Source organism: Patiria miniata, unplaced genomic scaffold (assembly GCF_015706575.1).
Source record: "Patiria miniata isolate m_02_andy unplaced genomic scaffold, ASM1570657v1 HiC_scaffold_9, whole genome shotgun sequence".
NCBI lineage: Eukaryota > Metazoa > Echinodermata > Asteroidea > Valvatida > Asterinidae > Patiria > Patiria miniata.
This window is the reverse complement of record NW_024037076.1, coordinates 1,986,851-2,530,420: the sequence shown is the minus strand read 5'-3', so window position 1 is coordinate 2,530,420 and position 543,570 is coordinate 1,986,851. Positions and strand designations below refer to the sequence as shown.

The window sequence follows — 543,570 nt, the reverse complement described above, 5'->3', positions numbered from 1 at the left end:
TCAGCCTCAAAACTAAATTTAAAAATCTCATTGATGAATGAAGGTTTTTTATAGTCAACCGTTAGATCATTCCCAGTGGTTTAGTTAAGTCATCACAAGTCTATCACAATTGAGAACACAATTCATCTAGTCAAGTCACAAGCTATTCAAATGAACGGTGACAAAGACATTGCTTTGTTATTGTTCATTCCCTGATGTGAAGATACTTGTGACCTGTCGCAAGTTCCTCGACTACGACACAGCCTAAATCTCCTTTATCTAACCCTGTTGTACTTTCTTTTTCAGACCGACGTAGTTTTGCTCTTAGTCTTACTGTCGTGATCACATTGTTGACTGAGACATACCGGCCAGTGTACATCAATCCGTGGTCTTCTGCATTCAGAGCCAAAGCAGCCCTTTATAAACGACTGGTAAGTTGCTTTCTTCAATAAGAAAGACAGTAAAAGTATACGACAATGAACCATACTATAAAACAGAATTGCAACGGAGTCAGTCACAGAGAATTGTATTGAATCAACGACTAGTCATCCTGTCTCAAGTGACGTCACAGACTATTCAATTCAGCTATAGGAAAGACATTCCTTTGTCATTGTTCATCCCTACACGTGACTTTGACTTGTGACTGACTCAGTTATAATGCTGGACAAAGTTCACATGATGAATTTGTTGATTTATTGTCATTCATGCCATTTCTATCAGGCTGAGTTGTGGTTGGGAGATGACCGAGCAACCGATGATGTGACATCAGCAGACTATGTTTGCCTCAGACCTCATGGCTACCATGGTGTTGTGGTACCCAGTTTCACCACCAAGAACTGACGTAGGCTTACAGAGAGAGTCTTAGACCGTTGAAAGATGTTGACGTAATGATACCCACCGACCGCCAAACACTAGAAATCAATGGTAAGGTTTCAGTTCTGTTGGTTTACTTCAGGGTGTCACCAAAAAAACCACCTAAAATTGCCTTTCATTTTCAGCTGTTTAAAACTAACATTGCAAATATTGATACAAATTTGACAAGAATAGATCAGTTACCTATTCAACTATAAACAAATCTGTCTAGTTGGAAAGAGTTACGGCCAATTGAAAACATGTGCCGCTTTTTCACTGTGTCCACAATGAGTGATATTTAAAAGTAGTGGGCAGACCTCTCAGAACAGTAAACATCCAATAAACAAAACAATTCTTTTCAAACTGACATTTCTTCTACAAAGAAAAAAAAATGAACCATGAACCTTGTTCCAAAAAAAAAAAGGAACCAAATAATTGAAGAAAATAAAACAATTACCGAAAGCAAAATACCCTCACCCCAAATCCATTTCATTTCCTCTGACAATTGATACCTTGGACAAAATGTAAAAGCGGCACTGTCTTTTTCTTGAATTGGCTTTAACTCAATAAATATTTAATACCGGATGGGAAAAATGTCGCTGTTTTGTTGTCAAATACATGTATGCATCAAGATTTGCAATCTATTTTTTTAAACTGTGAAAAGGAGGGTGTTTTGAGGGTTACAGTTTTTTGGGGGGACACCCTGTCAGAGAGATTTGAGCACGAATAAATTGAACAATATTTGAGGATAATTCCATTACAATCAGCCAATTCACTACTTATTCATGCTTTTCATTACTAGTCGGTCAAACGCTAAAGGGGATGAAAAATATCAAAGAAATTCCTTTGCCCAATTTATCAAAACAACTCCATCACAAGTCCATCACAAGTCCATCACAAGTCCATCACAGTCAACAGCAAGTCCATCACAAGTCCATCACAAGTCCATCACAAGTCCATCACAAGTCCATCACAAGGCCATCACAAGGCCATCACAAGTCCCTTACAGTCAATAGCAAGTCCATCACAAGTCCATCACAAGTCCATCACAAGGCCATCACAAGGCCATCACAAGTCCCTTACAGTCAATAGCAAGTCCATCACAAGTCCATTACAAGTCCATCACAACTCCATCACAAGTCCCTCACAGTCAGTAAGAAGGCCATCACAACTCCATCCCAAATAGTTGTTGACTTGACTGGAGACTCATGGCTTGTGATTGACTTGTGAGGACCTGTTATGGATTGGACTACAACACAGAGTATTGAGACAGTTTTTCAAGCAATATTCCAAACCCATCGTGGTTTTAAATTCAACTTGTACGTTGTGTATGTGCCATCCAGGGTGTATCTGGTATTTTTTGTTCACGAAAGTGGAGGGGAAAATTTTCCTTGATTATCTGTAATGAGGTCACGCTATGATGTGTGATTTCTTTTGTTCATAAGTCAATCACAATTCCTCCCGTCCCAAGTTAAGTCACAAATTTGTCAAATTTTTTGTGTGACATAAGCATTTCTTTGTAATTTGTCTTCCCCTTTGACTCTTGACTGATGACTTGTCATAGATACAACTCATTAGTGCAACCACTCATTTACTCTGATCTTGGGGAAAATAATGCATGAATTTTATTCTTTTTGTTGTTGTCAGGGTTGGCAAGCAAGCATGATTTCATCAGACTGTACACATCTTGCCCGGAACAGATGGATTTTACCAAAATTAAGTAAGGCTTTGAAAATGTAAGTTTAGGGAGCCCTCTCTTGACTGATTTGACATTTTTTAAATGAAAGTTAAGAGCGCCCCCTGTTGACTCTTCAGGTTTTTCAAATGTAAAGTTTAGGGTGCCCTCTGTTGACTTAAATTTTTGTTTTTCATTTCATATAAGATCGCCCTCTTTTGACTTGTAAGATTTTTCAAATGTAAATTTAGATTAGGGCGCCCTCTGTTGATTTGAACTTTTGTTTTGAATTTGAAGAGCACCCTCTGTTGACTCATCCTTTTAAAAAAAATTAATTTATTTTTTAATTTTTTTTTGGGGGGGGGGGGGTTCTTTTTTTATAGTTCCTCAGTCAACTGTCGCTTTGTTTTCATCATACATACAAAGACCTAAAGATGCCCCATTCTTTGTTTCTCCAGAAAGGAAATGCATTGAATTTTCAATTCTTTGGGGTTATGTTGATGTTTATTAACAAAATGGCAATCAACCAAAGGGACATTATATCCAACACATGATATAACAAATATGTATATTTATAAGAGATGGTCTAATCTATATTTAATATGTATTGTATATACAATCACATACTTTATCTATTAGAATAATGAACAGATGCTCTTTATGGGCCCATGCAATGAATTTTTTTTGATGCAGTCCTTGGAAAATGCACATTTGTGTCTCATTTATCACTATTTTTTTATTTTTGTTTTTTGTTGTTTTGCCATTTTCAAGATATCTTTAATAGTGCCTTTTTAGTTTTTTTGTTAATACACATTTCCATATTCATGAGTAAATGTGTGATGTCATTGCGGATCGTCATTGCGCAGATCCGGAAGGGGGGGGGGGACCCTCCAGCTCTGTCTCAAGTTTGTTGTTTTCATAAATATACATTAAAAATTATGTGAACCCCCCCCCCCCCCCTGCCCCTGATTTGTAAGGGGGGGGGGGGCCTCCATCAGCAAAAAATGCTGCAAATGTAGACAAGTTTTGTTCTCCGGACACATGGCCTCTTTAAAATCAAAAGGGTGGGGGGGGGGGGGGGGGGGGGGGGGGCTCATACCACACTTTCAAGAGGGCGCTGTTCAAATCTGACGATTATCAACACTGCAGTGTTATATCAGAATAGTACAGAAATAACCCCATTACCCAGCTGGCTCTGACCGAATTTTGTGCACATTACTAGTACAAATACAGTTGTCATAATTTTGTTCGGGTGTCAGAGCAAGGTTGGGGGGGGGGGGTTTCACATTGAACAATTGAAAAATGAAACAGAACGGGGGGGGGGGGGGGGGGACCCAAACATTATCTCCATCCTATTGAACAATTAAGATACAGTACAATTCCTTTTGTGAAACACGTACCATGCAAAACCTTAAAGGGCCCTGAAGTAAATTGTTTTCAAGGAACATATTGTGTGCAAATTTCCACTCTTAAAATGAATGAAAACTATTTCACATCCCTTTTCGGTTAATTTAATTGAAAAGTGCACTTCTTTACACGTCATTAACAATTTGCATGCCTTTCCGGACAACTGAGGGCGCTGTTGATGTGATGTCATATCATTTCAGGAAGATAATGTTCAGTTAAACATTAGTCGTGAATTGTGAACCCAAAAATTGTTCCATTTAAAACAAAGAGATAATGTCTGGGAAATCACCCTTTTGGTAAAATTCCGATAACATTCCAATTGAGGCATTTTAAAATCTTGAATTGTTCAACCTTTGAAGTTTTATTTTCCAGCTTTTTTCTGCAGTATTTTCTCGAAATTGGTTTTCCTTAAAAAAAGAAGAAGATGATTTGCCCCTAAATCGTCAATAGATTGGGTGTTTAAATATTGATTTACGCTCCTCTTTACCTCAAAAGAAATTTCTGCATTGTTTGGAGAAATTGAGGAATATATAAAGAGATAAACAGTTTGAGGCGTTTTGTTAAATTGCTCAAATTATTAATTAGACCAAACTTTGCCAAAATGAGAAAGTAACAAGGACGAACAAGATTGACATGTGGGATTGAACGGGAAAAAAATCGAACGTCCATCGATTCTTAAGGAATTTTCCTTTAAATATTAAACGGCAGGAGCGTAAATGGGGGGTGGGGGGGGGGGGAATACCCCCCCCCCTTTTCGTGTTGAGATACCAAAAATGGCGTAATTTTCGAACTTCTTAAGCAAAATTTATTTAATAGAGTACTGAAATTGAAAGGGAAAATAAGTACACAAGCTTTAAATGCGCCGTTTTGATGTAAGGTTAATTGGCGTAGTTATACATGTACATAAGATGTACATCTGTGTCATGAACAGCGCCCCTAGTGTCATGTGGTGTCCAGCAAGCCCCCCCCCCCCCCTCCCGGGAAATTTGTGATTTTAGTCATCCTCCACCCCCTCCCCCCACCCCCAGTCACCGGCACAGATCTACGCCACTGTTAAACAGAAATAGTATTTGTCTTTAAACCTGCATAGAATAATAAATTAAAAAGTTGTTATAGGCAATAGGTATAGTGAAATAAACTTGTTCACGGAAAATGAAAGCAATACTATTATACTACCCTACCCGCGATCCACTTTTAACAGAGTTGTTCCGTGCGAGTAAAGAAATTGTTTTGATAAAGCAATCAAATTAGCAAATAATTTTTTTCATGTAAAAGGTGACAACTTTTCTCAGCATTAATTGTAATTATTACATTACCAAAAATTAGCCGAACAACAATCATTACACAATTACGAGATCGTCAAACTATGAATTATGTCAGATTGCAATAATTTAAATGGCATTATAAAGCCAATTATCGAATTATAATTAGAGAATTATCGCTTTCCATTCTTGACTAATTCGACATTCCATAACACGTCAATAACAATGTAATTTTAAAAATAGTTCAAGCCATAATTCCCCTATTTATCTCCGTTTTTTAACCGTAGTACCACCACAATACTACATTAACGCCCATTTTCGACCGTCCAGGTACCCTCCTACACTTTTTCACCGCCTTGCCTCGGAAATCGAGATAATCTACTTATAACTGTTGTTAAATCTCTTAGTCAGATGGCCTAGCGGTATAAGACACGTAGCGGGATTCGAACCCGTGCCCGGGCGCTCCAAAGGCGTAGCCTTTGGAGCGCCCGGGCACGGGTTCGAATCCCGCACATGTTTTGACTTAACCAAATTTAAGTCAAAAATATCTTTAAATATTTTGTTTTGGTGCTCAAAATTCCTCCTTAAGCAACGAAAAAGAGTAAATATCATAACTAAAACTTAAATGTTATAAATTAGACGGTGATTACAATTTATTTTATTGGTTTGCAATTAAAAAAGACATTTAACGAGGAATAATAATTGGATATAGTTATTTTTTTATAGATAGTTTGTGTCATTGCTTTAAGTTATTAAGGCCTCAGTATTGTTGTGGAATACGACCAAACAAATTATGGGGATTATTAGATATTTTGTAATGTATTATTTAATAGGAGATCGAGAAAGACTACAGAACATGCATATGCAATCGGTTAAAAACCTCATACCCATGTATTCATTTAATATTGTATTTATTTAAACGAAAATTGTTCTCTTGTTTTTATCTATCATTTAAGTAAAAGTCGCATGGAATAATAGATAAGGAAGTATTGTATTGAGACATGTGAACCCGTATGTATTTTGGTGTTCAATAATTTTGGAGGAATAATTGGATATAGTTATTTTAAATAGATATTTTGTAACATTGCTCTAAGTTATCAAGACCTCAGTATTGTTGTCAAGTAAGAACAAACAAAATGTGAGGATTAGATGTTCTTTTATTGTATTATTTAATTGAAGATCGACAAAGACTACAGAACGTCCATATGCCATTGGTTCAACCTTCATAGTTATCAAAAAGTATTCATTTAAACAGATACACCAAAACAAAAGATTGTTAAAGATTGTTCTCTTGTTTTTATCCCTCATTAAGTGAAAGCTGCATGAAACAATAAATAGGGAATTAAAGCTGAATGAAATAATAAATGTGCTTAGAGTACGTAGAGATGACTGTTCTTAAATTTAATTTTTGTCAATGTACCAGGGGAATAATGAATACATGCACATGTATATTATCATTGCATTCATCGTTTGTTTTTCTGTGTGAATGTGAATAAAATCTGCCTCAGTAATATAAACTTGTGTGTTGTGTTAGTTATTTCACTTGGAAAATAAGGGTTAATATGGTTTGCACCCCCCTTCCACACACACACAAATTAGTGTAAACATAATAGGAAAGACTATAAATATGTTACTACAACCATTAACTGTTGTGTTGCACGTGGTTTAAGCGCCTGCTTTATGAGTATGGAGCGCCTCTATCACAGACGGTCACTTCACACTAAAATTTCTAAACAATGGTAGTTTTGGGCGAATTCTGCTCTAGAACAATGAGAACGAGCCTGGAGGATAAACTTGCCGTTTTCAATAGGAATATCTAGCGCCCTCTATCGACGTCCTTTAGGGGCAATCAATTACATGTCGCCCGTAGCGGAATTTATACCTCTAGGGGCGACATACGGTCGCCCGCAGCGGTATGTACCTCTAGGGGCGACAATAACGGGCGCCCTCAGCGGTATGTACCTCTAGGGGCGACAATAACGGTCGCCCGCAGCGGTATTTATACCTCTAGGGGCGACAATAACGGGCGCCCTCAGCGGTATGTACCTCTAGGGGCGACAATAACGGGCGCCCTCAGCGGTATGTACCTCTAGGGGCGACATACGGTCACCCGCAGCGGTATTTATACCTCTAGGGGCGACAATAACGGTCGCCCGCAGCGGTATTTATACCTCTAGGGGCGACAATAAAGGTCGCCCGCAGCGGTATGTACCTCTGGGGGCGACATACGGTCGCCCGCAGCGGTATGTACCTCTAGGGGCGACAATAACGGGCGCCCTCAGCGGTATGTACCTCTAGGGGCGACAATAACGGTCGCCCGCAGCGGTTTTTATACCTCTAGGGGCGACAATAAAGGTCGCCCGCAGCGGTATGTACCTCTGGGGGCGACATACGGTCGCCCGCAGCGGTATTTATACCTCTAGGGGCGACATACGGTCGCCCGCAGCGGTATTTACCTCTAGGGGCGACAATAATGGTCGCCTGCAGCGGTTTTAATATCTCTAGGGGCGACATACGGTCGCCCGCAGCGGTATGTACCTCTAGGGGCGACAATAACGGGCGCCCTCAGCGGTATGTACCTCTAGGGGCAACAATAACGGTCGCCCGCAGCGGAATTTATACACGCAGTTTTAAAAAGGAATATTTGGCGCCCTCTATTGACGGCTCAGTTTTGCCATAATTAAAGTCCAAAACAGGACCGTAAAGAGTGTCTAGCGCCCTCTGTTGACACCTACCAAATATTTGCAGTTTTAAAAAGGAATATTTGGCGCCCTCTATTGACGGCTCAGTTTTGCCATAATTAAAGTCCAAAACAGGACCGTAAAGAGTGTCTAGCGCCCTCTGTTGACACCTACCAAATATTTAACATATTGGGTGTTTGAATACCGATTGATTTTCTTCTTACCCCCAAAAGGAATATCTGCCTTGTTTGGTGAAATGTCAATTTTTTGCCTCAAAAAAAGGGAAGGTTTTTGCACCCCAAACCCCCCAAAATGTTTGCCAAATACAAATCAAATTGCTTGCAACTAGGTACCTAGCAGATCCTAGAATTCGGATGATGATTGTCACTTAAGTTTAGGAATCTGTAGATAGATTGACTGTCCTGATGTCTCCAAAGAAAATTCTCCTCTGTTTAGTAAACAGTTAATTTTAATTTTGGGCAAATTTATTTCAAATATACTTATTTTCGTACACCCTGTAATCACATGTTAGCACTACCAAAATACATTTGTTTTTAATCAAATATAAATATATAAAAATATCAAAATACAATGTTTTACATTTTATGTGAAAGACAGGTTACATTAATTAAGTGCATCATGATTCTTATTAACAGCAAACAATTATTCTATTTCATTTGCAAATGACAAATAAAAATATTTCGGAATGAAATTTGCTAGTTGAAATATGATTAACATTTGCAAATTTACTGCGCTTAAAATTTTTTAACGATGATAGCTGCCTTAGTTTTGGAAAGTCTTTAAAGTATTTAACAACACTTGCAATCTTAAAATTTAAGATAAATATTTATGCATGGACATTTTGTTTAAAAATTAGAAAAAGTAGTTTGCCATTTTGAACTGTTACCTGATCTTTTTTTCCTAGCACCAAATGGAAACAGGAAATGCCAAGAAAAGAAAATGGTGCATTTCCTATTGAATTGCAAATTGAAAAAGGTGACATTATTTTATTGCTGTAACTTTTTATTGCCCCCCAAAAAATTGAAGGATGATGGCCATTTTTTTTGTTAAACTTAATTTGTTTTTTTTGAGGGGGCATGTATTTGTAACAGATGAGATAACATTTGAATCAACTGTTCATTCTGTGTTGTAAGGGCTGCACGACATGGCAAGACTGCCCTGCTGACCAACTAACAAAAACAAAAAAAACTGTTAAAATAATGCATAACAATGTCCGCAAAAACTAGGGTGGGGGCACAGAAATATAAATTCTTATTTTTTTTTTCAATTACAAAATATAGATTCTGCATAATTTTCTGGGTTGGGTGAGGTTATAGGAAACACAAGTATTTCTTTCTTGGCCTGATATAAATAAGGCCATATAATATAGATTATTAGTTTACTGTCGTCAATTTGGACAATCCTATCAATTGTTATACAACAGTTCTCTTTTTCTCCTGCCATTATTCCTCAAATCTCTGTGCATCTTTTTTAAAACCTTTAACCTACAAAATCCACCACTGTGCAATCAAGCTCATGCAAAGAACTTGGAACTACAGGCTAAACCTTCAAACTCCCACAAACTCCTGCAAAATCCCACAAAATCCCACAAAATCCTACACAATCACACAAAATCCTACAAAATCCTCCCCAAATAACAAAGTGCATTATGGACGATATGGGAGGGAAATGGAACTGTCCTGGGACAGATTATCTTAACGATAACTGAGAATGAGTCACCCTCAATATCCTCCACAATCCACTTTCCAATTTGTTTTTCTTCTAAAGAGCCCATGTAATGGAATTCTATTTAAATACGTTCCTTGACAATGTAACTTTGTGTGCCATTTGACTTTATTTTTGGGTACAGCCCATTTTGGGTACAGTTTTGGTTTTTAAGCTTTTGCAAATTATATTCATTAGCAAAACTGTGAAGTCATTCAAGGCAAAAATGTCAGTGTTGCATCTGGTACAAATGCCTCCAGATGTTGATTTTTTTGGTGTGATTACTTTTCTGTTTGAGGTGATTCATTGCTGTGTCGGTAGATGACAGTAAGAAGTTTGTGCCCAGAGTGACATAACTGCAACAGCGCCCTCAGTCGTCCGAAAAAGCATGAAACAAATGATTTCAACAAGTGCACTTTGCAAATATTCTAACCAAAAAGGTGGTCGCATAGTTGTTACTGTGTGAAACTGTATACATTTCAGAGGAACAGCCATTTAAAGCAAAGATGCTCCAGTGTAAAATTCATTTCATGGACCCTTTCAAGAGTTTATTGGTTACAGGACTGCACAGCTAAACATTTACCACTCACAGAAAACCCCTGGCAAACTCCACAAAATCCTGCTCTGCTTTTTTCCCGACGTCGAAGAAATCAAAGACGATGTTCAGCATTCCGTGGAAACCGCCCTCGTAGTTGACCCAGCGTACAGGGACTCGCGCCTCTTCGAGCCTGCGGGCATAAAACACGCCGTCGTCGCGTAGAGAGTCGTAGTTTCCCGTGACCACGTACGCCATCGGTAGTCCCTCCATGTTCTCTGCCATGACGGGGCTCACGCGGGGATCCTCAAACAAGTGGCCGTATTTGTCCCACATCGCGGGATCGCCAGGTCTCTCCGTGGTGTCCTCGTAACCATTACGCAAGTTCTCGGGGACAAGATCGTCCGCAACGTGGCTCAGGTACCGGGGATTTTTCCGGCGGTACTCCGTTGTGACGACGTTGTTGGAAACAACCCATTCGATAAAAGCCGGGCGTTCGGGACTCTTGCCGAAGAGATATGTGGATAAGTAAGCAACGGCCTCGCGGGTTGTCAGCATGCCACCGCGCGTGTTAAAAACTTTGTTGTACATGACATGGGATGGTGAACCTGTGTTTATAAAGAAAAAAAAAATTTAAAAGTTAACAACCAATTCTTTACTTTGGTTTTGAATTAAACTTGACCTTTTACATTTGGGGAATAAAAAGAGATGTAAAAATGATGCTCGTGACTTAAGATGACATTTTTTTAATTCAAAAGATTCTTCAAAAAAAAGGGTACTATGACCAGTTGAGTTGGTATTCTGGTGTCCACTAAAATTATTCAACAGAAAATGAAAACCAACTACTGCATTGAAGGACCCATGCAATGTAACTTTTTTTTAAATTCAATCCTTGAAAATAATGCACCTTCGTGTCCCGTTTATTTTTATTTTCAATTTTCATTTTGTCAATTTTAAGGGTCTTATGGTGCCTTTTTTGTTTCAATGCTAATGTGAATTTCCATATTCATGAGCAAATCTGTGATGTCATTCTGGGCTGAAACCTCAATGTTACAGCTATTGCAGCACAGAAAGTTGCTAGAATTTTGGATATTTTGCTGTCGTACATTTTTTAGTCGTGGTGATTCGTTATGTCAGTAAATTGCAGTTAGCCAATGAGCAAGCTTTCATCACAAATGTTTCAACGAGCAAATTTTGGTTCACAATTTGGACAGAAAACCCCTAAGCTGAACAGTGTTTTCCTGAAATGACATCATAGCAACAGCGTGCTTATAGTCATCTGGAAAAGCATGGACATTTTTAAATGTGTAAAGAAGTGCACTTTTTAATAACACTAACCAAACAAGGTTATAAAATAGCTTTCATACATTTAAGAGGAGAACAAAGTTGCACAAAATGTGTTCTAAGAAAAATTCATCGCATGGCCCCTTTAAAAGGTAGAGGATAAAGTCTGGGTCACTCGCATACTTAAAAGGTCACTGATGCACTGGAGCATTGACCAATGAAAAACTTCTACTTGGCTTTTGAATATGTATGAAGGGTATAAACACAATTTCACTTACTTAGATTGAAAAACTGCATGGCAGGGTAGAAATGGGCGTGTAGTTTAGGGTCTGGAACAGATGGATCGTCGTGAATCTTCTTGACTACTCCAGCGGTAAGCTGACTGCCAGCGCTGTCGCCAGCGACCGCAATGCGATGCGGGTCGACGTTGATCGTCGGACCGTTCAGTAGGAGCCACTTGGTGGCCGTGACACAATCGTCGTAGGCGGCGGGGAATAAATGGACCGGAGCAAGTCTGTAACTGAAGAGTAAAATAAAATGTATCAAAAATTATAAAATATTGTGCAGAAAACTACTGCTGTTGGCCACTGGAATCTATCGCAAGTTACGGTATTTTTTTGGAAAAGTCCACCGCAAATATAATCGCAAGGCAAATCAAAAGACCATCACAATTGACCTATCGCGGTAGAAACGCGCTAGAATCACGTCACACAGCTTGTGAAATATTGACCAATTACATGATATACAAATGGACGCAGAACGCGCAAAATCTGAGACAACAAAACTTAGTGTACAAAAGCGCCGTAGGATTGTCTAAGGGGCGTGGCTAACTCGCAAATGGGGATAGGTCAATTGTGGTCCTCAGTTGTCAATCATGAGTCCTCACAAATCCACCACTAGTCCTCACTAGTCAACCGCTAGTCGATTCAAAAGTATTTTACCTGACAATTATAAGCCTATCATGAAAAACATAAGTAACAGGTTTGAACAATGACAAAGGAATGCTCATTGTCATAGTTCATTGGATATACTTTTCGACTAGTCCAGAGATAGACTGAAGAACTTGTGCTTTTCTTGCAAGAACTTGTGACATATGTGATAACTTGACTGCATCGCTGTGTTCGTTTACTAAAAATCTGAACGTGATTATCATCAGTTTCTAGATGTTGTCTAGTGAATTTAAGACAAATATGCAACCACTACCTCCGCAATATTTTGGTTACCACAGCTTAAAATTGGACACCATGTTTTCAAGTACACGCATTCGTAGACAGTGGATGTTTTGAAAAACATAGTTGGTGTATAATTCTGTTGGATTAAAGGTCAAAAGTGAAATGGCTTACTTCTCCAAAAGCAAGGACTGACACACGTTAACACAGATTAGACTAAAATGACAAGCCAAAATAAATGGACTAAAACTTACTCAACAGACACGACGACAAATTGGAGGGACTCGCACAAACGTCTTGTAAATGGATGGAATGATGCTATTAAAAGTAAAAACAAAACAAAAATTTCCATTAATTAATTACCTCCCGAAGTCTACAAAGCCATTCCAACCGTCAAAATAATTAGACCAACTGGTTTTGGACAGTTAAGAGCTGCCTGCTTAAAGCCAGATTAACTGGCTGTGACTGTTTATGTACCTTGATACATCTATGGGCAATTCACGCATTAGGAAAGAAAGCGTAATGTCCTTGACAGAGTCAATAGACCTAAGACATAATGACGTCACGTTTTGTTTACATGTGCGCTTTCCTATGGGGGCCAGGTGGGGACGCAAGCCAATCAAATTAACGATTCAGAGAAATGATCCCAAACTCCAAGTCCGTAATCTCCTTGACCATTACTAGGAGATGGATGTATAAGATTTGAGAAGAACATTGTGAGGTTTATTCATTGAACAAGTTAAAAGCTCTATCACGGACAGTGGCAGGGGGTGCGGAAGGCCTGAAGTATCTGCAATGGTAGGAATCGAACCACCAACCTGAGCTTCCGTAGACGAAACCTCCGCCATGGAAGTAGATCAGCGCAGGCAAGAGCCCTGGCTCGCGGGGAAACTTGGGCCGGTGGACGCGGACGGGAACGCCGTCGAATTCCATCAACGTCGTCGCGACGTGTTTGTCATCCATGACGCACTGAGGCAGCCACCAGTCGGTGAAGCCAGCCATGTTCTCCTCAAGCGTCTTGCCGAAGACCCGGAAGAACGTCAAGAACCAGGACTGTTGAAAAGAAAAACGTATACATTTTATTTTTTTTTTTTTTTTGATAACCATCGAGTGTGCTGGGGTAGGCTGGCAAATTGTGGAGCGCCGTGGTCAAATTCCATCTTACGAATAGTTTGGTTGGGGAACATGGTGCTTGTGTTCTTGGGCAAGACACTTTACGCCATTTAAAATTGATTTTTAGGTTATCATCACTTAGATTGAAAAAAAAAAATCAGTAGGGAGGGGTATTTATATTTTTTATAAATCTCAATCTGTTAACGGGTCTTATTTTGAAGACATGCAGTACTCACCTAAAAAAGAAGGGACAATTTTAAGTCCTTTATATCACTACTTGAAAAGGGGAAATGCCGGGATAATGCCGCATGCATTTTATGCGTCATGCAAAGAAAAATCTGCTTAATCATGTTGGGAAAAACGGAGTTGCTTGACAATTTGTAAGAAATTTGTCTGAAAAAATACATGTTATTGGAGAAAATATACACTATTGGAGAAAACATACACTTTACAGAAAAAAAAAATGTATAAAAAACATTGGGGCGGACGTGAAAATCAGGGCAGGAGATAACGAAAACCTAAACATCAATTTTAAATGGCCTTTCTACATTTGCCTCTCTCCACCAAGAGTATAAACAGGTGCTTGTGACAGTAGAGACCAGATTGCGCTGACCTCAATTGCTGCAGGGAAAAAATTGTTCCATGGCCTGATGAACAGGGGTAATAATTGTGAATACCTTGGAGACCAGAAAGTCCCACTAAACACATCATTATTACTAATTTATAATTCAACACGTCACTACTTGCCAGCCTTCCTCCATAAAATAAGAAAGAGAAGTTGCGACACCTGCACCAGCAAGCCGGCGGTCGCAAGTTCGAATCCTGTTGAAGCTTTGTACTCACAAGAGTGCGGTTGACTTTGAAAATGATGAACACCAGACGAAAGGTCCATTTCTGGCTGATAGCCGGCGGTACCGGGGTGTAGAGGTGGTACCACAAGAATCCCAATAGACAGGCGAAGGCAGCCAGGCAGACCACTAGCACTATGGTGTCCATCGCTGATCTAAAAGAATAAAGTACCAGTATTTCACTGAATGAATTTGAAATTTGGCAACAAAGAAGTTTGAAATTTGGCAACAAAGAAGTTTGGCAACACGGATGTGGAAAGTCGGGGTAAATGTCGAAGTGCGCCACGTTAGGGAACACCACTATAATTATGAGTGTGCTGTATGGGGGTGATGGTTTAACTCCACCTGGCTTGAGGTTGAATGAAAAGTAATTCCGTGTCTCGTTTTGTTCTTGTCAAAATAATTCTGGCATGAACTGGTTAAAAATGGCAAAATAAAAATTAAAAATTTTTTTGGACGCAAAGGTGCATTTATGAACGGAACTTGCAATTAGGTGTCCTAAACTACACAATTACCAATAAAATGGCAAAATATATTGAAAATACACAACTTAAAAAAAAACTTAAGGAGTTAAGAAGTAAAAAAAGGAGGAAAAAAGAAGGCGCCGGCAGGCGGGAAAAAAGGAAGAGGGTGGACATGAGAAACTGGTTAATGGAAAAAATGTTGATTCAATAATTCATCAAAAGTTGAAAAGAAAGCACAAACCCTAGTACTAAAGTATAACTTAGCATTGGCAACTTTCCGCTTCCGCCACCACCGCATGACCACGCCCACCCAAATTGTGACAGTGTGACAGCTCGACAGTGACGCTAGACATAAGACAACCGCGGCATACTGCACAGTCTTAGAACGCAACAAAAACACTGAAAAAAGTGGTAAAGGCCTTACCTCTAATCCTGACAATCTGGACATCTAAAATACGCCCCTTTCTGGCCGCTTACATTTCCCTATTCCAAGAAATTACCCCCTTTTTCCCACGGCCAAAGTTCTGGTTTCCGTAACTTGTAACTTCTCCACCAGACTGCTACCCGGATTTCCTTCGTATTTGTGTTTGATTCATGTGAATGAAAAAGGGTACCATACACAGTGCGCCACAATTGGAAGAAGTCTGGGTTTCACGCCGTAATTCGCGCTTCAGGTCAATTCTTTTCGAGACTGGTACCCTTACAATGGTCATTGTGTAAACCGGAAAAACAAGTTGATCAGCCGATCAGCAGATGTGACATCGCATTTGTTCAAATTGTTGCACAACACGTAGGTAAAAACTATTTATATATTCCATGGCACCAGTAATTTGAGTTCATTTCGAAGGGGATCATGTTATAGCAAGGACTGATTTTCCATTCGTAAAGAAAGTAGGGCCTATTCCGAATTCAGTTCATCATCATTCATTGACATTGTGATTTGTGTTGTGAATGACAATAGGACCTAGGTAGGCCCCCCCTTAATTTATGCTTGTTTTTTTTTTTTTTTTTTTTTCGTGATCGATAGAAAAGTTAAAAATACTGACAGAAACTGTCAGACTGTAAAAAAAGGACCAAATATTTTTTGGACCTAATTATTACCACTGCATAGCCATAGGCCTATATAAATACATAAAGTCATAATGACGTCACGCTTTGTTTACACATGCACTTTCCTATGGGAGCCAGGTAAGGACGATTGGCTGGCGTCCATACATGTCATAGGAAAACGCTAGTCCGAAAATTTGGGACTCTCATCAATACTGTGTATGAGAGTCCCAAAACACACATGTAAACAAAGCATGACGTCAATTTATGTCTTTAGAATAGAGTAATTTCTTAAACTAGATTTTATTTTAAAGGGAATATACAACATTTGCAAACATCGAAAAATAAAACTACCAAGTTTTTGCGAAATACCTTAATAGGATGTTGGTAAATGACAGTCTAAAGCATCCTGTAAAATTATGGCACCTGGTATACTGTCATTTTCAAGAAAAGTGGTATTTTTGTATCAATTTCCAACGCTGATCGGCCGATCAGCGTTGGAAACAACTGGCTTTTTTTTCAAATACTGGCCCCAATTGACCATTGCACTTGTTTGCAATCGATTACAAACCTATGAACGGGTACGAGCCAGCTAGACTGGTTCCGTGACCTTACAATTCCCCAATGTATGTAAACAGCTCTGTTTCTTCTTATATGGAGTCAGGGAACCAGACTACAGGAAAATGATCGTTTTTCTTGGTTTTTATAGCATTTTCGAACCCAAAACCTCCAAAAAGTCAGTGTAACTATATTTGCTTTATATTTCCAACCCCCCAATTCCATCCATTTCTGAAAATTACAGCAAAAGCAAATGATGTATATTCCCTTTAATAAACCATATGGTGGACTACAGTAGCTAAACTGCACAACCATGACAACATATCACATGAAAATGAATATTCATATAAATTTCTAATTCACATTAATTTTGAGGTGAATGAAATATACTGAATTTTATTCCAGATTCATCATGAATCGTGTCAGCTGTCCGCACCACCCAGAAGCCAATCTCATCGAAGATTACCACGCGGGGGACATGATCTGCCCACAGTGTGGTCTCGTGGTTGTGGATAGGTAAAGAAATACAGTATTGTAGACGGGATACCAGTGTTGGATCACAAGTCATCAAAAATTACTGACCAACAAAAGCAACATACGTCTGTACATTGTTTATGAAATTATGTCTGTGAAGGGCAAAACCTAATATTGCATTGTAATTGGATGGCATGGGTGACGCAGTGCGTAACACGTTCGCCTCTCACTGCTGTGGCATGGGTTCGATTCCCGGCTCGGGTCACATGTGAGTAGAGTTGGTGTTGATTCTCTCCCGTGCCACGAAGGATGATTAACCCCCAAATTTGATGTTGTTTATCCCATGTTTGTCAGATGCATAGATGTCGGTTCCGAGTGGCGGACATTCAGTAACGACAAAGCCACCAGCGACCCGTCGCGTGTGGGCGCGGCCGAGAACCCCTTGCTTAGCGGCGGGGACCTGTCCACCATCATCGGCAAGCCCTCGGGATCATCCGGCTACGGGGAAAACGGCCAGGCCAAATATCAAAACAGGAAACAGGTAAACAAAACTGTAGTACACCAGACAATTACATCTCAGCCAAGTAAAAACAAAACATTTTCTTGAACATGCCACATTTGATTTGTTATAATTTCTCACCCATTTCACCTTTCCGTACTTCTCCAGGTTAGCAGTTCCGACCGAGCGTTACTGAGCGCGTTCAGAGAAATTTCGCACATGTCTGATCGCATCAACCTACCCAGAACAATAGTGGTAAGTGGCACTACTACTAAAATATACTTGCATTTATAAAGCGCTTGCGTTCACCAGTATGTCAAGGTGCTGCGTCATTATTAGCCTGCTCAATGGGCCATTGAAACATTCCAAAGACCATCTCAGCTCCCTGGGGAGTATACAGCTCGATACTGCCATTTTGACACAAAGCAGCTACAATCAATCACAATTAACCATCTCTGCCCTCACAGGTACCCATTTTACTCCTGGGTGGAGAGAAGCAATGAGTGACAAAGTGCCTTGCCCAAGGGCACACGCACCACAGTCCCAGGCTGAACTCGAACCCACAACCTGCAGAAATACCCGCAGACCACAAATTCAATGCTCCAGACCACGAGGCCACTGAGACAGTAAACTTTAACCTCAGTGGTTTCTGTGAAATTTTTCACAGGATCGCACAAACGGACTTTTCAAGCAGGTCCACGAGCAGCGTAGTCTAAGAGGACGAAGCAACGACGCCATAGCCGCCGCCTGTCTGTACATAGCTTGCCGACAAGAAGGCGTACCCAGGACTTTCAAGGGTAAGGCTTCATCCGAATCTCGCGTCTTGTTATTTTCAATTTTGCTTTACCAATTGCGTAGAAGCGTCCCAGGCTACCAGAACCGCCAACGCAATTTCAAAATCACTGGAGCGTATTTTCCGACTTTTATAGACAATTCCATCAATTGTTTTCTCTTTCTAGAAATCTGCGCCGTGTCCCGTGTTAGTAAGAAAGAAATCGGTCGATGCTTCAAGCTCATTATCCGAGCGATCGAAGCCAACGTCAGCCTTATCAACAGTGGTGATTTTATGGTAAGTGACAAAAACAAAACCATCGAAGAACAAAAAGCAAATTATTCAAATTCAAATTTCCCAGAAAAAAATCTATGATACAAGTCATGAATTGGAGTACCCACTGCTATATCAGATTCGCACCAGCCAACCGAATCCCGCAAGCTGAGTGGTTAGACGTCTCCACTTGTAAGCAGGAGGTCGCAGATTCGAGTCCCACCCAAGCAAACTTGTCAACTTGTTCTTACAATCTCTCGGACAACATCGAGTAAAAAGAAGTTCGTTTAAGGATGAGTCCTGGTCTCAGCATTTACTTCTAGAAATTTACTTGTAGAAAAAACATGTTGGATTTTTGCATCGTCATGATTTGATTGATTTTGGATTTATTTTTTGCAGTCGCGTTTCTGTTCCAACTTGAGTCTACCAACCTCCGTCCAAAAAGCGGCAACCTACGTGGCTAACAAAGCAGTGGAACTGGACCTTGTCCCTGGGTAAGAGGTTGATAGATTTTGGTCGCCATTTTTGAAAATTAGGCTTCATCTACAGCTCTTTAAGGTTACCTTTAATTTACAAAGAAGGGACTCAAGTCTGGATCCCTGACTTCAGCATGCTTATTTGTTGTATCTGTGCAGGCGGAGTCCCATCTCGGTGGCAGCTGCCGCCATCTACATGGCATCTCAGGCATCGAAAGAAAAACGCTCACAGAAAGGTAAAAGTCAACGTTTGTTTTAAACTATTCGTAACCTCTGCACCTTAAACATTTGCTGGAAAATGTTTTTGAAATGGAAATGAATTGTACACAGGAGAATATGTTGGAAATATACATTCCTCTGAAATGTATAGAAACTATGAGACGTCCCTTTTTGGTAAACAATTTTTACGAGGGTCTTTACAATTCCAGTACATGGCTCTTAATACATTTGCCGGAAAAATTGTTTTGAATGATACCGTTTTTTGGTTTTTCTACTTTTTTCCCAAGAAATTGGCGATATTGCAGGCGTGGCAGAAATTACAATAAAGCAGTCGTACCGTCTGATGTTCCCCAAGGCAATGGATCTATTTCCAGAAGACTTCAAGTTCGTCACCAGGGTTGAGGACCTACCTGCGCCATAATGGAACATTCCTTATCCCCCTCCTGTCCCCAGGCCTTCCCCCGCCCACAAATTGGACTTTTTGTGTAACTAGCAAAAAAACAAACGTAGAGCCTTTCCAAAGTACAAGTGCTGAAATGTGTAACGTGTTGTATTTAGTTAATGTGTAGATTTTACAAATGCTGAGTGCAATGGTAAGAATAATTTCAGATGGAATGTTCCATTCCACAAGATGAAAATGGAACATTCCATCCATCACTGTATGAAATTATTCTCTCCACTGCATCTGATTGGTCAGTGCCACCCAAAAGTGTGACCGTCGAATGGAACTTCCATTTTTGTTGTGCGGCCGAGCCGTGCATTAGGATGGTTATTTATTTTAAAAAACTCAAAACTCCCAGACAGATTTCTTCGTGAAGACATAATCCGGGTAGTTTATTTGTTTTGTGATGTAAAAACACAAACAAAAAACCCAAAACCCACAAAGTCTAGTTCTATCGAATACAATTCAACTTTATTAAAGTACAACTGCTTACATCTGAGTAAAATAAAGAGAAATTACTACCTTACGTTTATAACAAAATATTAACCCTCTGATAATACTATTATTTTCTCTCTGTTAAATGTAATTTCTGAACAGTTTGAAAACTGAATGTCACATTTCTTTGTCACGATTGTTTCAATTAAAGTTATATAAATGTTGTACACATCAGGTATGGTCTTTTAAGAATTATATTTTCCCCAGCTTGTCCACTTTCTCTTCCCATAAATATTCCATAATTAATTTTTTTGTTTTAGTATATTGGTCCACGTGAAAATAAGGATTTTTGGCTTAAATTCAGATATTGTTTAATCAATCTAATAATTTAGATTAAAACCAATTTTATGATTAATATATGAACAATCAACTACCACATGATTTTCATCAAATTCAATTCCATTTTTCCTCTAGTGCCTTATAAACAAGGCAACAAAAATATCTTTAAAACAGGTATTTTACACTTTAAGACCACCATATTTACTTTCTGGGTAACACAACTTTTTTATAACAGTACTACAACACACTATATAGTTTATTTTTACAACAAAAATCAAAACAAAAACAGCACATTGAAGAGCTGAAAACCAACCAAAAATTTACAAAGAGCACTACTGCCATTTAAAACTAGGCCCTTTCCAAAAAAAAGTAGAAGTTCACAGTTTATCAAGCACTATTTTGTCTTCAAAAGAAAATCACCAACTGCAACGGACGATACAATTTTAAAATTTTAGTCATTTCATGACGGGAATGCTTATTCTAGGAAAATAACTCCAAAAAGTACTGTAAAATATATGGCTTTAAAAGCCTGTTTTGTGTCCTTATTTGGGGACATGAGCTGCTCATTTTTGTTGTTAATCATGCAAGAATACTGTTTAAATATTTCGACAAAATTTCAGGAACAACTTCTAGAGTCTTTACATATTACAGCAAAATTTCTCTAACTCGATATAGAATTGGCAGAACTGCATTCCATGCGCTAGTTTTGAGTTTCATCCCGCCGAAAAATAGATTCGTTTTCTAAAATACTTTTTTCCAGCTTTGGAGGAGGCATCTACCAAAATTAACTAATTTTAAGATCAAGATAAAGCGAACTCAAAACCAATATTGAAAGCTACAAATTGACAGTAACACAAATATTGGTTTATATGTTAGATAGGCATGCCTTCAATGAGTAGATCACTTTAAATCAATCACGTGATGCGCATAACTATGCATCATTTGCATAATTTGTATAATTAAAATGTAACCTGGTTTACATGTTAGATAGGCATGCCTTCAATGAGTAGATCACTTTAAATCAATCACGTGATGCGCATAACTATGCATCATTTGCATAATTTGTATAATTAAAATGTAACCTGGTTTACATGTTAGATAGGCATGCCTTCAATGAGTAGATCACTTTAAATCAATCACGTGATGCGCATAATTATGCATCATTTGCATAATTTGTATAATTAAAATGTAAAATATCAAAGTACATATACCAGTACACCCCACTAACACATTTGTATTGATCTTGGCAAATATTAAAAAAAAAAAAAAATCAAAATTAAAAAAAATCTGACTTTTTTTGGCAACTTTACTCACTTTTTAGAGGAGCAGGTCACATGACGTTTAACGCCCCAAAAATATATATTTCAGATCAATACTTTTGGCAATTCATAAGTTGTTTTGGTTAATGTCTGTAATCACAAATTCATCAGAAAAAAATAATCAATTTCGGCCAATCACAAGCTTCCAATTTCAGGTCAAGGGTCACACAACTGCCAATCAGGACATCACAAATTAATTTCCTCTAAATATTTACACAGATGCTAACAAAGTCCGTATTCAATCGAAGAAATAATACCAAATACTTTTTAATGAGTCTCTCGACCTTTCCGAACTTTTCATAAATTTATTGTGTTTAAAACAACCCCCAAATTTATTAAAGTACATCTGAATGATCTGCTTACATCTGAGTTGAACAGAAATTATTACTTTATAAGTCACTTGTACCAAATACAGGATTTCTCTGTTTTGGAAATAGTCGGAAAATAGTTTTATTGACTTCTAATTAAACTAAGTCTTCTTGGAAACAAATACTATTAATTTTTGTCTGATACTTCTCACATTGTACCACATGTCTGCAATTTAATGACCGCTTTCGCACCCTACCTGTCTTACGCAACCAAATGTATTTCATTTTGCACACATAACATGTGATGCGATCAGGCTACATGAGTCGTTTGTCAGGAATTTTCATTTGGAGATTCAGGCCAAAATAGGGCCACTTCATCACATCACTTCATCACATTTCTTGGATTTCCGACTTCCATAATTTTTGAACTAAAGATGGTACCTGCATGCAGTTTTCACAGCAGTAATGCTAAGATTGTGCTCTTTTCAAATCTGTAAAAAAAAATTGACAAACGACTCATTTAGCTTGATCACATCACATATCGTGTCCAAAATGGAACATTTCCTTTCTGTAATGCGAGCAGAATTAACCAATATGTGGTCTGTGGTTCGAGTGAATAGGAAATAATGGTTTCCTTTGGGACGGGAAATCAATCAACAACTTCCTTGTTCTTTTATTTCCTCCTCAAAATAAAACAAGATACTTTCAAAATAACTTGGGGAAATACGTCAAAATTTGAAGGTTGCAACACACCTTAGTAGGAATGTTCCAATTTTGTCAGATTTTGTCAGGGAAAAAGTCACTTTCACAAGCACTGCATTTTGCGGATTTGTTTTTGGAAAGGAACTAAGCAATGTATAGACTATTTTGGTGCCATCGGATAGATGACATTGAGCAATTTGGGTGAACCTAGGGCCATTAGTCAATTAGCAGTTGGTTCGTGACGCAACTTACATCTGCGCGCTATCAACATGCGAACGCCTCCAGTCAAACGATCGTCAAAATGTCATTATGAACCTTTTGGGGCTGGTTCCCCACTGTGCTTTACGATGCGCAGCTATGGGTAACCAGGGAGGCAATCATGCCCTGCAGTTCGATTCCAAATAGTTGACTAGCGTAGTCCAACCATCCTTCGCTTGTGCGAAGTTAGTCGGACTATGGTTAGTTAAAGTGCACGCCCGAACCATGGAGCTATGCTTTTGCGCAGGTGACACGCGCACACTGTATGTTCTTTCAACCAATAGACCATTATCATGTTGCGGCCGTCTTGATTTTTCCCATTCAAATCAATGTAACCAATGAAAGCTGGAAGGAAAAATAGTCTGGTTCCTTTTTGCACACCAAACATTATCATTCAGTACTGTTATTGGATACAGGGAACATGACTGAAATGGTGGCAGCATGATAAAGGTCTATAGGGTAGCAGACCAGTAAATAAACTTCCATAGACCCCAATGGTAAATGCTCCCACTTCAAAAATTCAGGAAAAATACTCACAACTCTCCAAGGTGTTCGAGACACACATCAAATTAAAGCTTATTTCATCATCTTTCATTTTCTTTTCAATTTTCGGGGGGTCAACTGATGACTTTTAGGAGAAATTTCCATCTGAAGAATGATCACCCCTGAAAATAGTCCTGAAGCCCATCACCATTTTGAAAAACGATGCCTACACTCTATTGCAAAATAGAGCGCTTTTAGGGTCCAAATTACATCCAAATTACACAGAACTGCAAGCTTCCAGTCCTGTGCACGGTTTCCACCCATATTTTTTACATACCCTCAAGTTCATGGCCCACAGCATGCTCAAATACCGAAGATTTTGAGGGCATGCAAATCGTGATTTGGCCGGCGCAGGCAATTTCAGACCGATTTACTGGTCTGCACCCATAGGGTTACTGGAACTTAATAAGCACACACCTCGACATTCAAAAATACATATGAGTCGTGCAAGAGAACTTCTGATTATTAAAAATCCCTTCAATGTGTAAAACGGCCCATAGTCGATAAAGTTACGTACGGGTAGGGCTGACGACTGACGAGAAGTTTAGAGCCAGATGTGTCTGGTCAGTGTGGATATTTGGCAAGGCATCTGTTTAGAGCGATCCTCTGTGGATTCCATCCTGGCCACCTGATTGTTGACTCTTACGAGGAGATCCATCAGATGCTCTTCCTTGTATCGCTGCTTGGAGATCTCGCAAAGTTGATGGATGAACCATGAACCATCCTCTTCGTTACGCCAAGCCTTAGTTCCTGTATTTATTTGGGGGGGGGGGGAGGGGGGGGGGGAGGAAAATGAAAAAAAATTGCAGAGTGCTGTGATGTCATGTTCTGGAGCAGGGAACTTAAAGCCATATTTAGGATCAATTGCTTTTCATGCATTTTGTTCGTTTCCAATAGTAACATAAGCAAAATCCACAGAAGATTATTCAAAACCTAACCTGTTGAAGTTTCAGCTCAGTGGATGATACACTTTTTTACGAGAAAACGGTGAAAAACCATGCACAACCTTTTTGATCATAAAGACGATTTCATCGATAGCGTGCTTTACTAAATAAATCAGTCGACTGACTGATCGTTGGAAATCTCCTACATTTCTTGATTGTTTTTTTTAATGACAGCAAGCCAGACGGAATAAATTCACGGGGTGTTTAGTACCAGTACAATTCTTAATAGCCGAATAGATTTGAATACCTTTGGTGGTGGCGTAGGATATCAGAACGTCGGCATTGACGGGGCGCGTGAGGGAGGGCAGGCCAGGCTCACCGTCCTGGTAAGAGCGCCGCTGTCGATCTCCCGTCAAATCGTCGGACGAGTCGCCCCTCGGTGAACGACATGCCTGAATGATGAACACTTTCGGTTTGCCTGCAATGAAGATTTTGAGGGAAAAAAAATGGGTCTTACTCTTCACTGATGTGGGTTAATAGTAGATGGGGCTTTGTCACAATCGCAAGAGCTTTAGTGAGAAAAACGCATCGCATGCGCGCACTGGTTCGCGCATGTATGGCGCAAAGCACGTATTGCTAAATCCATGCATATGTGCACAGACCTGTGGTGTCTTCGTGCCAGGATCAGGCACTATCGCGATGCCTTGGAAAATCCCTCCAATTGGTCTCCCAAACCCTGTATTTGAGTCCATCACAAGTCCGGCCAAAAGTTCATTGCAATTCATGTGACTAGTAATACATGTATGTGATGAACAGTAACAAAGATTGTGACGTTTCATCAGTTGCATAGCCTGCGAATTGACTTGAGACTGGAGGACTTGTGATGGACTTGTGAAGGACTTGAGATGGACTTGTGATGGACTTGTGATTGACTTGAGATGGACGTGTGATGGACTTGTGATGAACTTGTGATGGACTTGTGATGGACTTGTGATTGACTTGTGATGGACTTGTGATTGACTTGTGATGGACTTGTGATGGACTTGTGATGGACGTGTGATGGACTTGTGATGGACTTGTGATGGACTTGTGATGGACTCGAGATGGACTTGACCTTTGTTTGACCTTTCAACTGACCTTCAAACTCTTTCAGCTGATCTCCCATAAACGGCGCTGTCAGATCCTCTTCTGTAATGCTCGTGTCATCTACCATCATAATGCGTTCCTGTGGGAAACCAAAACGGCAAAAACTTAACTCTGGTCATTACCGTCAAGGCAAATAGGATCATTTGCATTTATCCCAAAAGTAACCTACCATTGGATATGTTGGGCTGGTAATACTGAAAAGAAAGTGAAAAAGTCATTGACGACACTGTAAAACGAGCTAGTAGGATAATCGGTGAGTGTGTACCATCAATGGACACGGTCTACAATCAACGGCTGCGTGACAAGCTACAACTGGTGTGGGGAGATGCTGGTCATTCTCTCCACAGCCAATTTATGGGTAACGTTATTCCACGCAGCGGTAGACTGAGACCAGTGGTTGTGCACGCAAACTGATATCCTATATCTATCACAGGCAGGGCCATTAAAAATATAGTCCATCATTTGTAATTTGTGCATTTTGTTCGTTTGAAGTGTTCAAAATCTAATGAAGGATACTGAACAACTAACCTGATGAAGTTTCAGCTCAGCTTCAGCTGTATATTCCGAGAAAAACAGCATTCTAGGATCTCAATTTCAAATCAAAAGTTGCTGAATCATTGTTTGAATTGCAGCTATACGCGATGTCGTGCACTGATCCGACGAATTATAACAACTGCGCGCGCCTGTGAGTCGTGCCAATACTTGCGCGCGCTGCGCTGAATAACAAAACGAACTACTAATTTAAATTTTCCTACGGTGCGTCTTGAGACACTAAGTAAGTTGTATTTGAATTTGGGCAAAACAAAGGAAGTGAGCTGATAGGAATGATTTTCGAAGTGTAGTAGCATGTCGGAAGTACCGATACATACCTCAGTCAGTTTCTTGTTATCTTTCTTCACAATGATCTGCTCACCGTGACTGCAAATGATGAGGATAAACTTGTTAAACTTGCCCCTCCGCAGTTTGTCCTTCGTTTCCTCTAACACCTTCGCAAGTTTGGGCTTTGTCAGATCTTCGCACTTGACGAATTTGTAATTGAGCTCATCGTCAAATAGGTCCTCAATGTTTTTGGAGTCCTTTTCGCAACCTGAAAAATCAAGGGAAAAAACAAAGGAAAAAGTGTTAATAACAGGTAGCTACTCTTAATTTATCTATAGGCCATAAAGACGTATACCCCACACTCTTCCAAAAACTTGAGTTTTTTCTTGTAGTGAATTTTAAATGTGTATGTTTTGTAAAAAAAATAAATAATAATACTTAATTCCGATTTTGGGCTTCTGCAACCCTCTGAAAAAGGGTTTCCGATTTGTGCACAAATGAACCCGCCCTGCGAAAGCTGAATTATTGTCTGCCAGCCAATAATTCAAATTTCACGAAGAAATCATTCCACAACTAAAAGTTCGTGGATTTTTTTATTCAATGTCACATTCAAAAGTGAATTACATTGATATTGCAAGGAAATTAGTGATTGAAAAAAAAAAAAGCATCTACTTTTCAAGGTGAAACTAAAAAATAAAACGGGAAAGACAAATTTAATCTACTGCGTAACATGTACTTTACCAATGCGACGTAGTCGTGGCGTGTCCACGAAATTGTTGATGAACAGAACAAAGCCTCTGCCATCTGGGTAGCGCGGGCGATCGTCTGTTTCTCGACTGACATCAACGATGTCCATAGGGGCACCACAAGGCATAGCATCATCTTAAAAAATAACAGAAACATTAAAACAATCTTAAGAAAACAAGACTAGGATTGCCTACTTCAGCTGGACCCGAAAGTCTCGGTTTAAGATTTATTTTTTATGACCAGTGATGTACTTGAGTCCATCACAAGTCCATCACAAGTCCATCACAAGTCCATCACAAGTCCATCACAAGTCCATCACAAGTCCTCCAAAGTCCTCACAAGAATTAGATTGCAAATTTATTACACATGCAACAAGGTTGTTGCACAAATCCCATGCATGATGTTAGGCATTGTTTCGTGAAAATTGGTGGCCGTTTTGATCTGTTTTTGTGCACGTTGAAGTACTTTCTCCAAAAATACCAAATTCAGTTTGAATAAACCAATTCAATAAATTCTGTTCCATTTTCCGCTAAAGGGGAAACTCAGCCCCCCCTCCCCCCAACATCGGAACATTTCTGTTCCAAACTAAGCACTCGAAAAAAAGAAGAAAACAAAATTGAAAGGTTTCAGATGGTTTCTTGCCCTTACCCAAACTGCTTTGCGACGTCATCCTCATATTATTGTTGTTCTTGGAGGGTGGTGGTCTTTCCGTCTCCATGGCGACCGCACTCGTAAAAGCCGACTCCTCATAATCTCGCTTTTTAGAAAGACCTACAGGGCAAATTTTGAAAGACAGAAATTGTTGCCAATTGTGTTTCTCAACAATGAGAGCATACACATGTCAGAGCCATACTTACAAGAAATCTATTGTATGGACAACATACATACAATAAATCTGAATACTTTAATATACAGCGTTTTTGACTAAGATTGGGGCCCTTTATACATTATTATATTACCCCTGATCACCGGGCCAATGAAACATTCCAAAGACAATCTCAGCTCCCTGGGGAGTATACAGCTCGATGCCGCCAGTTTGATGCGAAGCAGCTAAAAATCCATCACATAACCATCTCTGCCCTCACAGGTACCCCTTTTAATACTCCTGGGTGGAGATCGCAATGAGTGACAGGCTGGACTCGAACCCACAACCTGCAGAATTACCCACAGACCATGAGTTCAATGCTCTTGCCTCTTGGCCACCAAGCCACAGCTTAGGTACAACTCTGTTACGACTGAAAATACAAAAACAAAGGTTGATTTTTTTGCGATCTTAACTTACCCTTTTCTCTCAAAGCAGATTCCGTTTTCTGGATGTACTCGATTAAATGATCCTGGTCAATTTTACTCAAAATCTTTTTCAGCTTTTCGTAGTTACCAACTTCGATGATGCGTTTGTGCTCCAACCGCTGGAACAATTCTGCCAGGTTCTTGATTTTCTCCAGTTCGCCTGGCTTCAAGTTGCCGAATTCCTTCGCCTTTGTCACCTCTTTCAATTCCTGGAAATTGTCGCTGGTCATTTCACGACTCAACGCGAGGAATAAATCAGTGTGCGCGGTCGGCTTTCCTGCAAATGCCATTTTTCAACACGTAGGTTGCTTAGCAATACCTGCAAGTGAAATTTAGCAGGATAAAAAAATTGCATGTATTTATACCCAAAAACCAAAGAGTAGTAGACAATTACTCGCAACTTAATATACTTGTGACATCATGATCCTCGTCAGATCTAAATTTTGAAGAAAATAACATGTTTAGAATGCCCATATATATTCCACGGAACCATTAATCCAGCATTGCAGGATGTTGGTTTTTCCCCAAATAGTGTGTGCCCGTCTAAACATGTTGCAGTTTGCTTCCTCATTGTGTATGGGACGTACTTCCTGCCCAAGTGTGTCAGTTTTTGATCCCACCGGTTCCGCACTTCCAGAAAAAGTTTCTCTCGTTACGAAACTGTGGCTATATATTATAGTTACGTAACGGTAAGCCATAATGCATTTTCTGAAGGGTGATAGTTACAGAATTGCAACATAACATCCATAAATAGTACGTTTCAAATTTGTTAACCGACTGAAACGGATCGGTAAATCTGAGCGGTGCATGCTTGTTTTGAGCGCTGTAGGGTCTGTGTTACATTCCTCATGAGAGTTTTTTCAAATTTAGTTTCCCCAAAATATCAATTTGAAATCAGCCAATGGCTGACTGTATACATATTCAGGTACACTCAACCAAAAAAGAAAGTCCCCTTTTAATACTTCTTTGTCTTACTCAAAAACTACTGGGCACATCTTGCTCAAACTACGTCTAATCAGTACAGAAATTCCTTAGCAATCCAGCCATACTCTTAGTTTGGCCCAAAACAGTGATAATGTGTACACAATTATGCAATTTATGACAAGTGGTCCTGAAAAAAAGTTGCACTTTTGTGTTCGTGCGAGGTGAGTGGAACCACAACTTGCACGTACACAAAAGTGCAAAGTTTTCTGTATCATTTGTCATAAATTATTATCACTGTTTTGGGCCAATAAAGAGTATGGCTGGATTGCTAAGGAATTTCTGTACTGATTAGTCGTTATTTGAGCGAGAGGTGCTCAGTAGTTTTTGAGTTAGACAAAAAAGTATTGGGGGGGACCTTTCTTTTTTGGTTGAGTGTAGTTTTACGACCCCTCTTTCATGTTCTTTCCAAAATGATTTTTCCTGCAACCTCTGCAGTTTTTTACAATTCTATTTAAGGTTTTCCCGCACATTTTAAAACTTTTTTTCAGTCGAATTCATAAACGGTTAACTTCAATTTCCTTTTGAGAAGACTGGAACGCGCAAATGCTACAATGAATTTAGACACTGGTCATTCCAAATGATCAATTGTCAATTAATTTCAACATTTGTCATGTTTGTCGATTCAATGTCGTCAGATTTCAATGGAATTCGTCTCACTTAATGATTATCTAAATAATGTAAGGATTAGTCATTGTTCAATCAATTTCAAGTAATTTTCGATCGAATTCATCTGACAAATGTGCACCCTGGTATACCATGCACAGACGTATTTGGCATGGTTTATTGCAAGAGAAGAAATTGAAGGTCCAAAGGACAAGAAGAACTGAAGTGACTGTTTCTGAAAAATTTTAAAATATGAATGCATTTTACTGAAGTAATAATTATTGGCCTTCTTATTTCTTGCACGAAATGGAAAGTGTGCATTTTCATTTGTATGTGACGCATAAAATTGTCAAAGAACTAAAACAAAATAAGTAGGGCCTATAGATTACAATGAAATTTATACAAAATTGATTGCAAAATGACAAAATTGATTCATCTATTGTACGGACATGACGGATATGGGCACTTGCAGATGACGAAATTGAATTGTCTTTCACAAAGAAGTACGGCTTATGAAATTGTTTCAACAAAGTGCAAAAAAAAAATGAGCGAACAAAGACGAAATGTAACCGAACATTTACTTCAATTCTATATAAGATTGAGATTAAATACATGAAATATGATGAAAAAGTGGCTTCCTGTAAACAACATTATTTATGTAGTGTGTCACCCCACTCCCCCCCCCCCCCCCCCAGTTGGTGTTCCCAACCCCGCCCCAGTTTGCGCGCTGCTCCCCCCCCCCCCCCGACCCCGACCACCAAGTCCAACGTTTAATTCCCATCTACCATATGCTATCATGGCTATGATCTAGTAAATCGACCGGGCCGACGCGTCAAGCCAGGGCCTAAATTTGGTTAGCTCATTAACTTACCTTCACATAAATCCTTCAATCTAACAGTAACAAGGAACTTCTGACTGACTTTGAATGTTGCAATGTTGACTACAACACTAAAAAGAGCACATGTTAAATGAAATAGTGATGTAGTTAGCCAGGAATAAATGTGGGGAATTTCCTGTTTTGCCAAAAAAACACCACAGTTGTTTTGAAGGGCGCCACCACTCGACTGGGATCAGCCAATTAATTACACCGAAAAGAAAAAAAAAATGGAGGGAGAAGAAGGCGATTTGGTTGCTGCTGCCATAATGGCAATGCAACAAACAGACACGGAAAACGACCCAGAATCCACCATTTTGCAAGTCGTGGCCCAAGCAGCGTGTCCAGGGGACATTAAGATGGAAAACCAGATCGTGGTGCAGTCAGCGGGCGAGATAATCGTGCAGCAACACCCGGCAACTGCGCTGCCGAATCTCCAGAGTCAACAACAGCTACAGCACGCTACCGCGGAGTCGGTTGAGCGAGTACAGGGCGAAGTGGTCGTGGGGGCCTCTGCGCCGCAAGACCCGGTGGCCATGGCTGTCGACATGCACGAAGTCAACGTCGAGGGAATGGAAAGTGTACAGATGACATGTGCTAGTGAGCAGGTAGTTGAGGGGGCGATACAGCAAGGAATGGCTGAAATATTATTGCAACATGATGTAAACGATGTACGCACTTTTTAAATAAGTTAGGCCCCCCCCAATCCTTTTTTTGGAAAGAATGTTGCATCCTGACGCTGCTTTTTTCTTCATATATCATGTATATCATCTCAATAAAGGTCAGCTATTGTAAAAAAAAAACCCAGATATTCATGAATCTGGGACTGAGAAACATTTCAATTTTGTAAGAAAATTTTCTTGACTCTCCATACGCTTTGTACACAACTGCTGAAGAGTGAAGTAACGTCAGGTTGCAACATTATTTCCCTTTTTCCGCAAATTCAGATTCAAGTATTTATTTTCAGGAGATAAAGAAAGCAGATTAATGCACGCATGATGTGGTACTGCATACTGGTAACTGTAATTCCATCATCCTAATCTACATGTAATTAATAATTATACAAAAGAAGATGGTAACTTTTGTTGGCACAAAAAACCCATGGTGCTATAAAGAATTTTGCATCTAGGCTACTTCAAAACAAAACAAAAACTTTTGTTGATACCTCATTACATGATTATGATTTTGCATACATGTGGCGAACTGTTCATCTTTGTATTGCGAATAGGATTATTGAGAATGTTTTTGAAGGCAGTCAACACAGCACCCGCGTGAAGTCAAACTAGATTATGATGCCTAGCGCCGTAGCGGCGATGTCCGGTCAACTTTTCTGAGAGTCTGAGATATTCTGCAACTGTGTCGTTTTTAATAACTTTCAAATATGGCTGGGTAAAAATGGTTCGTTAACTAATGGGTCCTTTTTTGTTTTGTTTGTTCTTTTTCTTTTGCAGTTGGTCGTCCCAGTAACCCCGCTAGAAGTTGCCGAAGAAGAACCCAAAGTCGACGTTGAAGGCATTGACGAGAACGTCCGGAAGATATGCGAGAAGCACCTCAATGATGTGAAGGAGGTAAGAATCAGCCCTGTCATGCCTGTCTGGTTCCCCGAGAGGAAGCACTGCCAATAATCAGGGAAACACTAAAACAAAACAATAAATTGTTATGCTAGTTATAAATACAGCACTTTCCATCATTTCAACAATCTCAAGCACCCAAGGTGTCGAGCAGTACGCGCCCACCACTACCTGCTCTCTCACCCTGGGCCAAGTTTGGGCAAGGACCATTAGTCGACTAGTGGTTGATTTGTGACGTACCTTACGCCTGCGCACTGATAGCAACGTGCGAACGTCTCTAGTCAAACGCTGGTCAAAATGTCATCGCAAAACGTCTGGATCCTGGCTCTCTGCTAGCGTTATGAATGCGCGAGGCTATTGGTTACCAGTGAAGCAACCAACCCCAGTAGGCTGGTTCCAAATAGTCGACTAGCGTAGTCAACCACCGTCGACTAGACAGAGTTCGGGCAAGCGTTAGTCGAACTATGGTTAACTATAGTCCTTGCGCGAACTTGGCCCTGGCTTTGGATCATTTGCATGTGCAAGATTTTTGAACACGTATGTGAATGAAGAATAGTCTGGTGCCTGTCTGTGCGTTACATTAGTGTTTGTTTTTGTATGCGGTGTCTGGGGTAAAAACAGAATCAAATCGCGCGCCATGAGTTACGAAAACACGATTGTTTTCGGGGTAAAAATGTTACAATCATGTCCCGCCAATATGCAGGATCACATTTCATATGAGCAATTGGGAAAACAAGGAGTTTTTTTGAGAATGCGTGGACGTAATAATAACAATAATGATTGTGAAAGCACGTACTGTATATTGTAAATAACAACACCAAGTACACGATATGAATCCATTACTAACCAATTACGGTATCGAATCCGGGTACAGGAAGAAGTTTCCTATCCCGGGCTTACTATTGGAAACGAGGTTGGAAATAAAGTAAGCACTGGGGACGAGGTTGATAATTCCCTCATTCGTCAGGATGCAGACCAGTAAATAAACTGCCATAGACCCCAATGATAAATGCTCCCACTTCAGAAACTCAGGAAAAATTATCAAAACTCTCCAAGGTGTTCGAGAATCGAGACACACATCAAATTAAAGCTTATTACATCATCTTTAGTGTTTTTCAATTTTTTTTTTTATCGGAAGATGATCACCCCTTTAAATAGTCCTGAAGCCCATCGCCATTTTGAAAAACAGTGCCAATATCGGAAAATGCACAGCTCTATTTTCAATACAAATTTGGCAACATTTTCCTTTGAATTGATGTCAGGTTGACAAAGACTACATACGCGGCTTTCACAAGGGCCCCGGTATCAGCTTTGAGGAGTTCCTCAGCAAGTACTTCAGCGCGACAGGGACGTCCTTTGTGGCCGTTAGCAACAGGAGCCGGACGATGCCTTTCACGGGGCAGCAACGGCAGTCCCGTTACTATGGCAAATGCGAAGGTGAGTTTAGAAATATGTTCAGTTTTGGTAATTGTCTATCGACTTTTCCTTAAGAACGAACCAGACATCTAGCAAGTGAATATAGTTACAATCAGAGACCATGGAGCAAATTGGGAGGCGTGTTCCAGTTGTTTTCTTGAACTTGTATCATTAAAACAATGGAAGGCTTAATTTTTTTTTTAGGTTGGTTTTGAACATATGGTTTCTAAAATCCAAATTAAATTCAAATAAAATTTTCAAAATTTGTTTTTTAATCCCACCACTAGGTTGAGTGTATATTTCTAAATTGTAAATGTGTTTATTTTTTAGGTCGAATACGTTGGGAAGCTAAAGGCGGCACCCTCCCGATTGAATGCTGTGGTTATCCTTTCAAGATTGAAGGCTCCATATATCTGCATTGCTTACATGGGCCAAAGAGAGTAAGTTAACATGATGGTGTGCAGTGTTAACCATCGCCTAGTCTTTTGCACTTCACAACCCTTCCAGATTTGCAAAACCATATTTGCACAAAGAGTTAGCGCCCACACTTTAATTTCTGTGAAGTTAAATTTCTGTGAGGTATTGAACACTTCAAATCCCTGTGTAATTTGTTTGCGTGGTTAAGCTCGGGACAAGCAGACAGATTCAGCACGCTTCACTGCTCTCGTGGAATATCTAGGGAGGAATGGTAAACTGTAGCTCTTGACAGTAGATTCGGACAAAATTTAATTCCAGGCATGCACTTTTTTTGCAAATCTGCTGAGTTCCTTGTTTCTTTTACACAAACATGTACTTCTCATGAATGCCATTACAAATTGAAAAATACTGTACAAAGTCTTGAGTGGTTTGGACTTCACTCGTTTTTTTGAAGTTCCCAGTTGGGTCATTCTATAAATTTGGGATCCAAAGTGTGACATTTTCCCCGTCCCTGTTACCTTGGTACTCTGTAATTTGCCATTCAAGCACCATTAAGAATGACTTCAAATGATTGTTTATTTGTTGGGTAGGTAGTTTGCTATTCATAATCACTCTTGGAGGATGACTGCATTAAGGAGTGCATCAGAATTATACAATCGTAGATGTCAGATGTAACAGGGACGGGAAATAAGTGGACCCCAAATTTATAGAATGACCCAATTGCATGTCTGTATTCACAACTTTCCTTTGATGATAAAAGTGGCACTTTTTTGTATTGAAACAAAATTGTACATTGTCTCTGTTAACCATCCCAGTCATATGGTACAAAGACATGCTTTTCTATTAATGTTTTTTACAGGACTTGCGTAAGAAGGTGCCAAAGCCCCCAAAAGTCGGTGGCAGAGGTCGCCCCAGCAGGACGAGCAACAAGAAGCTTGAGTGCCCTGCTGCTATCCAGGTCCGAGAGATCAGCATGTACACAGACGAGCGTTATTCTTTGGCTAAAGAATTCAAGAATGGCAGCAAGCTGCGGTTTGAGAAGCATCGCATCCTGAGGCAGATCCGAGAGGATGAAGGCAACGGAGAGGAGATGACCATGGCTCGGAGGTTGTACATCAAGCTGCCCTACGTCCGTGTCCACTCCTCCCTGCATCCCATCGGGGAGAACTCCCAAGCCATCGACTACCGGGTCTTGCAGAAGCTCAAGCAGCTGACTGCCAACAACATGACCAACATCAACGAGATCAAGAAATGCCTGAAACACTACGTGGATGACGTCCTCTTCAAACACAACACCTTGGAGAAAAAGCCAAAGCCAGGCAATCGTAGGTTCTACCCATCCCCGACAGATCTCCAGAAGCATATCGCTAGTGCCCAGCCTGAAAAAGAGGAAAACACAGATGTTTTGGAGGAGAAGATCAAAGAGTGGTTTTCCAAAGGGATGGGAAGGATTATATACCGGCCTCACAAGGCGAAGCCGGAGCAGTCCTTCTTGTTCGTTCATCAAGAGAAGTGGCAGCAGCGGTTGATGGAGCGCTATGGCAGCGATTTGGTTATGCTAGATGCCACCTCCAAGACCCACACGATCATGTCAATGTCATCACCGATGTACACCCTGTGCATCCACACCAATGTCAACTTCATTGTGGTTGCCGTCTTCGCTGTCGAGAAGGAGACAGTTGCCAACATCAAGGAGGCTCTTGGGGTGATCCGCGCCTGGAATCCATGGTGGTGCCCAAGCTCCTTCATGGTTGACAAGTGCAGCACTGAAATCAATGCCGTCAAGGAGCTCCTGCCTGATGTCCGCATCTACATCAGCGACTACCACAGGAGGCAGGCTTTTGCAAGATGGATCGGAAGGAAGGAATCAGGGCTTGATGCAGAGCAGCAGAAAATGGTCACGATGCAAATGGACAAGATCGCAGAAGAGCAAAACCAGACTCTGTACAACTGCGCCAAGAGGGAGCTCTTGAGTAATAAGATCGTGGCAGAGAATGAAGAGTTCCTGGATTACTTGCAATCGGAGTGGTTCTCGTGCCCAGAGAAGTGGGCCCATGCGTACCGCGACTACGCCATTGACAACCTGATCAATGTCAACAATGGCGAGGTTGCGATGGAGCGCTTCCTTCGCTACGCCAACATCCCCAGATCCAGAGATAAAGGAATCCTGGGTATTCTAACCCTCATCGTGGAGTCCTACCTGCCAGACAGCTTAAAAAAGTACCAGAAAAAGAACAATGTCTGGAAGTACGGCAAGTATCCCACTCAGGTCCAGAACGTGCCGTCGTACCTTCGTGACCGACCGGCGCATTTTGTTCGGGAGTGCTTGCAGAACCAGGAAGAAGCCTCCCAGTATAGCAACGTGGATGTGCAGCTGATGGACGCCACGCACGGAGTCTTCAACGTTAGATCCAGTAATGGTTTCCACATTGCCAGCTTCCTGGGTCCAAGCTGCACCTGCAACCATTGGAAGAAGTTCCGCTTCCCCTGCAAGCATTTCTTCGCCATCTTTCTGCACTTCTACGATTGGGGTTTTAATCGGCTACCTGACCTGTACATCAACAGCGTCTTCCTGACGCGGGACGAGGGTGCCTTTCAGGAGCCTCCAGCAGATGATGTCACTCAGGACTTCCAGCCGCTTGAAATCCCAGTGCCGACCTCTAGCGCCGATGCTTGTCCAGCTGAGACAGTCACAGTCTCTACGTCCTCAGAAGAAGGAGCCTGCTTCAATCCCAGCCCACCCAACCCCATCCCAGTCAACCTTATCTCCATCCCTGATTTGGAAGATGCCGGGAGCAGGTCGCTGACAGATGCCACCAATCAAGAGGGGGTGCCCAGTCCAGAAAAGCAGGCCCAAATCGTGAATATCTTCAAGCGAGGGATGGACCTGATCACCGACATCAGCGACGAGCAGCTCATCACTGAGACAGAACAGGTCTTGAGCCACATGGTGACCAAGCTGCAACGCCGGTCCACCCACGAGCACTACATGCAGAAGGTGATGCCCTCTATCAAGAGATTGAAACCGAATCCTCCTCCCGAGATACCACCACCTCCTCAGATGCAACCCGTTGATGAACAACAGCAGCAGCATCATGAACAACAGGAGCATCAACCAGAGCATGTTGTTCTAGATTGTGTGACCAACACGTACTGGTGAAAAGGTTTCGCATTTGGGAATCTCATTGATGAGTATTGCTGCAACAGATCTCAATGAACTGAATTCAAATCTTTGCAATGTACATGTGGTTTGACTCTGTATGGAGTTTTACATGTGTTCACAGGTACACACTTTGATGTAAATATGTGACCTTCTTGCACAAAATTAGTCGGAAGACGCTCAGCCGTATTTTTAGACACAGCCTGTAATATATTGTACAAACATTATTAAAATTCAAAGTCTGGCATTAGAAGCTAGTACAGCGAATATATTTCACTTTTCCGAAGGACTTCATTTGGGAAATTTAAACAAAACTTTGTCCAAACTTTCCGAGGCCTAAAAATTGGGATCCGAAAATACCTATTTAACTCTGTTCAATTTTGTCTGATTCCTGTATTCTACACATCAGTGGAAAGCTTACTACTCAATGTGCTTTCCAATGAGCCCAAAATCCAAGTTTTCACAAATTGGTCCAAGTGACTAGCTTTGTGCCGGAAGGTCGCATAAATTATTCAACGCCTTAATAAGGTTGTTGATCACACATCATTAAATTGATTATCCCAACCCATGGCCTGGTCGCGATTTTTTTCTCCCAAACGACATCCACATATAGTTGAACACTATGGCGTTTTGGACTTAATTTTTATAAAAACATGATAAGAAAATATAAAATTAGAAAAAAAAAGTGAATTTGAACGTTATGAAATTTGGACTTTACTTCCCTTTTTAATTAAAAAAATCTTCCAAAGCCTCAGTTTAGAAAAGGAAAAAAATTCGGGTGCAAAACCGAGATTTGAATTCGCGACCTCGCGTTGCAAAATCCTACCCTCTATTGACTGAGCTGTTGTACTGCTCGCTAAAATGTGTGGAAACAAATAATTATATACCTGCGTGCGTATCATAAAAGTATTGTAGAGGGCACTAAACAACCATGTATGCGGATATCGTTTGGGAGAAAAAAAAATTCGCGGCCAAATCGCACTTGGCGCATTATTTGTATAATACTGGCCCGGTTCTATTTGTTCCATTATTACTTGGGACTGTTTCCCATCTTTTCAGGCTGGCCATTGTTGCACACCGTTAGCTCAAACATTGTCCCCCAAAGTGTGTCCCTAGTTGTCTTTGTACACTGTAATTTGTCATTTAAGTTTCATTAAGATCGACTTCAAATGATTATTTCTTGGGTAGGTACAAGTACATGCAGTTTGCTGCATGTGGTTTTGTTCACAATTATCAATTCGTATATGTCGGATGTAACAGGGACTGGGAAAAAAATTTGGACCCCAAGTTTACGAATGACCCACATGCAACTTTTGGGGAGGTATGTTTGGCAACAATTGCTCGTGCTCCATAAAGACAAAATGAAAGAGTATTACATATGGGTGCAGACCGGTAAATAGGCACAAATTTGCTGCGCAGACCAAATCAATTTTTTTTGGCAGTATTTTGTGGGCCATGTACTTGAAGGATGGTAAAAAAATTTCTGTGAAATTCGGATGTAAGTGGGCCCTGTTTTGCAATGGCAGCATTTTTCAAAATGGCGATGGGCCACAGGACTACATTAAGGGGTGATCATCTTTGGATGGGATTTTTTTCCCAAAAATTCATTGGATAACCCCCCGAAAATGAAAGATGATGAAATAAGCTTTTGTTTCATGGGTGTCTCAAACACTGGAGAGTTGTGAGTATTTTTGATATTTTTTTGAAGTGCACGTAATTATCACGGAGGTCTATGGGAACGATTTGCTGGTCTTCACCCATACATGTAATCAAAACAGCACAGGGTGACGTTCAGGTTTTCAGGAACCAGAAATATGACCGAAAGGAATTTTTTGTGGTTGAACGGAAAATAACTCTTCTTGGAGTTGGAAAGACTTGTAAAATACATGTAAGCAGTTCAAACGTTTGGTGTAAATTGAGTTCATTGTTGATGTTTAATTGAATACTCTTTGTGTAAATATTTCATGATATAATAGTTAAAAACAAAATGTTACATGAAAGTTAATTACAAAGCATCAATTAAAGGTGTAAAAAATAAGGGAAACCACCACAAATTTGGTTTGTTTGTTTTAGTGTTTTAGCCTGAAGGAAAGTTCTTGTATGCATAAGGAACAAAAATCACCCCATAAGAAGTCTTAATCTTTATAAGAGGTATTTTACACAATGAAAACAAATGGTATAACAATACCACTATAAATGAGTCCGGCTACACCCATGACCGAGGCCCCCATCAATGGCGAAACCATTGCGCAAGCTATTGTACGATATTACTGCCCCATGATGGATTATCTCAACAATAGCTAGCACAATACTGTCACCATGAGAGAGGGCCTTTGCGATAGAATTTATAGCGTGCCCAGATTGGTCTACACTGAACTCGACTGTTACAACAAAAATTGGCATTTCTTTGGCTTCAAAATTTCTATTTACAATTTTACACAAGTGACAGCAAAAAAAGTCTCAAAATTGTGTTGACCTCACTGTGTTTGTTATGAACTTCGTGCATCAACAATAGATGGCGTTTCGTGACCACGTTCAGTAGTTTCTTGGGAGGGACCCACCACACATGCGCGTACTCAAGACCACATATCAATAGACCTTTATCATGCTGCCACCATTTCAGTCATGTTCCCTGTATCCAATAACAGTACTGAATGTTTTTTGTGCAAAAAGGAACCAGACTATTTTTCCTTCCAGCCTCGCTTTGGTTACATTGATTTGAATGGGAAAAAAATCAAGATGGCTGCAACATGATAATGGTTTATAACTTCTCAACACGGTGTGAACAAACTGTAATTTCTACATGTGAGCGCCCAGTTTGACGTCTATGGTGCAGTCAACTGTCGTTAATACAAACACTGTTAATACAAATTCTGGTTATAGCAAACAAGCCTTGGTCCTGACTGTGCTTGTATGCACAATGAATGGGACCGGCATCCGCTTAATACAAAATCCTGATATAACAAACATTTTGGCTAGGTCCGGCCGAGTTAACGAGAGTCGATTGTACCAAGTCGATTGTACCAAATCGATTGTAGAAGGCAACCATATTGATGAGCCACTGCAAGTTTACTTTTTCTTTCCCTCTCCCCCCCCCCCCCCAAGAAAACCCATTTGTTGATGGCCTTCTATATCCAGTTTTTTATATCGTAAATATGGAAGTTAATTCACATCAAAATATTTTACCTCAGAGAAATGCAACCATCAAGTACACTTAAAGATCCTGAGTGCCGAGGTAGTTAGGTAAACTGAAGTTTAACTAATAGCGAGGAATGATTGTACTTGGTCATTAGCACACAATGGGACCACTGTATGGAGGTCCTAATAATTTCAAGCAAGTTACAGGCTTTTTGTGGCAACAGGCTCCGTGCTTGAATAGTACAGCGCACTTTTTTACCCCTTTCAAGTGCCGTAGTTGAAGGGACACACCACACATGGTGCACAGTACACCCAGTTTACTTTATTCTGAATGCGCACAAAACTTGAGCGCTAGCGTCAGGCATCTACAGTGAAGCAATCAAATGTCTCTCCCAGTGGTCTCCCCCAACTCTCTCTTTGTGACCATTGAGGGGGTACCTGTGCACGGAGACCATAGCAGCAGCAAATATAAAAAGAATTCATTCTACGTACAAAGTCGGAACTGTTTAATATGTTCAAAATCAAATATACAAGAACCGTTTTCCAAATTTATGCCCAATACAAATTTCATTTCAAAAAGACAACTGTTGTTAAGGATTTTGCAAAGACTTTGTTTCAGGATCACAAGTATGTCGCAAGCAAATCACAAGTCATTCACAAGGAATGAGCAATAGCAAAGGATAGCATTTGGCCAAAAAAAAGTTCTGCTTCAGATTACAAGGCATTCGAAAATAGGGTATGTTAGGCCAAAAAAAAAAAGTCTCCGGTTTCTGGTATGCGCGCGCGTCGCTGTAGCCATGCGCGTCGGCAAAATGAAAACGTTTTTTTTTCAATACAAGATGATGTTTCAAAACCGCCAAACTCACTGGTTTGACTGGAATTCTGCTGCTGCACAATTTTAACGTGTTTTTAGATGGGGTTATGATCGAGAATAAGATTCATGTGGCCTCTCTGGACTCCCATATATTTGCACTAAGTTTAGTCAGGCACCTTTTGCAGTCATCAGCCGACATTTGAAGCCAAAAAAAACAAAAAAACAGGTAAAAAAAAAAAAAAAAAGCCGCGTCGCCGCACCACTTTTGGAGCAAGCTCCATACCAGAAACCGGAGACTTTTTTTTTTTGGCCTTAGGTAGGCATTATTTTTTGCACGATCATATGGAAGCGTCTGCATGTAGTCAAGGCTAAAAGGTAGCAATTGATGGTTTTTTTTTTTTTCTCATAAAAAAATGAGGGCAGGGGCTGTCAGAATATGGTAGGTAGGGAAACTGGAAGCAGAACAATTTTTTTGGCCTTATAATAGCTTGTGACCATGGGCGTCGTGAGGGGGGGCAAGGGGGGAGGCACTTGCCCCCCCCCCTGGAAAAGCAAAAAAAAGGAAGGGAAAAAAAAAAAAAAGAGGCGCGAAGACAAAGTGGTGTAAATTTAATGTGTTGGGGGGGGGGGCAAAATGTCACTGCCCCCCTCTAAAACTGAAAAATCGAGAATGTGTTGAGAAATAAAAGCATTGTTTGGCAAAAAAAAATTGTTTGCCCCCCCTCTAGAAAAAATCCTGGCGACGCCCATGCTTGCGACTGACTTGGGACAGGATCTGTGACTGGCCTGAAGGACTTGTGATCCATCGCAAGTACCACGACAAAAACATCGTCTAAGACGGAAAGTAAATTATTTTGTTTTCACATTTACATTATGCTCTTTTGTGAAATGAAGAAATAAACATGCACATCTTCATTTGTGAGTCTAGTAACTTTGAGCTCATTTTGTCACAGATATGCTTCATGTTCCTTGTCAATCAATCAATCTACAAAATAAATTGATTGACAAGTCGGTTAAATTATCGGTAAACCAAATCTATATGTGATTAGTTTTTGCCAAATTTACGCTGGTGCTGTAAGCACGTTATGGGCAAGAAAAAAAGGAGAACACGAACTTTAAACAATACATTTCCAGTTTTCAGATTTTAGTGTGTAACTGTACATGTTGAGTCAAATATTGTAGCCAAGTTTCAACAAGTCCATCAGGGAGGTAGTTGAGTCTGTCACAAGTCCCTGCAAGTCCATCACAAGTCCTCCAGTCCCAATTCATCTCACAAGCTATTCAAATGGGTTTTGGCAAAGGCATTCCTTAGTCATTGTTCATCAACTTACGTTGTATTCTTACTTGTGACAAGTTGTGGTTTGACTTGTGATAGACATAAGTCTTGCAATTTGTTTGACTAGTGACGAACTTGTGATTTGACTTGTGACAGACTTGTGATTTGACTTGTGACGGACTTGTGATTGACTTGTGATAGACATAAGTCTTGCAATTTGTTTGACTAGTGACGAACTTGTGATTTGACTTGTGACGGACTTGTGATTTGACTTGTGACGGACTTGTGATGGACTTGTGAGGGACTTGTGATGGACTTATGATTTGACTTGTGATGGACTTGTGATGGACTTGTGATGCACTTGTGATTTGATTTGTGATGGACTTGCAATAGTTGTGATGAACTCAACTCCAGATGCATTTTTGAAACCTAGACAAAACTGCAAGTTCTAATCAGAGTCCGATATGCATATGACGTCGAACGATTCTGCCCGGTTCCCACTCTCTTCACTGGTTTCCACTTCTGAGTCACTGATGACTACCACCTCTGAGTCCTCATTGTTCGCGTTGGTCGATGGCACAGGTTTAGTATAAGTCGGTTGTCGGGGACGTGCTCTGTCCTGCAATTCTAGTCTGCTCGGCAAGTTTAGCCGCCGAGGACTAGGCTGCCATTTTGGGGACGTTTTACCTTTGGGAAAATTTGAATATAAGTTGAATACTTTATCCTGGGCCGACTGTGGCTTTGATGGGGTATTCATGTTGCGAAAAGGACCTGAGCTGTTCATCATAGCTTGTGGATTAGGTGCCGAAATGGATTTGTCTGGCTTGTACACAAACAAGCTAGTTCTCACTTTGGGTTTGGGCGGGTATGACTGCACGTTGTTGTGACTGACCCGCCTGGACTGCGCACAGAAATGCTTGCACCATTCAGTCTCCTTCCAAGTCTGCATACAGTGGTTACAGCGGACGAAGCCGCTACGGGATTGTCTGCTGGTGTCGGAGACTACACTCTGATTGACCCGTGCAGTGTGGGTACTGTTCTGGCACTGCGCAGAGGTGACCCGCCTGTTGTGTGCTAGGGATGTAGTTGCGACCTCAAGCCGCTTTTCTGTCTGCAAGACAGGGGTGTCATCCCTCTCGTCCACCACCTCTTCGACTTCGGGGCTGGCGTCCAGTTCAGGCCGGGTGCTTGTGACTGACGGGGGTGGGGAGGGCGTGGGGACAGACATCCCCCTGCTGGGGCGCTGTGTGCTGGGCTTTGTCTCAGCATCCTCAAAGCTGAGCGTGATAGGGGTGGATGTCTGCAGCTTGACTGAGTAAAGCAAAAAAGAAATATATCACAATCACAAAGCCAATGTCACTTCCTCTGGTACCAAGTTCAAAAGTAAATCCATTCAAATAAAGCAACACGGATTGATGACTTTTGGAGCATTTTTTTTCTGTTTTGAAGGGATCAGAACATGTTTTGTGGACATTGTTTTGTAGACATATTTTTGTTTGCTTAAAATTATGGTCTACCGCGTTTGACTTAATATTGTTGTTGGGTGGACTAAAGATATGATCCTCATATGACTTTCACAACTAACTATTCTGAACAGTGCATGATTTTTTTTTCTTACCACTTTTCCCCGACTTGACTACCATGATCCTCTGCTGGCTTGGTGGGCTAATCAGAATACCACCTTTTCCGTCATCGACGACTCTGGCTATGGTGGCCTTGTCTTCATCCCAGTCCTTATTATCTGGCCCTGGAAAAAACCCTGAATGTTCGGACAGACTGCAGACGTTGGTAATAACGAGAGGCAAGGACGGGGATGGCAGGGCCGGCTGATCAAACTTGAGGGATTTCACGGCCTGCTCGGGAGTGTCAAAACTGAGTAGATTGCGCTCGTTCCAAGTCGACGCAGAGACTGTTTGCGCAATTTTGGAAGAGCTGTTGTTTGCGTTGAAATGTCCGTTGGAGAAAGTACATACACGCACATTTTTCGGGTGAGGGTTTCTGGTAAGGGTGTTTGTCTTTGGAGCTGAGATCTTGTCGAAAGTTGATAGGTCTGTGGCTTGGATATCCATCATCTCTTGGTTGTCTGTTTCAAAGAATTGTCTGTGGTCAGTTGAGTCTTCATCTGCGCTCTCTTTGCCGCTGTTTTCTTCATTGCTGCTGAGATGTTTGTCTGGATCCAGTCTGGGTTTTTTGGAAGCTGGTTCAGCTTCCTCTTCTTCGTCCTCGGAGGGCTGGTCCGGAGGTGCATCCGAATCCGAGTGTTCGGAAGCCTCCAGGCTCTCTCCCTTCTTTTCACATTCCTCTTGCTTCTTAACAAAACTGTCCTCCACCTGCCGAAGGTTCTGCTTGGCTAGCGTTCTGTTCTCAATCAGTTTCTGTTTCAGCTCTGGGTCCTTGTCGGCTGAGTCTCTGGCGTTGATGAAGTCCAGCGTGGAGTGGGCGCTGAAGTTTAGAATGAAGTCCTGCTGGCGCCGCTTCTGCAGTTTCCCGCCGAGGTCCTCGAAGGCTTCTCTCGCGATGCTCCGGACCTTCCGCATGTCTAATCCAAGGTCCTTCTTCTTGTTGGTCCTCAAAACAGCCTTGTGGATGTCCGGGAAGTCCGGGAAGAAGTCCTTCTTGTTGACCAACTTCTCCAGCCTCCTGTTGATCTCGGGGAAGCGGGTCCCCTCGTATCTCACCCTCTGCTCGATGACACGTCCCGTGGTTGAGGAGCAACCGTTCAACTCGCAGAGCATGGTGTAGACCTTGACGAAGCGTCTCCTAAGCTGGTACTCCTGGATGTGGGTGGAGTCACTCTCATCCATCTCATCCAAGGTGAGTTCCCTTTCTTGGAGTTTCTTAATGGCCTTGTCCAAATTGTTCAACACCTTCTCCAGTTTCCGAATCTGTTTCTGTGATCCCTTGCCCTTGTCTTTGCCTTTACTCTTCCTATCGCTGTGTTTAGCTTCAGGCACCTCGGATGAACTTGCTCCAACTTCCAGCATCTTGATAGAATCATCTCTTAGAGAATTTGTAGAAGGCCTAGCAATGGCATCCAGGCCTGCACTCTTAGACTCCTTGAAAGATTTCTCCTCCTTCAGAGCATTGTCGTCAGCTGCATGATCACTTGTGACGGTCTCACAAGTCATCAGGAGATCCTCAGACTGGGCGTACGTTTCTTGGGCAATCCCCACTTCCGGACCATCAGCTCTTCCTTTTCTGGCATCATCTTCAACCGCTTGTGGATCTTCTCTCTCCACATCATCATCCCGATTAGCTGGTTTTACTACTGCCTCATCATCCCTTCCATTCTTGGCAATGTCCTTGTTATCTTGCTGATATACCCTTTCTTGAACTTCCTCTGTCACAACAGGATTCACTTCCATCTCATCAGCACTACCATTCTTGGTAACATCCTCGTCCACTTGTGGATCTGCTCTCTTATCTTCCTTAAGAGCTGGTTTTGCATCCATCTTATCAGCTCTTACATTCTCGACAATGTCCTCATTCTCTTGTCGATCTACTCTCTGCTCAACTTTTTCCTGAGCAGCCAGTTTTGTGTCTATCTTAGCATAAGCTCTCCCGTTCTTGGAAACGTCCTCATCTTCTTGTGATGCTTTCTCCGCAACTTCTTCCTTGGCAGCTGGTTTTGCATCTTCCGCCTTCTCGACCTCTAGGGTCGTCAACTGAACTCTTTTAGAGTTGGATGCGCGCATCAGCGCCGCCTTCACATCCTGAATGTGAACATAAACAGACCTCCGTTTCAACTGCAAATCAGAAATGTGCTCCCGCATGAAACACCTGAAGTCTTCGGATTGAGTGTAGGACTCCTTTGCCTCGTTAAATTTGTCTGTGAGCAGTTTGGCGATGGACTTTTGTTGGTTTGACTTGAGTAGTGGCTTGCACACTGCCATGAACTAGGGATACAAAAGAGAACAAACTGTTTCATATTAAAAGTAAATCAACATTTGTAACTTCTTTAAGGGGAGTCCGTTATGCCACTTCTTCACTGATTAACTAATTCTAGTCCATTTTTAACGTTAATGAAAATGTTTAATATTTCAATAATTTGACATATTAACTTATTAAGACCAGTTTCCCCAATACCTTAAAATACTTTCCTTGTACAAAATCTTTAGACATTTGAATTCAAATGTAAAATTGACAAAACTCATACACTAAAAATTCTACTTATAACTGTCATTAGGAATTAAATGTTGTTTTAGAAATGAATAATGTAAATTCAAATCATTCTTTTTCAATCGGGGCGTTTTTATTTTTTATTTTTTTTGAAAATGGCCGCCATTTTAAAATTTCCTGCAACCGTTGGTGTTTCCACTGTTCAAAGACAATTTTAAAATGAAAGACAAGTTGGACAAGAGAACTGAACATATCTACAGTGTCATTTAGAGTTGTATTGGTCACATATTTTGCAAGTATTTATTTTCTGATGAACTTGTGGACTAATTTGGTATTTTTTTACTGCATTTTTAAGAAATAAAAAATCAAAAAAAAAATCCAGGCGGCCTCCAAAAAGGAAGCGGGTGGGGACGAGAAACATGTTTTTATTTTACTTCGCCTAATGGGTGCCTTTTGTTCAATTGTGCGCATGTATCACCCTGAAAAGCACCAAAATCCCCCCCCCCCCAAATAAAAATGACAATGACATTGCTAGTGCTATGCTATATGCCAACACAACACAACAGACATTGTCACGTGACTGTCAATCAATCATGAAACTGAAAGACCTCTCAGCCTCTCTGATTTCCTACAGAAATAACCTATATTATTGATTAATTTTTCCTCTAATGAGCGGAGGCATACCTCGCGTAATAAACGAAGTCCATCTTCCCTTTGAGGCTCGTCTGGTTCGAGACTTTCACTGTCTGAACTGCAAATTTCAATCACTTCATCGTCCTCAAAAAACGCCATTTTTTGGGGGTTTCTCAGCCGTGCATGTTTAACAAAGCTCAATAGAGGGCGCTGTCTATACTTAGTGGCGTGGTGCGGCCAAACTTGTTTTCGAATCCAAGCTTGCTTATCTAAGCTTCACCAAAGAAATGTTTTCCTCTTCCTTTTATGTCAACAAAGAATTCTTTTCAAACCATGGATGTATGAACACTCACGGCCTCCGCTGCTAGAAGAAAATGAACCTAATGAAGGAGGGAGGAGGAACGGAGATTTCTAAGCCACCCACCCATAAAAAATTCCAACCGTGATTTCATCCGGGCGACGGCGGGCGGGATGCCTTGGTAAGATTTTCGAAATTCTTTGCTTTCAATTTCTTTCCCTCTCTTTTTCAGTGTATCTGTACGTGTCATTTTTTTAAAAGCCATGACATTGAAAAGTTGTCTCCAATTTCTGAGTGCTTTTTAAGTGAAAAATCCCACTAGGCCTACTTATGAAAAAACACCTGGAGCTTTGTGAAAGCTTTATCACATGGTTTCTTCGTTTACCTAAAAAAAGGCGCTAATCGCTTTAAAGTGCACATGACATTTAATAGCACGAACACTTGACATAAGGGCTCCCAACTTTAAAAGATGATCCGCTTTGTTCGATCTTTATATTGAAGATATATACACAAAAGAACCCTTGAAGAATGCGCCCTAGAAAAAAAATAGAAGTAATTTTTCGACAAAATGTTATTGGAGGTATAATAATGGTTTATCAGATTCTGTCAACTCTTGTTATTAATGTCAACAAGTGCGTAATACTAGGGAACAAGCGGCCGATATTGGGCCCAGTTTCCGGACGCCACCGGTTTTGAATTTCGGACTAAATCTTATGACCCTGAAATTTTTCACAAAGGTTCAACAGCAAGCATTTAATAGGGTAAAAATATCAGTATTTAACTTAACTAATTTAACGTTTGTCAACAATGAGGTTGACAGGTTTATGGGAATATCGTTCAACGCCAGCTAAAAGAAAATAAACAATGGACTTATGGGGTAAACAGTTGGTGGTAAATAGTTGAATTTATAACACCTCACCCACAGATTCTGTGTCTTGATTGGCCGAGAGCGAGTCACATGTTACTTTCTAATTTTGCTATCTTTCTGTGCACGGCCAAAAGTACTATGCGCATAGCAACCAAAGTACCATACCAATAGCAACCAAATAACTATTTCCACGGCGCGGTATTTGTGTGCAAATGGATGCTGGTGTGCGCGTAGCGCGTATTGTTCCAAAGAGAGCGCGCCACAGACTTGGGTTCGAACATTTCGTGAAGGGGTAGTTTGGAAGACAGAAATACATTTTCCACCAATTTTGTATCGAAATTGAAGTTTATTTCAACTGTGTTCAGATTAAGATAATTTAAAATATTAAAATCAAGCAGAATCTGTGGGTGAAGTGTTATAAAACAAATATTGAATGCTTTATCTCGTAGTGAAGTAAAACTAGCCTCCCTCGGTGATCCATGGACCATTCTATTTTCCCTCGGCTACGCCTCGGGAAAATAGAATGTCCATGGATCACCTCGGGAGGCTAGTTTTACTACACCACTCGAAGCATTCAATATTTGTATAATATTGGTGAATAGTAATAGTTGGGGTGAATATGGGGTAATTAGTTGAATAACTGAGTTGGCGTATAGTTGGGGCAATTGTAAGCGAACTATCGCCGTTTGTGAGTTAGCCACGCCCCTTAGATGTGGAGTGTGGAATTGTATACGTCGGTCTATCTTAGAATTTGCAGATTCCCCGGCCATGCATTTTGTACATCATATAATTGGACAATATTTCACAAGCTGCGTTGACGCGATTGTGTGTAGACTTCAAGTGGTAAATAGTTGGCGGTAAACAGTTTAATCATGGAGCTATGAAAAGAACGGTTTAGTTGGAGTGAATATGATTAGGGTGAATAGTTGGGGTAATTAGATGAATACAGTCGGCGTGAAAAGTTAGGGTAAAATAGTAAAGGTATTTGATCTGACAAATACGATCAAATACTGATAAAAGAAACATGACAATAGTATACGAACAACAACTCTCACCCTCCCCCCCCCCAAAAAAAAAATAGATCAGGTGAACTGGCACGCACGAGCAAATTTGTAACAAACATCAAAATACCTCAGACAACAAAACACAACTCAAATCTCTTAGTCAAGCACATCGATCACATCCAATTTTTTTATCTGATAAACCCAATTTCAACCGGATTTGTGATTCATAGACCGTTAAATTCAATGGCGGTTTTGCTTTCTGAATAAAGTTATCGCTTCCGCTAGGGGGGGGGGGGGGGTCACACTTCATCACATATTATGGACAACTTTTACGTTCCATTGTTGACAGCAGAAAAGGTCCCCAACTCCTACACGTCTGTACACGTTTACTGGTAGGAGGTTCTCTAGCGTGTATACCTATTGTTCCCCGTTAATACAAAGTTAATCCTTCCGTGGGCAAAACCACCGAGGAAAAAACTTTTCAAAGGGGGTGTTTTGAGGCAGACACTGGCCTGGGTATTTTCCCACGGTAGGTGAAAAGGGGTTGGCAAGCTTGGGATATGGGTGTCAGTATGCCACACGTGACAGTGCGGTGGTAGCGCATCGCGAATTACAAAATACCATCTAATTTTCGAACTGCAAAATTGCTGGTCGGTGTGCGTTGCACGTGCGTGCCACAAAAAAGGAGGCAAATTTGAGGCCATGGACCTAACACTACAGCGCGACCTGGCGGATGGCGCACAGTGAACAGAAAAAAAATCTCCTCTTTTATCATGGTAATGTCGCCGACCTTTCGTCGGAGCTTAAATAATTCTTTTGCGGCTACGTGAAAGGCTTTGTAAAGGATATTGTAGTGCGTCTGCAGTTCATATTTAGTCTGGATAATTGGTATTTATTCGCCAGTGAACGACGTATGTTTTTTCTATCCGTGGACTGCATCTGGTTGGCCGTCTGTTGTAAAGTGTGATATTCATGGTGTTCTTTGAGAAGACACGAAAGGGGAAGGCATGCCCCATACCGACTGTCGGTGGTCTCATAACCGACCAGGAAACATCGTATAAGTATCCTGTCTGGATTATCGCAAGGATTTTGTACATGTCTTTGGAAGGCACTCGCCAATCGTGAATGTAACATGTCCGAAACCGACAATTAAGTTCCCAAAGTCGACGAGGGAGCTTTGAAAGACTATCCTGTGGTCTGGAGTTTGATCTTGTGTTGGGGATCTGCTCGACAATTGTGGAAGACTACATGCCAGAAACCTACAGTTAAGTTCGGAGTCAATCAGAGAACTTTGAAAGACTGTACTGTCCTGCATGTGGTCAGGACTCGCAAGGACTGTACTTCTTGTGTTCCAGATCCGGGAGGTGCTAGACAATCGTGGCAGTAACATGTCAGACACCGACAGTTAAGTTCTTAGAAGCGATCAGAGAACTTTGAAAGACCAACGTATCCTGTTGTCTGGATGTTCACATGGATTTTGCTATAATTGTGTTTGGGAGGTGTTTGACAATCGTAACATGTATAAAACCAAAACCGGTGGTTAGGTTTTCATAACCGACGGAGAACATATTGCAGGAATATTATCAACTGGCTCTGGAATCTCGACAGGATTGCCATTTTTTTTTGGCTTTGGAAGGGTGCTCGGCCAAACGTGGATGTAACATGTCCTCAACTTACCAGACCGCGAACCCACAGCGAAGTTTCCACGACGCAGTGCGTCGAGGCGACCCCAAGGAGCTCACCCGCCTGCTCAGCGGCGCGCTGAACGGCACCTTCAACGTGAACGTGTTCGATGGAGAGGGACAAACCCCGTTGCACCAGAGCGTCCTGATCGGCGACCTGGAGCTCGTCAAACTCCTGGTGCAATTTGGAGCCGATGTGCGGCTTGCTAACAAGGATGGGTGGAACGCCTTGCACATAGCCGCTTACGGCGGCCATGACGATATCGTTCTGTATCTTATCCGGAGACGATGTGGAAACGACCGAAAACGGTGACGGTATATACAACTGGAAACTGGAGCATCGTGGAATGGGACGTGCATGTGGCCTGGTGGTTAGGGTTCGTCATGTGAGATGGTCAGGGTTCGAATCCAGCTGCTGACCATAATGTTGTGTCCTTGGGCAAGCCACTTCACCCCGAGTAACCTGCGATGGACTGGCATCCCATCCAGGGGGAATAGAAATACTCTCAGTCGGTCATCACACCTAGGAAACCGGCCCAACGCCGGCCTGGTGAGCCATATTTATAAGCCTCGGAACAGACTTCCCCTAAAGGTGAAATTCAATCGAATAGGGACAGTGGAGTGCGCGATATAGAGAGGAATTAATTCAATCCAGTCAGTAGACTGAGTTTTCACTAGAATTTCATATAGCCTACTTGTATTACAAATACCTGGAGTGATTTTCACATGTTAGTTACACACTTTGGACAGAAGTATCACTTGGTATCGACGCCATTTATTTGGTCCAAAACAAGGAAGACAGTACAAATTTAGTACAAGGGCAAACGAGTCCCAACATAAGTCCCATGGGAGGGGGATTTTCACCCCCCCCCCCCGGTCTGGTATGTTGATCCGATTTTGAGATAATGGTTCAGCATGCCGACGGCTTAGCCCTTAATCCCTTTCAATCCGTTTCTCGAGGATCGCTCATCTCTTCGGATGCAACTCCTAAAAGCCACAGTTATGGTTTTGCAGTGTTGTCTAAACTATCTGGGAATACAATACTGTCCTATAGATGGATTGCGTTCAGCCGCCATCTTGACGGTGTGTTTTGTTATGCTAATCCATCAACAATGAATGACCAAGATGCCTAGTCGTGCGTATCCCTGTTGAACAAAAGCACACGCCTCAAACATGGCCGAGTGCAAACAATCTATGAAGTATTCTGTCGATAGATGACACAAACTATACCGTAAATTTAATGTGTTACTTATAAAACTGTTCAGTATTACTTGTAAATAATGTTTTAGTTCAGATAAAAGTTATTTTTGTTGAAAGATCCTGGTGCTAAGTTTTCGTACATTACATTCAGCACCAAAATAAACAAACAAATGACTATTATATTAAACATGTACAATGTACAGTGGACTCAGCATACACGTGTATTTAGTGTGTATTACAGTTGACGATTGGAAGAAACGGTGCTTGTGATTTCGAAATTTGTTGGTAATGAATTTCTCTGGTACATGTATAATTATTGTCTTTCATGCATAAAATGAATGTAAAAAGGTTGGGTATACGTCATGTACATCAGAAGCAGCTGTATATGGACCATGCACTTTCTTTGAAAACTGAGCACCATTTATTTATAACACATTGAGTGAGCCGCCATTTTGACTTTCATACCTGCTCGGGAACAACTTTTTTGTTGCTAAAAAAGGCACATTTTAGACCCCAGTATTTGTAGTTTCTGTTGATCGCTATGTTTAGTTGCATTGTATTTTTTCAAATCCCGCAAAATGAAGTTTTGACAACTAAAGTCATATGTAGGATCATTTGCATTTTATCCCAAAAGTAACCTACCGAATTGTTGTCAAAAAGCTTACTTGGATTGAGGATCGCACTGGTACTAAACAACCCATGAAATTATTCCGTCTGACTTGCTGTCATTTAGAAACAAAATTCAAGAAATGCATTGGTGATTTCCAACGATCAGTCTATTGACTGAATTTTGGAAATAAAGAGTGATATTTCACTGTTTTCTCGAAGTGTGATATCTACTGAGCTGAAACTCCAACGGGTTTAAGTTTTGAATATATTCCTTGGATTTTGAGTGGTGTCATTATTAGCAACAAACGAAAAACATGAAAAGCAAATGATCATATATGCCTTTCAGTTTGTTTTCAAATATCCTAGTCGGTTAACATAATTGGAATCATTTTGGGAGTCGGAATAATGTTTTGAGGTTCTGGTGAATGGCATATATTGGAATGAGACGTGTTCTTTAAACTTAGGAAATCTTTCGCAGATTTACCTGCGATTTTATACCCCTTTGATCTTAAAGATTGTGGAGAATGTTATTTGCCATCGGCATACCGTATACGGCCTTGTGGCATATTGACACTACTTCCACATTGTGTCGGCCTCTTATATATATAAAAAAATTTTTTTACAGAGAGAACAAAAATCTGTAAACCAAGTCCATGGTCACCTTGCATTGTTCGACAACCGTTTGTTCGCGTGTTTGTCAAGTCATGCCACCAGAAGAAAAAAAATGTCGAGATTTTTTCTCTTCTTTAAAAGGCTGGGTGGTTTTTGTGCAAGGAAGCGTGTACTGGCGGAAAGGGGTACCGTTGTTGACTCAGTGAACCACGGGCAAGCCAGGTCCCTGTACCCCGCTCCTTCGAGGGGCCTATTCGGAACCCTCGGTCTGTATGTTTACCCAAGTCTTTTATCGCCTTTCTTCTCCCTTTTGCCAAAATTCGGGACATGAATCGAGCTGGCGAGGCCACTTCTGGGTCACAGAACTCAAAGCAAAGGAATTCCTCTTGTCCGCTTGCAAAAAGGTGTTATAAGAATAACACAGGGGAATTGTGTCGTGATCGGTTGGGCTCGCACAGCTTTTTCATAGCATTTTTTTTTAAAACCAGGTGGCTAATTTTCCCTTCATCTTTTGTGCACGTTATGAGTTTGACTTTGGAAAACTCACTATCGTGAGGTTCAGAGAGGAGTAGTTAGTTTATTCCGGGTTGAATTTATGAAGAGCATCCATGCAACGACCAACTTGATTATGTCCCGAATATGATAAGCAATATTATCTTAAGAATTTTAAGACTAGTTTGCTTTCAAAGAATACGTTCTTGAGAAAGCGACTGGAAATCCATTCGCTATACATTGTAATCGGTCACTTTTTTGGGTCATGTAGTTTGAGTTGACCAAAAAAAAATTGTCAAAAAATGTAGAGAGAAAAACCATCTGGTCATTTTGAGAAGTTCATTTTTAAGAAAGAAATCCTTTTTTTTCTGGGATTTGAAAATTGACGTTTAAAACGTAAACTTCCATCATTTTGATATAGCTGTTCTAGGCCGTTTTCCAAACACCGGCTTCAGTCCGTCTCCGATTAATTGAAGCCCATTGCCGCACCGAGCTGCATGAATGAAGCCAGATCGGAGACGAAGCCGGGGTTTCGAAAACGGCCACCCCTTGCACGTTGCGCCCTCCAGGGAGCATTTTTTTTGTAATTTTAAATTAAGTGACAGTGAAGCTTGTCTTTTCAAAGAGGAACAGGGACCTCCCCCCCCCCCCCCCCCCCGACAGATGCAACGTCGGATGCCCGGGGTCTGTTGTCATCAATGTATGTGGTCAAATCATCATTCAATTTGTTTGTTTGTTTCATTTGTTGTTTTATTTTCTGCGGCCAGTAAATTGTTTTATTAAATTTATATTAATTTCTATCGTTAATATTATAGTTCATATAGCCTACCAGTATTGTTATACGCATAATACAAGGTCCTATCCAGTACACTGCCTATTATTATTATAATTAATTATTCTGAATGCATCAACTGTTTATGCATTGTTGTTAATCTTTGTATGCACTTATAAATACATTTTATGCGCACTATGCTGTAACGAAATTTAACAATGTGTTTAGCATTTTCAAAGTACATGTACCTGATAAATTTTTTTTTTTTTTAAGACGAACTTTTTGTCATAAACATCAATGCTGCACGTCAAAATGATATTGTTGGGAACATGATGCGTGCAGATTGGCACGTGCGTAACGTTTTATGTCTTTGTTGGAGTATTTTGTTGTTTGATTTACTGTTAAGTTGTTGTTTTTGTGATTGGTTTGGTGGACGTCATCATATTTGGGTACGTATCAAAACAAAATTCAAAAATCAGGAGCAACACGTGGTCAGAGAGAAGTCCTTTTATTGGTCCTTTTTTAATGGGCGGGCCGCCCCGGAATCGACTCACAGTTTTAGGCTTACATTAAAAGATATCCCTCTGTTTAATTCTGCCAATATATGCAAAATGTTCAACGATTTCTCACGAAATTGAATCTCAAGTGTAACACCTCAAGACCGATTGTCAACTAAAAGTTTCTGTCGAAAAAAGGGCGCACTAAACAAAATAGCGCTGTACTACGTACGTAGACAAACGTGCCTAGCTATGGGTACAAACCGTTGCGGTAAGTAGTCCCCAAATTTAGTGCCTACGCTATAGCTGGCCAATCACTTGCAAATTCTTTGCTATTAGAGCATTTAGCGGGCCATGAATTCAGTTTGAAGGTTTGTACAAAAGATGGGTAAAAACGGTTAATCCAACTCGTATTCCTGTAAAATCCGTATGAAAATGGGCCCGAGAATTGCTCTATTCAAATGGACCGCAGGCACCATTTTTCAAAATGGCGATTAGCCCGTGTGACAGGTAATTCTGGCCCCCTGGTAAATGTGTCACCCCGGACACATTCAACGGCTCGTGACCCGGTAAATGTGTCCGGGGGGACACTTTTACCTAGGTAGATTTGTCCCCCTCCAGGTAAAATTGTCCCCCTGCCCAACGGTGCAAGTGTCCCCCTGGTAAATGTGTCCCTATTATGACCGTAACAATACAGGATTTTAATTGCAACAAATACAATCCTAATAAGTCAACATGGATTTTGAACGTTTAAAACACTAAATTGTTACGATCATATTGTATTGATAGCTCCACGGTTTCTCACGCCATTCAAACTACTTATGCTACACATCGTGAAAACTTATTGCACGAAATTTCAATTTAATCCATTTTGTATTCCTTGAGTAGTTCATCGGAAACGAGGTTGTTCTTTTTGTTCACTTGTGCAGCATCCGTATTGATGCGTTGTTGAGACTACTATTGATGTGGCGGTGCCTCTATTATAGTGGTCTCGATCTCCACCATCAAACCCGATTTCGGGCCAACAACTCAAGAAATACACGTAGTGGCGTAGCCACGGGGGGCGTGGGGGGGCGATAGCCCCCCCCCCCCCACATGAAATCTTGTCGCCCCCCAGTCGTCCCCACCCACCCCCTGAGATTTTGAGTTGCTAAAAATATTATCATTGATCTACATGACGCCCCCCATGAAATGTTCCAGCCCCCCCCCCCGCCCAGCACCCCCCCCCCACTAAAAAGTTCATGGCTACGCCACTGAATACACGTTATGTTAAAATGAATTTTCTTACACTCATTTGTCATGATGTTTGGCATCATAAGATTTCATTTCATAATAAAAACGTCAAATTATCAAGCTATTATGACCGTAACAATACAGGATTTTAATTGCCACAAATACAATCCTAATGGAAGTCAACATGGATTTTTAACGTTTAAAACACTAGATTGTTAGGATCATATTGTAATTATAGCTCCACGGTTTCTCACGCCATTCAAACTACTTATGCTACACATCGTGAAAACTAATTGCACGAAATTTCAATTTAATCCATTTAGTATTTCTTGAGTAGTTCATCGGAAACGAGGTTGTTCTTTTTCTTCAATTGTGCAGCATCCGTGTTGATGCGTTGCCGAGACCACTATTTATGTGGCGCGCCCTCTATTATAGTGGTCTCGATCTCCACCACCAAACCCGATTTCGGGCCAACAACTCAAGAAATACACGTTACATTAAAATGAATTTTCGTACACTCATTTGTCATGATGTTTGGCATCAAAAGATTTCATTTCATAAAAAAAAGTCCATTAATAAAGCTATTATGACCGTAACAATACAGGATTTTATTTGCAACAAATACAATCCTAATGGAAGTCAACATGGATTTTTAACGTTCAAAACACTAGATTGTTACGATCATATTATATTTATAGCTCCACGGTTGCTCACGCCATTCGAACCACTCGTGCTACACATCGTGAAAACTACTTGCACGAAATTTCAATTTAATCCATTTTGTATTTCTTGAGTAGTTCATCGGAAACGAGGTTGTTCTTTTTCTTCAATTGTGCAGCATCCGTGTTGATGCGTTTCCGAGACCACTATTTATGTGGCGCGCCCTCTATTATAGTGGTCTCGATCTCCACCACCAAACCCGATTTCGGGCCAACAACTCAAGAAATACACGTTACATTAAAATGAATTTTCGTACACTCATTTGTCATGATGTTTGACATCAAAAGATTTCATTTCATAAAAAAAAGTCCATTAATAAAGCTATTATGACCGTAACAATACAGGATTTTATTTGCAACAAATACAATCCTAATGGAAGTCAACATGGATTTTGAACGTTCAAAACACTAGATTGTTACGATCTTATTATATTTATAGCTCCACGGTTGCTCACGCCATTCAAACCACTCGTGCTACACATCGTGAAAACTAATTGCACGAAATTTCAATTTAATCCATTTTGTATTTCTTGAGTAGTTCATCGGAAACGAGGTTGTTCTTTTTCTTCAATTGTGCAGCATCCGTGTTGATGCGTTGCCGAGAGACCACTATTTATGTGGCGCGCCCTCTATTATAGTGGTCTCGATCTCCACCACCAAACCCGATTTCGGGCCAACAACTCAAGAAATACACGTTACATTAAAATGAATTTTCGTACACTCATTTGTCATGATGTTTGGCATCAAAAGATTTCATTTCATAAAAAAAAGTCCATTAATAAAGCTATTATGACCGTAACAATACAGGATTTTATTTGCAACAAATACAATCCTAATGGAAGTCAACATGGATTTTTAACGTTTAAAACACTAGATTGTTACGATCATATTATATTTGTAGCTCCATGGTTTCTAACTCCATTCAAACTATTCATGCTACACATCGAGAAAACTAATTACACGAAATTTCAATTTAATCCGTTTTGTATTTCTTGAGTAATTCATCGGAAACGAGGTTGTTCTTTTTCTTCACTTGTGCAGCATCCGTATTGATGCATTGTTGAGACTACTATTGATGTGGCGCGCCATCTATTATAGTGATCTCGATCTCCACCACCAAACCCGATTTGGGGTCAACAACTCAATAAATACACGCAGTGGCGTAGCCACGGGGGATAGCCCCCCCCCCCCCCTCATGAAATCTTGTCGCCCCCCCCCCCCAGTCGCCCCCCCCCCACTGAGATTTGATTTTCTAAAATAATTATCATTGATTTACTTGACGCCCTCCCCGCATGAAATATTCCAGTACTCGCGCATCGCCGCAAGTACATGCTGCAAGAATGTGGCAGCGTTTATCGCATATGTGTACATAATGTGTATCCCGCTACACAAAGGAAATTCATCCAATAGGAAATTTCGTTACGCGCTACGATGGGAACGAAGACCAATCCAAGTAGGCGTTATATCAATGAGGCGTCCACCGTAGAATAGGGCTACACCGTACTCCGAATCGATCGAAACATTGTGTTCACATTTCACATCTAAGAAAGAGACCAAAAAGTTAATTTTTTTCATCTTCATGAAGGGCAGACTAAAGAGTAAAAAATGTATACCTTGTAGAGTGAATTCATGAAAACAATATAGAGAACTGGCCTTCTGCGTTGCAAAACTAGGGGGACAAAAAAACCTGGAGGGGACAGAATTACCTGAAGGGGGCAGAATTAACGGGCCGGGGATGACACTTTTACTTAGGTAATTCTGTCCCCCCCGGACACTTTTAACGGGGGACAGAATTACCGTCCACACCCGCACTGGACTACTTTTCGGGGTGATCATCTTTGTAGGAAATTTTCTCCCAAAATTCATCTGAAAATTGAACAAAAACGGAACAGAAAGTAATATATGAAATAAGCTTTATTTTCATGTGCGTCGCAACACCTAATATGTTTGTGAGTATTTTCATTAATTTTGGAAAATGCGCGAAATTATCACTTTAATTTTATGTTAAACCGTCAGATAATAAAAAAAAACCAATATCACCGAAAAAATAATTAGTGTTTTCCCCAAACGCGTAAAATACAATCTGATATCAATTTTCATGGTACAGATGCAACACAGTACTCTTGGAAAGGAAAAATACCTCTTTACTGACTTGGAAGTTCGTTTGTTCACTATATGCAAAAAAGGCGCGCTAAACAAAAGAGTGGTCTCACACGAATTTTACAAGCCGGTGTCGCCAACTATATAATCTTTCAAAAGAGGGCGCCTTACACAAATAGCGGTCACCACTTTTGTTTCTCTTTAGAAAAAGCGAAACAAAACTCATTTCCATTTTTTTCACAGCAAAAGCTATACCCAGAAACCAAACTCATTTTTTGGGGAACCAAAAGGAAAACCGAAAAAACGAAACCCACTATTTATATGGCGCGCCCTCTATTGAAAGAAAATTATTGTAGACCACAGAGGGCGCTCTTCTCAATAACATCCACGAAAAATTTTGTTGGCAGTATTTTGGGCAAAGTTTTTGAACTGTTGGAGTTGAACTTAAATACATTTTCCCACGAACCGAAAAGTATGGCCTCGGATGAGCATATTGCAAAGGTTTGTATCGCATTCTTCACATTTTTTCAATCTTTCAAAAATAACCTTCATGACCTTTGCAAAAAGCAGACTGCCACTGCCATTAGTCCGAGTAACTTGGACCCAACTTATCGCCTTTTTTAATCATTAGTCGCCAGACCATGTCCAAATGTTAAAAAAGGCGATAAGTTGGGTCCAAGTTATTCGGACTACACTGCCATAGCCCCACAAATGTGGCCTATTTACTAAATTACTGGACTACCTTAGCTTGAGTAACTCCAGCTGACATGTTGTATTCATTCACATGTAACGCTGGAGGAATAACCTGTTCGTTTCCATGTGGTAGCAAGAGACCCTAAAAAAACGGCCTCTCCAAAATTGTCCGAATTTCACCTCTTTTATCCCACCCCAGAGTTCATTTTACATACCTCATACATTCAGCAGTCATTTACGAAGCCTAATGATCGACTTGAAACAGACCACACACAAAAGTGAAAAATCTTGACGATTTCGGTGGCTTGTTCCTTAAAAATATGCCAGTTCCAACGGCTGTTTTCCATTTTGTTTTACTAATTATGTAAATGTATGCATCACGTGATGACATCAAAAAAATCTGCGCGCGCGATGTATGTGGGTAACACACCGCTTTCAGGCGCCGCAAGTGAGTTCAATTTTCGTCTGGTGTGTTGCCGTGGAGAGCATTCTCGTTGTCTTGCTTTCCGCGACAACACACCAGACGAAAATTGAACTCACTTGCGACGCCTGAAAGCGGTGTGTTACCCACATACATCGCGTGCGCGCAGATTTTTTTTTGATGTCATCATGTGATGCATACATTTACATAATTAGTAAAACAAAATGGAAGACAGCCGTTGGAACTGGCGTATTTTTACGGACAAGCCACCGAAATCGTCAAGATTTTTCACTTTTTTGTGTGTGGTCTGTTTCAAGTCGATCATTAGGCTTCGTAAATGACTGCTGAATGTATGAGGTATGTAAATGAACTCTGGGGTGGGATAAAAGAGGTGAAATTCGGACAATTTTGGAGAGGCCGTTTTTTTAGTGTCTCTTGCTACCACATGGAAACGAACAGGTTATTCCTCCAGCGTTACATGTGAATGAATACAACATGTCAGCTGGAGTTACTCAAGCTAGGACTACCTAAGGTTTTTTGCTTTAGAAGCATACTCACCCTCTTTATAGGCTAATCAGAAAGTGCTGCCTTTTTCAGATGTCTAATTTGTGTGAAATTTCATGTTGAAATTTTGATACGCAAACGTGTGCCAACGAATCTGGAAATTTCACAAAAAATAGACATCTGAAAAAGGCAGCACTTTCTGATTAGCCTAGTACATGTAGTATAAAGAGGGTGAGTTTGCTTCTAAAGCAAAAAAAAACAACCTACAAAGTAAGCCTAAATGTGAAAATCAAACTTTGACAAAGTTCTACATGTTTTTGTACATGGTGGAAGTGTGGGCTTTATTTACGGAGGTAGTCCAGTAAATTGGCCACATTTATGGGGCTAGGTAAGCCTACAATGCGGTGATCCCCCAAAGTTCCCTCAAAAATTCAAAACCGTGCTCACCACATTCTGCATTCTTGAGGGGACATATTCGGCCGTGAAACCTAAACCCTAAATTGCTACTCGCGAGTGCCTGCTTTTACTTGCACCAGGACGAGTACTTGCACCAGGACGAGTACTCAAATATGTAGCTATGAAAAACCATGAGTAGAACAGCGAGTAGCATAAACTACTCACGAGTAATCAAGTTACTCGCCCAGCGGTATTCATAACAGTGGAGCCCTTAATGAACATGAAGTATAAAATATAAACAGAAAATCATAATTTTGTGTATTAAATTTAGTTCCACAAGGACGGCTATGTCGTCATCAAGGATTTTCTGACTGCTGAAGAGGTCAACGCCCTGAAGAATAGTTGCCATGACATTGTGACGGACATGGACCCCAAGGACCATACTATGACAGTCTTCAGCTGTCGAAACCAGGTACTTAATTCTAAATAAGTCCTATACTTTGTGACCACTGCATAATTCAAACGTATGAAGGTAAAGGTGTAAGGCATGGTACCTAGTATCTATTTCTATACATTTTGAATACAGTCATACACCAGACTATAAAATGGCCCATCTTATATAGATTGCCACATGGGTTATTCTATAAATTAGGGGTCCACTTCTTTTCCTGTCCCTGTTACATCTGACATCTATGATTGTATAATTCTGATGCACTCCTTAATGCAGTCATCCTCCAAGAGTGATTATGAATAGCAAACTACCTACTCAACAAAAAGTATAAATAGTTTGAAGTCATTCTTAATGATACTTGAATGGCAAATTACAAAGACCTAGGTAAGAGGGGCAGGAAAAAGCTAAGCAAAATGACTCGACTGGAATAATTTCCAATCCTACCAACTAATTCCAGTAATCACATCCTCTGTTTTGATACAGACGAGGGATGACTACTTCCTTACCAGCGGGGATAAGATCCGATTCTTCTTTGAGCAGGGAGCAGTCAATGACAAGGGTAAGCGTACATGTATAGCGGACGATCAAATGTTTGCCAAATCTCTGCCATTTCTCTGGAGGCCTGATAAGACAAGCAATTTAAAACGATTATTTAAAAATATTATTAATTAAAAAATAATACCTCCTAACTAGCAGATAATCCCTCTAAATATTATTTTAATAATTGTTACTAATTAAACGAATCATTGAGACTGCCACAACAGCTGTTTTTAAATTAAAAAAAACAATATGAAAAGGTCCATGACAATTTTTACAACCGAACATATTTTGTGAATCATACTGCTGACAATATGTAAACATTTCTCAACGAATATTTATTTGCTGTAAAGCCTGGCCCACTTCTTTTGCATTTTTTGATGATTATAGGAGAGTTGAGTGTTGACAAGCACAAGGCCATCAATAAAATCGGCCACGCCCTGCACGAGCTTGTCCCCGAGTTCAAGAAGGTCACGCACAAACAGAACGTGCAGGTAAAAAAAGGCCCCCCCCCCCAAAAAAAAAGTATAAGCAACGGAGTCTTTGTTACACAATGTGAAATGTTAACAATGTTTGGCAATGTCTTCATATTGATGCCAACATTGTCCGAAGATGTGTTGCAAAAAAATTGCCGCTCTGAGTTAAACCCTTGTAGATGCATTGAGCTTTGAAGCATTTATATTACACTTAATTTACCAGGAATTAATGCCACATTTTTATAATCCAGTCCGGTATCTCCATGAAATAGTCCGATTCAAAAGTCATTTGGGGTATGTGTCAAGCGTCTTGCAACCGAGATGTTACGCGAACGCCCATTTTGCTTTTCATTAATGCGTCAGTGTCGTGCGGCCATCACCTTGCGCGTTCATGCGCTTTCGATGAGTGTTCGATGATCCCGAATGCAAACTTGAAATACCGAAATGGCTTATTGCATAAACATCTTTTATAATCGTGTCCTCCTTCCTTTCAGGATGTGGCCAAGAAACTCGGTTACGTCAAGCCTGTCCTTGTTCAGAGCATGTACATCTTCAAGCCGCCCAAGTTGGGCGGAGAAGGTAAAAAAACAGATGAGAAACATGGCCATGTTGTTGTAATGGGTCTCATTTCACTATTTTTTAGAAGATTACACAATATACCTCAACAGATTTTGAAGTGTGGGTGCCATCTCTATGGGCAAAAGTGGTTTTGCAAAACTTGAAAGGTTGTGAAGTGTAGAAGACTAGGGGTTGATGGATTCAAACCACAGTCACCGAAGTGCGACACTAAGGAAAACACCACTGTGCCAATCCGATTGTTTTTTTTCTTCAAGTGCCATGCCACATGGACGCTTCGTTCCTTTACACCGAGCCGCTCCGACTGACCGGCTTCTGGATCGCCCTGGAGAAATGCACGGTGGAAAACGCCTGTCTGCAGTTCATCCCTGGCTCGCAGGACAGTAAGTAATCTTTGCTCAAGTCTGGACTTTTGATTGTGTGACTCTTAACCCAGCCAGTCCCTCCATGGTGATTGTACCCTGTCCTATCAACAAGATGAATCAATTTATATCAGGTCTTAGGAATTTTGGCAACCCCATCCGAGAAATTTGCACACTTCACCACAACTTTGCCTACTCACTTGAAAACATAACTTGAAAGGTACATGAGTAGTTTGAATTAGTCTTGTGCTAAAAGAAAGCTCATTAATTGGGCTTTCATAATATAGATTTGGAAAGTGCTACACGCAAAACGTCATTCAAAAATTGGTCGTGCCCTTGGGTTTTTTTTTTTTTTACTCACCCTGTTTTGTTATTAATCTGATCTAGTTTTTGGTCAAGATTAGACAATTCTGTGGAATTCTGCAGACAGTCTTTCGCTTTTTTATTGAAAGTTGCTTTAATTGGATTTGAAATTCCCTCCTGCCTTTTTTCCCACAATCTCTCGTCAGCCAAGGTAACCAGTCGAATGATCCGTAATCCAGAGGGCGGGGAACCATCCCTGGTCTTCACTGGTCCCCGAAACCTCGACATGGATCCCAAGCTCTTTGTCCCCGAAGAAGTCGAGCCAGGTAAGCCCATGGCCCCGTCCGCCTATCTTGACTACTTTAGCCAGTTCGCGCCGGTATTATTTTGACAAAAACAAAACTTTTCACTCAACCTGAATGCCTTTTGGGTTGAAGCCATCCCCCTCGGACAGTACACTCATATTTCTGGCCTCGCTCGCTGCAAGCGGGTCGCTGACAGATATTTCCAGCCTCGCTCTTTGCGTTCTGAATACCGCAAAACCTTTGCGGGTATACCCGTCATCTGGCGCAAACTAGTTAACAGGACTCCTGTAGTCATGAAAAAATCCAAAAATTTTAAAACTGTTATGAAAAGTTGAGGAAAAGTCATAGAATTGTGTTATTTTACGAGGAGTCATGGAAAGTTGATATTTCTGCACGACCCATACGTGATGATGCGTGATAGTTGGCTGTGGCAGTCTTCCAGTTTGCATTCCAGTTTACTATACTTCCTCTTTATGCATGTATGCTCTATACTTGTTGCAAGTTCAATGCACCATTGTGATGCTTTTGTGATGCTCAGTAGTCTTGTGTCAAACTGTGTAATATGCCATGGTCCAGTGGTTACGGTGTTTGACTCATGTAGGATGGTACGTGGGTTCAAACCCTGCCAGGAGCATGGTGTTTGTGCCCTTGGGCAAGACACTTTACTACAATTCCCTCTCTCCACCCAGGAGTATGAATGTGCGCTGATATCGGCTGCCGCGTGGTCTCGTGGCCTGATGAACGGGGAATAATTGTAAAATGGTTTGAGATTTTTAAAAGGTCATCAAATTTCAGTTTAATGTTTCTGTTGGAAATCTGTAAGCTCTCAATTCTGAAGGTTCAAACCGAATGTTCAACTTTACCGAATGTTAAACTTTAAAATGTCATGAACTAGTTTTGATCTGTTGTGCTCTTTTCCTAGGGACTTGTATCCTGATCCATGGACAGGTCCTACACAAGAGCGAAGAGAATCGTTCTGACAAATCCCGTAACATCTACACATTCCACATCGCTGAATCGTTGGACGTCGAGTGGTCGAAAGGAAACTGGTAAGATATTCTTGACGCAAACAAACCAAAAGACCAAAAAAAACCCCCAAAGATCCAAAGGCTTTACTGCACTCTCTCTGCGCAAGGGACAGCTGCATTAAGGCCCATCTCAATTCATATCTAAGACGAGTTCCGGACAAGTTGTGGACATTGTATCGGGTATAAGTTGCAGGATTCTGAACAACTTCCCCGCAATCTTCCCGCAATGAAGTTATCAGTGTTGGTGAGTCAAGCAGTTGCTGATGAAAACTTCCTCGAAAACATGTCCGGGACAAATGCAGAGCTTCTTCCGGACAAAGTGACTGATTCTACCCCCAACTTGTCCGGAACTCGTTCCGATGTGAATTGAGACGCGCCCTTAGGGGGGCAAAATTAACTTCATTCTTGTACTGAGAATTTATTTCTTAACTAGAATCTTACAATTTGTTAATTGACTCGCACCAATTTACACAATCCATCATTTGCTTTCAGGCTTCAGCCCACAGAAGAACTTCCCTTTCCCGAGCTTTACACCTCTTGAACTCACAGTGACCTTTGACCGTTCACCCCTGACCCCAAGCCAAGTCGTCCGACCCGTGGGTATTGGAGTGAGTACTTGCATGCACACAGACAGCGTTGAGTTTCGTTCCCGTTCCTGTTTCTCATCTGCACATCTTACAACAGTGTCACAACTTTTCAAATTTAAATCAATCCCCCCCCCAAAAAAAAAATTGGATATTTTTATGATGATCATAGTTCTTCTGATAAGACGTATTGTTGACGGACAACGTTTCTGACAGAAAAAAAAATTTCTGACAGAAAAATGGAATAAAGTCTGCAGTTCTTTCAATTTTTTTGGAAACATTCTTTTGTCGAGTTTTGTCCCAATACCAATGTGAAATATGTCAAAGCTGTGACAATGTTCTTTTTAAATAGTTAATCACTTGTTCATTAATTGAATTCATTGTTCGGCATTTTTAATATCATTACCTCATTTATTAACACAAATCCTGAAAAAACAATATCATGTATTTCATGTACAAATTTTATTCATTGTTAAAATTCATTTTCTGTTTGCATTTTTACAGAATTTATAAAGTTTAATGTATCTTTATTTTTAATTACTAAAATGCACATTTTGTTGAGAAATTTTTGGTATTCCCGAATGTCTTCGAATCTTATTCTTTTCAGTAGTCTCGGCCCAAGCAACAGTGATCAATAGCAATGGTACATTATTGTAGAGCGCCCTCGCACAATTGTTTTCTTACTTGCTCGCACTAACGGCTTAGGAAAATTTGTAGCAATGGGGTGTGGCCATTTAATGTAAATTTAGGCCGTTGGTGTAATATTCATATCTTCGAACAAAATGTCGGCTTCCCATTTTATAGCAGTAGTTGCGCGCTAGTGCGGGGGGAATCACTGCGTTGCATATCTAATTAGCGATGCTTGATCAACGCACGTATGTTTACAACCGTCGCGTGAGTGCGCTGACTATTAACCATTTCTCAATCGCTGATTGGTTCCCAAGAAAAGCCTAGGGAGAAAATAAAGAAAAAGTTAACTGGCCACTGCACGTTAGTGCGACAGGCGCGCTGGTCTAATCATGCCGTTAGATATGCACAATCCATTATCGATCACTAACGTCTGGGGCTAAGACCAACTTTTCCATTATTGTATTTCTCTTTTTAATTTTTTTTTTATTGCAGTTAAATTCTTCACTTTGTCTTTAATATCAAACCAAAAAACAAAACGAAACAAACAACTAAACATAATACTATTAGCATTGTGTTTACCGTGTGCCTCACAGTATTTTCAAGAGTACCTCAAAAATAGAAAATGTATAAAGTCTCGCCAGTCCACGTTCACTTTTTCCGGAACGTCTTGGTACCAAACGCTGGCTAGTCTAGTCACAGACTCCCGTCTTTGGAATGTACCCACTTGTTATCCACCTGATCGATTGAACGGAAGTTGAGGTCAACATTGTTAACTTTCTAATAGTCTTCAATTCGCGATATTTTCAATATGTTGTAAAGCCTTCTTCTTTTTCGAAGTACCCATTGATTGGATGGCCCAGTCAGGACAGAAAATAAATTCAAAAAATAGGGCATTACACACGTGGTAGATCATATACATGGTCCCCGGATTTGTTATATTCCCGTAAAATCTAGCAAGCTTTGAGATAACTTACATGCACTATTATTGATGTTATAATACTTTGAAACAACAGAACAAAATAAACCGAATTAACAAGATTTTTCTAAAACTGTGTAATATTTTGCTCTTGTATTTGTTGATTTTGTCCAGCGATTGTCTGTTTTGTTCATTTGTGCTTTTTAAATACGCACTGAGGCAAATAATTCGTTTTAGCACCTACACTTGCAACATCTGTTGTAAAATTGTTTTATTCATATATTCGTCTGGCGCAAAATACTTGCATAATCTTGCCGCAGCAAAGGCCAATGACGGCCTATCTGTCCCAATTTGGAAGCATTTGTCTATAGAACGGGGATTTTTGTACCTAATTGACCTATCGCGGTAGAATCGCGTCAACGCAGCTTGTCAAATATTGTCCAATTACATGATATACAAATGGATGTGGAACGCGCAACATCCGAGACAAACAAAACTTAGCGTAAAAAAATTCCATACGGTTGTCTAAGGGGCGTGGCCAACTCGCAAACGGCGATAGGTCAATTATTGTGTACCTTTGGTTGATCCCCAAGTCTATTAACTAATAAATTATAATTTCATGAATAATCAGCCAAAAAAATAAAAAATTGATGGAAGAGTCGGCTTAGGTTGGGCGCACCATTCGTCGCATCAGACGCCTAACATTTGTTGAGCGGGTAGGAACGAAAGATTTGTACTTGGGCGTACGTTTGCGAGAATCCTGAACTAACTACAACCAGGGACAAAAACTATGGCTCCGACGGGATATCTCCAAGGTTTGTTTCACATTTGTAAAACTCTTTTATCGGTTTAAAAAAGTCAGAAGACTTTGTGTCTTGTGTCTTTAAATGATTGAGAATATTTGTATTCCCCCTTGGATGGGATGCTAGTGCATCGCAGGTTGCTCCCCAGCTAATGCCGGTACCCATTTATACTCCTGGGTGGAGAGAGGCAAGTGGGGATGAAGTGGCTTGCCCAAGGACACAACATTTGACCAGCAGCTGGATTCGAACCCCTGACCCTCTGATCATGAGTCACGAACACTAACCACTGGGCCACACTTCCCACAAGGGGGGAATTAATTGTTACAGAGTCAGTTACTCTCATGAAGTCAACTGTGTGTTCATTGTTTAGTTTCACAGGGATGGTTACGTTGCATCAAGGATTTCTTGACGGCCGAAGAGGTCGACACCCTGAAGAGTTGCCATGACATCGTGACGGACATGGACCCCAAGGACCTCAGCAGGACAGTCTTCAGCTTTCGAAACCAGGGTTTGCTGGTAAAACAAGATTGTTTTTTTCACCTAAAAAAAAAACACATAGAAAAAAAAGAAAAATGGCATCTCTATGTTAAGGTTTGCAATTGACCTCCTGTTTTCAAAAGTGGATGTGGTGGTTAGGCCATGTCAACTCTCAGAAAACTGTTTTGTTCTTTGCTTCATGTACATGTATATCTCCCGGAAGGTGGGTGTTTAAAAAAATATTTACATTTACTGCTTTGCATTTGCAGATAGTTTGAACAAGATGCTTAGGTCAAGGTAAAAAGAAAATGTTTTTTTCCCAGACTTTAAAAAAATAAAAGGAAAGGAAGGAGACAGGCACTTGTTTTCTGCGTTTTTTCCCCAAGATGGCAGATTTTCCAAAAGGGCAGATGGATTCTTCTATTTTCTTTACTCTTTTGCTGATGCTTTTGTGTCCAAAGGAGCCGTCACCCTTTCTACAAAGATTTTGAACTAAGGAAAAAAGCTAAAAAGCTAAAATCAATTTGCTGGAAACAAATAAGAAGAAAAAATATATTAAAAATTTATGATTAAAAATAAAGGAAAAATGGGGAAAAAAGGAAACGGGCACGAAAAAAGAAACTTGGACGAGGAACAGGTTTTTTTCTAACTTGGTGGTTTTGCCTGTTTGCTGCCCTTGGTGACGCGGTCTATTGTGAAATACTTCACCTTTGTTATTTTCTTTCTTTTGATAACAGATGATGGACGATTATTTCCTGCCTAGTGGTGATAAGATCTGATTCTTCTTTGCGCAGGGAGCCATCAGCAAGGAAGCTGACAGCAAGCCAGAAGGAATAATGTTACGGTGTATTTAGTACCGAGTCATTTCATTTTTGGAAAGCTGCAACTGATCTACCCTGGTAGGTTACTTTTGGAATAAATGCAAATGATCCTCTTTGCCTTTAAGGGGAATTCCCACATTATGATGTAATCGTTGAATGTCCTCTTTCCCAGGGACTTGTATCCTGATCCATGGACAACCCATTCACAAGAGCAAGGTGAATCGTCCAGACAAGTACAGGCAGGGCTACGTATTCCACATCATTGAATCACTGGACACCGAGTAGTCCAAAGGAAACTGGTAAGTTATTACAGCAACTTGCAGTGTCGGGTTTATTCGTCAGTGATTATCTTACGTGTTTAAGAGCCATCTAGATCGGTATAATGCATGTATAGAGACGTTTTCATGGACCTTCCCCTGTCCGGAGCCCAGTCTAAACCTTCACAAGGGCTATCTTACTGTAGGCTCGAGTCTGGGTACGGACCCTTCCCAAAAGTTCCCTCAAAACCGTTCCTAGAAAAGAAATCCCTTACGCTATATCCCATTGTACTTCTGAAGTTGGCCTTTTTCAGTTTAAGCTCTTGTATGGCACTTCGGAAAGACAGAAGACAAGAAACCGAACATATAAACAATTCTTCAATTTGTGATATCTTCATCTTTTATTGGTTTTTTTTTCTTCAAATGCTGCAACTTTTTGAAATGGGAAAAAATGAAGATGAAATGCCATAGATTTCTGGTCGCTCTAGAACTTACAAATCCTAGGCTTTTATTCAGCAACAATTTACTGTTGACAAGATATTTGTACTTTTCCCATAAAACAATAAATAAAAACCTGTCTGTTCTCATAATAAACAGGCAGCGATGTAGTACATACTTGTAAATTTTATACAAATCTAGAGTTAGTCCTACGTTTGAAAATTGTTCAACGCTCACTTGCTAAATACTCGTAAAAGACAAACCAAAGAAAGCATTTCTTTCATATTTAGCTGGATATTAGTCAATAAATAAAATAAGTACATGAAGAGAAAAAAACACGGAAAAACATTTAATATTTACAATATAACAATAATTCTCTGTATAAATGGCTATTATGCCCTTAATAAATAGCTTGGTGATTTTTTTATACTTTTTTTTAGAAAACAGCTGTTTGGTCACGAATTTCCGCTTTTCTGGAAATTGTTTTTTAAAGTGGTCGTTAAACTTAACAGGAAATTAACATGTGAATAAACGGGCTTCCGTTTTTCATCATTTAAACAAGTATCGTTTTCCAACGATAGTGCAGTATTGTCTGCAGCCCTTTTGTTTAAAGGGAATGTACAACATTTGCTTTTGCTGCAATTTTCAGAAATAAAAAGATTTGGAGGACTAGAATGTTATAGCAAATATTGTTAAACTGACTAGTTTCACGTTTTGGGCTTGTGGATGCTGGAAAACCCAAGAAAACCAATCATATTCTTGTAGTCTGGTTCCCTGACCCCACTTAAGATGAAACAGTGCAATTTGTCAACTTTGGGGAATTGTAAAGTCAGAGAATCAGTCTGGCAGGCTTGTACCTCTTCACAGGTGTGTAATCAATTGCAAAGAAAATGCGGAATAACTAAATATGAAAAAGTAGGAGCAGTTTTTGAAAATAAACCAGTTTTCTCCAACGCTGGTCAGCCGACCAGCGTTGAAAAAATGCAATTTTTCTTGAAAATGTCAGCACACCAGGAGCTACGATTTTACAGGATGCTTTAGACTGTCATTACCTAACAATCCAGTAAGGTATTTCGTGATAATTTGATCTTTTCGATTTTTGATGTTTGCAAATGTTGTATCTTCCCCTTAAGTTATGAGTTGGAATTGTGAGGATACTGTATATGGCAAGCTTGAGTCGGACATTTATGTACGTATTACTGGCCAGTTCGAAGTAAAGAGATCATTAAATAGCACTGATTTGATTGGTCATACCTTTTAACTCGTGACCAAACTTGTGATTGACTTGTGACCGGACGTGTGATGGACTGGACTGATAGTACACTACAAAAAGCAAGAAATTCTTTTCATATTTCCCTCATATTTTACTGTGTAGCATCAACCTCTGTATACCAGGGATCTTTCGATCGATGCACTCGCAATCCAAAATAGAGCAGCTTTTTTCATCTTGTCTTGAAAACAATTGTGACTTGGTTAATACATCTTTGATGTCTTGAAACAGAACAAAAGTGTCTTTTGTTTTGCTAGCAGAACCCTCCCCCCAATTCTGTTTGAGTCCTTTTCCAAGAAGTAACACAGACATTTCCTGTAACTAACGATGAACAAAACTACAGTTCGACCAAAAATAAAGTTATCTAAGAAAAGTATCAAGATGACACTGATGATAAAACGCAAACAAATTTGCTCATTTGGCGATTATTGTTCATTTGTCTTAAATACGTACTTAAGTACCTGCCAAGTTTTTCACTAAACTTTCCGACCGGAAAAAAAGACAAAAGTTTGGATCAAATAACAAAAGACACTTTGCATAGGCCTACACATTTACAGACTGAAACGAAACATGTATGCACTTGTTGAGATATTTAGAATGTAAAACATTGCAAGGTAAGACATTTTTAGCAAGCTTATGATCTTTCTTAATTTAAGTCCGAAGATGGCCATTTTTCTTGCGAAAGTTTGAAAGTAGGGCTTTTATTGTTATTCCAATGAATGTTAAAACAGCACTTTCCTTTATAGATATAATAAATAGGCTTTTGGGGACTTGTGAGTTACATGCATTGCATGTCTATTTTTGCCTCGTTGAGTTGGATCCATGTGTTGGGTATAGCGCCCTCTTGTGTCATTTTCTTCCTAACTTCTCATTAACATGACAATGAGTTTCAATGCTTTGCAGTATTTCAAACAGGAGGGAATATTTTCCTTTTTTGCACAAATTTGTGCTGGTCCCAGAGCTCCCTGTCCTCGTCATACCTAACTGACTGATTAACTGACTGACACACTTGTGGAACTGGGCAGTGCTGTTGTATAGGATCACCCTGTAACACTGTAGGGCTAAATACAGATGCATGAAAAGACTTCCCGGCAGTGAATTGCGAAAAAAAAAGAAGTAGCGACAAAAGATTGTTCATACTTTTGGTTGTGAAGTTGGCTTGCAAAAGTCGGCCTTTGAATTGGACTGTATAAGCTTACATACATGTACATGTAAGAGTTGATATTTACATATTCATTATGAATACAATGGAAAAGTTCATAACAAAGACAGAAGAGATCCATCGTTGAATTGTTTTGTCATTTGGTTGAAAGAGTGGCTGATATTTGAAACTTCTTGAAAAGTAGTTATTTCCCCCCAAAAAATATGTACTGTACAACTTCCGTATTGACCCAGTAGCCATCATTGTCTGAATCCCGGACTGCATTATGTAGTCAGTCACTTGATATTGTATTGGGTACCAGCCTATTCAGTCATGGGCCTCACGGTACGGCCAAAATGAGGTTAACAGGCAGGCTGCAGTCTGGTTCCTGGTAGTGCTCATCCTGATGTCAGTTGGCTATGTTAAGGGCACCAGCCTGTCATGCACCAATAGCCTCACTCTGGGTCTCACATTCTCCTATGGAAGAAAATCCAAGATGGCTCCATGCAGTGCAGATCTACAGAGTCTGAATGTTTCAGTGAGTTGGGCATTCCTTCCAGGCTAGTCATTCGATTGCATTGAAGTACGAGTCCTGCATTGAGTACAGCTTGTCGATAGGATTACTAATGGATATGCTGTGGTGCACCAGACTATTTCCTTCACACTCGCTCCCACTACTGTGCAGAGAGGTACCCTGACTCGTCGAGACGAGATCGTCGTCGATACCGCTGTCTATCGGCGGGGGGCCATCGGCCATGAACATTTGATCGTGGGCGTACATAGGGGAGGTGGAGGTCACCCCCTGGGGTGGGGGAATGGAGAGGGCCATGGAGGACTCAGGGTATGGTGGGGGGTCTGACATGGGTGGTGTCATGTGGGGGGTCATGTCGAATTCGTGGTTGCTAAGGTCATCGAAGGAGAAATCGTCATCGTCATCGTCCATTTTGACACAGGTGCTGTCATCACTGTCCGAATCTGAAACACATGAAGAAAAGGAGAAAAGAGTCACAAGGTGGGACTCAAAACAGCAACCTCTTATTTACTAGTGCAGATGTCTTACCTTCATTATTAATATTGGTTTTGCCCGTCACCAATGTAATTCCATAAGCACTGTTTACCTAATGCTGTCCATACGCAAGTCTCTAAGCTGACGCAGGTGGGACTCGAACCCATGACCTCATGATTACAAGTGCAGATGTCTTACCTTCATTGCTCAATATTGGTTTTGCCCTTAATTCACCTAATTCACTCAATTTCATCAGCACTGCACTGTCTACTCAGTGCTGTCCTAGGGCTCTTAGGAAAGAAAATTCACTACATTCAGGTGGGACTCGAACCCACGACCTCCCGCTTATGAATGCCGATGTCTTACCTTCATTCTTGTCCTTATTTCGCCGATGTCGGTTCTGGCCACTTCTTCTCTGGGCTGCGGCCTCCTGCTCCGTCATATTCTTCCTGGCTAGTTTCTTCATCTAAGAGTCAAAGGAACAAAAGGACAAGACATCTTTGACAACTCTTGATGATGGCATCCGAAAGTCTTTGAACCAAATCAGCTTCTCCTTAAGATTTTAAATAGTATCCAGTCATTCTTATTCATTCTTGAAACAAACAAGACACTTTTTAGTAGACCATGGTAGGATATTGACAACGATGAAATAGTTCAATCAAGTATTTAAAAGCTGAATGGATGCTTTTCTTGTCAGCATCTTCTGACTTATTTGGAACGAGTGCCAATTACTTGTTGATGCGTTTCACATATTTACATATTCAGTTTAATCATCTGATGTGCTCTGTGCACTTTGACAGCGTAAACTATTTTTGCAGCAATTCTCATAGTTAGTGAGTGCTCAACTTCTAGTTTTTTTCCTTCCTTTTTTTTGGGTGTGGGTACTTGGATCTAGCTCACTCAATTTCTACTTGTTAAAGGTATTTTCCCCGGTATACATTTATTTCAAAATTGTAAATGCATGAACAGCATGTGTGAACCAGTGGAATGGTAATGCCTGCCACTTTGCATTCACTGTAAAAAGTACATACCGCCCTCTATAGGTCATGCATAGAGCCCATATCATTGAAACAGTGCTTTGAGAGTATAGTGAGCGTGTAAGTGGATAGGTTAGTAGCAAATAGGAAAATAGCCAGGTTTTTAGGGTAGATAGCTTCATTGGCAATTTAACACTGACAGACATAGTGAAGACAGAGTGATAATGAAACAGCAGTAGAAATTGGCTAATTGTCAGATGTTAATAATGTAGTGACTGTTTCCTGTTTAATTAGCCAGATTTTTAGGGTCGATAGCTACTTTGGCAATTTTACACAGACAGACATAACGGAGACAGAGTGCTAATGAAACAGCAGTAGACATTGGCTTTGTCAAATGTTAACATACAGTGACTGTTTCCCGTTCAAATTTTGTTTTTCATTGTCTGAGAAGTTACCAAATTAATTTGTAAAGTTGGGCTACGGTTACCCAATCCCATAATCTGGAACCGATTCCTGACATCAGCGGTTGGGTACTCGGGTACCCGGTTATAATGCACAGCCCTAGAAAATATTTTTCACAAATATAGCATTTTTGGTTTAATACAAAGCAGCATTTTAGAGCATTGCAGAAGATAAAGATTATTTTCGCTTTAACACCAGAAGAAGAAGTAGAGAAGCGTGCTTGAAAGTAGGCAGATACCCAGGCAAAAGTGTTTTCCTAGTCACGATATCATCGGACAAACTAAAACTATAATTTTGCCTGAGAACCAACCTCCTTTCTTTGTTTGTTTTCAACTTTTTTTCTTTTTAAAAGGCAGGAATTAATTTGTGAAAATTACTTTTTGTATTCAGGATGTCTCCTGTCTCGCCCCTCACCTTAGCTCTTTGGTTCTGGAACCAGACTTGAACCACGCGGACGCTCAGTCCTGTCTCGGCTGCTAAGGACTCTCGCACCTAGAAGATGAAACAGAGAATTTAAAAATTCATTTTTTATCCAAACAGAAAACCATAGCTGTTTTAACTTGTGTCTATAAAGTTGTGTTTATATTTCACGTGAAAGCGAAAGCGAAGCGAAATTCATGAAGTCAACAGTTTAAATTTCATTGTGATGTTCACTGTACCCGGTAACTCTAACGAATTTGCTTCACACCAATACATTTCCATGAAGCAAATTCGTTAGGATGATGGCGGACATCTGAATGTAACTTCAGTGGTTGAAGTCGTGTAATTTGCTTCGCTTTCGCTTTCGCGTGAAGTCTAAACCGGCTTTATTGCTGTGATTTTGCTCGCTGAGTACAATTAAATACATGGGCATAGCATCTGTAGAAAGTATATGCTGCCCTCTGTTGCCGTGAAACTGAAAGGACCTGAAAACATCAGTGTTTCTTATTGACTAATAATGGTGAAATCCCTACGTTAAATTTAAGAGTCTGCACAATTCTCATAACCTCATAGCGGGTAGATTCCCAGAAGTTTCTCAAAATCCTGCAACTAGTACAAGATACAATGAACTTGTCCTGAAGTTGCTTTAGATTCTTTTTGAGATGATGCGTTAGTTTGCCATTTCCCATAGCAAAGCTTTAAAAGTTTAAAATCACATTAACTTTCACGGCTATGTTGTGTCTCTCTCTCAAATGGCTGTTATTTTCTTCTCCTGATTTTGAGTTGAATCTGTGTCCAATTTGAGATCAAGGGGGAGTAGATCGTCTTACTTTTCGACAAGGTTTTGAGGAGACTTCGAAGGAAGCCTTGAACGCTCGTCTCTGTTGGGTGGTCAGGATTGTCCTCGGCCGCTTGGGACCTTTCCTCCCATCTGAATGTTCTTTACGTGAAACTGGAAAGAAATGAAAAAAAATCAAATCAAATTTGCTTCTTGACATTCACTGCCTAAACTCATTGTTATCGGAGATCTTTTGTGAATGAATTCATTGGCTTGCTTGGATGGGACTCGAACCCACGACCTCTTACTTGCTAACAAGTGTAGACGTCTTACCATTTGACCACCGTGTTTACTGGGTAGGTCAGCTTGTTTCACATCTGACTTGGCAGTGGGGACCACACATATCTTTCGAATGGGAATTTTTCTTGCACTTTTTTCTGTCTAATCTTCTTTTGGCTTTGTCAACTTCGGACTCAATTCTCAGCATGGCTCTATCAAAAATGAAATGATTGTCCAAGTTTTTTTCGACTTCATCTTTATAATTTTGGCTGAACAATATTGTGTTCATCTTCTTCTTCATTCATTCACTTTCATGATGACTTGATGAGTTGGGCCCAACTGCCCCTGTCGAGCATAGTGTTGGAAAGAGATGGACCACTCAGACCAGTTTCTAGCTTGATGGATGTTTTCAGGGTCATGTTTGGACGACCTTTTCGTCGAGGGGCTTCAGGATTCCAGAGGAGAACTTGACTAGCTGGCTCATTGTGTACATAGTTGTTCCATGTAGTAGAGTTCTTAGCGTGGCTCTATCATGAGTGAAATGGATAGCAAAGTTTGTGTTGCCACATTTTCAATTTTTTTTCTCCATCTCATATTTTCTAAGCAATTCTTGTCCGCTTATTGGCAGCTCTATTAGACTGACTCTAGCATCATTGTAATGGTGGCTACGGTTCCTGGTAGCAAATTTGTGACATGACGGCACACATACTGACGTTGGAATTCTCTTAAATGGAACTCAGTTCAACTTGGCGAATTTCCCTTCAAATCTTTTGCAAACCAAACTCACCCAAGTGTGTATTTGCCTGCAATCAGGGACCCCTATTGTCCCTCTTTTGTTTGTACTCAAACTTTTTAGGAAGACCTCCTATATGCTTTGTACAGGATCGCCAAATTGGGGATCTTCGGGAATTGGGGACCCTATTGCCCTCTATTGTTCAACGTCCCCTATTGAATGCAGAAACAAACTCAATTTACACTTGCAAGAAATGTGACATGGCCTTTATAGTGTAGTGTGTATCAAAGGCCAGCACACATCATAAAGATTAATTTAACTCAGAGGCAAAGCTTGGGCCATACCTAGTAACATACCTTTCTGTTCCATGGTCCCCTGCTCCTTAGTGTAATCCTCCTTGCAGTAGAGCCGGTTTTCCTTCAGGACAAACTCGTCTCCCTTCTTGAGCTGTTGCCGGCAGATGACGCAAGTGAAGCATCGCAGGTGGTAGACGTTGCTTAGCGCCCGCATCACTAGCTCACTGGAGGGGATGGACTGAAGACAGCTATTGCACTTTGTTCCGAACAACCTAATGAAAAAGCGAAGATGAAGAAGAAAAAGAGAAGAAACTAGAGATGAGCGTTTTGGCTGTCAAGATTTGCAAGGGTGACTAAAATGGGATTTTTGAGCCTGCGCAACCTCCAGATTGGAGGCAGCTATAATGCTTTCTTCCGATCAACATGGAGCAAAAACAAAATGCAGTGAATGTTCAGTTTTGACCTCCACTGACATAATTTCATAAGTGCTGTCTGCGAGCTTGCGAGGACAAATTCACAAGCTTACTCCCGTGGGACTCGAACCCATGACCTCCTGCTTAGTAGTGTAGACGTCTTAACCATCAATCATTGAGGGACAAAAAAATAAAGATGAGCATTTTGGCTGTCGAAATGTTAAATATTCCTTATATACAACAAATACATAATGCATGAATTAACAATTATGACTAATGTATATTCCCAACAGCACTGCCACAAACAAAAGATTTGTCATAAAGTTTTAAATCCCCCCCCCTAAAAAAAATCTTATATGTCACTGCAATTTAGGGATTGCAATTGAACCCCTAAGCAACAAAGGCATATGGGGATGGTTGCTTCAAACAATGCCAGTGTATTGTCATGGTAGCTGGGGGGGGGGGGTATTCAACACCAGATGAGATAGATATTTGCTATTGGGTTTAAAAGCTGGCACTGATCGTGGGCATGAATTCATCGAGAAAACATGAGGCAGGTAACAGCTTGAAAGAAAGACGGGGCCTGTGCCAGTTTGTTTCAGTTTAATGGTTTTCTGGTAGCTTATATTTTATGGGTGGCGACGGTTTCCTTTGTGGTTCATGGTTGCTTTGAGAAGGGATCTTTTTAGAATTATCTGCGGCAACTCTGAGTTGCAGTTCAGTCAGTCAATGACTCAGTCAATCAGTCATTTCTGTAAAGCAAGGAAACCTGGCTAAAATGGGCTGTAGTCTTGTAATTGTTTTGTAAGAGTTTTGCAGTGACTAGACAATGGAATATTTCAACAACAACAAATGTTTTTTTTTAATCCATCCAATTTCCAAACTGAACTTAAACAGTCACTACTAATTTATCCCAAGTGAGCAATATCTAAATAAAGCACAAATCAATAAACAAACATCTCCCTTCGCCCATTGATGGAGACATTTAATCCAAAAAATTCCCTCCTTCCTGGGAGTTTTTCAATTAAAAAACTTCGCTTTAAGAAATCTCAGCTCTCCGTTTTCTGTTAAGTCAATAAGGATTTGTATAAAGACGGGTCACGTGCCGGTACACAATGTTCTTAAATCCACGTGATTAGCACCATTCAGGCAACCAACGGCGCGGAGAGTCGGACTGAATGATCCCGGTACCCCGCTATTGTTCGTGCAATTAGGGCGTCATTGTCTGGTCGGTTGACGGATTCCTTCAGCCCATGCTGTTTAATTCCCAAACCGAGCGATCAGTCTTCTGTCTTTTTTTTGTTGGACAGCACGCTTGGATTGGCAATAAATTCCGAGTTCAGTGTCTTGCGCCGCGGCCGGTCCCAAATTGGCAAGACGTTAAGAAGCTTGATTGCATGACTCGGACCGGGGTGCGGGGACATTGTACAGCCGCAACAGTGATATCACACAGTGTAAATTAGCAATTAAGCATCTTTTCATTACGGGCCGTTGCACTTGTTGTCAAACACGCATTGCTAGTTTTTTCCTTTCTTTGTGACTGTCGTAGTCCGATAGTATTTGGGCAGGGAGACATGAGAACAATTGTTCAATTAAGGGCAGGCGCGCTAGAATTATCTCCATTTGTTGCTTCATATTGATTTCGGATTTTTTTTCCCTTCAAAACCTTAATCATCCATTGGAGAATCCTCCATTGAGCGCTAACGAACAACTTAACTACTGATTGTCGTGATTGACCAATTTCACAGAAACTGCATTTTTTTTGTTACACTCTTTGACCCTTAATTCCCAGATTAATCTATCTGTCAGCTATAATTAGATTCAGTGACATCACTCTGACTTGGCAAATTGCCAATGCAAATTTGTTGTTGATTACAAGTAAGGAGTCGTTGTTGTGAATGGAAACATTTTCTTTGTCATAAAAGACAAAGAAGACTTTGAATTTAAATTAAGATTGACATATAGAGAAAAATACTGTTCATGCTATTGTACTTGCCAGAAAAAAAGCTTACTTTGTGCGTGTAAGGATATTTTGCCAGTTGAACATAAATATTGAAACATATTAACCCATTTTTCTGTAGAACTGTGTCTTTTGCAGAATTTTTTTTTTTGGCAGCATTTAAAAAAAATTGTAAGTAAGGCTGTGAAATTGTGGACAAATTGCACTCAGAAACATTGCCAGTATTTTGAGTTTCGTCAAATCCTCGTTTGTCCCCGTCAACTCGAAATCTTGACATGATTGAGATGTTTTCCCCGTCGAAACAACAAAATTGTTAATAATCACATTTTTTTTCTGGCGAAGCATTTTTTTCCCCCTCCTGTTCGTAACACTCCTATCTGGCAGGAAATGACACAGAGGTCGTTGCCACGGAAACACATCTTTCTTATGCCCTGTGGAACCCCCAATCCCCCCCTTCTTCCCCCCGCTGAAGATGTCGGCAATATTACGACACTAATAACGCACGCTCAGGATTTTTATGAACAGCGCTTCGAGAGGACAAACTGCTCGGGAACTAACCAACAAAATTGTGGCATTCACAGACAAGTATTGCAATTATTGTGAGATTGTAAAATTGGCAGCCAGAGATGTAATTTTGTCTGCTGGGAAAAATACATTGTAATTTACCCCTTTCATATTGCTGTGCGTCATATTAGTTTGATTTTTTTTTTAGAAAGAAACACGATATTCCAAATATTTTTTCAACACTTTTGTCCTTCCAATTTATTCTTCAATCACTTCAGTCACCCTGTAGTTTAAAACGTCTTCAGCTCTTTTTTTAATTTTAAGGATAACATACAATCTTTGCTTTTGCTTTAGTTTTCAGGAATGGATTGATTTGGGGGTTAGTATTTTATAACAAATATTGTAACATTGACCTGTTTAAGCTTTTGTGTTCATGGATGCTGGAAAAACCAGCAACAAATGTTGTTCTTGTAGTCTGGTTCCCTGACACTACTTCAGATGAAACGGAGCAATTTATAGACGTCGGGGAATTGTCAGGTCAGGGAAACTATACTAGCTGGCTTGCACCTGTTTACAGATGTGTAACCGATTGCAAACAAAATGTGGACTAACTAAATTTCGTAAACTGAGGACAGTGTTTCAAGAAAGTAAGTTTTTTCCCAACGATGGTTGGCCAAACCATCGTTGGAAAATTTTATGAAAATGAAGTTTTCTTGAAAATGACAGCACACCAGGTGCCATGATTTCACAGGATGCTTGAGACTATTATTCACTTACAGTCAAGTAAGGTATTTCATAATACTTTGGTAATTTCTTTTTTTTAATATATGCAAAATATTGTGTGTTATACCTTTTGAGTGAGAGTCGAATTTCTAGAGATTAAAAATCATAAAACCGCTGGTTTTTCATTCAATTTCTGAATGAAAATAGCATCTCACTAACTCTCCTCTTTTACTTCTGTTTGTAAAGATGATTTTAAAACTGTTTCTTATCAGGTTGCATCATGTGTTCAGTTTGTTGACTTGTTCTCATGAGTACAATTGGTTTCGTTAACCCAACCCCATGCTGTTTTCTGACTTCGATTCTGCATGCGCAAAAGATATGATTAACTTGTGATTGATTTGGTTAGATCCAGCAGGTTGGGTTGGATTGATTGATAGCCTGTGTGTTCTCGGCAGTGGTTTATTGGCTGGATGAGTGGTTACCGTCTGAATTCCCTGGTCCCCACTCATGCATCACATTGACATGCTATGGACTGTCACCATAGCAACCTGAAATTCACATCTTTTAAACTCTCCGTCCTTTGTCAATTTTTTCTGGTTTGTTGTGACGTGACTGGTTGCGTTGGTATAAGCTTCCAGAATAACATTGAAATAGATCTTACCCCAAAAAACCCAGCAACGCCATTTCTTGTTGTTATTTCAGTCGGTCTACGACGTCGTTAGCAACACTGATGTAAAACTCATATAAAAAACATGTCGTGATATATGTGCCTTCTGTAGGTAAATAAAAATCCCCCCCTCCCCGACAGGAAAAAAATTATGTAGTGCTGGCAAGCACCAAGCAGCGTGGAGACCTTTTGAGTGTCTGTAAATTTACGGCCGGTTGGATTCCTACATAGCTATCTAAAGGAAACATCTCGCTTGATTTATGCGAACTCACGCTCTGTATATTGAGAATAGCCTTTGCGGTTCTCCCGCCATCTATCTTAATTAATCCTGCGTCGTGTGTGTGACTGGCCGTTGTAGAGCGCGGCGGAGAGCAGAAGAAGAAAGAAAAAAAGAAAAGGAAAAAAAAAAAACCGGATAGGTTTGGATCAGGCTAGCTGATCACGATTGGTACACACATACAGTGAGACACACGCCGATTGCACACAGATGCAACACGTGGCCATTGTGTGCCGAAATTCCCCGCCCGTGACATCACACATCCGATCGGGTTTTTTTGGCAACTCCACAGGAGCTTGCAACTCAATACTCCGCAAAAAAAACCACGGACTTAATTCCAACCGAAAAACTGCTCGCGTAATATTGAAGCAAGGTGTGAGGGTGAGGTCCACTATTTCGACGCCTCGACAGCCTCACTCGTTTTGAAAAACAGGGGGAAAGAATTGAAAACACGGCTAGGGAACGGCGTCGGCCAATCAGAGACCGCGGACCCGCTCTCAAGGTGTGAGCCAAGTGGGCCGGCGAGAGGAGAAGGGAAAACACGGCCCGCCGCGCCGCGCTTGTCGTGTAGGGCTCTGAAGCGGTACATCTGGACAAGCTGGTGAAACAACCGCGCCATTATGAAACGCTTAGCTCCTCTTAAACGCCACTTCAGGAAGCAGGCACGCCATCTTACCCCTCCATTAAGAAAATGTGTACCGACCACTTATGGCCCGGAAAAACTCAAAAGACATAGATATAACAGATATTTGTATTTGTATGAGAACCCACTCATTTGTATAGCCGGGGCCCATAAAATCTCTCTGAAACGACAGTTGTATGAGGCCTGTTAAATTTCGCCTGTCTTTTTCTGTCAATTTATCTTATTCCTCTCAGATAATTTCTCCAAATCCAGTCATTTAAATTCGGCTTTACATTCAGTGAATATTTGCTCACCTTGACAATTGCAGTTTCCGCGGAAGAGTGAAACGATTGCCGGTATTAAAGTTCTTTTATAATTCCAATATTCTAACAATTCTGGCACATTTGTTGTCAAGTTGCAATGCTCGTGCAACAGACATCTTATTGGCATAATATTCAAAGTAGCCAAAGTGTACACATTTTCACATTTCAGTTTTGTTAAATTAAAGACACTCATCAGAATTTCATACAAATTTGAAAATTTGGTGTAAAATCTTCAGTTAGTAAAATTCCATGCGCAAGCGTACGCTGCAAAACATGCACAAGGGGCAAACGCTCACTAATTTATGCAAATTTATGCTAATTTATGCAAATTCAAGGGGAACACAGTAAACACGGTCAGTCAGTCAATCAATTCGTCGACTCAAGAAGGCGTGGCCTGAGACGATCACACAGTTTACAGTTAATTCTTGTAAATATAGAATACATCCCTAAAAAACACATCGTCGTTCAAATGTGAGATTTAAGTTTTAAAAAATTGAGACAAAATTTCATGGCCAATTTTTACAGCGCAACCGTGCAGTCCCCTGCTAATTTATGCAACATGTGGATGTTCAAAGTCGAACACAGATTGGATATGCAACATATTGTTTCCCTGCCGGTTGCGGCCGTATATCTCGGTTGCCTTTGTCGGAAATCTTGCCTACACACTCGCTATCAGCTAATTAATCACTTCGCATACATCATTAATCTTGAGCGATTCAAATCCAGGAGAGTAGAACATATCCCTGATTTTTTTTTCGCAGACGTTACTTTCTTAGCACTAGCCTGTACTCTAGAAATTAAGTGAATTATGTAAAACATACTTGTGTTTGTGAACATTCAGATATTTTCTGGCTTCGGCGTATTTCCTAATAAGATATTTAAACCTTTTCATTTTTGGATAACTAATATATTGTGTTGTTACTGTCTTTCATAATTTGTACGTTGAGCAGAAATTTGGAGCGGGGTTTGAACCTGCGACCTACGGATTGCCGTTCCGGTGCTCTACCAACTGAGCTATCCAGCCCTATGTTGGCGGTTCCCCAGTATGTCAGTGTCTTTGTTCAAGAGGTGCTAGCCAGAAGCCATAAACCTGTATATGCCATGTAGCCAGGGATCACGCCCAAAGTCACGATGCTAGCAACATTAGCAATGCTGCAAACCTGGGAAATAGCAAACGGGGATCACTCAGAGAGGATACAGCTTTTTATTACAAATTAACAAAATTAATACCTGTAATATTTAGTTCTTCTATTCACCTGGTAAAAACATTGACCATATTTCTTCACAGATTTTTGCTCCCTGCAGATTTCAACGTTTCTTTTTTTCCTAATTCTTTAGTCATTTCTTTGCCCGTGATCATTATTTTTCCTTATTATAATTTCCTTCCATTCCCATCCTCTGCTTCTTTCCAGATACCACAATTGGAAAGGGTGAAGTGTCATTTGAAACCTTTTTCTTTTAACTGAACAGCCTTCAGTCTTCAGACTGACTCAGTCACCGGCTGACTGACTGAGTCACTGAGTATAAATAATGTCTCCAATGTGTACTTTAGGTCCAGCTCTACTCGACAGGCCTAGTCTAGAGATTTACAGCCAAAGTTACAGTGATTTTTGCATCTTCACTGGACAAATATGCAAATTGTTCTCTCCTTTCATTTTTCCATCTCTCAATTCTTGAAGCTTTGTTTGATTGTTCTTGTTTTGAAGCTTGTTCACAGTGATTCTCTTCTGTAACACCAGCTTCATATTTTGTCCGAACCGTATCTCTCCCTTTTGTGAACCCTGCACGTTGTCTCCTTTCTCAAATTCAACTGGTTTCCTCTTTTCTGTCAAACTAATTTTGTCTTCCAACCTAGCCCTACTGTAGTGTTCAATTCCCTTGTTAATTTGGATGCCGTTCATCACGCCTTCATTGTGTCTGCATCTATCCTCATTTTTAGTCTGCATCTTTTCTTGTCTTTTCCACCGAGAAGCGCTCTCCATTCCTCTAGCGACTTCCCCCAATTTCCCCCCTCCTCGTTCCTCTGTTAACAGAACCCACATCAACACCTCCGATGTCGTCTGAACATATCACCTTACATTAAACACCACCCTTTGAACAGTTCGGCCCAAAAACTCGCCCGAAAGCCGCCTGGGAATTTTACATCCAGCGCTCACCATCCTGTTGGATTTTTTTTCTCCTTCGGCTGCGGAGATTTGAAGTTTGTAGTGTGCAAACGTCGCGTCGTTGTCATCGACAACAACGACGACGATGATCAAATGTTTTCAGCAAGCCCAGCCGCATCGGGGGTTTCGGGGGTGTTATATTTCAACGACGGTTGACACACAAAAAAAGTACAAGGGAGTGGATTAATTGAAGTGTCTTCCTGGCAAATATGGGGTCGGCCGAAACAGGAAATTGCGAGCGAGTCGGGTTCGTCTCGGAGCGACAGCCCCCGGAGTTTACCCCCTGGAAGTCACGTCACAATACCAGAGAAACAGTGAGACACATGGTAAGACGAACCACAGAGCAACAGGCGTGGGACAAGAGAAAAGAGAAGAAAAAAAAAAAAAACCGAGAGAGTTTGTGTGAAGAATGATGGACCCTGTTTTGAAGTTGTAGGTGTTGACACTTGTCACTCGGGCCGCTGTTGCACTTCCGTTTCTCAGAATGGGAGGCATCGGTTGTTTATTGGACTCATTGCCGCCGATTCAACCAAGGGACAGCACAACCCAGCTCCATTTTCATTTCATCAACTGGTCTTTCGGAATCAGTTGAAAAGCTGCTCCCTTTTTTTTTCTGAAACAGTCAGTGTGAGAGACGAGTGTTTCTTCTCGAGTACGAACAGAGAAAATTCAGTTCCACTCAAGAAACCTCTTTGATCGTTCAGTAAAGAAAACCTAAAAGTGTACAGCACTTGAACAGCAGTAAGCTGATTTGTTATTCCGCTAAGCAGTATTGCTAGGACTGTCTCCTCCCTGGATTTTAATAATCCGATCATCAGGTGATGATACGCCGCGCGCTAAGCACTTTAAACGGTGATCGCACATCTGGGAATCCTATTAGTAGCTGTGTCTCACTGTTTGCCTTGTGGTCTGAGCCCATTTTAAGCTCAATTTGGCCCGGAGTCGAGTCGCGCTCTCACCCACCGCGGCCGAGGCGACGAGGCCGGACAAGCAGAGTGGTTTAAAAGCACCAACTCACTCAACTCCGTCGCCGTCTTTCTTTTTTTTCCCCTTTTCTTTTTTTCTCCTCCATTTTTGCACGCATGGCTTGTTCGCGCTCGGTCTTAGCCCACGGACACGGTTGCATTATAGAGCCAATAAATTTGCTCACACAACACTGCACTTGGTTCGCCTTGAAAAAAGGTAAAGAACAGCATAATAAGGCACTGATGGACCGAAATGCTGAGTAAAAGTAGGGGGAAAAGGCTTCTTTTAAAAAGCTTCATTTTATTTGACTGCTTTTCTGGTTTTTACTATTGCTCTTCTATTCTTGTCTTAACAAATTTCTGGATGTGCATTCTCAGTACATGTTCAAGCTTAGATATGAGCGTGCAAGGTTGTTTTTGTTCGAGGAGTTCTTGTGTTTTATTTCAATTTCTCAAGTTGAAGTCAAAGGACCAAATATGTAGAAGAATGGTTGAAATTATTCATATAGCTTTGGTTTACTACATGTAGTTAAAGGGAATATACAACATTGGCAAACATCGAAAAATAAAACTACCAAGTTTTTGCGAAATACCTTAATAGGATGTTGGTAAATGACAGTCTAAAGCATCCTGTAAAATTATGGCACCTGGTATACTGTCATTTTCAAGAAAAGTGGTATTTTTGTATCAATTTCCAATGCTGATCGGCCGATCAGCGTTGGAAACAACTGGCTTTTTTTCAAATACTGGCCCCAATTGACCATTGCACTTGTTTGCAATCGATTACAAACCTATGAACGGGTACGAGCCAGCTAGACTGATTCCCTGACCTTACAATTCCCCAATGTATGTAAACTGCTCTGTTTCTTCTTATATGGAGTCAGGGAACCAGACTACAGGAAAATGATCGTTTTTCTTGGTTTTTATAGCATTTTCGAACCCAAAACCTCCAAAAAGTCAGTGTAACTATATTTGCTTTATATTTCCAACCCCCAATTCCATCCTTTTCTGAAAATTACAGCAAAAGCAAATGATGTATATTCCCTTTAATACATGTTTTCTTCATAAATGTTAATTTTTTTCCCTACATTTTTATAGATTTCTGTTGCCCTTAAAACTGCACTCACTTATAAAATTCTGACGCACTCCATAATGTAGACGTCCTCTGAGAGTGATTATGAATAGCAAACTACCTACCCAACAAATAAACAAATCATTTGAAGTCATTCTTAATGATACTTGAATGGCAAATGACAAAGTACCAAGGTAACATGGACAGAAAAAATGTCACACTTTGGACCCTCAATTTACAGAGAATGACTCACATGTAGTTCAAGTCTTTAAGTTTTCAAGTTCTTTTTGGCTTGAAATGTGCTCACTTCTTTTTACTGGTGAGGACAATACAGCTGTTTAAAATAATGTCATGCACGACATGTACTTGGTACATGTGGTTATTGTTCAATTCGTAAATTTTTCAGAGTATGTCATATTTTAAAAATGTCTTAACAGTTCCCACTCATGAAAATGTTCAGTACTGGTTCACCTTCGAGGAAGCAAGCGCGATATTGACAAAATGCGGCAATAATTCCCGATATGGCCAGTTTCTGACCCTATCCCATCCATTACCACAATCAAGACGGAATTACCGACCAATTTAAGGAGAAGTACTTAGTCGTTTATAGCACATCTACCTTGCCACACAAAGATGGGGGAAAAAAAACAACTATAACCGCTGAAATGAACACACGCTTGGGACTGGAGCAAAAAAAAAGACTGTGCGGCCTCAGGGCGCAACGGTCCCCCACAGATTGTTTCCACGCGGAATTGTATCAGAAACGTTCACGGCGGCATCTTAAAAGGATACGGCGCGAGCGGGGGGAGCAAAACTGTAGGAATAACACTAACGTCCCGAGACAGTCCAAATGCGTCCCTGGGGGGACCGGCTCAGAAATAATGGTAGCCCAAGGCGCGACCAAAATCAGGAGCGTTTTGCCGTAAATTTGCGTTTTTTTTTTCTTCTGCTTCTTTTCCCCACCGCGTTGTCGGAAGATAGCCGGCCGCCCGATATTGACTAGTTTGTAGGGCAGATGTCACTTTTGGTTATGCCTTTGAAGACTATTAATAAATCTTCCCCGGATCTGTGTTTTGGAGGACCGCCGGTGAAGTTGCTTTGAACAAAACGCAGAGATAAGATTTGGGGACCGATTGTTTTTTTTTTATCCTTAACTGTTTTATCGACAGAATTGTTGGATTCTGCGATACATTTTTGTGTGCATTCTCTAAACCTTTACTCGCTGTTCAGTGCCTTTATTCGGGGAATGCTTTCAGGACAAAAAATTAAGCTTTAGTTTTGGGAATGGAAAAAGAAAATCCCCACTTAAAACATTTGGGCAACATTTTAAGTCTAGACTGAAAACTTTGTTCATTATGTTGGGTTTGAATTTGGGGCACAGAAATGTGTGAATAATACTGACTGCATTAGTTGTGTGCCTTCATGTTCATTAATTTAACAAATATGCAATTGACGAAATCATTTACGATTTATGAACAAATGAATGTTTAATCTTAGTTACTTTCCTCTTTCCAAAGTGAAATAATAAATTATTCTATTTTTGTTCACAATCTGGGTGATTTAATAATAATAAAATTGATTTACTTATATAGCACACATATCAACCACAGCTAATCATGACATGGTACAATATTATTACCCCTGCTCACTGGGCCAATGAAAACATTCTCAATCTCAGCTCCGTGGGAGTATACAGCTTGATGCTGTCATGTCAGCGCAATCGGTTCAATCAAACACATCTCTGCCCTCACAGGTACCCATGTACACCTGGGTGGGGAGAAGCAATGAGTGACAAAGTGCCTTGCCCAAGGGCACACGCACCATAACCCAGGCTGGACTCGAACCCACAACCTGAAGAATTACTCACAACACCACGAATTCAATGCTCCAGACCACGAGGCCACGGTATTCCGCAGCTGTCAAAATTGAAAACATGTATTATTTATGATTGTGTTCCAATTGTATCTATTTCAATACTCTGACTCTTACACCATGGAAAAAAGGTTACAATTACAGATACTGGTTATTGTTTTGTGTGTCAACCGATATATCTAGCTTAATCGTCATTTCGAGGTCAATTGTTTGTTGGGACAAGTTACAACTGTCAAGTTTCACAAAACCCAGACACAAGTCTCGAATTAAGCGATGAATATATATCTTTTTCAATTTCTGTCCCAAATTCCCCCCCCCCCCAAAAAAAAACAGGTCGCAGAAATGAATAATTTGACTGATTTATTACAGCTGTAGTATAGGCACATGTGTAGCCTCAATTTAGCATTTTGTGGTGTTCGAAATTTTTAGAGCAAATATTCAAGCTCAGTCAAGCCGTCGTTATCTTTCGTTAGCTTGAGGATTCTAAACACTACCCAGTCTGCGACAACGGACCACCGAATGAAAAACCATGACACCTCTTAAATCTTTAAGTCCGCAGGGCAAAGGGACCGAGAATCCTCTGTTCAAACAGATTTACTGCGGAACCGTTCCCGGAGAAATTGAGCGTTTTAGCAATACATCATTCCGCGGGTCTGTGTCCGGTATTTTTATGTGGCTCACGTTCTGCTTCTCTACGCAAATAGCGGAAAAAAAGAGTCGGAAATAACGACTTGGACTTTGGGTATATATTCGGGTCGTAGAATGAAAGTGAAAAAGTAACAACAGAACAAGGAAAATAACACAGAATTGCATTTTCATGTTTGTCTTTAAATTCTTGTTTTCTTGAGTTTTGTTTTGATCATTTTGAAGACGTTGCTTGACATCATTTATTTACAAAAAAGGGTTTTATTTTGAAATTTGAAATAGTTTTGAGAAATGATTTGCATTTCTTGCTTGTAAATGACATTTAGGTTTGACTGAATATTTCCACTTAGAGAAAAAGACAGAAATTTGCTGGTTTTTTTTAATGATGATGCTCCAGTACTGTTGATATGAGTTACCTGTAGGTTTCAGTAGAAATGAAACTAAATCATTTCTAAGATTGCTATCTTATTTCTTGATATGCACATCTTGTGCGTGCTTTGCATTTATATAAAAAAAAAAATCCCGCAGGTCCGTTCTTTATTAGCTAATTTCTGACAAGCAGTGTCGACAATGGCGCAGTATTATAACCCCACAATTTGCCCAGAAGCGTTGCATTGATAACCGACACAAGCAACTCCAAAGAGAATCTGGAAATTGACTCATTTAAAAATTTTTTTATTAAAACCGAGCAAATTACGGGTCATTGTGCTCATCCCGTTGCTGTTTTTTGTCACCCGACCGATAGCGATCTATGTCCAATTGGCGAAAACCATTGAGTCATGTGCATGTATAGTCTCGTTCTTTTCTTTCTTTCTTTCTTTTCCTCTATGAATTGGCAGTTCTCAGTCCGACACCGCATGCTTATTGTCTGACTCGCCCAGGGGGGTCCAGTGGTGTTCATGTCATTTTTCGCCCAGCTTTTGTTACAATTTTTTTGTGGACAACACAGCGTTCCGTGGCCCTAGGATTCTAGGTAAACACCGCTCCGTTGCTAGGCCTTGTTTACTCAGTCGCAAGCCCAAAAGGGAAAAGGAGTGAAAAAAAAAAGACCTTCCCTCAAAAAAACAAAACGCTTGTGGTCCATTTCCATGGTAACATCATCCCTTTGTTTCTTGAATGAGCCGCGATCCAGACAGCCATTTTTTTGTATATCCTGTGAGTTCTTTGAGAGAATGTAGCCAGTGCGACCACAAAAGAGTTTTTTGGAGTCGCACGTGAAACGCAATACTGGACTTGGGTTGCATGGAACGGATGCAGTGACAAGCAATAAGGAGCTGTCCCTTTTTCTATAAAGTGATAATTTCAGGGGCTTTACAGGGTGACTTGCAAGCCTTTTTTTCTCTCCTTCTTTTTCATTCCATCAAGATGAATTGACGGTTGTGGGAACGAGCAGGCTGGATGGCGCTCATTGTTGCCCGGTACTCGGTAATGTAAGGGGACACGGGGGGCACAATTTTGGGTCTAAAACAGATCCAGACTCGCCCGTTGCACTCGGTAGAAGCTGTTATCCGAGGGGAAAAAAGGTTCTCTATGATCATACCTCCAGGCAGGTCCATGACAATTGAATGAAGTTTTCAAAGTGATTTCCATGCATAAAAAAACAGTTCAAGCAAGTATTTGTTTCTTGACCAGTTTAGAGTTCTGGATTAGACGGTCGTTTTGTTCTGAGTTTGTGATTTTGGTTTTTCAAGTGTTTCATACAGCATCACATTTGCAGAAGTACGGTTGCATTTCTTATTTTTTAACCCATTAGCACTAACACCATCAATCAAATTAGTCATGTATTCATTGCAAAAAAAAAAAAACCCTTTATAAGCACTAAAGCATTTGTTTTAAAAAAGTCGATCACACTTCAGTCAATATCTTTAATTTTCCAGTACACTTTATATTTTTTAAGTTATAATATAGAGTATATCATTCTCTAACTGTGGCTGTGCCTTTTTAACAAACAATTGAAAATAATGTCAATATCTTCAAAATCTCTCAGGCTTTTCAACAGTAGCATGAGGGAATGATTCCATTGCAACAAGACAACAAAACAGTTGTATTGTTGTCGCAAAACATCAAACCTTTAAAGTTCAATTTTTTAAAAGTCATTGATTTTTGAGGGAGTTAAAAAAAGTTGGACTGTGAAGCCTTCATCTAAGAGCAATTGGATTGTAAACCGAAATTTAAACGTGCAATTTTTTCCCCACATTTGCATAAAAAGAAGCAGACCATTTGGCTATCACACATGAACACTCCGTTCTTGTTGCCGTTCTGCCTACTTACACTAACCACGTCACACGCGTGAATAATTACTTGATTTCAACCGCAAGGTCCTTTTCATTTACAGACAAATTTTTGCCTTTTGTTTGCCCGTGGTTGCGGCACGCGTACATCGATGTGCGGAGTATGGATTTTCTCATTTTCTTGTTCCTCATTTTTGGGACTACCGTATCAAGTGTGGCCTGTAAGGCACTGATTTTAACTTCACAGTATTGTTGTTTAATGACCAAAGTTTTCAGTGTTGCCGTCGAGGTGGTTGCGATGGATCATAAGCCATCACAGTTCATCGTTGTGATGGATCACAAGTCATCACAAGTCCAGTTTTTTGGACTACGACTGTTGATGTGTCTAACATTGACCTGTAGTTAAGTCAGAATTTTCAACTGCCCATATTGTTGTAGCGGCATTAACACAATTGTCAGTGTTTTAGTCAATGCACCTGTGATGGATCACAAGTCATCACAAGTCATCACAAGGCAATCAGAAGTCATCACAAGTCATCACAAGGCAATCACAAGTCATCACAAGGCAATCACAAGTCATCACAAGTCATCACAAGGCAATCACAAGTCATCACAAGGCAATCAGAAGTCATCACAAGTCATCACAAGGCAATCACAAGTCATCACAAGGCAATCACAAGTCATCACAAGTCATCACAGATCATCACAAGTCAATCACAAGTCAATCACATGCCGATCACAAGTCAATCACAAGTCCAACACAAGTCATCACAAGTCAATCACAAGTCAATCACAAGTCAATCACAAGTCCTCCAGTCCCAAGTCACGTCACAAGCTACTCAATTGAACTGTGACAAAGGCATTTCTTTGTTATTGTTCATCCCCTGTTACTTGTGACCGGTCTTATGATTGACTTATGATCCATCACAGGAACCTCGACTACAACTTTGTAAATTACGCTTAAGGGTCCAATTTCATGGTACCGCTAAGCACACAATTTTTTTCTGGTAACACAGAAATTGTTGTCCATTTCAGGGAGTCCATTATTAGCAGTAAACATTGCAGAGAGAGAGCATGTATCTTCAGAAACAGACTTAGCAAGAGTGATGTTACGCTAACAATCATGGTGGCAAAACAAGATGATTTAGTCAAGGTGAGAAAATTTACTGACGGCAAACACACCAAGCTGATTTTACTTTCTGTTTCACCTTCCCTCCCCAACCCTTACCCCCTCCCCACCCCCTCTGCAACCCTCCCCACCCCTCTGTCACCACTCCCCCATTGCCTCTGCCACCCCTCCCCTACGACCTCTTTCTACCCTCTGCCAACTCTGCCACTCCTCCCCCACCCCCTCTCCCACCATCCCTCCCTACCCCATCTGTCCCCATCCTCACACCATCCACACCCCCACTCCACCCCACGGCACCCCCTCCCCTACCCCACCCCACCCCAGCCAATAAATCCTCCATATATGCTACACCAACCCTAGCAGTAAAAACCTCATGCACTATCCTATACTGGTAGTGTATAATGTTAACAGATTTTGTGCTCTGGGCTTTGACCAATTTGCAAACTTAGCTTTCCTCGGAGGCGAGCTAGGTCATGGGCAAGATGTTTTCGGATAACAAAAATCGCCGAGGCGGAAACTTCCAAGGACGGCACCATATGGACCCCTACCCTCAGGTGTACAAGAAACATCTGTTGGTGGGCGGGGTTTAGTTTTGTTTAATGGGATGTGTTGGGTCAGGTCGGTTATTAAAACGAAAAACACCAGGTTGGTGTTTTTTCCGAAAGACCTTCCACGTGGAATTCGACTTTGATGTGCCGAGGAGGTGGTTTTTGTCTATTCGTAAAATTGTTGACTGTTGCATATTTCCCAAGACGGGACCGGACATGTGTCTGATTTGACCCTGTACTTGTTGTGAACAGAGATTGGTATTAAAGATATATTTCCCATGCTTTCTCTGAAAACAAAAGTTTTTCTCAACAAATTTTCATTTTTTTGTGTTCGATGTCTCGTTCAAAAATGAATAACTTTTATATAGCTAGGAAAATAGCATTTGAAAAAAACAAACCTTTTGGGTGAAATACCGCGAGGAACACATCTTTAATTTGTCAAAGTTACTTTGGTCGCTGTAGTTTTCAAGGGCATCTGTTTCAGTTCATAAAACTAGCAATGAGTTGCCTTCCTTTGCCCTCATTGTGAGGCTGTATACTGCCCTCTGTTGTTTATGCACTGGCCCATTAGGGATTTGAAAGTCTAAAGCTTAAACAAATCGACCTTGATTATTATTTTTCCCGGAAACCCCAGTGAAGCCTCCTAACCTTTTGAGTCTTCTTATTTTTTGAACAGATTGATTGTGCCAACTTAGCAAAGTCTGCTGAGTACCAGTCACAGGCAGTAAGCACCGCATGACATTTTTGGCCGGTAACTGTGGTAAGCGGAATTTGTTTTCTTAGCAATTTTTTGTCTTACTGGATAATAAGTGCAACTTACATGTATGCTAAGCCTTTTTTTGCTTACTAGTTGGTACGGGAACCGACTATCCTATTGAAGTAAAACACAGGGTACCCGTTAAGAAACCCAACCCAACAATTCAAATCCTGGAAGTTGTCTGAAAGGCTTTATAGCTTTACAGTGTAAACGCAACTTTCGCGAGCGTCATCAGTCGCACGTTAACATGCACATAAACGTGAAATCTGTTTTGGTTTTCCATGTAGCCTGCTTTTCATTGTGAAAATTCCCCACAAAATGGCATTCACAACCTTTCTTTTTTACTGTCTGAGAAGTTGCTGATGTTTAAAGTTGGTTACGGGTACCCGATCCCATAATCTGGAACCGGTTCCTGACATCAGCGGTCGGTACCCGGGTACCTGGTTCTGATGCATACCCCTAGCGCATACTGGATCAAATTTGCCCTATGTGCATAAAAGTTGGCTAGTAACAAAATGTTATGCGTCCAGAATATACTTATTCAAACATTTTTACAGAAGCCAATCCGAACACTTATTTTCGTAGAAACACACAAGGAGAACATTTGAGTTGCTACAAAATCTTTGTACTTTCTACATCACATCAGATTGCCAGAAGTATCCTGAATGTTGTAATACAAAACTGCCTGTCGTGTTCGTTTAGATTAAGCCTTACCCCCAATTCTGCAGTTAGTAAGAAAAAAAAGATTGGCACATTGCCTTATCCATTCAACTGAAGTTGACTTTTCACGCCCCCCAAAAAGACCCTTCACTTCACGTCCTTCAGACTAAATGGACCGTTCCCCAGCCCGGCCTATTTCAACAATCGACCAATAGGTGCTTCTCACCCCGACCCCCCCCCCCCCACTACGCCCCTCTCTGTAACAAAATTCCCATTGTGGGCCAGAAGGATCCACTTATAGCCCCCTTTTGTGGAACAAAAGGGCCTGACCAACATCGAAAAAAAAAGTCTGACTGGATAGATTATTTGCTTTGATTTTTTTTTTTCTCCCAAAGATTTTTGTTCTTCTTTAGTCTAGACCGGGTTTAAAGCGTAGCGTGTTGAAGTATCCAGAGACCGAAGCGACAACAAACTGTTTTTGGTAGTCCTCTTTTTTCAATGCTTGCTCATACTTGGCGGAGCAACCCCGTGAATTGTTCACATTTTTTTTTTGGTATTCCGTTTTTGTTGTTCTTCTTCTCTCTACGAGATGAGAAGGCGGTCCATTGTTGCTTTTGTTCCAGGCTCTCACCCTGCTACTGTTGACCTGGCCCCGGTCTGTTTACACAGTCAACACGGGCTCGGCAAATACGGCGGGGGACTCCAGGGCCCCCCATCCATTCATAGCAGCACGCGAGAGGGCTTATAGGCCACAGCGAACAATATTGGCACAATACAGGCCCATAATCTTATTTCAATATTTGCATTGGGCTCTTTTCTTTCTCATGGCGCTGGCTCTCTCCGCCACTTCCTGTTCGTTTCTTGTCTCGTCTCTCCGCATCCCCCCTTTTTTTCCTCTTCTTTGAAGAGACAATAAAATTGAAATAAAAAAAAGTCTCTCATCTTTTTTGATCTGAATAGATAAACGGTATGATTTCTTGGTCCGTCTCGCTCGCGTTTTTACACTCCAAAAGACTCAACTGTTTTTTCCTCTGTTTTGCTCAGGTGTTTTTCTATTTGTCGAAAATCGTTTCTCGATTTTTTTTCTCTTCCTTGTTCGGCTGTCTTCTATTCCTAGTTTCAATGGACGCATCTCTGCATTCCGTTTCTCACCGGAAAATGCAAAAGTCCATCGCAAGTCCATCGCAAGTCCATCCCAAGTCCATCACAAGTCCATCCCAAGTCCATCACAAGTCCATCACAAGTCCATCACAAGTCCATCACAAGTCCATCACAAGTCCATCACAAGTCCATCAGAAGTCCATCCCAAGTCCATCCCAAGTCCATCCCAAGTCCATCCCAAGTCCATCCCAAGTCCATCCCAAGTCCATCCCAAGTCCATCCCAAGTCCATCCCAAGTCCATCCCAAGTCCATCACAAGTAATGTCACAAGATACAGGCAGTGGACAATGACAAACATACTTTTGTCACAGTTTGTTCAACATCTCGCCACTTAACTTGAGACTGACTTGTGATGATTTGTGACAAGTCCTTTTTAAAGTGACATTCTTTGTTGTGTACAAATTTCCTCTGAGTAATTCCCTCCTCCCTCACCCCCACTCTACCCAACCCCATCCAACCCCCTCCCCTGTACCTCATTCAACACCAAAATCCAACCTTAAACCAATCCCCACCCCACCCCACTCCAAACCCCAAACCCCACCTCACCCCCAACAACCACCCCATTCTCCTACCCCCACCCACCCCATCCCCACCCCAACCCCCCGCCACCCCACACCACCCCACTCCCCCGCCACCCCACCCCCACCCCACCCCACCCCACCCCACCCCCACCCCGTGGGGCAAATCACACAATCACACAATCACAAGTCGGTAGAAAGAAGGACAGACAGTCATGTTACGGTCAATTGATGGACTGCCAACCCAAAGACTAAACGACATTTTATTAGCTTTATGAATCTCAATAGACCGTGACCACGACCCTATTCAATTCAGTCGAGAGTGCCGTGACGAAGCATCCATTTAGTAACTTCCCCTAACTGGCTACAGGCAGACACCAAAAAGGGAGGGGGGAATCTAAAACGGTTTCCCGCTGGCATATTGCATTCAATCTCCCCCTTTCTTTTTTTCTTCAATTCAAAAAAACTAACCTATTCAATTCGGACACACGACTTGCATTACTCCATCCCCTAGCTTAACCAGTCATGTAGACGTTTAAGCGACAAAGCGCGACAAAGGCAATTTTATCAGGGAGGCCAATTTTTTATGCACTTTTGCAATTTGCCTAGCAACAGTTCTTTCATTGGGGAAGATTAACGGTGGCGCCTCCACTCAGCCTGGCTATGGTTTTTGACGATGGGCGGCGGTCCGGGGAAAAAAAATATAAATATAATATCAATTTAGGGTTAAGCTTTAAATTCAGTGTAACAACTCAATTTAATTTTTTGTATTGTCGCATTCGTGGACTGTAGCGAGAAGCAGTTTGTTTTTGTGGTGAAGTTGATCTACTGGTACTTTTGTGTCCAAAATTCAGTCATGAGTCAAAGACGTTTTATAATTTACAATATTGAATGAAACGGAAAAAAAAAAGAAAAAAAATCTTTAGTAGCAACATTGCTTTCCATTTCCAACCTTTTTTGATTTTATGACATTTACTCATAAAAAAAAAACTCCTCTTCTAAAAGCAGGCATTATTTAATAAAAAAAATAGCAGTTTTATACAGTTGATCATCAACAATTGAAGTTTAAACCAAAAGAAAGAAGCCGCATCACACAGAATAAAATCATATTATTTGCGTTATAATCTAACAAGACACTGCACATTACACAGCACCTCAAGCCAAGCATAGACGTGTTAACTTGCTAAGACAATTGACAATCATGTTCTCAAAGATGTGACACTGGAGAAGCACATTGTGTTACTCATGTTACACTCAAACCTTTCCCACCGATCTCACATCCATGCTGCCACCTTCACATTCATGTGTGACAGTACATGGCTGCAAACATAGTGCTTGTGTTCTTGGGCAAGACACTTTACCACAATTGCCTCTCTCCACCCAGGAGTACAATGGGTACCTGTGAGGGTAGAGACCAGATTGCGTTGATCTCAAGCTGCTGCAGAAAACTGGGCTCATGGCCTGCAGGGCCAATTTCATAGAGCTACTTAAGCACAAAATTTGCTTAAGCACAAAAACGTCTTGCTTAATAAATCAGGTTACCGGTCAAAACTCCATGCGATTGTTATGCTAAGTAAACAACAGCTAAATACCAGTCACAAGCAATGTACATCACATGGAGTTTTGGCCGGTAACCTAATTTTACTAAGCAATGTTTTTTCGTGCTTAGGCAAATTTTCTGCTTAAGCAGCTCTGTGAAATTGGGCCGACAGGGGTAATAATTGTGAAGCACTTTGAGACAGTATAAAGGGCTATGTAAGCACTACATTATTATTATTATTATTATAGCATAACTATAGTTGCTTGTATATACTACATGTATAAGACTGCAACACGTGACTCATGTTACAGTCTTGTTACACATGTCACAAATCTCTGAGTCTTTACACTGTAGTTCAAATATTTCCTCCTTCCCAGATATTGGTGAGTTGATTTATTTTCTCATATTTTATAACCAACGCCAGAATCCCCTCTCAGTGCATCTCAACCCCGGCTTAATGAGAACACCCTTCACTTTTAATAATACCTTCAAGCTCCATTAGACATCCCCTCCATCACACAGCGGAGGTCTGCCTGACCCAGATCTTCACTTCCTTTGCCCGGTATCCCCCGCCACCGGTGACCGCACACACTATCTTTTAATCATCACGCTCATTTGTTATGCAAATGTCGTCGCTCTAGATTTTCGTGTTTTCCCGCAAAGTTTATCGTGCGGCTCCTTTTGTCGGCCTCATCAATATTCATTTGGGTTATCTGTTTTCGCAGATTTCTTTTTTTTTTGGTGTGAAAAGTTAAAAAAAATCCTTTAAAAATGTCATTCATGCTAAAATAAACCAGTGGTATCAGTGCCTGTTTATTTCAACCCAGCTGAAACAATAATATTTTTGTTATCACTAAAGTAATATTCAAAGCCATTGTTCAAATACCAATCTTAAAAAATAAATTCATTCTTGTTGGTTTTATTTCAAATGGACATTGTGAAACACAAAATCAGCGCTTTTCTCTTTTTTTCCATTGACAATTTAGCCCACTCTAACAGTCACACAAACTCTAAAAAAACCAAAAACCGAATGCCACATCCCCAATTCATTTGACACCTCTTCAATCATAGAAGATTGATTATTGTTTCTAGGCTAATACATTCATATAAATTTTTACTTGTATTTATTCTTATCAAGTGGGAGGGGGAAAACTTGTGAATGTTTTGTCGTTCTGACATTGAGTCTGTTTTGATTGATGGGTGTTTTGGGGCCATGTTTTTTGAAGGAACCTAGTTAATTAAAGCAGGATTCATTGTCGCCTAGTCTGGGGATTAGTCTAGTTCCCAGCCCCCTTCTTTCCAACTGTCCATCTCAAGGCCAAGTAAAAAAATAAACCAGTTTCTCATCCCTGCTCGCTTCCTTTTTTCACCCGCCTCCTTTTCATTTTTTTAATTATTTAATCATACTTTGGCAATATAGTTTGGCTTTTTATTTGTTTCAATCAAAATAGTAGCTATACATGCAAGTTCAAAATCTTGTAGAAATGGTGACGGCTCCTTTGGACACGAAAGCATCAGCAAAAGAGTAAAAAAAATGGAAGAAGCCATCCGCCATCTTGGAAAATCGGCCATCTTAAAGAGACAAAAAATGCCGCGTCCTCCTTTAAAAAAAAATAAGCCTTGACGAGAAACTAGTTTTTTTTACTTGGCCATTTTTTTAATTATCCCTGTAGACAACAGACAACATCCATAGAGATTTACCAATGACTGGGTTGCTGGGTGATGTCCTGGGGATCGTGTATCGCTTGGCAAACAACAGGGTTATTTATTGTTGCGATTACAGCCTAGAAAAAAATATCAATAAATTTGGCACCAGTTTTGACTTCTGAGCCAATAACATGTGTCAGTGCTACGGAATTGAGTTATATATAAGGAGCTCTTGGCAACATTAGAATTTGTGTCTGAATTCGTATTTTATTTTTTTTACCCCAGTAATATTTTGGAACCGTGTTTTAGTTTTGCCATGAGAGCTATGACCTTCACTTATTGAATGTCATTTTTTTTTCTGCAAGTGTGTCAAATCAATTGTTTACTCATTATTATGCTATGTCCAAAGAACCTTTTTAAATAATTTCTAAAGGGTGAAATGATTTCATGTGCTAAATTATTCATTAAAACAAAACCAAAACAAGAATAGATATTTCTTTAAAAAAATTGGGAAAATCTTGGAAAGCTCGGTTGCTTTTAGGCCGAGTAAAAAAATATAATAGTTTCTCGTCTGGGCTTTATTAAGAAACGAAGGAGGCGGGTGCTATTCAATTTTTTTCCCCTCAAGATGATGGATTTTTCAAGATGGTGGATTAATTCTTCCATTTTCTCGACTACTTTGTTGATACAAAATTATGCCCAAAGGAGCCATTACCCTTTCAACATAGCTACAAATTTGTTGGCAACAATAAAAAGACAATATATTGACAATATATGTGCAAAATATGTTGAAAAGGTATAAAAATATAAAAAATTAAAAAGGAGGCGGGCCGGTATATGAAATGTATACTGGCTCTGGCAGTTAGAGTGCTCTAATGAAAAATGTAAAAAATCTTTCACAACTCTACATTAAAAAATGAAAAATTTTAAAATTAAAATATCTAATTTTTTTACAAATTTTTTGAAAGTTAAATATTCAGGATTTGTTACGATGCAGCCATTTTGGGATGAAAATTCCCCAATTCTATTTCTTTTTTTCTCTGTCAACCACCAGGTACTGGGACTAGGTTGAAAAAAAAAACCTTTGGGGAAAATTACTCGCTGCAGCCTGATTGGTTTAGAGGTCTCATCGCCCCAGTCCTCCTTCGCTACGATCTACCACAAAAAGCACCCTTTCCTGCTCATATATCCAGCCCCTATGCGCCAAATCTTTAGAGTTTGGTCAGCGAAGTGGAAGAATGGGTAAAGCACCCCATCCCTACCCCCCCCCCCTCCCTTAAGGACAGGTTCGCTTTGACATCACACTGTGGCCCCGGCTCATATAAGAGACGGACGACAAAATGGACTGGGGGAAGTCCAAGAGAAAAACTCACCGGAGAACAGTCGGTAGGGCCGGGCTACGGCATGCAGCATCTGTATGACCCAATTATCTGGTCCAGTGCTTGCCTTCCTCCCATCCCCCCCCCCCCTTCCACCACCATTCCTCATCTCATGCCGAGGCCCAGGCTTCTGGTGTGAACTTCGTGTTTCGCCCCAGGCTCTCCGTATTGATCGTGTTTAATGTAGCAATAACAATAATAGCCCCGCCTGCATTAAAATCCCCTTCACATCGGGAAAGGCATATTACACAAGCAGGCATTTTCCCCCTCCTTCAAACAGATGACTTGAAAGAATATGATAAATACCTAGCTTAATATCGTGGCTAGGCTCCCGTGATCCTTGTAATACCGTTTCAGGGACCACCTTGTTAATTTCATTAAGACCGCCACTGTGTTGAAACCCTCCACCCCAATGCCACAAATGTTATCATAACGTCCCTTTCTCTGCAAGTCGGTGAGCCACTATCATCTGTAATACTCTCATTATTGGATTCGTTTCCCAGTCCATGTGTGCAAATGACCTCTGCAGCAACCGAAACAGAACAAATGAGTCAATTTTTTTTAAAGATTGGAGCGTGCCATTAGCTTGGCGATTATCAACCCCTAGAAATGAATGAGCAGTCAGCTGTGACTAGAATTTAATTACTTTTTTATCCAGACTTGACATTGTTGCTCTAGACACATGCAAAAATCACAATCTATGACAGTTGTCCTTGACAAAAATGGATTTCTGTCGTGTCACTGACCCCTACCCTTAACTTGTCCTGGTGAAATGTTTCTGTTTTAATTGGACGTTTCTGAAATTCGAGGGGGGGTGGACAAGTAGTTTGCACTCATGATCAGAGGGTCAGGGGTTCGAATCCTGGTGTTTGTGTCCTTGGGCAAGCCACTTCACCCCAATTTGCCTCTCTCCACCCAGACGAGCAAGCAGGGGGAGTTTGGACAAGTGGTAATTATTTTGCGACTCGTAATCAGAGGATCAGAGGTTCGAATCCAGCTGTTGGATATATGTTGTGTCCATGTGCAAGCCACTTCACCCCAACTCGCCTCTCTCCACCCAGGAGTATAAGTTGGTACCGGCATTAGTTGGGGAGTAACCTGCGATGGACTAGCATCCCGTCCAGGGGGAATAGAAATATTCTCAGTCGTTTCAAGCCAAGGAAACCAGAAGGTCGTGGAGACAATTTGAAGGTCATTTCTGAATGTAACAATAATACATTCCGTGATGTCAAGTTCGGTTTTTTATTTAGTGGTACTAAATAAATTATTTTTACCAAAAAAGATTCAAAATGTCCAATAGACGTAAATTCAAACAACCAAGCCTGCTTTTTCGTCATGTTACTCTTCTTCTTTTAATTACCGTCAACAGAGGGCGCTTCAACCAACTCATGCAGTTCCACAAAATGTCACTGTCCGGTACAACCTCTTCATATTATCAGGAATAATGAAACGCAATAACTAGGGTCATTTCTCGCGACTTCCAACAAAGTACAAGCGCACCGCGCGGCCCAACGCTCACTAAACCCCGCACAAGGGTATAATCGTCCGGCAATATTAGCTCCTTACCCCCCCCCCCCCCCACCCCCTACCCCAGCCCCCGCTACGCACCTGTCGTATGACTTACACATTTGCATATATGAATCTCCCTTTCTTTCATTGATTGTCATGGAATTACGCGGCGTAATGTCGTGTATCTGTTGAATTTTCAATTCAATTTAGCGGGTCTCTGTTACCGTCTGCGCGCGTTGGACCAAAGACTCGTGCCGGCGAAAATCCGATTTGTCCGGCGTCCAGAGTCACGCAGCATGGCCAACTGTTGTTATTATTATATATATTTTTTTCCAGCGGAAGACAGGCAAGAAAAATATCCCTTTTTTATTGCCTGCTGTAATTTGATGACAGAATGCTCGGAGTGCCGCACCATGATATTGGAGAAAATTGGGAAAATCGGGAAAATTGCTCGATGTTCCGAATGCAAATTAAAGTTTGAAGTTTTAGCTCAGTGGATATTACACAGTGAAAAACCACACAACCCTTTGATCACAAAACACGATTTCGTCTTTACCTCTCTTTATTTCCCCAAAAACCCTGTCAATTGACTGATCGTAGAAAATAGCCTACATTTCTTGATTTCTTAATATGACAGCAAACAAGACGGAATAATTTCACAGGGTGCTTAGTACCAGTACGATCTTTAATCCAAGTAAGATTATTTGACATTAATTCGGTAGGTTACTTTTGGGATAAATGCAAATGATCCTGTACGCCTCTAAAGAATGATTAAACCAAATGGTCTCAGAAATGTTTATTATCCAAACTCTCGGCAGTCAATCGTGACGTGATGAGTCAATCTTTCAATCATTCATCTGAATTTTATTCGCTGTTCACTTATTTGAACCACAGTCAAACCAATATCGAAAGAAAAAAAAAGCCGACGAAAAGTAATTACGGTTATTCAAAACAGTTTATAGTATTTTAGTAATGAATTTAAACAAACACATTCTGTTACCAGACTGTAGCAGCGTTTTTCGCACCACTTCCCCTCTGTCTAAATTTTCATGAAAATTTGATGTACATTGAATGTGTTTTTGTTTTTGTTTAGTTTTTTTCTTTTAACCCCCTCCCCCACACGCACGCCTTGCACCGATCCCACAGCGCTAATCCTAGGTTTTTAATTAAACGACGGACCGCAGTGAACAATAGTGTTCAATCTTACGGTCCGTGAGCACGAACAATGGGTTACAGCCACAGCAGCGGCTGTAACTCGAAATTAATATTCTTTGGGTCGCCAACAAGCCGTGTGACAGCGGTGGACGAAAACATTCCCTATACGGTCAGGGTTATGGACGATGTTGTCAGATGTGGCTTTGGGCCGATCAGTACTGAACGTGCTTTAGTGTTGCATTTATTAGGCATAGGCCTTTACGATCATTTGCATTTATCCCAAAAGTACCCAACAGAATTAATATCAAAAAGCTTACTTGGATTAAAGATCGTACTGGTACTAAACACTCTGTGAAATTATTCCGTCTGGCTTGCTGTCATTTAGAAGAAATCAAGAAATGAAGGTGATTTCCAACGACTGATTTTTTTTTTGGAAATACAGAATGGTATGGACGAACTCGTGCTTCGTGGTCAAAAGTTGTGCATGATTGTTCACCGTGTTCTCGAAAAGTTGTTATCCACTGAGCTGCAACTTCAACAGTTTGGGTTTTGAACATTCTTCTGTGGATTTTGAGTGTTGTTATAATAATTAGAAACGAGCGACATGCACGAAAAGCGGATGATCGTATATGCCTTTTAAAACACTACGAGCGGAATGATATCAAGCTTTGCCAGCGTGTTCTACTCCCAAATAACTTATCTGTTGCCCCCCAAAATGCAAATACGCAAAGTAGTGCGTACTTACAGAAGATGTTGTGGAGAATATCAGTCAAACTGGGTAGATATTTTGCTGATATTGTGATCTTAAGAGGCGTCTTTGTGGTTTAAACTGCTGAACCAACTCTGCCGTTTATCAAAATTGTTTCAATTTTATGTTTATCTAAAATTATTTTACTAAAATGAGAAAACCTTTTTGTTTCATCACCAGACTGGCATGAAACAAAACAGATGTCTGAACTTGGAAATTGTGTAAATGAATTTTGCAACGTTTACTTTTTTTTGGGGGGGGGGGAGGGACACAAATTATTTAAGAGGTCAGAAAACTGGTAATGGTTGTCTGCATTTTAAACACTGTTTTTGACTTCCCTTCGTTTTTTTTTTTTGTGGGCGGTTCTGGAGCAGTTTTTGACCGTGTCCCGCACGCGACCAAAGCCCACAAGAAAAACAAGTTGTTGGACAACAAAAAATTGTTTCGAGATTGTCCGGGCATTGTCCGAGGGATCGTTTTTTTTTTAATTCTTGGGTGGATGTTTTCGCGGTCGATTGGGTATTAATTGTGACAGGGTACGTGTCGGCTGCAATTTTCACCCCCTATAGCGTGGTTTTATTTTTTTTTAATCCCCGGTTGTACAAGGCGGCTTTTCGATTGTTAGGCCGCGTCAAAATCGGATATTGGACGACAATCGAAAAAAAAAGTGCAACTTGTTGTGAAGGTTCAAGCACCGGACGGATGGGGTGAACTGAAGGGGGTGGGGAGGGGATGCAGACACCCTAGAGGAGGGTGGATAGGGGTGGGTTAGGGGTGGGTTGAGTGTACCCTGGCCAACCCTACAGTCCCGTTATCCTCGGAATAACAAAATACAATGATTGTATGCACCATATGGAAGGGGGAAATTGACTTTTGCTGTTTTTTTTACTTTTGCATTTACTTTTGCTGTAATTTTCAGAAATGGATGGATTTGGGGGTTAGTACTTTATAGCAAATATTGTTACACTGACCTGTTTAAAGTTTTGTGTTCATAGATGCTCGTAAAACCATGAACAAAAATGCTGTTCTTATAGTCTGGTTCCCTGGCTCTACTTCAGACGAAACGAAGCAATTTATAGACATCGAGGAATTGTCAGGTCAGGGAACCACACTAGCTGGCCTCCACCCGTTCAAGGATGTGTAACCGATTACAAACAAAATGTGGACTGACTAAATTTGGTGAAATGGGGGGCAGTGCTTGAAAAAACAAAATGATACAAAAGTTCCACTTTTCTTGAAAATGACAGCACACCAGGTGCCATGATTTCACAGGATGCTTGAGACTATTATTCACTTACAGTCAAGTAAGGTATTTCATAATAATTGGGTAGTTTTGTGTTTTGATGTTTGCAAATGTTGTATACTACCTTTCAATCGTATTTTTTTCTCATGTTAAATATATTCCAACTTTTGTTGCGGTACTTATTATCATAATCTGAGTGTAGGTTACTAAACTCTAAAGTCTAATTTCTAGATGCAGTTCTGAATAAAGTGTTCAGCGCTGCTTACTTGCAGTATTTTTTAAATGTGCAGTTTTACTAGGCGTTTCATCTTGTAGCAAGTAATGTGTTTTTCCCGACTCGAGCATGATCAAGTATTGCCGAACACGGTGCCGAACATTACCGAACATTTTTGACAGGGAGCCGATCGCCGAGTAAATTCGGACCGACAGCGCGTCGTAACCTTTCACGACGCAACCTCTTATTTTATTATCTCGGCTTTAGCCGCAGAGCTTTCGACGTTCGTTAATCGCAACCGATTTGTGTTGATGGGTTTGCAAAGCGGATGCCGCTTTAAAGCCCCGCTGTCTGGCCGGTGATTCATTAACACCTAACCAGGCAGTCGAGATCTTGCTCCTTAAAGGGGCACACTCTTTTTAACGAATTTTCGAATTTTATTAGCGAGTGGCCATCTTGAATCGAAAACGAGGCAAACACTGCCTGTGTTCATTGAAAACTTCAAGATACGTAGTAATGAAGAGGATACAATTAGAGGCAAAAAAATAACCTCATTCGGCGTTGATTATTAATGCAAAATTGATTACCAGTCATCTCCCTTTTTGTCTGAAACGTAAAACTGTTTTTTGAAAGCGAGGCAAACGTTGCAGTCGGCAATAGTCTGGCACCTTGCTATTGATGTGTGCACAATTAAACAAAATATATACGAAAGGAAAACATAATTGCAATACATTAGAAAATAATTGTCGTCGTCTGACAGGACTTCAGCTTTAAAGACTCCAAGGGACCGAACGATTTTTTTGTTGGGGGGGGGGGGTACGGAACCATCTTGAGTGGCATTACTGTACATTGTAGTTGGCGGCCGATCCAAGCGGTCGCGTCTTTGATCAATTAACTCTTGATGAATTTGTACTCTACGGCGCGCTATACCCCCACCATATCGGCTCTGGTCGACTCCTGAGCTATTAGACCTTTTTAACCGCTCAACCATCGCGTTTTTCTCCCTCGATCCACCGAATAAAAGAGAGAAAGAAACGAGTCTGTTTTTTATCTCCGTTCAAAAGCCATAAAAACGCTCCCCGTGTTTTTCCAAAATGCGGCGTGGACCGAGTTAGTGCTGGCCGGCTGCCGTTGAATGCCGCGTTGTTCTTGTAGGCGGCGCGCGCTTATACGGAAACCATCATTCGGACGAAATTGACCGAAAGTGGCCGGATGCCGCTCACATCACACACACCTCGCTGCTCGCTAAAAAGAAAACAAAATAAAAAAGACTAAAGCTGGCTTGCCTTGCACGGTCTTTCTTTTCCTTTTTTTATCCACGGGAGCGACTGAAACTGCCCGTGTTTTATAGCTGCTGGCTCTGCCCGGGCTTGCCCCGTCAACTCGGCGGGTTTTTGTATGCCGCGCTCGGCTGCTAATTTCCGGGCAAGCAGAAAACAATATTTGCGTTGAAGCGTGGACCGTCAGTTGGTCTTGGAGAAGAAAAGGATAAAAAGAAATAAAATAGAAAAAAGAAAAAAAAACCAGAAAAAAATGTCATGGGAGGAAACTGAAAACAAACCCTGCGTGGTACGTTTTTTTGTGGTTAGAAAATATTGAGAATTGTGTGTGTTGTGGGACTTTGTTAAAATTTGCGTGTGGTGGAGTTGTGTGAGCGGCGCTGGCGTTTGTGGCTCCGCCGTCGGCAGTGCCCTATCGCCCCGGGGGTTTCTCGCGCTGGGCGCGGTGTGAGCCGATTTCTACAAAGAACGCCCCGCGGAACCGAATTTGGCTCGGCAATGATCCGCAAGTCGATTCGGACATTATGTTTATTTCACGGTCTTACATTCTGGCTAATTCCCCCTCTATCCACTTTGTTCTCCCCGTTTGTGTTTGGACACGTATGAATTCAGGCGAGCCACAAAAGGCGGTCCTTTTTGCCCTAATCCTCGCCTAATTCATAAACTTTTCAAAAGTATAAGCCGATTAAATTCTGCTCAAAGTAATTCTTAACCGTTCTCGAAAACATAGACTCAGATTGTTTCATTTTATCGCATTGCCTCAAACATTTGTAATGAATACTTTCTTCCCGAAGCCGTGGTGTTTTATTTACACTGCCCCCAAAACACCGTGTGTAAAATTGACACTGTACGACTTTTATTTATGATGAGTTGTGTAATTGATTGTTTTGAAGTTCGTTTCCAGTAATAACACCACTCAAAATCCAAAGAAGTGTGCTCAAAACCTAACCTGCAAGTTTCTGCTCAGTGGATATTACACTGTCAAAACATTTCTTGGTTTCTTCTAAATGACAGCAAACCAGACGGAATAATTTCAAGGGGTGTTTAGTACCAGTACGATCTATAATCCAAGTAAGCTTTTTTGATAATAATTCGGTTGGTTACCTGTGGGATAAATCAAATGTGTTAATGTATACATGTAGTTGTCAAAGTACCAGACGGAAACCAACATCACGTCACTGCTAAAGAACAGAAACACGGTAAGCACAAACAAAATGTGCTTAGCAAAGACGGGTTACCAGCCAAAGTGTCATGTAATGTATACAACATTTCGCTGGTTCCCTGCTGATTTCTGCTAAGCGCATAAAATGTTCTAAGCAAAATCTTGCTGCTATAAATAACTCCGTGAAATTGAAAGCCAGTTTGTTTGAGGAATTTATTTCATAATCTTAAATCTATAGAGTTCTTTGTGTATCATCTGCCGCACAATCTAAAATGTTATTTTGGTCGCCGGGAACAAAATTCCAATTTAAAAAAAAATCAGATATATAGAAATTAGTGGTCAGTCGCTTTTACGGAAACTCTGAATCTAGATCTGAATTATTTGTAGCGTAAATGTCATTTGGGCACTGAGAACAAAATTCCAAATTAAATACAAAAGCACTATAAAGAAAGCAGTTGTCAGTCGCTTTTACAGAAACTCCGAATCTATAGATCTGAAATGTTCGTCGGCATTACTTAAAAAATGTAAGTGAACATCATAGGCCAACATGATCATAATCATGCCTTAAATGGAGTTGAACGCAAATATACGGAGCACTTTGATGTGGCGGATCCCATGACTGAACTAAAAAAAAAAATCATTAACGCAATAAACTAACCATAAAACATAATAGGATCGAACAATCTTGCAGTGGAGCGCCATGTCAACCAGATTCAATCTGTCGATATTTTCCCTTTCCTCCCCCATCTTTCCCCTATTTGATTTACAATATCTTGCCTGCCCAACAAGCTGATGACAATTACATTCACCCGCTAATACGACTTGTCGTAAATTTTCCCTAAGACCCCCAAATGGCCTTTATTTACCCCGACAGATTCGCCAACGTCTCCGGTTACGAATTTATGAATAAAGACAAACGAGCGAGAGTTATAAAAATAAAAAAAACCCCAGAAAGTAGACATGAATAGATAAAAAGTGGATTGATATTCTTGTTTTTCTAGTTGTCTTTGTACAGCAAAGGCTAATGAATGTATATCCAAGGCAGGTGGAGTTGGGTTGGCACGTCTGAATTTTCTACCCGGGTTTGTAGTTAGGGAAAGTTAGGAGGATTTGAGGGGATTTTGGAGACACGGGACGGTAGGGTCGACGTCGTTCGACCGGATCTGATGTTTTTCCCCCTGTAGTTTAAAGACGAGATTTCTTTGAAACTGGATGGAACGCTGGGTTCAGAATAAAACTAGAGATTTACATAAATTCTGTCGCTTGCTCCGCGCCAGAGACCTAAGACTTAAAAGGTCGCTTTACGTTTAAACCTAAAGACAGAAAAAAACACTTCCAACCATTTTGTTTGAATAATTTAACCGCAAATTATTGATTCCAATCAAAATGCACTCGAAATAGGATTTGTCGTATTTTGCTCACCGCATTTGAACTTTGTTTATTAAATCAGAGTTCAGTTCAGCTTGTGAACAAAAAAACCCCCAATGTCCCGATGATCGAATTAAAATGTACAAACATCATCATTAAATCTCCAAGGTGACTGTCATTTAGCCTACAAATAAAAATAAAAATGAGAAAACAAATGTCTTCACCTAACACACTATCAGAAACGTTCAATTGGATGTAAGGTAGGACACATTTTTTTGATAAGGGTTTTTAGAAAAACTGATACTTATGTTCCTTTTATAAAACAGAAATTAAAAGACATGCTGACACCCCAAAATCCTCTTCATTATCTGCCATCATTCATCCCCTCGATCCTATTCATAACTTCTCACACTCCTAAGAACATGACACCTATTAAATTGACAGGTTGCCAAAAAAACCTAAAACCCACGAAGCCTTTTGTGTTGTTGCCGTCGCACTCTCTAAACGGCGATTTAATTTTTGATAACTCCCCAAACAAAACAGCCGCGGTGTGGCCATTAAAACAAGAAGAGGGATCTTATCATTGGGACTATCCCTTGTGTGAAGCGTGAATCATTGAGGTTTATGGTGCAGAACGGGGAATCGTGTAAGCCGATCGCCACCGCTCCATGCATCGTGAGCGCGCGGTAGGACAGCCAGAAACCTCCGCCTATCTCTTCTCTTTCCATGGCCGCTCAACCATCCCAGACATCCAGACACCCACCCTACGATATCCTCTCTCTCTCTCCTCACCCCTATGTCTTGTCAGCGGCCACTCTTTAATTATCCACAGTACGATGCGCACAGCTTGAAGATGACGATCGAGCGCGAAGAGCTCCAAACTCCGGTACTTGGAGACCAGATGGCCAGCCGGTTCCCCCCGGTTCGGCCTCGTCAGCTTCTTGAGATACTCCCTCCCCCACCATCCACAAGCACCCAAAGACCTCTTCCTTTTTTTCGCAACCAAAACCAAGGGACCGAGAACATCATCATACCAGGCCCTCAACTACCCGTGACGGGAGACATCCCTGTCACGCACGACAAACATAAAACCCCGGTCCCATATCTTCAAACCTTGTCTCAACCTCCCGATATCCTAAACAGCGCTAGCTTCGCTTCGCTGTTCACCGCCGACCGCGGGTTTTTTGTTTTTACGACCCAAACCCTGACTGCTTCCAAAGATAAAATAGGAGGCGATTTTTAATTAAATGCCGTTTGTCTGCGAAGTCGTGTTGACAGGAGACAGGCTACGGATCAGACTCGAACCGAGTCGGCGTGCTGTACTTGAACTCAGCAGTGCGCGTAGTTCGCGCCTGTCTACGATTTTTTTTTTATATTTTAAAATGCATTTCTGAGTTGAGGGATGTAAAATAACTCAATGAAATATCGACGGTCATTTGTGAAAAAAGGTTAGGGAACAAACATACACCATTTTGTAGCGGTGTATGTTATATATTATTTTATTTTGAAAATAGAGTATTTTTAATGCGTTTATGAATAATTGAGGGATGTAAAAGTAACTTAGTGAAATATCGACGATCATTAATTAATTTTGTGAAAAAGATTTTGGCAAAAAAATACCATAATGTAGCGATGTTCAAAATATCTTATTTTGTTTGGAAAATGCCTTCAATTTACAGTGGTCGCGAACCAGACAGAACTAGTGTTTCGTTGAGTTGATTGTAACTATGTTCGCCTTATCTTATTATTTAAAACAATTAGGATTGAAGGAAAAATTAAGATTATAGAAAGTTGGTAAGTATATGTGGCGTAACACGATATACTCTCAGTAGCAGAAGTACGCCATAAGGATGTTTATCTGTTTTTTCTTAACGTTATATATTTATGACACAGTGTTATGATGACAAGCAAAACAAACTTGGATCATGTTTGCTTCGGCCAGACAAAAAAAGCAAAAAATAAAATATAACCACTCAGATGCGGCTTTCTGAAAAGCCCCTGAGGTCAGAATTGACTCGGAATCTGGGTTGTATTTCGTTTGATACTTTTCAGGGTCCAATTTGAGACTTTTCCGGGTCAAAATAACACTTTTTGCCAACGTTTCCGGGTATAGAATTAACTGGGAAAATGAGTCAGTTTCTGACCGGAAAAGTGTAATTTTGACCCGGAAATGTGTCACTTGACCCGGAAAAGTGTAAATTTTGACCTGGAAAAGTGTCATTTTGACCCGGTAAAGTGTCACTTTGACCCAAAAGTGTAAATTTTGACCTGGAAGAGTGTCATTTTGACCCGGTAAGGCGTCATTTTGACACGGAAAAGTATTATTTTTTTTGACGCGGAAAAGTGTAACTTTGACCCGGAAAAGTGTCATTTTGACCCGAAAAGTGTCATTTTGACTCAGAAAGCGTCATTTTGACCCGAAAAAGTGCCACTTTTACCTGGAAAAGTGTCAGGCCAAACAGAACCCGGATTCTGGGTCAATCTGACAAGGACTTTTTAGAGTTTATTTTAATTTATATTTTTTTGTATTTTTTTTTCATTTTTTCTTTCTGGCCGAGGCCAAATATCATCCAAAGTTTACCAAAAAACGTGAGTATCATCAATAGCGGCGTCTCGTCAGGCCTCGAAACATCACATGAACTCAAAACAGAATGTGCAGAGGGATAAAGTAACTTATTATAACTTACAGTAACGAGAAAAAGGTTCACGACCTCACTTGTCCATAGCTGCCTTCCCGACTCTCTCCCCCGTCAAATTAAGCCGCTAATAACCGCATCAGAACCAGCTCAACCGTACGAAACCTGCCTCCTAAGGTACACAAAAATCCCCCATCGCTAGAGAGATTTTCTGAGAGTCGCCTCTTCTTTCCTTGTCAGACCCCAGTCCCTGCAATAACACATTTTGATCGTGTTCCCTCTTCTGTTCATCACCCTTCTTTTTCCATCTGCTGTCAGATTTTTTTATCCCAAGACATTGAGGAGGAATAAAAAGAAGAAGTAAAGGGCCGCTCCGGTTTCTTGAGTCGTTCCCCTTGCCCGTCGACTCATGTTGACTCAGCCATCAAAGACTGGTCTGATATCTCTCGGTGTTGGACAGACAAGCAAAACTATATGAATTTACTCCCCCAGAAAAAAGGTAGATTTCCCCCCGCCGTTTTCCCCTCCTTTGGTATATGGAAACCAGCGGATAGGGTTACCGCATAGATTCGATTTCATATTTTTTTGGAGGCAAAAAGCCTTGCAGGTTTTTTCTCTCCCATTCTGTCTACATCTCGGTCAATGTCTAGTATTGGATCGGTTTGGACTACTTTATCTCTTTAAAAAGGATATCTCTAAATAAACACGGGCCGCGGCCAAGTAAATATTGTTTTTCCGCTTAGTTTTTTTTCTTATAGAAAAATGAAATCTTTGGAAGGAGATCTCCTTACAGCGCGAGAAATCGTTCATTGATTCTTGTCATAATGCAGACTTTTTTTTAGGGAGGTTTACATATTCGACTAAAGCCAGAATGTTTATCTTCTAGTTTTGGATCTACCGTGTGTGTCGTTTGGCGTTTTGCGAACTACGTTGCGGCACGCCATAACGGCATCCCCCACCAACAACTACCACTTTAGAATTTAACGAGGTGTGCCATATTCCTTGAAGTGACTTTGCGTGTTTGCTTATAAAATCAAGTGTCAAACTTTCCAATTCCTGCCTTCCTGAGATCGAAAGCGTTTTCCTCCTCTGTTTGTAAAAAAAGAAATTTGAAAAATATATCAGGCTTTACTTAGTGTAATAACATCGGTGGAAGTATTACAAACGGCCGCGCAAACAGACTCTGACATTATCTCATATAATCTCAATTTGCGCGGACGGATCGCGCGCGCATTCTGCTAATCAGGAGCGACAGTGTATACACGCGTAATGAGGCCCTAGCGAGTTGTGCAACAGCTCAAAAAAGAGACGGGCGACTTAACCGTTTTTGATAAATCTTCTTAAATGCCGCACTTGTCCATGTCGAGCAGACCTCGTTTCTCGTCTAAAGTTCAAATGCTTGTTCCTTCCTCTTGCTGCTGCAGTCATTCTCTTTGTTAATTTTTTTTTTTTTACTTCTTGGAGTTTTTGATTAAGGTTTTGTCTGCTAGCTCCTGGCTCGTTTAGGGAGGGGATATTGCAATCGAGGCAGTGGGCATGATGTTGATGAAAACTCCCCCCACAAAAGAGACTTGTCGAAGGGCCTCATTACCGGCCTCGATGAATTATCAGAAGCACAAATATTGTTCAGGGGGAAGTTCTGAGATTAAACCTAAGCCTTGGCGCAGGGATAAATTTATGACTTGATGTTGAAATACGACAGTCATCAGCATTGACATCATGTTTGCATAATGGAGATGAGGACCGGTTTTAGCTGCTGCCGCCCATCCTACCAGATTAAGTTGAATTGAGGAGTGTCAATACTGTGAATTGTTGTTGATCGTTTGTAAACTAGAACCTTGTAATGTATCATAATACGGTCCTATATTAGGACCTATATGTCCTAACTTGTAATACTGTGTGTTATGCGGTCCAATATATTAGGACCTTAATAGGTCCTATGTAGCACAAAGGACCTAGAACCTTGTACTGCATTATATGTCTTATACTCTCCTATTTACTAGGACCTGTGTTGGTCCTATATAGGTCCTATAGGACCTATACGACATATCTATATGCCATATGACCTATATATTATAGGACCGATCGCTTAGGGTGTTCCCGAAACATCGGTTCCATCTCTGGTTCGGCTTTGTGGTCCTAGACTATGGGAACTCTTGTACATCTGCTTCAGAAAACATCAAAGCTTCTTACATGAAGCCTGAAGCCAAAAGCATGCCAGTTTTGTTAGGACACTAACGCTTTCAGACTATCCCTGAGCCAGTGAAGGAGCCGCCCCTGGAAACAAAGCCGAAATTTCGCAAATCTCAGTATGAATGATCTACGCTATGGCCATGCTGGTTTCAAGCACCAACCATATAATTAACATGTTCATATAACCCAACGATAATCACTAGTTATTAAAACCCATCACCCGCAACAACCGTTTAAGCTTTCCCGCCAAAATTACTAATTCCTTTCAATGCTTCAAATCCAATAATGTGTTTCATCTAATGACCGTTAATTGTTGTATAATGTCCGTCATTACACGATATTAGACTAGCTTACCAATTCGCAAAGTCTAATTACGTTGCTTCGGTGCATGTTGTTTATTAGCGAGCTTTAATCAAGGTTCCTTGCAGTTTTTTTTACCTTCTAAAGTGAGTGACATGACACACAGCCCTAAGCTATTAAAATCTCATCAATTGGTATGATGACCTGACAAGTCGGAATACGAAAGTGTAACAACGAGAACCTTATTTGGCCTTTGAAACTGACAATAGAGATAGACCGACTTGGATCACACAGTTTATGGAGAACGGGACTCTGTACGCAGTTGGATTGAAACAGAGGCAGCGCTGGTATTGACACCCGGTGCATGAGTGTATCTTTACGTAAGAGTCTTTTTTTGCAATTGGAGCCTCGTTTTGGTTCCAATATGGCGACTGACTGTAAGAAGCAAATCGTATGACAATCATAGCGACATGGAATGCACGATGCCCCTTTGTAATGAAGCGATCCCACTTTTACCGGATCTTAGAGATTATATTTCTTCTGCACTTTATCTTTTCGTAGCTTGTTTGAAATTTAAAAAGTGGTATTATAATAAATAATACATTTTTAGCAAAATTAGAGACTGATTTGAACACATTGGAAATTAGGCCAGTATTTCATCTCGAAATGTTGAATGTGCTCAGTGTGTTTCAAAACGACCAAAAGGAGAGAGAATTTTGACCAAAACGAACCAAATCTCTTCAGCTGGTTGAATATGGACGCTACTCGTCAATTAATTTTATTATGAAACATCGGAGGGCCAAATATTTTTGAATTTTGTCACAGCACACCAAAACCGAAATCTGATGTAGGCCTGTTCGTGACTATGGTATACGAGATTCAGAAAGCCACGATTTTGTTGGGTATGGGCTCATCTAGCCAGAGGATATTTGAGATTCGGGGACAAGAAAGGTAGAGAGAGAACAAAATAAAGAAACTACCCAACCCTTCCACGAACCCAACTAATCATCGCGCGAGCCCGGCGTTCCACCGCCCTCGAGTCCTTAGCAAACACGACCGCGCTGACTACGGCCAGCACCGGCGGTTTATTGCGACTCAGCCAGCCCGCAATTGCCGGGCGAGTCGAGGGTCTTCCACTCCAACGCTTACTGCCTGGACTTGATTACTACGCGGTACTCCCCCCGCAGTAATCGCTGGCTCGCATACGGTGTTGAGAGGATTATCGAGCGAACACACAACTACCACAACGACCCCCCTCACAATGTAATCACGTTCCAGATTTTTAATTTCGTATTGTGATTTCATTTTTCTCTCAGATGTTCCATAGCACGTCTGAAATTTGGCTTTATTCTTGTCTTATCTTGAACCGACCGACATTACCTATACCAGCTCTTTGTTTTTGCTGATTGAGAGCACTCGCCAAAATGTTGGCACACCTGCACAGAAATTCCCGCCATTTTCTATCGCCCTTCAAGATTTAAGTGGCTCTGAATTCGGCCAACAGGAAAAGTTTACCCTAGTTACCTAAATAGTTGGCCGCAGTTCCGAAAACGGCTGTCTGCCTACTAGACTGCAGTCATAGTAAAACAAGGTGAAATCCTTGACCTGTTTTTGAAAGGAATTTCCCTGTAGTACGATTGATTGATTTTTTAATGATGAGCATTGATTTTATAGACCTTATTCACGAAGAAGCCATTTTCGATCGTGTTCCCTGAATGCATTTTATAAATTGTCAACTGTTGAATGGGATGGTGCCAGACTATTTCATGATTGCATGGATTGGCGTTCCAAGCCTCACTTTTAATTGTGTTTTTTTATGTGGCTTAAAACATTAGGGTATCTTTACTCACAAATTTTAAATTATTCATCAGAGCAGACTGGTATTAATTTGAAATGAACTTTTATTTCATTGCTTCCATTTCCACTCGCAAGTTTGAAAAATGAAGAGTTTACCTCGCTTTCAATTTAATATGGCCGACTTGTGAATAAAGTGTATTCTTGTAGGCCTATGATCTTTTTCGGTATGGGCAGGACGATGCCTTTGTTTTTGTCTCAGCACTAGAACTAACTTGCGATTCATTCGTAAAAATGGCAGTAAATTACTCGATATTATAATACAAAATACGAAAATACGGAAAACAGGACTTGGGAAGTATAGATTGGCACAGTAATGGTAAAAAATTGTGGAACACAATGAAGTGAAATGAGGATTTATGTCCTAAATTGGTGTCAAAAAGGCAAAACTCCCACTAATAGATGTAGTTGGACACAAGTACAGAGTAAAAGTCATTAGAAAACACCTCACATTAGTTTTATAAAAGTACATTTATCAAATTTTATCAAAGTATATTTTGTCACTGAAGCAAATTCCCGATTCTTCACACAACAAATACAAGGAAAGTCCACACGAATCGATTGGCTATAAGAAAAGATACCCAAAATTGTTCTTTAGTTTAATTTTAACTTTGCGTGTTCCTGAAAACTCCCCGATGTACACTTAAGTTCATCCATGCCAGCGCCCGTCTCCAATCGTTCGTTTACAATTTGGTTTGACCGCGTTTTTTCCCGCCTAGATATTGCACACAAAAAAAGCCTTTCCCGCAAGACTAAGAAACCCCTCATCCGTTGCTAGGGTCAGCGCGCGCGACCGTACCGCGCATGCCTGACAAGTTTAGATTGGCGTTGACACACACAGCTACAGACACGAGCAACCCAAAAAAAAGTGCAGGGAGATTTCATTACGGAATTTTTGAAGAGACAAGAACACACCGCATACGGTCCCTGGACAAATAAAACAAGAGCCTCATAATTCGGTTGTGCTGTCGACTTTTTGATGAAAATAACTCGGTTGTACGGCCGCGATACTTCGAGCCGATCAATATGTATTGTCTGTTTTTAACGCCAATATCGTACGTGAAATCGCCGACAGACGCACTAGTGTATGGAGTGGTAGGCCTATATTCCCTTACCATGATTGACACAAAATCATGTATGGGTCTCCCACGTGTGAAATGTCTACTTTTTACTTCGAAACCGACTTTATCACTTTGTCTATTTGCTTTTCTCACTAAAGAGGAAGAAAAATCCAGATAGATTTTGCTAACATAGAGTATTAATGCACGGATCTTGATTAAGGGCCTAAATACTTTCAGTTTTATTTTGTCGTTACAGGAACAATGAAATGTTGATGAAATTAAATGAACTGCAAACTACACTACTCCATTTTCACAAGGTGAGTTTTGGTCGCAGGACTGTTGCATTTCAATATTCAGATCAACTTAGTATTCACAACCAATGGGGTGAGACTATACCGTATTACCACGCCCTGATTATAGCTCCAGCCTATAAAGAAGTGATACTATAATGCATTATTCATGAATCTGCTAAACACCAACCAATCAGCTCGTGCAGAAGTGTTCAGTTTCCACAGTGTCCGTTTCCAAGTTTTCCTGAAACTTTCAAAGTTCTATAAATTATATCTCATTAACCCTGACCCTAATCATTAATGTTCTCTGGTAAGATAAAACCGTAGGCCTACATTGTTTCTGTGAATGCAAAAAAAATAAAAATATGATGCACACAATTTGGTGTAAGCCAGGGAATTTTAAGCATAATTTTCAGATTTATTTTGCGGAATTTCTGAAGACCTCAGGCCATTGGTTTAGGTCTTCGATCCATCAGTAACTTGGGCTACCGAATTGTCGTCACGTCTATGTTCCTTTGAAAGCAATTCTCACCATGCTTGCGCATTTTAAAATGATACCTATATATCTCCGCTTTATACATACGAAACCCTCTACGGAATTCGCCCGACCCTGCACCTGCAAAGCCCCGCCAACGACGGCCCACGTTCAGCCGACACACACGGTAGTCCTGTTTCCCCTACCCGTGACAGAAGACCTAAAATCCCTCTTCCCCTAAGTCAACTTCTCCATTATATGAGTGATCGCGTACGTGTCTCCTGTATCCCCATCCCGACAACCCTCGCCCCGTGTTTGCCCAAACCACACCACGACCAACCCCCAAACCAGCGGTCTTCTTTTTTTATCGATCCACACACTTAACTTTTTTTTTAACTTCCCCCCACTGATGAAAACACACCAAAGCGCATGGCAGCTTTAATTGTTCGGTAAAACCAACACGCGCAGCATTTTACAGAGATGTAGAGAAAGTGAGAGCTCGCTACAATTTTTTCCCGCCAAAAAAAGCTCAATAAAAGTGTCGTATTGTCCGCTGCACGTGGCCTACGTCTTGTTTTATCCCCAGTACAATAAATCGAAAACGTCCCGCCGACATTAAGTGTACACCACGCCCCGGCTACCCAGCAACAACCCAGGGCCCACTCGAAAAAGGGGAAAAAAACTCACTTCTGAAAAGGCCGACTAAAAAATATTGTCTCTCAATGAAATATGTTTTCATTATGTGTCGAGGTGAAAGGTGATGTCACGGCGCGCAGTTGAATGCAATAATGTACGAGCTGCGACATGGGTGGTAGAGCCGTATGGAGCACCCTTGATAACGTGTAGCGCGACTGAAGTGGAACCAAATTATGCATCTTTTCATTTTCAATCGCCAAGGTTATTTCGCATTTGTTCATCATCCTACCACAACTGGTTCTGTACAGTTTTTTTTTTTTTACCTTTGCATATCAATATGATTCGGAAGCGACCAGTGCAGGTTGTCTAGTTCCTTGTATACTGTGATAGTCTCGGAGGTTCAACGTGAAAAGGCACCAGTCAAACAAGACTTGTAAAGATATGTAACAAGCGGCCATTTCACAACAGTCCAAATCGCACAAAATAAAAAGAACAAAAAAAGCTTATGCCGTCACTGCTTCCTTAAGGTATAGTATTTCTACGTTTATTAAATTGGGAAGTTGTTATTACCGTGGTCTAAAGCTAATTCAGTGCACAATTAAATGTGACAGGTATACCGTTCTCTGTAGTGTCACGTTTTATTACCCCAAAATATTATCACCCAGAGATGGCGTAACAAAATCTCTTTGCGATACCAAAAATCTCATGGCGGATCGCCGTAGCGTTCCACCGTAATTGTTATTTTCTCGTGCTTTTGTGATTATTACGCAGTATCAGGTTATTCATTCAAAATCTCGCAATGTAAAAAAAAATGCTGATGGATTAATTTCACAATAAGATTCTAATTGCATTTGCATGTGCCAGTACTACCAAAGCCTTCATAATGTTATCAGGATTGCGCCAGCTATATATGTACCGTCATGGTGGCACGTGTAGCCGAACAAACATGAAATGATAACTTGATTTTGCCGGGAGTTGCTACAACTAAAAAAAAAGCTGATGATGCTTATTTTTTTGTCTTTTGATTGTTCCCGCCACATCTGGTCTTTGTGTGTCAATTTATTCAACATGGCGGCTTTCATGGTAACAGCTGGGCCAAATATGCACAACTGTGTTTTTGGTAATCGTAAATTATCACTGTACACATTAAGCGTCGTCGAAACTACTTTTACTTCGCTAATTAGTATGTTTTTTATTGACCAGTACTTGACCACTGCCGTAACTCACAATGACAGTTGCTTTTCGAAATGTTAGACTAAACACTGAGTTGAATGTGAGGTTTGATGAAAGTTTGCATTCGGTATTTTTGGGTTTAACATCTTTATATCGTTTCCTTGATAATGAATGCAATGTTATGGAATGTTTCGGATCATAGAATAATCCACTTGGTATTTAAAACTTAATCTAAAAACCAAAATAGCAACTGCCATGTAGACAACTTCTTAAAACTTTGTATAACGTTACTAGAATTTGAGTAATCTTTATACGAATGAATTGTCTAACGAATATCATTGCCAAACATTTTCACCCATACTTTGTTACATACAATGTACCTATAGTTTAACTTTAATCTATAGGGGCAATCACTCTGCTGACGCACATGATTCATATTATGTTTTGAATATATCAAATTGAACAACACTAACAAGTCACTAAACACATGTAGCACTATTGTTGAACCCTGCATTATATTACTAAATATTTTCCAGTACATAACAAAGATACATGTAAGTACATGTACCTATATCATCCATTGCATTACATTGGTACCTATATATCATCATTTGCATTACATAGGTACCTATCATTCATTGAATAATATAGTACCCATATAACCCAATCCATTATATAGGTACCTATATCTTCCATTGCATAACATAGGTACCTATATTGCATTAAATAGTGTACCATAATCCATTGCATTACATAGGTACCTATAGCATCCATTGCATTAAATATAGTACTCTCATCCATTGCATTACACAGGTACATATAGCATCAATTGCATTATTATATACCTATAGCATCCATTGCATTACATAGCACCCATTGCATAAGGCCTATATAGGTACTATCTTCCATTGCATTACATGGGTACCTATACATTATCTTCCATTGCATTGCATATAGGTACTCTTATCAATTGCATTACACAGTTATTCACATCATCTAATAACTGAGTTGCACAGGAATCGGCATGAGTCCCCCAAATATTCATATTACGGTCACGCCTGTGTGCTTGTATACGGCGCATCAGTGCGCCATTAACGGTAGGTAGCTGCGCTATGTGTGCTTTCTACTGAAGATAGCTGTGTTGTTTTGAGGTTATCTCTGGCTAAAAAACTCCCGCTCTCTCTAGCCATCTGGAACTGAGTTGGGCAGGGAAGCGGAACCGAATTCGATCAAATCATCAGATGCGGATCCATATTACGGGCCGACCCTGGCGATATTTCATTCACATCTGGAACCGCGTACATGCAGAGTTCACGCAAGTCGGTGAACCGAACCCGAACCCGAATCCCTTTTACCTTAAAGGCACAGCGTCATTTGCAAAGGTAGCCTACCGAATTATCATCAAAAATGCTTACTTGGATTAAAGATCGCACTGGTACAAAACACCCGTGAAATTTTCCGTCTGGCTTGCTGTCATTTAGAAGAAATCAAGAAATGTTGGTGATTTCCAACGATCGGTCAATTGACTGATTTGTTTTGTAATAAAGGGTGCCTTGACGAAGTCGTGTTTGGTGATCAAAATATTGTGCATATCCTTTCACTGTTTTCTCGAAGAGTGAAACTTCAACGGGTTAGGTTTTGAACATTCCACTGTGGATTTTGTGTGATGTTATTATAGGAAACGAACAAAATGCATAAACAGCAAATGATGCTATTTGCCTTCAAACTTGGGATGAAGTAATTGTTTAATTATTGTCCCTAGTTCACAAGACTGAGTGTGTACAATGCTTAATGATGTATCCAGAGGTAGTGGTTAGGCCTAATTTTCTGGTTCAGGACAGACGAAACGGCGATGGCGTTCAATGATGATTGATTTGGTAAACCAGAGTTTAGGTAGTAAGATTGGCTGTTCTGCTGAGATGCTTTGCCTATTTCCTATACCCGTAAGGAACGTTTAAGCGTACCAAAGGAACCATTGGTTGCTCTCGATCTAGATCCATCTACATTCCCTCCACAGTCAGACACCTATTAAGAGTCACCTCATAGCATCTCGTCGCTCAAACCATCCACCCAGTCCTCTTCTTCACCCGACCTCTTTTTTCTTCTTCTCTAACTGACACACATCCCACAACCACACACCGGAGCCCGAGTCACCCTATCCGCGCCTTCCGGACTCGGGCCTGGGCTCTTGAAACGGAGCCCTTCCTGTGCCTTCGGTCGTCCCACCGCAGTTAAAAAACAAGCCTCCCTAGCTATACAGCGGAGCCCATCGGTACTTGTCCGCGACTCCTGAGTGGGTCCGAGTGTTGCTACACCGTCGGGACACCACCAGGGTTCCGCAGTCTCTCCTCTTCGAGAGAAACTGCAACAGTGTGTCAGGTCTTCTGATATTCCACTTCTTCAAGAGGTCTGTGTCTTGGGGTGTCCAGGATTTGGGGTGACTGCTCTCTCAATAGGCTCTAAACGATCCTGATAGCTCGCTCGCTGCTCACGACCTTGTTTTCTTCAGAGATTGTTGTGTGCTCACAAAAAAATACTGGTCGGTAAAGGGTTGATATGCATATCAGCTATGTAACTTTGTCTGTTCTGGTTAGATCCTAAGCAGGATTTGTGTTTTTCGAAGCTTCTGCTAACATTGGCTTGTCCAAATGCAGACAGGCAGATCCGAAAACCATTTTTTAAGGCCGTTTATAGAGCAGATTAGCAGAAATTCTTACATTTCAGTTGACCTCATTCAGGACGAGCAATAACAATCGGTTTAGATCAAGAAAAGATGATATGCCCTCTTAATGACGTCAATATAATGTGTCATCAATAATGTGACATCTGCCTTTTTTCCACGACCGACTCAAAACAAAGCAAGCTCTGCATGTTTTAAGAACTTATAAGCCAACATTTTCCTATATTGCCCAACATGTCAATTTCTGCATGTATTTAGTCATGTTGTATTCCATTGAAAGGTTAAAATTGTGTCGGAACTGTTTAATTATTGATTGAAAATGACATAAGTTCTCATTGATATTTTTTGTATGCGGAAGTCGACGACTGTTTCATGAACCAACAGACCGCTTGTTCCGTCGCGAAAGTCCTGAACTCCCCACGTCACAGCTTGACATGAAACAACCGTGCACATGTTCACCCCACATTCCCTCTTCCATGTCCGTGGAGTCGGGCACTTTTTCTCTTTATTCAGGTGCGGGGCAAACAAACGAACACGTCGTCAGTCTGTCTGTGCCGTAAATCGCGCCCAAGTTGCCCCTTACACGTACCGTGCAACGTGCGCTGAGGCTCCCCCTTACAAAAACGCCCCACGCCAGCCAAAATTTGAACAGACACCCCACACCGCAGTGGTAGGTATTGTCAGCGGAATCCATATTGGCATGGATGATGTAAATAAGTCGATACGTCTCATCGACTGGATTTTATGCCTCCACTGATATACAGGCCAAGACTGTCACGTCAGTGATGGCGCGCCGATGTGTTTGACAACAAACAAATGATCAAAAATTCACGGGTCCAGTTATTGGCTAATGAAAAAAGAAAAGAAAAAAAATCTGAACAAACACTCATACGGTCTACGATGTGTGTTTGAGTGGCATTATTGGGTTCCAAGGTGCTGGAATTTGCGCATAATATTAAATTGGAATTGCTATTGATTATTATAATAGAAAATGAAGGTTTTTGGAAGTAGGCCTTTTTGTGTTAATGTCTTTGTATAGCGGCTGGAACGCGTGCATAATTGAAAATTATGCACCGCGACATGTTTACCAGTTCTCCCGCGTACGCTATGCAAATGAAGCAACCGGTGCTCATTAATATTCATGAGGCATTCTTTCCCCTTTGTGTGTCAGGTGGCGCGTGCCAATACAAAAGAAGAAAAATATGGTAATCGGCAAATATTGTATCAGTATGTTTGTGTGTTTGTTGAGTGGAGACAGAGAATGTTTTAAGCGTTTGGGTTATGTTAGTACACAACGTACACAACCCCCACACGGGGAACTGTTATGTTAATAAGGAACCCGCACCCAATGTTAAAGCATCTGGGAGGTGATTTTTAAACAAAGACAATTTGGGGAACCGATACCCGGAATTTTCAATTTGTGAATCGATCCCGAGAATTTTCGATTAGGGAATCGATCCCAAGAATGTTCAATTTGAGAAGCGATCCCAAGAAGTTTCAATTTGAGAAGCGAACCCCGACATTTTTAATTTGGGAATCGATCCCAAAACATTTTTAACTTGAAAATCGGTCCAAAGCATTTTCAATTTGGCAATCGATGCTAAGAATGTTCATTTTTTGAGAATTGATCAGAAAAATTTGAATATGAGAATCGATTCCAATATTTTTTTGAGAATCGTTCCAAAGAATTTTCAATTTCAGAATCGTTCCAAAGAATTTTCAATTTGAAAATCGATCCCAAGAATGTTCAATTTTGAGAATCGATCACACGAACGTCTGCAGAACGCGGTGTAGTTGAATAGCACAGGCAGTTACACGGAGTCCCAGCTAAACGATTTCTCAAAGATGGCGTCTTTGGTAAAAAAAAAAAATGTCCTACGGCCGTTTCATGCTGTGACATGCAAAGTGCATAATCTACAGAAATACTCGTACATAAGGACTTGTTGACTACAGTTCCAGTGTCCTGGTTGTGTTTCGTTTGTTTTTTTTCTCGTAAGACCTGGCACTGTCTGCTCCATTGAATAAAAGGATGTCTACACAACCGACCCTGAAATAGCTTAAAGTTCCTGCCGTCCAAAACAGTAAAATGTCGTCGTTGTTTTCTTTTCTTCTGTGCGACATCATTCCCGCTGGGTGAGTCGGCAAGGGTTTTTCTCAAGGGACTTTTTTTTGCAAATTCATTTTTTTTTTCTTTGGATGCAACTTGTTGCCGTTCATCAGGGGGTATTGTCTAGGGATTACTGCGGTGAAGGGAAGTTGGGTCTTAAAATCGGCCAAGCGGTATAGTAGAAGGGGTGAATCGAGCGAGGCCCGTCCCGCGGACAAAAGGTTGTTGTCCAGTCGCTCGTGCCGGTCGCGTGGGGGCTTTTGTTCCGCTCGCCCGGCCCACCCGGTCGATCGCTCCCCTGCTCGCTCGCGTGCCTCGTACTTTTTTTGTTTTTGGTAAGAAGGAGAATACATACAAGAGGGGGGGGGGGGGGCTTAATGTTACCCTGCTAGGAACTACTCAAGTACCGGCTTAACTCAGACCACAGAGGCCTTGGAAGTGGGGGGATTTTTGAAAGCTTGCGCCCATCGGTTCTTGTCAAAACACTCCTGTATAATCCCATTCATGCGTTATAATTGGAGGCTTCCACAAACACGGCATTTTTTTGGTTATATCCTCTTGCTGCTAATCCTAACCCTACTCCTAGCCGATCGATACCATATTTTCAAAAAAAGGAGTAAAAGGAGTAAGACAAGAGGGGAAATACACACGACCCCTAAACATTCTCGATTTTTGCCTCGGAGGGGTAAACTCTGGAGGGGGAAAGTCGGCGGCTTTTCGAGGTTTTTTTTTCTTCTGAGAGGAAACGCACGCGCGCGCCGACACCTGCGCGCTATGAACCGCTTGCCCGGAGCGGGCCAAGTGTTACGGATACCCCGTATACCCTCCTTCGCAGTGCACGCTCAAAAAATAGAACCTCGGTCTCCCGTGTCATGGGAAAATACACCTTACCCTTTTATACTCGGCCCTTATAAACTCTTCTTTTTTTCTTTAATTCTATATAAACCTTGACTATGAAACGAAAGCCAACATCGGGGAGCGACTGAGAGAAAATCTGTGAAGTGTTTCACGTATCACTTTACAGAGTCTTAAAAAAGATTTAACTCTCCCTCTAACCATTAAACATTGCACCTTTTTTTTCTCGCTTCACCTTCTTTTATACATATCCATTTCAGTCGGCCCGATGCCCCAAATTAGCATAGAATAACAGACAAAAGAAGTCAAACGGGAACATGAATTAGAACAACTGAATGACTTTAGAGAGGTCCACAATTTCTTAAAAAAAAATAAGTTTGGCTTGGGTGCAAAATGAATATTACAATTTAAAAAATGTATTGTTTTCGGACCATCGCTTAAAGGGAAAGTTCTGCGCCGGATTCTGTGTTGCAATAAGTGAAGAGTGTTGTCAAAATTGGTTTAAAGGCATAATAAGATCATTTGTATTATTTGTCCCAAAATTAATCAACAGAATTGTTATCAAAAAGCTCACTGGGATTGAAGATCATGCTAAACACCCCGTGACATTTATTCCGTCTGGCTTGCTGTCATTTAGAAGAAATTTAAAAAATGTAGGTGATTTCCAACGATCAGTCAGTTGACCGATTTTTGGAATAAAGAGTGCTATTGACAAAATCATGTTTCGTGATCAAAAGGTTGTGCATGGCTTTTCATAGTTTTCTCCAAAAGTGTAATATCCACTGAGCTGAAACTTCAACAGGTTAGGTTTGGAACATCCTTCTTTGGATTTTGAATGGAGTAATGATTAAAAACAAACAAAATGCATGAAAAGGAAATTGAACTTACGTGTCTTTAATCTGGCCCTTTATAATGCATATAGTGAAATGTTTGCTATATCGATACTAGCAAAATTTTGAGCTCAGTTTTAATCCGTATTCGGGGGAGTTTTCCAGTGAGCCATTGAGCATTAAAAATCCACAAGATTGATGACGTGGATATTTTTTATTTTCTCCTGGATAGCCCAATTTTCAAGTCCCCCCTCCCCCAAAAAAATCAAGCTATTTTTTATGTATCAGAAAAGCGGCGATCACTCGTAATAAAAATTGCCAAAGACGCAATCACGTCTCAATATCGCGATGTCGCGCCCACATTTTGCAAGGCATAGATTAAACTTAAAGTTCAGACTTCAAAAACTACTTTCGCTCGCTTCAGAGTTAAATTGATGCATGAGCCCCTTTAATTGTTTAACCGTGACACGCGCCCCTTAAACACAATCGAGCGTTATTGTCTCGCAATTTTCCATCGCAACTCCGCGAAGCCAAATCATAAAGAGCACTTCCCCGAATCCAAACCATCAATAAAAATATATTTTCACTCTTGTTTCTTTTTGTTCTCTCATTTTTTTCGTTTAACAAATTGGAACACAGCAGCAACACTACCGCCAGAATAATTGAAAGAAATGTGTTAATAAAAAATCGGGCAGGGAATGCATGAGTCGAGCGATAATGACTGGGGAGCGGGCCATCCATCTTTTAACTGTGGGGCCTGAAGTCGATTTCGTCCCGGGGAACGGAACGACTGTAAACGCGGCTTAACCGTTCGTACCGGAACTACGGGCCGCGTGCTGGCCGGGAATCACCGCGTTCTTCCGCGCAATAATATTCATGACGGGGACACCATCCATTTGCCTTTATCACTTCGAGTCTGTCACATCGCGCGGGAATCACTCTCGACATTTATGAGAGGAATTTTAAACAGGGGGCATTTTCTGTGACTTATTTTTGATGGAACTTACAAAGGAATTTATTATTTATTATTTATAGAGAGAAACTAAATATATATTGAGACTGTGATTCTATGTCTAACAATAATAATGTCTTGGTATAAAATTTTCATTGAAAACATACCTTTTTGTAACTGAAATAAGCGAGATTGATACTGTACAATAAAGAGTTAAAATAGATTGGAGGGAAAATTCAAAATGATAAATTTCTGGGTTTTTTTTTCTCGAACGATAATGTTGAAAAATACATTATAGGATGGTTTATGCATTAGTCGTCAGTGATTCCAAAAATTATGAAATTTGTGGATTATACAAAAAATCTGGTTTTCTCTTCTACAAAAGTAAGGGGGAAAATAACTAAACGCTTAATGCTCTGTAAGTAGTGTTAATATAAATTTAAATTTAACTTTACAGTATTAATAAATCCATCCAAAAATAAATACAAATACATTTATTCAAAAAAACCCCACAAAGCTTAATAGAATTTGGTTTAAGTTTAGAGAACAACATTTGAAACAGTGTCAGATATTGAATGGCACAAATCGATGCATGATTTTTTTTTAAATTTGAATATGAGATCTTATCGAAATAAAATTACAAATTCATGCGTGATGATACGCCAGTGCCCAGCGCGGACTGGCTGCATATTCCTCAGTAGCAAAGTGAAAACCCATTAATTAGCCAAATGCACTCTGGGCCTCCGTCCCCGCAAGGCTCTATGCAAACACAGCAGTAAAACGATATTACGTAATTGAATTTTCCCCAACCCCTGTGTCCACACTCCCCTTCAGACATAAAAGGCAAAAAAGAAAAGAGGCGACCTTTCAGCGATATTTATTCAAGTTTTCTGGTCGTTTCAACCGATTGGTATCAAATATCCTTCTCTAATTTTGTTTCATCGTCCGCGGAACGATTCACTTGCTCACGATTCAAGGGCGGCTTCGTATGTATTACACCGCAGCAATCCTAAACAGTAGACGGTTCAAACCAAACATTGACTGTTCCATTTTTGTCCCCACCTCCTCTCGGGCCGGCAAAATTGGCCCACATTTCTACTGTTCTCCTCACGTCCGTGTCTGTGTATTGACAATTCAAGTAAAAGACCGACCGTCTTCATTATCATCTTATAAAGCGATATATGGCGGCTCAGATCGCAAACTATAATGCCCGAAGCTTTGTGGGAAAAGAAAAAAAACGCGCGCGTGGCGATGATAAGTTCGCTTTGGCGCGCGGGAGAAAAAAAAATGACGGATCGCTTCGTCGCCGGTGGCACATTTCGTCCTTCTCTATTAAGAGTATCCCGGCTGTTATTTGTTATTGGCTGTGACCAATAAAAACTGTGGACCTAGGCCCTTCTATAACTGGGTTTGTGACGGTCATTGGCACACGATGTTAAAGATATACATCCTAAAACAAATAAATTAAAAACAAAAATAAATGAGAACTTGTCGCTCAATTTCTTCTCCAACGTTGGTGAAAATATAAACTACAAAATTCACTTGGTGAAAATTCTTCCTCAAACCTAGTGATAATTCTGGAACCCAAATCAACAGTTTGAAGTGATTCTGTACTAGATGTCGGTGGAATGTAACATTACCCACAATACTGCCCTCAAACTGTCCCAGAATGCAGTGCAACTTTACATTCGTCGCACACTTCCGATGTGTGCGTAAAACAGCCGTATGGCGACTGTGATGGCGGCCATTTTGTTCGACGAAAAGAGGATTTAAGTGATATTTGAAGCAACCATAATTGGAGATTCCGTTAAATGAAATTTTCTTCGTGCTCAAAGTGGATAACGCGATACTGTGGATAAGGTCATTTCACGTTTCAGGTTACACGATTTCAAATGGACATCAAGACGAACCCTGCAAGCATAAATTAGTCTGTCACCTTTCTACTTAAGACTTTTATAACAAATAAAATGGATTCGGGGGGTACGATCCACAGTGGATACCAAGATGAAACCCGCAAGCGTAAAATAGTCTGGCACCTTACCACTCAAGATTTGAACAACAAATAATGGATTCGAGTTACACCATCCAAAATGGACACCAAGACCAAACATGTAAGCATAGTATAATCTGGTACCTTTTCACTCCAGACTTGTACAACAAATAGAATGGATTCGGGTTGCACGATCCAAAATGGCCCCTAAATGAGCCGTGTAAGCATAAAATAGTCTGGCACCTTTCCACTGAAAACGTGTACCACGAATATAATGGATTCGGGTCGAACGATCCAAAATGGGTACCTTTAGACGAACCCTGCAAGCATAAAATAGTCTGGCATCTTTCCACTCAAGACTTGTACCTAAAATGGCCACCTGGCTGATACAAGGTGTACGGAGGCCCAACACTGCCACCTCAAAACGCAAATCACGTTCCAGAATTTGTATTCAGAACTCGTACTTGAAACTGGGCTGATCAATGACATTATTGGCACATTTATTTTGTTTCTCTGTAAATTGGGCGGCAGTACACCGCGGCGTGTTTTTGAACATCAGTGCCACTCCACGTGCAAACAGATTAATATCGTACGAGTCTTACAAAATGAGCTCACGCACCCCTCACTAAATCAAAGCGTTGATAATGTTCTCCCAGATGTGACAAACCGAAAAATATGAAATAATAACATCCAATATAAACCGGCGCTGGCGTGTCTACCCACCCAGCCAATATTAAACTATAAGCCTGACGGACTAGAACGACGAACCACTGTGACAATATTAAGGCTAATATAAAACACAGTCACTCTATAATGATCAAACCAAAGGCAAGGCAAAACGAGTGGTGAGCAAAAAAAGGATCACGAAAAAGCACAGTGACCCTCAACTGGGGCCTAACACGTTCAATCTGTCTTCCATAAATCCCGTGTGTTTATACAGGTTTAGGATACAAGTTTAGCGTTTACCACAATGAGGAAGAATTGCTGCTAACCACCCCCGTGTGATTTGCAGTATTCCTGAGAGCTCAGGATGAGCGAAGCCCTTTTTTAATGTAGACTTTATCCCCAGAGGTCCGGGTTTTACTTCTAAGTCACTCGCTCGCGGGAAAACAAACAAAATAGACGGGTCCCCGGACGGGGGCTTTAATAGCTCAGTTTGCCTGTGGGGGTAAAAAAAAAAAAGGTCTTGCGATTTCTCCTTCGGCAAGAGAAAATACAGCCAGCGCGTGTAACAAGCCTGATTTGCTTGAGTGGTCCTTTTTAACGTCCGTCATTGATGCTTCAAACAAAATTTTGTCAATTTTTTTTTGAAAGTTTTTTTTTAAGGAAGGATAAAATTAAAACTGTTTTTAGTGATGAGATGGAAGTGACTGCCTCGAGACGTTGCTGTATCATTGCTGATTATGGCCTGCTTTGACTCAATTAAATACTTGATAATTCATATTTTGATCAGTGTGATTGCAAAGATGTCAATTTTGATATCTAATCATCTGTCGCATATTTCATTTTTGTTTCATGTATACGAATTGTCACTTATTCCTATATCATTGCTCAATTTTACCAAAATATTACACTACCTATATATTAAAAACTATATTTAAAAGTATTATATAAATATTGCCTTGCAAATATTAATGTGCTAGGATTTTTTAGATGTAAGAATTGTGTGCTAGAAAGGAGTTGTATTCCATTGTCATAACTGAAGAAAAAAAATGAAAGTTGTTATTTTGACAAAGAAAATATTGTGCAGAACTCACAAGTGACATTGCCTTTTATTTGAGTTGACTACCGTCGACCTGAAGAAAAATTATCTGCGTGACGTTTGTCGGTCACTTTTTTTTTGCTTTAAGCAGATTTATCCCGTGCTTAGCGTATAACTTTGTGCTTAGCCACTTAGTGAAATAGTCCTCGGATCGTTGCATGAAACGGTGAGTAAATCAACCGCCATGCGTTTGTCACAAGTGAAGGAACTATCATGAAATAGTCGCCCAGGCAGGTTGACCATAATTAAAAACATTTACCGTATATTCATTTAGTTCCACAGTGCAACTAACGCGCAATTGTCGCTTTACTGTTAGCAGGAAAAAAAATCATTTCCACACGCTACATACATCTCCCACTCGAGTACTTTCTTCTTGTATTCCGTGTATCCGTTTACAAGAAAAACATCCTGGTTTGTAAGCGTTAATGCGTGGTCAAGAACGATTGTGATCTTAATCTTCGGAGCTGTCAATTTATTGGGCAATTTTAATGTAATATAAGATTTAGGAGTTGCAGTAGCTAATTGCGATTTGTATAGTAATACTTTGAAGTGATTATGGCTTGATTAAGTACCGTACGGCAATATTACATTTTGTATTACATTTTGTGTGTGTAACATGAGACGTTTCGTGTGCCAACGTCCCTGTGCTTGGTATACTTTGTATGAAATGCGCTTGATTGCATTGCATACGGTACGGCTGCGTTAATAAGTGTAAACTGAGTTAATAAGTGAGAAAGCTGGTTAAACGTTTAAAAGGCGCAACTGATGCAGTAAGTATTATTGCCTTTTTTGCGTAAAATGAGACGTTTGTTTGTGGCAGTGTCCTTGCACTTGTATATTCGTGGAAAATGCATTTGGTTTAATGCAGTGGTTGCCTAAAGGGACATTGCTGAAGCAGAATGTATTGCGGACGTAATTGAAATTCAAAAGGAGCAACAAGCTGTCCAGGTATAGCACATACCGACTAGAGGGTAAGGAATGTAGATTTAGAAAATATGAAAACTTGTTCAAATTTATCCTACAGTTACATTGCGACTCTATATTGAAATGCAAACGAAACGGCAAGAACCCGATATGTTCCCTGTAACAAGTCGGTACAAATCTTATACAAGTTGTCCCACGTTGGTGAATTGATCTTCTTCGCACTTGATTTCTTAACCATGTTTCAAATACAGCTACACTGCGGACGGAATGGTAACTCATTATATTAAACCCGACCAGAAGTCCAATGTAGTGACCTTTGAAATTCCAACGAACATTTCTTTATCAATAAATCAGCCAATAATTAAACCTGTAATGCCAATGTCACTACATTCACGTCCGCAAGTAAACAATCCGTTATAACACATACCGTGACAGGAGGAATAGAAACAGTTCACATTGCGGACGCGATAGAAATACCAAAAAAAGAAAACTTACTTTTCGTAGTCGAGTTTGCAGTAAAGTTTGCGGTCGCGGGCGAAGCATGAATGTGAGAGCGGGGACTGACAGACGCAACATTGCAGACAGTGCTCGTGCCAGCAATGGTCCATCACCTTCATTAGATAGCGATCCTCAATGGGCCGGGCACAACCAGCACATACCTCCTTCGACGTCCGACCAATACCTGATAAGAGAGTTACCAAATAAAAAAATATATAGAAATAAAATAAGTGCTAAGCAAGTTGGGCTGAGAGATAAATTTTATTATGATATTTGAATTTTTATTTTTTGTTTACTTCTAGATATGGAGAAGTTCACTGCTCATTGGAAATATTCGTCTACGCTTCTTGAAAAAGCTCGTCTCACGAATTCGTAAGTAATGAAACATCTGTTTCTTACTTTTATGTTTTAAAGTGTCCTTTTTTTGAACTCAATAATCGATTCGAAAAATGGGTAAATTTAGATCGTTAACAGGAGGATCAGAATCACCGTAAACAAGACCAAAACACATTTCCATAAGAAGTCCGTTTCAGCTGGTCTATAGCGAGCACATTTTGGTCCACGCCGAAACACGGTGCGTCGAGGCCGGGCCCAAACATTCTAATATGAGTCCCAATATTGCCATGTTATGACAGCCGTCACTCGTACATCGATGTTTGAGTGTGATGGGTGATGGCTGTTTGCATATAGCGCGCGCGTGGAGCACGCATATAAGCCTACACTGTATACCGCAGTCTTGGTTATATACTTTACCCAATTTCAGCTGCATTGCGGACGCGATTGAAGTACAAACGTAACGGCAGGCACCAGCATGTGTTTCCGCACGACAAGTTGTAACAGAACTGTTACAGATTATCACACAACATTTCTTAACCATGTTTATTCAGCTGTGTAGAAAAATCTGCCAAGCAAATTTGGGTATAAGCAAAAAACTGATGACAGCCAGCCACTGGCTACGTGCATAGCACGATTTTTTGCTGTTAACCTGTATTTTGTTCTCTAAGCAACTATTTCTTGTTCTTAGCCTTAGTGGAGTTTTGTGCTTAGTATAGCCCCATTTAATTGAATCCTGGCTCGCTATAGACGACAAAAGGAAGAGACTTTTACTGAGAAGGGACATATTCTATTTGTCAAGTAAGGCTTTCCCTTCTTGTTGTGTGGTAAACGTTCGTTTTATTTGACTGTTCTGGTATAACAGTAAAAATAGCGTATCTGAGGGCCCTCAACATGTTTGTGAGCAAATTGATTGAGAGTTCCATAAGCACTCTTCAATACATTGTTCCAACATTGACTAAACGTGTGCAGAATGATTGTGAGTACTTCACTGAATGAATGCTTAATGCCCATTTTTGTATTATTGTGCAATATGGATGGAGAAAAAAAAGAGCAATTGAATTGGTTCCTATGACACGTTTGATTACCTAATCTCAAAAAATAAAATAAAAACAATTTAGCCGGGTTTAAAGTAGTTTTCGTAACCTTGCGCCCTCAATCCTGCCAATTCCGTGGTCGTAACACATTGAGGTCAAGGTTCAAACTTCCCGTGAGACTTTGCGACAACACGGTTGAAAACTCCCATGAGATATTGCGACAACCTCGCCGAACACGTGTACCCTAAATTGCTGGCTGCGCGGCCGGCCACACGGGACTACAAAAAAAAGGATGCTGGAGTTAAAACTCGCCTTGGAGCATCGCGAATACGAGAGCATAGGTTGATAGTCGACTTGGGTCCCGCTCAGGATTTTTTTTGGCTTGTGTGTACACAGGTGGCCGTGGTATATCTACGCGCGACGCGCCCGTTTCTCTTACATCCCTAAGGAGGTGCTCGCGACCGGGCGGCGCGCGGCCCGGATGCGGGGCGGCCGCGGCGCGGCAACGGGGTGGAAGCTCTCCCCGCGCTCGCTGACACAGAAACCCACTCCGGTCTTCTTGTGTGTACCGCATCGACCCTTAAACTCACAGTACATGATACTTCGCTGAAAAGAGAAGGAATAAGAGACAGGATGAAAAAAAACTCGGTTGCCTTGCCTTGTCATTTTATTTTTGGAGGGGGGGGGGGTCGCGATGTAATCGGTCCGTGAATGCAGAACGCCGGATGGACTTTAATGAGATGCTATATTTACTTTACGGAACCGGACTATTTTTAATAGTATTTTTTTTCCTTGCCTCGTGGTTGAAAGTCTAATACGGCAAGACGTCATTGGGTAACACGGGATGGATACTGAATAGGCCCACCGCAGCTTGCGTAGCTTACCCGTAAATCACACTCGCACACATTAATGAGGCAATATTATAAACCAAAATATTAAGCCAAAAATGTATATAGGCCTACACGTATAATCGTGAAGAGGCTTACGCGTATTATTTGGATATTTGTATTATATTTATTTGACGTTAACGATGACAGCGAGTCACAAGATACACGAAAAAGTTTGTCCGATATAATATATCTGTATAACTTTGTAATGTTTGTGTCATTTGTTTTTAAAATAATGTCTTCTGAAGATGACCTGTATTTTGGCTAATATCATAAATCGAAATAGGCCGAGGATGCAATATGGTTTCTTTGCACAAATTATCATAATTAATTTGTCATTTTCAATGGCTTCTTGTTACATTTTTTTCCAACCTTCAAATGATTTCATCAAGTGTTCTTTTGTCCTCCGAAAAAAAGCAACAACCTTAATTTTTAGGATTCAGGTCATTCGCACTGGCACTGTATTTTATCCATTTCTATAACAAAGATAACTTTCCAAAAATAAAAAATAGATAGGTCTATAGGCCTCACAAAAACACGTTTTCATTCTTTTTGTATTATTTGGTTACACCTGCTTCCACAAATAATCCCCTTTGTCTGCCTTAAACTGTCGCTGTTTCCTCTTCCCATAATCCCCTTTAATCGCCCGTCAATCTAAACTACAAAGGGGGAAAATAAATAGGCCTAGTCCAAAAGTTGAGCTGATGCGCGTTGGCTTTATCTTAGCCTTGAGAACACGTCTAACAATTGGGAGGATTGGTTTGACAATAGAGGGGGCTCAACAGGCGGGGACCAGTGGGTCACAGCTGACCAAATTGGTGTTGTCGAAACTCCGGCGTTTTCTCAGTCATGGCTTTAGTAAAGTTTGAAGGTCCTGGAACAAACATCAAATATCTAGTTTGGACATTGAGGGATTCTGAATGATTTTGTAAACTGAGATGTAGTCAGAGCCGGAACGCTGTCGAAGTTTCCAAACGACAGACGCGAAATCGAGACGAGCCGTGCAAGTTTTATTTCAAACTTCGAAGTGTGAAAGAATAGACAACACAACAGTAGATTAAGTTGTGTGGTGAATACTTCTTCCAATTAATTTGGAGACACCGTCCACTTTTAAAATTAACAGTATATAACTGCCATGGAAACTGAAAGGGCTTTAAACCATATTCGAAGGCCTCTCCTATTAAGTGGAAGGAAGAGCAGCTTAGCATTCAGCCAAGCGCAGCTTTTTTGATCGAATTTCAGCGGACATCTGATAATAATATTTTGTATGCATTATGATGTATGAATCACCGCTTTGGGTTAATTAAGAGCCAAGAACCCTACAATCCATGTCCACGTTGTGTCACTTAAATACGCGTTTATCACGCTGCGTGCAGCGAAGCGTTTGTAGGGCCTATCAAAACTCACGACATCATAGTTTTTTTAATTGTAAAATGAAATCTTTTGTAGGGAAATCGTGGTTTCCTCGCCTTCCACCTCCAAGGCCTGGGTTCGACTCCTGGCCTGGTCAATTCTGATTGGGCTTTCAGTCTGTATATACATGTACGTGATTCCCTGGTTTTCGTTGAATATCATTTCAGGGTTTTCCTCCCACCTCTAAACTGAACACCCTATACTCCTACATCCTACATTATCCATCTAGGTTTCTTCAGACTATTGAGCTACAGTGCCTGTCTACCTTTGAGAAACCCGTAATTTCATCACGAGTACAAATGGTCATAAAACAATAAAACATATTCATGTTCCTTATTATAAATACTAAAAATAAATCTAATAAAGTGTACAATAAGTTACAAAATGTTCAATACTGTGACAATTAAAATAATAAAGATGACCCAAAAACAATTGTATCGTCACCATTTGTTCCTTCTCCAGTCTTCAAACCTCTCAATTTATATTCAATTTCGAGATTTTTTTCCCGGCTGTCCCGAACGCCAGCCGCCGCCCCGCTGGGAGTATTTAGCTGCAATTGCATGTGGATCGCTCGGCATTAATTGGAATCCCATCCCGCTTGACACGACAAGGACACATAGCCTACACTGGGAATAGAACAGAAAAGAGAAGACGAAAAAAAAATCCGACCGGTCGAGAACCATGCATACAACCGAGCCGTACATAGTACGTAAACCGTATGTTACGCGTGGAACGTCCCACATTGGCGACTATATTGCATAGCCATTGATTTTCATGTTTTAATTACAGCTCTGCGTTCTACCAACGCTTGTCTGGTAGCGCATGCATTATACCAAGAGAGATGCGTAATGCTCAGTAAATTCGCCGACGGCTGTTGAAATTCCAAATTAATAATTGCTCCACGTGTTGCAAGGTTGAAATATTTATGTAGATTTTTTTTTTACACATTAAACGATTGTTAACGTTTAAACAACGAGGCGATGTCGTATATGACTTCTTAAAATACATTTGTGCTTCTGTTTTGCTTTTATCGATTCGATTTGACAAAGTTTGTAGCAAAGCTTTATGGTCTTCTTAAAGCTTTTGTCGAATTTATTTTAAAATCAAATTGTCATTTCGTAGTTGGTTTACTTTGATTCGTATAGTGTTTACGTTTCCATAATCATTGAACTTTAACCGGGCTTTAAAAACAGTGGTAAATGTGACGATGAATTTGTTTATTTTTTTACTAGCTGATGGCTTTCGACACTGCGATACAAAATTTGATCGTCTTTCGTGACGTACTGTAAATTGATATTGAACGACTTGCACTTTTTCTTAATTGTGTTTTTTACATGCAATCGAATCCCCGCAATAAAATTGAAAATCAGATTAACAGTTTCCTTTGTCAAACTTGACTTCCTTAATAAGTTGAGAACTTAAGTTCGATTGCATAAAACTAAATGCTCAAGTCAAGCGTGGACGATTTTATGCTTACAGGTTATTGTGCAATTTAAAACTTGTAAATCATGACTTTTAATTCAATGTTAGTGTCAAATTTTTGAATCAAAACCTAAAATGTATCGGTTGTCTTTTAAAAACTGTGGCTCTGCAACTTTTAAATGTTCGCAAGCCTCGGGAGTGTTAATTTCATTAAAATAACCGCTTTCCCTTTTGTTTCCTTCGTTATCTAAACAAAAACTGCCCCAACGCATTACATATTTAAATAGAAACACCGGGTGAATTGACTATCAACACGTTACACGTTTAAAGAAACTAATTGTGTAACTCACCAAACGCGTTGCATTGTAAACAGGAACACTAGATAACTTGACTGAACACATTATTAATTACAAATTGACAAATAACACCTGGTGACTTGACTGAACGCGTTAAACGTTAAAAAGAAACGCCCGGTTACTTAACAGAACACGTTATATGTTTGAAAAGGAGCGTCGGATGACTTGACTGAACATGTTTAAAAAATAACACCTGGTGACTAGACTCAAAGCGTTAACCGTTAAAAAAAAGCCCTGCTACTTAACAGAACACGATCGTGACCGTTTAAAAAGAAACGCCCTGTCACTTAAATAATAGAACACGTTAACCGTTTAAATAGAAACGCCCTGTCACTTAACATGCAGAACACGTTACACGTTTTTAAAAAGTATCACCTGATGACTCCTTACCCATCGGGACGTGTTTGCACTCGGGTCCTGTGATTATTGCCTGCTCCAACTTCATGTCCATGACGTTGTCTTCACCTCAAAGACAGACTCAATGCTTCAGCTGCTGCTGATGTTTAAAAAGACGATTTTTGGACAGTCTGACGAGAAAAATAAAGAGCAGACAAAATATGAGGTCAGTCGGCTCAAAACAGTTTGGTAACTGTTTCAGACGATAGCATGTCATCAGAATGGTAACTGAATGGTATGGTTGCTAAAAGGTAACCTGAAGATGTGAACGGTTCTTGATGGTAAAACCGATGGGCCAAATAGGTAGATGGAAACAGCATGAACGATGGTACAAGTCTTGCCAAACTTTGTCAGCTGTTGAACTTGAATGCAACTCGAGATGGCAAGACGCCTGATAGGTCCTCAGCTATAAAGTCCCAATTTGTTGGTTGGTGGGTTGGTTTGTTTGTGTGTGTGTGTGTCTTGACACCGCGTACTTTATCCACCAGTATCCTGTCACCAGTCCAGTCGCAGCATACACGCTGACTCGTGACTTGCCCCAACACCCGTTATTATCTAAATGCCGCTATCACTTTCTCAACTGGTGGTTGGGCTCGGTGTGTGTACAGGGTTGAGCGTAGGTTATCAGCTACATGTAGATCACAGAAAGTATGTCGCACCGTGCTCCCACCAAGGCACGCACCGGGCGACAACCTGTTTTTAACGGCACGGCAGATAAGACAGCTCTGGTGGAATGGAGTGGACTCCTCGCTCGTAAATGAAAACAAAAATTCTACCGGAATCTCTGTCTGTGTGTTCCTGTTGATATCAAACCAGTTTTCCGCCTGCTATTCCTGCCGCGTAGTGAGATGCGGTCTCCTTGCCTCACACGCTTGCTTCGTTGTCATTAATTAATCCGACTCTAGCGTTGTGTACAGCCTCGTTCACTCTTGCACTATGGTGGATTCATAGTAAACCAATCGCACCAGTTCTTTTTATCAGATTTTTGTTTTCGTCTTCCCCTGGGATGCCCAAATCTAGTTCCTCCTCCTTATACCACTACTGGTAACATCACTGACCAGTCCATGCGTGCGACTTGCTCCGTCCTACCTCCATGGTTCTGTCAACCATACAGAAACGGACGGAGCGACGCAGCTGCGCACTGCCACTCTCAAGTCGTCTCTTATTACGCAGCCGGTGGGATGACGTCACACGCGCGCTATGAATCACGCAAGACCGCAAGCGCACGCCACACAGCGAATCGCTCCCCAACCGCAGCGTGTTTGTCTTAATGAATTATTCATCGACGCCACGTGGGCCGGTTGTTGTGTTTGCTTGCTTGACAGTTACAACGGTGACGTTTCCATGCCGAAAAATCCACCATTTCCCAAATTCTTGTGACGAAAGTGAACTGTGGTAAAAGGTCACGTGTATTTATGCGCGATTTCTGTACAGACTTAGAGAAACTTGAAAGTGATCACATGGTTCTAGGTTTTTTTCTCTGTTGTATACGCAACATGCGTAAAAGCCAAACAACCAGTGTACAGTGACGCAAGAGTTTGTATTCGGGTTATCGGAACAACATAATACACACCAGCGTCTGTGCTATGGTATGGCGCCGATTCGGAACAAGGGGAAGATTTTCCTCGATGCACCGCGAACTGCGCACAGTCCGCTACTGGTCACAGCTGCGTTTGCGTTGCCCGTGTTTATTTGTGTCCACGGTATGCGTCATATACTTTGATGCCGTACATATTCCCTTTATGCCTTGCCATCAGAACAATACATGGCCCATCTTTTCATGGGCTACTGTGAAATTTGTCTGTGTAAAATCCGGAAAGGTTTAGACACGTCTAAGATTTTGTACAAAGAAACACAGATGTGAGATGGAGATTTTATGTTGACTCTGATGTCTTTGTGTGACCACCGGTACGGTGCTGTGGGATAATGGTCCCGACTCGGTCGTGGGGGTAAAATTTCCGGGATTTTCTCTCCACACCAGAAACTGTCCAACCTGATTCTTCCAGTCAGAGTGTTTGAGAGAGAAACTCGACTTTCTGCCTGTTCTCATCCATAAACTATTGCAGTACCTAGATGTAGAACAAAAGGATATATTCCAATAGCTTTTTCCCCACGTGCTGCATCTCTTTGGAATTCCTTGCCTGGTGCTTGTTTCCCTCCTACCTATGATCTGTCCTGTTTCAAGAGGAATGTTAATTCCTTTCTCAGTTTTTCTGAGTACCTACTCTTCTTAGTTTCTCTTGTAGCCTTGTATATTTTAGTGGCTTTGTTCGGGGTGACTGTGCATTAAGAAAAAAATGACCTTCTGTTAAAAGAAATTTATGTTATCTTTGTTTTTACACCTTCGCTCATCAAAACAAAACACAAACTTAAATATTATTACAAATATTAAGACACTGACAAAATGAGGGAACCGCCAACTTAGGACTGGATAGTTCCGTTGGTAGGGCACCGGTACGGCAATCCGGAGGTCCCAGGTTCAAACTCCGCTTCAGTCGATATCTTTGTTCTACTTTAAAATTCATTTAAAACAAAACAAAAAAATTGAAGAAAAAAAATTAAATAAACACACGGATGATGCTGTCACCGATTCAGCCTCTTCACTTTGGTATTGCCAAACAAAATACCGGTTGTACCGCAAATACATCCCTTGAAAAAAGTGCAGCCGAAACAGCTACCGACTATTATAGAAGTATCCCTGGGCCCTGTGTGGCAGGCTCGCTAGACCAGTGTCCACACGAGATCGCACGCGCTAAGTCCCTCCCCTTTGTCTACCGCCTCGGCCCGGGGCCACACCGCTGTTGGAGCGCGCGGTGTGTCTCTATTGTCCGGCGAGGCAGCTGCGTAGCTAGCGGGGGAGGGGAAGAACGGACCGTACACGACCCGGCGCGGCAGGGGGAAAAACTCAGCCAGCCTCGCCGGGTGCGGGGAGCCCGGAGGGGGACCCTGAAACGTTTCCAGCGGGGATGGGCTGGGTTGCTCTCGTTTCAACAAAAAACCCTGTATTTCTCGATCGATACTGCATTGTATAGGTTGACCAACTGGCTTCAATGCGGTCTTCTTTAGAAGTTGAATAGAAAAAACGGGAGCAAGGTATAATCCGGTCTGAAGTACATTTAATATTTTTTCTTGACTTTGCAGGGTGTTTTCGATAGAATAGGGACTATGAGAAATAACGCGAGTACCGAATACGTATTCAGCTCGGACAGACACCTATGACATCCCATTTTTAGATTGTTTTCACAAGGACCGGATGTATAAATCTAAACATTTCGAATCATATGGAATCAACATCATGGAATCATCGCTTGCAAACTTTCTTATGTTGAAGGCGAGTCCATCGCATTCACAAGTCCAGTCATAAGTGCATCACAAGTCATTTCAGTCTAGTCACAAGTAACAGAGAATGTGTCACCGTTCATTCGAATGGATTAAGACTTGACGACACTGGAGGACTCGTTATAGACTTGTGAGGACTTGTGGTGGGCTTGTGAGGACTTGGAATAGATGTGAGGACTTGTGATGGACTTGTGAGGACTTGTGATGGACCTGTGAGGACTTGTGATAGACTTGCGAGGACTTGTGATGGACTTGTCAGGACTTGTGAGGACTTGTGATGAACTTGTATTGGACTTGTGAGGACCTGTGATGGACCTGTGAAGACTTGTGAGGACTTGTGATGGACTTGTGAAGGACTTGTGATGGCCTTGTGATGGACTTATTGGGACTGGTGATGGACATGTGATGGACTTGTGAATCCGTGTGAGGACCTGTGATGGTCTTGTAATATGATGGACTTGTGATGGGCCTGTGAGGAGTTGTGAATCCTTGTGAGGACTTGTGATGGACTGATAATGTGCTGGACTTGTAATGTGATGAACTTGTGATTGACTTGTGATTGACGTGTGATGGACTTATGAGGACTTGTCAGGACTTGCGATGGACTTGTGATGGACTTGTGAGGACTTGTGATGGACTTGTCAGGACTGGTGATGGACCCGACTACAGCACAGAAATTGTCTCCAATCCGTCAGGGTACTTCAGCGTGATAAGCTGACGGTCCCGTGCCGTCCCAACGCCCTTTTTACCCCGCCGAGAACCACCCCTCATCGTCGCCTACTCGATACAAAACCCTCAGCGTTGTATCGGAGTTCCCAACTGGAAAGTAAAGTACACGTGAATAGAAAATGGGAATAATATAAAAACGCATTCCCCGATTTGTGCTTCGTTTGCCTTCCCTCCTATCTCACCGGCCGGCCGCTCGGACAATAATTCACCCGCCCAAACACCGGCACGAGTTGACACGACGAAACGACAAACAAAATCCCGGACCGAAAGTGGGTGTGCTGGGTATCGGGAGGCACGTGGGCGTATTTTTTTTGGAGAGGGGTGGTCGGATCGGGGGAAGGGGGACTGGACGCAGAGGCGAGTGTTTGTTAGCACAGGTGTCTCCTTGCCGGTTGCCAAGAGCAACTAGGAGTCACGTGGTAGGCCAAAACGTCAGATAACTAGAAGTCGAGAGTGTTGGGCACTGAAGTTTGTGAACGTGAAATTTGTCTATCGAACATGCACGGTAACCACAGTTATGGACAAATCCTGGAATATTATAACTATCGTGTGAAGTCGTGGAATTTTGTTATTTTACAAAGAGTCGGGGATATTCCAAGAAAGAAGTCTTGGAATCATGTGTCCTATTTCTGGCTGTCATTTAGTGTTCAGAAGACAGTGACATGATGATGTGTCAGTTTGAACATGGAAAATGTGGGAGGATCAGATGACTGTGAGGCCGTTGGAGGCCGTCTTGATAGTAAAGCATACTTCATGGACCTCAATTTTCAGTGTGATGATAGGCCAGTGTATTGTAAATAGTTCCAAAGATGCCAAAACAGCATAGTGATTGGTAATGGAAAGTTCTAATTTTGTCCTGGAAAAGTCACGGAAAAGTCACGGAATTTCATATCAAGTTTTCCGTGGGTACCCTGAATTGAAGAAGCAAAGACATAGAAAAGAAATGGTTCCAAAGACGTGGGCATTTCAGAGTAGTCTACATTCAAGCAGTTACCACCAATGCTCATCAAGCCCTCTGCAGAATCGGCCTAAGGCACATCGCCGCCGGCTCATCCCGCTTCATCGATCGCTAAGAATCGATTTTTTCTTGTCGACCATCTTTCCTACCTTTCTATACCACTATTCCCCCCCCCCGTCCCCGCCTCGTCTAAACATGAGCCTTGCAGATCGTTATAGCCTTCCATTGATCCGTTTGTCCGGGGCGGTCCTTTCTGTTCCACCGCACCACCGCCGCCCCTCGTCCCCGTCAAAATTGCACGAAAGCCCGGTAGATCATACTTGTACCGCCCCGTCAATTTTTTTTCTCTCGTTGTGACAGAGATATGCCTTTATTATACGAGTATTTTTATTGATTGGCTGCAGCGTCGCTCATGATATATTCAATGGGACTTTTCCTTAACCGCAATACGAACCTATGCTTATTATGGGGTATAGCGTGACTCTTGTGGTGTCTACGATAAAACTGAATACATGCACATTTGTTTTATTATGGAAATGTACAGATTATTATGGAAAACCCAAGCATTCATATCCCAGATTATTACCCAAGGAATCATATTCCAGATTATTATCGAAACACCCAAAGATTCATATCCCAGATTATTATGGAAAACCTTAAGGAATCATATCCCTTATTATTATGGAAAACCCAAGGAATCAAATCCCAGATTATTAGGCCTATGGAAAAACCCAAGGAATCATATCCTTTATTATTATTATGGAAAAACCCAAGGAATCATATCCCAGATTAGTATGGAAAAACCCAACGAATTATATCCCAGATTGCTATGGGAAACCCAAGGAATTATACCCCAGATTATTATGGGAAAACCCAAGGAAACTTCCTTCCATATCCCATTATGGGAAAACCTAAGGAATTGTGCAGGAACTGAAAACCCAATTCACACTCGGACTGAGGTGGAATCGAACCTTGGTCACTGGGGTGGAAGGCGAGGACAATACCACTAAGCCAACCTGAATTCCACAATAAATCCTGAATCGATCAAAGACATATCTCATGCCGTCGCGTCGAAGATGTTCCTGAAATTTTGCTTCACAAAAATCGCTTCAAAAGGAAATGCCTCTACTGCACCAGTGTCTTTATACAGAGAACACTTCCTTTATTCTACCTCAAGGCGAAGCTCACTTGACCAAATTGTTGTCATGCCTGAACCAGAGGAAAAAAAGGCCGAAATCCTTGATTGAGGAAAAAAAGAGGATTAGAAATCGACAACCGCACGATTCACTCCTCTACCATCAAAATCTGAAGTAGCTTGCACGCGGTACGGCTGCAAGACCGCATGAGTTTTCCGCTGTCACCAATTCGAGAACTCTCCTTTTGTTGCCTCCTTTTTTTACCGAGTGAAAACCTGTCGACTAGGAGGTGGAGAGATTCCTAGTTTTCAGGCTTTTCGGTGATTGAATCTGCAGCCACTTAGCTTGGCAGAAAGCCTATATACACACCCGAGCACTCTACACTCCAATGCCCTCTCCACTCTGTCAGTCAACCAGCGATTTTTTTTCGTCTCACTCTTCGATCGGCTTCAGCGCGTCGCTGGTTCCCGCGCTCTTTTTTTTTTGGGGGGGGGGGTGATTGAGCTGAACCGCCGTCACCCTTTGGTGAATAATAAAACAAATGTCTCCTTAACGATTCAAGGGATGAAGATGAAACTTTGAACAAACATGCACTATTGTCTAAAGCTTGGACAGAAATTGTGACGTCATCGTGACGTCATTACATAGCAAATGACAAACAAGTTAAGGTCAAACCTTGACAAAATACTTTCAACTATTACCTCTTGGACTGATTTGTTAACTAGGTTCGAGTTTTGTGAGGTGGTTGCTTTTAATAGGAAACATTTTTGATTCCCGGGCAGAAAACCGCTGGACCTGTACTCCCGGAGTTACCGGAAGTGAAATGCTAAAACGGAAACGGAAGCATTTTACTACAGTAAAACAAATTCAGAAACTGTTTAGTGAGGGATGATAAACTCAAAAAAGTCATGATGACGTCATTGCCCAAAAGATGGCGCCCTCTTGCGGTACATCAATGAAAGTTGTATTTTTATTTTCCAGTAATAACACCAGTCCAAATCCAATGAAGAATGTTCTAAACCTAACTTGTTGAAGTTTCAGCTCAGTGGATGTAACACTTTTCGAGAAAACTGTGTAAAACCATGCACACCCTTTTGATCACGAAACACAATTTCGTCAATAGTTCTCTGTTTGCCAAAAATCAGTCAATTGACTGATCGTTGAAAATCACCTACATTTCTTAATTTCTTCTAAATGACAACAAGTCAGACGGAATAATTTCACGGGGTGTTAAGTACCAGTACGATCTTTAATCCAAGTAAGATTTTTGATAATATTAATTCCGTTGGTTAATTTTGGGATAAATGCAAATGATCCTAATGCCTCTAACAGTGTGGTTTAGACGAACACCTATATTGCGGTAACCCAAAGTCCAGCGAGTAGTTTCTTTATCTGTACTTATCGACAATTTCCTTGTTTGTGAAATGAAGAGTTTAAGATGCATGCTGGCCTCTCGAGTGATCATATTATTAGCGGATCCATTCCCCCCTTCTGGTGAAATTACCAATTTCTTCGTGGTATAATTATGAGAAAATTGTGTCTCGTATAACCGGCACAGTGTCGCTAATTCCCGGATTAAGAGGGCCGAATTGGAACGATTATTCAAGAGCCTCGCAGGAGTGTAGACACGAGACAGAGAAAGAAGGACTGAACAGAAAAAGAAGCCTGAAGTGGCAATGAATTGTAAATCGCACGGTGATGTAGTGATCAGGCCAATGGGACTCGATGGACAGCGGGACGGTGTACAGATCTCCGCCCGGCGGGGCAGCCTAGAGTCCCGTCACTGCCGTGGCGTGCATCCGGTGGTGCGCGCGGTTTCCGCCGACAAAATGAGAAACATTTTCCCGAGCGCTTCGTGGTGTAGTCTTTCGGATCTTGCCAGTTGGGGAATACGAAATGACCCATCTCGCCTCATCTTGTGTCTTTATCTTCTCCTTCGTTCTAGCTTCTGAGATTTTTTTGAGGAATGGAGTTCTAGAGTCCGGGGGCTATAGTTTGTGTCCCAGGCCAAGCCAGGGCCGACTGGGGGACCCGTGGGTTCCCCGAGGGCGTACAGACAGCGTGCGCTGCTGCTCGACGCGCGGTGTCGTATTTCGTCGTTGCTCCTTGTTTTTTTTTCCAACCTCGGAGCGTTTTTCAAGATCTTCTTCTGTTGTTACATCGGAGGTGAGCTGAGATAAAGAAGACTGTCCCCGGGCTCTGTCTGTTGTCATTTTGTTGGTCGATGGGCAAAGTCGTCTTAAGGCGGGCGCGGAATTGGCAAGAGATGTAAATATTACGCGGACGAACTCCGAATGGAATATTGTTGTCTGATCTGCCTCATGCAGTGTGCATTTAGTCCTTCTTGCTTTAAATACGTACCAAAAGCAATTCACACGTTAATTACTTGACTGCAGATCTTTAAACCATGTTACACTTTTTTTTTGGATGTTGTTGTCACGTGACGCTAACTTTCAGCAAACTTTAAACTGCACTGCATGTATATCTCTTGAAATTGTGTATTCTTTACATTTCATTGTTTAAATCGTTCTACAACTTTCTAATTTAAGAGGTCATAAACGTAATTCACAATCCTAAAAAAAAACACCCAGAAACTATAAGCAATGTTTGATCCCACCAATACTGCACATGCGCACAGGGCTGTCAGCTGTAAGACAACTTCAGTTTCATCTTTTGAACCATTCAGCAGTCCCGTAGTCTCCTTATGTATCGAGAAACAGTCGCGCAAACACTTAAGAAGCTATCACGACATCCTGAAACTCCGAGCACTCCGACTCTAACGGCAAAGGAAGCGTGACTCCGGACAAACCTAAGGGTCCTCAGCCCTGCACGCTCCGTCACCCACACCCCTCCTCCCTACCCCTCTGCCCCTTCCTCCTGCTTCCCTCTTTCTTGGACATCACTTAACACCCGCCCGTTCTTATAGTCCACTCTACATGCGCGCGCGTGTGTCCTGTGCAAATAGTTCTCGCAGGTATTATTTGCTACAACCAAGTATAGTCATTTACAGTAACGCGCAGGCGTCAGTTTTGGACTGATTTCTTGGAGTTGACTTCCATTAAATTTTTTAACAAAATTCCTCAAGAACCTTGGAATCCGAAAAAAACTGTACTTTATTTTACGTAGGACTGGATTCAACACGATGAAAACAAAGAAAATTCCCCTTCTTTGGCCGGGGGGGGGGGGGCACCAAGATTCAAACCTATTAAACACAACGTGAAACAAAAACAGCGGAAACCGTTCGCGTTAGGCCACGGAGTAGCTCCAATCACCTTTCCCGAAATCAAAATCTAACAACTTGATCGCAAATCACGTGATGTTTCATCTCAATCACGGAACATGTATTGCGCATGCGTATTATGGTTAGTGACTGTACACATTTGCAAAAGAAAAGCTACCCGAATTCAAAACCCACAAAGTATCTCAAATGATATCATTTCATCTCGAATCCGGTAATGTAATTGTACTATCGCCTGGTGCGTTTCGCGCATGCGTATTACGGTAAGTGACCATACCCGGTTGCAGAAGAAAATCTGAGCTAGCCGGCCATCCACGTATCTCTAAGTGCGCAGTGAAGGCCGTAAGCAAACAGAATTCCTCCCATTGCTAATAGAGCGTTTGTCCGTAACATCTCCGAGTGCCTATCGGAGACCCAACGTGGAGATCGCGCGTCTTTTAACCGTGTGCAAATAGGAGCGTGCATTTCTAAGTCGGTGCGGTCTACTGCGCCTTGGGTAGGCCCATATGTTAGGTCTACAAAGATACTTTTCTTGATTTTTTTAAACTGAGGTCCATTCCGTATACGTGTCATTGCTCAATTCATCCGTGGGGCCAATCGCAAGGAGCTGGTAAGCAATGATATTTGTTATTCACATTTGATCTCTGCTCAGCAGAAGCAGGATACCAGCGAAAATCTCATGTTTTATATTCATTGGTCGTGATTGGTACTCAAGTGAAAAATGTGCTCAGCAAGTGAATTCGCTTGAACAATTTTTTTTTCCACGAATCTCCACAACATGCATTCACTGTTGAAATAATGAGGCCAAAACAAATATGGCGTTAGAACCACGTAAAAAATACGGCCCGTCGAGCAGTACGCACCCACTATTGTCTCGAGGTTAAAAGCAGAACCTGGGAAGGAAGTTGAGGTCTTAAGATAATTCGAGTTAGTAAATAATTCCGATCAGTAGTGTGCAGTATCTAACGAACCACCCGTGGTGTTAAAGGATCCATGATATCATGACATGGATTTTTCTTCAAAACATATTTTGTGCAAGTTCTACTCTTAAGTATGTAAAAACTATTTGACATCTCTTTTTGGTTTATTTTATTGAAAAGTGCGATTCTTAACACATTTGAAATATTCCATGCTTTTCCGGACAACTGATGGCGCTGTTGCTGTGATGTCATTTCAGGAAGACTCTGTTCGGTTTAGGGGTTTTCTGTTCAAATTGTGCACCCAAAATTTTGCTTATTGAAAACATCTCTGAGAAAAGTTTGCTCATAGGCTTACTGCATGTACTGACACAACAACGAATCACCAAAGAAAGAAAATTTACGACAGCAAAAAAATCCAAAATTTTGGTAACTTTTGCTGTTGAAATAAACATTGAGGTTTCTGCCTGAAATGACATCACACTTTCGCTCATGAATATGGAAATTCGCATTAGCACAAAAATTAAAAAAGGCACCAAAATACCCTTGAAAATGGCAAAACAAAAATTGAAAATAAGGTTGAATGGGACACAAAGGTGCATTTTGAAGGATTGCATTAAAAAAAATACATTACATGGGCCCTTTAAAAATAACACCATTCAGTGCAGGAGCCTGCCTCATTAAATAGTCATTATTATCATTAAATAAGATTGTGTCGTTAGTGTCATTGTTTCCTCATTAACTATGCCATATTTGTTTCTATTAAAAAGCCCCTTGTTGTTGTACTATTTTCTCATCTTTCTATTATGTACACGGATGCACAGTGACTTGGCTGCTTTGTCTGACGTGCGCAGTACAGTTTACGCTGAATTCCCCAAACAATGATGTCTGCCAAACTGCTTCTATATTATTGCTAGACAATGGTTATTAACGATGATCAGAAACACGCTCAGCGGATCAATTTGTGGCGGGAAGTAGCCCTCAGGTTCTTAAGCGGGGCAAAAAATAGGGGTAGAGGGGTAGGGGCAAGGAGGTTCGCATTACATTCCGTCTGACTGGTTCCTTTGAAGCCCAAAGCCGGCTCCTCCCAAAAAAGCATCGGCAGCGCGCCCCGCTTGTGGTGGGAACTAACGGTCTGCGAAGCAGAACATTTTGCGCTTGCAGGGTCCGTATTCGCAGGTTTTCACGAACGGAAGTCGGTTTATTTGGGGCATTATACGCGCCCGGAGCGGTGGATTGTTCAATGGCGAGGGAGGACTGTTTTGGAAAAATAACAAAGAATGGATGTTAGATTTTTGCTGGACTTGGAGGTTAAGTCCTCTGACTGACTGAGTCACTGACTGTCTGACTGACTGATTGTCACTGAGTATAAAATGATGTCCTGAACTTAACACTTTCGGATCCAGTTCGACGCGTCCACAAGTCAATCACAAGTCAATCACAAGTCCTCAAAATGTCGATCACAAGCCCACATAAGTCCATCACACGTCCTCACGAGTGCATGAAAGGTCCTCACAAGTCCATCACAAGACAAGTCATCACAAGTCCATCACAAGTACAAGTCCCTCACAAGTCAATGTCATGTCCTCACAAGTCAATGGCATGTCCCCACAAGTCCTTCACAAGTCCTCACAAGCCCTCGCAGGTCCTCACAAGTCCATCAGGCACTCACAAGTCAATCACAAGTCCTCATAAGTCCATCACAAGTCAATCACAAGTCCTCACAAGTTCATCACAAGTCCATCACAAGTCCTCACAAGTCCACCACGAGCCCCGATAAGTCCCCACACGTCCATCACAATTCCTCCAGTCTCAAGTCAAGTCACAACCTTTTCAAATAAATTGTGACAAAGGCATCCCTTTGTTATTATTGTTCATCCCCTGTTTGCGCCCGGACTTGGGTAGGAATTTGTTATTAACTTTTGACTGAACTTGCGATGTGTTGCGGACTCGGACTTTAGTACTGTTTTTGAAATAGTCTCTCAATCGTAATACAAATCGAAGTTCACATTCGCATACAATGATAGCATAAATAGTATGGTATTTTGTTGTCTGCATGCAGCTTCTGCTCACAACTTAACAGAAAATATATCATTTCAAAAGAATTAAAACCGTATTTTAAAACAAATTGTGGCATACCGACAAGGAAATTCAGAACTGACCACAAATGTTCAAACTGATTAAAAGCACCGAGAGCCAAAAAAAAATTTAAAAAGGAAAAAAGAGACATCGCATTAATTTTGTCCCTCGTAGGTAAATATTATTATAAAGACTTCGTTCTTTGAATTGACAGTCATTTTTTTCCGGAGCGGTGCTCCATCAAAAGCAGATGACACACGGAGTAAGCTGTAGATATGAACCCCGCGATCTCTATTTGTACTCGCTGCGGTACGGTGAAAAGCGAGGGGGGGGGGGGTAACGGGTAGCCCGAGGGTAGCGAGAAGCGGGCAAGATTCAGAGGGGGCAAGGTGTTCACTTTCCACGGCGTGCGCGCGGTCCGCGTGCGCGCTGGATAGCTAGCTCCGGGGTGTTTTGGGCGTTCTAAACCGGCCCAGCCAGCCAGCCGCATGGAAATATGAGGAACCCTAGCCCCAATGGCTTAGGGGGATTTACAAAACCCGAGAAGCGCGAAAGGAAAACAGAATACGGAGACGAGAATAAAGAAAAATCCTAATTTCATGAAGCAAGTAAGCAAAAACATTGCTGAGGAAATTTACTATATAAGTAGAAATCGTGGGCTAAATAAAGTTAAGCCGTTATTCCTGGCTTACCCATAATGTGTACTTTTTCACAAACCTGCTAACAGATATAGCCGCCATTACCGGAAATGTGTAGTTAAGGTATACAGTGCAGTGCATTGTGGGACAGTAGGGGCCAATGCTGTAGTAGGCCTACTCGTACTCGTTCTCCCAAGAAAAGAAAATATTTGTATCGTACTCGTACTCCTGCAAATGTTCTCCCGAAAGAATTAAAAACATTTTAAGAGCTACATGCTTGAAACGAATCAGTTTTCTCTATACTGTTTAGGAGGCAAAAGCCCTGAAAACACGCGGCACATTGAAATTTGCTCCTGCTTGTTGAAAGTACTCGTTCTCGTACTTGCAGTCGTACTCGAGTACAATTTTTGGTACTCGTATACTCGTCACTAATGACAAAGTAGTCGTACTCATACTCGTGGCAAATACTCGTACTCGTACTCGTACCCGTACTGTTTGGGAGGCTTCTGTATAGTAATGCCTAGTTTGGCAGCAAAAAGCCCTTGAAAGGACGTGACACGATGAAATTTGCTCCTATTTCTACATCTGGAAAGTACTCGCACTCGTTCTCCTAGTCGTACTCGAGTACATGTTTCGATACTCGTACTTGTACTCATGACAAAGCACTCATACTTGTATTAAATACTCACACTCGTACTCGTAATCATGATATGTACTCGACTACAACACTATAAGAGAGCAACACAAAATCAAGTGTCTCAAAGCTTGGCATAAATATTGTAAAACTTATATTTGTGAATAATAATAACACACGTGCACCGGAATGACTGTTTTTCATAAAACGCGATTGTGCCGCCCCGGGCGGCACAAGCGGTTGCGAGCAGTAAAACAATACCCGGAGAACCAGAGAATCGAGATGTTATCAACGTTTCTCAAATTGGCTGATCCCCCTCAAACCTCGATACAGTTCATGTCCACGCCATCAGAAGAAAAAATAATATAATAATAATAAACCTCGCCAAATTAAGAGTGTCATATTACAGTGGGCGTCGTTTTAATTTGACCACAGTTTGTGCTGTAGGGCCATTTCAGGTTTGTGATATTGTGCGAGGATCTATCTAGCCGATCGGCTGTGCTTTAATATTTTCATCATTCTGAGGATTTCTTTTCTGTCTTTCGTTTTCGCCTTTGCTTTGGTTATCTGTCCATCTTCAACTTGAGGCAGTTTTGTTTTGTTCCGGAAGCGGTATCATCCGAACTTAAAAAAAGTTCATTATGCAGTGTGCATGTGAGATTTTATTGCAGCGTTGATTCAAAACCTCGTTCAAAAGTATTATTTTTACAATTGTGGATATTTCGTCACCGTTTTCACGAACAGCCACATACTATATATATTATGTTGATTTTGAAGTAAAGTGTTTTCGAGATAATCACAAAAGAAGTTTCTCATATTTTAAAACTGCAAGAAATACTACTTTGCAACAACTTTGTGCAGCAAGAAAACCATTACACGATTCTACGTGAGCTGAAGTTTTACATAAACCCGGTAATAAGACTTAATAAAGCAGTTAATTAGTGGAAATTAATTAGTAAAGATATGTGGCTCTTTGTGAAAACGCAAATTCACGTTTCCGACATATTGGCCCTTTCTGTTCAACGTGTATTTCCATAGGCGCGCGTGAGTACGCGCGCGCGCCTGAAAATGTAACAAAGATATGTGGCTCTTCGTGAAAACGCAAATCTCATTTGACCTACTTTTACGTATTTCCGTGCAATGGGTTTTGTACGCGTTCAAAGGGCCAAAATGTATGTGGCTCTTCGTGAAAACGCAAAATGCAGTTATCGAGATTTCTGCCCCTTGCAACATTAATGTAACTTAGAAATTAATGATGTTTTGCTTACAGAAACATGTCAAAATGGTTAAGTACATTGTTTTAATGCGAAATATCGAAAAAAATCAAAATCGAAAAAAATTGTAATTTTGGAGATATGTGGCTCTTCGTGAAAACGGTGACGTTTTTTTGCCCTTTAAATTCTATAACCTTTACTCTTACTGTAATAAGTAAAGTCTGTCACGAGCTGATGTGACCCATGCATAACGTCTATAGGCCTACAAGTCGAAAATTCTTAAGATTCCTCATCTGTACAACAATTTATCTTTAATACACAGCAGAAACCTTGCACCGAATTTCGTGGCTTTAAATTGTTGTGATTTTAATTTACCAGTCATATCGTGTAAATGCTCAAGGCGTGTTCTCGCTCTAATCTTTAGTTGTGGCAGTTGTGTGTTTCACGTCAATATCTTGGATATTGAAGGCGAATCAAGACTCAGTCATGCATCAGGGAGTTTTCTCACTTAAATCTTCTCATTTTCTGTCATTTTTTGAGGGAGTGTGTGGGAAGGAGAATCCGCATCAATCGAAGAAAGCTATAAAATTCAACCCTGACACGCAATTTACACGCAACTCAGAATTTCCTCCTTCGTAAAAAGAAAGAAGATGAAGAAGAAAAGAAGAAGAAAAAAAACTAGAGGTGTGGTGGGAATGGATTGCAAATGGATTTGTCCTCCCCGGAATGGTCTTGCTTGCTTGCATGATCGCCATCGATGATTTGAATTCATTTCTCACGGCCTGACGAGCCCAGATCACTGCCCGTTAACGCCACACACACACACCGCACGCCTCGCTGCTCATATTCGGTGATAACAAATCCTGCCATTTTTTTTTCTTTTCTTGTCATCCTAATTGACGCATTATCCTGGCAAAATTGGAAAATAACAAGCGATCTGGACTCGTCCAGCCATGCGTGGAACTTCCACCGTGTGTGCTCCTAGTACATCGGCAGGTTTTTAACCGTTAGTAGTCGGCAGTTTGAGTGATTTTTTTTTCACTCTGGATGGAAACCTGACGGTTGAGTGGTCAAACTTTTACCGCGTCTTCGCGCTCCTCGCACCGGGCGAGATGAGCTTTTCTTCCCGCCCGCAGCAGCCCGCGCGTGCCGCCGAAAACATTTTAGTGCCCGTGTGACCGCAGGCGGTGCAGCTGTAACGATTTTGTGCAGAGGAGGGAAAAGGTGTGGATATATTAGCAGAATGATATTTTTTCCTGATTTTTTTTCCCGTCTTGCCGGTTTTTTTTTTAACTCCCCACAGGGCAACGCATAAAGGGATATATATATTTACAGCTTTGACGAGCATTTGCTTGAGTCTTCCCCATCATGCGTGTTATTGAATATCTGTGCAATATAACTTGTCAGTCTTGTGTTTTAGGCGAACTTTGCAAGGTCGAAATATAAGACGCCGTGTATTTCACGCTAGAAAAACCTCCCGTGCCTAATGCACCAAACATTGATGCCGAAGCGACATTCAAACGTGGAGTCCAGTGATGCACCGTCCTATGCAGGGTGGTGCTAAAGGAAGGAAACCCACTTTTAACAGGAATTTTTACCTTTAAACATGAGTGACGAACAAGTTATTGCAAATGCATATTTTGTCTCTGAGATTAGGTAGTTAAAAATGTCATGTGCCAAACCTGTTTGTCCACGGACGGCTTTATTCCATCCGCTTGACTGAGCTCGGAGCTTGATTTGAAGACAAAAAAACCACTATACTAGACTTACACGTGGACAACAGCGATTTTGGTGACTTGTATTCAAATTAGCATAATAACACTATTCTTGCGATCTTTTTTTAAAGATTTTTTTCACCATGTATGGTTGAAGAGCTATACTTCACTACATTATTAAAAAAAACGGTTCAAATTTGTACTTGTCTTAATAAACAACGAGAACGTTCTGTTCTGACTCCTCATAAAACACTAAAATACCTTGAAGTAAAAGTGCGATAAAATTCAAAACATGTTTAGTGTCAGGCTAAGACTAAGAGTCAAAAATTACTCTGACAATATTACCCTTTTCTGACTCTACAAGGACGCATGATCGTCTTCTTTCTATATTATTTTGTGTCTTTTTGCATCAGGGGGCAAAAGCTATTAATTCCATAGAGCTATTATGGCCCCATGATTTAGTTATGATATTCGGACGCAAGATGGCGCTATTCATGTTGTTGCTAGTCGACATTGAACTTGGCAGTTAAAGGCATATAGAATCATTAATATTTTGCATTGTTCCCAGAAGTAATCTACCGAATTATTATCAAAACCCTTACTTGGATTAAAGGTCATACTGGTACTAAACACCCCGTGAAATTATTGCGTCGGGTTTGTTGTCATTTTGATGAAATCAAGGATGTAGAAAGACAGACCGATTTGAGGAAATACTAGTGCTATTGACGAAATCGTGTTTCGTTATAGCAAAAGGTTGAGCAGGGCTTTCACTGTTTTCTCGAATGTTGTCGGCTGAGTTCAAACTTCAATAGGTTTTGAACATTCTTCTTTGGATTTCAAGTATTATTGGAAATGATCGAATTGCATGAATAGTATGATCCTACATGCCTTTGTGTGACTCATGTGCTATTTGGAGCATACAGTTGCAGAATTATCAAAATATGTACTCTATGAAAATATGCTAATGCCCGACACGCGCTGGTCAACACCCCCCCCCCCCCCCTGCCCGAACAACACGCGCCCACGCTACTGCCCTGAAGAGTAATGCCGGTCCTAACACCAGAAATCTTAAGTCAACATTTTTCATTTCTGAAAACAACATTGACCGGTATACAGAGTAACCTATGCCCTGATTTCACAACCTTGTTTTACCCCAAACATTCCACTGACTTCCTTTCCTCAACTTCTGAGATTGGATCTTTCCACCTAGTTTGTTTTTCCAAATTGCGAAAAACCAGAGTGTTAAAATAACACCATCACCGGAGTGTTAAAATAACACCGGCGGTGTTTCCTGTATTCTGCCTTGGTATTTATATCAGAATAGTGATTATTATGATACAAATCATAATAGTGTTAATATAACTGCCACAGTGTAGCATTTATTTTAACAATAAACTACAAAAACTGTGAGGCAAAATTAACAGGCAGTGCTTGTCTTCTAAGGCCCGAAAACAAAATTGTGTATTTTCGGTAACCCGACTTACTTTGATTTTTGGGCGGCAAAAGTTGCCGACCTCAAACTTTTTGCCACATTTGGCCGATAATGTACAATGTACAAGTCTTCTCTATGCGATTTGTGTGTGTGTGTGTTATTAACGGTAAATAAAACGATGCCCTGTTTAACAGTGTTGGAGACAACCATGAATCGACAACAGATACCCAAACCTTGCCCTCTCGGGAACCCTGAAACACATCGTCTTCCCACGTTCACAGGAAGCACCCTTAGGACACGACCGAGGGCACACACCCCTCAAGAACCCCACCGAACACCACCCCGTCCCGAACTAGCCTCGACCCGCTACGTAGCTACTTTTTTTCCTGCAACCAAGTACAAGTATATAGCCACTGACCACAATGCGCACGCGTCAATTGGTAACGGAATGGTTCTTGGATTTTACGTCCTCCTAAAAATTCCTTCAGCGCCATGAATGTGAGTAAAAGGTGAAAATCATTTTGATCAATCTCGATCAAGGAAAGAAAATCATATTTTTTGGTGAAATTAAGGAAAATTAGGTTGCTTGGATTCGATATTCGGCGTCCAAAAGTTTATACACAAATACCAGCACTAACCGTATAACAAAGTCATCTCAAATCACGTGATATATTATTTCAATGAAGTGATACGCTTCACGCATGCGTATTATGGTAAGTGGCTTTACTTGGCTGCAGAAGAAAAAAATGCTCACGGTACCATGTGTGCATGCGTCGTGGGAGGGGTTGCCCATGTTACGGTCCTTTTTTTCCGGTGACCGAGCAAGACCTTTGTACCCCGGGGCTAACTAGCTCCGATTCACGGTAGGCCCCCGTCGGCGAAGATGGTCCACACTTCGTTGACCGGTGATGACCATTTGTCTGTCCCCTCGGGCTGAATTTTGCCAGCTTTATTGCAAACTTACTGCACATGTACCTTTCCCGAAAGCTTTTGAAGTGTGTCTTTGCTAATACCTGCCTCACTGCCTGTATTATATTCATAAAAATTCACAAAATAAGACAGAAATTGTCCACGCTTCGTCTGTTCCAAAGCCTTGGTTGTTCTTGTAATTTTATCCCCAGTGTTGCTACACAGAACTGCGTATACTTGCTCCCTGTTTGCTGCAATTTGTCGTCGTTCACAAGAAATTGTAGATAATTTTCTTTCTGTCTCCTTTCTGTTAATATTTCCTACGTTACCCACAACTTTGAGTGGCCTTTTTATGGCTTAAGTGTCGATATCCATATTTCCGATGTCATTATTGAATCTTCGTTGCAAATTAACGTTTTCTGTACACCACTTTTGTAATAAATTATTTCTTGTGAATTTCAAATTTTCCAAAATTCATTTTAAAATTAGTTTTTGAACACAATAGAACATGATCAAACGTAGAGAATACTCGTGTTTCCAAACCGCTGGATTTCCTTAAAGCTATATAAAACATTGTGTAGGTTTTCAACCGCAAACGACAAGCGTCAAAATGTGCCATTCAGCTTCGTTGTATTACTTTAGCCTAACTTGAATGATTATAAAGAAGAAGAAAAATGCACAAGCCGGTTTATGTCCTGACACGACCAAGCTCAACGAGGTGCGCGAGCCAGGGATTCCCCGCGTGTCCCAGTACCGTCTGGCGATCAGATGTTCCCCATCAGGTTACCCCTGTCCTCCCCGCTGACCAGACAAAATCTCCAAGGTTGTTCCCAGATGGGTCACCATCTCCCAGAGTCCTTCACCGGTGGGGGGCCAACGCCTTGTCCTTGGCAGGACACGACGGGCTTGTTGCGGTACTCCACCGCCGTAATCGCACCGCAATTATCGCCTCATTATCTCGTTAGGCCGGGCCTAATTGACAGATGAGGTTGTTACAGTTGAAGGATCTGGCGTGTCAGCATGGTTCCAGCTCCCTGGATGTCTGAACTCGTCCCCTCTACCTTCTTGTTACGGTTCACTCTGGCCTTCCTTTAGTTCCTTCGGTTTCTCCGATTTCTTTGGTTTAGTCAGTTCCTTTGGCTCTTTCTCTGGCTTTTCTAGTTCCTTCGGTTCCTTTCTTCCTCTGGTTCAATTCAGAAACTTTGGTTCATTTGCTTCCTTTGGTTCTTTAGTTCTCTTAGTAGTTGATTCACTCCCCTTGGTTTCTTTGATTTCCTCGGTTTGTGCGATTCTTTGGTTCCTCTGATGCTTGGGTTTGTTCCTTCAGTTCCTGAGGTGCGCTTTGGTTCCTCTGTTCGTTTGGTTCCTCGTGTTCCTGGGTTCCATCTTTTCTTTTGGTTCCTTTCAATCCTAGGTTCCTTGGCTCCCTTGGATCTTGGTTCCTCGTGTTCCTCTGTTTTTCCCGGCTCCTTCAGTTCCTCTGGTCCCTTCGTTATATCTGTTTTCTTCGGTTCCTTTGGTTTGTTCGGCTCTTTAGATTCCCTGGTTCCTCTGGTTCCTTCTGTTAATTTTCTGTGTTTTACTGAATACATGTACATGTATCTCTCTTGATCTTCCCAACATCAAGTGCCACCTTTGTTGAAATGTTTTCAATTTTAATTTATAGATTTTATGTAATCTTGTGCAGGATTCGAAACCAGTCACGGAGGTGGAAGGCGAGGATCTAGAAAGTATCACTAGGCTATAGCTGTGATAGTGACCTAATCAATTATCTAAGCTTTAGGTTGTGTCACTGTCAATGCTTTCTTTTGAATATTAGTTTTCTTTCCACTGTCCTCTCTCTCTCAAGGTTTTGTTCGGCTTTCGAGCTATCGTTTCACTTTTGAGCAACCTCAGGATTCCCAACCAGACCCCCACCCCAAAAAAGGTAGGTAGACAATAATAACATGTTGATTATTATGTCAAATTCGTGTCACGGAATAACCGTTTGGTGTATTTAGTAATAGAAGAATCGGGATCAAGGCAAATCCCCAAATTGTCATTTTGAACTGTAGGCCTATAGCAAATAATTCTTCATCGCTTATTTATTCCTGCACTTTAAGCAATTTTCTTATAGGTTTGTCTTTATCAATGTCTGGTGTCATTTGCTATCATTCATGTTTAATGCCAGACTTGACGTTGTTGACGCTAGGAAAAGTTATTGAAAGGGAAAACCGCAAAATAAATCACCCTTGAAGAATTCGGGACCATTCTTCAGGGAAGTCAACTTATACCTCTTACCCTCGCCGAGTTGGAACCGGTTTACAAATAAATTACGAATTTATCTTTTGTGTAAAACTTTTTACAAGTTGTAGAGTTTAATTTATTTCCGGGGCTCGAAAGGCATACCGCGAATACCGCCTTAACGCCAGGGGTGGAGGAGCGTGTGCTCAGGGTGCTGGCCCGGGGTCGGCGGCGCATTGCACGGCAGGGGCCTTGGGCAATCCCCGGTGGCTCGATAATCCCTCTAGCGTGGAACATCTACGAGTTTTGCTTGGATAGACATTCTTAATAATAGCCAGACACCGATGAGGAAAAAGAAAAACCCACGTTCCATTATTTTGTATGCTTTTTTTTTGTGTTTCAAACGAGACTTCTAATGCATGAATTTCTATGAAATACTGTGGAAACTTCTGAAGACATACTGGATCATTTGCATTTATGCCAAATGTTAACTATAATTATGAACATGCTTATTTGGATTAAAGATCGCACTGGTACTAAACAACCCGTGAAATTATTCCGTATGGTTTGCTGTCATTGAGAAGAATCAAGAAATGTGATTTCAACGACCAGTCGATTTTAGAAAATATAGATTGCTTTTGAAGAAACCATGTTGGTTGTGCATGGTTTTCCACTATTTTGTCGAAAAGTGTCCACTGAGCTGAAAGCATTAGAGGTTAGTTTTGAAACTGTTTGGATTTTGAGAGTAATTTTTGGAAACTACCAACATGCACGAAAAACAACGATCCTGAAAACAGGGCTGCCCTAAAATTAATCAACTTGCACCTTAAGCTTTTCATAGAAATATAGAGTGCTTTTGACGAAACCGTGTTGGTTTTGCATGGTTTTCCACTATTTTGTCGAAAAGTGTCCACTGAGCTGAAAGCATTAGAGGTTAGTTTTGAAACTGTTTGGATTTGGAGAGTAATTTCTGGAAACGACCAAAATGCACGAAAAACAACGATCCTGGAAAACCGGGCTGCCGTAAACTTAATCAATTTGCACCTTGAGCTTTTCATTTCAAGCTGTAATCTACTTTTTGATTGTTTAAAAAAAGTCAACCACTCAGAATGTGTTCCCCTCCTCCTGCTCCCACTTAAGGGGAGGAGGAACGTTCATCAATGGTCAAGGGCAGGAAACCCGAAGGTAGCACCCGAAACCCGCTTCGCGCTCAGAGGGGAGCACTGTTCCTCGTCATCGTGGTTGACGAAGCACCGTACAAGTGTACGATTGCGAAAGGAGATACATACTATAGAAATGATCCCTAAAAGTATGATCTTACTCGTTAACAATGCGAAAGGGGTATTTGTATCCGCGTCCGCCATTTTGCAATCACAGTATGGTTTTTGGACAATTTAAAAAGCTGATTTTTACCTCATTTTGTAACTCGGATTATTTAATTTTAGTTTATTAATAGATTCTACATAAGAATTTGTACAAGGAAAATGCAATTTTGTTCTAATTTGTAGAAATGTTGAGGAAGAAATGGATATTTTCTGGCCGAAATGTGTACACGGTGATCGTGCAGCGCGGCAAGCGTGGTGCGTCATCGGTCAAAGGTTAATCAGATGACGGGAAGCCCCGCCTCCATGCATTGTTGGCGCTCCTTTTGAAAAGGATCCGTACAGTACGTGTACACGTAGATGTACACAGTGTACATGTACATGTACAGTACATGTACTTTCTAATACAATGTTACATGTACAGTGTCATATACACACCATGTACATTGTACATGTACTATCTAATACAATTTTACATGTAAAGTGTGCAATGTACATGTACATGTACATGTACATGTGTACATTGCGTTATATTCACATGCACTGTTGATACAGTTGTATTGTACATGTTCATGTATATATTTATTGCGCAGATCGTAGATGTCTGTGTAAATTACTGTATTCGATAATTTACAAAGCCCTTTCTGATTTTCTTTCCTCGTAATTTTCTGCAGCTTATTTCTTACATAAAGCCATAAAATACCATGAAAAAAATTCATGGAATATCACTCTGATAATCTTTCAATAAATTATGACTGTTATTCTTTTTATTAATTATAGGATAGGGTAGTAATAAGTTAATATATTTATAGTTTGCAGCACTTTTATTCATTTTCATATTTCTATTATTGATATCTGTGGGACAACATTATTTGAATGTGTAAAAAAAAAATTATATCCACCCAGTCCGCTACAACGAAAAAGCCAAATAAAAAAGCAAACAAACAAATCCCCCAAAATACTGACAAGCAACCTAAATCAACCTAAACTGTTAATTTCCTGTGACGAAATGCCACCCAGTTTTTTCCCTTCTCAACTAAACTATAAACTACTCGACCCCGACTGGCTCGTCTGACACCAAATCTCACAGTTCAAAAACAGTTCAAGTTGAAACGTGCGTCTTAAACCAGTCGCTTAAAAAAATGCAACTCGCAACTAAATACCGGCATAGCTCATTACTTTCACTGTGGCATTATTTTTTTTGTACAACGTAACTTTGTTTTGACCTGGCCCTAGCAGCTGTGATAACACATCTTGCATGCCGCTCTGGCCGGTCATAATTTAAGTTTTGTTTCCCTTTAAGCAATTTTTGTTGTAAAAGCTGTGCGAAATAATGAGGACTTCATGGGTGGTAGGCCATAACTCAAATCATAGAGCTTGACCGAACTCTAGTCTTCGTTCGTCGGTCTAAATGTTTTTCCTGCACGCAGTGGCAAAAGTTCAGCGTCGTGTTCAGTGTACCCTGTTTTTTTTTCTCTGATTGAAAATTGGCGGCAAAATTGATACCCCAGAATTCTCAGAACCGTGACCGAGGGAGACTCCGCCAGGGAAATTTCATTTAGAGCAAAGATGATGGATGACAAACAATTCCAGATTTTTGTCCTGTCAAATAAGTTGATCTTGTCGTTGGCTCTAAAACTGTTCGCTAATTTTTGTTTTCAAATCAAAGAAGAACGTAGCTCAGCTCTCTTTAAAGATGCACTTTAATTTCGTTCAATATCTCTTGCAACAGTGAATACATTTGTTATTTGCTACATAAATAGCAAAATACAAAAAAATAATAACTTCATATTTCGGGGTGAAACTCGACAATTAAAGACGGTGAGAGCACTTTAAAGAAAATTTGATCCAAACAGCATGCAAGCAAGCTAATTTTATGGAAGATTATGAATTTTTCTCATCGCAAGTCCACGGACAACACTGAGTACACAGAGTTTATAAAAAAAATATACGTCGGTGAAGTGCAAAACCCAATTTAAAAGCGAACTAATTTCTTGTTAAGCACGTAAGTTGGCTTAGCAATTTTTGTCTGTTACAGCTTCATAAAATTGGGTTAAAGATGCATCAATAATTAACCCAATTAACACATCGTAGCCGGTTTCACGGTTTGTAAACGGACGATAATATTGAAATCAGACTTGTGCGAAGTTTTCCTCGAACTGACTAAGTGTTATTCCAGCATGGGTTTTATTGTATAAACCATGTACATGTATGCAAAAAGAACTTGCAGGATATCATATTTTGCGTATAGTTCATTAGCTACGGACAATTAAGCGTATGTCAATTCGGTCCATTTCAGTTGCGGCCTTTGACATAAAAAACTAAGTGACGATCAATGTTCATTTGCTTCGCAAGCTGTACCACCCACTTCCACACAAATCTGGAGTATTGACGTCATTCATTTTGTTTTTGGTTGTCTATCGGTGATCCCGTCATTTGGCTCTAATGACGTCAGAAAAGAAATATCTTGTTTTGACAAAATACGTTCGCAGATGCTCTTATAACATTTTTCTATGAAATAAAATATTGACTTTGTTTTAAATATATTTTGGCAGTGATACATACAATGATCCAACAAGACTAGGTAAAAGCTGGTCCGAGGGCAGTATATTAGTAAGCCAATCCATTGGCGTTACAGGGTCAACCTATACGATAGCACTGCCCGGTTCACAGGTTAGAGTCAGTCAGTGAGTGCGGAGAGGACGCGTCTTGCATTATGGGGGTAATCCTATACGATAGCACTGCCCAGTTCACAAGTGACAGTCAGTCAGGCAGGCAGTGAAAAAAAGGTAAAAAGGGGACACTAGTCTGGTGTCACGGGGTAATCATATACGATAGCACTGCCCGATTCACAGGCTACGGGGAGTCAGTCAGTCAATCAGTCAGTGAGATAGGTACCAAGAGGACAGTAAGCTGGCCCTCTGTGACCAGCAAAAACCAAAAGGACAGATGACACTTATAATACTTATTACGGGTAAAAAGATCCAAGATTGCTGCAGCAGTAGAAGGCCTACACGGTGCACATGCGACATTCGCCGCCGTAGCCTCGAAGTCATTCGAAATACGATTGTCACGATCGTCACGCACTCTACGATTGTCACGATAACAATTCCGACAAAAACGTGAACCATTTCATCTGACCTAGAGGTATCAGGATTTCTCAGATAATCGGGCGAATCTCAACATGTATCATCTCTTTTGCCGTGTGCAGGATTGAGATTCGTGACATGCCAAAATGCTATGTTTTTTTTTTTTTTTTAGAAATACATGATTCTCCGTTGACGATTGTTGGACTTTGACGAATAATTGACGTCAAATTTTCCAATTATTGTTTTCACCAAAATTCTCAGTCATGCAATGCCACCGTTCATCCCTATTTCATTTTATGTTCTTTTATACATTCAATTGTAGTACCATCATCTGCCAGTTATTTTTAAAGTTTAACAAGAAATTGACTGGAGCGGGGTTTGAACCAGCGACCTCCGGAGTTACCGTTCCCGTGCTGTACCTTCTGAACTATCCAGCCCAATGTTGACGGATCCCTTAGCCTTAAAAAATATTTAACCTTAATATAATGTAAAAATACGACGTGATTACTTTCTCCAACATGTACCGCGACATTTTTAAATTATCAATAACAGAAGGTTAAAATAATGAAAATGTGGTGTTAAAATGGGAAATAGCATGACCATATAACACAGCATTTCCATGATTAAAGAAGTATTGTTTTGACTAACTTCAGATTTGATGTGCCTTGCTTACAACATTAGCAAGTGTAACATTTTAAATTGTGAACTTTAAAAAAAAATCTCTAAACAAAATCAAAAGTTTTGAAGACTCACCTTCCGTCATGGGTGTTTCCAAACGTGTTCCTCAAATACAGATTTCACTACCAATGGTCGACCTTCCAGAATTTATCTTTTGAAATGACGGATCAACAGGTTGTAAACAGTACTGCAATGCGCTGAGCAATATTTCCTTAAAACGCTCACGGGAGAAGAACTTATGACAACTGCGAGCACTTGTGCCTGTTCGTCCTGGCGATTTTCAACACTTGTTTTCCAACTCCACGCAACTCCGCGATTGCTGATCCGCTCCGCCGGTTTCACGGCTCACTTCCAACCGTGTCAAAGTTCGATCTGCCCGGGCAGTATCGCTCTATCCCCCGTAGTACTAACCTCTCCTCGGTGAATGTTTGTTGGAAGTTTCTTTTTTATTTTGGCCGGTGTTGGGTGTTGTAATCTCCGTGTAAGCAAACAACTACTTACGGGGAGCGTGTACGTGTTTGGTGAGGCCGGGCTACGCCTTTAAATCTCCCGGTACCAGTCACCAATGAAACACGGTACAGTTGGATATAGACCTCGTATAACTTGTTGACGACAAACAACTTTGATACAAACAGTTTTGTGAAAGCAAGATCAGAGGATAACACAAAAATTTGTATATTGAACTTGATTTTGAATCAAGCAATAAATATTCAATAATTTCATTCTTTAAATTTTTGACGACAAAAATTTATGACAAACAATTCTTGAAAGGTAGATTTAGGAAAATACATGCAAATTGTAATTAAGTCTAAAAATGAACATATCCGTATTTTCATTATTATTTACTCAATGGAAAAATATCAAACCGAAACACCGACGAGCCAATGCACCAAATGAGTAAATTTTAAAAAATTAGTAAATAAAAAAAAAAAATGACACTGTTTGTATACATTTTATTTTTGGACAATCGATAATCTGAAAACTGTATGTAATACACCTTACCTACGTTAGCCAGATATGTTTATGTTAATTTGAAGTTTGCATATTTCGTGTTTTCTCTATCCAACCATAGTTTGTCACACAACAAATTTGCAAACTGCTTTTGAGACTTTTTAACGGCTGGACTTTGTCGAAATATTATCAGGGAATTTGATCTAATCAGGCAAATCCATTTGTGTATCTTAAAATTAAAAGATCATTACAACAATTCCAGCGGTTTTATACACAGACACGCACGCACTGCTCGCCTCGCAGTTATGTTGGGTTAAAGTCTTAAACAAAGTGCGGGCATGCGGGGATTAAATTTTGAAGTCTGTTGTTAAGTGCCGTCATGAATACATTTTTTGTTTGTGTTCAGTGCGGCCAACTTTTGATCAAAACAAAACTGCTTTTCCGGGCAACGGCGACTGAAGATTGTTTCTAAGGAAGCGGCGGCCTCGTTTGGTAACAGCCGTCGGGCCAACTCAAGTTCAAACGTGCCGTGTAGTTCATTGTCCCGACGGCTGTTTTCGGTTGAAAACTGAATTGAGAACTATATGAGAATTGAAAATGCATGAGAAAAAACTTGTCTGTCACCGAATGTTAAAGAGGTACACAGGATCATTTGCTTCGTTGTGCCATTTTTTTTTCGTTGGACGCAACATAATTACTCACAATCTTTAAGAAGAGTGCATATCAACTCAGCCTATAAACATAGCATGTGAAGTAGCCTAACTCGGTGTCAAAGCGGAGAAAACATTTACAGAATGTTGCGTGTCTCGTAACTGGATTCCGTTAACGTTGATTACGCATGTAAAAAAGTGTGCCTGCGGACACACTTTTTTTGAAAACTGCATTCAATGATTGTTTGGTTTCAATCAAAATTATTTCACTGAGGCGAAATAATTTCATAGATTATTTGGTTCCAGTCCTATCTTCACTTTGAGGAAGTTTTTTCCCCATAAAATTGTATCGTTCGTTTCCGAATAATTACTAATGTTTCTAACTGTCTTAAGAGTCAGGTGCAACTTTATAGCGCTTCTAAATAAACAATGCTTGCTGTGGTTTTAAAAAAATCCACAAGTTTCTTCAGGCTTGCGAGCTGCAGTGCATTGGGCGTATTTGAGGAATCCTTGGTTTCATTACCGTACATGAACAATTATTATTTCTGTTTCGTAGTGCTAAATTAAATTTGGTGTTGAAATGTCACTGACCGGACTTTTCGGGTGCAAGGCGAACATTATTTTGAGCGTGTGGATCTGATATTTCACCCGCCGACAAATGTCACCTTGGAACCCACAGCTAGTCCGCCAAAATCTCAGGAATGTTCTCCGAAAAGCGATGCCGGTGTCAGTTCTGCCTCATAGCTCAGAGATCAAACGCGAGCCGATTCCAAGCCGCGACCGGCGACCCTTAAATCTACCCTTACCGATCCTGCGTGGCAACCTTACATCGACCCGCGCCCTTTTGTTGGGGGTAAAAATTACCCCTTCGGAAAAATAATACCACGGTAAACACTGTACAACAATGCTATTGTTGTTGCGCCAATCTCTTGACAGAAACGCGCACGCCCTGACTTCAAAGATTGCGACCGAATTCGACTGTGTTAGTTTTGGGTTAATAATTAACTTTTGAATCTGAAACTGTTTCTTTTCTTAACTTGTGTTTATTACAAGCATTCCAAAACTGTTTTCCCCCTTACATTAATAGGGGCCTATGCATTATTGAAAGGGATGAATGCCACAAATTGAGACAAAATTGACCTTGACTATTGCTCCCTTTCAAGGCTTTTTAAAATTCTAAATTGAAAAATTCTAAATTCTAGATTCAATTTCTTTGCTAAAATTTATTGGTTTATATTGAGTTTAAAAAAATGATATGCTTGGAATAATTCTACGAAATGCAGTTTTAATTTGATTGATTTGTATCGGTTTTATTTTTGAAAATCGTTCTAGTTCTCGTAATGTAAAGTGTCTTCGTAAAATGGCCTTGTTCCAAATGATTAATTAGCCTGTACCTTCAAAAATAGACCAAATTTGTGTTCCCACTTTGAAAACCCCAACCATCACATCGAACTTAAAAAGGTCACATCTCCCAGTCCCCCTTTTCAGTTGTTGTTTTTCGTCTGTCATAATTCAGGCACTGACGAGCCAGTTGAAGAGTTTCTCCCAATTTCTCTTTTTTTCGACCATGTTGAGCGTCAGACGCCCATCGACTCTTTCATCAAAATTTTTGAAGCATCTCTGGGACACTTCAATTGACGGGAGTTATGACGAGTTGTTTCCCATCCCCCGTTACCACAGAGATAGTGGAAGGGAGGATTTTTCCCCCGGACGTAATCTCATCAGGGTCCGGGACTCGAGTTGCAGCGGGCCGCACCGAGACCATATGCCGGCATATTGTCACTCAAGCCCCGTAGCGCCACCTGGCCCCGCCACGGTCACAAGTGCTCGTCAAACACGGAGTTTTTAGGTTTTTTTTGTATGTTCGTCGTCTTTAGTTTCGCGGATCCGGTAGGCCTATAATCCGGGATATAGCGGTTTTATGTTGCCTGTATCCTATTTCTGGGGGATATTTTTTTATCCTGAATAGGAGGAAGATTTAGGGGTGGTTTTTGTCCTGTGTGCGTGGTTAGTGTGTACCGTGTACGGGATGTAATGTTCAGGCGTGTGTCGTGACCAACGCAAATACTCCAGATGAGGTTGAATGTAGGGCGATCAACATGGATTATGGTTTTTATGCTCGTGATGTGCAGCATGTACGAATTGCGTGCATCATGATAAATGCCCTCGCTTAAAAAATAAAGAGAAATACGAGGGCCACAAAACCCTAATAACGGAGAATCTGAGGTCATGCAAATAATGATTGGGCCGGCGAAGACAATTTCGGGCCTGTTTACTGGCCTGCAAACTTTAGAATAGACCTAAGACATAATGACGTCACGCTTTGATTACAAGTGCACTTTCCTATGGGAGCCAGGGGGACGATTGGTTCTCATATAGGCAAACCAACATGTAAACAAAGCTTGACGTCATTATGTCTCAAGGTCTATCAGGTCTTTCGCTCTCTGCATCCAAGCGCCATATTGAAAATGAGAGCGAGGCTGTTAGACCCATACACGTTGTTCTACGTTGGTTTCTGAGCTGTTCACGAATAGACACATTAAAGTAAAAAAAATTCTAAAGAACACCAGCTACAGTGCATGCCCCTTTAACACTCAATATCGCAGTTTTTAATTAATTGGCGCAACACTCGACGGATTGGGTGTACGGCTTGGGTGTCCGTTCCGCTTCACGCTCGCTTGCGCACTGCGCACAACCCGTGCGGCTGTCGTACGTCAGTATAATGTCATCCGGATATCGACGACATTTCCCCTATGACTGTTATAAGTCGATGAGTGATATATCACAGTGGTGTATATGTAGACTATACTCGTCCACGAGAAAAAAAATGGTGAAACAAAGTTAGGCAGTTTTATTCTGGCCAACAATTGGTATAAATTTACTTCGATAATACTTTAATTTTTGTAAAATTGGAATTCATTTCTGGGAGAATTTTTTTTCCCAAAGTTGTATAGTTAGGTACTTCTTTTTTTTTTCTTTTTTTTTACAACTTTGGACAAGAATTAATTCAGCAATACTTGCCCATTTTGAAGATTATTAAAAAAAAAAAAAAAAAAGGGACTTTGCGATTATTTTATTAGACTGGTTCACAATCCGTCCTTCGTCGATTCTGGCGACGGGGAGCGGGAACCACTGATTAAGCAAATTGCTTCTTACCAGTGAAAGCGTCAAGCTATATATGATGCTTGTCGCTGGTTCCGAGCTGATCTCTGCCAAACGTATATTCCTTCTCAGTAGCACTATGAAACTTGGGCCCAATTGAGAACAATTATATAGTTGGCAGTATTATGAACTAAATTCATCATATTGAGTCTAGAGTCACTAGCCCTAGTTTAAATCAACAACTGTGCGCCTAGCAGCTGCGCATGTGTATTTCCAACTCCCCCCCCCCCCTCCTCCCAGCAAAATCACACCAACACCCCGCTCGTCAATATTCCAGAGTTGGGCATCTCCCAGACTTCATCTGATATTCAGTATCACCATGGAGCCGCATCCTTCTCTTACTAATCCTCACATACTCCTCTTCAAACCGCCACTCTCTCTCTCTCCCCCTCCTCAATAACTCACTTCTCCGCGATCGCCGGTCATCTACCGCACAGACCCACCGGACCTGATGGACCGGAAACCCGCGGCCCACAGCGCGCCAGCCCCGCATCACTCGACCGGGGATATTGGCACTCCAAACGGCCCGGCAACCCGAGACGACCGGTCCACTCTGCAGCCTCGCTCCACCGCGCCTGTCTGACAAACAATCACAGTGCCAAAGCCTCTGCCTATTTGACATCTCAGGAAGCGGATCTATAGAGCGCTTTGTCGCCTAGCGTGTATTGCCTTTCAAGAAATAATATCATTTTTCAAGGACCGTTAGAAGCTTTTACATAATTTCCCCTTTCAACGCATACGAAATTAGGAGTATCAAAACACAAACGCACATCGCCCCAACCCCCCCCCCCAAAAAAAAACCCTTATTCTCCTTTCCACCAAAAGCAGCCTTTAAAAGAGCGCACGAACTTATTGTTTCTTCTCACGATTTCTTTTCCCTCCAAGATACAATTTTCCTGTAGTTTCATTCCAGTTTTGTTTAGATAATACCGTCCATTGTCTTCTTTGTTTCATAAAAAAAATTGCGGTGTAATATTGAAAATCTATCAAACAACTTACAAATCTATAATATGGTCTCATCTCGATAAACCCCTACAATTTTTTGAATGCAATTTCCATACATGTGTACCTTTATCTATTGACTCATTGAACCCCCACACGTGACCAGCCACTTAGGCATGCGCAATTACAACCAGTCCGTATTTCAGAGAGTCAAAATGCAACACTACACCGTAATCTTTTTGCGCAATGCACGTGTGCGTTCCACGCTTAGATCCGAAAGTAAACACAAGATAATGGTGCGTCCAAGCCACAAGTCCGCAAACATAAAAAGATACATATCTAAATCGGCCAACAAAAAATGCAAAATGCGGCCGACTACCTACAACGTGTCTCTGTTTTTAAGATGGTCCGACCTCTTTGTTCAAAAGCCACGACATGATTCTCAAAATGTAAATATTGGAACATACTCGCTACGGGCATATGGCTTGCGGAATAGATCAGGAAACAGAACTAGATCAGGAAACAGGGGTATGATTTCATTGTTTGGAAACATGGACTGAATGTCTTCGTGTCGTATTTTGCTCCATGTTTTTTTTTTTAGTACGTTTCTCAATACATGTATTTACATAACTGTGGTTCCAATTATGACAGAAATGATATTTATGCTCCATTTGTTTGAGCTTGCTGTTTTAAAAACACAATGCTTCATGCAACATTCATGTTTACAAAATTGTATGTATTATCACACTTGTCAAAATAAAGGAAACATTACTGTATTAAAGAACGGTCAATTTCAAGACTACAAATAAAATTCTAAACACAGTTTTAGCATTAATAAAACTTATAGAATTCTTTTATTTACATATGACATTTAATATTATTAAACACATCACACACATAAAAAAAAAGTTATGTGAAAAATTACGACAACTCGGTCTTTCAAACCTTTTCCCGTACAATTATCACACACAAAATTTCAAACTATTATACATCATTTTACAGCACAAATAATCTTACGTTTTTTAATATTTTCTTCTTCATCTTGGAATATAAATAACCATGATTTTATGATACCCTGTGAGAAATTGAGAAATTGGGAATCCGCCTAAATAGGGTATCTGCAGAGGCCAGAAGGGCGCCCTCTGTTGATTTTTCTCGGCTGAGATTTGTTGTACAGGGAAATTTTGGATGGCTTTTCATATTTTGTGGATGAGGTCTGGGAAGGTTAAAGGCCAGGGTTGCATTGACACTGCTCCAGAGGCCAGAAGGGCGCCCTCTGTTGACTCTCCTAGGCTGAGATTTGATGCATTATGTCAGGATATTTGAATGGCTTGCTGCAGAGGCAAGAAGGTCGCCCTCTGTTGACCTTCCCTAGGCTGAGATTAATTGCATTCTTTTATGCCAGGATATTTGAATGGCTTGCTGCAGAGGCCAGAAGGGCGCCCTCTGTTGACTCTCCTAGCCTGAGATTTGTTGCATTATGCCAGGATATTTGAATGGCTTGCTGCAGAGGCAAGAAGGTCGCCCTCTGTTGACTCTCCTAGGCTGAGATTCGTTGCATTATGCCAGGATATTTGAATGGCTTGCTGCAGAAGCCAGAAGGGCGCCCTCTGTTGACTCTTCCAGGCCGATATTTGTCCCACAGGAAGTTTTGGATTTGGACGGCTGTTCATTCGCGGACGATGTCTGGAAGGCCAGGGTTGGCATGACCGCTGCTCCAGAGGCCAGAAGGGCGCCCTCTGTTGTGAAGACGCAGCATTGCAGTTGCTCCAAATTGCCCTGAAACCAATACCAACAAAAGGTACAACAAAGATTGTCATGGCAGAGCGGTTAAGAGCACCGGACTCAGCAGAGTGGGGGTTTGAGTCTCGGTCTTGACACTTGTGTCCTTAAGCAAGACACTAAACCATTATTGCTTCGTCCTTCGGATGGGACGTAAAGCTGTATGTCATGTGGGTTGTATAATGCACGCAAAAGAACCCAGTAACACTTATCGCTAAGAGAAGGGGTACGTGGTTCCGGTGTTTCTCAGTTTCTGGCAGCGTGTTTGTTCCTCATACATATGAGGCTGAACTTTCAAGGAAGGAAGGAAGGATAACAAGTTTTAGACTGAGAAACATTTAGATCATTTAAAAAAATATAGTTCAGAATATTTTTACAACTCCCCATAGACATTTTGATTCAGTATAACTTTCCATCATAAAATTGGCCTCGGGTTCTTTCCCACTAAAAATAACAATTCTTTGACATATCAGCTTGATTCTTACCTCCAGTGTTTTTGCGCATTCTCCCGTTAGTACATCCCAAATTTTGACCTGCAAATCCAAGCATATACATTTTACAGGGGTGTGAAATCTCAGCTTTAAAGCTGATTTCAGCTTTTTGTGTGTGTTGGATTTCAGCTTTTTTCAGCTTTTTCCTTCACTTGCTGTGTACAAAAGTATAGGAGATTTCCTAAGTTCAACTTTTTTTACACTTTTTTCAGCTGTTTTCAGCTATTTTTATCAGTGGTCACTCACACCCCTGATTTTATTTGAGTTATCTCAAATAGTACTGCGCAATATGGGAGACTTTTGAGACAATTGGTGGCAGCAATCACACAGGTGCTGTTCAATTGTTTGCGTCATGTTTAAGTTAATGTGAACATGCTCAACATGACGCAAACAATCTCCAAAGGGAGAGATATGACTAGTCTGGTTCCCTGTCCCCATTGTCCTTCGGACTTCAAATATGGGGATAGGTAGCTAGCACTGAACCTGACTACATCTGGAGGCATTCCTCCTGATGTATGCAATCATATGCATGACGTGTAAAGGCCTGAATCCCGCATCGTGAATTCAAAATCACAACAGTAATGCTTGCTCGCAACCAGCCTATTGCAAAATGGCAATAGGCTGCGCTACAAATGTGCAGTTTCTGAGGTGATGAGCTTCGATTTTTGCTGAATTCCAAAGTGTCTCTGGCAAATTTCAATAAAGAGAGGGAAATTACTGTTCAGTATTTAAAACCTATGCAGTTGAAATGCTTGAAAGTTACCTTTATGGAGACACTGATGATTTTGCGTACTTTTGGGGTAAGACAAGATTGAGTTTCTTTATAATCGTGTGTTCAATCACCGTCCATGAACAAAGCTAAGCAGCGATTCAAAAATAAACAATCATGATGCGCGCGCAGAGGTGACCCAATCAATGGCTTTAAATGGGAGCTAGCTCCCGGTCCCCATATTTTAAGGGGGGGGGGGGGAACAGTCTAAGATATGACAGACATCTGAATACCATTATCACAACCGGCACCAGTGGAGTGTCATGGCCTAGCGGTTAAGAGCACCCGACTCATGCTCTGGTGTTTCAGGGGGAGGCAACAGTGGCGTGGGCTCAAGCCCGGGCACTTGTGTACTTAAGCAAGGCACTTAACCATTATTGCTTCGTCCTTCGGATGGGACGTTAAGCCGGAGGTCCCGTGTGTTGTATAACGCCTAACGCACGTAAAAGAACCCAGAAACACTTATGGTAAAAAAAAAAAGTCTCCGGTTTCTGGTTTGCGCGCGCGTCGCCGTAGCCATGCGCGTCGGCAAAATGAAAAAGTTTTTTTTTCAATGAAAGATGATGTCTCAAAACCGCCAAACTCACTGGTTTGACTGGAATTCTGCTGCTGCACAATTTTAACGTGTTTTTAGATTGGGTTATGGTCGAGAATAAGCTTTCTGTGGCCTCTCTGGACTCCCATACATTTGCACTAAGTTTAGTCGGGCACCATTTGCAGTCATCAGCCGACATTTGAAGCAAAAAAATAGGTAAAAAAAAAAAAACCTGCGTCGCCGCACCACTTTTTGGGCAAGCTCCATACCAGAAACCGGAGACTTTTTTTTTTGGGCCTATCGCTAAGAGAAGGGGTTTGCCCGGTGTTTCTGGCCTCCTAGTAATACTCCCTTGTGGAAGTCCTTAGGAGAAGAACCAACCAAGTACCAAGTACCAGTGCGAAAAATGCTGTAAAATTGTGCACAGAAATTATTTGTTCTGACTACACATATGCTAATGTGTCCAACACACTAGAGCTCTAGTGGGCCCCAGCACAACACTATACTGTTCATGCATGGAGCCCATATTAAAATAGAAGAACTTTTTTGACACAACCAATAAGTGACCAGGCAATAAGGACCTTTTGTACTGCAGCATAGACCGCTTGTACAGTCATTGTTAATGAATCAACATAACAAACACACCTCAAAGATCATGGTTGCTGATCTATAACTGTGGGACAGTTAACCCCTGATCCACCAGAATGTTTTGGAGGATTTTGTAGGAAGGGAGAGCCAAGCCTCTATTACTTTGCATGGGGCTTGATGCCACTTGAAACTAATGGTAGGTACAAAGAGAGTGCTACATGTATTTGGTTTCTGCACAGTTGAGAATTGTGCAGGATTCAGGATTGTTCTTGTTGAAAAATGCTAAGAGAACTTAAGTTAATGTCTCACCGATTCGTCATCGCCCACGCTGGCCAGTATGGTTCCATCCGGTGAAAATGCTAGCGCCCTCACCCACCCAGTGTGGTCATCAAGAACGAAGAGTAGACTGCCATCATGAGGCCGCCATAACCTGATAGTTTTATCCCACGATCCTGAAGCCTGTCAATAGTACAAGAAAAATATAACCTACTGACTTAATATGTGTTAACACCATATTATGAAGTTGAGGTTATATAGAGTTGTAGAAATGTCCTCACAAATCATCACAAGTTTTATACACATTTTCACAAGACAACACAAGTCATCACAAGTCCTCACACATCATCACCAGTCCTTACGTCATTACAGGTCCTCACATATTCTCACCGTGACAACACAAGTCATCACAAGTCATGTCATCACAAGTCCTCACACATCATCACCAGTCCTTACGTCATTACAGGTCCTCACATATTCTCACCGTGACAACACAAGTCATCACAAGTCATGTCATCACAAGTCCTCACACATCATCACCAGTCCTTACGTCATTACAGGTCCTCACATATTCTCACCGTGACAACACAAGTCATCACAAGTCATGTCATCACAAGTCCTCACACATCATCACCAGTCCTTACGTCATCACAGGTCCTCACATATTCTCACCGTGACAACACAAGTCATCACAAGTCGTGTCATCACAAGTCCTCACATATCATCACAAGTCCACACACACTATCACAGGTCCTAACACATTCTCACAAGACAACACAAGCCATCACAAGTCATGTTATCACAAGTTATCACAAGTTATCACAAGTCCTCACACGATATCACAAGTCCTCACACATCGATCATCACAAGTCTTCACACGTCCTCAAGTCCTCACAATTCATCACAAGTCCTCACATGTCATCACAAGACCTCAAGTCTCCACAAGTCCTCACAAGTCCTCACAACTGACTTGTCACCGCTCGTTTGAAAAGCTTGTGAGTGACTTGGGCTTGGATGAATTGTGATCTTGTGATGACTTGTGATCCATCACATTGATTGCAACGCTGTGAATTAATCAAATGAAAGGAGTAATTAAGGTAAAGTCGCATTTCTTGTAAAAAGAATCCGTTTTTATATCTATCTTTACCAGCATGCCCATGCTTGAGAAAGCGACAGCGTAAACGTTGCCCGTGTGCCCGTTGAGAACTCTGCACTGCTCGACTCGAGGATCGCGGACCATGGACCAGAGACGCACAGTGTGATCCCAAGATCCAGTCGCCTTGAAGAAACAAAAATCAGAAGAAAAGATGTGATTAGATTGGAGTGGACTTCCATTAAGGTAAGCTTTTCAGACTATACTCTTGAGACAAACAGATCACATGCACTGCAGTCATATTTGAGGTGTGGTTTTGTTCAACAGGGATATGCAGGAGTAGGCACCTTGGTCATTCATTGTTAATGAACTAACATAACAAAACAACCTCAAAGATGACGACTGAATGTAATCAGTCTATTCAGTGGAGTTGCTAAACAGGAAAACATAGCTGACACCGAAGTTTTGCCCTAACTTAAAAACAAGCTCAGTGCATTTGTTCTTGTAATTAACAAATCTCCGAGGTAAGCAGCCCCATAAAATTGACCCCTAGCATATTAAAAAAAATCTGTTATATGACGTTTTTCCACCATGCCAAACTTCAAATCATACTTTTGTAGAGTGTTTCTTTACCATTTATTGTGGATGTGAAGACCATACTAGACATTAATTACTCGTGAATTGCGAGTCGCATATTTTTCACACAAAAAATACCTTTTAAAAACATAAATCCGATGTTTATTTTCCAAAAGTATGTTTAAGAGACGCTAAAAAACGTAAAGCACACGAACCCTACCGCACCACCCTCAAGGTGGTGTTGCAAATAATGATGTTTTTAATGTACCCTTCCCTATTCCTACAAAAGTCCGCTACCTACGTATCGTCTACGTGTATGTGTGACCATGTCCATGCACATCCATTTAGTACAAATGTGACTCGCACTTGGACTTGAATCAAGTGACTCAAGACTCATACTTGGACTGGATTCGAGTGACAACTACAACGTTGCTGTATATATGTTCGAGTATTCTACGTCATTTGTGGACATGATTCGTATTAAACAGAACATATGTTTTGCAGTTCTCTTACCACAAACTTGTCATTCAGAGAAAAAGCGCAGCACTGTATGACATTTCTATGGCCACTGAGAACATTCTTCACTGTTCCTGTCTGAAATGAAAATAAAAAAATACCTAAAATGTTTATATGCAATACCTAAAATGTTAATATGTAATATGCGCCGCAGCACTTTGTATACCCTTATAAGGTGCTACATAATGGGTCTCATATTTCTCATAAACCTGTCTTTAATACTAGGCATAATTTACAGCGCCTTGAGTACCTTATTGTTGGTAGATACGTGCGCTATATAAGACTCCAGTATCATTATTATTGTTATTAAAAGTTTCCCACAAGAAGTCCATCTTTTTTTTTTTAGCGATTCAGTAAACACCTCAAGTCCACTCCAGCCTGATGTAGTCTTGTTTCAGAATGCCATGGTCCATTGGTTACTATGTTTAACTCATGTATGTACGATAGTGTGTGGGTTCGAACCCCAACAGGAACATGGTGTTTGTGCCCTTAGGCAAGACACTTTACTACAATTGTCTCTCTCCACCCTGGAGTATAAATGGGTAACTGTGAGGGTAGAGGACCGAATGTTCGCTGATATCGGCTGCTGCGTGGTCTTGTGGCCTGATGAACGGGGTAGTAATTGTAAAGCGCTTTGAGATTGTTGATACAATGGAAAGCCCTACATTACAATTGGTACAATTATTATAAATTTGTTATTGTGTCAAGCCCTGCCAAATGTAGACTTGTTTCAAGGAGTAACTGACCTTTAGGTTCCAAACGAGGGCGCTATTGTCCCAGGATCCAGAGCACAGTAGCTGGCCGTCGTAAGAGAAGGCGACAGTCTCAACACTCCTACTGTGGCCTGAAAATAATAAAAGCTGGTCGTAAAAATCCAAGTTCAAATTCAGATACATCTGGAATTGCGTGTCTTTTTGCATAATTCAATGTAACCCTCATGCCACCAACTTTCAGCTTTGAAGTGGTCTTGAGGGTCTTTCACACTATCCAAATTCTCCAGCCTTGACCCGGGTCCAACCCGGAGATTTTTGGAACCCTGTTCACACTAACGAGAATCAAACACAGCTTCTTCCCGGGTTTGGCCTCTACCCGGGGTAAAATCCCACCCTGGTCAGGACCAGGGTTGAGAGGCTCTACCCGGGTAGAAAGTCCCAAATCTAAGTGTGAACGGTACACCGTGCCTACAAGTGTTTAATTGACCCAGCTGCAATAGTACTTAGGTAAGGCGCTCTACCCGGGGTAAAATCCAACCCTGGTCGGGACCAGGGTTGAGAGGCTCTACCTGGGTAGAAAGTCCCAAATCTAAGTGTGAACTGTACACTGTGCGTACAAGCGTTTGATTGACCCAGCTGCAATAGTACTTAGGTAAGGCGCTCTACCCGGGGTAAAATCCCACCCTGGTCGGGACCAGGGTTGAGAGGCTCTACCTGGGTAGAAAATCCTAAATCTAAGTGTGAACAGTACACTGTGCCTACCGGTGGTTAATTGACCCAGCTGCAATAGTACATCGGTACGGAGCTCTACCCGGGGTAAAATCCAACCCTGGGCAGGACCAGGGTTGAGAGGCTCTACTTGGGTAGAAAAAAACCAAAATCTACAGCTGACCCATGTTCAACCCAGTAGCCACTCCGGAAATCAGGGAGAACCTTGACAATGACTTTCCATTATCCAGTCAGGGAAAAGTCGGGGAATTTGGGAAAAACACCAAATATCTGGGAAAACTTAGGGAATTTGCCAGTGACCCAGAAGGGAAAGTTTTTTGCAAGTTTGGGGGTATGTGTGCCTAGATTGTACTGGATATCATATGCCCTACTTCTAGATATCATTGGCACGGCCTGAACATATCAAGCCCTCGTTGGACGATTTTAAAGGATTGAGGATGCATCCTAGCAAAACGGCCTTGGATTAGGGGTTAGGGTTGAACTACATCATGTTTCTTACCCGTTAACTTGTACACAATCGATGCATTACAAGTCCTCCACACTATAACGGTGGTATCGTAGGAAGCACTGGCAATGTACTTGCTGTCGGATGAGATCGCTACACTCTTTATTGCACCTGCAACATCGTACAAAAAGGAGCCAAACTAGATCTTAATTAAACAAGTTATACAGACTTATACTGCGAAGTTTGGAGTTCTTCAAAACTAAATGGATATAACAGTTCCCCAAAAAGCAAATCTTTTAAAAACAAATTCACTGAACCATTGTATTTGAGAAAGGTGTAATGAGGCAATTTTGTGTTGGGATGAGCTGAATGGTTAAATTATTTTAGCAGAAACCTTAAAAAACCAAGTATGCCAAGTTTTTGTTATAATATTTAAGCAAGTCCTGAGCTGCCACAAAGCACCATACTAGAGCCTCTCACCAAGGCCAAACTGCAGCAGCAGCACAGTGCATATATTGGGTATCAGTGGCTTTGAAGGCATATAAGATCAATTGCTTTTCATGCATTTTGTTCGTTTTCAATAACACCACCACTCCAAATCCAAAGAAGGATGTTCAAAACCTAAACCTGTTGAAGTTTCAGCTCAGTGGATATCACACTCTTCCAGAAAACAGTGAAAAACCATGCAAAACCTTTTGATCACGGCATTCTTCATTTCCAACAATCAGTCAGTTGACAGATTGTTGGAAATCACCTACATTTCGTGATTTCTTCTAAATGACAGCAAGCCAGACGGAATAATTTCACGTTGTGTTTAGTACCAGTACGATCTTTAATCCAAGTAAGATTTTTGATAATAATTTGGCAGGTTACTTTTGTAGCCACAGCTGGAGACACAGCCTAGGCTTCAAAAACCTCGTCACCTCTGACCTTTATGCTCAATCATCCTACAGACCAGCTGACCGCTGAGTCGGTTGAAGACTCGGACTCGGCCATCGTCCGCGCCTGTCACCATCATCTCAAGGTCCGGGGAAAAGGCGCAACAATTCACCTACAAATTCAGATCACATCAGATAAAAGGAGTCAGGTTGACGCAGTGGTTCTTTCCTTGCCTTCCACCACTGTGAACCGGGTTCGATTCCTGCCATTGGTCCACATGTGGATTGGGTTTTCAGTCCTTACCTGATTCCATGGGTTTTCCCCAGAATATTCGTCTGGGGTTTTCCTCCCACCTCTCAAATTGTAATTTCCTCTCATTGTCTCCTCTCTAGAGGTTTCTGTGGCCTTGCGAGCTACAGTGTCTGGGCGTTTTCGAGGAATGCTTGGTTTCATTACCAGAAATAAATAATAATGATGATAATTAGAATAACACATAATAAATGCATTTAGTCATAAAAATATGTTAACCTTAATTACCCTTCTAAATTTCAGAGGGTAGAATAAGACACCAAAAAATGCTTGGAAAAAATATGAAATTGCACAATTAAGTTTGATCCGTCATGAAGTGTCCAGCAGAGAGGAGGATGTTTGGGATTAAGCCATCACAACTTGTGACCCAACTTGTGATTTGACTTGCGATTGGCTTGTGAAGAGTTGTGAGGAGTACTGCTAGTGATGACTTGTGATAGCTTGTGATGGCTTGTGATGGCTTGTGATGGCTTGTGATGACTTGTGATGGCTTGTGATGACTTGTGATGGCTTGTGATGACTTGTGATAGCTTGTGATGGCTTGTGGTGGCTTGTGATAGCTTGTGATGACTTGTGATGACTTGTGATGACTTGTGATGACTTGTGATAGCCTGTGAAAGCTTGTGATGGCTTGTGATGGCTTGTGATAGCTTGTGATGGCTTGTGATGACTTGTGATTGAATGGTGATTCAATAATGATTGCAAATCTCCTCTTCACTCATTTACCAACACCCCTGACCAACATGACCAACCTCATCTTTGTGTTTGCTGTACTCTTTCTTGCGGGCGTGGTCAAAGGTTCCATCAAGATCTAGCCGAGCTGACAGCATCCTGAGCGAAAACAAAATAGAAAACATTACCCGTCACTACAAAACTAACTCCTCACACTTAAATAAACTTTCATCCAACATTTTTTGAGGGAGTTGGAGGCTATATTTTTTTTTTAAATACCGACAGCAATTTAATGAATTTATTTTGAACCGGCAGTAGCCTACATGTAACTAGTAATTGTATTTTTGTAAGTAGGCCCCCTAGTTACACTACAGAATTGTTGAAAAAATACACAAACTTATTTGATCAGGGACGTAAAAACTTCAATTTATTTTGTACTTTTGACTTTTGTAGGGTTGATCATTTTGTTTGATGTTGATTGGGCATGTTTGGTCGAACAAAAGGCCTCACTTGGTCCGAGTATTAAAGCCTCTGCAAATCGCCCTTTTAAATTTGGCTATGTTGGACTAACGTAGTCCGAGTAACTAGGACTCTACGGATCGCTTTTTTAACATTTGCAAATTGCACATGGTCGCCCGACCATGTCAAAATGTTAAAAAAGCGATCTGTAGAGTCCTAGTTACTCGGACTAGGACTAACGTTAGACTCAGTAAGTTAGAGTTAGACACTAGAGGCAGAGCCGGATGACTGTCGACTGTGACTGTGTCACTGCCTCCGAAATTCACTGCCTCACTAAAGCTCACTTGATCGAAATAATTATTAATACTCCGAGTCCGACTAAGACTCACTCAGTACTCACGTTTATTTTGGTACACAGGCCTCTTCCACGCCTTGGGTGACGATCGTTGTATTAAAGTAACTTTCTTTTCATGGCAACATGCATGGAACACTTCGGAAACAAAACTCCAATTTGTCCAAAACAAATCGGTTTTTCGCAAAACTAAACGTCAAACGGCGTCTGTAGCAACACGGTCTGCTCTCCGCCTCGCAGACACGCGTGTGAAACGCTTGCAGTTACACGCTCTCAGACTATTCAATCACTTCCGCACTAAATAGTCAGGTACCCTAATTTTCGTACCATATGGTGTGAGCTGAAAGTCGTCTAGGATTCACACAATAGCAACAGAACGAGAAATTACCGTCGTGAAAACTTTGATAGTCGTATTGTGTCATTGTCCCGACTTTTGTGACTGAATAATTTCATGTTTACGTATTTATAGAAGTAGAGATTGCAACTTGATAATAATGGCGCAAACGTCACAGCCGAAGTTGTCGTTGGAGGACGCAAAAGGTAAAAAAACCAAACATGTTTTTGGACGATTTCTGTCATGTCTGTTGTGTAGGCTAAACTCGGTTATACGCTAGAGGGCGCTGTTAAAGTAAACCAATAATTAAATAACCGAGTTTTTGTAGATTTTTTGAAGTTATGCAAAGGCACTTTTCTTAATTTTTTTTTAGAGTATAACTAACTTTGAACATAGTTTTACTTTCCCCCTTTTTTGGAAAGATTCCCGTATCTGGCCATCACTTATTTTTCCCCTTTAAGTGACATGTTATATTAAAAAATAGCAATATTTTTGTGCAGCACCTGTGGCCGATTGGATAGCAGGGTTCAATACCAAGCTGGTGACATTTTAGATTTTTTTTTCATCCCAAAAGTAAGAATATTCTTCTTTTATTACTTACATATAATTACAGAATATTTTCTTTTTCTGATTTGTGGCTCTAGTAATGATTAACATTAGACTCCAGAGCAATTTTTTTTTTAATGGGGGGGGGGGGGGGGAGGAGGGGAATGGGGGATATAGGCCTCAATTTTATCCAGATTTTTCAGCCCATTTTGTTTTGTTAGATACTTTAATATTCATATCCAAGAGAAAGTTTAGGTTGCCCTAATTGTGGACAGGTTATTTTAATTCAGTGACAATGAAAGAACCGAGTCAAAGTCCTCGACCATGCATATCACCGAGGAACAGTGAGGGCGCTCTTTGCAAGCACTCTATAGAGCTTAAAGTAATCGTAGTAGATTGTAATGTCAGATGAGTTGCAATAATTTTAAAGAAATGTTAAGTATTTCGCTTTTTATAAGGTATAAATGTAAGAACGATTTCGTCGACTAGGTAGAACTCGTTCTTCCAAAAATCAGTCAATTGACTGATCTTTGGAAAAACCTACATTTCTTGATTTCTTCTAATTGACAGCAAGCCAGACAGAATAATTTCACAGGGTGTTTAGTACCAGTATGATCTTTAATCCATTAGTAAGCTTTTTGATAATAATTCGGTAGGGTACTTTTGGGATAAATGCAAATGATCCTATATGTCTTTATCTCCTCAGCTGTCCTTCAGAAGGTCTTGGATGCCTTTGTGACACCGGAGAACAAGACGCGCATGGAGGAGGTCAAGGACGCAGCGGGTAACGACATGATGAAGATGATGCAGATTGTGTTTCCCGTGGCAACGCAAATCCAGATGGAAGTCATTCAGAAGTATGGTTTCTCGGCCGATGGAGAAGGTAGGATTTGTCTTGATGACAAGACTAGGTTGCCCAGTCAAGTTGGACGGTTGGACCCAAAAGTCTATCAGCTGGTTTTAGGCAAATTTGAGAGGCTAAAAAGGGGGTGGGAGGGGCGTAGCCCAGCTTGTCCGACACTATTCGTGATGATACATGTGGCATAATATGTACCACGTGATGCATGTTCCATGCCTCTTTTCCAGCAGTTTCTAGCGCTGGTGTGCCTCACACTAAATTCAACTTATTTTTGTACCCTCACCCCTAGGCCCTTTTTGCTAGGAACCCTCAGTCCTTCAAAATGTTGCACTTGTGTTCAAATGAAGGATACCCACTGCCCCAATCCTCCAAAATCATCCTGTTCAAACACCATTCAGCCTCAATCTTCCAAGATCAACCGATACTGAATGTCCATGTGCCGTTAATCCTCCACAATCCTCCAAAATTGTATCTTGCATTCAGCCTCAATCCTCCAAAATCCTCCGAAACTGCCCAGAGGACTTTGGAGGGTTGTGGAAGGTTAGGGTTAGGGCCTTTTCTTTTTGTTTTGATTCTGTATTTCCATCCATTCCCCCGCTTTTTGTTTTGGGTCGGAATGGGGTTTCTTGGGTGCTCGAGCCCCCTATCCCCCTGTCTAGGGGCTATGTTATGGTTTGATAAGCGACAAACCGAAGCCGCGATGACCCGCCGCCGCGAGAGGGCACTATCACGACCAACCAATATCGCCCAGGGACTTGTCATAACAATGTCTAGGGAATCTCCTGAAATCTCCCCCTGAAAAATGGGGGAAAACTAGTGCGCATGCGCGACTTCTGCAGGCAATTACGGTCCATTTTGAGTCCTACACATACTACACGTAACAAAAGAGCTGACCAGTGGAGTTGCACAAATGCCTTGCTGCATCTTTTTTTTGCTCTGGAAGAAATTTGAGAGTTTGCTTCGGAACTACAATAATTTTTTTTGAGTTGCGCGCTGCATATATTAGGCCAAACAGGTGGGCGCGCATTACACAACCAATAACAGTTTCCCCAGACGTTGTTCTGACAAGTCCGTGGGCGATATAGGTTGGTCGTGATAACGCCCTCTTGCGGCGCGGGTTATCGCATATCAAAGCATAACAACGTCTAGCCCCTAGACTACCTACCCCCCTCCAGTGGATGCACAATTAATTTTGTTCGTACTCAAAAGGTGCACCTTTAATCATCGAAATGAGAGTCAGTCACCTGTTCTCTTCTGTAAACTTCTGGTCCCGGAAGAGCCACTTACAATATGACACTCCAAGATATCACATTGCCCATTCAACTCATGCTATTCGTATTCATAGTTAGAACCCCCCACATTGTACATTTTTGAGATGACGATTCCCACAAGTCTCAGAATTCGATTGTGACCTTTTGCAGCGGCCGAATCAGTCCAGTTCCCATCATCCCATAACAGGTCATTGTGCTTTTCTTTTGGCCCCTTTGGGATTTACTTGTCCGTTCTTACCATCAATATGCTTGGAGCTCTTGATTGCTTCTTCGCAGTTGTTTATAGGGACAAAAAGTGAAGTCAGTCCATAATTTTACTCCCTCCTGTTTTTTTTTAAAATTTTATTTTAGAGAAGACAGGACAATTTTTTAGACATGCGCATGATCTGCAGGTGACGGGACTTTGTCGCAGCACTCAGACACAAAGGCCATTTTCCTCCAGAGTACACAATCACTCCATGGTAGTGAAAAGCAATTTCCCTCCAGAGAAAATTTGATATCTTTTCTGACAATTCTTTAAAGGTCCCCCCCCCCCAAAAAAGAATAATGTTTCCTGAACTATGGATCTGCGTAAAAGGCCGGTTCGTACTGAACGAGAATCTCAGCGCGATGGGAATTCATTCAGGTAATGGCGAACCTCACAATGAAACTTCATTAATGCTGATGCTTTCGCTTGAAGCATGAACCGTACTTAAGAGTGCAATGACTGAGGCTTTGTAACACACTGTCCTGGGAATATACCACACTCTTTTTTTCGCCAGGATGCAAACACTAATCTGCAACTACAAGTTTTATGTATGTATTAAGTGCATGACGCATTTGAGTTAAACGAAAGTTCAGCTTGTAGAAAAACTGATGGCAAATAATCCCCTTGGATACTTCTTTAAGCAAGCAAAATAACTTTCTTCAAGTGATCAAATATCATCACTTGTTCTTACGAGTAAATTGATGCATTTCACGTGTAAGTTATCATACATGTGCAGAAATACAAACATTAATTTGCAGTCGGCAATATGTACAGTATGCATTCATAAAGTTTAACAAACGGTGTACATTTGGTTACTGATGAAAGTGCAGCACGCAATAAAACGGAATGAATATATATAACTCTTCTTATATTCCCTTGGAGGCTTCTTTGCATAAAAACAATCTGTTCCAGGGATTGAGTCAAGCCATTTGCTCTAATGTTTAAGTCATCCGTTCCCTGTACATAAGTGTTCAGGTTAAAAATAAAGTCAACCTCACTAAGACTAAAGAGGTAAGATGGAATTTTTTTCAGGTTAATGTACATTGTAAAATTAAAATTGACTTTTGCCCTTTCACTTTAAAAAAAAAAAATAATAAAAAAATCACACGCTTAATGCTCGGTGGGATTCAAACCCACAACCTCCTGCTTGCTAGTGCAGACGTCTTACCACTCAACCACCGAGTTTGCCAGGGTTGGCTGGCTGGTTTGAGTCTGATAAATAATTGTGATAATAACAAATTAGTGGTGCTTATATTGTGCTTTATACCGAAGGTCTCAAAGCACTTCACAATTATAACCCCTGTTCACCAGGCCATGAGACCAGTTTTTGCAGCAGCTCGAGATCAGCGCATTCTGGTCTGTACCTTCACGGGTACCCATTTATACTTCTGGGTGGAGAGAGGTAGTGGTAGTAAAGTGTCTTGCCCAAGAACAAAAGCACCATGTTCCCGTCAGGGTTTGAGCCCATGTACCACGGCACGTGGGTCGAACACCGTAATTCATTGGACCGCAGCGGGTATCGCAACCAAACTATTCATAAGATGGAATTTGCGTCAGGGTGATGTGAATTCAACCCTGGGTTTTGCCATTAACCTGGGTGAAAGAGCAAAACCCAACATTGAAAGTAGAACTTAGTAACGAGTTTGAACTTCGCCCCTGTCTCTGTGGGCAAGTCATAGATATCACTTTGAACTTTTTTGTTCCTCTGATGTTTCTCACTGTACCAATTTCCTCTCATCAGGTGCGGTAAAATTTGCCCAGCTGATCCGCCACTACGAGACCATGGACAGCACGGTGGCCGAACTCTCGACCCAACTCAAGGCCATCTTCCTACCCCCGCTACCACCACCCACTGCATCACAGAGTCAAGCCTCGGTAACGTCATCCTCGTGATGTCAAGAAACAAAACAAGTTGACCCTGTCCTGCTTGTAAGAGTGAAGAGACTCGAACTGTTTTGATGTCTGATAGATCTCCAAGTTTTGTACCAGTCAAGAGTCTGGCTGGAGATTGGAAGACTACCAAGCAGACTTTTTGCCAATATGTAGGAACATTAAAATGTCAAACTATTGGCCATCTTGGCAAACTATTGACCATTTGTGGCTGACCATTGACCATCTTTGGCAAAAAATTGACCGTCTCTGGCAAACTATTGACTGTCTCTGGCAACTATTGACCATCTCTTACAACTATTGACCACCCATGGCATAAAAATATTGGCTATCTCTGGCAAACTACCGACTATTTGTGGCTGACTATTGACCATCTTTGGCAAACTATTGACCGTCTGTGAAACTGTTGACTATCTCTGGCAACTATTGACCATCCATTACAACTATTGACCATCCATGGCCAAATAAAATTGGCCATCTCTGGCAAACTATTAACCATTTGTGGCTGATTTTTGACCATATTTGGCAACTTATTGACTGTCGCTGGCAACTATTGACCATCTATTACAACTTCTGACCATCTATGGCCAAACAAATGGCCATTTCTGGCAAACAATTGACCATATGTGGCTGGCTATTGACCATCCATGGCAAACTATTGACCATCTTTGTAAACTATTGACTCTCTCACCATCTCTTACAACTATTGATCGACCATCTCTTGCAACTATTGACCATCCATTGCAAAAAATTGCCATGTGTGGCTGACTATTGACCATCTTTAGCAAACTATCGAATCTCTTTGGCAAACTATTGACCATGTCTGCCGTAAAGTCTCTGCAGACTAAATGACATTGTTACTTTCGTTGTAAACATAAAGAAGAATATCATCACATTAGGTTTAAAAAGTGCATTCTTGCCTCATCCTTGCCTTTTCTCGCCTTTTCTCTTAGTCTTTTGACAAGAGTCGGCTTGCCTAGTTGAGCTGCACCCAAATGTCTGTTTAGGACATTATTTATACTCCGTGATTCAGACAGTCAGCCAGTCAGAGGAAAACAGGCTGACCCTCCAGGCCTGACAAAAACATTTTAGTATGCAACTTTGCTATATTAAACTTGATACTTCTTTGATCAAATCATCATCATAATCTTGTCCATTACCCATTGTATGCAGAGCCACTTGAAAGTACACTTTGCACTCGTGTTGTGTTAGTCATCAACTCAAAGTGGATGTTACAATAAATGAAGAAATATGATACCTTGCGTCATTCACATTTGTCAACAAGTCTGTCATCCATTGAATTAGGACGATAACGATCGTCATTTGTCTCGGGAGATTTCTTCTGAGTGCCCGGGCATACTTGGAGATGTCTTTTAAGACTTGTGGCTTGTTTCCTGTTTTCCTCCACAAGCAATCTTCTGATGTGAACTCGAGTAACCCAACGATAACATCTACATAATACACAATGCTTATATCGCAACATCTCATTAGCAGTGTTTGAAAATGAAATGGAAAATTAAAAACGGCCCTGGGTTTATTTTTCGGGGAACATTCATAATTTCACGAATCTCATCCAACATAACTTTTCCTTATTTTCTGTACCATGTTTAACACTGAGAAGGCCTTTTTCTTGTCTTTTCTGTTTGTTTTTTTATCCTAGTATATTGTATTGTTTGGTAACTTAAACATTGAACACGAATACAACTGCTGCAAACTGCTTACTGACTGGATTGGCCTGAAATATATACAAATAACACAATTAGAAGGCCTTAACATTTCAGTCCTAGCATGACCTTCCAGAAACTCTCAAAGGCAGAATGATCGTCATCCATGGGCGTCGCCAGGATTTTTTCTAGAGGGGGGCAAAAAAAAGTTTTGCCAAAAAATGCTTGTATTTCTCAACACATTCTCGATTTATCAGTTTTAGAGGGGGGCAGGGACATTTTGCCCCCCCCCCCCCAACTCATTGAATTTACACCACTTTGTCTTCGCGCCTCTTTTTCTTTCTTTTTTCTTTTCTTTTTTTTCTTCCTTTTTTTTTTTTTTTTGCTTTTCCAGGGGGGGGGGGGGGGCAAGTGCCCCCCTTGCCCCCCCCCTCGCGACGCCCATGTCGTCATCCCTCTCTGATCTTCACACCCCGCCCCCTTTTGATCTTCACCCACCACCACACTCCTTTGGTCCATCCCCTGTCCCACCTCCTCTCTTCATCCCCTTTGACCTTCACTTACCACCACACTCCTTCGGTCCTTCCCCTGCCCCACCTCCTCTCTTCCTCCCCTTTGATCTTCACCTACCACCACACTCCTTTGGTCCATCCCCTGCCCCATCTCCTCTCTTCATCCCCTTTGATCTTCACCTACCACCACACTCCTTCGGTCCTTCCCCTGCCCCACCTCCTCTCTTCATCCCCTTTGATCTTCACATACTACCACACACCGTTGGTCCATCCCCTGCCTCGTCTCCTCGTTTGCCCCCTATTTTGATCTTTACCCACCGCCACACTCCTTCGATCCTTTCCCCTGCTGAATCCTCCTGTATGGTTTTCCTTCCCATACATGCTTGTGTGTCCCCTATTTGTTTGTTTCTGTACCACTGTCATTTTGCCTTTGAGACTAAGGCCTCATCAAATAACTGCTTAATGGAAAGTGACTATCACACACAAAAGTAGGCCAATACTTGAATTCTGTGCATGTGTTGTATATTCATACATTGAAATAATTTCAAGCAGGTTATCCACGAAACTTTTTTTCAGTAAATCCGACGTAAACTCGATCTTCATGAACATTTCACTCTAGCATAATTACATTGTTTTCTTAAAATAAACGTTTTTCGAAAATGATCGTTCGCCAAGCGAAAGCGCTGGGTTCGAACTCCACATCAGTTCCAGTTTATTGAAGAATTATAGGCCTACCTTATATACAAATCAAGTTAAACTATGAAAGATCAACATTTCACTAAGCATTTTTGAAGTAACGCCAGGATAATATTTTCCATTGGTGAAAGAATTTCTCAAGCATGCTATATCCTGCACAGAAAAATACGCAGAGATTGGATATTAGCTCGAGGATATTCGAGATTAATGACGTGATTTATAAAGGTAGACTTAGTGCCAACTGAATTATTCATATTACAGTAATCCCATCATCAATAAACTTCTATTTTCCCAAAAAGGATTTCATCGTCTATCCTGTAAGTACCTTACGTGTCGTTATCCGTTTACCTCGACCACGAATGCAGGTGCTAGCGATCCGAAAACAAATCTCATATTTCTTTATTCATGAAAATAAAGAGATCAAATTCTCGGCATATCAAATTTAAATTCATAAGCCGGCCATTTCGTTCTCGAACGGCATGTGAGCTTTATTCTCTATAGACGTTTTCTATGTTTGCGCTTGGGGCGGGCGTAGTGGAGGGGGTGTTGAGATGTCGGGAACAAAACCATAAAAATACAGTATGTCAAATATTAACTGCTTTAACTTGTGGTGTAGTAAAACTAGCCTCCCTCGGTGATCCATGGAGCGTTCCAGAACGCTTCACGGTCACCTCGGGAGGTTAGTTTTACCACACTCGAAGCAGTCAATATAATAATATTGTAGGCCCTTAACACTGTTATTTCGGTTGCGTACTATATGAACCTAGCAACCAGTTGTGTAAAACAATTGAACAAGTTGTGTAATATTTTACACAACAGTTGTGTAAACAACAGTTTACACAACGGGTTGCTAGGTTCATATAGTACACAACCGTTTGATTTTTACATAACCGAAACAACAGTACTCTGAAATTTCTACTTTTTTTGCTATGATGTGAGTCCAAATTGAAAATTTCGAACTGAATGGTTGAATTTCAATTCTAACCAACATTTGAGCTTTCAAAAATGAGACATCGATGAAATTTGATTCACCTTATGAAAAATAATTGATATTTGTTTGTTACAAAATGGCAAGCGGAATTAGTATAGGCGGGAGGGTGGTTCAGGCTGCGCGCATGCGCTTTTCCACAACTGACGTCATCATAGCGCCATATGCGTTGGCCAATCAGCATACGAGTTGTAAAAAACTTAATTTGTAAAGAGCCTTGTGATACGACATGCTTGAACAACGACGTTGAAACACATAAGCTATTACCTGGAAACTCTAAGATCTTTGTAACAATCAGAAGATATTCTTTAATCAGACATCAATAGAGAGAAATCTGTTTTCAAGAAGCACAGAGCATTTTTTTTTAACGTAAAGCAAAACTTGCTCATAGCATTTAGTAGGTATAGGCCTGTGTTTTCCTTTTCGTATCTCAGTTATACTCTGTTCAACCCAAAATCATCTGGTAATGCTTTCCCTTTATTTCCATCTTCATAATGCCCGTAGTTTGAGTCCTTGCTTGCCCATGCCTTTCCTTTCAATTCAAGATCATAATCTCATCATGATGCAGTTTTTCCTCTTTCTTAAAAAATAAAGCCTTTGATAACTCTTCGAATCCAGTCAGTGCACTTTCTCTTTGCGGAATTCTCAAAAGCACTCGAGACAGCACTAGCTATACAATGTTTATAAATACGTCGGTGAAGGGCATAATCTAATCATGAATTTACATCTTCCCGACGCAAATTCCATCTCGTGAATAGTTGGTTGAGTGCGGACTTGCGGTACCCGCTGCTGGCTCAGTATCAGATTTCGAACCAGCCAGCCGACCCCGGCAAGCTCGGTGGTCCGAGTGGTAAAACGTAAGCAGGTACATCTTGTTCCAAGTCTGGATTGGAATTTGCATTCCCTACTTTGCAGCCAGTCGCGGGACAAACCCGGTGAAGGTGCTGCGGCGGCACGGTGGATCATGGAGGCCCATCAACAAGGTGAAACAGTCTTGGCATTAGGGAGGTTTCGCAAGCGAACGGATACGCTTACACTTACGCTTAGCTATCCGTATCCGTTTTTTACTTACGTGTAGCAAGCGAGATATGCGTGTCGTCTGCACGTTAAGCGGATGGTGAGTGGCGTATGACGTCATACGTGCAGACGACACGCATATCTCGCTCGCTACACGTAAGTAAAAAACGGATACGGATAGCTAAACGTAAGTGTAAGCGTATCCGTTCGCTTGCGAAACCTCCCTAATGTATGCTCGGGAATGGACCGATCCAGTAAGCCCCGCCCACTGCGCACGTGGGCAAATTACCACGTGCTCCTCTCCAATGCCGCCACGCTGCATTTTCCTGCCGCGCGCATCATACGCGCGTGCACGCATGTCGGACATCTGTGCACGCACGTCGGACATAAATCACGGCTGTGATTGGTCAGAACACCAAGGGGCGGTGCTTACTGGATCGGTCCATTGGCAGGGGAGCGCTGCCACCGCCATTGCCAAGACTGGACTTGATTCATCTCGTTGACAGTGACCTAACTTGTCACGGACCGGCCGTAAAAGGGTTTTCAAATCCAAATCTAGTTTTCGAGACCAAGACTAGTGAGCAGGAGGTCGTGGGTTCGAGTCCCACCACTACCAGTAGTTTGTGAAGGTTTTTCTCACAATCCTCGGGACAACACTGAGTATTACAGCGTTTATAAAATACGCCGGTGAAGGGCAAAAAAACAATATTGAATTCCATGCTTCTGTTTAGAAAAACCTTTCCATCTTCTTTTTGCACATAAAACAGTCGTTAACACATCAGTGTCTTGTTGGGCTATTCCAATTATACTTCAACCTCCCTCTCCCTTTGTTTCTCTCTCTTTATCTCTGTACTTTTGCCAATTTTTGGTAAACGTTTTACGCATGGAAATTGAGTCTAATCATAGATCACCTTGCTCCCACTTGACATCGCATTATCAGTCCCTGTCTGCCTCTGCATATTATCGTTCCACTCGGGTGATCTCTTTTTCGATTTTCCTCTTATCTCCAATGTCTTCCCCCGTGCAAGCATCATCGGTGGATTCCTTACAGCCACGCAAATGGCTGCGTTTCCATTACTGCCTTGCGGCAAAGTGCCGTTTGACCTCGACAGTCTAATTACAGAGCTGTACTCAAAATACCCACTTCAATTAACTATTTTTAAATAAAATAAACGAATTACACGCATTAGAAAATACTGCAAGTGAAACTTGCGTGATCCCCGGCATGCTGGCAGTATACAGTCGGTACGGACACTTCTCAGTGTACATAACCAAAATCAACAATGACCTCATTTGACTCCTAGATGACCTTTGACCTCTAATGTCTCAAGTAATCTCAAGTCCCCTACCCACAGATTATTGTCACCAAGTTTGGTTGAGATTGAAGTCTGACTTTTCATATGACAGCACTAAACAGTTAACCTAACCAAAATGGAACACATCACACGCACAACCACAGACGGAATAGGCTATCGCAATATACCCCCCCTTTCTGGCTTAAAAGCCAGGGAAAAAATTTTACAAGGATATTAATACCCTATTGTTTCAACAATACCCTATTGTTTTAACAGAATGTTGGTAAATAATTATTTCTATACCATCCGTAATATAATTTTGTTTTCGAAATTGAAAAGTACATGTTCATTATGAGATTTTAGGCTTTGCTTTAATTGGTGGAGTATTGGTATCGTTTCAATTTGTGGTAACACCATGTGGTAACAACTACTGCTTAGAAGATTTTAGTTCTGAAAAGAACTTATCTTGCTTATTGTCAACTTTCGCTAAGTAATTTTAGTTCTGATAAAAACAGTCCTGCTTTAAGTTCTAGCAATTTTTTTTCGGACTGTTCTTATCAAAGATCGTATAGCGCCGCTGCTATAGGATCTTTGGTTCTTATCAGAACTAAAACTACTAAGCGAAAGTTGATAATAAGTAGGACAAGTTCTTGTCAGAACTAAATATCTTCTTAGCAGTAGTTGTTACCACATGGTGTTACCGCAAACCGAAACGATACATGTTCATTAACGTATTTGGTGCATGGTGTTTTTGCTGTTTTCCGATGTTTGATAGTAAAATCTAGTACGCGCCGTACTTTATTTTCCTAATACAGTGTCTTTCGATTATGTATCGATTAAAAAAAAAGAGTTACATATGCACAATAGTAGTAGTGTTTTAAGCAATTCTATAATTACAGATACAAGAAGTAAAAAAAAATGAAAAGAATAAGAAGTACACTGTATTTGTTTAAATACGATCGCTATTAAAAACGGTTACGTAATGGTGCAGACTATTTCACATACAAGGTGAGTTAAAAAAAACTACAATAATGCAAAATATCCATCTTTTTTTTCAAAACCAAGTTGAAGTTTTGAACTTTTTAAAATTTTGTGAGAATGACATATTCAGTAGTATAACCTTGTGTGGAAAACATGAAATTAATCGCATTAATCGTTGGCTTTTGTGAGGCTTTTTACTGCGGTACCCGATTTACATTTTTGTCCACGAGGCATCAGAATATTTCATAAGAGCGGAAACGATACAATAAGAATTAGAGACACACAGATTTAAAGCTGACAACCTTAGCTCAAACTTTATTTTTCTGTTTCACTTATACAACTGTATATGTTTATGCAACGTTTCTCTGGGCTATGCTTTAGTTACTGTGTCCTTCATTGTTCACACAATTGCAGCTCTGCCGTCTACTTGGCAACCCTACAAGGCAATGCATGTCTCAGCATTTCTCATGGAAAGAACGGCTCTTGTGGACACATTTGTGCTCATAAGCAAATTTAGACGCCTCGTGGACAAAAACGCAAATCGGCTACCGCAGTAAAAAGGCTCACAAAAGACAAACGGTAAATGCGATTAACTTAATTTTTTCACACAAGGCTACTAACGAATATGTCATTCTTGAAGTTTTAAAAATTCAAAACTTCAACTTGGTTTCTTAAAAAAAGATGGATCCCTTTGCATTATTTCAGTTTGTGTGACTCGCCCTGTATTATGTTATGTCGGTACTCTTTAAGTTTTCTGCCTTGTAGAACCCCCATTTTTGTTCTCTCTTCCGACCACGCCCAGTCAAGGTACCTCACGTTAAAGTCTTTACACTACACCGTCTAATCTAATAAATACAAACTCAGCCGGGCCTAGCCAAATGTTTGTTATATCAGGATTTTGCATTAAGTGGAGTGCCAGTCCCATTCATTGTACACGTAAATACACAGTCAGGACCAAGGCTTTATGTTCGCTATAACCAACATTAATCAAACAGTGTTGGTTCGACTGTAGCCTACATGCTAAAACAGGCGTGCATTCAAAACCGGACATGCATTATGGTCGGTAATGGATTCACTCTTAATACTAGCAATCCAAAAATTACATCCTGTTTTTTTTTTCATCCGTGACGTGACTGCGCTTTTGTTGCGACTTCATCCCGGATGGGACTTGGGAAGAATGTGTTAATGTGGGGAATTGGGATGTACAAGTCTGTCACGAGCAAATTATGGCCCATCTGGCCGACGTTTACCTCCGGTTGCCATGGCACGAAACGACTGAGATATATTTCTATTCCCCCGGATGGGATGCATGCATCACAGGTTACTCCCCATGCAGCTAATGCCAGTGTCACAGGAAATTTGGACTACACAGCGCGTTCCGAAAAAATGGTGCATGTAAACCCCGCCATTTTTGCGGATGTTTACACCATCTTCAAGGTAATAGATTTAGCTTGAGAATACCGTCTGTTTCATTAAGATTGCTTTTGTAAATCCAAAGATATGTTTGAACAACGGCAAAGCCAAAAAAACCTTTTGTGCCACTTTCTGTGAAGCAGTTAAAATCAGTATAGTCCTAGTCTAAAACCAAATCACTTTACTGTTAGTGATTTTAACAGTTTTAAGCAGAGTGTGCAATATTTATTTATATTTAATTGAACTCTTTCATTGAAGTTTTAAAGAAGTGAACCTGTCTGTACTATTAAATTGTTTCAACATAAGAACAAAACCCTATATTGTTGAGTGAATAGAATGTTTGTCTTACACCCATAGGGATAATCTTATCAAAACAGCCATACTGGCATTGTCTGATCTTTGAAGCACTCGCTTTCGAATAAAAGTGGCACAGAATGGTTTTTGTTTGGCTTTGCGGTTATTCAAACATATCTCTGGACTAACAAAAGCAATCTTTATTAAAAAAAAAACCCGGTATTCTCAAGCTAAATCTGTAACCTTGAAGATCGTGTAAACATTTGCAGTAAAGTCCGGTTGTAAAATGGCGGGATTTTCAGGACACCCTGTATATGAAATCAGGTCCCCTTTACTCTTTTATTGGTTGAACCCTCACAATGTGACCAGTCACTTCCCTCATTTATCTTCACTAATAGGAATGCGCAATACTACCAATTAGTCCGTATTTCATAGTCCTAATTCACACCACACTGGCACCCACTATTTGATATACATGTGTATACTCCATGGTGGAGAGAGGCAAGTGGGGGTGCAGTGGCTTGCCCAAGGAAACAACATAATTATGGTCATTAGCTGGATTCAAACACCTGGGCTCCTAACCACTAGCCACGAAACTACGTGGATACACTCCCCAATTAGACGTGAATTCACATCCTGTTAATTAAAAGGCACACTTTTATCCGAAAATCGCCAGAATTTAGTGTTTTGATGGTTTAATGCAACTATATATCAATGACCGCGTACAAGATTTAAAGCCACATGTCGAAAACCGCCGTTCGATTACATCTGAGAAATATTAGGAGCAGGAGATTCCCAGATTTGGCCTGCCGCCGATCGTCACGGACGACGGATTGACAGTAATGTGTTCAAGGTCGATCACATTGACTTGTCTTCCCTCGTCCGATTCTCCGTCCCTCCCGCACAGCCTCAGGCAAACCGGCCGACACAGTCTCGCAAACATCTTCCTGATCCCTCGTCTGAATTCCCGGTATCGGTAGGCGTAGATGATGGGGTTTGCGGCGGAGTTTCCGAAGCCCAAGGTGTTGAGAGCAGCCTCAACCAAGGGTGCTCGGATCAGCTCGGACCCGGTGGGCCTGTTGTCGTTGCGGTATTGCAAGACGAAGTTGAGAATGTACGGAGGCAACCAGCACAAAACGAAGACCCCGACAACTATGGAGGTGGTTGTTATAGCTTTCATGTCTCCAACGGAGAAGATCTTTTGTAGACGATCCGAGGTCCTGTCGCTCCCCGGCCCCCGCTCGGATGTCGATGCGGCCACGCATCGGCTGACGGTGACTGCCGGCAGCGCGGCGATGCGCCTAACGTGACGCCGAGCCGCTAGCGTGATCTGCGTGTACATGACCGCCATGGTCAGAAGAGGAACAGCAAATGCCAAAATGAACGTGAACAGAACGTAGCCGAAAGGCAGCACCTGGTCTATGTTGCAGAACTCCAGTTTTCTTGCGGGTTTCCTCCAACCTAGGTACGGGGTCAGTCCCAAGCCGATCGCCAGGCACCAAGTCAGGGCAACCATAATAGCAGTCCGGCGCTCGGTCATAAGGCTGTGGTACAACAGCGGGTACATGACTGCAAGAAAGCGATCCAAGGCAATACCTAACACATGTAACATGGAGATGCTGCAAGACACCATCATCAAAGACGTGATGACTAAGCAGAAGTAGAAGTCCGACTTGAGACTCTTGACGAAGATTCCAAGATAGAAGACGGGGACCAATGCCACTCCCACCAGGCAGTCGGCTACTGCCAGACTCGCCACGAACGTGTTGGTGGCTTTCTGCAACACCGCCCAAGTGGAGCTAGCGTGACGCAACGAGATCACCACCAACAGGTTCCCCGTGATGATAAACAGAGACAATGGGAGAAGTATCCCAAAGACGTAGACCACGAAAAACGACAGGTCGGGTTCATCCTTGTCTTGGGAGAACATGTCCGTGGTAGAGAAATCGTCTGTTGGTGTGGTTGATAGGTAAGTCATACTCGCATTGTCGAACCAGATGACTGTCGGGTATATAGGCCTACCGCTTGTTGCCATCTAGGTGATATTTTGAAACACTAGCTTCCGGAGGTATCTCAAGAGTCATCCGTGTCCCGTCCGTAAAACTGACAGAACTTGAGACAGTCCGACAGACAAACACATGGGATTGCTGTCCACATTGAATTTGACAACTGGACAACAACCGACGAAGTTCTACAAATTTGCTTCTTCAAGTTCCAATTCCGTCCACGATATCCTGACAGATCAGTGTTGACAGATTCTTCCCTCTTTACAGCAGTTTGCCTTCACAGTCGGCGCTAAGGCAAGACAAGTGTTTACGTCTCGTGGAGGACACTGTATCACTGATCTTACATCCAGAGAAATATGGAGTATTTTCTGTCACACTTAAGCCTCCAACTTTAAGATCTTGAGCTGAAAGTAATGAGTGGTTTTGTGAATACGAGCCGCAGTCAATCACAATCGAGCGAATCATGTCAGAGACTCGGTTTTGCGTTGCACGGAACACCGAAGAGCAAAAACAGTGCGAAACGCGAAGCAAACCAGCCGTACGTGCGCCCGACTGTTTTACTTTGCGAGATAATGGCTAGGAATATTCATATCAGTCACGTACGCGTGCACGCACGCAGGGGCGCGCGCGTGTTGTGAATTGATTAGCATAATTACATCAGTTTTGCCAAAAATAAGTGAAAAGGTAATTGTTACTTCATGAAGTGTCTGCGCTTGCGACTCGGATCAATATCGTGCTTTGGGGAAGACTAAAAAAAACCCACGAAAATACAATACTCTAACAGTCAATACCTTTTACCGGTGGAAAACCTCGGGGGAGGGGGGGGGGGGGGAGCTGGATACCCTGCCACTAGGTGGCAGTGTTCATGGTTATATCTTCAGGTGGTTTTTGAAGCCAAAAATGATGCCATATCTAGAGACAAAGCCGGCGATTCAGTTTGTATCCCCTTTGCTCTTCTCCTTTTGTTTTGTTCATTTTCAAATAAGTTGGTACAGAGTGTTCAACCCTGAACCCCGCCCAGTCGCTACGCCATTGGTCAATTCAATTTCAGTATAATATTCATAACTGAACGCACTGTTCTTGATGTTGCTATGGCATCTTTAGTTTGCGCATGCTCACAATGCTTGTGAACAGCTATCACAGTCACCTGACTTAAAACTCTGCTCTAATTGGTCAATTCGCACTGTTTGGTTGGTTGACTGGCAATGTAGGAGCATGGTAGGAGGATATCATAATTAGAAGGAGTACAACTAAAATATTTGTTTATCTTGAAAGATTAATATTGAAAGATAAATTTGTAGGTAATAATGCCAGGGATAACTAGCCTATATCCTTATAGTTTACTTATTAATAATTATATTTTTCTCGTGACAAATATCTTACAAGACAACCTGGATGGAACACTGAGGATCAACAATCTTGCTCTTTCTTGTTGTTTTTCATCGGCTGGTGAATCTAATTTTGATCAACCTCGGCTTTTTTTGCGTCAATCTATTTTGAGCTCAGTGCATACGTGCGCCACTCCGCGTGGGTTCCACTTAATACTGGCTTACTGTGCTCAAGGCAAATTTCGGAGCAATTAGGGAGGGAAAACCTGTACAGCACCTGTAGGTGATCACAAGCTACTGTTGTGGGTTTTTTTCACGTCGGATTCAGAGTTGTTTTTGTGATTTCTGGAGTAATTGTTTAAAGAGATTGTACAGTGAAATTTGATCAGCCAAACCTCGGCTCAAGGGAACAGGTTCAACATTTGACTTCAGCAGAGTTTTGAGTTAAGCAGGGTTGTATATCATTGTTATACTACTGAAGTGAAGGCAATGGATTCTTTGTTTGACTTAACAGTTGTTTTGAGCTATCAGAGTTTGACTTATAGAGATGTCACTGTATACTCATAATCATGTGAATTTATGTGCTTTCAACTAAAGGGGACAACCGTTAACATAAATACATGTACATGTATGTCTAGTTTTGTGTGATGGTTTTTCAGCTAAATCGCGTACGTTTGACATCAATTTGTTTTTGTTTTTTTACAAATTTGGATGTACCCTTGCGACTTTTGACAGATATTAAATTCTTATACAAACATGCATTCTGTGCCAAGTGGTCCTTTCAGTCAAAATCAATCAAGTGACTGTTTTCAACAGTTAAGAGCTCCCAGCCTACATAAAGCAGGATTGACTGGCTGTGACCATGATACAGCTATGCTTTGACTGTAGGCGATTGATAAGCCAGCTGTGCATACTTCCTGCCTGCTTTTGTCTGTTGACTGAATTTGACTAGTCAGAGTGCTTGTTTAAAATACGATCGGACTGTTATTGACTAGCATTTGCAAAAGGCATGGCAGGGGAAGAGGATTGATTTTGAGACTGTCTGTGACTGTTCAAACAGCAAACGTAGGATCCCGACAAAATGTTAACCCTTTTCCACTGGCCGTTAAAAGGAAAATCCCATATCCTATAGCGAATTAAAAAATTGCGATGATTAATTACAAAACCCCCAAAAAACTCAGGCTTTAACCGGAATGGACTAAGGATAAATAGATCAACTGAAGTTTCATTTAAAGGAACATGAAATTTTAATGACATTTATCATTGTACGACCGAGATATGAGTGGGCGAATCCACCTGTACGAATTGAGATGAAAAGAAATCCCCAGCCAGTCAAGGCGTCTGAATGTCATCCTGTACATTGGCACAGTTCCAACAAAGTATAGACATTGTATACAATGTATATCTCTGTATTCAACACCTTTCAAAGATGACCAGGGACCAAACAAAATCGTTTTAGCTTAAATCATCTCGTCAATCTGATGAATTTTTATGATAGGCCCTGCAGCTAAATTACCGAGCATTCATTTCACAAATTATCTACAAAAGTGACGCACCATAAACATCAATTTAACAATCTGCGTAAATTGAGGGCATTTTTGTTTTGCCGACGACAAAACCTGTCGTTATAGCTGATTCGTATGAATTTTGACCAATGCATTTCTGTAGTAGGCAATTCCAGTGCAATGTCCGTGGCAGAGCCAATCAACCATGATATCTAATTAATGATTCAGAGAAATGATCCCAAACTCCTAGTCTGTAATCTCCTTGACCATCACTACATGATGTATGCATACAATTTGAAAAATACATTTTCAGGTTTATTCACTAAGCTCTTAAAGGCTATCACTGACATTAGATAATGCTGGAATTGGTAGTTCTGTGTTTTAAATTTTTTATTTTTTTATTTACTCGACAACCATTTTTATACAAATCGTTATTTTTTTAAGGTAAAATTACTCTGCTGATTTGTACACCTCATTCAAAATTAAAAAAATTATGTTAAAATATAGAAATATTCAAACAAATGAAATGAAATAAGATGTGCATTGTAGGGGAGCTTCTGGATCAAACAAACTTCAATGAAATCAAATAATAATCAAATCCCTATAGATAATAAACATGAACCTTCTGAAAATGCCTTCTCGAATTTTGAAGTGGGAGGGAAGGGGCACAATGGGGTACGGGCTTAGACCCCACCCCCTTGCCAGCCAAACCCAGATGTTTCAAAATCCACCAATTGGTTTTTGTAAGATACTGCAGGATTGAGGAAGATTTAGCCCAGCCGCTATTACTATGCATTGGGCTTGAAGTGAAACTTGGTAAGTACAAAGAGTGTGCCATTGGTTTCCTGCACAGTGGTTGAATTGAGGTGAAGAGGTGGCTGTTGCTCAATTCACGTCACTGTACTACTCCTCTTGTGTTTCACTTTTCTTTTGCCAGTTTTCTTCTTTTTCTTGGCTGGTCCTCTGGCTGCCTGCCTGGCTTCAGCGTCCGCCTGGATGGCCATTCTCTCGTTGGCAATCACTGCCCGACAGAGAAAAGGGAAGACAATGTTAGCAGGGTTGCAGTCCAGTCCATCACAAGTCTGGTAAGTCATTGCAAGTCTATCAATTTGGGATCATAAGTCCATCCCAAGCCAAAGCACAAGTCGAGTTACAATGCAATCATAAGTGAATCGTAAGATTAATAACGAGTCATCAAAAATCCATCACATGTCTGTCACAAGTTGAACACAAGTCAATGAAAAGTCAAATCACTAGTCAATTGTAAGTCAATCACAAGTTAATCGCAAGTCAATCACAAGTGATTGCAAATCCATTACATATGAAATCTCAAGTCGATCACAGATCAAAGAACAGTCACTCAATAGTCAATCACAAGTCGAATCACAAGTCAAGCACAAAACTAATCACGAGTCAATCATATGTCAAATCACACACAGAATATGTGCAATCATAAGTAATCACAAGTCATTCACAAGAAATCCCAAGTCATAACAGGTCAATCGTAGGTCTGTCACAAGTAAAGTCACAAGTCAGATCATATTTCAATCACAAGTAATTGTCTTCAGAATACGTTTTCTTTAACTCATGGCTTACTTAAATACATGTAATATAAATCCTTCACTTTAGAGCTAAAAGCCTAGGGGAAATATGTACATTGCATGTACAAAAATAAATAAATAGAATTACATTTCCAGTCAAAATAAAACTACAAAAGCCATTAACGAAATGAGCCCGGAGCTGAAAACATTAAATCTGTATGCAGGACCCCAAAGGCTTCTTCAGAGCCATGTGCGGAAAGCGTAATTATTATTCCTAGGAGGGTTAGGGGCAATGTCATGAATAATTCATGTTTATCCATGAGAACGACAATGACATCAACAGCATTGTTGTTAGTTACTCAACTAGTTACAATACATTAAAGCATTTTAAAGAACGGTTGTCGTCGAGCTACCACACAGTAGCCTAGTGGATAGCGAGATGAGCTATGGATACAAAGATCCCTGGTTCGAATCCACGTCGTCGCTGCTCATTTTCATCAGCTATTTTTCTTCTCCAAATTTATCACTGAGATAATTTTAAATTAAGGGGAAAATAGAACGAGAACCTAAGTCTTGCAATGATTCAAAGGAAAAACTGAATTATTCATAACATTGCCCCTAACCCTCCTAGGAAAAAAAATTACGCGTGCGGAAAGGCACTTGTCTTGCATGAAAACTAATAGAGATGAAAAAACAAATGCATGCTTTCCTTTTTCCCCAAAGGCAGTTGAGTCAACGAACAGATTTGTTCAGCGTCTTTCCGCCACTTTCCGCCACTTAAACCCTTCCGGTTGTTTTCTCTAGTCCCCTTTATAGAGTAAAAAAAATCTTGCTTCCTAAAAAAAGAGGCAAGAAAACATGCCGCTCGGCCTTACGGGAAGGATTTACAATTTTTTTTTTTAAATTCTCTTTGTTGATGGCTCATGATAAAAATGACTCAGTGGACACAGAGACAAAAAAAAGCGCAAATGGCCAAAATCTCAAAGTCTTGTTGTACATCAGATCTATTTACGTGTATTTTTTTGAGGTCCTGAAAAAAAAAACTAAGTGGAAATATATATGAGAGGAAATTAAGTGGGGTGTTCCAAACTAGCCCGGCCGGATATTTTATTTGTTCCTAAAACAACGACCAATGTAATTGCTTATTTTATAGAGTGAAAACCCGTAACGCACTCTTAAATCGGCCATTTCTAGAAAGACGAATACTTGTTTAATAATAGATCGCAACGGGGCAACTGAATTCACATTCGCTGATGAAATTTTCCAATTACAAGTCAAACACACCCTGAGGGACTACTTTGGGTGCAATTTTTTTTTCGTAGCCGTCTGCGATGTAACTAAGCTTTGAGAACATTGATTAGTTCAGTTATTCCAAACCGCCACAATTTTATTCACAGCCCTCGCATACCCCGGAAACTCAAAATGTTACCTCGATTTAATTTGGTTTTCTAGACTCTGCCTTCAGGCAATGTGTCGCAAACATCCAAGTTCTTGAACAATCGTTGGCCAGTTAAAAGTATTTTATCGACATATGGATAGGGTGGTAAATGTTGGAAAAGGGCAGCAGTGTTCAGAAATTGTGCTTTTCAGTTAAGAAATTTGATACTTTTTTCCATTTTTTGGCATCTCTTTTGGACAAATGATTTCAGTACTTAAGTTGCCTGAATGACTATCAAAACACAATGTTATTAAACACACTGAAGGACGTGATATTAATAAATTTTTGCAGGTCTGTTTTCAAAATAAAACTTCCATTTTATATTTTGCTCCATATTATACATTGTATTTCAATGTTACATGAATTCTTTAAATTACAGCAAATTGCACAAGTTATTTTGTTTTCTTTTGAAATGTTGTAGATAAAATCACTTGTACAGATATTCACTAGACTGAAATGTCTGACTGTCCTGGTGTAATCAACCACACGATTAGGCCGAGTAAAAAAATCTCCAGGCCTTTTTTTTTAAACTGAAGGAGGTGAATTTTCTAAGATAGAATTTTCCATTTTCTTGATCCTTTTGCTGATACAAAATTGGGTCTAAAACAGCTGTTATCCTTTCTACAAAGCTACAATATTTTTTGGAAACATATTAAAAGACAATATATTGACAACATTTGCAAAATATATTGCAAGTGTATGAACTTTTAACAAAAAGGGAGGAAAAAGGAGGCGGGCGAGAAAAAGGAAGGAGGCGGGGACGAGGAAACTAGTATATTGCTTACTTGACCTTATCACTCCCGTAATTTTTGTAAATAACAACTGCACTTACCCAACGCCTTTTCTGCCAGTTTGTATTTTCGGAACAGCTTCCCTAGCCAAGCCTCAGGTTGATTCAACAATCTGTCAAAAAAGAAGAAGAAAATAGTAAGAAATTGTGCACCAATTCGTGGCGGAGAGATAATTAACATTGACGTGTGATAGATTGATCAAAACTGAATACTATACAGCTAAAGTTTAGAGCCCTCAGGAAAAAAAAACTGGCAACAAGAACTGCAATTATATTTTTCAAATGTCAAGAAAGTTTCATACAGGGATGCCACAGGGAAAGCTTGAAAAAATGGAACTGGGTCTGCTTGAAAAAAACGGAACGGCTGCTTGAAAAAAAACGGAACTTTTTGTGTGTGAAAAAGCCACTCTGAGTCCGACACAAAGTCCCCGTTGTCATCTTTATCTTGTAGCCAAGCCCAGTTCTGTTTATTTTTTTAATTTTGCTTCTATGGCCTTTAAGCTGTCGGTTCGTTCGATCACTTTGACTTTTCCCATATTCCTAATATTTATTCTGCCTACCCCAATTTCCAACGTCATATTCAACACAAAACATGCACGGTTCCACAACACTGCTGTCGGTGTACATGACCTTTGCAGTTTGCACTACGCGATGCGCTCGATGAAAACATGGTTGGTACCCGGCGTTTTTTGTATTCACATATATCACTGCGATCGGAAACCACCGACAACTGAAATGATAGACTTGATTTCCAGGCTGAATGCTCTGTGAGCAATACGCACAACATGCCCGCAGGCGGTGAGGCACGTGCGAGGCGCCATTGTATTCTGTGTGCAAGTACGTTGGCCACCTGTATCGCATGCAGGCTCAGCAACAAAAAGACTGATTTTAACGTTGTGCCGTGCGTGCGCCTATATCTAAATTGAGAGCGCCAAGGAGGTAAAAATCAACGCATTTCAACATTTTTTCTTCATTTTTTCCCGGTTTATTTTGACGGTCGGAAAAACTGAAATTTTGTGAGATTTAAAAAACCCCGGAATTCCATTTAAAACCGGAAAAGTGGCATCTCTGTTCATAAATCTGTGCTTCCTGTCAACATTTTCATTGTCGGAAATAAATGTCACCTCTGTGCCATTGATTAACTCAAGTACCGCACACAACTATATCCCTAATTGGGTTACTAGTAGCGATTGGTCAGTCAGAGCTGAGGCAAGCCCGTAGCCAGGGGTTTGTTTGGGTAAGTAGTAGTGATCGGTCAGTGAAAGCTGAGGCAGGTGCGTATCCAGGGGGTTTTGTTTACCCGTCGCAAAATACTATTTTCGTCCTGCTTTTGCTTCTATCAGCATCCCGATTTTGCTTTTAACTTGCCATCCCGTTGCAATCTGCCACTCTACAACCCCCTGGCTACGCCGCTACGCCGCTGAGCTAAGGTTGTTTTAACTTGTCCATTGTCCAGTCATATAATTTGTCCGGAGTAAACAGTGTAATTTAGAGGACTCGGATATAATCTTTGAGGTCAGTGCTGGCCCCATAGGGGAGCTTGTAGCTTGACAGTGAATGGTCTATGGGGAGATTATTTAGCCGTTTACTGAAACCCCAAACAACTTGGGCTTTATAATCTTATTTCAAACAGTCAAATTATAAATTAATATGTCACACGTCTCTTACCCAAGGGAGGATTTCTCAGGAAGTTCGGCCATGCAGTCGTCGTACCCTCGCTGGGTGGGCGGCAAAAGTCCCCTGTACAAACAAAACAACAGTTTGTATTTCTTGTCCTATTTTGTGGGTTGTTTTGCCGATTCGAGCAAAAACAACACGATAAATCTTGAGCAGGTTATTGAAAAGCAACCTGTTGATGTTTCAGTTCAGTAGATATACTTAAAAAAAAACTGTAAAAGTGAATCGCTGTTTTTTTCGATGCAAAATACAGGGCGAGTCAAAAAAAAAGGAACCCAAACCCCCAAAAGTATATTTTGTATTTAAAAAAATATGTAGCACCACGCATAATAATGACTGGACAGCTAATATCATAAGCTACTTTTAGATGAAAAATTACTGAAATTGCTCAATCTGTTCAAAGAATATCACCATTTAAACACAATGACCCTAAAACCTCTTTCGTCCAAAAATGCGATTTCAAGAATCGTTGTCACAATTGTCTTCAAACATCACCAGCGATAAAACCTCAGTTTAAAAGTTAAAAATATTCAACAAGGTCCTTTTGCAGGCCCGTCTTTTAGAAAAAGTGGATTATATCAATCATATTGTTTGCCTAACCAGGGTTGTTAATAAAGATATTGTGTACTACAGTCTTTAACAGTTGTTGAAACAAGTATTCTGTGTCATTTTCTTTGTTGTTCCAAACAGTCAGAATACACACTTAACTGCTGTTTTTGGATGAAACAGGTTTTAGGGTCAATGCGTTTAAATGGTTATATTCTTTAAACGGATTGAGCAATTTCAGTAATTCTTTCATCTAACAGCAGCTTATGAAATTGGCTTTCCAGTCATTATTATGTTTGGTGCTACACATTTTTTTAAACATGAAATATATGTTTTTTTGATTTGGGTTCCGCTTTTTTTGACTCACCCAGTATACATGTAGGTTCCATTGCAAGCACAATGGTTTGATCCTAACCATCGCGACATTATGATGATGATTACTCTTTCATCAAAAATAAATATTATTTACTTACAATCAAGTAGGATATTTCATGATATTTTGACAGTTTCATTTTGGAATGTTTGCAAATGGCCTCTATAACCTTTACGGGAGGAAGATATTTTATCTCCCAATTTTAAACGGACTAAATAAGCGTATAAAATTTTACAAAAACAAAGCATGCGCTATCCCACCTTGCTAAAGTTTGTGCGGATACGTTAACGCCTCTTTCCAGTAATTGTTGATGCATATCTTCCATTTCTTGTTCCTGGGCACTTAAGGGAACAACCTGCGATGGAATTCATACAAAAATAATATCCAAATCACTAAAAAGCTGGGGCAAGAATGTTACGTCCTGACGCCTTTTTTTTCATCAAATATTACCTCAATGAAGGTCAGTCATTGCAAAAATGTTGAAAAGACATGAATCTGGGACTGAGAAACATTTCCAATTTTGTTAGGAAATACTTAAAAAATTTGTAGACTCTCCAAGGACTTTGTACACAACCGGTGAAGTGGCGTCTGGATACAATATTCTTTCCAAAGCCGGCAACATTTCCTTTTAAGGGCAAAGGTTAACAGTTAGGTTCGGAGGTCAGACACAGGTTAAACAGACTTATACGCAAGCTAATTATTAATCACTGGATGGAAAGTGGATTTAAAGGCACATAGGATCATTTGCATTTCCCAAAAGTAGCCTAGCGAATTTTAATCAAAAAGTTTACTTGGATTAAAGATTGTACTTGTACTAAACACCCCGTGATATTATTCCGTCTGGCTTGCTGTCATTTAGAGAAGAAATCAAGAAATGTAGGTGATTTCCAATAATCAGTCAATTGACTAATTTTTGGAATAAAGAGTTATATCGACAAAATCGCATTTTGTAATCAAAAGGTTGTGCATGGATTTTCACAGTTTTTTCGCAAGTGTAATATTCACTGAGCTGAAACTTTCAACAGGTTAGGTTTTAAACATTCTTCTTTGGATTTTAAGTGGTGTTTTTATCGGAAACGAACAAAATGCTTGAAAAGAAAATGATCCGATATGCCTTTTGTTCTTTTTAACACTTTCAGTCGATCCAAAAGTCAGAAATTAAATCGACTTTCTAAGGATGCAAGAGAAATGTTATTCCAAAGTAATTTTAAAAAATAATCTCAATATACATACAAAAATGTCAACTGTTTGGTGGCTTTTAACTCAGTGATTGTTTGACCAGAGGGTGTGAAATTTTATTTGAATCGTTCAATTTTCTTTCTGTAGATGCAACACTCTAACCAATTTTCATCAAAATCTGAGAAGCTCAAAGGAAAAAAATTGTTCCGATGTGATACAAGATTAAAACATATTCCCACATGTTTTATGGTCAATAAATCAACACATGATTCTTTCAATATTTTAAAGTATGATGTCAAAACACCAAATCCTTTCCCTAAAGCCATATTGCAAGCAGTTTTTGTCTCACTTGCGTTGAGGGCACAACGTAACCGTGAAGACAAAATGTGTTTTCGCAAATGTGATAAACTTTAATGGCTAGATATTGATTTTTTGATGGGAAAATGCCCAGTGGGCCGAAACAGCTTTTTAAATTAATTGCCAATCAACTGCTGGAAAAGTATTATGGATTTTGGTCATTTTTGAATAAAAAAAACGCCCTTGGTTTTAGCAAATTTGGAAAACTGATGGAAAGGTTGTGATTGGTTTGGGGTCAAAGGTTAAAGGGATATAGTTAAAGATAACACTAAGGCTGCGTCCACATTACTTCCCTACGGCTTGCCCATAGACACGTGTGTTATAGCTAGCCATAACCATGAGATTCAGATGTGGCTTATTTTAGAAAGTGATGGAGAAATCTTGTACTTAATGGGATGAAGAGTAGAATACTGTACCGGAGATTCTTCTTCCTCAGAGGATTCAGACGCTGGTTTTCTCAGTCTGCGGATAAGTGGTTTTGGGTCATCCACCGCAACAACTGATGTATTATGGAACGAAAGACATAAACACAACAAAATTACCATTAGTGGACTAGTGGTTGATCATGACATACACTGTGCATATAAAAGCAAAACTCTCTTGTCAAGCAATGGTCAAAAACTCAGCATTCAACTTTTCTGTCTTGGTCTTTGCTGTAGGTTATGATGCGTGCTGCTACTGTAACCAGCGATATGACGGACCTTGGTACTGGTAGGCTGGTCCTGAATAGTCCACCAGACTAGTCCAACTTTGGTCGACTAACGTATTGGTTAAGCAAAGATAGTCAAACTATGGTAATAACTATAGCTTTTGCTCAAACGTAACAGTAACTTTGCTTTTTGGCCACTAGAGGGCGTGCTTTCCAGACTTACATTGCTTTGCATATTTCTTCTCCTTGTTGAGCGTGCCGTCTCGCAGCGCTTTGACTGCCTCCCGATTCCTCTTGTACTCAACAGCCCTACAATATCCGGACAAAATTCAAATTATATATGGCTAATGAAATCCAGCAACAAAAACGATTCCAGACTTCAATATAACTGACACACTGCCTTGTTACGGGCAACATTTTCAACATCCTTAATTTGGTTTATTAACTAAACAAGATATCAAGACATTAAACTTTTTATCAAAGAGATAAAGTTAAGGGGGGGGGGACTGAACTATTCGGACAGTATGCTCAGCCGTCATGAGGAGACTGATAGCGAGCAGAAGATACTCTCCAAAATGTTGAGTTTCCTTGGTTCTTTTCGGGACCTCACAAACTCACAATAAAGATTTGTCACACGGTGCAACCGGAAAATTGATGTTATAGCTACATTGTATCTTCACCATGCAAACCTTCAAATCTTAAACATTTTACTCACCGTTTCTTGGGTGATACCACAATGGCCGTGCTAGACTTGCTGCCAAGTTTACTGATGTCCGATCCAACCTGCCAATCAGAAACGATAGACTCAATTAGAAAATATCTACTGATGTGAAATTTTACTGAAAGTTTGAGGAATGATGCCAAATTAACAAAACAGGATTTGTGTTAAATTCAGTTGTTCTTTTTGAGACAAATCAGAGCAAAATTTCATGCACGTGGTATGATGCGAGCAACTGGATCATACAGTGTGGCATTCAAGGAGCACACGGCTTGTTGCCCCCCACGTGTGGGCGGGGCTTACTGGATTGGTCTATTGGGGGAGGTTTTGGATCAAAAATAACTTTAACAAAAGTATAAATTACATTTGCCAAAAACAATTTCTTAAAAATATGAATGTTATTTACAGGTGGTTTAGCAGAATGTGGACGTCTTCCAATTCGTCCGGGACATTTCTGTCCCGTTGTAGTTTCTGCACTCCGTCGCTTACTTGGAGCAGAGACAGGCCTTGTTGATGCCTAAAAGAAACGACAAACCAATGTAAGCCCCTGCTTTGTCTTTTGTCTATGTCTTTTGTCAGCATGCTCTCACGTAGTTTGTAAATGGTAAAGACTTCAGAAAAACTCTAGTCTAGAGATTTGGATGCGGCCTGAGTTGCACTGTGGTATGGTTGATTCCAACTTAAATTCAAAAGTTTGGCAATAAAAAGTTAGGAATCAAACTTTGAGTTGTTTGGTTTGTGATGAAATAAGGTGTTCACATGCAAAGGTACTCATATTGGCCGTGTGGATACGTGGTCCTCAATTGCTGGTGTCTTTGGCTAAACACTCCCAGAAATTGATTAGGGCATTTTATTAGGGACTGGACCAGTGTTGTAGTCGAGTCCATCACAAGTCCTCCAGTCCTGAGTCAAGTCACAAGCTATTCAAATGAACTTTAACAAAAACAGTTGTTATTTAGTTGTTACTGGACTTGTAGAAAGAATATGGTTTACTAATGATTTATTGAGATTTACTTGCGATTGACTTGTTATTTACTTGTTATTTACTTGCGATGGGCTTGTGATTTACATGCAATAGACTTGTGATGGACTTGACTATTTCACTGGACTGAACAGGATTCAGGTAGTTGTTAACTAAAAAAACATTCAACAGTTGGGTAAACTACACAGAACTTTTCGTACCAGGGATGGTTTGGCATCCGTCTCTGGCTCTGATTTCTCCACCGCTTCAGTCTCCCCTGGGGTGGTGCTGGGATCTGTATCACCCTGTCTATGACCCATTCTTGACTCGGGTCTGGGTGGGGCTGCAGTGCCAACCTGGGCGTTTTGTAGAGAATCAGGGAAACGGAATGACTGCAAGGTTAATAAACTGAGCTAATAATTGTTCTGCATAGCGAATTTCTGTGCTTAGTATCTCTATGAAATTAGCCCCAGCAAACGTGTTACGCCACAGCGCCCTCTAGGGTTATGCACAAATCCAATACTACTGTGTGCTATACTTACACCATTAGCAGACCTAGTTGGTCTCCTGATGGCGCTATGCGTCCGATGAGCCGCATCGTCCTCGCTCGCGCTTCCCGACCTCCCCCTCAGTCCCTCAACTACGTCTTTCCTCCTGTCTTGCCTCAGTAGGGCAGACCTGAAAGGCTCCGAGGCTTGCTTGATGACGGAGACCGACTTCTCCTCAAGGGGTCCTTGATCTCCGAACTGGATGGTCGTAGTTGTCAGGCGAGCCGCCCGAGTGGGCTCGGAAGCTTCTCTAGAGAGCTCATAGTAGTTCTTCTTGAAGGACGACTGGGATACCTGTCTGGTAACTGATGATGGCCTTAAGTCGTCAGTTTCTTCATCCGAGAGAGCCATGCGGGACATCATTGTCTCAACTTCAGATCTTGGCTTACTGAGGGGAAGGCTCTCCGATCTAGAAAGTGGGACTTCCGTCTTCTCCGAATCATCCCCATACTCGACTCCAACCGTCGGCATTTTGGCAACTCGGGGTCTTGCAGATTTTGGTCTGGCAGCTGCCCGGTTTGCAGTCGGAGAGGCTGGAACTCTAGAACCAAGGGTGTTGGCAGTTGCCTCTGGACCGTTCTGGCTTCTGCTTCCAGTGACCGCACTTTGGGGTCGCCTCTTCCCAGCTGGCGGTCGCGGGACGTAAGGTTTAAGGACGTCGCGGGGCGTGATGTCGATGGTGACGTTGTGCTCCTCCATGATGTGAACCGAGTGTCTACTTCTAGGCTTAGTTTGAAAGTCCTTCTTGAGACCTGTTTTGGGATCAGAGGCATCCTGTGTGATATTTCCATCCTTTGTCGCTGGTGAGCTTTTTGAGATAACCCTGACCTGTCTGTCAGCAGTGAGGGGCGTGGGCTGGTCCCTGTAGTGGTGGGGAGAAGGGCTGTCAGGGGGCTCATCAAGTTGACATAAGACTTCGCTGGTCACGCTTTGAAGCTCCAGGTCTGCTGGTTGTTTGGCGTGTGGTGATCCTTCTGGAGATCTGAAAAAGAAAAACTACCATTTACCTGTACTCCTGCTTTACTGACCACATCACTCCATGAGACGGAACTACTTAAGTATGTTATGAATGATTTCAGACTTTACATACTAGAGTATTACAGTTTATGTGGTGCTGTTGCCTAACAGTCTGTTGCATTCAACGCAAGATCTTGAGGGCAATTGTGAGGATTGTAGGTTCATGTCCCACCTGTCAGGTTGCAGTTTTGAGTGTCCTTCAGCAAGACACTTTATCACAATTGCTTCACCCAACATGTAAGGGCAGAGACGGTGGTTGTCTTTGACTTTGCTATTTGCACCATTTTATGACCATGATATTTTGATGATTGATGTCCGAAATGTGTGGACATTCGTATGACGCGCGCATCCGGAACATACAGCGTTGCACTAGAAAGGCCCACGTGATGTGACCCACGTGCGCAGTGGTCGGTGCTAAACTGATCAGTCCATTACCTGTCTGAATAAATGAAGTCATCCTCTGGTTCGCTCATATCATCTCCCACCCCAGGGATTGTCATAGATAGTCTGACTGGTTCAGGGGTGGGGCGTCGCAGAAGCTGAGGGGCGGATGGCTGTGAACAAATAAAACGATTAAAGTTATGAAGAGATTTTATGTCAGAACACATACATACTGGAATTTGTATCCTTGTGGAGTAATTTCTTTGCTCTCGTGTACTAAAGTTTTCAAGTTTAAAAGGGTACTTTCAAAATGCTCATATTTTAACTAGAATTGATTTCTGGGCTGAAATTTGGACTTAATATCCCTTACATTACCTACTTCAATTTGCGACTGATCTACACACCTTTGAAATTCCTAGTTTTTGAGTAAAATCCATATATCTGTTTCGTGATAACCTTATGGAGATGTATTCACCTGTAGAAATTGCTCTGTGGAGACGTATACAATCTTTTGTTCCCTATTGTGCACATGTCTCCACAGGGTACCGTGTACCAGATCGCATTCCCCCATATGCCTTCTTAAACTCTTTTAAATACACACAATTATGCTCGAGGCAAAGTGAAAAAATTAACCAGTTTCTCGTCCCTGCTTGCTTCCTTTTTTCCGCCTGCTCCTTTTGTTTTCTCCTGTTCTTATTTAATCAAACATTTGCAAGATATTTTGTGTTTAAAATTGTTTCCAGCAAAATTGTAGCTTCGTACATGTATGCAAGTTCAAAATCTGCTAGAAAGGGTGACAGCACCTTTGGACACAAAAGTATCAGCAAAAGAATCAAGAAAATGGAAGAATCCATCTGCTATCTTGGAAAATCCACCATCTTGGGTGAAAACAAAAGAGGCAGCCTCCTCCCCTTTGTCACAAAGCCCAGACGAGAATTTTTTTTTTACTTGGCCTAACTATGCATTTAGCAAAAACGCTGAACGTAATCTGTCTTTTTTTTACCTGTTTGACTTGTATTTCCTTGTAAGGCGTAAACTGACTGGGCACATCAGATTCCCCGTTTTCAGTCTCAGATCCCAGCGTCTCTCCGTTCTCGTTTTCTTGAAGCAACTCCTGATCAGGGATCGGGGATCCGTGGGGGGCCGGGGGAGGGGCAACCAGTGACGGATGGTCCCCATACATAGCGGAGAGCCGGGCTATTAAATAGGCAAGAACAACAAGTTGCATTCAGACCAACATCACAAAACATTTGCAAAGTTTATATTTTCAATTAAACCTTTTTCCATGGAATAATGAGCCCCAGGCCCACTTTCAAATACTGATGAGCAAATTTATTTGCTCCGTCAACAATCGGCATTCAGCCAGTTGCAAGCAATGTGTATCTACAACACGTCGGCTGGTAGCCCATATTTACTAAGCAAATATTATTCTGTGCTTAGCAGCTCCGTGGAATCTGATCTTACCCAGTTCATGTCTCCCAGGGCTAGGCTGGTTCTGGATAAACTCTTCCAACATGCTCTCCACGTCTTGCTTGCTGAGTTCCTCCAGACCCACCATCAGCTGGGCCAAGGCTGTGCCTGTCGTCTGCCTGGTGCCCCTGCCGCTTGGCGGACGGCTCTTGGGATCATACCTGGCTCCTTTCACTGTAGTTTCAAGTTTCAAAATTAAAACTCAAATATTAGTAAATTCAATGAGCATTCAGTTTAATCGTTTTTTTAAGTGAGTGTCATCTAGAAACCTTTTTTAAGGTGAAGTTTGTGCATGACCCACATCTCCTCTCACAAGTATTGACAAAAATGATTGTGACAAAGTGGATTGCTGAAGGACACAAGTGTATACACAGATTGTCTGACAGGGTTCCTGCAAGGTATTTTACAAGTAGAAAAGAAGATTTCAACCCAAGAAACTTTGAACAGTTCCAGAGTTTAAAGTGTGTGCATGACCCCCATCTCCTCTCACAAGTACTGAGGAAAATGATCGTGACAAAGTGGGTTGCTCATGGACACATGTGCAAAAACTGGATTTTCTGACAGTTTCTAGCAGTACCAGTACACACAAGTCAAAGACAAATGACAGGCTTTTAAAAGCTTTTAACACCTCGCTTATAATTCAGCTGAAGCTAAGACTTTACTCTTCAGCGATAAATTAACAGCCGCTCTGCTATGTTTATACCAGCATTTTTTCCACGCTAACTTCGGAAAGCTTTTGTAGACGCCTTTAAAAAGCGTGTCCTACCCAGTGCTATTTTTGCATTCATAAAGTACCCTGTCAATTACTCACCGCTCATAAATGCGTTCAGCCTGCGTTGGGACTCATTCTCGACTTCACCAGTATTGGTCTCAGAGGCAGGCCTTCGCTGGGTGGGACTAGGGGGCACCCTGCGTCCGCTCCAGGGGCGTCGTGGCCCCTTGGTGCTGGCTGATCGCTGGGTCTGTCGCTCCCCTTGTTGCTTAATGAGCTCTGGGATGGAGGCATCGCTACCCCTTTAGGAGTAGAAAAGAAAAGAATTCTGAGACATTCCAAAAGCAAAACACACCCTCATATGAATATTTCTCGCAAACCTTGTGACTAAAAGACTTTGGTTACATATTTATTTGGAGAAAACTCTTTGTCATTCAGTGTTGCTTGGCGCCATATATTATTCAAAATTGTGGAAAAGCACCAGACTATTCGAGAGCCAGATATTGCTTGCACAAAGCCTCAGGTCGACCTTGTGACGACACAGAACAGTCGGCGACTGCCTTTCAGGATCAAGCTGCGTCTCAGCCACGACTGTTTGGAAAATTTCAATCACCGATTTTTTGCGACCTGAGTGTAACTGCGACGATATTAAGACGATCAGCATTAGTCGGCACTAAAAAAAATCAAGTTGCAAGTGTAGAAAAATATCAAATTCTGTGCCGCGACGGAATTCTGCGTGTTTCCCGACAGGAGGAAATCAATCACAGTCGACCTGTGTGAAGTTACGATGTCATGCGCAAATCTGGATCATCTCATTTTATTGTGAATCGTCGTCTCCTTGTAGGTGACGTGAGCATTGTTATGATTACTCTGTGTCGAGATGTCGCTTGTTCCATGATAATCACACGATTTCTCAGTTTTGTGGCCTGAGTATGACTTTTGTGCTTGATGCCGATGGTTCTGTCACGGCGCAAGAAAATTGCAGGTCGACCTGAGGCCAACTTAAGGCTTCTCCTGAACTATGTGATAAGGGCAGTGCCCTGTGACTACGGCTTGCAATAACACATGAGTCTATGAGGACTGGATTCAGCTGCTTCCATAGGCCCATGTACAACTACTAGCCATAGCCATGTCATTGGGACACAGCCTAACTCTAATTACCAAGCTGATGCCGTTGCATGCAGTGACTTGGATGCAAGGGGCGGAGCCGTGTCCAGCTCAGTGTATGTCTTGTGGGAGCGGCTTGCCGAGGATGGCCGTAGGTTTTTGGACAGGGTGGGTGTGATGTTGTGCACATTTGCCTTGACTCGTTCAAGCCTCGCCAGCGATGCGCTGCTCGGCCCCAACCAGTCCTGAAAACACAAGTAAATTTCATGAAGTGTATGTCAATATTTGGTAAATTTCACAAAGCTCATCATGAATCACAATGGGTGCATCATTACTACCTGAAACGGAAAGAAAGTGTTTATTCCTGATGATGCAAGCCTAGCTATTGGCTGGTTTGAAATTACGTAGTCGCTACTCGCTATTATTATTACTGGAACTGCAACACGATTTTCAATGGCTACTTATTTCAGGCACTGTAAAAAGCACTGTGAATCTATTATGACGTGTATAAATGCAATTCCAACTGGAGTGCTTTGTGGCTCGATTGGTTGAACATTGGGGATCGAAATTGGAATCAGCACTGTGGGCTTTTAAATTTAATAATAGTTTTTTTACTTTTATGTTTTTAATCAACTCCTACTTTTTTATTGAAGTAGATTTAATTTTTTTTTTCTTAGTGATCTGTGGCTTTGGAGGATTTAAAAAAAATACAATGATAAACTTATAAATTATAATTTTATAAAGTCTGCGATTAAAACATAGAGCTGTTCACAGTAGGCTACACTGCTGTTAGTCTGAGTAACTTGGACCCAACTTATTGCCATTCGGACTAGTCCGAGTAACTTTGACCCAACTTATCGCCTTTTTTAACATTTGGACATGGTCTGGCGATCGCCAGACCATGTCCGAATGTTAAAAAAGGCGATATAAGTTGGGTTCAACTCCAAGTTACTCGGACTACACTGCTGTATGGATTAAATAAAAACAAATAATATGAAATCAACACTACTTTAGTTCTTGTAGTACTACAAGCAGTTACACGCATATATGGCATGGACCGGTGACACCGATCAGTGATAAAGCCTAAATTTAAGCAAGGCAAACGTAAACTCGGCTGAATTAAACCAACTCGGTCCTCATTCCTGCAATGTAAACTTCGAAAGTTCGTACGGTTACTCACCCGTGTAGCAAACTGCTGTATTCGATCGTATTTTTGGGCGAGCGCATCTTCCATGTTGCGATTTTCTTTTGCACGATCGAAACATCAAGAATAGGGCAGCGTTACATGTTCATCCGTACGGGCACATTGCAACCAAAATCCTGGACTTTAAAACCACTTAAAACGCCAAATTTGTATTGACATTTGTACCGGCGCGGCCCGACCTCCGACAATCGATCAACAACTATTCTCAAAAGACTCTCCGGGTTACTGAAAATAAAGTTTAAGTGGTGCACCGCGTTCAACAATTTTTATGCATTTTTGCTCTAAATTGATTTGGAATTTGTAGGTTAAAGGTCTGTATTTCTCTTTTGGCCTTATACACATTTGATTTAAACTCTTAACATGGAAAATAATTCTTTTCCATGGAAATATCAAAAGTTGGTTCAGCACTACTTATCAGATTTCTAGTAAGTTAAAGGGTTCAAAGCGTCTGTAGTTACTGTGTACACCCTCTGTAGCCCAAGTGGGCTATTTTCTGAACAGTGAACGGCATTGTAACACCATGGCGCACACGCAGACGTGAAAGATCGCCCAACTCGCGGTTGTCAATTTACAACCGGAAGTAACGTGTAGTTGCGGGAAATTTGTCTGGCGAAGAAGTTGTGTGTCGAATTTTACCTTTCGTGCCTAGCCTCTAAAGTCTGAATTCTCCTTTTTAAGTCATGTCGTCGCCAACTGAAACAGGTACAAACCGAACTCCGGCTACAGGAACAAAAAGGCGTTATTTGGGAGCTGCAAGACGAAAACGAGCGGCCGAAATTTCGTTGTTTTCTTCGCCTTCAAGTTCAACTTCAATTTCAAAACAACTTCAGCATGTTCAGCAGGCAAAACCTATTCAAGTGTGCACTGAAGAGGGACCACGCTCTAAAAACGAGGAGCAAGATGATTTAGGTCAAGGCGAGACTGCCAACACAAGGAAAAGAACTTGTGAGGAGCTGCAACAAGAGCAAGCCGATTTAAACCACCAGACGCCTGCTCGTAATGCCCCCAAAAGCAGAATATTTACGCAATGTGGAAAGTTGCAGACTGCTGAAGTTGACAAAGGCAAGGTTGGAAATGCAATGGCAGGGCCTTCAAATTCATCGTCGTTATCGTCGACAAGTCTCCATTCAACGCCCGTTCATAGGTAGTCATAACAATGACTGGAAGAAAATTGAGGAAGGATGCAGAATTATGAGATTATTATTATATATTAATTACATTTGGTTGGATCTTGCTGTGAATGCGCCTTTTAATTGTCCCCCCCCCCCTCTCCCTCTCCCCAGCTGCCCCACCCAAGATGTGGGGATTGTCACTTTTGAAGTGACAAAATCCCCACCCTTTGGGCAAAATTTAAGTGACAATCTCTGACATACATACGTGAGGCGCACTAGTGATTGCCTTTCCGGTAATCCTTACTTTTAGGACCCCTTTCCTATATAAGGTTAAAAGACTCACCAAAACAGCTGACTATGACACTCAAAAGTGACATTCTGATATTTATTGACACATTTGAACATTTGGCAATGACACCTCTTGAATATCAGCAGGTTTGATTTTGTAGAAAGAGGGCAGGGTTTTGATTTATGAGGGGTTAAAGACGACGATGACAAACAGAAAATAAATTTAAAAAGCAAGATGGCGAACTGCAAAAAAGGTAGGAAAGTCACATTTTCTTTGAAAGTGCTTTCAAAATTATAACTAACATGAGTTTGTCTGAAGAAAAAAGACTTCTTTAGCCTGCAAAAGTCACTTTGGTACTGGACAGTCATCTGCAAAAGTCAGTTTTGAACAGAACTCTTACAAAATAGAGGTGTCCTAAAAGTAAGGATTACCGCCTTTCCATGTTGTACGCCAATGGTAACAATGTGGGGAGGGGTGGGGAAATCACCCACAGTCAAAGCATAGCTGTATCAAGTTACATAAACAGTCACAGCAAGTCAATCCTGCTTTAAGGAGGCTGGGAATTCTTGCATGTTGAAAGCAGTCACTTGATTGATTTGACTGAAACTGAAAGGAAAACTTGGCACAGAATGTATGTTTGCATCTTTATAGGAGGGTTAATCGGAAGTACTTTCCAAGTCACAAGTCATTCATTGTTTGAAATAATTTCTCTTTTATTACTTAGATTTCCATCAAGGCACTCTCTTAGTGGCTCGGCAAGGAAACGCCTCAAACATGACAATTTCAAATCTCCGGTAAGTAGATTTCGAAATCAATAATAAACTTTGTATTGATAGTTTGTTTATTGTAAATTTCCATAATATGGAAGGACATTAGCTGGAAAAATTGCTATATGATAATGACTGCACTTTTCAATTTTTTTTTAATTTTTGAAATTCCAATTTTTTTTGCAGGTGAGAGTTCAAACAGATTCGTCAAAGCCTACAGAATCAAAGGAGAATTTAACAAAAGAAGTTGAAAACTTGCAACAAAGTGCCGAGGAACTACAAGCGGAAATTGCGTCCCTGACAAATGAGTAAGATCATCTCTATCTTACAATTGTCAAATCTCACCCTTGTAAAACAAACAAAACAAATTACTGGTCGGTTATTTTGACCCTTCGTAGGCTAACTGAATGTTCCAAAATCTCCTCATAATTTAAGGCTACAGGTGTGCATTTACGGGTAGAAAAAAAAAGGGTCACCAGGTTACCCGTTAAAGAAACCCAACCCCCAAAATTCAAATCGCCAAAGATGCTGTTTAGATTGTTCATAAAGGTCCGCACGATAATACGACTCCATTTGGTGGTTCATTCAAGTGTGTACACTGTATAGTCAGCTTTTTAGCTTTACGGTGTAAACTGCAACTTTAAGGAGCTTCATAACGTGAAATATGTTTTGTTTTCCCATGAAGCCTGGTTTTCATATTGAAAATTCCCACAATTGAAAATCAAAACCTTTCTCTTTCATTGCCTGAGAAGTTACTAAGTAATTTGTAAAGTTGGTTACGGGCACCTGATCCCATAATCTGGAACCGGTTCCTGACATCAGCGGTCGAGCTACTCGGGCCAAGTTCGCGCAAGGACTATAGTTAACCATAGTTCGACTAACGCTTGCCCGAACTCTGCCTAGTCGACTGTGGTTGACTACGCTAGTCGACTACATGTATTTGGAACCAGCCTACTGGGGTTGGTTGCTTCGCTGGTAACCAATAGCCGCGCGCATTCATAACGCTAGCAGAGAGCCAGGATCCAGGAGTTTTGCGATGACATTTTGACCAGCGTTTGACTAGAGACGTTCGCACGTTGCTATCAGTGCGCAGGCGTAAGGTACGTCACAAATCAACCACTAGTCGACTAATGGTCCTTGCCCGAACTTGGCCTAAGATGCACAGCCCTACTTAAGGCAAAGTTTTTTTCATAGAAGTAAAAATTTCTAATGTCTTTATTTGTCACCAGGGGTTATTGTGAGGAGGAACTTCAGACCCATATTGAGAAGATGCACGAGTACAACGAGCTGAAGGACACTGGACAGATGCTGCTGGGAAAAATTGGTAGGGCTCCGAGATTTGCACAGAATGGTTTTTGCAAGGATCCAAGGGACGGGAAAGGGGGGGATTGACTTTTGCTGTGCAAGCTTGGTGCCATCAGGCCCTGCGCACATTGACATCAACATGCGCCTCACCAAAAATGACCCACTCATTCTTGCTAATTTCATTTGTGCTTGGTATGTACATGTTCAGTGATTATTTCACCACAGCAACTGCGCAACAACTGCTTTTTGACCTGTAGTTCTTGTTGCATGTTTCTGGTAGCACTCGTTGAAGGTGTGACAACCAAAGATCTGTATGAACGATTTGGTCTCAACCTCGACGACTGACTGAAGCGTTCAGCGAAGAAGCCATGTGAGTATATGATCCTTTTCTTTTTCTCTGTTTCTTGGGTCGCCTTGCCCCTCCCCTCCCCCTCCTCCTCCCAAGCCCCCCCCCCCACCCCACCCCTATCTCACACCCCCACCCCTACCTCACACCCCCCTCTCCTGGGGCTCTTAAAATGGTTAAAAAAAACACCCTCTGGTCTCTGCGCTCGGAGCCATTCATAACGGCCAGTGTTTGAATGTTTTGCTGAAAATTCTTAATTTTGAAGACCACACATAAACAATCTTAAAGTGCTGAGCATTTTATTGTGCATAAAGCTTTTACAATTCGTAACATAAACTTTCAAAAACTAAAAACAACATTTTGTTTTGCAACAACAGTGTAGACTGAAAGACCCAGCAGGTTTGTAGGGTGAGAATGTTATAAATATTGTGAAGATACGGTATGTGTAGTATTTGACCAAATATTCACTTAAAGAAGTGACACAAAGCAGTAACACAAAACCCACCGTAAACCATTAAATACACCAAAAAATACGTACCATTAGCATGCCAGCAGACAGTACAAAACTAAAATGTATTACTTTATCAGTAAACAACTAAACAAAAAGTGGTTTCTTTCGAGCTGAAATTTTCATTTCTTAAAATAACAGTTGTTCTTTGAACCCTTTTGATCATGGCAACATATAGGTTCAAACTTACACACTCATGTCGAAGTAATTTCTTAGTACATTTTCTTAATTTTAATGCACAACTGAGTGTGAGCAATTTTTAAGCACTTTTTATTTTTATGTCAACATTTACTCAACAAATCAAATATTTTTCCATTGATTCTACTTTTTTTTATTAAGTATTAGTGTCTCACTTGTGTTATTTAATAAATACCAAAAAAGTACTCTCGAGCTACGTTTTTTTTTTAAACGTGGTTATAATTCAGTAAATGGATTTTTTTTTCAAATATAAGGTACATGTTTTTAACGAGTGAAGAAGCATGTAAAAGTAGACACTGAACCTGCTCGAATTCTCGGATATACATGTAAGGTTACTCTTTAGCTACATTTTAATATGGTGTGGTTATAATTGAGTTTAAAAAAAAAGAGTAGTTAAAATGCAATATTTTGGAACTATTCCCACTCTGGGTGGATGGTGAAGTGTCTTGGGATTGGTCGATGGGGTCGCGTGAAGAGCGCGATGGTGTTGGATACCGGCCCGGTGTGCTTGAAGACAGGCAGGTGGTGCCAGGTCTGGAACTCGTTCTTGTGGCTGCGGGTATAGGGGGTCAGAAGCTGTAGGCGTCGGTCCACCTGCCCTGGTTGCTTAGGGTCCTTCTTGAGGGTGATAGATGCTACAGGTTTCCCTCTGAAATTGTATTAAGAAAATGCCATGGTATTAAATGTTGACGTTGTACACAAGTAATAATAATAGTAATAATACCGGAGTCTTATGTAGCGCACATATCTACCAACAATTAGGTACTCAAGGCGATAATTAATATGAATTTATTTTGAAGACAGGTAAATGAAGTATTTGAAATATGAGACCCATTTTATGTGGCACCTTAAAAGGGTTCACAAGGTGCTGCGACGCATATTGCAGCCACTGTCAGAAACAAGCGATTAGTGTTACTGGGTTCTTTTGCATGCATTACAAAACATACAGGACCGATGGCTTTATGTCCCATCCGAAGGACGAAGCAGTAATGGTTAAGTGCCTTGCTTAAGGACACAAGTCAAGTGTCAAGACCGGAACTCGAACCCAAACTCTGCTGACCAGAAACACCAGAGCTTGAGTATGGTGCTCTTAACCACTCGGCCATGACACTCCAAGTGCTCCCTAAATGGTGACAAAGAGAGAGTCAGGCGTCGAAAGAGTTTAGCATGGACGTTTATTACTTACTTTTTCAGCGCGTCCATGACCTGCTGGAGCCTAGCCCCGTCACATATCTTGCACGTCGCCTGGCCTTTGCAGTCAGTGTGAATCTGATGGTCGGAGATGACGTCCTTCGCACCCATCAGCTTGCTGCCAGCCAGCGAGCCGAAAAACTCAATGGCTACCTCGCGATCTAATAACAAATGAGTATAATGGATCAATAGAGGGCGCTCACTGACTCACATGACCTGGCCTACATCCAGGTACCGGAAAGTCAGCGTTGCCATTGTAGTAAGCAAAGATTAAGTAGCACTGGGCGCAGTAGGTAAAGGGTATGCCTTCAAAGCTGTGATGGGTGGCAAAAACGTGGATCCAACACCCAGTGCTTGGTTGGCATGATTATGACAACCGTACACGGCACAGATGGTGACATTCTGCCATTTGACAAAGAGTTTGTGGTTATTTTACTTGAAAATAAGCCCTACTGTCTAGTTCACAACGTACAACGTGGTTGCAAACCAAACACTTGCCTACTGCAATGGTGGCCGATCTGGGGAAACCGGATGGTCACTTGGTACTTTGACATCACACGATCAGACCGTATAGTTGCAAATTATCTGCAAAAGAAAAATGAAAGATTCCATGGCATGTCATACCTTTTTCATTGGCGGTCGTGAGCCACTTCTCCACAGCCTTCTTGGCGTCAGGCTGCAGGGTGCGTCCCAGTGTCCTATCCAGGTCGGCCGCCTTCATGGCATTGTTGATGATCTTGGTCTCGCTATTCCCGGCCGTCTTCAGCCAGTTCTGGGCGGCCGGCACGGCTCGGGGCCGCAGGTTGCGCGACATCTGTTATACATAGAAATGACAACCCAAATTGGTTACTTTATCAAACAGTGCATTAGCTGGTGAAGTGTTGTGGTCAAGTCCATTACATCTGAGTTATTCCTTTTTACTTTCAATTTTCAATCCGAGTCCGAGACCGAGTCCTGCATACTGAGCCTGAGTTTCAGTCTCGCTTTTGGAGTCATCCTCACTAGCCAGGGTAGTCTTACCATTTACATTGTGAGTCTTCCCTGACAAACCGATTCCACTTATTAACTATTTTGGTACTCATTGTCAGCCAATCAGATTGTCTGCCTAGACTCTGAAATATTCACGATTCTTGATCTATGAAGTGATTTTTCTGGAGGTGGTAAGCTAACAGGAGAACACATTACATGCAGCCTTTTGGTGCAGTTATTTTAGGCAACTAAAAATATGGCGACCGTACCGTTACATGAGACGGATGTGAGCGAAATGTTCGGCATTTTTGTTGAGTAACCAGCGTACATGATCAGCAGAGAATTTCCATTCAGTGCCTCTGGAATCATGGTAGAGATACATTTGTTGGAGTAAGGACCTAGCCAGTGGCAGCCAAAGGCCAGGATGTAGTAGGAGGTTGGGACGGTTGTCCAATAGATAAGTTTGTGGTGGTGGTCATTTTGTAACAAGTGTTCTGATTGGACAGAAGTTGTGTCAATCCATATTTGGAAGTGTCATGAGAAGTAAAATATGTAGACTCAGTTTGCCATGGTACTGTCTTACGCTGAATGAGGGTAAGACGATCTGAGTTTTAAGTTTTGGCTAGCAAGGATGATCAGATCTGAGTTTTAGTCTTGTATATCTGGCAATGTTTTATCAGGATAAAATTACCTGCGAATTGAGATCAGGGCTTCCTCTTTGTTTCCGTGGTGATTGAGGCACTGCGGGTAACTTGGGCACTGTTTATGGAAATGAAACATGACAGAAATTAAAAGTTGACAGTATTAAAACAACAAATGTTAATCCAATAAAAGGAAGTTGATGGGATCTGCCGTACATCAGTTGTAATTACCACAGAATCTGTGTGCCCCATGATCAGAGGGTAAGGAATTTGAATCCAGATGTTGGCCACATGTTGTGTCCTTGGGCAGGCCAATTTACCCCACTTGCCCCTCTCCACCCAGGTGTATAAATAGGTACTGGGGATTGACTGGCATCACTTCCGCTGTGTTTTTTTAAGCTTATGCACGCACATGAGGTATGCTTGGAATTTTCCGGATAGCACTGCCAAAATTCCCAGGATTGGATTTGATTCACATTGTTGATATTGCAACCTTTACTGTTGCAGTGGCTAGACTGCGTTTGTCAGTGACCAGCTGTATTTGGGAATAAAATCCACATCTTGGACAAAAACTATAAACATCCCAAAATCTTCTTGTATCTTCCCTCTTTCCAGGACTTACCCCCGGGCGTCGCTGCCTTGCCCCCCACCCCGGACGCCTGCTTGAACTCCTCCTCCATGTCCTTTTCCCTGGAGTGTTTGAGCATCCCGTAGGCAGGTACGTGGTGGGTGGTGGAGGTGCGGACCGTCCGGCGAGATGGCAGGAGGGAGGGGTTCATCCCGCGAAGCATACCCACTTCCTTCAGGACGTTGTTGCCGCCGGTGCTCGTGTCTGTAAGATACCCATTTTGAAACACTTAAAGTTTCCTTACCTCTTTAAAATTGGGTGATAATATGAAACTCAAAACTTCACTGATCCCTCCACAGTAGGCTTGTGCGATATATTTCATTTTGACAGTCAATGGTATACCGTCACAATTCGGTATTCGGTATTATCAAAATGGGATAAGAAACGTGGTATTAGGGAAACCACAAACAGGCAGCATGGGCAGAACTTCAAAGGTCTTGCTGGATGACTAGTCAAGCACACATTTCAACTTATCTAGATACCGTGACTACAAGGAATTTAAACCATTATTCATATAGCTCAGATCTGGCCATGCATGTTCCTCTCACTTTTTAAAGGGCTTTTGCACACAACTTGTCACATTTAAGACCGATATTTAAAAAATCGTAATGAAATTCCGCACCAAGGTCGTTGGTATTATGGTATTTTGATAACATCATTCGGTATTGCTCGGTATCAAAAAAAGTATTGTCACTAAAACGATATTATGGAAATATAGTCCAAGCCTAATCCACAGATCCATAGAATTGTCAAAAATCAAATTGTGACGTTTGATGCATGTCTCCATCAAATACACCGCAGAGTTGATTGTATGGTGTTTACTATACTGGGGAAATTGGTCCAACGAAAACGGATATGAAAATAATTTGTAAAATGGAATTTGGCGTCGGCCCGATTTTGTTGAGTTTTGCCCTTCACTGATGTAGTTTTAAGAGCTCTGTATACTCAGTGTTGTCTAAAAAGTGAAAGCTTGCTAGTTGCACCCAAACTAACAAATTTAAAGCACGATCTCAAGCAGCGCTAATATGCAGTGTTTCATTATGTCGACGGGAAATATCCAGTATATGTACGTACATTTGCGTTCACCGTTGATGTCCTCATAGAAGCGCTGCTTGCTATCCAGCAACAATCGCTCCTGTTGCTGCTGGTAGGTCGGCTCGTCGACGATCAGACGCGTCGGCACCTTCCAATTCATAAACATCTGCGCAGAAAAAAACAAGCGTCAATGTAGAAATGATTATTTACCCCTATTCATCGGTGCAAAAACACTATTACCCCTTTATCAGCAGGCCATGCTATTCAGCAGTTCAATATTTAGGGCAATCTTAGAGAGAAGCTGACCAGGTAACCATTAATGCTCAATTGATGTAAAGCATCATGCCTAAGAACACATGCACCTTCATCCCCGCATTGTTTGAGAAACAATTTTAGTAAAGCATCGTGTTCAAGAACATGAGCACCGTGATCCTTGCATTGCGAGGGAGGCCATTTAAGTAAAGCGTCTTGCCCAAGAACACAAGCACTCTGATAACCACGTGGTGAGAGAGGCAAGTATCTTGCCAAGAACACAAGCACCATGATCCCCACGATCCCCACGTTGTTTTTGGATCTAGAGGCAGCTGTCGTAAAGGGTCCTGCCCAAGAACACAAGCACTCTGATCCCCACGTGGTGATAGAGGCAAGTATCTTGCCAAGAACACAAGCACCATGATCCCCACGATCCCCACATTGTTTTGGATCTAGAGGCATGTCGTAAAGGGTCTCGCCCAAGAACACAAGCATTCTGATCCACACGTGGTGAGAGAGGCAAGTATCTTGCCAAGAACACAAGCACCATGATCCCCACGTTGTTTGGATCTAGAGGCAGCTGTCGTAAATTGTCTTGCCCAAGGACACAAGCCATGATCACCACGTTTTTTCTCATAAGCAAAGATACTCTAATAAGTAGACAAGGTACAAGTCTGCTATCCACTCAGATGGTAATCTGTACTTAAGAAGGGATGGGGATGCCTCGACTGTCAACACAAAAGTACACACTTCAATAAGAGGATAATCCCAGCTGTATAAGCACCAGTAGAGAAGCCTGCTTGTCAAACACGAACATGAAATCCTGCCATTGTCCACTTCTGTTGTCATTCAACAAGGAAAACTGTCAGCAAACAGCTGAATGAACTTTTGGAAAAGACTCGATCCACATCTTGGCAACTATTCGGTGACCTTCAGGAGTCATTTTGATCACTGGGAATAGTGGGGTATGACTTTTTATTGCCTAATTATTTTTGGGGGGAAAAAGAATGATTTACTGTGCCAATAGAGTAAAACAGCTGTGTGTTGTTATACACTGTGTATACAATGTAATTGAAATAGTATATTTTATCCGAGGAAAGTTTGATACAGGTACATAAACAGACTAGTGAAATGCTGGTTAAAGTTTGCACAAGGATGCCTGTGTGTTTTGTCTTTAAGAGCAAATTCCTAGCAGAAAATTATTCTATTTCAGCCTCGTTTTTTACAGCAATCTCAGTAAAAGCTAATAGTTCATGTCGATGCATATTTTTTCATGCTTGTTACAACTTTCAGATGTTGCCAAACAACTGTTTGAATTCAAAAACTTGAACACAAAGTGAGATAGGGTATGTAAGTCTATAAAAACTAAAATAACAGCCCAAGTTTGGTGGGTTTTTTTTTTCAGGACAAACTTTCTTAGTCCATACAATATCCTAGGAACCAGACCACAACAAACCACTGTCCACAGTGCACCAGTTGTCATGGTTCCCTTCCACTTCAGATTGTTTATATACGACACTGGCAGAGGACTACTTATTAGGCAGTTTACTACAAGAGACTGTCAACTATGCCCTGCCTGGGGCCTGTCAGTGCAAACACACAAATATTGACACTTAGCTTTTAAGTGTAGTCTGCCTTACAGGCTCAAACACTCTGTGCTCCGTTTTTGTTGACCTTTGCTGGACAGTAATTGAAAATAAAATTTCACGATTTGCAATATTTCCTGTATTTCCCAGAGAGCTAGTGTGGTGTCCTTTTTGCACCCATTTCACTGACTGGCTGACTGACCGGCTGTCACTTGTGAGCCGGGCAGTGCTGTCGTGTAGGATATCCCATAAACGCCAATGATTGGGCTCAATCTGGCCCATTGTGTAGACCAGATGAATAAAATCAGACTTCCAGTGAAAAACCATTCTGAATCAATCAAATTGAATTTTGTATCACTCCTGGACCAACTATAGGCTTGTCTATAGTCTTGATTTAATTTAAACATCAAATAATGATGTAGAAATACATTTTTCAACTCCCATAATAATGAAACTTTCTTGTTAAAATATACAGGTTCCCCTCAAAATTGAGGACTTGGAACAATAGGTTACCTGAGATAACAATTAACCTGAGGATCCGAGCCCAAGTCCTCGAGAATTTTGTGTACAAACTGTATGGGGCATTTCAGGAAAAATTTGAAGTCCAAACAATAACAACAAATCAAACAGTATTACTCCTTTGGGTAAAATCAGACTTGGTGTCAGGGGAACACATTTTTTGAGCAAAGAGAGAAAATTGACGAGCAGGGTTCGAACCTGAAACCTATGGAACAACGTACTGTTGCCCTACCTACAGAGCTACCTTACCCCGTTTCTGGTGATTTCCTAGTCATTTTCCCTTGTGATTAATTTGATAATTAAACATATGAAATACCATTGCTCACAGTTTTTCTGTCAGAAAATTGGGGGGGGGGGTTAAACCCCGCCCGCGAAAATGTGAATTCAATACACCACTCCATTGCACTTAACTGTATTGACGTATCATTGACATGACTTATCTAGAACAGAGTGAGCTCAGGTGCTAAAGTTCACCGGGTTTTTGTTCTGGTGCACTTCACAGATATGTACCTATAAAGAGTCCAAACTTGACTGCCATAGAAATGAATAGGATTTATCATGTGTCATGCTGCTAATATAAATGTATTATTTTGAGCACAATGTTCATAGATGAGAGGCAACATTCACATTGTATCATTGTCGAGCTGTATCAAAGTGTGAAAACTGAAGTCCCTGCTTTTCAGAACTCCTGTCTGTGATATGACCTTTTTTAAGGTTTTTGTCAAGCATATTTACAGCACCAAGTTCTATATTTCGAGAGAAAAGAAATCTCTAATATGATTTCGAGAAAAACAAATTCATGATTGACTGAAATCACTACTTGTTAATTTGTCAGAACTGTTTAATTTTGGTAACTATCAGTTGTGTATGATGAAATTGAATATTTATTTTTGGTTTCCTTTGGTTTTAATTTGATTGTTTGTATATTCATTTTATCAGTTAATTTATTTTGTTTTATTTCAACAAATCCCTTTGAAAAAAATAACTGAACAATAAATATAAGACATTGATATTCATTAGTATTTCTGTTTGTTTTCTTTTCATTAGCTTTTATTTGCCCCATGCTGTCCATTGACAATTATTCCAGAAAAGAAATTTTCTTTATAAAAAAATCCTTGAAATAGATCTTCACCTTTTTGAAAATCGAATTTAGTTAAATGAATATATCCAAGTTCCCACTTTGCCATTTATTTCCCCTCTTTCAAAGACGGGTATTCTTCAAAGACAACAGTAAGCCTGAAGTTACGTATCGTCTTATTGGTATATATATTTTGTAAATAATGTATTGTAATATTATTTTGATTGTTCCCAACACTGTCTGTATTGAGTGAAATTATGAAAAAGCATGTACACTACAATGCTGAACAAGTTGGATTTTGAGTATTAATTCCCAAATATTTAGACTACGATGACCATAAATTATGGAATACTCGCACGGAAAAGATGTGCCTTATGTCAGTACATAACCTTATCAGCTGATCATAATCGGATCTTAGATTCAATTCGACGATCTATGAAACCACAAACCTAATTAATTAACACTTACCGATTCCGATGGCGCAGCCATATCGCCTGTCAGTCACCCCTTGACGAAAATCACTCCTTGACTAAAAATATCTACCAAAAACTGTCTACATTCTGTGTAAAAACCGACTTTTTTCACACTCGTGTGGTGGTTTTAACTCGAAGCTGAACCGAGCTTGTACGTGTACAATGAAGGCACGCGTACCGTACGAACAGTGCAGTGTTCAGCGGGTAATTGTGTCCCGTTGCTAGGGGTACGGTACGTTACCCCCGGGGTCGGTCAGGCATGTGAGTGGCAGACGCTCCGTGTGGGGTCATTATCCCGTGCCAAGCCAGCCTTGAATGGGCCAGCATGCAGTTGATGTTTTCCCCAACTTTACTAGAGCTGGGATTGACCAACTACAGACCTTCTTTTGTGTATTGGCAGTCACAGCATAAGTTGCAAAACTTTCAACCCTCGATTGACACAAGTTCTGCCCAAAATTGCCCTTTTTACCTTCTAGTTAGAAGTTGCTCTAGGCGCGTGTTTTTTTTTCGAGTTTCACCCCGAAAATAGCTTTCGTTTTTAAATTGTCCCCCAGCAATTCATTTTCGAGTGAGACATCGAACAAAACGATCCTCCCACATGTATTTATTGAATAATTAATTGACCAAGTTCGAAAAATATCATTGCTGCCCGATAATAATTCAGATGTATCTTTTGTGTGTGGTACGGCGCAGAAATCCAAAATAATAGCCCATTATCAGAGGGTTGAAAAGAAGGAAAAAATCCTACAAATCTAGTTGCTCGATTTGTTTGGAGGAAAAAAACCCGAATCTGTTGAATAGTAACATTAATTAAGAGGGAGATAATGTTGTTTCTGTTATATGAAGAAAGGTAGTCGGGTCAGTCCCAACTGTAGTTAGGAAGATTGCAGCAGTTGGGATGTGAGAATGTCACTTTAGTTGGTTTTTCAATCGATTATTCGATTCGATCGCAAACTTCTTCTTTGTTGCACTGACACATGCGTACACAAAATAATTGTAAATAAGACGGGAACTTTCTTGTAAATACGATACTCGTGTTATGCCCGTTGATTTTGCTGGAAGTAATATCCATATCATTGTTCACCAACTTTCTTTTTATGCAGTATTTCAACTTCCACCCTATTTTTTAAACGTGGAATTTGATCTGTTATCTGGTTTAATTCAGTACGAAAATCATGAGTATCGTTTCGCTCAGGGCCGTCTAAATAATATTCCCTTTCTTTATCGTCTTCAGATTTCTTCAAGCTTGTACATTTTGTGGAACCCCAGAAATACCCACGGGTTCCACCCTTACAATAACTCTTGTTATACCCTTGCCCTAAGTTCACAAGCCCAAAGGTTTGTACCAATACATCCATGTTTATCGTTACCAAGGGTGAACGCCCAGAGCCAGTTTTATGGCCCATTGTTAACTTTATCGTCTTCATTATCTTCGTTTGTTTCGTCCTTGAATTCAGGCCGAGCACATCATACATTAATAGTAATGCGATCCTCACCGTATAATCTTGCTTCATTGTTTCTATAACCTAAGGAACATTGAACAAAATACATCTTCTGTAGTTTTTCAAACGTATTTATTATGAAAGGTGGGCCATGAACGTTTGTCTTTCAAAGGCGCCGCCCCCGCTTATTGTATACCGTGAATTAGATCTATGCGATAAAATATTAATAATATGCAATGTATATTTAAAGGGGTTGCAATACAGAACACGAGTTTACACAAGAAGACGCGCCACGGCAGGACAATAAACAAATAGACGCTGTAAACATGGTGTTTGATGACTGCAATTCAGTGGTCGCCATGGGTTGAGACGGTATCGTTATCATACAAAGCTTTCTTAAACTGAGATGCGAGAATTGGCTAGGTTTATAGGTTTGCTTTTGTGCATTTTTCGTTTGATTTTGAACAAAATGTCTCCGAATCTTTAGAAGGCTACATAACCAACTTGTTGAAGTTTCAGCAAGTGGATACTAAACATTTTGAGAAAACAGAAAACAGAGAAAAACAAATTGAATGTGTTGTCTCCCAATTGGATTCCGCTGCTATAACGCACGTAAAAAGTTGCCCGCGGACACGTTTTTTGGGGGGTATATTGTAACCACCTTTAATGATCTGTCCGAATGATATTCAAGTGGAATTATTCACAGCAGGGTATTTGGTACCGGTAAACCAGTCCTATCTGCACTTTGAGCGTGGTTTTCTCGTTAAATCGGTCAAATTAAGCCTTGTAATATTATGTTCTGTTGAGATCCAGTAAGTGGTCCAAGTTATTTAACTTTGGCAGTGGCTCGGTGTGATTTAATTTCTATCATTCCAGTATTTTCAAGTAAATTAGATTGTCTAAAAGGTGTCACAGTTTTGCAGGGCCGGCCTGGTGGAAGAAAAAAAATTAAAAATAACGCTCACTATCACTTTCAAGACTAAGCCCAAGATATTCCCTTTTCTCTCTGGTCATAAGCTGTTGCAGGGTCGAAATAAAATTGTTAAGTTCTTGACGTGAGAAGTAATAAAACCAGATGAGCTGTTTGCAAACGTGAAATTCGAAAACCAAAAGCAACATAATCTTATCAAAAACAAAATGTAATTTGCGTTTTTTTTGCCCGTTATATTGTATGAGATTTCTCAAGGCACAATGCTTATGATCACATTGATTTAGTTTGAGTAGTAAAAAAAAACAGTTTTGAAGTTCCTCCTAGTCGTAAAATGGAAGGGCTAAAATTAAAACTTCTATCAACTTTTTAAGTTAATTAAGTTGATTTATATTGTGCCACAAATGCGGCATTCTTTTACTTGATACATTTCAGAAAAAATGTGGCGTGTATTTTTTCCAGGTTTATTATCTTGTCGTAATAATGAGTAGCAATCTTACGTGAGATGGGTGTGGATTGTTCCTCCTGGTGACGGAGCACGGACGGGGCTCTGAGGGCTTGGCCGTCTTGGGTGAGTAGTCCACCTCGTAAAGGCTTGCCAAGCGCTCCGAGAAATAGCCAGCGCTGCCGGTCTTCCGCGGCCGGGACAACACCGAGCCGCTACTCTCGTGTTGCTCGCGAATCTGCTTAGCCATGGCTGTCGCCTCCACTGGATTGGACTTCTCGATGTTCCCTTTTTCAGCCATTTTCCCGGCACAATTTTCATCCAGTCCGAAGATATAACAAGATATCTTTCCCTCCTCGGCAGTCGCACGCTCTCACATCCCCAGAACAGAAGTAAACTTTTTTTGTTGATAGTTCAGTGCGGTAACAATGACACCTGTTTTGCATATTATTTTTTAACAGCGCCCTCTTGGAATGGAATTACGACACAAAGCGCCCTCTTGTGTCAGAATATTTCATTTTTGTCTGAAAATGTATTAAAATTGATTAAATACTTTACATGTACAATTAATTGTTTATAGTCTATGTAAATTAGGCTATTAATTATATTGTGCTCAAAATTTCGGTGGAAATCAAAGGATTTTTGACCATTTTTGTATTTTCATTGACAGTTGCTATGGACCGAATGTGTACGTAAACAAACGACTGTTCTGATTTTGCGCAGTGCGCCACTTCTAATTTGCACGCAAGTTGCATTGGACGTGTGGAGGGCAGAAGTTTGCGAGTTGGAAACGACAAAAACTTAACAGAATTATCGGCTTTTGGAGGACAGTAGATCGCCAAAATGCCAGCTACTGGCAAAGGCACGAGTAATGCTCCGATTACGGAGCAGATCTCGGAGGTGTCACGTAAAATAGCTTTGCTAGGTGAGTGAAAATGTCGACATGGTCGATGTTCATCATTGAAGTTTGCAGTTGTTGACTGTGTTGCTATTCTTGCTCACGGGCACAAGACCCAGTTGAAAACGAGAAATCAATATTGGAAATGTTAGTGTTAGGAAAAGAAAGCCCCATTTTAGCACAATCATGACAATGTGTAACCCTATCGATGTTCAGTGAATATTGGGGTCTTGGAATTATTTCATAATTTCTATTTAAAATTAAGCTAGCCCCATAAATGTGGCCTATTTACTGGACTGCCTCCGTAAACATAGGCCACACATCCACATGTACAAAAATCGTGTCGACGGAGCCAAATTTTGATTTTCACATTTAGGCTTAGTTTGTAGGTTTTTTTTGCTTTACAGGCATACTCACCCTCTTTATAGGCTAATCAGAAAGTGCTGCCTTTTTCAGATGTATATTTTTCGTGAAATTTCCAGATTCATTTTTACACGTTTGCGTATCAAAATTTCAACATGAAATTTCACAAAAATTAGACATCTGAAAAAGGCAGCACTTTCTGATTAGCCTGTAAAGAGGGTGAGTATGCTTCTAAAGCAAAAAAAACCTACAAACTAAGCCTAAATGTGAAAATCAAAATTTGGCTCCGTCGACACGATTTTTGTACATGTGGATGTGTGGCCTATGTTTACGGAGGCAGTCCAGTAAATAGGCCACATTTATGGGGCTAAAATTAAGCATGCTTGCTTAAAATTTGTTAAAACAATATGACAATAAATTGCCAGATTGCCACCTGATCGCTGATCAGGCTAAATGCTTTTCCCCATATTTGTCCATTTAGAAAAGTTTCATTCTAATGTCAGGCCTACCTAGTCTATTTTCCAAAATTGGACTCTAGGCCGAGGCTTGGGCCTAGGCCCCTATTTTATATCTTAAGAGAAAATCTGAATTTTAGGTTGTCATAAATTCACAGAATGATTGTTAGGCATATCACTAGTTACCCAGTTAGTTAGGTAGGCCTATGTATTGTCGGCCTAGGCCACCAGGCCTACAGAATTTTAGAATGTGAATTTGTACAATTCTGAAAAATAATCATTCAGTTCTAGCTTAATTGACAATGAATAGGCCCTAAGTAAGCGGTCATACTAAACAGCGTCAACACAGCGTCAACACACTCCAAAGCGTCAACACGGCGTCAACACAGTGTCAACACATCCAAAATGCGTTAAAAGTGACAAAAGCAGTATGTAGCCCATATAGTTTCAGTGTTCTCCAACATGTAGAACAAACCTGGCGCCCCGCCATGCTTTCTGCGGCGCCCGCCATGTTTAAAAAGTCCCCGCCAAGCTTTAAAATCCTGCCGCCAGGTTTAATTTTTTTGACTCTACAGTGTACATTTACAACTAAAATAATTGATTTCAGTTGTTTTTCCACACATTAACAATGTATTTCGATGTCATAACAAAAATATCCCAGCCCGATCGGGGTTGTCTTAAAATCTTGCTGAATCAATCACACGCACGGTACGGCCGGCCGTGCAAACACCAGCGATTCCCCATGCACTGTACGTACTATACTATTAGGTATGCGCGATGTACAGTACACACTGACAACTGAATACCCAGCTCCGGAGTGTGCCGATACTTCAGGTAGCGACAACCCCGCCGCAAAAATATATATCTGTATTAGTACACACACACACCAGCAGGAGTACGTACGGCAGATCTTACGTGCAGCCCACCGACTTTCTTTTTCTCAGTGCTTGCACGCGCGGTACACAATATAATACGCGTTTTTGTACGAGGCAAACGAGCTCGAGGGCATGACACGCGTGTACATGGTGTTCCGATCATGCCGATTGTCAAAAGTTATAAATGGCGAGCGTGTATGGGCCCGGTTCCCAAAGAGAACAAAATCCACTTTTAATTTATTTGACTTACCAAACTAGTTGGCGACATTTAAGAACATACAGGTAGGTCATAAATGGAGGGAAATTTGGGGGGAAAATGACGATGACAACGACAAAACGCAACATGAAAATAAAGATGACGATCGCACGGCACCGGCACCACCCATAAAATCGCGTTAAAAAAAACGTAATTTGTATCCCATTTTGTTTTTCAAAATAACCAAAAGGTGTCATTTGATCTGAGAGAAGTCTGCTTTAGGTTGAAAAGCAAATTTTTGAATGCTAAAAAAATCGGGGGAACTGGCCTGGAGAATCGCCTCAGATTGCACCACAGAGCATCTAGAATCCAAAATTTTCCCGGGGCCCTTAAGCGGGCCCCGGACCCCACGCCGTAAGGGCTTCGCGCTCGCAGGAGTCCCCGCCGACCCCAGCGCCAACCTTTAATTTTCAAAGTTGGAGAACACTGTAGTTTGGAAAGAAACAAGATTTTGGCTTAACGTTGTGTTGACGCTGTGTTGACGCTGTTTAGTGCGACCCTAAGTAAGATATGTTTTTATGATTTTTTGTTAATTTCAAATGATAACCAGTTTGTTTTAATTTATTCTTTTCAACAAAAAAAGTTATATAGGGCTATTTTTGATTGATTGATTTATTTTGGCACAACCAGATGGCGACCGCAAGGCCTACTTTGAGAGTTCGCAATGGACCATCAGCCAGAACCGGGATACCATCAGCAAGCTGCGTAAGGAGAACAAGATGCTGCACAAGGGGCTGGCCGCCAGCAAGGCCGGGGACGAGAGAGTTATCAACACGGCCTTCAAAGAGAGGAACGTGGAGAGGGCCTCCCTCAGGGGCAAATCGGGGAAGGTAAAACAGAGAACTCTGTTTTTCCCAAAAATGTGGGACTTATTAGTGAGAGCTGTGTCCGAAACAAACCCATGACCGTGTAATTCGGATACATCAAAAGAAACATCTGGTACCCTGTCTGTTCCGTGCACATTCTCTTCAGTAATCGGCTCGGGGCACAAGACTAGAAAATGTTCATGTTGTGACAAGTTAGACATGTTCCGGTTTGGTCAAAGGCTTCAAATTTGGATTTTTGTTTTTGGATTTTGGAGCAATCGGTAACAGTAAATCCAAAATACATGTACGTTCGATGTTACATGTAGGGTTAGAAATATCTCAGATTTGCAGAGTTTTAATAAAGTCACATCACGTCAATCACAAGTCATGAAGTCACAAGCTATTCATATGAATTAGGCAAAACTTGGTGGGTACAAAGAGTGTGCCATCACACATGAATTGTTGTGCTTGACTATTGATTGACTTCATAAAGAATTGCCATTCTGGTTTTGTTAATTCTTAAACTTGAGGATTTTATTGTATTTCAACAGGAAGCCATACTTCAGATGGATCAGAAGGTCTGCGAGGCCAAGAAACGACTGAACTACGAGAACGCTCAGACCCTCAAGATGGAGAAGAAGCTAGCCGAGCTGGAGACACAGTATGCTCAGATGAGGAAAGATGCATCGGACGCTGATGCCATGGATGCGGGCACGTCAGACGAAGCAATGGTCAGTCTGATATAATAATAATGTGGTCCTTACAGCACTTTATATTATTGAAGGTCTCAATGTGCTTCATAATTATTACGTCTGTTCATCAGACCATGAGACCAGTTTTCTGCAGCAGCACAATCGGCGCAATGTGTTCTCTGCCTTCACAGGTACCCATTTATACTCCTGGGTGGAGAGAGGCAGTTGTAGTCAAGTGTCTTGCCCAAGAACATAAGCACCATGTTCCTTGTCAGGGTTCAAACCCACGTACAATGACACTTGAGTCGAACACTGTAACTATTAGACCACGGCTCTCTACAAAATAAAGTCCATCACAAGCCAATATGGCTCATCAGGACAGCGTTGGGCCGGTTTCCTTGGCATGAAATGACTGAGAATATTTCTATTCTCCTGGATGGGATGCTAGTCCATCGCAGGTTACTCCCCAGCTAATGCCATACCCATTTGTACTTCTGGGCAGATAGAGGCATGTTGGTGCGAAGTGGCTTGCCCAAGGACACAACATATTGTGCTTTTGTATTACGTTATAAATTGAATTTTTTTTTCAATTTCTCCATCTTTACTTTCACAGACCTTGCGCTCGCTGGAGAATCGTCTTGACAAGGCGCTCCTTAAGCTCCACGAGGCGGAGCACATCAATCGCACCTACCTGGCCATCCGAGACCAGATGGTCAAGGACAGCTTGACCTTTGGCAACGACCTGGACGTCTTGGAGGCCGAGATTGACACACAGAAGGAAGAAGTGAAGAGGTTGCAGACTATGAACCGGGACGCGCAGATCTCCAGAGACGTAGCCAAGGTTTGTCACAAGTCAATCACAAGTCAATCACAAGTCTGTCACTAGTCATTCACAAGTGGATCACAAGTCAATCACTAGTCGTTGGCAACTGGATTGCAAGTCGATCACAAGTCAGTCATTAGTCATTCACAAGTGAGTCACTAGTCATTCACAAGTGGATCACAAGTCAATCACTAGTCAGTCACTAGTCAGTCACTATTCATTTACAAGTCATTCACAAGTGGATCACTATTCAATTACTAGTCGGTCACTAGTCAATCACAAGTCGGTCACAAGCCATTCACAAGTGGATCACAAGTCAATCACTAGTCGTTGGCAACTGGATTGCAAGTCGATCACAAGTCAGTCATTAGTCATTCACAAGTGAGTCACTAGTCATTCACAAGTGGATCACAAGTCAATCACTAGTCAGTCACTAGTCAGTCACTATTCATTTACAAGTCATTCACAAGTGGATCACTATTCAATTACTAGTCGGTCACTAGTCAATCACAAGTCTGTCACTAGTCATTCACAAGTCAGACACAAGTCATTCACAAGTGGATCACAAGTCAATCACTAGTCGTTGGCAACTGGATCGCAAGTCGATCACAAGTCAGTCATTAGTCATTCACAAGTGAGTCACTAGTCATTCACAAGTGGATCACAAGTCAATCACTAGTCGTTGGCAACTGGATTGCAAGTCGATCACAAGTCAGTCATTAGTCATTCACAAGTGAGTCACTAGTCATTCACTAGTCAATCACAAGTCAGTCACTAGTCAGTCACTATTCATTTACAAGTCATTCACAAGTGGATCACTATTCAATTACTAGTCAGTCACTAGTCAATCACAAGTCAGTCACAAGCCATTCACAAGTGGATCACAAGCCGATCACTAGGCAATCACTAGTCATTACTCAGTAACTCAGTTACAAGTCAATGCAAAGGTATCATAAGTCAGTCGCAATACCATCACAAGTCAATTGCAAGTCAGTTGCAAGTCGGTCATAAGCCAATTACAAGTGAGTCACAAGTCAATGTGAATTTAACCCTAAAAGGGCCGGGGGGGGGGGCGGAATCCGCCCCCCCCTCAACATTTTCCGCGATAGCTTCTAAAAAAAATTTTTTCGCGACCCGAGCTATTATGACTTTTTAGCCTTGAGCTTTGCGCATCTTTTGATACCAAAAACATAAAAATCGGACCACGGGTTTGCACGTAGCAAAAAATTTTCCGGCGCTACGCGCCGTGAAAACTGAATTTTCGCATATAGGTCGTGTACACCGAGCAGAATTGGCATTCATACATATGAATAATTAATTAGCCATAATTCCAAAACCCTTTGACCTATAGTCATGAAATTTCTTGGGCATGTTGAGGAAGAGTTGTTCTATGCATGTAGTGAGTTTCAAAAATTTTCGTCACTCGATGGCCGAGATCTTAGGGGGGGGCGGAATCCGCCCCCCCCCCCCCGGCTGAGAGATGGTCAAAATAACCCGGCCCCTTTAGGGTTAAACACTAAAGTTTCTAGTTGTATTTTTTTTTTTTTTCAGGCGGAGCTATCCAAGCATGAGGAGACAGTCTACCGAGAGAAACGTGAGCGTGAAGAGGCCCTAGCAGACCTCCGGAAACAAGCCGAAGAAAAGAAGGCGCACGCTGAAAGAGTAGAAAGAAGGGTAAGCATCTTTGGCAAATCTACTAAGGACAGAAAATAATTGCTAAGCAAAAGCGGGGTTACCAGCCAAAACCTCATGTGCTGTACATTGCTTATGACAAGTTCCCATGCATTTTTTCCTTCTTTACACTAAAATATACTGAGCAAGAATTTGTGGTAAGCAATATGCTGAGCAAATTTTTTGCGCATCAGCTCTGTTGACACATATTGGGCCCCACTCGCACCATAGCACATTATATTGTAGGAACTCAGTCTGAAATGAGCAATGTTAATGTAACACCTCTAACCCTAAACCACGCGAGAAAACGCAGTACACGCGTGTTTGTGACGTTACTACGCAAATACGTGCATGAATTTCGCGCGTACTCTTTTTTTTTATGTGTGGCAGCAATGGAGTCCAGCGACAAGACTCAAAATATTGCGCATACGTTTTCTCTGTTTTCTCAAAATGTATAGTAATAACTGAGCTGAAACTTCAACAGGTTCGTTAAGTATCCCACTTAGGATATTGAACAATTTGTTGCTTCAAACAAACTAGAACTGTTTTGACGTATCAAAATTAGTAACAGAGACCAACATATTAAATATTCTTGTTACTTATTTTCAGCTTCACCGAGCGTCGATCCAGCATGACGAGCTCACCACTGAACAGAAGCAGTTGATCAGCGGCGAGGAACAAGAAAAGAAGATTGGTTCTTACGAGGAGGCATTCCATGCCATCAAGGATGCTACAGGCGTCAGTGACCTCCATGTAAGTAACCTCGGCGATGTAGCCAAGATCTTCCGTTGGGGTATGCTGGGACGTTTACAGTTTGAGATTTTTCAAGCGAGTTCGGGAGGTATTGCATGCGTAGATAAAAAAACCTAATTGGGCTCAGAAATACCGTTCAATATTGAGTTCATTATTCCTTGGGATTAAAATCTCAGGGATGCCAGAATTCTGGATTTGTCACGTTTCCAGAAAAATACTCCATCCCTTTGTGGACAGAAAATAAACCTTCTTGCGTGCAAGGAAAAAGAGGAAAAAAGATGGCTACAAGTCATCATTCAGCCAATACAATTTGTTGTGAGTGATGGTTCACTCGCTTATGAGCCAATAAGAAGAAAATTGGTTATGCACTTAGTGTTATCAACATGCTACAATCCTGGCCAAATCTCGCTGGGTCCCTAACCCCCCGGCTCCCGTTCAGTGTTGTCTCTCATTGCGTGGTGTGTGCTCCATCAGCTGGAGAGAACAACATTTGACCAGGGGAGTGGGTGACTTAAGAGGCTAAGGTTATTTCCAAGTGTCTCAACCATTTTGGCCGGGATTGTAGATACTTGCCGAGTAAGCATAAGTTTCTGTATTGTACGGCAAACCTTAGTTTGAGAGCCAACTGTCCTCATGTGCAAGACTGGGATCATTGTGTATGGGCTTCTCCATGACGATTGCCAAGCAAGTGTGATTCAATTGCGAATGTGTTTAACATTCACTGTGGACATACGTAACACTTGTGTGGTAGTGCGACGTACGTACGGTGTGTTACGAACTGGAAAATTGTTCCGGCCCTACAGCAAAAATCCACTGGCATCATTTAATTTGGTAGTGTTTGACTTATCATTTATGAAATGTATGCCTTTGGTATATACACTGTAATTTACTGAAAATAATGCCAGCATGGAGTAGCAGCTTGGAAAACAAACGTTCAAATCCCTTCATCAATTTCATAAGCACTTTTATTAGCACAGAAACTTCACCGTCAACACATAATGTTATCTTTGCTTCTTCGGTCAACTTGTGCATGTCTTAACGTACAAGTGTAGAATGTCCATCTATCGATATTGTGATGCCACAGTTTCATTGATGAATTTTTCACCAATGTTATCCTATCGCCAATTTCTTCTTCCATGTTACCAGGAGGTAGTGATGCGGTTTGAGTCTCAAGAAGAGACCACTAGGCATCTTGAAGATCTCAAGGAGAGCGGAGAGAAGCAAGTCAATCGTCTCAAAGAGGACAAAGCTAAGCTGCAGAGAGAGTTTGAGGAGATGAAATATTCAGGCGAGGCAAGACTGTCCAGGTGAGTGGATCCTGATAAATCGCCAAGAATTTTTTTCCAAGGAACCTTTCTGAATCCCCCAACTGGCACACTCTTTGTACCTACCAAGTTTCAAGTCCCATGTAAAAGTGAAAATTGGTTTGGCTGTACCATTCTCAATCCTACAAAATCCTACACAACCTGATGGATTTTGAAGGCTGGGAAGGTCCTATCGAAAGTAATAGTGTTGGGGCTGTGTCTTCCTCAGTCCTACAATTTCCTCAAAAATCACAAGGTGGGCGGAGCTAGTGGTGGAATCCAGGGCGGACCATTCCGTTTGAGTCTACACAAATCTTATTTGATTTTTGTCATTGTTTTGTCGTCCCCGCAGTGGACAGAGGATGCTGGAGGACTTTCAGACCCACCTTAAGAATGAGGAAGATCGCAGGGAGGCTTCTCAGGACAAACTGGACAAGTCCAGCAAGATCCTGGTCAACGTCAAGTCGGGCGTTGAACATCTGGCCGACAAGCTGCAGCACCTCAAAGCAGTAAGTTGCTAGACCAGAAATTCTTCATCTCTGTGTCAATTAATTTGTCGTTTGTTGATTGAAAGCCACCCTTCTCGGATCACCAGTGTTGTAGTTGAGGCCATCAAGTCACCAAAACTCCTCACAGGCCCTCACAAGTCAGCAAAAGTCCTCACATGACCTCCCAGGTCATCACAAACCCTTACGATTCCTCTCAATTCCTCACTAGTTATTCACAATTCCCCACAAGTCCATGACCATTGCTCACAAGTCCATGGCAAGTCCATCACAAGTCCATCACACGTCCCTCACAAGTCCATCACAAGTCCATCACAAGTCCATCACAAGTCCATTACAAGTCCATCACAAGTCCATCACAAGTCCATCACAAGTCCATCACAAGTCCATCACACGTCCCTCACAAGTCCATCACAAGTCCATCACAAGTCCATCACAAGTCCATTACAAGTCCATCACAAGTCCATTACAAGTCCATCACAAGTCCATCACAAGTCCCTCACAAGTCCATCGCAAGTCCATCGCAAGTCCCTCGCAAGTCCATCGTAAGTCCATCGCAAGTCCCTCACAAGTCCTCACAAGTCCCTCACAAGTCCTCACAAGTCCTAACAGGTCATTTCCAGTCTCAAGTCACGTCATAAGCTATCTAAAGAACTAAGCAAAATGCCCTGTTACTTGAGACTGATTTTGTAACTGGACTTGTGATAAACTTAACTACAATACCACAACCCAATCTCCATTCAAAATTTCTTCATAATTCCGAGACACATGCCCATGAATTTTGTGCTGTGTTTATTTTACCATCAAAGCAATCATATGCATTCTTGTTTCTTTCTTATAGAGCAAGGGTCACGTGCCCCAAGCCCAACTATCTCCAACATCAGATGAGTTTGTCTTAGATCTTCTATCCACCTGCGAAGAGAAACTCCTCAAACTGATGGAAGATTTAGACGGACACGACGTTGACGACACACTCCAACAAATGGAGGATGAGGAGGTATTGAATTTGTTTGAAAGATTGTAATTCTTATAATATAGGGCCGCTGATTTTGGGCTTTACAATAGTAAACAGACATATTTTACAGGTTGGCCTTTGTAAACGCAATTCCCCATTTTTTTTTTGGGGGGGGGAACCTACTGTGCGTGTTCAGAAATATACACAACATTTTGGAAATGAATCATTCCTGCAGACATTTTCAATATCAAGCATAATATGTGATGCGATCAAGTTACATGAGTCGTTTGTCGGGAATTCTCATGTGGAGATACAGGCCAAAATAGGGCCACTTCATCACATCACTTCATCACATCTCTTGGTGTTCCGACTTCCATAATTTTTGAACTAAAGATGGTACCAGCATGCGGTTTTCACATGAGTAATGCTGAGATTGTGCTCTTTTCAAATCTGTAATAAAAATTTGTTTGACCAGGGTCGACAAATGACTCATTTAGCTTGATCGCATCACATATCTAGTTTTAAAACAATTTCGCCAACAAAAACCTTTTTATAAAAGTTATTTTAACTGTTGAGCATACAAGTTTGTTTCCAGTCGAATTATTATATCAAGTAAATGGAAGATACCTTTTTGGGATATAAATTACAGAACTCATATCAGGAGTTTGCGACGCCGTCCCAGTCGATTATAATTGCTGTGTCTTAATTGTTTTGCAGTTCCACGTTGGCATTGAGGGGCAGATGCCTCAACATAACACCCGTATCAAGCTTGCCGCCGTTGCGAGAGACACTGCATATGATGGTACGTATTAATCACTTTGACCTCAAAACAAGCTTTTTCTGTTTCATAGCTGTACATTTTTGTGTTCTTCTCCAAGATATGTTTGTCTTTACATTTTGTGTTGCAAACATCATCTACACATATTTGCCTTTTGACTGAAATATGTTTTTGATCACGTAGATGATGATCTTTACTTTATGTGCTGTGAACATCATCTACATGTACTCACCTATAAACTGAAATGCTTTTTTGCTCATGTAGATGATGACGAGAGCGGCGACGATGAGGATATCATCACAAGGAGCCAACTCAAGAAGCAGGCCCAGACCTTAGTGGACTCTAAGACAAAGAAACACAAGGTCCGCGCTCGCAAGAAGAAGGGCAAGTAAACAGCGCCCCCGCCTGATTCATCAGAGCTGCGAGGACTGGACCGACAATTATATGTATATGACCAACAAGTCTGGTGCCTAGACTCGTGCCTCGACTCTCTGCTGTTTTTCTGTGGAATTGTATTTTCGCTTGCATGCCACGCTCTAATACTAAAAAAGCCACAGATGGTCTGTAGATTGGTGTTTCTGAAACCACGGATGCATCTTTGGTTTGGATTCCAGAGATTTATTTTAGCTCCCAACTTGGGGGCACTAGCTCAACACATTTCATGTTCTGCAATATGAGATTCAAATGTACGGGGTTTGCATTAGGTTTGGAAATTTAAGGCTTTGAAATGGTTGCGGAACCAGAGATGCAGCCAAACCCGAGACAAAACTCTGGTTTCACAAACCTTCCAATGACTTGTCTACTGCACTGTAATGTATTCCCATTTAACCAGCTCATGAATCCGTCCAGTTAAAATCATTTAAATTTCTGATGTTAAAATATTAATTGTAAATAGTGTTGAATGACGATTATTCCTTAAGAATTAGACATTCTCTAAAGTATAGTTGCTACAAATCGTGAAATGTTCATTTTTAAACCTTTAAGTCCAAAAATAACCACAGTTTTGAAACCCCACAGTATTGGAACATGCTCTTTTGTTCGATGTGAGTTGAAAGTACTAAAGTTTGCGGTTGCATGATCAAATAACTCCGTACAATGTGGTATCGGAGTTGCCTGGTTATTCTCAGAACTCATTCAGAAGAAAGCTCTTTCGGGTCATTCCATGCCAACTCAACAAATGTTGCACACCATCACCTCTTGGATTTTTTTCTTTTTTGGTGTACTGAAAGATACTTAGGAGAAATGCAAATTCTGAAAATTTGGGGTCTCTACGACTTTTCGTTCTTGCACAACAGCATTTTGAAATTTGAGGTGGGCGGGGCCAAAAGTGCGTCGCGTCATGAAATTCAATGTTTAAAGGGCCATATATTTAAAACTATACCACCCAGACATTTCAAACTTGGTAATCTGGGCTATTTTTTGCTGTAGATTTCAAATATTTAAACAGAAAGAAAGTAGCTTGTTTCATTTTTAAGTTAGAGGTGCCCCAAAATGGCCCAAAACTCATCTGGACCAATGTTCGGGGGGGTGTAAGTCAAAAATTGAAAATATTTTTTCCACCAAATTTTTTGCCTGTAATAGCCCCCAATTGAAACTACTTTCATGTAAAATCTTACACTTAAATTAACTTCATTGAATGAGATATAGCCCTTGCAAAAAGCAAATTGTTTATTTTTACGATAACTTGACCCCCCCAAAAACCAACGTCAGACATTCCGCACCAAATTTTGCTTCACATATGTTTGAGGTTGGTCCTTAGTGAAGTCCTCTGAAAAGTTTCATGTTGGTGTCTAAATGTCTTCAGTGGATAGCTGGGCTTTATAATGAGTCTATATCTTACGTTGCTGGTTCCGTAACATACAAGTACACGTACCGGTACCTAGAATAACAGCAGTCGGTACATAAAGAACAAGTTGGGTATGAAACTTAGCTTACATTTGTACATGTAGACTTTTGATCAGTTGATATAATTGTTCACAGTTTCACAGGTGAAATTATGCATTCCTTGTGATGTAGTTTTGATGAAGTTGAATGAGTTGCATGATGGTTGGCTCACTAAGTTTGTATTGCCTTCCACCGCTATGTAGAAGTTCTGGTGTTGGTACGCAACACAACACATCAACAAATGGAATGTTACATTTATCCTCTCTTTGTGGCCAATAGAGAGTATTTGTTGATTCCGTCCTGCAGAAGCGGACATACACATCCTCATGAAGTTGTGATACATCTTCTACAATAGCAATGTACCAAACATCATCATAGACCACACAAACATATTTTCCTAGGTTGAGGTTAGCTGCTACTATTGGTGCATGATGAGTTTGAGCATACATGCAACTCCTTGGATGAACTAGGTTTCCCCTTATCCATAATGAAAACTAAGATCAATCAGGTTTAACCATAGACCCTCTACTCAAACTGAATCATTTCTCTTTGGTTCAGGTTAGTGCTATACTATGCTATGCAAGTGAGAACTGGTTAATTACTACAATGTACATACATGACATGCATGCTGTGTGATGAGCACATGGAAAGAATAAGACTCTCAAGTCATTTAACCTAATTTGCATATAATGCACACCTGGGTCTACAAGCAACTGTTTATTGAGCAGGAAATGGGTAGTCTTGACCCAAGTCTTTCAAAAGTCGGGGGATTTTGTTGTGCTGGTTCCGTAAAATACAAGTACATGTACATGTATGTTACGGAACCTGCAGCATCATAAGATATAGACTCTTTATAAAGCCCAGCTATCCACTGAAGACATTTAGACACCAACATGAAACTTTTCAGAGGACTTCACTAAGGACCAACCTCAAACATATGTAAAGCAAAATTTGGTGCGGAATGTCTGACGTTGGTTTTTGGGGGGTCAAGTTATCGTAAAAATAAACAATTTGCTTTTTGCAAGGGCTATATCTCATTCAATGAAGTTAATTTAAGTGTAAGATTTTACACGAAAGTAGTTTCAATTGGGGGCTATTACAGGCAAAAAAATTGGTGAAAAAATATTTTCAATTTTTGACTTACACCCCCCCGAACATTGGTCCAGATGAGTTTTGGGCCATTTTGGGGCCCCTCTAACTTAAAAATGAAACAAGCTACTTTCTTTCTGTTTAAATATTTGAAATCTACAGCAAAAAATAGCCCAGATTACCAAGTTTGAAATGTCTGGGGGGTATAGTTTTAAATATATGGCCCTTTAAACATTGAATTTCATGACGCGACGCACTTTTGGCCCCGCCCACCTCAAATTTCAAAATGCTGTTGCGCAAGAACGAAAAGTCGTAGAGACCCCAAATTTTCAGAATTTGCATTTCTCCTAAGTATCTTTCAGTACACCAAAAAAGAAAAAAATCCAAGAGGTGATGGTGTGCACCATTTGTTGAGTTGGCATGGAATGACCCTTTCTGCTTTTGTCGTTTGCAAAGTATTTTTTTTATCATGTGATTCCCCACTTTTCTGTATTCCCACGATTTGGCCTTCGTGATATGAATGTGGCCTGTTTTCGAGTAGTATAATAGGGGTGTAAGTGGCTCCACCAATGTCAAAATAGGCCGCCCCTAAAAAAAAAAAAACCAAATTTCTTTCTGCGGCAAAATTTTTGTTGAGCCCCCCCCCCCCCCCCCCCAACCAAATCCTGGGTTCGCCACTGACACTCGACACAAAGTGCGGTATTTTATTCTGTAAAATAACAAGAAATTTTACTTGTGCCTTCCAATATTAACCACCTCTGTTTAATTAAATTGGTGTTTTTGTTGCAAAAATTATGAATTTTTACAATGTTTTCACTCTCGGCGTGCACTTAATTAAAGAGAGTGTATGCTGTGAAAGAACCGTCCATTTTGATGAAGAAATTCTCACTTTTGTGTACATGTATATTGTTTTCCAACATTAGAAACAGTTTGTAATAAATGAATATGTGTAATGCGAAATGAGGCATGTTTGAACCAGACTGTCTTTATTCCCTCTGCTTACATTGGATTTGGTTGGTTGGTTTGTTTGTTGGTTAGTTTCTCTGTTAACAAAGTAACTCCAAAAGTTATGGACGGATTTGCATGAAGATTTATATTTAAGGGGTGGTCCTTGGTACTAGTGCAAATCGATTAGATTTTGGAAGTGATCCGGATCTGGGTCTGGATCCAGGATTTGTTTTAAAGGATTCTGCACCATTTATGCGAGTATTTCTTTTGGGTGTACTGACAATATGGCGGGGAATTGTTTAGCCTTAGCGGAGGTTTGCGCTCTCTGAGTGCTTTCTAGTTTTAAACTGTATCAAGTTTCACATTTATCAACAAATTTGAAACTGTTCTTCATCTTCTAGATACTCTACAAATGTGTGTTTTGAATGCTTTTGTGCAGGTGCAGCGTGTTTTTTTCTTAATGGGAAGATACGTTGTACGTTTAATCCTGCGACTATCTTCATAATACACTGAGTAGGTTTCATGAAAGTGACCGCCTGATAAGCAGGAGGTCGTGGGTTCGAATCTCGTCCCAGAAAGCTCGTGATCCTCGCAAGCGGACAGGAATGACTATACAGTACACTTTTCAAAATTACATCGGTGAGGTGGGACGTGTCTATAGTCCAAAGTCCCATTTTTCCGAAGTCCCATTGGTCTGACGGCCCATTGTTCTGACGGCCCATTGCTCTTTACGTTCCATTGGTATAAGCGTCCCATTGGTCCGACGACCCATTGGTCCGAAGTCCATTGGTCCGAAGTCCCATTGGTCTGACGCCCCATAGGGTTAGGGTAAGGGTTAGGGTCGGTCAACCTGAACAAGTGGAATTACACAGTATTATGTTTCGGACCAATGGGACTTCGGACCAATGGGACTTCGGACCAATGGGACTTCGGACCAATGGGACTTCGGACCAATGGGACTTCGGACCAATGGGACTTCGGACCAATGGGACTTCGGACCAATGGGACTTCGGACCAATGGGACTTCGGACCAATGGGACTTCGGACCAATGGGACTTCGGACCAATGGGACTTCGGACCAATGGGACTTCGGACCAATGGGACTTCGGACCAATGGGACTTCGGACCAATGGGACTTCGGACCAAGGGTACTTCGGACTATCGAGCCGTAACCGGTGAGGGCGTACCGTGAGTACATGTACATGTATTGAAAAAAAAAGTGCATCTCCCCCAGGCAAAATTTCATCATAAAAGTTGTACATGAATGACGGTGCGTACTTGTCCCATTTCTGTTTTCAAAAGAGCCGCCTCTGTCTCGCAAAAAAAAAAATATCCTGGCTGGTTTTGTTTGTTGGGCCCAGTTGCTAATACATGTACCTGTCATTGTCAATCACCGTGTCTCGTTCTTTGGAAGAGAGTTGGTCCGGAAAAAAAAGTTGAATAAAACTTACCCCATTTCTGCACTGTCTGGTCTCTTTTGTTACAGGAGGATTTGTGTCCATTCTGTGTGTGGGAAGATAGCCTTGACTGTTCCATTTTTCAGACAGCTAAAAAAAGTAAGTAAACACTTTTTCCAAAAAAAAAGAAGTAAAAAAAGAGGGACGATTACAATATTGCCTGCTACCTGATGCATTGTGTTACCACGGGGTGCAGCTCCTTTGAATTGGATATGTTGTTAAGAAATTGTTTTTCGGGTGTTTTTGATGTTTTTTTTATTGATTGATTTTGTTTTGTGTTAGGATGAGGGAGCAGCCCATTTGAAATGATTTTCTGTTGTGTCTGATGTGGAGTGACGGTGAGTTAAATTGTTTTGTATTTTTTTTATAAAAAAAAACAGCTTTGTGTCGTGCCGACGATTTGGGTATTTTACAAAACGGCAGACAGTAATTAAATCGGTTAGTTCATTTTCGGTTGACTTAAAGCCATCATCGCCGCCAATGTGCTGCCTTGCGTAGCTCGACCATTATTGACGCGCCGTCGATTGGAACTTCAAAAGGCACCGCCGCTTTTTGATGTTTCAACAAGGTGCGTGGTTCTTACAGGCCGAGGAGTCAATCATTATTTTATCGCACACGACGCGCCATCAAAAAGTTTGTTTTTGCAATGAAAGTCCTCATTGATGATGCGGCAGATATGACAATGTATCTTGTCTGTTGCACTTTATGCGACCCCGCGAGCCAGCCAATCGGAGTTAGAAATTATGACGACATTTCAATCAGAAACGTGGACTAAGCTGTTGATTGGTCAATTTGCTAACATGGTTTTGTAAACCGAAGACCCGATAGAAGGCGCCCGCTGAATGGCCAGAATCTGGAGGTCAAGACGCAGTCTTGTTTTGCCTCATCAATCGCCGAGGCTGCTCTTATATTTTGCTGTGCAAGGGGATAGACTAAGCCAACCGCGAAAGTTAACCAACAAAATTTCAAAATCGTCTACATTAATATTATGGAAGACTATTCCGTACCCATCCCATGCATAAACATCATCGATCTTAAACGTATGTGCCTGCTTAGAACACATAGGAACATGGTGTTATTACCTGGAACCTTGTTTTTACCTTAACGAGAAAACCCTTGGTCAAAGTGAAGATAGGACTGATACCAAATAGCATGTGATGCGATTCCCCATTGAGATGGTATCGTTGGGAAGAAATTAATCAGTGAATGTGGTAGCGAGACCCCAATAATTGTGCGTACATTTTCTCTACGTATTCTCTTTAAATATGCAGTATCCACTGAGCTGAAACTTCAACAGGTTATAGTTGTTATATACCCTTCCCTTGGCCTTCTTATTAAAGATTATGAGCAATGTTTTGCTTCAAACGAAACAATGCACGAAAAGTATTTATGATGTATCTTTTAACTATGAAAATGTGCAGAGCTGAGAATTAAACAAGGCTCGAGCCGTGGCCTTGATTAACTGCTCTCCGCCATTTTTCTTTCAAGTTGGGGTTAAGCATCCTTTTTTTTTTTTTTTACCTTTTCTATCATTTATTTTTCTTTTAATGTATTGTTAGCATTCTTGGAAAAACGTACAATATCCGACAGGCTCTATTGCCGCTGCACCCACCGAGAGCTCCCCAAATCCCACTCCTGAAAAAAAGCAGTCAACTTTGAAAAGAAAGAACTTAAAGTGGTAAATATTTGAAAGCCAGGATAGTCAGTAACCCTATGCACTATTGCTCATCAATCATGCATACTTATGACATTGGAGAGCCTTAATAAAGAAGAAGAGTTCTTGCCTGAATCCCCACAGACGGTCAACATTATTGTTGACTGATTGTATGTGGAATCTCCGGATTTGCCGTCTATATAACACCATGGCTACCAGCTCTAAAACATCAGATAGCGATGAATTTTAGACATTTTCAGCAAACGTGTAAAATTAATAAGGACATGGGGGAGGTGATTTCTCTGGTACAGGTCTCTGTAATCAGAGCTTACTGTGGAACTTGTACAGGACAAAAAGAAAGAAGATAATGCCATAAGGGTTGGGGGTTGACACCCCCACCCCCGCTCAGCCGTTGACTAAGTTATGAAGCTATAAGGAAATGGGACCAAAAACAATGAATGGAATATGCTAAAGTTGCTAAATTTATTCTCAAATTAATTGCCTTATGCAGGGGAAGCATTGTAGATTTTCAAAACAAATTCTGGGGCATGCCCCCGGACCCACCAATAGAAAGCATTCACTCAACCCCTATTTATAATCAACTCCTCCCCCCCACCCCCGTTTCCTGAGAGCTATAGATCACCCCCCCCCCTCCCGATTGCTCAGGGAATTGCTTTGCTGACAAAATCTTGAAAACACAGAAATATTAGACCACTTATTTGCAGCGTTTCGGTGCTTTTATCCCGCTTAAATGTAAGTACTTCTTCCCGAAATTTAGTGGTGTGATGTTACTTTAATAATTCGGTTCACTAGATACGGGAAGAATCAATGAGTAACAAAAAACAAACAAACAAACGAACGAACACACACACACAAACACAAACACTAACATTACCATCGGAGCACAAAGACCAAAAAACTCCACAACAAGGAAAATTATACTGTTTTAAAAGTTTACTACTTCAAAAGAAGTTCACGGTTCACCCTTATACTTTACGAGAAAAAAAGATAATAAAACAAAAACGTTTTCGGGTCTAAATGCTAGAAGTCATTTAGCTGTTCTTACGCGTGTGCACAGCGGACCAAAATAGACTAAAATGGACGAAGAACAATCTTAAAAACAAAATTGAGTCATTAAATCAAACCAAACCGAGCCAAACAAAAAGAAACAAACAAATAATAAAAAACACAACAAAAACAAAGGATGTAAACCAATTGGCTAAGTGGAATAAATCGCCGTACAGTTTTGTCCATTGCTCACTTGCCGGTATTAAATTGGCATATCGATCACAATATTGTAAAGTTATTGTTTAATACACAATTTCATGTCTTTTTTGTAAGTCTTGAAATATTTCAGTTGAAGAAAATATGTCGATACCCGATTTTTTTTACCTATCGTCTGGTAACAAAACAGCTGCCCCCTAAAAAAAAAAAAAAATAGGAAACTTAATTCTAAAGTTGCATAACCAAATAATTAGAGTGGTAAGAATTGGGCCCAAAATAATTCTTTATTTCACTTCTAATGCTAAAAATGGAAAATCTTTGTTAAACGGAAGAAAAATCACATGAAAATATCTAAAATATCTACGATAGTATCATTCTAATAGATACAAAAGAAAGAAACTAACACTTAGAAAATAAAACTTGCAGTGGAAGTTAGAGTTTGTTTTCAACTTAAAAATTTGTCAAATTTGGTTCAATAGTAATCGGCAATTTGTTTTGCCCGCGACACGACGGCTGTTGTATGTTTACGCGATTTTGTCTTGTTTTGCATGGTACATGAAATTGCCGACGTACGTTTCTGAGTCTTCGTCGTACGCACCTCCCCAGTTGACGACCACAACATACAGATCACTGTTTACTATTGGGTCAGTCGCGATGACGTTGCTGGCCTGTTGTTCGCCATTATGAGCGATGTTGTTCAAACCGACCTACACAAGGAGAAAAAAAACCAACAGATTACTTCCCATTGGCAAGAGAGGGCGCTTTTTGAGCAATACACTGGAGTAGTCTTAGGTCCGGGTCAGACTGAATTTTTATGTTTCCCTAACGCGCAGACTGTACTCATTTGAAAGTGCAGCCAAGCTGCAGCGGAGGCGGTAGATGGCACTATAAAGAAAGCGAATTTTGTTTCATCTTGGTGAGGCACAATCCAAATATTAGTTTCATTGTTATGCCTTTGACCATGTAGGCTTCATGTTTGTCTAAAAATACGGACTAAAAACAATTTGCTCTCTACTTTTGTGTTATGACCTATGACGTATACGCCCCTGCCCAATATACGAGGGAACTGCATTCCGCGCGACGCGTGAATTTGCCTAAAAAGTATTAGCCAATCGGAATGCAAGTGGGCGGTACCGTCAAGATGCAAAGCAACCAATTACATTTCAGAATTTGCTGTTTTTATAAACATGTGAGTAGGGCGACCACATTGATATAATGGGCGACCAAATGTTGAATGGTGGTCTTACGTCACACGGCAATGTGTCGCAGATGTACTGGGCGAAGCTGCTCTCGCCGTCCGCAGACGTGACGGTGGACGAGACCGAGAACACGTGAGCCTCCGTGTTGCTGCACATGGAGAATTTGATGATGGCCTGCTGCTGATAGGCCAGGGAGACCGCCGGGAAGACGGACACCGTCTCGGTCAGGGGGATTGGGTATGGAGGAAGTGATAGGGGATCGAATCCCTTCATCAGGCTCAGGATCGTGGGCAATGCACGGCTCGGTATGTTAGCTTTGACCTGAAGTGCAGCTGGGCTGCCCTGTAGATGGAAAAGACATTATTTAAAGGAAAACAGAGTAACAAACAAACAAAGTAACAAGCAAACACCCCCAACAGCCCAACAAACAAACAAACAAATACCCAATAAACAACCAAACAAACAAACAACCACCCCAAAACCCCAACAGACTAACACCCCCGACAAACACCCCAACAAACTAAAAAGCACTCAGAGAGCGCAAACCTCCGCCAAGGCTAACAAATTCCGTGCCACGCACACGAAGCTGCTCAGTTGCACACAGAGGTTCATGGTCTCTACACATAGCATATTCGCACATACAACAGGGTAAAGAATCCTAAAAAAAAATGTCCTGCATCCAGACCCAGATCCGGATCACTTCCAAAATCTAATCAAGTTGTGTACTTGTACCAAGGACCACCCCTAAAACAATTTGCATGCAAATCCGTCCATAGCTTTTTGAGTTATCTTGTTAACAGACAAACCAACCAACCAACAAACAAATCCGATGAAAACATAACCTCCTTGGCGGAAGTAATAATGGCTGTTGTTGCCGTGATTACCTGCTCAAAGATCTCTACCGCTAAGCTCAAGGCGATTCCGGAGACAGGGCCAGCCTTAGCAAGGATGATGATGTTATGCTCGTTGGGCCAAGATTCTATCAGGCAATGTGGGGTTGCATCGCCGTTGCTATCCTTGTTCGTGCACAACACGCCACCCTGACACGGAATGCATGTAGTAAAAATAGAAGTAGGATTTAACATTTAAGATAAATTAGTGTATTTTTTACTGAGCACTGTGACTTCAGTGCCATGGCCTTGGCCTTGTGGTTTGGAGCATTGAACTTGTGGTCGGTAATTCTGAAGGTTGTGGGTTCGAAACCAGCCTGGGGTTGCGATGCGTGTGCCCGGGCTCAGTTGGAAAAACAAAAGGGACGCTCATTTTTTGCCAATAGATTGATCCAGTAGGCCCCGCCCACAGCACACAATTATTGTAATTTTTATTGAGCACGGAGAGCTCAGTGCCTTGGCCTTGTGGTTTGGAGCATTGAACTTGTGGTCGGTAATTCTGAAGGTTGTGGGTTCGAAACCGATCAAGTAGGCCCCGCCCACAGCACACGTTGGCAACAAAGCTTTTAGTGGATTATTGCAAAACAGTTTTACCTGGAAGAAGGAGTCGATAACTGCGAAATTAACGACGCCTTTGACTGGCTCCCAACCCAGGTTGTTGTTCAGGACCATGGTAACGTTGATTGCTTTCCCCACGGTGTTGCCGCCGCACAGCTTCGCAACAAACCACGTTTCCTCGTCCTGGGCCAAGCCTTCTATATGGAAGGTACTGTACCGGATAATCGTCGGTACTGTCAGCTGCTCGGAAACTGTAGTGGCTGGAAAAAATATATTTAATTTGTTAAGCTCTGGCAGGAGCTTCTTTTTGTTACATGTTTTGGTGGTCAGTCGGTCGGTCTGTCTGTCCTCGAAAATCGACCAAAAATATTGACCAAAAATAATTGACTAATTGACTAAATGCCATGCCGTCGTCAGTACATGCCCTCTTGAGAAAAGTTTTCGGAACGCTGATTTTGTTTCGATCAATGCGCATGCGTGTTTATTTTGCATATAATGTCTGTGTCCGAAAATTTACCAAAATAAGCCCCCTTAGTTTCCCATAAAATATAAGTACCAAATTGAAATGTTCAAATAAACTACATAACCAAAATTGTTTGGAAATTAAAATGTAATACATACCAAAAGTTGTTTGTAACAATTCGGAAAGATGTTTTTGAAAAGTTTGTAAATGGAGGCAAAATTATGTACAGTAATGTTATAGTCACGTGGTTCTTTGTGTTGTGGTTGGACGGTATCCAGAAGGAGGAAATGTCCCCCAAATTGACCAAAAAAGGATGGTGTTTCATATGTGCCATCGCATCGCATTTTTTTTGGCAAGAGTTTTGCACTCGCACTTGTTACATTCTACACAAATGCCAACATGAATTTGAAAATGGGAAAAAAGGGAAATCGGGATGTTTTTTTCAGCGGGGAACATTTTAAAACTATCTTTCGATCAAAACCATTTCTCCTGGCAGATTCGGAGCTAGCGTATCTTCACTTTATCGTTATAAGCAAGATTTTAGGCCAATATAATCGATAGGTTTAAAATTTTGCTCTGAAGTTTGAATGCTTAGACTTAGTTTTACAACTCGGAAAGTTACTAAAATCTGATTAAAACAAAATCTATTAAGAATTTTAAATTACCCACAAATGTCTTTTGTGGTTATTATTTTTTTTTTTACCGGAATACTGAAAACAACTATAAACCAAGAGAAAAACTTACACCGCCCTGTTTTAGGCACGCCTAACTTCTGCCGCAAGTCGTCAAACTGAAGCAAAATAAACAAAACAAAATATTTCAGTGTGAGATTTCAGAGTTTCACCACAAAAAGATTTGTAAATCGTATTTTTTTCTAGCAGTAAACAATTTATTCCATTTTGAAAGAGACATGACACCGAACGAAAACAAAACTCGACCCACGTTTTGGACGATTTTTTTTTTTGGTTTCTTACATTTCGAATTATTTCAGAATCGAAAAATAAAATTTACAACAGCAAATTATCTAAAATTCTAGCTAAAATTATCTAAATATCGTTTTGTCCTGAAATAGCTATAACATTAAGGTCTCTGCCCGGAATGGCAATTTTGCTCATGAATATGCATACAACAAAAAAGGCATCAAAATACCCTTGAAAGTGGCAAAACGAAGATTGAAAAAAAGATTAAATGGGGCACAAACTGGGTGCATTTCAAGGATTGCATTTAAAATTACATTACATGGCCCTTTAATTTCAAAGGACTGCTAACTTGCTGGAAATTATTTGACTGCTATTCAGTTATCTGAATATTAAATTAGTGTAAATTCTTGCATTTTGTGGAAACTTTTATTTCGGAAAAAAAAGATTGGCGATTTATGAGGCAGCATTTATATAAAAAAAATGTTAAATCAATCTGTCAATTATCATAGTTAAACGGATCTATAAAAATACGACTCAAATTCGGAAAAATTGCAAAATAATAAATTGAAAACAACGCTTAATGATACTACTTTTCATCTTGATTATTAATAGTGCAAGATTAACATCAGTACAGGTTTGCAAATCTAAAAATAAACAATTTAAGAATTAAAAAGGGTAAGATTTAACATGGCGGATTCAGCATTTCCCGAAGGGGTGTCATTGAATATATTTATTAAGTTTGTACATTATGTTTGCTCTTTTAACTTACTGTCATGTACTGAAACATCAATGAATCTAAAAAATATAATAGAAAATTACCATAACAAAAAATTCCAAAATTCTTGTGACTGTTGGTGCATCTGTATCGCTGAGGTTATCTGCCTTGAATTGCACCATAGTTTAGCTAATGAATATGGAAGCTTTTATCATCATAAACACCAAAAAGTCACACATAAAAACACCCTAGAAAAATGGCAATATGAACATTGAAAATGAACTTAAATTAGGCACAAAATGTGCCTGTGTTTGAATGGTTGCACAAAAATATTCTATTACATGAAATGGTTCCTCAAAATATTCTATTACGTGGGCCCTCTCATTTTTGCCGAAGTTTCGGTTTTTTCTAGTTATCTGTTTCAGCAAATCAACCGAAAAGAGCTCTTGTTTTCGTTGAGATTTTTGTTTAGCTGTGTCCGCATTTTTCTGAGGCTTATAGGTCTGATTAAGTTGTATTTTCAAATAGTTGACATGTACCTAGTATACCGGGATGTGTTATAGATAAACATGTAAGTGACCTCATCGTGACCTCATCATGACCTCATCCGAACATGTCGAAGTGGGCTGAATTATTAATCAGGTTTAGCTTACCCTAGAACGAGTGTCTTCGCGGCGACTTAATGGGAGTGAGACCCCAAACGTCAGCTGCAGGAACAGGCAACAAACGACCAACACACGAAAATGGTTCATCTTTCTTCGTTACTTTAGTTGCAAAAATGTATACCGAATCACGGCGTGTTATATTCTCGCTGGCAAAAAAAACCCGACTTTGACTAGTGCGAGTGTAGACCATAGGGCATGGTCTCTACTGAAGCATGGCCCATTGAGTGCTCACCACGCGACGACAGCGTGTGAACGCGATACCTCACTAGTGCACTCACAAAAGTTTCTGATCGGAATGAAGGTTGGGAAGCCATGCGTCAATTCGTGACAAGCAGACGGGGACGTTGTTGTTAATGAACGGGCAGGATTTTTGCGGCTAAACGGCGGTCGATGATGTACGATTCATTTCGCGACTTTCAGGGTTAGTTTTCAGACAGTGCTTTGGCCAGAAGTACGGCGGCAACGTTAACGCTTCCCGAGTGCCGCCTAAAGATTCAATCCCCGTGCTATTTTCGAGTTTCATCTCGAACATTAGATTCTGCTTCTAAATTGCTATTTTTCTAGCAATACAAAAGTTATTTTTTTTACTTTTGAATGACACATCGACCAAAAAAAAATCGGCCTATGTCAAGTTATTTAATTGAAACTTTACAATTTCGAATTATTGGCTGCCATACAATTACTAATTTTGTTTTCGCAGGATGGGCTGGTTCCCGCCCCACAATCAGTATAGATAATGTACGGACGGGGAGCCAGTCTGACCGCAAAGCGGATCTGTTTCTGCCAGAATCTTGCTTTCATCCTTCCTATAATTTTAACATCTCAGTTTAATCTTGAACTGTTTTTTAATGTTGGACCCTGGGCTACTCTCCTGCTGTTTAAAAAGGTCACAAACGGTCACAGTTTCCTTCCACTTCCCCTGGTATACTTTTAACACGCCAATGGGTCACTTGACCAAGATTGACCCAAGTAACAGCAAGGCACAGAATGCATGTTTCCATATAGGGTTTAATATCATGGAAGTATTCCTTAACAATCCAACACACGGCTGTGTGATCTTCAGAAACGTATGTGCCTGCTTAGAACACAGGAGCATTTTGTAATTACCCGGAAACGTACCTACCGATGTAACGAGAAAATCCTTGGTCAAAGTGAAGATAGGACTGATACCAAATACCGTGTGATGCGATTCCACCTTGAGATGCTATCGTTTGGAAGAAAATAATCGTTGAAGGTGGTTGCGAGACCCCCAAAAATGCGCGTACTTTTTCCCTGTTCCCTCAAAATGTATCATGAGTAGGCCCCATCCACTGAGCTGACACTTCTTTAAGTTTGTTGTTATGCGCCCTTCTTATAAGATTTTGAGCAAAGGTTACACTTCAAACGAAATAAACAAAATATACAAAAACTAAATGACCGCAATATATATAGATATGAAAATTTGCAGATATAAAGCAAAAAGATCCGTGTGGCCTTGAGTTAACTGATGCCCTCACCCTACATTTTTTTTCCCCCCTCAAAGTTGGAGCTCGGAATCTGTATTATTTTACCTTTTTTGTGTTATTGATGTATTTTTTTCTTTTATTACTTTAATGTATTGTTAGCGTTCATGGAAAACCGTACAATATCCGCCAGGGTCTACGGCCGCTGCTCCCACACAGCGCTCCCAAAATCCCGCATTTTGACAAAAAGAAGACAACTTTGAAATGAAAAACGTAGAGCGGTAAATGCTTGAAAGCAGGGATAGTCATTAACCTATGCACCATTTGTCATCCATCATGGGTACTTGTGACATTGAAGAGACGGGTTTTTAAAGAGAGTTAGTGGCCTAATCGCTGCAGACAGTAGACTCGGTCTTGATTGTCTCGCTGGCCTTGGTGGTACGATTTTGCTCGCACGATACCACGATCAGCGGTGTATCACCCCAAACAGGGGCGGCAACCGCCAACCTCCCCCCCCCCAATCAGGGCTCAATTTCATGCCGCTGCTTAGCATTTTGACAGAGCCCTTGTCTTTTCCATAGATCCAAGGAGACCGTAAGCAGTAAGCACAGCAAATTCAAAGCTATAAACCTCGAAGGAAAATGTTGCTTGAATTAGTGACGTAAAAAAAACAATAGGAATCAATCTACCAGCACCTCCACGCCATTATTGTGTTTGCTTGCTGTAATGCTGTTGATCATTCGTGTTCACAAATAGCCACATAATGTCGAGAACTACCATTTTTTCGATGTCGAGATTTTCTCACTATTTCGCTTTAAAACATGGTGCTTTACCATTTTGAGCTGCTTCTGTAAGCAAGACATGATTTCTTAATAAGCAGTTTCACGGTAATATGCGCCATCTTGTTCGCGGGACAAAAAGAGCACGCGTTGCTAGACGCGGGCGCATTTTGGAATGACCGCCATAGATATAGAGTAAACCGCATGATGACTTGGAAGTTTTCCGTCATGCGTACACAGCAACGCGTGTAAAATTGCCCCGCCGGCAAGATGGCGCATATTACCGTGGAACACCTTATTACATTAATGATGCAAGGGGCAGGCATCTCAATTAGTGCATTTTGCGTTTTCACGAAGAGACACGAACTCATAGGTGCCCCTTGAACGCGCACAAAACGTATTGGACGGAAAGGCGTAAAAGTAGGTCAAGTGAGATTTTCGTGTTCACGAAGAGCCACACATTATCAGTTGCTCGCGCGTAACATGCGCGCTCCTTCCCTATGGAAAAACACGTTGAACAGAACGGGCCTAAATGTAGGAAACGAGGATTTTGGGTTTCACGAAGGGACACACATCTTTAGTAATTAATTTTGGCTAATTAACTATTGTGCTGATTCTAATTACTGGGTTTACATAAAAGTTTACCTTTCAAAGAATCATGTGAACGTTTTCTTACTGCATAAAGGTTCTGCAAGTATTTTTTGCAGTTTTAAAATTGGAGGAACTTCTCTTGCGGTAATCTCGAAAACGTTTTTTCCCTTCAAAATCCACATGTACTGTGGCTCTTCGTAAAAAACGGTGACAAATTGGGTACAGAACATAGTACTGGAGGGAGTGGGGCTGCGAATGAACTAGCGGGAAACCAGTCAAAATACTGCATGATTATAACAGCTTAATTGGCAACTGGTAACCACTACTGTTCAAGTGTGCTTAGGTTATTCCTGTGAAAAGTAACTAAGCTCCATGTAAATCACCCGGTTCATGCTGAGGGATTTAGAGGGGGATGGGGTCGGTTTGTACCGAATTGTTCTCGGACTTAAATTCCCTTTAAAAAAAACAAGCTCCGTAGCCATGAATCAGAAAAATAGTGAAATTTATTTCATTGATTGTAATATTGTATCATAGGCACTCCATACATATGTACCTGATGACAACACAGGTCACGGATTGACCTCCATTCAGTTGTTGAATAAACAGTCAGCCGAGCACCGTGTGTGTGTGTGTCTCCAGTGATTCCAAACATTAGATACAACAATTAAGTATAATTTTGGAAAATTGTTTTTGAATAATTATGAAGTAATTTGAATATTAATGTGGGACCTGCCCCATACAGCTCGTACACTTTCAACTGCAGTTTATTTTGCCTTGATACTTTGTTGCGTAGTTCTGTAACCACTTTTCCAAAGATAATTTGATTTCTACATAATTGGGTGGGGATCACTATCTAGTATTGCTTTATAAATTATCTTGAATCTTTTTGATATTGATTTAATGACAAATTCAATTTAGTTTAATTAACTACAAATATTTGTGTATTTTACCGCGCACGGATATATAAACTAGCCTACCGTGTTATTTGGTTCGCGGGATCTTGTCGAGTCCTGGCCTTCCTTTTATTCAATGGCTGAAGGCTATGTGATGCACACTATTCGGGCGGCAAATACGTCAGAAAACCTGAGTTCTGAAACTCCAGCCTGGTCCTGTTGACCATTAGGAATGTCTGCCCACCCCTCGGTGTCCACACGGATCCTGGTGTCCGGGTGAGTAGGGTTTTAGAGTGTTTGATATGTCCTTGCGACTGTATTTTGAATTTTTCGACTTTATTGTTTGTAACTTTTGTACATGCACGTATAGCGCGTTACGGTGCGCGCGCTGTACACATGGTACAGTGCTGGAAAGTAACTAGTATACAAATTTTGAATGCTTCGAGTGGTGTAGTAAAACTAGCCTCCCAAAGTGATCCATGGACATTTTATTTTCCCGAGGCGAAGCCGAGGGAAAATTTCGCTCGTACCCCCCCCCCCCCCCCCGCCCTGCAAACAGGACGCTGGGATACTCTGATGAATTCACGCTTTGATTGGTTGGATTTTGCGCGACCTGTGACCTGCGCGTCATCACGGTTATGACTCTGCAAGGTTTGAAACGGCCGTTAAGACTGATTTATTACTCTTTTATTCCAGTTTAGAGATGTTTTATTTTTGTTGAAAAGCTTGCAGGGCGGGGGGGGGGGGGGGGTACAAGCGAAAGGGAAAATAGAATGCTCCATGGATCACCGAGGGAGGCTAGTTTTACTTTATCACGAGATAAAACATTAAATATTTGTTTTATAATATTTCACCCACAGATTCTGCTTGGTTTTAATATTTTAATTATTTAAATCTGAACACAGTTCAAATAAACTTCAATTTCAATACAAACTTGGTGGAAAATGTATTTCTCTCTTCCAAACTACCCCTTTACGAAATGTTTGAACCCAACTCTGCGGCGCGCTTTTTTTGGAACAATACGCGCTACGCGCAACGCGCACACCAGAATGCATTTGCACACAAATACCGCGCCGTGGAAATAGTACTTTGGTTGCTAATGGTATAGTACTTTGGTTGCTACGGGTATAGTTCTTTTGGCCGTGCACAGAAAGATAGCAAAAATAGAAAGTGTCATGTGACTCGCTCTCGGCCAATCAAGACACAGAATCTGTGGGTGAGGTGTTATAATACTCGCTAGATAATCCCGCGCTCGCTAAACACTCGCGCGTTCACTAAATACTCGCGCGGTGCTGGCGCGTATAATGATTATAATTATATACGACTACGTTATATACTGATTTATGGGGTGTATATTTATTTGTTTGTTATGCTCTAATTGGTAATTGGAGGGAAGCAATAAAGAGTGGTGCGACTTAAAAGGTTGCTATTGACTATACTGTCGGTCCAGTCCATCCCTTACCGGAGGTTAATTTCTCCACTCTACAGAGGTCATCAAGGCCCCGCCCCCTAGCCCATTACATTAATTAATTCAGTCACGTGATATGTTTCACGGATGCGTATTAAGGTAAATAACTTTACTAGGCTGCGAAAGTCAATTGTTTGACAGGGGCAGGGCTGGGTAGAAGTATTTCGCCATTTTGCCTTGTGCTTTTAACTTCGCTTTTTTTTTTTACATTTCTCAAATTTGACAAAAATGTTCCTTGTTTAGAAGTGTATTTGTTGTCTGTGTATTCTACAGAATCGTGTTTTTCCGCCTCGGTGATGCGTGTACCTATGCCCGAAAACTAAGTTAAAAGTGGGAGGGTCTATTTCGAGTGTCGGGGGGGGGGGGGTTATTCCTCGCGTATTATCGGAGTTTACTGTCGTGATTTTACAGAAAAATACCCCCCAAAAATATATGGGAATTAATTTGCTCACCGTCCTTTGTTAAACTAAACATAAAAGACCAAATTTTGGCAAGGTTGCGGCGATTTTTTTTCCGCGCAAAAATGTAAGGAATTCAGTGGTGTGTTACTTCATTCGGTTCACTTATTATCTAGATAGGGAAGAATCAATGGTGAAAAAGAAATGAAAACAATACATTTGGAGAACACAAACCAAAAAAAATCCATAACAAAGAAAATTATGCTGATTTAAAAGTTTATTTACATTAAAAGAAATTCCCCGCACACCATATTAAACTTTGCGAGAAAAAAACTACTAATAAAACAAAAGCATTTACGGGCCTAGGCCTATAGGTTTGAAGTATTTTAGCTGTTTCTCACGTGTTTACACAGCGGACCAATATAGACTGAAATGGCTGAACAACAAAATTAATAACAAAAGTAGTCATGAAATCAAACCAAACCAAGCAAAACAAAAAACCAAACAAACAAAAATAAAACAAAAACAAAGGATACATAAAAATTGCCCAATGGAATAAATCGCCTTACAGTTTGTCCATTGGCAAATCGATCACATTAATTGTCAAGTTATTGTTTAATACACAATTTCATTTCTTTCTTGTAGGTTTTGAAATATTTCAGTTGAAGACGAAAATTGGCTATACCCGTTTTTTACAAAACAGCTGCCTCCAAAAAATATCTAAATTATGAGGAAATTTATGTCAAAAGTGGGAAAGCCCACCGGTCAGACTGGTAAGAATTGGGGCGAAACTAGGTCGTTCTGCGTATATCTGTCCCACTTGTAATTCTAAACAGAGAACATCTTTGTTGAACTGAACGGAAAAAAAATCATATGAAAATATCTAAAATATCTAGTTGTAGTATCATTTCGATAGATAAAAAAAGAGAGAAAAAACTAACACAATGACTTAAACAAATTGTAGTGGAAGTTAGACTTTGTTTTCAAATCGAAAATTTTGTTGAATATAGTATCAATTCCGACATTCAAGTCGGACGATGTAGTTTTTCCAGAAAGTTGTAGCAGAGCTATATTGTGCCTTGGATAAAACCAGAGAGAACAGAATACCATGCCAGATCAGTGTTGGTTTCCTGGCACGTGTGTAATGCAAACGACTTTTTAAACGACTTTTTTTAATCAAATACTTCGTTCGACTAAGAACTAATATATGCGTATACAATGATAAACACAATCTAAACTTAAAAGAAATGAACGAAAATCTGTTGGGTCTAAGCATGGGGCTCTGTTGAGTTCCGGTTTCATGTGATATTTTTATATCATTTCGTTTCCCACATCAACTATGCCAGGATTTAATGTTTAGTATCTCATATTGTTTGAAATGCAGTTATTAATGTCTTCGTTGAGAATGTGTGTTGAGCGGATCTTGTCTCATTTCGCCGAATGATTTCAAAGTATAAGAAAAAAAGCGACACCCCAAAAAGTCTACATGCGACGCAAATGAATAAATGTCATAGAATAGTACCCTAGTACCCTTTACCCAAAAACTTAAAAACTCATATTGGTCACGTGACTATCGCGTTTTATCGCTTTTGCCCGCACAGTGTCGAACACGACGGCTGTTTTAGGTTTAAATGATTTTCACTTGATTGGCATTGTACAGGAAATTGCCGACGTAAGCCTGTGCCTCCTCGTCGTACGCACCTCCCCAGTTGACGACCACAATGTACAGAGTTTTGTATGCCATGGGATCAGTCATGATGACGTTGCTAGTCAGCTGCTCGCCATTATGAGCAATGTTGTTCAAACCAACCTGCACAATGAAAACAAAACAAAAGAGATTACTCCCCATTGGCAAAAGAGGGCGCTTTTTATGAGCAATGCTCCACGGGCCTATTGCGGCGGTACCGTGAAAACGCAAAGGAACCAATGAGATTTCAGAATTGTGACTTTGCTGTCTTGACAAACACGTAAGTAGGGTGACTTTGATACAGTGATCGACCACACGTAAAATGTTGTTTCTACGTCACACTTACGTCACAGGGCAGTTTCTCGCAGATGTACTGCGTGTAGGTGCTCTCGCCGTCCGCAGACGTGACGGTGGACTCGGCGGTGAACGCGTGAGTTTCGGAGTTGCTGCACCAGGTATACTGGATCATGGCCTCCTGCTGATAGCTCAGGGAGACGGACGGATAGACGGACACCGACTCGGTCAGGGGGATCGGGACAGGCGAAAGTTCTTGGGGATTGAATCCCTTGATGCTCACGGTCTTGGGAAGCGGATGGTTTGGCACGTTAGCCTTGATTTGAAGTGCATTCAGGCTGTCCTGTATACAGAAGATAATTGATTAAAAGAAGAGCAACAACAACAAAACAAAACAAAGATTAAGGGCAGTCGTAGCCGTGAGTTGAAGATGTTTGAGTTGATAAATTATTATAATAAAAAACACATCAGACATTTTAGTTAGTTGATCAATTATTGAAAGAAAACATGACTGCTCAAAGAAAAACATTTGAACGGGCAAAATTCTTTTGTTTGTTTGTTTACCGGCTCAAAGAACTCTGCGTCTACGCCAAAGGCGATTCCGGAGACAGGGCCAGCCTTAGCAAGGATGATGATGTCATACTGGTTGGGCCAATGGTCGACCAGACAATACGGGGTTGGATAGCCGTTGCTATCCTTGTTCGTACACAACACTCCATCCTATTAAACACACGAACAAGTAAACAAACAAACAAACAAATGGGAATTAACATTCAAGAATGGGAATTAACATTCAGTAATTCTGCAGGTTGTGGGTTCGAGTCCAGCCTGGGGTAATGGGGCGTGTGCCCTTGGGCAAACACTTTGTCACTCATTGCTTCTCTCCACCCACTTTAGCGCGCAGACCTCGAAGTACGCGTGCAGTACGCTCTGTTTTAGCCAGTCAGCGTCGCCGTTTACATTATTCCCCACGGCCAGGGGTTGATGGAGGAACGCGCACGCGCCCATGGATGCGAGGCTGGTACGCAATGGCAGCGATGCATCGCGATCGCCCTCATGTGGTACAAGTTACATTGGGGAAACAGTCCCCTTTATTTCTAATTTGTGCAACCGATGTGATGTGCACATTGTAAAATATCAATTAACATGTTCCAAACTACTTATAACCGAGAAATTAAGTTGCCACTAAAAGTTAAGACAAAACTGCACGTTACAGGCTTTGGCCCACGGCCTATAGGGTAGAGCGTACGTGGTGGATTGGTCGATTGCAAAACATCTTACCTGATATTTGGAGTCGACAACCTCGTAATTCACGATGCCCTTGACGGGATCCCAGCCTGGGTTGTGATCGAGTTTCATGGTGACGTTCACGGCCTTCCCCATGGCATTGCCGCACAGCTCCCCAATGAACCACGTCTCCTCGTCCTCGGCCAGGGTCTCAGTCTTGGTGGTGCTGTACCGGATAATCGCCGGTACATAGAGCTGTCCGGCCTGTGTAGTGGCTGAAAAACAAAGGCAAGGCATAGTTTATGGGTTCATTGTTACACTACACCAACACAAATTGCAAAATGAGAAGAAAAAAAAAAACAATGGAAACGGGGACATTTTGTAGTGCGTTGCTAATAATTCGTCGGTTCAGTGTGTTACATCGCGTAGCTGCAATCGGCTGAATGAGAACGTGTCCCGGACGCTGAATTCGGGCGCAATTTAAACATGACTCGGCAACTTTTGAATTGAAATCGACATCCTAAAACAGTGTTTTCTCGGAATATACAGCATTCACTGAGCTGAAACTTCATCACGTTGTTAATTCTTTTATTTTGATTGAAACCAGTTCTGGCAGATTCGGAACCAGCCCCATCTTCACTTAAACAATTAAGCAAGGTTTTAGGCCAATAAAATCGATAGGTTTAAACATTTGCAATGAAGTGTGAAAGCCTGGACTGAACTTTAAAACCTAAAATCTGCAAAGAAAATCTATGATTTATCAAAAAATCCGAATTTCACAAAGAAACAAAGAAACAAACTTACGTTGCCCTGTTCTACGCCCGCCTATTAACTTCTGCAGCAAGTCGTCAAACTGAAGCAAAATTAACACCAACACACAATATTTGAATTTCAGTGCGAGATTTCAGAGTTTCACCCCAAAAAGGTTTAATGGCAGTCAGTAATTTTTTTCTTGCAATACATTATTTATTCCATTTTGAATGAGACATCAAACGAACAAAAAAATCGACCCACGTTTAACTTGGAAGATGTTTCACACCAGGCGCGGATCCAGAGTGGGGGTTTTGGGGGGTCGAAACACCCTCTGCTCTGACACGAAAATAATTTATAAGAATTATAGTAATAATAAAAAAGATGACATTCTGCAGGGGCTATTATCCGTATCTTTCGGGCCTGACCCCCCCCCCCCGCACAAATTCCTGGATCCGCCCCTGCACACCTTTCAAATTATTTCAGCCTCGATAATGTAGCGACCGGAAACCAGTCTACTCGCGGAAGCAACACAGAGTACAGAGGCATTATTTTCTTGAGAGATTTGCAGACAACTGCAGTAGACAAGTTGGGTTTTTGTCTTGGAAAGGAATCATATAAGTTGAAATTTCATCAAAAAGGAAAGCAAATCGAATAATTAAACACTGTGAAAAAGGATGGTCAACTATACATTTTTATTTCGAGCAGCTTGTTCTTTCACAGCTTTGCAACTTGCAAATAGAAATGAAAACTATGAAAAAGTATGCTCTGATGAATAACTTAAAATTTGTGAATAAACATAAATAGTCTGGCACCATCCCATTCAACAGTTTACAATGTAAACAGTACATTCAAGGAACACGATCAAAAATGGCTTCCTGGTAAATGAGGTATATTGATGCAGCTGCATCGCCTTGGTTATGTGCCATGAGTGACATCACAGTTGAGCTCATGAATATGGAAATCTGCATTAGCATATGCCCTATACACCAAAAAGTCACTAACAACTAGGGGGGAAATTGCATTATGAATATTGAAAATAGATGGTCATTTGAGTTGGATTTTAGGTCCAAAGTGAGGCTTGGGCAAGTCAGTGAGGCGAGTCGGTAAGTGTAGGGGTACAGAGAACTAAGTGAGTATTTCTACGTGAGTCATTAGCATGAAAAGTGCCCCTCCCCCCTCTCTTTTTTTTTAAAGAAGCCCGTTTGGCTTGAAAAAGGGTGTAATTGTGTAAAATGGCCGCGTGCAGGCTTGGAAAGTATCACCTTTTTGGGGGGTGGGGTAGTTTTTTTTTGGTGTGAATATCTATATATATAAGAGAGAAGTTTACTCGCCCCCGAGACGATGTTTGCTCCTGAAAGGATCGAGACCGCGGGCTCCCGCTGCGCGAAAATCGCTCCACGTCCGTGGAAAAATACGGAGGGTGTCTTCCGCCGGGTCGGACACTTCGGGTCGTCCTGATTTTCCCGTACGGACCGGCGATCCTTTTCGTCGATTTTTCGTGACTGCGTTTTTCGCAGGAATTTGCCGTCGTGTGCGCTTTCACGTTGACTGCCTGGCCGCCCCCTGTGCTGGCTTCTCTGCGTGTCTAGACTGTGCGAGGTCAGCGAGGTCAACGTAGGGGTTCCGTTTACGTGTTCTACTCAGCCGTTCTGCAAAAGCGTTCACCAAATTGTGTTATGGGGTGACCTTGGTAAAATATGTTTTCTCCATGGTGCGTGGCCACCAAGTGCCCCTATTCTTTCATATGCGCGGTCTGACCAATCGAAAGTCTACACTGCGTAGTATTTCCGGGCTATGCAAAGCTCTCAATGGCAACGCGTACTGCAGCCTGCTCCACACCCTGGAAACGAGGTCGCTATTTGCATGATTTGAAGCACAAGCATGTGAGTGACGTGTATAGTGCTCTGTTGCTTCCATCGTGTGTTAATACAGCTCCATGCTTCCACCAAGGCTGAGCGTTGTGAGTTCGCTGCCCGCCACAGTGTTGCGTTATAATTTCGGGGGCCTGTCTGGGATCAACGAAGGATCGATGCATTGCTTCAAACATCGAGATCTTAAACGCAGTCACACACAAAATCAACGAAAATGTGTCCGATCCGGCGGAAGACACCCTCCACATTTTTCCACGGACGTGGAGCGATTTTGGCGTCGCGAAAGACCGCGGTCTCAGATCGTTTCAGGAGCAAACATTTCTCGGAGGCCGAGTAAAATTTGCTCTTATATAGATGGTTGCCCCAAGTTGAATAACAGTTGACTCGACAAGTTCCTCGCAGACAGTCTCGCAAATTGTAAGACGTTCAAGTTTACGTTTGTTGAAGAGTCCAATATACTGAAACTTAATTATGACCTTCTTAATCAGCCTTCGCCTGTGTACTACGGCAAGCCTTTCAAGTACGTTTTCCCACAAATGCCACTACCTCACAAAATGCCAATTTAACAGAACGGGAACATTTACAGACTGTTGCCATGGTACATAATTGTTAGTGGTCAGAAATTGCCTCAGATCGCACCACAGAAATTGCTTTTCTATAACTGCATGTCTTCTCAACTAAATCCCCCAGTTACATTCATCTCCCCACATTTTCATCCCCAACTCTACGCCCTACCCGATCTATGATCGGGGAAATCAACGAGGGATCGATGCATTGCTTCAAATATTGTGGTCTTTGAACTATGTTGGGTTGGAATAACGAAGAGTGCATAAATAATAATATTGGCGGTTGTTGGCTGTTTGGCCTTGCTTATATTATGGTTGAACCATGCCAACTTGAATAAAATAGTTAAATCGACTTTTTCCTCGCAGGTCTCGCAAATTGTAAGAAGTTCAAGTTTACGTTTGTTGAAGAGTCCAATACTGTACCTTCATAATGACCTTCCTCCATGATTCAGACTATGTAATTTTATGGTAACACACTCAACATTTTTATTGCAAATGCCACCTTCACGTTTTATTCCATTATGATTTATTGTCAAAACAGTACAATCAGCCTTCGCCTGTGTACTATACGGTAAGTCTTTCAACTCAGTTTTCCCACATTAACAAACGCGACTGCCTCACAAAATGCAATTTAACAGACCAACGGGAAAATTTACAGACAGTTATACATGCCATGGTACATAATTATCATGGGCGCGGCGTCAATCGGTGGGGGACGGGGGACCCCCACCCCAACATTTTAAAGCGGGCAATATCGTTTGGTTCCCTACCCCCACTTTTTCTTCCCCGAATAAAAATTGTAGCCTACTATAATATTCTTTTAATCAGAACAGCTGATTCAATGACTCCAAACTCGAAAATGATGTTTAAAAGATGATCTTTTGTTTTACTATCGTACGTGGTCAGAAATTGCCTCAGATCGCGTCACCGTAAATTGCTTTTCTATAGCTACATGTCTTCTCAACTAAATCCCCCATTTACATTTAACTCCCCACACTTTCAACCCCAACCCAAAAATACGCCCTACCCGATCTATGATCGGGTAAATTAGCTTGTTTAGAAATATAATCGGCTTACCCACCAAATATTGAAAGGAAATGGAAAGATAAAGGACTAGACGATGATTTAATTTTTGTTTGAGAAACCCCAGTGATGACGGCTGACATGTTATTTGGCCCTGAACTTGGTAGATTTTGTGATGTTTGGAACGGAATATGGACACGGATTTGAGAGTAACTTTTTTATACAGGATCGCTTGTGATACAGTTGCCTGGTCCAAGACATACAATAACAGAGGGCGCTGTTCAACTATACTACCGATTTTACCATAAAGCTAGATCTGTTTCAATTGGGCTTGAATTGGGTCGATGCAACTGTAGAACGGGGACTGCATTAGACTGGTTCTGTAGGGCCAGCAAAACTGAGTAAAATACAGCATTTGTCATCAAGGTTGTTAATAATATTATGTGGGGCATAAAAAAGTGGTGTAAAGAATTAATCAGGTTTAGCTTACCTTAGAACGAGTGGATTCATGTCGACTGAGTGACAACCCAGACGCCAGCTGCAGGAACAGGCAACAAACGACAAACACACTAAGCTTGTTCATCTTGGCGAAGTAGTTGGTGGCTTTCCCTCTCGGAAGAAATTCGTCTGAAAAGTTATCGGAGGTTGAAGCTCGAAGGTGCAGACTGATCAAACTGGTCGAGGCCCCCCTCTTTTAAAGCCTCTGGCTTTCTTAACTCCGCCCCTGGGGTGACTGCAAAGCGTGACTTCCCTGCTAGGCCATTGGTCGATATCCACGTGACGTGGGTCTAGTGTTTTTACTTTCAACCAATCAGAAGGGAGGGTCTCTAGATGCGGGGGTGTGCGCCTCTAATTCCATGAATTCTCGTGACAAAGGAGTCCACAATGAGTGGGTTAGCTGTGGGCGGGTACCAGCATGCCAGCGACTTTGAACGTGGTTGAGCGGCCAACGTGACTTGATCGTGTAGTTGTCTACTACTGACGTGCACCAATCACGGTGTGGGATAGGCAGTATTTCGGGCAGCTGCCTCACTGGGGGAAAAGAAACCCTGACTTTGACAATACCGAGTCCAGCCCATACTCCATGGACTACTGTCTGGTCTTTGGGACTACTAAAGCATGACTCATCACGTGCTGGTCACGTGACTCAGTGAGTCCGGGGCAAAGAGGCAGTGGCGTAGCCAAGACTTTTTCAGTGGGGGCGCTGGGGGGGGGGGGGGGGGGGGGCTGGAACATTTCAATTTCATGGCGGGGCGTCATGTAGATCAATGATATTTTTTTTTAGAAACTCAACATCTCGGGGGGGGGGGGGGGCGACTGGGGGGGGGCGCCCACGGCCCCCCCCCCCCCCCCCGTAGCTACGCCACTGCAAAGAGGAATACAGGATGGCCCTGTGGAACCAGCCGAAAAGAGGGTCCAGAAAAAGTCGGAAAAAGTTGGAAATTGGGCGAAATCTCACGTGAAAATCGTTTTTTGACTAAATGAAGGGACAATACGTTAAAAATGAACTTTACTGAATTCAATAACTCAAGTTTCCGCTTGACGAGTGTCGTTTTCGGAAATATTTAAATTAGATGTATTTGGTTTAAATTCTAAGTCGGTCGGCTACTTGTTTCCGTGTGCTTCCCACGCACCCTTTTTCCTTCCACTTTTGCCCAATTTGTTTGCGTGGGGCTGATGGAGGTTGACATTAAACCTGCAACGACGCACCTTTTTTTTCTGTTTTCAAAAGAGCCGCCTCTGTCTCGCAAAAAAAAATTACATTATCCTGCCTGGTTTTGTTTGTTGGGCCCAGTTGCTAATACATGTACCTGTCATTGTCAATCACCGTGTCTCGTTCTTGGGAAGAGAGTTGGTCCGGAAAAAAAAGTTGAATAAAACTTACCACATTTCTGCACTGTCTGGTCTCTTTTGTGACAGGGGGATTTGTGTCCATTCTGTGTGTGGGAAGATAGCCTTGACTGTTCCATTTTTCAGACAGCTAAAAAAGTAAGTAAACACTTTTTCCAAAAAAAAAAAAGTAGAAAAAAGAGGGACGATTACAATATTGCCTGCTACCTGATGCATTGTGTTACCACGGGGTGCAGCTCCTTTGAATTGGATATGTTGTTAAGAAATTGTTTTTCGGGTGTTTTTGATGTTTTTTTTTATTGATCGATTTTTTGTTGTTAGGATGAGGGAGCAGCCTGTTTGAAATGAAATGATTTTCTGTTGTGTCTGATGTGGAGTGACGGTGAGTTTGATTGTTTTGTATTTTTTATATAAAAAAACAGCTTTGTGTCGTGCCGACGATTTGGGTATTTTACAAAACGGCAGACAGTAATTGAATCGGTTTATAGTTCATTTTCGGTTGACTTTAAAGTGAAAATACAACATTTGCAAACATCGAAAAATAAAACTACCAAATCATTTTGAAATACCTTGCTGGACTGTTAGTGAATGACAGTGTAAAGCATCCTGTAAAATCATGGCACCTGGTATACTGTCATTTTCAAGAAAAGTGGTATTTTTGTATCAATTTCCAACGCTGGTTGAAAAAAAAACGGGCTTTTTTTCAAATACTGGCCCCAATTGACCATCGCACTTGTTTGCAATCGATTACACACCTATGAACGGGTACAAGCCAGCTAGACTGGTTCCCTGACCTTACAATTCCCCAATGTATGTAAACTGCTCTGTTTCTTCTTATATGGAGTCAGGGAACCAGACTACAGGAAAATGGTTGTTTTTCTTGGTTGTTATTGCATTTTCGAGCCCAAAACCTCAAAAAAATTAGTGTAACTATATTTGCTATATATTTCCAGCCCCCCAATTCCATCCATTTCTGAAAATTACAGCAAAAACAAATGATGTATATTCCCTTTAAGCCATCATCGCCGCCAATGTGCTGCTTTGCGTAGCTCGACCATTATTGACGCACCGTCGATTGGAACTTCCAAAGGCACCGCCGCTTTATGATGTTTCAACAAGGTGCGTGGTTCTTACTGGCCGAGGAGTCAATCATTATTTTATCGCACACGACGCGCCGTCAAAAAGTTTGTTTGTGCAATGAAAGTTCTCATTGATGATGCGGCAGATATGACAATGTATCTTGTCTGTTGCACTTTATGCAACCCTGCGAGCCAGCCAATCGGAGTTAGAAATTGTGACGACATTTCAATCAGAAACGTGGACTAAGCTGTTGATTGGTCAATTTGCTCACATGGTTTTGTAAACCGAAGACCCGATAGAAAGCGCCCGCTGAATGGCCAGAATCTGGAGATCAAGACGCAGTCTTGTTTTGCTTGATCAATCGCCGAGGCTGCTCGCATATTTTGCTGTGCAAGGGGATAGACTAAGCCAACCGCGAAAGTTAGCCAACAAAATTCAAAATCGTCTACATTAATATTATGGGAGACTATTCCGTACCCATCCCATGCATAAACATCGTCGATCTTAAACGTATGTGCCTGCTTAGAACACATAGGAACATGGTGTTATTACCTGGAACCTTGTTTTTACCTTAACGAGAAAACCCTTGGTCAAAGTGAAGATAGGACTGATACCAAATAGCATGTGATGTGATTCCCCCTTTACTTGAGATAGTATCGTTTGGAAGAAAATAATCACTGAAGGTGGTTGCGAGACCCCAAAATTGTGCGTACGTTTTCTCTATACATTCTCTTAAAATATGCAGTATCCACTGAGCTTAAACCTCAACAGGTTATAGTTGTTTATATCAGTGTTGTAGTACTCGTACTCAGTACTCGGAAAAAAATACTCGACTACAACACTTGTTATTTAGCCTTCCCTTGGCCTTCGTGTTAAAGATTGTGAGCAATGTTTAAACGAAAAAAATGCACGAAAAGTATCTTAATGTAACTATGAACATTTGCAGAGCTGAGCATTAAACAAGACTCAAGCCGTGGCCTTGATAAAATGCTCCCCGCCATTTTGCTTTCAAGTTGGGGTTCAGCATCATTTATTTTTTTAACCTTTTCTATCATTTATTTTTCTTTTAATGTATTGTTAGTATTCTTGGAAAACGTACAATATCCGACAGGCTCTATTGCCGCTGCACCCACCGAGAGCTCCCCAAATCCCACTCTTGAAAAAAAGCAGTCAACTTTGAAAAGAAAGAACTTAAAGTGGTAAATATTTGAAAGCCAGGATAGTCAGTAACCCTATGCACTATTGCTCATCAATCATGCATACTTATGACATTGGAGAGCCTTAATAAAGAAGAAGAGTTCTTGCCTGAATCCCCACAGAGGGTCAACATTATTGTTGACTGATTTTATGTGGAATCTCCGGATTTGCCGTCTATATAACACCATGGCTACCAGCTCTAAAACATCAGATAGCGATGAATTTTAGACATTTTCAGCAAACGTGTAAAATTAATAAGGACATGGGGGAGGTGATTTCTCTGGTACAGGTCTCTGTAATCAGAGCTTACTGTGGAACTTGTACAGGACAAAAAGAAAGAAGATAATGCCATAAGGGTTGGGGGTTGACACCCCCACCCCCGCTCAGCCGTTGACTAAGTTATGAAGCTATAAGGAAATGGGACCAAAAACAATGAATGGAATATGCTAAAGTTGCTAAATTTATTCTCAAATTAATTGCCTTATGCAGGGGAAGCATCGTAGATTTTCAAAACAAATTCTGGGGCATGCCCCCGGACCCACCAATAGAAAGCATTCACTCAACCCCTATTTATAATCAACTCCTCCCCCCCCCCCGTTTCATGAGAGCTATAGATCAACCCCCCCCCCCCCCCGATTGCTCAGGGATTTGCTTTGCTGACAAAATCTTGAAAACACAAAAATATTAGACCACTTATTTGCAGCGTTTCGGTGCTTTTTTTCCCGCTTAAATGTAAGTACTTCTTCCCGGAATTTAGTGGTGTGATGTTACTTTGATAATTCGGTTCACTAGATACGGGAAGAATCAATGAGTAACAAAAAACAAACAAACAAACGAACACCCCCACACAAACACAAACACAAACATTACCATTGGAGCACAAAGACCAAAAAACTCCACAACAAGGACAATTATACTGTTTTAAAAGTTTATTACCTCAAAAGAAGTTCACGGTTCACCATTATACTTTGCGGGAAAAAAAATGATAATAAAACAAAAACGTTTTCGGGTCTAAATGCTAGAAGTCATTTAGCTGTTCTTACGCGTGTGCACAGCGGACCAACATAGACTAAAACGGACGAAGAACAATCTTAAAAACAAAATTGAGTCATTAAATCAAACCAAACCGAGCCAAACAAAATGAAACAAGCAAATAATAAAAACACAACAAAAACAAAGAATGTATACCAATTGGCTAAGTGGAATAAATCGCCATACAGTTTTGTCTATTGCTCACTTGCCGGTATTAAATTGGCATATCGATCACAATATTGTAAAGTTATTGTTTAATACACAATTTCATGTCTTTTTAGTAAGTCTTGAAATATTTCAGTTGAAGAAAATATGTCGATACCCGATTTTTTTACCAATCGACTGGTAACAAAACAGCTGCCCCCTAAAAAAAAAAAAAAATAAGAGGAAACTTTATTCAAAAGTGGCAAAACCAAATAATTAGAGTGGGTAAGAATTGGGGCCAAAATAATTCTTTATTTCACTTCTAATGCTAAAAATGGAAAATCTTTGTTAAACGGAAAAAAAATAACATGAAAATATCTAAAATATCTACGATAGTATAATTCTAGTAGATTCAAAAGAAAGAAACTAACACTTAGAAGAAAAAAAATTGCAGTGGAAGTTAGAGTTTGTTTTCAAATCGAAAATTTGTCAAATTTGGTTCAATAGTATCCGCCATTTTGTTTTGCCCGCGACACGACGGCTGTTGTATGTTTACGCAATTTTGTCTTGTTTTGCATGGTACATGAAATTGCCGACGTAATTTTCTGAGTCTTCGTCGTACGCACCTCCCCAGTTGACGACCACAACATACAGATCACTGTTTACTATTGGGTCAGTCGCGATGACGTTGCTGGCCTGTTGTTCGCCATTATGAGCGATGTTGTTCAAACCGACCTACACAAGGAGAAAAAAACCAACAGATTACTTCCTATTGGCAAAAGAGGGCGCTTGTTATGGGCAATACACTGGAGTAGTCTTGGGTCCGGGCCAGACTGAATTTTTATGTTTCCCTAACGCGCAGACTACTCATTTGAAAGTGCAGCCAAGCTGCAGCGGGGCGGTAGATGGCGCTATTAAGAAAGCGAATTTTGTTTCATCTTGATGAAGCACAATCCAAATATTAGTTTCCTTGTTATGCCTTTGACCATGTAGGCTTCATGTTTGTCTAAAATACGGACTAAAACAATTTGCTCTCTACTTTTGTGTTATGACCTATGACGTATACACCTCGTCCAATATACGAGGGAACTGCATTCCGCGCAACGCGTGAATTTGCCTGAAAAGTATTAGCCAATCGGAATGCATGTGGGCGGTACCGTCAAGATGCAAAGCAACCAATTACATTTCAGAATTTGCTGTCTTTATAAACACGTGAGTAGGGCGACCACATTGATATAATGGGCGACCAAATGTTGAATGGTGGTCTGACGTCACACTTACATCACACGGCAATGTGTCGCAGATGTACTGTGCGAAGCTGCTCTCGCCGTCCGCAGACGTGACGGTGGACGAGACCGAGAACACGTGAGCCTCCGTGTTGCTGCACATGGAGAATTTGATGATGGCCTGCTGCTGATAGGCCAGGGAGACCGCCGGGAAGACGGACACCGTCTCGGTCAGGGGGATTGGGTATGGAGGAAGTGATAGGGGATCGAATCCCTTCATCAGGCTCAGGATCGTGGGCAATGCACGGCTCGGTATGTTAGCTTTGACCTGAAGTGCAGCTGGGCTGCCCTGTAGATGGAAAAGACATTATTTAAAGGAAAACAGAGTAACAAACAAACAAAGTAACAAGCAAACACCCCCAACAGCCCAACAAACAAACAAACAAATACCCAATAAACAACCAAACAAACAAACAACCACCCCAAAACCCCAACAGACTAACACCCCCGACAAACACCCCAACAAACTAAAAAGCACTCAGGGAGCGCAAACCTCCGCCAAGGCTAACAAATTCCGTGCCACGCACACGAAGCTGCTCAGTTGCACACAGAGGTTCATGGTCTCTACACATAGCATATTCGCACATACAACAGGGTAAAGAATCCTTAAAAAAATGTCCTGCATCCAGACCCAGATCCGGATCACTTCCAAAATCTAATCAAGTTGTGTACTTGTACCAAGGACCACCCCTAAAACAATTTGCATGCAAATCCGTCCATAGCTTTTTGAGTTATCTTGTTAACAGACAAACCAACCAACCAACAAACAAATCCGATGAAAACATAACCTCCTTGGCGGAAGTAATAATGGCTGTTGCCGTGATTACCTGCTCAAAGATCTCTACCGCTAAGCTCAAGGCGATTCCGGAGACAGGGCCAGCCTTAGCAAGGATGATGATGTTATGCTCGTTGGGCCAAGATTCTATCAGGCAATGTGGGGTTGCATCGCCGTTGCTATCCTTGTTCGTGCACAACACGCCACCCTGACACGGAATGCATGTAGTAAAAATAGAAGTAGGATTTAACATTTAAGATAAATTAGTGTATTTTTTACTGAGCACTGTGACTTCAGTGCCATGGCCTTGGCCTTGTGGTTTGGAGCATTGAACTTGTGGTCGGTAATTCTGAAGGTTGTGGGTTCGAAACCAGCCTGGGGTTGCGATGCGTGTGCCCGGGCTCAGTTAGAAAACAGAAGGGACGCTCATTGTTTGCCAATAGATTGATCCAGTAGGCCCCGCCCACAGCACACAATTATTGTAATTTTTATTGAGCACGGAGAGCTCAGTGCCTTGGCCTTGTGGTTGGAGCATTGAACTTGTGGTCGGTAATTTTGAAGGTTGTGGGTTCGAAACCAGCCTGGGGTTGCGGTGCGTGTGCCAGGGCTCAGTTGGAAAAACAGAAGGGACGCTCATTTTTGCCAATAGACCGATCCGGTAGGCCCCGCCCACAGCACACAATTATTGTAATTTGTATTGAGCACGGAGAGCTCAGTGCCTTGGCCTTGTGGTTGGAGCATTGAACTTGTGGTCGGTAATTCTGCAGGTTGTGGGTTCGAAACCGATCAAGTAGGCCCCGCCCACAGCACACGTTGGCAACAAAGCTTTTAGTGGATTATTGCAAAACAGTTTTACCTGGAAGAAGGAGTCGATAACTGCGAAATTAACGACGCCTTTGACTGGCTCCCAACCCAGGTTGTTGTTCAGGACCATGGTAACGTTGATTGCTTTCCCCACGGTGTTGCCGCCGCACAGCTTCGCAACAAACCACGTTTCCTCGTCCTGGGCCAAGCCTTCAACATGGAAGGTACTGTACCGGATAATCGTCGGTACTGTCAGCTGCTCGGACACTGTAGTGGCTGGAAAAACATATATATATTTGATTTTTTAAGCTGTGGCAGGAGCTTCTTTTTGTTACATATTTTGGTGGTCAGTCCGTCGGACTGTCCGTCCTCGAAAATCGACCAAAAATATTGACCAAAAATAAGTTTGCAAGCGGGGGAACATTTTAAAACTCGATCAAACCCATTTCTCCTGGCATATTCGGAGCTAGCGTATCTTCACTTTATCGTTAAGCAAGATTTTAGGCCAATATAATAGATAGGTTTAAAATTTTGCTTTGAAGTTTGAATGCTTGGACTTAGTTTTAGAACTCAAAATCTGATTAAAACAAAATCTATTAAGAATTTTAAATAGCCCAAATTTTTTTGTTTTTGTTGCAGTGGTTATTATTATTTTTTTTTACCGATACTGAAAACAACTATAAACCAAGAAACAAACTTACACCGCCCTGTTTTAGGCCCGCCTAACTTCCGCCGCAAGTCGTCAAACTGAAGCAAAATAAACAAAACAAAATATTTCAGTGGGAGATTTCAGAGTTTCACCACAAAAAGATTTGTAAATCGTATTTTTTTTTCTAGCAATAAACAATTTATTCCATTTTGAATGAGACATGACACCGAACGAAAACAAAACTCGACCCACGTTTTGGACGATTTTTTTTGGTTTCTCACATTTCGAATTATTTCAGAATCGAAAAATGTTCCATGCTTTTCTTAACATCTGATGGCGCTGTTGCTGTGATATCATTTCAGGAAGACACTGTTTAGTTTAAGGTTTTTCTGTTCAAATTGTGAACCCCAAATTTACCCATTGACCACATTTGTGAGATTTAACATGGCGGATTCTGCATTTCCCGAAGGGGGTGTCATTGAATATATTTATTAAGTTTGTACATTATGTTTGCTCTTTTAACTTACTGTCATGTACTGAAACATCAATGAATCTATAAAATATAATAGAAAATTACCATAACAAAAAATTTCAAAATTCTTGTGACTGTTGGTGCATCTGTATCGCTGAGGTTATCTGCCTTGAATGGCACCATAGTTTAGCTAATGAATATGGAAGCTTTTATCATCATAAACACCAAAAAGTCACACATAAAAACACCCTAGAAAAATGGCAATATGAACATTGAAAATGAACTTAAATTAGGCACAAAATGTGCGTGTGTTTGAATGGTTGCAAAATAATATGCATGGTTCCTCAAAATATTCTATTACGTGGGCCCTCTCATTTTTGCCGAAGTTTCGGTTTTTTCTAGTTATCTGTTTCAGCAAATCAGCCGAAAAGAGCTCTTGTTTTCGTTGAGATTTTTGTTTAGCTGTGTCCGCATTTTTCTGAGGCTTATAGGTCTGATTAAGTTGTATTTTCAAATAGTTGACATGTACCTAGTATACCGGGATGTGTTATAGATAAACATGTAAGTGACCTCATCATGACCTCATCCGAACATGTCGAAGTGGGGTGAATTATTAATCAGGTTTAGCTTACCCTAGAACGAGTGTCTTCGCGGCGACTTAATGGGAGTGAGACCCCAAACGTCAGCTGCAGGAACAGGCAACAAACGACCAACACACGAAAATGGTTCATCTTTCTTCGTTACTTTAGTTGCAAAAATGTATACCGAATCACGGCGTGTTATATTCTCGCTGGCAAAAAAAACCCGACTTTGACTAGTGCGAGTGTAGACCATAGGGCATGGTCTCTACTGAAGCATGGCCCATTGAGTGCTCACCACGCGACGACAGCGTGTGAACGCGATACTCACAAAAGTTTCTGATCGGAATGAAGGCTGGGAAGCCATGCGTCAATTCGTGACAAGCAGACGGGGACCTTGTTGTTAATAAACGGGCAGGATTTTTTGCGGCTAAACGGCGGTCGATGATGTACGATTCATTTCGCGACTTTCAGGGTTAGTTTTCAGACAGTGCTTTGGCCAGAAGTACGGCGGCAACGTTAACGCTTCCCGAGTGCCGCCTAAAGATTCAATCCCCGTGCTTTTTTCGAGTTTCATCTCGAACATTAGATTCTGCTTCTAAATTGCTATTTTTCTAGCAATACAAAAGTTATTTTTTTTACTTTTGAATGACACATCGACCAAAAAAAAATCGGCCTATGTCAAGTTATTTAATTGAAACTTTACAATTTCGAATTATTGGCTGCCATACAATTACTAATTTTGTTTTCGCAGGATGGGCTGGTTCCCGCCCCACAATCAGTATAGATAATGTACGGACGGGGAGCCAGTCTGACCGCAAAGCGGATCTGTTTCTGCCAGAATCTTGCTTTCATCCTTCCTATAATTTTAACATCTCAGTTTAATCTTGAACTGTTTTTTAATGTTGGACCCTGGGCTACTCTCCTGCTGTTTAAAAAGGTCACAAACGGTCACAGTTTCCTTCCACTTCCCCTGGTATACTTTTAACACGCCAAGATTGACCCAAGTAACAGCAAGGCACAGAATGCATGTTTCCATATAGGAGTTAATATCATGGAAGTATTCCTTAACAATCCAACACACAGATGTGTGATCTTCAGAAACGTATGTACCTGCTTAGAACACAGGAGCATTTTGTAATTACCCGTAAACGTACCTACCGATGTAACTAGAAAAGTGAAGATAGGACTGATACCAAATACCGTGTGATGCGATTCCACCTTGAGATGGTATCGTTTGGAAGAAAATAATCGTTGAAGGTGGTTGCGAGACCCCCAAAAATGCGCGTACTTTTTCCCTGTTCCCTCAAAATGTATCATGAGTAGGCCCCATCCACTGAGCTGAAACTTCTTTAAGTTTGTTTTTATGCACCCTTCTTAAGATTTTGAGCAAAGGTTACACTTCAAACGAAATAAACTAAATGACCGCAATATATATAGATATGAAAATTTGCAGATCTAAGCAAAAAGATCCGTGTGGCCTTGAGTTAACTGATGCCCTCACCCTACATTTTTTTCCCCTCAAAGTTGGAGCTCGGAATCTGTATTATTTTACCCTTTTTCAGTTATTGATATATTTTTTCTTTTATTACTTTAATGTATTGTTAACGTTCATGGAAAACCGTACAATATCCGCCAGGGTCTACCGCCGCTGCTTCCACACAGCGCTCCCAAAATCCCGCATTTTGACAAAAAGAAGACAACTTTGAAAAGAAAAACGTAGAGCGGTAAATGCTTGAAAGCGGGGATAGTCATTAACCTATGCACCATTTGTCATCCATCATGGGTACTTGTGACATTGAAGAGACGGGTTTTTAAAGAGAGTTAATGGCCTAATCGCTGCAGACAGTAGACTCGGTCTTGATTGTCTCGCTGGCCTTGGTGGTACGATTTTGCTCGCACGATACCACGATCAGCGATGTATCACCCCAAAAATGGGCGGCAACCGCCAACCTCCCCCCCCCCCCGAATCAGGGCTCAATACATGCCGCTGCTAAGCATTTTGACAGAGCCCTTGTCTTTTCCATAGATCCAAGGAGACCATAAGCAGTAAGCACAGCAAATTTAAAGCTATAAACCTCAAAGGAAAATGTTGCTTGAATTAGTGACGTAAAAACAATGGGAATCAATCTACTAGCACATCCACGCCATTATTGTGTTTGCTTGCTGTAATGCATCTCAATTAGTGCATTTTGCGTTTTCACGAAGAGACACGAACATAGGTGCCCCTTGAACGCGTACAAAACGTATTGGACGGAAAGGCGTAAAAGTAGGTCAAGTGAGATTTTCGTGTTCACGAAGAGCCACACATTATCAGTTGCTCGCGCGTAACATGCGCGCTCCTTCCCTATGGAAAAACACGTTGAACAGAACGGGCCTAAATGTAGGAAACGAGGATTTTGGGTTTCACGAAGGGACACACATCTTTAGTAATTAATTTTGGCTAATTAACTATTGTGCTGATTCTAATTACTGGGTTTACATGAAAGTTTACCTTTCAAAGAATCATGTGAACGTTTTCTTACTACATAAAGGTTCTGCAAGTATTTTTTGCAGTTTTACAATTGGAGGAACTTGTCTTGCGGTAATCTCGAAAACTTTTTTTCCCTTCAAAATCCACATGTACTGTGTGGCTCTTCGTAAAAAACGGTGACAAATTGGGCACAGAACATAGTACTGGAGGGAGTGGGGCTGAGAATGAACTAGCGGGAAACCAGTCAAAATACTGCATGATTATAACAGCTTAATTGGCAACTGGTAACCACTACTGTTCAAGTGTGCTTAGGTTATTCCTGTGAAAAGTAACTAAGCTCCATGTAAATCACCCGGTTCATGCTGAGGGATTTAGAGGGGGATGGGGTCGGTTTGTACCGAATTGTTCTCGGACTTAAATTCCCTTTAAAAAAAACAAGCTCCGTAGCCATGAATCAGAAAAATAGTGAAATTTATTTCATTGATTGTAATATTGTATCATAGGCACTCCATACATATGTACCTGATGACAACACAGGTCACGGATTGACCTCCATTCAGTTGTTGAATAAACAGTCAGCCGAGCACCGTGTGTGTGTGTCTCCAGTGATTCCAAACATTAGATACAACAATTAAGTATAATTTTGGAAAATTGTTTTTGAATAATTATGAAGTAATTTGAATATTAATGTGGGACCTGCCCCATACAGCTCGTACACTTTCAACTGCAGTTTATTTTGCCTTGATACTTTGTTGCGTAGTTCTGTAACCACTTTTCCAAAGATAATTTGATTTCTACATAATTGGGTGGGGATCACTATCTAGTATTGCTTTATAAATTATCTTGAATCTTTTTGATATTGATTTAATGACAAATTCAATTTAGTTTAATTAACTACAAATATTTGTGTATTTTACCGCGCACGGATATATAAACTAGCCTACCGTGTTATTTGGTTCGCGGGATCTTGTCGAGTCCTGGCCTTCCTTTTATTCAATGGCTGAAGGCTATGTGATGCACACTATTCGGGCGGCAAATACGTCAGAAAACCTGAGTTCTGAAACTCCAGCCTGGTCCTGTTGACCATTAGGAATGTCTGCCCACCCCTCGGTGTCCGCACGGATCCTGGTGTCCGGGTGAGTAGGGTTTTAGAGTGTTTGATATGTCCTTGCGACTGTATTTTGAATTTTTCGACTTTATTGTTTGTAACTTTTGTACATGCACGTATAGCGCGTTACGGTGCGCGCGCTGTACACATGGTACAGTGCTGGAAAGTAACTAGTATACAAATTTTGAATGCTTCGAGTGGTGTAGTAAAACTAGCCTCCCAAAGTGATCCATGGACATTTTATTTTCCCGAGGCGAAGCCGAGGGAAAATTTCGCTCGTACCCCCCCCCCCCCCCCCCCCCCCGCCCTGCAAACAGGACGCTGGGATACTCTGATGAATTCACGCTTTGATTGGTTGGATTTTGCGCGACCTGTGACCTGCGCGTCATCACGGTTATGACTCTGCAAGGTTTGAAACGGCCGTTAAGACTGATTTATTACTCTTTTATTCCAGTTTAGAGATGTTTTATTTTTGTTGAAAAGCTTGCAGGGCGGGGGGGGGGGGGGGGGGTACAAGCGAAAGGGAAAATAGAATGCTCCATGGATCACCGAGGGAGGCTAGTTTTACTTTATCACGAGATAAAACATTAAATATTTGTTTTATAATATTTCACCCACAGATTCCGCTTGGTTTTAATATTTTAATTATTTAAATCTGAACACAGTTCAAATAAACTTCAATTTCAATACAAACTTGGTGGAAAATGTATTTCTCTCTTCCAAACTACCCCTTTACGAAATGTTTGAACCCAACTCTGCGGCGCGCTTTTTTTGGAACAATACGCGCTACGCGCAACGCGCACACCAGAATGCATTTGCACACAAATACCGCGCCGTGGAAATAGTACTTTGGTTGCTAATGGTATAGTACTTTGGTTGCTACGGGTATAGTTCTTTTGGCCGTGCACAGAAAGATAGCAAAAATAGAAAGTGTCATGTGACTCGCTCTCGGCCAATCAAGACACAGAATCTGTGGGTGAGGTGTTATAATACTCGCTAGATAATCCCGCGCTCGCTAAACACTCGCGCGTTCACTAAATACTCGCGCGGTGCTGGCGCGTATAATGATTATAATTATATACGACTACGTTATATACTGATTTATGGGGTGTATATTTATTTGTTTGTTATGCTCTAATTGGTAATTGGAGGGAAGCAATAAAGAGTGGTGCGACTTAAAAGGTTGCTATTGACTATACTGTCGGTCCAGTCCATCCCTTACCGGAGGTTAATTTCTCCACTCTACAGAGGTCATCAAGGCCCCGCCCCCTAGCCCATTACATTAATTAATTCAGTCACGTGATATGTTTCACGGATGCGTATTAAGGTAAATAACTTTACTAGGCTGCGAAAGTCAATTGTTTGACAGGGGCAGGGCTGGGTAGAAGTATTTCGCCATTTTGCCTTGTGCTTTTAACTTCGCTTTTTTTTTTTACATTTCTCAAATTTGACAAAATGTTCCTTGTTTAGAAGTGTATTTGTTGTCTGTGTATTCTACAGAATCGTGTTTTTCCGCCTCGGTGATGCGTGTACCTATGCCCGAAAACTAAGTTAAAAGTGGGAGGGTCTATTTCCAGTGTCGGGGGGGGGGGGTTATTCCTCGCGTATTATCGGAGTTTACTGTCGTGATTTTACAGAAAAATACCCCCCAAAAATATATGGGAATTAATTTGCTCACCGTCCTTTGTTAAACTAAACATAATAGACCAAATTTTGGCAAGGTTGCGGCGATTTTTTTTTCCGCGCAAAAATGTAAGGAATTCAGTGGTGTGTTACTTCATTCGGTTCACTTATTATCTAGATAGGGAAGAATCAATGGTGAAAAAGAAATGAAAACAATACATTTGGAGAACACAAACCAAAAAAAATCCATAACAAAGAAAATTATGCTGATTTAAAAGTTTATTTACATTAAAAGAAATTCCCCGCACACCATATTAAACTTTGCGAGAAAAAAACTACTAATAAAACAAAAGCATTTACGGGCCTAGGCCTATAGGTTTGAAGTATTTTAGCTGTTTCTCACGTGTTTGCACAGCGGACCAATATAGACTGAAATGGCTGAACAACAAAATTAATAACAAAAGTAGTCATGAAATCAAACCAAACCAAGCAAAACAAAAAACCAAACAAACAAAAATAAAACAAAAACAAAGGATACATAAAAATTGCCCAATGGAATAAATCGCCTTACAGTTTGTCCATTGGCAAATCGATCACATTAATTGTCAAGTTATTGTTTAATACACAATTTCATTTCTTTCTTGTAGGTTTTGAAATATTTCAGTTGAAGACGAAAATTACCTATACCCGTTTTTTACAAAACAGCTGCCTCCAAAAAATATCTAAATTATGAGGAAATTTATGTCAAAAGTGGGAAAGCCCACCGGTCAGACTGGTAAGAATTGGGGCGAAACTAGGTCGTTCTGCGTATATCTGTCCCACTTGTAATTCTAAACAGAGAACATCTTTGTTGAACTGAACGGAAAAAAATCATATGAAAATATCTAAAATATCTAGTTGTAGTATCATTTCGATAGATAAAAAAAGAGAGAAAAAACTAACACAATGACTTAAACAAATTGTAGTGGAAGTTAGACTTTGTTTTCAAACCGAAAATTTTGTTGAATGTAGTATCAATTCCGACATTCAAGTCGGACGATGTAGTTTTTCCAGAAAGTTGTAGCAGAGCTATATTGTGCCTTGGATAAAACCAGAGAGAACAGAATACCATGCCAGATCAGTGTTGGTTTCCTGGCACGTGTGTAATGCAAACGACTTTTTAAGTGACTTTTTTTAACCAAATACTTCGTTCGAAACTAAACTAAAAACTCTTCATGCATTGTTACTGCGTTAGACTAAGAACTAATATCTGCGTATACAACTGATAAACACAATCTAAACTTAAAAGAAATGAACGAAAATCTGTCGGGTCTAAGCATTGGGCTCTGTTGAGTTCCGGTTTCATGTGATATTTTTATATCATTTCGTTTCCCACATCCACTATGCCAGGATTTAATGTTTAGTATCTCATATTGTTTGAAATGCAGTTATTAATGTCTTCGTTGAGAATGTGTGTTGAGCGGATCTTGTCTCATTTCGCCGAATGATTTCAAAGTATAAGAAAAAAAGCGACACCCCAAAAAGTCTACATGCGACGCAAATGAATAAATGTCATAGAATAGTACCCTAGTACCCTTTAACCAAAAACTTAAAAATTCATATCGGTCACGTGACTATCGCGTTTTATCGCTTTTGCCCGCACAGTGTCGAACACGACGGCTGTTTTAGGTTTAAATGATTTTCACTTGGTTGGCATTGTACAGGAAATTGCCGACGTAAGCCTGTGCCTCCTCGTCGTACGCACCTCCCCAGTTGACGACCACAATGTACAGAGTTTTGTATGCCATGGGATCAGTCACGATGGCGTTGCTAGTCAGCTGCTCGCCATTATGAGCAATGTTGTTCAAACCGACCTGCACAATGAAAACAAAACAAAAGAGATTACTCCCCATTGGCAAAAGAGGGCGCTTTTTATGAGCAATGCTCCACGGGCCTATTGCGGCGGTACCGTGAAAACGCAAAGGAACCAATGAGATTTCAGAATTGTGACTTTGCTGTCTTGACAAACACGTAAGTAGGGTGACTTTGATACAGTTATCGACCACACGTAAAATGTTGTTTCTACGTCACACTTACGTCACAGGGCAGTTTGTCGCAGATGTACTGTGTGTAGGTGCTCTCGCCGTCCGCAGACGTGACGGTGGACTCGACGGAGAACGCGTGAGTTTCTGAGTTGCTGCACCAGGTATACTGGATCATGGCCTCCTCCTGATAGCTCAGGGAGACGGACGGATAGACGGACACCGTCTCGGTCAGGGGGATCGGGACTAGCGAAAGCGCTTGGGGATTGAAGCCCTTGATGCTCACGGTCTTGGGAAGCGGATGGTTTGGCACGTTAGCCTTGATTTGAAGTGCATTCAGGCTGTCCTGTATACAGAGGATAATTGATTAAAAGAAGAGCAAAATAACAAACAAACGAACAGCAACAACAACAACAGCAACAAAACAAAGATTAAGGGCAGTTGTAGCCGTGAGTTGAAGATGTTTGAGCTGATAAATTATTATAATAAAAAACACATCAGACATTTTAGTTAGTTGATCAATTATTGAAAGGAAACATGACTGCTCAAAGAAAAACATTTGAACGGGCAAAATTCTTTTGTTTGTTTGTTTACCGGCTCAAAGAACTCTGCGTCTACGCCAAAGGCGATTCCGGAGACAGGGCCAGCCTTAGCAAGGATGATGATGTCATACTGGTTGGGCCAATTTTCGACCAGACAATACGGGGTTGCATAGCCGTTGCTATCCTTGTTCGTACACAACACTCTATCCTATTAAACACACGAACAAGTAAAACAAACAAAACAAATGGGAATTAACATTCAAGAATGGGAATTAACATTCAGTAATTCTGCAGGTTGTGGGTTCGAGTCCAGCCTGGGGTAATGGGGCGTGTGCCCTTGGGCAAACACTTTGTAACTCATTGCTTCTCTCCACCCACTTTAGCGAGCAGACCTCGAAGTACGCGTGCAGTACGCTTTGTTTTAGCCAGTCAGCGTCGCCGTTTACATATTCCCCACGGCCAGGGGTTGATGGAGGAACGCGCACGCGCCCATGGAGGCGAGGCTGGTACGCAATGGCAGCGATGCATCGCGATCGCCCTCATGTGGTACAGTTACATTGGGGAAACAGTCCCCTTTATTTCTAATTTGTGCAACCGATGTGATGTGCACATTGTAAAATATCAATTAACATGTTCCAAACTACTTATAACCGAGAAATTAAGTTGCCACTAAAAGTTAAGACGAAACTGCACGTTACAGGCTTTGGCCCACGGCCTATAGGGCAGAGCGTACGTGGTGGATCGGTCGATTGCAAAACATCTTTACCTGATAGTTGGAGTCGATAACCTCGTAATTCACGACGCCCTTGACGGGATCCCAGCCTGGGTTGTGATCGAGTTGCATGGTGACGTTCACGGCCTTCCCCATGGCATTGCCGCACAGCTCCCCAATGAACCACGTGTCCTCGTCCTCGGCCAGGGTCTCAGTCTTGGTGGTACTGTACCGGATAATCGCCGGTACGTAGAGCTGTCCGGCCTGTGTAGTGGCTAAAAAACAAAGGCAAGGCATAGTTTATGGGTTCATTGTTACACTACACCAACATAAATTGCAAAATGAGAAGAAAAAAAACAATGGAAACGGGGAAATTTTGTAGTGCGTTGCTAATAATTCGTCGGTTCAGTGTGTGACATCGCGTAGCTGCAATCGGCTGAATGAGAACGTGTCCCGGACGCTGAATTCGGGCGCAATTTAAACACGACTCGGCAACTTTTAAATTGAAATCGACATCCTAAAACAGTGTTTTCTCGGAATATACAGCATTCACTGAGCTGAAACTTCATGAGGTTAGCTGTTAATTCTTTTATTTTGATCGAAACCAGTTCTGGCAGATTCGGAACCAGCCCTATCTTCACTTAAACATTGAGCAAGGTTTTAGGCCAATAAAATCGATAGGTTTAAACATTTCCAATGAAGGTTGAAAGCCTGGACTGAACTTTAAAACCTAAAACCTGCAAAGAAAATCTATGATTTATCAAAAAACCCGAATTTCACAAATAAACAAAAGAAACAAACTTACGTTGCCCTGTTCTACGCCCGCCTATTAACTTCTGCAGCAAGTCGTCAAACTGAAGCAAAATTAATACCAACACACAAGATTTGAATTTCAGTGCAAGATTTCAGAGTTTCACCCCAAAAAGGTTTAATGGCAGTCAGTAATTTTTTTCTTGCAATACATTATTTATTCCATTTTGAATGAGACATCAAACGAACAAAAAAAATCGACCCACGTTTAACTTGGAAGATGTTTCACACCAGGTGCGGATCCAGAGTGGGGGTTTTGGGGGGTCGAAACACCCTCTGCTCTGACACGAAAAAAAATTATAAGAATTATAGTAATAATAAAAAAGATGACACTCTGCAGGGGTTATTATCCGTATCTGACGGGCCTGAACCCCCCCCCGCACAAATTCCTGGATCCGCCCCTGCACACATTTCAAATTATTTCAGCCCCGATAATGTAGCGACCGGAAACCACTTTACTCGCGGAAGCAACACAAAGTACAGAGCCATTATTTTCTTGAGAGTTTTGTAGACAAGTTGGGTTTTTGTCTTGGAAAGGAATCATATAAGTTGAAATTTCATCAAAAAGGAAAGCAAATCGAATAATTAAACACTGTGAAAAAGGATGGTCAACTATACATTTTTATTTCGAGCAACTTGTTCTTGAAAAAAAGCGGAGTGTAACTTTCACAGTTTTGCAACCTGCAAATAGAAATGAAAATTATGAAAAAGTATGCTCTGATGAATAACTTAAAATTTGTGAATAAACATAAATAGTCTGGCACCATCCCATTCAACAGTTTACAATGTATAAAACAGTACATTCAAGGAACACGATCAAAAATGGCTTCCTGGTAAATGAGGTATATTGATGCGGCTGCATCGCCTTGGTTATGTGCCATGAATGACATCACAGTTTAGCTCATGAATATGGAAGTCTGCATTAGCATATGCCCTATACACCAAAAAGTCACTAAAAAACTAGGGGGAAAAATGGCATTATGAATATTGAAAATAGATGGTCATTTGAGTTGGATTTTAGGTCCAGAGTGAGGCTTGGGCAAGTCAGTGAGGCGAGTCAGTGAGTGTAGGGGTACAGAGAACTAAGTGAGAATTTCTACGTGAGTCATTAGCATGAAAAGTGCCCCTCTCCCATATTTTTTTTTTTGAAAGAAGACCGTTTGGCTTGTAAAAGGGCGGAAAAACTGAAATTGTGTAAATATAGCCAAGGATCAACCCCCTGGTTTTTTGTGCTTCCATCTGAGGGCACGCCCGATAAACGTACGGTTGAAAAAAATGGGTCCTATTTGCCTGGGAAAGTGGAGGGATGCCATTTGTAAAATGGCCGCATGCAGGCTTGGAAAGTATCACCTTTTTTGGGGGTGGGGTAGTTTTTTTTGGGTGTGAATATTTAGAAATGTAATCGGCTTACCCCCCAAATATTGAAAGGAAATGGAAAGATGAAGGACTAGACGATGATTTAATTTTTGTTTGAGAAACCCCAGTGATGACGGCTGAGATGTTATTTGGCCCTGAACTGTGTAGATCTTGTGATGGTTGGAACGGAATATGGACACAGATTTGAGAGTAACTCTTTTATTCAGGATCGCATGTGATACAGTTGCCTGGTCCAAGACATACAACAGAGGGTGCTGTTCAACTATACTACCGATTTTACCATAAAGCTAGATCTGTTTCAATTGGGCTTGAATTGGGTCGGTGCAACTGTAGAACGGGGACTGCATTAGACTGGTTCTGTAGGGCCAGCAAAACTGAGTAAAATACAGCATTTGTCATCAAGGTTGTTAATAATTATGTGGGGGGAAAAAAGTGGTGTAAAGAATTAATCAGGTTTAGCTTACCTTAGAGCGAGTTGATTCATGTCGACTGAGTGACAACCCAGACGCCAGCTGCAGGAACAGGCAACAAACGACAAACACACTAAGCTTGTTCATTTTGGCGAAGTAGTTGGTGGCTTTCCCTCTCGGAAGAAATTTGTCTGAAGAGTTCTCGGAGGTTGAAGCTCGAAGGTGCAGACTGATCAAACTGCTCGAGGCCCCCCTCTTTTAAAGCCTCTGGCTTTCTTAACTCCGCCCCCTGGGGTGACTGCAAAGCGTGACTTCCCTGCTAGGCCATTGGTCGATATCCACGTGACGTGGGTCTAGTGTTTTTACTTTTTACTGGTTGAATTGAGCGGCCAACGTGACTTGATCGTGTAGTTGTCTACTGACATGCACCACGGTGTGGGATAGGCAGTATTTCGGGCAGCTGCCTCACTGGGGGAAAAGAAACCCTGACTTTGACAATACCGAGTCTAGCCCATACTGCATGGACTACTCTCTGGTCTTTGGGACTACTAGAGCATGACTCATCACTTGCTGGTCACGTGACTCAGTGAGCCGGGGGCAAAGAGGACTACAGGATGCCATGTGGAACCAGCCAAAAAAGAGGGTCCAGAAAAAGTCGGAAAATGATGCGAAATCTCACGTGAAAATCGGGTTGTTTTTAATCACTACTTTCGACTAAATGTAGGGACAGAACGTTAAAAATGAACTTTACTGAATTCAGTAACTCGAGTTTCCGCTGAACGAGTGTCATTTTCGAAATATTTAAATGATATGTATTTGGTTTAAATTCTAAATCAGTTGGCTACTTGTTTCCGTGTGTGATACAGAAAAATGTTTCTTCGGAAATATAGGATTGTTAGGATGTGTTAATTATTTAATGCATGCGATCATCTATTATATACGAACAAACTATACGTGCAACACTGTAAAACATTTAGTGTTAGTGTTTGAACACATATGCACGTGCATGTGTTGTTTTAACTTAAGGGAAGAAGACAATTTATATAGCAAAAGGCCCAGATTAAATTTGGAGTCGGATTCATCATTCAGACATCCACGTACCCAAAATAAAGCCTTAAAAAAACGGTTCAGCTTTGCCGCTGGTTGTAACTGTGTAATTTGATTGCTCATGAAAATAAATTGTAAGCATTCTGTTTACATGGTGAATGGAACGTTAGGAGCCCAGCAAGCGTTATCAGTTGAAGAAAAAAGACGATTAGTCCTTGACAGCGCAGTGAAGATACAAAATCAAGTTTGAGGACACTAAGACCAGAAATTTGGTCTTGTAGATGGTCTGTCTGCGATAATCACACTGGGGGAGGGGGGGGGGGTTGGTGGTTGCCGCCCCTTTGGGGTCATACATCACTGGTCGCGGTATCGTGCGAGCAAGATCGTACCATCAAGGCCAACAAGACAATGAAGACCGAGTCTATACTATTGAAAAGATGAGGCCATTAACTCAGTTTAAAAACCCATCTCTTCAATGTCACAAGTATCCATGATTGATGGCGAATGGTTCACAGGGTTAATGACTATCCTCCTTTTCAAAATCACTCACTTAAAACTTGTTTTTCTCAAAGTTCTCTGCTTTTTTTCAAATTTGGGATTTGAGGAGCTCTCGGTGGGGGCAGCGGCAATAGAGCTTGTTGGATATAAATATATTTTCCACGAACGCTAACAATACATTAAAATTAAAAAACAAACAAGTTAGAACCCTAACTTGGAAGTAAAGAAAGTGCAAAGTGGGGGAGCAGTTAAATCTAGGCCACGGGTCATGTGAATTGCTGAGCTCTGCGAAGGACTCAACATGCACGTTTCTAAAGATCGAACGTTTGTGTCGTCCAATTTTGTTTGTGAAAGTCTAAGACATTTGGTAATTTGTGGCTTATTTTTCGGTGAGTGCATGGTTTCAGATTGCTTTAAAAAAATCTTACACCTGCTAAACAGCTTGCTATATGCAGGTATTGTGCTCAGCATGACTATGCTAAGATTTTATCAAATTTTTCTTTATTTTGACGGGAAAAAAATCGTGACTTATTTTTCACGGAGCTATTAACTTAAAGATAAAAGAAAAAGCGTTGGTAAGCATAAGCATGGCGACTCATGGGCCCAAAAGGTCCGGGTCAAAATTGACCCGGAACCCCTTTTGTTTTGGACCCGATACTTAACTCCAGGGTCAACATTACACATTTCCTGGTCAAAATGACACTTCACTGCGTGGACCACTTTTTTGGATCATTTCGACCCGCACGCCTTGGCGAAAGTGTCAGTTGGACCCAGAAAAGTATCACTTTTGACCCTGGATTGTATCGGGTCAAAGAAACATTGGGTCGAATCTGACCCAATGCTGACCAGAATTCACAGGGGTTCAACTTTCATATGACATTGGGATATTAGCTAGGAATGTTGATGTATTCACGAGAGGGCGACATAATTATTCAGTTTAAATGGTAGGTGGCCACCCATGCACGTATAGTGCCGTGGCCTCGTGGTCTGGAGCATTGAATGTCGGTCACTCTGCAGGTTGTGGGTTCGAGTCCAGCCTGGGGCTGTGGTGCGTGTGCCCTTGGGCAAGGCACTTTGTCACTCATTGCTTCTCCCCGCCCAGGATTAAATTGGTACCTGTGAGGGCAGAGATGGTTATTGTGATCGTACCATCAAGGCCAACAAGACAATGAGGACCGAGTCTATACTATTGAAAGGATGAGGCCATTAACTCAGTTTAAAAACCCATCTCTTCAATGTCACAAGTATCCATGATTGATGGCGAATGGTTCACAGGGTTAGTGACTATCCTCCTTTTCAAAATTAATCACTCAAAACTTGTTTTTCTCAAAGTTCTCAGCTTTTTTTCAAATTTGGGATTTGGAGAGCTCTCGGTGGGTGCAGCGGCAATAGAGCTTGTCGGATATGAATTTATTTTCCACGAACGCTAACAATACATTAAAATTTAAAAAATAAAACAAGATAGAAAGGTAAAAATCACATTGATGCCGAACCCTAACTTGGAAGTAAAGAAAGTGCAAAGTGGGGGAGCAGTTAAATCTAGGCCACGGGTCATGGGAATTGCTGAGATCTGCGCGAAGTACTCAATATGAACGTTTCTAAAGATCGAACGATTTTCATGCCTGGGAAAGTAAAGGAATTCTTTCTTGATTATTTGTGTCGTCCAATTTTGTGTGTGAAAGTCTAAGACATTGGTAATTTTTGGCTTATTTTTTCGGTGAGTGCATGGTTTCAGATTGCTTTTAAAAAAATCTTACACGTGCTAAAACAGCTTGCTATATGCAGGTTTTGTGCTCAGCATGACTATGCTAAGATTTTATCCAATTCTTTTTTTATTTTGACGGGAAAAAAATCGTGACTTATTTTTCACGGAGCTGTTAAGATAAAAGAAAAAGCGTGGGTAAGCATAAGCATGAGTGGCGATCCCCAAAACTCCGGGTCAAAATTGACCCGAAATCCCGTTTGTTGTGGACCTGATACTTAACTCCAGGGTCAACATTACACATTTCCTGGCCAAATGACACTTCACTGCGTGGACCACTTTTTTGGATCATTTCTACCCGCACACCTTGGCGAAAGTGTCAGTTGGACCCAGAAAAGTATCATTTTTTGACCCTGAAATGGATCAGGTCAAATATTCATTGGGTCGAATCTGACCCAATGTTGGCCAGAATTTACAGGGGTCCAACTTTTCATATGACATTGGGATATTAGCTAGGAATGTTGATGTATTCACGAGAGGGCGACATAATTATTCAGTTTAAATGGTAGGTGGCCACCAATGTACGTGTATCAGTGCCGCGGTCTCGTGGTCTGGAGCATTGAATGTCGGTCACTCTGCAGGTTGTGGGTTCGAGTCCAGCCTGGGGATGTGGTGCGTGTGCCCTTGGGCAAGGCACTTTGTCACTCATTGCTTCTCTCCACCCAGGAGTAAATGGGTACCTGTGAGGGCAGAGATGGTTATTGTGATCGATTTTAGCTGCTTTGCGCCGAAATGGCAGCCCCGGCCCAGGGAGCTGAGATTGTCGTTGGAAATTGTCATTGGCCCAACGAGCAGGGGTAATAATGATGTAGCGTCTTGAGCACCGTGCGCAGTAATAGGATAAGGATAAGAAATCAGTAACCCTGGGAAACGAACGCGGGTCAAAGAATTTGGCAGGCGAGGACGCCACCTGACCCCCAGCTACTGAACATTCGAGAAACTTGGCAAGGTTTGCTGTTCGATGTAAAACTATACATGCAGTATCGACTCGAACTCCTATGCAAGATTTTTTTTTTTTTTTTTTTTTTAATTAAGTTAAATATAAAGTGTTTGTAAATTCCTGATTCTGGTAGCACCCGTAACCTTCCACGGTGTTATTTTAAGGACATAATTAGTGAAAGGAGAACAATATAAAGGAGTGTCGTGAGATCATTTGTCATATCTGTCGCATCGTCCGTGAGAACCGTCAGTGACAAACAAAACACAAAACTTTTTACGACGCGCCGTCTGCGATAAAATATGATGAAAATGAATTGAACTGATGCAAAATGCAGACTGACTGGATTATTGAAATTGCATAATATTTCGGCCTTTTTCAGAGGCAAACAAAAGAAGTCCTTGTTAAGTCTGAAATATCAGGCAACTTTAAAATTTTGGATAAAATATGATGATTGACGACTTCGCATGAAAAGGCCACTCTGCTTTGGGGAATCGAAAACGTCGGTCCCTTTTGAAGTTATAGTTGACGGCGTCGTCAAGGACATTTCGAGGTACCTAGAAAAGCAAAATTGCGGCATGGGCTTTAAAGCGTTGATCAGACCAATGCAATTAACCGATTAAGAAATATATCAGTATTATTGCTTGCTGGTTGTAAAATAACCCTTTGTCGGCACGATGAAAGTTCTCGAGAGAATAGGAGTCGACCTTAGAAACTGTGACGTCATTTCGCGCAGAATTGTGGACTTAGCTGTTGATTGGTCAATTTGGATGCCATGTTTTTGTAATACAACTTGTTACCGAAGACCCGATAGAAAAGACCCGCTGAATGGTCAGAATCCGGAGGTCAAGACGCATAATCATATCCCCCTGCTGTGCAAGGGGATATTCCATAGACTAGGTTTACGTACTCGATTTAACAAATCGAACAGTCAAGTTTAGGTTTCAATAAAAGGGCACTCTCTCGTTGGCGCTCGGAGCCCATTTCCCACATCTAGAGTGTAAAAAATAAAATAACCAATATAAAGTTAATAATATAAAAAAAAATAAAAAACTGTTGTGATAGATTAATCGAACAATTAATTACCGCAGCTTTATGATTAGTGTTCATGATGGGAGTTTACCAGCGAGCAATTGGAATTTTGGAACCGTATACGCTTCCATCGCTCAGGCTGTGATAGGGGCCTACTACAGTTTAGCTGTAAAATCCTGCCCGTTGAACTAGAACAAGCTCGTCTGCATTTCACAAATTTATCGGTGCCCCGGAGTCTGGCTCTCATTCAATGTTCACTGTCGCTCATTGGCCTACGTTTGTCACGTGATGAGAACGACGTGATGCCTGCTTTAGCCCCAGGCACGTTGATTGAAACTCGGTATTATTATTCAAAGTCAATATTTTCCGATCCCCTGCAAACTTACTCTAGTGACTATCAACTCGTGCTTGGTGAATTTTAGTACATGTTTTGCAACTAAGCGATAAAGTCGCGTGGACCGCACTGGTACCCGCCCACACGGGTGACCCAGGAACTATTGTTGCCTCCCGTTGCCACCCTGCGCTAGCTGCGTCCAGGGACCCTCCACGCGGGTCTCGACCAATGGCCTGGCATGAAAGTCAAGCTTCGCAGTCACGCAGGGGGCGGAGTTATGGAAAGACAAGGCTTTAACACGGACAGCCTCTCTCAGTTCTGCGTCTAGACCCTCACCATCCTGCGGAAACTCTTCAGACGAATTTCTTCCGAGAGGGAAAGCCACCAACTACTTCGCCAAAATGAACAAGCTTGCTATGTTGGTCGTTTGTTGCCTGTTCCTGCAGCTGGCGTCTGGGGCCTCACTCGCATTCAGTCGCCGCGAAGACACTCGTTCTAGGGTAAGCTACAATTATGTAAATCTGATCAATATTTTAACCCTTTTTTTTTTTTATAAATATTTTTAACCCCAGAGGGCCTGCCTACTGCCCCCTTTGCTTCAGTGTCTCCTTTGCAAAATATTTGACTCGGATGACTACCTACGACCAAATTGGTCGGAGTCTGGCTTTATTGACTTGCTTAGTCTTGTTTGAAAGTTTGTCTATTTTAGGCTTCTGTGACTAAAATGAAGAGCTTTAATTTGTGGTTGGTTTTGAGCACAAAAAGATCCGAACTGCTTGTAAACTGGTTTCAGTCCCTGCATTATCACTTTTGAAAGGGGTGGGAGCCAGTCTAACTTTCCAGAACTTAATCATTGTCGGGTAGAAATAATTCGAAATTTGTGAAGTAATTATTCAAAACTAAACGTGTGCCAATTTTTATGTTTTTTGATCGATGTCGCAAACAAAATAATGTTTGTGTTTTCTTTTTTTAAATAGTGATTAAAACTTTAACAAAAAACTCGAAATACAGGGTGAGTCAGAATGATCTGGACCCAAATTAAAGAAAATATTAAAAATATGCAGCAATTATTAAAACAAGTGCAAATGAGATATGTTATAGGCTGGTTTGAAAGTTTCATGTATATCCATTGTACCATTTTGAAGAAAAGCGCCAGCAAAGAACACATACAATGCAGTCATACATCAGTACGCGACTTCAATCAATTTGTTGAACCATGGAAACGTGGTCAGAGTGTTTCTAGCGCTTTTATTCAAAATGGTACAATGGATATAAATGAAACTTTCACCAAATAAATTATGTCCAAAATATCTGCTAATAACATATCTCATTTGCACTTGTTTTGCTAATTACTACATATTTTGTTTTTAAATTTTTCTTTAATTTAATTATTTTGAAATTTTGATTCAGTGGGCAGATCTGCAGCGGAAGTTACATCAGCCGCGGGGTGACACTCGTAAGTTTGTTTCTCTGTTTATCAGTGGTTTTTTTTCTCACTCGTACTTATCACAAACACAAGGGACCTTTACATTATTTGATTTCATTAGATGTTTTTTTTTAATGAAATTTTAGGTTTAACCTTCCATTATATATATTTGTTCGATCTTATATTTATTCGTCCTAGGTCTTATACAGGGTGGGTGAAAAAAGGAAACCCTAACGCCAGGACCATTTTATAAATGAACTTCTGCATGTAGCACTTCGAGAATCTAGTGCAGGAATCATTCAAATCACTCGTGTATATTTTAAACACAAACACCGCTTTAAAGTTCTGTCCACGGATCACCAAAAAGGTGGGTAGGCATTACATTCACTGTGCGGACTTCCGAACAAAAGAGGTCCACACAAACCAGGTAGAGGAGACGTTGTGTGGACTTGGGCAAGTCCACACAGTGTTTTCCCATTTCTGGAAAACAGGTTTAGAGGCATTTTGGGGTTTGGTTTATCTGTGGCAAAATGAAGAGAAACACTACAGAGAACCATAGAAAAAAATTGATTAATTGCCTTTTCACAGTGAGAGTAAAATGATTTTTTTTCAGAGGTTTTTCTTAACTACACGAAACCAAGGGAATGTCCACACTTGGTGTGTATCTGAAACTTGCCGAAAGAACACTTACCTGTTTTGTGATCCGTGGACAGAACTTTAAAATGGTGTTTGTGTTCAAAATTCTGTAACTTGAAAAGCACATGTGTGATTTTAATTATTTTTGTACAAAAAGAAAGCTTATTAATTGGGCTTTCATATCCTAGATTTTGAAAGTGCTACATGCAGAACTTCATCTTAAAAATGGTCCTGACATTTGGGTTTCCTTTTTTTTCACTCACCCTGTATTTATTCGAAGAAGAAATAAAGAATATGAAGAATACAAATATCTTTGCAGCCATTACACAGTCCGGTCAAATCGCCGTGCCGACGATAGCCCGATACGGTACCACGGAGACAGTAACCCTGAGCCAGGACGAGACGCAGCGGTTCGTGGGGGAGCTGTGCAGCAACTCCTCCATGGGGAAAGCCGTCAACGTCACGGTGCACCTCCACAACAACGCGGGCTGGGAGCCGGTCCAGGGCGTCGTGGATGTCTATGTTGTGGACTCTAACTGCCAGGTTATAAGTTGTCTTGTAAATAAACCTTGTTCGTAGCAGCAATTTATGGACTCAAACGCAATAGTGACCATTGTAAATCGATATGCACGCTAGTATTTTGGAATTAAGTTTGTGGACATTTAAAATAAAATTCATCGTGCGTTCTTCACTCGCCGCGCGCCGGTACTGTCTGTGAACATCCAACATATTCTGCACTTGTTAAACGCCTCACGACATGGATGTCAGTCGGGAACACAACTTTGTGCAACTTACTACTCCTCTTAAATGTATGAAAACTATTTGACACCCGCTTTTTGGTTTATTGTATTGAAAAGTGTTCATTTTTTAGAATATTAAATATTTTCCATGCTTTTTCTGAGAAATGAGGGCGCTGTTCCTATGATGTCATATATGGAAGACGCTTTTCACTTTAGGGGTTTTCTGTTCAAATTGTGAACCCAAAATGTGCTCATTGAATATTTTGGGAGAAAAATTTGATCGTTGGCTTACTGTCATGTACCGAAACAACAACAGATTACCAAAGAACAAAAAAACATTTACCACTGCAAAATATCAACAATTCTGGCAACTTTTGGTGCTGAAATAGCTGTAGCTTTGAGGTTTCTGCCTGAAATGACATCACACTTTTGTTCATGAATATGGAAATGTTATTAGCATAAAAGCTAAAAGGCACCAATATGCCCTTGAAAATGGGAAATTGAACATTGAAAATAATGTTAAACGGGACACAAAGTGCGTCTTCAAGGATTGCTTTAAATAAAATACAACATCACATGGGCCCTTTAAACCCAATTTTAAATTGTACTTTTTCGTGTGTGTTCTCAGGGTGGAGTGCTATGCACAAACAAGGATGACGATGGCTATGCAACCGCCTATTGCCTTATTGAATCTTGGCCCTCATTGAGTAACATCATGATTGTCGTCAAGGCTGGCCCTGTCTCTGGGATTAAGTTCAGCCTGGCTGCAGAGTTTTACGAGCAGGTAAAAAAAACGCAAAAAAAAAAGCAAAATAAAGAGAGCAAATTTTCAATAATTGATAAGTAAGTGGCAAAATCTTTGCCTTTTAGAAAAATTATTTAATCAACCTATATGCATCTTAATGCACGGCGTAGACTACCCATTTTGTTTATTTTAGTTTGTTGTTGCTGGTTTTCTTTTTAGGTTTGTTTGTTTTCATAATTCTAATTCAAATGCAGTTTTCAATAATTGATAAATAATTGGCAAAATCTTTGCCGTTTTTTTTTATTGCATCAGTCAACCTAGGCATCTTCAAGCATGGCTTAGCCTACCCATTTTTCTTAAAGATTGTTGTTGCTGTTTATTTGTCAGTGTTGTTTGTTTGTATTTCTTTCAATAAGTGTCCTTTTTTTAATCTACAGGGCACCCAGCCTGCAGCTCATGTCAAGACTCACATGCCTAGCCATATTCCCAACTTGCTAGCCATGGCACCCCTGGACCAACCGGCCATCACCTTGACCCAGTCCGTAGAGGTCTTCCCGTCCGTCTCCCTCGGCTCCCTGGAGCGGGCCCTGCTGGAATTTACCTGGTGCAGCGACAACTCCATGATCATGATCCAGTCCACCGTCATGTCTTCGGACGGAGAGAGCACCTACGCGCAGTACATCTGCGAAACACTGCCGTGTGACGTAAGTGTGACGTAGGAACACCATCAATCCACGTTTGACTGCAATTTTCACCTACTCCCAAAAGTTATCAGATTAAGCCCAAAAATTGAGCAGAAAATAAAAGATGATGAAGTAGCTTTAATTTGATGCTTGTCTTTAACACCTTGGAGAGTTGTGAGTAATTACCACGGAGGTCTATGGTAGTCTTTTTACTGGTCTGGACTCATCAGTGCTAAGAAAGTGGCCTCTATGTCAATAGTGATTGATTTCTTTCTTCTTTGTTTTCCGAACAGGTTGGTACGAACAACATCATCGAACAGACCGAATACCTGCCCACCAATACCGTCCAGACAGACCCCATGAACATAGACAACGCAGTAGGAAAAAAATTGTACGTAGTGGTCACCTCTTGGGGCGGTCCATACGACTCGGCCGGAAACGCTTACGTTAGCAATTTCCTGTACAGTGCCAACCAACATTAAGCCAACGTGTAAACATAAAACAGCAGCTGACGGTTCATCTTTATCAATTCTATACGTAGCTTTTAGACGTTTTAGTCACTTTGCGTACAAAAATGCATTATCCTATAAAATTGAAATATGACGGACACAATACAGAACGGCGCTATTTGGTTTGGGTAAATACAAAAGAGATGACCCGAATCAAACAGCGCCCTCCCATTGTGTCAACCATATGACCTTTTATAGCTTCAGATATAGTTTTTGGTAAAACAAAAGTCAGTCTACTAGTAGACTGAATACGATAGGATGTGTTTTAGATATTTTTCAAGATATATTTTTGTGGTGTGTTTATGGAGCTATAAAAAGGAATAAACTTTTTCTATTTTTATAATTGTTAAAGGAACAAATACAGTTTACATCATAAACGACTCGTCACTTTTTTTTCAAATTATGTTTAAATTGTTCTGTTTTCCAATTAATTGACATAACAATTTATTTGCAAAAAAAAATGTAATTTACAAGTTGAATATCTGTTATGATATTTTCGCAGTATGCTGCGAAAAGCCTCAAATTTCAAGACTTCCAAAATAGAAAAGACACTGAAATTGATGTACCTGTAACTTAGCCTTTTTAGGAAATAAAAAATAGAAAAAAACTTATTCCTTCGGCAAATCTTTTCACTGTACTATAAGGCGATTTATTCCATTTAGCCAAGGTGTAGGCCTATGCATGTAGTTACAATACTTCGGCGATCTGGTCTGGTCCAGTGTGGTCTGGTCCGGTCTGGTCTGGTCCGGTAGCGGTCTGGTTTGGTTTGGTCTGGTTTAAAAAAAGAAAGTTCTTTGTTCGGCCGCCATTTTCCTCAAAAGTCATATTAGTTGATCTGTTGCCAAAACACCAAAAAAATATTGCTAAAATGGCGGATTTTTGTCTTCTCTTTTCTTTCTCTCGCAAAGTATAACTATGGTTGCGGTGCAATTTGTATTCCAAATTTATTAATAAACTTATCAGCATAATGTCTTTGTTTTGAATTTTGTGTAATAATTTTGTTCTGCTATTTGTTTTTGTTGATCGATTTCTCTCATAATACCTAGAAGTTGTTCTTCCCTGTTCAGTGAAATTTTTTCCCGCAAAACAAATATTTTCCACACATTTGTCGGCAAGGTTGACGTCATACACGTTGCCAAAATTAGGTCTGTATATATTTTCACAGGATGATCAGCAAAGCATTCCCCAAAGAAATGTATTTTTTTTATGAATCCTCTGTAAAAATGAACATTAAGCTCCGATAATGAGACCTTATCAGGGTGTTCGAGCCAGCCCCCCCCCCTCCAATAATTGTAAAGAGTGCCTTTTTTTCAACAACTTTTCTTTATAATTTCCAGCAGCCTTACGAGTTGCCTTTTTGGGAATTTCGGGCGAATGAAATGTAGACAGGGAAAACCCCTGTCTACATTTCAGAACGGATATGGCGAGTGCCCATTTTACGAACTTTTTAACCCCCCCCCCAAAAAAATGACCTTGCTTATCGCCGCTGGGGGGAGGCGGGGGGAACCGCTATTAACTTAAAAAAAAGATGCAAAAAGGCAGTGTTTGACAAAATATTTGGGACTCTTGAGTTATCGTCTCCACAAAGCGTACTGTTTTATTTTTGTTCACTTATGCAGACTTCGTTTGGGCAGATCGCGATATGATCCACGTTGACACGTTGACGTCTTTACGGTGGTGCCCAGTATTTGTATAGAGCGCCCTCTTTTGGAAGAAATTGTTGGTAATATGTAGGGGAGTGCCCTTACAAACTTTAGTTTTTTTTGGTTGTATTAATTTTGTTCTTCAACGGTTTCTGTCGAATTTGAAATTTGTTGTTTGTGTTGTATATCACAGTCAGTTATTGGACGATATTTCAATTCAGTGCAATGTGTTCGTTCTTGAGCTATCGTCTCCACAGAGTACTTCATATTTGTTCACTTGAATTCGGATTGAATTTTAATAAAACTGTATGTTCTTTAAATCATATTAAATATATTTTTCACAATTTCCCTTGATTTTTAAAACAATTGTGTCCTATAACCCAAATTTCAATTCAGTGTACTGTGTTGTTCTTGAGTTATCGTCTCCACAAAGTGTGTTTCATTTTTGTTCACTTAATGCCGACTTCGTTTGGGCAATCTTAATCCACGTTGACAGAAGTCTTTCCGCTGGTGACCAGTATTTGTGTATAGCGCCCTCGTTTGGAAGAAATTGTTGTTGGTCAAATGTATGAGCTATCGGGAGCGCCCTTACAAACTTTAGTTTTTGTTTTTGTTTTTGTTGTATTAATTTTGTTCCTCAACGGTTTCTGTCGAATTTGAAATCTGTTGTGTTGTATATCACAGTCAAATATGGGACGCAATTTCAAATCAGTGCAATGTGTTTTCTTGAGTTATTGTCTCCACAAAGAGTGCTATATTTTTTTCCATTAAAATTCGAATTGAATTTTTCGCGATTGGTACACTGTATTTCCTTAAATCATATTCAATTTATTCTTCAAGTATTCCCATCGATTTTCAAACCGTGTGCGTCTTATATCCAGAACATTAATTGGACGAAATTTCAATTCAGTGCAATGTGTTGTTCTTAAGTTATCGTCTCCACAAAGTGCTTCATTTTTGTTCACTTGAATTCGGATTGAATGTTAATAAACTGTATATTCTTTAAATCATATTAAATTTATTTTTCAAAAATTCCCGTAGATTTTCGAAACATTTGTGTCCTATATCCCGAACAATTATTAAACTGAATTTTAATTCAGTGCACTGTGCTGTTCTTGAGTTATCGTCTCCACAAAGTGTGTTTTTATATTTTGTTCATGCCGACTTCGTTTGGGCAGATCGTGGTCCACGTTAATATCGCCCCGGCCAAAGGGCGCCCTCGTGAGACAGGCAAATGGAAAGTAAGCAATACACCTTTTACGAGTGCCGACTGGATGGAGAAAAAGTGTGCGTTGTGACTAAATGTGAGTAGCAGTTTTTGTCTCGTTTGCATTATTAAGGCTTCCACATCATTTTACTACGATATATAAATGCATGTGGCATTTATTACAATCCGCACAGGAGGTTCTATTTGCAGATTGTAATTATATGCAATTATTTTAGGACCAGAGCGCCAGTGGGCACGGCAGTCAGTGATGTCTGTTGCGAATACCGGACGCCGGTGTCGTGCCAAAAACCGTCCGGTGCCAAATAGTGTCCGCTGAGCATGCGCAGTGGGCGCCAGACACTATTTGGCATGTAATACATGCCAAATAGTGTCCGATGCCAAATAGTGTCCGGGCGCCGTCGTTCCAAACACAAGGGCGCACGTACGTCCTGCCGGACACTTATTTGGCAGGAAAAATCGGACAGTATTTTGCAAGGGGGAATCAGACAATATTTGGCAGGGGGAATCGGACAGTATTTAGCAGGAAAAATCCGATATTTGTTTCGCAGGGAAATCGGACAGTATTTGGTAGGGGGGAATCAGATAGTATTTAGCAGGAACAATCGGACAGTATTTGGCAGGAAAATCGGACAATATTATTTTGGCAGGGGGGATCGGACAGTTTTTGGCAGGAAAAATGGTGCGTACTGCACTGCACGCCAAACAGGTGGACTGACGCGAAAAAAAACACACAAACATTTTGCACAAATATAATTTTGTTTAAACTATTAGGGAAACCAAGTAAATAGTTATCACAGATAACAAGGAAAACGTTAAAACAGATTGTAAAAAGCAAATTCAGGTGAAAGAAATCTTATCTATACGACGTCTTGACAGCTCGTAACAGCAAGGCACGCAATAGGATGCACGCTAAGCGCGGACACTATTTGGCAAGCTTCCGTAAACAATGTGACGTCATGGGCGCATGGCCAATCAGAGCGCATTATGCTAATTAGCGGACACTATTTGGCACCGGACGGTTTTTGGCACGACACCGGGTGGCAACCCACCCGAGTTGGTCCTACAAAACTCCATGTGTACTCTGCGTCAACAAATGTCAATAAGCGTCAACAAGCGTCAACAAGCATCAACGGTCGTCAACAAGCATCAACAAATTTTGTATATGCTTTTGAACATTAAAAGTAGCGTTATATGGTAGAAAAAGCAATAAAGAACATAATCAATTAAAGTTAAAATTATTTTAAAACTTGTTTTTTTGAATGCGAAATGTACGACGAATTTGTCGATTAGTGTTGGCTGCCATCTTGTTTGGATGGCCCTGTACACTTCGCGCATGCGAAGTATGGCTCTGTACACTTCACGCATGCGTAGTACGGCTAGCTTCACGTAAACAAAATGGCGGCCACACCAAACTCGACAAACTCGTTGACATTTCACGTTAAAAAAAACATGTTTTTAAATAATTGTAACTTTACTTTATATGCTGAATCTGTCCAGCTTTGTCACTATTTTTATCATAAAAAAAATTTCTGGTGATGTTCCAAAACTTAGACAAAATTTGTTGATGCTTGTTGACGCTTGTTGACGCTTGTTGACGCTTGTTGATGCTTGTTGACGCAGTTTAGAAGGACCGGTTTTGATCTGTGCCAGCGATGGGGTTCTTTTGTTTCGCATTGGTGGATGAAAACACAAGTGGGCTTTTTCTGGGATAGATTACATGTGTCAAAACTTGCAAACAATAGACCCCAGGATGGGAGACTTCGTGATCAGCAACCAGACCAGCAACCAGACTAGCCCGACTGCGTCTGGCCGTACAGTACTATCGCAAGCTCTGTAGTACGGCCAGACGCTGAATGCTTCCAAAAAGACTGAATTTTTTTGGCCGCCGATGTAGCGATTTTGCTACATCTTTTGATCGAGATTATCTTTTCATCCAGGACAAAAATTTCCACAGTTAAGGTTCTTAGTCGTAGAGCAACTCATACCTTTTCGAAAAAACGTTCTTTGGTCTCAATATTTTCATCCATCTGGCCACAAGACGACTTTCAGTCATCAGATTCCACAAATATCGTCCCCCATGCGATCCCCCATGCGATTTCAAAATGGCGGCCGCGCTGTAATGTATGCATTATGCGAGCGCGCTTGGGCAAGATAATGAATATGCATCATAGTTTATGACGTTTGTCGGACACTCAGCGCGGCTGGCCATACAAACACGAGGTCATGAACTAAATAATGCATATTCATTATCTTGCCCAAGCGCGCTCGCATAATGCATACATTACAGCGCGGCCGCCATTTTGAAATCGCATGGGGGATCGCATGGGGGACGATATTTGTGGAATCTGATGACTGAAATTCGTCTTGTGGCCAGATGGATGAAAATATTGAGACCAAAGAACGTTTTTTCGAAAAGGTATGAGTTGCTCTACGACTACGAACCTTAACTTCGGAAATTTGTGTCCTGGATGAAAAGATAATCGCGATCGAAAGATGTAGCAAAATCGCTACATCGGCGGCCCAAAAAATTCAGTCTCTGTGGAAGCATCGTGCGTCTGGCCGTACTACAGAGCTTGCGATAGTACTGTACGGCCAGACGCAGTCGGGCTACAACCAGACCAGCCTCCTGGGGTGGGAACTGGGCCGGTAAGAGGGGGGCCTTTACAAACCAGGGTTGAATGGTCATCGTACCTAAGTGTCGTAAGTGGCTCTCGACTCAAAGACTCGAGTGGCCGGAGTGGCTCGTGGAGTGCGGAGTGGCTCAAGTGTGGGAGACTCGCACCCTAATTAGCAACAATCAGACAATAAAGAAGAGACAGGAAACTGATGGTATTTGACTTCGTTGGTCCCACCTAATCGAAGAAGTGAGGTTTATTCTCTCGTACTCTGCCTTTTATAGGCCAACACGATCATCTACATCACATACTATTATTATTATTATTATTATTTATTCAACCTGAACAAAGAATTACAAACAGTAATACAAAACCAAACAAAAATTACACAAAAGTGGTTGAAACGAAACGCACAACAAAAGAAACGTATAAACATGTAATTTAAATTTAAATTAAAATTTAAATTATTAAAAAATCATGAAGTAGAGGGCATGCACTTTAAATGACAGCTGGAGTGGGCTTCCCAATTGGGAGTTGAACAATAACCAGTAAGACACTAAAAATCACATAGAAAATGATTATGTGGGTCAGGGACCGCAAAAGCGAATCTAATCACTGTTGCTCGGAAGCATGCGGACCCGCACATAATGACAAATGAACAGGACAAAAAAGGCAAACAAATACGCAAGAACAAGATTACAAATGGCAGGGAAATAACACAATAAAGGGAAGCCCGAAGATTAAACTTAAGATTAAGTAAATTGCGCTGTAATGTGAGCTGGTCATGGAAGTGTGTCTTGAGACTGGCTAGAAATGAGTTTAGTGAATTAAGCACTGCAGAGTCCCAGATTGAAGTTGGTAAGTGATTCCAGAGTCTAGGAAAGCGACGGGTTGGTGAATGGAATAAAGCATCAGTACGAGCAGGAAGGTGACGAAATGTGAGGATGTTAGGATGACGTGGATTAATATGAAGGTTCTCATGGACGGATTCACAGTGTACTAGACCGTACAATACCTTGAATACAAATGAACACAGAATGAAATTTCGTCTGGAAGTGAGCATGGACCAATTGAGCTAATGGAGTCTTTCCTCATGGCATACAATAAAAGCACATCATTATTATTACCTAGGATGCCTTAACCAATGAAAATGCAGTATTGCTTTTTTCGGCTACCACTTTTCCCCAATTTCAATGGCTGTTTTCTGTTGCAGCTAAAATACACATCGTTTTAGACAAGTTTCCAGTCCTATCCTCTCTTACCGCACCGCGAGGGCGCACCGCTCACCGCAACATGAAAATTATTTGGCGAGACTGAAAAAGGCAATCTGATTTTTATTTTTCTGAACAACAAGAACCTACTTTGTCTTTTTCAACACTAGGAATTCCTAAGTAAAAAGTGCAAAGTAAATTTACAACTTACCTTTGAACATTTCGTTTTTGTGCTTCAAAAATGTTTCATTAAAAAAATAAGTATTAACACAAATAGGGGTCTTTATTATTTAATGCGCCTATCAATTGTTTCCCCCAAAAAAAATTGAAAGAAAAAATGGCAGATTTTCCAAGAAGATTTTGGTGTTCAAAGGAGCCGTCACCATTTTGACCAGATTTTGCGTACATACGGTAGCTTCAATTTTGCAGGAAACAAAAAGACGAAACACACATGTGTTGTTGCAAATGCATGATTTAAAAATAAAAAAGATGGTCGGCAGAAAAGAAGCACGCAAAGATAAGAAACTGGTTTACTTTTTTACTTGGCCTTAAGTTAGTTGATATAAAAGTTCAATGCTATGTAAAATGTACACATTTCAATCTATTTTTGTTTAACTTTTGTTTGATACATGATAGGCTTGGCTGTTACATGCATGGCTCTGAACAAAGTCCGCTACCTGGAGGCTATCAATCTACCGGTATCTATGGATGGAACCCATTGTTGAACATTTTCAAGGCCACCCTGCTTGGTTGGTCATAGGCCGTCAGTTCAGAACAGACGGCCCTGGGAGTTGCCTCTGAACAGCTGTTTCTCTGGATTCGTGGAAGAATTCGCCACCATCATTTTCGGTAAGTGTTTTCTCTTGAAGTTTTGGTTTAACCTTGACTACTTTGTCCTTTTTGTTTGTTTAAAACCAAATAACCATTATTTGCAGGGTTGAGATTTATCAGGATTTTTCCTGATTTCAGGAACTTTTGTCTGGATTTTTATTGATTTCAGGATTTTTAAAGAATCCTTTTTGTAATCTGGATTTCCTGAGGTTTTACCGTTAGGCCCCCCAAAAAAGTCTCCGGTTTCTGGTCTGCGCGCCAGCGCTTGCATCGTCGTAGCCATGCGTGTCGGCAAAATTATATGTAAAACTTTTTTTTTTTAATATAAGATGATGTCTCAAAACCGCCAAACTCACTGGTTTGACTGGAATCCTGCTGCTGCACAATTTTAATGTGTTTTTAGATGGGGTTACGATCAAGTTTCAGCTTTATGTAGTTTCTCTGAGCTCCCATATATTTTGCACTAAATTTAGTTTGGCACCATTTGCAGCAGACGGTGTTGTAATTTTGTAATTGTGGAAGCCAGACGAGGGAGCGATGGTCAGGTATCTGGAACCTGTAAACGCTTTTTAATTAGCGCAATATGTAAAGGAGCACACTAATGACCAGCCTGGCAGCACATGCACGATGGATCTGTATATTTGTCTTGACTATCCAAATTTCCCCGAAGAATGTTTGGGTCGAGATTGTAAGTGGGTGCAGAATTCTCAGGCCTTATGGCCTTACTGAGGTCACCTCAAGCTCCACTCTGAAGGAAATTTTTATATACATGTAAGGGATCAAAGCATCATCTGCAGCATCAGCCGACGTTTGAAGAAAAAAAGTAGGGGAAATTTTTTTTTTTAAAAACGTCGCCGCACCACTTTTGGGGCAAGCTCCGTACCAAAACCCAACAATTTTTTTGTTTGCCTTGAAGTGTTGTTTTTACCTATAAAATTTAACCACATGAGCTGAAAATTGTACCCATGCCAAGGCATTATCCACTGGCCTGATTCTATCGAAATCCTACAAAACCATGCAAAGAATTTGGAAGGATTTGGGAAATCTCATAAACCTGTATCGTCGTGGCGGTGATGGGTTCGAGTTCTCCAAATGCTCTCGATTTTCATGTGAGTGGAGAATTGTACCATTGCCTAGGTATTCTCCACTGGCTGATTCCATCAAAATTTTTCAAAACCAGGCAAATAATTAGAAGGATTTCAGATGGGCGTAAGTTCTCCAAGACCTGTATCGTCTTGGTGGTGACGGGTTCGAGTCTCTCCAAATGCTCTCGATTTAACCATGTGAGTCGAGAATTGTACCATTGCCTAGGTATTTTCAACTGGCTGATTCCATCAAAATCTTTCAAACCAGGCAAAGAATTTGAAGGATTTCAGATGGGCGTAAGTTCTCAAAGACCTTTATCGTCTTGGTGGTGACGGGTTCGAGTCTCTCCAATTTGTTGTAGACAATGTGCATAGAGAATTGTACGATTGCCAACATGGCCAAGGTATTATCCCCTGGTCTGATTCTGTTGAAAAGCTACAAAATCAGGCAAAGAATTTGGAAGAATTAGGGCTTATGAATTCTCTCAAAGGCAGAAAAATCGACCTTATCTCACCACTGGGTCTTTCAAATGTCCATTCACTCTTAATTAAAGGGAAAATACAACATTTGCAAACATCGAAAAATAAAACTACCAAGTTTTTACGAAATACCTTACTAGCATGTTGGTAAATGACAGTCTCAAGCATCTTGTAAAATTATGGCACCTGGTGTGAAGTCATTTTCAAGAAAATGGTATTTTTGTAAACATTTCCAACGGTGGTCGGCCGACCATCGTTGGAAAAACCTAACTATTTTTCAACTACTGCTCCAAATTTACCATTTTTTTCAGTCCAAATTTTGTTTGCTATTGGTTACAACGGTTCATGAACGGGTGCATGCCAGCTAGACTGGTTCCCTTGCCTTACAATTTCCATCATCTATAAATTGATCCATTTTAACTTTTGTGGAGTCAGGGAACCAGACTACTTGAACACTTTTGTTTTTCTTGGTTTTTCCAACCTTTTTGAACACCAAACTTCAAAAATGTCAGTGTAACAATATTTGATCTATTATACTAACCTCTCAAATAGTTCATTTCTGAAAATTACAGCAAAAGCCAATGATGTACATTCCCTTTAAGCCCAGTGTCACACACCTTAGATTAGATTAGATTAGATTTATTTCTTTATCGTCATGCTCAAAATTACATGAAAATTGATTTTCCCAGTGTACAATTAAAAATATGTTTTTAAAAAATATAGAAAAACATGACATAGCCAAAATATATTACAACAAATTTACAAAAACACAGTTACTACAATCATAAAACTCTAGGAGCAGTAAAGTATGATTTCGGGCCGTTGGGTGATTAGCAATTAGGGAAGAAATGAGGATGAGAAAACAGTTAAAAGCCACTATCTAGGACATTTGAATGAAATAAAAAGCACAAGCGTAGGGATAAAAACTATCTGGTGAATGTTGAGTTAAAAATCTGAATAACCCATGGTAAAAATGAAGATTTGAACCGGTTTGTTTTGAGACTAAGTTGACGTACTCTAAGTTGACGGGTTGAGGGTGACTTGTATCAGAGAGAATGCTGTTAAATTTGGTGATAAGATGATTCTTAGCTAAATGTTGGATGTCTTCAACGTTAACGCCAATTATCTTCATAGCTTGTTTGTCAATCCATTTAAGTTTTTTTCCGATTGCACTAACCAAGATATGTAGTGAGGTACATTAGTAACAAAAGTGCTAAGGATCGTTACACAGTGGACAAAAGCACCATTTTTTCACCAAAGCATCTCCATGGTAAACCTTTTCGAAAAAAAGACGGACGCAAAAAATTGGATAATGGGAAGGGCATGTATGACGTCATTATGACGTCATCAGCTAATGATTACATGAAAAAATATAAATTGATAATAATCTTTAGAACTACAAGCATCTCAACAACAAATTTGGTATCAAATTCAAAAGGCCAACAAGATCTTTCATTTGAGTAGTATGTCATTGGGATGGAATATAGTTGAGGGTGATTTTGTGGGTCAAAAAAAAACCTTTTTGGTCAAAAGACCTGTTTTTTCCGGCTAAAATCATGGATTTTGGGTAGTCACTTTGACACCTTGTTTTAACATGCAAACAGTATGTGGTATTGTGAGATGTTGTTTTGAAGTCAGAGAGAAAGGCTCAAATTCTATGCCAAAAGAGTTTTTGTAATTAATGCCCCCCCCAAAAAAAACCCCAATTTTTTTATATTTTTTTATGTGACATGGCAATAAAGGCAGGCAATGAGTACACCACCATCTTTTCCTCAAAAAAACATTGGTTAAAGTGGTCAGAAATTGCCTCAGATCGCACCACAGAGCATCTAGAATCCAAAAGTCCGAATTGAGAAAAAGGTTCGATAGCCCGAATTAAGAATAAGGTTCGATTGTCCGAATGGGCAATACGGTTCGTCAGTATGACTCTTCGGACTATCGGACCTTAGTGTTGATTCGGACTATCGGACCTTATTGTCGATTCGGACTATCGGACCATCATAGAGTCTTTTCGGACTATCGAACCTTATTGTCAATTCGGACTATCGAACCTTCGGACTATTGAACCTTATTTTCAAGCCCGCTGGAACAAACTTTTGCCAGGGGGTGCTGGAATTTCTAAAGGACGGACAAAATTAATGCAAACGCGGAGCGCAAAGCCCTTACGGCGTGGCTCAAAGGGCCCCTAAAAGTTTTGGAATATGGATGCTCTGTGGTGCAATATGAGGCGATTCCTGGCCACTGTCATATGACTATTTTAGCAAACGTTTTTTGAGATTATAAAGACAATTTATTTCCCTTTTTTGTTTAGAATATACTGTTGCTCATATAACGTTTCTACTGTACTGAAAAGTCGAAAACCCTGTATTTTTATCTCCATTCTTTGTTCCATTTAATTCTGTAAAAAGAATTGTATCATTATGCATGACATCGCATGTAAATATTATTGTTGCTAGGCTGCTTTCTTACATTTAGTAAATTCCGTCGTGTATGTTTTGTTTTATTTTCCGAGCCCTTACGGCGTGGGGCCACAGGGCCAGGGGCCTGCTTTAAGGCCCCGGAAAATGTTGGATTCTGGATGCACTTTGATGAAATATACTGAAGTATATACTTAAACTTATAAAACCCGAAAGGATTTTTTTTTGTTCAAGTTAAAACAAAATGGTTCCACTGGAAGCGGGTGAATTTCTGTTCATAAAAATATTTGCATAGGCCTAAACGATGTAGCTCTTGATATATTTGCAGTGTTATTTGTTTGTTACAGGGAATGGCAAATATAAAAGACTAACAGATCTTTATGTTTATGATCGGTAGGTGGCAAGTTTGGGGCTAGGCTAGGATTTATCGGTCTGCTGAGTTTTTATGAGAAAAAAACTTGCAGAGGGTAACACATGAATAGCTTTTTTATTAAAACGAAACTACACTGGAACTAGTTTCAATGGAAGCCCGTCCCACTCCTATTAGGTTGGGATGTGTGTGAACCTAGCTATTTGTTAATATTGAGTACAGAATGCTAGCAACGTCAATGAAACTTTTAAATGAAAAGAAAAACCTTCAGGGGAAAGGTATGCACTTTGCCCCTATTGAAAGATCGAATGAAAAAAATCGTGGCAAGCATAATCAACTTTGCCACCATTGTCATGGCCGAGGTTATTTTTTTCGGGTCATAGCTTCCATCACAGGGGAAAATATCATAGACATGTCATGATTTTAGATTCATTGAGAGAAAGATCGATTCTGCACTGCCTGAAGATTTAGAAAATACCTCCTCCTGATATTTTACAGTGTTACTTTGTGCTAGACGTTCGAAGCGCCGCGCTTAGCCGCGGCAAAACTAGAAACGAACAAAACGAAGGAGATATTTGTAGAGCAAGCATAATGTATAGCGCAGCGGCGCAATTTCAACGTCGTAGAACACTGCTGGCTGGAACACATTTTTGCTCCGGGAGTAGGGGGTGCTGAAGCATATTTCAGCACCCCAATCCAAAAAGTTGGGGGTTCTGCAGCACCCACAGCACCCCCCGTTCCCGCGGGCTTGTTATTGTCGTTTCGGACTATTGAACCTTCGGACTGATTAACCTTATCTCAATTCGGACTATTGAACCTTCGGATAAATAAACCTTCAGACTAATGAACCTTCGGATTAATGAACCTTCGGACTATTGCATCAAATGTTCGGATTAACGAACCTTATTTCATTTTCGGACTAACGAACCCCCTCTTATGGAAATTTTGTGCATTTGAACTATCGAACCTTCTGACTAAAGAACCTTCGGACTATTGGACCTTCGGACTATCGGGCGACCCCCGTTTGTAATACCATGGAGGAAGGAAAAGACATTGTTAAAGGACGTACCATCACCATTTCCGGCCACTCTGTTACTCTATTTCAGGTTACCACGTTCCTTTCTGTCTGGCTCCTAACCCATACCTCATTACCCGTAATATACAACACATATAAGAATGTTACGTCTTCCAGCTATAGTAAATGGTCAAAACAAATGGATGTGGTAAAGACCAAATTCAAGGAGCCGCACAATTTCACACAATTTATTTTCTGCGTGACAAATACCGTCTTTGTAGCACTTTTGTCCATAATCAAAAATGCTTAGATTTTTCAAGAAAATTTGAAAATAGTGACGTCACTGCAACAGCAAATCAGCTTATTGTTACTTAAATGTCACTGATTATTTCGCTCTTCAATTCCCTAACCCTCAAAATGTCAAATTAATTACTTGGAATCTCATCACAACGCTTCACGACCTTATTTCTACAATTAATTACTGTACAAGCTCGGTAGTATATTGTGACGTCATTATTACGTCATAAAGTACCCTTCCTGTCATCCGATTTTTTGCATCCTACCATATTTTTGATCGTAACACATTGGCAAAGCTTTGGTGAAAAAAATGTTGCTTTAAATACCATGTAACGATCCTTAGCATTTTTGTTACTAATATAGCGCGCTATAAGATGCCTCACTTTTCCACTTATCTTTGGAACAAGTTTAAACATATTTATGATACTAATAATCAATTACAAAAACTCTTTTGGCATTGAATTTGAACTTTTCTCTCTGACTTAAAAACAACATCTCACAATTAATACCACATACTGTTTGCATGTTGAAACAAAGTGTCAATGTGACTACCCAAAATCGATGATTTTAGCCTAAAAAACATGTCTTTTGACCAAAAAAGGTTTTTTGACCCACAAAATCACCCTTTACTATATTCCGTCCCCATTCCGTCCTTATACCACTCAAATGAAAGAGCTTGCTGTCCCCTTTAATTTGATACCACATTTGTTATTGTAATGCTTGTAGTTCTGAAGATTATTATCAATTTATATTTTTTTTCATGTAATAATTAGCTGATGACGTCATAATGACGTCATACATGCCCTTCCCATCATCCAATTTTTTGCGTCTGTCTTTTTTTCGAAAAGGTATACCATGGAGATGCTTTGGTGAAAAAATTGTGCTTTTGTCCACTGTGTCACGATTTTTTCACTAAGGTTCCTCACTAATGTACCTAAGATAACAGTCGACTGGATAGTGCTCTGATAAAAAAGTTTTAAAATCTGACAGTTCACATTAAAAGATTTAAGTTTCCTTAAAAAGTAAAGCCGTTGATTTGCTTTTTTTCTGAATTTTGTGTTTGCATTCCAATTTAACTTGTCATCCAAAACAGTTCCCAAGTATTTCAACTCCTGAACAATTTCAACATCTGTGTTGTCAATTTCAACCGGTTCCTTCATGTTTTTCGTTTTCTGGAAATCAAATATCATCTGTCTGGTTTTCTGTACATTTAAAATCAGGTGGTTTCTGTCGCACCACTCCACAAATCTATTTGATACTGCACCTCAGAGTTATTAGTGATCAGCCCAGATAAAGTGGTGTGATCAGCAGATTTTGTCATGACACGTGATCTACAGTAAACTCCGGCTAAGACGGCACTCTCTCGGGACCAGAGAATTTGTGACGACTTACGCGAATGTCGGCTTCTGCTGCAAGACGTCATTTTGCCGACTTCCACAAATACACAAATTGAATCACAGGGTGAAAAAAAATTGATTGAATTATTGGCCTATGCGCATCTGTATCTGGATCATGCAAACAAGATTCATGGCTAAAATTCAAAGGCTTTGATTTGCCCTGGTTTATTTCTGCATTCTCAAGTCCAAGTCCGATGGGTCTCCTATACCCTAGGACAACTTCGGCTCAGTTCTTGCCTATGGGTCACCTATACCCTGAGCTCCTTCCCCTTTTCCCCCTCACTGTGTACTGACATGCTCCAGTGATCATCCAGCATCCCTCAGTCAACTTGCATTCTGTCTCAGCTTACCGGTTTTGAGCTTCACCAGTTTGCATCCTTCTCACGCCTCACCGCACCCATCCTTATAACATCGCATCATCGTTGGAATTCCTCTATCTCCTGACGACGGGCAGAGCATACTGATCAAAACGTTGAGTCCCTCCGGTTCTTTTCAGAACCGCACATACACGTATGTACTCACAAAAGAGATTCATTCACATGGTGCTACCACAAACTTATCTTGTCTTAGTATCTTTCCACCATGCAAACCTTCAAAACTCAGATGTCAGTTAGCAGTGTATGAGACGTTTCACTCGACACTTCTTGCAAACCGCAGAGCACGATGACAGAGGAATTTTTGTGGTTTTGAGGAAATGGGACTGAAAGTAACACGCCGACATAGGCGAAATGGCGGCTTACAAAGACCAACTTAAAATGAACATGTCAATGGAAATGCATTAGAGACAATCGGGACTTTCGTCAGACGGCCGATTTAAGCGATGTGACGTTTTATACGATGTCGGTTTAGCCAGAGTTTACTGGACTTTCAGGGCAAAAAGCAGTAGTGTATAAAGAGAACGATAAAGGTGGCAAGATACAGCCTTGAGGCACCCCTGTGCTGATATGGGCAACATCTGATACTACATTCTCAAACCTGACCCTCTGTGATCTCTGCAATTAAAAAAATGGTTAATCCAGCTGTCCAGAGTGCAAGATAAGGGTTACATTTTGCACTTTGCTTAGGAGAGCATTATGGTTTGAAAGTGTTAAAAACAGATGAAAAGTAAAAAACAAGGTACGAAGATACTTTCCTGGTTTGTCGAGACGATCATAAATATCGTGTAGGTAGGTGATCATGGCATTTTCAACCCCACGTTTTGCTTTGTAAGCAAACTGAAAGGGATCTGCAAAACTAAGTGTTTCTACATGTTGTACAGTCAGAATGTCTCGAACGATTTTTTCCCAAAACATTCATCACTGTGGCTGTTAATGCAACTGGTCTATAGTCGTTGAGAATTGCCGGGTTGGTTTTCTTGGGAACAGGAACGATGATGGAAGATTTCCATCAGCTTGGTACAGTGTGACTGTCTAAGGACCACTGGAACAGGTGTTGGAACACTCACAAGTTCTTCAAGATTTCAGGAGCATCCCAGAGATCCTGTCAGGACCAGCAGTTTTACTTAGTTTGATGGCAGGGAGAGATTTCTCAACATCCCTGATTGAGAGTTGAAGCCTAGTACTGTCATTTAAACTTGACGCCAGTGCGCACAAAACTGTTCGTACAGGTAGGCAGGGTTATGATGTTGACCGTCCAGATCAAAGCGCCTGAACTGGTTCAAATCGTCCGCGAATTTCTTGGGGTCAACTTTCCGATATTACTGGTTTACTGGATCGTTGTTTTGATGGTCAGTCACGTGACGATCAACCACATGACGATCAGGAACATGACGATCAGTCACATGACGATCAGTCATTTGATGAAACAAAATACCAGCCGTCGACTTTGAATCGTGAATGCCTAATGCCGTCATGAATCTGATTGGTTAACGCAAATATCGTGTCCGTTGAAAACCGGAGTGCTTCCTGCGCATCTTTCTGATTACAATGGTTCCAATGACATAGGATGCGAAAAAGTCAAACATGTTTGATTTCTTCCGGTCGCCTGGTGTGGGTCAGATCGGTCCCATTTTTCACGGCAGCCTCTTCGATCTGGTCTGATGATCAATTGATCCATCGTCGTTTGCGAGTTAGCCACGCCCCTTTAGACAACACTATGGAGTTTTTGTACACTCGGTTTTATTTATCTCAGTTTTTGTGCATTCCGCGTTGATTTGTATATTTTGTAATTGGACAATGTTTCATAAGTGTGTTGACGCAATTCTACTGCGATTCTACTGCGATTCTACCATGATCGGTTAATTGAACCGGTAAAATTGCAAAGGTGTGGGGCGGGCTTAAATTGTGCTAGATATCCTCTCATAAAACCAAAGTCATTGTTCTTTTTTTCTAAAACGCAACATGCAATACTTTTTTGATGACTGCCCGCTATTTATTATGTCATTCATTAATGATTAGGCCAAACAAAAAAATAGTTCTGCTTCCGGTTTCCCTAAGTACCCTATTCTGACAGCCCCTACCCTATTTTTTTATTAGAAAATGAGGGGAAAAAACACCCAAAACCATCAATTTCTACCTTTTACCCTTGACTACATACAGACGCCTCCATATGATGGTACACAAAAAAAAAATTGCAAAAAAAAGAGAAAATTCCCTACCTAAATGTACCTACCCTATTTTCAAATGCCATGTAATCGGAATCAGAACTATTTTTTTTTTTTGGCCGTAATCATGTCAATCATACAGGTCTGCAGACACAATCCTTGGGCAGACATCAGCCTTGTGAAATGGCTAAATGTTTAAACGGTTCTTCAAATATTTGCTAAAGGTTTACAAAATTAAACGCAAAGTCACAACCTTCATTGAGAAATCACATGTGGATTGTTGTGTCATTCATGAGGTTATTGGTCAAAGGGCCAACAGATATCAATTGAATTTTTTTTCTTGTCATCAGATTGAGTAGAGCTAGCCTGGCGTCATGGCAACCAGTGGAGATGAGGGGTATGATGTGATCATTGTTGGAGCGGGGCTGTCTGGTCTGACTGCAGCGTACGCCATTCTGCAGAAGAAACCATCGGCCAGAGTACTAATCATTGAGGCTATTGGTAAGCACCAGGTGCAATCGGAAGTCAAATTGCAAATTAAATCATAAGTGAATTCATAAGCCAATAATAATTATGTGGCAGTGTCTAGTCAGTATTATAAGTCAAGTCACCCCTCAGATTGCAAGTCAAGTCACAAGTCAAATCACAGGTCAAATGTCAGGTCAAATCACCGGTCAAATCACAAGTCAAATCTCATTTCAAAGCCTAAGTCAATTATAAGTGTATGCAGTGACTAATGACTTACAATGGCTTATTTATGACTTGTGATGGCTTATAATGACTTGTGATGGCGTATGATGACTTGCAGTGACTTATAATAAATTATGATAGCTTATGATGCCTTGCAATGGCTTAGGATGACTTGCAATGGCTCATGATGCCTTGCAATGTGTCAAGTTGCGTTGGGATGGCTTAGAATGACTTTATGTCAAATCTGACTATGCTGCTGAACATTCAGTTGACCAACATTTTCAGTTCTCCTGAAGACGATCCAAGTTTATGTATTGAAACATTGACTAATTTACCCAATGGTTTTGCATTTAATACCAACGTTTGAACAGATATTTTCACAGAATGACTGCAAGGCCCCCACTGTTCACTTCTCCATCAAAAACTTCTGACAACTTCTAAAGGAAGTTTCTGTTGGGAACACATTTAAAGGGTTGTGTAGGGTTAGGGCCAATAATGGGTCTGTTTTCTTAATTCGGCAGATCGCATCGGAGGAGACATGTCGAGTGAAACGCTGAAAAGCTCCTCTGGATCCAACGAATGGGACACTTGTGGAAGTCGTATCGGAAGGTAGGTAAATTTGGGTAAATCCAGTATTGACAAAATAAGTAGTTTACGTGAATCAACTTGGCAACTCTAATTTTGCATACTGGTACTACTGGTAAAAAAAACATGTTCTACTTTTGATCCTAAATAAATCTGTTGCTTACAGATGCAATTAAACCAAAATTTGAAATCATGTAAACAAGGCATGACACATTTTATGGAACGAGTTTCATCAGCTTTGTGCAAGAGGGTGAGATTTAAACGCCATACGAAAAAAACGGTCGCTTTCAGAATATTCCACTTTCGACTTGGCTTCCTCCAATGTCGATACAGCGCTGGAGACAGTGGCAGAGGGCGCCTACTAAGGCCAAAAGCTTCTGAAGGAATGTAGGATCACCCCTGAAGTCATTGCACATTGTGATTGATTTGTGATTTGACTCTTGATTGGGCTTGTGAGTGACATAATGATAATAATAATGGCGTCTTGTATAGCGCTCATGTCCGTCATGAAGTGATGCTCCTGGCACTCTTATTATTACCCTGGCTTTAGCACGGCTGCCATTACGGCACTCAAGCATTGAAGGAATTTCTGCCTACCAGGTACCAATTTACTACACCTGGGTGGAGAGAGGCAATTGCAGTAAAGTGCCTTGCTTAAGAGCACAAGCACCATGTTCCCCGTCAGGATTCGAACCCACGTACCACGGCACATGAGTCGAACACCGTAACCACTGGACCACAGCACCCATTGTTATTTGACTTGTGATTGACTCTTGATTTTCTGTTTGAATGACACACGTATGACTTGTGATTGACTTGTGACTGACATGTGATTGTCCTGTGATTGACATGTGATTGACTCCTGGTTCCTCATCAGTTCCCAAAAGGAGATCCTGAAGCTTCTAGCAGACCTGGGCATGGAGACACACCAACAGTACAACAAGGGCAACAAGTTCTGGAGACTACCGGACGGGAAACTCAAGAAATTCTCTGGTGCCATCCCTCCACTGCCTTACACGACCCTGCTAGATGTCGTCAGATACTTCAAGAAGGTTGGCAATCTCTCTGCCTGCTCTTGTCAATATTAATGGCTACCTGTCGTCCAATAGGAACATTTGTAAACTAGGGAGGGTTTGCAGTAAACACCATGTGGGAGGAACTCTTCGGAGAAAAGCCCGGAGAAAGCTGGGCAGGGTGGATGCTCTGAAGACGATCAGAGCAAGCATACTGATTGGAACATCGAGTTTCACAACCAACGGGTTCTTTACAGAACCACACACCTTCTCAAAAGAGATTCTTCCACATGGTGTTACTGCAACACTCACCAGTTAGCACTACTGCCATGCAAAGTTTCAAATCACATTTAGGAGCATTTGTAGAACGTTGTTTGATAGTTGCTCATGAAAAAAATGAGAAAATTGGTCACACACTACGTGTTTTCAGCATGCTAGATTCATACCGAGTGCGCTAGATCAAATTTTCTGAATAGACTCACCGCATTCACATTTTACCGCGAACGATAGTTTAAAAGCCAAGTGTACAGGGCCAAATTTCACAGTGCTGCTAAGCACACGATTTGCTGCTAACAGAGCCTCCGTCTATTTCATCGAGACTGTAAGCATAAGCACAGCAAAAGGAACGCTTACTTCAGAGGAAAAATGTGCTTAACTTAGTGATGTAACAATAGAAATCTCTATGTGGTGTGTCCCATCCAAGGGGTTCTCAAAAAAGGGGAAGAAAGTGCCCTCTCTTGTTGGCGCACGGAGCCATTTGCGATTGTGGCAAATTTTTCCGGCACCGGAGCAAAACCCACCAGCATCCCTGCCAGAAACAGCTCTTGCGATCCCCAAATGCTTTTAGGGTTTAATTATGTGTTGTATGGCCATAACCTCATTTCTTTCGCAAATGTCTTTCAAATCTTGATGTTTTTTTTCCCCCAATCAAGGTCGATGGTATGCAGGGACAGATCAACATGGAGCGAGTCAAAGACTGCAAACATGCTGAGGAGTGGGATGGCATGACAGTTGAAGATTTCCTGAAGAAGTATCTATGGACAAATAGTGAGTAATGGCACCTTGCATGAACCACAGGGAGGGGAGGGGGGGGGTGTAGGGAACTTGATTACAGTGAAACGCTGCTATACTGAACACCGCTATACCGAACACCGCCATACCAAACATTCGACTATACCGAACATCATCCTTGGCTCCCGGTTTTAATGTACAAAACGTACCGAACATTGTTGTTGAAAAAAGTCAACAGACTAACAAAAAATCTACCGGTTGTGTATGTATTAAACTCTATTTGGGCCACTTTTTAATTCCCGTACATCACACGACCCATAGTTACATCGTGTTTGAATGTTGAAGAGCGATAGATGGCTATTATTTCCTCAAGGAATAGAAGTGAAAACCACTTGTGAGAAATACCAGTTCACTATTGGTCAAAAGAAGGTACTGGCGGTTAAAAATCACTATACCGAACGATCGTTATTACGAACACTTTCTGTGGATCCCACGATGTTCGTTATAGTTGCGCTCCACTGTGCTGCCAGCCCTACTGCACTATTCATCTTTTTGCCGTTTGAGAGAGATTTTGTAAAGAGTTTTTGTGAAATCCATCACAAGTCAGTCACAACTCAATCACAAGCCAGCCACAATTCAATCACTAATCAAATTTCAATTTGATCGCAAGTCATGTCACATGTCAAAAGATCAGAAGTCAAAGGTCGCAACTATCAGTTTGAAATTATTTCATCGTTGGACTTTGGTCTGGATAAACATGTGGTAAAGTTGTGCTTAGCTTGCGATGACGTGCGATGACTTTTGGATGACTTGCGATGAACTTGCCATTGACTTGACTTGGTGATTGATTTGTGATTGACTTGTGATTGACAGTGATCGACTTGTGATTGACTTGTGATTGACAGTGATCGACCTGTGATTGACTTATGATGGACTTGTGATTTATAGTGATTGACTTGTGATGACTTGTGATGACTTGTGATGAGTCAAGTCTTTCACTTGACTTATGTATGACTTGTGATTGACTTGCAATGAACTTGTGATTGACTTGACTTACAATTGACTTGTGATTGACTTGTGATCAACTTGTCATTGACTTGTGATGACTTGACTTGTGATCAACTTGTGATTGACTTGCGATGACTTGACTTGTGATCGACTTGTGATTGACTTGTCTTGTGATTGACTTGCGATTGACTTGTGATGAACTTGTGATTGACTTGACTTATGATTGACTTGTGATTGACTTGCGACTGTGTTGTGATGACACGTTTTGTATCCCATACATAACCCCTTTGAATTTCACATACCACGCTACAGCCTCGCATAAATTCTTATTTTTCTTTCCTGTTTTACAGTTGGGAAGATTACCATTGAAACGATGACCAGGTCATTTTGTAACTCCAGTCCCTCCGAGTTGACAATGATGCAATATCTGTACATCATCCACACGTGTGGTGGCTGGGACCCACATATAAACAGCGGTGACAAGGGACGCTCGGATCTGGTTATTAAGGTCAGTTAGGTCTTGCTTTATGCCTTTACAGGGTGAGTAAAAAAAATGAAACCCAAATGTGGAGACTATTGTTTTATTGAAGCTCTGCATGTAGCACTTTCAAAATCTAGGATATGAAAACCCAATTCATAAGCTTTCTTTTAGTACAAGAATCATTCAAATCACTTATGTACCTTTTCAAGTTACGGAATTTTAAACACAACCATCGTTTTAAGGTTCTGTCCACGGATCACAACAAACTTCAGTGTTCTCTCAGCCAAACGAAAACAAATCACATAGGGATGTGTGTGAATTGTTTTCGCTTTGCTGAAGGAATGCACACCTTTTTTTGGTGATCCGTGGACAGAACCTTAAAACGGTGGTTGTGTTTAAAATTCCGTAACTTGAAAAGTATGTGAGTGATTTGAATGATTCTTGTGCTAAAAGAAAGCTTATGAATTGGGCTTTCATATCCTAGATTTTGAAAGTGCTACATTTAGAACTTCCCTTAAACAATGGTCCCAACATTTGGGGTTTTTTTTTTTGACTCGCCCTGTTTTTCACCAAGTAGTACCGCCCCAAAACATCCTGCCTGTTCCTCCTTATTCCTCCCCACACCACCTGAGCACTGTATGGCATTGTGGATTTATCAAGGAGATAATGCATTGTTTAAAACAGGGTGGCCCCCAAAAAGTTGACATTTTTTTCAGACGCAGATTTCTCAAACTTTGGTAGACATATTGAAACTGCTTTAAGATTTTCCTAAACTACAAGGTCTTGGTGCAGTATGGTGAAAATGGCACTGAAAATAAAGCCTAAGTAAAGAAATGACGGCCATTTACATGTACATAAAAAAGGTCAATAACCAGTTTGTCTACAAGCGTGTATGAGATACATGTGTGGTCATCAGTATGGCAGTACTTTGTGCACGCAGTGCTGTTGTGTTGACCAAGTTTCATACTTGTATTCGGATAAACTGGTTTTTGACAGTTTCTGTGTAAAATGGCCGTCATTTCTTAATTTTATGCTTTATGCCATTTGTATTACATTGTATTACAATTGTATTACATTGTTTATTCTCGGATGAGTCCAGGAAACCACACGGTGCTTGCCTGGGGCACTTTTTCGATGGTTTTGGGCGGTACACGAATGCATTGAAACATCAAGCAATGAAAAAAAAATGCAATTTGCTCATGAATAAGAGGTGAAATCATACATAAATGCAACAAAGTTTAAGGGAAAGAAGTGCAAAATTACAGGTCTCGCTGAATATGGCTGGGTTTTTTTTGAAAAAAAGTTTAACACTGAGTGCAGATAATAAATCCACATTCTTAAATTTCTGTCCACATAGGATGGAGCCATGTCACTGTGCCGTAAACTCACTGACAAAATTGGCGAGCAGAACATCGCGTTTGGAGAAACGGTCACCAGCGTCACAGAGCAAGGTGGCCAGATCAAACTCAGCATGGAGTCTGGGAAGGAATACCGCACACAGCAAGTCATCATGGCCATACCCTGCAGGCTAGCAGGTAAAATACTTATAATTATTTATACTGTGCTTATGCAGTGTGTATCACAAAAAGTACTAACAAAATATAACAGAATGATACACGTAGAATGTGTAACCAGGTTCGAAAGATACGCCTTTCTACTTTAAAATGAGACATTTTCCAAGAGAGGTCAAATTGACCATGGGACCAAGTTTTCAATTTTAGGCATTGGGACAAAGGAAGCCTAATAGCCTCTGTGTGGATATTTGCCTGGCCTACAAAAATGTGATTAGCGAGTAAACACAATTCTAAACACTTTCTTGCTATCAGTTTGTAAACATGTTTAAAGCTAAACATTTTTAGGATGAGGTGATAGCAAGAAAGTGATTGTGTTTACTCGCTAAACACATTTTTTCGTAGGCCAGGCAAATATCCACACAGAGGCAATTAGGCTACCTTTGTCCCAATGCCTAAAATTGAAATCTTGGTCCCATGGTCAATTTGACCTCTCTTGGAAAATTACTCATAACTCTGTCAAAAATTATCAGATTTAGATGTTTGATGTCTCATTTTAAAGTGGAAAAGCTTTCAAACCAAACCTACTATGTTGGTTGGATTACACGTCTGGCATTCTGTTATACTTTGTTTGTATCGTATGTAGCGCTTCAGACCAAAGGTCTCAAAGTGCTGCGCAATTGTTACCCCTGTTCATCAGGCCATGAGACCAGTTCTCTGCAGCAGCTCGAGATCAGTGCAAGAACCATACTCTAAGGCCAAAAAAAAAAAGCCTCCGGTTTCTGGTATGCGCGCGCGTCGCCGTAGCCATGCGCGTCGGCAAAATGAAAAAAAAAAAATTTCAATAAAAGATGATGTCTCAAAACCGCCCAACTCAATGGTTTGACTGGAATCCTGCTGCTTCACAATTTTAACGTGTTTTTAGATTGGGTTATGGTCGAGAATAAGCTTTATGTGGCCTCTCTGGACTCCCATATATCTGCACTAGGTTTAGTCGGGCACCATTTGCAGTCATCAGCCGACATTTAAAGCAAAAAAATCAGGTAAAAAAAAATTAAAAGCCGCGTCGCCGCACCACTTTTTGGGCAAGCTCCATACCAGAAACTGGAGCCTTTTTTTTTTTGGCCTAAGGTACCCATTTATACTCCTAGGTAGAGGGAAGCTAAAAGCCCCTCTCAGGAACAGCTTTCTTCGTAGAAAAATTACAATTGTGTATTGATGATGTAAGTTACGTGTACGTGCAGTGTGCAAAATGTTCTAAACACGTGCGCATGTTGCTAACAATTTCTTCGAAATACTAATGCGCGTGGCAATCTGTAGGCATTGACGTCATCTGAGAGAGCTTTGTAGTAAAGTGTCTTTCCCAAGAACACAAGCACCATGTTTCTGTCGGGGTTGGAACCCGCATCCTACGGCACATGAGTGGAAACTGTTGGACCATGGCGCTCCCCTCGATCACCAATCCAACAGAATCAATCATAAAGACACCTTTTCCATTATTTTCCTTCAATTTTTCACATGCAGTTTTATTTAAACATTTTTTATTTCCCCCCTGTTTATCTCCCCAGGTCATGTGACCTACAATCCTCCACTGCCATTGGACAGAGGCCGAACTCTTCCAAAGAACAATGATCTGATCATGAGCCTGATCACCTATAAGTCGGTAAGTCACTTTTTCATCTGTTTCTAAGTGCTACCAAAAAGGAGGTCGTGGGTTCGAGTCCCACCAAACCCAGTTTGTAAAATTCTGTGGTTTTGTATCTGGACAGTAATTTTTATTCAAATTTTCGGTCAATATTTTTTGCACATTGTATGGGTCACAGAGAGCAAAAGGGTTGGGGACAAACTGCCAAGACTATTTAAAGATAATTTGAAAAAGTGAGGATCAATTTGTTAAATTTTGGAGTTTCCCTTTTTTCTCTATCAGCCTTTTTGGCGCGAAGCAGGCCACACTGGGGAATACCTCAACATGGCCGCCAGTGCACCTAGCAACCCAGGCAACGTGGATGACACACTAGTCATAACCTTTGACATGACCTTACCAGGAGGTCAGCCAGCCCTGGAGGCCTTCAGCAATCCCGCCAAACTGCAGGGAAAGTCGGTAAGCACATCAACACATCCTAACCCATATCAACAAAACCCAACCCAGCCCAGCCCAGCCCAGCCCCGCCCAGCAAAGCAAAACGCAACCCAAAGCATTGCAACCAAATCCAATCCAACCCAACACACCTCAACTCAACCCAACTCAACCCTTGCGATGACTTGTGTTGACTTGTGTTGACTTGTGTAGTCTTGTGATTGATTTGTGATTGAAGTTTGATTTACTTGTGATTACTGAATACCAGTAACCCAACCTTACCCTTGCAATGACTTGTAACTGATGTGTGATGACTTGCAATGACTTATGATGACTTGTGATGACTTATGATGACTTGTGATGACTTATGATAACTCGTGATGACTTGCGATGACTTGCGATGACTTGCGATGACTTGCGATGACTTGTGATGGACTTGTGATGACTTACGAAGACTTGTGAGAACTTGTGATAGACTTGTGATGGACTTGTGATGGACTTGCGATGACTTGTGAAGACTTGTGATGACTTGTGATGACTTGTGATGACTTGTGATGACTTTTGATGACCTTGTGAAGACCTGTGATTAAGTTGTGATTGAACTGTTATTTAACTGTGAATACTGAATAACTTGTGTTTCATATGTGAAGACTGAAGATTGACTTGTGATAGCTTTTGATAACTCATGATTGACGAGTGATGAACAGATCTCAACTCTGCAGCTAGTTAATTTTGCTAGCCTGAATGTTCAATTCTGCTCAAGAGTTGTCAACTGACAAACGCTGAAAATTCTTTTCTTTTCTTGACAGAAAGAAGAGCGGAAAGACATCGTCCTTCGTTTACTGAGTGACGTCTTTGGCCCTCAAGTCCTGGATTGCCTGGACTATACAGAGAGAGTAAGTCAAGCTGCGTCTGAATTACCTGGCTGTGACTGTGGCTAACGGTAACACGATTGTCTATGGGAAGTGCTTAAGCCTGTCCCATAAGCCCCTGTGTAATTACACAGCCATAACCATAGCCACAAGTAAAACTCAGCCTCATACTCAGCCACAGGAGTAACATGTCCCAATATCACGGCTCTCCTAACTGCAGAACTCTTATAACACTTTGTGCTTCAGAAATTCTGCTCTAACCCTGGGAGTACTTTGTATTTATGTGACAATTCGGGCGATTTACAATGTGCGCCACCAAGAGTTTGCCATGAAGACTCCATTTTTAAGTTTACGGTTGACAAAACATGGCCCATATGAATGAGTGTCAGTAGCCATGAGCTAATTTGTTATAGATTGGGGCATAGCATTCTGCCGCCTTACAAAAAACACCATATTGGTAGAAAAGGGGCAAACAGATATTCGAATCGTATGCTCATGAAACTACTGACCGAAAAAACGAACAATTTCAAATGTCCCGCGCTGCGAATTTGTCAACCATCTCCCACAATGCACTGGGAAAAATGAGCTCTCCGTGGCAAACTCTTGACAGGGCATTGCATTGTGCTTGCCACCCATGAAATACCCTAAATTTTAGCGTACACTTCCTGAAACAGCGAGCACAGATTTGTCCTCTATAAACTACTGAGCCGTGCTTGGGCGCAGAACCTACAGCATTAGGAATGAAACTGCCCTCACATCAATATGTGTTATTTTGCCAAAGTTTAATTTTAAGAATATCAAATAGATTTTGTATCTATGCAGGTCGGTTTTATTTTTTAGATGGTGGGATTTTTTCTTCCAAACAAAAGTGTTTATTACAGAAAAGCAACTTTTTGGGGAGGAGTTTTTGTTTTTTTGCTTCAAAATAGGAACATTGGAATTTACCCGCAACCCAAATTACCCTGGAACCTTTTAAATTCCTGACCGGATTTGTTTGATTCCAATGGAATCGTGACTACAGAAAACACTGGATTTAATTGGTATTGTTAGAGTCTGGAAGAGTCCTAGCCAAATTTCATCAAAAGGGGGTTCAGGATTTTTCCAGCTTCTAATATCTGAGTGGTTTTACGATTCATGTACATTGTATTACAGGAATGGGTGAGCGGGCCGGTCACCGACGCCGACAGAGCACCAGTCAGTAAGTCCTCCGAACTTCTGGCCGCGGTCACGAAGCCGCATGGAAGGTGAGTTTGTTAAAAGTGAAATTGTTCGAAGTCAAAATTCATTGACTTTTCTTGATTTCAAAATTTTTGAAGAATCACTTTTTAAATGTGGAATTCCAGAAAGTTAAACCGTTAAGCTTTTTTTACCTTCATAGCCTTGCTATTTTATGACATTATACAAAATAGTGTGTCCATAGACCCTATGTTGTTCTTGCGCCCTCGGTGGCCATCAAACCCTCTGTTGATAAGTTTGTGGACCCTTCATTGTCTCCCAATGTTGCCCCTGACAAATTTATGACGTTAAAATATTTATGCATTCACACAAAGTGAACTTAAGTTTCTATCACAATGGAAATCAAGGACTTTTTATAGAATGTGCGATCAGACACACCAAGCAGCTTGGTTCATCTGACTCTGTTTTCTTTTTTTTACCCGTGTATCCCAGGGTGCATTGGGCCGGCTCGGATGCCGCAACGGCGTGGTGCGGTACTCTCAACGGCGCGGTACAAGCAGGACAGCGAGCGGCAGACGAGATTATTGCAACGATCTAGTAACGCTGGTCTTTGGACTGTAAATCCCCTAAACGGCAGGCCTCAATACTCAACCTCTCCATACAATTGCCAGAATTCCACTGTTTCATTGGTAGGCTGTTGTTTCAAGATCTGTTTTAAAGATGTACAAGTTCAAGTTTAACACCAAATTTGTTTGCGGCTGGACAATAATTCAATTCTCGGAAGGGCGTTCTTGCCCCCATATCGGGACCAATAATGTTGGGACTTGGGATCAGTCTGTTTGCAATGCGCATACCCCTCTCGTGTGAATACCTCTCACGGGAGTGGATTAGCTTGATCACAGAGCTCGTGGAGTATGCTTGGAAATTCCTTGGTAGCTCTGCCAAAATTCCCAAGACTAGATTTGATTCATAGTCTTGTTGATACTTAGCTCTACTGTGGTAAAGCCACCGGGCTTTTACCACATTTTTCAAGGGCTGGCTGTTTGAGTGGAATGAATTCAAATTCCAATCTGGGACCAAGACTAATTTGAGAAAATCACAACCAACATGCATAATCAGAAGGTCGATTTAAATAAAAAAGACACTTGACCTTTTACTACCTCATTAACATAGGTCAGTGAGTATGCAGGCTGCTTTTTTGCATAATTGTTCAGACTATTGAGGTTTGCCCGCAGTCAAAAATGTTGCCAATAACCGGGGAAACCTTAAAATTGTTTAATTCAAACTTGATGAAGGACTTTCAGTACTCAGTCTAATTCTTCCATCTTTTTTCCTAGCAGTTGAAACACGTAACGTAAGAAATATCTTCTATCTGTTACCTTTCTCGATCTCTGTATCAATTGATTGCAATAATGTGATTTTATGTTTAGATATATATTGATATTTTAAGAAAGATGTTATGAAAAAAATTGCAATATAATTGTTGGGTTTTTTTTGGTAATTTTATATTCTGCCTGAGAATTTTAGATGTAGTATTAATCATGAATATTGTCACCGTTTTCACGAAGGGGCAAATTTCATGAAAATCGCTTGCTTTCGAAATTTGTGTTTTAGTGAAAATGAATAATTTTTCAATATCTACCACCTGGAAAGGTTTTACTTTCCAAAATTAATTAAAATCTTAAGTAACCTAATAAACGAAAGGGCGAATTTGCCAAAAGTGCCGTTCTGCGTTTTCAAGAAGGGGCGAATTTCTGCACTCTATGGTATTAATAAAGTTTCAGTCAATAAATACATTGTAATACAATGGCGCGTATAGGCGAACTCGAGGTGAATTTCAAGGCGTATGTGCAGTGGGGCAGAATCTGCGCGTACTGTACAAAAAATGCATTGACTGAGACCGCAGAAGGGTGAAATCTGCGCGTAGTTACTTTAGCATTTTCACGAAGGGGCAAATTTGCTAATTGGTCTTTTTTTTTTTTCGTTTGCATGAACAGCCACTTCTCTTTATTGTGAAAAACTAATCACCTATTTTTCTTAAAGTTTGCTACATTTAGGAAGATTAGAAGCTCTTCTTTCTTCTGATACTTAAATCTTGCATATTTCATGCATCTTTAAGATTCAAATTGTCAAATGGAAAAAAGGACCAACTTTAAACGTGATTATCTCGACTATTGGTTCAGACAGTGAAATACTAAATGTGAAAACGGTGACGATATGTATGAATATACGCATATTCATTATAGAGCAAAACAGTGATTAGTATTTTGTTGTTAAAAAAAGGTGTCATAGGAAGTATGAACCCTATGAAGTTTGAATGGAATCTCAGCCTTACCAATGTTTGTGAGGTCTCTATGCTCTGTGCACCAGTTCATTAGGTATGCAAGCAATGCGTCTGTATTTTGCTAATAAAATTTAAAGCATGTATCTAGAAAACAGAAAAGTATAATAATATCTTAACATTAAAAAAAGTTTGTAAAAAACAATCTAGACCTACTAATTTTATTGTGATTCCTGATTTGTTTTGGCAAGAAGCAAGCTTGATGTCTCTCATATGATGCAGCAGAAATATATTTCCGTTTAAATAGATAAAAATCGACGATAAACGCAACAAAACAAATTCCTCAAAACTTGCATATTTTGCTGTGAAAATAATAAGATGAGTGCTTTACTGACATGTAAGCAGCTCTTTTTGGTACAAAAATATTGCTGCTGTCCATGTTGTGCATTTTTATTTTCCCACAGTTTTGGTTAATTTTCAATTAATCACAAACTGTGGATTTCAGTTCACGCATTTATGGATTATGATTTTGAATATTAAAACTAGGTAAGTGTGTAACTTTCAAATGTAAAACATTTTTCACTCAGTTTACTCCTAGCAATATTTTCATTTATTTAAAGCCACATTTTGAATGAGTAAAATAAAAGCAAAATTTTTATTTACATTTACATCTCGATCATCTCTTTTATTTCCTGAAGTCTGCGAAAAGAGCCTAGAAATATTATCAAAAATATTTTAATGTGTTGGAAATATCTTGTCTGCATGTTTCAAGCAATTTCACTTTTGGCCAAAATTTAAAAAGAAAAAAAAAAGGGGGTTAGCCTTACATTTTTAATGAAATTTGGCCATATTTCTCTTGTGTCCAATTATATCATGGCTAAATAGAACGCCAGAGGTACGTACCGCTGGGGGCGACAATTATTGGTCGCCCGTAGCGGAAGTTCTATCCTCTAGGGGCGACAACAGTCGCCCGTAGCGGTACGTACCGCTGAGGGCGCTCAACAACAGTCGCCCGTAGCGGTATATATACCTCTGGGGGCGACCAACAACAGTCGCCCGTAGCGGTATACAGAAACGCACATACCTCTAGGGGCGACAATATGGTCGCCCCCAGAGGTACGTACCGCTGGGGGCGACAATTATTTGTCGCCCGTAGCGACAGTTCTATCCTCTGGGGGCGACAACATTCGCCCGTAGCGGTACGTACCGCTGAGGGCGCTCAACAACAGTCGCCCGTAGCGGTATATATACCTCTGGGGGCGACAATATGGTCGCCCCCAGAGGTACGTTCCGCTGGGGGCGACAATTATTGGTCGCCCGTAGCGGAAATTGTATCCTCTAGGGGCGACAACAGTCGCCCGTAGCGGTACGTACCGCTGAGGGCGCTCAACAACAGTCGCCCGTAGCGGTACACGTACTTGTCGCCGGCAGCGGTACTTTATGGTCAACAGTCGTCCGTAGTGACAAACAACTATTGGTCTCCCTTAGCGGAACTCCCGCTGTGGAGGACCGTTATTGATCGCCGCTGAGGGCGACAAACAACGGTCGCCCCCAGAGGTACGTACCGCTGGGGGAGATTAATAAGGCTCGCCCCTTGAGGTGCGACCGCTACGGGCGATCAATTAAAAATCCGGCAAAAAATATATTTATAAGTTTACGAATTTGGTCAAAGGTAGCGCTAAAAGGTCATGATTTATATTTCATTCGCAAGGGTTTGTGATAAAATCTTGTATAAAGAGATTTTCAAAAGAAGGTTCTTGATCGCGAGGTCCTAAATTTGTTAAAGCCACAGTCCATCATTTGCATCTATCGTTTTTCTTGGAATATACAGCATTCACCGAGTTAAAACTTTATCAGTTCAATTGTTCAGCACCCTTTAGATTTTGAGCACTTTTGTTGCTTCAAATGAACAAAATGCACAAATTACAAATAATGGACTATACCTTTACATTTTTATTAAACAAAATGACAAACAAAAACCACACAAAAGTAATTTCTTTTTATTATCGTGCTCTATTTGTCTTTTATTATTTCTAACAGTACAGACGGTGACATACTGTATTATAACACCATGCTCTAGTTTGTTTAGTTTGACATGTACAATTTAGGTATGACAATAACTGCACATTAAACTGTCTGCTACAAAGCTGGTTTACTATTGCATTTGGACCCAAACTCCGTGTATAAAATTCATGTATCAGGTCAGGTACAAATTTTTCTTATTTTTCCACAATTTTTACGTTTTGGATTTTGAAAGTGTGCAGTCAGCTAGCATGAGTTGTGCTTCTTTTGAAAACCATAGCCAATTAAAAACAAGTTGTCAAACATCACCTTTTTAAAGTTAGGAGGTTGGCTGTAAATGTACATTAACTCTGCATTTTGCAACCTTTTTGAAGGTGTGTTTTGTTATGCTAATTCATTAACAATGAATGCATAAGAGTCATCTAATGCATATTCATATGGCGCAAAAGAACACACCCAATAGATGACTGCACTGCAAACAGTCTTTCTGGAAGATCTGTTTTGGAATTGAAACTTAACAGGGGAATTTTTTTTAAGAAATCAGTTTCCAGATAAAATTTGCCCGTCGACTGGGAAAAACCCTTATTAAATATTCATGCCACATGTTAACAACTATAGCATCTGATTGGACAAGGGTTAGACAACCTCCTGCATTATTCACGTTTTCTTAAAAAGGTAGCCTTGATGTATGCACAGTGAAGGGTTTTCTAATGGGAAGCCGGCCCATCAACAGTGTGTCTATATTTAACCATTACAGCCAAATCATTTTCTGTTTTAAGTCGTCACTAATCTACAATTAGGTCATGTTTCTTGATAAAATAACTTATTTTAACAATTTCATCATCAACAGTGATTCTCCTAATATATACATTTCAACTTACACCAAGCCACAGTGTGCTAATTTACATATTCAAACCTGGGGCATTATGACATGCAAATTACATGCAAATGTTTATGCAAAAATATGTAAACGATATGCAAAAGTAATGCAAATATGATAATGCCCCGGTCCAAACAACTCATTTTTTTGCTCAATCACTGCAATACATGTTCATAATCTCACATGAAACATTAATATGTACATACTACAGTTTTGTTATGTTTATATCTATACACATATATATTAATATACAGATATTATATTTCCCTGTGATTTATTAACAAAATTAATTAATGTTCTCCCAAATAATTTGTCAGTATTTCATTACTGTAGTCAATAATTAATGAATAATTCATGATCTCCTGATTGACTGGAATACAATGTCAGATTATACAAATAGCAAGGAATGGTTGATGATTGTTATCGTAAGAATGAATAATAACATCTTGATGAAAATATACTTTGAATCAAGTAATGCGAGAAAGAGAGAAAATAACAGAAGAAAATGTAAATGTTGTGTCACACTGGCAGAAAGGATGTAAATTATACAATTTTTTGGTAAGACATTTTTGGTCATTATCTTGGATACAATACACAGGATACTGATATTCTCCGTATTGAACTAATAAATGAATGAATACACACAATTTTAGTCCAGTGTTGAGAAATATCCACAGCCACTACAGGAATGCGCGTTAGCATTTTCCTCTATACTCTTGGCACAAGTAGGGCGAAGTGCGCTGCGTATTCTGTTCCGTGCGCACAGCTTAAGTGTGTGAAGACATCAGCGCGCGAACCGGAGTGAACCAGAACAACGAAAGCTGACGTCGCACTTCGGTATTCAATTGACTCAAACAGTGTCATACTATTGTTGTCCCTGTACCTCAAACAGGTTAGCAACTGGAAAGGGAAATATTTTATCTTCAAGCAGAATTTTTTTTGGAGGAATTTACGGTAGAATTCACATTGATATTATCTGCCAATGAACACAACATGCGGTGGAGACAACTGAAAAATAACCAAATAAAATAAAACTAACTCTTTTAACAAAATAAATTTGACACAAATCATTGACTTTTACATTGCACAAAACGAAAAACTGTTTTAAGTATTAATATCAACCACCCCCAACAAACAGGTTCAAGTCAAATATTATCCTGGATTATTTTCTAAACCGACGGGAAAAAAAGAGAGCAATATTGGCCATTTTTTTCAAACAAAGTTCACTCAATGGGTTTTATGCATTGATAACATATTTGACCTCAACCTGTACTCCATCCTTTCTAGCCTCACTTATCTACCAATCTCCTTTAACCCCATGGGTTGTAAGCATCTATAACAAGAAGGGGAAAAATAGAAATTTTGTAATAAAATAAGAGAACAAAGAAAGAAAGGATGAAATAAAAGTAGGTAACATATAATTACATTTCCAGAGAATGCATCATGAAAACAGAAACGCTGAGATCCACGGGTAGATAAGTGAGGCTAAATTTCACACAAATAGGATTAAAAATATGAATAAGTTACATCTAAAAATACACAAGTAAGAACTACACATTAACGGTGTGGTATCGCAAATCTGAAACAAAACCCCTGTAAATCCTCCTTTTTTTTCACTTTTAGCAATTTTGTGTTTTTTTTGTGAACGTCGGCAACCAAATGCTGAAAATGTTTTTTTCTGAATTTTTTAAAACTTCTTATTTTGTCAGTATCGTATCTGCATTGAAAAATGCTGGCTGGAATATTCAAGGAAGTACTGTACTTTCGGTGAAGCAATTTTTTTGCCGAAAAAAACACAAGCTATGTTTGTGCTTGGAATCAAATAATTATATCCAGCATTCAAAGCGATATAACCAGAATCGAAATTGTCTAATTGTAGTTAAATTTGAGAATTGTAATTTCGCTGAGTGAAAATTCACTACACGCAGCATGATTAGCTTTCATGGAATGAAAAAAAACCCAAAACAATCTTTGAGCGTTTTCTGTTTGTTACAGTTGAACACAATTGCTTTTTTGGGGTGGAAACTTATTTTAAAAACCAACGTAGATTTTTACAGCTATTTTAAAAATCCAACCCATGTTCTTAACAGTCGTGCAGGAATGACAAATGCACTGCATTTTACAATTTAGACTACGCTAAAATAAATATATTTATAAGTTACAATTGTCCCAACAATCATCCGCTTTGTCACTTTCCAATTTTGTCTTCTTCTGCGATTGAGAGCAAAGTAGCGCAGCATTTCAAAAATGATTGCTTCAACATAAATAAACGCAAGATTCACTTCAATTTGTGGTTTTGATTTTTCATTAAAATAATACTTTTGTTTGTTAACTAAAAACAAGCTCGGCACAACACAATTAAGTACTTGATGCCTAGTTGAAAACAAAACGCAGGTTTTTTTTGTCAAGAAACCAAAATACATGTACCATGGCAACTGAGAAGTGAATGAACCACCAATAATATCCGTTCTCCGATGCATTGAAAATTAAGACCATTTTTTTTCTCCAGAACGTGGAAGTGAATACTTTAATATGTGTATCAAAAGGAGAAATAACCTTTATGTAAAACAGATTTTGAAAAATGTTTTTCTTTTACACGTCAGTCATCTATAAGGTCACCAAGATAGGCTGGTGCCCACGATGCGCTGCCTCAAAGCCACATTGATCGACACATGGCCTTCTGGGATCCAGACCAAGATGGCTGCAGTGTGAAAAAAAACCCGCATATGAGATCCCCGCCAGTAACAGCATGATGATGTACTGTACTCCTATTTTTTAAGAAGATGCGATCCCCGGTTGCCATGGCAATGTAACTGGTAGTCCGTTGGAGGGCATCATCATTATTGTTTCTCCTCCTCGGTCTCCGGGGTGGGCTCCGAATGTCTGTCCTCATTGAAGAGGGGGTTCTTGACTTGCATCTCGCCCGTCTGTCAAGAAAAAGAACATTTTGTCACAGCCTGATGGTAGGATTGATCTTTTTGGATTTTTGAGTCACACTAAATGGTGGGCTGAATTCGGTTCGTAAGTATGACGTCAACTTAAACCATGCCCACTACACACAGAGTATTGTTGAAAATCATTGGAACCATGGGAACAGGGCCCAATTTCATAGCACTGCTTAACAGTAAGCAAAAAAGTTGTGCTTACTATAGCAGAAAATCATGCTGCTGCTTAAGCACTATTTCATGCTAACGGTTGCGCGCACATACATGTAGAGATTTCTATTGTTACGTCACTGATTTAAGCAAAGTTTTCTTTTGGGGTTAAGCGTGCTTTTGCTGTGCTTACTGCTTAACAGTCCCTATGAAATAGATGGAGGCTCGGTAAGTACAAAGTTGGCTGTTAAGCAGTGCTATGAAATTGGGCCCTGGAAATAATGCAAAGTTGCGTGTTTAGCCAATGGGTGCTAGTGATCAGTGGTGCGTGCGCTTGTATGACGCAGTAACTTACGAAGTGCTTCGGAGAACAATCCTATTACTGAGAGGTGTTGTCCCTCTAGTGGTAGTGGGGGGGGGGGGTTGAAGTAACCCTACTAACATGTGGGATCACCAACGATGGTAGATGGCTCAAATATGATATTGATGATCAGTTTGGCCAATCCTGACATTAGGCAGGGCCACTCCTTATTGTAGGTTGAGCTTAAGAATGGCGAGTGGGGCTTAAGAAGCGTGGGTGGGCTTAAGAATTGTGGGTACGGCTTCAACATTGTGGGTGGGCTTAAGAACTGTGGGTGATGCTAAAGAATGGTGGTTGGGGCTTAAGAATGACAGGCAGGGATTAAGGAACGTGGGTTGGCTTAAGAATTGTGGGTAGGGCTTCAGAATTGTGGGTGGGGCTTAAAAACTGTGAGTGGTGCTAAAGAATGGTGGTGGGGCTTTAGAATAGTGGGTGGGACTTAAGAATGTGGGTTGGGCTTTAGGATTCAGGGCGGGGCTTCAGGGCGTCAGTCTTACCGGTGCTAATCCTGGACATTCATACACCGTCAGGTCGCCATCTTCGTTCTCCTCCTCAGAGTCGTAATCCGATGCGTTCTGTTGCATCTCACCCTTTTCCCTCCTGATAAAAAACAGGAAAAATAGCAAACAGGTTAAAAAAAGAAAACAAATGTGGATAAGAGTGGTTGAGGTGGGGGAAAGATGAACATTAAGCACTGTGATTGACGTTAGGATTCTAAACTGTCAAGAACATAATAAATATTCAGAAGTCAACACACTCTCCTACCGGTATCATCATTTTGCCCACTTCTCAATTGTCAATTTTAACCCAGATATAAGCCCAAAAGCCAAACTTTCAAAACTCATGAATAAACAGTCTTTAGTGTGCTGAGAGGTAAATGTACTTAATGATTTCAATAACTAGAACACTGTCACAATAACCACATGTAGGTCAACTAAAGATTGGATTTCAATGGTTCATATGAACGACCAACCCGTCCCCTTCCACCCACGCCAAAAATTAGACTTGCATATTATGCATACGTGCGTCTCAAGTTAACTTTCCTTTGCGATTGAATTTTAAAACGGCGTTTCGGGATCTCCCTCGACTTATCAAATTTAATCCCGGTTGGGCTTCGAGCAAAGTTCCAGTGTGTGACTGCGCTGCCACGGCAATGAAACATTTATCACGGAAAATGCCAAATTAAGAATACATTCTAGAGTGTAAAAACTTAATGTTTTGCTCATTTTATTCATTGTTTTATTAATAAGGAAATTACATTTTTGTCGAGGAAAGAACAAAACCAAGAGAATTAAATCTTTTAACAATACAACATTAAAAGGTGCCCCAAATGCATAACTTAATCCATCTTTTCAAGGTTGTTTTTTGAATCTTTAAACCGTGCCTTCAGGGGAAAAGGTGCTTTACAAGTAACTCGAACAAGAGGATTTCGATATCTGAGCACACTGGAGTCAAGTGAAATACGACTTGCGAGCGGAAATCCTTGGAAATCTAGTGATGCCTCCAAAATTATGGATTTTGTTTTACTTTTAGCTTCTGGCTCACTCTTGACGGTAATGTGTGCTAGACATTTTTTTTCTTTAAGAAGCAGTGCCAGCCGAAACGAAACAAAGTACAGAACGAAAATTGAGTCGGGAATAAAATGACTTTGTGGAATTCACCCCGAGGCTTTTGGAACGCGACCCGCATACAGTGAAAGGCGGCGGGAATATGACGCCTCTTTCATCGTTTTCTATTCCGCGGATTGATTTTGTGATTGAGTATCCAAGTCCCAATCTTGCCGCGATTGTGTGTTTCCATTCGCTGTCGCGCCGGCAACATTTTCTGGGCTCTGCGGTTGCGGTCTCGGGGGGAATTTCATTCACAGAAGGTTTTGAGTTGCATTTTTTTGTGGACAATTCTTGAACTGGATTTGATTAAAGGCGAGATTTCTTGTTATGTGCTTCTGCTTTAGATTCTAGTTTAAGATGAGCGAAAGTGGTGGCTCTGTTTTTTTGACAAGTTAAGGTCTTTTGATGAAGTTTGTCCCAGCATACAGTTACGGAAGATGTAGGCGTTTTGCATGAACAACTGGCTTTTGTGGATTTGCAGTATGGCTTGCACAGATTTCAACGGGAAATGAAATCAAGTCCGACCGATTCATAGGCAAAGTTTGTGGGAATTCTTTAGGGCTTTAGAGGCTAACAGAGTGCAATTTCTCTTGAGAAACCACAGTCCCTTGTGAAAACAACTCATTTCAGGATGTAAAAGTACGCTGTTTCTTTTGCTCCGTATTAAGTTCACACTACACAACAGGAAGACGGTCGAAAGGAAAGGATTTCATTGTATGTTCAATGTGGCTTACTATCCGACTTCTGAAGGTTTTCGGATTTAAAACTGATGGAAGAGAGAAAACCTTCAACCTCACAGGAGCTTTTGCACACATTTCAAGGGTACGAATGCGAAAACATGACATCCTAAACTCACATGGAGACTTTGTTCATGTGGTTGTCCCACAAAAAACCTAACAGTCGAATCAGGCATGTTTTCGGAAAAGTGGGGGTAGTATACAAAATCGTGTCTAGTGTATTGCTGAGTAAAGTAACTGGTCTTCCAAATGCTTTTTAGTTGGTTTCATAAGGATGTTTTGTTCTAAAGATACAGCAACCACAATACGGGACTTGGAAAGCCACTTGGGCTACTTTTTTTATTTATCAAGTTTACAGATCGAAGTCGGTAGAATACGGTAAGTCACACATTACTCTTGAACATAAGAAATAAATCCTTTGTGTGTTTCTCTAACTGCGCTTTCTCGCTTTCAAGGAAAAGTGGCCTAAGACGATTTTCAACCCTTGAGTTCGATGAAGCATGGCGTTGGTTCCAATGCATCGATTTGAATGCAATAAAGTTTGTATGGTAGATTGGTTATCTGACTTTAAGAGTTAATTTGAAAATGTTCCAAAACTGACATGCAATATACCTTTATTGATTAGTTTTTGACTGTTAAGATTCGGGCATTCTGCTACTTCCATCACGAAGGCCCGATTCAATGGCGAAAGCATGGTGCTAGCTATTGTTCAGATAATCGTCATGGGGCAGCTGCTTTGTACAATGGTTTCTTTATTGAAGGGGGTGAGTGTACAGTAATCGCATGCCCAAATTCGTCTATACATGTATGTCAAAAGAATTTCCTGTGTAATGCCCAGTTTTTAAGATGAGTCCTTCGCAAGTCCAGTCAAGAATTAATCACAAATCAATTTACAAACTTGTCCGTTCATACATGTAAGTAATAGTTGATGAACAACAATAAAGGAATGCCTTTGTGACAGCTCATTTGATAAGCTTTTGATTTTACACTGAATGAGTTAAGTCTTGAGTTTTGATGGATATGTGAGGACTGGCGATGGGCTGGACTTCAACACTGGTAATGCCCAGAAAAAAAAAAGAAGTAAAAAAAGTCTAAAAAAAATAACTGATTGAGGTCTAGCGACCGGACTCACTTCTCCATGGCGATCATCTGCTGTTTCTGGTGTTGGTAGTGGTACATCTGTGCACTCTGCGCGAGTTTCCGGTCACCGTTCTGCAAAGATACAAAAACAAAATGATGTCACACACTCCAAAAAAAAAAACATTCCAAAACTCAAGGCCAGAAATCAACTCTGTTTCCAGTTCGCTGGATGACAGATTTGAATAACAAGTAAAGAATGTTCTCATCTTTTTATGCTTAGCACATAAATTTGCTGAGAACTCTATTCTGCTTATAACTCCACAAAATTAGGCCCGGACAGCTCTCATTCACTTTGACAAAACAAAATTCCACTGCACTGTTTTCACAAGTGCAACGCTGTGTTTACCGTATTGTAACCAAACTTCAAAATGCGCGGCTGCGCATGCACATGTACTTTCCCAGCTGTTAAAGCAGTTTTGGCCATTGCGACTGACCAGTGCTGTTTCTGCTGCAACTGTGAACAGTCTGGCCTGAAGCTCTAAGCCGTCAGAACACACTTCCGGTTTGCTGCATCAATGCATATTTATCACGCCCATCTTGTAAAAACCACGAGGATTATCTTCAGCGTGACAGATGTTTTGTTAGCATGCAATATTTACCTCCGGGTACATGTGTTTCGGTATTGATTATAAAACAAACCCCCAAAAAAGGAAGAAAAGAAATGCACTGAATAAATTATGATGGTAATTTTTTTTTTCTGGCAAATTTCCGGCTTTACCAAATCCACATGGAAATGTTTATATTGCTTGAAATATCTCCAAGGAAATATAGAAATCCCACTTATTAAAGAACATTTTAAATGTGTGGCCAGAATACATTTTTCCTATTTACATGATTTACAGGTATAGCATGTTCATTTTTGCCCAATTATTTTGTATTGAAACAAAGCTTTGCAGTATAATTTGGCAGAGATTATTACATGTGCAATGACACACTGGAAAACACAAAGTCCCACTTTTTCTTCCTGCAGGAAGAAAAATTGGATCCTGATAAGTTACATTGTGTACTTTCTTGAGAAAGTTGATGACTATTCCTTCTCTAAGTTGACTTATTAAAGCCTCTACAATTTATGTTATGTATCTGACAGATTACAAATGAGTAATTTGCATATTTATGCTATGCATTAATATGCGAATAATTTATTCTTTGAAAGAAAATTAATTTTGAGTTCTACATGTACGCGTCATTTAATTTTGTTCATTCAAATTCTGTATGGTGATCAATATGGCTGATCTGGTAGTTCTAAAGTACCGGTATCTTCACAAAGCTAAATGAGCATCGAGCAATTTATGAATATTCTTGACATGTTTGCTGCCTGGCCGTTTAATGCATGAGGGGCGCCGATCAAACGGGGCACCGACGAGAGCGGCAGGCTCCCTAAATGTCAACCAAATGTGCGGGGCGGGGCGATAGCGAGACAAACACGCTTTGGGATTTCTTGCCAGAATTTTGTTTTTTATTGACCTGCTTAAATTTCCAGTTAAACGCATGTAGCTGCATGGTTCAGGATAGAAAAACCAGGCTGTATTATTTGTATTCTGGTCGTAGTGGGTGCGGGGAGATGTGATTTTGGCTACAGGCAATTTTCGTGATGGTACGGATGGGTAATCGGATAAACAAGTCAGTGTTACTAGAGTTGGGCAAGATTTTTGGGGGGGGGGGGGTTTGAAGAAGTGGTATGAAAATATTAATTCTTAATGATTTCCAGAGGAGACACTTTTGGAAATGACAATGTTTTTTCTCAAGATCTGACTTTTCGACTGTTGATTCTTACAATGAAAAAAAAAGAAGGATGTTTTATCAAACAAAATTCTGTAGCACTGTTCTTCCAAACTCAATCTGTGAATCTTGATCAACTGATGAAACCCTTAAAACAGGAAATTTATTGCGAAAAATTCAAGGGGCTGTATAGTACACCTGAAAAGCGTATCATATTTGAATTTAAAAACGTGTAGGCCCTACATTTCAAAAGGTTTAAAGTCTAGTATTGAGAAAAACCATTCTCAATCGTTCCCACACATGTGAATGCTGTATGGAAATTCTCTCCCCCCCCCCCCAAAAAAGTAAAAACGCAAGACCAACGCTAACATGACTAGACTTAGTTCAGCAGTCCAGTGGCGATATCAGACCCGGTTATCTGCCCAGAGAGACCTTCCCCTCTTCCTTAAAGGCATCCTGTATTTATTCTCCTTCCCCCTTGAGGGAGACTAAGGGAAGGAATTACCACCGTCCTAGGGGACCCACCGACAAATAATTTACACCATCTTAAGGGCACCCGCTTGCGTCAGGAGACCTATCGCGATGCAAGATAAAAACAAAACAAAAGTTTGATGACCTCAAAGATGGTGGCCAGATCAGAACAAAATACAGTTTGTTGTAAACTATTAACAGGCTCTTTCATGTCTTTGGCCAATGTTATTTCATTTTCCTGTGCATTTTCATATTTCAATTGAAAAGTTCATTTTCAAATTTCTAAATGGGGAACAATTTTTTTTTTTTAACTAATTTAGGAAACAAATTGTTCTTAAAGGCCCAATTGGGCTACAAAATGTGTTTGAAACGAAATGATGTTAATTGGAAAGAGCATTTTAAGTAGGACATAAACTTGATTGTAACCCCATCTAAAAACACGTTAAAATTGTGCAGCAGCAGGATTCCAGTCAAACCAGTGAGTTTGGCAGTTTTGAGACATCTTACATTGTACATTGAAAAAAAACCCTTTTTAATTTTTGCCAATGCGCATGGCTACGGCGATGCGCGCGCATACCAGAAACCGGAATTGTTTTTTGGCCTTAACCATAATTTTTTCCAGGGCCTAGAGATGTTGTGATCGTTGCGTATTGTCTCAATATTTAAGTAAATGATCTCTCTGATGTTGGCACTTTGTTCTGCTTTATAAACTACTTACAATCTTTGAAATGTGACGGAAGTACTGTAAGAGCAGAAAACTGTGTGCTTTGCAGTACAACTTTCATGACTTAAGGCCTTTTTAAACTATCGTCTGGCCTATAATGTCCCCGTGTTGAAATCGACACAAGTCCACGGTAAGCGGAGCCAGGTCCCATCCAACACTTAAACCGGTGTGTACACGGGTCGGCTGTAGATGTCGGATTGTCTACCCAAGCAGAGCCTCTCAACCCTGGTCCTGACCAGGGTAGGATTTTACCCGTGTAGAGCGCTGGACCTGAAAGGGTTTCCTGAAATCTCTGTGTCGGACCTGGGTCGTATATACACAGAGATTTTGGATTGGGTGAAAGGCCCATTGATATCTGACTGACTGGGTCACTGAGTACAAGCCATTTCCTAAACCGAGGCCTTTATAGATCCAGCTCCACTAAGCAAGTAAGTCTTACTCTTAAATTCTGAGACACGCAGATGCAGAAATGACAACTCCTTGTTTGTCACGTTCTCTCTGGATATTTTGCAAGCAGGGTGACAACAAATTATGCATCGCCCCGTCGCAACCGGAGTGAGCCCCGTCCCCGTTACTTTATTTATCAGTGTCACGCAGACGGCACAGAGATGGAAAACTCCACACCTCCTCTCGTCACGTTCCTCAAGGATAGGCGGGGATCAGATGACAAAAACTCTCCTTACAGGCAGGAGAGGAAGTGCACGAATGATGGATAGAGCAGGCGAGTGTTGCCTGAGATCGTCATATTGGAAACAATCTATCTCTTTTTTTTGTTGCTGTTCGAGAGCCTTTTCCTTCCTGTTTCTATTGTGGTTGATATTAGTCTTTGATGAAAGAGCCTGACTCACAAAATGAATTTCCATAAGCTTGGGCTGTGTCTTGATAACTTGGCTATGTGACTACGGCTTGCAATTTTATATACATGCCTATGGAAGCAGCTAAAGCCACTTTCCATAGACATGTGTGTGCTGCTAGTTGTAGCCAGGTCATTTAGCCACAGCCTTTTAGTCAGAACAGCTACATGTACATATACATGTAGGTAGGCAATTCTGTGCCACATGAGACATGCTTCCCAAAACTTCATTTCTTTCCTGAACTTACTTCACACTTTTTAGAGTCTCTGAGCGATCTGTGTTTTCAAAATTGTTAGAGAAAAGCCAGTGTGTATTTGATCAGAATTGTGGCCAGAAAGTTTTCATTTGTTCACACTCGTTTTGGCATTCAAAGTGTGATGCAAGTAACAGTGATGTAATGCGAGTAACCACACTTTCCTCCGCTGCCTTTTAAATGCAGTTACTTTTACATCTTTTACACGTATCATCCTACCTAGGTACCTTATCATTAGTTTAATCTCAGAACACAATATCAAATGTTATATCTCCTTTAATTTTTGGTAACTGTAACTTTGATCTAGAATTATACTAAGTTTTGGGACATCAATTTTGAATGAAACCATAGTGTAATCTGGTAAACAAAATTAGAAACCATTTTTGGGGATGTGCCACGCTTACGCGCACAACGCCCGCGTTCTTAAAAGACGACGCACGCATTTTGGTAACACTATTGGTCAAAAGAGCTTAAAATGTGCATACTACCTGAGCGCGACTTGTGTTACTGCAGTGCCACCTCAGAAAATGGCCGTTGATGAATTACCTGTCGGCCCAGTCACGGTAGTCTATATAGTAACTGCTTTTTGAACAGTGTCATGCTCATTTTGAAAAAAAAAAACCATTTTACATACAATTTCCAAGAAACTTTGTCTGCTGGCTTTGGTAAAATTAAAAGCCTGACAATAAAATTTTACTGAAAACAAAAAGTGGGTAGCCATGAAATTGCCCAGACAAGTATTTTCTTCTCCATGTATCCTACAATCATAACTAAAATCTTCGAGGGAAAAAAAAAAAAATTAAGGCAAAATAATATGAGTTGACAATCCGGCTTAAGTGCGCTCCAAGCTCAAGTCCGTTTATCACTGGCCGGGGAAAAAACAAGCGTACATGTCACGTTCCTTTGCACCCCAATGTTGACATTTAATAACCTGGCCAACGCCATCGTAAATAACACTGTCCCCACAGAGTTCAGCTCGCAGGAAGCAAAACCTGAACTTGTCGACTTGCCGGTGTATCTTTTCTCTTTTGTTTTAAAGAGGATCCCACTTAAATGTCAGCACGTCATTTTATTGGTTGTCAATTTTTGATCGCCTGTTTTTTTTTGCGAAGAAATAAAATGCAAAGGCAACAAAATACCCCCCCCCCCAAATGAACAGAAGGCCCCCCCCTTAAAAAAAACCCAACCTTTCTTCTCTCATGTCTCTCCATTAAAAACAGAAATGCATGCCCACAAATGTAAATGTTTAACCAAAAATTACACATCCAGGCAATCAGATATCAGAGCTTTTCAATAATGCAGGACAGAAATTAATGATGCGTGGACTGCGCTCTTACCGCGTCGCTCATGCAAGAATGCACGCATGAAATGTATACAGTCACGCTGAATAACTACGACTTTCCGATGATGTACATGTATACTATCCTATACATGTTCAGTGCACAGTGTACATGTACATGTACATTCGTGGGGGCAAATTGAAACATTTACATATAGTGCCCATTTCGTGCATTCACTTTGTTCATGTACATGTAGTCAAGGTAACAAGTGATAGATCACAAGCACGTCACAAACCCTGTCACAAGCAAATCACAAGTCCAGTCACAGGCAACAGGGGATGAAAGATAAAAAAGGAATGCCTTTGTCTCAGTTCAGATGAGTAGCTTGTAACGTGACTTGGGACTGGAGGACTTGTGATTGACTTGTGATGAACTTGTGATGGACTTGTGATGGACTTGTGATGACTTGTGATAGACTTGTGATGGACCTGTGATGGACCTGTGATGGACTTGTGATTGACTTTTGATTGACTTGTGATGGATTTGTGATAGACTTGTGATGGACTTGTGATAGCCTTGTGATGGACTTGTGATGGATTTGTGATGGCCTTGTGATGGCCTTGTGATGGACTTGTGATGGACTTGTGACGGACTTGTGATGGACTTGTGATAGACTTGTGATGGCCTTATGATTGCCTTGTGATGGACTTGTGATACAATTGCGATGGACTTGTGCTGAATTTGTGGTTGAGTTGTGATGAAATTGTGATCCATCACAAGTAACAGTGGTCTCAAGATTCTTCATGAGATTTTCGGGTCTTGACTTGGGAGAACCATTCTGCAATTTGAGGCCAAATTGAAAGGTTTTCAATTTAGTTTGAACAGCTGAAACAGAAGATGAGGTCAAAACTGGAGACAGAGCCATGGTCTGGAAAATGGCAAAATAAAATCGGTGTTCTAAGCGATACTTACCGACATATTGGAAGGCATGTGTGCGCTGGGACCCGTCAATCCGTAGGCAGGATATTCTGCCTCACTCTGGGCTTTGGCAGTGGTCTGGATTCTGGAGAGAAGAAAAGATGAGAAACAAATTAATATTATCCGAAGTAAAATTGGTCCATCTGAAACAAAACGATGCGTCGCACGTCATTTGAATGAATATTCATTCGTAATTTGAATGAATATTTATCAGTTGAGTGAATATTCATTCACAATTTGAATAAATATTCCATCATAATTTAAATGAAAACTTATTCACAATTTGAATAAATATTCATTCATTTGAATGAATATTCAAGGCTGACAATCTCAATGGAGGCACTAATTAAATGAATAGTTATTAATCAAATAAGAACAATTAAGTGAACACTTAGAAACAGTTATTTCTGCAAGGCACGTGAACGGGAAAGGTAATAGAAAAAAAATGTATAAAATAAAGAACATGGGAAAATGAAACTTGAAAAATGTGGTTTTCAAATTTTGAAAGTTAGTCTTTGAATTATTTACCTTAAATTCAAAGACTAACATTAACATTTGAAAATGGTACTGACATTTAAATATTTCCCTTCTTGAAAATCCTTTTTAAAAAAAAGCATGCAGACTCTCACTTTTTTCCTCAAATGATTAAAAACAAAAAGAAAAGAGAATTGCACAACCACGTAGATGTAAACATACATATTTCTTCATGTTTTTTGGTCACAAAAAGAAAAGGCTCCCCCCCCCCCCCCGTGCGTACAAAATAACTCAATAAAAAGCGATCCTAAAATAAAAGGTACAATGTACATACATGTACTCAAAAAACGTTATGACGTACGCTCGTGGAAACAAATCTCATTACTTGCTGTAACGTCAGGGCTTCAAATTCAATAAACATGTTTTTTATCACTGGCAAATTCTGGGGTCAGTGAACACTCAAACATTGCCCATAGTGGAACAAAGGCTAGATAAGGGACGCGGAGGGGAAACACAACATCGAGTCCCCCCCCCCCCCCCAGGGTCAACCCCACCCCACCCCCAGCCCCGTGCACCCCACCACCCCAATGTTAGATCACACATCAACACAAACAGCATATCTTTAAAATTATCGTTGGAGATGTACCCACTATCTAAATATAGTTAATTTAATCAAGTACGCGCCGTATCGCGGCAACGACACTTCATTTTGTGCCGGCAGTAAAATATAAATTGGGGACGCATAATGGGATTGTACAGCACCCATACTACATGTACGTAATTCACCCAACATATGGACTGTCTGGTTTTCTATTGATCCGCACACTTAAGTTGTCATCGTGCTTGTGAACTGAGCGTAGAGCTTTGACAAGATTAAGTTGAGCATTGATAGAAAATCGTTTATTGAGCCAGCATTGAACTGCGTTCCGCTGATTGCACTTTTCTGGAGGGATTGTTTTTCTTCGACAAAATTTTATGGCAATTTGTAAGATTTTTGATACGCACTTTCAAACTGTTCTGGTTTTTATTACACAGTGTACAGCAACATGCACCCATGCTATGAGGTAACTAAAACATTTTGTCTGAAAAAGGAAGAAAAAAAAGAAGAGAAAGTTATCTATATCAAGTTCACAATTTGCTTTCCCGTCAAGCAGAGAACATCATTTAACATTCCATGCTGGTATTTTAGTTATTGACTAGTGTTTTGTTTTTCAGCCGTTGGCAAGACTTCTTGCTCGAGGGTTTGATCGAGTCCCATTATAGAAAGACTCTCTCTGGGGTACAAAACGAACGCTACAGTCTGCCAGGACGTGACCGAAAACCTAGAACAGGGAATTCAGGTTGTTCACATCTGGCCACACAAAACAAAATATCTGTTTACAGGGCCCATAACTCAAAAACTGGCTCCAAGATTTCTGTTTTTCTTTCAAAGATCCACGGTTTTCTATTTCCCCCCCCCCCCCCCCCAGAGATCCAGAACTGAACAAGACAGCTAGAAATAAAGTCATTTTGAACTTTCATGTACATAATACTGAAATTCCATGGACATGTAAATTATGTTTCTTTTTTAACCGCTTTGCGCCGGGATTATTTTCGCCAAAAATTTCGATTCTTGTAAAAGGCAAAATTTGTCAGCCAACTTCTGATATACATCCAAATGCCACAAACACTGATTCGCAAGAGTCATTTCGTGTATAAAACAGCCAGTGCGTGTTATCATGTCCTCCGACACAAACTGCTAATAATAAGAACAAGGTGGAAATAAAAAGAAGGAAAAAGTGAGATGAAAAAAAGAGATACCAAAATATTCTTGTATGCCTAACTACATGTACATGTATATTACCAAACAAAGTGCATGTTTAATAGTGGCTTGACTCTACGCGTACCCTTCCACGAACCTTCAAAATCCTCCAGAATTTGTAAAAGATTTTGAAAAATTTGGTACAAGTAGGATTACTATAGCAATACAATGGGAAAAAAAACAAAACAACAACCAGTTGTTCCTTCTTGCAACAAACTTCTTTTTCTCTGGCTCATGAGGCATTATAACCTTAAGACAAGCAGGCAACTGCACAGCGTAGAAGAGGAAATTCAACATTTGAACAAAACTAGCAAGAAAAGAGGAAAACAGCTGATCCACGAAAAGGCTGTAAAGATGGCCTAAACTAAAGAGTCAAGTACATCGAAGGAAAAGGGTACATGAGCTTGCCTTGCTAAGTACATGTACCACAAGATAACCTCAGCCCATCCCGATGTACTTGTGCAATGAATAATAAAAACCACCAAGTTCTTGAAAAGCCAACAACTCAAGACGTAACAAAACCCAAACCAGGATGCACCGACACACAATTCATGAAAGTCAAGTAGGCTGATGGGAAGGGGCATGTTTTAAAAGTGCGTAGAGTTTGCCTCAGAGTTTTCCAGGTAAATACGGCACTAGGACCGAAGTTGAAAATTCACCAGTGGTTGATATGAGTTGGTTTGTAGGGATTCGACCTAACGATGCTAACCTCCATTAAAAGCTCTCCCGAGCTGCGGGATGTCCTGCGAAGGATCTTATCTGAATTGCCAATCGATGATGGTGTATCCACCTCGGGTAAAGACTGCATAAATCTGAGGTATCGTTAGAGGGATACACCGGGCGGATCAGAGGGGTAAACATGTACACGGCAGGAAATTGATCCAACGAATCAATCTTCGAAGGTCCGTTGGTTGCAATGACGAAAGTCGACCAGTGTGTTCTATTAGGTATGCCCTGATGCCTGAATGTTTAGAAAACTAGTCCTACCGGTACTTGATATCGGTCTTGACTGGATTTGTAAAAAAAAATCATGAGGAATTTCTTGCTTTAAAATCTTCCTGAATCTTCCAAAATCCTCCACTGTGCAGGAATCCAATGACAAGTTCTTTGTACCTACCAAGTTTGAAGTCATCAAGCCCCATGTTAAGTAAAAGCAGTTTGGCTCTACCTTCCTGAATCCTACAAAATCTTCCTCTGTGCAAGAATCCAATGGCAGGCTCTTTGTAAATTTACCTACCAAGTATCCAAGGGCATACGGCTAGCCCCATAAGGTAATAGTGGCTTGAATCTACCTTCCTCCATCCTACAAAATCCTATAAAATGTTCTGATGGAATTTGGAAGATCTGGAAAATTAAGGTTGGTGTATATTACAGCACATACAGTATGAGCTCTGTGCGCCAACGAAAGAGGGTGCCCTTTCGCCTAGCAACGATGTCCCATGGGCGGGACATTAAGCTGGTTGATGCGCACAGTTCCTTGTGTGTGTCGTACGTACATGTACACCAGGGATTTCTACTATGTACACGCAGTGGTACGGCCGCACGTCACGTCGCGGCAAAATTGCAGTCAGGCAAGATGGCCTCGGTCGGTCACCCCCAACTGTACTTTCTTTGCTGGTGAGGGGGTAATTGTGAATGGAGCGGATAGACCTGATTTTGTGACATCACATTTGAGCTGATTTTTTGCCCACTGCACTGTCCTATTTCAGTGTGCTAGCTGTTACTCAAAATGTGATGTCGAATTGTATATGCACCATTTGGTGTTTTGACATCTGCCAAACATTTAACAAATACAATATGTGTACAGATTCATGATCATGTCATTGTAAAAAGTTGTTCCATGTGGTGACACCACACTATCGTGTCATACATTGATCTATTACACATTGCACATGTGGGTAATGCAACATTATGAAAAGAAGTGTAACGTCCGCGACAGACTTAATCATCCATGATATCTAATTAATGATTCAGAGAAATGATCCAAAACTCCTAGTCTGTAATCTCCTTGACCATTACTAGATGATGGATGTATAAGATGTGAATAAATTATTGTCAGGTTTATTCACTGAACTCTTAAAAGCTCTGTCACTGACATGTTACGCTGGAATTGCCAATGTAGGGCTAGCAAACGAAACCAATACTGCAAAGATAATCTCTAGTTTGCATGAAAACACATTTTCCAGTCATTTTCAGTCGTGAACTAATGGCTATCTAAGCCACTACAGAACGTGCATGCAATTACAAGACATGTTCATGCAAGTCGAAATTCGCCAAGGGTTTGCAAATTCGCCGAGGGTTTGAAAATTCGCCAAGGGGTTTATTACTCATAAGCTTAATCGAAAGATAAGAGAGCGAACGATTTTGAAAGTTTCCCCCCGAGGGGAACGACCGGTATTATGCAAGTTTAATTTAGGAGTTTTCCCCGATGGCTGTATCCTGGTTATGGAAAACACAGAATACATAAATAATTCATATACAGTATAAAGCACCAGATTTTTTGTTGTTCTGGCAATGCTTTGGTGACTAAAACAACTACACGTAATTCTAAGAGGTTTCAAACACGGGAGACGGAATTTCTCAAAATCATGTTGCAAAGAGAGTGTTTTAGAAGCTTGCTTTATAGCAATGGTTGTAATGTCACGTGTACGTGCACGTACTCGTACACGTGTACACTAGGCCTGGGCGAGTATTGGATTGTCCTACTCGACTAGTCGCAAAGAAATCACTGGCGAGTAGTCGAGTACTCGTGAGTAATTAACCAAATTCGTATAAAAGCAGAAAAATGACATTATACGTTAGTATGATGGGAAGTTTAAATACCAGCAAATAGCGTGCAAGTTACGCCACATTCTGCAGCACTGAGATGTCCTTACTGTGCAACGTTTAGAGTAATTTACTTGAATTTTTTTTGTTTAACGTATGGAATCCGAGGGAGAGAGAGGTGGAGGGAGTGATTCCCTGTTTGCAGGGGACGTATTAAGCCGTGAACCCTAAATCCTAAATTGCTACTCGTGAGTACCTGCTTCTACTCGCGCCGGGACGAGTACTTGAGTAGATGAAAAACCACGAGTAGAGCAACGAGTAGCATAAACTACTCGCCAGTACTCAAGTAATCGAGTTACTCGCCCAGCGGTAGTAGGTACCATTAGGAAGGACACGAATATGGCTCAGCAAAAAGTTGCATATTATTTAGATTGACTATATTGGGCTGTTATTCGTCGAGCAAACACTAGGTACACTTGATTGTAAATGTACCTGTAACGAGAATCTCACAATAAAATACTGCATTGGGGATATCAAAATTGAAGTATTTCAACATAACCTCATAAAACACTGATAAAATTGGCAACGAGCAGCATACATGTACTTCTCCGGCACGGGCATCATTTTTAATAATCCTTACTTTCTGCGTGCACCTACGTGCTGTGTTTGCCTGGGCACTTCAAGTGCAGTGCACACAGCTCTAATTTCGTTCGGTCACGCCCGATTACACGACAATCACGGCACCGGTTCCTATTACAAAACCAGCAGGCAAAAACAAACAGTGCCCGCAAGCCACCAAAACAACCATATGTGCCGAGCACGTCCTTGTTTTTTTTCTCAAAATACCATGTCAAAAACTTTAAATCAAACAAAAGCTTGCAGTTGTTGATCGTCATCGTGCTCACTGCTTTTTTGTTTTGTTTGTTATTATAATTTTTTTTTTATGATTTTTTTTTGACAATTTTTTTTTTAATGCATCACTACGCCCAAACCCCAAACTGTACCATGGCTTGCAGTTCTTGATCAGCATTTTGTAATAAATCTTGTACAAGCTTAGCAACTTTTTTTTTTGTTCTCTGTAATGGTATATCTGCAGGCCGAATGACACCAATACATGTACATGGTTCGGACATGTACCGTATAACGTTCAGTGACCCACAGGCAAAGCACGAAGATTTTTCCAATTTCCGGTGTTCAATCAATCATATTGCTTTTGCTGCCCGCATAATGCGGCCGAGGCGATGAAACACAACGTGCAGAGTCTACCGTTCTTGAGGGTGCATGTACAAAAGCAGAATGCAAATACACAACAAAAAAATTCGCCAGGGTTGGCGACTTGTACTCGGGGCGCCGGGGAAAATTGGGGTTAGATACTGTACGTCAGCGCGCCTGGAACCAATGAATAAATTTGATATAAAGATATCTGCACACATATGGACACAAAAAAAACCTGCTGGAAAAATTGACAGAATGATCTATATATCTTGCATGTGGCACAGCCAATTTTGAGCTTTGCACTTTACCATGTTTACAGTGTAAAATATGACTGGGCCCAATCCTTTTGATCGGACAAATATGGTATATGTAACCGTTGGAAAATGTCTGATAACTTTAAAACTGGCATTCAAGAACAAACTACATGTACTATTTTTTTTATAGTGGTGGGAGAAATCAGACATTTCAAAATCCGGTTATCCTATTTTTTTCAAACCGAATAACGGTTATCCGATTTCACCGGTAGTTCCCATCCAGCTCACAGTCATGCCAACAAAAAGTGACGAGTGAGGTGCCGCATGCAATGCCCTGCCAATGACTGGGTATAGTTGGCAGGATTCAATGACCACTGGGCCTTTACAAAAACACTCCAGAGCTGTAATGTTGAAAACACGGATGGGAACTCTCTGATATTAAGTCCAATGGGCAGGCTATTCATACTAAATCAAGAAGACCACAGCAAGTGAATCAGAGACCATGAAGCAAATTGGAGGATGTTCCAGTTGATTTCTTAAGCCTGTGTCACAAAAAAATGGAAGGCTAATAATTTTTTAAGCTTGGTTTAAATATCCAGTTTCTGAAATCAGAACCTAATAGTGGAATTCAACTGAATGTTGAAAAATCCAGGTTTAAATCTCACCACTAATTTTTCAGCGCAGTGTTTGCATTTAGCATGAAATCACTGCCTCCCACTTGAATTAAAAATGGGTAAGTAAAAGGCGGAACGCACTTTGTACATACTCAGTGTTTTGATTGCGGCCTTCGTTCCCAACGACCGCAACCGACAAGGGAAATCAACTCTCGCCCGTCCAGGGGCTGATTAAGTCTGTCGCCCCGCGACAACGCGATTATTGCCGGGAAGAATATATAAGGGGTATGGAAAGCGTGTCGCGTTGAAATCAAAGTGATTTGATTGCCGTGCACACGCCCTGGAGGGTTGCCCGGTGTCGTTACGCCATGAACTTTCAGAGCAAAAAAAGAAAGGAAAAAACCGGAGGGCAAAAAGAAAGAGACCAAAAAAGAAAGAAAGAAAAATTAATTGCTGAATTGGGTGTTTTGGGATTACGACTTCCATCTTTGCTACTGGTGTGCTGTAGTGAGATGTCGTAGCCAGAACTATAATGCCCGATTCAGCGTCATGTTTCCGCAATTCCATCTAAAAAAAAACATTTACCCAATACTTTTGGACTGATTTTGTTTTCAAAGTGATTATGCCATTTTTATAATGTGTTTTACTTTTAAGGCAGTTTAATTCACATTATAACAAGTTTTGTGAATATTTATTGTTGTTTGGCCAAATGTTTTTTTTTTTTTTTTTTAAATCAGCGGTAAAATTATTGTTGAATTCCAAAGGGAATTTTTTAGGGGAGGGGCTTAGGAGAATCCTGGGGGAGGGGACTGGCGACCTTGTTTGTTTGTCTGTCTCATTGAAAATATCTTAACGTTTGTATTGCTAGACAAACAGCAATTTAAAAACAAAATCTATTTTCCCGGTGAAACACAGAAATACCACAGAAACAGCAAATATAAGCCGTCAGGAAAAATATATTCCAGAAATGTCCAATGGACCAAATCTAGCGATTGAAGTGAGAGCATAGTGCTTTCTTTGACAGAAGTGAAGCAACGCTCTAGTGGTTTTCCACACTGCCGATCGTTATTTTACATCACGCTCCATTTGGTGTTTACGATTTGACTCAGTCAATTGTGAATTTTGATGTACCGATAGTCATCCATTACTATTTTGCTTTTCTTTCAAAATGTACGACAATAAAAGAGAGTTTTCTTGTACATAACTTGGCTTGGACCTTTCTTAAAGACGAGGCGCGTGCACATTTTGGTGACCTACATTGTACTGGTCGAAGGAGCCCGAAGTGAGTGCGTACTACCTGAGGTCAACTCACGCGAGCCTGGTGCCACCGCAGAAAATGGCAGTCACCAGATTAGTCTATAAAATTGCAACCTGCTACAATTAAGTCGGAAAATGCCGTTTTGCAGTACACTTGGGCAAAGCCAAAATTTGAAATGGTACTTTTTTTGTTTTCAGGTGAAGCTCAATCTGTAACCCCTGTTCCACCTTTCCGAGTTGTTTCTGTTCTATCAAACATCTTTAAAACCCCTTTTCATCCTGCTTTATTAGTTGAGTGTTCATTCACTGTTACACAACAACGGCATTTTTAAATGCCATTTTCTCAAAAACTACTTCTACAATTTACTTGGTCGTTGTAATTTCCTTCAGTACCCCCAAGTTTTACATTCCATTAGAAAGCTCTTGTTCTGCAGAATCCAGAAATAGAAATATCTCAATTCTTAAAAATTCTGACTTTATGCTTATATTTGTTTGCGACAGGACACAATTGGGTCAAAGTACATGTATGTTGTTTCATAATGCCGTGCTAATCTGCTTGGTAATCTCGGAATGAGCCGTAAATTTTGTTTTCCATTTCAACGCAAGTGGAGTGACAACGATCAGCGGTATAATCAGCGTTGCCATCAGGGTTACATTTGTTTCTTGTCTCTCGACACGGGATGCATAAATAAAAATCTAATTAATATGGCCACGACAAATATAAAACCTCTCAATAATTTGATTTAATTTGTAGCCATGGTAGCTGGATGTGGGTGTAAAAAATAAAAGGAAAATGCAACAACAAAAAAGAAAACAAAAAAGAAGTCAACTACCGTACAATTATGCAACGTCTAATTAGCCATGCCCTGCTGTCCTTAACGTACTCCCAAGCTAAATTAGAAATTTCTAGGTCAAGGAAAACCGAATGCGGCTCAATTATTCATGCAACGAGGGATTTTTTTTATGCAACCAAGGTGAAGTTAATTAAATGAAAATCATGATAAAAAATAGTCCTCAGGGTCTCCGTAAAGGGTTAAGGGAAAATTCCTTAATTATTAAATTACGCTGCAGCCGTGCGTTGCTGGAATATCTCAAGTTCGTAGTCTTTTGTAAAACGCGCTCAATGTGAAGGGTACGTGTTGTAACTCCTGCAAAATTAGAATTTTGTGCATGTTTTGCAATTAAAGATGCTGTGCTACTACAGGAATACTGTACTACTTTAAAGATTCATCCACTTATTACAATAGATTCCTTCTCCAAAAAATATTCACTTTCGAATGAGACATCGACCCCCAAAAAATCAGCCAATATGAGCTTTGGTTGGAATAGAACATATAAGTTGAAAATTATTAACAGAAAAAAAAGTGAATCTGTTAATAGAGCACAGGAACGCAACTTAAGAAGAGAGTGTTCTCAATTTATTGACATACAGTGTGAATCAGAAAAAAGCAGGCCCGGACAAATCTTCATGTGAGACTAAATTTTGTTTGTGTTTTTTTCATGCTGTTGATGTTGTTTATTGCCTGTGGGAAAATAAACTGAATTGGTTGAAAACTTTTCAAGCCATGACTAGAAACTAGAGCTCCATAAAATCGCAATTTACACTTTTTGCGGCATTGAAAAAAACAGCATGAAAACACACAAACAAAATTTAGTCTCACCTGAATATTTGTTTAGATTGAGGGCCTATGACAGCTGATTTGTCCGGGCCCGCTTTTTCTGGGATGCACTGTACACCTACATATATATGAGAAATTCAGCTTACTAGTGGACTGCATTTAGCTTGGAATTTCTTAAAATGCAAATAAAAATTACGGCAGAGAGAGAGATTTCCTTTACCACTGGCAAACACAAGTAGGCCGACTGATTGTTTTTTTTAAAACCCTGGAAAAAAAGTTCATAATATTACAGCTGGAGTGTTTTGACCTCAATTACTGGTACCCGGAACTTATCAAATTACAGCACTTGGGTTAGCCGGTAACCGAAGGCCACCACCACATCGTGACTGCACGCTTTTTGGTATCCATTTCATGTCCTAGTTCTGGCGATAGAATATTGGGAAAAATTGTATTCACCGGCAGACTTTGAAACATGGACTAGATCGCAGGCTGTTTTTTTTTTTTCCTCTTCCACGAAAAAAACCCAAACTTTTCAGGAATCGAATTTCAACCAAAATTGAATTACTTGTATTTATCTTTCAAGTTGGGAGCTTGCCAGAAAAAAAAAAGATTATTGCTGAAATTGGAACAAAAAATAAACGTTCGCCAGTGGAAATAATTACTGATTTTATCTCAAATCAAATTCCTCTGCAGTTACAATCAATTACAAATCAATCTGAATTTGTAGTTACTTGTTTTTGTTATTCTTTCAAGCTGCAACTACCCGTGGAAAAATCAATTTAAAATCATTTAAATTGGAAGTAAAATATCGTCTGCAAGCAGAACTGTGAAATTGTCCTACTATTATTGATCTGTAATGAAAATCAAGTACAAATTAGTTGACCAAAGTTTGTACTACTAACAATTTGAAAACATCATCAATTTTTCCAGTTATTACTTGTTTACACAACTAAAACTCTATTACATGTCTACATGTATATATTTTTTTCGCTTTAAATTTTATATCTCTGTTTAGTAGCTTTGCCAAATTGGGCCAAGCTCTCCGCACTTTTTGAAAAAGATCCAACTCGATTTTAATACACCCTTAATAATGATTAATGATCGCACTTAATTTTCTTACAAAATAATGCCACGATACACTCTACGCCATACTGCATGGATCCACTTGTGAATGAAAAATTTCCTCAAAATTATACACAACGCCCGTTAGAGCCCGAGTAGTGTTAATGCAAGCGCCAACACAAGTGGTTTTCTTTTTTTTTCTCTCTTTTTCTATTCTATCAACTGCCGACTGGAATTTAATAAACCAAAATGCCGAACGAGCTTCTTTTTTTTTTAAATTCCGGTACGAGTATTTGCTTGGGTAAACACATGTATGTGTTGTCGTAGCATTCGTGGGTCGCACTCACAGCATGTACGTAATCCATTAACCGGTCGGTGGCGTCGGTACCCGTGCATTAAGCCTGCTTAAGGGTCTCCGGGTACCCATTAAGTTGACCACATTACAGCCGTTCTGGATGTAATCACGCTATGACGACATATTAAATTTTTGGCCGCCAGTTTGTGGGAACACATCTGCAAATGCTGTTGCACTTTTTTTCCGGCCGTAAATAATTCAGACATTTTAAGTAAAGTAATTTGAATAAACTCTTGCGGAAATAAAATGAACATGTGTAATTATGCAGGCCATGTAAATTATGCCTTACAATAGACGATGTGTTTTGCACTAACATTTCTTGAAGATCTCACTGTTTTACAACACAATGAACAAAATGGGGAAATGCATTGATCGCCTGGAAACTCTCAACACGTTATGTGTAAGAAATAACCACCTCACTTAAAAATGCGCAAGTAAGCACGTACCGAGCCTTGTCACGCATAACGAATATATACATGCACACAGCAATATCAAGCTTCATTAGTTTGCAACCCATTCATGCTCACATCCTTGTTATAAACAACAGGTTTGAAAACAACAGTAATTCACATTATTACTTGGTTATGCACACATGACTCCCTGTGGCTGATGAGTTTGTAAAGACCTATGCTGCCATAGCAACAGCGGCCATGTTTGTTTTTCTGCGCAGTGGGCAGACGTTTAGGAGTTTCCTGGGCCACTGAGCACAAACGGATGCACAGAAAATATTTGTTTAGCAAGAACCGGTAACCAGACAAAATGCCATGACTTGCAACTGTTTCACAGCCGATTTTTGCTTTAAACAGCAAACTACCTTCCTTGCTTGCTTAGCCGGTCTTTTAATTAGACACTACAAAATTGTAAATGCTTTTACAATAGGCCGGTGCCTTAAATGGTGTCACCTGCCACATAGTGATCTTCACCAATTGTGCAGGGAACTACACAAATATGGCCGCTCTCTGAATTACACAAGAAAGGCTCTACATGTACTGCAGATATTCATGATATTCAGTAGATGGTGTGTGATCAGTCGACACCTATCAATAAGGAACCCTGGAAAATACACACATTATAAACCCCCCCCCCCCCCAGCGAGATATTAATTAGCAGTGGCCTGACACACTTACATGTAGTCCGTCTGCATATTTGCATAGAAGTACTCTTTGGCGTTGCATATGTACTCCTTGGCCGTCTCGCGGGCTGAGGCCACATAGTCTTTGGCCCGGCCCAGCATGTCCGTAAAATCGTCCATTGCCTGAAGTCCCTCAACCTCAGACGCCGGCATCGATGTATCTTGGCAAACGGAGCTTGCTTTCCCAAAGGAAGGAACAGCTTTTGAGCAAATTTGTTCCCGGAGCGAAAAACACACTTGGCAAGAATTCAGAGAAGAGTTTGTTTGTTTAGAAGTTGGTGAACATGCTCACGTACATTTTTCTCCAGTTCCTTCAGACAAGATAATTTTGATCATTTTCATCATCGGAGAAATCTGTTATGAACGGTGTTCACTCCAGTTTTAAAAAAAAGTCGGTAGAAAAACTTGCACATCACAAATTGAATGGTATAAAAGTATAAAAAGGAAACGATCAACACGATGGAAAGATAAGAATGCTGACTTGTTTTTTTTTCCCCAACGGGGAAAGATGACACCACACTTTTTTTGGCCAAGATGCTCTCTAAGCGGTCTTATTTCCTGGGAGAGTATTTATGATGTGGCCAGCTCGTTCCCTCTCATGATGGCTAAAAAAAGAAGGAAAAAAGGCCATCAACTCCGAGATACTTCAAAACGCTCCACAATTTGGTGTGACATAAACAAGGACCCGTGCTCCCTTATCCAAAACCTGAAGAGTTCTCCTCCAAGAACTGACAAAAAATAATCTCAAATGCCGTTTTTTGCCTTGAGGATTCGTCAAAAAAATCCAGTTGTTGTGACATCGAAAGGTGTAAATGCTTGTATCAACCCACACAGTGGTAGTGTGATGTCAGTTTCAACAACACGTTTGTCGTGTAGAATGATGTGGATTTTTCAACTCATTCTGCAATATCCGATGATGCTTGAGCAGAACTCTCCAAGAATTGCACAAGGAATCCAAGCAGCAACTGAAGACACGAAGCTAGCTATGTGAACCACACATCTCCATCGTGTATATAATTCCCCTGCTTGTGCATCAACCCCCGGCGTGTGCCAATGCAAACGTCCGCCTCGCTTCCCTGTGAAAGGTCTTTCTGCCGACTGCCTCCTGTTTCCCCACACGACGGCGGGTAATAGGAGGAGCTACGAGCTTGGAGATGCTCGTGTGAGGAGGCTGGCTGATCAATCCTGCCATGCAAATTAAACAATCGGAGAGCGGAGCAGAGGCAGGCAGTACGTCAAGACGAGATGGACGTCGTGAGTGGGGCAGTGCGGCTGCGCCAGATGGGTCTTCTTTTTTTGTAAAAATCAATACAAGAGTTGGCAACCAAGGCCGGGCTTGACTATTACGCTACGGCCAAGCCGCGGTCTTAAGTGTAGTGTGGCTGATTATGACGTCGGGTCAATGGGAGTGGGTAGACTTCGCCTAGTCCCACCACCTCTTAAAATGAGTTGGCTTGTATTTTTCAATTGGTGCTGATGAGGGCGCATTGAAGTTAGACTTGACTAAGTCTAACAGAGTCTCAATTTTCTGGAGTTAGGGGGAAAATGGCAGGTGGTCCATGCTGTCAAATAGGGTCTACATTTCAGACTTGAGCCAGTCTGCCAATTGCTTGATTATTCTGCAATAGGTGATGGGTTGGTAGGACTTCAATTCTGCAAGTCCAATCTGATCTTGTTGCTGATTTCTGTTTGTTTGTTTGTTTGTTTGTATGTTTGAGGTTTGTGAGGCCATCATTAAGTTTTTCTTTTTCTTTAATTTTTAAAATTTGTCTACTTGAAATGTAACGAAAAATATTTACAATTTTTTACAGAGACCATTGTACATACTTTTCACTGTATCTATGTACATGTACCGGTACATGCGTATACCAATTTTAAAAGGTCCTTCTAAAATTCCTTCAATCAACAAAGAGAGGTTTAGCAAAAGACGAATGCATTCTGTCCCCACTTTAACACCTCCGTAAAAGAAACAAATGAATCAATTAATCAACGGGACATGCTGTTCTGTGGGGCAGGCTTCACACGTCATTTGATGAGGAATTTGAAGGGGCTGGACAATTAACAACGACTCTAACGTTAGGCTTAGGGTTGAAATCAAGCCGTGGGTGGTTTCTTGTTTGTGCTTCTGGGGACCAATTCGTCGAGCTGCAGAAATGTTCTAAGCACAGATATTATTTGTTTGGCAAAAACATGGATATCACCATTTTGAAAATCCTGATTAGTTGCCGAGTTGAAAAAATAAAAGCATTTTCGTGTCACTGCAATTTTTACTTGTCGATTCATGCTCAGTCAATGAGTTTATAACTAGATCAAGACCGGGAATAACAACACACAGAACTTTGAGAATTTAGTAATAGTGCTTATTTTTTAAACTGGGAATGCTTTCTTGAAAAGGAACATCATAATTGGCTTCGATTTTCAAACCACATGAGCCAATTCCAAAGACAATGATATTGAGAAAAAGGAAGAAAAAAAATGTATAATGTGTAAACGAATTTCCAGAATTTAATGTTTTGTTTCTTTAATTTCCCTTTTTCAATTATGAGATATATTGATATTGAGATACCGGTATTTTGCAACATCCTTTATTATGTTTTGCGCACATTCTAACACAGAGACACATTTTAACACAGTGTATATGTACATTGTACCGTATATATATTTGAATCTTTGGCAATTTACAAGAAATAGGCCTATTTGCCAGAATATAAATCCGACCCTTTTGTCATTTAACTTTGCAGAATTTAAAATGATCAGCATTTTAGATTGACCCAATTGTAACCTAAAAAACACTCTCTTGTTTGCCCAACAGCGGCACTAAAAGGGGTCTTGAAGAAAACGGGTTGCTACAGCAACCCATCCTAATGAATGAAACCGGATCGACGTAAGCCGGTGCCGACCACACAGCCGACCGAAAGACGATCGTGTCGCTGCGGCCAATCGCGCATTGGGATGGAAACTCGACTATCTAAGGACCAAAAATAACCTGGCAAATTACTGTGTCTGGTGTTCGATTTAATGAAGTGGGTTATTAGCAGTTTTGTTCCCCTTTTGTTACTTATTTTACTAAGAAATAATCATGTAGGGTAGCACACAATGAATTTGGATTAACCTAATATTGACTATTTAGAAAACACAATGCATGTGTAAAAACTTTCATTACGGTACACGTGATCTTTCAACTTCATGTACGTATTTCAGGGTTTGGACCACATTTTAATTTCCTTGCAAATTTGAAGGATTGTGAAAAGTCGGTTGGTAAAAACTCAGTTGACACGCCTGCCTACATAATCATGATAATGTTGAGAACAGTTTAGAAAACATTTGCACATGTTAATGTTATATGTATTTGTGACAAAAAAACAAACAAACATTGTATACATTGTATGTACACTGTACATCGTTTACAACATATAATGGAACATACATTTCTGCAGTCACACTGTTCCTCATGTACTCTTAAAATACAATATACATTGTAATTTTTTGTTGCAAAATTGCTGTAAATGTCTCCTTTTTTTGCTGGAGTTTCTTTCTTAGTGATTTCCACTTTCTTTATAAAGACTCCCATCAAAGCATTAACAGCACTTCTATGTTCTTTTGAATTTGATCAAGTAAACAAAATTTTGATTAATTAAAAAAAAAAAAAAAATCTTGAATTTGTTGTCAACATTTCTCTGCCTTTTGCCTTTTTACTGCCAGGATTCCGAGTCCGTGCTTTGACACAAAAGGCATCAAATGCAAAACCAACGTTCTACCGTCTGGCAAAAGGACAAGGGCCAAACGAATGTTCTTTTGAACAGAACCTGAAATCCGAAACCCGATCGGAACAAATCCCCAAAGAAATGTTGACAGCCTCAAATACTGCCCAACGAAAGGCTTGAAAGCGGGGTAAATAGGACGCTTTATTTAGAGGTACGGGAAAAAAGCAAACAAGAAAAAAAAAGAAAAAAAAGAAGACGATCTCACAAATGCATCTGAGAGCTGGCCGGCAGTCGGCAAAAATTTGCGGCAGGCAGGAGACTAAAGTGCACCGCTTCCCCCTGATGGAGAAACGTCGCTGACTGTTCCATTAAAAATCAATTAATTCTCTTCGGAGTGTCCTTGAAACATAGGCAACGCAAAGCATGAGGCAATTTTCCACCGACTCAATTTCTTTACCGAGAACTTAATAGGTAAGTGCATTCTGGTTACAATCTTGGATGACTCGCATGCACATGTATAGTCCTATAAGTGTGTTTTATATTTTCTGGCGTTTAAAAAAATTATGAAAACTTGTCTCCCTGCCTCGAAGCATTTTGTAAAATTTGACTCAAATTTGACTCAAAGTATATAAGTGCGTAAACAAGTCCCTTGATAAACAAAAGAGGGATTCATTTCCTTAGCCAACTTAACTATGCCTTGTTTAATCGTGTGCTTCATAACTTTCACATAATCCACTTAAGCTAAGACATCATTGAAAATGCACAGACAGCTTCCTATAATTAGCCTCAAAACTCGTCACTTCGTCGGCCGTTTCTTAGAAACAAGTAAAACAGGTGAGCACCTTATCAAATAACGAGATGCAATTCTTAATTTATTCGGATCTCTTGTTTTGACCCCGGGAAAATAAAAGGTGTTAATGGCTGAGAGCGATGAGCTGTTGCCTGAATTACAAACGAATCTCGGTATGAATATTTGATCAGCGGATTTAACAGAACGGTTTCAAAGAAATTGCACGTTCTTACGTCAATTGCAGTACGAACACGCTTTGCTGTATGCTCAGAAATTTAAAGCTCTTGCTTCTTAAAGCACTTCTTCCGTTATTTTTAGATTTAAAATAGGGACGCATGTATAAATAGTATATACATGCACAAAACCATCTTTGTTGTTTTTCGGCCGTTCCAGAGGTTTTCCCTCACAAACACGACAAAGCAATTTCGTGTAAATTTCACCTGCGCAAGATTTCATTCCCCCAAAACAAATACCGCTTGCACGTTTGACATTTGGCGAGACAGAGCGCCACAGAAATCTGATCAAATTTGCAATGCGCCGACATGCATTCAATGTACAAAGCTCTTTTGTTGGAGGGGAAAACCCACAGAGGGAGCTAACTCAATTTTCCAGGTTGTGGCGACAGGAATAGTAATAACGGCACTGATTTGGCACGTTGAACAATTCAAAGGACACTTCAACGGTTCTGTTTTCCTCGCTTGACATGCTAATTTTTATTTCTAGAAAACTGTTTGCCTCGATGGCCGAGTAGAGGTTGACGACATACATGTTCATTGCTTCAGGTGGCCTGCCTATGGACACAAGATGCAACATCAATAAAGTGGCCAGCCCATGGACACAAGATGCAACATCAGTAAAGTGGCCTGTCTATGGACACAAGATGCAACGTCAGTAAAGTGTCCAGCCCATGGACACAAGATGCAACATCAGTATAGTGGCCTGTCTATGGACACAAGATGCAACGTCAGTAAAGTGGCCTGTCTATGGACACAAGATGCAACATCAGTAAAGTGGCCTGTCTATGGACACAAGATGCAACGTCAGTAAAGTGGCCTGTCTATGGACACAAGATGCAACAACAGTAAAGTGTCCAGCCTATGGACACAAGATGCAACATCAGTAAAGTGGCCTGTCTATGGACACAAGATGCAACATCAGTAAAGTGTCCAGCCTATGGACACAAGATGCAACATCAGTAAAGTGGCCTGTCTAAGGACACAAAATGCAACATCAGTAAAGTGTCCAGCCTATGGACACAAGATGAATCTTCAGAAATGTTTGAAGCTTACAAAAGAATCCCAATTCTCTAGCCATATTTAGAATCATTTCAGACTCAGCATCTGGACGACGTCAACTAGAAAATAACACTAAAACTCAACAAGGTGTACATGTAGTGTGATTCATTTTGTTCTGAAAAGACGAAGAAAAATCTAACAAGACAAATGAGCCAGGCTATCAAATGACACAAGCTTCATCAGAGATGAATGAAATATGAGGCGGCACGCTGACTCATAAAGGCTTTTGTTTTATTTGGATATAATGAAGGTCGTTATTTATCTTAGATTTGTTCCACTCAACAGTCCATCTGTCTCTCTCTCCAGTCGGATGGGACCACTGTGGATGACGCAAAGCTGAGTGTTTCTGTAACTATAATTTTAAAAAGATTGGCATTGGAGCTTTCATGTGAAATCCAATTTCTGCTATATGGTGTTGTACAAGATGGACATGTACATATGTACACACGGCAGTGAGAGTTATTAATTTTTTAAAGAACTGTTTTCATGGAAAAAAAACCTGACCACAGTTGCTTCTTTTCACAACTGTTTTAAAATGGAAGATTTTGAAGGTTGCACGCTGCTGAGATTTTTGACAAAATTGTACTTTCAGGTCAGTTTATCTTATAGATTTCTTGCTGCACTAAAAGTGAAAAAAAAAAATGAAGCAATCGTGTCTCAACAATTCTCTCAAACTCTGTGAAAATTTATGCGGAATTTGTCTCGTTCCTGCCTCGCGGCAGTGAAAGTTAATCTATCTGAAGCTTGTACTTGGAGAGAGCTCGCCTGAAGCGAGTATAAAGTAAAGACGCTCAGGCCAGATCAAGCTGGGTTACGGCCGATGCATGCTAATCAAGAACAGGCGAAACTGAAGCTGACTTGTAGAAAAAGTGGGTTAGGGTGATGCGCGTGCTCTGAAATGTACGAGGCTGGAGAATTGGAGATTGACAACGGCCTTGGACAGGTTAAGTCAGAGAATTATCATCCACTGATGTGATCGTAGGATAAAAAAGGAAAAAGATGAGATTCGGTGGACGGGGTACTGCATAAATTCACGGCTCAGCTCGCTAGAGTGCAGAATCCAACTGCTATACAGGTAGTTGGAAATTCTGGGCTAATATTAAGCATACTGTCTCATTCTATAAATTTGACATCTGACATCTTTTGCTTGTAAACTCCGTTGCACTCCTTAATGCAGTCATCCTCCAAGAGTGATTATGAATAGCAAACTACCTACAAAAATGTATCTAACAAAAAAATTGTTCATTCTGAATGATACTTGAGCGGCAAATTACAAAGTTCACGTACTTGTACCATGGTAACAGAGACAGGAAAAATATCACACTTGTGGACCCTAAATTCATAGAATGAGCTTGGCAGGAATGTTCCCGTACATGTATTTTCCAAAGCCTCCAATGTAAAGGAACCAAACATTCTTTTACTGCTACTTTCAAGGAGCAACAAGCCAAATGTTTTGTGGATATTTACCCCACCGGTACTATCCCGAACTCTACCAATTAAATTCACCCAAACCTCCTGGTGGATTTTTGAAGGATCTACGGTAGGGAGAATTAGAGATCATGATTCCATAAATCTTGACAAAATGAATAGAAAAAAAAGACATCTTCTTGGAAAAGATCTGCCATTACTCTTTTTACAATCACCCAAAGTCTCATTCTGGAGACTTCTACCGGTATCCCTCACGGGCAAAATGTCCACGACCATACGCTTTTTGACAAACCTGCGCGAGGACGCGCATCCAATTTGATGTATGCTTCCGGCGTGTTTCCGGAATTTGTCTGGACTGAAACCATATTCCTCGTTCTTTTTCTCCAGGCTGGGTGACACTTGAGAGTGTACATATCCCGCCGTACGGAGGCTAGCGACAGGAAAGGGTGTGATATTCTCGACTTCGGAAAAATAAATGCCAAGGAGCTGTCGAGCTGTCGATTACAGAACGAGATATCGCCTCAGTAATGCCCATGGATACGATGCTCTTTTCAAAGTTCGCGGATAAAACATCTCACAATTTTTGTTTTCCCCTCTACGACATGAATGACGTTTGGAGACTACTTTAGTGACAGAAATAGGGCAGAGAAGATCGAAGCAATCTCTCTTGGTGGTAGATGGCTGCATCATTGCAGACAAGTGTTCGAACCACTCGGTGTACGAGTGTTTAGACGTCTGCACTAGTCGTGGGTTCGAGTCCCACCCGAGTCAGCTTGTCAAATTTTTTTTCGCCCAAGCCCTGGGACAGCACTGAATATGTGCTTAAAAAATTACATCAGCGAAGAGCGAAAAACCCGATATTGACAAAAAAAATTCTTTGCACTTTTGATAAACTATTTATAATAAATAGATAAAAATTTTGCATATGTAAAATCAACACTACATGTACATGCGTACATGATTGTAATTTAAACTTGCCTTCAGGCAAAACACAGACGAAAACTTCACAATTTTTTTACAGTACAAGGAACAAAGTACCAGTAGTAATTCTTAGCATTTTTCAATTTGAAACAAAATGGCCAGTGACGTTAATCGCAGTTGTCAAGGAAACCACGGAACTCTTGTTTTTAAGAGACGGGGTTACAAGTACCTCAATAACAATAAAATATTGAAGATATGCCATCTTTATTAATGGCATTGTTAAAAATAGATTTTTTATCTATAAAAGCGAGACAAATTGAGGCATTGTCTATCACAAGCACATGGCGCAGAAAAGATGTTGATATGCTTGCAAGTTGAAATCAACATTTGCAGCAATTCAGAACCTGTCTAATGTGTCCACTCTCCATCCATTCATTTTCACTCCATTCAATCACACATGGGTCTCGCAGCAAAACCCTCAGTAATGTGGCCGAGTTCTATTTATAAATACCACTTATCTGCAGGTGTTATAGCCAACCTGTTTATCAATCTGCAGGCGTTTTGTAATGAATATGTCTTTGTTTAAACAAAAATCCAGGATATTAAGGTTCCTGTAGGAACTCCACATCGCTCCCAACACGAAGCTTCGTCATACAATTTGTTTTTTCTTTTTTCGCTTGCCACTCGTCATTGCAATTTCCGGTTCTGGGAGCTCAGAAGCAAAGCAAATACTGGTTGCCTTTCGACGCCGCAAACTAAACTGGCACATACGAGCACATGTTGAGTTGATATCATTAGAGCGAAATGTATACGTGTGTAGGAGGAATGCTGGTGTCATATGAAATTTTGACTCATGAAATCTGGTCTCTTTTACCTTTTATGGATTCTAACCCTTACATGGATGGAACTGAGAATTTAAAAATGAGGACATTCCAAACCATGCAAGACTTTGTACAGTGTTTTTTCAATTTGTAATGGTATTCACGAGAAGCAAAAACGAGGAACACATGTGACCTGTCACTTTCGTAATTACCGGTATCTCCACTTAGGCATGCCCAATACAAACAAGAAGTCTGTATTCATAGTCCAAATTTCATAATACACTGGCTTAATGTTGTCCTAAACCTTGATGTACAATGTACATGTACATGTAGTCTAAAAATCAGTTTCATTTGAAGGTAGAGTATAGACCATTTGTAATTTGTGCATTTTTGAACAAAAGTGCTCAAAATCTAAAGATGGATGCTTAATAACTAAACCTGATGACTTTTTGGCTCTGTGAATGCTGTATATTTCGAGAAAACAGAACAAACATCAACACAATATTTTGGATCTCGATTTCAATTCCAAAGTTGCCGAGTCGTATTTTGAATTGCACCCTCCCGTGACACAATCCGAAAATCGGCCTTTGGAACATGATTCTCATTCAGCCGGCTGTCACTCATTCACGGATTCGCCCAATTGCAAACCAACTACAAAATTAGAACCTATGGGACGGATTCACAGCAATTTCCAAAAATGTGTCACTTGACATACCTTTGGAAATGACTTCTTTTGTTGCTTTATTCAAAATGACAGCACGCCAGAAGGAATAATTTCACAGGGAGTTTTAGTGCCATTACTATCTTTAGCTAACCCTAACAGTCCTGAATCCTCCAAATTCAATACGATTTTGCACACCCCAGGGGAGTTAGGGTTAAACCAATTAAGTCCCCCCCCACCATAAAAAAATATCTCATTAGCAAATCATCAGTTGAGCTACTGACTACACGCACACATGCCTTACAATGTAATTAATTATTTACAACGACAATTAATACACTAATCCGTTGGTATCAAGCTTGCACGCAAACGCTCAATGCCATTTTCGACCAATATAGGAAGTGGACAATTTCAGAATGGTTGCGAACTGTTTGCGCATGCAATGCCACTGCAAATATGGCTTCTAAATGTCCAAAAGCCAAACTAATCTACATGTACAATGTACATTGTAACTACACACATGTAGGGTCGTTAGTTACCGTTACATGTAGTTTCGATATATGGGTCATTCTATAAATTGAGGGTCCAAAGTGTGACATTTTTCCTGTCCTGTTACCTTGGTTACTTTGTAATTTGCCATTCAAGTATCACTAAGAATGACTTCAAATGATTGTTTTATTTGTTGGGTAGGTAGTTTGCTATTCATTATCACTCTTGGAGGACGACTGCATTAATTAAGGAGTGCATCAGAATTAAAGAATCATAGAGGTCAGATGTAACAGCGACAGGAAACAAAGTGAACCCCTAATTTTAATCAAATGACCCATGTGTGCAATATACATGTACCGGTACATGTATGATGTTCACTCATGTATTGTACATTAAGCCAAAAAAAATACTAAGTCAGTCTCTGGTCAGCGCGCGCGTCGATTTTAACCATGCGCGTCAATCTTTTTTTTTTTCCAAAATGTTCCGCGGTAGCTCCAACAGCGCCCTCTGTTGCCGCACCCCCTCAATTTTTTTTACCAAAGAGCACCAAGGAATGGGATATTGCGCCACGGCAAATGATCGAGAGCACCAAGGTAAATTATGGAGGACACCAATGTACATGAGGATACCAAAAAAAGCAAAATAGTACCCCACCTTGTCTGTACAATCCAAGCTTGAAGAAGAAAAAAAAAAAAGCAAAAAAAAAAAAAAAGCCGCGTCGCCGCGTCAATTCCAAAACTTTGGTCTGACCAGAGACCGAATATTTTGTTTGTTTGGCCTTATGGCACATAATCTGTGTGTAAAATACAGAAACACAAGCTGACAACAGAGGGCAGTATACAAATTGAATGGAAATATCTGACGTGCATGCAAGGAAAGCCTGTCTGGAAGTGGCCACAAGAGGGGGCTATTCAGGTACACCACACCATACAACCCAAAGACACTACACATGGTGACAACATTCACTAATTTGTACTGCACATCTACACATCGTCAAATCGTCACATACACTAAGACGATTTGAAACAAAACGAAAGTTTGCAGGGGAGAATTAAAAAAAGGAATTACAATTTGTTTTCCCCCAAAGAAATTTCAAAGCTTTAATTTTCACCGTTGCAAGAATTTTTCTGAAATAGTCAACATCTGTGGAGGTTCTTGAAACCACGGCTTGGTCTCTAACTTTGGCACCATTTCTAGTCCTGAAGCCAAAGCTGGAAGTCAAATCCGAGGTTTCAAAAACTCCATGGATAAAAAAAAAGTGACTGTACTTACTTGTACCAACATAAAAAGGCCACAGCTATGCCGAGTACACCGACAGCTACGCAGCCACAGACGATTACTGGGGGGAAAAATGATCAAAACTTCATAATTAGGATAAATAATGCAATAATTATTATGACAAGGGGGGGGGGGGTGATGGGCGGAGCTAGGCAGGGGTTGGGGAGGGTGCACATGGGTCGCATACAGCGATTTGTCGTGACAGCAAAGGCATTTTTCCAATAAATAATACCTAAGGAGATATGACTACATTATCCTGTAAACTACCTAGCCCTCCTACTGTTTGATCAGTCACAGACAGTCAACAAATTTCTTCCACTTCCTCTGCCACGCATTTGTACACAGGCTAGTAAAAAACAGTCAGATCACATTCATGTAAACACTGTGACTAGTCAAATTCAGTCAACAGACAAAACAGGTAACTGGTACATGTACGGTAGGTTCAGCTGGCATATCAATCACCTCCAGTCAAAGCATGGCTATATCAAAGAAACAAGAGAATTCTGAACTGTCAAAAACAGTACTTGATTGATTTTGACTGCTGTGATGGTGCCTGAATTTGCCAGGGAGAGAGGGAGGATTTTAATTACAAAGATGCAATTTTCCCCCTTTTTTCATTGTATGTGTATACTTCTCGAATTTGGCAACCCAGTTTCAACAAAACAGACCAAATCACCTCAATTGCTATACAACAGCCATTCTGGATTCTTGGACTTTCCTCTTTTCCCGAGACTGCTAAATTGATGCCCTCACAGGAAAACTTTAATTGCTTCGCAGATTAATAATATCACTCCCACCGGTCGACCAACTGACGTTTTTCCCACGGCTGTTCCGCCACGTGCACTCGCTCCCACTGAAACTCACCAATGTCTCCTCTGGGTCCCCAGATTTTTTTGGCAAACCAGCGCTCCAGTATTTCCCCCCTTTTTTTGCTAATTCAATAGTCCTTGTTTTTTTCCCGGAGGTAAAACCACTCCGTCGCTGGTAATTCACTTGCTAAACGGATTAGAGTCTGCCCTGCTCGGTGCTTTCGGAATTCATGGTGGGCAAGATATATTAGCATTCTTGAGTCGTCCACGTACAGCACAGCTTTGTGTTTTTGTGCGTCATTGCGATTTTCTAATCAATTTTGCGAGGCGCTAGCTGATTGCTTTGATATCATCGCTCGGAAGTTAGATATTCTTTTTTCTTTGTCAATAGGTCTCAAATGGCGACGTCAGATATTTTTTTCATTACGATTGGGTCTTGATTGGCAATGTCTGTGTAATAATTGATTCCGCAAAAAAAGTACATTGTACAGTCATGAGACTGAATATAAAATTTGAGCAGTGTTGTCGTCAAGTCCATCACAAGCCCGGTCACAAGAACATCACAAGTGCGGTCACAACTTAGTCACAAGTGCAGTCACAATTCAGGACAAAATACTGGTCACAAGTCCGTCACAAGTACATCACAATTCCGGTCACAAGGAAATAAAAAGTCCATCGCAAGTACATCACAAGTCCATTAAGGGGATAAACAATTACAAAGGAATACCTTTGTCTTGAGATGGACTTGTGATGGACTTGTGATGGACTTGTGTTAGACTTTTGATGGACTTGTGATGGACTTGTGATGGACTTGTGACGGACTTGTGATAGACTTGTGTTAGACTTGTGATGGACTTGTGATGGACTTGTGATGGACTTGTGATGGACTTGTGATGGACTTGTGATGGACTTGTGATAGACTTGTGATGGACTTGTGATGGACTTGTGATGGACTTGTGATGGACTTGTGATGGACTTGTGATAGACATGTGTTGGACTTGTGATGGACTTGTCATGCTTGTGATAGACTTGTGTTGGACTTGTGGTGGACTTGTGATAGACATGTGATGGACTTGTGATGGACTTGTGATGGACTAGTGATGGCTTGTGATGGACTTGTGATGGACTTGCAACGGACTTGCGTTGGACATGAGTTAGACTTGTGATGGACTTGTGATGGACTTGTGATGGAGTTGTGATGGACTTGTGATGGACCGGACTACAACTCTGTGCCCAAAGCACAAAGTGAAATTGAATTATACGTGGTTGGAAAGCCCACAACGTAAACTTTCATATAGAGCTCCATAGCCCCTCCTGTTCTGTGGATGGAGATATGACGTTTTTGCATATTAATTACCTCCTTGGAGTTCGAATTACACAACTCAGAAAACGGGCTTTGAAATAGCTGGCTGTGTTATAGATTGGGGCATTTATGCACTAAAAATTGTTGTGTTTCCCCCCCTTTATTCATCGAAATCAACATTTCTGTGAATGAACCCTGAAATTCAGGTATTAATGATGTCATTCATGACAAAAAATGAAAATCATAATTTGCTGAAATGTTTCACCCTCTCAACGTTGAGCGGGCCATAACATGATAATGCACAGCGCAACTAAATACCTTTTTGTGGACTGGGTCACAAAGTGTACCAAACATGAACAAAGGAATCCCTTGCACAAAGGCCAAGGCACTCTTGGCATTCTCCCCCACAACTCTCCCGGAATGAACTCGGAAATAATTCATGTGAAATTCCACCCGTGCCCCCTTCCCAATTCGTTTTCCCTTTACAATTTTTAATCACGCGAAGAGCGAAGATAATTAGGAGAGGGTAATGTTTAATACACACACCGATGTATAATCTGAACAACATTACATTATTGATCAGCAGTCGTCCATGTAATTGAAGTCAGGAATTTGAGACGCCATTCACACTTCGGAGTCGCGCAGGGGGCAAGGTTATATGCAATTTTCGTCTCTGACTAATTCACAATTTTTTATTTTTTACTTTACAACAAAAGAAAGACTTCAGGTTTTTTTTATTTAAAGGGCTTTTAGTTTCGTTGGAGGATACTGACGAACTTTTCTGAAATGATTAGTCAGTGTACAGTGTTCGGGTTGTCATCATTTTCGTTCTCTAGCGAATACGCGATGTGAAAACAAACACGATCGAATGTACATTGTAAACTGACAAATCAGATTAGGACTTTTGGTCATGTGACCACTTAGCTCGGTCAAGCCCGGTCACAAGCACTGTAAGAAATGTTCACAAGCTAAAGGAAAATATAATTTTTTAATAAAAAAAATTTAAAAGTGCGGTTCCCTGACTTGTTTGATCATATTAGTTTTCCCGCGAGCGCGAGTGGAACACGGAATAATGTAGTGAGTCTGTGTCCAACATACCACAACGCCAAAGGCCGAGTTGTATTTTGGAAACAGACGCACTACATTTTCCGTGTTCCACGAGTGTGATAATTAATTTATCTTCAAGCAAACTTGAAGCGCAGTAAAGTTGGACCATAGCTTAACCACACGAACCTTTTAGCGGTTTAGCGCATGCAGCTGGAATGTCGCTCGCATCTTGGAATAGCGCAATATGCAGGGTGCGATATGGACTATGCAATACAGCCTCATATCACACTGTTGTTGCCATAGATTGACCAATCAGGATCGAGGATATAAGTTTGCTTGAAGATAATACTTGATGTACCACCATGTTTCTGATAAACTGTAAAGGACCAGGCACCAGACTTACGTATAAACTGCCAGTCCTCCAGTAGAATCTCCCCGTCATGCGCGATGGGAGCCTCTTGCTGCTTGCTGATGTCGTTGTCCGGATCGTCCCCGCTGCGAACCGCTGCGTTGACGCCGTCATCTTGCGGTGGCGGGTCTGCCGCGTTGGATTCGCTGAGGTCCCCTACTGGCACGGCCTCGGCGGGATCGTCCGCTGGCTTGGTCTTCTCCACCGTTTCCACGTTCTCGTGCTCTAGATGCGTGGTTTCCCCGTTGGGCTGCACGACCTGGTGGTCCGTCAGGACGCGGGTTTCTGTCTTGTCTACTACAACCTCGCCTTTCTTGGTTGATAATGGCGTCGATCCTGGCACAACGAAGAAAACAATAGGGAGGTTAAATCTTCAATTTCAAAATTATAACTGCATCAGTTAGTAGAAATTGAGAACATTTGCAGTGATGTTCCAGATGATTGATCAACTTGCCTTCGAGGTCATGTTGCTGCTTTGGCCCCCCCCCCCCCAAAAAAGAGGCGTATCTTTGTCCTAATTTTGGAAAAACAGGTGTGTGCAAAAACATGGGACAAGCATCTGAAATGAAAGCAGCCTGTTTTTTATCACTACTGGGAGTCCAGGCTTGGGCAACTTTAGAGTTAATTGTCTTGGAATTGTAATCATTAGGAAATGATTCAAAATTTTCCTCGAAAAAAAAATACAGGTAATTGTGAATATGGTGAATATCCGTCTGACAAAACGACAATTGTTGTAATTTCTAAAAAGGGCCTACAGTCAAATAACACATATTTCCCAGCAAAAGAAGAAATTATTGTTTTATTCTCTTGCAGAGCAACCGTTCCCCTTAAAAAAATTCTTAAGATCACAAAAATCCATTTTGTATAAACTGCACAGTAAAATGGAGTCTTTAAATACTGCAAACCACACAAGCAACCCACTGGCTCCCTCCAAACGTTCACAGTAACCACCGTCAATTTTTAGAATATTGACAGACATGACTATTTCATGGTGTTACGGTCCATACCCACGACATGCGAAAGTTCGGCCATAAAATATAGAGGCATACGGAGCACTGCACTTTGGGACTAGGACATGCAAATTTCATGCACGTCGCTCCTAACCGCGGGCGCTGCATATGGGCTGCGGAAAAGACAAGGCCAAATTAGAATAAAGTGAATCACGGAGGATTGTATTGCTCGATCGACCGACTGTCAGCACTGACAGCGTTTTGGAGTTATTTTTCAGCTCCTGTGCGGAACACATGTGCACTGTTGGTAGAGGGGTGGGGGGGGGGGGGGATGGGGAGGTACAGTAGCACATATGTGACCACTTATTGATTTGGGTCAAATACGGTACATGTAGATTGCTTAATTTAAAGATGTACTCAATTCGCTCTTTTCACACTTCCGCCATGGGCATGCAGAGCCTCGATCTGGCAACTTTACACAATGAATATAGCCGGTTCAGTGATTCCCGTGTCGGGGTTCAGATCACTGAACCGAACCGGCTATTTTTATTGTGTAAAGTTGCCAGATCGAGGCAGCACAATGGCGGAGTATGAAAAGAGCGAATTTCATTTTAGTGGTTTCCTTTATTACGAGCCTAACTTTAATATGGAGTTTTGAACCGTCCTCAATCCTCCCAAAATCCTCTGAAATTTTGCACTCATGTTCAAATGAAGGATACCCAGCGCCTCAATCCTTCAAAATTGCCAGACAGTCCTGCCTCAAAAATTTGAATTCATCCTCAATCCTCCAAAATCACCATGAGGATTTTGGAGGATTGAAGTGGGTTAGTGTTATCAATAAACAAGGTAGAGTTTTATGAACATGCCAAGCTGAGAATCTTGCTGAGTAAATTTCCATGTTAAGAAAATATTTGCCGAGTATCAGTCAAAAGTCACATCACATGACATATATATGTTTTTAATAAGCAAACTATTTCCATGGTTAACAATCTTTGCTGAAAGAAAGCTTCAGGAATAAGGAAAAATTGGAAAGAATTTGTTTTCCCCTTTCTTCAGAAGGTTGAACTTGTCTAAATGTTTGTTTTATACACCGGTATTCAGTCCAGTTGTAAAATGCTTCATTGCATAATATGTGTCTGCTGGTACTCTGTCAATGTCATGTACATTGTTGTACATAATTTTGTATAAACTGTAAATATTGACGGCTGACCTTCAGCAAGTATACACTCTTAAACAGTGTGGACATAAAATATTTGTCATAAAATAATAGTCATTCAAATGGAAATTCAAATATCCAAGTACATGTATGACTGAATCCAACCGTCCCAGTCCTAAACTCAGCAATACATGTACGTCACAACTTTCATATCCACCTCAAAATGTGCCTGTAGACAATGCACATACCTGTATGTGAGTTTTTATTGCAAGTTTTACGCATGAAACTACATTGTATTATCACTGCTCATTGATCAGGTGTACGTAAATGTAAAAAAATGTACATGTACAAACATGAACATGTACTGGTAGACGAATATTCAATGTATGGGATTTTGAATATCCAGATATTGAGTTAATCGCACTGTCAGCTTTAAACATGACAAGGTCAGAATTATGCGCTTGATTGAGCTGGAAATTTGTTATTTGCATGTGTGCCTGGAGGAGGACCTATCTGGGCACTTTTACTGACATGACACTGTAATATGGTGTCAATGACAGCATACATTTTAACATTTTTTTAAAACTGGTAGCCTGATATAAATAATAGTGTGTGGTCACATGCAGTCACAGTGCGCGGCAGGGTTTATAAGCGCACTGTTGTCAAACACCACAATGGCAGCTTCGAGCGGCGCGACATTTGCTCTGGTATTGCGAAGAATATTCGACAAAATTTGAGAAATAAAGACAGTGTGCTGAAATTATTTTCTTACGGATCAATAAAGTCAGCCTAATATAAATAATAATTTAATAATAATAATATTGGACGGCTTTTATTTTTGGGGGGGATACAAGAATATATTGCGCTTGTCTTCAACTCGTGCAATATTACAGTAATGTCAGAATTCAATACTACAATGTATCCAACTGCACAGACAATGCGCACAGGAGTCTGATATTTTATAAAACTAGTGTCGATGGTATAAAACCATCTGGTAGACCTATACATCATTTTGATCGCAAAGAAATTTTGAATATTCAAGCTATTAAATAACCAAACCGTCTCAACCCTGATCCCGACCAACCACGAATTTCATATTTGTTCAATCAAATGCAAATTGAAATATGCGAGTAATCAAATAATCACAATGTCTCATCCCTTGGCCCGACAATGTCAGATTCTAATATCTGGTCGGACACGTAAGTCTCCGAGCGAAAGAGAAACTCTCAGCTGGCACTTGAACCACTTGGCGCCACGCATCCCACATTCCGCGCCGACACATCGTCCTCCCAAGTCCCCCTCCGTAATGCAAAACAAAAACACTGAGGCCTCTCCGTTATTTAATATTACAGGTTTCCCTATGCCTCTGTTTTTCGTTCTTCCCTCGTTTTTTTTTTTGGGGGGGGGGTGGGGGGGGGAGACAGTTAGGCTAGGGAGAGGAATATAACGGAAATACGCACACTGCGCCAAGTACCCTATCTGTGATATTGGTGAAGATGCGGTGAAAATTTGAGTGGTTTAGGTAACCGCGGGTCATCGATATTTGAGAGAAAAGCATAATATTTTTTTGTTTTCTTTCTTTTTTTCCTCTCTTTCCCTCCTACTTTTGTGGCTGGCTTGTTCCAAAAATAAGCAAAAATTTCAGAATTTGACACAACTCCAGGCTCTCAGCACAAAGCCAAGGAGTAAAGAGACAAATGGTTTCTTAATTTGAAAATCGTCAACTGCCAGTCTTTGGGGAAAAAATCCACTTTTTTGATACTATTTTTTAAAATTTGTTCTACATGTAACAGTAACTGCTCCAAATACTCTAAATTCCATCACCTGATATTGCAGTATGCACTTTGAAGAATTCAAGACAGTACAGCCAAATCATTTCACTTTAGAAGGACTTCCAAGTTCAAGTTCATTAATGAAAAACATAACAGGCAGGAGTATTCTTGAAGGTTTTAAGGAAAAAGTTCCTGGACTTTTGAATGCCTGCATTAACATGTAGTCGTACAATAACAGTCGGGGTGGGAGATGACAATTTAAATTGAAGAATTGAAATCACAACACAAATTCCTTTTTATTTTATTTTCTTTTTCGTTGTCGATGCATTTTTCATTTTAAGTTTCACCAAATGTGTATTTCGCCAAACTACAAAGCTTGAATTTTCTCCCCTAAGCCAAAAATGTTACACATTTTAACCCTAAAAGGGCCGGGGGTGGGGGGGGGGGCGGAATCTGTGTTTTTCTGTGATAGCCTTGATTTTTTTCCCGCGACCCGAACTGTTATGACTTTTTAGCCTCGAGCCTTGCGCATCTTTTGATACCAAAAACATAAAAAATCGAAGCAGGGGTTGCCGCGCAGTGAAAAATTTTCCGGCGCTACGCACTTTGAAAACTGAACTTTCCCATATATACATGTACGTCGTGCACGTATACACAGAGCACAATTACCATTCGTACCATATGAATAATTAATTAGCCATAATTCCAAAACCCTTTGACCTATAGTCATGAAATTTCTCGGGTATGTTCATGATGAGTTGCTCTATGCATGTATGAAGTTTCAAAATTTTTCGTCACTTGATGGCAGAGATCTTAGGGGGGGGGGGGGCAAACTACCAAAACAAAAAATGAAAACATAAAAATATACGTCCTTATAAACAAATACCACATATAGTGATCATATTTAGATTTAATAATTTTCTTGGAAGGGCCAGCATATTTGCAAGAATGATAACAATTGCAAGTCTTGAAGAAAAAACAATCGCTTTTGAAACTGTTTTTGTTTAGGCTCACTAAACCATGAAAACTATCGCAAATCCTCTGAATTCCAACACCTAGTGGCAGTATCTTGATGATCGATTCAGGCAATGCATTATAAGTCCAACCTCTGGTCAGTAGAGAAAATATCTCACAAAACAGCCGCACATGTGCGGTAATAAAAACGGCCTGATTTTCCCCCCAATTCCCCGTTGTAGCTCGTTCGTGTAGTTAAAGCAAAAATCAATCACGTCCAACGATCTATTCTTGGCACACACTGCTGTCACGTCAGCCCCCCCCCCACCGCCCGCGATGTTGGCTCGTGATGCTTCTAGAACTCAATGTCCAAGCCGGCAATTTACGTGGGTCGTTGCCGACGTCGTTTCCATGGCAACCCAAATTAAACGCAACCAAAAAAAGAAGGAAAAGAATCCAAAGCACGTTCCATCAGTCCGGGGCCATCAGAATCACAAGAAGAAAAAGAAAGAATTTGATGAACAAATTATTAAGCGTAATGGTTACAGCAGTCACGGTCAAATTCATTATGATATTCTAGGGCACTTATCAGTGATCGATATACATCTGGCAGGGCAGGCAGGGAGTGATAAAGACGTCGTTATCGCGGAACTTTTTTCCTAGTCGTGAAATACCCACAGGTGACACTGATGTATTAGACGCTAAATTTAATTCCGCTTGAAATAGCCACGAGCATACATAAGCATGCAGTGTGAACAGTGAAGGATTTGATTCACAAAGAAAAATGTGAGTTAATGTTTTAGGGCCACCGATCTTATGTTGTAAATATGTCCTTTTCGACTTCAGGTCATCAGAAATGTTTGCGTCACCTAAGCACCGTCGATATATATCGATCTTACTCAATTATTCGATATAAGTTTGATACCGATATTGCCGATTTTTAAAATCATATTGAAATATCCAAATTTTCGATATTGAGGAATCATATAGAAAATATCGAAAATGCATCAGATTATCGTCAAAAAAAATCTCCTGTTTGTACTTTTACTCACAAAATGAATTCCATTAAACTCCGTTCCAGAAGCAAAAAATCGCTGGCTTTAAATTTTAGTATTTTGACAGAATTTCATACTACAATACAAAACTATTTTGTTTTTTTCTTCAAAATTAAAACATAAAGTGTATTTAACATTTTTAACAGATTTGTTTACGGCATCTTTGCCTCCACCTTCAATATTTTTCCATTCATGTTCATTGTGTAAATAGACATGCATGGTTGGGCGTGTTCAGGCGTTCAAACCGTCGATGAAAAATGACGGAGAATTAACAAAAAAGAACAATATCGTCCACGATTCCCAGCATACATTTGTACGTCCGCGATTGGGATCGTGTACAAAACATATATTGGAGTCTTCCTAATTGAAGAACAAATAGAAGAGGGACAATAGGACGTCCACGGTGGGAGGTACTGTACAGTAGATACACCACTGTGTGTAAGCGGCCTTGAATAATATTGCATTAATTCAGGCGGAAAATTTCTATTATGATCTGGTCAAAAGGACCTTTTTCCCTCAATTTATTCAGCACGCAAGCTACAAGGTCTGTTAGGGTGTATGGAAGCTTGTTGGTAATGCACAGGAATATGTAAAATATACAATTGCTTCATGTATTTTAAAACAATTCTATTTTAGTTTTATTTTATCATATGACCCCAGTGGTATGTACTGGTACACTGGTTCCCATACAGTCACGTACCATATCCGAATGAAGGGATCGGGAACCAGCACATTTTCAATGTATTTGTACCGCACACTATTGTCAATAAGCAATCCACATTTTTTTAATAATAATTATTAGTTATTATTTTTATTAATTATTTCTGGTCATGAAACCAAGGAATCCTGTAGCTCACAAGCCTGAATAAACCTGTAGAGAGAAGACAATGAGAAGAAATTACAGTTTTAGAGGTGGGAGGAAAACCCCAGAAGAATATTCTGGGGAAAACCCATTGAATCAGGTAGGGACTGAAAACCCAATCCAAGTGTGGACCAGGAATCGAACCCGGGCCATAGAGGTGGAAGACCTGGAAGAACCACTGGGCCACCCTGACTCCCCTAAATTGGAGATCGGCGAACTGTGAGGCAGTGAAAGTGTCTGATGATTTTTATCGAGGCTAACAACGGGAGGCAACAGCAGTCACAGCCGATCAACGATGTCACCACTCCATTAAAAATGTCCTATCATTTAGCTTAACAGACCCCAACACAGCCAGCTTCCTGTACATTGTGTACTGGCAGGATATGCGTAGGCGTATCCATGTTGATTTTGCGCTCTGTAAACCGGACAGACTGTGAATAAATTTGGCGAATAAATATCTGCTTTTTTCTCCTGTTTATATTTTTATGCATGCCGAATAAAAGTTGGACTTACTGGTACCACACTGTTAAAGTTACATGGGAATATATTTTCCTTTTCATGCATATTTTTTTCGTTTGAAGTAAAAAAAATTGCTCAAAATGTTAAGAAGGGTGTTTAAAAACTACATGTAAACTTGTTGAAGTTTCAGCTCAGTGGATACTTTGCAATTTTAGAAAACAGAGGACAATTTTGGGGCTTCACAACTGGATTCTGTTGCTAACGCATGTCAAAAACTACCGCGTGCGGGCGCGTGTTCTTAAACCACCTTCAATAATCCTGTTCTTCCGAATGATACCATTTCAGGCGGAATAATGTCACAGGGTATTCGGAACCAGTCCTATCTTCACTTTGTGCAAGGATTTTCTTGAAACTGGTCGGTACCGTTACATGTACGTTTTCAGGTAATTGAAAATGTTCGTACACCCCATGTACGTGTCTTTAACATGAATTTTCCACGAAGAAAAATAACACTAGCTTTGGCATCAACAACCAACAATTGGCCAATGTTTTTTTGTTTTGCTTTTTAAATGGTAATCTTCCCCTTAATTAAACTGCTCTTGTATATGTCTTACGCTTTTCTTCTTTTTTTGATTTTCGACTTAAAGGTACATGAAGAATAGATCGTTTGTCATTCCTGCATTTTTTTTTCGTTTGAAGCAACCGTGACAAAAGTGCTCAAGATCTAAAGACGGATGCTTATATCAACTAACCTGATGAAATGTTAGCTCTGTGAATGCTGTACGGTACATTCTGGGAAAAAAAACGATGTTGTAGGATTGCCATTTCAATTCAAAAGCTGCCGAGTCATGCTTTGAATTGCGATACATGGGCCACATTCTCATTCAGCTGATTACAGCTATGCAATGTCACGTGCACTGAACCGACAAATAGTTGCAACCGCGCACGCATGTCAATGCTTGCGCACACCTATTCACGGATTCGCTGAATTACAAACCAACTACTAACGAAAATTTCCAAAAATGCGTCGCTTGATGCAACTTTGAAAAAACATAACAGCATTGGCAGAAAGAATAATTTCACAGGGAGTTTATTGCCGTTAGTAATAATAATACTAACAAAGCATTTGTAAGGCACACAGTATCTGACAATAATAGTCATTCAAAGGCGCCGATCTTCAAACCAAGTATAGCTTTTTAACAATAATTTGGTCAGTTTTTGGATAGCTGCAAAAGTTCTACTCTACCTTTAATTAAAACTACTCCAACATATTTCCTGACGACTTACGCTTTTCTTTTATTTTTGTTATTATCTCGACTTAATTAAACTACTACCCATGTATTTCCTCAACGACTTACGCTGTCTCCTGGCAACCGCAAGATAACACTGTCGATAGGATCAAAACGACGGTGAAGATTTGTGAGAGAAGATCTCGGTTCGTGGCCCCGGGCCAACGGACCAATCAAATGCCATCGCTGCAATCACACGCCAAACAAACACAGCTCGCAATAATGATCATAGCCAATGCCTTGGGCTTGTTTAGATAGATCAGCCGGTTGTCAGTGACGATAAGAAAAAAAGGACTGCGATGACGCTGATCAATCCGTTTCTTTCGCTCAATTAGCTGAAGTGTCATTCCTCGGCAAATTCAATCGTTAAATTATAAAGTTCCTGAATTGGGCCATTACTTAAAGGTGGATCAACTGACAGGCATTGATTAACCCTGACCCTCCTCAATCCTCCAAAATCAACCAGGCAGTTTTGGAGGATTTGGGAGGATTGACGCTGTGTGTCTGAGGATTTTGAAGGCTGAGCCAGGGGTCACCCCTCCACTGACAAATGCAAGAAATAACAGATTATTTTGGAGCATTGAAGCTGAATCCAATTTTTTACATGGTGGCAATTAAAGTATTTTGCATGATTGAGGCTGGAGCCTAGCCAACAGGGCCTAGACGTTTAGAGTTAAGCTTGAAGAGACTGAATTACGAAATGGTCAAGGGATTTTTTTGTTTAGCAATTCCCATATTTGTCTGAACAAAAAAGATGTACATGTATGTATGCACATATGTAGGCCATTCTTTGGATGTAATTTGTCACTTACATACACACAGGGCAGCTCGAAATTGATTAGACAGATTCCGACACAATTTGAGTGCAAATTACAATGTATATATGTAGTGTGGCGCACCTCAGTCATGGCGGGTTTATTTCTGAAGCACAAAATTGACCCATATTGAGTTTTAACATCCAAAGTCAGGAATCTAAAATAACGAAGATAGAGTTCGTTGACAAAGCCTAGACGTCAGAAATACGGGCAATGGGTACAGAAATTAGTGTTTCATAAGATGGAATTTTTTTTAGTGTTTCTAAAAATATGAGTGTTTCTTGAGATACGGTGGACACAAAAGTTGGGCGCTATTTGCTTTGGGTAAAAAAAAAAAAATTCAACTCAAATTTGTCAAAACAGTGCCCTCAGAATATGTCTGAAATTTCTCCAAAAAAAGGCTCAAGTATAAAGATGCCTGTTTCCATGGCAACACTCACCTCCATCTGTCCGCCTCGTCTGCTCCACCCTCCGGACAATGGTTTCAATTTCGGGTACGCCCTTCTGACCACTCTCTGCACGAGACACAAAGAAAGAGAAACAAATATATCGTCATTACCATGAAATACATGTATTCCTTGTGGTTGCAACCATCTTCAAGATCTCACACAAATATGATGGCACAGCTTACTTGAACAAAAAAAACAAACACTTTTAATGCTCATGACTAGTTAGTATTAAATACAAAACATCTGGGACGTTTTAATATTAATTTCGTTTTAAAAATATAATTTTATTGGGCTTTGGATCTCCTAAAGGTTTTGCAAAGGTCTCCAAAGTGTTGCTGAGGTTTTGGCTTTGAAACACACATTTTTCCTGACCATGAAAGTTAAGGCCAACTTTCTTGTCTCTGAAATTTTAAATATTTGATAAACAGTAATGTTGCCAAATGGTCTCACAATATGTCCCAAATGCGTCACCGACTTCTAAGGCTGCAAGCAAATTACACGTCCAGTAATAAATTCCTTTCCCTTTTGCAGATTCAACTCTCCAATGACTTGATTTCCCAACCTTTTTCCGCACTCCGAGAGGATCTACACATAATTTCTTCAAAACCTTTTTAACCGACGTCAATTGCAATATCCCGTGATGGCTCGACTCTGCCAGCTTTTTCACACAAAGTCGCAAATGATGTGCCTCGCCTTGAAGCAACACTAAGATTATCTGACACCTTAGATCGCCCTCGCATTTGATAACACAACTGCAAAGGCAACGTTTCTTTTTATCCGCGGTGTCAGCAAAACTCACACCAGAATTTTTTTTCGGTTAGGATCGTCAAAAGCACCTGCTGTGCTTAAGACTGAAGCACCTATACTTGAAATGAAATACTTGAACAGCAACTAACTGTATAGTATGCTGCATGATTCAAGTCTTGTCTTTCAACATACATACATACATGTACAGTATTGAGAGGTTATTAAATTGCTTTGTGCCAACAGGGAACACAATTTAAGTCCTTCAAATCTGATGGATCTTTCTTGACAGATTCTCCATAATTTTGGAATGAAAGATACATAATGCGTTGCAAATCCGTCCCTCTCTTATACAAATTCAGCTATGCCGTAGCAGCAGTTTAAGGGCCCACGCAATGTAATTTTTAAAATGCAATCCTTGAAATTGCACTTTTGGGTCCCATTTAACCTTGTTTTCAATTTTCATTTTGCCATGTTCAAGGGTCGTTTTGGTGCCTTTTCAGTTTTTATGCTATTGCAAATTTCCATATTCAGGAGCAAAAGTGTGATGTCATTTCAGGCAGAAACCTCAATGTTTCAGCTATTTCAGCACCAAAAGTTGGCAAAATTTTGAATGTTTTGCTGTTGTAAATTTTCTTTTCATCATGCTCATTAGTAATTTGTGTCAGTACATGGCAGTAAGTCAATGAGCAAACTTTTCAGACAAATATTTTCAATGAGCGAATTTTTGGGTTCACAATTTGAACAGAAAATCCCTAAACTGAACAGTGTCTTCCTGAAATGACATTACAGCAACAGGGCCCTCAGTTGTAAAAAAAAACACACAAATTTTACAAAAATGTAAACATTTAAAGAAGTGCACTTTTCAATAAAATTTACCAAAAAGGGATGTCAAACAGTTTTCATACATTTAGGAGGAGAAAGTTGCACAAACTGTGTTCCTAAGGGAAAAAAAATCATCTCATGGACCCCTTAAAATCAAACAAGTGACTGTTTTTAACAGTTACAACTTCCCTTGTTAGTTTGATTCAGCCATGCTTTGACTGGAGGTGATTGATATGAGTGACTAGTCACAGTGTTCACATGAATGTGATCTGACTGTTTTTTATTATTATAAATGAGTGGCAGGGAAGTGGAAGACATTTTTGACTGTCTGTGAATGATCAAATAGAAGGGTATGCATGCCGGTACATTGTACGTACACCGTACGGTATGTGTACAGTTTAAACATTCTCTCACCTGTAAAAATTAGGAAACAATACCATTAACCCTCCTATGCAAACACACATTCTGTGCAAAGTTTTAAGGGAATATACATTTTGTACACCTTGTACATCATTGGCTTTTGCTGTAATTTTCAGAAATGAACTATTTCAGGGGTTAGTATAATAGATCAAATATTGTTACACTGACATGTTTGAAGTTTTGTGTTCGAAAATGCTGGAAAAACCAAGAAAAACAAAACTGTTCAAGTTGTCTGGTTCCCTGACTCCACTAAATATAAGATGGATCAACTTACAGATGCCGGAAAATTGTAAGGGTAAGGGTACCAGTCTAGCTGGCCTGCACCCGTTCACGAACATTTAACCAATAGCAAACAAAATTTGGACTGAACTAATGGTTAATTTGGAGCAGTAGTTTAAAAATAGTTAGGTTTTTCCAACGGTGGTCGGCCGACCACCGCTGGAAATTTTTACAAAAATACCATTTTCTTGAAAATGACTTCACACCAGGTGCCATAACTTTACAGGATGCTTTAGACTGTCATTTACCAACATCCTATTAAGGTATTTCGTAAAAACTTGGTAGTTTTATTTTTCGATGTTTGCAAATGTTGTATATTCCCTTTAAGTCAAAATCAGGCAAGTGAACTTTAAGAGCTCCCAGCCTACATAAAGCAGGATTGACTGGCTGTGACTGTTTATGTAACTTGATACATAGATCTATGCTGTGACTGTACAATGTAGGTGATTAATTAAAGCCAGCTGTGCCTACCACTTGCCTGCTTTTGTCAGTTGACTGAATTTGACTAGTCACAGTGCTTGCTTGAAATACAATCTGACTGTTGGTGACTAGCCTGTGTAAAAGGCATGGCAGGGGTGAGGATTGTTTGTTTTGACTGTCTTTGACTGTTCAGACAGCAGAAGGGTTAATTTCAAACACTTGCTTGGGTTGTGATAATTCTAAAATTGTGTGTATGTAAAGATGCTTGAATTGCAACAACATACATGATGATTAATCCTACATGTTTTAGATGTTGGCACAATTCCTTTTCTTTAACTTAAAATGCTGTACTTGGAAAAAAGGCTTACAGGATTCTGCCTTGGTTCATGATTACTGCAGCATGTGGGTGATGAGTTACAACCGTGTCAACAGATATTTGCGCGGGATTGCGGCAGCCCACGCGACCGGGACAATGCTGCATGACAACCTGACCAAATAAACACGGAGCGTTGAAAAATACCCCGCGGATCACATTTCAGTACCGAGAGCCCGACATCAATGTGCTGCGTGTTAGGCTTGACGTTCTGAAAGCAGAAAGCGCGTACACGCAGGAGATAATGGAGACGCGTATTAGGTCACTCCATGTTGGTTAGCGTTAAGTGTAAAGTGATTCTACCCCCACAGGTTCCATTCAATGCGTCACCTTAGGTCGGTCACCTTTTTTACTGTTTTTTTGGGCGGAGATGGACAAAAGGATGGCGCAGGGAGCGAAATTTATACTGTCAGTGGTCCAAAGACATCTGCGCTGGGTTGAGTAGTAAGTTGAACCATGCCTTACACCTAATTCAGATGTGTGTTTGAGAATTGTGCTCGCTAAAAAAAATCCTGAGATTAGAATTCAAAGTTTGACGGTTGAAACAGACATTACGTTTGCTGCACATCACAAGTTTACTATAAAACGAACAACGTACAAATGTAGAAGGTAAATTACATCACCCCGACATAAATTCCATCTCATGAATAGTTTGGCTGCGGTACCCGCTGCTATATCAGATTCGAACCAGCCAGCCGACCCCAGCAAGCTCGGTGGTTGAGCAGTAAGACGTCTGCACTAGTAAGCAGGTCGTGGGTTCGAGTCCTACATGTCCTACTTAATTTTTTTCTCACGATCGCTCGGGACAATACTGTTTATAAAATGTCCATGAAGAGCAAAACCAATTATACAATGTACATCACCATGATGAAAATCTGATGAATAATAGAAGTCTAACCTAGCACACAGTATGGTGACGACCTCTGAATTGCAGCTCCAGTGCTCTACCCACTGAGCTCTACCAATTGGCCAGATATGCCCTGTGTCAGCGGCACCCCAATTTGTCAATGTCTTTGCTCAAGTGGTGGTAGTCAGAAACCACCATTTTCACGGGTTGGAAAAGAAAGGATAAATACTGGTGTTTCAAGTTTTACCTCATTTTAAAGGGAATATACATCATTTGCTTTTGCTGTAATTTTCAGAAATGGATGGAATTTTGGGGTTGGAAATATAGCAAATATAGTTACACTGACTTTTTTGAGGTTTTGGGTTCGAAAATGCTATAAAAACCAAGAAAAACAATCATTTTCCTGTAGTCTGGTTCCCTGACTACATTTAAGAAGAAACAGAGCAGTTTACATACATTGGGGAATTGGAAGGTCAGGGAACCAGTCTAGCTGGCTTGTACCCGTTCATAGGTGTGTAATCGATTGCAAACAAGTGCGATGGTCAATTGGGGCCAGTATTTGGAAAAAAAGCCAGTTTTTCCAACGCTGGTCGGCCGACCAGCGTTGGAAATTGATACAAAAATACCACTTTTCTTGAAAATGACAGTATACCAGGTGCCATGATTTTACAGGATGTTTTACACTGTCATTCACTGGTATTTCAAAATGATTTGGTAGTTTTATTTTTTGATGTTTGCAAATGTTGTATTTTCCCTTTAAAGATGGGAGGCGGTTTTTACAGTTAATTATCATTATGTTATTATTATTGTTATTTTCAGCCAATTTATGTACATTTACGGTAAAGACTCCCATGTAGGAACAATTGATTGCAATTTTTGAGCGATATGCTACGTGAGCAAAGCGCCTTTGCGCTATAATTATCCAGCACGGTCAATTTATCGGCGAAATTGTGAATCATGAGGACTGCGGCATGTTTTTTTGGCACACTTATGAACGGATGTTCTGTTCTCAAATTACAAGATTGCCCGAGGTGGGGTCTGAGTAATGCGCGGTAGCTGGAAATGGACAAATGTAGGTGGGTTCATTTGAAAAATTGCCGTCGGCGCAGAATTGATTTGGCTCAAGGAATTCTTATAAACTGAAGAATGGTCTGTATTGTAAGAACTTGAGTATGAAATTTTATATTGTGTAAGAATAAAAACAGGACTTGAAGGGTTTTGTTTAATTAAATTTTATTTAATGCAAAATTGAATTCATCTAGTTTTTTTTCAGGTTTAAAATAAAGCAATTCCAAAACGAATTTGTTGAAATGGCAAGGTTCAAGGACTGGAAATGTAATATCATGTGTCATTTTTCATTTAATTTCATTTATTAATTTCACAGGTAAAAATTCAAGTACAGACAATAAGAACAGTAAAGAAAACAAAAACATGCACATACAGTTAGAGAGAACAAGAAAAAAAAAATTTAAAAAAAAAATGGAAAATGTAATATCATGTGTCGCATGTTTTACATAAAAATATAAAAATTAGAAAGTGTGAATTTATATGCCTGGGGTTAAAATGCATTTTACTCAAACACAAAAAGGGGGAAAAAGATCGTTGCGTGACAAAAAATTTCATTTCGTAAAATAATCCAAAATATACATTAGGCCAAAAAAAAAAAAGTCTCCGGTTTCTGGTATGGAGCTTTTTTTTTTTTACCTGATTTTTTTGCTTCAAATGTCGGCTGATGACTGCAAATGGTGCCCGACTAAACTATAGTGCAAATGGGAGTCCAGAGAGGCCACATAAAGCTTATTCTCGACCATAACCCAATCTAAAAACACGTTAAAATTGTGCAGCAGCAGGATTCCAGTCAAACCAGTGAGTTTGGCGGTTTTGAGACATCATCTTTCATTGAAAAAAAAACGTGCATGGCTACGGCAACGCGCGTGCATACCAGAAACCAGAGACTTTTTTTTTTGGCCTTACATGACTAACATACAGTGTATGGTACTTAGCCAGAAAAATTGTTAATTTTCATGCTTTTTATGCACACACGCAGACGTAAAACATGATCAGACACTTCAATGCGTCTCACTCTCTTCAACCATGACAAAACAGTCACCTTTTTGAAGGAGAAAAAAAGGGGAAAAAGTCATGTCAGTTCCAGTGCCAACCCTTACAAAAGTGCAGAACTGTGTTAAAAATGCAATTCCCCCGTTCTCAAACCTTCGGCTAAAAACATGAAAAATGGAACACAAAAATGTCAACGGCCGACTCTACCCCTGTGGATCCGCCAATCAGGTTTAACCCCCTCCTCGGCCCACCCACGGACAAGTAAAGGCAGAACGGTATTCCCTAGATCATGTTATTAAATGCTTCACTGAAAACGCTTCCTCGTACATCGAAGGTGGCATACGATTATTCAGAGTTGGTTTTTTTTTTTTGCACAAACGTTGTTTTTACCAGTGTTCATCAATTTAGTATTACTCAAAGCACCGGAACAAAGAGATTGATAAGCTAAAGATATATGAAGGATTTCCTCATCCTAAGACAATCTGCTTATAAAAGGTTATCATGATGAAATGATTAGGAAAATTAAATATTAACCAGAGTTAGCGGAAATCGCTGATATCCTACACGTACATGTACATGTAGTACATGTACACACACTGCACGGTAACATACACATTTTTGTACATAAATTTACATACATGTGTGTACACATGTATGTATTTTATGTACAAAATGTACGTTTTTTTACATCCCAAATTCTTTAGATCCCAAAAATGGATTAACCTTAATAACTCCCAACTGTCTTTCACTAAGTACTGGACCAAGTCCGCCAAAATCCATCAATCCCACTGCTTCCAATGCATGCTTGGATTTAGGCCTCCAGGCCCAAGTCCATCATACTCCATCAATATTTAGTCACACCAGGCCTGCAGGACCAAGTCCCCCAAAATCCATTAAAATGGATTGGTGGAGTTGGGGAGGTTTAAAAGAAAAAACAGGGTTACTTTTTAATATCGGGTTTTTACAATTTGTCCTTCACCATCGTGAAGCAATGTTTGTGTTCCCCTCCCATAGAAATGGCATAATCCAATTAATTCTGGCGAAGCTCGTTTTTTCTTTTTGTTTTCTATTTGAAAACAGTCACGTTCTTTCCAATCCGAAGTCAACTTTCAGGGACAACTCAAATAACACTATTTTTATTATCTCTGGTACGTCAGGAATATGGAAAACAAGGTTTTTGATGACATGAACAACAAAAGTAATCAGGAAACAAATTATTCGTTGCCATAGAAACGTCAAATTAAAAAGCAGTTTGACGCACAAATGAACATACAAACTAACCTACAAGTTGTTGATGATACAGGTATAAACAACGGAAATAAGAAGTACGGGCTCCGCGCCCAAGTACCCCCTCAACGGTAAGAAAGGGAGGGTTGGGGGAGACCACTAGGAAAGACATTCGAACGCATTGTGAAAGACATCTGATGCTCATGCGAGAATGCTACATGTATGGCTCTAATAACATTCAGAACTAAGTCGTGCATACTTTTGAGCTTTATGCGAGAGAACCAGTACGCGCATGTGTGCGTCCCATAAACAGGGCTCTCGAAAGTGGCAAAAATGCGCCCTCTCTTGTTGGCGCATTGAGCCATAACATTCACGATCACAATCTACACTACACGATGAGAAATCAACAAATATGAAGAAGAAACAAATAGGTCAATACTAAAGACAGATTTGAAATATGTGATTGGCTTGCGAAGCTAAGCTTTTTTTGCAGTCGTTAGTTTTTTTGTACAAATGTGAGCGAACATACATTAAGTCAGCTTTTTTCTCTTGACGTATCAGTATGACAATTTGATGGATAACGCAGATGAAAATGGTGACAGCTCCTTATCGATTTCATTGTGCAAGATTAATCTACATGTATGTAGGCTGCCAGGTCTGTGCAGTTTCAAATAATCTACTATTCTGTTATTGCAACTACATGTAGGACCAAATATTTGAATATTCGGTTAAAGGAGATATTGTTCACATTCACCGAACTGGCCCTGATTGGGATTTGTGTGTGCCTGCACTTGTCGAAAATTGAGGTTTTTTAAATAAAATTTAAAGAACAGGTGAGCAAAATGGCTGATATTTGACTGATTTTTTTATATTAAAAGAAGAATTTTGAGATAATATTCCTCATGGAAGCTCGCAAATCATGCGCAAAAGTAGCTTTCAACAACAGTGTCGCATTTGACAAACAAAAAAACCCACGCAACTTCTATTTTTTTCATCATTTTTCGAGACTGCTCACATCTTTTGAGTATTTCGTCGGTCGCACCACAAACTGACATACATTTTGTATCGTGTGCACAAAGTCCACAGACGATACATCACTTCGTGGTGCACCCAATGATTTGAATTGAAAAGAATGCTATTCAGATATATGTTTAAAGATCGAATATTCAAATATTTGGTTATTTTCAGCACAGCCCTAGCGGCTGCCACTCAAAAAAAGCTCTGGCTACTCACACCTCATTTTCTTGAGTTTGTCAAAACTTTGGTCAAAACAAAGAATTGAAACAAATGTCTAGCATGAGCAACTAACCCACTTTTGACACAAGAGAAAAGATGAACAAATGACTGCCAAAAATATAAAATTCAGATAAAAACCATCTTGAAATCTAAAGCAATGAACCAAAACAACGATTGCACAAAACCTTTTTTTTTTACAAAAAAAAAGCAATCATAAACTTAATGAGAAAAGAAAAAATACAAACTGCACTATATTGACTGCCTTAAAGGGAAGATACATTTGCAAACATCACAAAACAAATTGAGCAAATTATCACAAAATACCTTACTGGATTGTTAGGGAATGACAGTCTAAAGCATCCTGTAAAATCATGGCTCCTGGTGTGCTGATATTTTTAAGAAAAATGGTATTTTTCCAATGCTGGTCTGCCGACCAGCGTTGGAGAAAACTGGCTTTTTTTTTAAAAACTGCTCCTAATTTTTCATTATTAGTTATTCCGCGTTTTCTTTGCAATTGATTACACAAATGTGAAGGGGTTCAAGCCTACTACATGTAGACTGATTCTCTGACCTAGTTCCCCAAAGTCTATACATTCTCCCTTTCATCTTAAGTTGGGTCAGGGAATCAGACTACAAGAACATGAATGGTTTTCTTGGTTTTTCCAGCATCTACAAGCCCAAAACGTGAAACAAGTCATTTTAACAATATTTGCTTTAACACACTAATCCTCCAAATCCATTTATTTCTGAAAATTGCAGCAAAAGCAAATGTTGTACATTCCCTTTAACACATAAACACCTCATGGGGTAATTAGATTCGTTAATGCACCATATTTCTCAGATTAAACAGCCCATGAAATGTCAGAGCTTCCTGACATTTCGTAAGAAATTTTACAGTTCAAAAAAGCACGACTGACGACAACAGATTCGGGACGGCCGTGCACTGCGACCTTAATAAGCCACACAAAATGAGTTTTGCGTCTGAAGCTGATTAAAGTTTATATTGTCGTTCCATCTTTGTTAATAATCAGTTGTCGGAGTGATATCTGCCGGAGAACGTCAGTGTAGAATAGGTGAAAGAGAGTACAGTAATGACGTCCATTTACGCTCGATGGGAGACATGAAATGGGAGGGCAGTGTGGCGACGCATTTCTATAATTTTCTCGAAAGACCTCGATGGTTGACTGATCACACGCAAATCAAGATGTCACACATGGGAGAGACAAAAGTTTTCAGACCATCAACAACTTCAAATTTCAAGTGTTGATACATGTACATTCAGTATTGATTCAAAACTAAGTGTGCATCCTTCACAGCTGTGTGACGGAACAACCAAAAATCAATGACCGGCAAATCTCAAAGGTTACTGTACAGGGATTGGTGTGAACTCATCAGCTGACAAAAAAGTGTTTTACAGTGTCACGGTAAAACAGATCATAAAATCAGTATTTTTATGAAACTTGTCTTTCACAATGTATTTTAAGTCTGATTGAATGGGTCTGACATTTTTCTGACATGAAGGAATTTTTGCAATGAAAACGCAAGTTTTTATTAGAGGTTTTTATATTAAACTTTTTGCTTTTTTGCTATTTTATAAATGTTATGTTTGTGTGTGATACAAAGATTTTGGAACCATTTTTTTTTTTTTACATTTTTTACTGCTTTATTTTCACATTGTATGAACAATTTAAATTGACAAGAACAAAACAGATGTACTGAATGATAACAAGAAAACTGAAAAAACAATTGTGCCTCTAAATGTAGTTTATTTCTAGATTAAAAAACCCATAAATTTCCAACAAACTTGTTTTTTCCCCCTAAAATTATTCCCATTCCATTGTAGTCGCTTTTCTAAATTTGATTTTTCATCGAATACTACAGAAGTCAGATGATGATCTCATCGTACAGAAAGGTATGTATTCAAATTTCATTCAAAGAAAAATCCTTCGCACACATGTATAATGTAAGACGTGACTCTAACAAAGACACTGATCTCGCTGCGTCACTACCAGAAAAAAACCCCTCCGTCCAGCGGCCAAAACCCCCCGTTAAGGACAGTAAAGATTAAGTAGCGGCACGATGTGCATGAGTTGAATAGCGTATGGCTTACGGTACACCTCCGTGACATTGTGTGTACAGATATGATGACTGCTCCATATGGTCGGAAAAGTGATCGCGTACACGACAACTAAACAAAAAAAACTAAGAATAATTCTTCAATTGGTCATGCATGGGCATCTCTTTGACGCAATCACACTCACGGAAGACGTCAGGAATTTCATTTCGAGAGCAGCGGCATGTTCGACTCCGTTACGCGGGGCGATCGAAGTGGGGAATTTTGCCTTAATTGCAATAAAATGAAAGGAAAAAGGAAAAGAACATTTCATCTGATAGAAGAGATGCCTCTTTTTACATTCAGTCAATTTTTTTCCCCAACTGAAAAATAAATTGAAAAGATTTTTCAATCAACCTCTTTTATTTTTTAATTAAAAAAAAAAAATTAGGGAGTGAAATCCCTCTTTTGATTTTCAGTCATTTTTTCCAACTGAGAACTAAAAGTGCAAGCACTTAATAGTCTTTTTTAAATTGTGAAATAACTATCAAATAATATCAGCAAGATCCTAGTAGACCGTATTTTTTACAATAAATTGACTCCAAAAGCTTTTAATTTTCTCATCTTACAGCTCTGCCGTGACTAGAATTTCTTAATTTTGAAAATTGTCGACTCTGGCGTCATTTACGCCATGGCGCGACCCCTGACAAAATATTGACACTGTATGCCTCATTTGGTGCCGTTTATTTCAGCTGTTATGTTAGGAGACTCTGCAATTTGACTCAATAATATGAGAAAGCAGCGGCCAAAAATAACCTACTCCCAGTGGAGCTGTGTTTCTTAAAACTTCCATGCAGCACGAAAATTCATGGATAAGGAAAATCTCTCACAGAATCTTTTTAGTTTCTTCACAAAATCTGTTGTTTATTCCTCCAGGTTTGATAAAAATGTTGTTAAACTGTTGTTTATAATCAAGAAGGATAAGATACATGTAGGACTTGTTTTTGTGAAACATTTTAAGGTCTAGCACTTTAAAAGTAATTTATTTATTAAAGGACAGAACTTAAACTGTTTTTTTTTTGGGAGGAGTCAAATCTCTAGAGTGGCTTCTAGTTTTGTGAGTGTCTATTCCAGGAAAAGCCCAATAATTTTGAACTGAGATGGGCAGACTTTAAGATTATCAAGGATTGAACATTTCTTGGGGGAAAAACAGATGCTATGTAGCTTTTAATTTTGACAAACAGATAATTGATCACTGATCATTTCTGAACAAAATAAATAAGTGAACAATTCCATTGTTAAATGTAACATGCGAGGATGCATCCCATGCTCTTCAAAAAATGGATTTTTTTTTCTCCTACGGATTTTCAATTTACATGTATATGTTTTGTTTTAACGAAAAGCTACTTTTATTCAAGTTCTGGGCGTCTCCAACGCTCTGAAAAAGGAACTTTGCTCTGTACAGAAATGAACCCGCCCTGCAAGAGCCAAATTACAGCTATTGTCTGGCAGCCCACAATTTGATTTTTGTGAAGAAACAATTTAATAACCAAATGTTGGTGGATAATATGAAAAATAGCAATTCAAAAAACATTTATATTTTTTAATGAAACTCGGGAGGAAAAACATAGGGGAACGCATCTGTAAGAAAAATTTTGAATTTTACGTGACAGTCAGCTGCATGAACAGTACTCTTTACAAGAAAAAGAAGGACAAAGTCATACAACTGTACATGTACAAATGTACATGTATGCATTGGGTGGTAAGAAAGCACACTAATACGTGTACAATGTACATGTACATGTACATGGATGGGGCTGTGGTTTATATTTGTAATTAACGGCAACTCCAGTGCTATGAAAGAAGTGTAATGTCCGCGACAGAGCCAATAGGCCATTATCATGTTGCGGCCATCTTGATTTTTTCCCCATTCAAATCAACGTAACCAAAGCGAGGCTGGAAGGAAAAATAGTCTGGTTCCTTTTTGCACAAAAACATTATCATTCAGTACTGTTATTGAATACAGAGAACATGATTGAAATGGTGGCAGCATGGTAAAGGTCTATTAACCATCTAATTTGTGATGCGATCGAGCTACATGAGTCGTTTGTCGACCCTGGTCAAACATTTTTTTTATTGCAGATTTGAAAAGAGTACATTGTAGGCCTACAACCTCAGCATTACTGCTGTGAAAACCGCATGCTGATGCCATCTTTAGTTCACTAATTATGGAAGTGGGAACACCAAGAGATGTGATGAAGTGATGTGATGAAGTGGCCCTATTTTGGCCTGTATCTCCAAATAAAAATTCCCGACAAACGACTCATTTAGCGTGATCGCATCACATTTGATTCAAAAACACAATCCAAAACTCCTAGTCTGTAATCTCCTTGCAAAAATACTAGATGACGGATGTAAGATTTGAACAAATATATTTTCAGGTTTATTCACTAAGCTCTTAAAAGCTCTCTCATAGACATAACATAACACTGGAAATGCCCGCGTCATTAAGGATTAAACTCAGAAAATATTTCTAAATCCTTACAGCCGCAGATCTGCATTTCAAACATGTACTCAGTGGGTACAACAAAGAAAAACAGCCAGTGCTTTCACTGATAATTAATGAGCCATCTTCAATGCAACAACAGCCACAAAATGTGGGGGTGGATTTGTTGTCTTTTTATTTCTTTTTTTTCAAGAGACCTTTTTTTCCAAGAGACCTTTTTTTTCCCAAGAGACCTTTCGCGCACTCACTACAGGCATTACATCAGAAACAGCCTTCGTTGGATAACAATGGGGCAATTAACGGTACATTTGTACGTATCGGTATGTAAACTTATGGGGAAAAAAAGAGCAAAACAAAACAGCAAATCTATGTGTATTTTGTGTATTTTTTTTAAAAACATGTACCTGTACATGTACATTGTATATTTTGGCATAATATTGAATACATGTATATTAATATTAATATTTTTTATGACATATAACCAACCACTGAAAACATGTAAATTGACAAGATGTTAACATGTTGAATAAAACATGCTAATAATAACAGTTCACTGGTGAAGGATAAATTGAGCTGTACCGTACATGTACAAATGTACACACACCTGTGCGTGACTACTCATACATGTACATGTACATGTACAGTGTATACTTGCACAAATTTAATGTACACATACATGTGTATGTGCCATGTGTCACTACCATTTCATGTTAACTGCAAATGTTCCCGTAAACCTGTTAATGTTTATTAATCAAACATCTTTCATTTTCGTTTCCGTGTCTTATAGGCACATCATTATACACCCACATTACAATTCACACAATGTATGGAAAATATATTCACCTACACAATGTAGACATCTTGGTATTTTGTGCATTAGAAACAATTTATAATTTTAAAATAAGAATATTATAATTTATTCAGATAAAAAGTTAATTTAAATGCAGTATAATTTTACCCTGAGCTGTTGTATGCAAATTTTTAACACTTTTGTAAACCATTTCCAAAACTCTGTTGTAACGGTCTATTCAATGTTTTATAAAAACAAATTAGTAATGGTTTTTATAAATTTTGGCAGTCCCAACAAAATTATGTACATACATGTATACATGTACATGTAAGTACATGTGACACATGTGCTCATACATTATAAATAATTCTACATCATGGACACATGTACAGTACACAAATTAGGTGGGTACCTGTACATGTGTGTGTACATTGTACCATGCCATATCTTGTATTACAATGGAAAATGTACACAATATATGTACATGTACATACATGTACATCTATCATGCACATGTATACAGATGTACTTTTTGTATAACAGAGCTACATCTTACAATCTCACCTTTACGTTCCCACGTGGTGGAGCCACGCAGGGGTTGACATGACAGGCAATGCAGGAACAGAAGAACGGAAACAAACGAGCCGTGCCAGAACGCCATCCCGCCGCAAAAACCGCAATGCGTAAAACGCCGTGCCAAACTCGCGTGACAATTCAAACAGTAGCAATCTCCCCCAAAATATTATCCGTTCCGGTACAAAAATCCTGAGGAGGAGGATGCGGAAATTGGACGGAGGATGAGGTGGGTGGTTACCGGGATGAAGGGTGACGGGTACCGGTCTCTCTACGATCCCAGAAATAACGAGTGACAGGCAGCATCGGCGGACCCGTACTGAGATATCCACCGCTCGATCCCGCAGTTGTGTTATTTTTAACCGATTCACAAACTATTGTGTGCAGAGCGAGTGAGGCAATGTATTCCAGTATGCCTTCACTGTGCCGTCAGATGACGTACACGCACGTCGCCGTCCTGTGTGTGTGTACAGATGCAGAGAAGCTCATTAGCAGATGCTGCAGGTTGCTTGGGGAGCTTCCATTCAGCTCGGCGGGGGTGTGTACAGTAACCACGATAAGGGGAGGGGAGTGATTGTGTAAACTATTACTAATTAATGAATGAAGGTTCTACCAGCAGAACTACACATCTCGGGGAGACAATGGATTTGCATTGAACGACCGTTAGAAAAATGCAGGGTGAAAGATAACACTCATTAGAGCGAGTGCTCTTCAGTCATTAGTCAACTAGACAGATTTCGGTTGAAACATTAGACTCCTATGACCTACACAGTTTATCATTATATCAAATTCCCAGACTTCTTAAGCTACTGATTTCTTCACGTATGTGGTATCAGCAATTTCAAAATGCATGCACTCTTTCATTTGAAGACAGCAAACAAAAACACATGGTGTGTTAAAGGGAATGTACATCATTGGCTGTTGCTGTAATTTTCAGAAATGAACTATTTGAGGGGTTAGTATAATAGATCAAATATTGTTAAACTGACATGTTCGAAATTTTGTGTTCGAAAATGTTGGAAAACCAAGAAAAACAAAACTGTTCAAGTAGTCTGGTTCCCTGACTCCACTTAAGATAAAATGGATCAATTTATAGATGCCAGAAAATCGTAAGGTAAGGGGATCCAGTCTAGCTGGCCTGCACCCGTTCATGAACATGTAACCAATAGAAAACAAAATTTGGACTGAAAAAAAAAGGGTAAATTTGGAGCAGAAGTCGAAAAATAGTTAGGTTTTTCCAACGATGGTCGGCCGACCAGCGTTGGAAATGTATACAAAAATACAATTTTCTTGAAAATGACTTCACACCAGGTGCCATAATTTTACAGGTTGCTTTAGACTGTCATTTACCAACATCCTAGTAAGTTATTTTGTAAAAACTTGGTAGTTTTATTTTTCGATGTTTGCAAATGTTGTATATTCCCTTTAACTCAAATTATTTGAGTTAAAAATACTTGCGTGTGTACACAATGAGGTTGAGAACGAGCGCAAAGGTATATTTATTGATCGTGAAGATCAATTTTCACTTCCTACAGTTTTATGTATGGTCAGTTTGAACAGCGCTTTGAGTACTGACATGAGATGCACTTTCACTGTGCACAGTCGGAAGTCCACATTTCCATCACATGTAACTCAATTTTCGAGGGGGGGGGGGAGACATTGAAATAGGAATTTGTACAATTTACTTTTTGTCAAGTTGGGCCAAAACAAAATGCGCATTAATTATTGTCTTTTCTTTTTAAATATTGAATGGCAGGGAAGTATGCTTACTGATAAAGTATTTTTGTAAAGAAAAATATGATTGTTGAGAATTTTTCTGCTAATCTTGATGATTCATACTTGTGTATGAATTACAAATTTACCCAACTACAATGTAGTCCCTGTGCTGCTCCAAACTGCCACAGCACTGTAGAGCTGTATCAGATAATAGATACAATGTGATACAATGTATACAATGTAATACAATGTAATACAATGTAATACAATGTAATACAATGTAATACAATGTAATACAATGTAATACAATGTAATACAATGTTGTACAGGCGCAAATGAGTAAACGTAAAAAAATAGTGCATGATAAAAGCTTTATCACCGTTTTACTTATTTGCATGTGAAACTGTCCCTACAAATGTAATCACTCTGCATTAGATCATAGAGCTACATGTATGAAACAGATTATTTTTGTCAATCTTCTAAAAGTACATGTACACACCCAATCAGGAGAAATCCCCCTTCACTTTGTTCCCACGTCCGAACACATTACCCAACCCTAATCCTGCAAAATCAATAATTCTATAAGGGACAGTTAAACCTGATATTGATCATATTGATCAGTGATTAATCCACTGCAGTAAACTGCCCTACCCCACTGCGCATGCTAACTCTACTGCCGTTCCCTTGACGATGCTTATTGGTCGATAATTATTGATCGATACGCATTGATCGGCATATCAATGGAGTGAATTTCCACGGTCGACACACACTTGTTACTCATTTGCATATTTCGGGTATGACAGAGTTGAGGGCGGGAATTCAGTTCATGTAAATATGGCAACGTCCCTGGTTTCTTATCAATTATTTACATGAACACATTTTACGGTCCTTGAAAATCAATTAAGGTGGAAATAGTATGCATGCACATGTAGTACTGGAAAATTTCTTACTTTGAAAAAAATCAAAAACAATATGTGTGAAGCACTGTGGTCCAATGGTTACAGTGTTCAACTCACGTGACGTGGTACGTACATTGTACGTGGGTTCGAACGCTGATGGGGAACATGGTGCTTATGTTCTTGGGCAAGACACTTTACTACAATTGTACAATTACTTCTCTCCACACAGGAGTATACATGGGTACCTGTGAAGGTAGAGACCAGATTGCGCTGATCTCGAGCTGCTGCAGAAAACTGGTCTCATGGCCTGATGAACAGGGGTAACAATTGTGAAGCGCTTTGAGACCCATATAAAGTTCTCACATGATGATTAAATTTTATAACAGATACAACAATTTGACCCAATCAAAATTATCAATTTTTTTTAGTAAACTTCCACTACACTGCGCAAAAAGCGAAAGTCTCATAGTGTGTTAGTCCGCGACTTGCGCAATAAATAATGGCGCAGCTTGCCCAATCATTTTAGGTGGCATAAGTTGTGGCGTAGCGACTGAAAATTACCTATTTTACAAGTGAATCGTGATCGTCATGGAGCCTGTCATTGCACAACTTATATTAATTCAAGACACTCACAGTCACAGCTTTGTGTTTGAGGTACCGGTACATGTTGCTTTTGTAATTTTTAGAGCTGCCGCACGATTCCGAAAAAAGTCGGACAAAGTTATTTTCAAGATGGCGGGCTGAGGTGATTCAACAACTGTTTCGTGGAAGAACAAATTCATACACTACATGTACAGCCATCGTAAATGCTGTATTTATCCTCGTCCAAGATAATTTATAAAATTTATTTAAAAGGTTGCGCAGCTATAAGTTTCGTGAAATGGGAGGATTGTTTTTGAGGTAGAATACGTAACACACGTTGGAAATAAAAATCTCAAGTACACGATATATCAATCAATTATTGCTATTGCTGTATCGAATCAGGACAGTAAGCAAGTTTCCCACCCAGGGGTTGGAAACGAGGTTGAAAATAAAGCAATCCCTAGGAACGAGGTTGATGTAAAATCCCTGTTTACTTGTGCATACATGTACAGTACAAGCCCTCAGGAAGTTTTGCATTGTGTACGTATTTGCGATGCGATCAAGCTAAATGAGTCGTTTCTCGACCCCGGTCAACTTTTTTTTATTACAGATTTGAAAAGAGCACAATCTCAGCATTAATGCTGTGAAAACTGCATGCTGATACCATCTTTAGTTCAAAAATTATGAAAGTCGGAACACCAAAAGATGTGATGAAGTGATGTGATGAAGTGGTCCTATTTTGGCCTGTATCTCCAAATGAAAATTCCCGACAAACGACTCATGTAGCTTGATCGCATCACATTTAGCTATTGAACATGTTGAAGCACATGTGCAATGTCAGATTCTACCATTTTTTTCATCCCTGAAAAGTGCTTGAGGCTATTATGTGATAACACAGAACCAAAAATCCCCGCCATAGGTTTCATACTTCCCTCTAATCGCACTTGGCATTTTCTGGTTGATAACATTCTTTACTTGTCAACATACACGTAATGAAATGGTGAGATACAATGCATGGCCATAATGCTTCATTGGATCAAAGCCGTTAATCCCTTGGGCAAATGTTACAAATGTTAAATGATGCTATTATTTCTGGAGGCAATCGCTAGTAGAATTTGCAGTTGCGCTGTAGCTAGGCAACCAGAGGTGGGCATGTCAAGTCGATGTTGCTAGGTGTTCGTTGGAGGGAGAGGAGCAGGGGTATGGGGTTAGGGGGGAGGGGAATGAGGGTATATGGGGGGCAGGGGGCAGAGGCAGAAACAGTGGGTTTAGGGGATTACAGGCGGAGGGGAAAGGGAAGGGGGTAGGGTACAGGGGGAGCTGGGTATGGGGAGGGGGGTACGGGGTATGGGATACGGGGTACGGGGAGGGTACAGGGTACGGGGAAGGTACAGGGTACGGGGAAGGTACGGGGTACGGGGAGGGTACAGGGTACGGAGAGGGTACAGAGAGGGTGCGGGCTACCGGGAGGGTACGAGGTGAGGGTGCACGTTCAATTTACAGTGTACATGTATGCAATTGCCTGTTTCAAAGCCACCATGACTGAACTATGTGTACAGGCGCGGATCCAGGATTTTTTTAAACGGGGGGCACACTGTTGGAGCAAAATTATTTGCTCCGAGAATGAATGCGAGCGCGGAGCGCGAAGCCCTTACGGCGTGGGGTCCGGGGCCCGCTTAAGGGCCCCGGAAAATTTTGGATTTTAGATGCTCTGTGGTGCAATCTGAGGCGGTTCCTGGCTCCTTTCCCCTGAATTAGCTGAGCAGAAGTGTTTAAGATTTTAAGGATTTTTTTAAAACATACTCTTACTTTTACAATTTTTAAGTTACTGTATGCTTGAAAGTCGAAAACCATTTTACGTCTTTACATTCTCTTGCTTTTTATTTTGGAAAAGGAATTGTATTGACTTCGTTTTGTAAACTGTTTCAACGGTGCGTTGTGGCTTTTGCTCCGAGGACTAATGCGAGGGCGGATCACGCCTGTCTTACGGCGTGGGGTCCGGGGCCCGCTTAAGGGCCCCGGAAAATTTAGAATTCTAGATGCTCTGTGGTGTATTCTGAGGGGATTCCTGGCCCCTTTTTCCCTGAGTTATTTGAGCAAAACGTTTAAAGATTATAAGGATGTTTTTCATTGGTTTATAATATACTCTTGCGTTTACGAGCCTTTTCAGTTTCTTCTGTTCTTCACTTGTATAACCAAACATTTTCGTCTGCATAGTTATTTCCGTGCTTATTTTTGAAAAGGAATTGTATCTTGCAAGGATGAGTATAAGACCAATGCGGAGCGCAAACATCTGTCGGCGTGGGGTCCGGGGCCCGCTTAAGGGCCCCGGGAAATTTTGGATTCTAGATGCTCTGTGGTGCAATCTTAGGCAATTCCTGGCCCCTCTTCCCCTGAGTTATTTGAGTAAATTGTTTTAAGATTATAAGATTTTTTTCATTGATTAAAATATAATCTTGTTTTTACAAGCCTTCTCAGTTTTTTTCTTCGTGCATTATATTTTTGAAAAGGGAATTGTAAAAACTTAGTTTGTAAACTGGTGTAAGGATGCTTTCTAATGTTTTGTTTCAAGTTGAAATTTTCAGTTTATCAACAATAAGAAACCGCTTGAACATGTTAATTGATCTCAAGTTTAAAATAAGTGTAATTTAATCAAACTAAAACAGAGGAGCAATTAGCCTGCATTGTAACTTCACAGCTCAGTTTATCTCATGACTACAGAAATTAATCATACGGTCATCCAAGTTTTTCCCTCTTTTTTTTGCATAATGTAAAATGTCCAAACATTTTAAAGAAATGTTCTTTTAATTCAATCCAGTTTCAATTTCAAGAATAGGGCTTTTTAGGGGCCATTCAGAATTTTCAATGTTTTAAAATTTCGACTATTTTTCCAAATTGTGGGTGGGTGGGTCAAGCTAAATAATTGAAAATCGAAATTCACTTTTCATGGGAAAAAAAGAGCAAAAAAAAATAGATCTTTTGACTTGCCTGAACTACGCGCATGCGTTCCGATTTTGCGATGCATGTTTCTTTTCCAACTTCGTCCCCTGTATGTACTGCACAGGCCCGCCAGTGTATGTACATGTTTTGTTTTTTAATACTGCGTAACAAATCAGTTTTTTATTAATCAAAATTAGGGGTGGGTGGGTGGGTCAAAATAATTTGGAAAAAAAGTCGAAATTTTAAAACATTGAACATTCTGAATGGCCCCTTAATTACACGTGCATGTATTTGTAAATAAACCATCGGCAGATCGCCGGCGCAGCAAGACAAATTGTGTGAGACACTGCGTCTGGTCTTTACATTATAATAGACATCGGGTCTTTCGGCGCCATGATTGCAATTTCCACATGGTACAATTTTGAAGGTGGATTCGTCATTTAGTTATGTAAAAACAATAACAGTAAATAATTGTTGATGATAACGTTGAGAAATAGACATCGGGAATAGGTGTATAGGCCTACCTCCCGGTCCGGCACGGATGCCGGCCCGCGTCGCCACCGGCGAACTACGATCAAATTTATCTCGCTTGCAATTCAAAAAGCAACACACTTGCGTTCCGTCTAATTTGCAAGAGCATGTCTCGAGTGCTAAAACTTGCCTTTGGGCAATAACTGCTGATTGTTTTTGTCCTCAGACAAACAGATCTCTTTTATGTACCAAACTTATCAGATTTGTATTTTCTGCAACGCGTAGTAACGTCAAACCCAACTGTTGGATCTCAACTTTCTTCGTTATTAAAAAAACGTTTTAAGGACGGATCCATGACTTTCAGGGGTGTTTCAAGTTTTGCAGGGTTTTACATCGTTTCTCGAATAAAGTCTTTACGAATATTATATGATGACGTGACGTTGAAGAAGTCAATTTAAAACAAGGACATGTTTTGGACTCTTGAATTTGTAATTCAAAAGCGCGTGGAACAGCTGGCAAATTGTTCTTACTAAAACACACCCTTGACCAATGGTGTGGTCCAAAGAGCACTGCACAACGTGTGTTTGTCGCGCACATAAAGCTGCATGTTCGTAGAGAACAAATCGTGTACGTTCGTATGAATCTCATTTAATAACGGTATATGCAGGGTAATACGTACGCACGTACGTACGGGGTACGTACCATGGGATCGCGGTTTATTTCGAAGCTTCTCGAGTCGAGTACGCAATGTTTGCAGGCTCATGTTTAATGTCGGCGCCGGTATTTTTGTAAGGAGGTTCCCTCCTCCTCCTTCCCTCACCTCCCCTCTTTTTCACCCTTCTATTCCTTTTTTTTTTGGACTCAAATTTGACGGGGGGCACGTGCCCCCGCGGCCCTCCCCTGGATCCGCGCCTGGTGTAGGTACGATCAAAATACATACATACATGTACAGCTTCACCCTAACCTCCAAACTCCATCAAACTTTGGGGGACTTGGTCCTGCAGGCCTGGTTTGACTAAATATTGATAGAGTGTGATGGACTTGGGCCTGGAGGCCTGGAGGCCTGAAGCAGTGCCAGGAGTATCCGATTGATTTTGCCTAGCATCCTGTACTGCTATTGTCATGTAAGCCAAGTGTATTAAGTCCATATCAGTGTCCATCAGTACATCAGAGGTGGATTTCATTATGTCATGCATTGGTAGCAAAGTGAGTGATGGATTTTGGCAGACTTGGTCCAGTACTTGTACATGTAGTAAAAGACAGCAGGGAGTTGGGTTAAAGGTAGAGTCCATCATTTGTAATTTGTGCATTTTGTTCGTTTGAAGCAACAAAAGAGTTCAAAATCTAATGAAGGATACTGAGCAACTAACCTGATGAAGTTTCAGCTAAGCTTCAGCTGTACATTCCGAGAAAAACAGCATTCTAAGATCTCAATTTCAAATCAAGAGTTGCTGAATCATGTTTTGAATTGTTTTGAATTGCAACTATACGCGACGTCGCGCACTGATCCGACGAATTATAACAACCGCGCGCGCGTGTGCGTCGTTCGAATACTTGTGCGCGCTGCGCTGAATAACAAAACGAACTACTAATTTAAATTTTCCTACGGTGCTTCTTAAGAATCACCGTTGGAAATGCCTTCTTTCGTTGATTACTTCAAAATGACAGCTTCCCAGAAAGAATAATTTCACAGGGAGTTTAGTCTCCTTACTATCTTTCAACCAAGTTAGTTTTTCAACAATAATTACGCCAGTTACTTTTCGGATGGCTGCAAATGACGGACTCTACCTTTAAAGGGCAAACTGACGTACAAATATGTATGTATTTCCTGTAAATTGCATCTTCTTTCAAACTTGTCTGAGAAAGTACTTTACTGTAAGCAAGAGTATGGTCTGTCTTTACACGTTAGCAGAATAGAATTACATACATGTACAAATTTGTAAATGTCATTATAAAAAAAAATTAAGGGAAAAAAAAGTGTTGTTTTTCAAACTGCACTACTGTACAGTACAGGTACATGCAAGTCACTATAATAGCTCTACCCCGCTTTAGATTCTGTGTAATTCATTTACCTCTCTGCAGAACTTTAATCAGTACATGTAGTTCATTCACAGATTAAGGGAGAGTCAAAGATGAAACCGCCATCCGGTAAAAGGTCACAAAATGTCAGCGTAATTCCCAATTACTGCCCCTGTACACGTACACGTAGATGTACGTAGGCAAGCTCGTTAGGTGAGACTCATCATTTACAAGACCTTACATGTAGCAATCAAACAATACCTATGGACGTTGGCAAATGTGGGTATCGGTTTCTGTGCGGATTTAAAGGTCATAAATGAACGAGAAAACATTCAGGAATGTTTTCAACTATAGGTTTTCTTTGTAGAATGTTAAAACACACGTCATGAGCCTCCTTGACATTTTTGCAAGGAACCTCTAAAATCTCGTCACAGGAAACAGTTGGAAATGGTGACGGGAATGGAGTTGGACCTTTCTCAATCCAACAAAATCCTCCCAAAAAAAACAACAACCAAATATATTTTGATAGATCAGATGCACACCCCTATGTTGTTTTGTTCATTAGTGCCTCTTTGTATTTTTTTGTTTTGTTTTTTGTTCAGCACATGAGGGCCTAGCGGTGATATGCGCCATGTACATATTTATCAATGACATGTCAGAAATGCACAGATCTATTACTATGGCACGACAAAAATGAAATGTGTAATAGACCCTGCCCACATGCATTTTTCTCCTGTGCAAATTATCATGGTTGTGAAGGAAAGGGTCAAATAGAAACATGCAAGCTTTTAGTGGGTCTCCATCTCCGATCTGTTCATGCCCAAATTCATCTATAACTGTATGGTCCGAGTACGTTCGCAAAATGCGCCGACCATTACTGGATATTAATTTAATACTTCTCAATCTTTCGTCTGAGGGTCCTTCCACTTGGCAGCTCGTAGGAAAGTACGGGGTGTAGAATTTCTACGGTGGAAGATCTTAGATCATTTTAATTAGATTTTGCCTTTCTATCTGGGTGCTTTTATACAGAAAGGGCGAAGAACGTTGTTGAAAATGCGCATTTTGAAAAAAAATGGAAGGGGTTTACACAATGTACGACAAGACAACACTGACGACTTATACACTCTGTCATTTGTCTGTGCAAAGTGTACTTTCAGTCAAAATCTGACAAGCGACTGTTTATCCCGGTGTGAGCTCTGAGCCTACATGTACATAAAGCAGGATTGACTGGCTGTGACTGTGTATTTAATATGATAGAGCTTTGACTGTAGGTGATTGATAAGCCAGCTGTGCCTACCACTTGCCTGCTTTTGTCGGTTGACTGTTTTGCCTAGTCAGAGTGCTTGCTTGAAATACATGTATGATTTGACTGTTGGTGACCACCCTGTATAAAAGGCATGGCTGGGGAAGAGGATTGATTCTTTTTTTTACTGTCTTGATTGTTCAGGCAGCAGGAGGGTTTATAATAAATAGAAATTTGAAAGAATACTGTGAAAAAAATTTGGGAAACCTTTATGTAATATGAAATATGATCTGACTGTTGGTGACTACCCTGTATAAAAGAAATTGGAAAGTTCAACTGTTAAAGCTTTCAGATAAAAATGACCACAAAAGCTGTCTGTCTACGTTTGCATATTCAGGTCAATCCATCCAACTGATTGTAGCGACTTTTTGCATAAATTTGCGAGTTTACATCATATTTTGCATTTTTAAAAAGTTTGTAAAATAAAGCTCAATTCTGTCTGCTGTTTGAGCAGCTCATTAATTAAGGAGCAAAGATGCACTGATACCGGTAGGCTTAATTAAGAAGCAAGCAATTTGCACAGGTATCAAGTTTCACCTTTAATAGCCAGACACTTCATTTAAATGTCACAGCATAAAAAAGACTCTAATTGGAGTCCTCCAGTTTCTTGCCCCATGGGGGGATAAACAATATTTGTTCATGAGATTTCTCTCTCAAGTACTTGAGACCACAGTCAGGTGACCTTTGTCTAGATCAACTCTGTTGAAATATCAAGTTGTTTACTCCGTCTAAATAGTCTGGTGCTACTTGAAGTGTCTGGCTACTTAGCAACTCAAAAATGTACATTGTAGTTAATAATATACATGTGTACATGTACCAGTACATGAAACAGTTGCCAACTTGTTTGAATTATGTTTGCGTTTATTCTGTACCAGGGCGCGAACAAAAAATGGACTGCTGGACCTAGTCCAGACATTTAAAAAATTGCCAGTGTACCAGGTAGTTCTTCCCAGACAATACCAGAGCAGGTTCAGACGCGAACTATAGTTATCCATACTTTGACCAACTTCGCTCAAATGCAGGATAGTTGGACTACTCTAGTCGACTATTTGGAACCGGAGCATGGAGCACGGTTGCATCACTGGTTACCAATAGCTGTGCGCATCATAAAGCACAGCAGGGAGCCAGGACATTTGACCATCGTTTGACTAGAGGCGTTTGTGCGTTGCTATTAGTGCGCAGGCATACGTTATATCACAAATCAACGAGTTGACTTAGGCCAAAAAAAAATCTCCGGTTTCTGGTATGGAGTTTGCCCTGAAAGTGGTGCGGCGACACGGTTTTTTTTTTTTTTGGTACTTTTTTTTTCAAATGTCGGCTGATGACTGCAAATGGTGCCCTACTAAATTTAGTGCAAAATATATGGGAGTCCAGAGAGGCCACATAAAGCTTATACTCGATCGTAACCCCATCTACCGGTAAAAACACGTTAAAATTGTGCAGCAGCAGGATTCCAGTCAAACCAGGGAGTTTGGCGGTTTTGAGACATCATATCTTACATTGAAAAAAAAAAAACGTTTTCATTTTGCCGACATGTACGCATGGCTATGGCGGTGCACGCGCATACCAGAAACCGGAGATTTTTTTTTTGGCTTTATGGTCCTTGCCTGAACTTGCCCCTTGAAACGTACATGTATATATTCCGTAACTAAAACTCTACATTGTTGTTTACATATGCACGTACATGTACGTTAAAGTTGTCTACATGTACCTGTGTCTTCAACATATTCATTTTTTCCCTAGTGAATTTTCAATTACTACATTGTATGAATGGATAAAAGCTGCTTTTTCTATTGTGTACATTTTTTAACCCTCTGATCTTTATTTCGGTTACTTTTGCACCCCTACTGCACAAAACCGTACGCCTGAATCATTGTAGGGCCGCAAACAATTCAAACTTTGTAAAGAAAACATTCCATAACTTAACGTGGGTGGACTTTTTTTTTTTGTTCGATGTCATATTCATAACTTTTGTATTGCTGGAAAAATAGCATTTTTCGGGATGGAACTCAAAATAGCACGAGGACAGCATCAAGTTGCTTTCACGTTTTATTCCCAAACAGAACACCTTTTTTTTCAATTCAACTTGTGCCTTTATAATTTTAGCAGCGCTAGTCTTGTTAAAAAAAAAGGTTTCTGATCTCATAAAATTTACGAGCAGTTGCCCGGCAGTCTAGCAGATTTTGACCTGAAAATTGAGCCACTGTACATTTCTGAATGGGCAGACTTTGCTTTGGTTGTACACATAATAATGTTGATTTATTTTACAAGTACCGGTACCGTTTGTATGCTTTTGTCTACTACAAACTGTCCTAAAAAATTTGAAGGTTTGCATACGAAGTTATTCATTTGGAATTTTAATATCTTGGAAATAAGTTTAAAAAAAAAATAAAAAGTGCTGTTTCTTGTCATTTTTTCTTCAAACACTGGACATTCAGGCAAGTGCAACACATACATTTGTAAATGACTTTTTGTATAAAACTGAGCTTTTAGGCCATTAACCCTCCTGCTGTCTGAACAGTCACAGACAGTCAACCAGCCTTTTACACAGGAAAGTCACCAATAGTCAGATCATATTTCAAGCAAGCACTGTGACTAGTCAAATTCTGTCAACCGACAAAAGCAGGCAAGTGGTGGGCACAGGTTGCTTATCAATCACCTACAGTCAAAGCATACAGTCACAGCCAGTTAATCCTGCTTTATGTAGGCTGGGAGCTCTTAACTGTTTAAAACAGTCACTTGATTGATTTTGACTGAAAGGACAACTTTGCACAGAATGTGTGTTTGCATAGGAGGGTATAAAGGCCAAGTAAAAAATTAAATCAGTTTCTCTTCCCTGACTGTTTACTTTTCAAGCCTATCTTCTTCTTTATTTAACATCATAATATTTGATTTTTTTCCCCTTTTAATAGTTTCTAGCAAAATTGTACATGATGTACGGTAGCTAGGTTTGCAAGTTCAAAATCTAGTAGAAAAGGTGACGGCTCCTTTGGACACAAAACTCTCAGCAACAGAGTTGAGAAAATGGAAGAATCCATTTGCCATCTTGGAAAATCCGCCAACTTAAGATAAAACGAAGGCCAACTTCTTTCTTTTTCTAAAAGCCCGGACGAGGAACAATTTTTTTCCTGGGCCTTACAGGTTAAGTTTCATAATTTGTACATCGTGTGATAGGCGATAGGCCTATATAATTAACGTAGCGAAAATTGACCTTTCATGCATTTTTTCCAATATCAATTTTGCTGTAACTTCAATTTCTGGCCGAGGCATCCTCTCATTAGATCAAGAGACCATGCTCGGCCACAGGGGAGAAACTGTGCCCAGCGACCCCACTGCAACTGATCAACAACCTACTTGACGTACATGATGGCCTACTTTGTTGCCAGGGGGCATTTTTTAGCTTTACGTAAAAAAGGTCAAAGCGAGAGAAACCGTGCAACTGAATACATACATTGTATCATGTCAATTGAAACTCTTACTACAAATTTACGGTAAATTTTTTCGTATACATACCAGTAATGGGGTTTACTGTATGTATCGTGTACATGTACATTATGTAACAATTTTTTATTTTCTTAACAACAAGCTTTTTTTCTTTACAATGTACGGTATTCAGTAGAAATGCAAAATGTACATGTAACTACGAACAAGAAATTCTTAATATAATTTTTTTAAATATTTTGTAGCACTGTAGGTACATGTAAAATTTTACAATGTACACCAAATTTTTAATTTTCTTAACAACAAGCTTTTTTTCTTTACAATGTATTCAGTAGAAATGCAAAATGTACACATTGTACAAAAAGAGTTTTCACTTAACTTTGTCTTTTTTCACAACGATTGAAATTGAAAAAGAAAAAATCAAGACAAAGTCATCATTAATTTGGACTTGGGTAAGAGTTGGGTTCATCATTGCAACCCCTTTCCCACCATAGGTCAGTAGCCATCCTCAGTCTGTTCTACAGATATTACCATGGCAATTGTCCCACCAGTTTGTTTGACTTGGTTCCTCCTGTCAGGGTGTGTGAGCGTGCAACCAGGCTGTCTGCTTCCTCTCACCCATACACTCTAGCTGTGCCGAGATGTAGAACAAAGAGCTACTCTAATAGCTTTTTCCCACGTTCTGTATCTCTTTGGAACTCCTTGCCCAGTGGCTGTTTCCCTCCATTCTGTGATCTAACCCCTTTTAAGAAGAATATCAATTCCTACCTTCTGCTTTTTTATGAATTGTTTTCTCTTTTCATCATATATTTCTTCTTTCTAGCCCCTTACCAAGAATGACCTTTATAGGTGCTTGAGGCGATTTTCCATAAATAAATAAAATCTTCATGTGTAAATTTTCATATGTGGACGTCTTTCTCAAATAGCCTTTGTTAAAACGGCAATTATCACAGTGAACCCTTTAAAGCCTAGGACAAAGACCACACTTTCCATTGTCAGACGTCGACGAGAAAGCACTCTGCCCCTCCGCAAATAGACAACTGTTTGTCAAACGCTTTGCAAGCCAACTCCCCCATCACACTTCCCTCAGGCCTTTTGGCAATCAATCAATATTAAAAATGTCTTGAAATTCAACTGGTCTATTACACATGCACAGTAAGTACCGTAATTTTCGGAATATAAGCCGCTTGGCGTATAAGCCGCAGCACGCAAAAATCTGCAAATTAAGATCTGAAGTCGTCGTATAAGCCGCACCGGCGTATAAGCCGCACCGACCGCTGCGGTTTCAATTTTGTAAGGCCTCCAAATTCTAGTCAGAATGCTCTGAACCAGTTTTCATCACCGTACTTTTTACCGCTCGGTACCTTTACGTGAGACGTGGTTTCGGTTTGTTAATGACTTTCTTAATTTATAATTCATTTCAGCAACACATCTCTTCTTGTACCAGTACATTAAATACACATGTGAATCTTATTTTTATTCTTCAAGGCTCGGCGTATAAGCCGCCCTGTGTATAAGCCGCAGTAAACATTTTCATGGGCAAAATCAACGTATAAGCCGCGGCTTATATTCCGAAAATTACAGTATATCAAGGCCCGCCTGGGTTTCATACTCAGCGCAAAAGTGAATGCGAACGCAATTTCATGACATCACAACAACTTTTTCACACTTCGAACACATTTCAACTCCAGAAAAAATTCGCAGCGAATGTTTTGTGACGTCAAATCTGCTTAAATACATTCGCACACAAGTAACAACACTTGGTCAAGATATTAAAATATCCCACACGAACTGGCATTCTCGCACTCTATCCGCCCCTACACACGTACACATATGCCCCATGTCTCCTCCCCCCCCCCCCTTGAATAAATTGTTCTTTTGGATTAAAGGTCTTTTTTTTTTAAAGGCCTGATTCCCTTGTGGCAGAAAAAGGAGGCCATCTGATGCAAATTTTATTGAGAATTCAGCTCAGCTGTAAAACCCAAGCCTCTGCTTCGTCCTGTTTGCTTTTTTGGTTTTCCAGTTTCGCCGGCAAGCTGAGTACACACCTACACAAGTCGTACTTATGCAAATTTGAGTCAGGTGGGTGTTTTTTTTCTCGGACACTCTCAAAACAACACCTGTGAATAAGGGTTGGGACGCTACAAATCTGATTATGCTTACATGTACACGCCCGTGTACCGGTACTCTAGAACAGAACAATTTTTAAAAAAATCTTTTGCTGTAGATTTTTTTTTTTTACGCATATATTTATCATCCTCGGACATCCTTCGAAACACTATTGGAAATCTGTCAGTCAAAATCACATCTCGGTGTGCATGTAGGTTATCAACTTGTCTGTTTTTCGTTATATTGTTTGTCTTTTTGCGATTGATGTGGCTGTGACACCATTATCGATTCACTTTCTTTGGGGAATGACCGCGTGTATTTCAACCACGACTTCAATCTAGTAACTCCCCAGGCAACTGTACAAGGAACGTTTCTGATATTTCTAAAGCTGTGCCGAATGTGCCAAATATCCGAACAGAATGTTTTTCAATTCAAGAGCAGTCTCGAGTAGATGATAAAGATTTTCTTGTGTGGTTTTATTGTTTGTCAAATGCCACTTTTCTTTTTTTTAATGATGTGAAATCTTCCGTGAAAATTATTATTTAAATAATTTTCAATTTTCAGTTTTCGACAAGCGCAGAAACCACAAATTCCAGTGCTAGCCAGGTACATGTACATGATCATGTAGTTTAGGCTGGTGTGTGTTTAACTTGATCAGCGCATTTCAAAATCAAATATTTGAATATTCGACCACTTCCAAGTTGGAATAATCGAATGCTAAAATGGAAATGCAAGGCCTTAGAATTTTTCTCAATATCGTTTTTTGTACAAGTTTGAGCTAGTAGAGACAATATTAAAGCATTTCTCTCAACTTTTACTCAACATGGCTGCCAAAAAAGATATTCACATGAGTTTCAACAACCGGTACACGTAATGCATCGTACAGAAGCTTGTGTCTATGCAATCACGATAATACACTGCCCATGCTGTTGGCCTGTAATACCATGACTGCCAAGCCGGCTGCAATCGTAAATTGGCCATATGGTTGCAAACCTGTCTCGATCCTGCCACAAGAGGGCTCCCTACATATAATCCACAGCCGGCCACGCATGAACACTTGTCTGGTAACGCAAAATGGCCATGTACATGTACGGTAGAGTTGGTGTAATACCATGCCATTCACCACACACCCAAGGCCACTTCAAAAGGACACAAAAAGGTTTTCAACCTCTCGACGTGTACTGGTAGGCCTATAAAAAGGTTTTTATTTCGGCCACACAAAAAGGTTTCTACACAATATTTTGGCCACACACAGAAAAAGGTTTTTCGTTTGGCCTTAGGAGCAGGGCCCTATTTCACGGCGCTGCTAAGCACAAAAATTTGCTTAGCACAAAAAAAGTTTGGCTTATAAAAGTAGGTTACCAGTCAAAACTCCATGTGATTTTCATGCTAAGCAAACAACAGCTGAATACTAATCAGGAGCAATATACATCATGCGGAGTTTTGGCTGATAACCTGCTTTTATAAGCCAGACTTTTTTGTGCTCAGCAAATGATTGTGCTTAGCAGCGCCGTGAAATTGGGCCCAGATTGGTTCACAAACACCCAAACTGATGTTAGACCATGATGTTTTCTTTCGGATAATACCAGAAAGAAAAAAACCTTGCTGATAAATGTTGATAAATTGTTCTGGCGGTAGGCGATTTTTGACTGATTTTGATCAGAAATCGGTATCATTATATTATTTTTTTCTTCAAATAACCAATAAATGTGTCCGAGGTCGCATGTCATCGCTTTCAAAAATAGGGTCGGTCGGGTGACCCGAACCAATGGTATTTTTTTTTGTTAGGCCTTAGTGAAATGGTCCCATGCCGTACATTTATACACTGAGAACGTGAATAACTTCACGGTCACTGGAAGACGAAAGGTTGCTGCACAGTTTGCCCTTGCACAACAAAGTTTGCCTGTTCATCAGACCACGGAGCTATTAAATAGAACAACTTTTTGCAGACGTGACCGGCTACAGTCTAAATAAATGACCAGGGCCAGTTTATTGTCAAAACTGACAAATAGTGATATTATTCATTCACTGGCAAGGACCATATTGGGTAGGATAATCATTGCCAAAAAAAAAACCCCAAAAGGGCAGTCCACAAAGGACCAAAAAAAACCCAGGGATGCTGTTTCATATATCTTGTGACTTAAAGACTCGATTGACCTTAGCCTGAATAATTAGCGGCCTTCAAACTGAGACTAACTTTGAATGGACTACATCCATGGTAGAAAACACTTACTGACTTAGTAAGTGTTTTCTGACTTAGTCAATAAGTGAGTCAGTGACTCGGGGAGCGACTCAGTCAGCGACTCAGTCAGCGACTCAGTCAGTACCTCAGTGAGTCAGTAAAAAATACTGACCAAAAAAAACCCCAAATCTGGATAAATCCTGACAAATCTGACCCCTGTGAATTACAGTGAGAAATTCTTACCATCTTCTGTGTGCCGTCTGCAGGTGTTACCAACCTCCGCGAAGTACCGGGCGATACAAGGCCCGCATCCTTTTTTGGGATCCACGCACTCTGACCTGCCCTGGCTGGCGCAGGTCTCAATGGACGGACAGATGGCCCCTACAGCGCCCTCACCTGAAAATGAAATAACCAACAAAAAATTTGTTTTATGAGGTCTCATGAACAAACGGCACATACAATGTACATGTATCCATCAAAATAGTGAAAAACTCAGAGAAAGGTTTTGATTTAAATTTGGGTTTGTTTAAATTATGCGTATTTTTATTTTTCATCCAAATCCACAACCAGGATTCTGAAAATGCAGGAATAAAAAAAAATGATATGTGAGATGTTCTGACAAAATAATACGGAAATGGGCACAAGTCATAGTGAAGAAAAATGAAAAAAATATAAAAATAATGAGGTTCACTGGTTTTCAATTTTCAGATTTAGTGATATTTGTGGAAAGATTTCCATATAAGAAGTTCACTCAACACCCTGTGTACAAACCCTTTGAGAGTGGACTGAAAAATTCTAAGTATTTTCTAAGAAAATGCTTGTATTTTATCACTGCTCAAATTGACTTTGATGACATGAAATTGCTATCTGGGGGCTTGTTAGTCAATACAGAGGAAAATTAGTGAACTTCTTATATGGAAATCTTTCCATATTTGTAATCTTTGATACATGTACAAATGTAGGTCTAATATTTTAACTCTACCAGAACTCAACCCATCAAACCCCAACGGCATGTTTTGTTGGAATCTGTCAGGATGGGTACAGTCCCCCTAAACTGACAGTCTTTTACATTGGGTTGGCACACCTCCAGAATCAAAATCAGAAATATGTGTTTGCAGTTTCCCATAGTATGGTGTTGGAATTTGCTTTAAGGAAAAGCAATTTAGGAATCTTTCATTTGTACAAAGTCCTACAAAATGCGAACTGTTTTGAAAAAGCCTTTATTTCTCAGTATTTTATTTTTTGACATGCCGAAAAATGTGAAAAACAGCAATGTACATGTAACTTGTCAAGAGAATGTCTGATCAAAGTGCAACAAACAGTATTGTAAGGAGAGTTTCATTCTCTTTGCTAAACCCAGAAACCCCTGTTTCGACCTCTGCCTACATTTTAGTTGAACTGTCTCATTTAGCAAGAACCCCTCACAAATAATAAGAATAACCTTTTGAACATCATGAACACGTTTGTAATATCCGGATCAAAGTCCATAACTTTTTATCAGTGAACACTACACAGTATTGATAAAGGACTGTGAATGCACATTGTGCTTTCAAACACCGCTTCGTTTCCTTCAATGATAACAATTCACAAGGGAGTTGTTTCTTGCATCAATTGATGAAGACAGGGAAAGGCACTGTACACAATTTTCACTTTTCTTTGTATCGTGCTCTCGGCATTTCTGTACGTCAAATACCCAATTGTATTGAACTTTCTCCCCTATTTAGACAACTCTTCAGTTTAACAACAGAACTTTGTTGAATTCCAAAATACCTGTACAGACTACACATGTATAGTTGAGTATTTCAATTCATAAAAAGAATACTGTATTCTGTGTACATGTACGGTAGTTTTTCCAATAAAACGCTTTGTTTGACAAAAAACTTAACTCCATTGATATTACTACAATGACTACACTGGAATTGTTGTCATTTCTAAAAATACTAATGGTTTTTTTAAAATTCTGTCCATGTGAAAGGAAAAAACTAAGCATTTGTTTCACTTAAAGTTTGTAAAATATCTCGTACATTTGTATGTATATGTACGCACAATATACGCGCAACTATAGGACTAGTACTTGCTTATTTGCACAACAACTATGTACACTGCATCTATACATTGTTCTTGTACATGTGTAAAGTACATGTGTATTTGTTACTGTAAATAACTTGTTTATCATATTTAATATACATTTCAACACTACCAGTTTCTGTAAACCCAAAAAGCCCTGCGAAGTATTCACACGCCAGACTGCTCCCTCTGAATGGGAGTGGCCCATGCGTGAAAGCCAAACCATGAAAAGAGTTGGACAATGTACAGGTAGGCCTATGTATGCAAAGTGCACAAACTTGATCTAAAGTTGACAAGGTTGACCTAGTATATTTTATACTGCATCAAATAAACAGTGTACTCTCCTACTAAATAAATGTACAATGTACATTTATGTATACATGAAGGTAAGGGTATACCAGTATCTGGGAGCTTATAAATTTATAAACAGTGTACACAAATGTACATGTATAATGTGCGTTTGTTCATGGTGTATAAAATCGAGGACACACAAGGTTGGCGTAGCTGTACTTTCCCCGCCTTCCACCGCTGTGACCCGGGTTCGAATCCCGCCTGGGCCAATATGTGGATTGGGTTTTCAGTCCCTACCTAATTCCGTGGGTTTTCCCCAGAATACTCTTCTGGGCTTTTCCTCCCACCTCTAAAACTGCAATTTCTTCTCATTGTCTCCTCTCTATGGGTTTCGTCAGGATTTCGGGCTACAGTGCCTAGGACATTTTTGAGGAATCCTTGGTTTCATAACCAGAAAGACCTAAATAGTCCAACCTAAACCCCTGCCATCGCTCGACACAATTCTGTTCTTGACCCCAAAACCGAACATTGCCCAACAAAAACATCAGATTTCACCCTCAAAAAGGCCTCCAAATAACTAGATAAGCCACCTGAGGTACAAGTAGACATCGATGATTAAGATGGAGGTACTTAACGTTTGGAGTTGGGAACTAGCTTGAACTGGTATCCACTCATAAAAGCTGCCCTAGTTTCCGACTCCCTATCATCGTGTGAAATGCACAAACAAGATTCAGTCTACTGATTATCAAAATCGATGCATCGCGCTCGGTAACGGAATGGCACTCGGGATACAAGGACCATGAACGCTGGGCACGACTATCCCTAGAACTATGATGCTCTGCAAAGCATAGGGCATAACCACATCGCATTGTTCAAACACGAGTCGGAATTATGTTCACGATCGCGAGGGGAGCTCTCGGAATTGAACGGGAAATTTCACTTTTCATCCAGATTGTAAATAAACTTTAGTATCTCGATCTTAATCATTGATCACTACCTGTAGTACTCCTAGAACTATCGTAGTGGAGCCTCATAGATTAAGAACCCCGCAAAATCGTTTTCAGCACAAAACACTAATTAAGTACAAAAACGTCCATCAAAATGCAGACATTTCCCACAGAACCGCTGCACAGTTTGCCCCCAAACTCCGTACAACACCTCATGACATACTCACGTAATATGCGCAGAACAAACTTCGCTGGATTTTGTCGGTTTTTGGCCAAAATGATGAAAAATATGCCCTTTCCGCACTGAGCCAACCTGACACTTGAAACATGCACGCATATGATCCAACGATGATTTTCGGTTCGTTCGGAGCGCGCGCGCCACGAGGGGTACGGTACTTGCACTTGTACGCATGCGCATACTATCATTTTGCTTGTACCGTACCCCCCGCGGCGCGCTCCAAGCGAACCAAAAATCATCGTGATTCAGCGTGCCGTGCGTGCTCACGGTACATCGCGCGGTGACCGCCATCTTTATTTTTGGGTCGCGTGTTGTCGCCACGTTGTCATCGTCATTTTACCACCAAATTTCCCTCAAAAAATCTAAACCCTGCCCTCTATCTACATGATCTATGACATACCTGTTTATTAAGAATGTCGCCAACTAGTTTGGTAGGTCTAATAATTTTTAAAGTGGATTTTGTTCCCTTATAGGAACCGGGCCCTTCACTTCACGATCGCCCAAGTTACTCGGACTAACAACATGACTAACTCACTAAACAATAACAAATATAGGCATAGCCGGTATTGGTCATGTTGGTCAGTGTTGGTCACGTTGGTGAAAAATTAGCATGATTAGGATTTAACGCCTGCTCATAGCAACATGTAAATGCTACAATTACCCTGAGTAAAACATGGAGGGTACATATTAACTTAACATTGCAGTGTAACACTGGATAAATGTGTACATGAATACACATAACACAATTTACCAAGTCAGTACAGTGTTGCTGTATACAACAAGATGGCCGGTCTGTCAACAAACTAAGTTACCCTTCGGAGATCTAAAGACTTACCGTGAACAGATGCCGCCACACATGCGATCAAATACTGGAGAACTAATGACGAAACCACGAGGGATGTCACCACATCTTTTCCAGCCATTTTCAGCGGATACCGATTCCGCAAAACGGAGTAAAATGCACCGAATCTGTCCCGTCCGCTGGCCCTGCCCTTCCCTGCCTAGCCCTAGTCTTCAATGAATAGGTCCGCAGAAGTACCCCCTCAACGGTTGCAAAGAGTAAGGCTCTTTATATCGTTCCCATCGAATCTGCAGTGGCGCTCAGTGCTAGCGCTTAAACCTAGTCTTAAAAGTTGGTGCTGGTTTCCAGCTGTCCAAAGAAAATGGAACTTTTTGTTGCCCAAAAGCAAAACGGCCTTTAATTGATTCTTTTTCGTTTTTTGCCTGTTCAATCCAAAAATGGAAAATGAGTTTCATTCCTCTTTTTTATAGTTTTGTTTTCCATCAAAACGGACAATGAAATTTGTTTTTTTCCGGCCTTTTTGCTGCAGTCAAAAAGCTAGGGTAATCCCATCGCAACCCAATTTGGGCTAAAATGGGATATGTTGTGTAGAGGTGACGTCATCAGCCAGATGGAAAAGGTGCCAAAAGTGAAAACAAAAAGCAAAAAGTAACTGGGTTTTGTTTCTCTATATTTTGAAATCAAGTAAAACAAAATGAATGCCGACTATTCGTTTACCTTTTTTTTAATTGTAAAATAATATAAAAAAGGGCTTCCTTTTCCCTCATTTAATATAAAATAGGAATCTTGCTTGTCATGCATCAAAAGGCATTTCTGGGACACTTGCAAAAGTTGCAGAAGAGTCAATATATGGCCAAATTTCGTTAGCATTGTTTTCAATTTTGTCCGGAAAATGGAAGTGCTCGAAAGTTGGGCGGGTCGCATCGCCTCCCCCGTGTCAGTGTATGCCCCTCCCCTAATCCCAAAACATCTCTCGACGTTTCTACACGCCCGTAGTAAACACATTTTTGCAGCCAAATTATGTGCTATGGAACGCCATGTGTTGCTTCTTTAATTATTCACGAAGGTCGGCCCGTTAACTTATTGATTTGTCCAATCCATATTTTAGCGGCGATAAAGGCGGCATTATCCACCTTGATCGTGTTTAGAATTCCCCCGATGAGAGGCAAACCTCTCCCAGTCGATATTTCCCCTACTCCGCGGAGGCAATTACAAGTTATATTTAATCACTCCTAGCCTGGTGAAAGCCCCGAAAGCGACAAATCGAGGCAAAGAAGCACTAAAAGGAGTGTGCCAAGCTATGGTTAGCGCACGGAGCGCACATTGACAAACCCAGGTGCTATTTTGGTCCAACTGCTTTCAAAGTTATGCACGGAAGTCTCCATTTCACGGAGAGGGTATACATTAACGCAAAATGTTCATCATGATTTTCAAATGAATGGATAAAACCACGCCAAATTCCCAGTTATAGACCGTATCCGTTAAGGCGGAGTCGGAGGGCAACTTGGTTTTGTACCACCTGGACAGGCATGGGTAAACCCATTTTGTGCATTCATTGTTACCAGACACTCAGCTATAACGCATTTTAGGTCCGCATGTGATCAACGTTCAGCAGTTTTCGTTTTGATACAATATACAATTTCACACAACTGCTCAACAGTAGAAAAAGCATAATCTCAGTGCATAGCAAAACTCAGCTGCAGTTATGATTCCCATGACTTTTTGGCTTCCTATCCGTTTTAATAAGCCTATATTCCCCCTCTTTAAGCTCTAAGCGTGTTTACCTCACGATGGAATATATTTTATGTTCCTTGGCCCCTCCTCTGACAAGGAATCGATTCGTCATCGATTTGCATATAACTGGCGGTCTTAGTGATGTCGGTTCGATACTACCCTGGTTGCGTTTAGTGCCGCAGACCACCTCGTGGATTCCTTTGTAACCACAACAAAACAAAATAGGTATGGTGAGCCAAAAATGTATGCATGTATCTCCACACTGCAAGCTTTTGTACAAGTGGTTATGATGGTAAGCATGTGTTAACGTAACTCTTTCCTGTGAACAAGTTCTGCAGAAACTTGGCACCGCATGATTGGTCATCCACAGAAAAAACTTATAGATGAAGAGGACAAATATTACTCTTCCTGGAGTCAATGTTCTAAAGTAGAGATGGAGAGCTGATAACAACAAAAGATCCTACTTTGACAACTTTTCAAGTTGTCACTGACAAGATTTTGATTTTGGAGTTTGGATATTTCCACCAGTACCAAGAATGCCCTCCCACATGTGGCAAGGGGATGACCCGCCACACTCAATCCAAGACGTCTACGATTACATCGACAGAGAACTGAAAACCCTGAAAGTGAGACTCATCAACAAGATCGAGAAGTTGTTCTACGGCGGAATCGAGCCCATCCAGTTCCTGATTCACGTGGAGGAGATCTTCAAGACCAAGCACCGAGTGAAGAGGATCAAGAACTTGGTACCTCGGGTGGCATCCTGGGCCGATGTGGACCTCTTCGCCCGGACCAGTAACGAGGTGCGACGCCCCGGAGGAGTCCGCGATGCTGGCTTCAGTAAGGACCTGAACACCTTCATGCACGCCTTCCAGCGCGCGGTGAAAGCCCTCTCGGATCTCTTGGAAGATGTCAGGGACCTGTACACCATCGTACAAAGCTTCTGTCGGAACTATCAATCCCTGGAAGGGGAGTTTGACTTGAAATGGGCTCGGGCCACCAATTTGGAACTTAAGAACAATCTGCAAGGAACTGCAGTGCTCCTGAACGAATCGCAAACTGGGGTCAACCAAAAGCTTTTTAGCTCAGACAAGTTTTCTTTAGAGGTCGCTGAGACCTGCGATACTAAGAGATATCCAGTGCTGAGGCTCATGCCCGACCTCTTCCAGAAGTTTCACTTCGTGCTTCATCTCCTCGGCAAGTGGCGCGCCAACGATCAGATCTACATGGAGGACATCCAGTTCAAGCTCATCAAGACCAAACGCCTACAGCGTCTGAAACAGGAGGAGTACAACACTCTAGAACTGGAGCACGGGAACATCCTCAGCAACATCGTGGAGAAGAGGGTCCGGGTACGTGCGCGTGAGATCAGAGAAAGAATCAAACAACTAGATGCAGAGATCAACAAACTGCATTTGTTGAAGAAGAACATGGTCGCAGAGAAGACGCAAACTGAGCAGGATGTTTTGGAGAGGAAGCGAGTCATGTTCCTCAACAAGAACACAACAGACATCTCCAAGGATATCGAAAACATCCTAGGCCTGAAGAAAGATGTTGAAATCCTTGGAAAGAAACTGAAATCTCTCAACAAGAGCATCAAGCTCAACGACCATGACCTTCAAACGAGGGTGAAAGAGAAGCAGGATTTGGGACAAGACTATAATGAGATGCGATCAGCCACCAGCCGGTCCAACCAGCTTGCTTTCGAGAGGACCGAACTCTCCAAGGAAATCTCTATCATCAACGAGAAGATTCAGGAACTCGAGACTATATTTTACCGGAAGACGGACAAGCACAAACTAGCCCAAGCTTTTGACGAGGTCCAGAAAAGTTTGGAGGAGTCACAATAAACATCTAAACGGTTTTAACACTCTAGGCTGCTTTTGCGGTAGAGGATCTCTATTCGTATTTGTTAATGTAATGATAAAAAAAATCAAGCCACCTTTATTCTTTAATTTAAGTCCCACATGAGATTTACTCACAATTTAAGTAGCACGGTGAGCAGAATATAAAAAGTCATTGAAAAGGAAAAGATGAAAACTTTTATTATAAAAAACCCCAAAGAATCCATGGCACTCTACCAAGCAATGTCGCATCCAAAACCCATTTGATGGCATGCACCAGCGAAGGGAAAAAAAACAAAGAAAATGGTTTAAAACTTGATTTTTCCTGAAACTGGTAATTTAATTCACAAAATGGCAGTCTGTAGCTCATATTCATGAAAAACAATATCCAACACCAAGAACTCAAATAAATTAACTTTCTCGTGGAGCTGGAGTATAAAGCTATTTTTGTCAGTAACATACTTTGGGTAATACTTGGTAGGCGATGCAGACGTTTGCTCTTGAGTATATATACATTTTTTTAATACTCCGGCAAAGAAATGACCACAAAGAAATGCATCAAAATAAACGGGTATTCTCCCCCAACGTCTGTACTATAATATAATGTGAACCGCTGAAAACACTTGCTACGAAAAACAAACCCAAACATAAAACCCCAAAAGAGCTTTATGCTCGTTGACATAAACAAATTTGTGAACTTAACTTGTCGAACCTCTATTCCCCATCATCGTAACATTTGAAAGTATCAACACAATCGGGCGCCAAACACGAATTCAAACAAAAACGCGACTCTGTTTATATGATGTTCTTTCGACCATATATTTGCATTGTACTTTGTATAAATAACATTGTGTATAGTTGTGTCGCAGAGCTGACATACTGACGAATAAGCGAAAACCTGTTTTGAGTAATTCGCATTTGAAGTTTGACACTTTAATTTTCTGGAAATGTATTTTACCCTTAATGTTTCGATAATAACCCTTTTGGTGTATATTCGAAATAAAACAGGAAACGTAGTATCCATCAGGTAACTTATTTAATCAGACATGTTGTGCAATATGTTTTTACTTGATCGTGAACGTATCAAAAAAACGTATTCCCGCCGTCTTGTATTAGACATTCTACCCAGACACAAATTTGTCAACTGGCATGTTCTTTCAAAAGAGGGCGCGCTACACTAATAATGGTCACCGCGCGCCGTAAAAGATAATTGTGAACATAGAATTTTGTGTCATTATAAAAAAAACAGCAACACACTCGTTTCCAGACGATAACTCAAGAAATACCGGTTGTATTGACTTCAAATTTTGTCTTGTGATAAGTAATAATATGTTTCCCAACTCTGTTGACTATTGATAGAAATTGTCAACCAATACAAATAATATAAAAAAAAGAATGTAGTGTGTTCAGCACAAAAAAATAAAATCTGTTCGTAAGTCAACTTTCATGGAACAAAAACAACACATTCGGTTTGTGGAGAACATAACTCAAGAAACAAATATCTTATTGTATTGAAATTTTGTCTGTGTATTGCTCGTTATATTTTAACCATTTGGGTCAAATTTCAATTCAAAAGACGATTTACTTCTTGAGTTATGTTGTCCACACGAATGTGTTATTTTTGTGCTCTGAAAGTCGACTTAAGTTCGGATTCAATAGTCAACTTGAATGTAAAAAAAAACCCAACACACTCGTTTTCCAGACGATAACCCAAGAAATACCGGTTGTTATGGACTTGTGTCCGTCAATCGGTCCTGATATCTTAAATATGTCTATTAATTTTCAGACGCAAATGTCGACCAAATCCTTTGATACACAACCAATTATTTCCCGCTCTCTTGTATTAGACATAACCCAGACACTTTTGTCATCTGGCATGTTCTTTCAAAAGAGGGCGCGCTACACTAATAGTGGTCACCGCGCGCCGTATGTAAAAGATAATTGTGAACATAGAATTTTGTGTCATTATAAGAAAAACACAACGCACTCGTTGAGACGATAACTCAAGAAATACCGGTTGTATTGACTTCAGTTTTTGCGTTGTGATTTGTAACAATATGTTACCCAACTCTGTTGACTATTGATAGAAATAGTCAATCAATAAAAATAATATAACAAAAGGAATGTTGTGTGTTCAGCACGAAAAATAAATCTGTTCGAAAGTCAACTTTCACGGAGCAAAAACAACACTTGCGGTTTGTGGAGAACATAACTCAAGAAATAAATGACCTATTGTATTGCACTTTTGTCTGTTTATTGCTCGTTATATTTGTAATAATTATACTAAATTTCAAGTCAATAGACGATTTAGTTCTTGAGTTATGCTGTCTACACGAATTTGTTATCAGTTTTTGCGCTTTAGTGGTCGACTTACGTCCGTATTCAAGTCAACTTGGATGTAATAAAAACAACACACTCGTTTTCCAGACGATAACCCTAGAAATGCCTTTTGTTTTGACTCGAAACTTTGTCCGTCAATTGATCCCGATGTCTGAAATATGTCTAATAATTTTCAGAAGCAAATGTCGGCCAAATCTTTTATTTCCCGCCGTCTTGTATTAGACCTTACACAGACACTTTTGTCAACTGGCATGTTCTTTCAAAAGAGGGCGCGCTACACTAATAGTGGTCACCGTGCGCCGTATAAGAAAACAGCACATTCGGTTTGTGGAGAACATAACTCAAGAAACAAATGGCCTATTGCATTAAAATTTTGTCTGTTTATTGCTCGTAATATTTTAAACAATTCGGATAAATTTCAATTCAATAGGCGATTTACTTCTTGAGTTATGTTGTCTACACGAATGTGTTATTTTTGTTCAATGAAAGTTGACTTCTGTCCGGATTATTTTACTCAACTGGAATGGAATATGAACAACACACTCGTTTTCTAGACGATAAGCCAACAAATACCAGTTGTATCGACTTGAAACTTTGCCTGTCAATTGGTCGTGATGTCCAAAAGAAGTGTATCAAATGATCAGAAGTAAATGTTAAGCGATAACTTTAATACGACCAAATATTTTCCCACTACTTTTGTACAAGACATTACCCACACACTTTTGCCAACTGGCATTTTCTGTCAAAAGAGGGCTCACTACACTAATAGTGGTCACCACCGTAACACGGCTTGCGCTCTCATCGAGCGCAGGCCCCTTTGTGAAAGGTCACACCGCGGTCACACATTGAGTGTCGTGATGGGCGAAGTAACTTGAGTGCGCGCTGGGAGTCAGCTAGTGGATGTCTGGTCTGCATCGGTTGTCAGGCGGTCATGAGGAGTTCATTGCTCAAGTTGCCAGAGCGCGCGCAATGCCAGAGCACTGGCACAAAGACCGCTCAGTTTCGGTTTGTTTTTCGCTTGATACAGTCAATGATTGTCGGGGCTCTCGTTCACGCTATGTGTTTCAGGATTTTAGTGTTCAGAAAATCGACTTATTTAATTGCTACTCGTTAACTGTAATCGGAATGACAACAGCAATAACATGGAACGAGAATTTGCCCGACTTGAGGTAGTTCGATAAAAACGCAGATCGCTCCGTTTAATCGCTTAGGCGACCGCCCAACTGGGAGGTGGTGGAGTCCCAGACGTATCGAAACGTTTTGGCCGAGGCGACGATTCCGAAAGCTTGACATGATGATGATCCGGTCTGGAACGATATTGCGTAGGGGCTAGACGAGCGAGCATGGGCTAGCAACGCCGACAGAGAGTTGTTGGCCGGACGGACCGGCCAAACTCCGGAGTGGGTCAAGGTACTGGACTCGGACATCACGACATCGAGTCTGCCTTTAGCAGGGCAGTGTGCTTTCCCCTCCCCGGCCGAGCACGGGAACCCGAGACAAACGGGTTGCTCACCGTTCCACCGGAATCGGGCGTGACCGGACCACGGCGTTACTTTGACAACCGGCGGCGGGCCACATGTCCTGAAGTCCGTGGAGCGTCTTCTCATGCATACCGGGTGAGCAGATTCCTTTACCACTGTGTAATACCTGAAGCTCAGATAACAATGGGTGTTGGGCCGAGTTGACTGGGCATGTTCGTGAGTTTCCGAGTGTCCTAGAATTAGCGCACACTCCAATTAATAAGCAACAGGTTCAGACCTACCCTCCTTTTAGTGGAGCTAGGGAGCGTTTTGCATGCAGCTTTGCTTAGTACTTGCTGGTTCCCCCGTTAGTGTATTGTCGAAATTCCAGGTAGAATCAAGGATTGCAAATCTTACCACAATCAGAATAACGTAGAGCAGACGTTGAGAGGAAGGGGATTGTGGGGATTTTATTAGGCCATGTGAGCGCTCGTAGTCGTAAGTTGTAAGTGTAGGCATGGAGGAAGGAATCCTTCCTCCATGGTGTAGGGCAGACAAACTACGGGTAATCCCTATAGAGAAAGGCGTAGGTTTCAACACAACTGGAATGCCGCATACCAATGTATGAGACATACATGACATAACGTCACCAAAAGTTACACTTTATCAACGACGATGAGAAGTGAAAAATTGTAGAGCATGGCAAGTTTGAGAATGAGAGGGAGTTAGATGGACACAACTAAATGCCAGGTTCCATAACATTAACACTTTACTAAGATAGTATCTATTAGCAAAAACTGCCAGCAACAAATTGGATATTGTTGTCGGATAGTTGCTGCAGGCGACCTTGGGTGTTGTAGCTAGGGGCTGCAAGCCACAGAGAGCAACCGTTTCTCACTAGGTACCATTGAGCAAACGGTTGGGAGCGTAGTCTGATACTAGTGATAGGGATGTATGCAGAAATAAAACGCGTAAATAGCACAATGTCTGCCCATTGATGCCGCCTCAACACCATCAACATGGTTTTGTCAGGGAAAGCAGGACATTATGTGTGTGGGGAGAGAGCTCAAGAGGGGCACATTTAAAAAGAAATAAATTAATTATTAGTAAATAAAAGAAAAAAAAATGTCCCCAACAGGGATGCCGAAAGCTTTCGCGTGCAGTTCTTTGAGGACTGCCTCAAAAGGTAGCAGAAGAATTATTGGATAAAACTATTGTTGCCATTTTTATTGCTCCCATAATTGCAAAGGCCATGGTGCCAATGGCGTAGGCTATATGGAGGCGGGAGGGGCGCCACCAAACACGAATACGTGTCACTTTGCCCAGTTCCTGGCTAGTAGTTTCAGATGGAAACAGGCACGCGGGAGCCCCCGGCCCCTTCCCTTTGGTGGGTGAAATCCACGGTCGCGGAAGATTAACTACATAAGTACATAAATAGATAAATAAATAAATGAATCAATACATAGGCCCTACATACGAGCAATTGTCATTAGCGTGTGCACATTTTGGCGCCACTCACGTGTCAGTCAAGGTGCTGCCTAAGCAAATTAATGGAACAGAGTATTAAAGTGCGTAGGGCACTGCAACCGGCCATATTGTGGGTCATAGTCAACGATGGGTTATTAAGTGTTAATCTGTGACAAGATGTGAATTGCCGTAATGGTTACTAGGTCCCTCACAAAAGCTCTGTTTTTGATCCATATACAGGGTGCACCCCGAGGATATGGCAAGCGCCTGGCAGCCTCATCCCGATGAGTTAAGGTCGGCGGGGGCGGCCACAGGATCGGTGACCTGGGAACCACTAGTGCAGTCTGCAGATTCCTTGCTTTGGAAGGAGTGGTTGGCGTGTCACCAGCACTTTACACAGAACTTGCAGACCAGGCTGTGGGGAGTCGAGGCAAAGCGTTGCCGTCAGATTGTCGGACAGATTTTGTGCGGACAGTTGTGTCGTTGCCCAATCGCCACATACACGGTGGTTTTCGAATGTCGCGGGCGATTGACGGACAGCCCCTGCCAAAAAGCCCCGGGGCTTAACCGGACATGTCTACGGAGGAGTCGGACATTTTTCATCACGGTTTGATTGGTTGCACACCGCGCAACAAACCCTCCTCAAGTCGAACTCTTAAAAGGGCTTACGGACTTGTGCAGCCCATGCGACAGACTATTAACATAAACTGTTTTAGCCCAAACACGTCCGGTACCCTTCAGCACCGGCAAATTTGGGGCACAGTGAAGGGGACATTGAACAAACCAAAACAGGCAATTGTTATTCCGTAATTCAGCGGTTTGTAACACTCTATACGGAGTATCGAATGGTTGTTGAATGTAGGGACAACGGGGTGTCCATGGGGGTAACTTATTTTGTTTCAAGGCTAACGTGTGCTAAAGCAAGATCACCCACACGCACACTTACACATCACAGGACGGGCGGTTGAACCAGCTATTATGTTGAAGCCTTACGATTATTGTAAATGCAGGAATGGTGTTCGCATCCAATAGTGTATGAAGCCCAAGCATGGCGGTGAGCCGCCCGGTCGAAGTTCGTTGACTGAGATACATGTAGTAGCTTAAGAGGTATATAGGGGCGATATGGAACTAAATACTTAAGACTTTTACCGCACACGTTCATTAAGGGCATACAGTCACAGATATTCACCAGATCGTCAATGCATATAGTAGCGGCATCATACGAGTATATGCCACATGTTATTAACAGTATTGTGGGTTGCTCCCGAAACACGTAACCGATCATGACTTAGGGGTTGTCCCCAGTTGAAGTAAAATTGCAGTTAACGTCAACGCATGAGTTATTATATGAACCATACTTGTGAATGGGTGCCTGCAGTACACTTAACTTAAGGGGAGTACAAGTCATACGTGCGGGTTACAAACACGGTCGTTTAATTAAGTGTTGTCTTTAATGGAGTCACATACTCACGTTGTAAACGCACACCAGGTTGATTGCATTACTGCTTGTAGTCGATCATTTATGGATACCAGGTTGGTTAGAGACAATTCGTAGTGTAGTAGGGCATATGACTATTGAAGGGATTATAATTATTTTGCTACTGAATTGTGATTAATTGGCAAACCAGCCGATTGGCGACTAAACATGGTAGTTGATCATGCGGAAGTGGTATTACTGACAAGAGGTGTAACACATAATTGCATTTGCAGTCGATCGTGACTTAGTGGTAAACCAGGTTCAAGTTGTAGTCAATCCCGACTTATTGGGTAAACCCAGGCTTGTTACGCCATCAATCGAGCAGGTATTACGGTTACACTTGCTGTCGATCATTTGACTGATTAATGAATTATTCGGAACAGTCGTTCAGGATTTGATGGCAAACCAAATTATAACAAAATTGTATTCGAAGTCAATCAGGAGGCATTGCTGAACCAGGTTGGTTAAAAACAAGTGGTACGTTGCCGTTCAGGCCTTAGGGGTATTGGTTGTTATACAATATTCGGTATCCGCTCATGTCGTAATTGTGAAGTGGACAAGGAATTTAATAAAACACAACCCGATCAACTCCTGGCTATAATTACATATCATGCGGTTGAGCGCCTTCGATGACTTATCAGTATAGTTGTTTTTTTCCTGGATTTACGATTGTATAGGCGTTCTGGTTCTGGCGTGAACTGCACTTCACGTTGGCTTGCGCCACTGAGTGGACACCCATTTAAATTAGACATAAAAAGGTTCATAGGAAAAGTAACCTCGTAATGCAGTCTGTAAGTGGGAATCCAATCTTCAGGTTGGAATGAGATAGCAAGCTTGGGGCCAAAAATAGGTTCTCATTTTTCTCAACGAGTTTTGAGTTTTCGTAGCCGGCGACTATATCTCGATTGGCTACCCGAGAGTTACGTGAGCGGGAAGAAAAAGGCTGGAAAACTGATGTGGATATTCAATGATGCGAAGGTTTAATTAATCCCAGACACTGACATTGTCAAGTTGGCAAATTAGATAAAGCAAAGTTTGTGTTAATAATTATCCACAGTAGGCTGTAACATAAGGACCCGTGGTGCGAAATCAGACACCAGCACGATCCAAATTATTGGGTAATGTGTATATTATTAATTTCCTAGATTTTGGGTTTATCCAAGGATTTAGTGGAGAACAGTATTTAGTTGATCACATGTCTTAAGGTTTTCGTATAGCCTCCAGTAAATTACCAGTCGGCCACAACTGGTTCACCAGGCCACCCAAAAAAAAAAAAAAAAAAAAAAAATAATGGAGGTATGGGTGTTTGGATGGTTTGAGCCCAGGGAGAGAGAGGTGAGATGGTCCATTTGTCAAATTTTGAGTGGTAGGCCAAGGGTCAGCACAAACGGACGAGCCACTATCGCCGGGGGTGCTGGCTCACGTCCATTATCCTTGGAATGATGGATCTCAGCCAATCTCCCTCCATGGGCTCTTGTGCTGCGGATAAGTGATTTATCCGCAGCGTTTATCAGCTTGCGAAAAGCGATGGCGCTTCTAAGTGTGAGAAGCGATTGCGCTTATTTTTGCGACAAGCGACTGCGCTTCTAAATGTAGGGACATCTATAGTCCCCTGGGACTTGTGAGAAGCGATTGCGTTTCTAACTGCATGTACGGATATTCGTAGTCCATTGGGACTTTTGGAGAAGCGATTGCGCTTCTAACTGGACGGATATCCGTAGTCCATTGGGACTTGTGAGAAGTGATTGCGCTTCTAAATTAGTGTAGGGATAGCCGTATAGTCCCTTGGGACTTGGGTGAAGCAATTGCGCTTCTAGGTGTAGGGATAGCCGTAGTATTGGAATGTTATAACCGTTAGCATGTAAGTGGTAACTATGGGAATATATTTAGCCATGCTGGTAGTTACATGGACCTGTCATTTATTAGAACTGGTAGCAGGTAAATTGTACATGTGATTGTTAAACCATGCTTGTTGGACTGTTTCAAGCGAATAAATGGTTGCCGAGTGACCACAGTGCTTTTCTCCGGTGTGATTCTCTTCACAAAGGATTATTGTCAATATGGAATAAAACCCCAGCATACTCGTTTCCAGACGGTAACTCAAGGATTGATTTGATATTTTTTTGTGATTAGTAGTGTGCTGTTTTCATGATTTTTTTCTTCAGTATTTGAAAAAGAACAACAAAACTCTCAGCTTTAATCTGATATCAACAAGATAAAAATTCACAGATCACGTTTTTTAAAAAAAAAACCCAATATAACAAAATCTCCAAATCGCCAAAATGGTCGATTCGCCGGTATGTCAGCTCTGATGGAAAACGACCATGCAGTTAATGTGAGGATTTGAATGCCTATACGCTGTCTTAACATCATGAAACTTGGCTCTTGAAAAAAATCTTGCCCCCCCCCAAAAAAAAGAAGAAGAAGAAGAAAAGAAATTCGAAATGCTCTTCTTTCATTTCGAAAGAGTTATAATCAGCTGATAAACTAAAATCTGACAACCTTTGGCAATAAGTGACCCCTATAACAAAATCCACAATAAATAATAATTTATTTTGCAATAATAATATATATTCACAATCGCATGAGGGCGCTGTAGCAACATTTTTGGGAACAAACAATAAAAGGTCCAAATCACGATTTGCATGTCCTCAAATTCCCTGTCATCAGAGCATTTTGTTTACCACGAACTTGAGGGTTTGTTAAAAAAAACCACACGATTCTGAGGGTTTGTAAAAAAACAACCGTGAACAGGACTGCGAATTTGTGTTTTTGTGAAATTTGGATGAATTAGGCCCTAAAGTTGCTCTATATTTTGCAATGGAGTGTAGGCACCATTTTTATTTCAAAATGGCGATGGCTTCATGACTACTTTTTAGGGGAGATCATTTTGATGGAAATTTCTCCCGAAAAGTCATCGGATTTCCCCCAACAAAACGAACAGAAAATGAATGATGATGAAATAAGTTTTGATTTGATGTGTGTCTCAAGATTAAGAGAATTAGCAAAGGTGCAAAACCTCGGCTTCGACTCCGGATCAGATTCATTTCTGGCTCCATATTTTTTTTTTTTTTAAATTAACCACAAGAAAATAATTGAGACTTTGATCTCATGTTACACTTGACATTTCTTGGTTTCCCCCTAAATATTTTTTTCTAGGGTTTTCCTCCCACCTCTACAACTGCAATTTATTCTCAATGTCTCCTCTGGTTTCTTCAGGCATAATAATCTCGAAAACAAGAAACCGGCCAAATCCCTCGTGTAGCCACGGCTGCAGACAAAGCCTGAGTTTGAAAACATGTAGTTTATTGATAACATTGAGGGCAGCGTTTATCAGTTACAGTAATGACATTCGAAAATTTATTTCACAGAAGTCTATGCTTTCGCAAATTTAGAGATTTAGTTAATGTCAACTTAATTTGTAGTCTTAAGATCTATGAAGCACATCACAAGAAAATATGCCTGCTCAACTACTTTACCTTCAACAGCCTAACTTACTGACATTTTTAAACGTAAATGCGGCTATTAATGATCAAAAATTGTTTCCCCTATACCCATCCCCGGGCTGCCCCACTTAAGACGTGAGGATTGTCACTTTTGAAGTGACACAATCCCCACCCCTCGGGCAAAATTTAAGTGACAATCCCCGACCATGCCCCGACATACATACGTGGGGCGCACTAGTGATTACCTTTCCATGTAGTACGCCAATGGTAACAATGTATTTTGAGTGACCAAAATCCCCACCCTGGGGCATGAAAAACGTGACCAAATCTTGACATCGGACCTGGGGTAACGCAGGGGGGGGGGGGGGTTACATTTGATAGGTGCATAATATAGGTTCCATTGTCTTGTATGCAATGTTCAGGTGAAGCTCAAGCAAGCAATAAGAACTTTCAGCTGATTGGTGGGCCAACCAAACCAGAAAATGGGGGGGGGGGTGGATCTCCGAAATTCAATTTGAAAATGGAAGTCGGTGAACTATAAAAAAAAAAAAAAAAAGGTTAAGCAAAACTATTGTAACGGTCCTAAATGGACCTGATGGCGTAAACTGGGCACAACCATGTCAGAGTTACAAATACAATGTAATAATTGAGGAATTAATGCTTTTTGAAGAGACTTCATACTTTACAGTTTTTGGCCTTCTCTGACCCTTTAGCGGATCGCGTCAGTCCGGCCACTGAGAAGAAGAGTTTTGATTGGTCATTGTCTTGATTCAAAAGACCTCTCAAGTTTCTGTATACGATGAGTGCGAGCGCAGCCTGATCGTACCGATGCGTGTGTTTGTCTGGTTTCTTCTGGTTGATACCTCGAACGCTGCCCGCTGGCGCGATGCACTCTTCTCTCAAAGCGCACTCGACCCACGGTTCGATAATCTTGGTTTGGACTTGGGGTGTGTTCGCGAACAACAACCGGTTGCCTTCCATGCACATGGAATAGCCGTCGTCTTTGACGAATTTCTCCATGTTTATCTGGAGCTCTTTGAACATCTTCGGGTTGGTGCGGGCCAGCATCTTGGAGCTCCCGTACTGCTCCACGATCGCCATGAAACCCTGCTGCTGTTTCAGTACCGGGAAGAGAACCAAAGGGTCCTTCTGTATTCGGGCAGAGGCGTCGCCCCAAAATACCACACCGAACTCTTCCAATGCATCCTGAAAAAAATAGAAAAGAAAAAGCAAACTAGAGTTTGTCGTCAAACATTCATGTTAATCACAAATCATCCAGTCTCAAGTCAAGTTTATACAATGTACAACCTCTTCAAAATGAACTCTTTCAATGCCACCCCTTCGCAATGATGGATTTGACTCCTGTTCAACAAACAAATTGTGATAAAGAGACAGGGCCGTCGCTAGAGGGGGGCGGGGCACCCCCATTCAACATTTCAGCAAATCATAGTTGTTGTCGGCAAATGTGTACAATTTGGGGCCTTTTATTTATATTCTTTAACTATTGTCGGCAAATTTTGAAATCTGAGGACATTTTTTGCCAGTCAAATATTTTCTTGCAAGTTTGTCGGCAAACTTCACTTTTCACACCTCATATAAACTTTTCTGTCGGCATATTTGTAAATTTGAGGACTTTTTTGGCTTGTCGGATGTTTTTACGCAAACTTAATGGCAAATTTTGTCCGACATCCCCACCCCCCCCCCCCCCCCCCCCCCCCCATTGAAAATGTTCTAGCGACGCCCTTGCACATGGAAATGGACTGAGTGCACTTACGAGTAGGTTTACTGGAAAAAGCTATGAACGTGCATCGTCTGCAATACCATACCGAAGCTCTACAAACTTGAGCCATTTAATGTCTTCTTCAAGGGGTGCTACCAAGAAGCCATATGCCAAAGATTTGGTACGTGCTTGGGACCATTCCATTACTCGAGTGCTTACCCTTATTATCAGCGGTTTCCAGGAATATTTATACAGGTTCTTCACGTGCGGCGGATATTTGGAGAAGTCGAAACTTCGTAGCTCAACGTTGCACAGTCGTTTGGCCTAGGAAGAAGCACAGCACGTATAAAGTATCAGCAAAAAAGGGCCGGCTTTGCCATTCGAGTTAAGGTTAAAACAGAATTTGATCAAAGAAGGATTTGCTAACCGGGCGTTTTGCTTGGAACTACCGTCCTGGCGCTCTATAAAAATGGCTGCAAGTCCCGCCCACATTTAGAGCATTTTTTACAGAGTTGGCGTGATTTAATTGGTCAATACGCACTGCTAGATTGACAGACAGGTATCATGGTTGCAATATTATTAACAGCTCATGGGAGCTGAGCAGTAGGCCAGAGGTTACACAATAATCCTATCGCGGTAGAATCGCGTCAACGAAGCTTCTAATTATTTTGTCCAATACGGGCGATTCCCAATAGTGCGCCTCCAAGAGTTTGCAACACGTTGGCCAATCACAATGCGCAAAATCTGTCGACCCAATGCGCGTTTGGAAAAGGTCGACTGATTTCGCGCAACGTGATTGGCCAACGCGTTGAAAACTCTTGGAGGCGCACTATTGGGAATCGCCCGTATTACATGACATACAGTCGAGTCCCGTTAATACAAACACTGTTAATACAACATGTATAACAAACATAAAGCCTTGGTCCCAACTGTGCTTTATGTGCACAATGAATGGGACCGTAATTGTTCCTCTAAATACAAAAATTCTGATATAACATACAGTTCGGCTTACTTTGTATTAACGAGAGTCGACTGTACTTGGACGCGGAACGCGCAAAATCTGAGACAAACAAAACTTAAGGTACACAAATTCCATAGGGTTGTCTAAGGGGCGTGGCTAACTCGCAAACGGCGATAGGTCAATGAACAATGGCATGAGAAATGGCAAATATGCATAGGTCTCTCAGGAAAGTAACATAAGCAACATACCTCAGTGACACCCTGCGGTGTCAATCCCAAGTCATAAACGATGATCTTTTTGTGGGGCAAAATCTCCTGCACGCTGCCGATCATTCCCTTCGATTCTCGGAAGTGATTCTGCGATATCGCCGTCACGATGGCCGTTCGGTTAAACAGCTCCTCGGCATCCATTTGGTCCAAATCTATAAAGTTCTTATCGACTCTGCTCTTTTCGATTGACTCGACTTTCGTATTCCCACTATCGATTGCTTGGACAGTTTCGGGGTCTATTTTGGCGGGACCTTTCTCGGCCTCCGTATCATTGTTGATGCTGGCTGTTCTGACATCAGAGGGGTGGACAGTCCTACCCAAAGTGGGGGTTATGTCGAAGGATTGCTTCGTACGAACGTGCTCCTCATCTGAAATCCAAAATCATTTTTTGTTTGAGCGTTCAGAATTGCATCTTTATTTTCTTATATCAAAATATACATGGAACTATTCAAAAGTAACTTTGTTTTGAATCAGAACAAAGTAAAACAAAAAAATACAAACTAGTCTTGGACCAAGCAGTGAAATAGTTAATCCGATTTTCTCTATCTACAGTATAGCATCCTACCTTGTGTTGAGGAGTTCAGGTACACGTAGAAACCGACAATCGCAAGACAAATGAAAAAGATGGATAAGGCACGACTTGTTTTGCGGCTAAGAAGCATCATGGCGGATGGATGGATGAGCTATTGGCCTGGAACAAAATAAATTTGGAAATTAGTGGTGTAAACTAAGGGCATATAGGGTAGCTGTTCCCCTTTCGTCTCAGCGATGATAAATTATATGTTAATATAAAGTATTTTAATTACATCGTAGGCTCATCTTTTCGTCAATATCATACAACATCGCAAAACATGCTTCACTGATTATAAGACCTCACTGATATGCAGGGTCTCATTAGTTGACTGCTCAAAAGTCCCCAATTCTCTCTACAAATATAATGACTCGGAACACGTCCGGCAAAATTCCTATATCTGGCCATCACTAATTTTCCCTTCAGCTTGACGTATCAGCCATCAGAAAGTGATATGTCCTAAAAGTTAAAATTTAGCAGGGAAAATATTGAAGTATTTACTGAGAAAACACTTTGAAATGTTCAGACCATTCTCATAGGGTTTGTGCACAGGGTGACAAGTGATGGCCAGATATGGGAATCTGTCCCAAGTGCGAAAATTTGGGACTCTCAATACTGTGTATGAGAGTCCTAAAACTTAAGGTAGTGAAAACATGCAATACAAGAAAATAGACTGGCATATGACAGTACTGCATCGGTCAACAGTGCATGTCAAAAGAAACATCTGGTACCCAGTCTCTGTTGTTACACAATTCCGTATAGCCATGCCACCGAACTGCTGAACATGTACCAGTCTAGTCTTAGGCTTCAAACTGAAATCACTTGGCTTCACCCCCTAGTGCAATGATGTTGAAGAAAAGTAAACATTCAATTGAGACCTCAAACTTGGCTGGTGAAATACTGGTGACCGTGTCTTTGAATCATGATTTTTTTGGACAGTTAGTAAATTAAAATTGACATCTGAAACGACAACTTATTCGGGGCAGGACAGGCTCTGGATTAGTCCAGCCCCCCCCCCTTCCCACCCAAGCTACACTGAGGCCTGTAAAGCCTACAGAGGGGCGAAGCCACACCTACATACATGTACATGTATAGTTGTATTTGGTAGTTACTGTATTAGCGCTACACCCTGTACAGACTGGTCTGACCTACCTCAATGTCCAAACCAACTATATTCATTGTACTACTTCTCATTTACAGACCAAGACTGGAAAGTATCAAACCTGATGGAACCTACATGAGATAGGTACCAATAAAAACATGGTAATTACTGAAAGTTCTACCGAGAAAATGACATGATTTTTACGTACCTACATATACACTTTTTACGTCGATGATCACTGCACTGCAACAGCCATGCGTATACATGTATTATGTAAGAGAACAATTAATGCATATGTCTCATAGGACGACACTCAGTTTCTCTGCACACACTAACACGGCCTGTTGTGCAGTAAGCTTCCACGCTTGAGCAACTCTCAAAATGTCACCAAAGGTCTGTGGGTGTTTTTTTTGTGGCGGACCGATGGCCAACAATGACACAAATTATTCATAAGACCACTGGATAGTCCGGTTTGTTTGGGCCAAGGACAACTTGGCATCACAGAATTCGAATGCAAGTACGTGTATTGTAAAACCTTTTGTCAAAGAAAATACTATCTTCTTCTTCTTCAAAAAAACAAACAACACCCTGGAAGGTCACACCATGTGCATGCCCGTTTTATAACCCTATAAACAGGGCTTTGGTCGGAATTCGACTTTCGTACATTTTTTTATATCATCGTCTCGCGGATTTTTTTTCCTTATGAATTCGAAGACTTAAAATTATGTTTGGCAGACGTTTTGACAGCAAAAATCAGTATAGTGTTCGCAACAATAATTGTCTAATTTTCGTCGCGGAGTACCGAAACATCTTTTGTTTGCCATTACTGTACGTTACCAAATTCCTGGCACTGTTCATTTTTACCTGCGTAATAACTGCTTCCAAAGGTTATTTTGGAAATTTGGAATAATTTTAACCGTCGACTTTCGTTGTTAACATACATGACTTGGTGTCACAAGGCACCATTTTAACACAGTTCAAGTAATGTTTGAGGTGTTCATGTTAAATCATTGCCTCATCTCTATATTATACTTTAACTGGCTTGTTTTTTGTAAAAGAAAAACACTGAAAGTTAAAGTAAACGGACGCGTGCGCCAACATAGCCTCCACAAGTAAGCAAAACCCGCCCCCAATAAAATTGACAAGTTATTATCTGCGAGAGGGCGCACAGTAAAACATTGCAGGGCCACATATTAGGTAAAACAAAACCCCAAAATCAAATATCAAAACAAGACAAACAGGTAAAATTACCCAGACGAAAACAAATCCTTTATTAAGCTCATTATAAGCCATCATCTCATCCTATTCCACTTTACCATTTTGATTGTACAGAGTTCATGGTAAACATTTACAGTTGTAGAAATGATTTCCACAAAGATTTACAAAAGTAAAATGTGTATCGGTTCGTGAATCCAATTAGACCTTGGCCATGTCCACATCCGCCCCTCCGCCGCTGTCAATGTCCGCTCCTTGCGTCGACTGTTTTGCGCTCTTCGATTTGTTACTTTTCCTGCTTTGTTTTCTCGAGACTGACATTAATTCCACTGGATAATAAATGAGAGAAACGAAAAGTACTTGTGAAAATAAGCCAACCTGCCTGTAAATACGATATTGACCACAATCGTCCAAAATGAAAAGGAACATGGGAATGGAGAAACGGGTTTGGATTTTTTCCCCAAGAGCCTATGAAACGCCAAACGAAATTACACGAAGTATTGTTAAATTACAAGCAAAACAAGGACATTTAAATTTGATTTATAAAAAAGATATCTGCATATGACAATAAGTAAATAACTTTTTATGTAAATTAGATTTTCTGAAATGAAAAGGAAAATGGACATGGAGAAAAAAACAAGGAAATTTTTTTATGAGTCTATGAAACGCCAAATAAAAAAGCTTCACACGGCTATATATTGTTAAACTTCAAGGAAAGACCGTTTAATTTGTGTACAAGAAAAGTCAATTTCATTTACACAAATGTATAAACAAATGTACTACAAGAAATAATTCACATAATTTCTGCACTAATACTGGATGCAATTTGGAGATTTGACATTAAAAATGAATTAGGCCTACAATTAAAAAAAAACCCAAAATAATTGACGTCATAAACAATAATATTTACCTTGCATCTCATTAGCCTCCCTTTCGTTCCTTAGCCTCGTTTTCAGGAGTTTTCGGAGCTTCTTCCCTGACGGTGTCGTGTTGGTACTGACGTTCAACCTTGACATTAATTCAAAACAGAAATTATAGGAATAAATTACTCCTGGTTCTGGAGGCTACATTTTTTTTATTAATAAGATGCCTAGTATGCCCGAAGAAAGCCTTTTTTAAACATAAATTTGAAAAAATGTTGCAACCTGATGCCACCTTTTTCTTCATATAATCATCTCAAGGAAGGTCATTCATTGCAAAAATGATGATAAGACATGAATCTTGGACTGAGAAACATAGGAAATACTTCGAAAATGTTCTTGACCCTCCATAGACTTTGAAAGCAATCGCGGTAGTGGAGTCAGGTTGCAACATTTTTCCATCAATGTGTTTTAGAATTGCACATTCTAAAACACTTCAATTTTCATACTTTCTTTTCTTGGCGATTCCTTTTGATCGTCGATTCTTGGACATGCCGCCAGAGAAGGTTCCCTTTTCCTTCTTGGACGTCCGCGGGTTGACCTTGACCTCATTCTTCTTGTGTCTCTGGATTATCCTGAAGCCAGGTTTCTGGAAATTAATAAGAATATCGCCACGAAACCAAATGTAAGGAAATTTGCTTTACCATACATGTAGAAGTCTTAAGCTTCACAATTTTACAGAGGAACTATAAATCGCGACACTTAGAATTGATTCTCTAGGCGCTCCATAGTTTCGACCAAGGCAGTTCAACTTTGACCTTTTGCCATGACAGTTATGTTGTGTCTGCAGCGCAACCCGATAAAAGTCGAACGTTCCGAAGCCGAAATTATAATTGTTGTCGCGAAAATATTCGCGAATACTATCAAAATTGGTTAGCAAGTCGTACAGTGGAGCATGTGCTGTGTTTCTAGCCGTCATCAAACGAAGAAATTGAGGGAAAACCAGAGCGATTTGACAGTTGGATAGCGGGATGATTTCAGTTGTCAGTTGGGTGAGTACGAGCATGGAGCTTAGCTATAAAAAGTTGTATACATGTAGTTCGAGTAAACATGCTGAAAAAAGTGAACAGTTACAGACTAGGCGAAATGCCAGGATATGTAGCTTTTCTCCAACAGAAGCCATTATAAATTGTTGAGGAACTGCGAAAACTGCCAAATCTCTCAACTGCGGTGGATTTCAATTTGTATTTCCATGTTCATTTATTTAAGATTTGAATGCCATTTCATGCTTTGTTTTACATCTCGTAAATGAAAAATTCATAAATTGACACTGCGCAATTTCATTAATATTTGATAATGATAAACTGTGTGAATCACCAACACCATAATCCATGTATCAATCATGGAGAAATAAGCTTTGTGTTCACAAATATTCTGATCAGAAGAGTCAGGAATAATACGGAGGTGCAAAGGTCAAGGAGTGTCAATGATTGTTATGTACACAAATCTGTTGGAATTGATAACCAGTGGGCCTACGTCATGTACGTGTGTACGGTGTATGCTGCAACTCATTAATCATTTAGTAGTTATGCAGCCTGGCTACATACATTATTCCTCCATGATGTAGCTAATGCAGGTTTTCTGGAACTGTAACAGTTGTATGTATAACACAATTTCAGTTGTTTCATGACAGTCCATGAGCCCTTTACAGATAGATTGGACATGTGAAAGGTGCACATAGGCTGAGTTGTATACTGGGACAGTTTGCACTACAAATGGTGATTCCGTGCAGTGAAACTCACATGCCTCACAATGCAGTGCAGCATAATTACACATTCATTGTACCGGTACATTCCCGGTCTGGCAGTTGTCTGTAAAAAGGTCTATTAAGTTTTATAGAACACTTCACAGACTACTCGTACAATGCGCCGACACAAGTTCATAGGTCGACATTAAATTATATCATTGTGAGAGTTGTAACCATTGATCTCCATATACAATGGTTGTAACCAAGTATGGCCATGATGGCACGAGTAGATTGCCAGTTGACCATGTCATGAGAGACTGGAAGATTTGTGAGAACTTTTGATGCTTGTGATAACTTGTGATAACTTTTGAAGACCTGTGATGACATGTGATGACTTGTGATGACTTGCGACATTACTCGTGATGTCTTGTGAAGGCTTGTGATGACTTGTGATGAATTGCGACATTACTCGTGATGACTTGTGAAGGCTTGTGATGACTTGTAAATGTGATTACATGTGATGACTTGTGAATTGTGATGACTTGTGATGACTTGTGAAGGCTTGTGATGACTTGTGATGACTTGCGACATTACTCATGATGACTTGTGAAGGCTTGTGATGACTTGTAAATGTGATTACTTGTGATGACTTGTGATGACTTGTGGTGACTTGTGGTGATTTCTGATTTCTTGTGATTGGCTTATGATTACTTGTGAATTGTGATTGACTTGTGAAAGTTGGTTGTGATTACTCGTGATCACTTGTGATTGGCGTGATTTTGGCTTGTGAGTACTTGTGGTGATTTGTGATTTCTTGTGAGTGGCTTATGATTACTTATGATTGACTTGTGAAAAATGGTTGTGATTACTTGTGATAACTTGTGATTGGCTTGTGTGTTCTTGTAATTACTTGTCCTGTATTGTCCATAACAAACAAATTTCGAATCCCAGGATCAGAGATTTAAATTCAAAATCAACTTCTAATATTCAGCTTCTAATATTCAGCATCCTAATTTCGTTTCCAACGTCCTCAGGTTTTGAGACCAATTTGAAGCATCCCTAATGGAGTCTGACAGCGAGTCTATTACCCCGTCTTCTCCCATGGACTTTGTGGGAACGGTTTTGATCACCGGTCTGGTGCTCTACCTGGTCCTCTTACTGACGAGTCGGACGGTCCGGTTCCAGACCAAGTACTACCTTTACAACTGCTGCTATCCTGCTATAGGCTGTGTCGCTATCCCATTCATGTTACTGAAACCTGGGGATGTTGACAATATCAGGTAAGAATTTGCCTTTAATCAGTGGACACGGACTCAAAATGGTGGACCGTGGCGGCCATATTAAGTCCGATGTGGACAGCACGTCGATTGTCAGATCGAGCCATGACGTAGCGCTGAACCTAATTCAAACAACTACGTGCACACCAAAAGGGTGCTGCGTTACACGTACACATGATGCCTACCGTAAGTGTGCAAATCAAACTCAAAAGGGGAAGCATCACAGCCAAGACGCACAGCAAGCAACAAGATGTTAGAATCAACTCCCCTCTTAGGCTGACATAAAAGGAAAATAACTGGATGCCTGTAAAACCCTCACTTGAAAGCCGTTAAGAAGGCCCCCCCAAAAAAAATACACCTGGATCCGCCCCATTCTTGTCATTTTCTTAAACTTTGGTAGACCACATGTGTACTTGATGGTGCAATAATTGATTTTTCTTAAATACCGATTTTGTTTTTAAAGATGGCCTGCACTCTTCACCCGTCTCACTGTCAAACACTTGTTTGGCATCAAAGTGAGTGCCACGGGTCTGGAACACCTCAAGTCTGATAAGCCTTACATTGTTGTGTGTAACCACCAGAGCACTATCGACCACATAGGTGAGTACAAATCAATCACAGTCATCACAAGTCCATCACAAGCCACTATTATTATTATTATTATTATTATTATGCATTTAGGTACGCTATTCATAGTATAACTATATCACAGCGATTACAGTAGTAATGAGCAATATAAATCAATCACAAGGCAGTCACAAGCCTTATACATGTAATATTGCTGTGTGCAACTACCAGAGCACTATCGATCACATAGGTGAGTACAAGCCAATCACAGTCATCACAAGTCACTATAAATCAATCATAAGTCAGACGAGGCAATCACAAGGCAGTCACAAGCCTTATCATATTGCTGTGTGTAACCACAACACTAATTGACCACATACATTAGGTAACGTCAATCATAAGTCACCATAGAACAATCATAAGACAATCACAAGACAAGCACAAGACAATCATAAGACAATCATAAGACAATTGCAACCCTTACATTGCAAACCACCAGAGCACTTTTGACCATATGGGTGAGTACAAGTCGATCACACGTCATCATAAGTCAATCACAAGTCAGACACAAGGTGATCATAAGCAATCACAAGCCTCATATTTCGGTGTGTAGCCACCAGAGCACAACTGATCACGTAAAGTGAGAAGGGACAATCAAGAGGGTAATCAAAATCATAAGTGCTCACAAAGCAATCACAAGTTATCATAAGACAATCAAAAGACAATCACAAGACTGTTACAATACTATCACATGTCGATTACAAGATTATCACAAGACAATCACATGTCGTCATAAGTCGATCACAACTTAATAACAAGTCTATTGCTTATCTTACAGGTCTATCACAAGCAACTTAAAATTCTCTGAGAAATTGTCAATTTCTTAAAAATAACTTACAGAGAGATTGCTACATGTAAGTAGTGTTAAACAATAACTTGAAGTCTACACCAACAATTCTGTTGTAGTTATATGCTTACTATGTATGTATACAAATGGCGTTGAACATTTTAGAAGTGCATACATTTTAAACAATTACCAAATTTTTGATTTGAATTTTTCAGCCATGATGGAATACTGGCCTGACCGTTGCTCCATTATGATGAAAAACTCGGTCAAGTATTTGGGGCCAGTGGGCCTAGCCGCCATGCTGAGTGGCGTCATATTCGTCAGCCGAACCAACCGAGAAAAGGCCAAAGTAGCACTGGAGAACACTGTCAAGATCATCAAGGAGCAAAACGTAAGTCTTGTACTTGTAGAGACTTTACTTGAACTGTGTCAGTCTTACTTTACAACACAGTTCAGGGATATGATTGGACTGTGACAAAAAACCTGAAAATATTTGCCCCAAGTGCAAACTCCAGCGAGCACTCTGTGGTGCAATCTGAGGCGACTCATGGCCCCTTTCCTCTGAAATTTTGGAGCAGAGCTTTTTTAATTATAGGAAGAATTTTAGTTTTATTTGCTCTTGCTCTTATAAAGTTTCTTCTGTACTCAAAAGTTGAGAACCATGTATGTACTTCTACACGTACATATTTATTTCCTTTTTTTAAAGGGATAGTACCAGTATTTAGGCCCTATGACAATGTATGACATAATTTGTAAATTATTGCAAGGATGCTTTCTGATGTTAGGCCAACCTATTAGTTCCGTCAATGTTTTGTCAAAAGTCGAGAGTTTGAAAGTAACAAGTGTTACACTTGTCAAAATGACAGGCCAGCTCAAAGTAAGATCCATCAGGTCGAAAATAAAGGCAAATAAGCACATCTTCATATTGTATTGATGGAATTTCACAGGCAAAGGTCTGGGTGTTTCCCGAAGGAACAAGAAAACTGTCCAAGAAGAACCTTCCACAAGAGGAGAAGAAAGTGGAGTACTTCCTTCCCTTCAAGAAGGGAGCCTTCAACCTTGCAATACAGGCACAGGTGGGTGTGGTCCATATTGCTACCGACTGAGGGCGCTATTCACTTAAAAGCATGTAGGGGTATAACAGTGCAAACAAATTCCCATAGACACTAGTGCTAAATGCCCATACTTCAAAATTCTTTTAAAAATACTCAGAACTCTCACAGGTATTTAAGCTGCACAGAAAAATGATAATCAACACGTCATCTTTCAATTTCTTTTCATATTTTTGGTGGGTTGACCGTTGACTTTTCGAGAAATTCTCGCCCAAAGAAGAAGACCCCTATTTTCCCCAAAGCGGAACGGTAGCCATCTTGAAAAACGATCCCTCCACAACATGGCAAAATAGCGCCACTTTCGAGCCCAATAGCATCGAAAATGTTCAGAATTGGAAGCCCCGAGTCCGGGCCAGAGGTTCATTGCAATATCTCTTCAATTCCCCAATTTTATGGCTCTCAAAACTCTCTAATATAGAATATTTTGAGGGTATAACATGATATTCATATATTCATGAGCTCGGCAGATGGGTTTAGGCCTATTTACAGGTGTGCACCCGTAGGAGCATTGGCAATTACCTGGAAACAAACCTACTGATTTAATGAGAAATACCTTGCAAGTGAGATTTTGCATTGTACATGTAAATGTACATGTAGTAACAATTGTTACTGAAGCGAGGGTACTGATTATTATGCACATCTTTACTTCAAAAGGAGGAGGCTCAGCAGCCTCAGCTACATGTACATGGAGGTTTCTAATATTCTATTACCCTAACCCCCTAGTAGTTCTAATATTCTATTACCCTGACCCCCTAGTAGTTCTAATATTCTATTACCCTGACCCCCTAGTAGTTCCTCAGGACTACCCTGCTAAATCCAACAGAGTCCAACCGGAGTTTCCTGCTCAATCTACTGAGCCTTATTGTCAGTTGTCTGCTGAATCCAACGGAGTCCAACATGGCGTTATATGCGGTTCAGTTGCCTGCTGAATCCAACATTTTGCTTGAGGAATGTACACAAGGAGTTAACTGCTCAATCCGACAGGCTCCATCGGGTATGTGACACAGTTGGATCCTGTTGGACTCAGCAGGGTTAGGGTTGTAAATTTAATTTGCTTAAAGTGTTCAGTGCCAAATATTTTCCTATTTTGTTTTGTGACAGGTGCCAATAGTACCTATTGTGTTCTCGTGCCAAGAATCCTTCTTCAGTTTCAGGCATAAACGCTTCACATCAGGTGGGTGAAAGTCTCTTTAGAGAGTTTCTTATTTTGCTGGTAATACATGTACATGTAATTAAAATACATGTACATTTACACTGGTCATACATGTAGTTTGGATTGCAAACAAGTTCAGACAAAGGAAGTGGTCAACAACGAGATAACAATCTGAACAGACTGCCACTCAGTCAAGGGCAGTAATAATTGCTGGGCAGTACACTCTTCCTGCCTGGCCATCAAACAGTGCACATTGACCAATAGACCGATCCAGGCAGCCAACAGGAAGGCCCCCTTTAATGGCGACAGCATTGTGTTAGCTATTGTTCAGATAATTCATCACAGAGAAGCTGCTTTGCACAATAGCGTGGTGTCTCCATTGAAGGGGGCCTCGTGAGTGTACAGTGATCACCACGTTTGGTCAGGTGACCACGTTAGGAAGGCCCCCTTTAATGGCGACAGCATTGTGTTAGCTATTGTTCAGATAATTCATCACACAGCAGTTGCTTTGCACAATAGCGTGGTGTCTCCATTGAAGGGGGCCTCATGAGTGTACAGTGATCACTACGTTTGGTCAGGTGACCACGTTAGCGTGGTCAAACTCGTAATATACAAGCCAGGCTGGTTGCATGACCTGCCACTGGGGAAGGGGGGGGGTTGGGGGTTGGAGGAGGGTTTTGCAGGTGGAGGAGGAGGAGGTCGCTGCAAATACGCTGTTGGTTTGTGCACAATTAGAAAAAAATATGTTGTGCATACTTTGTTTACTGCCAGTGTTAGTGTTCACTAATTTTGACCCCAGCCCTAGTAGCCTAGGAACACAAAAAACAAACAAAGAATCTTGTACCGGTGACTGATACCATCCTGCCTAAACATTGTTTTATGCACTTTGAGTATGCACAAAGCAAGCAAATACACCTTTCAAGGGTTTGAAAGGAAATGGGTTTCATAACGAAGTTCGCCACAGCCGTATATGGGTTTTTAATCAAAAGTCTATATGCACAGCAACGGGGACTACCGGTCCCTAACTAAATTGCCCGGTTTTCCAAAAAGCGCAAGACCGTATCTCATAGATTCATTGTTTCATTTCTGCTAAGATAAAGTACATCTGAATTTACTACTTAATAATAAGTTAATGTTTGTCATTTCTTTATGTTTTTGTCCGTCAATCAAGGTGCATACAAGATGACCGTCCTTAAGCCCATATCCACCGTCGGTATGACGTTAGATGATGTCCCAGAATTCACGGAGAAAGTACGGGACATGATGATCAGTACATTCATCGGAACCTCAGCCTTGAAAACAGACTAGTAACCATATTGATTCATTGTGAATGCACGAGCTTTTCCTGCCTTCTTTCTTTTTTGTGTGTATAAAAAGCAGTGGTTATTTGATAATTGGACTTGGTCCGCACTCTTGATTTTGTTGGATGCCGTAAACCTCATGATTGACTGTTGTAGGATTCAGTTGAATTCAATAGGTTCTCAGAAGTTGAACATCTTTATAACAAGGTCCTTGGGACTTTGCAAATTACCTTGTTGATTGTATTATCAGTAATGGAAAACCAAGAAAAACAAAAACTTGGGACCTAACATTTTACTGAGCAGGATCATGGATGGTGTATCAACAGTGCTCTTCTTATCAGGGTTTGACTGTATTTTATTAAAAACAAAATAGAAAAAAAAATTAAAATTAAAACATAAGTGCAAATGAAAGGAGCAAACGGGCCATTAGGCCCCCCCAAAAAATATTCGGTCTCTGGTCAGACCAAAGTTCCGGAATTGACGCGGCCACGCGGCTTTTTTTTTTTTTTTTCCTTTTTTCTTTTTTTTCTTCAAGCTTGGATTGTACAGACAAGGTAAGTACTATTTTGCTTTTTTGGTGTCCTCATGTACATCATGGTGTCCTCCATAATTTGCCTTGGTGCTTTCAATCATTTGCCTTGGTGCAATTTCCCATTCCTTGGTGCTCTTTGGAAAAAAAAATTGAGGAGGTGCGGAAATAGAGGGCGCTGTTGGAGCTACCGCGGAACATTTTGGAAAAAAAAAGATCGACGCGCATGGTTAAAATCGACGCGCGCGCTGACCAGAGACCGACTTATTTTTTTTTTGGCCTTAACATTGAATGCAAATGAGATGCACATTTTTTTAAATTGATTTCTTAGATATTTATTTCTTGTTTTTTTAAACAAATGAGGTTTTTTTTGTGATTTTGGGAATTTTTTGCCTGTTGGCAACTGATTGAGTTTCTAAAATGTATCTAAAGCCTTATGCTTATTTGTACAGGCAAATCACAAATATGTAATTTATCGACAGAAACAAACCCTTCATTTATTGAATTTACTACATTAAACCACAGGGTGTATTGTCAAGCGTACCAGGGTAGGCATGTTGGACATTAGTCAGCTTTGTGGTACAAAAAAAAGTCAGAAAAAAAAACTGGAATATCAATTATGCTTTGTCTTTATTCTCCTGCTAGCATATTTTTTTTATTTTTGAAATTGGCAAATTGCTTCCGTAGTGTTTGGTTAACTGAGAATTGTCCAAAGTTGTTCGGGTTTTGAAACAAATTATGATATGTCACATGTACAGTTTTGAGAGAAGTTAGATGTTGCAGAAAAATATTGTTTGTACAGAAAGGTTCACAATTTTGAGTTTATGATACGACTTTAAAGTATAGAGTTTTTAAAAAATGAAAGTGGATGTGCTACCGTGCCCGACGCACATTCGTTTGCTTGCTTTATGCAGGATTTTGGGCCAAATAGGGTTTTGTGGATTTTATAAAAGATCAGTGAAGATTTTGCAAATTTTTGGTTCAAAGTTTATTTGGAAGACATTAACTTCTGCATGTGTCTAAAACATGTCAAAAATTCAAAGCGATGTCCAAACTGAAGCCACACATGTGGATAAAGCTGATAACGCCAAAATAATTATTCGATTTCATATTTGTTTGTGCCTGCAAATATATACTTAACTTTAGTGTTTAATTGTGCATTTACAATGTACAAGTATACCAGTATTTGTTTGTATTATGAACATAACTTTGATTTATTTAAACTCCATTTTGATTATATTGCTGTGATTTGTATATAGGCCAATGATGCTGTGGCAATGTGGGGCCTAACGATAAATATTATGAGTGACTAGGACTTGCCATCAATAATTCCTGAAATTTTATCTTCTTTGACTGATTTTTGAAATATGACATTTTCACCTGTACATGTATGTAGGCAGTTCAAGTGTTATGGGATAAAAATGTACATGTAATATTCATGACAGAGCTGCTCAGGTCAGCTTTTAAAGGGAATGTACATCATTGACTTTTGCTGTAATTTTCACAAATGAAGTATTTGAGGGGTTAGTATAATAGATCAAATATTGTTACACTGACATGTTTGAAGTTTTGTGTTCGAAAATGCTGGAAAAACCAAGAAAACAAAAATGTTCAAGTAGTCTAGTTCCCTGACTCCACTAAAGATGAAATGGATCAGTTTATAGGTGCCGGGAAATTGTAAGGCAAGGGAACCAGTCTAGCTGGCTTGCACACGTTCATGAACATGTAACCAATAGCAAACAAAATTTGGACTGAACAAAAATGGTAAATTTGGAGCAGTAGTTGAAAAATAGTTAGGTTTTTCCAACGGTGGTCGGCCGACCACCGTTAGAAATGCATACAAAAATACCTTTTTCTTGAAAATGGCTTTACACCAGGTGCCATAATTTTACATTTACCAACTGTCATTTACCAACATCCTAGTAAGGTATTTCGTAAAAACTATGAGTTTTATTTTTTGATGTTTGCAAATGTTGTATATCCCCTTTAAACCTGAAATGCAATCTTCAAATCTTATACATCCATCATCTAGTAATGGTCAAGGAGATTACAGACTAGGAGTTTTGGATCATTTCTCTGAATCATTCATTAGATACGAATTTAATGGTTAATTGGCTCTGTCAGTCCCAGACATTACAATTTTTTCCATAATGCTAGAATTACACACGTGTGTATGTGGCATGCAGTTTGTATGATAATTATGCTGTTTGGTGGTTGTTAACATTTCTGGTTCCAAATGCTGTTAATTTATTCAATAGTGCAAGAGTTTTGTGTTCTATATTTTTAGTGGACGATTGAAGTGAATGATAAATGAAAGAGAGATACCAAAAAACATACTTGTCTTATTTTATAATTAAAGAAAATTCAAATAATTATTATATTGGTGCGTAAAAATATTGAAATCAGTAAAAAATAAAATTAAATTAAAAAACATTTAAAAAATTTGTTTGGCATGAAAAGGGCAAATTTTTAGTTGAATTATTTCTGCAATGAAATTCTGTGGTACAGGTAATTGATCAAGTTGAAAAAAGTTTGGTAGTGTTTGATTAATGTGGTTATCATTTATCAAATTTTAAAACAACTGTGTGTCAAGCTCTAGACATAACGTGTTTATTGACTATTTGTGCCAGTATATGGAATAAACTAAGGTGTTGATAATTAATTTCTATCAATTTTTGTCCAATTTGTCTAATGCCTCATTATCATGCAACTTAACCCTTTGGGTAACATTCTCCATCACATGAAATTATCGATGGATATTATGATCATGGATTATGGGCCTAAGCCTATTCATAATTTCAACTGTGTGTGCACACAAGATGACTTTACTTTTTTTTATGAAGCACACTGTACATGTAAATAGAGCAGATGAATAAATACAAGTCTATGGGGGACAATGGTAACTGTTAAATCTGCACTCTGCAATTTTTCATCTTAACAAAGAGAAGATGGTAACTTTTGTTCACACAAAAGTTGGAGCATACAAACCATCTCAAACCATGGTTCATTTTGGGTCTATTACTTAAATTTCTTTTCGGGGGGGGGGGGGGGGGGGGACAAATGGAATCCTAGTGAGAGCAAGGTGGAGGGAGCGATTCCCTGTTTACGTATTAATCTGTGAACCTTAACCCTAAAAGGGCCAGGTTATTTTTACCATCTCTCGGATTCCGCCCCCCCCCCCTAAGATCTCGGCCATCAAGTAATGAAAAATTTTGAATCTCAGTACATGCATCTAGAGCAACTCTTCCTAAACATACCCAAGAAATTTCATGACTATAGGTCAAAGGGTTTTGGAATTATGGCTAATTAATTATTCATATGTACGAATGGCAATTCTGCTCTGTATACCGTGGTCCAATTTTTATGTTTTTGGTATCAAAAGATGCGCAAAGCTCGAGGTTAAAAAGTCATAACAGTTTTTTTTTAGAGGCTATCGCGGAAAATGTCCCCCCCCCCCCGGCCCCTTTAGGGTTAAAACCCTAAATTGCTTCTCGTGAGAACCTGATTCATCTTGCACCAGGACGAGCCCTCGAGTAGATAAAAAAATGAATTGAGAAGAACAATGAGAACAGCATAAACTGTACTCGCAAGTACACTGTACGTGAAATACTTGCCCAGCGGTAATTAACCTTGTGTCTCTTGATTGGTTCAGAACTATCACACAGGATCAGAATTAAATTTTAGTCAACATATATATACTGTACCTGCCCTCCATATACATGATATACATTTTGTACTTATGTACATGTAGACAAATTAAAGAAAGAGATGTATATATGTGAATGAACCAATCACAAGTGTCCTCATAGGACAGGATGCTGGTCCTTGACAAAGCGCCCTCTCTTGTTTACTCACAGAAATCTTAAATTGTCTTACAAATACAATACATTGTCTTATAATTACATGTGCCTATTAATTTAGCATTGCTTTAAATCTGATGTAGGCCTACTTACTTTTGGCTTGTTGATTTTGTTGGACGGGCCTCCCATGATGACAATTGAATCTGGTTCTGTAGTGCACTGCAACAGTTCTTAAAATATCCAGTGGCTACGCACCTGTCCGGAAAATGGGCACACAAGTTTTAATTTTTGTTCGACATTGTGTAGCCCCATAAATGTGGCCTATTTACTGGACTGCCTTCGTAAACATAGGCCACACATCCACATGTACAAAAATCGTGTCGACGGAGCCAAATTTTGATTTTCACATTTAGGCTTAGTTTGTAGGTTTTTTTTGCTTTAGAAGCATACTCACCCTCTTCATAGGCTAATCAGAAAGTGCTGCCTTTTTCAGATGTATATTTTTCGTGAAATTTCCAGATTCATTTTTACACGTTTGCGTATCAAAATTTCAACATGAAATTTCACAAAAATTAGACATCTGAAAAAGGCAGCACTTTCTGATTAGCCTGTAAAGAGGGTGAGTATGCTTCTAAAGCAAAAAAACCCTACAAACTAAGCCTAAATGTGAAAATCAAAATTTGGCTCCGTCGACACGATTTTTCTACATGTGGATGTGTGGCCTATGTTTGGCATGTTTGGAGGCAGTCCAGTAAATAGGCCACATTTATGGGGCTAGACATTGTGAAGGCATTGTATCCAAACAATTCTCCATTTATTGGCGCGAGATTAGTCGTTGTCAAGCATGACACCCTTTTTGCGTCAAGTAATGTCATTTGTATGATTGCACTGAAAGAAAAGAATGTTTAAATTCACTTACCGCAACACTGTAAATAGCGCAGCACACACACGTGTTGATGTCGAACATGTACAACGTCCAACAGACTGGCACCCTTTGTATTTACCTATGCCTTTTTTATTGCATACGTCTGGATGCCAGACTTATGGAGCGCAAAAGTATCACAATTCATTCACAGTATTAATAAGAGCGCCGAAGCAGCACAATTCATTCAAAGTAATAAAGAGCGCCCCCATTGTTAGCCTTACGTATTATCCTCGCCCGCCTCATCATTTTAAGCCAAACCCTCTTTTAAAAACAAGTGTAAACCAAAAAGAAAACATCAAGAAGATCATCTAAATAGTTTTCTTGAAATCATGTTAGAGAACACAGGAGTGAATGGGAAGGGGTTTACAGTCTTGAATAGCTTTCATGATCTTTTTTTCTTCAAAATATTGAAATGATTTCAGCACTTTCTCATGACTTCCAAATATAAGTATTAACCCTTAGATCATCTTGCATATAAAGCAGAATACTGCTGTAGTGCATTTACGCAGTTCGCCAACACAAACTTCACCAAAAATACAACAAAGTGCTCTTGAAAATTAAGGTGCATTCATGTTTTATTGCAAAAGATAAAGGCATAAATCAATTTCACTTCCCACAAGGTAGAATAAATAATTATGATTCTTTGTAACAGACATAAACCACCAACAGTGTGCTTTGTATTTTGATATACATGTTCATAAAATTTCACAGGTATAAAACTTTCTGGAGAAAAAGAGCAAAGCATTGAAATTTTATACACCAAACATTAAGACGATTCACTGCACCTTTTAAGATCATGCTTCGATTGTCCAGCTGGCTTGGAGACAGAGTTGTAATCAGTCATCACAAGTCATCATAAGTCAGTCACAAGTCATCATAAGTCAGTCACAAGTCATCATAAGCCATCACAAGCCAATCACAAGTCATCACAATTCATCCAGTCCCAAGTCAATATTGGAATTGACCGCGACAAAGGCATTCATTTGTTAGGTCCATTTTGGGCCCCTACTACTTTCGACTAGTAGATTTCTTGCGATTGACTTGGCGATCGACTTGCCTTACAACTCAGCCTAAAAGCCAAATAGGCCTACACACAGCTTGTACCGTGGTACCAAAAATAATAAGCATTTTTACTCTTTACCCAACAAATTTACTTCTAATATTCATAAGATAGAATTTGCGTCGGGGTGATGTAAATCAATATTAGTTTTTGCCCTTCACCTACGTACAAACACTGTATACTCAACTCCCGAATGAAAGTTGGAAAAATCACTCGGGTGGTACCCGAACCAGCGACCTCCTGCTTTGCGCAGACGTCTTACCACTCGACCACCGAGCTTGCGGGATCGGTTGGCTGGTTCGAAATTTACATTTTTATCTTACTCCAAAATACAAAAATACTGTTGTACCAATTCCCGACCAGCACTGAATCCTTTGCAACATAATCATTTCTTGCCTTGCGCCTTTAGTCGAAGCCTATTTGAAACAACTGTCAAATTAAAAAAAATCAGGTTTTTCGTAATTTTAGAGGGAAAAAAACCAATATAGCCTACTTTTCGTTAGGCCGGACACATTCAATGTAAGCCAATTTCAGTCGAAACTTATCGATTGACACAGTGGAATGTGTATACATATTTTTAATAGACATGGCAAAGCAAAGTTTTCTAAATAAAACACATCTTAACTTGAAATCGAATTGGAATGGCGTTTCAATAGAGCTTTTCTCTGACTCCATGCTGAAAATCTTAAAGAGTCTGTATCGTCATGTAGTTTCTGGCGCGCCAGAGCACGCCCTCTGTCGGTGTCATTAAGTACATTGACTCGGTGTCAAGGCTCTTAACCCAAGGTGTTTTTGTTTGAACTTACTGCAAAGAGACAATTATCAGTCATAATCACACGCACCAAAACACGTAAAGGTAATCAATTTACATTATACTTCGTATCAAAAATCAAAATATTAATATAATGTTAATTAACAACGAGCAGTATTTCCATCATTATAATACAATTTTTTCTTTTCAAATATTTCAACAATCACAGTTACGCTCGATGTTAGTAATAAACACATGATTTACATATAGAATCTTATTTTGTAAAACACGATGGCAAGAAACGAAGTGAAAAAGGTCAATCATTTACGTTACAACCTTTTTAGTCGGTCATTTATGTCAAATTCGTACGATTTTCATAATTAGTGTGTAAACTGTCCCTGGAAATGTATTTTATACAACGGTGATTTGTCATCAGCGTCTTAAATCAGTAGTATCAAAATAGTTTTACTTAAAATTACAAATAAATCAAAAATCCGTAAGGTGATAGAGTTAGGAAAGAATTAAATAAAGAAATAAACATTAATGTTTTGAAATGCCAAAAATAAAATACCACAAAACCCAATTCTATGTCCACTTTATTTCTTTTAAGACAGCGGCATGTATGCATACTTTCCTATGATTCAAGCATTTTGGACACGAAAACAAATATCCATGTCGTCATTCACAATTCAGCTCATGGCCTATGTCATTCATCTTAGACCTTTTGCTTTCCCGACAGTATGTTTTTTATAATGTTTATGCGTAGGACGTACCTTGACCACAAATATATTTCGAAGGAATAAAAATTGAACTGATGTTTTTCAAGGAAGAAAACGGCAAGACAAAAAAAGTAAATATTTCTCTCTTTTTGTAAAGAGTTTGTATTCATAAACCTCAGAATATCTGATTTGGAATGCTTTACAAAATGTAAAATAGAAAAATAACTCTGGATCCAATTAGTTTTCTATATGCACATATTTACGCCAGTTTTGTAGCAGAGTTCATCACGAGTCCACCAAATTCAAGTCAAGTCACACGCTATAGACCATTATCATGTGGCAGGTATCTTGATTTTTAGCCCATTCAAATCAATGTAACCAAAGCGAGGCTGGAAGGAAAAATAGTCTGGTTCTTTTTTTGCACCAAAAAAATCGTTCAGTACTGTTATAGACCATTATTATGTTGCGGCCATCTTGATTGTTTTCCCATTCAAATCAACGTAACCAAAGCGAGGCTGGAAGGAAAATAGTCTGGTTCCTTTTTGCACCAAAAAAATTATCATTCAGTACTGTTATTGATCATTATCCTGTTGCGGCCATCTTGATTTTTTTCCCATTCAAATCAACGTAACCAAAGCGACGCTGGAAGAAAGATAGTCTAGTTCCTTTTTGCACAAAAACCATTATCATTCAGTTATGTTATTGGATACAGGGAACATGACTGAAATGGTGGCAGCATGATAAAGGTCTATTCAAATTAATTGTGACTCTTAAGATTCTTTTTTAAGATTCTTTTGTAATTGTGCATCCCCAGCCCCTCACGGGAAGGATCCGTGTAGAGGATCCGTGATCCCCTGTAATTACTTAGGCTGCATCCGAATCAGTTGTCTAGAGCTAGGTCTAGGTCTGTGCCCATTGAAAATACGCGGGGACGCGCTGACAATAGACGTAGCCGTAGCTCTGGAAGCCCGTTTCGGACACGGCCTCATTACTTGTGACTGGACTCAACTACGTCACTGCAGATACCGATCCACTAAGCCCCGCCCAAGTTTTTTTGGGGCCAATTACAGTCGTTATTAATGTTCGACATGCGTGCACGCGCGTATGACGTGCGCGTTTGGAACATGCGGTGTGGGAGAAGTGCACCTGTTAATAAGTGTTGCCCACGTGCGCAGTGGGCGGGGCTTAATGGCTCAGTATATTAACGTCCTATGTACACATATTTACTTGAGGTCGATATCATCTTCGTCAACCGATGAGGAGAGATAGAAAGGATGGCTTGTCTTGTTGACGGGACTGACACTCTCGAAGACGGAGCCTCGGTCCTCCGAGTCCGACTGAGTGGACATCGTCGAGGAGGTCGACGGGCGACCGAGCTTCGGAGACCGTAGGAGTTTGCCGAGGAGCTCTGCTCTCATCTCGGCCTCGGACTGCGAGGTTGTAGACCCGCTACTGCCGAACCGAGGGATGGAGCGGGGCCAGGACTGCAAAGTGCCCGTGTCAGACCGGCAGGAATCAGTTTCGGAGGCTACTGAGCTAGACCGGCTGTCCGTGAGCCCCGGGGTCCGCGAGTTGCTGTAGAAGACCGAGTCCGAGTGATTGGAACCAAATCGAGAACGCGATTTGGACTTGGAGGTCCCCAGTAACTCGGCCCGCGCCTCCGGGTCGGCGCTCTGCGAGGATAAGGTCCGGCGTTGCTGCCGCGGGGAGTGGAGACAACTGAACATCTTCCGGCGCATCTCGGCGGACGAGTCCTGCCCAACCCGTGCGGACTCGTACGGGTAACCCCGGGGCGCGTCCGTGCAGTCCGCGGACTCGAACGACACATCGGACTCCGAGTAGCCCGAGTCCGAGTATTCACCAGAGGGGCGGGGTAGCTGCGGCCCGGTGCGCCAGGGCGCCAGGCCCTCCGCGTTCCCGCTGTCGTTCGCCATGTTCTTCTCGTACGCAGACAGCGCTGTGTCGCTCTGCGGTCGGGTGGTCAGCCTATTGGTGGGTTTGTTAGCCGAGGAGGTCTCGGCGATGTTGACTAGCGGGGAGATGAAGGACCGAGGCCGGTTGTTGGTAGGCTGGACCGGCCGCTCCGTCATCTGGCCGACGAGGCTTATCAGTGGGATCTTGAAGATGCGAGTAGGGGAACCCATCATCGGAGCAACTATGTCAGTCAAAAAAGGCAAATGAATTAGGTCTATGACTTTAGGACTAGACCAATACTCTTTCTCTTAACCAACAGCACTGAGACATCAACAATAAATTAATCTCTCCATCTTATGTGATAAATAGATTTAATATTTGAAATACCCATTTGAAGCCAGTACACATAAAATTTTGATCGTTATCGGGAGTCAAAAATTGTAACTTGAGAATTTAATCCCCAGCTAGAATTCAAATTTAACCCCGTCAGTTGAAGGTTAATCAATTTACAATAGAGTTGTTTTGCCTTTTCTTTTAGAGGCATTCCAGATGATGGCAATATGGATTTTCATAAGAAAATAAAATTCTGATATCTTCCATATCAGAGTTGCAGTACAGGTTTCAGGAGTTTATCGCAAGACAATAATAAATCATACAGTCTCAAGATAGCTTTTTGTAAGGGACCAGTCTATGAGTAAAGCCATCCCGTTGTACACTGTACATTCCATGTAATATTTGGCCTAACCTGTGGCTTAATAATGGACCGATCCAGTAAGCTCCGCCCAGTACGCACGTGGGTAAATTAACACGTGCTCCTCTCCAATGCCACACTGCATTTTCCTGCCACGCGCATCATACGCGCGTGCACGCATGTCGGACTTTTGTGCACGCACGTCGGACAAAAATCACGGCTGTGATTGGTCAGAACACCATGGGGCGGTGCTTACTGGATCGGTCCATTGTGATTGACTTTACTATCACTCGCCTTCTGACACAAAAGCACTACAAAGAACCAGCCTTTGATCGCTATGTTAAACTCTGTCACGTACTTGCATTGGGATTGGTGGGACTAGCTAGCGGACTGAACGGTCGGATCGGGTCCCTGGGGCTGGGTTGTAGGCCGTGCAGTAAGTCTGGTGTACCCGTAGACGTGAAGTGAAGATCGCACTGCGATGCAGACAGAGTTGTCAAATTAGACAGAAGCTAACACAAAAGCTCTCAGGGAAATGATCAATCTTTGTCAATGGTACTTCCATATATGGTTATTGTGGGCGGGTCATCAAAAGATAGGCAGACAGAGTTGTCAAATGAGACAGAAGCTAACGCAAAAGCTCACAGGGAAATGATCAACCTATGTCAATGGTACTTCCATATATGGTAATTGTGGGCAGGCCATCAAAAGATAGGCAGGCAGAGTTGTCAAAATTAGACAGAAGTTAACGCAAACGCTCACAGGGAAATGATCAATCTATGTCAATGGTACTTCCATATATGGTTATTGTGGGCGGGTCATCAAAAGATAGGCAGGCCGAGTTGTCAAATTAGACAGCGCAAAAGCTCACTGGGAAATGATCAACCTATGTCAATGTTCTTCCATATATGGTGGTTGTGGGCGGGTAATCCAAAGATAAGCATTTCTTAATAGGTCAACTTCGGCAAATATGTTAAATGTGAATTGCAATGACCTATGACATTATGTAATGGAGTTAACAGAAAAATGGAGTTCACAGATAACGTTCGTTAAAGAGCATGTCTTCTTTGGGCAAGACACTTTACTACAATTGCTTCCCTCCAACTAGGTATATATAAATGGGTACCTGTCAACAAATCAACCTATGTGAATGGTACTTCCATATATGGTGGTTGTGGGCGGGTCATCAAAAGATAGGCACTTTAATGATAGGTCAACTTTAAAAGGCCAACAAAACAAACAAATATGACATTAACCGGCGAGACACTTTACTACAATTGCCTCTCTCCAACGAGGTATATAAGTTGGTGCTTTGGGGGTAGAGACCAGATTGCGTTAATCTTAAGCTACATTCAGAACTGGTCTCATACTATTATGGCCAAATGAACGGGGGCAATAATTGCGAGACACTTTGGGACTAATGGGTAGAGACTTTTACTTGAAGGGCTAAGATAGGGATAAAGAAAGTAAGGAACTATAACAGGTGTCACCAAGATAGTTTGGTCACAACAACCGAGTTTGGGATTGTACCTTGGAGGATATGAGGTTGAGTCGTGGCATGGTCATTGTGTGTACGAGGTTGCCGTTCACAACGAGGCGAATCTCCATGGAGTCGTGTGTGAACGCCAGGATGTAGGGGAAGGCACAAACTATATCATATTAGAGGAAAACCAAATATATACCGTCAATTATGCAATCATCTACGATCGTTTCATCTGCTGTACAAATCGATTTTATTGACATGAATACGCCCTCAATTGAGCATTGTTGGCCTAAGCGATTTTTTTTTTACGATCAGATAACTTATTAGTTGTGTACGTACCTATATTTTAATATGCAGTAATTTCGTCTGGTACCCTGAAGACAAAATGTTGCCTCACCGCTGATTTAAAAGATTATATGGTACACCATCATTGAATTACAAGCCACTTTTGTCAAAAGATGTGACTTCTTGGTCCTTTTATATTATTATAAAACACCAAATCCGATTTACCGATGGCTTTTGGTGCTGAGTTCCAGTGGATGTCAAAATCTGACGAGTTCTCGCCGTTGAGCTTCTTGAACTGGGACACATCTGATGGGAAACGGTATTCGACGTCAATAATTAAAGAAATAATGTTATCTGAAAAAAATTCATTGTACAGACTAATCTTGCTAAGCCGCACATTCCCAAACTGTACGAAAAACATTCAAGTTTTAATTGGTATAAGCAAGGGACACAATATCTTGTATTTTTATCGGATGGCTAAAGTCTATAAATTACTTAAAGTATTTTATCACTGATGATATTTCCAAAAAAGTATCAACGTAGTTATAGGTATTAAACAGATGATACCAGTTTTAAATTCGTTATCCCAGATTGTGAAACGTTGAAACTATCGCCTGCCAACAGAAAGAATTCCGAGACAATTTTTTTTATCAATTTCTCCTCTTTTGTTCTTTCACTTTTTATCCCAAATTTGAAGATTTCTGTCTTCCCGAAATCGACACATTTTCCCGGTCCCTACTATTTTCCCACTTTGCTGCACAAAGAAGTATAGCTGCTGATTATGGTAGCGTCACTTCAGCCGTTCAGCGTACAGACAGAATTAAACCTTTAACAGCATAGTTTACAGCAACTTACGGTTGTACGAGAGTAGAAGTTCAGGTTCTTCATCTTCGTATATATCCAAGGCAGATACGAGATTCACCTGCTGTAAATCAGTCATCAGAAATGTTGTTTAATGGTTTTGGTTGGGACTATCTATACAGGTAATAAAGGACTGTTATCAGAACCATACACACTATATCATAATGTTAACGCAAAATCCTTTGTTAAAAAAACCCCAAAACATGAATGATCCAATTTGTAACTCACTTTGCTGGTCTCGACGAGATGAAGGCGGAAGGTATCTCCGTTTTTTTCATTGATGAGATCAAACTGGTTCCTGAAGGCTACGCAGATTTGGTTATCTTCCTTGCCGCCGTCTACCAGTGTCATGAGGTTGGGTACCTCTGAGGCAACAAGTTCCTAGATGTTAAGGAGAATTACGATCGACATAATGTGATACATTGTGTAATCGGAGTATATAAGAGTTGTATTTAAACCATCAGGAGTTATTGCAAGGCAAGTACCACAATTCAACCACAAGATACCACAGGATGTATTCATATAGTCACCGATGCCATCAAGGAATCATATTATCATCAGAGGTCAACCCCATGTCATTACAAGTTATACCAAGTATAACCCAAGTCAATTGAAACTTAACTAAGAGTCAATCGCAAGACAATTAAGCACAAGTAATCACAAGTCGATCACAAGTCAATCACAAGCCAATAACAGGTTAACGACAAGCCAATCACAAGTCGATCACAGGCCAAACGCAAGTCAATCGCAAGTCAATCGCAAGCCAATCACAAGTCAATCACTGGTCAATCACAAGTTAATCACAAGTAAATCACAAGTCAAGCACAGGCCAATTCGAATTCAGATCCCGAACCCAGCCTTTATCAATAACAAAGTAATTACTGCCGACTTTCTACAACATTTTCGTCGGTAGTAAAGAAATGTTGGGGGATACGTGTCATATTGCTACTGTTGTTATCGTACTCGCCGTAAAGAGGTAAATTGACCACAGTTTTGGGGGAAATTATTGACAATGTTATGGGGGAACATTAGGGCGGCGTAACAGGGGTACCAAAACAAATGGATATTGCTTTTGAAGGAAGCACAAAAACGAAATTCTTGCCATCTCCAAATTTTGATTGATGTAGGGTTGACTAAATTTCTTCAAAAACCTTGATAAATTCACCCTCTGTACCTACAATTTGGCGTCATTTGCTCAAAGCTATAACCCAATTGAGCTACATTATTACCCTGACAAACGTGAACCCTTCCACCGGGTCGGTATCGGCCGCCATACACCACGCCGTCCACGCAGCGCTGTGCTTCCAAGCCATGACCAGGAGCTTCTTGCCTACTGCTACGACCATCCGTAGATGGCTGCCTCCGGGCCGACTCAAGGCGTACAGCTGGCAACCTGAGCATTATCAGGAGCATGAAACATATTTGAGTTCAATAATTTTTTTCAATTCCTTTTTTGTGTGAAGCCACAAAATTGTTCGAAATCTTAGGTAAGGTGCACAACAACTATTAAACCTGTTGAAGTTTCAGCTTGGTGGATATATGGCTGATGGTGATATAGTAGTGCATCCGTGTAGTGATAACCTTTAAGCAAGTGTGACGTCATGTATACATTTTGCATGTGATGATCTCATTAAGGCCCACTACACTACTTTTAATGTGATTGTTTCGTTTTTCTTCATCTTTTTGAGAAAAAGAGAAATTGTTTTGCCATGAATGTCTCATGGATGTCAATCATTAATTTACCTTTCGTTCTCTCCAGTTTGTGGTCTTTGCAGTCATTCTTGGTCCGCACGATCAGCTCGTTGGGCTCGCCTTCAAAGTCGGTCAGACGGAACACGTACACTCGGCTTTCCTTCCCTGAGGTAAAATCAAAAATCAAAAATTAGAAAGTCAAGCAAACAATAAAGTTTATGACAGGATTGGTCAAATTCAGTTGATGAAGTCTAACACTCCAATATGACTGGATTTTTTGGTTGTGGAAGATATCATGGCCTAATATATAGATCTTGGCAGTACCCGCTGCCGTCCGCCCCAACGGCTGGTATTTCAATCAGTGGATAAGCCACTTGCAGTTATAAGTAAGAGGTCGTAGGCTCGAATCCCTACAAAGCAGCCAAGTGGTTTTTTTTCATCAGCTATTGGATAGCAGTATCAGTAGTAACGTGGTGCATGGTGACATTAAAATGTCCCCAACCTAAAGATCCATCAAAACTTAAAAGATCTTTTATAACTTAGATCGTCAAAAAGCTAGGAAACTTTTGAATAATTCCCAATAATTTAAGGGTAGGGTGGGACTTTTGGTTAATTTCAAGAGGGCATGAGCTATCCAATGAATATGCTCGGAGAGATTTTTCTACCCTTGTCAGCTCTGAAGATCAGAAGATCGTGAGCCTCGACGACACTCAGTTGTTTGGCAGTCACTGTCCGGTCAAACAGCATGCGTGGAGGAAGTCCCTCTAAAAAAGCACCAACCAAAAGTCCAAAATATTTAGAGAAATACTTTTAATAATCCTTGACCTTTTCCCAAAAATTCATTGGACTTTCCTCATTACAAATAGAACATATACATGAACTTGGTCACTTTAAAAGAATTCTGTTGACACCTTAACTTCAATTCAATTCAAACTCACTTTAATTTCCCTACCACAATGAGAAATACAAGCATAATAAACGATCATAAGTACATAAATCAATAAATAGAGCTTGTCGAAAAGGTGAAAAAGGCGAAAATATGAAAAGATATGGAGGCATCTTCTGGAAGCCGAGGCTTGTGGTGAAATGCCTTGGACGGACAAACACAAAACAGAAACAAAACAAAAACTTATCAGAGAATATATATATTACTTCCAATTTTCAAAGAAAAGGTTAAAGGTGGGCACTCACCTTCAATGCAGAATATTCCAACCTCCGTACCTACTATGAGCCGATCGCCTTGAAAACAAAACAAAACAAAAATATCGAGAAGATTGAGTTAAAAATCCCCTTTGTTTGTATTTTGAGGTTTATAACCGAGCCATTTTACTTCTGTTGTTAAATATTAGCTAACATCGATTAGTCTTTCAAACATTTCACAGAAAAGGAACGTCTAACAACAAAACGAAACTTACTTCCGTGTCAGGATTATTTTTAAAACTTACCCCAGGAATCTCCGCACTGTACTTCATGTGCGAAGTCATTATGGATACATTGTGGTTCCCAAGGCTGTAGACAAATAGCAAAGAAAGACATGACAAAATTGTCAATTTTGTTAGAAAATGCTTGCCAGTGATAATGTTCGAGTAATAATTTGAATCAGTTCCCGTGCAAACATAATCGTTTTGGTAGATTAAATATCGTGTAGAGCGCGTAAGCAATCTTTTTGTCAAGTCTTCATAAGTCATCAAAAGTCCTCCAGTCCCAATTCAACTTATATTCTATTCAAATGAGCTTGGACAAAGGCAATCCTTTGTTATTATTCGTCCTCTGCTACTTGCGACCTTATTTGTTTTTCACTAATATAATTCGATTTTAGTTGGACTTGCAATTTTGAATTTTGATCCACGACGATTATTCTGTCGCCAAACTCTATTTTTTTTCCGGCAAAAGAAATATAAAAGTAACCGTCGTTACCTCTCGTTTGAGGAGACTTGTTGTCGCTAAACTCGTGGGAGCGTCTCCCTTGACGATTGTTTTAAGTTTCAGCAACTATAAGAAAAACAAAACACCACAAAAAAATTCATTATAATTACATAACTAAAAACACATTAAAAAAACATCAATATGAAAATTGTAGTCTTTCATAGGACACTAAGCAAACACCGATGGGATTAAAAAAACAAAAAAACACAAGAACAACTTTAATCATTTCTTGACATTTCCATATTTATAAAACCGCAAGATGCACGCTCTAGCATGCATGTCTGGCGTCATTCATCCCAACCTCGTCCTCATGGAGTTCAAGCAGTACGCTACCACAAGTGGATAATGTAGATTTGTTATATTCCTTTTTACCTGACCGACTCGGACAAATTCCACTTGTCTCGCTTCCTCCTTCTTGTTTCTCCATCCCCAGACAGGCTCCGGGATGACGTCACTCAAGGATCTCTTGTTCAGCATGTTCTGGAATGAAGCAGATATACGAAGTTTGCAGTGCAGCCATGTTTGAGGCGTGTGTTTTTGTTCAATATGGATACGCATGGGTAGACGTCTTGTGCATTCATTGTTAATGAATTAACATAACAACACAACGTTAAAGGTGGCGGCTGAATGCAATCGATCTATGTGTGCAGACCTGTTAATAGCCTAGAAATTGCCTACGCCGGCCAAATCACGATTTGCCTGCCTTCAGGTTCTCCGGTATCAAAGCACAATTCTTTGTAAAAAAAAAAAAAAAAAAAAAAAAGACGTGTGGAAGCCATGCACAGGACTGCGAGCTCGTATTTCTGTGAAGTTTGGATGAAATTGGGCCCTAAAATGGATCTATTTTGCAATGGAGCGGAGGCGTCCAGTTTCAAAATGGTGATGGACTTCAGGACTGCCTTTAGGGGTGATCATCTTTGGATGGAATTTTCTCCCGAAAGTCATTGGTTAACCCTCACAAAATTGAACGGAGAATGAAAGATGATGAAATAAGCTTTAATTTGATGTGGTCTCAAACACCTTGGAGAGTTGTGAGTATTTTTAATAACTTCGCGAAGTCAGTGTGTAATTTCGAAAAGTGCGAGGTCTATGGTAGTCTTTTTAGCTGGGTCAAACTGGGTTATACAAGCAATGTGAGAAATGCACACAAATACCCAAGGTGGGCGGGGCTTAGTAAGGGCTTGATCCGGAACGGTCTATTCAGTGAGAAGCCATCATATAAATTCTTACGAGATGGATGATGTACCAAACACATTAGTGTTGTTATGCGTTTGAAAAACGCAATAATGATGCGTCTTCATAAATATATGTATGTTTCCCTTAGCGCGTCAACAGTCCATGCGATCCGACGTTTCCGGCGCTTCGTACTCTTGAGTGGTGAATTAAGTGGATTGCTCTTTCCTCCAAATTATAATTTCGCAGACAAGGTTTAATCAAGAAAACCTTATTTTAGACCAACCTACGTATTACTAGACTTCAATTAGCGTTTTGGGTCTGTTAACTTAAAGTTGATAACTTAGTCCGTACTGCTCTGATGAATCATAATAATTTCCCTAAGAAAACTAAATATTTGAACAAAATTTACTTGATGTTACCGTTTTATCGATATGTTTTTTTTTATTTCGTGCAAAGATGAGTATGTATATAAACATTGACGGAATTACTTTATTTAGTGATGGTAGCCATGTCACCTCAAGGATGATTTTCAATGGGTCATCATTAAAACATTACAATAAAAATGCATTGATAAATGACAGGTAAATTTCATGAGCTCCAGGCAAGATTTAAATACAGTATACATGCAACAAATATATAAATAAATGTAGAGGAGGCTTAAAATATAATTCCACAATTAAATTTACAATAAAATACAAGGCTAAAATTCAAGACTCGAGGTGACCCAGACTAATCCAGACGCCCAGCACATACAGACCGGAGAGACGGAAAGACAAAAAAACGCAACTTTGAAACTTTCTAAATATGTTTCATGACTGGCTTCATTCAGTGCGTGGTATATCTTCTTGTGAAAGTGCAAAGGTGATTGAGCATTACAAATTGTCATTTTTTTTAGCATTAGAATTGTCAATGCTATCTTAAAATGTATTAATCAGGTGCTACATAAGCATCAAGCATGGTCAATCGAACTTTAGAAAAGGCCAATAAATCTAGAAGATGTGGGACTATAAACTGGAATTCAGCGCCGAGCCTTCGGCCACGCATGCACTTCCAGCAATTTCCCCCGCGTTTTAATCCTTTTTGCGCGGGCTTTTACGCTACTGGCGGAAGCACAAAAAAAAATCCCAACTCAACCTTTGCAATGCCGGCATATCGGGTATCACGATACGAAATCCGACCCACCTAGATCTATTGATTAAATCGCTCCACCAACAATAAATACAAGTCACCATCAAAAGGCATTCCTTATACAGACATCACATCCACAGGAAGTTGAAGAAAAGCCAGGAGAAAATACCCCAATTGTGTCTGGACATGTTTTTACAAGAGGCAAGAAATGTCACTTCTCGTATTTCAACCTGTAAGGAATATCGCGCGTACAGCTGTACATACGATACGCGTCTGGGGTTTGGGCCTGATATAAGAGCGATGGTGGGACGTGACAGGATTTATCAATTTATTTTCCAGTTTTTGTCCTGACGTGGGAATTTGTTTGTTCAACTTCGGGTTGTGTTACAGCCGGAAACGAGGCGCAAATAAACAAGAACAGTGTGAAATTTTGTCGCTCGTACCTGCTAGAATGTCATCTCATCTGGAATTGGTATGGCGTGCCTTCGGGACATTATAATGCATCATTCAAGCGCGTTACCGCCAACGGCCGTCTAACAGTTAATGTTTGATCGGTCGAGGTCCATGGCCTTTGGCAGCCTGATGCCGCCCCCTCACCTTACAAACCATGTGTTCTAGACCTACCTTGTTTGTCTCTGGTAGATCCTGTTGGAGGTTTTTTATCAGCATCTCCAGGGTTCTTTGTCGCTTGTTAGCAAAGGTAGGCGTGTTGAAGGCAGCTTTCTCACCATTTATAACTGTATCATCAACAAGAACCCAATGTTTGAATCTTAAAGGTCTCCCCTCAATATTTCAAAACTGCACATTCATTTTTGGCATAATAAAACCATTATTTTTTTAATATTTCACGAAATGTACGGAGTAAGAGGAATGTTGCACCCACGTTTGACGAGTAGAAAGTCTCTGAACGCCTGCGTGTCTTCGAAAACGGAGGGAGAAGGCAGCGGCGGTCCGAACAAAGGCACTGATTCCTCAGAAAACACCCGTAACCTGGGTTGTGATCAAATCAATCTCAAGTCAATCACATGACAGTCTCATGTCAATCACATGTCAGTCACATGTTAGTAGTCAATCACGTCTAATCAGAACAGAGGGAGAAGGCAGCGGCGGTCCGAACAAAGGCACTGATTTCTCGGAAAACACCCGAAACCTGGGATGTCCTCAAATCAGTCTCAAGTCAATCACATGACAGTCACATGACAGTCACATGTCAATCACATGTCAGTCCTTTTATAGTAGTCAGTCACGTCTAATCACAACGGAGGGAGAAGGCAGTGGCGTTCCAAACAAAGGCACTGATTCCTCGGAAACACTTGTAACCTGGTTTGTAACCAAAAGCTAATGACAATCACATGTCAGTCACATGTTAATCAAATGTCAATCATTATGTCAGTCACGTGTCCGTCACATGTCAGTAGTCAATCATGTCCAATCACACACAGAGGGAGAAGGCAGCGGCGATCCAAACAGCGACACTGAAACTGGCTTGCCAAATCACAAGACAATCGCAAGTCAATCACAAGACAATCACAAGTCAATCGCAAACCAATCACAAGTCAATCACAAATCGAATCACACTTCTATTATTGCAGTCAATCACAATCAGTCAATGGCACATCGATAATTAGTAAATCACGATGTCAGTCTCAAGTCAATCGCAACTTTATCGCAAGTCAATTATAATCATTAGATCATTATTTCTATAGTAATTCAATCGCAAGCCAATCACAAGTCCATCACAAGCCAGCCCCAGGTCAATCGCGAGTCACTCGGAATCAAATCATAACTTATTCGCCAGCAGATCACAAGTCAATCCAAAGTCAATCACAATGTCAATCATGAGTCGATTACGATCCAAGTAATAATCACCTGTTAACCACACGTCAATCAATTCAAAATATGACTCAAGTTTCATAAATTTAATCTTTCTCATAAGCTCAACGGAAAACTCGTACCATAGCGGCCTACCTACCTGTACGAATTAGCTGACTTGTTAAACGTTACTAGAGCAAATATATCTGGTAATTATAAAGTTAAGGATTTAATTAACGAATTAATACTTTATGACTATAACTTGAATGTATCTTATTTTCAATATGTTCCTTCGTCCAAAACCCGGGACAACTTTTTCTTCTTCAAAAAAGACTAACTTTTGCGTACTTTGTTAAAATGGCACTCGAAATCATGTTTTACAACGGAATCTTGAATTTACGAGGTCAGAAAGGATACGGGTGAAATGTGATTTGATCATGGACGGCTTGAAGGTAGGCTCGGCTTCCGGGTTTTCCTGTTCCTGAAAGACTATGGTCACAATGTCGTTGCCGATGTGCCTTTTTCTTTCAACCTAAATGTCAGTAGAAACACCGTCAAACATTAAACAAAAATAAGCACTACACAGACAGTGCCTATAGCTACGGCAGCCACTTTAGCAGCAGCCGCATCCGATATAGTGAAATTGTCAAAACCGTAGCCAAAATAAATTTTAACACAGTGAAAAATCCGTAACCTGAAAAGTACATGAGTGATTTGAATGATTCTTGTACTAAAAGAAAGCTTATAAATTGGGCTTTCACATCCTAGATTCTGAAAGTGCTACATGCAGAACGTCACTAAAACAATAGTCCCGACATTTTGCTTGTTTTTTTTTTTTACTCACCCTGTATTATTTTATGTCGACAATTAAATTATGTGGACGTAATTGTTTATTTAAATCAAAAATAAAATGTCTGCAGCTGCTTTTCTAATCTAACAATAGTTATTTTTTTTCTGTACAGTACTATTTTCTTAAAATGTTGTTTTTAAGACTTTGTTATGAAACTGTGGGAGGTTTATTTACGATGAAAATTCATGTAATTGATTTTAATAAAAATATAGACCGTCAATGTGGCTGTCACCTTTGCCCATTCGTTAAAAAAATGGAGCTTAAAGATAACAGAGAGTAGTTGTCAGTAGCGTCACGTTTGGAGCATGTTTCGTGGATATTCATGTTGTTATTGATTGGAGATGCAGCGTACGTCCCAGGCAATGCGGCAACATAATGGGTTTAGTATCGACCTAGAGCCAAACAGCTTCAAACAGCGCGGGAAATTTCGCCCTTTCCCACTCACGAGCGACTTTTAAGTCCTTCAAATATTCATTCGCCTCGACTAATGTTCGCCGCATGTGTCGCTCCGATAGAGCGAGTCTCAAAGCATATAATCTCTAGTTTCTTTTTTTTCCCTTTTCTTCTTCCCCATTTTAAATATTTGAAGCGCTGATTAAGGGCGCCCCTCAGTCGGCGTGGGAATTGCTTGTAATCTCCTCAATTAATAGCGATTAGACCCCCAGTGTTAAGAGTGAAAGCTATTAACAAACTGGGCCTGTGGCTTCAACTAAATTACGTATGACAATCGCAGAAGGGTTGCTTTTGTTTTTATCACCGTATTATGCTTTTAGCCTTAAGCTTGCAACTCTAGTGGCCTTGGTTCGAATCCCACTAGGACCGTTGTGTGAATTGACTTTTAACTCTTCCCTTCATAGCACGAGCTTTAATTCCCCAAGACAATTTGTAACTAAGGAACTTCTCTACTTAAGGAACTTTTAAATTTTTACCTGACTTTAGTCCATGGATTTAAAAACCGGAAGAGAAAAGTGCGCTTGCACCCGTACTGGAAGACTACTTATTAATAAAAATATATAATTTCTAAAAAGTGTCATTCTTCTGGGTGACTTAAGACGAAGGTTTTCCTTTCAAGTTCAAATATATTTCATGAATTGATATTCAAATTGTGTCTAATTGAAATCAATTGAAATATTTTTCTATAGGGTTATTCAAATGAAACTTTTACCACAATACATGACTCATTTTTCAATAATAGAGAAAAAATATAAGAAAATCAATGTTGCTAGGAATGAGTGTACAAAAACAGAGATGAGGTTATAGATTATTTTAAACTTTTTCACCTGTTGTCTGTTGTCTTTGGAGTACGGGAGCATAGTGGAGACATGGAACATGATTTCGTGTCCCTCGTACATGGTATACACAGCCTCAAGTCCTGTTGTGTTGTCTGAGAATCAAAAGAGGAAAGATCACATGGGGGTTTGGTCAGCGAGCCAAGCTTGTCTGGTGTCAAAGATGCACCCAATCAGGAAGTACCTCCCTGTGATGAATGTGTTCTGACCCAACCCTCTCTCCTGTGAAATCACCAAATTCAGGTGGTACCCATTTCCGGTTAGTGATTGCTTCTGTCCCAACGGCTCAAATTTCTTGGATGAAAAGATCTATGTTATGACTCTCTTAAAAGACAAGGCTACAAGTAAGGCTGTCCCACTCCAATTTGTTCGAAAGATCCTAGGTAGTTATCTAATCCAAAGTTCTGGGCAGATATGCAAGTCTAATTCATCAGTTACAGCCAGTAGTCAATCAGTCAGTCAGGTAGGTACAGAGGGTGGGCCCTCTAGGACCAACCAAGTAAATTTTTGGCCAAAGTGAGACTTATGCAAGTCTAATTCACAAGTGACAGCCAGTCAGTCAGTCAGTCAGTCAGTCAGGTACAAAGAGGATTATAGGCTGGCTCCTATAGAACAAGCCAAAAGTCAAGTCTGCTTATATTTATAACACATGTCAAATTACTTTTGACGTCTAGACCACCGTTGAACTTGTCCCAGTTCTTTAACTTGATGTTGTCGCCCAGTAGTCTGACAAAGTTATAGAACTCCTCACTGCCATTCTCTGCGAAAAACAACAACAACAGAGGTTTTATTGACTCACATTCTATAGTTATTCAATGGGAGTAGACGTGGAGGTGAATTAATCCTCCTGGTTTTTGACCTAAAGGACGGGCCATAGGATCATGTTATCCCTTCAAGGTAATTTCCGAAAGAAACAGGAGTAAAACGGGGAACAAAAAAAGGAAAGCAGCAGAGCCACTCCGGCAATTAATATTCATCATGAACAGCGCCACCTAGTGTTTGTTAACCCTTAACAGCGCCACCAAGAGTTGATTAATGTACTCCTGAAAAGCGCCACAATTATTTAATGTTCATACCAATATCTCTAATGTTTTGTGTTGGTTGATGTTCAACCTCGTTCATAATAATTTGATAAGATATATATATTTTTTATTGGATGTACGGTGTTCAACATCATCTGGACTGATTGGGTAAGTCATACCTAAAACACCATATTTTACTAAAACAAAAAGATAACTCTGATAAAAAATGCCTACAAGTTATCACCATATATAAAACTTTGTAAATTATCTGGAGACAAGTCAGATTATGTCAAATAGACTTTAATTTTGACGAACTATTGGACCTTATTCTGTTAAAACGAAAAAGAAACTAGAAAGCACTCAGAGAGCTCCAACCTCCGCCAAGGCTAAACAATTCACCGCCATATTGTCAGTATACACCAGAAAGAAATACGCGCGCAAATGGTGAAAAAAATCCTGGATTTGGACCCAGATCTGGACCACTTCTAAAATTTAATTGATTTGTACTTGTGTACCAAGGACCACCCATCAAACTATTTTCATGCAAATCCGTCCATAACTTTTTCTGTTATCTAGTTAACAGACAAACCAACCAAACCAACCAAAAAAAATCCGATGAAAGCATAACCTCCTTAATTGGCAGAGGTAATTATATGAAATCGATACCTGAAATGTGAATTTATCTAACAATCATTGTGCTTACCGTTGCTGAACATTTCGTCGTCCGATTTCTGCCCCTCTTTGGCGTAGAGCACCCCGAATTTGAAATTGACCGAACCTTCCTGCTCCTCAAGAAGCAACAATTCCTGAGAAAAAAATATTAAATTGAAATTCACCGTCAACGTGCACTTTGAGTGACAAGATAGGCTCCTAAACTAATGCGCTTACAAATTTCATCTCTCGTGTGCTATGTATACAAAGCCTATCCAAACATCATTTGACGAAGATCAACTTCGTTCAATGTTACAATCGAATAAAAAACAAACACGGAACAAAGTGACAACTGTCAATCTCGCTTGGATTAATCTCCACTTTTATTTGATGAACTAGCCGTAGTTTCCTGACGTGGTCGGCTGTATATTGGAGATACGATACGCAGAAGGACAAGTTCGCGTGCGTAAATTTGAGAAACGACTTTGCAGTGAAAACAAATCGCTGTTGCACTATTTGAAGTTTGATGGAATGTTTTGCGTAGGATTTGACCGGTAAGCTGACTCAAAGCTCTGTAGTGGAGTCGTCAAACTCTGAGATAGGAAGCAGCGAAGTGTTTTCTTTCAACATCAAAAGCTCTCGGCAGAAGTGCACTGAACATGAAGTACCTTCACAACACTATTGTGAAAAGCAAACCCTTCCATCAAAAAGGCACTTGTCCTTCTCGAGATGTTGAATGCGATGTCTTACTTTTTAAGCATGTCCATGCCAAATGTATTGTCAGAAAAATTCTCTAGAAAGAAAAATAACACACAGTGCTCTTAATTCAATAATTATCGTAATATTTTGATGTATTTTTGGTGATTTTTTTTAGGATTTGAGTATCTTGTTACCTTCTGTATGTCTGGTGTGAAAATCTCTTTAGGCGACTTGTCCATTTTGATGTCGAACCGGCTGCAAACGGGAGAAAGAAAATACAAATATAAATATTGAAAGATTACTTCATGTTGTATTTGCTGGTCAGAATTATTGGTTGCAATATTTATGCTAGATCTGCTTACGCCAGACCACATTCGATGAACGAAATAAGTATCCCAAAGATGAGGTTTGGTTCAATGACCTTTCGGAGACTGAACCTTTAGCTCCAAGGGAACAACTACATAATTGTCGTCGTCACAGCAAACATGATAGGAAAATATTATTTTCGACGTAAATACCTAGAGGGAATACGAGTTATATCGCATTCAATGATACACGACATTAATGCTGCTGGAGTTTATCAACAGCGAGCGACGGTCTTCCCAACGGTGACGTTGTTTTGACGGCTCGAGTCGAGCTCTCAAGCTAGGATCGCAAATACAAAACACCTCATTCGTGGACAGACTTCCTCCAAGTTTGTTTTTCGTAATCTCAGGGGGCAGTCGTCAAGTTGAAAATTGCAACGACCATGTCAACTATTCGATCGATTTGGGAGTTGGGAGGAAAACGGAGCGGGGACAGATCAGGGCTATGTATAGGGGCACTCGTCGACAAGGGAAAAGTCTTGACTCGTCAGATATCGTCAGATATATTTCCGTCAAAAATGAAGAAATCCCGTTTTTGGAGTCGTTACAGGTATTTTGGCTTACTACAAATGTGAGAGATTCCTCCTAGTGTAACAGGCAGGTTGAAAGTGTGTTGTGATGAGAATGTTCTCATGATTATGGCCCGGCTGATTAGGTTTTTTCCTCGGAAAAAGCTCCCTTTTCTTCCGTAAACCATTTTTGAAGAGGGACTACTAAGTAGGTGGTTTGGGGTCGGGGAAAGTTGGTATGGGGGTCGGGATAGGTTGTATGGGGCCGAGGATAGTACCGGCTTTGAAGCGCTAATGCCTTCCTAAAACAGGTGCCAAACATCGCCGTGGGATTAGTTTGTACCTGCTTTCTCTGAAGTACGGTTGAAGGCTTTTTCATACCAACTAAATGGCTGATCTTGAACCATTATCATCTTTGTACTTTAAGTATCTAGCTCATAAAGCCCAAAGCACCTGCCATTTCGCAGTGCAGCAGACCGAGTTCATTTTGCAAAGACCTGGAGAAGAAATTCGCGAACGTCTGTTAGACTGTGCAGTTCCCTGTTGGAGAATCATTTTCTGGTATTAATGCGCTCGCACGTGACACACAGAGACTCGTGAGAATATCATTACAAGGGTTAAGCTTGCCAACGGTCGGGTTTCACTGATGAAACGATGCAGATTCCAGACCGAACGACATTTCTAGAATGTGTGCATCCCACTTATCATGTGTAGAATTAGGATCACAATTAATCTTGAAATCATGTTTGTCATGTCAGGAACTCGTGCAGCCATTCTTAGTCCCCAATGCTGGTCATAAATACCCCTGAACGTACCAATAACGCGAACACATGCAGACTCGCCCAAGTGTTAATTTGCCTGCAATCGGGGACCCCCTACTGTCCCTGTTTTGTTTGTACTCTTAACTTTTTAGGAAGACCTCACATATGTTTTGTACACGAATCCAAATTAGGGACCTCTCGGGAATTGGGGACCCTATTGTCCTCTATTGTTCAACGTCCCCTATTGAATGCAGAAGCAAACTGAAGCAGCTTCAACGTGACACGATATTATTATACGTAAGATGAATTTGCGTCAGTGCGATGTATTATTATGAGTATCAGATTTTGCCCTTAGCCGACTGTGTTACCTCCCGAGTGAAAGTGGGGAAAAATCACTCGGGTGGGTATAAATTTACGATATAAATAATTACAGGCCTACAGGATGAGTCAAAAAGAAAATGACAGCGGTTTATGATTCCCCCCTTAAAAAGCATTTAAATTTGACACACCAATGAAGCATGTATTAAACGAGCATGTTCTTCCACTCATCTGGGGAAAAAAATTACTAAAATTGATCCATGCTAGCAGAAGTTTTCATGTTTTAATAAAAAAAAAACATTTTAACAGCTGTCCATGAAACGATAAATGCTTTGAAGCTATTGAGTTGAGTGCGAATCAGAGTTTACACACAGGCATTCAAATACAAATGAATTTAATTTGAGTCAAGACTGAAACATTATGTTCAGTGTTAGGTTTTGTGTTTTGTATTATGAGGAATACATCACGTCTTAGTGAAACGATATATGGTGTTTTTTTTGTCAGTTTTCCTTTTCAATTTTCGTTTATTATATTTAAAGGGTATTCATTAGTTCCGTATTATGATCTGTTGTGGACAGCTGAATTTTGTGGTATTTCAATTAAAAATTGAAATAACTTATTCAAATTAGTATGAAAACCACGTGAAATGTTCTCAATTACTATTCAATAGCATGTTCTTTGTTCATGCGTCATATATTTTTTATTAGCGAGCCAGATATCGTTTTAATAATTGTGCATAACTCAGTCACTGTCTTTCTGACTCACCATGCATAACTGGGTCTTTTGTATTCTTGTCTGAATAATGTTGCCCTGAAGAAACGTAACTTCCTTTCGTTCATATCTCTCTACAACTAAACCTTCAATATGCAGCGAATCTTGACAAACAATCTAACCAATTACTCTTCAGGGTTTTCAATCAATCTTGACGACCAGCAATCTGTTTGGAGAGGAAACTCTAACCGTTTTTGATTTATAACATCCAATAGCGAATCGTTCTCTAAGATGAATTGACGGGGCCTCATAACATCGGCTCCAGAAGATTGATAATAAGAGAAAGATTAATGCAAAGCGCTGACTCTTCTCCATTCAACCAATAAACCATCCAAGACAGATCGAGGAGGGTAGAAATCTAGAATTAAAAAAAAACAACCGCGCGTGCTTGGCCTTTCGTTTTCAGCGTCGTCTCCCAAAACGCTAATGTTTCCACGTTTCCATCAATTAGCATCACGTCCGTCAAAGGCCAAGGGAATAAAATTAATGTTGCTACATGTGGCGCGCCATGATTTAGCGTGCTCGGTCTCACCTGAGTATTCTCTTGACTGACATGGGCTTGGCCGGGTTGTACGGGATGCAGATTTTCTGGGTCCCCTGCACAAAGAGAGAGGAGGTAATTAAGATTGCAGTTTAATGTTCGTGATGTAGTCATGATACGGTGTGGAAGATTGGGTCGTTATAGCGGGAAGAGCACACGTAAAAAATGAACCGCAGTAATAAGATGTCATGCAAAAGATGATATCACAATGTTGTGCTTTGAAGCTGATCTGAAAGGTACGCAGCTGGTCGGAAGTCAGATATACATGACGAGATTTGACTTTTAAAACGGGGAGTCATGTTGGCGCAGTGGTTACTTTCCTTGCCTTCCACCGCCAAGGCTCGGGTTCGATTCCTGTACGGACCACGTACATGTGGATTGACCCTACCTGATTCCGTGGGTTTCCCCAAGAATATCCTGCTGAGGTTTTCCTCCCACCTCTAAAACTGTAATTTTTTCCCACTGTCTTCTCTCTACAGGTTTCTCAGGCTTGCGAGCTACAGTGCCTACGGCACTTTTGAGGAATCATTGGTTTCATTACTATATAATTCACTGAAATTCGCTGATCTTACTTATAACTCTACATTTAAAGGTAGATCCCGAAAAAAATATTGAAACTAAAACCAGAGTTGATGTTTGGGCACGATATTGATCCCATTGTTCATTTTTTTTATTTATAGTTTGTACTTAAACGTCTTAACGACTGATGTATCATCGAGTTTTTGCATCGATTGATTTGTTTTGTTACCTAAACATAGGTTTTTTTTATTCTTCCTCTTTCAGCAGTAAAAACAGTTTTGTAATTTCTCGACAGTTATACCAAATGTAAACAGATTGATTATCACCAAAATAGACATGACAGTGCTTGCAGGCACAGACAAAAAAAGTCACATCAAATCGAGCATGAAGAGCCACATCCGCCTCATTAACCACGTAATACGACGGAGCGAGAGTCCGGGTGCATTGTGGGATACCGTGACGTCATCCGTGACGTCATGACTTACCGTGGTCCGCCATAGGATCGATCGGTACTGGGGCACGTTGTGGTTATTGGCGTCTGTCAGAACGACGGACAGGAACACTACGCGCTTGTCGACGTCCAGACCCACGTAATTCTGATGTACTGGAGGAGAGAAAAATAGACGCATTAAAGGCGTAAAGGATCATTCGCTTTTCATGCATTTTGTTCGTTCCAATAATAACCCAACTCCAACTCCAAAGAAGAATGTTCAAAACCTAACCTGTTGGAAGTTTCAGCTCAGTGGATATTACTCTTTACGTGAAAACGGTGGAAACCATGCACAACCTTTTGATCACGAAACATGATTTCGTCAACAGAACCCTTTATTTCCAACGATCAGTCAAACTGATTGATCGTTGGAAATCACCTTTATTTCTTGATTTCTCCTAAATGACAGCAAGCCAGACGGAATAGTTTCATGGAGTGTTTATGTGGCCAGGCAGGACATAAAGATTCAAGCACTTAGATAACCAATTAGCCCAACAGCTGAGTTGATCACACGAGGGGAAAATGTAGCAACATAATGTAGACAGGTGTTACAGCTATACAAAACAAAACCATTTTGGACGAATCTTTATTTCGAAACCGTCTTCAATGGCAACTCTGTAACGATCAAATTAACTACAAAACCATAGTTGAAAGAACGGCAAAATTGACAACAATATCAATCAAACAAAAGGCTTAAGTAGTTGTAAATAACTATTGCCAAATATTAGCCCATAATTTGGTTAACAAACCTGGTTATTTGGCAAAATAAGTCATGCATCAGAGGAAAAGAGGAAAGTTATATTTTCAAAACGATAGTGTAGTCAATTATTCTCCTTTGTTTCTCAACCCACAGCTATATAATTCCCAAACCTCCAGCAAGGGTACAGTAATAATAAATCCTTACATTTTCAGGTACATCCGACATCTGGATGAATCAAAAACATGTTTTTAATATCGACAATGTCATACAGATGGCAGTATTTTGATAATCGCACTGACAGCGAGGCACTGAACCCTTATACAATGAACGAGTACTGTACAGGCTCCGAGCGTGCCAATTAATTTCTGATATTCAACTGGACAGGAGCGCCTTAGCGCTTCACCGACCATGCGAGTAACGCGAATGGGTAATGCTGTAAAATAATCAGACTTTTCCCCAGCCACTACAGTGTCTTATTGAGGCGACGTTATGAAGGTTTTATTGGCGACAACGGATCGGTCAAAATGTCACAGACATGAATAATTTGGAGTTTAGGGCAATTTGGGGGAACCTAGAATAGGCAAACGGGTTTAGGTTGTTTAAAACTCTGAAATAAATAATGTACACACTTCTCTACTGACTAATAATTTAGTGAAATGACTGGTGATTTTGTAGCAACGGAGATCACACGCCGATAGTTTTGTCTTTGGATGAGATTCCCATTCTAGATTTTACAGGAAATGTTTCACAATACTCTTCATTTGTCTGGTACCCTGTCGTTCTTTGTCTGTATTGTATATTGTATTATTGTTGAGTATAGTAATCATCTCATAAATGCGGCATTCGCTTTGTGCATGTTGATATCACTCGGTTTTCAAAAATTTGTGTTATATGTATATTCCTTGTTAGGTCAAATTACATGTATGGAGTACCGAAGTGAATACGTCACACGCACAAAATGTGTGTGAAAGACAGTGGCGCGTGATTCAGCCCGTGAACCAACACGCAAGCGTACTTCATTCGTTTGCACTCATTTTGCACTACACTTTCTGGTTCTAACTGACGTCACACTTCGGTACTCCATAGGGGCCATGTTTACAAGCTATATGCTTCTTATGGGCGCACAACTCTACATTTTTCACTCCGCTGTTAAACGTGTACCTATTGTAACACTTTGACTTATCTATTTGTGAACACTGTGAAAATAAAAATGGACCGGACTGAACTCAACTGAACCAGAAATCTGATTTTGACCTTTTTCCGATCGCACCCTAAAGACCCTATACTTCCCAGTCAATTTTGGCTATTTTCTAGTGTTTCAAATTTTGAAAAATCTATGGGCATCTAACGGCAATTTTGATGTAGCAAATAAGCAGAAAGTATTATATTGGTAAGCGAAAGTGCCCACTGTTATATAGGCTGAACCCAAACATGCTGTTGCTTAGCAGGACAACTGCCCGGCAAGTATTAAGGAAAATTCAGAGACCTTGTTACAAGTTATAAACATCACACGGAACTTTGGCCCGTAAGCTATTTTTTGTGTTAATGAAAACGTTTTTAATATCTGTCTTCTAAAACCTCGCCCGAATGAAGAAAAACAATACCCTGTACCTGAAGTAATATATCATAATTTGTTTTCAATAGTTGACGTTTATTCAAAGAGCTGATTTCATTTGTTTATCTTAATTTGATATTTAAATAGAGACGAGGAGTTAAATATACTCCGAAGCCCTTCAAAGTAATTTCCCTTGAAGCACCATGGGAACAATCAACAACCCTCATGCACTTTTTCTTTCCAGATTTCCACACGAGGTAATGATTGAGTATACCTGTCAACAATGTTGTGAATGACGTCAATAATTTCAACAACAAATATGCAAATTAGACAATGAAATATTGTTGACACTCGATTGTGCTTTCAACACCTTTTCCGTCTACGTAAAACAAATTTAGTTTGCGCAAAACAAATTTAAAAAATAACAAAACCGTTTGTCCGGCACTTCACCTTTTGACATTTTGACGATCACCCAGGCAGACAAAAATTACTGCAGGGTCAGTACACTATTGACCAAATCAATTAAATTTAATTACCCGAATGGCAATTTGAAGTGTTTGCCAATTTCCCTCGTTTCAGACTTTAAAAAAAAACAAGGCAGCTGGCCTTGCAATGATCCGCTGAGAGTGAGGATGGTTTCTTTAACAAGTATCCAGATTTCAGAGGTACTTATTAATTTGTTCGAAGAGTGAGGTTCAGAGCAGTACGAAATGTTAAAGTTCAATGTAATTCATTCTCGGAGTGGTTACCCATCTTGTGGCACTGCAAACGTTGCGAAGTCATGCACTTGGGCAAGAGAGTTTACCACAAAAGACGTGTCCGTGTTCTGCATTTTGAAAACAATCCAAGCCTCGATTTGGCTTTGTGTCATAGGGACATGCATACATTCTCTACGTAGAACTTGAACTATTTTAAGCGCCGCTGCAACTGAAATAAGACAGTTCACTTCGATTGAGAAAAACAGAGACAAATCAAAATGTAATCCCTTAGAGATATCGTCAGACATTCCAGCGTTATGTCATGTCCGCGCGTGACAGAACTTTTAAGAGCTCAGTGAATAAATCTGAAAACGTATTTTTCAAATCTTGTACATCCACCATCTAGTAATGGTCAAGGAGATTACAGACTAGGAGTTTTGGATCATTTCTCTGAATCACTGATTAGATATCATGGTTAATTTGGCTCTGTCACGGACTTTAAGCTCCTTCCATCATGATGGAATTGTCCAATAGCAGAAGGAGCAGTCCAAAATATTCAAACACATTGATACATCTTGTGTATCCTCTAAGAAACCTCCCAACCGTACTTCGCGCGTGAATTGTATTTTGCCCACATTCTTCGTCCCGTCAACTCAACCGTCGCGACATGCCCGCGGGCATGTAACACGCGATCGTGATTTAAAACAACACTTATGTGAGTGAAATTGCAGGGAGAATACTATAATTCCACGCTTATAGGCCTGAGGGCTGATCCCTTGAAATCTCTTACTTGCGGTATTAAAAAAAGAGAGAATCTGGCGAGAAGATTGTTTTGAATGACAGCCAGGATAAATGAAAAATTCATGGTGCACTTACTCTTGCCGAGGAAGTATTTGAAATACCAGCGCGTCTCATATTCAGGGTTCTCCAGGTGGATGTCGGTGCCGGTGGCCAGATTGGACATCTATTATTAAGAGACAAAAAAAGAATCGATTAGTTTGATTTTAAGGTAATCGACTCCCTTTAGAACCCTCTTTATGATTTAAAGGCTAAAAAGTGTCAGTTCAAAAACATGCCTTTGCTATAAATAGACCTATTGCGTTAAGGCGGGGTTAGAGGCCAATGTATTAGATCCCTTGGGTGGGCATGGGTAACTCTTTTGTGAATAATAACAAAGAACAACCTCCGAGAGACCTCAACGCATAATGTCTATACGTCTCGTCTCATCACAGCAGGTGGAGTTGAGGCTCATGAATTATGCAATAAAAACAATAGTAACGTAAAATAGAGTTAATAGAAATGAAGTCAGACTGACGGTAATTATAATTTGGTAATGTTGGCATCGTATTTTTCATTTCAAAATCATACAGTTTAAATGTCCTTGAAAAAAGGCTCTCAGAGGATCCAACTGCCTTAGTTTGGTAAAAAAAAAACCTGAAATGAAAGTAAATTTCATTATCACCAAATCGTACTCCTGTTTTATGGTAAGAATATAATAACATTTTTTTAAACTCAAATTTCAAACATTATCTATAAGGGAAAACATGTGTGCTTTGCCGGTTTTAAACACTATGTTTCAGACCGTTTTGGAGTTCCGGCTCGGGTCATTATCAGCGTCAAGTAAACATAAAGTATACTTCATGTTTTTTTAAACACCCCTTTGGCTATTTCATGTGCCTCTTGTGAGTAGCCGTGCGCGATGCGGCGCAAAACGCAGCTGTGCTGGTGTAGTGCGAATGTAGGACTATGACATACGGACTCATTGGTAGTATTGCGCATGCTTAACCGAGGATTGTGAACGTTCAACCAATAACAGGGTAAAAAGGGACCGGATTTCATAGAAGACCAATTTTCATGTGACACTGGAAAAGTGTTTAAGACCAGCCAACCGGTGTTTTATCAATCGTTTAAGACCGGCCACGTGACAGGCTCTCGACCAATAGGAATGGCAAGCTGTCTTAGGTATTTATGAATGGTGCGTAAAGATTAGGTATACCGGTAGTTAAAAAACGCCTGTATCAAACTGACATGACGTGCGACAAACTCAAGTCCCATTTTGTGAATTATAACACCACTTACAACATAAATAATACAAATTCATTACATAGCAACAACGAACAAGAACAGTTACCCTTTCCCCCCGATATTAATAATGCAGTGCCTTAAATGTAATACCTTGTTGACACTTTCCCTTTTAAATATTTACGCGAGTCGCGAGTATTCAACTTTCGCACGGCTTGTCAGCACAGCTGTCTCTGGAGTAAATTCAGTAGGTGATTCGTTTTTTATTATTCATTTCTCTAGCCGCAGTTCAGCTGCTATTGTTAATAACGCTATTGCTTCATTGTAAATAAGGTTGGGGTTATTCATCAATATTTAAACAAAGTTAACTATTCTCTTTCGATATTATCGGGCAGCCGTCCGTACGCTTTTCGCGCGTTGGAAGAGTTGAACGAGCATTATTGTCGACAGCTCTGTTTTTGGCAAGTCACTTTCGGTTCATCATGTTAAAGATTGATCCAAAAAGGAATATAGTCAACTTTCATTTGAGGGGAAAGAGGTGACACAAACCTTGATAATATGGCTATTTGTCTATAGAAATATTAAGGAATTTAGTTGCGACATCGATGCATTCCCATGCATAAAAGGTGGCATGTGTAGTAAACGACTAATTGTCCAGGTTAAAAAAAAAAAAAATCGAAGGATATATTTGGAACGTGTTCCTATAGAGTTTTCAGTCTTTTTGTTTTGTCTTTAAAAGTAACTCTAACATTAAAAGAAAAAAGGATTTGAAAATGATTGATAGTTAGGGTTAATTTTAATTTGCTTTTAAAACAAATATTGCAAAAATTGTTAAGTTCAATATGTGGCTGCAGCACTCTAATAACGACACCGCCGTCGAAGCTTCATTTACATATGATGAATATCATAATCACTGTAACCTCATTTTGTGGGGGATACGTTTACGAGTCTATAGTTTCTTAAGAGGAAAACACCATTTTTTTCCCTGGCAATGTCATCAAAATCAAATTCCAACAGCGCCACCAGCGACCACAGTGCGGACAGTTGTGAAAAATCAGAGCAAATCTCCGATAATTACCAATTAACAAAAAGAACTATACGATTAGTTGTAAAATTAAGTTTCATTAAAGTGTGGACATACACGTAACCGTCTTCTTTTTTCTCATTTCTAGTTGCCTTTGATCTTTAAAGCCCCCTTTCCGCCTTCACATGTCTCAAGAAGGCTTGACTCGTTTTACAGCTTCGATTGGTTTAATGTGTAAAATCCGTAGCTCAGGCTCAGTTATACACAGTGCGTATCGCTGAATGCATAATGTCAGATCGAATGGTTAGCTAATCGAGTCTCATGCGGTGTGGAATCGCATTGAAAGCACTCAATCTTCGCTCAAAGTACATTCGCCTTATCATACAACCAAGAAAACGAACGCGTTGAATAGCTTCATTGTACTCCAGGGAGAGAGTGCGCTGGATTTACACTATCTATTTTTCATGTTGAGCGTTGAAAATTTTATAATTGGCTGGATCTTAAAAGGCCGACCATTCTCAGCTGTCTGACATGGAGGAAGAAATTGACACTTCAGTTTGACCTAAATTTGAGAGAACTGGACCGTGAAAGAGTGCGCTGGACTTTCATTTATATGTTTGCCATGTTGAGCATTAAAGATTCTAATTGGCAAGTTCTTCCTGAACCTTCACTTGGAAAGAGTTGTCACTTTAAACCGACTGAAGTTTAAGGAGCATGCAGTACCCCGATAGAGGGGGATTGACATGCACTTCCTTTTTGTCATGTTGAGCATTGAAGTTTATAATTGGCAAGTTCTTATATCCTGAACCTTTGCAGCCTCTTCACTTGGAGAGAGTTGTCACTTTAAGCCGACCTAAGTTTAAGGAGCAGTGTACCCTGAAAGAGGGGAATTGACATACACTTCCTTTTGTGTCATGTTGAGCGTTGAAGATTTAAATTGGCCAGTTCTTCAAGGCTGAACATTTTTTAGCCTCTTGTTGTGGAGAAAATTGTCATCGACCTAGTGTGCTCTGAGACTATGGTGCTTGAAATACAGTTTCATCTCTGTCTTGTTGTGCGAAGAAAATTGTAATTGGCCAGTTCTTAAAGGCTGGACATTTTCAGCCTCTTGCTGTGAAGAAAATTGTCACTTTCATGCGACCTAATCCTTGAAAGAAAGTGGGTGCTTAAAATACATTTTGCCTCTTTGTCATGTTGTGCAAAGAGGACTCTAAATGGCTGAACATGTTCTGCCTCTTGTCATGTAAGAAAATTGTCACATTCATGCGACCTAACTTGAGAAGAGCGTACTCCGAAAGTGGGTACTTGAAATACATTTCCCTCTCTTTCATGTTGTGCGAAGAAGATTCTAAAAAGCTGATTTGTGCGAAGAAGATTCTACAAGGGTGAACCATTCAGCCTCTTGACATGGAGAAAATTGACCGTTCGAGCGACCTAGTTTAGGATGCAGTGAACCACCATCAGTTGCACAGCAACTGGAGCGTATTACCTCCAGTCTAATTCACGAGTCATGTCTTCGCGCACGCCTGGAACGACACAGTCACCATACTGACTAGAACTTACTGGAAAGCAACCCGCTATTGAACAACTCACACAACTTTTTTTCAGCTTTCGACTAGATTCGTATTCTCCGTGCAGACTTTTCAGTCAACAATTTCAAGACAAGGAATTTTAAAAACTTTGAGCAATTTTTATTTCCACCCTGCTGACTCTAATAAGGGTCAACCTGGAGTAAAGTATGACTGTTTCTCATGTCAAAATCTTACAAGTTGTACAAGCTTTTTGTCAATCTGTGGTTGTCTATGACATTTTTTTTTACTGACTCCAAAATATATTACTAGGGGAAAGGTCAATATTTTTACAAGGTAGGCCTATAGAGGACCACATAGGATAATTTGTATGGAGGTAATAACATATTTCGAACGGTAATAAGTTGAAATGAGCAACCAGCTTATAAAATATACATGATTAATATCATGGCACGTGCCTTCGACAGTTACATTGTCTCAGTCGCTCCAGAATCTACAAAATACTGCAACACTCAAATTTCCGGTTTTGAAGTTGTTTGTTTTCGCTGTTTTTATAGGCACTGCGTATCCACTCAGGCGTTATTAGACAAACACCACTTGTCTTGAGGGGTCACCGTTTATTTTTAGGCACATTGCTTTTTTAAACCGTTGTAAGAACGAGCGTCACAAGCATAAGTCCAAGACGGCCGGTATCGATTGATTCAAACCTCGTTACCAGTGAATTCCTTAAGGCAAAAGAGTAAACAATTTGCTACACGTTGTGAATGTAGTTAACTTAAATTGCATTTCCGATGATTTGAAGATTTCTTCAGTACTTTGTTAAACTGCCACACTGGCAATGCCTTGCACTTCCTCGCAATTCCAAATTTTGACAGCTCTGTGTATCGATTCGTTTGTCTTGAAATTTGAAAACAAAACATTTACAGGACTTCTTGAATTGAACATCTGTGTCAATATTGTTCCTTTAAGAAAATTGGCTCGATACCATAGGCACACAATGTCGTTAAAAGAGGAAGGCTGTGGAATGTCCGTGGAGAATGGAAAGTTAATAAATGACTGTGAAACCGCGGGCACAATGTGTGGGTTAAAACAGTCAGACTGTAAAATTGGCCCGTCCAGGGCAGCCGAAAATACTCCAGGGCTGCCGAAAATGCCCAAGGTTGGTGCCGGTATAGGCCAAATGCGGCACGATCAAAGAAAGAAAATCTTGCCAACCGACATTTTAATATTTCATATGAAATTGTGTCTGGCCATCCGACCATTTGCAATTTAGAGACTATGAAAAACAAGTCTAGCGAATCAAATACAAGACAAATTACATTTTCAGGTTGATTAGTTTAAAAAGGGCAAATGTGTTTGGGACACAAGAAAAATATCTCCAAAAGAGGGCCTTACTTGGCATTTATTTTGCTATAACAATCAGCTTTATATGTAGATATTATTATTATTATTATTATTTATTTAGCCATTCTCCCAACATTATAAAGAAAGGCAAGGAACAGCAAAAGTACAAGTACTGTGGTCCGAGGACCTGCTGCACCGTTAAAACAAGCTAAAATAGATTAAAAAAAAATAAAATTTTAAAGCCATAAAAGAGCATATTATTACATAAAAAGCAAGTACATTATATATACATATATAAACAAGCACTAAAACGTTCCATAAGAAAGACACTGACAGAAAAAAAAACCCAATGAATTTAAACATGAACCCAAAAATTGAGGGAGATTACCGAGATAAAAAAACACAAAATATGACTAAAACGGGGACGGATGATTAAAAGGCAATGATACAAAACAATGAATAAATTAAAACAACAAAAAATATCTTAGGTGACTTAAGCGGGGAAAGATAACAAAAATTACCATGATCAAAAGAATGCTGAAGGATGATGACAGAAAAACAAATGACAGAATGAAAGAAAACAACACTGAATTTAGACGTAAAAACCAAAACTTTTACGAAAGAGAAAAAAAAACCGGCTAGAGTTGAGAAAAGTGCTTAAATAAAGACTTATGATGGAAAAAAACCCAATGAATTAAAACACACAAAAACCAAAAATATTGCAGAGAATATAGGAATTATATATTAAAAAAACTGCATATTATATAAAACAAACACATTAAAAAGACTGGAGCGAGGAAGATGATTACAATTCACTCAGAAGAGCAAACAAAATCTTTCAGGCTTCTTAACCAAGAATTCAGCGAAATTGTCACAAAATCAATACGAAGCTGTTTAGGCAATTCATCCCAGAGTTTAGGAAATGCATGAATGGGAGAGCAGTGTAAACAATGAGTTCTAGAGACGAGATGTATAAACCTGACGTCATCAGTATGTCTACAGTTAACCTTAATGTGTCTAGAAACTGCCTCACTGATCACCTGGTTATAAAGGGACTTTGCCATAAACGAAATCAATAAATACTTCCTACGGGATTGCAGTGTTTGCCAGTTAAGTTTTGTTAACCTGTCCTGATACGACATTTCCATCCTTCGCTGCTTCAGGATTATACGCGATGCTCTTCTCTGAACTCGCTCCAAGTCGTCAATTAGGTTTTGAGTGTGAAGGTTCCACACTGGCAGCCCGTACTCTAAAAGTGGCAGAACCAGCGACTTGTACAAGCAAAGGAGAGCACGCGTAGAGATACCCCTGGACATACTTACACCATTAACCCGAACTCCCTAGGGGGTGTGCAAAATCATATTAAAATTGGAGGATTCAGGACTGTAAGGGATAGTTAATCTATATGATCTTTAACACCTTCAAATACAATAATGGGTGGAAATGTCAGTTGTTCCTGTTGACTTCATTTGCGCGAGTTTTTTTTTTGGGGGGGGGGTGGGTAGAAAAAAAGGGTATTTTACTCGAAAGCAACTTTGAAAATGTGCGACTAATTACCTTGTTAGGCTTAATCACATAATGTTTATTGCACTGCTAGATGCTGGAGATTAATAACTGCTTATACTTCTTTTAAAGATAATCTCCCTGCAAACTAGGTAAGGGTGGGGGTATAATTTAAGGGGACGAACCTGTGTTCACAAGAACGGAGTGCCCATCTCTCTGACTCAATGTAATGCTGCTGCTGTGGGGGGATTGCCACACCTCCTCCACAGCGAGTTTGTTACCTTCCCAGCATTGAATAATGCCGGTACCCATTTAACACCTGGCTTGTGAGGAGTAATTGTGGTAAAGTGCCTTACTCAAGGGCACAACACGCATGACCACGGCGGTGCTCGAACCCACAATCCCACGATCATGGGGCCTGTGCTCTACCGCTACACCACACGTGCCCACTACATACCAGGACAACACCTTTTTTGCTCTGTTTCTAATACCTAACTTAGAAAAATAAGGAAGGCGTAAAACAACACTTACTCAAAAACAGCCTCATATTTGTTTGGTTGAACATTGTTCAGCATTTCTACTTAAAAGCGTGCCTTGCGTATTCAGTGTGGACAAGTATCAGATTTCCAGATGCCTAGTACAAAAGCTGACGAGCAACATCAACCCAAAAAACAAACATTTTTCACAAACAAAAAATCACTGTAGGCTTTAAAACGACACAAGGGAAATACTCTCGAGTGACATACGAAACAAAATCCCAATTATGATGCATACCAAACACGCCGGCGCTTTCACCGCGTGCGACACGAATCGTGGCCCGTGTCTTAGCGCCGAAACCCCCGGGGAGCTGACTCGACCGATCCACGCTGCCCATTTGGGACCCGTACTAAGCAGCCTGGGGTTATTTGCCATCGCGAAGATTGTTTGAAAGAGATATATTCCCGCCGGGAGTCCAAGCCATTAAACAAATTGCCCATTTTCACATCAAAAAAGTGCATTAACTCGACTATTGTAACAGTTACTTTGTCAAAACGTGCCTCCAGTTAATAACAGCGAGAGAGAGAGATCGTGCAATAGTTCAGGTGAGACGTACTGTTAAGCGAACTACAAGTCATTAAATATTCAACTTAATCATTTCCTGGTCTTGTAACCTGATCAAACGTTAATTGGGATATGAAGGACATGACCGTGATCGAAGTAGCACCTGACTACTAGGGCGTCGTCCTGGCAACAGGCTTTCGAGGCACATTAGTGCGAAGGCACGTGAAATCAACGGAGCAATTCGTTAATGTGCAGCACTACATTCGAAAGTCGCCGAACCAAAACGTATTCAGAGCAACTCATGTCCACACAATTTGTCTTCAGACGGACGAACCTTGGCCTATGTAGTGAGAAAGTCCATTGAATGCAGTAGTCAAGCTTTCCTGTAGCCAACATAATGTGCTGAACTCAAAACTTTGGAATAATGTAGTTTCTGGAACGCCAGTCTGTTAGAGGTTTCCTTTTACACTTTAAGAAATGAAAGAGTCTTTGGAGAAAAGACCAATTTTTATACTGTGTGTCATCCTCCAATTTCATTCTTGTAATACTGTGTATACACTCTTAAAAGTCACGGGTCAGGTTCGACCCGAGTCCGGGTCAGATTTGACCTGCCACGTTTTTGGGTCAAAATTACATTTCTCTCTTTCCAGGCTAGTGTCATTTTGACCCGCAAAAGTGTCAGGTCAAATCTGACCCGGATTCGACCCGAGTCCGGGTCAGATTTCACCTGGCACATTTTGGGGTCAAAAGTGCATTTCTCTTTTTCCAGGCTAGTTTCATTTTGTCAAAGAAAAGTGTCATTTTGACCCGCAAAAGTGTCACGTCAAATCTGACCCGGTTTCGACTCGAGTCCGGGTCAGATTTGAGATGGCACGTTTTTAGGTTCAAAATTGCACTTCTCTTAGTAACTTTTTCCAGGCTATGCAACTCAGTAAAGTGTCATGTCATTTTGACACGAACAAATGTCATTTTGACGAAGAGAAGTATCATTTGACCCGCAATTAAAGTGTCAGGTCAAATCTGACCCGGATTCGGGGAGGAAAATGATATCATTAGTTTGTAAGTTGAACAACAAGCTGAAATGAATTCAGCATTTTTGGTTCTCTGAAGGAGAACTGACTCGTTCTTACCTCATCTCGCTCACCGTCTTCCACTCGGAATCTTCCTGAGGTACATCCATCTCGATCGCAGGTCGTTAGCTGTTGACAAAAATTGAAACGTGCTCTAATTAACACTTTGAAAGATAAAAGACCACAACTTTATTAACAAGGGCAGACGATGGATAGGCTTGCGGAGATGGATTGAAGACACCAACAAGTATTCTGTTCAATGCAATGTATTGGGTTATACATCTCTCTCTAGAACCCACGATCCCAAATGAAGACCAATCCCAGCAGGTCATTCACTGTACAGGGTGAGTAAAAAAAAACGAAGCCCAAATGTCGGGACCATTGTTTTAGTGAAGTTCTGTGTGCAGCACTTTCAAAATCTAAGATATGAAAGCAAAATTCATAAGCTTTCTTGTAGTGCAATGATAATACAAATCACTCATGTAATTTTCAAGTTAGGGAATTTTAAACACCGTTTCAAAGTCCTGTCCACATATCACAATAGGGCCTAAGGAAAGTGGTCTTTCAGCAAAACGACAACAAATCACTTTAGGGATGGGTGTGAATTGTTTTCGTTTTGCTGAAAGAACGCACACCTTTTTTTCACTAAAACAACAGTCCCGACATTTGGGTTTCTTTTTTTGGGTACTGGCCCTGTATATTTCAATTTACATCCCCCGACGTCGACAAATTTCATCACTACAATTAAGATTTTACAACTTCTGATGACACCAGGTCATTCTCGACATGATCGGTTAAAACCTAGTCAAGAACCTGTACGAGCACTGTCAGACAGGCTCCTGCAAGGAACGAGAGCCATTCCCTCGCCCCTCTCGCTCTCTTAAGCTCAGTCGAAGTAGGCAGGTGGAACTGGGCAGGGAAGCGTAGAGGGGGAAAAGACAGACATGGAAAGGACGGAAGACAGTCGAAGAGGACAGGTGGAACTGCTGAGAATGACGTCCCGCACTTTTGTTGAAAAAACAAACTTTTGTGATGAAAAAAAGTTGAAGCGCCGACAGCGGAAACTGCCGCATAAACCAACATCGGGCAGGGAAGCGTATAGAGAGGGAAAAGACAGACATGAACAGGACAGCGTTTGAAATCAGACGACGGACATTAGATGTTTCTCGGCGGAAAATGTGCGTTTCATTCCAAGCCGAGTTCGTGCGAACTTTTCTTCGAACCATTCTCAAGGCACTTTAAAAAGGCAAAGATGTGAGTTTGCAATTCAAAACTGACACCCTGGTTAAAATAACGTGGAAATGCCTTTTGTAGTGTAAGCAGTCTTTTATCTTACTCTTCGCAATAGGGGATAACATTGTGATAATATTCTGCTAAGAAGTACATCATGCCACCATATTTTTGAGCAGGAGGATCAATGAGAACACTACCTTGCGAAGAAGTTTTTCATTTTAAAGATTGTCATGTTGAAATGTCATGGCATTTCTCTACGATATTATTTCAACTACCTCCGCCCAATCTATCCTGCGACTAATCCATCAAGGCCGTCTCCTCTGCATAATTTTCTAGTTAAAGAGTCACAAAATGACATCACCATCAATGAATAATACCTTACAGAGCTTACGTCATTACGTGCCTTCAATAATAAATGCTGCTTTAAAACGACATGGTCAATAACACATCAGCTGCAAATTTCAGTAAGCCGGAAAAAGAACAGGTCTATTTAAAGCGATAATTATTTTGTTTACTATACTCTCAATTAAGTAAACCCTTGTGTAATGAGGATATAATTCCAACGTTCTGAACTTGATCTCCAAATCTGCTAAAAACTATCTTCCTTTGTCATAATACACGGTGGACGTTAAGCACGTGCCTTTCGAAGAATGCTATTGTTGTCATCGTTTTTTTATTAAATTGTTTACGGAAATGGTCAGAAAGTGACAATGACCATCGCAGGCAAATCGCCTGTGATGGTCATCGAATGACGTCATCAAACGGAAAACCTGCTGGAGGTTTTGTAGTGGAGTATCGATTTCCCTATTTATATTTGCATCGGTATCGGTATCGCTATATCGGTATCGGTATCAGTATCTCTATCTGTGTCGGTATAATATATCTGCACCAGTTTTGGTATCACTGTATCATTTTCAATGTGGTGCATCGTTTCTGGTATCGATAGACCGAATGATATCGGTAGTGGAGTCGGTATCGGTATCGGTATCAAATATTGTGTCGGTATCGATGTGATCGGTTGGCAAAATTTCCCAATATACTTGTAGGTCAACTGCGTCAACCCTGCCACACTATATGACTGTTGTGTTATTATTCAGAAAACACATGGAAGCATTTTCCCGAGAAAAAAAACTGACACAAGTTGTGAAAAAGTATCGAACGTTTTGCCTTGAAAATGTACAGAGAACAAAATGTTCAGCCAGAAATCGCTAACACAAAATAGGCGTTCTCTCATAAAACTGTAATAGGGCACTCAGTAAAACTCAGTATTGTCTGAGATCTTTAAGAGAAAAAAATCACCAGCTGGCTCGGGTGACCGGTGGGACTCGAACCCACGATCTCATATACATCAATCCAAGCACTCTATCGCTGTACACAAACGGACGACCTCTTCGATGATGAAGGCGTTGTGCTGGCTATTGTTCAGATAATCCGCCATGGGACAATTGCTGGGATGTTAACCAATGTCGGTTTATAATATCTTCATCTGTATGTTTGTCAGACCCTTTGATTACTTTTTTAAAAGCAGTTGTTTTTGTCTCTAGCCATAATACCCGTTGATAAGTAAAAAAAAACATTAGCCAGTCAGCCATCTTGATCTAACTTCAGACACGAATAGTTATTCGTGTTGGTCATGTTCTAGGCGACTGGTTTAAGAAACCCATCAGGGCAAGAAGACGAGACAATGATTACCGAGGGAGGATGCTTGCTTATGAAATTAGTCAGACCTTGACCTAGTGTTACCAAAGCGGAAGGGAGGACAACTCGACCAGTCATTAGGAATAAGCGTTAGCAGAAATGCATGGCGAGTACTTAATGAATCGATGGTCGCTTTGGGCTGTATTGACGCGACACGCGTGCAGAGGCACACGCTGAAACGTCTGTGAGAAGCAGATTTGGCTCTCGTAAAAAGCATTTTATCGACTGCTAAATAAGAAAACTCAGTTTGGGAAAACATGAGTCTGTGTGTCCGTGGTAGTGCATCCAAAGTGTCTATGAGGTTAAACAGAAAAAGGATGTACACCACCCTAATCCTTGGGCATATTATCTACAGGTGCACTCTAAAAAGTCCCGGTTTATGTTTGACCCGGAACCGGATTCTATGGGGCCTGTCACTTTTCCGGGTCAAAATGACACTTTTCCCGGTCAAAATTACACTTTTATGGGTCAAAATGACACTTTACGGGTCAATTGACACTTTCTTGGTCAAATGACACTTTTCCGGGTCAAAATGACACTTTTCTAACTCACTTTCTGGGTCATTTTGACCAGGAAAAGGAACATTTGATAGACGCATCATAATAACTCAAAATCGAATTTTGCAATTTTCAATAATTTGGTGAAGAGGGCCACGTTGGGTTTTTAGGTAGTACAGTGACATTAGCCACAGTTCAAAATCGAATGAGTTATACAAGCCTATAGGTTGAAGTCCATTCAATCACGTCACGGACCATTTAAATGGTCCGTGATTCAATTGATATATGAATTGAAGACAACTTTATATGAATTGAATGATTGAGCGCAATGATTTTCTTGTTTGACACGAAAATGTGCTGATCTAATACCTAATTTCGTTGACCGATTGTGTTTTTGTCTTTCACGAAGTCCTTCATCGAGCCATAGATACTCACGTCTGGACCGATTTCCTGCGAATTTCGTGCCTGACTGCCTTCAAAAGCAAATCAAATAATAAATAGTCCCAGTAGGTGAAAGTGCACGAAGTCCGAGATATCTGGGCCACACTATTGAAATCTTAACTATATTCTGATTCAATTCCGAACATTCTTAAATACTGAGAAAGTGGTTTATAGCTGTCAGAAGCATTCTAGCCCACTTCATTCAAGCAACTGCAGCTGAAATAGTATTTCGAATGTAGTTTCGCAGACAACGCATTATCTGTTATATCGATTGGGGCATCATTCTTATTGAATTAAATAACAGAAAAAGAACATCTTCTTTTTCGGTTCATGTTGTTTTCCACACAGGAGGCGAAGAACATTCTCTTTTCCTGTCGTTGCTTTTGGCAAGTTAAGTTTGATTTGTCGTCCGCTCTTTGGCAAGTTAAGTTTAATTTGTCGTCCGCTCTTTGGCAAGTTAAGTTTAATTTGTCGTCCGCTCTTTGCTAATAACATCGATGCATATAGTGCAAGGAAAAACATCAGTGGCAGACGGCTTGAGAGGAGAATAGATGAAATGACACACTCGATGACAATGAAGCCTCTACCGAGATGACGTCACCAGCACTCAAGCCCGTACCAGGTATCCCTCAAAAAAGCACGAGTGATTTTATGAAATTAAAAAAATCTCGCGTTTCCTTGGTAGCCATTGTGTGTAGTCTCGTTCGGTGGATGACTATAACGGTCGCTGGGAAGCATCTTAAAATCCGAGTGTGTTGACCCAAGCAATTGAGTCGGGCGTGTCGGGGTATTCATCCTGTGACGCACGAGCGAGGCTAAGTATTGTCCACACTGATCCAGAGTGATTCTCCACCAAATATTGAATCGCGATTCTGCTCGGCCGAAATACTTTCTCGTGTTTCACGGTAACGACCGAGTCCAACGAGACATCGTTGAAAAGAAATGCGAGTCCTCGTTACCGAGGAACACACAGCAGCATGCTGAAAGTACATACATAGACGAATCTACACGTTGACATAATCGTTACACAATTATTGATGAATGCCAGTGATCGACTTCCCTCCAAGAACATTTCAGTAAGAAAATATATATAAGGATTGGTATCTTACTGAAGCTTCACTGCCGATCCTTCTTGTCAGTCTCTGCAAATATCTTGCATAGCTATTTATCATTCAGACGTATATGTCAATGTTTGACCGAACAGCTCATGCCTTGTATATTATCACCTCCATTTAGTACTACACATGCATACCTAGTCTTCCTAATCGAGCAGATAATCATCAAACGGCAAAACAACATAGTTGGTATAATGGTTGATTTCTGAAGTTCTTGAGATAACTTGCTTGACATCTAGTAGCATGCAAATAGCCCACGCCGAAAGTGTAGTTTACCATTCACCACAGACTTTCTATACAACAGTAAAAACATATCGGTAATAGTTGTTTTGACTTTTAAGTTGTACCGATCGAGGTCATTTGGGAGTCAAGTTTGACACTTTCAGGTCGATTTGACCGCTAGATAGATTGACTACAGAGTTCGGTATGTAGTAAATACTTTCTACCTATAACTTATAATAATAATAATAATAATAATAACGGGTTTTTGTATAGCGCTATTAACTAAGATCAAAGCGTTTTACATAATTAATACCCCTGATTATTGGGCCAATTGAACATTCCAAATACCATCTCAGATCCCTGGGGAGTATACAGCTCGATGCTGCCTGTTAGGCGCAAGGAAGCTAATTCAATCACAATAACCATCTCTGCCCTCACAGGTACCCATTTACTCCTGGATGGGGAGAAGCAATGAGTGATAAATTGCCTTGCCCAAGAGCACACGTACAATAACCCCAGGCCTGACTCGAACCCACAACCTGCAGAATTACCCGCAGACCACGAATTCGATGCCCCAGACCACGAGGCCATGGCACTCCACTTATTCGGACTTATTGCAATGGAAAATCTCGATCAAACTAATTAAATCATTGTTTGGCCTAAAAGAAATTAAGTTTGACTGTCCCATATCAGTACATGTTTCAAGAGTGTATAAACCTTATGCGTTAAGGCGGAGTCGAAGGGCGATATGGTACTGCGTGGCTATAGCTATGCGTGCGCAAACCATTGGTGCATTCATTGTCACTTAATTAAATTAAAGAAAACACTCGGAGGTATCTGCAACGCATACATATATTGCGGAACTTTCACCCCAAAGTCACTTTCCAAGAAGGCAGTTCCGAACCAATTGAATACCAATCGATCGAACCTTTTACTTACATGTACCACATCACAAAGTTGCTGTGCCTTTTCTTATACTCGTAAGCAATTACTTAATGCATTTCGGCAAGACTTGTTCAGGTTCCTTTTCTCAGGAGAGAGAGTGGGGTCGGCATCGTCTTGACTTATTAACTTTCTCATGAGAGGCTTTCCGCTACACACTCACAGAGAGGCGTGGGAGTGACTGATATGGCTTTTTCATCATTATCGGCTTGCGTGCGTGCTGGCGTTAACGCATTCCGCAAAGGGCTCGATTCGTCACCATCAATCGAGGACTTAATATGTACTCGGTCGATAAAGGGTCATAAAAAGAGCACAGGATAATACCGCACCAATATGTAAAAATCTGATTGACTCGCCCACAATTAAGTGGGGACTTAATACGTCTTCCGTCGAAAAAGGGTCATAAAAAGAGCACAGGATGATACCGCACGAATATGTATAAATCTGATTGACTGACCCACAATCATTTGGGGACTTAATAACTCCTCGTTTTAAGAAAAGGTCATAAAAAGAGACTAAAATGATACCGCACAAATATGTGAAAATCTGATGGACTGACCCACAATCAATTGAGGACTTGATAAGTCCTCGGTCGAAAAAGGGTCGCCGAAAGCGCACAAGATGATACCGCACCGATATGTTAAAATCTGATAGAATGACCCACAATCAGTCAAGGACTTAATGAGTCCTCGGACGGAAAGGGGACATATAAAGAGCACAGGATGATACCGCACACATAGGTAAAATCTGAGGGACCGGCCCACATTCAATCGTGGACTTACTACGTCCTCGTTTAAAAAAGGCAATAAAAAAAGAGCACAGTATGATACTGCACAAACAAATCGAGCACCACATCAAACTTTCCTTGTCCCCCAACTCTGTAGCTTAGGTTCGATTCTCGTCAAGGCTAATTATGTTGATAAGGTTTTTAACTTTGTTGTCTCATTCCATGGGATTTAAATCTAGAGATATTTTGGATTGTTTCTTTCATCTCTTCAACGGAACATAATATGCATAGTCGTCCCCCTTTAAACATTCAGTGCCTTTGCCCTTTAATGGCATTACAAAAAAGAAAGAAAGACGGATTCCTCTTCGATCAAAAACCAACAGAGGCAACAAAAACCATTAAACTAAGAAAACACGCAAGATAAATAGTCTACACGAGCCACATCATTAAGTTTGTTTACTCAAAGAAGTTGATAAATTTTACACAAGGTGGTTGTATTTACATTTCCGTAAGTCCCCCAGGTTCCTACCTTTTCCCCCAAAGACCCCTTACGTTACTCATAAATTCCCGTCACGACAGCAACATGACAAGAGCGCAAGCAAGGTGTCTGAATTATTCAGGGAGTTTTGTTTGCAACTGTTTTCGTCGAGTCCAGTCCTCACGGACCGTGTATTTTCTCAGATACCATATTTGACAGTGTGAACTAGACGCTCACTGCTTGCGTTTGCTTCTTTTTTGCTTCTTTTTTTTGCTGACGTATTTGGGCACACTTGACCTCATGTTGTCGCGTCGTAAAGTAACTCCCTTGTGTTTGTTCAGCCAGATTTCTTTGTACACACACCCGTGAATGGGTTACGGTGTTACCTTTGCGCTGCGGTTTTGTAAGACTCACAGGTCGTGTCCAAAACGAGCTTCCTCGGCAACGGGTAGTTGTCGAGGACGAAAACAGTATAGCTCTAGACACGAGATGCGGACGAGGAAATTTGCACAACCACTTTTCTCATCCCTATTTCCGGAGACCATCGATGTGCAAAAATCCACTCAATTTTCTTTAGTGATGAGAATAATAGCGTCTAAAATCCGGGCTGCATCGTCAGAGCGGATTCAGGCGATTTTAGGCATTTGACCAGGAGGATTCAGGCTGGATATGGGTCCAAGCTCTGTTTCAAGGAAATCACATCATGGATCAAAAGACTGAAAGTTGGAGAAGTTTCTTCTCTTTTTTTCCCCCTGCGTTTTTGTTTTGTTTGGACATTAAAGGTCGGCATGTGAATGACCCTGAATCAAGTGATGCAGCCAAACTATACAAAAGGCCGAGTTTTCAAAGACACCATATTAGGTGTGCCAAAATACAAGGCTTCTATATACTTGACTCTGGAGCGATTGATTCAGCCGAAACTAGAGTCAAAGCCGAGATTTGAAAGACACAATTTTAGGTGTGTGTGCCAACATTTTAAAGATTGATTGATTGTTCAAGATTTCAAGCAAATATTCGAATGCTATTTCAACATTTGCAGAACGCATTCATCAAAACGTACATTGTTTATACCAAATTTCATGTGACGGTATACCAACGGACAACCGACAGGCAACTCAGGCATTTTAGGATCTTTTGCGTGCTATTTTGTTCACATTAAACAGTGTACGTCATCACTTGAACATCAATCAAATTTCAGGAGATACACAAACAGTTCGCTGAAAGTTGGCATCACTTGACTACAACATCCAATTTCAGAACAAAATGTAACATGGTCTGTATTGTCGATTCTTTCACATCCTGGGGTGAAATTCATTTCAACTAATGGCTGATCGGCATCCTTATTCTCAATTATCATGGTGCGTTTGTTATAATTGTTTGTCCTGTCTCTCCACTTGATGATCGGAATGGATTCATTATCGCTGCCTGTATGCCAACCTCTCATCGTAAATACTGTGTTTGCCAATTCACTACAGATTGTCGCATTTGCTGATGATTGTTTGCTCTCAGAAGTGGTTTCCTGAATCATAATAATTCCGGCTGCGATTCCCCCACGTTGTTTTTAGTGGACTGTTATTATAATCGAATTAGCACAGACATTATTTGCCTTTTTAAAGCTTTTTGCTGGCTCCGATGACGTGAAGAAAACGGTTCTTCAAAATATAGCTGCGGCTGAAACATGTGGTGCGCATGTGAAATCACACCTTTATGTTAGCTTCGTCCATCGTGTGCTTGTCGCATAACCGTATACATTGTACCTGGTATAGCAAATGGGGTAATGCTGCCGTTACATGATGCGCGTCAAATGTTTCACACACATTCATTGCATGACCATAGATGGAAAAGGCAACTAGTATGGTAGCCTCAACAACTCACTACTATGTGGTTCAGATGAAGAGTGTCAAACGAGGCAATTATATCAAATGTGTCTATGACTCCTTTTTTGACACGATTTTTTTGCGCAAACCACGGATCTTCACACAAGTGAAAAAGGGCTTTGTGTGTCTGCTTTAAGCGAGAGGCCAATAACTTCTATAATATACAACATTTGCGACAGACATGTAATTATTGTCGAATTTTGGGAGCCAAAGGTATGCCATATCTTTTTTATGCCCCACATGAGATTCCACTCCATCTCAGGTTACTCTAATGCTGGTACCCCTTTATACTATGGGATTGAGAGAGGCAAATGGGGTGAAGTGCCTTGCCCAAGGACACAACATATGCTTGCACCTGGATTCGAACCCCTGACCCTCTGGTCATGGGTCACAAACCATGGCCACTTTAACGCCACTTGCTCCCCCATACCATAAAGTAACTCCTTATATAAATCACAGAAAGAGTGACAAAAAAATTGGCAGAGAACGATCCAGGATTTCACCAGGTCATTATGATTCAGAACTATTCACCGTACCGCCGAAAACAGGATCCGTCTCGCAAATCCCACGTCTTCTGTTTCACAATAAGTATTGCCTGCAGTCCTGATTAGGCTTACAACGCAGAATTACAAGAAGGCTCGGAAGTCGGCTGCGATTGCCTCGCTCAATTTTTATCCCATTTGCAAACCGGAAAATAATTATAGTTTCATAAGTAACGTATCTCTTTTATGTCCCTGAGGCAAAAAGACTCACATTTCTGATATCAACACGGCTAAACTATAATATAACTATACTTAAGACTTAAAATGCACATTCATTTTTTTTAAACTCTAATTTAGCAGTCATATTTCAGGTTATTTAAGGTGTCTGTTTGCATGCGAAGTTCCATATGAATCTGCGAGTCTTTTGGGATGCCGCGCTGGCATGATGCCAGACCTTATACCGTATGTGCATGATTCCTTGAGGGCACTGCAAAAGCACACAAAATGGGATAGACCTAGCTTAAGGGCGGAGTTAGGACAATGCTTTTGTATCGCCTGGGCGGGGCTTATTGTATCATTCTTTTATAAATGATTGCTTTATCATTCTCGTGTGATGTTAATGGGCAATTATTGACAAAGAGAGAACGATAAAGTTTCTGCTTACCAATTCAACTGATCCATAATGTCGTCGGCTGAAGACTCCCCTTCTTGCTGCTAAATCAACGGCTGAAGAACTGGAAAAAATAAAGCATAAGTACTCAATATTATCCTGATTATCTATCTTTGTCAAAGGTACGTTCTTAAAATGTCACCAATGATTCCTCAAAAGTGCCAATGATTTCTAAAAAGTTAATAATTCATCAAAAGCGCCAATAATTCCACAAGAGAGCCAGCGATTCTCAAAAGTGCTAACGATTCTTCATAACTGCAAATGGTTCCTCATCAGTGTCAATGACTCCACACGGTGCCCATGATTCCTCAAAAGTGCCAATAATTTCTTAAAACGCCGCTGATTCGTCAAAAGTACCAATGATTCTTCAAAAACACCAATGATTCACCCAAAGAGTCAATGACTCCTTAAAAAGTGCCAATGATTTTTTTTTCAAAATTACTAAGATTCGTCAAAAGAGCCAATAATTCCTCAAAAGTGCCAATGATAATTCCCCAAAGTGCCAATGATTCCTTACAAGAGCCAATAATTCCTCAAAAATGCCATTGATTCCCCAAAAGTGCCAATGATTTCACAAAGTGCCCACAATCATTCTTCAAAAATGCCAATGACTCCTCAAAAGTGCCAATGGCAATCTACCTCGCGAGCATTAAGAAACCCATAGATAGGATATAGCCTTGGCACAGCCTGGGTTGGATTCGAACCAAGATCACAAAAGTACCACTACGCCAACTTGTCTCCCACCATAAAACTAAGTCTTGTTTTGAATTTCAATTTTGCCAAATGCGACGGATATCGATATCTTTAATAGATACGATGTCTATACCAGAAAATATTAAACAGGAACAGCTTGACAAACACTTTACAAGCAAGCTATTAAAATGACAGCAACCATGATTATTAATACCTTTCTACACTTGTATAAAAATAGAAGCACCTAATCTAAAACGGGAAATCGGAAGAACTTTCTAATTTCAAAATTGTCCCTCTGTTTTGTCCAATTCTTCAGTTGTCAGTTTCAGCTTCATACAACAGATATAAAACTAAAAACACAATTAATCAGTCTGGCACAGTCGCATATTAAATTACATGTAATAAATTACCCCCGAAAACCATAAAAATACCAGTTTTATTTTATTTCAATTTGGCCCAAAATAGATCAACATCACTTGAATGTTTGACAGACTCTTAAGGGATTGGATGTCCATGGCATACAAATATGAAGACATGACGCCCGTTATAGGTGGATAATATAAATTAATTCCTTAAATGTGGACTCCGAAATTGAGTTTTGCAGACATTTCATGGCCTCTTTTTTTCTGGCAAACGATTGTAGAAGTATATTTTTCTATTCCTGAAAGAAATTCAATACATTATGAAAGGCTTTGCGTGAGCTGTGGAGCGGCGCTGGCCGAGTCGAGCTCGGGGAAAAGAAAATGTAAGAATGTCCGCTGTTGACAGATTTTATGCCAAGCTGAGGCACTCGAATTTCCCTGTCAGCTTTCACCTGTACCGTTGTTGAAGAAGCGAAGCTTAGTTGAGGGGACGTAGTGGGCCAAGCGGAAAGTTAAAGGCTTTCCTTTTACCTTCTAGATCATAGCTTATATCTCAAATACATTTTCGCACAATATCTCAGTCTGTTTCAATGTTCTAAAATGAATTTCACACTCCATGTGTATTTTTGTTTCAAGAATATATGCTTGTGAAATGTATGGAAATAACGTAACCATATTTGAGGTGTATTCTAAAATATCTTTTCCACTATTTTCAAAGTCTAATCTTGTTTATTCTGACAATTGGGGTGATATTGACGTTACGTCATCTTAGGCACTCACCTAATCAATTTAGGATTCTTCTGTAGAACTTATGACCTTATATCTCGTATCATTGTAGTAGTTGGTGTATAACATTTACTCACTGATTGGCGCTCGGTAAGTCAACAACAAAAATAATACCAAGAATTGACTAGCAAAACAAATATTTGCAATCTAGCAAAGTTTGTGCTCAAGCAGCAAGCTGCTGCTCATGACGTTACCCTTTCGCTAATGAAAATGGACATTCTCATTAACATGAATAAAATACAAAGCTAGGTCTGAATACCCTTAAAATGAGAATAAACAGGCTCAAACTTAATGGGGAAAAAAATTCGTGCATTCTGCAAATCGAGGATTCCATTACAAAGGTAATCTGTCTTCAATTGGCCCTTTAACGTTGCAAGGAGTACCGCAGTAAACTAGCTGGAATTTAAGTGTACTGAGACGGATATTTTGGTGTTACTAACCCCGAAAACATGAAATAAAAGTGGGGCAGAGCGACCTAACAGAGCCAGTATAGCTTCACCTGCGAAACGGCCAGAGGAATTTCAAAGGATTCAGTTACGAAAATTATTCCGTCTGCCGACCGGGCAAGGGTTTGTTTTCTTCCCCCGGAAGAGGCCGTTGCCTGAGCCCCCGCGGGTTCGGTTCGAAGTGAGGACCCGTCACCCAATCACTCGATATTGCTAAGTCCTCGCTAATTCAGCGGGGTGAGTCTTCGCTTAGAGTCCGAGGAATTAGCTGTATCGAACTTGCCTCAGATCAGAAGGAAAAGAGAAACTTTTTTTTAGAACCCCTGGCACCGGATAGCGATCTATTGGTCTGGTACCCCGAGGTCCCACGTGCTTTGCATCTAATACTACACAGGCTTAATGTAAGTCTTCTGATTAGTATGGTTGCTACAACCTGAGATTCGGACCCCTTTCTCCAACCGGAAAAGAAACACCTCCCTCGGGCATGAGCTCAACATAATGACGAGAGCATGAGAGAATGTTCCGTTGGGAGAAGAGATGAAAAGAAGAGATTGAATTCACCGGTAGTCCAGACTGTTCTCATATCGCGTCTGCATTTCGTCAGTTGGCAGTGATTGATTAAAAAACTGCGCCGGTGCTGCGTTCAAGACACAAACATTTATTCCGGGGACTCTCCTACAGATAGCGACCACACTCGTGCATTCCCTAATGGTATCAGGCATCTACTACGGTCCTAAAGCCCCCTCTAATCCGCAGACATATCAAACGAAAACCCTCACAAGATTTTCAATCATCAAGTACACCCACCAGGGAAATTGACAGGTTTCAATTTGAATATTTTTTTTATGTCGAACGAGGAAATGTTCTGAAGCGGTGTTTCAACCTACGACCTTTGGGTGATAAGGCCTATCCGCTCTTGGCTTCCTAAGATGCTGTATTGTGTTTTGGAGATCGCGAACCCGCTTCAGACGACATTTCTTTACTCTTCTAGAAACAGGCTTCAATAATTAACCACCTCCAACAAGACACAAACATTTATGTAATTAGCAAAAAGATATGCCATTGTCACAAAATCTCCCTTTTTCATCACATGTGCCTAAAACTGAAGAAAAGTTCTTCGAACGGTGGTAGCAATCCCTCAGTAGCTTAAAAAGCAACTCGGTTCTACCTTTCCCTCAACTTGAAAGCTGTCAAAAAATCCTCCCAAGCAGGTTCGGAATTTTGCCCGATCTGGGAGGGTTTAGGGTTAATTCTGATGGAACCGAGGAACCTATTATTCATCAGATGATATTGGCGTCGGGGTGATGTAAATCAATATTAGGTTTTGCCCTTTACCGACCGATCCCGCAAGCTCGGTGGTCGAGCGGTAAGACGCATCTGCACTAGAAAGTAGGAGGTCGTGGGTTCGAGTCCCTCCCGAGTGATTTTCCCCCAAACTTCACTCGGGAGGTAACACACTCAGTTATACAGTGTTTATACGTCGGTGAAGGGCAAAACCTAATATTGATGAACCTCGAATTGGTAACTTCCATTGCTAAATTGTAGACAATGTAGCGAAGAATCCTTCGCGAGGAAAAAAAATAAGGGGAAAACCAATTATAGACGAGAGAGGAAACTACTCAGTCTGTTCATTCTTCCGAGGAAAAAACCCACGCGATATCAAGTACTGGAAAGACCTTGCAACGGTCCCTGTAATCCACGACATGACAAGGCAGCAAAGGTCTCTGATGAAAATTGGTAATTTTCTGTTTTGTCCACCGGAACGGGAAGAGCATAGTAACCGGGGTAATAAAGGGAAAACAACCGAGAGAAAAGGGATCGAAATGACAGCACTGGGGCCTAGATCAACACAAACACGGCAGGCAGACTGTGTCGATGTTGCCCGGGGGCTACCGGGGAACTGAATACCGTCGCATCCATTACCGCCACGCTGTGTAAACTCTCTATTGGTGTCTCACGCGTTAAACCCTACGGGCGTTCATCCAAAACCTGCAGATCAGCAGTAGTGAGCTAAACCAACGAGACTTATCTGGGTGGTAATTGTAAATTAGCCCACTTCCGAAGTAGGAAGCTGTGAAGTTTGTTTTGTATTGTATTATCCGACCAAGTATATCAAATGTTGTACTTATTTTCTTTTCAGATTTTGCAATTACAACACAGTTTGAACGAAATCAGGAATCAGACTATAAAAGTCAAACTGCACAGGCCCTATGTCTCATTTTGTTCTTAATTACACATAATGAAATGATTATCTTTAGTTGGGCATTACAGATCAGTATTTTACCCGTTTTTGTCGAACCACGGAGGAACATGATCGGACTTACATGACTGCCTACCATTTTACTTCAATGATGTTTTTGAAACGGATATTATTTTTCCACCAGTTACATTTTTAGGAGTGTTATCTTCTCACAATAAATCTGCCTTTTCGAGACAACAACTAATTCTTTTCTATACCAGCATGAGAAAATTGTATAAAAATGTTAATTCTCGGGAGTCATGACATTCTTTTATTCTGATTTCCTTGGTGTTTTCCTAGAAAGATGTGGAGTAACACAACACGTACTGAACCTTAAAGGGGAAATACACCTTGCATAATTGACCCACCTTTAAGGGTGGGAGTGCACGCCGTGAGCGAACGTGACTAAAATCATCGACATGAACCGTGGATCACGTACAAACCTTTGAGTTATATATGATGTGCGATATTGATACACTGGTAGAGCTGCTTGGTATGTGGTGTTGCTTACCACGCTCACATCCGACATTCTACCGGCACATCCGGTAAAAAGGTATCGAAGAAAACCACTAGAGATTATTGGTATAAAATGCACAAAAAGGGTCTTGTTAAGCATGTTCTGCGCCTAATTACATATGGAGCTACATACCAGAGAATATTGCTCAACAAATTTATTTGCTTTGCAAAAATCAGATGGTAACCTGCCATATGCAATGAATCCTACGATGTCTTCGCTGGTGACGTGTTTTTTGTTTTTGTTTTTTTTAACATATTTTCAGAGATAGCAAAAATTAGCTTGGAATGCAATGTGAACCCCTTCACATTTTCGCTGGTATCTTGTTTTTGGTAAGCAGATATTTTAGATTTGCTTACCTCAAATAAGCTGTCAAAAGCAATGTGAATCCAATGGTATTTTCGTTGGTGACCTGTTTTGGTAAGCAAATTTTATAAATTTGCTGAACAGAAATTAGCTGGTAACCAGTCGCAAGCACTATGAATCCTATGATATTTTCACTGGTATCATGTTTAAATAAGTAAATATTTAAAATTTGCTCACCCAAAACATAGCTGGGAACCAGTGACAAGCAATGCGAATCCCATGACATTTTCGTTGGTGACCAAGTTTTGGTAAGCAAACATTTTCTGAGCTTAGCAACAAAAATTAGCTGGTAACCAGTCACAAGCAATATGAATCCTATGATATTTTGGCTGGTGACATGTTTTTAGTAAGCAAATATTTGCACAGCTTTCTGTACTTAGAAGCTCCATGACAAATGCCCCTGAACACTAAAGGCTCTGTGTCTCTATCCACCCACGCATAATCTCCTCCCCCCCCCCCCTATATTGCTATTAACTTTCCTCTTAAGACATGAAAGTCCTGATTGGACCAAATGAAATCATCCCCCTATGCCAATATTTGACAGCCCCGTTTCGGCAATCCATCCATTTACAAAAAAAAAAAATGACGAGGATACTTAAAGCGATCGTCATCAGCAGTTACCAAACAGCGTGTCAGCTATATGTGCTCACGATCCGTACCCATGCAAATAAGCGCTTCGCTCTACGCACTTCAACCATTAAACAAGATGCAGAAGAGAAAAGGAAAGAAAACAGAGGACAAAATTCCCCGTCTGAATGACTTGAGAGCCTCCAGAACGAACATGCAAATAAAACTCAATTTGCACGCAAATGGCGTGAATGTTTGATGTTACCGATTCGAGCGAATTCGTGGCTGGGCCGGAGCGTGTGTTAGCTTCAAGTACCGAGCCAAGGTTTTCTTACTGCGCGCAAGTGAACAGGTCTTCAACCGAAATGTCTTGAAATTCCAGCCACGCTGTCGCCACTGCGCACCTGGTCGACATTACAATGCCAAACGGTAGTACCAAATCTGTGATCTGTATATAAGTCTCCATATGCTCTTCTAAAATCTCCATATGGACACAGTCTAAGTGGTTTATCTTAAATGAAATTTGAAATTTGCATGTAAACTAGTGAGGGTTTGCGGTAATACCATGTGGACGAATCTCTGGTTTATTTTAGTTTTGGATTTCAGGCATAAAGGAGTCGTGGAAACCAATGGACAGTACTGTTGAATTTCGAAAATTAGGCTAAACTGGTAAGCTACGGTAAGACGTACTCAGTCTTTTATGAACGGTTCAAGTCCAATTTAGGCCAAGCTCCGCTCATCTTTGGTTTGTGTACAATGATCATAGTTCTTGTGAACGGGATTGGCCGAGCTACCGTGGTCACCTGACCACAAGTCGTGTTCTAATTGGTCAATGCGCATTGTTTGATTGACAGGTGGGAAGAGCTAAGCAATCAACTCGTTTCAATATGGCGAGTCCATTTTACGCAGACAATTAATACCATACAGAAGTCTTGTGCACTCAGGTAAAAAAAGCATGGGGTCAGTTTCCATTCCCGAAAACTAGCATACAGCTTACGTGGAATAGTCAGGTGCCCTATAGCTAGACCCTGTGACCCAGTTTTGCTTGATCCTCTGTCGTAGCCGTCCCGAGGCAACACAGTGACACTGATAGTTGTTTCGTGACTTGCTTCTGGTCATTGAAGCAATCTCAGGAAATGTCACAGTTTCACGGACTCAGGTTTCTCAGATTGAATAACAAATCACGCTCCCTTTATATTCGGTGACAAATATCGATGATTTTTCGTCAGTGACAGGACCCAGGCAGGAAAGTGTTCCATTTCAAGCCCAAGGCTGCATTGGTGTAACTGCACAAATGAGGGATAATTTTCATATCATTTCAGCGAGTATTTTTAAGTAACCTTTCCCAATCACACCGGATATGTTTACCTAAAATGTGAGGTCAACTGAATTCTGATCTTACCTTTACGGACAACTGACTGAGAAAACATAGTGTACAGTTAAAACCCTTTCATGTTCAATGTGCGTGATTCTCGTACGAGAAAATCAAGTCAAAGAAACCAAGTCTTCTGCTAGATTCAGAATCAGTTATGAATGGTAAATTGAGGGCAAAATGGAGAGTTTGTTTCTAAGCTATCCGATTCGATCTTTTCTTGTTGTGAGATTCTTTTTATTTCATTTTAGTGTTAGAGTTACTTCATATAGCTGATGGCCATGTCTATGTCAAATCTACTGTGGTCTTCTGCGAGGCAGGCAATTTAGTCGTTATAGCAAAAAACAAACTTGCATAAGGTCTCAAGCAAAGGCCTCAATTGGGCACACGACACGACAAGCTAGGGTGTTTTATTGGGCACTCCAGACTAACATGTTTCACGTAGACTTCGATTACTGCCGCCCGAATGAGTGTTCCCTCCAAGAAATTTCATTTCCTTTTTCGCATTATCGCCCCCTTTGCTCCCCCTTTACTCAGTCCCTAAATGAACGCCCAAAACGAACGCGGCATTTCCAGTCAATACAGCTAGCTAATTCCATTTCGTGGGGCGAGCTTTTCGTCCCGCGGAAAACACATTAGTACCGACCGATGGCCGGCTACATTTATGAAAGCTTTTTAAAAACACGCGCTCGGTGTTTTATTGCACGCGTTAAAAAGCTTTTTGTACCGGAACAAAATCAGCTCCTTTCGCACTGAAATACAAGTGAGAAAATGGTCATGGCACACAGCTTGCAGATGATGTTTCTGCACGTACTGTTGTAAAAAAGATAAATTAACTGGCAAATAAGTTGGTCTGGCTTAACGGGTTTTTCGTGCATTTGTTTTCTAATGAAAGTGTTTTTTGCTCGCTTGGTAACTCCAAGTTATCTTCCGATTTCATCAACGGGGAGGTCACCATTTTAATACCCTGTCACGTCTTATCAGAAAATATTTCTCATTACGTCCGGCAAATGGAAGGCCACTCTTGTGGTTAATTTCCCTCCAAATTTATCGGCAGGAAATTCCGAAAATGTTTTCAAGGCATCAGGAAAAACAACCGTTCCGGAACATGTGCCCTGTGCATTCTTGTTGCAGTGTTAACCTTATCAGAAACTCACGTTTGCGTTTGTAATGTTGTCAATGACATGTTGCGGATTAAGGCCGAACACGATGAGAATTTTCAATTCATTTTTTTCCCGTAAAGGGTACTATCTCCCTTCCTAATTAACTTGTCGCTCTGTGCTTATCCGTTTGCACGTGAATGGAAGAACATACCTTCTAGTTTAGTATCGAATGACCAACAGGAGATTCATAAATTTCTTAATTGAATAACAGGGCACGATGGCGTGTGCTTTAATAAGGAATTTTGTTCTTCGAAGGAATGCGCGAAGTGTGAATTAGATTAGTCGTAGAATTTCTTGTTGTTCTGGGGAAAAACCGCAGGTGCCTTCTTTTTAAGTAAACACTCTTCTGTTTTATAGAAAGCCTTGGACTTAGGCCTACAAAAAGGTGTTGGAGATAACATAGCAGTAACTGAAACTTTCTTTCAAACAATATTTCTTATTTACTGAGAAAAATAAACCATTTGGAACGTAGTTTCAGACTCCATACACCCTACATAATTTATTTTCTAAATCGGTTGATTCAAAGATTTTCCAAAATTCAGGACATTATTGTTACAAGACTTCCGAACAGGTACACAAAAACCCTATTTAAAAATGTACACCTACTCTGCTTTTTGAATGAAATATTTGTATTGTTTTCATATTAGCTCCCACCAGATGCCCCCAATCTTTTGACTGCAGAGTTTGTTTACTTTACTTCCACCAAGCCTGTTGATTTGTGACGTCAATAGCAATTTCGGCTCCTTCCCCCTGATTTATCGAATCGCAACCAGCGCCTAGGTTATAATTACGGTACCCAAACAACCCCAAATAGATCTGCAGGAGGTTTTGGTTGAGGGCCCAAAAGCTACCCCTTAGGTTTCATAGGGAGCGCGTGCATGCATCTAGCCAGCTAGCATGTCTAACCCCCTGGCTTTCACGTGGTGAATCTATTATGCACGCGCGGTGTATTGATCAGCAGAAAAGCCCTGCAGGTTACGGTGCATGCAGTGTATTGCAATCAACACAACCAAAAGTACTGTGCGAGGAATACGCGTTCCACGCGCGATAACACTCGCGCGCAAGCGGCGCCGCGGTTCGAGGCACGTACGAGAAAATCGCGTTTCACGCGACTGACTCGCGCAAGCTAGGCGACGCTGCGGGCGATCACGCGCCATACACTCCGTGAAAGGACAGCTGAAGGAATTGATCAATGATGGGCAATGTTTTGTCTTTCATACACTTCTCCAAACTACATGTATTCAAGACACTACACCCAGGCCAATATCGCTCATTTCATTCTACTTCAATCACAACAGACTTGCATAATTGTGGCTCGCGGCGAACGATATAGGCCTTAAATAATCTCTCGCTTCACTTCAAATGCTTAAAGTGCCGCTACAATGACAAATATCACACCCTGGATAAATACAACTTAAAAATTAATTTTGATGAAGGAAGTTGTTCTTTTTTTTACTTCATCTATCTAGTTTATTCCAAGCCTAAATTGCAGGTTTTGAAACGATAACAAGATGATTTTTTTTCGTCTTATCTTTACTTTTCCAAGGAACACAATTTACAGCATTATAAGAACTACAATCTGAAATCACCGCGATTTCCTATAGCTGAGTCTGATTTACGTGGCTACGGTTAGAAAGTTCACAAGTGCCTACAGGAGCGGCTGCAGCCATTTCCCTTAAGCATGTGTGTTATATCCAGCCGTAGTCATGAGATTCGGACGTGGTCCGAGTCCTGCTCTACCTCAATGCAATATTTCATACTTACACATGCTGAAAACAAACTCAGTTCGACCTTATATGACCCTAACTATCACCCACTATCCACTCAGCCTGTGTTTGTTTAGGGGCTTAGCTATGTTCCCAGAGCCCCCTAGCACCTTACTGATCGAATAAACTCCCCGTCTTCATGCACCAATCCTCCCCCTCAGCTTTCCCAACGGAACATCTCAGAGGCGGTACCGTAATGTTACTCCTACGAGACTGAACCTAATGCACTTAGCTCGTGGTTTCAAAGAGAGAAAACATGGAAGGGCTTTCAAAATGATAGTCCTCCCCTAATGAACGACACAAATCAAGCAGATTGCGGCGCGAACGGCGTGGGAAGGCCAATATAAGAACTCCCAACGGACCAATAAACTTATATCAAAGGAAGACATTGGCGTATTACGCGACGCCAATGGGCTTCATTAGGTAACCATATTCGGCAATTATATTAGACGCGGATTAGGATAATGCACTGAACTTTCCATTGGGTTCGCTTCGAATAATGAACCAGGACACTAGATTGGGTTGTACATGTACATGCTATTCGTAGTCACAAAACACGATGAATGGATATAAATATGGATGTTGGAATTCTTCGGTGTCAAATTACCAGGTCTGTTATGAAGGATCAAAGCGGAGTGTTTTCTCAAAATAACTACAAATTGACATATTTGTGTGTATTGATAGGCATAAGGAATTTTTTTTTTTTTTTTTTTTAAGAAAAAAATACTAGTTCGAGTGACAATTAAACAGGAAAAGCAAACATCAACTTGAGTAAACGGTACACGATCACGATTGGGCCTATATATAGTGTAAAACCTGTGCGTTGTTTCAGCAATGTCTACGGTTTTGTAGCAAACACAATAGTGTATCTCTATATGTTAAACGCTACATCACCAGGCTAACTCGATTTTGTGAATTATGTCATCGAAACAATGAAAGTATTTCGTTTTCAAAACAATTATTTAATTCAAACTTCAGTACGTTATTTACCTCAACGTCGTGTGCAGTAGGGGTGAACACATTATACCTAATTCGAAAAACTCATGAGATTATCTCCAACATGGGTGTTATTATGACTCAATCAATAAGAAAAGAATTTGTCATACAAAAAACAAAAGAATCCTTCAAGGGTACGTTGAAAAAACACCAGACTCTGTCATTTGAGAAAGAGAACGAGGCCTTCAAAGTGCATTTTCTCGGCCTAAACGGCCCTTACTCCCGTCTGAAATATTCCCATTGATCGTTCCAAGGCGGTATTGATTTTTGGTCCGTTCGTTTCGTTTCGCTGGACGTCGTTGAACCAAATTGAACGGCTTGCCGACCCATGCATGGATATGATTATCGACGTGGGTATACTACTCATTATTATTTGTCCTCGACAACAACCACATAAATCTCGACAACAACCACATAAACCAGTTTGGAACTCCAACTCGCGTGGGTACATCAAGATTTGCCTTTATTTTCCCTAGGAAATAACAATTTTTGCGAAACCAAAAAGACAAAACCACAGATATAAATTTGAAGTAGGAATACTGACATTTGAACACTTTGTACTACGAAACCCTTTTTTTTTTTTCAAGGTATTCCTTTTTTATATTTTATATTTTTTTTTAATAAAGTCGCCGACGTGCGAACGATTTTTCCTTCATTTTCATCACAATAAAACTTACAGATTGCGTTCCAACTGCCCCTTTAAACTTGTGTACAGTAATATTTGCTGCCTTGATCCCGAAGTGATAATCATCAAATTGTCTTACAGATATTAGATATGCAATATCGATGAAATGGCATCCATTGTCAACTGGGGGTACTTATATGATGCCCAAAAATAACAACAACCACATGTTCAATATGTTACTCAACGTACATTGTTCTGGCGTGTTGTGCCATTTAGGTTTGGAACATACTGTGTGTCCCAAAAAGTTGTGCAAACGGGTATATTTTTATTTGTTTTTCAAAAACTACTGAACATGAGTATTTCATCTTGATGGGGCATACTAGTTACACTCTTGTGAATATTCAGTAAAAATGCCACGGAAATCCGTTCGTGCAAACAAGGCATCTAAGAGACTTTAAAAGGCTATGGGTATTTCACCAATTCCAATGGGATAGGATTAACACTGTTAATTTAATACATCAGAGTGAAATGGCCAGGACAATCTGATGCGCACTGATATCACTAATTGTGTAAATCCCATTGGAATTGGTGAAAACCCATAGCCTTTTACAATCTGTTAGATCTCTGGTTTGCACGAACGCTTTTCCATGGCATTTTCACTTATTATACACAAGAGTATAATTAATATCCTGTATGAATATAAAATACTCATGTTAAGTAGTTTTGAGTGATTAAAGGATATCTGCTTGCACAACTTTTTGGGGTTCACCCTGTAGTTGAGTGAATATCCAGTTCGCATAAACATTCCCGGGGAAAACTCATACATTTTTAGGCCTATACACGGTATCTGTAATATGCCAGTTATCCAATACTTGAAACGAACAAAACGAAGAGTAATTTCGTTTCCGAGATCCACAATGCTTTCAGGTCACTGAATTCATTATGATATAAACATCAACACGCATGACAATGGCGGGTACCAGCGCTGTCGCTGTCAATACACGAAGCAATTTGTTCCAGTAATGGATTTAATATAACGACATTGGCGGAGAAAAAAAATGTCTCCATGGAAACCCAGATTCCCCCGGGATAAGATAATACCCACTTCTCATAAGAATCAATCCTTGTTATGCCTCTTGCCCATCTACGATTGAATTCGTCCGATAAAGCGTATCTGAAACCCAATTTACCGTATTCCTTGGGGCATTTTATAATCTATATAGAATTTTATTTCTATGAGCTTGTTTTTTTTTTCAATAACAATCTTGATTGGTGAACGAGTTATCAACCTTGACATTTTCTTAGTAAGGGAGAAATAATTCCACTGCATTCTAAAGGTAAAAAAACCCTGCATTTGTAATAAGATGGATAACAGGCTGTGACAATAAGTAAGCATTTGTCTTTTTATATCAACAAGTCTGCTTATTTAATTGATTGTTTCAGGTGTCACCAGTGTGTCCGAAGGAATGGGGAGATTTTCCTAATGTGAGAAAATACCATCAGTTCCTAACGTTTGTCCAAGAGTATAACGCTTCAAAAATGCAGAACATTGTTGAGGCGTTTTATAAGTCTACATTCAGCAGCTTAAAATTTTAAGTTGCTCTTTTTAAAATGCCTTTTTATTTTATATACTGTTCTGAGTCGGTTGAGAAAAAGATATACAATAAGCACCATTCTTAAGTCGAGATTTCCGACAATTTGGGGTAGGATTGTGGCCAAATAGGAGTGTGGCTTAGTAAGGATTCGTGACTCATGATCAGAGGTCATGGGTTTGAATCCAGCTGCTGGTCATATGTTGTGTCCTTGGGCAAGCTATTGCCTCTCTCCACCCAGGAGTATAAATGTGTACCAGCATTAGCTGGGGAGTAACCTGCGATGGACTGGCATCCTGTCCAAGGGGAATATAAATATTCTCAGTAGTGTCATGCCAAGGAAACCAGAGATAAACACCGGCCTGATGGGTCATATTGGCTGGTGACAGACTTTACTCACTACACGTGTGTATAGTAACTTGGCAAGTGCGTTTACAATGGAGCAGGCAAAATGGATCTTACTGATCCGTCGCAGGTTACTCCCCAGCTAATGCCGGTGGTACTCCGGGGTAGAGAGAGACAAGTGGGGGTGAAAGCGGCGTGCCCAAGGACACAACATACGACCAGCAGCTGGATTCGAACCCCTGACCCTCTGATCATGAGTCACAAACCCTATACCACTAGGCCACACTCCCCAACCAAAATTGATGACTGATATAATAAAGATGATTGACATGAGACAAAAAAGGCAAAAGCTTGTAGTTGTAGTCAGAAAAAAATGACGATGAAGTTGAAATACCTGAACGCCCGGCGCCTCACTAGTGGACTGAGCTGATCCAAAGCTTCTAATTCCACTTCCTTCAACCTCAGTGAACCCGCCGATCCCGAACAACCCTGCTTTCTAACTTCAGAAATTCTCTTATCCACACGAAAGATATCCATAGTATCCGAGTACGAGGTTTCTCACAAAATCCTTCGCACAGCGTTCCCGGTCAAGCCACACACGTATGAAGGGCCTGACACAAAACACTCTAACTGGCGTCGAAGTGTGCGTACACACTTATAACTGGCAATACGGTGTGGCACACGACCAATCACAGGGCCTGTTACATCGACGGCCTTTTTTTATGGGATCGCTTAGGGTGTTGTTCGTGTACTGGACGATTCAATGAGGGCTATGACGTCACAGATTCGTGAAAGTAAAAAGTCCGCGCGCCGTATGAATTATTTCCTTATTTGTTTTTATTTGAACAAACTAAAACAATCCATAAACAACGAATACATATTAATGAATCTGGATGCCAAATTAACGTCAAAGATATCTATTTTTAAAGATATGTGGAAAAAATAATGCGTGAAAACAACGTGTCTCGGGCTAAATTAAGCAAGGATAATCACAACAGCTGCAGAGCATTAATAATTTTGATACTAATATCCTTGGCAGGAATTTGATAAACAAAATCCTTAAAGCTGAGCTTATTGTATATTTATTTACTCATTTGTTTTTAATATGTTTGGTTTTACATCTCAAGTGCGTCATCAGCTTTTTTTTTTTAATTTTAAAAAGTAAACCAAAATGAAGTGTTTTTATTCGGCTTTGAAATAAGGGAAACATGACTGCCTCGAAACCAACATATTAAATTTGATTTTTGTGATGAAAAATCCAGGTGCAACATTTCATGCACAAATTTAATTCACAAGTTCATTTGGAAAGCACGTGTCAGACAGTCTGAGTTTCTGATTTGTAACTAAATCCAGAGCCAATTGGATTAAGTGCATGGGCGTACCATCTGTTAAAATATGCAATATGCCTGACGTGTTTTTTAGGACTACTTGAAGTCGAATCGGTACAATGCCATCTGCCAAGACAAATCTACTTGAAATGAAAACCTTTTTAATTGTCCAAAAGGATATTGAATAAGTGGAAGTCGAACGCATTACCTGCCATACTGTTTTATGGTTCCTTTTTTTCTCGCAACTTTGATATTCAACAAAAATTATGATAGTGTTGTCAATTATATTGACAATTATACGGCCACGAAAATACTGACAATATTATATTTTTGTTAATAGATTAAAAAAACAATATCGACAATAGAATGACAATATTGTTATCACACACAAAATGGGTCAAGATATATTCCAGCATAGAACCATGAAGATAAAATGTTCACTTAGATAAGTAAACAACCGAGTTAGCTAAAAAACAAATTTGCAATGTGTGCCTAGCGATAAAATAAACACACGCAAGTTGAATGTTCCTTTGTCGAGCCTTAATGGCTTTGATAGGATCCGCATATTCTTTATTTTTATTGAATTTGAACTTGACGTCATGTTAGCGGTCTGATTGTATCGCGGCAAAAGATAAAAAGCGTGATTGAGTTCTTGTTTTCTTCAAACAGAAAAAGCTATTTTAAAAGCGAGCGATCTAGTAGCCATAAAAGAGCAAACACAATTGCTCACGGGAGAACAGATGTGATTATTCACAGACGCACTCAAAAATTATTTCAACATTTTTGCCGGGGAAATTGGTAAATAAACGCCCACAGCCATCCTGGATCCATCACGAAACGACGGCGAAAATACCCGCTGGGCCAAGTCATCTCCGAATGAAATTCTCCCAATAAACCATAATAGCATGATTGCGTAAACAGGTACATACGCATTCTGTTTCCAAAGTAATAAATAAAAAATATTCGTCAGAAAAATTAGCATGTTTAATTATCTATTTTAAAGAGTTGATGTTGCCATTCGAAACATTTGATCGAGGTAAGGTAGCCGCCACTTGCCACAAGTCTACTATTTTAAGTACTGAATACTTATTAATTGACGATTGATGATAATTTGATTATCGGTAAATAATCAAACTATGCACGTTTTCTACATATTCACATTCTCAAAAGAACGTGACAAAATTCGCAAGTGCAGACGCGCGGTGCAGCGCCACCACAACTGAGGAACTCCAATTATTGTCACGTCCCTGAACGGTAGATGGCGCTCTTTGCAAAGCCGACAGCTGCATGATCATTAGTTTTCGAGATAACTTGGAGTAGATATATGACGCCCTCTATCAAAGCAGATTCTAAAGCCAAATGGATCCACTGAACTAATTCAAGCCCCATTGAAAACAGTGAAAAATTAACAAAGTTCAGGGCCAAATAACATGCAAGCCAACATCACTGGGGTTTCTAAAACAAAAATTTAATTATTGTCGTGTCCTTAATCTTTTCATTTCTTTTCAATTTTAGGTACCGGTAGATTAACCAATTACATTTTTAAATATTCACACCCAAAAACAAAATCACCTCCCGAAAAGTGATAGTTCTCAAACCTGCACGTAGCCATTTTACAAGTGTCAACCTTCCACTTTCACTGGCAAATAGGACCCATTTTTTTCGTCCGTAATTTTATCAAGCGGCCCCTCAGATGGAAGCCCAAAAACCAGGGCGTTGATCCTTGGATATATTTACACAATTCCACCGTTTTTAAAGCCAAATTCAAACGGTCTCCGCTTTCAAAAGAAGTTGTGGGGGCACTTTTTATGCTAATGAGCTGGCGTAAAAATTCTCACTCGAATTTAGTTCAGTTCACCCTATAGAACTGATCATAAATCTTAAAAAACAAATGCTCTCACAATTGGGGGGGGGGGCTTTCAGACGCTGAGGCTAGGAATCAAGGGTCCAGCTTCCCATGCTTAAAGACCCTTCCCTATGGGAGCTCCCGCTCAATCTATCGTCTGCTGAGGAAAACCAAATCATGTAAGATATGAGTCCGATCTTATAATTTGGCGAGGAACGGTTGAATCAGGAGCTAGAAATGAAACCAAAGCCGGAACACGTCCAAGATTTTACAAAATGGCAAACCATTAAAACAACTCGTCATTCGTCATCTCAATTATGCCTATCACCATTGCCAAGGAAACACAATCTATTTTATCTTCAGGAGGATACTTTCAAGGAAAACTAACAAAATTGAAAAACTAGTTTTCGGTAGCTTTGTTGACGATATGCACGTTAACTAGCTGTGCATGTACTCCGCTTCATGATGTGCTACCAATAGGGCGCCATCTATTGTCGCCTTTGATTTGGCGCAGCCAGCGCAGCAGGGTCGCAGGGCGCCATCTACTGTCCAATTTGTGACACGGCAATCTGGCCGAAAAGAGATAACGGTTGATTGGTAATTAGATTGAGTCTGCAGCAGGCTCGGTCGACTTGGTGACACGACAACACCGTTACCAAGCAACGTAAACGTGTGTGTACTAAATGTCATTTTGACCTTGCTGGATTAGCAATGATTCATTTATCATTCGCTAGTCTTGCATTCAGCCTGTGAATCGGCGGTACATTCAATGAGCGATAAAAACAAATGTTATGTGTGAATCGTATCTTAATTCGAAAAAAGTATCTAGAATCGAGAAAATGAAGAATATTGATTCCAGAAAAGAATTGAAATCTTCAAAATCACGGTTAAATAACACAACGCACGTCTGGTGTCGGAAACCAGGTTGGGTTTGAATTCACAGAGTAGGTTTGCATTTTTGTTTATTAGTAAAAAACTTGAAGACCACTCTATTCACCAAAAATCCGAGAGTCACGAAGCAATCCAGAGGTGCAATGGTCGAGCAAAAACTGGTTGTCATTCCATGTCACATGGGTTGGTCAAAAAATACCAAATTTGAATAAAAACATTTACAAAATTTTGGCTCGCTTCATTTCACAAAAATTACTCATATGGATAAAGTATATATTAATGTGTTAATTTATATGTTAATATGTTAATTTTCACGTAATTTGCGTACGGGTCCTTTCCCAAGATATGTCTATCTTAAGAAAAAAAAAGATTTCAAAAATTCAGCTTTCAACCACTGATCATTTTACCGTTAAAACCGGCCCATTAAATACAATGAAACATGGACGTTTTCCCACTTCCACGAATGAACTAAAACTTGCAAAGGAAAACAAACAAAAATCGACATCAATATTTCACAAAAAAAGAGTTGACTTGTTCCTCATAATCATTCAAAACACAAAATCCGGAGTGACAAATAATATTTCAGTCTTGATTCAATTGATTCAAATCTCACTTGTATTAGAATGACTGTGTGTAATTTGTAATTCTCACTCTGCTCAATAGCTTTTAATGGCATTCAATGGACAGCTATAAAAAAAAAAAACATTAAAAAAGGTCCTTTTAGCCAAACGTGCATTACTTCTGATCGCATGGTTCAATTTACGTAATTCGTTTTCTCAAATGAGTGAAAGAACATGCTCTTTTGAGACATACTTCATTGGTTTATTATATTAGATTGCTTTTTAAGAAGCAAATATCATTAATCCAGGTCACTTCCTTTTTGACTCACCCTGAATAAGTTGACTCGATCCTCATTACAAATCTATTGCCCTCAATAAAACGTTAGCGCTAAAAGTACTATGACTACTTTGTTTAACAAAGACAAGAAAAACATAATACGGACAAGAAAAACTTAATACGGAGAAACTACCAGCACATTTTACAGCACGAAACGGGTGATTGATTTTCCTACAACGTTGAAAGCAAATCAAAGTGAGGAGGCATCCATAATTTTTATGTCAGTCTCAAAAATGTTGAGAGTCTTCTTGTTTACATTTCGTGTTAATGCATGATATTGCAACTCTTCTATCCTCAACTCTTCTCTTACAGACGAACAACAAAGAGCAGTACAACATGACATTGTACCATTCGCGCCAACACTCTTCACAATTACCATGTGGGTCGACAAAGTCGATGCTTATGAGATAAAGGAAACCTTGCAAAAGGCAGTGTTTCTAGTTTCAAGCCAATATGTAGGTGTGACTTAATTATATTCGCTTGCATGCATTAAAGGAGATGGTGTCTTCAGTGTCTCTCACTGTAAGAACGGCCAGCGCGACTATGTCATTAATGACCTGAGACGTAGGTCAACTCATTACAATTGTACACACGCGCACGCGCACGCGCGCACTCTACAGCACGCGTGTATATGTTGAACCAGCTAATCAGAATACAGAGAAAGCAAAATGAATATAGCATCATTCTTTCATGGACCAATACAATTTGAGAAGCCATAATGTCCTTGCCTGTGCTCGTGATAAGACGTGGGAATAGGAGGTTTGTTATCGTACATTTTGGCCGAGACAGCCGCGAGAGCTCGACCGCGATTATTCGACTTACTGAAGCTTGATAGTTGTGTTTGCTCATTTTCGTTGCGCAATGAGGCGTTGGTGGCCATGTTTAGTCAATATATTTGACCTACGGTTGCAAGGCCTATTTCATTGAACCGTTGTACACAGTTAAAACAACAAATGCGAGTGCACAATACGCTCTAGCCGCCTTGCATTAAAGTCTTGCATGAAACTATTCGCGCGTACAAGCCCGGGCCGCCGTCCCACACGAAAATCACCGCAGAAAATTGACCAAAAGAAGCCCCTTAAAGTTTCCCATCCAAAAAACGCACTAAATACCACGCTACTGCATAATTTATTTCCTCCATAAACATTCATAAGAAACTTCACGAATTGTTACAAACAATTTTTATGAAGTCTTTAATTTCTTTTGTTTGCTTTTTTCTTTAAATAGAAATTTAATTGTCACATTTTATGGGAAACTTAGGGGGCTTGTTTTGGTCAATTTTTCCGGGACAGACATATGCCGAATCGGACGCGCATGCGCATCGATCGAGAAAAAGCCCGTTATCCGATAACTTTTGTCAAGATATGCATTGACTGACGACGGCATGATATTTGGCAAGTTTTTGGTCAAATACTTTAGGTAAATGCGCGGGGATCGACAGACAGACAGACCGACCACCAAGTGACATGAAGAAGCTCCTGTTTGAGCCTAAAATGATTAGCACATTTAGCTTTTACTTAAGTCAGTCAACGACCAGTCACAAGCACTCAATATCGTATAACACTTTCGCTGGTAACACAATTCGCTGAGAAACTAGTTCTTATGCTTAGCACATTTTCTGAGCTAAAAACCTCTATGAAAATGACCCCCGATCTTTCTGTTGTTCTCTGTTGGCAATAAATCTTTTTCTCTTCATTTGCATGAGAATCGGCTTTGTTTCTTGTGCAATTGAAACACAATGCAGGCTGGCAAACTAACTGCGTTTCAAAGATGTTACACATAACGAAAACCACCACCATTTGAAGGCTCCTCACTCGTCACCGATATAATTATCAGGCATATTACATTACAGTAATATAATATATAACGGTGCGACAGCACGTGGGCCCAGGGATTCGTCAAAAATAGCCGGAGGTGCTATGAATTTTTCAGCAGAGCGCTTTCTGCTTGAGGCAATTTTTTGTTTCGATAAAATCAAATTAGTTTTGCTTCGTTAATGCAATATTTTGCGGTTGAATCAATTAGCACAACAGTATCCTGTTGCAGTGATACTGCAGTCGTTCAACCGTGTATTTCCTCTGATGTTAAAACATTTTGAAGAAAGAAAATTTCTTCACTAGACCCTTATAGAATCGGACAAAATTTGGTCTTAAACAAACAAAATCTAATTCGCTAAAGTTTTTCTTGACTTAAAGGAAATAAGACATGTTTGGGGCAGAATCTTGAAATTGGAGAAACCAGTTCGGGATGATTTATAAGGACATAATGAATTATATAACACCCGAATGAAACCCCGTCTTTTGATTGGTGGGTCGTTGATCACATGTCAATGAATTGTTTGTCTCAACCCATGGCTAAGCCACACTGCAACAACAGAATTTCTATTCCACGGTAAATAGAGGTTCTATTGCACGGTCACATGATTGGTGGCTCTGACCAATCAGATGACGATGATTTAATAAGGTGTTAAAAAAAAACCCAATGTTTCACATTCGTGCAATGGATAGAATAATTTCATGAGGTGACGATGGAATGTTTTATTACTCGGCTTCGCCATCTGTCACAATCCATCTGCCAACTCACGAAATTATTCTTAACATTGCACTCATAAACACTCAATATCTGTATACTAAACGGTGAGTAAAAAAAAACCCCGAAAACAATGTCGGGACTTTTGTTTTAGTGACGTTTTTAAAATCTAGGATATGAAAACCAAATTCATAAGCCTTCTTTTAGTACAGGAATCATTCAAATCACTCATACACTTTTCAAGTTACGGAATTTTAAACACAACCACTGTTTTAAACAATTCCCACACATCCCTATGTGATTTGTTTTCGTTTCGCTGAAAGAACGCACACCGTTTTTGTGATCCGTGGACAGAACTTTAAAACGGTGATTGTGTTTAAAACTTAAAAAGTACATGAGTGATTTGAATGAGTCTTCTACTAAAAGAAAGCTACTGAATTGGGCTTTCATACCCTAGATTTTGAAAGTCCTGCAGACAGAACTTCACTAAAATAATGGTCCCGACATTTGGGTTTCGTTTTTTTACACGCCCTGTATTGCACAGAAAAGGTTTAATGTACTTCAGCTCAAAAAATGCTTTCATGAACAAGAAGATCAGAATGTTGTACAAACAGCTCTGAAAAATGAAATCATTTTAATTCAAACGTCATGATGAAAGTAATCATTCATCTTAAAATTGAAACTAAAATCCGTCTACACCTATTCAAATCTCCTCTTTATTGCATTTTCAGGCACCAAGCTCGTTGTTGGTATAGTGCGCCCCTGGATCTGTGCCCTAGATAACAATCTTTATTAAGAAAAGCCAATTACCGATTTTTCCACATCGCAAACAAAAAAGCCCAGAAGGTTAACAAAAAAACAGTACAGGATCCAATGTTCCTCGAGTGAAATAATAATAGGACGCGTGATGTGTCCTACAGCTTGCTGATCAAGATTAATGTTGTAATTAGCACGGCCGCCTAAACACCGAGACTTAATTACAAGGAACCTGGTTCATTAGACGGAATAAAATACCTCGTGAGATGGCCGCGACACTGAATGATTTATTACCGGCATCTCGGGTTGAGACTGTCCGGGGACGAAGATGAAGAGACTGTCCTGAGACGAAGAGGAAGGGTTGAAGGTTCTGAAGTCTGATTAAAACTATTATTTAAGCCTGAACTGGCTTCGCTTAACGGTGCAGATCTTTTCTTATTGAAGTCTTTAAGTTATTTTAGATTGTTATATTTCTGGTTCACAATTTAAGAAGCGTGTTTGTTTGGTTTCTTGTATATATTTGTTATTTCATTTCTGATATTGTGCATTAGGTTAAAATATTCTGACATAATAGAGAGTTCTGTTCCACTCCATACGGTGCTATGTTGATGTATAACTAGTTTTCATTCTTTTTATGTAATTGTAATGTAACTTTTGTAAGTATTTTTTAATCCGGTAAGTTCAAACCTTCTTGGTTTGACTTGTTTTTAGCTACCTTTTTATCTTTATCATGTTTTAAGCACTTATGCGCAATTGTATTGTCATCATTGTGAAGTGACCCTTTCAGCTGCTGCTGTTGGTCATTTTGTTGTTGCATACCAATGAAAGAAAAAAATCTGATTCAAATATTCAAATTTAACTGATTTCATATTAGACAGAATTTTGTTCTACAATACCGGTTGCGAACCATGTTTTTTCAATCTACAATAATAGGACCGTTTTTAATTCACAATTTATCTTATTTCATTTTAAGTTGCATTAACAACTTGTATTACAATTTAAGATGAACAACTGCTGGATATAAGTGGAGTTTCTTTCTAATAAGCCCCTGGACATTTTCGCAAATTTTTTTTAAGGTTGGGGTAAATTGAGCTTGATTTTCATTTTTGGAGGGAAATTACATTGTCACTAATGCCTACAACTACTGTATCGATTCACTGTTTAAATCAAATCGTTACCCCGGGCGTAAAATGTACACGCAGTAACAGTGCATACGGTGCCAGGTTTTGATATCAGAAACGAAATTGCACCTGAGATTATGACTTCATATTCTGACAGATTCTGACGGCTAGTATTACATTTAAATGTCAATCAATACAAAGCATAATACCATTAGAGTTTTAAAAGTGAATTTCTACCCGTTACAAAGACCGCATGTATCCAAGCTTCGACAAAACAGTTAACATCGAACTTATAAGTATATCTCAATTTTCGTTCTATACAAAATTATAGAAAGTCAGTAATATTTTTTGAGTGCCACGTTCCCAGAAAATCCAGTTTTACCTTAGGATGTACAAACTACATGTTTTATCATTTCGCAAAGTGGGAACGAACAATGAAATATCTTTTCCAATAATTAAGGTATTATGAAAGAAAGAAAGAAAGAAAGAACGAAAACAACACCGGCAAACGATAACTTAAAAACAAACTTAGCATTTATATTATGAATTAAAAGCGATCTACTTTATTTTCTGAGTATGAAATTAAATCTTTGCTCGAAGATATTAATACAAAAACGAAAATGGAATAACAGTGCAGGAATTAGGTGTCTCCAGGGACACTTTTCTATTAAATAAAATTGATCAGGAAAACAATCACCTCATGCATATTTTTTTTGTCACGAGGGAAAGATTAATATGTATTTAAACAGTGACAAGTTCATGATATGCACAATGCATGATTGCATTTCCATAGATCTATGAAAAGATGTTTTGGTTTGCCATTTATATTTGTAATTACTTAGCAGGGCATTATTAACATCTGACTGTTTCTTGTCATAATATCGCAGAACTAAAATTATTATCGCGTACTCGCTCTACGTCAATACACCAACACCCTCAGGAGCATCCAAACTAGATTTGATTGAAATGGCAAGGAAAACACATGGGTCTTTGGGAGTTCGCATCTTCCCCTGTGAAATGCTCTTTCAAAGCCTGTCAATTCTGGTGATTTGTAAAGATAGAGGCCATAGAAAAATATTATGACGTTGAAGCTTGCTGATATTTGCCGAATTATTCTGCTTGGTGGCGCTTGTCAAATGACTCCCGAGACGTGTGGATGGCATATCACCTTTTGACCAATGCATTTTAAGAGAAGAAACGGAACGAAAAGAAATAAAATGCATATACGAAAAGGTCACATGACATCGGCTTCTCTTCCACAAAATCGTGCATACATCTTTATAAAAGTGGGTTCTTTTTGCTTTGTTTTTATTTTCTATTTTAAATCTATTGTCTGCTAGTCTTTTGTACGATGTAGCTTTTTTACCATTCTTTATTAAATCACGAAATTTAATTAATTCAATAAAGCCCTATGGCTCAGCCACAACACCACTATATCTTTTATCTCTACACGTTTCCAAGCGCTGTATAAACAAATTCGATGTGAAAACAACTCTACCCTTTTTAAAGTTACCATAAAAAGAACACAGATAAAATATTCCATGAATTAAAAATATAGTCGAGAAATGAATGCCAAAAAATAAAGATAGCAATTGTAGCTACACATTTTACCCAACAAGAACATGATTAAAATTTCATCGAATAATCAATATAGAATCTGTGAACCGAGGCACAGAAATAGACTTTGATGAGCCACGCATAAAGGCCATGATTCAAACCGAAGTGCGCCAACAGTAAAGCGGTTATCAAAGATGGATGGATTAAACAGAGCAAGAGGACGAACAGAAAGCAAGAACAAAACATAATGCAGCTGCAGACATTTTGCATTTCGAATGAAGCAAGGTGTTTTTACTGTTGTCAACAGCAATCCAACGCATGTATTCATCCCCACTTCCGGCATACGACTTCTCAATTATCAGTACTGGTGCTATGTATCCAACAAGAACATGACCAACTCAACTTTACTCATATCTCATAGTTTTACTGTGTCATCCTCGTGTGTCGAGACTTTTTGCTTCTTCCATTATTTCCATGTATGTAATTGCTATGGTTACACAATTGTGATGATGTCTCTATCCGCCTATTGAATTAACTCAAATTTCTGTAAATCAAATATTTAAAATCGCTTGATATTTCAACCTTAGCAAGGCCTTCTTCAGAGGCAAATGACAGAGAAACATGACACAAACATGAAGAAGACACACAGGCATGCAGAGTTGGAAGGAGAAACACACGTCTAGGCTGAAATAATTTTTTTATGTAAATATATTTCAGGTCAATCCAGTCAGTGAGCAGTTTGCAGCACTTTAATTCATTTTTAAATATACGTAATTTAACGAGTTATGAATGACAGTTTATCTCATGGCTCATGTAATAGGACAACTCTTGTAAAGACCCAATAAATGAAATTGAATTGAATAGATTTAAATTGAATTGAATCGGGTTAAAACAGAGTCAGTACTCTGTTATTTCAAAAGAGTAAAAAAATCAGGCTATTCGAGTGAACATTCACATCATACAACGGAAGCCATGGACAAGAAGAATAACATTAGAATTCGTTCAATCGAATAGATTGAGTTTCGCTCGGACAACCGAAGTGATTCCTTTTCAGAGTATTTCAATCTAGAAATAGATTGATTTTTTTTCCACTCAAATCGTCTGGTCCGGTTGTCTCGCTCTTTGGAAATTATAGAGTAGACCTATAAGTGAATACAGCCGTGTCCACATTTTAAACAAACGGGAGTGTTTTTAACAATGTAATGATGTCGGGGGGAAAAAACAATACAATGGTAAGGCAGAATGCATCTTGGAAATTAGGTCGCACTATTCCACAAGGAGTATGTTCTTTGTCGCCTCGAACATGCCCTCTAAATGTACCCTGTTTGTCCACGATGTTGATCAAGTCTGTTGATGTCCCCCTCTCCCCATCAGGGAATGAGCCCTCCGTGTCACAACAAGTTCTCAGACAGGGGACTTATGCTCTCCGTTCTGCATGGGAGTGACCCACTTGTGACCGAGCTCCTTACGTGCTTCGACTGAATAATGTCCGGAAAACCCCAAAAGATTGAACGGTTTGACGTTGGGCAGCCCGAGATGGCATCATCTATCACACGACGTGCAGAACCCGGCTAAGTGGTAAAGCATGCTGGCTATAAATAAGAGGAATTCTATGAAGGAGGACAACCAAAATAGCAAAGCCACGAAACTTAGCTAACCGTCCCCATTATAATACACAATGCTTTACAAAATGAGTCAAAAGAAAGTGACCAAAAATGTATTATTTCCCCCCTCAAAAAAGCTATTACATGCATTAATGAAACAAGTTCAAACAGAACATTTTCGTCCATTAAATGTGAAAAACAATATTGAAAGTGAACCATGCTATCAGAAGTTATGCATGTTTTGCTAAAAGGATCTATATTTATAGCTGCCTATGCATGGAATGCATAATGTCATTGGAAGCTATTGAGCTGAGTGAGAATTACTGAGCACACACAAACATTCAAACTTCCTTTTTACTGTCAGTTTTGTGTTTTGTGTGTGAGGAAGAAATCAAGTCTTTTTTCTGAAAAGATGACGTGATTTTGTCTGTTTACCTTTCCAAATTTTATTTTAAAAACGCACTTTCACAGGTGTCCACGGAGTGCTTTTTTGAAGCTTTTCAGTTGAGTTAGAACAAGCGATTATGCACAGGCATTCAGATACAAATGACATTTGAATAATTTGAGTCAGGTTTGAAGCATTATTCTAAGCGTCAGATTTTGTGTATTGTATATGAAAACAAATCATGGTGATGTTTGTCTGTTTTATTTTTGCAAGGTTTCCTTCATTCATGGAAAGAGGAAACCCTCGAAGGTGTATTGCATTTAAAGGGTTTACATTCATGCGTATCGGTTAATGATCACTGGTGGACACCTACGTTTTGTGTTATTTCTATTAAAATATAAATATCTTGTGAAAAGAGTATCCTGCAAATTACGTGTAATTTTCACAGTTACTAGCCAATAACATGCACTATATTCCTATATAATTTTTATTAAATGCGAGCCACATATTTTTGTAATTTTTTTTCTAACTCCGTCGGTCACCAAGTTCTTTTGACTAATCCTGTCTAAAACACTGTACTGTTCCCTCCTTTTGTTCCCATTTTTTGGACATTTCGTGACATGTCCCATAAGGTTTGTGTACAAAACCTATCGAGGACTCTGCCTCAGGTCCTCGGATTATTCTTCTGTCATCTAACCTTTGATTAAAGTCCCTGTACACTCATCATTGAAATAATAAGCCATTGGCAATTTTACTCTACCCAACAACATACAAATGTCAAGGATTGAAACCGAGGCTCTCATTGGAAAGACAATGAAGAACACCGAGGACCTGTACTTTTTTTCAATCTACATAAAAAATGGAGCACTTAGAGCCTTGGTTTTGATGCTAATGTGAAATTCGCCCATCACTATGAATCAACGTCCTCACTTTTACCAATTTATGTGAGAAACAAATGCTCCGGATTTTTTTTTTTTAATTTACCAATATGAATGGGTTTTTTAGTGTCAGTGCACGATAGACTATTAAATATGCATCGAAAAATGTAACGTCATTGTGAATTTCAATCTCGTTCACAAATTATAACGATCTACTGGTCTAAAAACAAAGTATAACGAAATATACTAACGGTCATTATCCTTCAAACTTTTCAACACGACTTTCAGAGACGACAAACTTTTGACTTTATTCCATATTCAACTTTCTAGTACGATTGATGATAAATAGTCCGTTGACATTCATCATTCATGTATGTTATCGAGATGGAAATGTCACTTCGTACAATGAGCATATAAACTCAAACTTATCATGCGTCACTCCTACTAACGAGTAATAAACGCCATCTAAATAAAGCACTTAACTAGAGATTTGCTGACGATCCAAGGAAATACACAGATGATTATAAATCACATAAAGAGAGTAATTTTATTTCTATTTTAAGCACAATGAGCGGCACGACATTTCCGAATACAAGTTTTTGTAAAGGCGGACTGAAAATGTTTATTACTAAGGCTTTATTAATGAACAAAATAAACCCACTGCATTGCACTCTGATCATCAACACGTATTATTTTGCGATGATGGATGGGCAGCTTTTTTTTTAGCATACGTGACTGAGGGTGACTTAGTTAAGCTTGGTTTTACCAGAAAGCTTTTTTTTTAATTCATAGTGTAGAGTTATTAGAAATACACGCCTAAGGATATTCTGGCGCCTGTCAAAATAGTAGGAAACTAAAGGGCTCCCATACTCATTACATCCAGCCTAATAGTACAATATTGCAATAAACACCTATATATCAACCTCGTCCCCAGGGTGTCGAGCAGTACGCGCCCACCACTACCTGCTCTCTCACCCTGGTATTGGACCATTTGCATATCCATTTTTTTATACGTATGGAAACTAGGAATAGTCTGGTGCCTGACTGTGCTTTACATCAGCGTTTGTTTTTGTATGCAGTGTCTTGGGTAAAAACAGAATCAATTCGTCGTGGCGTGAGGTACGACTTTTCTTCGAACTTAAAATGTTACAATCTTATCCAGCCAATATGCAGAATCACATTCCATATTAACACAAGCCAACTGGAAAGGAAAGGATTTTTTTGAGAAGGTATAGACGTAATAATTACAATGAACGTGAAAAAGTAATGCAAGTTGGAAATAACACCACCAAGTACTCGATGTAAATGCATTTCTTGCGAATTGTGGTAACGAATCAGGATACAGGAAGAATGTTCCCATCTAGGGCTTACTCAATTCAATTCAATTCAATTCAATTCAATTCAATTAAAAACTCATTTTTTTTCATACCAGAATGGGAAATACAATCATAGAATACATGATAAAGAACAGAAATCAATAAAAAGAGTTTGTAAAACAAGGTGAAAAAGACGGAAATATAAATAGGTATGGAGGCATCTTCTGGAAGCCTAGGCTTGTGGCGAGATGCCTTGGACGGACAAATACAAAACAGAGACAAAAACAATAACACACAGACAGTTGGACAGAGACAGAACATAAACATGAAATGTATAAACTAGAACAGAACGTAAATGTAGCGAGGAAGAACAAGAAACAAACATTTGCTGAAAACCAAATGAGAAGCAAGCTATGTTACTGAGCGATGAGAGCTCTTTTATAGGCATGTTTGGCCAGATTTGGCCCATTTATTGACACAACATTTATATTGGAAACGAGGTTGAATATCGGAAACGAGGTTGAAAACAAAGTAAGCCCTGGGGATGAGTACAACAAGTACTTTTTACTCTTCTTACAGCAACTCTTCTTACTTGAAGAGCTCGCAATTCACACAGCAGAGACCTTTTAAGGGAAACGTTCCTCGGGTTTTAAAAGCAGCGCTCCTGGCAATGTATCATCACCTGCCGTCTGGATAACGGCAGCATGTGTGCTGGGAAAGACCGCAGAATCCTCGCCCATAGCACAACAGCTGGTGCAATGATCCTGCTGATCCACTCTTATGAGATAAATGTCTCAAGGCATTCACTACTTCATCTTGTTTGATATTGTCTCACTCGCGAGTGCTTGCGAACCACCGAGGTAGCGCGCATCAAGTTGAGATCGAATTGCAGTAGACGTTTCTGTACGTACGTCACAGTCGTAGTTTTTGGCCACAGACTGTATAGAACCATATCCAGTGTGGGCGCTGAGGCATGGGTCATTTTAAACTGGTCCCAAAACTCCACCCCTGTGTCGTCTTTGCACCTATCTCACCGACTAACTAACTGACTGACTGCTCTCTAAATTCCAAAGAGTAAACATTCACTCCATTCGAATGAAGATTCACTCCCACAGTCGGAAACTAGGGACTAGACGTTTTAGAGTGAAATTTCTTCAATCGTAAAGATCGAATTTTCACTCGAGCTTCGACTGAAGTGGTTCATTTTTCAGACTATTTCACTCAAACATGAGACTGATTTTCACTCTAAAACGTCTAGAGTGGTTACCGCTTTGCGTCGATAAATGGGCCAAATCTGGCCACACCAGATGCACGAAAAGATTTCAAGTGAATTTAATAGATTTTGTAAGCACCATAATAACAGTTTATTTACGATTTTGTAAATGAAATTATGGTCTGCCCCTTTTTAAATCCCTCTTTTGTGTTTTTCTTTCAACCCTGCGTGCTTGTGTGTCCCCTATACATGTTTGTTTCTTTTATCTCAGTCATTTGCCTCTGAAGAAGATATTGTTAAGGCCAAAATCTTAATTGCTTGAGTTACAAATATGCTTCATTTTGTGATTAGGGGAGTCTGGCTGGCATAGCGGTAATTTCCTTGCCATCCACCGCTGCCTGCCGCTGTGACCTGGGTTCGAATCCCGCCCGGGCAAATATGTGGATTGGGTTTTCAGTCCCCACTTGATTCCGTGGGTTTTTCCTCACAATATTCTTCTGGATTTTTCTCCCACCTCTAAAACTGTAACTTCTTCTCACTGTATTCTCTCTACAGGTTTCTTCAGGCTTGCGAGCTACAGTGCATAGGGCTATTTTGAGGAATCTTTGGTTCATTACCAGAAATAAATCATAATAACAATAATCACAATGGCGCTTCAAATAGCTTTCTTTGGATATTGTGGACACAACAGAAGTTTTTTTTTTCTTTGGGGATTTTCTTTTGGTAATTTAGGTAAGTACAAAGTTTACCACTCCAAATATTGCCCTTTTATTGTGTCCATCATATCTTTAAAAATGCTAATACACTTAACGACCTACGTCCAGTTAGCCTTACAAAATAATTCCAATAGGGAAATGTAAATGGACACTGTACACGTTGTTAAATTTTCCAGTAAAAACTCGCCATTTTGTCTCCAAAACAAATAATCCACATGACAGCTGGTTTGCAGCTCGTAAACACTGTATGCGTAACAGGTCAGTTCCATTAACGATAGGCTGTTAAGCAAGGTAGAAGGAGAACGGTTAAGCCTCCGTTCTCGGGTTCTAGCCTCGTATAATCTTAAGTGCTCACTGACCGACTTGCCGGCATCAGGCCCGGACCCATTCCGGTCTTTCCATTACTCTGTTGATTTCTTCTTCCTTCTTATTTTTTTTATGGAAGCAGAGACTACAGACTATATGTCGTTGGTGTATAATGTCAGGCAGCCATGACATTCGAGATAATCATCAAACTTTATTATAATCATTGATGACTGGATCTCACTAAATGAGTCTTAAAGGGAATAAACCACATTTGCAAACATCAAAAAACAAAACTACAAAATTTTTATGAAATACCTTATTACACACCTATGGATGGGTACAAGTCAGCTACACTGGTTCCCTGACCTTACAATTCCCCGTCTAGAAATTGCTCCCTTTCTTCTAACATGGGGTAAGGAAACCAGACTACAGGAACAAGATTGTTTTTCTTGGTTTTTCCGGCATCTACGAACACGAAACTTCAAACAAGTCAGTGTAACAATATTTTCTGCGAAATACTAACCCCCAAATCCATCCATTTCTGAAAATTACAGCAAAAGCATTTTTGTTCACTAGTAGTAGGAAGCACATACAGGGTGAACTGGATGAATGATTTTGTTTTCTTAAAAAGCAACCGAATTTCATACACCAATGAAGTACATGTATGTCTTAAAAGAGCATGTTCTTCCACTCTTCTAAAAAAAAAAAAAGAATTACTGAAATTGATCCATGCTATCAGAAGTTATGCATGTTTTACTAAAACAACCTATTTTGTATAGGTGTACATGGACTGGCATTGGAAGCTATTGAACAAGTGAGAATTACAGATTATGAGATTTTAATCATTTGAGTCAAGACTGAAACTTTATTTTTACTGATGTCATATTTTGTGTTTTGAATATGAGGAACAAGTCAACTTTTTTCTTAAATGTTGATGGCGATTTTTGTCTGTATTCCTTTGCAAGTTTTCGTGCATCCATAGAGGTGGGAAAACGTCCATGTTTCTTTGTATTTAATGGGTATTCATCAGTTAATTCACAGGTAAATGACCAGTGGTGGTGGACAGCTGAATTTTGTGATCTTTTCATTCAAATTGACATAAATTGGCAATAGAGTATGCAAATTACTTGACATTTGCAAAGTATAGTCAATAAAATGTACTTTATCCCAAGTATGTTATTTTTTTTATAAAAATGGAGCGAACCACATATTTAAAAACAAAATCTAATTCGGTCACTTTCTTTATGACCCACCCTGTATAGCTCTCCATCTTGGTATATCGCTTAGTTTGCCATCTTAATAAATACATATATTATGTTGCTAAACAAATGTTCTTCCTGGTTCAATATGAGAAAGCCTATCGCTGAAAAGTTGCTCTGGGGACTTTATGCCTCATTTTCTTGGGTTGGTCGAGATTGTCCGATCGGTTCGTACATTTTCGATAACCACTGCATGTAGTCTGTTGATCCGTACCATATCATGTTTTCCATTTTCCAGTACAGCCCAATCTACTTGAAAGCAGGATACCAAAAGACTACTTCATGTAATGAAGCACGCTCTGCAGATAATTAGAAACCCGCATTATGAAGATTGGTTCAGCTCAAATAAACAGCTCGAACATTTTAACAAAAATATTACCTGAGGGTATGCGTATCGTGACTTTCTGCTCAATTTGGGCTTAGGAAGTTGATGCTTGGTCTTACAAAATGATTAAACGGTTTCCAAAAATAATAAATTTCCGAGTGGCATTTGATGGGGTTAAACACATAAATGTCATGTACAATTTGGTATGAAGTTTATGTGCAGACATATACGTATCCAAGTTTTAAGTCACAGAAAGGTGGGCGTGGCTAGCTGGAACAGGGGCGGACCAAAAAGATAAAATAAGCCAACTCTTTTTAGGATGTTTATTCTGCTTGAAATAACACTCTTTCTATAACAATAACTTAGCCTAAATGAACAGGTGTTTCAGCAATTTGTAAACTTTAGGTTTAGCACCTCAACGACATAATGGTACAATTAAAAATCATATTTAAAATCTCCCCAACGTAAAATTCCACCAAAGGTGACCTTTTTAATGCAGATTGTCAGAATAAAGTGTGAATAATAAGTGTAAAATTTCATACTGTTGGCATGAATCGTGTAAGAATCCCCTCAAGCGATGTATAAACGCAGGCTTTGTTGTGTGCTAGCTGCACCGGCCCTCCAAATAGCCCTTTTTGATGCTGCCCTAAATCATGTAGCACAGGATTGCTTTACTGTTGTGGACCAAGTTTCGCTTATTTTCATTTGGCTTTGAAGGGACTCCTACCGGAAAATTACTACACCGCCCCGCTGACGATTCGGAACGGGCCACGCGGCGACCGGGTTGACTTAACCTGAGCAACTCGGTAATTAATGGTAAGGAAGCCCGCCAAAAAGGAACCGAAGACACGCGAAACCACTCGAGAGCGGACCTATAGCATTTACACTTGAGAAGGCTTTGCTTAAAGGTGCACACTCGTCCGGAGTTCGGGAAAAAGTAAGGGGTTTTAAGACTGTTTATACACCAACCAAGTTTCAAGATCCAGGTCACAGGGAATTCACACAATGTCTTGCACGGAGAAAATGTTGACAACCCTCTTTGTTAATTGACTCGGCAGCCATTTTTTACCTTGCCTAAGGTACTTCTCTCAAACAGGGAACACAACCAGCGGAATACTTCGAGTCCTAGCTAAGATTAACACCAGGGAGCAGACTGGTGCTAACTAAGCGACACATTACTTTGGACATCGGTATTCACAGTACACACATTCACGAACAAGTATACAGAACAATGTTCTTGAAATTTTAACGTGCGATTTAACACGACTAGCACTCAAGCGAATCGATTTTTGAGGACCACATTTTGTACCGCGAAATTCGCTAAACATTCGCTGTTTACGGGAGGGGCGAAAAAAACTCTTGAAAAACCCTTTTGGGAGAAAAAAAGGGAAAATTCCCGTTATTAACTCCGTAAGTCAGCTCATATTTATATTCGTATTATCAGTAAAGGTAGCGACAACACGAAATACTCACATAAATGCAATAATATTAACAGGCCAAATTCTTTACGTAGTTCAGATTGGAATGAGGTTAGAGAAGTCATGTTCCTCAACTGTATATGTACGTTATTCCATATGATTGTACCAGTTACAGCAAAGCTTGAGGCATAACATTCTTTGTTCGCAAAAGGAATCTTCAGTGTCATTTCAGTGGATTGTCTCGTTTGATATTTTCTACTTTGTAATGATCGTTCTAACTATTATCGTTCCGTGGGAATTCGTTGAGGAGCTCAACACGGCGCATTCCAGCCAAAGTGCCCCTTAAAACTTCGGCCCTTTGTCCCTCCGCCGAGCGAGGTCCAATTATGATATGGGCAAGTCAAGCATGGCATGATGAAACACCTGAATTTTTCATGGGCTTCCTTTTTACCTTCTCACTCTCTCTCCGATGGCCGATAACAAGCGAATCAGATACCTTCAAGCGTTGGCCGCACGAAGGACACCGCATGTACAGCGCTTCCGTACGGTCGGGATAAAAAATAATAAGGCAACCGTGACATTTTCAATTTTCTTTTCATTTCGCAGCGGCGGTTGCATCAGGGTCGACCATTATCTCACCGCTAACATTGGTTTTTCGCGGTAAGATTATTTCACACGGTTCATCGCTACCGCGAACATTGACAATAGGGAAATGATTTCGTTGAATCTCAACCCCAACGACACCATGTGTGATTGTGGCGCATGAGCCACAAACTATGGAGCACCTATTGAGATGCCCTCTACTACATGATCCTTGCACAGCTGCTGAACTTCCCATGTTTGGCTGAATCGAATTTGGCTTGTTATGTTGTGAAGTGGACTCGATAAGAGAAGGCCCCACGAGTCAATTTAATGAAAATCCACAAATTCATACAAAAAAGCTAAACATTATGTCGTGTCGTACGGGACGTGTCCCGTTAGATATGGAGAACCCAGTATTTACAATAGTTATATGTAAATTCATTAAAGAAAACATTCATGGCTTTCGATACTATAGTTACTTATAAACCAATGTCAGAGAATCTGCGTCTACAAGTTTGTGTCTTAGACAATAAGAGTGCGGGAGAATTGTTATGATTTCCCTATATGACCCAAAACCAATTGTCAAAAATTATCTTTTGTCCCAAAATAGATAACACGTTCTGGCCTATGACAATGGTGATGACAATTATGACTGAGGGTCACGTGAGGTGTCACGGTTCATGAATTATGCAACGGAATTTACTGCAACGTAAATTGTTTTGCCTGAGTATCACCATGTCTGGCACGGTTGTGCATAATAGCTATGTGTCTGCTATATACCCGCACAATTTCTCTATGTGTACACAGCAGTCAACTGCAATAAACGTGTCGACACATAACACTATCCGAAAGAAATCTAAGCCTTAATCTGAAAAATCTACTGAATAAACCGCCCCGACGGAAAGATAAATCCAATTTTACTGGCGTGGGGACGTGCGCTCGTAAGTAAATATAGAGCCGCCCGCTCGTGTTTTAATATACATCGGAGTATACTAGCAACGGTAACTGTAGTTTTATTTGGTAAAGTGAGGGGGGGGGCAACATTCACGGGACATTTGTCCTCCGATCGACAGATAATGCCAAGGTTGGCGGCAAATGTGCGTGAAAACGCCCACGCCATATCGAATAGGTTGGCACGATAGCATCAGATACAGACTTTACTCCACACAGTGGATACACTTCAAAACAAGATGTACACTAGAATATCAACATGCAAGCTTATTCACATTATGACCGATACTTTCGAAGGTTTTGTTTGAGACAAGGTTGTATTGCGGTTAAAGTCTTTGGTAATAAGGAAAGTCTACAGGTTCCCTGGAAAAACTATAACTTCAAGGAAACCCTGCGAAGTTTCTAAACAGTTACATTAATTTCTAGTAATCACCAGTTGCGAAACGATTGCAAGTAATGTGGGGCAAAGTACGATACATTTACAATGTAATCAAGTTTCATGCGAAGTAAAACTTGACTAGTTGGTGTATATGGTCAGATGGCTGCTAATGAAAAAATCAGTGGAGCTCACTGTGTTTGTGGTCAGGAGAATTAACTGGAACTTTGGTGAAGGCCCTTTCGAAGCGTAGATTTCTAGTTAAGTCCTTGACAAACTACGGTATTAGTGCTGTCCCAAATATACCGAGTATTCGAATATTCGATCATCAACCGAATAATGGAATGTTTTTTGGCCGCTTTGAATATTCGAAAACAAAAACATAACGTACGTACACACACGACTGATGATACTTTGCCATACAGTTGCGGCGTTTTATTGTCAGATGTTACTATTTGTGTCGATTTTTTGGACGGCCATTCATTGTTTCTATCTTTTTAGCAGGTTAATACCCATGAAGTACATACTCCAAAACACACCATATCGATCGCTGAACGCAAGTTTTAACTGGCCCACTCTGCATGCAACATTAACCAGTGCGTCACGCAGCTGCAGCTGGCAGTTTCGAATATCCGAATATTTGGTTAAAAACAGTTTCGAGTAATCGGATACTGAATTATTCGAAAATGGACAGCCCTAAACTATATAAGACAGAACTTTCTCTATTCTATATATAAATCTCAGATATACATTACACACACATCCTATGTTTAATGTTTCACCTGCACTACTTATAAAAGGGTAAATGTTACACCACACATGCAGTGCATGTGACATCAAGTACACGTTTTGTAAGCATTGTAAGTGGGTGGACTAAAATGAGGACGGAAATGAAACGATATCCATCGAAGCGACGCCGTGCACTGGCAATATACACTTAACAGTATTAGGCGAGGGGTTCTTTTTCTTGTGAGTACCACAGTCTATCGATCACATATAATGCTAGGCTAGGTCAACACCTGTGCGATTAGTGTTTCCAAAAAAACAAGCCGATATGGCGAGCTGAAAGTGACAACGAACCGATCTATAATACTACTCGGATATACAGGAACAACATCAGTTGGCTCTGTGGTACGTGGTAACTGGACATACAGGGACCTGTACAAGGTTACCATTGAAACAACTAGTCAATTCAGACTTAACATTTAACGATAATGACTTTGAATTACTACTATCAATCCAAAACCTGAGTGGACGTTTAACGGTAATTGGAGCTCACGCAAACCTCATTCCCGAATTTTCCGATGAAAATAGCATAGTTATCAAGATAATAAACTTCAAGCAATTGGACGCCAGGGGTTACAGCCTTAAACAAGTCTGTTATTCTATCATGATGATTTATTCTCGTAAATTGACTACTAGGAGGTTATCGGCTGAAAGCAAAAAGTAGGACACACAAGTATCAAACCTTGATTTTTAAGTAACGAATTGAAATTTACAAACGTGACAAAGGGATGAAAAAGTAGCTTTTTAAACTAATGTTTACATTGACCTCAATTTGCATGTTGACCCCAAATGGGCGTGGTGAAGCATTTTCGCCATAGTTTACATCATCAACGTTAAATGTCCCAAAAAGGCAAAGCAAAACAAATAAATCATTTTTTTCACGTGTAAACCGTGACTTCAGAGGACAGTGAAATCGGAGCATATACGACCATGAAGCTATAAGATAATAACTAAATCTCTCCATTAATTAACCCTTGAATTTTGTGTTAACGCACACTGCTGAGGTCTTTTAGAAAAAAACAACGTGACACACAGACATCAAACAGACAGACAGACATCAGACAGACAGCGTAGGATATTTTAATATAGGATAAGAACAGCAGTATTTCGAAAGGATATCTCGCAGGACTAAGCTTTGACACCAATGAAATTCATATTTTCAACAACAACAAAAATCCACTCAATACTTGTAAAAGCAAGGCACACATTACAAAGGTTGTCTCTGAATTATTTGATGAAATGGCATAAAAAACGCCGAATTTAGTCACAAAACAGTTTGGCTCGTGGAGCGGAGGTCATATACTTTTGATACCAGAAAGGCCAAATTAATCAGCGAACACCTTCGTCATGACATGAATTCATAAAGTAATCAGTGACGTTCTCATTAGAAACCCCGTACTAAATTAAATTCACTGAATTAAATGTCAAGACGCGAATTTAATCTGCAACAATCAACTTCTAAAAACAACTACATGAGCATGAAAGTACTGAAGACAAAACAAAAGGCGACTGTTACCTCCATCCTATAATGGCACACTAACACTTACATAAATATCAGACCAGAAATTATATACAAATCATGAAAGAAATACTCATAAATAGAAATACAATTAAAAACAGGTCTTGAAGAGGTAGTCATCACGCACCAAACAATAGTATTAAACAAACATCCAAAGGGAATTTAAAAACCAAACATCCATGTGCAATCATGATTCATGTGCATTTTTAAAATCCAATCAACCATTCTATCAAAACATTAAGTTGTTTTGTTTACTATATCAAGCAGACGAGATATGTTTGTGGAGAGTCTCACTGACAAGTTGACCACATATGGCATGGCAGGGGACAATTTGGATGTCCAATCAAGCGCGTAAATTGTGATCCTCGACTGGGCTTTATTCACAGTTAAGCGAATCGTGTCCGCGTAAGCAGTTTTGACATTAAGGCACTCGGCCGTCGGTCGTGCATCATAGCTTAAACCAACCAAAGCAGCCAATTTATCAAAATGATGTACATCATGATGTTGCATACAGAACTACGATAAAACTCAAAAGCATTTGTCTCCAATGAAGACTGGAGTTTCAATATTAAGATTGTCAGTTAAATATGCCCAAGCACGCCTCCTGTAAAATCTCTATAATAATTGTGACATCCACTGTAATGTCCCTGAACTATCGTTTGTGCTGACTTAGTTCATGTTTCTCATTGCTTATTGTGAGATTTTGAAAATTTCTCAAGCCATTCTTTTCTCGAAATGTTATGGGTGACGTGTAAATCTGTTCGCGTCATCGTGGAAGGTGTGACGTGTGCTCGGATGGTTTCAATGCCGTCAAGAACACATTCAACGCGGCGTAAAAGTAGCATTTCATCATGTAAAATACCTCAGATATGTTTTCAAGGTTACCACTATTTCAAAGTTGAATGTCACAAAGGCAAAAAAGTTATTCATTCACTGGAGATCTTGGATAGGCCTACATTTTGGAAGCTTCATGGTGTGAAAACATCTCTGAATTTCGTGAATGCGAATGCCAGAGAGTCATATTACCTGCTACTTTGATTACGTTTTGTCTACAAATGAAAAAAAAACCCAGAAACTGACAAGATATCTAACAAACAATCTTCATAATCGAACCCGTCCTTCTTGAATTAAAACATCAATTTTTGCAAAATAACAGTTAACTTTTGCAAACATTTGTGGAGAAAACACCACTGAGACACTAGTACAGAGCATCAGAAGATGACATCTCTTAGGATCCAGGTAATGTCTAGTAGTTACTCAGACGCATTAAGTTTGGACTATATCTGTACTGTAGTCGAGGTACCAGTGATGGATCACAAGCCATCACAAGCCCATCATAAGCCATCACAAGTCCATCATAAGTGATCCAGGCCCAAGTCTGTACTTACTAGCTGTTCAAATAGACTATGACAAAGGCACTACTTGACTGTGCTTGCGACTTTAATTATGATTTACTTGTGACCGAACATGTGATGTACTTGCGAGACATCACACGTGCATCCACAAGACTTACACCCATCAAAACAACACTATTGATGTTCATGTTACGGAGCATATTGTGGGTAATTTTGATACTCACCCACATCGACGCAACGCGTACGAGGTAGGGTCGGACAGAACGGGTCGAAGAGCTTCCTTGATAGTTGGAAGTCCCGTGTTTCGGTTGGAGGGCATCTTAAAGGACCCCGCCTTGCGAGTCAGGACCTGGCCCCGGGGGTCATAGTCCGCGTCCAGGAACCCCTTCTGGCGGCCCGGAGGGGTGAGCTGAGGCGGGG

The 543,570-nt window shown here is 40.4% G+C and overlaps 28 protein-coding genes and 1 non-coding gene across 38 annotated transcripts; 12 read left to right on the top strand and 17 right to left on the bottom strand.

Moving 5' to 3' along the window:
• Positions 1–8,319: 8,319 nt before the first annotated feature.
• Positions 8,320–15,563, bottom strand: LOC119720238 (arylacetamide deacetylase-like). Its single transcript, XM_038189858.1, has 6 exons — positions 15,419–15,563; positions 14,526–14,685; positions 13,388–13,622; positions 12,824–12,887; positions 11,679–11,920; positions 8,320–10,724 (listed from the first exon to the last, which is right to left on the bottom strand). The coding sequence occupies exons 2-6, from the start codon at positions 14,676–14,678 to the stop codon at positions 10,168–10,170; spliced, it is 1,251 nt and encodes a 416-aa protein (XP_038045786.1). The 5' UTR covers positions 14,679–14,685; positions 15,419–15,563; the 3' UTR covers positions 8,320–10,167.
• A 114-nt stretch (positions 15,564–15,677) lies between these two features.
• On the top strand, positions 15,678–20,423 carry LOC119720240 (transcription initiation factor IIB-like). 2 transcript variants are annotated; one of them, XM_038189860.1, is made up of 9 exons: positions 15,678–15,784; positions 17,005–17,115; positions 17,428–17,614; positions 17,741–17,827; positions 18,240–18,369; positions 18,532–18,641; positions 19,017–19,111; positions 19,253–19,329; positions 19,600–20,423. In XM_038189860.1, the coding sequence occupies exons 2-9, from the start codon at positions 17,012–17,014 to the stop codon at positions 19,731–19,733; spliced, it is 924 nt and encodes a 307-aa protein (XP_038045788.1). In that variant the 5' UTR covers positions 15,678–15,784; positions 17,005–17,011; the 3' UTR covers positions 19,734–20,423. The 2 variants fall into 2 exon arrangements, with proteins under 2 accessions (XP_038045788.1, XP_038045787.1); XM_038189859.1 differs by having other exon boundaries at positions 15,682–15,788.
• Positions 20,424–23,975: 3,552 nt separating this feature from the next.
• Positions 23,976–31,137, bottom strand: LOC119720553 (caspase-3-like). Its single transcript, XM_038190263.1, has 8 exons — positions 31,003–31,137; positions 28,537–28,863; positions 27,903–28,025; positions 27,249–27,389; positions 26,558–26,775; positions 25,680–25,767; positions 24,850–25,020; positions 23,976–24,408 (listed from the first exon to the last, which is right to left on the bottom strand). Exons 2-8 carry the CDS (start codon positions 28,832–28,834, stop codon positions 24,203–24,205), a joined length of 1,245 nt encoding a protein of 414 aa, XP_038046191.1. The 5' UTR covers positions 28,835–28,863; positions 31,003–31,137; the 3' UTR covers positions 23,976–24,202.
• Positions 31,138–31,184: 47 nt separating this feature from the next.
• LOC119720552 lies at positions 31,185–38,619 on the top strand. 2 transcript variants are annotated; one of them, XM_038190262.1, is made up of 5 exons: positions 31,185–31,613; positions 32,457–32,573; positions 33,839–34,013; positions 34,323–34,432; positions 35,269–38,619. In XM_038190262.1, the coding sequence occupies exons 1-5, from the start codon at positions 31,236–31,238 to the stop codon at positions 37,567–37,569; spliced, it is 3,081 nt and encodes a 1,026-aa protein (XP_038046190.1). In that variant the 5' UTR covers positions 31,185–31,235; the 3' UTR covers positions 37,570–38,619. The 2 variants fall into 2 exon arrangements, with proteins under 2 accessions (XP_038046190.1, XP_038046189.1); XM_038190261.1 differs by having other exon boundaries at positions 31,185–31,676.
• Positions 38,620–42,280: 3,661 nt separating this feature from the next.
• On the bottom strand, positions 42,281–47,967 carry LOC119720551. The gene is made up of 3 exons (XM_038190260.1): positions 47,601–47,967; positions 44,416–46,693; positions 42,281–44,108 (listed from the first exon to the last, which is right to left on the bottom strand). Exons 1-3 carry the CDS (start codon positions 47,706–47,708, stop codon positions 43,246–43,248), a joined length of 3,249 nt encoding a protein of 1,082 aa, XP_038046188.1. The 5' UTR covers positions 47,709–47,967; the 3' UTR covers positions 42,281–43,245.
• A 3,414-nt stretch (positions 47,968–51,381) lies between these two features.
• LOC119720311 (notch-regulated ankyrin repeat-containing protein-like) lies at positions 51,382–51,714 on the top strand. Its single transcript, XM_038189952.1, has one exon. The coding sequence runs from the start codon at positions 51,382–51,384 to the stop codon at positions 51,712–51,714; it is 333 nt and encodes a 110-aa protein (XP_038045880.1).
• An 8,267-nt stretch (positions 51,715–59,981) lies between these two features.
• Positions 59,982–67,958, top strand: LOC119720550 (phytanoyl-CoA dioxygenase domain-containing protein 1-like). Its single transcript, XM_038190259.1, has 9 exons — positions 59,982–60,136; positions 61,981–62,121; positions 62,584–62,659; positions 63,028–63,131; positions 63,608–63,692; positions 63,947–64,072; positions 64,561–64,680; positions 65,582–65,708; positions 66,180–67,958. Exons 1-9 carry the CDS (start codon positions 60,110–60,112, stop codon positions 66,226–66,228), a joined length of 855 nt encoding a protein of 284 aa, XP_038046187.1. The 5' UTR covers positions 59,982–60,109; the 3' UTR covers positions 66,229–67,958.
• Positions 67,959–72,179: 4,221 nt separating this feature from the next.
• LOC119721011 (LIM homeobox transcription factor 1-alpha-like) lies at positions 72,180–78,252 on the bottom strand. Its single transcript, XM_038190875.1, has 5 exons — positions 78,036–78,252; positions 76,720–76,841; positions 75,884–75,961; positions 74,397–74,496; positions 72,180–73,999 (listed from the first exon to the last, which is right to left on the bottom strand). Exons 1-5 carry the CDS (start codon positions 78,187–78,189, stop codon positions 73,590–73,592), a joined length of 864 nt encoding a protein of 287 aa, XP_038046803.1. The 5' UTR covers positions 78,190–78,252; the 3' UTR covers positions 72,180–73,589.
• Positions 78,253–161,752: 83,500 nt separating this feature from the next.
• Positions 161,753–161,972, bottom strand: LOC119721124. Its single transcript, XR_005270156.1, has one exon. It is a non-coding gene; the product is annotated as a small nucleolar RNA U3 (small nucleolar RNA).
• A 10,500-nt stretch (positions 161,973–172,472) lies between these two features.
• Positions 172,473–182,853, bottom strand: LOC119720570 (WD repeat-containing protein 38-like). 2 transcript variants are annotated; one of them, XM_038190287.1, is made up of 10 exons: positions 182,669–182,853; positions 181,901–181,979; positions 180,891–181,011; positions 180,015–180,131; positions 178,820–178,917; positions 178,071–178,151; positions 177,036–177,167; positions 175,922–176,071; positions 173,715–173,762; positions 172,473–173,226 (listed from the first exon to the last, which is right to left on the bottom strand). In XM_038190287.1, exons 2-10 carry the CDS (start codon positions 181,976–181,978, stop codon positions 173,008–173,010), a joined length of 1,044 nt encoding a protein of 347 aa, XP_038046215.1. In that variant the 5' UTR covers position 181,979; positions 182,669–182,853; the 3' UTR covers positions 172,473–173,007. The 2 variants fall into 2 exon arrangements, with proteins under 2 accessions (XP_038046215.1, XP_038046214.1); XM_038190286.1 differs by having other exon boundaries at positions 182,680–182,852.
• Positions 182,854–182,978: 125 nt separating this feature from the next.
• On the top strand, positions 182,979–189,033 carry LOC119720571 (protein C10-like). Its single transcript, XM_038190288.1, has 3 exons — positions 182,979–183,171; positions 184,218–184,394; positions 187,630–189,033. Exons 1-3 carry the CDS (start codon positions 183,126–183,128, stop codon positions 187,779–187,781), a joined length of 375 nt encoding a protein of 124 aa, XP_038046216.1. The 5' UTR covers positions 182,979–183,125; the 3' UTR covers positions 187,782–189,033.
• An 852-nt stretch (positions 189,034–189,885) lies between these two features.
• Positions 189,886–192,642, top strand: LOC119720310 (pollen-specific leucine-rich repeat extensin-like protein 3). The gene is made up of 3 exons (XM_038189951.1): positions 189,886–190,312; positions 191,267–191,329; positions 192,554–192,642. The coding sequence occupies exons 1-3, from the start codon at positions 189,886–189,888 to the stop codon at positions 192,640–192,642; spliced, it is 579 nt and encodes a 192-aa protein (XP_038045879.1).
• Positions 192,643–197,416: 4,774 nt separating this feature from the next.
• LOC119720309 (5-hydroxytryptamine receptor 1A-like) lies at positions 197,417–199,150 on the bottom strand. The gene has a single exon (XM_038189950.1). It carries the CDS (start codon positions 198,671–198,673, stop codon positions 197,417–197,419), a length of 1,257 nt encoding a protein of 418 aa, XP_038045878.1. The 5' UTR covers positions 198,674–199,150.
• A 2,609-nt stretch (positions 199,151–201,759) lies between these two features.
• Positions 201,760–218,362, bottom strand: LOC119720791 (treacle protein-like). Its single transcript, XM_038190636.1, has 16 exons — positions 218,122–218,362; positions 216,996–217,186; positions 215,934–216,136; positions 215,117–215,296; positions 214,656–214,849; positions 213,707–213,825; positions 212,249–213,236; positions 211,928–212,062; positions 211,152–211,262; positions 210,743–210,810; positions 210,251–210,336; positions 209,795–209,877; positions 208,103–208,197; positions 206,915–206,986; positions 205,289–205,359; positions 201,760–202,498 (listed from the first exon to the last, which is right to left on the bottom strand). The coding sequence occupies exons 1-16, from the start codon at positions 218,173–218,175 to the stop codon at positions 202,368–202,370; spliced, it is 2,781 nt and encodes a 926-aa protein (XP_038046564.1). The 5' UTR covers positions 218,176–218,362; the 3' UTR covers positions 201,760–202,367.
• LOC119720794 (DNA repair protein SWI5 homolog) lies at positions 211,185–226,325 on the top strand. The gene is made up of 6 exons (XM_038190641.1): positions 211,185–211,284; positions 220,271–220,340; positions 220,500–220,621; positions 221,543–221,637; positions 221,899–221,988; positions 226,087–226,325. Exons 1-5 carry the CDS (start codon positions 211,259–211,261, stop codon positions 221,961–221,963), a joined length of 378 nt encoding a protein of 125 aa, XP_038046569.1. The 5' UTR covers positions 211,185–211,258; the 3' UTR covers positions 221,964–221,988; positions 226,087–226,325.
• On the bottom strand, positions 222,247–234,271 carry LOC119720793. Of its 2 annotated transcripts, none has more exons than XM_038190639.1 (7): positions 233,913–234,271; positions 227,174–227,300; positions 226,094–226,303; positions 225,522–225,589; positions 224,486–224,675; positions 223,857–224,022; positions 222,247–223,319 (listed from the first exon to the last, which is right to left on the bottom strand). In XM_038190639.1, the coding sequence occupies exons 1-7, from the start codon at positions 234,156–234,158 to the stop codon at positions 223,085–223,087; spliced, it is 1,242 nt and encodes a 413-aa protein (XP_038046567.1). In that variant the 5' UTR covers positions 234,159–234,271; the 3' UTR covers positions 222,247–223,084. The 2 variants fall into 2 exon arrangements, with proteins under 2 accessions (XP_038046567.1, XP_038046568.1); XM_038190640.1 differs by lacking the exon at positions 233,913–234,271 and adding an exon at positions 231,038–231,329.
• A 303-nt stretch (positions 234,272–234,574) lies between these two features.
• LOC119720792 (coiled-coil domain-containing protein 151-like) lies at positions 234,575–245,977 on the top strand. Its single transcript, XM_038190637.1, has 11 exons — positions 234,575–234,782; positions 237,335–237,534; positions 238,062–238,241; positions 238,816–239,043; positions 240,577–240,699; positions 241,306–241,449; positions 242,596–242,756; positions 243,106–243,262; positions 244,101–244,256; positions 244,932–245,016; positions 245,257–245,977. The coding sequence occupies exons 1-11, from the start codon at positions 234,701–234,703 to the stop codon at positions 245,382–245,384; spliced, it is 1,644 nt and encodes a 547-aa protein (XP_038046565.1). The 5' UTR covers positions 234,575–234,700; the 3' UTR covers positions 245,385–245,977.
• A 6,716-nt stretch (positions 245,978–252,693) lies between these two features.
• LOC119720790 lies at positions 252,694–258,964 on the bottom strand. Its single transcript, XM_038190635.1, has 6 exons — positions 258,647–258,964; positions 257,103–257,148; positions 255,932–256,155; positions 255,332–255,487; positions 254,496–254,789; positions 252,694–253,955 (listed from the first exon to the last, which is right to left on the bottom strand). The coding sequence occupies exons 1-6, from the start codon at positions 258,743–258,745 to the stop codon at positions 253,773–253,775; spliced, it is 1,002 nt and encodes a 333-aa protein (XP_038046563.1). The 5' UTR covers positions 258,746–258,964; the 3' UTR covers positions 252,694–253,772.
• Positions 258,965–264,488: 5,524 nt separating this feature from the next.
• Positions 264,489–272,693, bottom strand: LOC119720751. Its single transcript, XM_038190583.1, has 6 exons — positions 272,141–272,693; positions 268,242–268,290; positions 267,492–267,712; positions 266,775–266,930; positions 266,263–266,553; positions 264,489–266,039 (listed from the first exon to the last, which is right to left on the bottom strand). Exons 1-6 carry the CDS (start codon positions 272,231–272,233, stop codon positions 265,857–265,859), a joined length of 993 nt encoding a protein of 330 aa, XP_038046511.1. The 5' UTR covers positions 272,234–272,693; the 3' UTR covers positions 264,489–265,856.
• Positions 272,694–276,692: 3,999 nt separating this feature from the next.
• Positions 276,693–281,858, bottom strand: LOC119720749. The gene is made up of 6 exons (XM_038190581.1): positions 281,573–281,858; positions 280,521–280,566; positions 279,872–280,095; positions 279,068–279,223; positions 278,236–278,529; positions 276,693–277,689 (listed from the first exon to the last, which is right to left on the bottom strand). The coding sequence occupies exons 1-6, from the start codon at positions 281,669–281,671 to the stop codon at positions 277,507–277,509; spliced, it is 1,002 nt and encodes a 333-aa protein (XP_038046509.1). The 5' UTR covers positions 281,672–281,858; the 3' UTR covers positions 276,693–277,506.
• A 5,125-nt stretch (positions 281,859–286,983) lies between these two features.
• On the bottom strand, positions 286,984–292,941 carry LOC119720750. Its single transcript, XM_038190582.1, has 6 exons — positions 292,649–292,941; positions 290,803–290,851; positions 290,052–290,272; positions 289,338–289,493; positions 288,799–289,089; positions 286,984–288,575 (listed from the first exon to the last, which is right to left on the bottom strand). The coding sequence occupies exons 1-6, from the start codon at positions 292,739–292,741 to the stop codon at positions 288,393–288,395; spliced, it is 993 nt and encodes a 330-aa protein (XP_038046510.1). The 5' UTR covers positions 292,742–292,941; the 3' UTR covers positions 286,984–288,392.
• A 5,530-nt stretch (positions 292,942–298,471) lies between these two features.
• LOC119720010 lies at positions 298,472–304,328 on the top strand. The gene is made up of 6 exons (XM_038189506.1): positions 298,472–298,704; positions 299,615–299,660; positions 300,586–300,809; positions 301,635–301,790; positions 302,189–302,455; positions 302,728–304,328. The coding sequence occupies exons 1-6, from the start codon at positions 298,606–298,608 to the stop codon at positions 302,914–302,916; spliced, it is 981 nt and encodes a 326-aa protein (XP_038045434.1). The 5' UTR covers positions 298,472–298,605; the 3' UTR covers positions 302,917–304,328.
• A 1,489-nt stretch (positions 304,329–305,817) lies between these two features.
• Positions 305,818–333,443, top strand: LOC119720501 (amine oxidase [flavin-containing] A-like). Its single transcript, XM_038190186.1, has 13 exons — positions 305,818–305,890; positions 310,277–310,489; positions 320,425–320,575; positions 321,286–321,373; positions 322,227–322,401; positions 323,295–323,409; positions 324,732–324,889; positions 326,220–326,397; positions 327,942–328,036; positions 328,301–328,474; positions 329,260–329,346; positions 330,475–330,566; positions 330,991–333,443. Exons 3-13 carry the CDS (start codon positions 320,449–320,451, stop codon positions 331,094–331,096), a joined length of 1,395 nt encoding a protein of 464 aa, XP_038046114.1. The 5' UTR covers positions 305,818–305,890; positions 310,277–310,489; positions 320,425–320,448; the 3' UTR covers positions 331,097–333,443.
• Positions 333,444–334,772: 1,329 nt separating this feature from the next.
• Positions 334,773–401,001, bottom strand: LOC119720132. The gene is made up of 8 exons (XM_038189687.1): positions 400,514–401,001; positions 386,160–386,234; positions 376,402–376,743; positions 372,834–372,900; positions 348,898–348,988; positions 342,617–342,696; positions 339,635–339,737; positions 334,773–338,608 (listed from the first exon to the last, which is right to left on the bottom strand). Exons 1-8 carry the CDS (start codon positions 400,608–400,610, stop codon positions 338,522–338,524), a joined length of 942 nt encoding a protein of 313 aa, XP_038045615.1. The 5' UTR covers positions 400,611–401,001; the 3' UTR covers positions 334,773–338,521.
• A 23,434-nt stretch (positions 401,002–424,435) lies between these two features.
• On the top strand, positions 424,436–427,152 carry LOC119720682. The gene has a single exon (XM_038190477.1). It carries the CDS (start codon positions 424,800–424,802, stop codon positions 426,111–426,113), a length of 1,314 nt encoding a protein of 437 aa, XP_038046405.1. The 5' UTR covers positions 424,436–424,799; the 3' UTR covers positions 426,114–427,152.
• A 9,545-nt stretch (positions 427,153–436,697) lies between these two features.
• On the bottom strand, positions 436,698–441,257 carry LOC119720382. Its single transcript, XM_038190041.1, has 5 exons — positions 441,129–441,257; positions 439,813–439,938; positions 439,227–439,615; positions 438,237–438,341; positions 436,698–437,503 (listed from the first exon to the last, which is right to left on the bottom strand). Exons 2-5 carry the CDS (start codon positions 439,910–439,912, stop codon positions 436,973–436,975), a joined length of 1,125 nt encoding a protein of 374 aa, XP_038045969.1. The 5' UTR covers positions 439,913–439,938; positions 441,129–441,257; the 3' UTR covers positions 436,698–436,972.
• Positions 441,258–442,162: 905 nt separating this feature from the next.
• Positions 442,163–456,347, bottom strand: LOC119720384. 2 transcript variants are annotated; one of them, XM_038190047.1, is made up of 5 exons: positions 456,248–456,347; positions 455,482–455,583; positions 443,505–443,644; positions 443,046–443,143; positions 442,163–442,464 (listed from the first exon to the last, which is right to left on the bottom strand). In XM_038190047.1, exons 2-5 carry the CDS (start codon positions 455,515–455,517, stop codon positions 442,337–442,339), a joined length of 402 nt encoding a protein of 133 aa, XP_038045975.1. In that variant the 5' UTR covers positions 455,518–455,583; positions 456,248–456,347; the 3' UTR covers positions 442,163–442,336. The 2 variants fall into 2 exon arrangements, with proteins under 2 accessions (XP_038045975.1, XP_038045974.1); XM_038190046.1 differs by lacking the exon at positions 455,482–455,583 and having other exon boundaries at positions 456,248–456,319.
• On the top strand, positions 443,832–451,433 carry LOC119720383 (1-acyl-sn-glycerol-3-phosphate acyltransferase alpha-like). 3 transcript variants are annotated; one of them, XM_038190042.1, is made up of 7 exons: positions 443,832–444,047; positions 445,777–446,022; positions 446,483–446,619; positions 447,649–447,824; positions 448,381–448,509; positions 449,647–449,719; positions 450,870–451,433. In XM_038190042.1, the coding sequence occupies exons 2-7, from the start codon at positions 445,805–445,807 to the stop codon at positions 451,004–451,006; spliced, it is 870 nt and encodes a 289-aa protein (XP_038045970.1). In that variant the 5' UTR covers positions 443,832–444,047; positions 445,777–445,804; the 3' UTR covers positions 451,007–451,433. The 3 variants fall into 3 exon arrangements, with proteins under 3 accessions (XP_038045970.1, XP_038045971.1, XP_038045973.1); XM_038190043.1 differs by lacking the exon at positions 443,832–444,047 and adding an exon at positions 444,513–444,653; XM_038190045.1 differs by lacking the exon at positions 443,832–444,047 and adding an exon at positions 444,573–444,657.
• Positions 456,348–456,798: 451 nt separating the features above from the next.
• On the bottom strand, positions 456,799–503,465 carry LOC119720739 (GTPase-activating Rap/Ran-GAP domain-like protein 3). 3 transcript variants are annotated; one of them, XR_005270113.1, is made up of 27 exons: positions 503,399–503,465; positions 493,083–493,151; positions 484,366–484,453; positions 480,532–480,650; positions 479,519–479,583; positions 476,457–476,517; positions 475,616–475,718; positions 474,552–474,650; positions 473,882–473,985; positions 472,169–472,283; positions 471,912–471,957; positions 470,823–470,929; positions 470,564–470,676; positions 468,008–468,115; positions 467,627–467,701; positions 467,155–467,218; positions 466,901–466,948; positions 466,375–466,473; positions 465,761–465,874; positions 465,247–465,410; positions 464,246–464,398; positions 464,012–464,081; positions 463,382–463,462; positions 462,919–463,037; positions 461,747–461,864; positions 459,776–460,938; positions 456,799–459,637 (listed from the first exon to the last, which is right to left on the bottom strand). XR_005270113.1 is itself a non-coding variant. In XM_038190565.1 (26 exons), the coding sequence occupies exons 3-26, from the start codon at positions 484,451–484,453 to the stop codon at positions 460,007–460,009; spliced, it is 3,165 nt and encodes a 1,054-aa protein (XP_038046493.1). In that variant the 5' UTR covers positions 493,083–493,151; positions 503,399–503,465; the 3' UTR covers positions 456,799–460,006. The 3 variants fall into 3 exon arrangements, 2 of the variants coding, with proteins under 2 accessions (XP_038046493.1, XP_038046495.1); XM_038190565.1 differs by having other exon boundaries at positions 456,799–460,938; XM_038190567.1 differs by having other exon boundaries at positions 456,799–460,938; positions 464,012–464,078.
• Between the last annotated feature and the right edge of the window lie 40,105 nt (positions 503,466–543,570).

Bases quoted from the DNA above. Each gene is read 5' to 3' on its own strand.
- LOC119720570 (XM_038190287.1), bottom strand. From the start codon at position 181,978: ATGCTGTCAGCTCGGCTAGATCTTGATGGAACCTTTGACCACGCCCGC. The intron at 177,168-178,070 runs GTAAGAGAACTG...TGTTTCTTCAAG, and splicing joins CTCTGAATGACAAGTTTGTG to GCGACTGGATCTTGGGATCA. The intron at 173,227-173,714 runs GTAAGAATCAAG...TATTGGTTTCAG, and splicing joins AATGCGCAAAAACACTGGAG to GGCAATTTGGAGCAACTGCA.
- LOC119720383 (XM_038190042.1), top strand. From the start codon at position 445,805: ATGGAGTCTGACAGCGAGTCTATTACCCCGTCTTCTCCCATGGACTTT. The intron at 446,620-447,648 runs GTGAGTACAAAT...TGAATTTTTCAG, and splicing joins GAGCACTATCGACCACATAG to CCATGATGGAATACTGGCCT. The intron at 448,510-449,646 runs GTGGGTGTGGTC...GTTTTGTGACAG, and splicing joins ACCTTGCAATACAGGCACAG to GTGCCAATAGTACCTATTGT.
- LOC119720751 (XM_038190583.1), bottom strand. From the start codon at position 272,233: ATGAACAAGCTTAGTGTGTTTGTCGTTTGTTGCCTGTTCCTGCAGCTG. The intron at 268,291-272,140 runs GTAAGCTAAACC...ATTTTGCTTCAG, and splicing joins ATGAATCCACTCGTTCTAAG to TTTGACGACTTGCTGCAGAA. The intron at 266,931-267,491 runs GTAAGATGTTTT...TGTGTTTAATAG, and splicing joins TTGTCGACTCCAAATATCAG to GATGGAGTGTTGTGTACGAA.
- LOC119720553 (XM_038190263.1), bottom strand. From the start codon at position 28,834: ATGGCATTTGCAGGAAAGCCGACCGCGCACACTGATTTATTCCTCGCG. The intron at 26,776-27,248 runs GTAAAGTACATG...TTGATTTTTCAG, and splicing joins GCCACGACTACGTCGCATTG to GTTGCGAAAAGGACTCCAAA. The intron at 25,021-25,679 runs GTCAGTTGAAAG...TCTTCATTGCAG, and splicing joins TCAGCTGAAAGAGTTTGAAG to GCAAACCGAAAGTGTTCATC.
- LOC119720749 (XM_038190581.1), bottom strand. From the start codon at position 281,671: ATGAACCATTTTCGTGTGTTGGTCGTTTGTTGCCTGTTCCTGCAGCTG. The intron at 280,567-281,572 runs GTAAGCTAAACC...ATTTTGCTTCAG, and splicing joins GCGAAGACACTCGTTCTAGG to TTTGACGACTTGCGGCGGAA. The intron at 278,530-279,067 runs GTAATCACGGCA...TTCCATCTACAG, and splicing joins CGGTAGAGATCTTTGAGCAG to GGCAGCCCAGCTGCACTTCA.
- LOC119720550 (XM_038190259.1), top strand. From the start codon at position 60,110: ATGGCCTCGGATGAGCATATTGCAAAG. The intron at 63,132-63,607 runs GTAAAAAAAGGC...CCTTCCTTTCAG, and splicing joins CGCACAAACAGAACGTGCAG to GATGTGGCCAAGAAACTCGG. The intron at 65,709-66,179 runs GTAAGATATTCT...ATTTGCTTTCAG, and splicing joins GAGTGGTCGAAAGGAAACTG to GCTTCAGCCCACAGAAGAAC.
- LOC119720310 (XM_038189951.1), top strand. From the start codon at position 189,886: ATGTCGTCATCCCTCTCTGATCTTCACACCCCGCCCCCTTTTGATCTT. The intron at 190,313-191,266 runs GTATGGTTTTCC...CTTGTGGTGTAG, and splicing joins TTCCCCTGCTGAATCCTCCT to TAAAACTAGCCTCCCTCGGT. The intron at 191,330-192,553 runs GTTAGTTTTACC...CCTACTTTGCAG, and splicing joins CTTCACGGTCACCTCGGGAG to CCAGTCGCGGGACAAACCCG.
- LOC119720309 (XM_038189950.1), bottom strand. From the start codon at position 198,673: ATGGCAACAAGCGGTAGGCCTATATACCCGACAGTCATCTGGTTCGAC.
- LOC119720739 (XM_038190565.1), bottom strand. From the start codon at position 484,453: ATGTCCAATCTGGCCACCGGCACCGACATCCACCTGGAGAACCCTGAA. The intron at 470,930-471,911 runs GTAGGTAGGCCG...ATCACAACCCAG, and splicing joins AAGTCAGCTAATTCGTACAG to GTTACGGGTGTTTTCTGAGG. The intron at 465,875-466,374 runs GTAGAAAAATCT...ATTTTACCTCAG, and splicing joins GATCTTCAGAGCTGACAAGG to GGAAGGAAAGCCGAGTGTAC.
- LOC119720552 (XM_038190261.1), top strand. From the start codon at position 31,236: ATGGAGGGAGAAGAAGGCGATTTGGTTGCTGCTGCCATAATGGCAATG. The intron at 34,014-34,322 runs GTGAGTTTAGAA...TTTATTTTTTAG, and splicing joins TTACTATGGCAAATGCGAAG to GTCGAATACGTTGGGAAGCT. The intron at 34,433-35,268 runs GTAAGTTAACAT...TGTTTTTTACAG, and splicing joins GCTTACATGGGCCAAAGAGA to GACTTGCGTAAGAAGGTGCC.
- LOC119720551 (XM_038190260.1), bottom strand. From the start codon at position 47,708: ATGGCGTTTTTTGAGGACGATGAAGTGATTGAAATTTGCAGTTCAGAC. The intron at 46,694-47,600 runs GTATGCCTCCGC...TTGTATCCCTAG, and splicing joins GACTTCGTTTATTACGCGAG to TTCATGGCAGTGTGCAAGCC. The intron at 44,109-44,415 runs GTAAGAAAAAAA...TGCTTTACTCAG, and splicing joins AGTCAAGTCGGGGAAAAGTG to TCAAGCTGCAGACATCCACC.
- LOC119720793 (XM_038190639.1), bottom strand. From the start codon at position 234,158: ATGGCTGAAAAAGGGAACATCGAGAAGTCCAATCCAGTGGAGGCGACA. The intron at 227,301-233,912 runs GTAAGATTGCTA...TTTTCTGCGCAG, and splicing joins ACAATCCACACCCATCTCAC to ATGTTTATGAATTGGAAGGT. The intron at 224,676-225,521 runs GTAATTTTATCC...TATGTATAACAG, and splicing joins GCCCTGATCTCAATTCGCAG to ATGTCGCGCAACCTGCGGCC.
- LOC119720311 (XM_038189952.1), top strand. From the start codon at position 51,382: ATGTCCTCAACTTACCAGACCGCGAACCCACAGCGAAGTTTCCACGAC.
- LOC119720132 (XM_038189687.1), bottom strand. From the start codon at position 400,610: ATGGCGTTCTGGCACGGCTCGTTTGTTTCCGTTCTTCTGTTCCTGCAT. The intron at 339,738-342,616 runs GTGAGTCCGGTC...GTTTTTTATCAG, and splicing joins CAGATGATCGCCATGGAGAA to GAGGGAAAAGGGTGAGATGC. The intron at 338,609-339,634 runs GTAAGACTGACG...TTTTCTTGACAG, and splicing joins AATGTCCAGGATTAGCACCG to ACGGGCGAGATGCAAGTCAA.
- LOC119720571 (XM_038190288.1), top strand. From the start codon at position 183,126: ATGGCGCAAACGTCACAGCCGAAGTTGTCGTTGGAGGACGCAAAAG. The intron at 183,172-184,217 runs GTAAAAAAACCA...TTATCTCCTCAG, and splicing joins GTCGTTGGAGGACGCAAAAG to CTGTCCTTCAGAAGGTCTTG. The intron at 184,395-187,629 runs GTAGGATTTGTC...TCCTCTCATCAG, and splicing joins TTTCTCGGCCGATGGAGAAG to GTGCGGTAAAATTTGCCCAG.
- LOC119720238 (XM_038189858.1), bottom strand. From the start codon at position 14,678: ATGGACACCATAGTGCTAGTGGTCTGCCTGGCTGCCTTCGCCTGTCTA. The intron at 13,623-14,525 runs GTGAGTACAAAG...TCTTTTCAACAG, and splicing joins TCAAAGTCAACCGCACTCTT to TCCTGGTTCTTGACGTTCTT. The intron at 12,888-13,387 runs GTTGGTGGTTCG...TACTTTTAATAG, and splicing joins TTTCGTCTACGGAAGCTCAG to CATCATTCCATCCATTTACA.
- LOC119720240 (XM_038189860.1), top strand. From the start codon at position 17,012: ATGAATCGTGTCAGCTGTCCGCACCACCCAGAAGCCAATCTCATCGAA. The intron at 17,116-17,427 runs GTAAAGAAATAC...CATGTTTGTCAG, and splicing joins GGTCTCGTGGTTGTGGATAG to ATGCATAGATGTCGGTTCCG. The intron at 17,828-18,239 runs GTAAGTGGCACT...AATTTTTCACAG, and splicing joins ACCTACCCAGAACAATAGTG to GATCGCACAAACGGACTTTT.
- LOC119720791 (XM_038190636.1), bottom strand. From the start codon at position 218,175: ATGGAAGATGCGCTCGCCCAAAAATACGATCGAATACAGCAGTTTGCT. The intron at 214,850-215,116 runs GTAAGATCAGAT...CCTATTTAATAG, and splicing joins CCCTGGGAGACATGAACTGG to CCCGGCTCTCCGCTATGTAT. The intron at 211,263-211,927 runs GTACGAAAAGTT...CGTTTCTTTTAG, and splicing joins CGGATGCCAAACCATCCCTG to GCATCAACAAGGCCTGTCTC.
- LOC119721011 (XM_038190875.1), bottom strand. From the start codon at position 78,189: ATGCGGGCGCTAAGCAACGTCTACCACCTGCGATGCTTCACTTGCGTC. The intron at 75,962-76,719 runs GTAAGACGATCT...TTCATCTTCTAG, and splicing joins CCTCAAAACCTTGTCGAAAA to GTGCGAGAGTCCTTAGCAGC. The intron at 74,000-74,396 runs GTAAGACATCGG...CATGTGTTTCAG, and splicing joins AAATAAGGACAAGAATGAAG to ATTCGGACAGTGATGACAGC.
- LOC119720384 (XM_038190046.1), bottom strand. From the start codon at position 456,295: ATGTTCGACATCAACACGTGTGTGTGCTGCGCTATTTACAGTGTTGCG. The intron at 443,144-443,504 runs GTATGAAAATTG...ATTAATGTCAAG, and splicing joins GGAATCGCCAAGAAAAGAAA to GTTGAACGTCAGTACCAACA. The intron at 442,465-443,045 runs GTAAATATTATT...TTTATTATCCAG, and splicing joins GGAGGCTAATGAGATGCAAG to TGGAATTAATGTCAGTCTCG.
- LOC119720682 (XM_038190477.1), top strand. From the start codon at position 424,800: ATGCCCTCCCACATGTGGCAAGGGGATGACCCGCCACACTCAATCCAA.
- LOC119720792 (XM_038190637.1), top strand. From the start codon at position 234,701: ATGCCAGCTACTGGCAAAGGCACGAGTAATGCTCCGATTACGGAGCAG. The intron at 234,783-237,334 runs GTGAGTGAAAAT...TGGCACAACCAG, and splicing joins ACGTAAAATAGCTTTGCTAG to ATGGCGACCGCAAGGCCTAC. The intron at 238,242-238,815 runs GTCAGTCTGATA...TTACTTTCACAG, and splicing joins GCACGTCAGACGAAGCAATG to ACCTTGCGCTCGCTGGAGAA.
- LOC119720750 (XM_038190582.1), bottom strand. From the start codon at position 292,741: ATGAACAAGCTTAGTGTGTTTGTCGTTTGTTGCCTGTTCCTGCAGCTG. The intron at 290,273-290,802 runs GTAAGTTTGTTT...TTTGTTTTTTAG, and splicing joins CGGGCGTAGAACAGGGCAAC to CCACTACACAGGCCGGACAG. The intron at 289,090-289,337 runs GTAAACAAACAA...CTCTGTATACAG, and splicing joins ACGCAGAGTTCTTTGAGCCG to GACAGCCTGAATGCACTTCA.
- LOC119720794 (XM_038190641.1), top strand. From the start codon at position 211,259: ATGCCTAAAAGAAACGACAAACCAAT. The intron at 220,341-220,499 runs GTAAGTAGATTT...TTTTTTTTGCAG, and splicing joins ATGACAATTTCAAATCTCCG to GTGAGAGTTCAAACAGATTC. The intron at 220,622-221,542 runs GTAAGATCATCT...ATTTGTCACCAG, and splicing joins ATTGCGTCCCTGACAAATGA to GGGTTATTGTGAGGAGGAAC.
- LOC119720790 (XM_038190635.1), bottom strand. From the start codon at position 258,745: ATGAACCATTTTCGTGTGTTGGTCGTTTGTTGCCTGTTCCTGCAGCTG. The intron at 257,149-258,646 runs GTAAGCTAAACC...ATTTTGCTTCAG, and splicing joins GCGAAGACACTCGTTCTAGG to TTTGACGACTTGCGGCAGAA. The intron at 254,790-255,331 runs GTAATCACGGCA...TTCCATCTACAG, and splicing joins CGGTAGAGATCTTTGAGCAG to GGCAGCCCAGCTGCACTTCA.
- LOC119720382 (XM_038190041.1), bottom strand. From the start codon at position 439,912: ATGATGCTTCTTAGCCGCAAAACAAGTCGTGCCTTATCCATCTTTTTC. The intron at 439,616-439,812 runs GTAGGATGCTAT...TTTGGATTTCAG, and splicing joins CCTGAACTCCTCAACACAAG to ATGAGGAGCACGTTCGTACG. The intron at 438,342-439,226 runs GTATGTTGCTTA...GCTTCTTCCTAG, and splicing joins CACCGCAGGGTGTCACTGAG to GCCAAACGACTGTGCAACGT.
- LOC119720501 (XM_038190186.1), top strand. From the start codon at position 320,449: ATGGCAACCAGTGGAGATGAGGGGTATGATGTGATCATTGTTGGAGCG. The intron at 323,410-324,731 runs GTGAGTAATGGC...CCTGTTTTACAG, and splicing joins GAAGTATCTATGGACAAATA to TTGGGAAGATTACCATTGAA. The intron at 330,567-330,990 runs GTGAGTTTGTTA...CGTGTATCCCAG, and splicing joins GTCACGAAGCCGCATGGAAG to GGTGCATTGGGCCGGCTCGG.
- LOC119720010 (XM_038189506.1), top strand. From the start codon at position 298,606: ATGAACAAGCTTGCTATGTTGGTCGTTTGTTGCCTGTTCCTGCAGCTG. The intron at 301,791-302,188 runs GTAAAAAAAACG...TTTAATCTACAG, and splicing joins CTGCAGAGTTTTACGAGCAG to GGCACCCAGCCTGCAGCTCA. The intron at 302,456-302,727 runs GTAAGTGTGACG...TTTTCCGAACAG, and splicing joins GCGAAACACTGCCGTGTGAC to GTTGGTACGAACAACATCAT.